Source organism: Aulonocara sp. 'chitande type north' Nkhata Bay, linkage group LG3, assembly GCF_057382095.1.
Source record: "Aulonocara sp. 'chitande type north' Nkhata Bay isolate Kocher_YH1m ecotype deep benthic linkage group LG3, A_spYH_male_GT1.1, whole genome shotgun sequence".
Lineage (NCBI taxonomy): Eukaryota > Metazoa > Chordata > Actinopteri > Cichliformes > Cichlidae > Aulonocara > Aulonocara sp. 'chitande type north' Nkhata Bay.
The window spans coordinates 66,239,559-66,704,559 of record NC_141346.1 but is presented as its reverse complement, the minus strand read 5'-3'; the positions used below and the strand labels follow the sequence as shown (position 1 = coordinate 66,704,559).

At 42.6% G+C, this 465,001-nt stretch overlaps 15 protein-coding genes, 2 long non-coding RNA genes, 1 other non-coding gene and 2 pseudogenes across 19 annotated transcripts; 14 read left to right on the top strand and 6 right to left on the bottom strand.

Moving 5' to 3' along the window:
* Nucleotides 1-13,006: 13,006 nt before the first annotated feature.
* Nucleotides 13,007-16,273, bottom strand: LOC147336682 (uncharacterized). The gene is made up of 8 exons (XM_086285592.1): nucleotides 16,007-16,273; nucleotides 15,794-15,911; nucleotides 15,628-15,719; nucleotides 14,394-14,508; nucleotides 13,930-14,031; nucleotides 13,564-13,731; nucleotides 13,283-13,438; nucleotides 13,007-13,062 (listed from the first exon to the last, which is right to left on the bottom strand). The coding sequence occupies exons 1-8, from the start codon at nucleotides 16,271-16,273 to the stop codon at nucleotides 13,007-13,009; spliced, it is 1,074 nt and encodes a 357-aa protein (XP_086141718.1).
* A 445-nt stretch (nucleotides 16,274-16,718) lies between these two features.
* On the top strand, nucleotides 16,719-18,185 carry LOC147336681 (uncharacterized). The gene is made up of 2 exons (XM_086286217.1): nucleotides 16,719-16,806; nucleotides 17,632-18,185. The coding sequence occupies exons 1-2, from the start codon at nucleotides 16,719-16,721 to the stop codon at nucleotides 18,183-18,185; spliced, it is 642 nt and encodes a 213-aa protein (XP_086142343.1).
* A 16,526-nt stretch (nucleotides 18,186-34,711) lies between these two features.
* On the top strand, nucleotides 34,712-37,278 carry LOC147336680 (uncharacterized). The gene is made up of 7 exons (XM_086285573.1): nucleotides 34,712-34,863; nucleotides 34,980-35,051; nucleotides 35,152-35,270; nucleotides 35,374-35,434; nucleotides 35,552-35,646; nucleotides 35,757-36,727; nucleotides 36,785-37,278. The coding sequence occupies exons 1-7, from the start codon at nucleotides 34,828-34,830 to the stop codon at nucleotides 37,276-37,278; spliced, it is 1,848 nt and encodes a 615-aa protein (XP_086141699.1). The 5' UTR covers nucleotides 34,712-34,827.
* Nucleotides 37,279-41,323: 4,045 nt separating this feature from the next.
* Nucleotides 41,324-123,627, top strand: LOC147336678 (protein NLRC3-like). The gene is made up of 8 exons (XM_086285550.1): nucleotides 41,324-41,481; nucleotides 114,611-114,742; nucleotides 114,855-115,004; nucleotides 115,111-115,224; nucleotides 117,980-118,056; nucleotides 118,173-120,000; nucleotides 121,511-121,687; nucleotides 123,432-123,627. The coding sequence occupies exons 2-8, from the start codon at nucleotides 114,654-114,656 to the stop codon at nucleotides 123,625-123,627; spliced, it is 2,631 nt and encodes an 876-aa protein (XP_086141676.1). The 5' UTR covers nucleotides 41,324-41,481; nucleotides 114,611-114,653.
* Nucleotides 77,900-317,033, bottom strand: LOC147336670 (uncharacterized). The gene is made up of 6 exons (XM_086285537.1): nucleotides 314,631-317,033; nucleotides 277,051-277,058; nucleotides 225,413-225,429; nucleotides 196,545-196,567; nucleotides 149,130-149,142; nucleotides 77,900-79,127 (listed from the first exon to the last, which is right to left on the bottom strand). Exons 1-6 carry the CDS (start codon nucleotides 316,949-316,951, stop codon nucleotides 77,976-77,978), a joined length of 3,534 nt encoding a protein of 1,177 aa, XP_086141663.1. The 5' UTR covers nucleotides 316,952-317,033; the 3' UTR covers nucleotides 77,900-77,975.
* On the bottom strand, nucleotides 104,433-105,339 carry LOC147336679 (OX-2 membrane glycoprotein-like). The gene is made up of 3 exons (XM_086265492.1): nucleotides 105,296-105,339; nucleotides 104,833-105,206; nucleotides 104,433-104,740 (listed from the first exon to the last, which is right to left on the bottom strand). Exons 1-3 carry the CDS (start codon nucleotides 105,337-105,339, stop codon nucleotides 104,433-104,435), a joined length of 726 nt encoding a protein of 241 aa, XP_086121618.1.
* Nucleotides 162,483-164,760, top strand: LOC147336677 (uncharacterized). Its single transcript, XM_086285607.1, has 2 exons — nucleotides 162,483-162,928; nucleotides 163,820-164,760. Exons 1-2 carry the CDS (start codon nucleotides 162,669-162,671, stop codon nucleotides 164,088-164,090), a joined length of 531 nt encoding a protein of 176 aa, XP_086141733.1. The 5' UTR covers nucleotides 162,483-162,668; the 3' UTR covers nucleotides 164,091-164,760.
* LOC147336676 (uncharacterized) lies at nucleotides 164,426-165,929 on the bottom strand. Its single transcript, XR_015128319.1, has 2 exons — nucleotides 165,528-165,929; nucleotides 164,426-164,694 (listed from the first exon to the last, which is right to left on the bottom strand). It is a non-coding gene; the product is annotated as an uncharacterized LOC147336676 (long non-coding RNA).
* On the top strand, nucleotides 168,696-187,790 carry LOC147336675 (protein NLRC3-like). The gene is made up of 6 exons (XM_086285551.1): nucleotides 168,696-169,209; nucleotides 173,096-173,172; nucleotides 173,289-175,080; nucleotides 176,591-176,767; nucleotides 181,958-182,134; nucleotides 187,595-187,790. The coding sequence occupies exons 1-6, from the start codon at nucleotides 169,100-169,102 to the stop codon at nucleotides 187,788-187,790; spliced, it is 2,529 nt and encodes an 842-aa protein (XP_086141677.1). The 5' UTR covers nucleotides 168,696-169,099.
* LOC147336674 (uncharacterized) lies at nucleotides 221,207-230,707 on the top strand. 2 transcript variants are annotated; one of them, XM_086285552.1, is made up of 4 exons: nucleotides 221,207-221,316; nucleotides 224,383-224,488; nucleotides 227,519-229,291; nucleotides 229,617-230,707. In XM_086285552.1, exons 2-4 carry the CDS (start codon nucleotides 224,471-224,473, stop codon nucleotides 230,307-230,309), a joined length of 2,484 nt encoding a protein of 827 aa, XP_086141678.1. In that variant the 5' UTR covers nucleotides 221,207-221,316; nucleotides 224,383-224,470; the 3' UTR covers nucleotides 230,310-230,707. The 2 variants fall into 2 exon arrangements, with proteins under 2 accessions (XP_086141678.1, XP_086141679.1); XM_086285553.1 differs by lacking the exon at nucleotides 221,207-221,316 and having other exon boundaries at nucleotides 224,233-224,488.
* LOC147336673 (protein NLRC3-like) lies at nucleotides 238,982-242,293 on the top strand. Its single transcript, XM_086285575.1, has 2 exons — nucleotides 238,982-240,609; nucleotides 242,116-242,293. The coding sequence occupies exons 1-2, from the start codon at nucleotides 238,982-238,984 to the stop codon at nucleotides 242,291-242,293; spliced, it is 1,806 nt and encodes a 601-aa protein (XP_086141701.1).
* On the bottom strand, nucleotides 248,370-249,009 carry LOC147336672 (uncharacterized). Its single transcript, XR_015128323.1, has 3 exons — nucleotides 248,852-249,009; nucleotides 248,625-248,774; nucleotides 248,370-248,543 (listed from the first exon to the last, which is right to left on the bottom strand). It is a non-coding gene; the product is annotated as an uncharacterized LOC147336672 (long non-coding RNA).
* Nucleotides 285,061-431,392, top strand: LOC147336664 (protein NLRC3-like). The gene is made up of 6 exons (XM_086285554.1): nucleotides 285,061-285,320; nucleotides 285,433-285,582; nucleotides 285,689-285,802; nucleotides 428,800-428,878; nucleotides 429,254-429,482; nucleotides 429,624-431,392. Exons 1-6 carry the CDS (start codon nucleotides 285,142-285,144, stop codon nucleotides 431,390-431,392), a joined length of 2,520 nt encoding a protein of 839 aa, XP_086141680.1. The 5' UTR covers nucleotides 285,061-285,141.
* LOC147336671 (NACHT, LRR and PYD domains-containing protein 12-like) lies at nucleotides 287,761-302,653 on the top strand. The gene is made up of 6 exons (XM_086265480.1): nucleotides 287,761-287,780; nucleotides 289,412-289,488; nucleotides 289,605-290,326; nucleotides 298,816-298,919; nucleotides 300,432-300,605; nucleotides 302,352-302,653. Exons 1-6 carry the CDS (start codon nucleotides 287,761-287,763, stop codon nucleotides 302,545-302,547), a joined length of 1,293 nt encoding a protein of 430 aa, XP_086121606.1. The 3' UTR covers nucleotides 302,548-302,653.
* On the top strand, nucleotides 358,619-366,882 carry LOC147336669 (focadhesin-like). Its single transcript, XM_086285608.1, has 5 exons — nucleotides 358,619-358,650; nucleotides 364,262-364,363; nucleotides 364,460-364,587; nucleotides 366,474-366,600; nucleotides 366,715-366,882. The coding sequence occupies exons 2-5, from the start codon at nucleotides 364,295-364,297 to the stop codon at nucleotides 366,880-366,882; spliced, it is 492 nt and encodes a 163-aa protein (XP_086141734.1). The 5' UTR covers nucleotides 358,619-358,650; nucleotides 364,262-364,294.
* On the top strand, nucleotides 372,418-375,722 carry LOC147336668 (protein AF-9-like). The gene is made up of 6 exons (XM_086285610.1): nucleotides 372,418-372,612; nucleotides 373,502-373,628; nucleotides 374,425-374,521; nucleotides 374,633-374,695; nucleotides 374,838-374,909; nucleotides 375,277-375,722. The coding sequence occupies exons 2-6, from the start codon at nucleotides 373,525-373,527 to the stop codon at nucleotides 375,397-375,399; spliced, it is 459 nt and encodes a 152-aa protein (XP_086141736.1). The 5' UTR covers nucleotides 372,418-372,612; nucleotides 373,502-373,524; the 3' UTR covers nucleotides 375,400-375,722.
* trnai-aau (transfer RNA isoleucine (anticodon AAU)) lies at nucleotides 396,266-396,339 on the bottom strand. The gene has a single exon. It is a non-coding gene; the product is annotated as a tRNA-Ile (tRNA).
* Nucleotides 424,097-425,270, top strand: LOC147336666 (uncharacterized; annotated as a pseudogene).
* Nucleotides 426,681-427,678, top strand: LOC147336665 (uncharacterized; annotated as a pseudogene).
* A 17,604-nt stretch (nucleotides 431,393-448,996) lies between the features above and the next one.
* LOC147336663 (NACHT, LRR and PYD domains-containing protein 1b allele 2-like) lies at nucleotides 448,997-456,428 on the top strand. The gene is made up of 9 exons (XM_086285590.1): nucleotides 448,997-449,069; nucleotides 449,248-449,316; nucleotides 449,421-449,500; nucleotides 450,268-450,323; nucleotides 450,456-450,670; nucleotides 454,459-454,712; nucleotides 455,150-455,269; nucleotides 455,367-455,508; nucleotides 455,652-456,428. Coding segments are annotated over exons 1-9 (1,257 nt in total). The 5' UTR covers nucleotides 448,997-449,068; the 3' UTR covers nucleotides 455,972-456,428.
* The last annotated feature ends 8,573 nt before the right edge of the window (nucleotides 456,429-465,001 follow it).

The window sequence follows — 465,001 nt, the reverse complement described above, 5'->3', positions numbered from 1 at the left end:
CAAGCTCCTTAGTCTACAATGACCTGGATGACTGAGAACCGTCACAGACAACTCAGTCCCATATTTTAGGTTATTCTGAATAAATCGTTCATGCCCTCTCTTTGGAAAGAAGCTGTTGTGGTTCCTGGTCCTAAATCTAGTCGTCCAAAAGTTCTAAACAACTTCAGGCCTGCTGCCCTCACCTCAGTCTTTGAAAAAATCATCAGGAATGTGATTATGGAAGACACTGAACTTCAGCTTGATTCAATGCAGATTGCACATGAGCCCAATAGAGGAGTGGAGGACGCGCTTTTGATTCTACTTCACCTGATTGTCAAACATGTAGAGAGTAAAGGACTTCAGTTCATCGATTGCTCTGCTGCTTTCAATAACACAGCCCCAGATTTGAATCAAAAGACTTTTAGAACAGTTTGAAATCCGGACAAACCTGAGAAAGTGCAGTCATAAAAATGTCTTGATGACAAATGCTATTATTTTTCTGTAAAGCAAATTTACCTAAAAGTAAAGTAACCTTGATATGTCAGGATGTAGATGCCCCACCCAAACACGTCACCCAGCCCTGAAACATCGGTACTGGTCAAAGCAGCATTGCTGTCCACACGTCCATCAGAGTGTTTCTTTGGACTTCATGGTTTTGCAGCTCCCAGTATTCTCTGAGACAACCTCTGAGGCCGTCACAGAGCAGCTGTATTTGTACTGACATTACATTACACACAGGTGCACTCTATTTAGTCATTAGCACTCATCAGGCAATGTCTATGGCCAACTGACTGCACTCAGACCAAAGGGGGCTGAATAATAATGCACATAACAATTCTCTTCACTCTGCTGACAAGAGATTCAACCCCCACTATGAGCACCTTCTAAAGAGCACCATTGAGAGTATCCTCACCAACTGCATCACTGTGTGGTATGACTCCTGCACTGGGTCCTGCAGGAAAAATATGACAACGGGTAGTGAGAGCAGTGGAGAGGATTGCAGGGTCCTCTCTTGCCTCCCTCCCCAGGAGATCTACTGCGCCTGCCTCATTCGAAAGGTCCTCTTCATTACAGGTGACTCCACTCATCTCTTCAACAGCGTCTTCAGTTTGCTGCCATCAGGAAGGATACTGAAGAGACCTTTTGACCTTTACATTTTCGTTAATATCTTTAAAACAGAAGCAGCACAAACGACAATTTTAGCAGCACAAACCAGCACAAGCGTAGCACAGTTGATTGACACCAGTTTTGTTTGATTTAATTAATGTGGGGGGGCTGGTTGACCTCTGGGGACCTCTAGAAATTTTCTTGAATATCTTTAAAATGATAGCAGCACAAACAAATATTTTTACAGCACAAACGTAGCATAAACGTTTGATACCACTTTTGTTGGATTTGAAGAAGGTGGGGGGTCGCGGGAAAAACCAGCAAAAGAACTCGAGCAGCTGGGCTATGTAAAAGGTGTAGGGGGGCGTGTTTGCGGTCACGTCCAGCGGGTGTGTGGGCTGTTTGAGTCATCTGTTACCAGGCAAACTCCAATGCAGCAGGCTGCTGAACACACACAGGCCTTTATTATATTCCTATATAATATGTGGTGAATTGTAAGCATGTATGCAATCCTGTCGGGGCTCCAGGTCACCTTAACTTCCTGTTGATCGGCCAGACGTCGCGCTGACCGAAGCTTCAGACCATTAATTAACTTGACCGAGCTTCAACTCTTTAATTAGCACAAAAATGCAATATGTGTATAACATGATTACAGTTGCACCTGCAATGAAAGATTGTTATGTAATTATGCTCACACCTGAAATACAGACTTTAATGTAACATCAACAGTTTCAATAAATGCTCTGACGAAATGATAATGATAAATGATAAGTGATGCAACAGTAATAATAATGGTTATGAATAGTAACAGTAAAATAATATTCTCATCTCGACAAGACCAATTTAGGCTAACGGCGCACTAATCCCATAACTGCATACCCATAATCCTCAACCGCCGTTGCTATGGAAATGAAGACAATCAGCAGCTTGACGCTACCCGTTATTCCTGTATTTGTTCTAAAATAATAACCAGCGATAAGTATCATCATAATACGAAAATAAACTGGCCCAGTGTTTAATGGTGTCATTACAAATTGGTCATTTTATTTTTTTTAAATTATCATTTATTTATTTTCTATTTTTTTTTTTTACAAATTGCAATATTTATCTGCAGCGCGCCTTTGTCAACAGATTTTAAGCAAGGCGATTGGATGGCTTTTACTGCAATGCATCTTGGGAGTCGTAGTAAATGTATGTTTCAACTCACGGTCCTGCTGCCAAGTGGTTTCTCGACACGAGGCAGATCCTAGCTAAGTAAGTTGTGATAAACTGTTGGTAATTTGCATGTTCACTGAAAATATTAATCAGCTGATATCAAACTTGAAATGTTTTCACAGAGCAGTCTGTGTACCAAGAGAACTACTTCTGCAAAAGTTTATTTAATGTTTCCTTTTGTAATGTATTCTCCTGTGTAAGTCACTTGCTTGGCCACCCAGCTACCGTTAGAACTGCTCTATTTTAGCAGTGCATCTTTTCTGTAATTAATTCAGTATTTTTAACCCTATTCTCGCAATTTACCCAATATTTACGACTATAATCTCCATCCATCCATCTTCATCCGCTTTATCCGAGGCCGGGTCGCGGGGGCAGCAGCCTAAGCAAAGAGGCCCAGACCTCCCTCTCCCCAGCCACCTCCTCCAGCTTATCCGGGGGAATACCAAGGCGTTCCCAGGCCAGCCGAGAGATATAATCTCTCCAGCGTGTCCTGGGTCTGCCCCGGGGCCTCCTCCCGGTGGGCCATGCCTGGAACACCTCACCCAGGAGGCGCCCAGGGGGCATCCTTGTCAGATGCCCGAACCACCTCAGCTGGCTCCTTTCGATGTGGAGCAGCAGCTGCTCTACTCTGAGCCCCTCCCGGATGGCTGAACTTCTCACCCTATCTCTAAGGGAGAGGCCAGCCACCCTTTGGAGGAAGCTCATTTCTGCCGCTTGTATCCGCGATCTCGTTCTTTCGGTCACTACCCACAGCTCGTGGCCATAGGTGAGGGTAGGGACGTAGATCGACCGGTAAATTGAGAGCTTCGCTTTAACACTCAGCTCCCTCTTCACCACGACGGACCGGTGCAGCGTCCGCATTACTGCAGCTGCAGCCCCAATCCGTCTGTCGATCTCCGGCTCCCTTGTAATCTCTTAATTGATTTTTTTTTCCTAAATATGGTGTAATACTGCCCATTATTATATTATTTATTTCTTTGGTCACAAATTATTTTTGTAATCATTTCACCAAAACAGACCTGAAATAATCCCTACATGTTCCATTTTCAATTGCAGAAATGACAAAGCCAAAAACCAAACCATGCCCTTCCTGTCAGGCTGCAAACACCTGCAACAGGAAGACATGCAGTGGATGCCTGGGCAGCCTGAACGTAAAGGAGGGATTGGAAAAAAAACAAGAACAGTTTAAAAACAGCAACTGGGCTGCCTCTGTTAAAAACAACAGAAATGCGAGCAGGGTGGTTAATTCAGCCCAGTTGTCAGTAAGTTTAAAAGTTCTGATCTAATAAGCGGTTGGTCTGCTAGACAATTCTTTATTAATCACAGTTGTCAATGTTTTCTTGTATATCATGAAGTAAGAAACTAACAAGACATGTATATACACATAAAATATTAATTTATAAAAGAGCATAAATATAAAAGTTATTCACATCAGAATAACATCATCACACTAAAGACATCAAACTAGAAAAAGCTTCAACTATTTTAATTTAAGCTACTTCTGATTTTTAATTTAATCGTCTATTAACTGAGAGACAAAACATTTCAAGATGGATTTGATCATACATTTACAGGTTTGGTCGCCATAAATACTTTTTAACTATCGACAACAATAAAACAACAAAGATGTGAAACTTAAAGGTTTGTTATACATCCGTTTGCTTACATGAAAGACTGGCTGCATGTTTTTCTTTGTTGTTCTTGCAGGTTTCAAAACTACACGCCCTGGGCTACCAGCCAATTCTGTTTCTTGGACAGTTTGACCGTAAGGGCCGTATAGTAGGGGACGTGATCTCTCACATCGAACCAGCGGAAGGTGCTGCACGTGACATCCTCATGAAGATGAGGAAGCTTTATGAACACCTTCTGAGAAGTAAGATATGCTTTGTCCGTTATCTGTAACCAGGTGTCCTTATCAGGTAGCCTATCCTAGCTGTCTTTGGGTGATACTCATGGTACACCCTAGATAAGTAGGCAGTTCACCACGAGGTACATAGAGACAAACAAGATGGTGAAGACGAGGATAGTTCAGAGTCACCAGCTATTCTATTCAACTCTACTCTATTCTGTTCTGTTCTGTTCTATTATTCAGCCAAGGTTCAGACCAGTAACCTTCTTGCTGTGAGGTGACAGCTGCCCTACATGTCCTGTGGCTAACATGAAAATAGTGTTATATCTGCCTTATTACCTCCCCATGTGGTGTTCACATCACCAAAGCTAGCCATCGTGAACCTCTGCTGTTACCTGACTTAACAATTTTGTATATATGTGTGTGTGTGTATATTATGGTCTTTCACACTCATGTTTATACAGATGTAATTGTACAAATCTTCTCGAACACCACACCTGATAATTCTCTTTGAGACTTTCTAGTATAACAAGTACATATGTAAACATGTTACCAACATGAACACAAAGATTCTTATACACTTATATACTTCTTAAGAGGTCACCTGATTACCTCCCTGAGGTCGTTAGCATCACCACTGTACAAAACTCTTAAGTCACAGTACTAGGTTGAAGTGTCAAATGTTGTGCACTACAAATTCAGGAAAGTAGTGTCATCAGAGGATAAAAGTCATTAGCTCTCTGGATTTATAGTCACACTCATTAATTTATTAATGTACAATGTAGAAAAGCACTACAGATGTCACATTACCCCCGAGGGCACTTGTACTGAATGATTTGGGTCAGTGAGGGTGTGAGATGACTTACTTGATGCCAATATTTACAAGTTGTAACTTTAGTAAAAACCTAACTGAAAACATGCAAATCACTACTTATTATGTGTTTATGTGTCCTGTACATTTTCAACCCCTTTTAATGAATATTTAGTATTTAAAATTTTGCAGAATTACAAGTTTCACCTCCTGCTAAAAGTTCTCCACCAGCAGCTGGACCATCCTCTGCTGACAGTGTGGATGCTGGACCAGTCCCAGACCCAGAGGCTCTAAACCAGCAATTTATTCTTCATTTAGAGCCTGAACCAACATCTTCCTCTGTCAGCCTCCTGCATCCTCCTCTTCATCTCTGCTTCCTCCTGCATCCTCCTCTTCATCTCTGCTTCCTCCTGCATCCTCCTCTTCATCTCTGCTTCCTCCTGCATCCTCCTCTTCATCTCTGCTTCCTCCTGCATCCTCCTCTTTATCTCTGCTTCCTCCTGCATCCTCCTCTTCATCTCTGCTTCCTCCTGCATCCTCCTCTTCATCTCTGCTTCCTCCTGCATCCTCCTCTTCATCTCTGCTTCCTCCTGCATCCTCCTCTTTATCTCTGCTTCCTCCTGCATCCTACTCTTCGTCTGTTCTTCCTCCTGCATCCTCCTCTTCATCTCTGCTTCCTCCTGCATCCTCCTCTTCATCTCTGCTTCCTCCTGCATCCTCCTCTTTATCTCTGCTTCCTCCTGCATCCTCCTCTTCATCTCTGCTTCCTCCTGCATCCTCCTCTTCATCTCTGCTTTCTCCTGCATCCTCCTCTTCATCTCTGCTTCCTCCTGCATCCTCCTCTTCATATCTGCTTGCAACTGCATCCTCCTCTTCATCTCTGCTTCCTCCTGCATCCTCCTCTTCATCTCTGCTTCCTCCTGCATCCTCCTCTTCGTCTCTGCTTCCTCCTGCATCCTCCTCTTCGTCTCTGCTTCCTCCTGCATCCTCTTTGTTTGTTCTTCCTCCTGCATCTTCCTCTTCATCTCTGCTTCCTCCTGCATCCTCTTTGTTTGTTCTTCCTCCTTCATCCTCCTCTTCATCTCTGCTTCCTCCTGCATCCTCCTCTTCATCTCTGCTTCCTCCTGCATCCTCCTCTCCATCTCCACATCCTGCATCTCCCTCAATTTCTACGGTGTACACCTCGGATGTCCCAAACAAAAAAAGGACAAGGAAAGGTTAGACGTTATGTTAGTGTAAATGTACGAAACACATGACAGGTTCGTTAAGTTTGATAAGATTTCTTTTTTCAGTTTGTTTCATTCTTTCATTTTCTCCAGTTTTACAGACCTCATGTAAATATTTCCTTTGTTATTTTTCAGAATGCTGAAAACACCGTACACAGAAGATTTTCAAATATGAAGAGATAGTAGTCAGGAGAGTTGTAAATGTAAGTAATTTAGCCTGCTGTTGTGCAGATTTGTTTGCGTCTTTGGACTTCCCGGATTTGAACTGTGCCTGACTGACTATCCATAAGCTTTTGTATTTGATGAATCTTCACTAATTCAGCCACTGAGTCAGGATTTCACTCCAAATAGGACATTAAATAGGAACATACCACCTGATACGACCTGGTCGTGCTGCCTTCCTGATGTTTACGTTCTTTAAAGTCCTCCTGACATCATGCTCAGAAGGAGTGATTGATGTGGAGGTGCTCCTTCCCATTCAGTAACATCTGCTTCAGTTAGTTTTGCTTGTGAGCCACAATGTAAGCAGTGTTGCTTTGCTGACATGCACTCGATGCTGGCAGCACAAGCATTGTAGTGGTTCTTATGTTTTTGTAAACTAATTGTATAATATATTGAGCCATTCAATAGTACACAAATGTTTGTAGGCTCCTTTTTGTATGCAACTTGCATGTCTTTCTTAACTAAATGTTTGTTTATATCATGTTTTTCAGGAAAAAGAAGAAGTTAAAGTCAAGTGGAAGCCTTGCTCAACATGGTATGTAGTAACAACATTGTTGGACGGAAACAGACATTCATACTGTTGATAAATAGTTATCACCTCAATTTGAACTCATGTATTTGGACTAAAGTAAATTGGGAGCTTTTAGCTGTCAAGCTGCTCTTCTGTGAGGAGCTTGATAGCTGTCCACCTCCAAAGTCCATTATGAGTTTTGGAGGTGGACATGGTCAACACTTTTAAGAGTTGGCATAAGACTTTACTTCTTTATAGAGCTTATAGTTAGGGCTGGTTCAGCTCAGCCCTTAGTTATGCTGTCATAGCACCAGACTGCTGGGGGTTAGTGCCCCCCCCCCTCTCTGTCTGTCTCTTTCAGGGTTATGCAGGCTCAGTATTGGTTGAAGATGCAGTCACGTTTCCTTTTACTAAAAACTCTCCCCCTCTCCCTCACCACCATCTGTAAACACACATGTCTCAGTAATGCAGTTCATGCATGTTACTAACTAAACTTCTTCCCTGGAGTTTCTGTGCTCTCCCATCCAGCAGGTTCTGAAGGATCGTGGCTGCTGCTGTGGTCCTGCTTGACGTCTGCTTCATATATTATTACTCTCTGACTTGATTTGATTCATTTATATTACAATGAAGGTGTATAAAGCATGACATGAATATAGAAGATATTTCATCCTAAAAAATTGTCATATGTCACAACCTAAATTATCCTATTTTGTGTGTGGTTGTCGTTGTTGTTTGTTGTGTTTTTCTCCTGACAGTGGCAAAATGTGGGATGACACATGGGAACCTGCGCAGTTTTACACACAGTAAACCAGGCACCACAGGTGGCAGAGATCGCACAGTTCACAGTTTGTAGTTCAGCATAAAAGTTCAAAATAAAATATTTACTGTACAATTCTAACCAGTGTCAGTCTCTGTTTCACTCTCTAACTGTGGCTTAAGTACATAAAACACTCATGAATCTGATCCATCAATAATATCTTCCCAGCACTCGATATCTCATAGTTTTACATATCAGCCAACATTATTGTCTACATGCTCATAAATATAGAAGTGACTTGGCTATTGTTGCAAGTTAAAGCAATACTGCACTGCACGTAAAGTAAGTAACATCTTGTATGAGGTGATTAGGGTCAGCAGTGCTGTGTATGGGAGCCTAAAGCAAAGCTAACTGCACCAGTACCAGCTTCACAACATGTTGTATATTATACGTTTCTACCTGTTTGTAATATGTCATCTGTCATGTTTAGATGCAGTGACAATTGCACATTTGGAGTCGTGGTCATATGTGGTTTTTATATACAGGGTATTATTTTTTTCTTTTAATTGTCATTTTTTCTATTATTCTTGTTTGTTTGCACATCATTATTGTGTGCATATTGCATATGTAACATTACTTTTATTGTTAATATTATTATTAGATACCAAAGATACAATTTGATTAAGGGTTTTCCTGTCAAAATGTCAATAAAAATGCAATTACACACGTAAACAATAGGATCAAAATACACTTTTAAAAAGTCTGTTGATCAAATACTGATTTTCAAAACATTCTAGAGGAAAATAGAGATAAAATAATCTGAATACTAACAGTGATCTTGGATGATGATGGAGGCTTGAATGGATTATTCTGTTTCAGTCAATAGGTTCATATCTATGACAATAGTTTGATAAGTTTAACAGGTTGGTTCAGGCCTGGCAATACAGCAAATATTCACAAACTTTTGTTTTTGAAGAATTTTGATCTTTTTTGGGATGAAGCTATCTGGCAACATGACACAGCCCTTTAACCTCATCTGTATGTCTATCATGTGGCTGTGGTACTGGGGTTTGGTTTGATGCATATGCAGGTTACAGCTGGGGAATGGCAGTATGTTGTGGATTGATTTGGCATGTTCAACCACTGTTACACCAAACTCTCTCACTTATAACATGATCAAGGCCTCTTACCCAGTGTCATGGATTCTCTGTAGTTTTGGGGACACAGGGCCAAAGTCTGAGGCAGTAAGTCAGATCGAAGAAGGCCATGATTCTAAAATGGGAGTTTACTCGTGTCATTGTGTATATCCAGGAATATGTGCCTGAGGATAGTTGTCATGAAATCAATATTAAATCAAAGTATTCCTTAATGACCACAGCTGGCATGAGTTCTCCAAAGCTGCCTGCTGTCTCAGGATCTGTCTCCAAAAAGAACCAGGGAGCGCTAACATGTTATGTTCTAAACTGATGAAGAAAATGCACATTAAACATAGTATAAACTTACTGAGTGAAGTAATGTGAAGAGGATGCCTTTAGCTCCTATTGGGTTGGTTCCTTGATCAGTGCAATACAGAATCATTCATCTGGTTTGATGTAATGTCCTTAAAAAACGTCAAAATGAGGCTCTGTAGTCTGTGTGGCCTCCACATGCCTGTATGACCTCACTACAACACCTGGGCATGCTCCTGATGAAGTGGCAGATGGTCTCCTGATGGATCTCCTCCCAGACTCCAGGACTAAAGCATCTGCCAACTCCTGGACAGTCTGTGGTGCAGTTGGTGGATGGAGCGAGACATGATGTCCCAGATGTCCTCAAATGGATTCAGGTCTGGGGAACGGGCGGGCCAGTCCACAGCATCAATGCCTTCGTCTTGCAGGAACTGCTGATACACTCCAGCCACATGAGGTCTAGCGTTGTCTTGCATTAGGAGGAACCCGGGGCCACCCGCACCAGCATATAGTCTCACAAGGGGTCTGAGGATCTAATTTCAGCATCTAATGGCAGTCAGGCTACCTCTGCCGAGCACATGGAGGGCTGTGCGGTCCCCCAAAGAAATGCCACCCACACCATTAGTGACCCACTGCCCAACCATCATGCTGGAGGATGTTTCAGGCAGCAGAAGGTTCTCCAATATGTCTCCAGACGCTGTCACAAGTACTTAGTGTGAACTTGCTTTCATCTGTGAAGAGCACAGGGCGCCAGTGGCAAAGTTGCCAATCTTGATGTTCTCTGGCAAATGCCAAACATCCTGCACGGTGTTGGGCTGTAAGCACAACCCCCACCTGTGGACGTCGAGCCCTCATACCACCCTCATAGAGTCAGTATCTGACCGTTTGAACAGACGTGCATATTTGTGGACTGCTGGAGGTCATTTTGCACAGCTCTGGCCTTTCTTTCCTACCCCACAGTACCTTTCCTTATCTTTTGTTTCCTACTCTTTTACTTAGTCTTTGATCACGGTTGTCTTTCTAGGTAATTAATGTCATTTGTTCTGGGGCGAGTCACTGGCTCGGGTGCATTCTGGGACTGTCAGTTCACCAGTGTGCTGGCATGCTTCTTAACAAACACACCACTACAGCAAACATCTCAGTTGTACTTGTTGATTTCTTCAACAAAACACTGAACAAAAAATGTCCTTGTGAGTGTGCTGCCTGGTGCTTTTACATTTTGTGATAATTTGAGCAGCCCAGAAAGCATCCCATGAATTAAATTATGTTATTGTATCTGAACATGTGCACTAGTCATTAAATTAGATGGGAAAGAATGATTCAGGGAGGCAGCTGACAGTGTAACAGCAGTCTGGCGAGGAAGGAGCGGCTAGCCGGTCCAGCGGGCATGTGGTGTGGAGGTTAGCCGGATAACACGGAACCAGTCGGTTAAATCCAATAACAGACCTTTATTCGCCGTCAGCAACATTACACTTTATAAGCCAGGTCTCCTCGGCTGTACTCGTCCGAACCTACATGCGCGGGGATTGGTACCACCAGCGCCAGCTTGTCACAACAGTAAGTAAGGTGCTTTCTTGGAGCATGGAACATGAGCAGCATGAAATGGCTGCCACTAACAACTCACACACCCACTAGGAGACCCCCACAGCTACTACAATAGTTGGGCAACCCCCCCCTAGTGGTGCTATAACCCAAAAGGTTTGTTACAACAGGTATCGACAGGCCAAGCGGAATGCGGCTCGGGCAGTGGCTGAAGCAAAAACACGGGTGTGGGAGGAGTTCGGAGAGGCCATGGAAAAAGACTTTCGGACTGCCTCGAAGAGATTCTGGCAAACCGTCAGGCGTCTCAGGAGGGGAAAGCGGTGCTCTACCTGCACTGTGTATAGTGCTGGTGGAGCGCTGTTGACGTCGACTGAGAAAATTGTCAGGCGGTGGAAGGAATACTTTGAGGACCTCCTTAATCCCACTGACACGTCTTCCGAGGAGGAAGCAGAGTCTGGGGATGAGGGGAATGACCCGCCAATATCCGGGAGCGAGGTCACTGAGGCAGTTAAACAACTCCTTGGTGGCAGAGCCCCTGGTGTTGACGAGGTCCGCCCCGAGTTCCTGAAGGCTCTGGACGTTGTAGGGCTGTCCTGGTTGACACGCCTTTGCAATGTTGCGTGGAGATCAGGGGCAGTACCTGTGGACTGGCAGACTGGGGTGGTGGTCCCCATCTTTAAGAAGGGGGACCGGAGGGTGTGTTCCAACTACAGGGGGATCACACTCCTCAGCCTCCCTGGGAAAGTCTATGCCAGGGTGCTGGAAAGGAGAGTTCGTCCGCTAGTCGAACCTCGGATACAGGAGGAACAATGCGGTTTTCGTCCTGGTCGCGGAACACTGGACCAGCTCTTTATCCTCTCGAGGGTACTTGAGGGCGCATGGGAGTTTGCCCAACCAGTCTACATGTGTTTTGTGGACTTGGAGAAGGCATTCGACCGTGTCCCTCGGGGTGTCCTGTGGGAGGTGCTGCGGGAGTATGGGGTGTCTGGCCCATTGCTACGGGCCATTCGATCCCTAAACAACCGTTGCAGGAGCTTGGTTCGCATTGCCGGCAATAAGTCGGACTCGTTCCCGGTGGGTGATGGGCTCCGCCAGGGCTGCCCTTTGTCTCCGGTTCTGTTCATAATTTTTATGGACAGGATTTCTAGGCGCAGCCAAGTGGCGGAGGGCTTTCGCTTTGGTGGCCTCAGAATCTCATCTCTGATTTTTGCGGATGATGTGGTTCTGTTGGCTTCATCAGGTGAGGGCCTCCAGCTCGCACTGGAACGGTTCGCAGCCGAGTGTGAAGCAGCGGGAATGAGGATCAGCACCTCCAAATCTGAGGCCATGGTTCTCAGCCGGAAAAGGGTGGAGTGCCCTCTCCGGGTCGGGGATGAGTTCCTGCCCCAAGTGGAGGAGTTCAAGTATCTCGGGGTCTTGTTCGCGAGTGATGGGAGAAGGGAGCTGGAGATTGACAGATGGATTGGGGCTGCAGCTGCTGTAATGCGGACGCTGCACCGGTCCGTCGTGGTGAAGAGGGAGCTGAGTGTAAAAGCGAAGCTCTCAATTTACCGGTCGATCTACATCCCTACCCTCACCTATGGCCACGAGCTGTGGGTAGTGACCGAAAGAACGAGATCGCGGATACAAGCGGCGGAAATGAGCTTCCTCCGAAGGGTGGCTGGTCTCTCCCTTAGAGATAGGGTGAGAAGTTCGGCCATCCGGGAGGGGCTCAGAGTAGAGCCGCTGCTGCTCCACATCGAAAGGAGTCAGCTGAGGTGGTTCGGGCATCTGACAAGGATGCCCCCTGGGCGCCTCCTGGGCGAGGTGTTCCAGGCATGTCCCACCGGGAGGAGGCCCCGGGGAAGACCCAGGACACGCTGGAGAGATTATATCTCTCGGCTGGCCTGGGAACGCCTTGGTATTCCCCCGGATAAGCTGGAGGAGGTGGCTGGGGAGAGGGAGGTCTGGGCCTCTTTGCTTAGGCTGCTGCCCCCGCGACCCGGCCTCGGATAAGCGGTTGAAAATGGATGGATGGATGGATGGATGATTCAGGGTAAACAACTGCACCAAGGGAATTACATTTTTCTTCTCAACATGTAAAATGTCTGTTGATAAGCAATTTCTGAAACAGACATTATAAAAATCACATTAAACAGATGTGATTAACTTTTTATTCTAGCAAACATAACATCAACGATGACACAATCAGTCTTCATCAGAAGTGCTCAAATCACTCTCATCGTCTGGAACGTCCTCCTCCTCCTCCGAGTCCATTTCCAGGAGTGGTTGGTGGCTGAGGATTCTCTTGTACACGTCCTTTACTTTGAGCATTTCAGCTTTCAGTTCACTTTGTTGTTTTAAACCAGGCTATGGAGTCCTTTCTGTGCATCCTCCGACATGCCAACAAGGGAGGCTCTAAAAACAACAAAACTGTTAAATATAAGTAAAACAAACAAACCTCACCTCATAAACACAAGGAGTTAGGATCATGTAATTAAACTTTTTTTTAAGGGAGAAGGCAGTGTTAGCTAGCAACCCAAATATAGGTAAAAGATCCAGTAAGACTTTAGCATCTGCTATTATTTTCAATCAATTCATCACCAAATGTATAAATAAATAAAAGATGTGCTTACAGTCTGAGGAGATTGTCCCCAACACCACAGATCGCATTCGCAACACTGTCCAGTGATGCTGCATCTCCCTGCAAAGGATCATCTCCTCCTCTCTCAGGCGCCTCACAGCCATCACCTTCTCAAAGACCTTTCTCTTTGTCCGGAGGTCAGCAGCAGCTACAGTTTAACAACATCAGATGGGAAAACATAGCAGCATATTATGATTCAAGAACAAAACATTCAACTACTGCTCAGATACTGGGAGTTTGTTTAAAAAGGATATTTAGAAATCAAGAGCTTACGTTCACTTGTGCTCTGCCAGGGCCAAACGTCGGTCTGCATGAGGGCATCACTGGATACGATTTGCTTTGTTGGTTCAGCGAGCTTGTTGTAGTCGTCAACAGCAGCCGCCAAGCGTTTCTTCTCATCTAAGATGACCTTGTGAATTCTGTGTCGCCTCTTGTTGCCATCTGTAAATAATCATAAAAAGGAACACCTTCACATAATGCATATATTTACATTTTAATCTACACTCATCAATTTGTTTGCTAGAACAAATCACATCCAGCTTAAACAAACCTGGATCTGATTTTATTCTGTTTACAAAGTAGCTGCACAAGCTGTACAAACTGAGCATCAAACGGTCCGTTTCAAAGAAACTGTGACACCATTTTGTCTGTAAAGACTTTGTGTTCGCACTCTGATGATGACGACAAGCTCCTCTACTCGTGCCTGCAACGCTCCAAGGCTGCCATCAGTTTGATCCGTTTCTAAGTGAGAGGAATATTAATCAGAACACAGGATGAGTAACAGTCACCAAACTACAGTGGACTCTGTAATCACTGACTTGATGATATTCATTATAAGACATCTGGAGCCTTCATGTGCTGCATTATCATGAGATAACAAGTATGTTGGTGTTCAGCTTTATAAAACCAACTAGTACGACATCACTTCAACCCAGGTCCAATCCAATTTGATCAAACGCAACAACTCTGCCATCAATTCTCCTTTTACAAGGCTTATTTTTCATTGTTTGTTGACACTGTCAGAAAGATCTTAACTCTAAGTTCTTTAATGAGGCCATGGTGGGTCCTGTTGTTATACACGAGTGCATTATATTGAGACTCACCTTCAGCCCATTGCTGCACATCGGCCACCCATTGCTGCAGTGTGTCGTCATCCACACCCAGCTCATTTCTGCTCGCATTCAGGCTCTCCACTTGTTCTCTAAGGATCCTTATGATCTAAGAATACATTAATAAATGTCATTCATATGGACATTTTTATAGTACTGGTGTTTTTGCCCCATTACCACCAGTGTTGGTCAAGTTACTTGAAAAAAGTAATCAGTAACTAATTACTGATTACTTCCCCAAAAAAGTAATCCCGTTACTTTACTGATTACTTATTTTCAAAAGTAATTAATTACTTAGTTACTTAGTTACATAGTTACTTTTTAAAAACACGATTTACAACCTGAATAGGTGATAAAGCGATAGATCTTTCAGTCCAATTCTACTTTTTCTGCATAATCCATCATACAAAATGTAATCAAATGGAAAAGTCCCTTTTTAAAACTTGTTTTATTAGTTTTAATCTTTTAACTTTATGCATCAAGCAAAAATTTAATTATATGCAACATTCACTGACTGGAAGAAATTTGTTTAATATTTAAACCTATTTTCTGCACATTCCAGCACATAAATTTTTTTTTTTTTTGTGTTTACACTCAGTCTTTCAAATAGATGCAAGTAAAACACAGCAGAAAATAAATAAAGTCAAAGACTCAGCGGTCCTTTTGCTCTATTTTCACCTTTAAAGCAGGAGCAGGGTAGGCGGAGGTTTACCCTGGTGCAGGTGTGCCGCAGCGGTCAGTGGAAGGATATGGCAGCTCTGTGAATTTCCCATTACGTCATAGCGCACTCAGTGCTTGCTCGGAAGTTTAGGGGTTTTTTTCGCTGTAAAAAGAAGTTTTCTTCCCACGCACAACGGACACTGTTTTTGTCACTTTTTATGGAATCAAACTCAAAGTAAGGTCAGTACTTCCACGCTTTAAACGCTGCACGCTCATACTCTCTCTGCACTCGATATGTGATCCATTGTTGATCTGCACACAGCTGTTGTCACAAACGTCGCCCTTGCTTACGTCACTGTCATGAGACATTCTCGCAAAAAAAAATCACGGTTTTAGTAACGCAGTAAAGCAGCGTTCCTACGGGAAAGTAACGGTAATCTAATTACCGTTTTTGCAATAGTAATCCCTTACTTTACTCGTTACTCGAAAAAAGTAATCGGATTACAGTAACGCGTTACTGCCCATCTCTGATTACCACACACATTAAAATGGGTGTTGAAAAAATGACCTTTAGATATCTCTGGCTCAAAGTGCGGCCCAGTTGTTCCACTTTCCTTTTGTTCCAGCCCAAAGCCAGGAGGCTCAGCATGTCTGCTCGCCCTGCATTTCAGTTAGTATACAAATAAGAATGAATGAGCAGGAGACTGAGTGGAATCTCACACACGGACACACACCTGCTTTAGACATGTACTTCGTTGTGATGGCCGCCCTAGACAGGAAACTGTTTACTTGTTCCACCTCTTCTCCAACTGTAGAACCGGCCCCATCCTGAAACGCACCTCCCCATTTGATCTATAGAAAGGAGGTCACAATACATGACTGCTGAATTCATTCAACCTTATAACAAAATGTCTTAAACTTATCCAAGACTACAAGCTGCAGTATACCTCGCACATCCAAGTGTGAGCTTTTGCATGCATGACGGAGAGAAAAGGACGCATTGACAAGAGGTTCCTCAGCTCAGAGCACTGCTGAGCCACGCTGGTTAAATATGGGAAATATTTACAGGCCACATCGGAGCAAAGGAACATAATATGTCCTGGGACGCTAGCTGCCAACTTCCTCTGGAGAAAAAGGGGGTGAGCAAAGATCTCCCCTCGAAACATGTTCAATGCAGCCAAGAGGACTAACAGTAAACAAACAGCTATTTCCATGCCCTCTTCATCCAACTTCCCAGTGGACTTTTTGCTCGACTCCTTTGCTGCAGTCCAAGATGAAGATCCACACAACCCTTTCCCCGGGACCTACACACTCAAAGACACGACGTGATTGCGCCCTATCAGGGACAAACTTTTTAAAACTAATGCAAAAGAATTAGCTGAATTAGCCTTAAGTCACGTTCACACAACACCTCATAAAAACCATGTTTTTATTTTTTAAATACACATGGTGACAAAATGAAGTATGCATTAAGATAAAGTCAAGTAAATAGTATTACAACAACACCAAGAGAAAAACAAAATAAATATCCACCCATCCAAATATGTATCCACACACACACGTATGAGTATATGGTTATGGCGTTAACGTCATTTTAACAAGATTAACGCTGACAGCACTGATATATATGTGTATCTTACATCATTTGTGTGTCTCTGGATGTATTTCACAAACTCAGCAACTTCCTCATCCTCTTCAATGAAGACACCTTCAAAGTTCCCCTGCTCTGAAGTGCTGAACGAACACGGTGACAGTTGTTTGAAAAGAAACATCAAAATACAATTTTTGTACAAATCCATATTTGATTTATGTCCACAATGCATAACGTACCTTGCATTTGATTAAAAGCGATAAAGCTTGCGGTTTCCATCAACTGACACGGCGAGCATGTCTGGAGTGCAGGCAGGGCAGCTAAAGCATGGCTCCTTGCACATCCTGTCCACCTCACACTTTACAGCACTCCACTCCAAGAAACCTTTACTGAAGGCATCAGCTGATATTCGGCCAGTCTTTTAAGTAGAGGACAAACAACAGAATATTCAAGGACAGTCATCATAAACATTGATTTGCACAATTTCCTTAAACTTGACAAATTTAGAAACTCACCCTTCCAAAACGGGCTGTTCGTTCATCCAGCACTTTGACAAACGCCTTAAGTGACATCCCTGGTGCAGCTTCTTAATGTCATAGAAAGACTGAAAGACATCCATTGAAAACAGGGTGCAGAAATTTAAGGTGCCAGGCCAATATCCACCACCCTGGAAGTCCTTAACTGAGGGGGACCACATTAGGTCACAGCTGGTGCAGCTCACCACTGGCAGTGCAAGGTTATAACGGCCTTTAGGAAGGATAAGGAGAAATCCAGTCATGGCTCAACAAAGACATTCATTTTTTTCATGTTGTGAAGATTTCATGTTGTTTTCAAAATCAAAAATCATCAAAAACCCTGAGGACTGAAAAAAAGAAAAGAGAAAACAAACAAACAAAAAAATGGTAGGTTGTCTCTGTGTGAGAGACGTTGGCATTATACTCGATATTTTTAAAAAATGCAATGTGTGGATTTCTTTTACAGACAACATCTGCCATATTGTGGACCGCTCAGAGTCTCCCCCTCCAGCACTGCTAATCCAGACCCCACCGACTCCGCCCCCCTCTCCAGGATGCTCACAGGACTCTGCAGGATCACACCCGTCTGAGGAAACGGAACTCAACATTAAACTCGCAACCTTCCACCTGCTGTCGATGGCACTGAATGAGTATGTGCAGGAGATATGTTATGGATGCCAATCCGGTCACCCCAGCCAGTTACAACACAGTTGCCTGTTTGAGCTGCCTGTGTTTTTCTTCGAGACCTACTATGATGAGGTGATGGAAAAGCTCCGGACGCCCCGATTCATCCCGGCCATCCGTCTGTTTGTTTGCTCATACAGCGTCAGTGAGGCTAAAGCACAAATCATCAGCACTGCAGAGCGTCTTCTGTGTGAACTGAGATCAGTGCCGCACATTGTTTGCACCACTGATGAGAATGTCGGATACCTGCTAAATACCAATCATCACACCCGCGGAGTTAAATCAGCGCTGCTCCACATGATTGGAAACTACTGGTCTGGGAGACACAAGATTTAATGTACATCTGTTATAAAAACCTTACTGTGCACTACACAGAAAATTAAATAAAAACGTATGCTAACACTTTTTTCTGGTCATTTGTGTTTGTGTTTGGTCAAAGTGATTATGGAAAACACGCTGAGAAAAATATATCACAACCCTGCACACCCAGGGGGTTTAGGAAGTGTAAAGAAGCTCCGTATCGCTGTCAGTGAGGCAACAGGCTTAAAGCCGTCATTACCTGACGTGGAGCGTTTTTAAAAGGAGATGACACATATACTCTTCATAAACCTGCAAGGATAGAGGATACAGAAATGCAAGGATACAGAAATAGAGTTTTGGTTAACGGGACTGACAAACAGTTTCAAGCTGATTTGGTTGACATGCGTGAATATTCTGCGGATAATGATAATGTTAGGTACTTATTGACATGCATAGATGTGTTTTCTAAGTATGCATGGGTTAGGTGCCTTGAAACCAAGACAGGACAGGCTGTTGCTGAGGCTTTTGGTGATATTCTGAGAGAGGGCCGTGTGCCTGAAAAACTCCAAACAGATTTAGGGAAGGAATTTTATAATAAACATTTAAAAAACTAACGGAGCAGCATAACATCACACATTTTTCAACCTTTAGTGAAATGAAATCATGTGTGGTAGAGCGTTTTAACCGCACCTTAAAGGGGAAAATGTGGAAATACTTAACATCAGTTAACTCGCCAAGATATGTTAATGTGATCCAAGATCTTGTACAGTCCTATAACCTGTCTTATCACAGCTCTATCAAAATGACCCCCACCGAGGTGTGCAAAGATAATGAGAAAGCAGTCTTTAATACCCTGTACAAAATGAAACCCCAAAAACCGGTGACTTTTAAATTTAATGTGGGCGATACAGAGAGAATATCTAAACTACGAGCAGTGTTGGGGAGTAACTGAATACATGTACCGCCGTTACGTATTTAAAATACAAAATATGAGTAACTGTATTCCGTTACAGTTACCGTTTAAAAAGGTGGTATTCAGAATACAGTTACTTTGTTGAAATAAATGGATTACACTGCGGTACTTTCCTGTTTCATATTGTCGCGGGTCAGGACTGTTTGGGTTTTGTTTGACAGCTACGTTCTGTTGTTCCAGGCGGCAGCGTTACGGTTGCCATGGTTACAGGGCGACGCTCTCTCTCTTTTTCTGCGACTGTGTGTTTCCTGGGTGAGAGAGCGCCTTTTCGTTGTTGTTGTTGTTGTGCTAAGCTAACAGGCAGAATGCTACAAGCATAGCTCTAAAGAATGTAGCATCATGGGCAGTATAGTCCGTGCTGCAGGGAGAATGGACTGCCATACACGTTATGGGTCTGTGAGTGCGAGGAGGGAGAAAAAGGGGAGTGGAAAGGTACGAGTTGTCATCGAGGAAAAACGGGAGCTGGAAGCATGTAAATATAATAATAACCACTTCAGCCAAGAAGAGTGCCTGACGAGCCCAGTTGTAAGTAAGCTATTAAGACTCGACTGTACACCGTGTTCGTGTTTTCTTCCGAAAACAACAAGTTCCGTTGGAGCAGCCTTTCAACGCCTCTCTCTGTCTCTCGCAAGAAAAGTTGACCCACACAACAAAGTAAAGCTATTTTTCGGCTACGAGCCGACAGGGACCCCGCCGTATTAGTCAGAGGTCCCTTTACTACAGTTCGGAGTCGCGGACCTTCAGTAATAGTAATAAATCACACAGCAATAGTACATTCACGTTGTTGTAAAAAGCACGATAATATATTAAGTAATCCAAAGTATTCAGAATACGTTACTGTCATTGAGTAACGTAACGGAATACGTTACAGAATACATTTTGGGGCATGTATTCTGTATTCTGTAATGGAATACATTTTAAAAGTAACCTTCCCAACACTGACTACGAGGCATATTCTGAAAGGGTTACCATCAGACCTACACAGACGAGTACTTTACCATAAAGGAGCGTTTAGGAAGAGACCCTCCCGTATACAAACTGGAGGATCTCACAGGAGCTGCAGTGAAAGGTGTATTTTATGAACCTGAGATACAGCAGGTGACTAGTGACAAAAACAAAAGGTTTAAAATAGAGAAAATACTTGGCAGAAAAAAAGAGGACCGAAAAAAGTTAGCGCTGGTCAAATGGCTCGGTTGGCCTTCTCATTTGAATTCATGGATCCCTGAAAAAGACATCGTTGAAGTGTGATTAACAGAGACGCTGCAGCTCTGCATACTTTCATTCTGCACTAGACAAAGACTGAGGAAGGAAGGAAGGAATGGATAAAACGAACAACAACAACGCAGGCTTTTATGTGAGCCTCTTCTCGAATGCTTCAGCACATGTTTATCCAGGCAATAAGAAATCTAATTTTAGAACAAAGCTAGCAAAATAAACCGTATGAGGTTGGTGTTATAGAATTTCAATACCCAAGACTATGGTTGTCTTTTCCACAATCAGATTTGCGAGTGGAAATTTATGATCCAGTCAAAGATGGAGCATTGTCCATAACCGTGATTGAGCTGTCTGTGGGGCATTATGCATCTGTGGCGCAGATAATAAAACATTAAAACATAACACCGACATTAAAACACAATACAGTGAAGTTAGTAACTATGTTAGTGTTATGGGCCCTAGGGGCACAGTTCTCACATTTAGAGGGAGACTGGCAGGAATCTTAGGATTCAAATCAGAAGACCCGTTTGTACTTCATTATAAAAACACATACGCACCACATCCTGCAGACGTATACGGCGGAAAATAGAACATTTTTATTTATGCAGATATCGTTGATTACCAGCTTGTGGGTGACGCCCATGCGCGGCTATTAAGAGCAATAAATATAACAGACGATGACCGTTGGGGAGCCATTCTTCAATTTGACACCCACACTACACACCGGTCTCGAAATCCTTAATCCATGACATAGAAATTGATTTGAAAGACGACCAAAATCAATACATACCCTTTTTATATGGGAAGGTGTTTGTCAAGCTCCACCTCCGACCCATAAGACACCATTTTTAAAAAATAAGGATGTCTGTCTACAACACAGATGAAGCAAAATATGTAAGATATTATTTAAATCAGGCTGGTGGCGAATTGAATGGTTATATTGGGACCAGCACGCAATGTGGCGCAGGTCTGGGAGGTTTGTTCCGCAGCCTGTTTAGAATTGCTGTACCGTTGTTTAAAAAAGGAGTCAGCATAGTCAAACCCCACCTAAAAACAGCAGCATCAGGCATAGTGTCTGATGTGATATCCAACATAACCAAGCCAACATCTACTAAACAGGATGGCAACGGCTTGTATGTGTATACACCCAAACCTTCTAAGATCCCTCCCACTGCACGCATGCGTGATACGCCGCCGCATAAAAAGCGTAAAACGACAAAACCTGCCAGGAAAGCCACCAAACGGAGACAACCACGCGGAGTGAAAAGACCCAGAACCAGTCGTTCAAAAACTACAGCATGTGACATCTTCTAAATGGCTCTGTTACACAACCAATCAGAGAATGTCTAAAAACAGAGCTCGATCTTTTTACTGTCCCATACACACAAACGTCCATAGAGAAAATGACCTTTATTGAAATTCCACCAGTTTCTGCAATCACAGACGGAGGTCCAATCGAGTTTTACATCTCATCGTCCGGAGAGGATTACCTGGATCTAAACGATTCCTATATCTACACACGAGTAAGAATCACAGATGCTGACGGCACAAACTTAGGCAGGGATGCAAACGTGGGACTTGTTAATTATCCAGGTTGCACCTTATTTAGTCAGGTAGATGTAAATTTGGGGGATCGCTTGATGAGCCAATCATCCAACACGTATCCATACAGAGGCATAATAGAATGTCTTATCAATTATAATAAGGAGACTTTAGACACACAGTTCAGCAGCGCTTTATTCTGTACAGACACAGCCTCGCACATGAATGATACATGTATAGAAGGGGAGAGCCAGGGTCTGGTGACCAGAGGTACTTATACAGCGAATAGCAGTATTGTTGAATTGATTGCTCCAGTACACGCAGACCTGTTTTTTCAAGAAAAATTATTACTTAATGGAATCGATCTGTCGCTGAAATTTGTGCGCTCTAAAGACGAATTTGCTCTCATTACTGGAGCTAACACCGCGTATAAAGTTAAAATGGTCTCTGCCAGCTTATTTGTGAAAAGAATCAGTGTCTCACCAAGTGTCAGGCTGGCACACGGCAAGGCGCTGCATCATGCAAATGCAAAATATGCTGTAGACAGAGTTTCTTTAAAGACCTTCTCCACACCTGCTGGGGCAAGAATATCAACTAATTTATTTATGGGCAGGTTGCCTAAATTTGTCATCATCGCCTTCGTGGATAACGAAGCTTATCCTGGTTCTTTTACACGTAATCCATTTAATTTTAAAACTGTGATATAGAATTCATGTGTTTATACGCTGATGGACAGTCGTATCCGGCCAAACAATTCCTGTTTCAATCTGGAAGCTGATGAAGGACATTCAGGGAACGTATCATTAGTTCAAACAGGGAGCGTGAGGCTGGAAACCCGTTTCAGAAATCCGCTACCCCGAACAATGAACCTGGTGTGTTACTCTGTATTTGATTCAGTCATCCAAATATCTAATATGGGACAAGTGCTGCTGGACGACTACTAAAGATTCAAAATGAATACAATAGAACTAACCAGCATTGTTAAAAGGATTAGTAACAGGGCTCATCTTCTAGGCGTCTTAGCATGTGACCAGCTGCCAACAAAGCCCATCAGATATCCATGCATGGGCATTGTGAATACAGATCCATCAGACTTACCTGGGAAGCACTGGTTGGCGTTCAATATCACAAAGACAAGCAAGGGCACTTTTTTGACAGCTTCGGTAACTCACCTGATAAGTTTTCACCCGAGATAAAAGTTTTTCTTTTAAAAACACCGCTCGGATATTGTATTCTGGGAGACAGGTTCAGAAGGACTTTTCGGTAACCTGCGGACAACACTGTGTGTTTTTTCTATATCATGTCCAAAAAGGAGCGTCTTATTCAAGACTAATTAATATGTACAGTGATAACCTTGTTTGTAACGATGCAATGGTTTGTCATTTTGTTAACAAAATAAGACCTGTTTCTGCATGTTTTGAAAATAACTTTGATTGTGTGCAGCGCGGATACTGATTCAAGTAACAAATAATAAAAGATAACAGAAGAGAATATCGTTTCATCTGATATTTATTTTCACCTAATGGTTAAAAACATTATTTAGTAAAAATACAATCTTTAAACATCAGCATAGAGTTCAAAAAGTAGTAAAAAGGGTAAAACTGTCACCTGTTTAACAAAACAATATAGACATAAATAAGAAAAAAAAACACATAAGTAGTAGTATATAAAAAGGGAAACAAATGCGAGGCTAAATGATCTTTTTTTCAAGAATAAGAAAAACAAACATAATTTTAAAATTCATTAAAAATCGATCCACCCGCTTCTACTCTGCCTTGATTTTTTATGTGTGGTAAATAAGCTTTGATCGCTCAGTGACCGCTTCTTGTGCAAACCATTTGTTTCAACACTCGGGTCGCCAGTGTTGCCTTTATATTGGCTAATAGTCCTCCTCACCTCAGCATTAGGAAAAGCAGACAGAGGAACATTTAAGCGGGCGAGTGTTTTTAAAAATGTCGACCACCCTGCAGGCCATGAAACATCTGTTGCTCTACGTGTTGCTGTTGCACTTTGGATCAAATCATAGAGATGCGAACCTCTGATTCTCTGGTTGTCAATAATAATCTCACCCCTATCATTCCAAGAAACTCCCGACGCACGAGTGAGCGCTGTTAAAATAAGCTCTGCATTCTTTCTGCTCCTTTTTGCCATATAGGACAAAATCTCATCCCAAACATGTCTTTTTGTCTGTCGCCACCAACATTGCTTTGGCGGTCAGATGCATCCTGACCGGTTTCAGAAGGCAAAGATAGTGTTAGCACATTTTTTTCACTCATGCCTTGTTTCACAAGTGAACGGTATCTCTGAACAATGGCAGAATACTTTTTAGCCTTCTCATACACATCCAAATCTGCAGCTGCAGCACTTCAACCATAGCTTTGTCTCGCTCGTTTTGCTCTACATGTCTGATGGAGCCTGTATGTTGTTGCTGCTGATGGTTTAACATGTCCAACTGATGCTGCGGGACCAAAAACATTTTCTGTGTGTGCTCCATTTTCACCTGTTTGCTATAAGACTGGTGATGAAGGGTATGGCAGCCCCTAATAATGGTAGCAAAAATCCTCCAGATTGGTTGATGGATCTTCTCTTTTTCAAAATTTTGACCTTTTTGTCTGCAACCAGCCTGATTCCTTTTTTTCTTTTTTAGTTGTCTGTACTGTTGATCAGTCAGCGGGATAACACCTTTCAAAACATTGAGCGATATCTCACACAGAGCATTAATAAAATCCATGCTCGCATTACAAATAATATTCCTCCGTACACTGGGTGGGGATTTATACAACAACTCCAACAGTGCAATGTTTCTCTGCATCCGTGAATACGACATCCTTTTTACCGCTTTAGCCGTTTTTTGGGGATATAAACAACTTGACGATCTGACAACAAATTGGTTCTGAGTCTTAAAGCTTCTAAGAAGTATTTTGTATTACCTGGAAACATCTGTCTACCTAAAACTGAAATTTGATATTTATCTCTGGGGTTGTTAAACAGAGTTAAATAATTAGTGTTCAACAAAATTGTTGCATAAACAAATTCTGAACTAAACACATGCAGCTCAACTTCCTATGATGAACGTATTGTGTGAACACATTTTGAACTTCTATGCTGTCAGACGCAGTATTCATCACATCGTCGATAATGAGCAAGTTGTTCTTATCCGGAGGTAAAAGGACATCGTCACTCAGAGACTCCGGTATACCATTCACAAAGGTGATTTTTCTTATCTGAAGAAGTTGATTGTATAAAGGTTGCCAGCAGGAGTAGATGTAAACAATATTGTCAATTTTGGGTGAAATAATAGTAGATGCTTTTTCAATGATGCTTTTGACAAAGAAAGTCTTTCCACAATTACTCGGCCCGCTAATAACTAAACTAAAGGGTGCTGGAGCCTCCCATCAAAGGCTTGATCCTGATCAGTATCCATAAGGGAGTGTTGTATAGTCAGGCAGCACCCTTCTCTTGTTATAGACCACCTGAACTTTTTTTACAACTGTTTCATTCCTGAGATGAAACCTCTTCTTATTGCGTTTGATGGTGTCAGACTCTGCAACTAAACGCGCATCCCTGTTGGCCACAAATGCCTTGACTAAGCCTTTCAACGATTCGTGGGTAACAACTTTAGAATTAACATCATTGAGTGTTACACCTTTACACTTAACCTGAGTCTTACCCTGTTTTGTGTAATAAGCATAGCATTTTGGACCTCCAGAGACAAACTCAGTAATGTGATCATCCTCTCCAGACCCGCCATCATTGAGCTCATCAGTCAGCTCACCGAGGTGTGGTCCTAAAGGGGGTACCCACTCCCCGGGATGAGAGGTGAAGATAACTGAATCTGTGTCGCAGTAAAGAATGCGTTCCTGCAGCTTGTCTAACAAGTCATACAGAGTGAGCCTCGCATAGGCCGTAGTCATAGCACCGACAAAGACATTCACATCCTTCACCCGCGACCCTCTACCATCAGCGTGACACCACTGAACCATTGCAACATCATCAGAGATGAAACAAAACTGGCGTCCGTCATAATGGTCACTGAACATCAGCTGTGTGAATCTGGCAGGGTCTGTAATCAGCAAGATGGCATATTTGTTCGCATGCAGAATCACCCCCAGAGAGAGTTCAGAAGCAGTTTATTACAACTTCTGATTGCTTTGTTTACACAAATCTTAGCAGGGTCAAGTCTGATGCCTTCTCTCTCATAATAGTCTTGAACAAAGTTCTGCTGCTCCTCAGCTGTTTTGACATTTTTCGGGTATCCAGATGCCTGCTGCTTGAATTTCAAAAATGTTTTGAGATACGGCTTAAACAGTGTGTCAGTCTTATTAGGGAGGTGCCAAACTTCAGTGATGCAGACAATCTGATACCCTTTTTCAATAGCCTTTTCAAGCTCAAAGGAAACCTGACAGCTGCCTCTCACTCTCAGCATGCACACAATCACTGTGCTGGCGCTGCTCTTCAGCACACGTTCTGCAGAGAGGAAACATCAGCTTATTGTGGCACTTGTAGGGCAGAACAGGATGAAATAGACCCCTTGGAGGAAGCACAGTGCACTTAACAAACCCGAAATAATTTTCAACTCTGTCAAAATTATTGGATATGATCTGAGGGTGACCTATTGGATAATGTTTCGTGCACTGAACAGTGGGGTAAAGACTTGTAAAATCATAGTATCTGATCTTTTCATCTCCACCATCATCAACCTTGTGGTACAGTTTCATCGCATTAGTCCTCCCCCCAAACAACGCGTCTCTAGGGTCCAGAGGCTCAGGCTTTTTGTATTTGTGCATAAAGTCCTTGACTGACTGATCAGTCGACTTTAATGATGACCAATCACACCCCCACATGACCACGGCATTAAGACCATAATGCATTCTTAGAGCATTCACCTTCTCACAACTTGCATGATACAACTCGCCATATGACAGCTTGGCGGCAGGGTTAACATCACTCTCCGGGTAGCAGCGGAGACAACCGTGATAGAAACACTCAAAGAATTCATATGCACTTCTGCTGGAAGCATCAAATCCATCCACAAAATAAGGTCCTACTTTTTGTTCGCCGCCTCTGAGAGCATGCTTGATAACAATGTTTTGTTTCGTGTTGAAGCCATTCAAGAGACACGTCTGAAAATGTCTTATTCTGATCAACATACGCACCGTGATGAGTCAATGCCAGGGTGTCTTTTGGAAGAAACAAGGTTTTGAAAATCCCCATGCAGTATGATGCCAGGGTGGCGTGTGAAAATGGATCAATCTGCGTGCACTCCATCAAGGTCTCGCGGTATATTTTACAAGCCATTCTCAACACTTCGACATCATTAATGCAGTACTTACGCATTTCAGCCTGTAAATCAAATGGTTTCTCGCAGGCAGGCTTGTACCACGCCATAAATTTCTCCTTTTCAAATTCAGACATTTTTTCATACCCGTAAAAAGATGGGGCAGGATAAGGACCTACATAGAATTCGTCAGCCCTTGTGTTAAATGTGTGTGGAAAGAAGCCTTTTTCAAGGTCCTCGAATCCCAAGGCAGAAGGTGTTTTGGCCAAACGCATGGGCAGAGAGCTAAATGAGTCCATCCATCTCTGATCATAGGATTTGTCATACATTAGAACGACACGACTCCCTCTCATTGTTACACCCGGAGCAATACCCTGTTTAACGAGGTATTCCAGGAGAATATAGCTGTCGAAACCCGAAGAATTATGGGCTATAAATGTATAGCCACGATATTTAGGCCTTCTGTAGTGCCCAACGAATGCAGACACACAATTCAATGTGTTGAAACAGAATTTTTTCCCATGCATATCCATTGTGCACACAAAAACGGCCTCATGCTTTCCGTCATGATACCGGGTCTCAAAATCCTATATTATGTATTTTTCATGAGGTTGTTTCATTTCAGCAGGCTGAAGAAAACACTTGTGATTCATGCCAGTGTCTACCAGGCGTTCTCCACAGAGTGTACATGCACTTGGGGCACATTTGTGTTCTGATTTGTCTGACTTCCTGTATACCGTACCACATGTTTCACAGTATTTCATACGATCACACGGTATTAGATTATGTACCGGTTCTACTAGTTTGTGCTGATGGTAGCAATGCTGCGACTTACAGACACGTTTACAGTCTGCACATTTCACAGTCTGTGACGGGTAGTTTTGACACAGTGTAAAGCATACATTGCATCTGAATCTACATGTGTGGCTCAGTGGAGTCTGATATGTACTATAACAATAATTACAAAAATAGCTAACTCCAAAAAACCCTGTTGTGCTTTCAATGACATAATAATGACCATCGTGTAAATACATATATATGGTTTGAGGCTGCGGTGTGTCGTGTGTTTTGAAACACTGTAGCTGTTTTCGTCCTGCAGTATGATGGAAAATAACGATTTTAACATTTAGCTGTTTTTCAAAACTGCTGACATTGGTGAAAGAAACCTGCTGCCTGGGGTCGAGCCCTGCATCAATGTGTAGCTGCTTTGCACAGAGTAGTTTCTCATCCTCAGACACCTCAGCATTGAGAGCATGCGCCAAGCACAGACAAAAACACAGGTTGTTATTACTATTTTGAGGATATACAGATGTCATTATACAGATTATACAGATGTCATGCATCTTCTAAGGCTTGGTCAATTGAATTAAATTAAATTTAATTACCTAAATTAGCTAAACTCTCTCGCACCCTGCAGGGAACCTGTTGCAGATCATCTAGACCGATCTCTCTAAAATCAAGACGCTGACGCAGTTCTCTGGAATTAAAATGAGGCATGTCCCTACTCCTAACCCCACCGCTACCATCACCACTGCTGCCGCCAATCTGCACAGTGTCACTTTCATTCGTATTATCTAATACATCAACAGCTGCATCAAAATCATTGCTAGGAGAAGGCGGATGCTCATGAGAGTCAAAATGGTCAGCAGAGGACACAACATCAAGACTACCAGTTGCATCAGAATGTGCAGTAGGTGACGATAGAAGGTCGTCAAATGTCAAAATTTCAATTTGGCCAACAGAGGACCGAGCAATAAGACTCTCACCTGCATCAGAATGCACAGTAGGTGACGACAGGAGGATGTCATTAACACTGTCAGTTGCTTGATACCAAAGTACAGATTGTGAAAGAAGCTCATCAATGTCAAAATGCCCTTCAGAAGGTGTGGCATCAATATCACCAATTTCATCAAACCATTCTGTAGAGGATGGTGTGTGATTGCATTCACCGCGGTCATCACCCACATTATCAGCATTGCCAACATGAGAATTAACAGCACCGTTACTTCGCATAAATTTTCAGTTAAAATTTTAAATAATTAAAACAAAAATACGCGGCACTAGATTGATTGACAATGGTCTACAGCAATCAGAACGCACAACACAATGTGCTGTTAAAGAAAAAAAATCAGTGAAACAGCGACTCCGCGAAAGGTGAACCGCGTTACAGTGAGGGACCACTGATAGGTTTGTAGCTTGTACCTATCCGCTGGAACGTTGAAGGCAATATAATTACACTGCAAAGCAAGACACAAGCAGGCTGGTTTACTCATGCATGAGGGAAATCTGGCTGGAGCCGAGTGTCGTTCCACCACTTGACCTCCGTCAGACTCTCAGCCAGGCTCCCCATAGCACTCCTTTTATTGTGGTTACATGAATATGCATAGGGTTATTAACATATAACATCTTACATAGGTATACATGTGAACAAAGAATACTGTGTGTGTGTGTGTGTGTGTGTGTGTGTGTGTGTGTGTGTGTGTGTGTGTGTGTGTGTGTGTGAGGTCCAGATGTGACCCTGTGAAGACTCCCCAAAGTTGGTGCCAGGAGTCTAGCGGTCCATCTGAACAAAAGGCTCTTATACTTAAACAGATATACGTGTGTTTGCTATACCACATATCAGCAAGAGAAGATACGACCTCTCCTAGGAGGTGTGTGATCTATGCCAGAACACTCTGTAGAGGGAGTGAACGCCCTCCCCCTTCATGCTACACAGAGCTGTTACAGACCTCCTAGGATGAGACATTCTTTCAATCTACAAATGATTATACACTTCTAAGCATATGTGGGTAAATGTTTCTAAGCATAAATGACAATCAACAATACAAATCTAACACCACTGTACAATAATTTCCAGTAGCACTGCTGGTATATGAAATGGTGAGTTTTGAGGTTGTCTTCAAACAAGTGCATTGTACTAGAAAAGGGTGTTTGAAGGATTAAAAATGTAAAAAGTAATGACTATTTTATATTCATGAAAAAACTTTATGCAGAAAAAGTAGCAAAGAAACAAAAACATAACACATGGACACTTTTGGCCACGAACAAGCTGAAGGGATGGTGATTTTTTTCAATGAACCCAGATTGTTAAAAAAAAAAACTTAGACTCAAATTTATTTATCAGCAGCATCAATAGTAACAAAAATACAATTTAGTTTTCGCTGTCAAAGTCGATTTAACTGAAGTGACGTGTTTCCGGTCACAATATGGCGCTCCCCTGTGGCTGCAGCCAGATGCTCATGTACCATCAATGTGGATTGTCAAACAGCTCTGCATAGCTGGGCCCTATTTCAGGAAGCCGGTTTAGAAAACTCAGAGTGAAAAACGATACTCAGGGTTGAGTAACCCCGAACTGTCCAACTCGGAATATTCGGTTTCAGAAAGGCTGATAACAATTAGTTCAGTCAACGCGAAGTTGCTTTAACCCCAAGTGAAGCGCGCGGACGAGGATACATAAAGCCCTGATAAGCGGAGCACAGATTAAGCGAGTCACCATGGAGACGGAGGGAAAGAAGGCGCGGTCAATGTATCTTACAGCGCTTGAGGCCGAAATTCTGATGGCAGCATATGCTGATAACATGCAAATTTTCCGGGAAAAAAGTAACACAGCCTCAGCTGCAAAAGAAAGAGAGCATGCATGGCAAAACATAGCCGACAGAGTCAATGCGTGAGTGTTAATATAAACATTGATCTAGGGATTTCCACCCATTTAACATGTTATTTTATCATATGTTATTTCATTTGTTATTTTATACATTTCATTTTGTGATGTGATTTGAGCGCAGGTGCAACCCAACAGGCCCCCAACGTTCCTGGCAGCAAGTAAAAATGAAATATAAAAATATAGTCCAAACAGGTGAGGTGTAATTGTATTATGACCCATAGTGCTTGGTCTGTTTGTCCTATGTAAATCAATTGCAGTTAGAGGCTACATTAATTTTCTTTCTGTAAGCACTTATTGAAATTATCTGAGCACATTACAAGTACATATTTGCTTACTCTGTATGCTCAAATGTGGCCCGTTATAGCCAACAGAAAAAAAGCGGAGGCCCGAAAAACAGGTGGGGGTCCTCCACCACCACCACTCACAGAGGCTGAGCAGTTGGCCCTCAGCCAAAACAGTGGGCGCCCTGTGGCTGAAGGCATCTCTGCGGGGACATCCTCTGAGTCAATAACCCCGCAAGACACAAGTGCCTACATAAGGGGTAAATTCAAAATAATACATGATGTGCATACACCCTTTCTTCACAGTCACCTTTGCAGTGCTGCTCATTCATTTGATAAACTCTTTACCATAATGGATTATTTTGTAGTGAAGTTATTTTCCTACTGAGTTTGCCTTCCCTCAGTCTTGGTTGTCTTTGAGAGCATAATGACAATGAAGTGTAAGCTGATTGGTAAATGTTTGTTAATTGCCATTTGGTCCCTTGTAAGTTATAAGTGACCTGTATAAACCTCATATTCTATCAGTTGATGGTGGTGGTGTACTGCATCTGGTGCAGCCTCCTGTTGAGCCAGACCAACATGCAGTTGTGAGTAATACTCCACAGATTATATGAGTTTACAGTAGAACAGCAATGTTGTTTATTTCTTTACTACAGGAAAATAATGAAGAAACATTGACAGCTGTTACAGAGGAGGAAGCAACAGAGACACTTTATGAGGTTTACATCTTTTAATACTTTGTGTACAGGAAATACAGGCGACCAATAAAGCCAGTTGAAAAAAAAACCTGTTTATTCTTCTTTCAACATGTTGAGGTGATGGGTCAAAAGAAATGATTGTGACATATGGTGTCTCTGACTGCGCTTCAATCTTGTATGTCCGTGGGAGGGTCAGGATGTTCATGGTTTGGATCACTGCTGATGTTTGGTTCAGAAGGACAGTGTTCTCCTCTAATTGTGGCAATGTTGTGAAGAATCACACATGCCGCAATAATGTCACATGCCCTTTCTGGGGTGACCCTGAGTCTTTGCAGGCACTGGAACCGGGCCTTAAGCATTCCGATAGTCATTTCAATTCTGGCTCTTGTCCTGCAATGAGCCAGATTATATCGCTGCTGTGGGCCCAGTTCAGGGTCAGGGTAAGGGGTAAGCAAATAGGGTAAACATGGATACCCCCTATCACCAAGCAAGTAGCCAGTGAACTCTCCTAAGACAGAAGGATACACTTCAGTTCAAATGTCCCTGAAGCAATTGGTCTTTATATATTTTAAAGTATTCTCAACTCACCATGTCCAAATTTTGTGCTCAGTGTACATTCACGGAATATTTGTGAGTCATGGACAGAGCCTGGCCACTTGGCTTCCACATTTGTGATAATGTTGGCAGCATCATATATGATCTTCACAGTGCAGAGAACACAAATTAGCATCCATTACTATAATGAAATAATTTGTTAGTTTGAAATGCTACAGGGAACTATGAATGTACGTGAATGTACACTGAGCACAAAATTTGGACATGGTGAGTTGAGAATACTTTAAAATATAGCGATATCTCTATAGCGATATCTCACACAGAGCATTAATAAAATCCATGCTCGCATTACAAATAATATTCCTCCGTACGCTGGGTGGGGATTTATACAACAACTCCAACAGTGCAATGTTTCTCTGCATCCGTGAATACGACATCCTTCTTACCGCTTTAGCCGTTTTTTGGGGATATAAACAACTTGACGATCTGACAACAAATTGGTTCTGAGTCTTAAATAGTCAGGCGTCTTAGATTTATAATCGATTAGAAGATACCCGTATGGGGTGGATGTGGCATCATTAAAAGCTTCTAAGAAGTATTTTGTATTACCTGGAAACATCTGTCTACCTAAAACTGAAATTTGATATTTATCTCTGGGGTTGTTAAACAGAGTTAAATAATTAGTGTTCAACAAAATTCTGAACTAAACACATGCAGCTCAAGTTCCTATGATGAACGTATTGTGTGAACACATTTTGAACTTCTATGCTGTCAGACGCAGTATTCATCACATCGTCGATAATGAGCAAGTTGTTCTTATCCGGAGGTAAAAGGACATCGTCACTCAGAGACTCCGGTATACCATTCACAAAGGTGATTTTTCTTATATATATATATATATATATATATATATATATGTATATATATATATATATTTTTTTTTAAATATATATATATATTTTTTTATCATATCCTGTTCCCTGTTAAATCCAGAATTGAATTCAAAGTCCTGCTCCTCACATACAAGGTCTTAAATAATCAGGCCCCATCTTATCTTAATGACCTTAATACCATATCACCCTAGTAGAGCACTTCCCTCTCACACTGCAGGCCAACTGGTTTCTCCCCTCTTCTATGGAACCAGCTTCCAGACTTGGATTTGAGCGACAGACACTATCTCTACTTTTAAGATAAGGGTTCAAACTTTAATTTTTGCTAAAGCATATAGTTAGAGCTGGATCAGGTGACCCTGAATCCTCCCTTAGTTATGCTGCAATGGGTGTAGGCTGCTGGGGATTCCCATGATGCATTGAGTATTTCTTCTTCAGTCACCTTTTGTTACACCCCGGCCTAGGCAACCGGGGTGCAACGTAGAAAAACAAAGATAAGGAAAATAAAACCACGAAGGCTCTCCACCAAAATCCCAAAACGACATTTAAAGCAAGATACGACATTTATTTACATCACCAAACACAAGGCGCCAAAACTATTTACAACGGGGGGGGAAGATCGCGACCATGACATACAGAAACACAGGGCTTAAATACATAGAAGGAGCAATTAGGGAATGGACCACAGGAGGGAAACACAGCTGGGGCAAATTAGACCTGACGAGACAAGGAAACGTAAACTGAACACTAAGATAACACAGACTTTCAAAGTAAAACAGGAAACACATAACAGTCACGCCAAAACAAAACGCCTAAAACAATACACTGCCAACGCCGAACCGTAACACCTTTCTCCCTCACTATGTGTTAATAGACCTCTCTGCATTGAATCACACTTGTTATTAATCTCTGTCTCTCTTCCACAGCATGCCTCTTGTCCCATCTTCGTTCTCTCACCCCAGCCACTCCTGGCAGATGGCCGCCCCTCACTGAGCCTGTTACTGCCGGCGCTTCCTCCCTGTTAAAAGGGAGTTTTTTTCCACTGTCGCCAAAGTGCTTGCTCATAGGGGGTCATATGATTGTTGGGTTTTTCTCCTTGTGTATATTATTTTAGAGTCTACCTTACAAAGTAAAGCACCTTGAGCCGACTGTTGTTGTGATTTGGTGCTGTATCAATAAAACTGAATTGAATTGAAATAACATAAAAGGACATAATGCTGCAGGTTGGCTTTCTTTCTTTTCTGATTCACCAGTTTGTATGCATCTTTTCACAGGAGTGACCTAAGGACAGCTGTAGCCTACCCTTATTTACTTATATAATGAACAACATATAGTGTAATGTAGTGTAAAATAGAGTGTTTTCTTTTAATTTAATGACATAAAGCAGGGATCAAATGTTTCCATGGTGACTGTTTTAGAATTGTGCATTTTTAAATCTGCATCAGACTTGAAAAAGAGCTCATCTGTGCAAGAAAAACCATCAAGTCAGGAGTATTTTCATATCTACATTTGATCTTACACAAGTTTTGAAGAGTTTTGGAAAGTTTCTCTTCCCCAACTGTGATAGAACAGCAGCGTTTTAATGGAAGCCAGTAAAGGGATCTACAAACCCATCAGGGTATGTGACACTTTTTGTTTTTACTGCATTTCTGAAGAATTTGATGTAGTTTTAAAAAGCTGACAAACTGAGAATCAATTTAAGTTACAATGAGTAATTTCTTATTTCTTTGACAGGTGCTGTTCAACACACCCATATATAACACAGCTGTGGAGATCTGCTGGTATCTACCAGGTTACAGGGCTCAGGTAAGACCCAGATCCATCCAAACCAAAACTGAGATAAAATGTCAGGTGATTTCTGAAGACCTGGGAGTGATGCTGATTAAATGTCTCCTTTTATTTTTAGATTGCAATGATGACGGAATTCCTCAGACTTCAGAAGGAAAACCAAATACCATCAAGCCTCACTGCAGAAGATATGGGAGATCTTTTGGTGGAGAGGAGCAAAGAGACAGTCAGAGAGCAGTGAGTTACTGTGACACCTACAGACCATCCACCTCACACCTGAAACGGTTTGTGCTGAAGTGTAAATGCTGAGAGAAAACCTCTCTTTTGTTTTCTTTTGAAGACTTTGGGAGTTTGAATTGGAGGGTTTGGAAGAAACAGAAGCCAAACCTCTTCTGAAACTGGTAAGACTAGAAAACTCACAAGAGTTTTAGTCATTTGGAGATCTTTTTTTTTTTTTTTTTACTACAATCACATAACCTCTCAACAAAACTGCAATGTAAACATGCTTTCTGTTTCAGGTGTGGGCAGTGAACACAATAAATAAAATGAGGGACATCGAGTTTCAAGCCCGGATGCTGCTGGAATTTCCAGAGGCCATACCTCCTAAATTTCAGTGAGTCACCTCTGACATAAAATCATTAACAGTCCAGCTACAGTATTTCAAAATTTCTGTTATTTTTTTAAATAGGTGTAAAAGATCATTCTTATAACTTTATTCTGCAGAACACCTAAGCTCCTCAGCAATGTCAGGAAGTACATTGACCTCCTTAAAGAGAGGCAGCAGGACGCACAAACCTCCAAACTGTTCACTGCAACAGACGTGGTGATAGAGGTGGTTCCCCGTGTCCTGCATGGCTTCTGGAAGCTTCCTTCTTACCCCCTACTGAACATGGCCTCCCAAAAATTGAGCATCCTCTCCACCAGTGTGACAAAGGCCACTTTGGATCGAGTGTCCAAATCTCTCCTAACAATGGAAAACCAGGCCATCTTCTCAAGGTCCATCAGAGATGACATGGTGCAAAGTATCCTGTCTGAAGTCAGAGAGAAATATTCAGAAAAGATTCTGCTGAGCCACATTGCAAACTTTGCACCAGGACTACTCAGGGCAATTTCTGATGTAGCAAAGATGAGCATATGCCAGATCTTCCAGCCCCCTTGTGAAAGTCCAGTAGTGTCTGATGTTCTTCCAACTAAAGAACCTCATCCTGAAGGTCTGCTGAAGTCAGATGTTCTTCCCACTTCCCAACCTCCAGTTGAAAGTTTACGAATTGCTGATATTTTTTCCACTCACGAACCTCCTTCTAAAAGTTCAACAAAGGCTGATGTTCTTCCAGCTAAAGAATCTGCTCATGAAAATCTGCTGATGTCAGATGTTGTTCCTACTAAAGAACCAAAAGGACCTGATCGTGAACGTGTTCTGAAGTCAGATATTCTCCCTACTAAAGAACCACAAGAACCTGCTTGTGAAAGTGTTCTGAAGTCAGATGTTCTTCCTACTTCCGAACCTCTTTTTGAAAGTTCAACAAAGACCAATGTTCTTCCAGCTAAAGAACCTGCTCATGAAAATCTGCTGATGTCAGATGTTCTTCCTACTAAAGAACCAAAAGGACCTGATCGTGAACGTGTTCTGAAGTCAGATATTCTCCCTACTAAAGAACCACAAGAACCTGCTTGTGAAAGTGTTCTGAAGTCAGGTGTTCTTCCTACTAAAGAACCACACGAACCTGCTCCTGAACGTGTTCTGAAGTCAGATGTTCTTCTTACTTCCGAACCTCCTTTTGAAAGTTCAACAAAGGCTGATGTTCTTCCGACTAAAGAGCCTGCTTGTAAAAATCTGCTGAAGCCAGATGTTGTTCCTCCTAAAGAACCTCAAGAACCTGCTTGGGAAAGTGTTCTGAAGTCAGATGTTCTTCCTACTTCCGAACCTCTTTTTGAAAGTTCAACAATGGCTGATATTCTTCCCACTGGAGAACCCGCTCGTGGAAGTCTGCCAAAGTCAGATGTTCATCCTACTAAAGAGCCTGCTTCTGAAAGTCTGGCAACGTCTGATGATCTTCCTAGTGAGGAACTCCCTTCTGTATGTCTATCCATGTCTGAGCCAGTTGTCTCTTTTACTAATAATTCAGAGAAGTCTGACAACATTAAAATCAAGGAGAAAAAGGAGAAAAAGAAGAAAAAAAAGGGCTTCTTCCAAAAATTCAGAGCCCTGTTCTGTTGTTGCTTCAGACCCCAAGAAACTGACTGATTTTGAGAATCCAATCTGTTTGTTCTAACTCTACAAAATCAAATAAAATGATTAATCAATATTTTTTACACGAGTCTGCATCTATGATTAAAGAATATTTTTCCTTCAGATGTTTATAAGGGTTCTCAAAATACCTCCACAAGTCCAACAATTGTTAACATATTAGTGTTGTTATCTTTAAGAGAATCTGAACTTATTCTTACTCTTAACATATCAACAGCAGCAACTGAAACCAGTGCTGATTTTCTAACACTGGAAAATAACTCAAAATGTTAGAAATATTCCAGTGTTAGAAAATCAGCACTGCTCAGTGTTAGCCATTGTTAATCTTCAAAACTGACTAGGTTACTTTTAAACATATAACACTGTCAAAAGTGTTAAATTAACACTCAACAGTGTTGTATTTAACACTCAGAGGTGTGGACCCATATAGACACTCTCTAGTGTTAATTTAACACTGGAGATTTTGCTGTGTGGTTATACAAGTATAACACACAGTGAAATGTAGCCTGACACGCTCCTCGACATGTGCAAAAATGGGGGGGGGGGTAGAGGAAGAACATTGTATATACATATAGTATATACATTGGGTGAATGTGCAGTAGTAGCAGCAAGCAGGTGAATTCTGTACATTAATATGAATAGACATCTGACTATTTTAGAGGATAGACAATATAAACATATTTAAAATTAAAGGAATTTGGAATGTACATTGTGCCTTCGTTTAGAGTGTCTGGAAGAGAGTCCTGTCTCAGTCAATTATAGATGATGTGAGAGGGCGGGTGCGTGTGTGTTTAGGGCCCGGATGGCTTGGGGATAGAAGCTCCTCTTGAGTCTCTCTGTCCTTGCCCGGATGATGCGGAACCTTCTACCAGATTGCAGGAGTTGGAACAGTTTGTTGCCAGGATGGGACGGGTCCTTCAGTATCTGCGCTTATTTTGGCCAAAACGCCAGAATCTCAGGTTAAACCTCCCAAACTTTCAACAACCACCAAACAGCTAAAACAGTAAATGAGAGCAGGAACACGGATTCTGCACAAAGACGTAAACACAAAGCGCGGAGCTGCCGACGCATCAGAATCAGTGAGATGTGACTTTCTCACCTGACTGCACAGACACGAGCTACAAGCCGACAGCTCGCTGATTCTGATGTTTCGGCGGCTCCGCGCTTTGTGTTTACGCCCTTTTTGCGCTGATTCTGAAGCTGCAGGTTTCATCTCTCTCCAAACAATATTGAGTAAACCAACAGCAAAAGAAGCTCCAAACTACGCTTCACATAAACATCGTCATGAATTCCCTCTGATTGTTTTGCTGCCACCAGGATAAAATCACACTTCATGCACAGCTCTCTCTCTCTCTCTCTCTCTCTCTCTCTCTCTCTCTCTCTCTGTACTTCAAGAACAGTTTCCTGTTTTCTGCATTATTCGCTTGCTTGTTACGCACAAGTCTACTGTTCTTACAGCCTGTCGGCAGCTTTTTTTTTTTTTACTTACTTCCGAAAACAAAGCCTCGTTTCTGCCGTTCAATACTGAACAAATTTAAACTTTTTAAAATGATGCAAAATTGCAAAATGCTCAGCTGTGTCTGTAATCAAACCTCTGTAACTTTGCTCTGCTTCACGTCAGCAGCATCAGGTAATGTTCATATGTTCATTAATGGTTTTCTTTCGTTTTTGATGTACTGCAGAATATTTGTATAAAATCCCAGGCCAGGAAAACCTTCATGTTTTTCTGTTTGATCCTCAGCTACTTTGACACAAAGGCATCTGCTGTGACGCTCACACCTTTGATAAAGTCTCGCAAGTGTCAGATTTCTTTTTATAGATATAAAAATATAGAAATGTACTGATGCATGACCTGAATTCTAATATTTCTGACTGTCTGAGGCAAAATTTCCCCGATTCAAATTGAATCAAATTGAATCAAATTGAATCGAATCGATTCTAGACATGAGTGACGATGCCAGCCCTAATATGCATGTTTTAATAAAAGAGATAATGTTGGTGTTTCAGTCATGTAGTAACTGTTAGCTTTAACTGTACAAGGCTTGTTAGACATAATGAAACACATCGTGCAGATTTCTGGATGTTAGACTATAATTTTTATTATGATTATTAATCTTGAGTCTAAAAAGTCAGTCAAGTATATCCAGGATATCTTTCTGTTAACTGGATTCACTGACCCTAACACTGGGACCAGGATAAGCGGTCGCATGGAGCTGGTTTTCAGCTGGTTACCAGCTGTAGCATGTAGCATGTCCACAAATGTTTGGCTGCATATTTTTATCATCTATATTTTCCAGTCTTCATGCAGCCGATATTTCATGTGAACTCCAATCTGCCAGCTGCCATCACGTTTTCAGGGTTAGTTCAGTGTTGGAAATGTAGGACAAACAGCAGCACATGTTCTCTAAATGTTTGCAGTCATTTTTAAATGACGCTGATACTACATGAGACATTTTCCACATTTATTGTCTTTGAACAGAGAATAATAAAGCCATCAAACATATACAGGCTTCTGCAAATACAAACTTCTGTGGTGCATTTGATGACCTGCAGAGGAGAACAAGTCGGGCTTTTCAGCCCTAACACAACCTCTTCGTTCTCAATACTACAAAACCTTAAAAGGCTGATATGCAAGTTTGCATGAATCACCAACACAGTTGTGTTTGTTTCTAGTGTAGTTATAAATAAGGTGATCAAATATCTGCTGACTGATTAGATCCAGTATCTATTACAGATGAACTGGATATCACAGCATGTTGTTGATCCGTCATATCAAACTAAACAGTGTTGCTGGTGTAAATATCCTCCAATAAAGTCAGATGGGCTGAGGGCTGCTGTTGCCAGGTAACGATGATGTCACACTGGATCTTCTGATCTTGAGCATCGTAGCGCTCGGAGTCTGATGTTGGCTCATGTGTTGCCATACACCAACATGACGTTCTACTAGTCAAGGCCTCACCTTCACCCACTGATGCTGATCACACAGACCCACTAATAGAACTGTTTTATCAGGTTTTTGCAGCATCACCATTAATGTCACATTTAATCAGACCACATTTACATTACAAGCCCACTACAACCATTATCAACATGTTAAATTACATTATACATCTGCACTGGTTTAAAGCACCACTATTTTAACCTTCATTTCTTCACCTTAACAGTTCATTCCTCAAATGAAGCAAAATATTTGACCCTCAAAACAATGTACCAACAAATAATTTAATATTTATTTTCCAACTTTTACACGTGAAATCAAACAAGTGTATTTAACAGTGAAACCAGAGTGGAAGCTGCTCATATAGAGTCCAACCCAGGATAAAAGTAAGTTGAGTAGAGCAGCACCATCAAAGTGTCGGCTCTCTGAACACGGTGCAAGATCGCCATCTGCAGGACAAAACTAGTTTTTCTCATCCTCCTCGTCAACGTCAAGATGATGTCATTGTACAACAAAACATGCAGATCAGGTGACATGACTGTCTGAGAGGTGGAGTTAAACTGTGGCAGGTAAGCATGTGGAGGAGGAGCAACAACTGCAGCATGACGCTGGAACATCATCATTGCATTATACAGTTTCCTCTCTAACTGGATGATGCTGTGAACAAGAACAGCTGTGGAACCATTGGCCATTTGCCATAGTGTAGCTGAGTCAAAACAGCCCAAGTGCTGAGAGGGAAAACATGATGATTTATGTAAAGTCATAACTGGCTGCAGCAGCTGAGCTTTGACCTGTGAGCTGCAGCTTAAGCTTCTTTTATGGTTCAGTGTTTAATGTTTAAACTGTTTATGGCTGCACACACGCCCACAGTCAGGTTGTATACATACTGAAATATTATATACAGTGTGGCAGCTGACCTTTGACCTGCGAGCTTCAGACTCATTGCTGGTGTGAGGTGTTTAATACTATTGAAGCTTGCAGACACACCCACATCCTCTAATTTGTTCTCAGGGTTGTTCAGTGTGTTGGAGTTGGAGCAGAAACCTGCTGCAGGTTAATTATTGATCAAACAATATCACACAAGGTGCAGCAGCTGACCTTTGACCTTTGAGCTTCAGACTCTTTGCTGGTGTGAAGTGTTTAATGTGACTTCAGCCTGCAGACACAGAGGACTGATGAAGCAGAAGATTGTCTCTGTTTCTACACAGACCTGGTCCAGACAGCAGAGCTGCAGAGGGAAGACGTTCATGGGAAGAAGCTGAGTAAGTGCAACGTCCTCTTTGAATCCTGGATCAGGAAGTGAAGCCGGTGAATATTTGGTGTTTAAATAAGGTTTCTGTCTTTGACTCAGTCTGCTGTCACTTTGTTTCAGAGAGAAAAAGAGATTTCAGATTAACTGCATTATATGCTGAGTAACTAAATGCTGCTAGTCTGTGGTGTCACTCCCAGCAGCATCACGCCATTTCTTTACTCTGACCTTTAACTTCAGTTAACTTAGCTAGCAGAGCAGCTAGCAGTTAGAGTATGAACTCTGTGTCAGCAGTCAGCTTGGTCCTGGTGGTCACCTGGTTTCATGTTTGCTGATGATCCAGATGTGTCCACATAATTATTTATTTCTGTAAATGTAAAGACTTTACAGATAAACAACAGCAGCCCTCTGGCTGGACTCTAACCTGTGAGTTTCCTGTGACTGAAACCACAAGCTGACATTTTCCTTCTGAAGCAGCTGAATGGATGTTTGAGTTTACCTGCATACATGGTGCAAATAAACCCGCTTTGGATGGTTTGGAGGCGGAGCCCAAAGCCGGACAGGATTCTAATGTGATTGGTCACTTTGATGAGGTGGCTGGAACTCAGGTGGTCGAGCAGGTCACCTGCTAACCAGAAGGTTGGTGGTTTAATGCCAGTCTGCATGATGTCCTTGGGTAAGATACTAACCCCATGTTGCTCTCCGATGCAGACGCAGGTTCTGCAGCCTCTGCACTGCTGTGCCATCAGTCTGTTGGACAGTATTTGATAGATTTCAGGGAAAAATGAAGGAACATGAACAACTGGTCAGAAACATTTATACTTTATACATCATGCTTTTCTTATGCAACATCCACACGTGAATCATGAAACTTTAACATTTAAAGGATCGTAGCTCTGTTGCTAAATTATCTGACTCTTGTTTTAATGGTAATAGTCAAAGTGTGATCGGTGAATTGTGAGCAGCAGAAAGGATGAAAGCACTAATGCTGGCACAAGGGGCCACAAGCCAGTGTACTCCAAGTGCCAGCGTGGGTAAATGGGGAGTGTTGCATTAGTAAGGGCCTTCTGAACTAAAGCTTTACCAAATAAAATGCGTGGATCATAATGAATAAGACTGTCATGCTATTGATGGCTGTTCACCTTATATTAATGTAATAACGTGGTTAGCCTACTCAATGTAAATTACACACAAACAACATTAAGCTACTCACCCAGAGAAGAACGGCTGCTGCTGCATCATCATCCTCATCATTTCTGCTACACTGGCAGGACTAGGGGCCAGGACTCTCCTCTTCGGGTTCTTGGGGGATGTTGCTAACTCCAGGTCTGATAACAGGCACCACACCAGCAGTAGATGTGCTCGGTGTAAGGTCTCGCAGCAAGCTATCAGATACGGTGCATTTCTCGGCTTTTACAAAATGCTATACGTCGCCGGGTGTTTCATGGTAAATGGACTGATTCTTATATAGCGCTTTTCTACTCTCCTGGAGTACTCAAAGCGTTCTATATAACATGTCACATTCACCCAATCACACCCATTCTCACAAGCACTTTATCTGTACTCAGTGTTTTCTAAGTGCATTCACACTCCGATGGATCCATCAGAGAGCAAGTTGGGGTTAGTATCTTGCCTAAGATACTTGACACACAGGTTGGAGGAGCCTGGGATCGAACCATCAACCTTCCAATCAGTAGGTGACCAGCTCTACCTCCTGCATCTGAACAAAGCAGAAGTACACACCAAACTCAATGGATAGTCAAATGTAGAATCACAGAACAGAACTGCAGGCTGAGTTTGGATGTTTGTCTTTCACACCTCTCTGTGGCTCACACACACTGTTTCATCTGCTTTGTGCACAAATTCATTACTTTCTTCCTTCAATGATCTACATACTACGTGCTGCCCAGTGAATACTTTGCAATGTATTCAGTGGGCAGATATTGATTATATTGGTAAACAGGCTGTAGCATAAACATCAGGTCTGTTCTGAAAACTGGCTTTATTTTTTCAAAGTAAGGGAATATCTGTGGTCTGATACCGCGGGCTCATGGGCTAAGGACTTGGATTGACAAGTCAAGCGCAGATGATTGTGTTGTTTCTTATAAAGGCTTGTGTGTGTGTGCCTTCCTGTGTGTGTCCTTGTGTCAGTGGAACTGAATCAGTGTGTTAGAGAAAGTGCTCCTCTGCTGTGCCGTCATCGTGTGGATGCTTCTTTTAAAGTTGGAACTCATGTTTTTATGATCTGCTTCATTTCATTGAACCTTTATTTCTAACCATGAAGTCCCTTTGAGGTTACAGCCTCCTGGTTAGGTTTAGGCTGTTATTGTGCTTCAGGCTGAAATATGAGGAGGAAGGAGTGGGGCTGGTTAGCCCTCATGACCCTCACCATAACACATACGTCACAGGACAGTGTTTACCACAGAAACTCCATGAAATGATCAATGAGAACTTTAGAAACCCGTCAGTGTGATGCTTCCAGTACAACGGCACCTCTGAGTGTGTGTGTTTGCCTCTCAGACTAACTCCACCCTGACATCAAGAAGATGGAGGAAGAGGATGGAGCAGGATCTGCAGCATCCAGCTGTGTGTCTGTGAGGAGTGACTGGTCCAAAGAAGAACCTCCATTCTTCAGTAATGAACCTGCAGCAACAATGTAAGAGAGCTGCTGACTCATTTATTCAGTGTAAATAATGATTTTTGATGCAATGGGAGAAGAAAAATGACAAAAACAGTTTTAAAAATAAGGATTAAAATATTACAAACTATATTTTTGAGTTTCCTGATGTAGCACAAAAATATATGAACATAACTGTATATAGGACAGATATTTCACGGTTCTTTTAGGCAGCACCAAAAAACAAAAAGACTATTTTTAAGCTGTCTGAGGTAGTGAGTGTTAAGGTTCAAAAATTTGGGAAGGAGAGTACAAACCACCATGGTCCAGAAGCTCTTGGTCAAACAGTTGATTTTTTAATGACTACACATGTGGGAAGTCACTCTGTACGCAGACAGCAAGTGATCTTCAACTTAATCAAAGCATAAACAGATATTTTATACCATCAGGGCTTAAATTTACTGACGCCCCTTTAACGTCACAGACAGGATATATACATACGTCAATATCAAAACAACACTGACTTTTACACAGTTCAAAAGAACATCATTTTCTATTTTCATGGCCGATTCCTCCGGTCAATCTTTCAGTTCCTCTTTCTCGCCGAGAAGACAAGGACGGTTCCTCTTTTACCGAGACACTTTTGCAGTTCCAGCCAGACATGACGAACCTCTCTAAATAAATCTAACTCATGTGTGTGTGTGTGTCACGACCTCACATGCTCTTTGTGTCACCTCTTCACCTACTAACTGTCTCTTGTCCTTAAACGCTCTTTCTCAATTCACCTGTTGCACTTCTGACCTTTCACCAGGCCAGAGGCTCACTGAGACTATATGTATGTCTTCTACTAAATAAATGTTTTAACCAAGAACCTCTACTTAACCTTAATATAAAATGACCTGATATAAATGTTTTGTAAGCATGTATTGCAATTCCTTCTATGTTCTAGTTTTCCCTCAACATGTATCACCTGAACAGTCGCGTCAGTGAAGCTTCAAACCTTTAAAGAACCTGAACATCAACTCAAATAAGCACAGATATGCAATGTGTACAAAATAGTTATAACTGCACCTGAAATACAAGGTCAACATAATAACTGTATGCATAACATCTTAAGGCCTTCTTAAAGCTATCTGTTACATTGTTAAAGCCTAGTCTTAGCCTGCTGCTCAAAATAACTTCCTGCTTTCACTTCTGCAATTTCTCTGCAAGCCTGTCAGCCTGTGACTTTTAGCCTTTTCTGAAAGACCCACTGTTTAAACCTCTAAATGCAATATAAACTCCAGATTATATTATTAATGCAATGGTACTGATGACAATTATTTAACAATAGCAGTAAAATAATTTCCCTGCTCCACATTCCCTCTCTCGACCTCTGGCACACCAGAGGTCGCAATACATTGTGTCCTCGCTCAGCAAATCAGACAACCTCATGTCATCCATCTCCTTATTAAATTATTTTATTTCTTTCTACAGTGATCACTAGTGTTGATCACTCAGTACGAGAGCACTCCTAAGTCACTCTTTTAAAACTACTTTAATCACTTTTCCTTTTTCCATAACTCCCTTTCCTCAGCTTCAAACTCAAATGTATTTTATTAAACATTCACACCATTGTATCATTCATACAAAATAGCAAGCTGTTCTTCATTGCATATGTTTGTGTTCTTAGCCAGGTTTAATCAGTGTCTATGCATTAATCATCATGAGCTTGTCTTGTCTTCATAAGGTTAATGCATTTTCTGCTTGTGTATGTGAATTTGCATATGTTGCTTCTGCAGTGTGTCAGACTCCTGCACAATTCTCCACTTAAGCCGTCAGTTTTCTTTCCCAAATTTACTAACCCAACTTTTAATTTCCCTCTTTAAATAACAGCATTCCTGCTCCTCAGCCAGAAGTTAGGGCTCCACTTGTCAGGTTTATGGAGACATGGCGCTGTGAACAATTCAACCAGAAACTTGCCTTGGCATGTCCAGTCAAGTTAACCTACAGGTTTCTTCCGACCGCTGCATGGGGAGAATTGATCCAGGTCTGTTTCGCCCCTAAAGAAACACAACTGAGACATTTTCATTATTATCATAAGTACTTAAACTACCTGTTTCCCTTTCTCTGGTCAGAAATCCCAACTTATGTCATGTATATACGTGTAAGCAGGTCTTCATTGCGTTTCCTATGTATTTTTGTTCAGTGAGTGTAAGCTGCTTTCTTCATTGCCTCTGTATGTTGTAATCAGGTTTAATTAATGCACTGATTTCTTAATTCAAAACTATCTCACTTATTCTTTCCAGAAATAATTTCACATGTAACACTTTGTCTATGTGTTTTCTATTCTTGTTTACCTCTTTGTTTGTGACGGTGGACATCTCTAAACCATCATGAGTTCAGGCTTCACTTTCAGTCCAATTACACCCTGTATTCTCGCAGTCGAACTCGTCCGGCTTTACCTCTCACTGGTCCCTGGTCCCTTTTCTCAGTGTCCTTTTGTTGTCTTCACTTCTCCAGCAAACACAGTCTGTTTCTTCTCTGTTTCTCTTCAGTATTTTCCTTTCGGATTAAATCCCAGCCTGGCAAAATATCACATTCAGTGCCTTTAAACAGTCATATTACACTGTTCTTACCAGCCTGTAATCCACCGTGCATGTTTCATCACGTGGTTTCTTCTTCTCTGTTGATCCTTTCAGTCGTCTCTTTCAAGATTACTCCAAGCATGGCAAATCTGACAATCAGCGTCCAGTGCTTTCCACAGCTCATTATCCCACTGTTCAACTGCCCAGCCTGTAATTTACAGTACATGTTTCCACCTCGTGGTTCCTTACATGCTGCTGCTGATATCGCCAGTCGACAGTGTCAAAGGTTCATTAGCACTGACTTTTGCCTGCTATTAATTCTTCTCAAATCCGCGATGTTCTGTTGGTCTTCATCAGGAGATTGACTGTCCTTTGAGCTTCTTCTCCGGATCGGGGCCAAGTGCGAGGTCAAGCTGTAAAATTTTAAGCCAAAATCTGGCCTGTTTTCTCCCAATTATGCTAGTCTCCTGGTTTTGGCGCCGTACTCAAAATTCCAGATTGAGAGAAGTCCACCTTCATTTATCTGTAATCTGTGTTGACACACTAAAACATACAATTAATATCCTTTTCATTTCTTTTCTCAAAACCTCCATACTTAATCTGCCTAGAGTTTAACTCTGTTTCTCTCTCTGGGTGCTCACTCGTCACAGTCACTTCCTTTTATGGGCATGTAACTTCCTGTCCCACACACACAGCTTCTCAGAGCAGCTCAAGCTGCTTTTTCTGTTTCTGCAGGCTAATCAAACTTATTTTGTATTTACAATCTACAAACCCTCTGTAATTCTGCTAACTTTTGATCTAAAATGTAGCATCATTCACACAATGATTTCATAATCCTCTCACACACACTGCCTTTTAAATAAACTAAAGTCTTTGCATTTGTCAGCATTCACATCACAATCTTCAACGTGCTCACTTTCACTCAGTACCAAACGCAGAGATGGACATCTCCTTTACCTAACATAAACTAAATTACCATATCAACATACAATTACTGAAATTCAAACTCAAATACACCGTCTGTTTTAATAAAGTCAAAGAGTAAACGGGTGTACCAAGTATATGTACTTATGTGTTTTTAAACTGAAAGAAAAGAAACTCAAACTCTTATAACATCACTCATGCATCTCTTAAATTAAAAACACTTTCAAACCTTAAAACATCCTACTTTACATCACCAAAGAAATACCTCTCACACCTTTATTCATCATTCAAAACCTTCTAGTCACCGCATTCACACACTTAAACTGTGACCAGAGTTGAGGAATATAACTCAAAACACACTTTCCTAAGAGTATTTTAGACATGCTTGTCATAATCAGAAAGAGCAAGTAAACAAAAACAAAGAAAAAACGATTGAAACCTCCATTAATTCTCACCGCACACACAAGAAATTGAAAAAATAAAACACACCAGCAACTATTGCTGGAGAGACCTGTAATGAACATAAATGGCATTTTAAACACACCTTCAACAATGTTTGCAGCAGTATTTGTAAAACCAACTGTGGTTTAAACAGTTCACTGCTTACTAATTTGCATCTTCACACTCACACACACAGAGATCTCTTATATTTACAAAGACGTCTTATATTTACAACTGCACAGATTTTAGGCCTTTTAACACCTACCGAATTTCGACAAATTTAACATAACGGTCCAACCGATAAACTCCCTGAGTTTTTTGCGATCAATTAACCAGTATCAGACTCTAACTGTTTCTGGCCTCATCTCTAAAATCCCTAACTCAATTTAAAAATTTATTTTTGGCATTTCACAGCCAAGGCTTACCCTGAAGTTTTAAGTTAAAGTTACACGCCCGAAGTCCAACTTCTCCTTCCAAAAAAGCGCAGATACCGTTCCAAACGGTAAGGAGACTCTAACTCCTAGCTTCATTCCAGGATGCCCTGTACCCCACAGTTAAGCCAAACTGAACTAACCCTGTTCGCCGACAGGTCAATGTCGCGCATCCACGACAAGGAGGGAGCGTAACCTCCGGGCTCTGCGCTTCCTAGCAGACTCTAACTGCCGTTCTAGAATAATTTATAATACTTTGAAACAACAATCAACACCCAACACAAGTGTATGACTGAGGCAGATCGACCCTGATGGACAATGGGGACTCTAACCCACAAAATGACCAACCAAGGTCTGACCTAATGACCAACCGGGACTTTAACCCACAAAATGACCAAATACCCTACCAAACTACTTGAGACTCTAACTCAATTTCTTTGGGACTTCAACCCAGTATTTAAACTTTTCCTGGCAGACTCTAACTGCTTTAGCAGACTTTACTGCTTTCATTTCTTCTTAGCAGAACTCTAACTGCTTCAACTCATGAGATTTTTCATCAAAATCAAAACAGACATTTACCGGCAACTTTTACTGAATAGACATTTAATTTTATCATCCAATTCAGCACACTTCGGATAAAATCAACAGGCCTGTGCCTACCTCTTTTTAAAGGCGCCTGTCCCCTCAGTTTAGTTGCCGGGTCACGCCTGCCTGTCTGACCACAACGGACCACCGAATTTCTCCATCTACACCACAAATTCTCCTCAACCACCAGACGAAGCCCCCAAAATGTTAAGGTTCAAAAATTTGGGAAGGAGAGTACAAACCACCATGGTCCAGAAGCTCTTGGTCAAACAGTTGATTTTTTAATGAATACACATGTGGGAAGTCACTCTGTACGCAGACAGCAAGTGATCTTCAACTTAATCAAAGCATAAACAGATATTTTATACCATCAGGGCTTAAATTTACTGACGCCCCTTTAACGTCACAGACAGGATATATACATACGTCAATATCAAAACAACACTGACTTTTACACAGTTCAAAAGAACATCATTTTCTATTTTCATGGCCGATTCCTCCGGTCAATCTTTCAGTTCCTCTTTCTCGCCGAGAAGACAAGGACGGTTCCTCTTTTACCGAGACACTTTTGCAGTTCCAGCCAGACATGACGAACCTCTCTAAATAAATCTAACTCATGTGTGTGTGTGTGTCACGACCTCACATGCTCTTTGTGTCACCTCTTCACCTACTAACTGTCTCTTGTCCTTAAACGCTCTTTCTCAATTCACCTGTTGCACTTCTGACCTTTCACCAGGCCAGAGGCTCACTGAGACTATATGTATGTCTTCTACTAAATAAATGTTTTAACCAAGAACCTCTACTTAACCTTAATATAAAATGACCTGATATAAATGTTTTGTAAGCATGTACGCAGTTTTAACCTTCTATAGCTCCAAGTCACTTACACAATAGATTGTCCGGACATCGCGCCGAACAAAGCTTCCAACCCCCAATTAATTGACCGAGCTCCAACTCTTTAATAAGCACAGATATGCATTGTGTATAAAATAGTTATAACTGCACCTGAAATACAAAGTTAACATAATAACTGTATGCATAACATCTTAAGGCCTTCTTAAAGCTATCTGTTACATTGTTAAAGCCTCGTCTTAGCCTGCTGCTCAAAATAACTTAGACTTTCACTTCTGCAAACTCTCTGCAAGCCTGTTTCCTGTCAGCCTGTGACTTTTAGCCTTTTCTGAAAGACCCACTGTTTAAACCTCTAAATGCAATATAAACTCCAGATTATATTATTAATGCAATGGTACTGATGACAATTATTTAACAATAGCAGTAAAATAATTTCCCTGCTCCAACATGTCACACTGGGTCAAAGGTCAGGGAGTAAAAGTGTGTTTTAAAGGAGGTTTAAAAGCAGCGAGTGAAGGAGCCTGTCGAGGTAAATCGTTCCATAACTGATCAAATTCAGTTGGTGGACCTCTGTGTGAAATCAAGCATCTGGTTCACAGAGAGGATAACCCTCACATGGGCTGTACAACATTATATAGGGAGACAAAAACAGAGATTATCGTAGCCATCGCTCTCTCGCATGGACGTGGCAGTCTTGCTGTCTGCTGCGAATCCTCCCCGTACCTCCGTGACCTCGTCTGGTATCTGCTCCCTCCTCTGTAAGAGACAGTAAAGGAAAACACGTCTCTGCCTAGTCTTGAAAATCTAATCTTATCATCCATTGTTCTTCTAGGGCCTCTTCTTCTTGTGGCCTCAGCTAACTGCTAATATTTAAATGACTAACATTAACATGTGTGCCAGCCAGGTTCACATTTATGATGAACTATGATTAATTAACTGATGTTGAAACTGGAGCTTTACTGACCTCTGAAATTCCTCCTAAAGTGTTATTCAGTGTTGTGACAGTCAGCTGCTTCAGCTGCTGCTGGGATGGGCTGTGGCAAAGAGAACAGAGAAAATCCAAATCAGAGTTTTTCTCTGAATTAAAGGGAAACAACAATATATTCTACATGGTGAAACTGATGGTTTCTGGTGTTTGGGTCTGTTTTTCTGTATTCATGCAGATAAAGTGTAAACTCAGATGAATTATACCATCAAATGTTAAAGGAAAATATCAGGATGAGTGTCTGTGAGCTGAGAAGGACGTGAAGCGAGCAGTTTATCCCAGAGCTGAAGCTGCTCTGTGTGCAGAGATGAGCTCAGATTCCTGCTGTGATTGATCAACAGTCACAGAAATGTAGACTTGTAGTTATTACTGCAGTATGGTCACAGCAGATACTGATGAACATGTATTATGAGGATGGATGATCAAGTTTCTCACTCTCTCCTTTAAATCTCAGTTTTTTCTTCTTCACAGTTTATCTGTTAATTTATTAATGAATAACACTGAAAGAGCTTATTAGGGCGGCATTAGGAAATAGCCCCCCTCCAAAGAATGAATAAATGAATGATGATAATAATAAAATGATTAAAAAGCAGAGCTCAGAGTGGTAGAATGGTCAAACATGGATCCACGGGTGGTTCAACTGCATTTGGTGACGTGACTAAAGCAAATCTTTCAAATAATCCCACCATCAACGGGATGTTGTCTCCTTTACTACGGTTACTTTACTTGGTCACCGTGTGAATTTCTTTGAAATGAACCAAATTCTTTTATTTGTTGGTTGTTGCATATTTAACCTCTACAGTCAGGAAAGGAGGAGATGAGGCCTCAACAATGTTGGGTTGTAGCTGTGGTTCAGGTTAGAGTGAGTGTCCATGGAATAAATGTAAGTCAGTGAACTGGAAACATGACTGTGTTCGAACTTTGTTTTCCTTTTTATAATGAGTCTAATCAAAGGTGGACAGAAGTATCTCCAGTGTGACTTTTCTGTGTCACCATCAGAGCTTCTGCACAGTGTGGAGAAAGATCCAGAAGCAGAGCTGGACTGCAGACAGCCAGTCAGAGCAGCTGTGTACAAAGTAAGACTGAACATCTGTCTGCTGATGGACTCATTTCTGAAAACTGGACTTCTTGTGTTGTTCAGACATTGAAGAGTTTTCTTTCTCTTTAGTCTCATTGTTTTTCTTTCTTTCAGCAGATGTTGGTCTGCAGGAGGTTTTAGATGAACATAAGATCAGTCTGAGGAGGAGATGTGAACGTGTGACTGAAGGAAGTGATGAAACAGGAAGTAGAACCCTCCTCAACACCATCTACACTGAGCTCTACATCACAGAGGGACAGAGTGAAGAGGTTCATACCCAACATGAGGTGAGGCAGCTGGAGACAGCTTCCAAGATGGACGCCCTCCATGACGCTCCAATCAGGTGCCAGGACATCTTTAAAGCCTTACCTGACCAACAGAGACCCATCAGAGTGGTTCTGACCAACGGCGTGGCTGGTGTTGGAAAAACCTTCTCAGTGCAGAAGTTCACTCTGGACTGGGCAGAGGGCTTGGAGAACCAACATGTCAGTGTGGTGGTTCTGCTTTCATTCAGGGAGCTGAACCTGATCAGAGATGAGCAGTACAGTCTTCTGGAGCTGCTCCATGTTTTCCATCCAACATTACAGAAGGTCACAGCAGAGAAGCTGGCTGTCTCTCAGCTTTTGTTCATCTTTGACGGCCTGGATGAAAGCAGACTTTCATTGGATTTCACCAACAGGAAGCTGCTGTCTGATGTCACACAGAAGTCATCAGTCAGCCAGCTACTGACAAACCTCATCCAGGGGAATCTGCTTCCCTCGGCTCTCGTCTGGATAACTTCCCGACCCGCAGCAGCCAATCAGATCCCTGCTACATGTGTTGACAGGCTAACAGAAGTACGCGGCTTCACTGACGCCCAGAAGGAGGAGTACTTCAGGAGGAGATTCAGTGATGAAGAGCTGTCCAGAAGAATCATCTCCCACATGAAGACATCCAGGAGCCTCCACATCATGTGTAGTATCCCAGTCTTCTGCTGGATCACTGCTACAGTTCTGGAGCACATGTTGACTACAGAGCAGAGAGGAGAGCTGCCCAAGACCCTGACTGACATGTACTCACACTTCCTGCTGGTTCAGACAAAGAGGAAGAAGAACAAGTACCATGAGGGACGTGAGACGAGTCCACAGGAGCTGACGGAGGCTGATAGGAAAGTTCTTCTGAAGCCTGGGAGGCTAGCGTTTGAACATCTGGAGAAAGGAGACATCATGTTCTACAAAGAAGACCTGGAGAAGTGTGGTCTGGATGTGACAGAGGCCTCGGTGTACTCAGGAGTTTGTACAGAGATCTTCAAAAGAGAGTGTGTGATCTTCCAGAAACCAGTCTACTGCTTTGTTCATCTGAGCATTCAGGAGTTTCTGGCTGCTGTCTACATGTTCCACTGTCACACCAACAGGAAGACAGAGGTGGTAGAAGATTTTCTAGGGAATGTCAGAGAAGAATACAAAATCAGATCTTTCTTTAAGAACATGTTCAAGTCTTATAGCTTCACATCACTGGATGTCTTTTTAACTAAAGTCATGTCTAAATCCCTCCAGAGTAAAAATGGCCACCTGGACCTGTTTGTTCGCTTCCTTCATGGCCTCTGTCTGGAGTCCAACCAGAGACTCTTAGTAGGTCTGCTGGGTCAGACAGAGATCAGTCCAGAAACCATCCAGAGAGTCATCAGAAGATCAACAGTGATGAAATCTCTCCTGACAGAAGCATCAACATCTTCCACTGTCTGATGGAGATGAACCACCTCTCATTATTTCAGGAGATCCAAGAGTTCCTGAAGTCAGAGAACAGATCAGAGAAGGAACTCTCTGAGATCCAGTGCTCAGCTCTGGCCTTCATGCTGCAGATGTCAGAGGAGATTCTGGATGAGTTGGACCTGCAGAAGTACAACACATCAGTGCGGGGACGACTGAGACTGATTCCAGCTGTGAGGAACTGCAGAAAGGCTCGGTGAGTCCAGATGTGATCACTAACATCATTGATCAGTGTAGGTTAGTAGTTTAATGTTGAAAATAAAATCAGATTGTAACCACAAAGTGTTTGAGTCCGTACGCTGCAACCTTCCACACCATTCCTTTATTGTACAGACTCAGCAGCAGCTCCATGGATCCCAAATCCAAGAGTGGAGAACAGATTTGAAGTGTGTCACATCCATGCAGTCACAGCTGTTTCCACCATGTTTCCACTGATATTAATCCTGTTCAATGACACGTTTCATATCAGTGAATATGTTCTTTAGGACGTCCACTGACATGTTTAAGTGTCCTGCTGGAAATCACTCAAATCATCCATGAAATCCATGAAAAATCCTTTTAGTGTTTCTAACTTCACCCTCTGTCCTCTCTCTCTCTCCATCCTCCTCACTGCTTCTTTCACTGATAATCACACAAACATCGTATTCAGCTACAAAATAACACAATAATATCATCTGATGATCATTATTATAAGAGCAGGATCCATATTTGATATCAGAGTAACACACTGCTTGGTTATGTGCAGTCATCATCAGTGACTGTGGGTCAAACAGAAGCTCTCTGATTGGTTGCTGACCTTGGTCACCTGTCCACTCTCACCTGTTTGTGTTTGCTCTCTCTTTGCTGTCTCCATCCTCTCTCTCCTTTCTCTCCCTCTCTGTCTTTGTACGTCACTCAGGTCCAATGGAAACAGTGACATTTACAAACCAATCAAAGACAAACTGATCCATGTCAGGTTATAACAATATTCAAAGTGAATACAGGCTGCTGCTGGACACAGACAGGTAACATCATTTTGACTTGCTGTCACCTGGATCTGGACGCATAAACACTGAAGCCCTGAACAGGAATACAAATCATTTTCTGCCAACTAGCGACACACCAGCAGATAATGGCTCAGAAAGCTAAAATGAGCCAATCATTTCTGTGTTTAGTTTCCCTGAAATCAGATCTGATATCAGCAGCTCTGAGTTCATTCATCATTATTGTCCAGTGATGAGATTTCTGCTCCGTTTAGTAACAGTCCGCAGGTTTTTCCTGCGTGTGGATGTGAACAGTCGTACCTGACAGCAGGTAGCAAACAGAGATCATCTTTCCAGCTGGAACTCTTCACTGAGCTGAACTCATTCAAAATGTTCTGGAGTCAAAACAGGAAACAGTCCAAATGTGTGTCTTCACTCTGACTCTGGATCAGATCTCAGTGACAGACTGTGGACATTATGGAAGCCTAAATGTGACACCATCTTCCTCCTTCATCTGCAGATTAAAGCCAAACAAAGATTCTCATTAAAGGTCTGCAGGTCTGAGAGAGACTCAATCGTTGTGTCATGTCAAACACAGTAAGAGGAGCTGAAGCACAGATGTGAAGAGCAGATTCATCACATTATGACCTCACTCTGTTTTGTCTTCATATACATTCAGTCTGTGTTTATAATGCAGATTTTCTGCTTTTATAATAACACATTTTGTATTTTCTATCATCACAGACTGACTCAGTGTGGACTCTCAGAGTCTCACTGTGAAGTTGTGGCCTCAGCTCTGAAGTCCAACCCCTCCCATCTGACAGAGCTGGACATGAGTAACAACTACAACCTGCAGGATTCAGGTGTGAAGCTTCTGTGTGCTGGACTGGAGAGTCCAAACTGTCGACTGGAGACTCTGAGGTGAGTTCACTGACTGCAGCTGTTGTTGTTTTTCTATATTTCAGGTCTTTGATTGATGTTTGAAACTTTCTTTAGATCCTCAATGTTCAGGATGTTTCTGAAGACAAATGTGAAGAAGTTTGAGTGCTTTCAGAAATGTTGTCTTTCCAAACGACTGAACAACAGTTTTTCCTTTTGGCTCCAAACAGAAGTGACAGACTTGAGCAGGGTTCATTTAAAGGCTGACAGAAGTGGAGTGGTGACGGGGAGATGTTTGACGGGACAGTGTTTCAGCCTCCACAGGTTCATGTTGTGCTCCATCAGTCAGTGAAGATGAAGTCAGTGCTGATGAGGCTGTAGAGTGTGTGAGGGATGTGAATGAGGATGATGAAGATCTGATGATAGCAGATAAAAACAGGCTGCAGAGACTTTGAGCCATACAGGGCACACAGTGTGTGTACAGAACAGCTGAAATCATTATGGAGGCCTCACTGGGATATGGAAGCATCACAGTACAGCTTCAGTGAAGCTTTAAAGTCTCTAATATGAGATGAGAAATGAAGCAGCCAGAGCTTTTTCATGAGTGGAAATCCACTGTGACTGTGAGCTGCTGCTACAGCCTCCAGATTAGCCAGCAGCTCATCCTGCTCAACATTTTCTCACCAACTTTAATGGAAGTGTGATGTTTTCAGCTGGAGTGATGGTCAGGGTGGCCGCCCTCTCCTCTTCTTCTCCTCTTCCTCTTTCATTTTTTTTTTTTTTTTTTTTTTAGTGACATCAGAAACAGCAGCATGCGACATCACGTGATGGCGGAGCTTCAGTTCATCCTTTGTCATCTTTTTTTTTTTTTTTTTTAATAGGACAGGGGGAGAGAAAGAAAGAAAACCAAAGGGGAGAAGAGACGGTGAGAAGGGGGGGAAGAGAGAGAAAAAAAAAAAACAAACAACAAAAAAAACTCCTGGGTCACCTGTATGGAGAAAAAAAATAAAAAAAAAACACACAGAGGAGACAGCAAACAACAAAGAGCAACGTAATAATAGAAAAAAAAAAAAAAAAGCACCATCACAATAAACTAGCTAGTCATAGATATCAATAGTTACTAAATAATAGACGATATGGTTCAGCACGCAAGATAGACAGCGCACAGTGTGCTTTGAGGCAGCAGCCGAGAAAGCTTTAGTCCGCGTCTGTGAATACCCATGTGTACACCTGTGTGCATACCTGTGTGGATCAGCATGCTTGCATTCCAAAGGTTTCTCCATGTAATGATCTGCTAGGGAGTGTGGGGAGCCACAGCCCTGTCCTTTATGGTATCAAGCGGGTATGGAGGAGATCAAAACTCCAGACATCCAGAGGCCTCCAGAACACAAGAGACCAAGGAAGACCCACAGAGGGGCAGCTGCAACACTGTCCCAGTAAGAGCTAAGGAGAGTCCCAGATGAGGGCTCATTCAGCAGCCGCGGAGCAGAAGCCAGGGGGAGTTGCAGTGATGCGCCCGTGGGCTCCGCCGGCAGCCAGCTGTGCCTGAGTGACCGAGCCCCAGGCCGAGAGGCCGGGGGCACCCCACCTCCGAAATGGCCCGAGCGAGCCCCAATAAGCGGCCGCCAAGGAGTGAGCCGGTGTGTACCCGGACGCCCACCCCCAGATACAAAGAACCACCAACGCACCGACAGCTGAGGGAGTCCGCCACCGGCAGGGGAAGTGGTGGTGGGTGGAGATAGGCCTCCAAACCTTGGAAGGCCCGAGATGTCCCCAGAGAGGTGGCGTCTGATACCCAACCTGACATATAAATACAAACATACAGGCACACACAGACACAAACATCCATTCCCACCCTCATGCTCTCATGTGCACTTCACACTCAACCGACGTGGAGACAAATATAAAGAGACACTGTATACGCGATCACACTCCCCAAGCGTACTCTACAAACCGGGTCTAGGTACCCCTGCCCCTGGAGGGGGGAACTGCACCCAGACCCAGGTGGTGTTACCCTTTTCCCTGCGGTGGGGAGAGGCAGACCGCCCCGACTCCGCAGCAGCAGGGAGGCCCCACACCCCAGACCGCAGCCGGACGGCCAACTCCTCCTAGCCCCCCCGCTCCAGCAGGCCGCAGAGAACGGGGGTGAGAGAAGACTCCAAACCTCCCTCCACCCGCTCATAGTAGTGTTGACGCATGTGTGTTCTAAGGTGCAATTAAAACCCAGGAGGGCATAGAGCTACCTGCCAGAGAGCAGCAGGTAAGCGCATAGTCCCTCCTGTTAGCCCTCAATGTCTACGTGTATTTAAAATTGAGAGGTGGGCAACGATGCCAGGGTAACTTGGACTCCGTGTATTGTGCCCACCCCCAAGATCCTATATATATATGTGTAATGAGGGTGTGAGTAATGTGAATGTCTAAGTTGTGGGATAAAATTGAGGCAGAGGCAGCCAGAAGGGGACAGAGGGGGGGGTGGCCTCCTCTGCATCCTGGTGACATACCCCTACTCCAAGGCCCTGCATGTGTGGGTGGTTGTGGTGGAGCGGGAGGAGGGAGGCAGCTGGAGATGGGGAGGGAAGGAAGGGAGGGGCAGTGACCCCTCCCTGGGGCCAGCTCCCCCGCTGACCCCAGTAGGCACTCCCACACTCCGCGACCCGCCAGGGAAAAGGGTGCCCAGGCCCATCCAGGCCGGGGCCCAGCGCAGCAGCGCCCCCCGGCCCCACAGAGCCCGGGACAGTCCACCCAACCCCACCACAGAGAAAACTGCACCCACCCCACCATCCACTCATCATCCAGACTACATGAGACAGTAGACGCCCAGGCTGAGATCCTCCTCCACCTCTTCTGTATCTCCCCCTCCTGCAGAGAGTTCCTGAGGGGAGGAAAGCTCCCGCAAGGTGTAACAATCTCCCCCACCGGTTGAAGAGCCCCACAGGCGACTCGACACACCGGCGGCACCCTGCGCCAGGGATGGGCTCCCATGCACCCACCCGCCCACAACCCCGGCAACACACAAACCAGGACCCAAGGCCCCGAGGCCCAGCCAGGGCCCCGGCCCAGAGATGGAGCGCCCCCAGACCCCCACGCCCATCCCGGACCCACCCAGGGGCAGATAGGCTACCAGGCCAGTAACCCACGTCCATCATCACAGACCCTCCCCTAGCCTCGCTGCACGCAGCCACGAGGAAATGGTCAGAAAAGAGCCCCCAACCGGACGTGACCGCTACCCCGGGTTGAGCCCCCCAAGGAAGATGCCTCCGGGGAACCCCCTGACGCCCTAAGTCTGTCCCTGCCCCCACACCAATCACAACATTGAAGGCGGGACCAAACTATGACCCCCCACCCCCACTAGGTGATGGAGCCGATCAAAGGAGCCCAGAGCAATTGATCTGATGTGGTGGCCGAGGCTGTATCAAAACTAATGTAATCTAATAGATAATTTCTATATTGGTTAGAATTAAGATTGTTTTTATTTTTCCAGTTCATGAGGACAGTTTTCTTGGCTATGCATAGGGCAGTGAAAACCATATGGGCTATATTCTTTTCTGAAGTGACATTATCTAAGCTGCCCAACAAACACACTAAGGGGGAAGTTGGAATGTTACATTTCAGACACTTTGATAAGTCTTCACATATCTCGTGCCAAAACTTCTGCACTGGTGGACAGAACCAAAGAGCGTGAATGTAATTGTCTGGTGTATTGTTTTGACAGTGTGAGCAGTTGTTGGAAGATGTAAAGCCCATCTTGAACATCCGATGACCTGTATAGTGCACTCTATGTAGTATTTTGTATTGTATTAATTGCAGACTGGGATTTTTAATCAAATTAAAAGTTTTTAAGCATACCTGAGACCAGAAGTTTTGGTCTAAACTGACTGATAAATCTGCTTCCCACTTTGCAATAGGAAGGGATATTGATTCATCTAATTTAGAAAGTGTTCTATATATTTTAGATAATAATTTGGGGGATTTAAGAGTAAGGAAATGTGCCACACTTGGTGGTGTTTGTAATTCAACTTGACTGAGGTTAAATTTCTTTTTTATAATGGATTTAATTTGTTGATATTCTAAAAAATTTTTCTTGTTGATCCCATATTGTGCAACTAGTCTGTCAAATGGGATCAATTCTGTTCCCTCCAATATATGTTCTAAGTATTTAATTCCTTTACAACTCCATTCTGGGAAGTTAATCATATTATTGTTTTGTAATATGTCAGGGTTATTCCAGATAGGAGTACGTTTGCATGGGATTAGTGAAGACTCCGATATTTTTAGAAACTCCCACCATGCTGTCAGAGAGGAGCTGATGTTGATACTTTTAAAGCATTCATGTCTTTTGATGTTTGAGCTAATAAATGGTAGGTCTGAAATCTCTAGATCCTTGCATAGTGCCTGTTCAACATCTAGCCAGGGCTCATCTAGGAAGGTATGTTTTGACCATTCTGAGATGAACTGAAGCCTGTTGGCTAAGAAGTATTGGTGAAAATTAGGCAGATCTAATCCTCCTCTATCCCTGGTTCTTTGTAGCGTTTTTAAGCTGATACGCGGGGGTTTATCTTTCCAAAGGAATTTGGAAATATATGAATCCAGAGATCTGAACCAATCTTGTGATGGTTTGTTAGGGATCATCAAAAATAAGTAATTAATTTTTGGCAAGATCATCATTTTTATAGTGGCGACCCTTCCCATGAGTGATATGGGTAAAGATTTCCATCTAGTCAGATTGCCTTCTACTTTCTTTAGAAGTGGGATGTGATTTAATTTAGTTAAGTCTGAAAGCTTAGGAGAAACATTAATACCTAAATATTTAATATTTCCTGATTGCAGTGGGGCAGAGGAAGAATTATGGAAGGAGCAGTTAATGGGGAGAACTGTAGATTTTGGCCAGTTAATTGAATAATCTGAAACTCTTGAAAACCAGTTTATTAGAGTAATTACCTCAGAGAGGTTGGTTTGTGTGTTTTGCAGAAAAAGCAACACATCATCCGCATAGAGACTGATTTTATGTTCTATGTTCTTACATTTTATGCCCTTAATTGTTGTAGCCTGTCTAAATGCTGCTGCTAGAGGTTCGATAAAAATTGCAAAAAGTGAAGGGGAGAGTGGGCATCCCTGCCTGGTGCCCCTCAGGAGACAGAAGCTGGAGGATGTCTGGTCATTTGTTCTGATACGAGCTGTTGGGGAATTGTATAATATTCTTATCCAGTTTATAAAAGAGTTTCCGAAACCAAATTTGTGTAAAGTTGCGAATAAAAATTTCCAGTTAACTCTGTCAAATGCTTTTTCTGCATCTAGAGATAATATTATGGTTTCAGTGTTTTTATTGTATGAGTAGTCTATTAAATTAAGTAATCTACGAGTGTTTGTTGAGGAGTGCCGACCTTTTATGAAACCAGTTTGGTCAGGGTGAATTAAGAGGGGGGTTATTTTCTCTAATCTCTTTGAGAGAGCTTTGCAGATTATTTTAAGGTCTACATTTAAAAGAGAAATTGGACGATAGCTTGAGGGAAATAAAGGGTCTTTGCCTGGTTTTAGCAGGAGACTAATGTTGGCAGAGTTCATATTTGGTGGTAGTCTGCCATTTTCCTCGATTTCCTGCAACATTCCGTGGAATACTGGTGCCAGAATTGTCCAAAATTCTTTGTAGAATTCTGCAGGGAAGCCGTCTGGACCTGGAGCCTTATTATTGGGCATACTTATCAGGGCTTCCTGGAATTCACTTGGTGTCAGTGGCGAATCCAGTTCCATTGCTTGACTGTCTAGTAATTTTGGGAGATTTACGTTGTCAAGAAACCGATCAATTTCATTTTTAGATGGGTTTATTTGTGGTAAGTATAAAGTTTCATAGAAATCCCTAAAAATGTTGTTTATTCTTCCAGGGTCATATATTGTGTTCCCCGATAAATCTTTAGCAGCACATATAGTTGTTTTTTCTTTATTTATTTTTAACTGGTTAGCTAGATATCGACCTGATTTGTTACTGTGTTCAAAATTCTGCAAGCGAAGTCTTTGTATAAGGAATTGTGTTTTTTTATTAATAGTTTCATTTAATTCTAGTTTTGTCTTGCATATTTTGTTCAATGTTTCCTGATCTTGGTTGCACGCGTAGGCTTCTTCTAGTGATTTGATGGTTTTTTCTAATTCCTGAATGTTTTTGTTTTCTTCTTTCTTTTTGTGTGATGAGAAAGAAATTATTTTACCTCTCATCACAGCTTTTCCTGCTTCCCATAGAACAGACGCAGATATTCCGGGAGTGTCATTAAAGTCTAAGTATGAAGTCCATTCCTTTTTAAAATATTTGATAAAGTCTTCATCTTTAAGCAGTGATGTATTAAATCTCCAGTTTTTACTTGGCGTAGTATTATTCTTGTGCATTAGTTTTAAAGATACAGGAGCATGATCACTGATAGCTATAGGATGAATCTCAGTGTCTGAAATGTCACTCAGCAGTGAGCTGCTGACCAAAAAATAATCCAGACGCGAGTAAGAGTGATGAACATGCGAGAAAAAAGTATATTCCTTATTGTTGGGGTGAAGGGAGCGCCATGCATCGCGAAGGCCAAAGTCGCTCATATACTGTTTGATTATATTTGTGGATTGCCAATTGCGCTGAGTTCCTGTTGTGTTGAGCCTATCCATTTCTTCATTTAGTCCAAGGTTGAGGTCACCGCCAAGAATGAGTGCGCAATCGAGGTGTTCAGAGAGTGCACTAAAAAATCCGTGGAAGAATGAGGGTTCATCAACATTTGGACCATATATACTTACAATACATAGTTTTTTGTTCAATATTGATAGTTTAATAACTGGATCTATAACTGTATCGAGTACTGTAAAATTAACATTTTTATCTATTAAAATTGCTACTCCCCGTTGTCTAGAATTATAACAGGCTGCAAACACGTTAGGAAACTCAGGTGTTTTAAGTTCGTTTAAACCTGTGACAGGTCTGTGAGTTTCTTGTAATAAAACAACATCTGCCTGTAGTTTTTTAAGCTGGTTAAATATCTTTAACCTCTTTCCTCTGGTGCCAGCTCCATTTACATTCCATGTGACAAACCTCAGCATGCCCATAATTGTGTGTGTATGTCTAATGATGTACGCTGGGTGTTTCGTTTAGACAGGTGGAGAGAGTGTAGAAACATCCCTTGTTTGCAAATAGAAAGAGAGGGAGAGGGGAAAAAAAGTGTGGTGAGAGGCTCCGTAAGTCTGACTATGTGTGAATATTCACTAATATGAACAAGCGTGGCCTGCTTATGTGTCCTGCAAGTCTGTGCGTGCTGTGAGGCTGTTGTGAATGTGCTGCCGTTGAGCGGATGTGTTTGCGTGATCGTGGTGTGAAAATATGGAGAAATAGAGGGTGTTTGTTTGTAGGTGAGTGGGGAAGTAGGTGATCACTGCAGTGAAAGACAAGAAAAAGAAAGAAACCACATGAACTGTGAGCAACAACAAAAAAAAAGAAACGAAACGGAAACATTCCAATTAAAGTAATGACGGAGGGTGACGGTGTTATATCTGCTATGACATCATATTGATATTACTAGGTTAAACCCATGTTAAAGGAGAAAGTGTGAATGAATAAGAAAAGAGTGTAGCGGTTTCTTATCTGGAGTGCAGTCAGTATAACCACGGTGTGGTGCCGGGGTCGCGGTACAGCTGTCCGTCCACGTAGAGCCGGTCCACAGCGATGACAGCACGGGAGCCTTTCTGGATAAAGCTACGTCGAACTGGGAACAGGACCTTGCGTCGTTCCAGGATCTCTTTGGGGAACTGGTCGTTCACACTGAAGTCCGTTCCTTTCAGCTCTCTGCCGCGACTCTTCACCTGTTCCTTTTGCTTGAATTGCCCGAATTTGGCCACGATAGGCCGTGGTCTCCCAGTCCGCGACCGAACGCCCCCCCAAGCGATGTACTCTATCGAAGTCGATGTTCTTTACGGCAGCTTCAGGTGGATTTTGATGAAGCTTTTCACCGTTGCCTCCGCGTCCTCTCCGGTAGATTCTGGAATACCAGAAAACACAAGATTATCTCTCATGCTACGGGCTTGTAGATCGATAACGGACTCTTTTATTTTTTTATTTTCAATGTTTAGCTGGGTCACGTTATCGGTGAGAGATTTGACCGACTCCCGTAGCGTGGCATTTTCAGCGGCAAGCGTTTCCACCTGCTGCTGGCTGAATTCTCAGAGATTTAAATTCCCGGTGTAAAATCTCCACCAGGGCCAGCCTCGCATCGAAACTGGACAATCGCTTGTCGATTGACTCCAGGATGTCTGCGATGTCTTTGCCGGCAGGCGATGTTGTACCGGGGGATTCTGCCGGGCGACATCTCTTCGATGACGGCGTCTCAATTTTGGTCGGGGAGGATGTACTCTGGGCCTTCCTCATTACTAAATCTTGAAAACAGCGGTCGATGTAATCTTGGAGAGCGTCTAAACTCTCCCCGTTGTCCTCCAGGGTGTTAGAGATGATAAAACAGATGTTGTTAGTTATATGACAATCGATTAGTATATTTGGTAATATTGAAGCTTGAAAAACCTTTGTTAAAGTCTAAGCTACCATTTGCTTTTGCTTTTGCTTTTTTTAAATTCCGCCAGCTCTCCGGCGTCTGACGTCACCTACAACATGGGTCGCTTACCTTACTCGTCACTTCCGTCACTTACCTCCTCCCCCATCTTCCTCTTTCATTTGTAAAGCCACTTCTGCTGCTTTCATTCATTTGGAAGTCCTGTAGCTGAGTTTGGGAGAGACTAACAGCCTCGGAAGCAGAGGGGAGAAAGGCTGTAACACCACCACTTTACTCTGTTCTACCTGTCACATCATTTTATCAGGAAACAAATATGCTCATGTTTTTACTATGTTTGTCTTGAAGATGTAAGAAGATCACATGGTGCTTTTTATTATTGTGTTGGTTTGTTTGCTGTCTCTTGGATGGAGCCCAGCTGTGCGTGGCCCCTGGGCCTGTGGTCAGAGTGTGTGCTGGATAATCCGGCCCAGGATGAGGCCAAACTGACATGGGATGAAATGTCTGTCACATAATTGAGCTTAGTGTAGTTTCATTTCTGCACAATTTAAAAACAACCAAAACTTTGTTCTGTCTTTTCTATGTTATACTGTAGACTTTCTTTGATACTGTGTCCAAAAGGAGCAGCTTTTACTTTGAAGGGGAGTCGTCTCTGTTTCCTCTTCAGGTTGGATGATGGAAGCAAATGAGGGTGTGATGTTCTTTCAGTGTTGCACTTTGTAGACGCTCCCTGAGCACTGGTCTCACAGCCGGTGAATGGCACATAGAGACCAGTGTTGTTAGTCCAGGTCAGAAGATGACTTGTTGGAATGAAAATGAGCTTGTAGTTTGTCTGCTTTAATAATGTGACTGGAAAAAGGTGTTGGACTTCAAATATGTCCATTTCTTTCACACTTCACCTTTAAAAGTGAAGCCTTGTGGCTCCTGGAAGGAAAAACACGACTTTTTCAAGTCTTTGTCCTGTTTTTATGATAAATGTACGACTTTAATGTGAAACATTCAGAGTTTTTTCTCTTGTTGTGTTTGTTTGAAGCTGCTTCCTGTTGGCTTCAGCTGTTTGGAGTTTCCACTTTCTAAACTTCTACATTCTGAACCTTCTTCAGCTCTGAACAGATGATGAAACACTGAATGATTTCAAGCTCACACTTTGTCTAATAAACTTACATCTTTCATTCTTTATACAGATTGTGGGACTGTGGTTTGTCAAAGATCAGCTGTGATTATCTGGCAGCAGCACTGAAGTCCAACCCCTCCCATCTGAAAGAGCTGGACCTGAGCTCCAACGACAAGCTGCAGGATTCAGGAGTGAAGCATCTGTGTGGTTTCCTGGAGAGTCCAGGATGTGGACTTGAAACTCTGAGGTCAGTCAGCATGTTTTAGTTGTGCTGAGATGAATATGATGTGAAAGTTGACACTAAACTGCAGACATCAGGCTGATATTATACTGATCCACACTGAGGATCTTCATGGTAAAGTCTGTTTTCTTCTTCTCTGGTTTAATCCATTGACTGCAGCAGAACAATGTTCACATTTCAAACCTTCAAAGAAGAAGAAAAATCCTCCACTGGATAATTCACTGTGAAACTCTCCAACTCTTCATTCCACCTTAAAGTCTGTCTGACACTGAAATCCAAAGCAAAATGTGCGTTTGCTTTACAGACAGCAGTCCAACACAAACATACACACATCATCCAAAACACAGTCCAACATCCAAATCTCCTCCACTGCCAGCATGAATGGTGGGAAAGAGAAGGAGGAACACTCTGACATTCAGGGTTAGAATGAGTTTCATGAAGCAGACTGTGAAGATCAAAGCTGCATTAGAAAGCTTACATGAATGAATTAGTGGACAGAAGTGGACAGAGATCATCTGAAGCACTTCAAAGGCTTTAAATCAGCACATTTCTCTTTATTCTTTATCAACTCTGTTAGTTTCTCTCAGTTTTCTGAGGAATGACGCTAACAGCAGGCTAATAAGATGTTGACCAATAGGTTTCTATTAAAGGTTGTAATTTGTATATGAAAAAGTGCTTTGGCTCAGCAGGGATCAGCTTACAGGTAGACTACAGCTGCTGGATGGGATTAGCATGTCATAGCTATCTACCAAACTGCTAACTGGGGGATTTCAGGCCATCTATGGATCATTTTTGCTAACTGTTTATTCAGCTTAGGCTCACAGGGCTGCAGCCTGTGCCCTAGCTGTCATAGGGAAGAGGCGTGGTCCACCTGCACAGGTGAGCAGTCCATCACAGGGCCAACAGAGAGCGACAGAGAAGCACTCTCTCACATCCACACCTACAGCCAATTTAGAAGCACCAATGAACCTAAGCAGCATTTCATTGGACTGTGGGAGAACATCCAACCTCCACAGAAAGGCCAACAAGCTTCAACCTACAACCTTCTTGCTTTAAGGCACTAGTGCTAACCACTTTTCCCCATTTCAGCCCAAATCCTGCATCTTCCTGTTTCTGACTCCAGGCCAGCTCCACTAACACTTTCTCATCAGCCACTGCCACCTAGTGGAGGAAGTCTTAGTTCCATTTGAAGCTTCAGATTACAGTTAGTTCCTTTACAAAGAGGTGGAGGTGGTGGGGCCACAGCACCATCATCACTGAGTGCCATAGGACACTTAACCTTTGTTTCCATATGCTGGGAACTTCCTGTTGTTCCAAGGAGGACTGGAAAATGTGTGAAAATCTCCCAGTCAGTTCCTCACAGCACACTTCAATCATTTCCCTCCCACAGCATCAGGACCAGGGCTTTTTCTCTCTTTGGTCCCACTAAGAGATTTCCACACAAACACCTCATCAGTGGGACTCTCAGAGCTACCAGCCCTTTGCTACAATCACAAAGCTCTTCATTGAAATCAATGATATCAAAGCTGGAATCAAATGAGTCCAAGTCTTCTGCTGATTCAGCATCACATTCATCTTTGCTCCTTGTTCTGCATCCCCACCATGGACTTCATTCCTTTCCAAGCCAGCCTTGAGTGTCCTTTATTCAGCTCATCCTCTGCTTTACTTTTACACCTGATTTTAGCTGCTTTATCTCTCTTTCAACAAGTTTCTGTGCCTCAATCTTATTCGTCTCTCCCTCATAACAAGACAGCTTCTTCTGCCTGAGAACATGTTGGAGTGATTTACTAATCCAGGGCTGCTTATTGGGGAAAATACTTCCTGTTTCCAAAGGAATCCCCATTTTTCCCAGAAAGAAATGTAAGTAGAAATTGATGATCTAAGTGAGAACATGAGCCTTTAAAAAGTCCCAGTGGGTGCAGTCAAAGCAGTCCCTCAGTCCCAGTATAGAGTCTTTGGTCCGGACTGGAACAACTGTGTGCCCAGTTTGAGCTCTCTTCAGTCCTGTAACCTGACAGACCCAGAGGGGCCATCACATCACATTTAGAAGCTCCCCTAATGGAGCCACAACACATGTCCAATACTTAGTCTGTGTTGTTGGACCAACTGGAAGAAATGATTCAAGGACTTAGTCACAGAACAGAGATTCAAATCTCCAAAATCCAACTGGCTGCATCAGGACATATAGTCTGAAACTCTGCACAGTTTCCTGTTTGAAGCTGCTTCCTGTTGGCTTCAGCTGTTTGGAGTTTCCATTTTCTAAACTTCTACATTCTGAACCTTCTTCAGCTCTGAACAGATGATGAAACACTGAATGATTTCAAGCTCACACTTTGTCTAATAAACTTACATCTTTCATTCTTTATACAGATTGAGGCTCTGTGGTTTGTCAGAGATCAGCTGTGATTATCTGGCAGCAGCGCTGAAGTCCAACCCCTCCCATCTGAGAGAGCTGGAGCTGTGGGGAAACTACCTGAAGTATCCAGATGTGAAGCAGCTGTCTGATCTTCAGCAGAGTCCAGACTACAGACTGGAGACTCTGGTGTAAGTAGAGTGATGGAGTGAGTGGGTGGTGCTGTCAGCAGTATTGTACTAAACACAGTCAGTATGAAACAAAGATCCAGTGTTTCCTGTAAAGCTGCAGCTTCTCAGTGAAGCTGTGAGAGGAGAATGGTGACAGGCTTCAGGATTGGACACAAACACTTCCTGTTTCTGACCTTTATGGTCACCATAGTAACAGCTGACACGCTATGATCAAACACTGTCAACAGCCAATCAGCTCTCTGAACAAAGCAGCACGCAGACCAATGACTGCATTCATTTCCAAGTTTAAAGCAGTGAAAAACACAGTCTGTAGGTGAGGAAGAATTTAGTGAGAGCAGATGTTTGGATGGAATTCCTCCAGTTAACAGCTGGAACCGTCCATCTGGATTGTTGGGCTTGTTGTTGGGGTTCCTACAGAGCTCAGAGTGGACACACCAAGGTTCTTCTAATGAATGAAAGTCCAAACTCAAACTAGGAGGGAAAAACATTTTCATCAACTTCAATAAAAATCCAAAGATTAGAAAAAGTGAAGCAACAATGAGTCCTAGTACAGTCCCAGCACTGAAGTCCCTGCTGCTCTTTATACTGGATGTGCTGCATCACTGACTGACAGCTGATGAAGAGTCTCTGGAAACACTCGTTTATCTCCTCTGCTCTTCCTTCTTCTCTCTGCAGGTGGGAACCATGGCAATAAACAGGACGGTGTGTGTGCTGAGAGAGGAGGAGCTGTGTCCTGATGATCCAGAGAGGTTGAAGCAGCAGCAGCTTGTGTGTAGAGACGCTCTGACTGGGCCATGTTACTGGGAGGTGGAGAGGAGAGCTTCATCCAGCAGTGACTGACAGAGGAATGAGAAGAAGTGCAGATGACTGTCAGTGCTGCAGAGTGAACTGCTCTGAGAACAGCTCCACTGTCAGACACAATGTAGAGTCCAGCATCATCCCTGTGTGTCCCTCTGGATCTGACAGAGGATCATCAGTGTATCTGGACTGCTCTGCTGCTGCTCTGTCCTTCTACAGTCTCTGCACAGTCTCTGTCTGACTCTGGCTTCAGACCCTCCTGGATCAAACTCACCTGGAAAGACTTTCAAACATCACTCAATAGATTTGAATACAGAATATATTTGATATATACTGTAGATGTACTGTAGAGTTGCAGTTTGTCACTTGTAAATACAGTCTGTGAGCAGCTGTGAGCTGAAAGATCTTTCTAGAAACACGAAATGTTTTCACTCTTCTGTTGCTTTTTCATATACAGTGGGGCAAAAAAGTATTTAGTCAGCCACCGATTGTGCAAGTTCCCCCACTTAAAATGATGACAGAGGTCAGTAATTTGCACCAGAGGTACACTTCAACTGTGAGAGACAGAATGTGAAAAAAATCCATGAATTCACATGGTAGGATTTGTAAAGAATTTATTCGTAAATTAGGGTGGAAAATAAGTATTTGGTCACCTCAAACATGGAAAATCTCTGGCTCTCACAGACCTGTAACGTCTTCTGTAAGACGCTTTTCTGTCCCCCACTCGTTACCTGTATGAATGGCACCTGTTTGAACTCATCATCTGTATAAAAGACACCTGTCCACAGTCTCAAACAGTCAGACTCCAAACTCCGCCATGGCCAAGACCAAAGAGCTTTCGAAGGACACCAGGAAAAGTATTGTAGACCTGAACCAGACTGGGAAGAGTGAATCTACAATAGGCAAGCAGCTTGGTGTGAAAAAATCAACTGTGGGAGCAATCATCAGTAAATGGAAGACATACAAGACCACTGATAATCTCCCACGATCTGGGGCTCCACGCAAGATCTCATCCCGTGGGGTCAAAATGATCATGAGAACGGTGAGCAAAGATCCCAGAACCACACGGGGGGACCTGGTGAATGACCTGCAGAGAGCTGGGACCAAAGTAACAAAGGTCACCATCAGTAACACACTACAACGGCAGGGAATCAAATCCCGCAGTGCCAGACGTTTTCCGCTGGCTGAAGCCAATGCATGTCCAGGCCCGTCTGAAGTTTGCCAGAGAGCACATGGATGATACAGCAGAGGATTGGGAGAATGTCATGTGGTCAGATGAAACCAAAGTAGAACTTTTTGGTATAAACTCAACTCGTCGTGTTTGGAGGACGAAGAATACTAAGTTGCATCCCAAGAACACCATACCTACTGTGAAGCATGGGGGTGGAAACATCATGCTATGGGGCTGTTTTTCTGCCAAGGGGACAGGACGACTGATCCGTGTTAAGGACAGAATGAATGGGGCCATGTATCGTGAGATTTTGAGCCAAAACCTCCTTCCATCAGTGAGAACTTTGAAGATGAAACGAGGCTGGGTCTTCCAACATGACAATGATCCAACCCCATAGAAAATCTGTGGCGGGAGTTGAAAGTCCGTGTTGCTCGGCGACAGCCCCAAAACATCACTGCTCTCGAGAAGATCTGCATGGAGGAATGGGCCAAAATACCAGCTACTGTGTGTGCAAACCTGGTAAAGACCTATAGTAAACGTTTGACCTCTGTTATTGCCAACAAAGGTTATGTTACAAAGTATTGAGTTGTATTTTTGTTATTGACCAAATACTTATTTTCCACCCTGATTTACGAATAAATTCTTTACAAATCCTACCATGTGGATTCATGGATTTTTTTTTTTCACATTCTGTCTCTCACAGTTGAAGTGTACCTCTGGTACAAATTACTGACCTCTGTCATCATTTTAGGTGGGGGAACTTGCACAATCGGTGGCTGACTAAATACTTTTTTGCCCCACTGTATTTCCACAACATTAATATTGATCCCACCTGTCTCACCTGTTTCATGCTTTTATACATAATAACAGGACACGTGTGATCTGAGCGCTGCTGTGGTTGCTGTGCTGCACGTCTTCATTTAGATAACAGAGACATCTAGTGGTTCAGAGGGAGAACTGCAGGAGGTGGAGCTGTGTTTTAGCATGGACAACTTTTTATATTTATGCGCAGATACAAATATGACAAGTATCAGTGTGAGATACAAAAGGTCACATCAGTCAGCAGAGGGAACAGTGATCACACAGCAATGTAAGAATAGAAACATAACAGTGAATCTGGACATGTATACAGATGGAAGCAAACAAACAGGATGTAACACTACATTAAAGCCACAAATGGGAAGAAAACAAAGCCAAAGGAAAATATATTTGATCTCAGGAATCCAAATCAGATGCTTTAGAGCAGGGGTCGGCAACCCTGGGCACCCGTGTCACAGCTGCCACGTGAAGGGTTAACTGATGGCACGACCACAGCTGGACTGGCCATCGGGCATACTGATGGTGATTTTTCGTTTTTATTTTTGTAACGGTATAAACAATGAAAGATGGCGGATTGGCTGGATGCTGGTCAATGTGTAAAAATAAGTCAGTTGTTTGGTGGTGGCTATGGCGGAGCTTCCACAGAGGCAGCAGGTGGATGAGGGAAAGGGGTGGCAGGAGGAGCAGAGACCCGAGGCGGCCGCCGGTCCGAGTGTCAGGTGAACTGAACTTCAGGTAAGAAGTTATGACCTGCAGTCTGTCTGGGTCAGATATAAACCAAGTTTAGGTGGAGTTTGTTTTCCTTGTGCTGACTTTTTACAGTCAGTTATAATAACTCCCACTCAGAGGAGACCAGAGATCACATTAACATGTGTGTCCCTGTATTAACAAACATGACATATTGGCCCAGTTTATTTTTCTTATCATTGTTGTGAGGAGACCATAAATAGCATTTGTATTTTCTGTTGTACAGTTCATTTGCTGTTATGGATAAAAAGTCTTTTTTTGTTTCAAAATAGCTGATAACTATTCGCTGATAGCTGCAAACATCTGCGCACAAATATAATCCTATAAAGTGGTTCTATATAGTGTGTAATTTATTGCTAATGCAATCATATGGCACATTGACTTCTGAGGAAATTTTAGATGCACTCATCATCAGAAAGGTTGCCGGCCTAAACCAGGGGGTTTAGAGCATCATAGAGTTTTTGTGGTTTGTTTTCTTTAAGTCATTTCACAGATTTTCTCTATAATTTCAGTTCCTTGAATAAAACAACAAACTTAGGGGATGATTTTGTAATCCAACTTTATGTAGGAAAGATTTGTCTAAACATAAAACAATGTCTTGTCTTATCTTGTTGGTTTACGGTAGGATAAACGTAGCTATATCTGTCTTAGTCTAAGTGCCTTTTGGTTTGATGAACTGCTGGACTTCGAGACCAGCAGGTTTAGGGAAATCTTTATGGGGTCACACTCTGACCCCCCCCCCACACACACACACACACACTCAGTATTCTTTGTTGTATACCTATGTAAGATGTTATATGTTAATGACCCTATGCATATTCATGGAACCACAATAAAAGGAGTGCTATTGGGAACCTGGCTGAGAGTCTGAGGGAGGTCAAGTGGTGGAACGACACTTGACTCCAGGCAGGTCTCCCTCATTCATGAGTAACACGAAGAACTTTGCCTACTTGGTGTTCAATGCTTTTGCTGTGTAATTATATTGTCTTCAACGTTCCAGCGAATAGGTTCAAGCTACAAACCTATCAAGCACCTTCTAAAGAGCACCATTTAGAGTATCCTCACCAACTGCATCACTGTGTGGTATGACTCCTGCACTGGGTCCTGCAGGAAAAATATGACAACGGGTAGTGAGAGCAGTGGAGAGGATTGCAGGGACCTCTCCTGCCTCCCTCCCCAGGAGATCTACTGCGCCTGCCTCATTTGAAAGGTCCTGAACCTAAAGGAGGGATTGAAAATAAAACAAGAAGAGTTTAAAAACAGCAACTGGGCTGCCTCTGTTAAAAACAACAGAAATGTGAGCAGGGTGGTTAATTCAGCCCAGTTGTCAGTAAGTTTAAAAGTTCTGACCTAATAAGTGGTTGGTCTGCTAGACAATTCTTTATTAATCACAGTTGTCAATGTTTTCTTGTATATCATGAAGTAAGAAACTAACAAGACATGTATATACACATAAAATATTAATTTATAAAAGAGCATAAATAAAAAAGTTATTCACATCAGAATAACATCATCACACTAAAGACATCAAACTAGAAAAAACTTCAACTATTTTAATTTAAGCTACTTCTGATTTTTAATTTAATCGTCTATTAACTGAGAGACAAAACATTTCAAGATGGATTTGATCATACATTTACAGGTTTGGTCGCCATAAATACTTTTTAACTATCGACAACAATAAAACAACAAAGATGTGAAACTTAAAGGTTTGTTATACATCCGTTTGCTTACATGAAAGACTGGCTGCATGTTTTTCTTTGTTGTTCTTGCAGGTTTCAAAACTACACGCCCTGGGCTACCAGCCAATTCTGTTTCTTGGACAGTTTGACCGTAAGGGCCGTATAGTAGGGGACGTGATCTCTCACATCGAACCAGCGGAAGGTGCTGCACGTGACATCCTCATGAAGATGAGGAAGCTTTATGAACACCTTCTGAGAAGTAAGATATGCTTTGTCCGTTATCTGTAACCAGGTGTCCTTATCAGGTAGCCTATCCTAGCTGTCTTTGGGTGATACTCATGGTACACCCTAGATAAGTAGGCAGTTCACCACGAGGTACATAGAGACAAACAAGATGGTGAAGACGAGGATAGTTCAGAGTCACCAGCTATTCTATTCGACTCTACTCTACTCTATTCCGTTCTATTCTATTCTATTATTCAGCCAAGGTTCAGACCAGTAACCTTCTTGCTGTGAGGTGACAGCTGCCCTACATGTCCTGTGGCTAACATGAAAATAGTGTTATATATGCCTTATTAACTCCCCATGTGGTGTTCACATCACCAAAGCTAGCCATCGTGAACCTCTGCTGTTACCTGACTTAACAATTTTGTATATATGTGTGTGTGTGTGTGTGTGTGTGTGTGTGTGTGTGTGTGTGTGTGTGTGTGTGTGTGTGTGTGTGTGTGTGTGTGTGTATATTATGGTCTTTCACACTCATGTTTATACAAATGTAATTGTACAAATCTTCTCGAACACCACACCTGATAATTCTCTTTGAGACTTTCTAGTATAACAAGTACATATGTAAACATGTTACCAATATGAACACAAAGATTCTTATACACTTATATACTTCTTAAGAGGTCACCTGATTACCTCCCTGAGGTCGTTAGCATCACCACTGTACAAAACTCTTAAGTCACAGTACTAGGTTGAAGTGTCAAATGTTGTGCACTACAAATTCAGGAAAGTAGTGTCATCAGAGGATAAAAGTCATTAGCTCTCTGGATTTATAGTCACACTCATTAATTTATTAATGTACAATGTAGAAAAGCACTACAGATGTCACACTACCCCCGAGGGCACTTGTACTGAATGATTTGGGTCAGTGAGGGTGTGAGATGACTTACTTGATGCCAATATTTACAAGTTGTAACTTTAGTAAAAACCTAACTGAAAACATGCAAATCACTACTTATTATGTGTTTATGTGTCCTGTACATTTTCAACCCCTTTTAATGAATATTTAGTATTTAAAATTTTGCAGAATTACAAGTTTCACCTCCTGCTAAAAGTTCTCCACCAGCAGCTGGACCATCCTCTGCTGACAGTGTGGATGCTGGACCAGTCCCAGACCCAGAGGCTCTAAACCAGCAATTTATTCTTCATTTAGAGCCTGAACCAACATCTTCCTCTGTCAGCCTCCTGCATCCTCCTCTTCATCTCTGCTTCCTCCTGCATCCTCCTCTTCATCTCTGCTTCCTCCTGCATCCTCCTCTTCATCTCTGCTTCCTCCTGCATCCTCCTCTTCATCTCTGCTTCCTCCTGCATCCTCCTCTCCATCTCTGCTTCCTCCTGCATCCTCCTCTTCATCTCTGCTTCCTCCTGCATCCTCCTCTTCATCTCTGCTTACACCTGCATCCTCCTCTTCATCTCTGCTTCCTCCTGCATCCTCCTCTTCATCTCTGCTTCCTCCTGCATCCTCTTTGTCTGTTCTTCCTCCTGCATCCTCCTCTTCATCTCTGCTTCCTCCTGCATCCTCTTTGTCTCTGCTTCCTCCTGCATCCTCCTCTTCATCTCTGCTTCCTCCTGCATCCTCCTCTTCATCTCTGCTTCCTCCTGCATCCTCCTCTCCGCCTCTGCTTCCACCTGCATCCTCATCTTCGTCTCTGCTTCCTCCTACATCCTCCTCTTCATCTCTGCTTGCTACTGCATCCTCCTCTTCGTCTCTGCTTCCTCCTGCATCCTCCTCTTCGTCTCTGCTTGCTACTGCATCCTCCTCTTCATCTCTGCTTCCTCCTACATCCTCCTCTTCATCTCTGCTTCCTCCTGCATCCTCCTCTTCATCTCTGCTTCCTCCTGCATCCTCCTCTTCATCTCTGCTTCCTCCTGCATCCTCCTCTTCATCTCTGCTTCCTCCTGCATCCTCCTCTCCGCCTCTGCTTACACCTGCATCCTCATCTTCGTCTCTGCTTCCTCCTACATCCTCCTCTTCATCTCTGCTTCCTCCTGCATCCTCCTCTCCGCCTCTGCTTACACCTGCATCCTCATCTTGGTCTCTGCTTCCTCCTACATCCTCCTCTTCATCTCTGCTTCCTCCTGCATCCTCCTCTCCGTCTCTGCTTACACCTGCATCCTCCTCTCCATCTCTGCTTCCTCCTGCATCCTCCTCTTCATCTCTGCTTCCTCCTGCATCCTCCTCTTCATCTCTGCTTCCTCCTGCATCCTCCTCTCCGCCTCTGCTTACACCTGCATCCTCATCTTCGTCTCTGCTTCCTCCTACATCCTCCTCTTCATCTCTGCTTGCTACTGCATCCTCCTCTTCGTCTCTGCTTCCTCCTGCATCCTCCTCTTCGTCTCTGCTCTCTACTGCATCCTCCTCTTCATCTCTGCTTCCTCCTACATCCTCCTCTTCATCTCTGCTTCCTCCTGCATCCTCCTCTTCGTATGTGCTTCCTCCTGCATCCTCCTCTTCATCTCTGCTTCCTCCTGCATCCTCCTCTTCGTCTCTGCTTCCTCCTGCATCCTCCTCTTCATCTCTACTTCCCCCTGCACCCTCTTCATCTGTTCTTCCTCCTGCATCTTCCTCTTCATATCTGCTTCCTCCTGCATCCTCCTCTTCATCTCTGCTTCCTCCTGCATCCTCCTCTTCGTCTCTGCTTCCTCCTGCATCCTCCTCTTCGTATGTGTTTCCTCCTGCATCCTCCTCTTCATCTCTGCTTCCTCCTGCATCCTCCTCTTCATCTCTGCTTCCTCCTGCATCCTCCTCTTCGTATGTGCTTCCTCCTGCATCCTCCTCTTCATCTCTGCTTCCCGATCTCGTCTGATCTCGGAAGCTAAGCAGGGTCGGGCCTGGTCAGTACTTGGATGGGAGACCGCCTGGGAATACCAGGTTCTGTAAGCTTTTGCACTTCCACACACAAACTGCAGAGGGCACTTCTGCTCCTGCTTGTGCTTAGAGGCATGAGAAGTTAACATTTATGGGTGATAAAATCCTTTTTCTATATTTTTAACATGAGAATATCAGTTTTCCATCTTGTGTTCCAGAGTAATCGGACAAAGGACAAACGTAGAACAAGGAAAAAAGAGGCCAAGTGTCTCACCTATAAAACAAAATTACTGTTTTCTGAATAGTCTCACACAGATAAACATTTGCAGGGAATACCTTTTCCTTCAAAACAAACGTCAAAGACTGTGTTTTTCTTTACTGATTGTATTTGAGTAGAAACTCAGATTAAAATGGCATCAGTGCTCATAAAATGATTTAACTGTAAAAGTAGGTATAGTGGATCACTTTGCATAGATCTAGATAAAAGTGCAGTAAGCAAAGACTACAGTGGTCATTGAGCAGCTGTTCCTATAATGTGAGTCTGGGATAAAGGCACAGATTATTTGTTTGCCTTTGTTTCCTGGTTCTTTCTTTCTTATCCAAATGGAAAAAGAGAGCATAAAAGTACTGTTTACAAGCAGCTTATCTATCTCATTGTGCCCACTATCATAAAATCTTGGTGGACTGAGCACTGAGCCATCTACCACTCGAAATTGAACCTGTGTGGGACAACAACAAAGTCCAGTATACTAAGTTTCAGTAATGTGCAGTTTTTTCTGTTGAAGATGTAAATCTAAATAGATGTCCTATTGTATGCATAATATACCACTGAACTTTATAAAACAACTTCTAAAAGCAAATTTCGATTTATTTTAGATTTTCTCAAATCCAAACAGTGCTAAAAGCATGCACACAGTCAAATATTTTTCATACGAGGTGCTGAAGGTTCTGCAATGTTCTGTCAGTGCGCCCCAGGGCAGCTGTGGCTACAATGTAGCTTGCCATTACCAGTGTGTGAATGTGTGTGTGGATGTGTGAATGACTGAATGTAGTGTAAAGCTCTTTGGGGTCCTTGGGGACTAAGTAAGGCGCTGTACAAATACAGGCCATTTACTGTGCGTGTGTTTATGCTCAAGTGTATGAATAAATTAGTCAGTTTTAAACAGTTGCAATTTAAACAGTAGAAGAGTGGCACTATATTTATATATTTATAAAGAATTTCAAACAACAATTAATTGATGCTCAAAGCAGGTTTCTTTAATTAATATCCAGATTTCCAATTAGTTCCCAATTCATTCAGCAGCAAATCACATCACCAGTCACTTCAAGGCTGTATGTATTATTGTAAGGTAGACCCTACAATAATACATACAGAGAACCCAACAATCATATGACCCCCTATGAGCAAGCACTTTGGCGACAGTGGGAAGGAAAAACTCCCTTTTTACAGGAAGAAACCTCCGGCAGAACCAGGCTCAGGTCGGGGCGGCCATCTGCTGCGACCGGTTGGGGTGAGAGAAGGAAGACGTTTGTTGTAGGTCTGATTGAAGGACTGATGTGATGGTAAGTTGTCTGCTGCTCCGCTTTGAATATTGAGAGATTAGTTGATGGATTTCAAGCCAAATTGTGTCCAAGTTTAAGACCACATTCATTGGTTGTTTTTGTTGATGTTATTGTTTTGGGCTTTTTTTCCACAAGAATTTCTAGCTCCCCTAGAATTCTGGCCACCCAAACGATGATTGCTGCTGAGAGAGCACAAGGTTTTGTCCCCCTGTACTATTCATGTCAGTGCAGGGGGTTCTCCTTGAGAGGCCAGGGTCGAAAAAGGGATGCTTCAGAACCTCCGAGGGTGTTATGCGCTGATTTGCAGCCAAGGCCAACATTTCTTTGATTAGCCTTACAAATAATGATTGGCCATTTTCCGGTCCTCGCCTAACCTTCAGCAGTTGTTCGAGGTCATCGAAACGCTTAAGTTTTATATATCGAGTTTCCTTGGATCGATAATCTGTCTCGTATTGAAATTGTTCTGGGGTCTTAAATGTCCAGCGCTGTTTGTTGTAGTTATCCTCGATGAAATAGCTGTCAGTGTACAAGCCAGACTCTAGAAGATGATCTGGTAGCTGACCCTGGGTTTCAATTATGAATTTCAAAACATCATAATCATCTTCCCCAGGATAGAGAGGCACCCCTGTAGCAAGCACCACAGCTACCAGCCCCAGAGACCACATGTCGATTGCTTTGTCGTATGGAATGCCAAGCATAACCTCAGGTGCACAATAACCAATTGTCCCCACACGGTCACCAGGAATCACTGCAGAAGCAGGACATGCGAGGCCAAAGTCTATAAGTTTGACTTTGACGGGAGACTCACTGCGGTTCACAACCATGATGTTTCCAGGTTTGAGGTCAGCATGCACTATTCCCACAGAACCCAGGTGGAATAGAGCATTTGCGAGCTGATGCAAAATTGGCCTGAGTTCTCTCATTGGGAGACCTCGGTTATTCCGGTCCCCAATGTAGTCCCACAGGCTTTGGTCGAGGAGTTCGAAATTCAAGCAAATGCGCTCTCCATCGAGGAAATAGCCGTTCCATTCGACAATGTTGCACCTGTCTGGATCCAAGCGTCGTAGCTGCTCCAGGATGAAAATTTCCAGTTTTGCCTGGAGCAGAATTTCAGGGTCGCTCTTGTTGACTTTAATAGCAACCGTTTTGTTGTTTTTTGTATCGCGACATTTCGTTACAACACCAAAGCTTCCTTCTCCAAGGAAAGCCTCTACCATGTGGTGATCTCCCAAAATGGTCCCTTTAGATATTCCAAGCTCATCTGAGCTGAAGGATGGGTTGGCTGACATGGTGTAATGTGTCTGTTTGCGCTGTGGATTGGTGAGAAACAAAACTGAACTTGTTTTGGTTTCTCTCGTAAATTGCTCTCAAAATTTCTCAAAAGGGTTTTAGTTGCTGCAGGTCAACGTCCGTTAAGCATAAAGTAACAGGTGAGCGCTCCTATTTATGGGTTTTGGGATCAAAGCAAAGTTATGACGTCAGAAAGGATCAAAGCAAAGTTACCGCGTCACAAGCGATCGAAGGATTCTAATATGTGCGCATGCGCACACGTGCTTGTTTGTGTAATATTGTTCACACTAAACTTGACCCTAATCAATTTAATATCAGTCAATCAAAGAAAATGTTAGTTTTGGAAAATTTTAAAATGACATAACTGACAGTTAAAACATTTTTTGTTCATGTATTTGTATTTGTATTGTCTTCGGGGTTGTTTTTGCATACCATGTCAAGCTTTTCTGTATATAGTCATGTCGTAGATTTCGGAGCAAACAAGAAATTGAATTGGATTTTAATATTGCAGTGCTTGGATTTCGGATTTGGTGCTTAAAACCAGGGGCGGAGCGTGGGGGTGGCTTACTGGGCTTAAGCCCCGGTTGTTTTGTCAGAAGCCCGGGGTCTTTTGGAGTGTAATTTTTTCATAGTTAGATGCCTGGCTGACAACTGTATAAAACAAAAAGTACACACAATATTCGAAGCACATAGTGCACACTATGGGAATTTACGACTGTGCGTGAATCCCCCCTGATATTGGTATGATCCGAGCTCAGGCACTAAGCAACTGAGCGAGGGGGCGGGGCAGCTGCTGCCTGTGAGTGCGCTGTTGGAGAAACGGAGCCAGCCATACTAAGGAGAGCTTAAGTTTGACCAGGTACCAAAGCAAATCATTCGTAGCGTACAAATAATGTAAATATGACGGTGCATCACGAAAGATTGATATCAAACTGATCACTTGACCAATATTACGTTACTTGCTCTTCAAGTGAATCAACAAATGGCGAAATGAAAAGCCAAACAAATGCTATTTTTTTTAGAGAGTCTTAGCTTACGTGTGTTTATTTCATATTTTCAGTTCTTACCCTCCCCGACTAAATCGGTTTCAGTTATGTAGCCTACTGAAATATAAGAATGGACATTAGAGGCTTCTTTCAAAGAAAAAACTCAGGTAAATGTTATTTTATATATTATGCTTTGTATGTTGTTCAGTATATTTCTATGCAAAACAAGAGGAATTTCAATACACAGCAGGATATTCACATTTGTAACCAGATATTTACATACACTTTAGGGAGAAAACATAAAGCATTTTTACTGTACAACATCAATTTAGAGTAAACTTTTGTTTTAGATAAATATTGAAATATCTTTTGAATTAGTTAAATGTCAGAATAAAGAGAGAGGGATCTGTCTATTTTTATCACTTTCATCAAATTTAGGAGTACATGTACACTAAGTTTATTGTTAATTAATAAGAAAACTCCAGACGATTCCATTCTGAGCTGAAGAAGCTTCTGATAGGTTAGTAGAGTCCATGTGAGTAAATTGGTAGCACAGCTGTGGATGCATATAAGGCAAAACACAGAGCCTGTTTCTGTGACATGGGAAAATCAAGAGATGTCAACCAAAACACCAGGAAAAGAACTATGGAGCTCCATAAGTGTGGCTCAGTTTGAATACAATTTGGTGCCATTTGCAATTAAGAAATACAGATAGTTTCTCTCTTTACTCTTAAAGTTAACAAATGTTTTTTATATTTATTAATCTAAAAAAAAAAATTTAGTCTGATTTGATGTTACAATTAAAAAAGTGTTTGTGTTTTGATCTGAAGAGTATGTAAATATCTGGTTTCAACTGTATATTTGATGATTGTCAGCACAAAGAGGGAGAGAGAGGAGCAGAGAGGAAGATGGAGAATGAGGACAGAACAGAGGTGGAACAAGAGCAGGTGAGACACACATGTTAGTCAAATGGTTGTTTACCAAAAGTATCATGGTATCATAGGTACTTATGTATCTCGTACCTAGTGTTTCTTTTTAGGTTTGCTATTTTTCAAATACTACATTTATTAAGTTTTGCAGGCTTGTTTGCACAACAAGGCTAAATAATTATATAAACGTTTCTCAATCTAAATATTGTACTTTGGTAGAATTAAAAAAAACAAGTGTAGTGCAGGTCTATGATGATTTTTAGTGCTACTATCATCTAGTTCTGATTGTGGTTCTGTCTTGGTTAAATCCCAAGTAGTCCTGATTTTGAACTGTTGTAGTCCTGTTTTAATTCAGGATCAGTTCTGGGTCTGGTTGAATTGGGGTTTAGTCCTCGTGTCTTGATACAGCCCCGACTTTGTTCTGCCTTGCTGCTTAATTAAAAAACTAGTTTAAGGTGTCCTGCACATGTGATATATATTTTTCCCTATATGAAGTCATTCTTTTTTGAACAAAACTCAAAACAGAGCCAATTAATCTTTCAGTCATTTCTACCCCCCCCCCCCCCCCCCCCCAAAGAAAAAATAAAAAAAATCCCACATTCATACTACCCTTTAGGGCTAAGCCCCGGGTGTTTCAAATGTCTGCCTCCGCCTCTGCTTAAAACTTCTTGAAACTGTAACCGTATTTCATTCACCACAAATAACTATCTGACTGAATAGTTTTCTTATCAGATAGAGAAATAAAACGAGTCGCAAAGTCTAAAAGCAACATTTCTCTGCCTGGGCTGTACCTCTGCACGTTAGTCTGTTTCAGTGTGTGACCCCTCACCCCCTCCCTGATCAGTCGGGGGTGAGTGCGCTAATGTGCCTGGAGGCCGTTTTAATGAGTGTTTGCTGGAAAACGAAAAATACAAGAAGGATTTGTACGTTTTCACAACGGGGGAGTTTGCGTAAGTACTAGTAAATAATTTTCTCGAGTGTGTACGTTACACATGTTATTTGTTTCAAATTGGTATTATTATTTTGCTAGCTAGCAAACTCGCGGGATAAAGGATTGAAGTGCACTCAGTGCGATACAATACGGTGGCGCTATTCTAACAGTTAGTTATTGCAGGGTAACTTGTAGAATATGCTGTGAATTGAACCAAGATTACACAGCAGTAGCAGTAATACGAGTTACTTCCCTCAAGTGAAAGCGTTAAACGTTAGCCCGATGCTTAACTAGCCAACGTCAGGCTTTCTGATTGAAGGCTAAAAGCGACGTTGTCACCAAGTAAACAGAATATTGATGATATTTTTGTGTATCGCTGCAGCCTTTTCAAGTATTAACCTGGTGTCTTTGGGAACAGCTTAGGGGGAAATGACGGTAATATGACTGAACCGTATGGGAACAAAGAATAGGCACTTTTTTGTGCTACCGAAGTTTCCTCGCTTTCATTCAAAATCTGTTTCTCATTAAACAATTGAAACATAATGGCTTCAAGCTGACATTGAGGCCTGTGGGGCACTATCAGCCACTGAGACAGTAGACGAGTGACTATTTCACACTTTAAGGCTGCCTGTTTATTTAAGGGAGATGAACAGTACATTATAACTGTACATAATAATATCAATGATGATAGATTAAATAAATGGGTTTTTGAAAGACGCTTGTGCATTTTTAAAGTCTAAAGTGTTGAATTGATCTGAGTATGTCATCTGTTCAAAGCCTCTCCCAGTCAGTGCTGTTCTCTATGCCTGTCTTACTCTACATGATGTTATTAGCACAAACACTTTAAAGGTGATAATTAGGTCTACAACAATAACACAGACTGCAATGTAGTTAAGCGTCTTACAGTTAGTTTTGAATGAATGAACTTAAAAAACAACACAAGCAAAGATCTGTCTCCTCCTGTTTTTTGTGTCACATAAGAAAGAAGCATCAATATCTGATGAGAAGACTTATTAATTTGGCCTTTCACGTGGTCTTACTCAGGTGATGCGAAGTGAAATATGCATCCTTTTTATGGTAATATGCTGGAAAATGTTGACATTAAACGTGCTCACAAAGTGCTTGAATTTGACCCTGAAAGGTGTATGAACCCAGAAAAAGTCACACTTGGAGTAAAAACCTCTCATAGCAAGTTAATCATATTCAATTGATTTGATGCTTTCAGCACAAAATTTAGCCACACAGTCAGGACAGCGTCTGATTTACCTTCATCGGTAAACGTGTTTATGCAGTACATAGTAACAGTGTGGCTGAGTCCTCTGGTTCAAATCAGTTCCAGTACATTTGGAGATGTAAGTCTTAACCTTTCACATGCATCGGGAAGGAAAAAACATTTAATCTTCACAGTACTGCCGAAGTGCAGCGATACATTGTGAAGTGCACATTTCCATTTCTCATATAGTACCGAGCAAAAGTCTTGAACCACCCCCTTATTTTTTCGTGTTTTGCCAGGTCAGTCTGTGTTAACGGTGTTATTAACTGCATTCTTCAACTAAAGAAGTGAGAACAAATGATGTGGGCTTTTGTTTTTTTGCAATAGGCTGCAAGTAAATGTGTACAGATACAATTTAAAATTGGTTCTTTGTTAAGTTTTCTGGTCCTTTCCGTGACTTAGGTGTCTGTTTATGTTTGAATGTTTCAGAGATTAGTGTGAAGGGTCTTAACAGACAAAAAGTGGTCAAATACAAGCCCTGGATTAAAAATCAGAAACACTTTAAAAAGCCTGGAGAGCTATTCCTTAATACCACTTTAAAGATTACAGGGAAGTCCGGATCCCTGGAAGCAAATGAGGGATGGCTCAAGACTTTTGCACAGTGCTGTACATGTCATGTTCCCTGTTTTATAGCTCAGCTCAAACTGACACGTTCTCACTAACTGCTTCTCATTTTCTCCACAGTAAACTTTGACCACTTCCAGATACTGCGGGCCATCGGGAAAGGAAGCTTTGGAAAGGTAATGCAGCCTCCATTTTTCACGCCACTTGTATATTGTTTGCCCTTAATTACCCACCACGGTCGTCATCTCTAAAGAATCAGTGCAAGCGAAGCGAAATGTGCTGGGATTACACTTTAGTTCTCGTGTGCTGCTGTTATATAATAACAGTTATAAATGCAGCTTATGTAATTATTTCTATAAAGTCAGTTAGAGGAGAGCCGATTTCTATTTCATCTCACTCAATCTAGGTGGGAATTTTGACCCCACGTCTCAATTTAATTACACAGCACATTGAACGTCTGGATGAGACTTCAGTAATGAATTCAGGACTGTGTGTGTGTGTGTGTGTGATACACAATTGGGGCTGCAGAGATTGGAATAGTTTACCTTCATTTTAAATATCACACATTGTCGGCTTTAAAATTCAAACTTAAAGAGTTTGTAAGTAAACTGGCTGAGATGAGACAGACGATGCGCCGGGTCCTCGTCTGAGTGCTTTCAGTTGTGCTGTCTCTCTTGCCCAGCCATGCACACACAGACACTGTGCTACACTTACACAGTGAGACAGATGCTCACAGAGACGTCCAGATACATTTTGTCCTCGCTGGAGGTCATCTTGTGTTTTTTGGCCCACTGTGGCCTCACACCGAGCTCCTGCTGTTTTTTGAACACTTTAACAGCACCAGTCTTTAGCTTCCTGTTGAACACACTTAAGTGGTCACTCACTTCCTGAGCCCTGGGCAATAAGAGACGTTTTGTGTTTTATAATTTATTGATATGTTTGATCCTTTCTGAGCTGCGTTAATGAAGCAGTCATTAGAGCACCATGTCCGCTAGAATAGTTCTGTAGTTTGATGCTTGAGTCGCTGCAGACTTGTTGAAACTCCCTCACCCGTCAAAGCAGCGTCTTTGTTATTCGAGTCCAGCAGATGGCAGTGTTTCACTGTCTGACGGCTGTCTGAAGCTTCAGCTGGATTATTCGTTTAAATGAGATCGTTTTTATAAAACTTACAACAACAGGCCTGAACCTGCTTAGCTCCAAAGAGCTGGCTAAACGATGGGGCATGTTCAGAATCTTCCTGAAGTTTAACAATTTCCCAAAAAGCTCCACAAAGTGAATTTTCATATAAGACAAGAAGGAAAGAACAGGGTGTGACATGGAAGGGGCACTCTGGCAAACAAATTACTGCTTTTATTAAGTTACAAAACTCGCAGTCTTGTTCACGAGTGATCAGAGAAGGGAACAGGAGATGGACAGATGGATCGGTGCTGCGGCTGCAGACTCTTCACCAGTCCCTCTTTACCAGTCGATTTACGTCCTTACCCTCTGTCACAACGGGACTGAACGGACTCACGCGTAGGCTCTGAGTAGGGAACAATAAAGGTTTTTTATTTACAGAAGCACCAGGTGATCTATTTACACAGTGGGGAAAAGACGGGTTCCGGGAATCCACACACGAACAGGAAGGGGGAAAGACACTTGCAGTCCACACACGCTCCAAAGTCCTCACTCCATCCACGCTCCACGCTCCTCTTCACACTCCACAAGAAACACAAAAGCTCGCTCCAATCCTCACACACTTGATCGCTCAGGTAACACAGGGGCAGGTCCAGGGAAATCTATTCACAGAGATGCAAAAGGTTACTGTAAGAAGATCGCTAGGGAAACACGAGAATGAACTGAGCTGGGGTTAACACTGACGAGAGTCGGCAACGGTCCAGCGACGAGAAATACAGGGCTGCCATCTTATAAGGGGACTGGAACACTGTTGGGTGATGAGCCACAGGTGTCACCAGGTGCGTGGGCCAAGGGCAGGAGCCCACAGATGAGCTCCGCCCAGGCAGTGAGAGAAGGAGGGAGGGAGAGAGCGGGGACAAAATCAAACAAAAAAACACATGTAGCCACACTGAGGCGACCGGGTAGACACAGGGACCCTGACACCCTCGCCTTTTTCAGAAATGTCATGTATGAAAATCTATAATAACTCCAGTTATACGGATATCAATATCCTCATAAGTGAGGATATTGATAAACTGATTTGAACTTTTACTGATTTCTGTTTAGATATAAATTGATTCAAAGTGGTCAGATATGCAGATTCTGACCTTTCCTCTGGCAAATATATAAACTCACTGAAAACAGTTTGACTTTTCAGAGAGTTTCCTATCTATCTGTATTTTTACTTTAATAGTTAAGCACGATTAACATTTAGGAAACAAAAATAAACAAGTTAATAAATGAAATGAAATAATACTGATTTATATATTCACTCTGTTTACTTTTTCCATATAGAAATACAATGAAGACTTCCATGTTCCTGCTGGTGGCGCTCTCTGGCACTGTGCTCTGCATGACTAACGGACGTGTTCAGAAAACCAGCATATCATCAACATGATCTCACAAGGGGGATGTGATGATCTGATAGCAAACAGAGATAATAATGGTAACTGTAAGCGCAAGAATACCTTTATCATTGGTGACTTTAATCAAGTTAGAACAATTTGTGATCCAAGCAATTGTATCAATGCAAATAGAAATCTTTATAAAAGCCCCACAGACGTGCACATTCTGTATTGTAAACTGCTGGGACAAACAACCGATACCCATTGTACATCCAGATACGGATGAAAAGGCGTATTGTAATTGCATGTGATAAAATCAATACTTTCCTTCAGACTGTGCACTTTGAATGTTGCTCTTGAGTTGAGAGATGCTGTGAGCTTGCTGCCATCTTTAAACATCACTTCATGATGCTGGTTTAGATGCTTTATAAGACTTTGTTACGTTTCTTAAACAGTGATGAAAATAATAAAGAGGAAATATGAGAGAAGTGATTTTCAGTGAATGTTGAAAAAAATACCACAATAACAAAAATGATGGCAACATTGCTACACTTTGCTTTCTTAGCTTGCATATTGTACATTTTCACAGTTGTTTCTGATTGGCTCCATCTTCTCTCGCTGTCACAGCTGTTGCTCAACTTTCAGCACTCATTCAATTAAAAAAACAACAAACAAAAAAACCAAGCTGCTGCTGGTAAGGTTGGCATTCTTGCAAGACTCAGTAACACAAAACAAATAAAAAAATGCACATCCCATGTTTATCCCATGTGATTCCAGGCTGAGTTTATGCACTTATGCTTATTTGTTTATAAAATATTATAAGCTGGTCTGAGGTCATTTGTTACTAAAGAAAAACAAACAAACACTGTGTCATTATTTAATCCACTAAAACTAAGACACAATGCAGAAGCAGTGTGTGAAAACTAAGTGCACCTTCACTGGTGTAGCATCTGCCTTAGAAACAATGAAGTCAAATGAAACTGTTTAATCATCTCTATGTGCTAAAGGCTCATTTTAATGCAGCATTAATCACGTTGCTTTAACAGTGCTGCATTTTAATAATGTTTATCACGTTCTTTGTAGATTTTAATTATCACCATCGTCGCTGTGATAACATGTCTGGTTGGAGCAGGCGGCACTCAGGGATCATGTTGTGTGGAAGAAGAGTCATGTGATTTTTTTTTTAAAGATTTTTTTCTATGAGTGCACAGAGTGTGAAACAGAAAGATAGGATCGACAGAGAAAGCTGATCATGTCTGTTGTGACACCTGCAATCTCTGACTAGAGTTTTAGGTTTTGTCAGGCAGCTAACACAAAGAAAGCCTGGCTTCATTGTACAAATACAACTTACATATACAACACATGACATATTACACAGAGTCATTATTTATTCAACAAAAACTAAGCCAGATGCAGTTTTTGGATTTTATTTCAAAATGTTCTTATTCTGATTGTTTACTTAATATATTTAGACACATTTGGTTTATTTCTATAAAAATGATATTTTACACAAAACTTCAAACAGCTGCCTGCAAACATGGCTCTTTATTGTAAAGCCAGGTATGAACAACAACCTGCAGCTGCATGCTGTTGTGCTCATTGGTGTCACATTAGGTTCTGAACCACAAACAGAGAAGTTTCTTAGAACTGCTGGGCTAGTGATGTAGGTGTTGATGCAAATGATGGCTTAGGGTGGTGCTACGACAGTGTATAAAAACTGAAGCTCCCAGAGCCAAGTGTTATTTGTTCTTCCGTAACTGAGGTGAACTATAACCTGCTCAGGTAGAATTTAATAACAGCGTGTCTGAACTGCTCATCTCCAGGCTTCACGTCTCATTCTGTAAGAACTTGTTGTTTGTTTATGAACTTTTTAGAAACAACAGACTTTTGTATACTTCCAAGAAAGAGGGAGAACTTACTCTTCTGCCACACTCACGTTCATCTTTATCTGTCATCAGTTCAGATAAAAGCATCACTGATTATTCTGAACACTGTTTTAAAGCTTCTGCGTCACTCTGATTTCTTCTTAAAGTTGGCAGACAGGATTGTGAAGAAGGACATAGTGGACCCCCCCTTTTAATGAGCATATTATCTGTGAACACTGAATACAAACAACCTAAATGCTCATTAAAGAAGCAGGTTGGCTCATAAAGTGCTCTGTACTTGTTTTATGCAAGTGCTCTTTCTGGAAACAACCACCATCTGTAATCAACACAGGACTTATTGAGCTGTCAGGTGTGCAGACAACATGGCACATTTTGGGAACACCTATAGTTGATGTCTTAATTATGAAAATAGCTACTATGTAGTTGATGCTTCCTGTTCTGCCAGAGCAGGTGCAGCCTTTGTGGAAGTGGGTTCCACTGGACCAGCGTCTGTGAACGATCCATTGTGGGTGATTTTTTTTTTTTTGACCTTACATCTGTGTGTAAGGACCAACCACAACCATCTAAAATCTTTGCATGTTATTTTATCTTCTGTGTAAGAATATACACAGCATACCCTGATGATCAGCTTCAAGGGTTCTCAGTGTAGGATGCATACAGTATGTCATGCTGAAATATAGAGCACTTACAATAGAACCCACTAGAAACCAATTATTTTAGCCTGGTTCCTTAAATCTATGGCATTTTTCCCATGCTGACTGATATGCTGCTCAGTGTCTTTTGTTGTCTGTCATGATCCTGGGCCATGTTGGCCCAGCATTCTTAGTTTTCATATGTTTTGTGTGTTGTTCTTTATTTATGCCATGGTTTCTGTTAAGATGTTCCTTATTTGATTACCTCCTGTGTGCCCCTCTGTTTATCTGTGAGCCCTCGTTTCCCCTCCTTGTGTTTTAGTCCATGTTTTCCCAGCCCGTTATGTCCGTGCTGTCTCTCCTCCTCTCTGAACCTCCGTGTACTTCCTGTTTTACTTTGACAGTCTCCCGTCAGTGTTGCGTTCACTCCTGCCGTGTCTTGTTATGATTATCAGTGTCACCTGTGTTCCCCGTGTGCTCCCACTTCCCTCGTTAACCCTCTGTGTATTTATGTCTGCGTCTCCCTCAGTTCTGTGTCGCGTTCTCCCTCATTCATGGCCGTGTGGTTCTCTGTGTATTACGTTATAGTTTCCTCGTTTAGGTTGTATGGTTTTTCTCTCCAGCAATAAAGCTGTGTTTTGAGTTCATTCCTGCCTCCGTGAGCTTGCGTTTGGGTCCTCATCCTGCCTGCACACAGTCTGCTTTTAAATCAGATGTCACTCTGAACATAAACACAAGCCACAGCAGCCCAGCTGTCTTAGCTGAGTACAAGGATACATTTACTCTCTTTGTGTAAAATATTGTGATGATTTTACATTATATTAGGCAGGCAGCTGCCCAAATTAAACCGTGACTATTAGCAGTTTGGTTATTTTGAACGCCTCGGCTGGAAAAAATTCAAAATGGTTTGTAAGGTTGGCCACAGCTTTGTATGTAAAGGGGAGTTAGAAGATTGCTTCATATTTTAAGATTGATTAAGATTAATTAATATTTTTAATTGTTTTATTTTACATCTCACCTTTTACACTGCATTGAGTTGCTGCCATGTGATTGGCTGAGTGTACATCGTTCTTTGTTTCAAAATGGACTTAATGCTTGGTTGAACAGTTGTGATGTTTATCTCCTTTAGATTTATTTTTTATTTTCATGATGAAAATGGTTTGTTGGTTCATACCTATGAAGTTACAGTGTTTCTGAAAAGCCTAAAAAGATGAATTGTTACCATAGTAAACTTCAAAACAGACTTTATTATATGATATAGTTATAAAATTGGATAAAAATTGACTTCAGCATAATATAAAATGATGTGTTGTCACTATGTATGCATTGGTCAACTTTCAGATCTATGAAGTTCAGCTCCCCCAGCTGTGTCTCCCTTCTGTGGCCCATTCCCTCATTACTACCCTGTGTATTTAAGCCCTGTGTTTTCCCATGCTTGGTGTCGCGTCGTACCCTCAGACCCTGCCTGTGTGTTCCTGCTTGGTTTCATGGTTTGGTTTCTGTTTTTGTTTCATGCCAGCAATAAAAGCTGTGGTTTTAGTTACATTTCGTCTCGGAGTCCTGCATTTGGATCCACATTTCCACCTGCCCGCACTCAGAGCCCTGACATCATTTTCCCGATACCTGATTTTTAGCACTATGTATGCATTGGTCAACTTTCAGATCTATGAAGTTCAGCTCAGTTATCTATGTTTTCATTTTTAGTTTCCATTTGCATTTAGATGCACGGCCGATTCTCTGATGTGTGATCTGTTTCTACCTGTGCTGATGCTAGCAGGACTAAAGCTGATCAAGCAGCAGTAAATATGTGAAGCAAGGCTGAAGGATACACTCATAAAATGAACAGAATCATAAGAATATAACAGCACGAGCACTGCAAATGCAACTAAAACATGTTGACATCAAATGGTATGTTATTTGAAATCTATATGAAATAATGAAACATCTATGTTTTCCAATTTTTTTTATTTATTAATTTTATTTTTTCCACAGTTGTGTAAATAAGTCTGTCTGTGGACTGCCAGCCAACACATCCACAACACCAACAACTCAGACAGCACAAAGCCTTTTAAGTTGGCGAGGCGTGATAGGAAATGCAGTGCAGGTACATCCATCTCACCTGCAGCAGCATCGCAAACCACGCCCCCCCTCCACACCACTCTTTCCTCATAGTTGCTCGCCATCGTTGCGCTCAGAGGGTAGAAGGTCCCGATCGAAGTGCACAGGTAACTTCCCTTCACATTTCACGACAATGATCCTGTTGGTGAGAAGCCTGCCTTCATACTGGCAGCTGGGTTTCCTGGCTCCCTGATGCTTTAGCTTACATTTAATTATGCGAAACGTTGCGGTACTATACGTCATGCCACTATTTTCATCGTACCTCCCATCACCTCTACAAATGGATTTGACCTTTGCTGGAATGCTGAGGATGAATGTGTTGGTTTCCTTACAACTGTTGTCAAGTTTGTAGATATTCCTATTTGATATTTCTGTGTTACACAGCTTTTCAGTCATCTTAGCATCTACATGCTGTCTTCTAAACTTTTCATAAGGTGTTTCTTCAGGTCGGTGCTCGCTTGGTTGAAAATTGTTCACTTTGGAAAATCCGGAAGCAAAGAGCAGCACGAGCATCATGCAGACAAACAGTGTCTTCATCGTCTCCTGGAGAAGAAAACACATGGACATTTTTCCACATTAAGAATTTGGCAGATACATCCTTTTGGATCCTGAAGCTCAGTAAGTCGTCTTTGTGAGCTGCAAACACACACGACAAGAGGACTGATAGACCTTTTTCTTTAAATGAAAGAAGTCGTTTTATTTATAGTTTTCTTTTTTATTTATTTCTAATCATATATATTACTTTGTTCTCTGTTTATTTTTTATTTTTCAACTGTTAGGACGATTTCTAAATATCCTGAACAAGCCTGATCTGGACAGCTCCTGGAAGCAGATTCAGGCGTGATGATGTCATTTTCAACTGGAAAAAGAAGCTTTGAAAAGCTGAAGTAGTTGTCTTTAAATGTTTAGATATTTAACCTTGTTGTATTACTTTATATTTTATATTCATCGTATTAAGACATCAAGATATTTGTTTTTGCCTTAAAATTTTGTGTTTTAATTTATACTTTTTGTTATTATTTTTTTTAATTTTGTCATTTTGCCTTTTTTACTTGATGTGATTTGGATAAATATATATTTATATCTACAGATATATTGAGAGAGTTTTCCTCTGGGTTTCACAAGCCCATTTTATAGATAAAAGTCCAGGTCATAATAGATCCAGTTCATTAAGAACAAAGTTTAAATCCTATTTAATATAAAAGCCTTTCTGCACTCAGTTATTCTTTCCTGTCATATGTTTCAGTGTGCTCTGTAGTAACAATGACACACTGCAAAATAAAAATAAAACAGAACTCAAGACACTATGGATTTTCCTCCAATTCGTATCTGTTTGTGTAATTTATAGGATTTTTTATTTCAAGCTTTTCCAAATTAAGACACTCACCTTTTTTTCCTTTACTAATGATGATGATTAACCTGCAGTGGTTCAGGTATAAGTTGGTTGTCTGGAACAGCAGGTGATGAAGATGTCGTGAAGGGTCTGTGGTTAATGTATATAGTGGGTTCATTACATAACTGGATAGGCAACATCTGACAGTCAGTTTAAATAAGATCTTGTTGTATTTGAACACAAATCAGCAAAAACAGGTCTCTCACCGTGCAAATATACAGCTTACGTAAGTTTAGTGTGCTCACCGAATGCAGTGTTTAGTGTAGCAGCAGAATTATGACAGTTTATGGAGATGCTCAACGTGAGCCTGCTGCCCAGCTTTAAAAGGAAAATCATTTTAAATGATACATAATAAGTTCTTACCAAAAGAGGAATGCAGACGGAGATGAGCAGAGCTCTTCTGCAGTTCAGATGCTGCTGTGAGTTCTAGTTCACTTCTGTCACAGAGGAACAAAGTGTGTTTGGATCTGGACACTTTGATTTTTATACTTCTGATCAGCACCACCTCAAATAATCCTTTGCATCCACACCTACATCACTGGCCCACCACTTCTAGGAAACTTTAACACTTCCCTGCTTGTGACTCAGAAAGATAATGCAAATATGATGACCACTGACCACAAGAACCTGCATGTAGATGCAGCCTGTTTTTCCACATCTGGCTTTAGAAAAAAAATTAATGCACAAACAAATAGATTTAAAATAAAAAGATGTGTTGGTATATTTTGACCTTTCAAATAAACTATTAACACTTCTTTTTTCCCCTTTTTAAGTATAATTTTTGGCAACTAAAGTGAGTGTATTGACCATTTGCAGTTAAAATGTTGAACAATCTTTTTATTTTTGTTTTACTACCAGTTGGTTGTAATAATTTCATATGAGGGTTTAAATGGATGTATAACAAAACAAAGGATAAAAGTATATATAAAAGTATATTTCAGGAAGCTGATCGAACAACAGTGCAATATGGCATGATGACAGTGTTTACAATTTTGGCAGGAGAACAAAAGATAAATATTATAAAATACAAGACTTGAAAATCTCAGAGGTCAGGGGTCGGGGGCCCAGGAAGTCTGACCCGCAGATTCCAGGTCTGACTTCGAGTACATAAAATATCATCTTTCTTGTGGGGAAGGAGCCTGAGTTAGAGCAGGAAGTTACACCATATTGATATTGTTGGGGTAGCCTCAATGCCAGTGTTGGACTCTCCAGTTTCCTTGAAGGAGGTTTGACTTTGTGCCATCGTTGGCTGGACTCTGTGCTCATTGATATCCCCGTATCAGTGAGTTAAGACACCATGCATTTATTTTCTGTGTGGCACACAACAAGAAAACAAGCCAAGAGAGAACACATCAGCCTCCAATGACAGTTTATTAAAAGGTTTATTGGAGGTTATTTGTTGTGTTATTGAACCTGTGTGCTAATGAAAGAGTGTCCTTAATAAACGTACTCCATAAGGAAGTGTGTTCACAAGTGCACAGAACACATTAGGGCACAGGTCAATGATCGATTTTACAGTTGTATTGTCAGATCGATGGACACTTTCGGATACTTGGATATTCAGGTGATTAGAGGAGCAGAGATGATCAGCTGATCAGGATTTGGTGGTGTGTTGGATCAGGTGGTGGAGAGATACAGGACAGGCCTGACATACACAAACGTATAGTGAAGGTGCAGAGGCTCAGATCTGTGACATCGTCCCAGCTCAGTGTCCATATTTAGATGTAACAGTGCTATAGACTTTACCTGACAACTTGTATGAGTAATGTTTTCATCTCAGGCATGTAAATTTCATTTGTGAATATATTTTTAATACTTGTACAACAGATTTTTTTGAGTGTTAAATAGAAATTATATGCTGAAACTGAAGTGATGGGTCGCACTCTTTAGTTCACCCCTGCTCTCGAAACAATGTAGGTGGTCCAGTTAACATATTTACATTTTTTCATTTGCTTTTGCTGTTTCACTTGCAAAATATTTCCAGTGTGACATTTGATCAGGTCTTGTAAACCTTGTCGTTAACCAAGCAGTCACTCCCAGGCTGCTGTGCTGATCACCGGATCTTAACTTCATTGTCACAGTGCATTCAGAACAAAACAGCCATGCAGAGATATGAGTCACAGTGACATTAAAACTGATGAAGACCGTCGTCGTTAGAACCAGCAAACTGAACGAACTAAAAAAGATCATCTAAATTCAACTGGTCTAAAATATCAGGATCTCAGTGTTAAGTCCATATTTTTGAAGTAGAAGCTTTTACTGGTTTTACTTAAGAAAAAGAAATAATAAGGAATTGTTTTGGAATTTGTCCAGGTTAACAGATGAAATCATGTTCAGTGCTTTGTCCTGTCAGTAAACACAGATTCTTTATTTGCACTGAATGGGACAGCATATAATTTCACTGCTTTTGGCGTAATGACAATAAAAGATAGTTTCAAAGTCTGACCTGCAAAGCCCGTCCACCCAGTGTCCTCCTCAGTCATGCTGGTTGCATGATTGCTGTAGAAGTGCTAAACTACTGTGACCTGATTAATTGAACTGAGCTCACACTGCAATAACTAATCAGTGAGGTGGTAGTTTAAGTACTTCATTACCAAAATGTATAAATGAAGTACATCAGAAGATGTTGGGGAAGAAGGACTTCACCGGGTGGGCCTGGACCCCCGAGGCCTGTCCCTGTGCCGACCTCGTCTGAGTCTAATAGTTTAATAGATTCAGTTTAATTTAATGTTAAGTTGAACTGGAGTTAACCAGAATCCTTTACTCTTCCAACTCCTCTACTTTGTCTAACAGTTAGCTTAGCTTAGCCTAGCCAAGTTTTCTTTGCAAAATTGCTAATTGCATGGTTTCAAATTGCAGTTTTGATTTTAAGTGGACTAATTGTTCAGACCTGCTCTGGGGCCTGTCTGAAGTATTAAATTGACATATATTTGTCTCAACACCTACGCAGGAGAACTTTTTTGTAAGTGTGAAATGGAAAATAGAAGAAGAAGTAGAGATGTGGGTGTTCCTATTTACATGTTTTTATTTTCTGTTTCTTTAGCCAAACATGTTATTTGATCAGAGCACCTGCCTGTACACCTGCTGTTAACCAAGCAGTTATTTTCAAGCTGCTACACTGATCACAAAGTCAGGACATATGAATGACAGGAAGTGTCCAGTGTCACGTAGCGATATTAATGACAACAATGATGGGTCAAAGCAACATATGAACATTTATTACGATATCCTGATAAATGTAATGCAGCGGGATAACTTCTACAGTTATTATGTTAGTGATGATGCCTCTTTGCTTTTCATTTATTCACAGCTTTGTGGCGTACGATGGAGTGTCAGGGCCACATTAAGATGATAACCTGCCACAGCTGCAGTACCCTCTACAACACGGCTTGTGTCGATGATTTAGTGAAGCAAACTGATCAGCTGTCTCATTGTGTCTTTTGTGTCTTTGGTTTTGTGTTTTCAATGAACTGAAAGCCCTCTTTAATGCACGAGGGTGTGACCATCCACATTCTCTCATCTGTCCAGTGTCAGCCATTCATTTTGTGCAAATGGTCAAGTCTTCCAAGTGTGCGTGCTTTTCCTTCTGACCAGATGCAGCTTTTTGCACCACAACTTGTCCTTATACTGATCCCCACACTGTGTATGTGCACTAAAACAGCAATCATTTCACTGCTCAGGTTACAAAATGTCATAAGATGCTGCATGGCCGTACAAGATAGACTTTGGTTAGCAACAACTCTCTGAGGCCTCAACTGTGAAGCAGAACGCTGTCTTATCCGGCTAACTTCAAGAGCCAAGTTATCCTTTGAACCTAATCTGCTCCAAAGCAATTTATGTTCCAAATGTGAGATCACCAGGTACAAAATCACCACCTACTAACCAGTAAGACCAAAAAAGAACAAAATAAATAAAATCCCCGATCCTGGAAGGTCCCTCAGACCGCTGTGTGCAGAGAGTAGGAGGGTGTAATATTTTTCAGCAGAGTCTGACGTCTTTGTCTTTCCATGATTAGCAACGATAATGAACATAGATTCTCTACAACTTTACTGTTTTGGAAGTATTAATTTATGATCCTAAAGCAGGACACCTGCACTGTAATTAATGACCTCACATCACATGTTTAAATTATGCTTTTACATTTAACCTTTTAATCAGACCAACAAAAAGCTCATACTCAATTTTAGCAGCAGTCATTGTGACACTGATGATAAAACTTGTGTAAAATTGCAAAACTGTAAAAAGAAATTTAAAAAAAAATTTATTTAAAAAAAAAAAGCATTTTTGTAGCTCAATGTTGAAATTACAGGTAACTTCACTGGTTGGCTGTTTCACCTGTAACACTTCAAAATAACATGCTAAGGTTTAATAGGTTATAAGGAATATACTCTGAGCCCTGAGCAGTGTTGTGCTAATAAGAGACGTTTTGTGTGTGCAGTGAACCAGTAAGTTTTGTATTTCATAATTTATTGAGTTTCTATTATCCTTTCTGACCTGCGTTAATGAAGCAGTCATTAAAGCACCATGTCCGCTATAATAGTTCTGTAGTTTGATGCTTGAGTCGTTGCAGACTTGTTGAAACTCCCTCACCCGTCAAAGCAGCGTCTTTGTTATTCGAGTCCAGCAGATGGCAGTGTTTCACTGTCTGACGGCTGTCTGAAGCTTCAGCTGGATTATCCGTTTGCTATGTTTGCCATGTTAAACTCCCTTTTAACAGGAATATCTAGACATGAGTGATTACTGCAGTGGGGCACTATCTGTGCTATCTATAAGAAATGTTAGCAACAATAAAACTCTGAGGATCAGGGCTCCATTTCACTCCAGTGTTCAGTGGCATTTTAAAAGAGTGAATACCGACGCTGAATGTCTTTGTAAAGCAAAAGCACTTTGTTAGCCTTTACAGAGCAAAGCTATGGATCAATGTGCAGTGAAGAAAAATCGAGGTGGCCAGTCTGTCCTTTCCTAACCAATCACAGAGCTGCTTACATTGTTGCGCTGGAGAATAACTAAATATAATATAAAGATGATAATTTGCGTTTTACTGATATTGCTGGGCTGCTGTCAATCATTTTGTCTTTATATTACAACAGAGCATTGACCTTTAACCTGTTTAATTCATACTGAGTATTTAAAAAAAATGTATTGTCATAATAAATTCTGCCTCACTGAAACACCATTTTGCATTAGCCTCGATCACCTGACTTGTCACTGATGATATCACTGCATGAGCAGGCGAGCGGTAGCGGCGGGGGGGTGTAGGTGAAGCTCGTGAAGAACAAAATTCTGTACAAACAGACGCAGTGAGTCCAATAACCAGGGGCAACTGGAAATAAGGTGTTGTAGGTTGGCTTCCACAGTGTAAAGAGACACTTCTCCCTCATGCTCTAACAGCTGGTAAATCAATTTAGAAGCAGAGTCGATAACGGCCTCCTGAAGCTCCCTAGGTGGGGTGACTGCCGCTGGATCCATATCTGGCTGGTCCGTACTGTCACGGCGGGTGAGGAGAGCCGTGTGAAAATAATAAATGAGGATCCAATCGCAGGCAGTAGTGGAGAAGTGAAGGTGGTTTATTGAACACAAAAATAAATATGGACAAACAGCAAATGGAGCACGAACTAAACTAGACTGGAAACAACTAAACTACAGAGCACAAACCTGGACAAGAACGAGCAGAGGAGATGGACAGCAGGGAGAACACACGGGTGAGACATGGTGGATACACAGACGCACCAGCAACTACAATGACAGAGGACACGACTTAAATACTCAGAGAAACACAGGGGAATTACACACAGGTGGTGGACACAGCTAGGAATAATCAACAAGACGAGACAGAGGTAAAACTGAACACACTCACATGAGATGCAGACCTTCACAATAAAACAGGAACAAGAAACCATCACAATAAGACGCAGACTCGACATAGAGAGAGAGACAGAAAATGACACATGGAACTAAACTAAAGCTGCAAAAACATGACAACTCAAAATACTGGGTCAAACTGACCCAGAACCGTGACAGATTTTCTATAATGTTTTGCTTGAGCATGTCCTGCTTTTCTGTAATGTTATTTCTACAGTTTTAGCAGTTCTTCTCGAGGGAAAGAGAAAGATGTAAAAATCTTATACGTTATACACTGTAAAAACTGTGACTAGAGGTTACTTAAAAAACCTATGGCAACAAAGTGACACTTAATTTACTTAAGTAGAATTTAATTTCAAGTGATTTATGTAAAATTTAGATAAAATGTTAATTAAATTTCAACAAAAAACAATAATAGATATTATTGACATTGTCTTTTTAATATGTGTTGAATTTAGGGACAAAATCTCAAATTGAAGGTTAAAATTGCCTAATTATAACAAAAAATTAGTTCATTTGAAATGAATCTCTGAGAAAAATTACTTTGAATTTACTAACGATCTGGCAAAGGTTTAGTAAAAATGACTAAAATATCCATTACAAAAAAATTAACAACTTTTTGTTTTTAATTAAAACTCTAATTGGATTCACTAATTTTCCAATTAAACTTTATAATTAATGACTGAATAGTAAGAGAAAATCAAATTAATTTAACTTCTTTTCTGAGTAAAATGAATCAATTTCGCAAAGACAACATTCAAACAGTAATTGTTTTTATTGTGGAATTTAAAACATATACAAAATTTATAATATAATATTTTTCTGATTAATTTAGATTGTATGCACTGAAATTCTTCACTAGTGCTTGCCCCAAAATAATAGGAAGAATAGGCCATAATTGAAAATACAGTTTCAGCCAACTTCTCGAGAATGTCAGTCTTTACTTTGGAGGTGGGCAGAAGATTTCCATTCTTTTTATACTCCTCGGTGGCTCTTTCCAGTTACATTTCAGTTTCATGTGCAGACTGTGGAATGGGGAACAGCTTTGGCCAGGGCTCACAACGTTCTGTGAACTTCTGCCTTTTGAGAATAATGGTGTCCTGAGAAGATGTGGTTGCAGCAGAGTCTGCATTGGATACAACTGGATTGGATGATGAGTCATAGTCAGTTGATCAGAGGGGCTGCCGAAAACTGGCAGGATGACCAGGGTGATACCAACAACCTTCACAGTGTCTTTGTCTTTTATCTGGTCACTTCTGCGAATAGTGAAGTAGTCCTGAAATTTTGGTTTAAAATACTGAAGACTTAAGTTGTTTGAAATCCCAAAGGTATCCTTCACAACACCTTGCAGCTCCTCCTACTGTTGGTGGGATCCCTGATGAAAGAACCAACTTCTCCGTTTGGTCATCAGTGATTACATGGAGCTCTATCTCGTTCAACCTAGAATAAAATGTAAATGGGCAGAGTTAAGTTAGATTAAGTAGGGTCAACTTTGTCATTTTCTGCTGCTTCAATTTCAAAACTAGTAGTTTAATTCAATACAATCATCCATCAAAACCTATTCAAAATGCATAGTCTACATACTGATCAGCTGAATTTAAGTTGAGGGATCTTCCAACAACTGAAAAGAACACAACATTAATAGCAATCGCACTCTCCAAAGTAAAAATTTTACACACACAAATTGTTAAAGACAAATTTGAATTAATACTAAAATTTTTAAAGGTGAGATTCACATATAAAACAATGAAACTCTTTATTAGATTAAAAAGGGAATAGACTCTATTTTCTGTACCGATTTGGTGACAGATCATGACATGAAATAACACTATTTGTGTATTTATATACTGTATATATCTTCCCATATTTGAAAAGATGTCCTTTTAATCTACACAAGGTCATCTCTGTATCCAAACACCATTGGGTGTTAAACATAGAAATTATGAAAGACTTATGTCAGATTAAACACGTATTACTATATTATTTCCTGAATGTAGCTTTGTCTTGAAGATCGTTACATCGTGACTGAGCATGGGTCTCACTGATACACCGACCAAGTTTAACTGGAAACTTGCATTATCCCTCTATGTGAACTGTGCCTGCACTAAATTCACAGGGCTCCGACAGCATGAAAATGAAAACCAGTTATTTTGCTGGACTGAGCCACTTTAGCTTAATTACCACAACTGAAAAACACTGCGTGGAGACAAAAGCTTTGAAAAACCGTGACTGACAAAATCCCGCACAAATGATTTTAACTACATCACTCACTGCTGAGTGCAAAACTTTTTCATAAAATTTTAAAAGTAAATGAGGGAGGTTACAGCCCATCGAAATACATAATTGATATATTTTTTTAATATGGTAAAACGTGGTTAGTCAAAGCTCTTAAGTAACACAGCTGCGAAGGCTTGGAAAGTGACCTTATGCTAGCAGTCCACTTCGTGCCATTTTGTGTAAAAATACAATACTGTCATTACAGTGGTCATTATTAGTCTAATTTTGACGTATCATACTGTTTAGAACTTTTACTCAAAACTGCTATACGTTATTGTTTAAAACGTGTCGTATATTCGTACAAATTCAGATAATCTTACCTCGGACAAAATGGAGATCATCCACTGCTGAAGCGTGTGTGTCCTGCACGTGGCACAACAGACTACAGGTGGAAGTGTAGAATGATTGAAATGAAAATGCTTTCATTAGTTAAATCTATTAGATTTCTTCATTTTTCACGCTACTCATACATTTTTGTTAAATCTGCTCAAAAAACGATTGCTTAATTTACCCCAAACAAAATTGTGTAAATTTAAATAACTGAACATCTCAAAAATGTTTAATTTTGCTTAGATTTAATTAAAACAACACATACATGTTTTTACTGATTAATAGTTACTATTACTTTCCTATTAGATACTAATTAACCCAAATCACAGTTTTTACAGTGTATATGTTAAATAACATGTGTAGTGCTCACATGTAATGCAGATGTTAGCTTTGATCTAACCAATAAATCCTGATTGGATGTTGTTAGCGTTAGCACTTGTGTTTACTTCCCTGCTGTACAACAGCATTACCAAAATACAACTGAAGAAACAAACTCAGTTATGAAAAGTTTGTGTTCAGTTTGCAGTCGCTGAAAATAATTACACCTTTGGGAATGACATGGAAATGCTCCCACACTAAAGATTGGGTTTTGTTTTGGGGATTTTCCATCTTAATTTATCTGTCTTATTTGGCTACATCTACGACACTGCTATGCTCTCTCTTGCCTATGTTTTCGTGGCTGCTGCTATCTGTATTTTAATATATATATTTATATGCAGTCTGTATACTTTAAGCTCGGGTAGTTTTTACACAGGATACGGGAGGATTATTGAGAAGAACCTAAGCAAACACGTGACAAGTTTTCAACAGGAATGAATGACAGCAAAAATGTTACCTCACAGACCGTTTTCATGCCATCAGTAATGAGCTGGTTTCAGCTGGACTGGACACACTCAAATGGCAAAGAAGGTTGTGTAGCCTTTGCAGAGAAGATGAAATGCATTCATGTAAATCAAAATGCATCTTTTAATTGAGGGAGAGGTTTGTCAGAGATATTATTCTCATAATGTACCTTTGTCCCAGCTGATTACCTTCATTAAACAGCAGGTTGCAAAAACCTCTTGTGTACCTCTTTTCAACCACTGGGAGGCGCTACAGCTTCATTCCTTTCACACTAAGGCAGCGGTAGGGAACTCCAGGCCTCGAGGGCCGGTGTCCCTGCAGGTTTTAGACGTTCCCTACCCCTGCACTAAGGCCTTTGAAATCTTCATTAACACTGAGCTTGAAATTTCTATCAGTCGAATGCAAAGGAGTCCTGTGGTTGTAGGACAGAGGTAGGGAACGTTAATCTGCCATCATTTAGATTATATGACAACAACCTTCAAATCTGAAGTCTCAGAAATCTGCTTCATGTACAAGTTCCTCCAATAATCAGGGCTAATATCACCAAATTGTACATAAACAGACTTTTACATGTTAAATATTTCTCAAATATGGGGAAAAAAACAATATAAAATACTATATTATTAACAAAATATCTTAAGATACAGCTACAAATTGCTTGAAACATTTGCAATGAAATATATAAAACAGCTTTATTGTCAGTGAGGACAAAGTTATAGTGATGCTGTGCTGGAGTGTTCAAAAGAAGACAGAGACATGAAGTATAAATATTGTATAATATTAAATATAAGAAAGAACAAAGTTATAAAAACATTAATAATTGAAATCTGCAACAATATTCACATAAAGTGTAAAATACAGAGTTAACTGTTTAATAGGTAAAGTTTAGGTCTTGCAGTCGAACAATGATCCCAAACACAGCAGCAAATCTACAGCAGAATAGCTGAAAAGCAAAGTCCAGTCAAAGTGCAGACCTCAACCTGGGACATTCAGAGAGCTGTGCTTAAATAAATGCCCACAAAGCTCAAAGAACTGAAGCAACGTTGTAATGAAGAGTGGGCCAACATTCCTCCACAACAATATGAGAGACTGATAAAGTCAAGCAGAAAACAATTAGCTCACATTTGTGCTGCTAAAAGTGTTTCTAGTTATTCACAGGACTGTAGTTTGAATTTAAAGAAATGTGAAAGTGCACTGAAATTAACATAAAGTTATTGCAATTTTTAAAAAAAATCAAGAAATCTAAGAGGAAGAAACAATGTAAACCACACAATTTCTTTCCTTATATTCTCCACACGGCAATGCACATAACAGACATAAAATATTTGCATTTATCAATAGAAAATATACAATTTTTCCATAGTCATAGCCAGGCCCGATTACTGCCAAACCTGTGCTGAATCAATCACTTAAACAGGACCTGTCTGACAAAGTAGAGTAGACCAAAAGATCCTCAAAAACTACACATCATGGCGCAATCCAAGGAAATTCAGAAGCAAATAAGAAACAAAGTAATTGAGATCTCTCAGTCTGGAGATGCAACGTCAAGATGAACAGAATCCAGTTTCTGGGATCCTGAAGGAGAATGTCTGGCCATCTGTTCACGACCACAAGCTGAAGTGCACTTGATCCAAAGCACACCAACAAGTCCACCTCTAAGCAGCTTAAGTAAAACAAAATAAAGACTTTGGAATGGCTTAGCCAAAGTTCATATGTGAATCTGATTGAGGTGCTGTGACCTTGGAAAGGTGGTTCATACTCAAAACCCCTCCAGTGTGGCTGAATTACAACAATTTTGCAAAGATGAGTGGGCAGAAATTCTTCCACCACCTCGTAAAGGACTCATTGCCAGTTATCCCAAATGCTCTATTGCAGATGTTTCTACTCAGGGTGGCCCAACCAGTTATTAGGTTTAGGGGGCAATCACTGTTTCCACACAGGGCCATAATAATGGCCGCCTTAATAATAAATGCCTTGGTTTAGGAACTACTTTTAATGTTTACTTGTGCTATTTTGCAAAAAATAAAATCTCTGCAAAAACATCAAAACTGCTGACCATCTGACCTCAATATGAAATTATTAATCTTTTGACAAAAAACATTTAGATTTGTAAAAATAAAGAAACCATAGAGGAACAAACAATGTTGTTTGCTACGTTCTAACATGGCAATCTAAATAACAGTAATGCAAACATATATATTTATCAATAAAAACAGATCGCCTTTTCACTGTTACAAAAGTCAAGTATATCAATGTTTGTTCAGCTTTCATAAATGTAAGTTTATAAGTACATAGTACATTTTTTGGTAAAGTCCAACTTCTTTTAATACATGCAACACATTTCAGAACATTTGGGACAGAGACAACAAAAGACTGGAAATACTTCGTAAAAATCTGGTGAAACACTTTAAAGCCAGTGGGATTAAATGGGAGACATAACATTTAATACTAGACAAAGACCGATTGAATCATGAAGCAAAGAATTAATAACTAAATCACAAGTAGAAAATGTTATGCAGATATTATTGGATAGATTTTGGTGTAGAAAAAAATGACAAGAAATGAAAAATGAAAGTTATCTGGTCTTTTTCTTTAAAGAGTAGCCTACTGCAGAGCAGCAACACTGACAAACACCATCATCACCAATACTGCAGCTAATACAATGATCCAGGAGGAAACTTGAAAAAGCAGGAAAAATGTGACACTGATCAAAATGAATACATCAATTATTGATCAAAGAGAAAATGCATACTACCACAATGCATTGTTATTGCATCTCAGTTTCTCACCATCACTGATAATCTGACGTCTTCTGGACCTCAGGAATCGTCTCCATCACCTCTCTGTGAGGAGCAGAGAGCACTCGTGCTGCACATCCCACCTGTGTGCTGTGTTTACGTGAACCTGAGAGCACAGCTGTAGTGGTGACAGTGAATGTAGCGTTGGTGTTGGACACACTGACAGTGTTGTACTGTGAGAAGCTGAGGTGTTGTTGTGAGAGTGTTACAGTGGGAGCAGGTCGACCAGTGGCTGAACAGGAAACAACCCACTCTTCAGCAGAGTTTGACTCTCTGACATCAACAACAGGTTCATGCAGCTCTGTGAAGGATCAGGAGATATTGCAAGGAATATGTTGTTGAAAGGAAATCAGTTTCTAGCACATTTAAACACATTAATGCAAAAGTTCTTACCATAGACTTGGAAGCAGGTTCTACCAGTGAAGGAGCCTTCAGGATAAGTGTTAAACAGACAGTGATAGCATCCTTCATCCTGCTCCGTCACATTCCTGATGACTATGGAGCAGTTCTGTAGTCCAGTGTATTTAAACTTGACTTTATCGTTAAAGCCATCATTCACTCTCTGACCATAGTACTTGCTGTAGGTGGCAACATTTGTCTCCACATCACGTGAGATTTTCTGCCATGTGACCTGAAGGACGTCTTTAGTGTCCAAGAGCTGACAGCTGAATTCAGCATCTTCTCCCACTGCTGCCAGCACAGTCTGTTGTGTTTGGACCACTGCTGTTAGAGCTGCATGGAGAATAACATGAGTTAGAGATGTGGAACTGAGAGGTATTGATGGGAAGGATTAAACAATAATTCGGGTCATGGAGAATCCTGTGTTTTAGGCTCAAACAAATTGACATATGGGTACCACTTAAATGTGATGTAGACTATAAATATAAACCTGACCCTCATTGTTTCATACTGTATGTTTCAGGTACATTTTCTTTCATCTATAAAAAAAAAGTAAGACAATTCAGTTAGCTACCAACTAAACAAAGAAAGTCAGATAGATGTACAGATCGTGTCTATATTGGTTCTGTTGGTCCATGACCAATTCTGGAGGTCTGTACTGCATTTGAACTTTTCCAACAATTTGGAGGTCCAACCATGATTTAAGCTGGACATCAATATGGCGTTCAACATTAGAACCTTGGACTTGATGTATATTTTTTGGACATCATGTAGATATCTATGACAAGTGCAGGGAATTTAAAGGTTTAATTGAGGTCATATTTTTTATTTACAAAATATCAATATTGGGGTTACAAAACAATCCCTTCAGTGGACCAAAAATGAATTATAAAACCCATCACTTCAACATAACCAATACCAGGACTGGTATTGACTGGTAACTCGTGCTACTGTAGAAATTCCCATTGATTTTCTACATTTTCCCAGAGGCCTCCCCTTCTGTGGATTACTAGTATGTTATTTATTAATTTGTGCCTCAATTATTTCAGATCAGTTATTTCACTGGGGAAGCCCTATATTGCCCACTTCCTAATTTCAGCACTGTTTGATCTTTCTCTTTAGCATGTATGTAACTTTGGTTTGTTGAGATTTTGGCATTACTTCTGTCATAAACATTCTCTCTCAGACATAACTGACTAAGATTTCTGTGGTTACCCAGAACATTTTAATAGACTTTTTGTAATCAATCAGGTCTTCAACCCCTTCTTTTTAAAATAGTGTATAAACCGTATGTATGTGTGAAAGACTGTTAATGTTTTGATAAATTGTTTATTTTAGAACAATTGGTGAGTGTGTTTAGCCACTTCACACTACTACACTTTGCTCTAAACTACATTCCTTCTCTGAACAGTATATATGTGAATGGACTGACGGATCTTTTAATTTCAAATGTTAAATAATTGTCAGTAAACTACTTATGACCTGAACTCCGTCTCTGTCTAATGGAAACAAGTGCCTTCTTGTTTTTAACTACATTGGGGTTGTGAAACGTCTTTTACATTGTAGGCCACATACAACCCAATTTTTGTTAATTTACCAACCATACATACATAACACACAAACATGTGGTTTATCTATTGCTTTCATCGTAATATGAATAGGCATGGGGCAACCTTTAACAAAACAGTCTAAAGCTGTTTTCACACAGCTCTCAAAACAGTCTCATTAATCTGAATGATGAACAACTCATGACACAGAAAGTTGATTTTGTTCTTTTTTATTAGGCTGATTGTTCAGTGGGAGAAACGTTTTGTCACTCATTCAAACAAAATCTAAACTCTTCAGTAATTGTATCTCTCCCTCTAATTCTGTCTAAAGACAATCTCTTTGTCACTTCAGAGAAAAGTTCTCACATTTTAGGATCAATTTTTAATTATTACAAGTGAAGGTTCTTGTTTTCTTTTTTTTTCTCTTGTCACAATAAATAACTTTAAAAAACAAAAACAACAATACGGAATAAAACTTACCTTTTTAAAAGGCCATAAAAAGAAAAAACAAACACAGAATCCCACAGTCTGACATGGTGCATGTCTCTGTGTCCCCACTGGCTATTGTACCACGTATTGAAACAACGTCGTACAATAGCCAAATTATTGAAAACTCAAATGTCCCCGAAGGAAGGAAGAATCTCCCTTCCTTGTGGGACATTCCAAGGCATGTTAGAATGATCAACTGTACCAAGTAAAGTACAAAAACTTCCCAGTGCAGAGTTTCATCAGTGTTTTAATCAGCAAACTCAATCATTTTTTTCTGCATTTTGAAAATTCAGTAAAGCTGTAGGTGTCAACATTTGTCTCCACATCTTGTAAGATTTTCTGTCATGTGACCTGAAGGATGTATTTAGTAGAGATGGCACGATACCACTTTTTTATGTCCGATACCGATACCGATATCATAAATTTGGATATCTGCCGATACCGATATGAATCCGATATAGTGTTTTTTAATCAACAAAACTGTTTTTTTAAATATCTTGCTGAATTTTGTATAAGTTCATACTCAAGCTTAAAACAACAACTACACTAAAGCTATTCTGTTATACCTGTATGCAAAAAAAAATATTTCATAGTTCAGCAATACTGATCAATCTAATAAACTTAAACCTACACCATCCTCCCTATTCTAGTATTTTAAAGAGTACTTAGTGTAAATATTAAGCAACCTAACTAATAGGGTTCCAATTCCCAGCAACAACAAAAATAAATAAATAAAAAATAGGGAACCACCCCTCACCCTCCACCTCATGATTCTTAATCGACGTATTCAACCTTAATTTGATGCAGTGTGAAAAAAAATGCACAGAAATCAATTATTTTTCAAGAAATATTAAATAGATTCAACATCTTTCTTCAACAAAATTGCAGACTGCACAGATGGTACCTTCCCAAAGGAAAAAGTACTATAGCTTACTAGGGTATATATATTAGACTTAATAGTCACTATATACAGTAATTGACTTCTATTCCTTTTACATCAAATTAAAACTTTGGGTGTCAGATAATTATTTATTAAAAGCTCGACATTTTAAATGAGAATAAGAAAGAAAAGTCTGTCTTTGTGCCCCCTTTTCCCTGTTCATGCCCTATCGGCCCCCCTGGCTAAACTTTGCTAGATCCGCCCCTGCACAGTTACCAGCGTCAGCTACGTAGAAAAAGATCCTGGTGTAGAAAGTAATATTAAATAAATTCTAACAACAGCTTATCAAGCTTAAACGTGCTGCTGTTGTTCAGCCGCTGGTTTCCTCTTTCTGGTGCAAAGTGGGCCAAAAACAAACAAGAGAGACGGACTCGCGACAGAAAAGCAGATCAGCTGATCATTAAGCAGTTTCATGATTGAAGTAGCAGCAAGAAGAGGCAGTCGCTTGTTAAGCTTAACGCAGGAATGCTTTACAAACATTCAGAGATGGACTTACACACTTGCTTTACTTCTCTCGGGATAACTTTGTCGGAAATGAAATGCCGGGTTGGTAGCGAAGCTCCAAATGCTATCCAGACCACCGACAGGTCCCGCATGCCACAGCCGCTCTATCACGTGATGCATACTGCTCCAACGTGCTAACGTTCTGAGGTGAGTTACGGCGTGTTGCAAGTTTTGCGAGGTGCTTTCGTGATATTTAATGGATCGGATTACATTTTTGATTTTTCTCCGATATCCGATCCAGTAATTTAGGTCAGTATCGGACCGATACCGATACGTAATATCGGATCAGTCCATCTCTAGTATTTAGTCTCCGAGAGCTGACAGCTGAATTCAGCATCTTCTCCCACTGCAGCCAGCACAGTCTGCTGTGCTTGTATCACTGTTGTTAGAGCTGCACAAACAAAATAAGAGGCTTTCATAGTCCGTGTTTTATGTTTCATTTAAAAAAAAACAACAACTACATAACAGAATTCACTGAGGTACATACTGAACTTACAGGACAGAAACAAAGTACCAATCCTATTGCAGTAGTATATCTCCAGTAACAATACCAGCATTGGTATCAATACTATTGATAACTGCATCAATCTGCCCACATCTAACTCGTGCTATTGTAGAAATTCCCTGTGAACTTATACATTTTCTCAGAAGCCTTCCCTCCGCGCATTACTGGTATGTTATTTATTATTTTGTGCTCCAAGTTCAGTTATTTCACTGGGGAAGCCCCGTAATGCCCACTTCTTCATTTCAGTACTGTTTGATCTTTCCCTTTAACATGTCTGTAACTTTGGCTTGTTGAGATTTTAGCATTACTTCTGTCACCAACATTTTAATGCTATCTTTACTCTGTTATAATCATCTCTCTATCTCAGGCATAACTGACTGAGATTTCTTTGGAAAAGTTCTCACATTTATGACCTTTTTAGGAGCTTCTTGTTTTGTTTTGTTTTCCTGTCACAATAAATAACTTAAAAAACCAAAAATGACAATATGGAATAAAACTTACCTTTTGAAGAGGCCATTAGAAAAACTAACAAATGTATAATCCCACAGTCTGACATGTTGCACCATTTGCCATGTCTGTCCCCTCACTGGCTATTATACAATGCATAGTGTTAGATTATAATATTATTTTATGCCATGTTAGACCCCTAATTAAAGATTGTGAATTATTAGGTAGTTTTAGTTGGCATTATTCTCCTGAATTAGAAGAAGCTGATAACTATTGCATTAGTTAAACTGATTTGCATTACATTAGACTGCTGATTTATTGTGGATGAATGATATTGTTTTATGATGTTATAAGAAATACTGTTTGCAGAAAGTCATCGCCTTATTTGTCTGATTAGAAGAGAACGGAACATGCTGGAGTTTTCTGCCCCATCACAGCAGGAGCAGATAAACAGGGAGCCAAGGTCGTAGCTTAGGCGCCGTGTGAGAGAAAGCAAGTGAATGTTTAGGCTTTTATGATTAGGTGGGGGCACCAGAGGCTATAAGAGTTTGATCAATGCTCCACCATTTTGAGATCTGAGGCTGTCTGCATACAGTGTCCATCTCCCACGTGTGTGATCATTAAAATCATCGTTTGACTCAACCCGGCCGGACCAGTGTTGTTATTGTGGTTTTTCTCTTGTCTCCATCCCCAATTTTGAACTCGTAACACTCTGTAACTGTTAGCTAGGCAATTTCACATTTGTGTCTTTTTGTGGAATCAGTGTGTTTGAACAACACAAATTCTGCCTTTTCTAATTTTGAAAGACTGAACATGATATAAACAAAATAAATCTGATCTGTTCCTCTATAAATCTGGACAAATCTCAGATTCTGAACTTCTCAGCGCTTACATTTTGTCCTCTCTACACTTCTGCTGACAACTGACATGTGATGTGTTTGTACAGCTTCCTCTGTCAGTTTTTAACAAACTAACAAATTATCCAACAGAAGAGTATACCTTTGAGACAATGGTGTAGGTCTACTTTGCAAACTGAGAGGATGGATGAGATGATGGTGCAGGTTTCCAGTCTTAATTCAGTCTTGTTGCCACATTGTGGTCACCTGTCACCTTACTTTTGCTGTGGGAATTATGAAATGATAGCTAGACTTTAGCTTGCCTGTAGTGGCATTAAATGATCCTTTAGAAAATAGTTATAAATGTATTAGTTCCCAACATTGTACATTGCTGAATCATTATTTTTACTGAAAGTCTGTTCAGTTTCCAAACTAAAAATAAAATTGAGTGTGACTCGCCGGCACATTACAGTGAGACTCTCCAGTTTGATCAGCAGAGAAAAAAGATATCTCAAAGAAAATATGACGGAATTTCAAAAACCTTAGTGGATCCCAAAGAGCTTACTAAAATTTAATGTTTGCTTTGATTCCTGCTTTGCTCACTCTTGGCGTTCTCTCCATGAGCTTCATGAGGTCGTCTCCTGAAATGGTTTCCAACAGTCTTGAAGGAGTTCCCAGAGATGCTGAGCACTTATTGGTCCTTTGCCTTCACGCTGCGCTCCATCTCATCCCAAACCATCTCCACTGGGTTTTGGTCAGGTGACTGTGGAGGCCAGACCATCTGGTCAGCACTCCATCACGCTCCTTCTTGGTCAAACAGCCCTCACACAGCCTGGAGGTGTGTTTGGTGTCATTGTCCTGCAGCAGGAGGAGCAACCACTGCACCAGCGTAGAGTTTGGTAATCAGTCCAGAGGTCCAGAAACTTCATCCTGATGCCTAATTGCAGTCAGGGTGATGCTGCCAGCCCATAGATGTCTTTGCCTCCCTCCACTGATATGCCTCTTGGGTCATTACTGGCCCACTATCAAACTGGCCACGCAGAACGATGTTACAACTTCTCTGGACCCTTTCATATCTGTCATATGTGTTCAGGGTGAAAAACACAGTCTGCCAGTGGTGGCCTGATAATTCTGGTATTCTATGGCAAATGTCAATCATGCATGGTTCCAGTCAGTGAGTACAGGGCCTGCTAGAGGACATCAGGCCCTCAGGCCACCCTTATAAAATCTGTTTCTGATTGTTTTGTCAGATACAAGTACAGGTTACTGGTCTCTTCTCATACCAGTAGTGACACTGGTATGAGGAGGAAAAATATCAGTGTCCTCCACCTGTAAAACCATCCCATAATGACTGTAAAGAGTCTGTAGGATCTGGTCATGAAACAATCACAAATTAATATTTTTTAGAATAATTTCCAGAGTCATAACACACAGCCAGCAAAACATGGGAAGTAAATTCCAGGAAAAAAATGAAACCTTGCATAAAATGCCAGTTAAAGTCCAAAACTCTGTGACTTGACCCCAGCCACAGTGTGGGCTGTGGACTATGTGGAGGTTGAAGTGTGGACCCAGAAGCAGACGCGTGCTGCAAACTAAAGGAAAACTAACCAAGACTAAAGTGGGGAAACTAAACACTGGGAACATGGAAACCTTGGACATAACTGTCATGGTGGGGTACACCAGTGTTATGATGAAGTGGACCCAAGTGCAGACAGGGAAGGAGGCAGAACTAAGTTTTGAAAAAAAAGGCAAGCTGTTTATTTAGGCTATAAACGTGAATACAAAATGAAAGCATCATGAGCAGTGGCAAAAACCAAACTGAAACCAAACTAGGAAAACTAACTGACTGTGACAAAACTGTGATAACTTTGAATCAACTGTGATAAGACCTGACGGGAGGCAACGCAGACGACCTGACACTGAATAAAGAAAGACAGAGGACTTAAATACAGACAGGAGGTGATCAGGGGAAGTGGAAACACACAGGGGAACAGCTGACTGAAATGAACATAATGATGCCATGGCTAAAGTGAAACTAAACAATGTAGGGACAATGAACAAAAGGAAAGTCACACAATATATACACAGAGGGATGATAAGGGAAGTGGAAACACATGAGGACACAGCAGGGACAAATTAGATGTGATGAGACAGGAGAAAGCAAAACTGAACACACTGAACACAGGACACGAGACTTTCCAAAGAAAACAGGATACAAACTAAGAGACACGGCTCGACACACAGGGACCGGGGGCGAAACAGACATGGGAACACTGAATGAATCACAAGGAGGGGAAACATCAACAAAACACAATGATGTGACTATGGCGACTATGGAGGAAGACCAAATACAGACGGGAAATTATTTTTGATAAAAGTAATATTAATTTGACTAATGGACAGGCAGTGATAAACAGCAAACAAACTGCTTAGCTTTACAGTCTTTGTTTTATCATCTGCAACTCCTGCAGTGTGAAACAGTCTTGGTATGTCAAACATAAAAACATTTTAGATACCGCTTCATCAGGTTACATATATATACCGTATTTCTTCATCAGAGAATCTATAATGTATTAAACTAAAAGTGTACACCTGGTTTAAAGAGTATTAACTAAATAAGAACGTGACAACTTTCAGTCATTAATGTAGCAGAGACAGAGTCTGACTAAAGGGACATCACAGTGAGACCTGTTTGATCTGCAGACACAGTCTCTCTCTACTAAGAGTGTGTTTGACTTTAACTTTCACACAAAATGATTCAGCTCCTCTAAACCCTCCAACAAACATTTACAAATGCTTAGAAACATTTTGTGTTTCTAATTAATAATGTTCCCCAGCCCCAGCATTCCCACAAATCTGTCTGTTTCCTTTTTTAAGTTTCACTGTCTGTTCTCTAAACTTCGCTGATGCAGCTGGTCGTCTTTGTGTGAATCTGCGTGTGAAGGTAATCAAATCAGTATGTATTTTTTTCTGATAATATCAGGTGTGTGCAGCTTCGCTCCAGCACAAACCATAGCATTGTTCATGATGACAGATATGAACGAGGTTGATTTGTAACACCGCAGTTATGTGAGCCGTCATTTGTAAGCCTCTTAAACTTTCTTGCACTTTTACACAAAGTTTTATGGTAGTGCTTCTTCTTCTTTGGGGATTTTTGTTCAACAGACTGAAAAAAGCTGTAATATATTTTTGAAATATATTTAAATTGGTATTTAAAGGACTATAGCATATTCTAATTAGATTTATGATACTGTGTTAAGACAGTAAAATTGTGCATGTGTGTGTTTGTGTGTCTGTCTGAATTTTGCTGGTACTGCACTGATTGATGATCGTTGATGATCCACCTGACTAGTATAAATTACAGTTTTATATAAAAGAACAAATTTGATATCTGTAAAAATATTTTTTAAATTCTTGCTTACTAGCTGACACTAAATTTTTAACCGATTTCTCTTCTGGGACACCCACACTGTGTGCAGTTTCATCTCAGCCCACTGTGTGATTGCACATTAAAGGACATTTCTCCCCAAATTCAATAAGCTCAGTGGATTATTATAACAGCGTATCAACAGTTCATTTAAGAAATCCTTCTTAGTTATTGTCATGAAAATCTCAGTGGATTCTTGATTTTGCTCGTCTACTCTACAGCCTGGATAGTTTCATTTCAAACTGCTGCCGTGTTTCTGCCAAATTAAAAAACAGTTCTACTCAAATTCAACAAGGTTCAGTTAATAAACAATGATTAACAAAAGATTTTGTTCATATTTCATTATATAATTCTGATCCATCAAAAATATTCCTTCTTAGAATAATCCTGTCTCTTATTGAAGATCGATTTATTTCTCTCATTTTGGTCATTCCTATTAACTCAGCCATTTCCTTAATCAATCCCACACCACCGCCCCCAAAACCATGGGAACACAGAGCAAGGAAAGCACAAAGTACACAAGAAGACGGGGACAATAAATACACACTGGATAATGAGACGAGAGGCAACGGGTGAGAGACATGATGCAGGAGAAAACTACAATAGTCACAGGAAGCAACAGTTAAAACAATTATAACAGGAAAACATAGAGAACAAGGCTTAAATTACATAGAGGAGAACAGACTGGATAGGGGAACATGAGATAGATAAATGCAGACGAGACTGAGACACTGATGGGAACAAATCATTAACCAAATGGGGGAAGTAAAACTCAAAGCTAAGTTCACAAGACATGAGACGATAAAAAAGAGGAAATGATACACAGAGACATACGCAGACATGTAGAAAACAGAAACAAACTTCCAGTCACAGTGAATCAGTGTGTGTCAGTGAATGCATCATGTGTGCTTCATGGCTCCATCTAGTGGACTGATAGTAGAAGTAGAGCAGCTGATGGCAGCTTCCTGTGCCTCACACTGCTGTCTGACTGCATTCAGCTGATATTTGGACAGCACACATGATGGAAAGGAGGATTTTGGTTTATGTGCACATGAATGATTTGTGTTTCCTCTGCAGGTGAAGGTAGAAAGTGTGTGTGAGCTGATGTGAATTGAGCAGCATGGATCAGTGTGAGGACAGAGAGGAGGGCGTCCCTCCCTCTAAAAGCACTCTGTGTGGGGAACATGAGAGCCAGACCAAAGCTCAGAGGTGAGATGACCATCTCTAACTGTCCATGACTCTTCTCCATGTCACAGCTCAGCACTCACATCACTGCTCCATCATTATTCACACTCATACCTCTGTGTGTGTTGTTTTAAAGCCCAGAGCTGTGGGGCGTACCAGGCTCAGCTGGACATAACCCTGAAACTAATCCAGAGCCTGGACCTGAACCCAGCTGTGTTTCCTTGAAGAGCAACGACTCGAAGGATATTATTGAAAACTTTAACAAAAGACTGTTATGTGACAAAGAGTAAGTACATTATTTTTATGAGATTGTTCATCATGTCTTTAATTTAATATTTCCAGTTTTTCCTTCCTGTCTCATGAAGCTGTGACATTTATTGTTTTTCTTTTAGGATCAATAAGAGGCCAGAATCTCCTGGACCTGAACCCAGCTGTGTTTCCTTAAAGAGCAACATGTCGAAGGGTGCTGTTATAAACTTTAAAGGATGTTCTTCTTCTGCTGAGAGGTAATGTGTGTCTAGATGTTGTTCCTGACTCTGTATTTTTGAATAAATCCTCTTGTTTAATATCAGCTCAGCTCTTTTTCACACACATTTCTATGTTGGTATGTGAAGCGGTGTGTGTTGGAGTGTTTCCACAAACACAGCAGTCAGAGTGGAAAGAGTGGATGTTGTAGGAGGTGTTTGTGTAGTGAAGAGGCTGAGTGTCTGTAGGACTCCAGCTGCTCCAGCAGGTGTCTCCTTTGTGCTTTGCTTCAAACACAGTGTAGGGAGGAGCTTCCACTCAGGTGTTTCAGGTGTTGCTGGATGGAGGAGGACAAATAGTTTTTCCCTTCAGTGACACTTCAGCAGCTCAATGTTCTGGGAGATGTTTGTCTTTATGAAGGTTTATGGATTCTTGTTCTTACTTTGGTTAAACTGAGCAATACATTTTCCACCTAACATTTAAAGTAAATTTCCAGGTGAATAAAAGATCTGCAGCTGCAGCCTCTGTGATGTTTCACAGTCTGAAAGTAACAAATTCAACCAGAGTTCAAACAAAGGCTTAATATACGTGTGTGTTTGATATAATGCCAACAAGTACAAATAGGTGTTCTTACAGGTCTTAATCACAGAGCTCTGATAAGTCTGGTGACTTTCACACTCAGCAATTTTGCTGCCTTTTATTTTATATTGGCCTTTTTAAAGCCCTTCAAAGTCTCCCACATTCATACAGAGCTTTTAACACCAAACTCCTTTACAGTCCTTCTCCTCTCACACACGATCACACGACTGATTTGTCTGTAGCAGCTGTGTTACTGCTAGTATTTTATTATGTGTGTAATCTCCTCATATTGTTCCTGTGGTTTAGTTTGACTTCCTTCTGCAAACTCAGCTGCTCTGTTGCTGATACACGTCTCCATGAATATGATTGATCAGATGCTGCCAACACCATGTGTTTCATGTGAGCGCTCAGCTGAAACCCTGGGTTGACTCATCGAGTTAATAACAAGCTTCACATGACTGTGAATGCTAAAGTGAATCCAGATAAAGGAAAGAGACCCTGCTAATGTTGGACTCACTTCTTAGTGTAGATCCCAGGAGGAAGTTCAACATAGCCATTCTTTGTGCTAGCTCGACCAAACCTGAGACCACAGTGCAGGATAATGATCATCATCTGTCTCTGTCAAGGACATTTAAAATCCACAAATAACAAACATCATTATATTTGATCATTAAAAATATGTTTTCACTTAAAAAAGCATGAGCACACTGGTGGATTACAGAAACATGAAAACACGTTAACAGTAAAGTTAATTTAGACGTAAACAAAGTGTCAAACATACTTAAGTAGAAGGACTGATGTTTGTGTTAACCCTCACATGGGCTGTACAACATTATATAGGGAGACAAAAACAGAGATTATCGTAGCCATCGCTCTCTCGCATGGACGTGGCAGTCTTGCTGTCTGCTGCGAATCCTCCCCGTACCTCCGTGACCTCGTCTGGTATCTGCTCCCTCCTCTGTAAGAGACAGTAAAGGAAAACACGTCTCTGCCTAGTCTTGAAAATCTAATCTTATCATCCATTGTTCTTCTAGGGCCTCTTCTTCTTGTGGCCTCAGCTAACTGCTAATATTTAAATGGCTAACATTAACATGTGTGCCAGCCAGGTTAACATTTATGATGAACTATGATTAATTAACTGATGTTGAAACTGGAGCTTTACTGACCTCTGAAATTCCTCCTAAAGTGTTATTCAGTGTTGTGACAGTCAGCTGCTTCAGCTGCTGCTGGGATGGGCTGTGGCAAAGAGAACAGAGAAAATCCAAATCAGAGTTTTTCTCTGAATTAAAAGGAAACAACAATATATTCTACATGGTGAAACTGATGGTTTCTGGTGTTTGGGTCTGTTTTTCTGTATTTATGCAGATAAAGTGTAAACTCAGATGAATTATACCATCAAATGTTAAAGGAAAATATCAGGATGAGTGTCTGTGAGCTGAGAAGGACGTGAAGCGAGCAGTTTATCCCAGAGCTGAAGCTGCTCTGTGTGCAGAGATGAGCTCAGATTCCTGCTGTGATTGATCAACAGTCACAGAAATGTAGACTTGTAGTTATTACTGCAGTATGGTCACAGCAGATACTGAGAAACATGTATTATGAGGATGGATGATCAAGTTTCTCACTCTCTCCTTTAAATCTCAGTTTTTTTTCTTCTTCACAGTTTATCTGTTAATTTATTAATGAATAACACTGAAAGAGTTTCTGTTATATTTCCCCTTGAACATCAGCTTATTAGGGCGGCATTAGGAAATAGCCCCCCTCCAAAGAATGAATAAATGAATGATGATAATAATAAAATGATTAAAAAGCAGAGCTCAGAGTGGTAGAATGGTCAAACATGGATCCACGGGTGGTTCAACTGCATTTGGTGACGTGACTAAAGCAAATCTTTCAAATAATCCCACCATCAACAGGATGTTGTCTCCTTTACTATGGTTACTTTACTTGGTCACCGTGTGAATTTCTTGGAAATGAACCAAATTCTTTTATTTGTTGGTTGGTGCATATTTAACCTCTACAGTCAGGAAAGGAGGAGATGAGGCCTCAACAATGTTGGGTTGTAGCTGTGGTTCAGGTTAGAGTGAGTGTCCATGGAATAAATGTAAGTCAGTGAACTGGAAACATGACTGTGTTCAAACTTTGTTTTCCTTTTTATAATGAGTCTAATCAAAGGTGGACAGAAGTATCTCCACTTTGACTTTTCTGTGTCACCATCAGAGCTTCTGCACAGTGTGGAGAAAGATCCAGAAGCAGAGCTGGACTGCAGACAGCCAGTCAGAGCAGCTGTGTACAAAGTAAGACTGAACATCTGTCTGCTGATGGACTCATTTCTGAAAACTGGACTTCTTGTGTTGTTCAGACATTGAAGAGTTTTCTTTCTCTTTAGTCTCATTGTTTTTCTTTCTTTCAGCAGATGTTGGTCTGCAGGAGGTTTTAGATGAACATAAGATCAGTCTGAGGAGGAGATGTGAACGTGTGACTGAAGGAAGTGATGAAACAGGAAGTAGAACCCTCCTCAACAGGATCTACACTGAGCTCTACATCACAGAGGGACAGAGTGAAGAGGTTCATACCCAACATGAGGTGAGGCAGCTGGAGACAGCTTCCAAGATGGACGCCCTCCATGACGCTCCAATCAGGTGCCAGGACATCTTTAAAGCCTTACCTGACCAACAGAGACCCATCAGAGTGGTTCTGACCAACGGCGTGGCTGGTGTTGGAAAAACCTTCTCAGTGCAGAAGTTCACTCTGGACTGGGCAGAGGGCTTGGAGAACCAACATGTCAGTGTGGTGGTTCTGCTTTCATTCAGGGAGCTGAACCTGATCAGAGATGAGCAGTACAGTCTTCTGGAGCTGCTCCATGTTTTCCATCCAACATTACAGAAGGTCACAGCAGAGAAGCTGGCTGTCTCTCAGCTTTTGATCATCTTTGACGGCCTGGATGAAAGCAGACTTTCATTGGATTTCACCAACCGGAAGCTGCTGTCTGATGTCACACAGAAGTCATCAGTCAGCCAGCTGCTGACAAACCTCATCCAGGGGAATCTGCTTCCCTCGGCTCTCGTCTGGATAACTTCCCGACCCGCAGCAGCCAATCAGATCCCTCCTACATGTGTTGACAGGCTAACAGAAGTACGAGGCTTCACTGACGCCCAGAAGGAGGAGTACTTCAGGAGGAGATTCAGTGATGAAGAGCTGTCCAGCAGAATCATCTCCCACATGAAGACATCCAGGAGCCTCCACATCATGTGTAGTATCCCAGTCTTCTGCTGGATCACTGCTACAGTTCTGGAGCACATGTTGACTACAGAGCAGAGAGGAGAGCTGCCCAAGACCCTGACTGACATGTACTCACACTTCCTGCTGGTTCAGACAAAGAGGAAGAAGAACAAGTACCATGAGGGACATGAGACGAGTCCACAGGAGCTGACGGAGGCTGACAGGGAAGTTCTTCTGAAGCTGGGGAGGCTGGCGTTTGAACATCTGGAGAAAGGAAACATCATGTTCTACCAAGAAGACCTGGAGCAGTGTGGTCTGGATGTGACAGAGGCCTCGGTGTACTCAGGAGTTTGTAGAGAGATCTTCAAAAGAGAGTGTGTGATCTTCCAGAAACCAGTCTACTGCTTTGTTCATCTGAGCATTCAGGAGTTTCTGGCTGCTGTCTACATGTTCCACTGTCACACCAACAGGAAGACAGAGGTGGTGAAGATGTTTCTAAAATCAGAATCTTTCACCAAGATGATTTTAAGTCTTTTTGATAACAAAGATCTCCAATCACTTGATGTATTTTTGAGGAGAGTCATGGAGAAATCCCTCCAGAGTAAAAATGGCCACCTAGACCTGTTTGTTCGCTTCCTTCATGGCCTCTGTCTGGAGTCCAACCAGAGACTCTTAGTAGGTCTGCTGGGTCAGACAGAGATCAGTCCAGAAACCATCCAGAGAGTCATCAACAACCTGAAGAAGATGAACAGATATAAAATCTCTCCTGACAGAAGCATCAACATCTTCCACTGTCTGATGGAGATGAACCACCTCTCATTATTTCAGGAGATCCAAGAGTTCCTGAAGTCAGAGAACAGATCAAAGAAGAAACTCTCTGAGATCCAGTGCTCAGCTCTGGCCTTCATGCTGCAGATGTCAGAGGAGGTTCTGGATGAGTTGGACCTGCAGAAGTACAACACATCAGAGCCGGGACGACAGAGACTGATTCCAGCTGTGAGGAACTGCAGAAAGGCTGGGTGAGTCCAGATGTGATCATTAACATCATTGATCAGTGTAGGTTAGTAGTTTAATGTTGAAAATAAAATCAGATTGTCACCACAAAGTGTTTGTGTCCGTACGCTGCAACCTTCCACACCATTCCTTTATTGTACAGACTCAGCAGCAGCTCCATGGATCCCAAATCCAAGAGTGGAGAACAGATTTGAAGTGTGTCACATCCATGCAGTCACAGCTGTTTCCACCATGTTTCCACTGATATTAATCCTGTTCAATGACACGTTTCATATCAGTGAATATGTTCTTTAGGACGTCCACTGACATGTTTAAGTGTCCTGCTGGAAATCACTCAAATCATCCATGAAATCCATGAAAAATCCTTTTAGTGTTTCTAACTTCACCCTCTGTCCTCTCTCTCTCTCCATCCTCCTCACTGCTTCTTTCACTGATAATCACACAAACATCGTATTCAGCTACAAAATAACACAATAATATCATCTGATGATCATTATTATAAGAGCAGGATCCATATTTGATATCAGAGTAACACACTGCTTGGTTATGTGCAGTCATCATCAGTGACTGTGGGTCAAACAGAAGCTCTCTGATTGGTTGCTGACCTTGGTCACCTGTCCACTCTCACCTGTTTGTGTTTGCTCTCTCTTTGCTGTCTCCATCCTCTCTCTCCTTTCTCTCCCTCTCTGTCTTTGTACGTCACTCAGGTCCAATGGAAACAGTGACATTTACAAACCAATCAAAGACAAACTGATCCATGTCAGGTTATAACAATATTCAAAGTGAATACAGGCTGCTGCTGGACACAGACAGGTAACATCATTTTGACTTGCTGTCACCTGGATCTGGACTCATAAACACTGAAGCCCTGAACAGGAATACAAATCATTTTCTGCCAACTAGCGACACAGCAGCAGATAATGGCTCAGAAAGCTCAAATGAGCCAATCATTTCTGTGTTTAGTTCCCCTGAAATCAGATCTGATATCAACAGCTCTGAGTTCATTCATCATTATTGTCCAGTGATGAGATTTCTGCTCCGTTTGGTAACAGTCAGCAGGTTTTTCCTGCGTGTGGACGTGAACAGTCGTACCTGACAGCAGGTAGCAAACAGAGATCATCTTTCCAGCTGGAACTCTTCACTGAGCTGAACTCATTCAAAATGTTCTGGAGTCAAAACAGGAAACAGTCCAAATGTGTGTCTTCACTCTGACTCTGGATCAGATCTCAGTGACAGACTGTGGACATTATGGAAGCCTAAATGTGACACCATCTTCCTCCTTCATCTGCAGATTAAAGCCAAACAAAGATTCTCATTAAAAGTCTGCAGGTCTGAGAGAGACTCAATCGTTGTGTCATGTCAAACACAGTAAGAGGAGCTGAAGCACAGATGTGAAGAGCAGATTCATCAGATTATGACCTCACTCTGTTTTGTCTTCATATACATTCAGTCTGTGTTTATAATGCAGATTTTCTGCTTCTATAATAACACATTTTATATTTTCTATCATCACAGACTGACTCAGTGTCGACTCTCAGAGTCTCACTGTGAAGTTGTGGCCTCAGCTCTGAAGTCCAACCCCTCCCATCTGACAGAGCTGGACATGAGTGGAAACTACAAGCTTCAGGATTCAGGTGTGAAGCTTCTGTGTGCTGGACTGGAGAGTCCAAACTGTCGACTGGAGACTCTGAGGTGAGTTCTCTGACTGCGACTGTTGTTGTTTTTCTATATTTCAGGTCTTTGATTGATGTTTGAAACTTTCTTTAGTTCCTACATGTTCAGGATGTGTCTGAAGACAAATGTGAAGAAGTTTGAGTGCTTTCAGAAATGTTGTCTTTCCAAACGACTGAACAACAGTTTTTCCTTTTGGCTCCAAACAGAAGTGACAGACTTGAGCAGGGTTCATTTAAAGGCTGACAGAAGTGGAGTGGTGACGGGGAGATGTTTGACAGGACAGTGTTTCAGCCTCCACAGGTTCATGTTGTGCTCCATCAGTCAGTGAAGATGAAGTCAGTGCTGATGAGGCTGTAGAGTGTGTGAGGGATGTGAATGAGGATGATGAAGATCTGATGATAGCAGATAAAAACAGGCTGCAGAGACTTTGAGCCATACAGGGCACACAGTGTGTGTACAGAACAGCTGAAATCATTATGGAGGCCTCACTGGGATATGGAAGCATCACTGTACAGCTTCAGTGAAGCTTTAAAGTCTCTGATATGAGATGAGAAATGAAGCAGCCAGAGCTTTTTCATGAGTGGAAATCCACTGTGACTGTGAGCTGCTGCTACAGCCCCCAGATTATCCAGCAGCTCATCCTGCTCAACATTTTCTCACCAACTTTAATGGAAGTGTGATGTTTTCAGCTGGAGTGATGGTCAGGGTGGCCTCCCTCTCCTCTTCTTCTCCTCTTCCTCTTTCATTTGTAAAGCCACTTCTGCTGCTTTCATTCATTTGGAAGTCCTGTAGCTGAGTTTGGGAGAGACTAACAGCCTTGGCAGCAGAGGGGAGAAAGGCTGTAACACCACCACTTTACTCTGTTCTACCTGTCACATCATTTTATCAGGAAACAAATATGCTCATGTTTTTACTATGTTTGTCTTGAAGATGTAAGAAGATCACATGGTGCTTTTTATTATTGTGTTGGTTTGTTTCCTGTCTCTTGGATGGAGCCCAGCTGTGCGTGGCCCCTGGGCCTGTGGTCAGAGTGTGTGCTGGATAATCCGGCCCAGGATGAGGCCAAACTGACATGGGATGAAATGTCTGTCACATAATTGAGCTTAGTGTAGTTTCATTTCTGCACAATTTAAAAACAACCAAAACTTTGTTCTGTCTTTTCTATGTTATACTGTAGACTTTCTTTGATACTGTGTCCAAAAGGAGCAGCTTTTACTTTGAAGGGGAGGCGTCTCTGTTTCCTCTTCAGGTTGGATGATGGAAGCAAATGAGTGTGTGATGTTCTTTCAGTGTTGCACTTTGTAGACGCTCCCTGAGCACTGGTCTCACAGCCAGCTGCACATAGAGACCAGTGTTGTTAGTCCAGGTCAGAAGATGACTTGTTGGAATGAAAATGAGCTTGTAGATTGTCTGCTTTAATAATTTGACTGGAAAAAGGTGTTGGACTTCAAATATGTCCATTTCTTTCACACTTCACCTTTAAAAGTGAAGCCTTGTGGTTCCTGGAAGGAAAAACACGACTTTTTCAAGTCTTTGTCCTGTTTTTATGATAAATGTACGACTTTAATGTGAAACATTCAGAGTTCTTTCTCTTGTTGTGTTTGTTTGAAGCTGCTTCCTGTTGGCTTCAGCTGTTTGGAGTTTCCATTTTCTAAACTTCTACATTCTGAACCTTCTTCAGCTCTGAACAGATGATGAATCACTGAATGATTTCAAGCTCACACTTTGTCTAATAAACTTACATCTTTCATTCTTTATACAGATTGGAGAGCTGTTGTTTGTCAAAGATCAGCTGTGATTATCTGGCAGCAGCGCTGAAGTCCAACCCCTCCCATCTGAGAGAGCTGGAGCTGAGTGACAACTACAAGCTGCAGGATTCAGGAGTGAAGCATCTGTGTGGTTTCCTAGAGAGTCCAGGATGTGGACTTGAAACTCTGAGGTCAGTCAGCATGTTTTAGTTGTGCTGAGATGAATATGATGTGAAAGTTGTGCTGACACTAAACTGCAGACATCAGGCTGATATTATACTGATCCATTAAGAAAGCCCAGCAGAGGATGTACTTCCTGAGGCAGCTGAAGAAATTCAACCTGCCAAAACGGACGATGATGCAATTCTACACTGCAATCATCGAGTCCATCCTCACCTCCTCCATCACCGTGTGGTACGCTGGAGCCACTATCAGGGACAAACAGAGACTGCAGCGTGTTGTGCGCTCTGCTGAGAAGGTGATTGGCTGCAGTCTCCCATCTCTGCAGGACCTGTACACCTCCAGGACACTGGGGCGTGCAGCTCGGATCTCAGCTGACCCTTCTCACCCTGGACACGGTCTGTTTGACCTGCTCCCCTCAGGCAGGAGGCTCCGGTCCATTCGCACCAGAACCTCTCGCCATAAGAACAGTTTCTTCCCCTCTGCTGTTGGGCACATGAACAATAACCGTATGACTGTTCCCACCACTAACACATGACCCTACGCTGTGTTCACTGCATCATTCCATGTTTGGCACTGATCACCACCTGCACTCATGTATATATCTACTTAGCACTTTTAATTCTTATTTTTATTCTTATTTTTATATTTTTATGACAGTATGTTTGCACTGAAGCACCGCAGCAATTTCCTAATGTTGTAAACCTGCTCAACATTTGGCAATAAACCCTTTCTGATTCTGATTCTGATTCTGATCCACACTGAGGATCTTCATGGTAAAGTCTGTTTTCTTCTTCTCTGGTTTAGTCCATTGACTGCAGCAGAACAATGTTCACATTTCAAACCTTCAAAGAAGAAGAAAAATCCTCCACTGGATAATTCACTGTGAAACTCTCCAACTCTTCATTCCACCTTAAAGTCTGTCTGACACTGAAATCCAAAGAAAAATGTGCGTTTGCTTTACAGACAGCAGTCCAACACAAACATACACACATCATCCAAAACACAGTCCAACATCCAAATCTCCTCCACTGCCAGCATGAATGATGGGAAAGAGAAGGAGGAACACTCTGACATTCAGGGTTAGAATGAGTTTCATGAAGCAGACTGTGAAGATCAAAGCTGGATTAGAAAGCTTACATGAATGAATGAGTGGACAGAAGTGGACAGAGATCATCTGAAGCACTTCAAAGGCTTTAAATCAGCACATTTCTCTTTATTCTTTATTGGTCTTGTTGGACCAACTGGAAGAAATGATTCAAGGACTTAGTCACAGAACAGAGATTCAAATCTCCAAAATCCAACTGGCTGCATCAGGACATATAGTCTGAAACTCTGCACAGTTTCCTGTTTGAAGCTGCTTCCTGTTGGCTTCAGCTGTTTGGAGTTTCCATTTTCTAAACTTCTACATTCTGAACCTTCTTCAGCTCTGAACAGATGATGAAACACTGAATGATTTCAAGCTCACACTTTGTCTAATAAACTTACATCTTTCATTCTTTATACAGATTGAGGGACTGTGGTTTGTCAGAGATCAGCTGTGATTATCTGGCAGCAGCACTGAAGTCCAGCCCCTCCCATCTGAGAGCTGGACCTGAGAGGAAACAACCTGAAGGATCCAGATGTGAAGCAGCTGTCTGATCTTCAGCAGAGTCCAGACTACAGACTGGAGACTCTGAGGTCAGTAGAGTGATGGAGTGAGTGGGTGGTGCTGTCAGCAGTATTGTACTAAACACAGTCAGTATGAAACAAAGATCCAGTGTTTCCTGTAAAGCTGCAGCTTCTCAGTGAAGCTGTGAGAGGAGAATGGTGACAGGCTTCAGGATTGGACACAAACACTTCCTGTTTCTGACCTTTATGGTAACCATAGTAACAGCTGACACGCTCTGATCAAACACTGTCAACAGCCAATCAGCTCTCTGAACAAAGCAGCACGCAGACCAATGACTGCATTCATTTCCAAGTTTAAAGCAGTGAAGAACACAGTCTGTAGGTGAGGAAGAATTTAGTGAGAGCAGATGTTTGGATGGGATTCCTCCAGTTAACAGCTGGAACCGTCCATCTGGATTGTTGGGCTTGTTGTTGGGGTTCCTACAGAGCTCAGAGTGGACACACCAAGGTTCTTCTAATGAATGAAAGTCCAAACTCAAACTAGGAGGGAAAAACATTTTCAGCAACTTCAATAAAAATCCAAAGATTAGAAAAAGTGAAGCAACAATGAGTCCTAGTACAGTCCCAGCACTGAAGTCCCTGCTGCTCTTTATACTGGATGTGCTGCATCACTGACTGACAGCTGATGAAGAGTCTCTGGAAACACTTGTTTATCTCCTCTGCTCTTCCTTCTTCTCTCTGCAGGCGGAGGTGGTGATGGTAAACAGGACGGTGTGTGTGCTGAGAGAGGAGGAGCTGTGTCCTGATGATCCAGAGAGGTTGAAGCAGCAGCAGCTTGTGTGTAGAGACGCTCTGACTGGGCCATGTTACTGGGAGGTGGAGAGGAGAGCTTCATCCAACAGTGACTGACAGAGGAATGAGAAGAAGTGCAGATGACTGTCAGTGCTGCAGAGTGAACTGCTCTGAGAACAGCTCCACTGTCAGACACAATGTAGAGTCCAGCATCATCCCTGTGTGTCCCTCTGGATCTGACAGAGGATCATCAGTGTATCTGGACTGCTCTGCTGCTGCTCTGTCCTTCTACAGTCTCTGCACAGTCTCTGTCTGACTCTGGCTTCAGACCCTCCTGGATCAAACTCACCTGGAAAGACTTTCAAACATCACTCAATAGATTTGAATACAGAATATATTTGATATATACTGTAGATGTACTGTAGAGTTGCAGTTTGTCACTTGTAAATACAGTCTGTGAGCAGCTGTGAGCTGAAAGATCTTTCTAGAAACAGGAAATGTTTTCACTCTTCTGTTGCTTTTTCATATATTTCCACAACATTAATATTGATCCCACCTGTCTCACCTGTTTCATGCTTTTATACATAATAACAGGACACGTGTGATCTGAGCGCTGCTGTGGTTGCTGTGCTGCACGTCTTCATTTAGATAACAGAGACATCTAGTGGTTCAGAGGGAGAACTGCAGGAGGTGGAGCTGTGTTTTAGCATGGAAAACTTTTTATATTTAGGCACAGATACAAATATGACAAGTATCAGTGTGAGATACAAAAGGTCACATCAGTCAGCAGAGGGAACAGTGATCACACAGCAATGTAAGAATAGAAACATAACAGTGAATCTGGACATGTATACAGATGGAAGCAAACAAACAGGATGTAACACTACATTAAAGCCACAAATGGGAAGAAAACAAAGGCAAAGGAAAATATATTTGATCTCAGGAATCCAAATCAGATGCTTTAGAGCAGGGGTCGGCAACCCTGGAGGAGCAGAGACCCGAGGCGGCCGCCGGTCCGAGTGTCAGGTGAACTGAACTTCAGGTAAGAAGTTATGACCTGCAGTCTATCTGGGTCAGATATGAACCAAGTTTAGGTGGAGTTTATTTTCCTTGTGCTGACTTTTTACAGTCAGTTACAATAACTCGTACTGCTACTAGCTAGCATTACGGAGTTTCTATACAGCTGGGTGGTGCTATGATGTTACTGATAGTGAACTTTATTTTAGTAGAGTTTCCAACCGTCCTGTAAAAAACAGAATCGTCTCGTATTCAGAGAAAATATTACGCGTTTCGTGTTCAGCTGAGAAGGAACACAGTTTGTCCCTGACTTCAGCTAGAATGGAAAAGACACAAAGCTGGATTTATTCTGTGTCTTTACACTGTCATTCTCTCCCCTCCCTCTCCTGTTGCTACTTCAATCATGAAACTGATCAATGATCAGCTGATTGGCTTTTCTCTCTTGTTTTTTTATCATCCACTTTGCGCCAGAAAGAGGAAACCAGCGGATGTCGCGCTAAACAACAGCAGCACGTTTAAGCTTGATCAGCTGTTGTTAGAATTTATTTAACATTAATTTCTAGTATCAGCTGATGTTTGCTGGAGCCACAGCTGTAAAGCTGCTGGTCATGATGTCGGTTTGGATATGTGGTGAGAGGGAAAAATGAAGATGAAACCAGGAGATGTCCTTACTGAATCATCAGAGCTGAGCAGGTGATGGAGAAACAGGTTTACCTTTTAGGTGACATGAATGAGTTGAAGGGAAGTTATGAACTGTTTCTGAGAGACAAATAACACCAGGATGCTTTTCTAAGTAGCTGACAGCTGGTAACTGTGCAGGGGCGGATCTAGGAAAGTTTTGCCGACCTAAACCAGGGGGTTTAGAGCATCATAGAGTTTTTGTGGTTTGTTTTCTTTAAGTCATTTCACAGATTTTCTCCATAATTTCAGTTCCTTGAATAAAACAACAAACTTAGGGGATGATTTTGTAATCCGACTTTATGTAGGAAAGACATAAACATAAAACAATCTTCCAACTCAGTCGTCATTCTTATCTTGTGAAATCAAACCAAATGTTCTGTTGTCTCTAAATCAGGGATTGATGAAATCTTTGGTTGCATCCATTTATGAACATGTTCTCATTCATATTAAATCGTAGTCTAAGTCCTTCTTTAGAGGGATAAATGTCATTCATTATCTTCAAATGTGTTTCTGTTGTTTTGGGGGGAAGTTTGAAGTCCATTGTTCAAAGTCTGTTAATGAAACTTTATGAAGTTTATGTAGGATGTTTTTCCTATTTTGTATTTGTTTGAATTATGATGTATTTCTGACTCTTGCTGCCATGATGCCAGGTCTCTCTTGAAAACAACATTTTTAATCTCAATTAAATTTTCACCTGGAGAAATAAAGATGATAATAATAATTTTGTCTTCAGGGAATCATTTCTCTGTAAAACAGCTTCTTCTGAAACTCTTGTTACATTTCTTGTTTATTGTTTGCTGGTTTGAGAAAAATGTCATCGTCTCTGTGTGAACTTAAACTCTACATGTGGTGTCAGCTATAAACGAGCTCTAGAGTCTAATAATGATGCTTTTATTATTGTCTGGTATCCAACCTAACCCTGGGCCTCTGGCTGAATGTGAAACACCAGCAGATGTTAAAAACTGTCTGGGTTACACATGCATCACGTTGTGTGCTTCCTAACATGGATATGATTGGAATCTGGGCCTGTTCAAGCGGTGCTGGTATCATTGTTGTTTCTGAGACTTTCCAAATCTTTACTGGATAAAAACGTAGCAACTGATGGATTTAACATTTAGCACTCAGACTGTCCCAGAAAAGGCGGAGGTCTGGAAGTTTATGTGAAGCTCTGTCTTGCTGCTCAAGTCTTGTTCTCTCCATCTGCACCTCAGCCATTTGAAATCTTGGCCTTAACTATTGATCTGTTTGGAAATCAGACTGTTGTTGGCTGCTATCAGCCTCCACCTGCTTCCCCCAGCACATCACTGTCTCTGGTTCAACTTTTATCTGAGCTGCATTTTAATGACGTCTTTCAGATGGATGATTTTCATTGGGACTGGCTTTCTTCTGTGTCTGATGAGTTTAAGGCACGCTGCTTGTTTTTAAAACTGACTCAAATTATTTAAAGCCTCACACGCCTTGATCCTAAACACCCAGATAAATCTGCTCTTATTGACCTTTTTTAACTAATATGCTGCGTAAGTTTTCCACGTCTGCAGTTTTTGCCAACGACCTGAGTGATCACTGCATAGTTGGTGCTGTGAGAAACACTAAAATCTCACGCTCCGAGCCCGCATCAGTTTGAACTGGGGTCGTATTAAACAGGCTGACAATGTCAGTTTGGGAACATTTACAGGAGAGTTGTGCCTACTTTGTGGACAGACACGCCCCTTTTTGCCAGGTCAGGGTGAAAGGTCGGGACAGGCCTGGTTTGGTTCAGTACCGGCCGATCTCCTACATGAGAGAAACCAGGCCTGGGCAGGAAGTCTGGCTCTGATGCTGATTGGCTAAGTTTTCATTAGCTGTGTAATCGGATTACTGCCTCCATCATCAAGATCCAATGTAACTATTTTTTACTTTAACGACTGACAGTCCAAACGACCGTAGGAGGTTTTGGCAAACTATAAAGTGTCTCTGCCAGCTGTGACTCCTCAGAGCTTCCTCCTCACTTAAATATCGACTCCACTCCTGTGTCAGACAAAACTGAAATGTTGCTTTAACAAACACTTTGTTGCTTCTTGTTCTTTGTTCAGCACAGTATCTGATGGTAAACCTCTTGCACACAACTCTGCTCGTAGTTCCTGGTTACTGATACCTTTTCCTTCACACCTGTCACAGTAGAAGAGGTTTGTAAGGCTTTGAATAGCCCCAACACCAGAAACTCGTCCTCACAATCGTTCTCCTTCCTTCTTGCATTTGGCTGCAAATATCATAGCTGAGCCAGTGTCTTATATTTTTAATCTTTCTCTACAACAGAAGGCTTTACCACAGATGTGGAAGTGTGCCTCTGTACTCCCCCACTGAAAGCTGGTGATTCTTCAACAGTTAGTAATTACAGGCCAATTTCCAAACTCTGTGTCTTATCTAAGGTTCTTCAAAGGCTGGTAAATAATCAACTTCAAAGTTATCTGGATGAAAATATGATTTTTATCTCCCTTCCAGTCTGGTTTTAGGAAACTGCACAGTACTGGAACTGCTTCGATAAAAGTTCTCAAAGACGTCTATGAAGCGCTGGATGCAAAGAACTACTGTGCAGCTCTTTTTATTGATCTATCAAAACCTTTGACACTGTTGACCACAACAAAAAAATCTTCTGGCACAACTTCACCTACTTCCAAGCTGCGTGGAGAGGATGAGGATCTAACACCACAGGAACTCCAGCAACACTCAGCAGCAGCTGCTCCCAGTCCCTTGGTTTATGAGCTGAGCTGCTGACCACAGCATTTTATGTCATAGATTACTGGAAATAGGCCTTTCAGAGCGAGCAGCTGGCTGCTTCTCTAATGTTCTTTTGGACATCAGCAGTGCGTTCAGCTCAATGGTCTCTCTTGCAGCTTTTTAAATGTCACTAAACGAGTGCACAGGGTTCTGTCCTGGGCTACTTATGTCAACGGTGTGGCACAAAATCTAGATGCATCTGTTCATTTTATACCATCAACATAGTTTTCAAACCATTACAGCAGCTGTTGATAGTATTCAGTCTCAGCTGGCTCAGACTGGCTTTAAATGTAGAAAAAAACCAAAGTCATGTTGTTCACAAACAGAAAGAGGGTCCGGCTTTATGTCCTTCTCCTGTATCTGCTCAAAGTATTTCTATTGAAACTGTGGCCTCGTACACAGACCTCGGTATTGTGGTTGATGACAGTCGTTCCTATAAGCCACACATTGAACATCTAATAAAGACACTGAGGCTGAAGTTGGGCTTCTCTTCCAGGAACAGATCATGTTTCACAGGAAAAAGCTTGTTGCTGCCACCTTTTTTTTACCTGCCCTGGATTACAGTGACATGATTTATATGAATGACTCTGCTCGCTCTCTTCATCTGTTGGATTTTGTCCATCATGGGGCATTAAGATTTATAACTGTCTGTAAACCTTTAACACACCACTGTACTCTGTGTTCTCTGGTTAACTGGTCCTCATTGGTCTTACACAGGATGGTCCATTAGTATCATTTTATCTATCAATCTGTTTCTGGGTTACTGCCTCCTATTTATCAGAGTACATGTTAGGCAAACAGTTTAGTCACAGCCTGCAGTCTCAGGACATCATTACATCCACTGTTCCATCAGTTCATGCAGAGCTTGGGAAGAAGGCGTTCTCCTTTTCTGCTCCGTCTTCATGGAAAACATAACCGAAGGATTTAAGGCTCTCCGTTGATTTCACTTGCAGACTTCAAAAGACGTACACATGTTTTTGTGAAACCATCTCTGGGAACTTGTTCTCGTTTTTAATGTGACTGAGTACATTACACAAAAGAGAGTTAATACCATACAGCTTATGACAAAATTTGATCCGAAGTGATTGATGGCCCTAATCACGACCTTTTGACCTCCCGCCCCTCCCCCCCGGAAGCGTGTAATGAGCGTGACGAATCGCATCCGGAGAAGGGGGGTGGGAAACCCCCCGCGTGTCGAATTGCATCCTGATAAGGGGGGGTGAACCCCGGAAGCGCGCCATCTGTTGCTAACCGTGTCGAATTGCATCCTGAGAAGGGAGGGGGAAACCTCCGGAAGCGCGTCATCTGTTGTTGGGAAAAAAAAGTTTTTAGAGGGAGGGGGAAACCTCCGGAAGCGCGTCATCTGTTGTTGGGAAAAAAAGTTTTTAGAGGGAGGGGGAAACCTCCGGAAGCGCGCCATCTGTTGGAGGGGAATAAAAAAGCAGAGAGGTGGAGTCCGTTACAATTTCTAAGGCACAGACACAAGATGGATTTCCTTCTGCAGCCCAGCAGCGTTCCTGTGTCCGATGAGATCTGCTCTCCCAAAGAAGAAGGCTTTGAATATGACATATTCAAATACAGCATATTTACTATGGAAGGCCTCGATCCGGACCTTATGACCCTACCGGAAATACTCCGGAAGTGTCTAGTCATTTTCAGACCTGATGCGTCATGTTCCCTAAGCACAGCGGTGATGCAGCAGATGATTCTGTGATGTATAGAGAGACAGAGCGGATGTAATTTTACTTTCTTAAGCTGCACCGGCGTTTGTAATGGAAATAAAGAGTGACTTCCTGTAGAGATTTCAATAGTATTTTATTTTCCTATAATACAGACGCTGTAAAAAAACCTTTAAGATACACCATAGCTTGTGATGAAAAGAAGAACTTTCTATCCGCTTGTAACCTACAGGCTGCCTATGTGTAAAAAACGAATAACTATCCCTTAGTGAATACTACTTTTCCTTTTGAGAGACTGAAAAACAAACCATAATTGCAGCGACAGGCGATCTTGTTTCACTCACTCACACACACACACACACACACACACACACACACACACACACACACACACACACACACACACACACACACACCCCGCGGGCCAAGGAGGAGTTTTTTTCTTCAATACTTTAACAATAAGTTTTCTCAATAGATAGAAAATGATGACGCTGAGGAGTCAACATCCGATATTATCATTGCTTGTAACCCGGTAAATAATTTCGTACATCTCCCCATAAATCAAGTCTTAGCGGGGAAAAAAGCTCATATTCGAATAAGTTTATTAAAGCACCCCCCTCTGTGGGAAAGAGTCAACCATGAGGCGAGTTTTGTCAACAGCAATTGTTCATTTGGTAAAACAAATATCCGTCTCAAAGTCGTATTTTACCGTTGCAGAATGCGGAAAACAGACGGCGTTCGCAAGAAGGCACACACACACACACACACACACACACACACACACACACACACACACACACACACACACACACACACACACACACCCCGCGGGCCAAGGAGGAGTTTTTTTCTTCAATACTTTAACAATAAGTTTTCTCAATAGATAGAAAATGATGACGCTGAGGAGTCAACATCCGATATTATCATTGCTTGTAACCCGGTAAATAATTTTGTACATCTCCCCATAAAACAAGTCTTAGTGGAAAAAAGCTCATATTCGAATAAGTTTATTAAAGCACCCCCCTCTGTGGGAAAGAGTCAACCATGAGGCGAGTTTTGTCAACAGCAAGAACAAGGTCAGACAGCAATTGTCCATTTGGTAAAACAAACACCCGTCTCAAAGTCATATTTTACCGTTGCAGAATGTGGAAAACAGACGGCGTTCGCAAGAAGGCAATCAAAAAAAAAAAAACAACCCTCTCTAACTATCGGTATTGTCAAGAGAAAGATGCGAAAAACAGATGCTTCGCTAGACTGGGATAAAATGAGAGAAGAAACGGGAGGGGAGTCGATATCTGCTCAGCCCCTACTGTGACAGTTCTACCAATCGCGAGGAAGAATCCGTGAATATTATGTCAGCATTCCGTTCAAACAACGCCGCCGATCAGAGCGCCAGGGCCATCTCGCCAGAACTGTTCGTACCTCACCCCGGTAAGTTTTTTTTTCTTTACGACTTTAAATTATATATCAACAGAGATGTCAATAATCTGATTACTTTCTTTTAGATTTCTACATCAATGATTTCACGCAAGTGGACTACGGTACGAATAAATAAGTATATACCATTTTTTAAATAAGTTTAGATAGACTTGATTTAACCAAGCTCTGATACTTACAGAAGCAATCGATAGTGCAGAGAGTAACAGCAAAAATCCGGCCGTTTTCCGCGGCGAATTAGACGCCATATCCCCCGCAGAACCTCCGCTGCCGCCGCGTCGAAGAGAAGACGGCGCTATTTTCGTCTCCGCATACCGGGAGAACCGCGGAGAAAAAAGTTTTAAAACCAAAGGTAAACAATATGATGCATTATCCGCCATTTTGTTGAATAACAGGATGTGACGGAGTAATCCGAGTGTGCTATACCGCCCCTCCCGACCCGGAGCAGATTTTTAAAAAGTTTTGCTTTATTTCTCGACAGGTAATCGAGAATATACAGACCCCGCCGCAGCGAAAAGAAGAAGAAGAAGAAGACGACGACGTTATTTTCGTCAACGCATACCCGGAGAACTGCAGGAAAATACCTTTTAAACCAAAAGGTAAACAATATGATGCAATATCCGTCATTTCGATAAATATCAGGATGTGACGGAGTAATCCGAGTGTGCTATACCGCCCCTCCCGACTTGGAGTGGTATAAAGCGTGCTAGAAAGTTTTTATTTATTAAATCTTTCTCTTTTTGTTTTATTTCTCGGCAGCCGAGATTGCGGATATACCTATACAAACCCCCGCTACAGACAATCGCGCGGAGGAGCGAGGTAAATAAAAAGTTTTTTCATTCTCGAAAAATAGGAAGGAGGAGATTGTTTTCTTAAATCTCTTCTGTTTTATTTCTCGGCAGCCGAGATTGCGGATATACCTAACCAATCCCCCGCTACAGACAATCGGGCGGAAGACAATCAGGAGGAGGAGCGAGGTAAATAAAAGGTTTTTTCATTCTCAAAAAATAGGAAGGAGGAGATTGTTTTCTTAAATCTCTTCTGTTTTATTTCTCCGACAGAGACCGATACAGAAAATCAGGCGGAAGAAAATCAGGCGGAGGAGGAGGAACCGTCCAGAGCTCCTCCTCTCAGGAGACTGAGAGCTCCTCTCAGGAGACTGAGAGGTAATTGACGGGGGGATGAATCGATCCTATTAAACTTCTCTGCTCTATAAAAATAAAAATAAAAAATGTAAGGTTTAAAAATACATTCTGTCCGTCTTTTCTTACAGCTTGACGGCTGCTTCATAAGAAGAGAATCCTTGAAAACCTCGCTTTCATGTACGCCATAACAGTTCGCACATATGCATCGATATACAGACACAAGGACCTGTAAAGTAAAAGCATGTAAAAGTCTGTGAATTAAGAAATAAAGAAAATCATGTCGGAAGAACACAGCATTCCTGAGGCTTTGTTGGAAGCCGTGGCAGAATTAAACAGAAACGATGAACATTTAGCCCCACCGATAGAAAACAATATAGCCCCACCACCAAACGATCCACTACAACCTTTAGAAAACGCATTGCAGGTCCTCCTTCAAAACATTGAAAACGAACGGTTTGCCGGTCTACTGAACTTTGACCCTCTGCAGCCGATAGAAAATGCTCTTCAGCTCTACGACCAGCAGCAGGGGGAGGAGCAGGTGCAGCAGGTGCAGGTGGAGCAGCATCATCATCAGCAGCCCAGGGAGGAGGAGGACCGGCCTGCGGAGCATCAACAAGGAGGAGGATCTCGGGTACAGAACGATGCGGTGACTCGCCGCGAACATTTTAATAATTTCGAAATAAGGCGAGTATTTAACATTCCCTCTCCGGATGAAGCGAGCGACCTCGCTCAATTTTACCTCGACGTCAGGGATAATTTTGTAGATCTAGCGGATAGGGTCAGACCGGAAGTTAGTCGTAACGACCGGGTTCAACTGGAGATCATCAGCGAGCACACGCGAAATCACTCTGTTTTTAACGTCGACGACGAAAGCGTTGAAAACATTGTACCGGTTTTTGAGGACCTGCTAGCCAGGCTGATACAATCAAACGGAGCGATCGTCGCAGGCTCTCCCCTAGAAATTGTCGTGCAAGTAATTAGAAATCCTAGAGGCGGTGGCAGTAATGACCCGCGTAAAAAGATTCACAAAATGTTAGATGATGAAATTCTAGTCAAAAAGCGTCGCTGTCTGTACGTGGTAAAAAACAAAAACGATAATCTGTGTTTTGCCATCAACCTGATTCACCTCACTCAACCTCATTTCACAGATAAACAGGCCCTGGAACGCGGCAGAGAGCTGCAGCGTTTAGCGGGGTTGAGCGATCGCACTCAGGTAACTCTCACCGACATAGGTAAATTCGAACAAATACTAAAACGTAAAATCGTCGTGTTTTACCGCCCGCCCGAGGACAGAACTCTTTCATTAATCGAAACAGACTACCCAAACACGCCTCACCCGCTGTACTTATTCTTATTCCACCATCACTATTACGGGATAAAAAATCTAAAAACATTTTTAGGAATCCAGTACATTTGCGAGGAGTGTCACCGCGGGTATTATAAAAGAGAGGAACACTTTTGTCAAAACCGCTGCAACCTCTGTTTTGACCCCGCATGCCCCTCTCACTTTCTGGACTCTGTAATCTGTACGGATTGTAACAGATCATGTCGCACACGCGCGTGTTATTTAAAGCACAAAAAACCTAGAATTCACTCCGGTTCAGGCCTCAGCGTTTGTCAACAATTGTCTAAATGTCCGGACTGCAAGCACCTCTCCCGTCGCGGAAAGCACAGGTGCACAGCCGCCAGATGTAAAATCTGTCGCGCGGAGCTTCCTCCCGACAACGATCAACACCTGTGTTACATCCAACCTTTGAAACATGAAAACTCTGATAACGCTTCCATAATCTTTTATGACTTTGAAACCAGGGAGGGGGCGCACGTCCCTTACCTAGTGTGCACAAAATCTCTAGAAGGAGAAGAGTGGCACGCATACGGTGTAGACTGTGTTGAAAAGTTTCTCCAAAGATACAGAAGGAAAAGATATAGAGAGACCACGTTCGTTGCGCACAACGCGAAAGGGTTTGACAGCTATTTAATTCTAAGTCACCTGGTGGGGGGTGGGATGACGCCCTCTCTCATCATGCAAGGCAGTAAAATTATATGTTTCACAGAATCCGATTTCCTTCTCAAATTCATAGACTCGCTTTCTTTTCTCACCATGCGTCTCAGCGCTATGCCCAAAGCTTTAGGCTTCGAGGACAAATCCAAGGGATTTTTTCCTCACAAATTCAGCTCGCGGGACCGTTTAAAATACTTGGGTCCGTATCCTCCTCCTTCAGATTACGGGGTGGAGCGCATGTCACTCCCCGAACGGGCTGAGTTTTTGCGTTGGCACTGCGAGGCCTCCCGGGGAGTGTTTAACTTTGAAAAAGAGTCCCTGTATTACTGCCGAAACGACGTTAATATCCTGAGGGAGGCGTGCGTAAAGTTCAGAGACGGGTTTATAGGCGAAACTAAAGTAGACCCTTTCAGCTGCGTCACTATAGCTTCAGCCTGCATGAAAGTGTTTCTCACCAATTTCCTACCCGAAAACAGTCTGGCCATTCCCTCGCCCGACAACTACGGGCGCAGGTTCAAAGCCTATTCGCACGCGTCCATTCAGTGGCTGGAGTGGGTAGCTCACTCTCAGAAAATTCCCGTTCAACACGCTCTCACAACCGGTGGGGAGAAAAAAATAGGCCCGTACTTTGTCGACGGATACGCGCTGATTAACGGGGAAAAGTGGGTGTGGGAATTTCTGGGATGCTTTTATCACGGCTGTCCAAAATGCTACAGGCCTGAGGAAATCTGCCCTTTGACCCGCGCTCCTTACGGGGACCTGCACGCCTCTACCGAGGCGAGGCTCCGGGAGCTGAGAAACGTTTACAGAGTCCGCACGGTCACTCTGTGGGAGCACGAATGGAACAAGATGAAAAAATCGAACGAGGAGGTTATAAATTTTATGCGGAGCTACGAAGTCCCGGAACCTCTGTCTCCTCGCTCGGGACTTTACGGAGGCCGCACTTCGGCCTTGAGGCTGCGTTACAGCACCTCGCCAGGAGAAAATGTGTATTACGTAGACGTCACATCCCTGTACCCTTACGTCAACGCCAAGCGCGCTTACCCTCTGCATCACCCCCAAATCATCAGAGAGAATTTTGCAGACCCTCGCAGTTATTTCGGGCTGATCAGAGCCACCGTTTACCCGCCGCGCGGGCTCTATTTCCCCGTTCTACCGTACAAAACCCCCGGAGGTAAATTAATATTCTCCCTCTGTCGCACCTGCGCCGAGACTAATCAACAAAGCGGTCCGTGCCTTCACGACGACGAGGGCAGAGCTCTCACCGGGGTCTGGGTCACCGTCGAGTTTAACAAAGCCTTAGAATTAGGTTACAGAGTGGCTAAAATCACAGAGGTCTGGCACTTTGATAGCCGCAGTAGCGATATTTTCGCCGGTTATATTAACACTTTTCTCAAAGGCAAACAGGAAGCCTCCGGTTATCCTCCGGAAGCTCGCGACGAGGATGAGAGGAACAAATACGTGGAAGAGTACCACAGGCATCAGGGCATACGTTTAGACCCGTCAAAAATAGAGGTGAATCCGGCCAAAAGACAAGTTTCGAAATTGTGTCTCAACAGTTTCTGGGGAAAGTTTGCTCAGAGAACCAACATGACTCAGACCACTCTGGTCAGAAAGCCGAGTCAGTTTTTTAACTACATCTTTTCAGGACAGTACGTCTTTAAACACGTCTCTTTTTTAAAGACCAAAAAACAGGAAGTGGCTTTAATTCAGTGGAGCTATAACGAGCGGTGCGTGATACCTCCCGGCGCGACCAATAACGTTTTCATCGCCGCTTTCACCACAGCCTACGCCCGTCTAAAACTCTACGAGTATTTAGAAAAATTGCAGCGCAGCGTTCTGTACACCGACACCGACTCTCTGATCTACGTAGTGAAAGAGGGGGAGGAACCTTTAGAGCTGGGCAACTATCTAGGGGATCTCACGGACGAATTAGACGGGGACACCATCCAGGAATTTGTCTCCGCGGGTCCAAAGAGTTACGCCTACCGGACCAGAAACAAAAAGAAACTGGTGGTAAAAATGAAAGGAATAACGCAGACGAGAGAATGTTGCGAACGTGTCAATTTCGACAGTATGAGCGGGTTGGTGGAAAGTTACCTTTCTGGTATGAAAGAGGCGGAGCTCGGGACCCCTCAGAACGGGATTCAGAGGGATAAGAGAGGCTTTGTGCTCAAAAACAGAACATTTCAGAAAAAGTTTCGCGTGGTTTACGACAAGAGACGTCTCTTTCCAGACGGCACGACTCTGCCTTTCGGGTACTAGTGTTTTTTTGTTTTAGTTTTCTTCTAAAAAAAAAAAAAAAAAAAAAAATGGAGGAAACTGATTTTGATCACAGACTGAAAGTGCCTTTTTCCTGTCTAGTTGTGGGTCCTAGCGGGTGTGGGAAAACTCATTTTGTAAAGTGTGTTTTGGAAAACTGTGAACGCGTCATGGATACTGTGCCCGCGAATATTGTGTGGATTTATACTTCTTTTCAACCCATGTACGAGGAGCTTTCAAAGACCAATAAAAACATTAAATTTGTCGAGGGGCTGCCTGATTCTTTTGAAGATTTCCGAGACGTTCTGGTGGTGCTGGATGACGTCATCTTTCAGGCCTCGGATCACCAGGAAGTGGTTAAAATTTTCACTCAATACCGCCACCATAAAAACGTCTCGGTCATGATGCTGACCCAGAATGTTTTCCATCAGGGTAAATACAGCCGCACCATCAGCTTAAACTCCAATTATATGGTGTTGTTTAAAAACCCCAGAGACAAGCTGCAGATTGAGAATTTGGCCCGTCAGATTTTCCCTTCGCAAAAAATGTCATGGTCTGTGGAATGCGTGATGCTCGGGTAGCCACACCCCCGGGCTGGGCCATCACTAGCACACCTGCTCTCCATCCCGGTGATTACACGGAGATCCACTTAATCCGGCGCTGACGGATGCTCCACGCCAGTCCGTAGTCATCCCCACAGTGGTAACCAGACTTCCACGAAAAGTGTGCATTCTCTTCTGCTTGGAACTTTGTTTAACCTGCCTACTTCTGTCCAGATTTCTACTCGGCGTCTGCTACCTGCCTGTCCTCCGGCTCAACTGGATCTCGCGGCGCTCACCTGGCCCACTCGCCATTCCACGGACTTCCTGCCCCCACGGACTGCCACACTTCCCTCCCGAGCTCCCACGGTTCCGTTCTATCGTAAGCCCCTACTCTAACTCAGTCCTGATATGTTCTCCCCGCTTCCTGGCTCCCTAGTAATCATCTCCCCTTTCTATTGCAGCCCCCCGCCGTCCCGATCCCGGCTTCCTCGTGTCATTGTTTCCCCGGATTTTTAGTTTCTGTTTTGCTCTCTACTTTCCCCGGGTCGCCTTTCGTTGTTTTAATAAAGTGTCTTTTTGTTAGCTCGGAGTCTGCGCCTGGATCCTTTCGTGCCCGCGCACCACGGCGCATGACAAAAAACATTTTTCTCCGACAGTTTCAAAGACGCCACCGAGGAGCCCCACGGGTATTTAATCCTCGATCTCACTCCCTCGTGCCCAGAACGCTACAGAGTGCGCGCCGGTCTGCTTCCGGGGCAGTACCCCGTCATTTACCTGCCTAAACCCAAGTAGCCATGTCTCAGCGTATAAAAAGAAACGCAGTCTTACTGCAAGCTCTGTACCACGCGTCGCCGCAGAAACGCAAAGACATTCTCGCTCACAGCTCCCCGGATTTCCTCCAGGCGCTGTGCAAGATAGCTTTAAATCTTTTAAAGGGAAACATACCTCTTTCCGCTCCTCAATACCAAAAACTGAAACGCCAGAAAAAGATCATCAGGCTGCTGGCCGACAAGAAAACGAGTTTAAACCGTAAACGTCAAGTTTTAAAGAAACAAACGGGCGGGTTTCTTTTCCCTCTGTTGTCCGCAGCCGTACCCATTCTGGGGAACCTGCTGGGAGGAATATTTCAAAAACGCTGAGATGTTTAAAAAAATGATTCTCGTTCCCTCTCACGAGTTGAAAAAACTGACCCGACCCACCGAGCCTACCGTCAGAGAAACTGCCAAAGACGATTTGGACGAAAAGATGAAAGCCATACTGGAGGATCCGCGACTAAATTCGTATGAAAAAATCAAAAGATACGAGTCTCTGCTGCGGAGATATCTCACACTCTCTAAACAGGGCCGGGACGAGGAGAGTAGGGTGACTTTCCACCTCCCGCCCGAGGAGGCGCAGCAGCAGCAGGTGCAGCAACAAGTGCAGCAGCAGGTGCAGCAACAAGTGCAGCAGCAGCAACAAGTGCAGCGGCCCAGAGAGGAGGATGATGAAATGATGGAAGAAGTATTAAAATCCTTACCCCCTCGAGATCGCAAAAACGCCTGCTACATTATGCAGAAATTAGCTGAGGGTGGAGGAGGATGGACAAAGAGGGGTGAATTTGTTTACAAGGGGGATGCGGTGCGGGGTTCGCACATGATCGATCTATTTAAAAACCTCTCCCTCTCTTTTAAAAGTAAAAACCAAACGCGACCGAAAGGATGGAACGCGTTTTTAACTACTTTGGTCGAAACAAACATTCCCTCATCCTCAATACATAACCGTAGAGCTCGCGACCAGTATGCGCGTCTTAAATCTGTGGAGGAGGAGGAGGAGGGAGGACAGACACCTGCGCGAAGGGGGAGGCCCAAACCCCGCAGAAAACGTCTCCCAAGGCGCGATGTAGAATGTGCTCCAGCTGAAGGTTATCCATGTATATATATATTTTTTTAGTAATAATCCACCAGCACCTGTCTTTTAGAGTCAATCTCCAAAATGGAGTCGTAGCAGGCGTACACTATGAGAGTGGTGGTCTGAGGCAGAGGAACTCTGAATCTCATCTCTAGCCTCAAATTCCCGTTGGAGACGGGAGACAGGGCGTCAGCATCCTCGCTGGGTTCCAGATTAAAGGCAAACAGGGCGTAACCCTCATTAAATTCCCGGCGGTCGATGCTCAGAGGTAAATCTTTGAGGTGTCTCCCCGTGGCGGAAAACATGTGATAAAACTCCCTGACCGAATTTCCGCGGTCAAACTGTGGCTGGAAAGCTTTGGCGGGCACCTGCCTGCCGTCCTGACACAACGCCAGATACTCCACATCGTTGTGTCTAAAGTTGAAAGGCGACAGATCCCTCCTCCCGGTGAAGGCTTCGTGATGAACCATGCCCAGGACCACGTATTTGGGCATGGCTCCCAGAAAGAGATTCTCTTGGTTGCAGATCCTGGAATTTTCAGGGATGGAGTAGGTTTTCACAGAAACGCGCGAAAGAGGATAGAGGGCGTTTCCTTTCATCAGGGACGCGGCGTGCCCCAGCCTGACGGCCGGCGAGACCGTGACCTTTTTAACAAACAGAGAGGCCGAAGTTATTTTCAGGGCAAACTGCGAATCCCGAGTTCCCATCAGACTGAAGGCATCGCTGTTGCGTATCAATTTAATTCTCAAATCCACAGAGTTCAGCAGGAGCCTCTCGCAGAAGAAAATATCAGTGTGGAGGGGACCCAGCAGGTCCACTTCTCGCGACTCGGCCGTGAAAACGGCTCTCTGTTTTATCCCTTTGTTCGGCCCGTTGCTTATAACTATAGAATCCATGTCTCCGGCCGTGTCTTTGTAAAACAGACCGGCGCTGAATTGACTCTTTAGAGTGTCTTCTGAAAAGTTGAGCAGCGTCTCGATCATGGCCCTGTAAGGATGGGTGGCGCTGGACTGCGAAATCAATCGATCCCCCAGAATAACGTCGCACTGACTGAAAATTGTGTTGAGAGGATAATTGATGAGGGCTACCCCTGCATCGGGTGGGATGTTGCTCCCGTCCTTTTCTGTAATTTTCACTCTCAGATGGAGCATGGTGTCGTTCAGATCGAGATACTTTTCCCCGTCTCCGGGGATGAAAAATTCAATGGGTGAGTTGTCGTTCAAAGCAGAGAGGGGCTGACATTCTTGATATTTTTTATCCTCTATGGATAGCTGGGTCATGGGAGCCGAAAATAGATCCAGTTCGGCAAGGGTGCATTCGGCAGATTTCTTGTGTAAGAGAGACATTTTTTATTTATTTATTTTCTTCTAAAATATGTCCGAGCTCCTCTGGGGCTTCCTTCTCTTCCCACTGCCGGCCTTGACTGATTTACTTTTTACTCCGACGCTTTTATTTTTAATCCGCTCGCCCGGAGGGCGTTTCCTCTTCCTGCGGGAGAGGACCATCATACCCCCCGCCCCCTCCTGGCGAGGCTCTGTCAGCTTACCCATCACTCTTTTCACAGTGTCTGTAGCGATATTGGTTGCGGCCGTTTTCAGGTGAGGTTTAGCTACGGCGAACCCGGATTTGAAGAGAGGAGACACGAAACGAAACAGTCTGGAGAAGATGGATCCTATCCCTCTGCCGTACATCACGGGCGCTCCGTAAAAACCCGGAAGGGAACCTCCCACCTGCCCCTCATAATACCTCACAAAACGGTGGGGGTCCTGTGGGAGACGCGCCGCCATTCTCAAGCCGGTTTAAAGTGCAGCTTGACTATCGTTTTCCCGTAAACAAAATCCACGAATCTGTCGCGGTCCGTTTTAATTTCTACGCGTATGGTTTTAATGTATTTTTTAGATACGCGCAAGTAATGGACCGTATTATGTCTGATGCTGATCACGTCTCCGTAATCGCCTTTCACGTTAAGGACGCTGAGCAACGGTGAGTAACTGTCACCGACCGGCTGGTACTGAACGATGTCGGTGTAGAGAAACAGGTTATATACGCCCGCGTTCATATCGCACGGATACGGAGTAGAGCGCTTCGACAGAGTCCACCACTCGTTCGTTTTCAATCCCAGCATGTAAGCCAGAGGAGGGAAGACCTTTATTTTATGGCTCCCGACTCCTTTGACATCCAGACGTTTGGTGATGTTGTTGAAAGAAGCCTTGAAGGAGGGGTCGTACTTTTGGATCGCCGGCACCAGGTGATCCAATAGATCTTTAACGCGTCCGTAATGACCTCCCCTGCCGAATTTTAAAATCACCAGGGGCTGATCTTCCTCCGTCGTCCGCATCAGCTCCAAGTAGGAGGCGTCCAGCGGTAGATTGTACCATGTGCGCGGATAAATGAATTCGCATAAGCCCACGCTCCATTCTCCGGTCAGCTCGAGGGGTTTGGCCAGATCCACCGTGTAGCAGCCGCTGGTGTTATCTTTAAATAAGCCCTTGCTGGCGTTGGAAGGCAGGGTCACGTAAAACCCTTCGGACTCCATGATGAATTTTAAAAAATGAGCCGAATGATGCGAGGGGTCTCTTTTTTTATACGCCTACCACTTCCGAGGCTTTCACCCAGCTGTTGAATTTATCCGGCCAGTTTTTCCACTTGACAAAAACCTGTTTTTCCCCTCTGACTGTGCGCCGCTTTAAAATCTTCTCCACATGAAACGCTTTGTCCTCGGTCAGTTTCACTTTCTGCAGCTCGGGCTCATAAAACGACCCTTCGATAGGCTCGCCGTCATAATCTTCTAGCTTATACACGGGTGGCGATCGGTGAAGGACCCGGATCACAGTAAAGATTTCGTCCGTGAAACTCTGTTCGTATTTTTTATCAAATACTCCTCTCAATTTGGATATTCTCACCAGATCCGCCCTCTTAAATTTCAACTTTATTTTAGGACGGGCGGGTGTCTTTCCATACAAGTTGTGAAACACCTGATCCGCGTTCTCGGGGCGCACCTCGGCAGGTGCCATTTTAATGCTGCTGTGATAACTGCGGTTATATCCTTCTAACAGGTCGGGCAACACCTCCAGATAGCGTCTGGTATTGTGCGCGGTGAAATATCTCCACATCCTCGTTTTCAGGGTGCGGTTAAATCTCTCCACCACCGAGGCCTTTAGGTCGCTGGCGGTAGCAAAATGGGAGATGCTGTGATTTTTCATCAGAGCTTGAAAACTCTTGTTGAAAAACTCTTTTCCCGCATCGGTCTGTAAATTTTCCGGTATTTCACTCTCTCTCAACACAGATTCGAAAGCTTCAGTCACTTCCGAACCCGTCTTCTTTTTCAGGGGGCGGGCGTAAACCTTTTTTGAAAATACGTCTATGACGGTTAATAAATAATTGAATCCGTCGTTGTATTCAGACAGGTGTCTCATGTCGCACAGGTCGGCCTGAAGCTGCTTCAGGGGTTTGGTCACAAACACTCTATTTCTCTTAAATCTTACTCGCGCCGGCTTGTGTAGAGTATAGGCGTCCTGCTCGGATAAAAAATTCTGCACCTTGCGGATATCAACTTTTTTACCAGTTTCATCTTCTAAAGCACGTCGGAGTCTATTTACTCCTCCGAAACTACCTGGGTGATGCGGGTCGTAATACACTTTTTTCATCTCACTTTTCTCGGTCATCTCGTCTTCTGATAAAAAGCCCGTCTGCGTTATAGCGTCGCAGGAGTCGGTTTTTATTATTTTATTCAAAAACCAGAGATGAATGTTTTTTATTTCGAAACCAGAGGGCTTAATGTGCAGAAAACAGGAATACATTATTCAAAAACCAGAGATGAATGCTTTTTAAATATTTTTTATTCAAAATCAGAGGGTTTAACATGCAAAAAACAGGAATACATTATTCAAAAACCAGAGATGAATGCTTTTTAAATATTTTTTATTCAAAACCAGAGGGTTTAACATGCAAAAAAACAGGAATACATTTTTATTCAAAAACCCTGAGATAAAACACACTTATAGAATCAAACAGGAATACAAGTAAGTTACCAAAAAACCCAAAAAAAACAGGAATACATTTTTATTCAAAACCCTGAGATAAAACACACTTATAGAATACAAAAACTCTTTTTTTTTATTCAAAACCAGAAGGTTTAACATGCAAAAAACCAGGAATACACTTTTATTCAAAACCCTGAGATAAAACACACTTATAGAATGCAAAAACTCTTTTTTTATTCAAAACCAGAAGGTTTAACATGCGAAAAAAACAGGAATACACTTTTATTCAAAACCCTGAGATAAAACACACTTATAGAGTCAAACGGTTACAAAAAAACTCTTTCTTTTTTTTTTTTCTTTTTTTAAAAACATGAGGTAAACATGTTAAAAGGTTACAAACAAACAGGATACTTTTTTTTAAAGCATACACGATTAAAAAATGAGGTAGGATTTTAAAAAACAGAATACATGATTAAAAAATGAGGTAGGATTTTAAAAAACAGAATACATGATTAAAATAAAGCAGGATTAAAAAACGAGGTAGTTTTTTTTTTTTAAAAAAGAAACAGAATACATGATTAAAATAAAGCAGGATTAAAAAACGAGGTAGTTTTTTGTTTTTTTTGTTTTTTTAAAAAGAAACAGAATACATGATTTAAAAAACAAGGTTAAATATAGGAAGCATGCAGGATAAGAATCAGCAACCTTTGTAAAACTCCGTAACCAAACGGAGTTCCCCGATTTTGACCACGTCTTGCCCCACCAAATTGACATAAGCGTCTGTGATGGCGTCAAAGACTTTCCTCACCGATTTCAGCTCATGAAGCAGAGTCTCCGCAACCATCCCAACTTTAACGTCCTCAGTCTTGATGTTGCGGGCAATCAGCAGACGTTGAATGGAAGGGACAAAGCGAGGAGTGAGCAGTTTCTTTCTGATGTTATAATAGTTGTCGGAATAAAAATCATCCTCCAGAATTTGCAGGCACTCGTGTTGTCTCTGGCTGGGATGATCTATCTTACAGCCATTACATTCGTCGGTGCGGTGCTTGTTTATCACCAAGTTGACCAGATGATACACAGCCGTTTTCACAGTGTCGATGAATAAAGAAGACGCCCAGCCGTCCATCTCGTCGGTATACTGCTGCTGCCGCTGCCGCCTCTGTCGCTTCAGAGGCCCGTAGTAGCCGGGAGTGTCGGGTACCAGTTCGCCCTCGTCAGAAAAACAATCAGTGGAGCTGGTCTCCTCATCGCGAAGCAGGGGTGCAGAGTCCATCTCTCTCTGAGCTAAAAAAAGGCTTTTTGATCGGACTTTTAAAACAGAAGGAAGGGGGGCGTGGTCCGGGAGGGGCGGGGATTTTCAGAAGCTGAGACATTTCCTTACTCCTACAGCATCCCTCCAGCAGCGGCAAGTTTGAAAAAGAATTGTAATATCCTTCCTCACTTGCAGCATTCTTACGACCCACTCTTTGGCTGGTATAACCATCATGCTGCGAAATAATCCGCAGTCGGGGTTGAATTTCTCCATGACAAAAATGTCAGGCGCATCAGACTCATCAGTCGACCGCAGGCTGGCTCTCATTCTCCATCTCCCCGTGGCTGTGGTTCCTGAAGACCAGACGGTTGACAAGATTGTTTTAGTCTTGATCAGTTGCTCATCATTGAAGCGTATGCCTCCGTTCCGTGGCGGAGGAGGGGGAATAGCTTCTATTTCTTCTTCCGTAGCTTTTTCTGGAGCCGGGGGAATGTTTTCTTTATTCTCAGGGGCTGCTTTCTCCTCTTTTATTTCTGGAGCTGGGGGAATGTTTTCTTTATTCTCAGGGGCTGCTTTCTCCTCTTTTATTTCTGGAGCTGGGGGAACATCGGCGTCTTCTGGAAGTTTTTCAGCCAGGGGCTCATCATCTTCTTCTTCTTCTTCTGTAACTGTGTAGAGAGGATGATCATCATCATCATCAGCTGATTCAACAGCTGATTCATCAGGGGAGGAAACATCCTCTACAGAGGGGGTCTTTTCTTTATCCTCATCATTCTCAACAGCAGGGTCAGTATCCTCTTTTTCATCAGAGGAGACAGAAGGAGGGGAAGGAGGATCTTTTTCATCATTCTCATCATCAGCAGCATCATGCTCTTCTTCATCATCGAAGCCGAAAGGAGAAGGAGGAGGGGGAGGAGAATCTACCTCTCTCCGGGGTCTTTTAGCGGCAACATCTTCCTCTTCAGGAATGGGAAAATCCTCGTTTGCCTCTCCGATAGCCATCGCAACCAGCAGCTTCAGCATGGCCCAGTCACTGGGAGTCAGCTTCACAATGCTGCTCGATTCCGTCAAGCTTTCTCCTTCGTTCAACTGATAAAGCCAGAGCTCCCCTGACTCATATTTGAATATGTAGCCCCACTTTCCACAACCCTCAGCAGACAGAGGCTATTCTCCCCGCAAGTTTCTCGGTGCTGGAATTTGGCTGCGGAACATGAAGACGCTCTTACTTCTTCCTTCTTTCCGCGGAGTGGCGGTTGCTTCGGATCTGGTACTGTAGACAGAGACGGGCGTATCGCTGATAATCGACGAGGCCCACTCGCTGCTGCTGCCACCCATGCTCGAGGGTTCTGCGGGAGAGCAGATTTCTTCGCCGTCCAAGTAAACAGGACCGCTGCTGGGCTGCAGAAGGAAATCCATCTTGTGTGTGTGACTTAGAAATTGTGACGGACTCCTCCTCTCTGCTTTTTATTCTCCTCCCTCGCTGCAGTCCCTCCCACTAAAAACTTTTTTTCCCAACAACAGATGGCGCTCTTCCGGAGGTTTCCCCCTCCCTTCTCAGGATGCAATTCGACACGCTTAGCAACAGATGGCGCGCTTCCGGAGGTTTCCCCCTCCCTTCTCAGGATGCAATTCGACACGCTTAGCAACAGATGGCGCGCTTCCGGGGTTCACCCCCCCTTCTCAGGATGCAATTCGACACGCGGGGGGTTTCCCACCCCCCTTCTCCGGATGCGATTCGTCACGCTCATTACACGCTTCCGGGGGGGAGGGGCGGGAGGTCAAAAGGTCGTGATTAGGGCCATCAATCACTTCGGATCAAATTTTGTCATAAGCTGTATGGTATTAACTCTCTCACAAACTTTTCTTTTATTGTTGTAATTTTAATATGTTTGTCTGGAACAGGTCTCTCTTGTAAATGAGACATTGAGTCTCAATGAGCCGACCTGTATAAATAAAGCTTCAATTACAAAGTCCTTTGTTTAAAAGTTCATTCAGCTGCCAGTGGGACGTGCTGTGGCTCTATCGGTTGCTGAGCCTTTATATTGTTTGTTAGAAACTACAAATATAATGGCTCACTGTATTTCAGAATCAGAGAAACTTTATTAATCCAGGAGGGAAACTGAGTTGTCATAGCAGCAAATATACAGGAAACAACAAGCACTCATATAAAGTGAGTGTAGAAACAGAGTTATGATAGATAAATATTCAGATAAATAGAGAAATACAGAAATATAGGTATGAATTGTTACGAAATCAGTTTTACCCCGGTTCTTTTATTCATCGAGGCATCCAGAGACGGCACCAGAACTCAGTAGTTATTTCACAAAACCTTTATTCATCTTCATTTAAGAATAAGAATCTTTACTCTTTAATGTCACAAATTCCTCTTTGTATGTAACATAACAACATACATGATACAGCTGCAGCAACTGAGGCGAGGAGAGAGGCAGCAACAAGAAAACTGGAAGAAGGAGACCAACAACACCACCTGTGGAAATCTTCCCCCAATCAATCATCATATCAGCATTTCATCAAAAGCACACATGCTCCGACCTGACAATGCAGAGGTGTGGCAAAATCATTGAAATCATTTAATAAACAAACGAGTGCATCAAAAATAAGAGTGGAGCTGCAATGAAAGAGAAGTGAACTTTCTTCAGTCAACACAAAGTTTTCCCTCACAGGTGACATTTAATTAAAGTGACTTTATTACCACACACACATTCAGAGGCAGTCTACAGGAGCAGAGCTGCAGCTATTCAGCAAATGTCTCCCTGCAATCCTCACTGCAACACCTACATGTGAAAATGAAACCACCTCTACTGTTCACACATGAAAAGTCGTGTGAAGAACCAGTTTTCCTCAGATCTCTGTTTTAGTAACTCTGAAGTCTTGTTAGAAGAAACTTTTATGCTTTAACTGCAGATGTCTATTATTAAAAGATACCTCCATTATAAAGTTTGCAAATGCATTAAAATGTTCATATATTTTTGTATCACATGCCATTATATCCTGTCATGTACACATGCACAGGAGCCTTACAATAACCTCTCTGCTGAGAAGGCACATAACTTCGAAACGCATATCAAAAGAGGAACAAACATGCAGCTGTTTGTTCCAAAATATAGGCCCCACACCCACACACACACACACACACACACACATACATATATACTCATGCTGATAACCAAGCTTGATAAACAGGAAATGCTATGCAACTGCCTCTTGGTATGTTGTAAATAAAGCTGACTACAGTGCCTCGGTGTGAGTATCACTCGATCACTCACCCGTGCACGTAGCTCTGTGAAATTCCTTTTGACTGTCTTGTATTCCTTCATCGTATTTTAAAATGTCACACACCATTGACAAGTCTGAACTTTTGATTTTTGCATCCTGTTTGTACTGATAACTGTCAGTGGATTATTTTGATCCCAAAGAAATCTTTAACACACATGTAGTGATGGGACGTGTGCACTGAAACAATGGTTAGGAAACAGAAATCGCCTGAGAATCTGCTCATGTTTAAGATTTCTTCTTTACAAACATTTTCTGTGGCTGCTCCCAGTATGACCAGTGATACAAAGCATGGGAAATGGGGATTAGTTCATTCAGACAAATACACTTTTTAGAATGTAAAAATAAAGAAATGAATCAATAAAATAAAAAGTCAAAGAAATAAAAATAAGGGTCTGAGGCGTCTGTCTCACTGTATCCATGGCAACAATTGACTTTCTGTTCCTTCATATCAGAACCACATCTTTGAAATCCAAACATTTAAGATTCAAATTCAACCACAGATGTGTTCAATTAAATATTAAATGAAGCAGTGCAATGTTTTTATCACTATCCAAGTTTGAACTCTAAGTAGAAGATTTAAAAAAGCAACACACACACACACACATACACACACACACACACACACACACACACACACACAGTATGCAGACATGATTTAGGTGATGATAATATAACGACTGCACAGACCCGTGGGATGATTCATCTCCTTTTTCTTACTCTATGCAATGATGAACTTCTTGCTTCAGGACCTTCTTGATGAATTTGTTTTCTAATCCACAGTTTTCTACCTGATCTGTGTGTTTGAAGTAAAATGTGTTGCTTCAAATGTAAAAGTTAAACAGACAGAAAGCATCAACGTGGACTTCAATCAGTGTTTTGTGTTCATACAGGTCAGCTGTTGCACACAGAGCTCCTGGATTTACACTGTGCCCTGGTTCCTGTGTTTCTGTATGTAGTTTAGTCTAAAGTGGATCCTCCTCATGCACAGACTGAATTATCTGTTCAACAATCAGCATTTCTGATTCATGGATTTCATTTGTTTTTGCTAGTTTTGACTGAGATTTCAACATATCTGTGGTGGCATCTGTTCAGTGTTATGGAAGTTTTACAGCACTAATCTCACTTCACTCTGTAACATGACAGTGAACAATATTACTATTAGAAAGATTATTAGAGAAGCCACAATCAGATGATCCCCTATGAGGTGTCCTTGGTTATAGTGTGAAGTCATCTGAGGGGAGAGAAGAAAGAAACATTTCAGTGTTAATGAAAAAGTCATCAGTCTTCTTATGGGAAGAGACCTCCACCAGACCAAGACAGGTAACCATCCAACACGTTCTCATCCCAAAACCTAACAGACCGATGCCATGTAACAAATCGATGCTATGTGACTATTAAATTCCCTTCTTTTGAATTCTTTTGGCGACAGAGAAAGACTTCCGACTCAGAGTGGTCAAGTTCAAAAAATGATCTTTATTGTACATTTCCGGAAACAGAGACCTGTAGCCACTAACACACGCTCAGGTCTGAAAGCATTAGAAGCCAGAGTGGGTATACATAGTTCTGCTATAGGTCGCACACAGACACACACAGTTTCCATCAAAACAACTCCTTCTGCTCTGACTAATGTGTGTGTGTGTGTTACTTCTGCTTTTTCTGTCTGGTTTCCTGTATTTTATTAATATGCCTCTGCAGCTCTGCACTAAACTTCCTGTTTCTTAACCTCCCCTTACTAAAGCCTCTGTTGCTAGGCGACCTGTCACAGACTTTATTACAAAGTACAAAAAACAATCCAATCAGAAAATAAGCACTAAGAATATATATTTATTTCGTAACAGTCTCCCCCTTTTGAACTCATTTCATGAGTTAACCTAATGAACTGACTCCCTCAATAACTACTGTGAACTAAAAACAGATATAATTAACTTTGTCCTGGTAAAAAGGTCCAACATTACTTTTGTCAGTCTATGGAAACGATCTCTACTCAGTGAAACGTTTCCTCTTTTAAACATTTCCTCCTGGTTTCTAAGCACACACTTACAGTTCACTTCATTTGTCCCTTCGCCCCCTTTAACGGGTGGAGCATATCCAGTCTGAACACTGTGTTTGGGCGATTGACATAAAAATCATACAAACTATTACTAAAGCTAATCCTCCCATTACCCTTCATTACTTTGTGCTCACATTATAGCCTCTGTCTAACAAGCTTTTAATGTTCTTTCCAATCTGAACAACACATTTTCTGAGAGGTTTCTCTGCTCTGTGCTTCTTTTGGGTGCCCCTCCTCTTGGGTCCTGGATTCTCACCAACCCCTTCGTGGTTTTGCTGTGGTTCTGGAATCTTCTCCTGTAAAGGACAGAAAAGGAAAACACCTCTCTCTACTACGCCTCAATAATCTAATATGTTCATCAATTCTTCTCTTGATTATTCAAAGTTGGTTCAAAACATCACATTCGGGACTCTCTAATCAAAAGGATTAGCCTAATTATTATTTCTGTGTGTAAGCGTGTTTGCATTCACCCCTAAGCACTCTGAGTCCTTTTCCTACCATATTTCAATCCAGACAGTCACGCTGAACGAAGCTTATGACCTTCACAAGACTGAGTGGCAACTCCTATCAGTGCAATTGCAATGTGTGTATGAAAAATGATTATAAGCGCTTATTCTAGTAAAAGAAATCATAAAGAAAACAAACATTTTCAATCAGTTAAGCTTAAGCATAAAAGCAATTACTTATGCCTAAATTTTACCGTAGCTAAATGATCAAACACACAAAAAGTCACACACTGATCATATAATCCATTGTTTCAAATTAGACCTAAAACTCCCCCTTTTGACACATCTTCATGTGTCAAACAAAAGCACAACTAGAAAATGAAAAGAAAAAGGTTCATCAGATCATTTCTCAGGAAACCTCAGCGATTCTCCTCTCGAGTATATTTGCTCCGGGCCTGCAAACCTGTGTTTAAATAATAAAATCAGTTTAATTATCATGTTCGATCTTTTCAGCTCCTGGCTCCATCCAGAGCCTGCATCCCCAGAACGACCTAGAAACAAAACCTGTATATTAGCATCAACTTCACATTTAAAACTCAGTCCCCCCCTGTCCTTCCCTCACTGTGATCCACTCTGTGCTATAAGAAGCTAAACTTAAAACACAACAGTTATCAGTCATGTGCTTCATATAAAATTTGCGTATGTTTTAGTTTCACGTTGATCCTCTGAGTGTCATGGTACTTCTTTTAATTTGACTTTATCAAATCGAACCAAAATAGGCTTGCTGTCTTTACTTTGCTCGTTTTCCTCCAGCACCACCTCGTATCACATGCCCTTTCCCTTGGACCAGTGTTTGTTATTCCATAACTGGATTTGGAATGTGACAAGTCCACCAATCCCCTATATAACTCCTACATTTGGCTTTGGTTCTATTTTCCTTCTATAAAATGTCATTGACTTCTACAGTGGCCTGCTTTGGTTAATGGTAACATCAGTAACATCAAACATTTTCTCCCCTTTAGCATTTGGCATTTTCCCAACAATATAATGTGACACCATCATCTAAACCCAGTCAATAAAACAACATTTTCTTAAAGCAAACATCAGCAACCCAAAATTAGCCGCCCAAGGGTGGAGTCTGCAGCTCCACACCCTCATGTGAACCTTTCGGTCTCCCTCTCTCTCTTGTGCTCCTGCTCCTGCCAAAAGCAAAGCAAAGCATCCACCCTTTTCTTACCGGCGTCGTGAATTGTTTGTCAGCATCTACTCATCCTAACGTTGGTCCAGTCTTTGTCTCAGTGTCAAGTCAGTCAACACTTTAGTCCACATGGTCAGTCCAGTCACAGTCCAGTCACACACATCATGCACACGCATTCACACTAGATCTTGCTGATAGTGGAGCCTCACGCGCAAAGCATCAGATTCTCCACCCTCATCAATATGAGCTCATTTATTTGTTGTTTCTTTTGTTTTTAGAAAAAGAGTTCTTTATGATCTTGGACTGGATTGACTCGCTGCAATCCTTTTAGACAGGAACTCGCAGGTTCCCACAGGTGACCTTTTCCTCAGCCCATTGTAATCTGGAAAAGCTCACCTTATATTTGCTCTCACAAATTGTTTAACAGCGCTGTTAATTCAACCTTGCAGGCCTGCTTAGAACAAAAAAGGAGAAAAAGAGAGCTGATTATTAGCTCATCAGAGCACAAAACATCATCACCAAAGGGGGCGACACCTGACAGTTTTCTCTAAGTGCACTGTTACAGAAATAATGAGCCGCTCCTCGACATGTCCATGTTTAGTAAAACTCCCTCTATTGAAATAAGAAAACAAGCCAAACCTAACTGACAGAATTAACCCATCACTAAAACAACAACCCCAAAAATCTTCATCACAGAAAAGTTTTGCTTACTAATCCAACAATATGTTGTGGGAATTAGAACTTTCCGGGCCATAAAGCTTTTGCCGACTCTTGGCTTAACTAATACTTACATAGTCTGAAATCAGACTTAAAATCACTCCCTCTGTTCATTTTGCCCACATCATATTTCAGTGGTTGGCCTCAGGTTCTTCAGCTTCCTGACAGTCTGAAGTCAGCTGACAGAGTTTCACCTGCTAAATACACAGAAAATCTTGTTAAAGCCGCACAGTTTGCCCAGCAGTAATATTCCCATTAAGCCCTTTCTAAACACTTTATAACAATGTGTCATCACTAAATTATAAACTTCTTCTCCAAATCTGCACGACAGACTTTATTTAATTGTCCTGCGGCTGCTATCATATATTTTACCAAACAGTTCTTCTCACACAGTCACAGATATATTTCTCTCAATGCAAACTTCACTCATGTCTCAGACAGGAAACTTGAGTTTTTCTTTTTTTTCTGTCCCCACTCATTCAACTGATTTGCATATTGAGTCACATCTCGAGAAGTTGCCCTGACAACAGAAATGCATATTCAAACATTGCTGCATAATTCAATTATTATTATTTTATTTTTATTTCTACAGTCGTCACTTCTTTTGCTCAATCAGCTGGAAACCACTTCTAACTCACTATTTTAAACCTGCTCTAAGCTTCTAATCACTGGTTGGTCCTCCCAGTCTCTTTTTCCTCTTCACAACAGTCACTCTATTGTCCTGCAGCTTCCTGAGTTATTCCTCAGCTTCAGCCTTTAAGTGTGTTAAATCTACACCATTTAGCATTTATGTCATGTATTCACATTCATGAGTGTAAGCGTGTCTTCATTGCGTGTATGTTGTGTATTCATATTAATATTGAGTGTAAGCTGGTCTTCGTTGCCTCGATGTGTTTTTATAATCAGATTTAATTCCTGCATCTTTGCGCTGAACTGTGGATTCAAACTGTCTCACTTCTGATTCTCTCCAAAAATAATTTCACATGTGACAATTTCTACATGTGTGTTTTCTATTTTTCTATTCATTTATGTATTATTAGTTTATTTATTTCTTTATCTCTCTCTTTTTTTTTCTTTACCTTTCTGTTGTGATGCTCTGGATGTTTCTAAACCCCACAAATTCAGCCTCAGTGTTCAACCCAATTTTCCTGTGCTGTCACTTTAACACGTCCAGCCTTCACCTCTCACCGGTCCTCGTCCCCTCTTCTCTCAACTTCCTGTGTGGCCTCCCAAATCAAACACAGGCCCAAATCAGCTGTTTCTTCTTCTCTGTTCCTCTTTTCAGTCTTTTCTTGGCGCTTAACTCCCAGCATGGCAAATATGAACTCAGACAGTCCCATCCAGTGGTTTCACACAGTCATGTCACTGGTACACTTTCCAGCTTGTAATTCAGAGCGCATGTTTCCATCAACATGCTGCTGGACCCTTCAGTGTCTTTTTGCCTGCTGTTAATTCTTCAAGTCCACGGTGTTGTTCTGCCTGTCTTCTCTCTTCATCAGGAGATTAACTGCCCTTTAAGCTTCTTCTGAGGATAAGGACAGGATGAGAGGTGAAGCTGTGAAATTTTAAACCAAAGCCTGTTTTCGTCCCAATTCTGTTAATCTATCATTTTTCTGCTGTATTCTTCCAGGAGGTTGAGCAAGTCCGTGGGCACCTGTATTAACACACTAAGACATTTATTTAATATCATTTTCATTACTATTACTTAGCACTTTCATTGTCTAATTCCTCTGTTTTCAATTTGAAACGTCTCTCACAAGCTCACAAGCTATATTCAGACTTCCTGCTTCACTTCCTGCCAGACACACACACACACACACACACACACAAACAAACACACACACTCTTCACTTTACTGGATTTTCATCCGTTTCTACAGCCTAATCGAGCTCTTATTTTATGTTCACACTCTATATACCCTCTGTAACTCTACTAATTTTAATATAAAAGAATGCACCCTCAGCACACACACACACACACACACACACACACACACACACACACACACGTACTAAGCTCTTTCCATTTGCAAACATTAACCAAACGACATCCATCAAAATCCTCAGCGTGGTTAGCAGAATTCTTGCACACTTGTACAATACACAATAATCAGACAACCCAAGTACACACAGACACAAACACCATGATCCCTACGGGGGTTTTCTGGCACCCAACGCCCGGGTCCAACCCTTATGCCCCTTCTACTGATACCAGACCTTTCTTACATAATTTCGACAAATTTAAAAGCCTCTAAGCCCAGGTCCAACCTTGCTGGTCAATCAACCCGCTTCGGGAACGCCGTCACCGATAATGGTCAAATTTCTAGGCCCTATATTAATTTAAAAGTGCTCCCCGCAGCTTGACCGGAAACTCCACTTAACCAGCGTCTCAGTATTTAACTGGTGCCTGAAGCTTTACTTAAAGCTTTACCTGTCACCCGCATTGAAATGCTCACGCCTGAGCCAAGCTCTTCACTCAAACAGCGCAGGAAAGAAGTGATCCTCGACCACTTGGTTATTAACGGGAGTTCGAATCCCCGTGGGAACCACCCGGGCTAACTGGACATCGCCAGGCCTGACTGCACGTCCACGATCAGGAGTCGTTGTCACACGCTGAACACTGCGCTCCTAGGAGTCCAACCCCAGTCCTAGATCAATTTAAATACATTTAGAAGCACCACTGTGGACTGTCACCGCCAGTTTATTTATCTGATGCTCGGGTCCAACCCTATAATCAATTTGGGAATTAAATCCCTTAACCGAATGTCCTAATCTAATCTCTTTTCTTGGCTGATGTAACACAATTGACACACATAACACATCAACTTTAAGCACACGTCACATCAACTTTAAAATTCACCCCAGCATTAACAACAATAAGCTTTCATCAAATATTCCCCAGACTTTACTTTTTATTTATCACAAATTACCCAAAATCACCATGGACATGTCACCCGAAATCTACTTAACAGATTTTATAATTGACTTTAATTTCACCACTACTGAGCCAATTTAATGGTGAACATCATCAGCTCGGCGAACAGATAATTTAGAATTCATCCAATGTGCACAATTGGCTTTTTTCTTTGAACAGGCTGTGCCTACCTTTAAATCTTTTTAGACCAGTCTCCTGTTCACCTCATATCAGATCGCACCATAAGACGAATTTGTCCTCTCAGCCACAAAAGAATCCAGGTCACGGCACCAATTATTAAATTCTGTTCTTTTGAATTCTTTTGGCGACAGAGAAAGACTTCTGACTCAGAGTGGTCAAAGCTCAAAAAATGATTTTATTTTTACATTTCCGGAAACGGAGAACTGCAGCCACGAGCACGTACCCCAGTACTAAAAGCATTGCCAGGCAAAATACGCATACATAGTTCTGCTATAGGTCACACACAGACACACACAGTTTCCATCAAAACAACTCCTGATCATATTTTTTTATGTACTTTAATAATGAAGGTTTGTAAAGCAAGGCCACTTTTGACTCACAAACTAAGTGCTCACCCAGACTGAAAAACAGGAAGTTAGTGTAGAGCTATACAAGCATATTAATAAATACAGGAAGCCAGACAGAAAAGAGGAACTTGTACCGTATAAGGAGTTGTTGAAACTGTGTGATGTGCAAAGTACCAAAATAACACCTATATGAGACACATTTTTAGATTCTAATGTTAGAGATCCTGCAACTGCCGTTGGGCTGTGCAGGGCTCTCTCTTCCAGAGGATGATTGAATAAAAAGAATTATAAATGTTTTGACCACTATGAGTCAGGTTTTCTCTGTTCTATCATGGGGATCAAAGAATCTGGTTTTAATATTTGGTGTTTCCCGCCCGGTTCCCTTTGCAACAGAGAGAACAAATGTGGCCGAAGGTTGGATCTGATATGAGGCGAACAGGAGACCGGTCTAAAAAGATTTAAAAGTAGGCACAAACCTGTTCAAAGAAAAAGCAAATTTGTGCATATTGGATGAATTCTAAATTATCTGTTCGCTGAGTTGACGATCTTAACTATTAAATTGGCTCAGTAGTGGTAGAACTAAATTCTTTAGAATAAAGTAAAGCTTTGAGGTAATGATAATGAAACTTTGAGAATGACAGTACTGAGTTAAAGGTAATATGGTATTTCATGGTAAAAGAGAAAAAGAAACAATGTGTGTTTAAGAGAATATAGGACAATAGGGAATTGGTCATTGGTTTGTCCCTATTGAGTATAAAGCCGGGCTTGGACATCAATAAAATTGCTTGTGTGGTTTTGTGTGGTGTTTTCAAAGAGATTAAATTGTTTAGAACGGGGCGGGGATCCCTAAGAAGTGCATTTGCTCAGAAGGTTACGCTTCAACTCTGTGCCTGGACGCGGGTCAGAGTCCTCCGGGGGAGGGTTAGTTCGGTTAGCCACCGCGAAAACTGGGGGCATTCGTTAATAGCTAGTGGTCACAGGACCATTTCTTGTCGTCCGGGATGATTTAATGCACTTGTTTGACTGAGAGAAACCGGGTTTCGGGCGTGGAACCTTGACTTATACCTATGGGTAAAGTCTGGGTTGGTTGACGCTTTTAAATTGACTTAGAGTTTTAGAAATCGGGCCACAGTCCGGGACTGATACTGGCAAATTGGTCATAAAGAAGGTCAGACCCTAGTGGTGGACGCTTCATAAAGTAGGTCAGACTCTGGTGAAAGACGCTGCCGTAGAGCGGGTCAGATTCCAAGTGGACGCTGCTAAAATTTGTCAAAATTGAGTAGGATTTTGTGTTGAGTATGTCAGGGATCCCTGTGTTTGTTGTTATGATTATAAGACATCTTTGTAATATAAAATAAACATTTTTACATTTAAAGACTTTGCAATTTAACAGTGATTTAAGGCTGGAAGGATGCTGAGAGTGTGTGTTGAAATGAAAGTGTGCATGTTGTGAAATCCTTTTAATCATTGGTGATTCTATAAATATATTGCTGTGAACATCGCTGAATTTGTGGGTTTTTAGACGCTGGCTTATTTATATTAGAACATAATAAATAAAGTTTGGGTTTCTTTTAGTGAATTTTGATGAATTGATTTATTTTTTGGTCTATAGTGGATGAATAGTGCATACTGCATATATTGTGTCGGGCCTAAACCCTGAGGCATTAAAGACAAATATCTCTATTTAAATAGCAAGTATAGGCAAGAATTTCAGTAATAAATGTTGGTGTGACTTATTTTTTGATTTTGGTGTGTAATGTGAGAATTGATTAGAGGTTTTAATTGTTTTTCTTTCAGTTTGAGGTCGTATACGCACTTAACAGGGTGCGGTCTACTTCCTCTTTCTGATTCTAAACAGCATGTTTGATGAAAATAGTTTATCACAAGTGTGTGATTCTAAGTGTGTGAACGTTGTGGGTACTGCATCTGAGTGATTCTGTGTGATTTGTACAAAATAACAAATAAGTAATAATAACACTACTGGGGTGAAGATCGTGGGTTCATAGCAGAGTGCGTGAAAAAAGGAAGTCTGAGAGAAGAGAGTGTGTCTGTGTCTGGCAGGAAGTGAACAAAGTTCACTGAAGTTCTAATCCCCATAACATATTGATAGATTAATAAACAAAACGTGTCTGGTATTAAGATTTTTGTGGTTGTTGTTTTAGTGATGGGTTGATTCTGTCGGTTAGGTTTGGGTTGTTTTCTTATTTTAATAGAGGGAGTTTTATTAAACATGGACATGGTTAGAACTGGGCCCTTTAACATGGTAACAGTGCACTTAGAGAAACCCTGTCAGGTGATGATGTTGTGTGCTCTGATGAGCTAATAATCAGCTCTCTTTTTCTCGGTTTTGTTCTAAGCAGGCCTGAAAGATTGAATTAACAGCGCTGTAAAAATTTTCGGGAGAACAAATATAAGGTGAGCTTTTCCAGATTACAACTGGCTGAGGAAAAGCCGACCTGTGGGGACCTGATCAGGTTGTAAGTCCCTGTCTAAAATGATTGCAGCGAGTCAATCCAGTCCAAGAGCATAAAGAACTCTTTTCCTAAAAAACAAAAAACAAAACAAAATAAAACAAATGAATGAGCTCACGTTGCTGAGGGTGGAGAATCTGATTATTTGCGCAGGAGTCTCCACTATCAGCAATATCTGGTGTGAATGTGTGTGACTGGACTGACAATGTGGACTAAAGGTTGGACTGACTGGGCACTGAGATAAAGACTGGACCAAGGGTAGGATGAATAAATGCTGACAAACAATTCACCACGCTGGCAAGAGAAAGGGGATGCTTTGCTTTGCTTTGCTTTGCTTTGCTTTTGCCATGAGCAGGAGGAGCGCAAGTCTTAATTCTGGGGCTGCTGATTTTGGGTTGCTGATGTTTGCTTTGAGAAAATTCTGTTTTATTGACTGGGTGTAGATTATGGTAGTACATTATATAGTGGGGAAATACCAAATGCTAAAGGGGAGAAAATGTTGGATGTTACTCATGTTACTATTAACAAAAGCAGGCCACTGTAGAAGTCAATTAAATTTGATAGAGGAAAATAATTACAACCAAAGTAATATTTATGAGTCAAATAGGGGATCGCTAGACTTTTCATATAAAAATGCAGTTATAGAATAACAAAGACTTGTCCAAGTGACCAAGGTTTTTTCCCTTTAAAACAGTAAATTATTAAAATAGCTGGTACTGGAGGGAGACAGGAGCAAAGTAACGACAGCATATATATTTTGGGTAAGTCTGATAAAGTAAAATAAAATGTACCATTACATTAAGAGGAGCAGGAAACAAATGGGAGACCAGTCCTGACGGTGGATTACACTAGGACTGAGGTCCTGATTGAGCGTGTCACCGGCTTCAGTGACAGTAACCTCTGGCTGGACTGGGTGGCTCAAAATGCTAAAGAACAACATGTATCTGATTGTGTTGCCTGTGCTTCAGCTAGACCACGTTTGTTCACGGAGCCCGCACCACTGTATCCAGAGGACAAGTGGGGCTATGACTGCATGTTGCAGATGACTAGAGAAGCGGTGAGCACTGGCAACTGCACTATCTTGTCCAGCTTATTTCCCCTAATTCACAAGCAAACACAAGTAAGACCATTCATGCCCAAACGAAACAACTACACATGCTTTAAATTCTCAACGGATACGGTAAAGTACAAGTTGGGAGAGATTGACCCAAGTTGGTGCTCTGTCACACTCACAGGGAGAACCACAAACAAAGTAAGCCAAACGAACACTTTAATTGGAACATGGGCAAGAAGTGGGCTCTATTATTATTGTGGACGTAACACCCTTTTGGTTCGTGCACATATGGGAAGTGAAGGGACGTGCGCAATGGTGCGACTCGGAGCTCCACTCATGCTAATTGGGAACAAAGTAAAAGCCATACCACAACGCGACACACGCACATTGGTGGCCAGATGTAAGAGACACATTTTGGCAAAGAGAGGGACACAGGGAATACATGCTTATGACCCTAGAATGAACTCGCCTACCTGGATTGACTCAATAGGAGTGCCCAGGGGAGTTCCAGATGAGTATAAACTAGTGGACCAACTAGCTTCAGGATTTGAACATATGTTCATATGGATAACTCCAAATAAGAATGTTGATCGCATAAACTATGTTCATTATAATGTGCTGAGCCTCTCTAACCTGACCAGAGATGCCATGGAGGGGTTCACAGAACAGTTGGGTTCGACCTCACTGATGGGAGTGCAAAATCGAATGGCCCTAGACATGTTGTTGGCGTGAAAGAAAGGGGGCGTGTGGTGCCATGTTTGGAGCAGTGTGTTGTACCTTTATCCCCAACAACACTGCTCCAGATGGCTCAGTAACCCGAGCTCTGGAGGGGCTGAAAACTCTGTCTAAAACCATGCATGAGCACTCGGGAATTGACAATCCGCTGGACAGCTGGATGACCTCAGTGTTTGGGAAATGGAGGGGTTTTTCATGTCTGCAATGTTTTCTACTGCCACTTTTTAGCGATACTGGTCACCTGCGGTTGTTGTCTCATTCCTTGTGCCACAGGACTGCTGGAAAATGTAATAACGAGGGCAGTGGACCCTGGAACGGTGGTTCTGGTGGCCATGATGCCATTGATGGACTTACGGTGTGTTCACACCGAACGCGATGGACGCGAATAAAATGCCCCAAACGCCCCTAATTTGACGCGTGTACATTCGCGTCTCAACGCGTGTCCAAGAAAAATCCATCGCGCGTCAAAATATGATATTTTGACGCGCGTGAACCGGAAATGTGGGAGGAATGTGGGAGGGAGTTGTGCCAGACCGGTATCTTTGCAAGATGGCAGCTATCGAGCTAGCGCTTGAAGAGAGAGTCTCCCTTCTCTATGTACTGTGGAGAGCAGAGCAGCAGCGTAAAAGACGTCCTCGCCGTACCTGGGTCCATCAGGTCCTCCAGAGGCATGAGCAGTTTGGTGAGTTTCACCACTTGCTCCAGGAGCTGCGCCTGGATGACGGCCGATTCCAGCGCTATCACCGTCGGCCAGTTTGAGGACCTGCTTTCCCTCGTCGGTCCCAGCATTGCCCGCCTAGACACCAACTACAGACGCTCAATCCCACCTGCAGAGCGCCTGTCCGTCTGCCTGAGGTTAGTAAAACTATTTAATACGGTAGTCCTTTATTGATATCTGTGCTAATATGCTAATCCATCCAGTTATACACTGCTAACACGGATGTGCTATGCTAACAGTGAATGCTGTCGGTGTTTACTGAAAGCAAACTGTGGTACAGAGACGACTCTTTATAATATTTCTAGTGATACTCAGAAGGTCTCATCAAGCCCCGATTTAATTCGATTTATGCTGTTATCAGTGTTTGCAATGATAGCATGGCTGTGGTGTCACATCAGTGTATGCGCTCGGTGTTTGCTGATATCAAACTGTAGCATTAGGACCACTGAGTTAACCTTTGTAGTGATACTCACTCCTTTTTATTTAGACCTGGTTTAATTCTGGGATAGTTGAATATTTGTATATAATCCCTGCAGCTGTCCGACTCTATAGCAGGGGTCACAGCCTTTATTAAAACAGAGTTAGATAAAACTGTGAACAGTTTGGTTCATCTCTAGTTACATGGTTCTATCTTGATAAGCTATGTCTTATCACAGATTAATTTTTCAAAAATATTAATGATTTAAGCAAGGAAAGGGCTACATGTCAACATACAACTCTTTATTTCTATTAATGTCTTACTTCATTCCTACCTGATTGACATGTTTAGGAATTGTGAGTGATTGGCTCACTGTAGTGGCAAAAGTTGCTACCAATCAAATTATGATATGTTAAAGTTAAAACAAAACACAACTGTTTTAGATATTATCTAATATACATTTTGTAATTATCCTTATAATTACAAAATGTTTTATGTAAGATTTAAGTTTTGTGATTTATATCTGACATCACAAAAGTATTTTGGAATTTGAATAATGTATTTTGTAACTGCAGTACACATAATACTGATTTTGAACAATTTTGTCCAGGTTCCTTGTCACCGGGGACTCCTTCAGGACCATCGCGTTCAGTTTCAGAGTCGGTGTGTCCACGGTGAGCCAGATCACCCCCAAGGCAGCGACGTCCATCTGGGACTGTCTAGTGGACGACTTCATGGCTGTGCCTTCACCTGGAGACTGGCGCTCCATCACAGAGGGATTCCAGGAGCGCTGGAACTTTCCTCTGTGCTGTGCAGCTCTGGATGGGAAGCACATCCAGACAAAGGCACCCCATATATCATATAGGAGACACACACATTGATATACACTAAATATTCATTTCATTTCTTTTTTGTGGTGCCCAAATTGATGCACCTGCTTGATTTTGTTTAAACAATTATTGCACACTTTCTGTAAATCCAGTAAACTTTTTTTCACTTCTCAAATATCACTGTGTGCGTCTCCTGTATGATATTTAACTGACATTTTTTATTGTAACAACCAACAATTTATACAGGAAAATAATGTCTATTAACAAGGTTGCCCAAACTTCTGCATCCCACTGTATCAGTATATTTTGTCATTAGTATAATATGAAATAAATTCTACATGTGTCAAGTCGTGTGCCAACATTTGCTGTGTAGTAGAACTGAGACATTAGTCATTATAAACATTTATTTGAAATAATATTAAAAGTCTCAAACAGAAAAACATTAAACATAAATATATAAAATATAAGAATTTACAGAGAGACAGGAATAAAAAGGACCAGCTGCTCTCCAGAGCAGGAACAAGGCTGAGGAGGAAATGCTCCATTGGAGACTGGTGTGGCCTCTTCAGGGACTCCAGGATGGCCAGCTCCACCGCCGATGGACCGTCCTGGGACCCGTCCCTCATCTGCCTCGGAGCCGTCCTCCTCTGTGGGCCTGTAAAACAGCACAAAACACAAAGAAATGAGAAGGCTGCTACTAGATTTTAATTTCAACATTGAAAAAAAAAACAAAACAACAGGATATAATCAGATTGGTTGTAGATATTTAGTAAAGGTGATCACAAGGGAATCCCACCGACTAAAAAGGTATCAGTGCTTGCTGTACATATCTGTGGGTGCAGCAGCAGGAGCTCAGGGACTGGGGATGCTCTGCTGCAGAATCAGTTGGTTCTATCAATACAGTATTAAATGTTAACAGGTTCGATATAATAATCGTAGAGTAGACAGTGGTCCCTCATTTATTGCAGGGGTTCTCAGAATAACTAGCCCCTGGTCACAGTTCTCACAATTGATTCTCAAAGTGCAAACCTTTGTAGATTGCAAAACGTAAAAGTATTATTATGCCGCGGTTTGTCTTCATCTGCCCGCCACTTTCGTGCGCCTTTTTCCCTCACGGTGCAGGTGTCTATTTCCGAATGAGGCTCATAGTTATGGGTGTTTTTGTGCTGTTTTTTCTATTGGACGCGATGGTTATCAAAACCAAACGTGATAAATTTGGCAAGCGCAGGAGATTTGTCAATCAGGCTGCAGAATGCAATGCTGTACTGTGCAATAAAAAATCAGCGAAAAAGCAAAGCAGTGACGGATGAACAGCGGGACCACTGTGTGCTGTTTATTAATAAACAATAAAATATATTCCTAAATGATAACATGCATAAAAGCAGAACGGTATTTGTACGTCAGTGGGAAAATAGCGGTGGCTTGCTAGCTTTTGTGCGGCTTCCCCGGGTCAGTGAAAACTTTCAAAAGAGAAATGAATGAACTTACCAGGTTGCCCGATCTCTTCACATATCTTCCTCCAAGCTCGGTCCTTTTTATTCCTGTCTCGGTACTGAAAGCAGCTGGTGTTGTACAGCTCCGAGTTGTTTGCTACCGCATTGATTAGCCTTCCCCTCCATTGAAGTATGAAAGGCTTTGGCTGGATCTGCCCCTTTGACCTAGGTAACAGCCACGTCACCAGGCTCCTGATTGGTTGTCGCGGCGCGATTTGACGCTGGAGTTCAGATTTTTCCAACTCGAGCGGTAGACGCGAAACGCGCGTATGCACAAAATGCAACACAAAAACTCACGCGCGTGGTTTTATTCGCGAGTCAAACGCGCCAGACGCGCTACACTGACGCGCGTTTCACGCGTTTTGGCGTTTTCGCGACGCAAATCTGCTTCCGAATTTTCGCGGGACCCGCAATCGCGCGTCATCGCACCTTTCCATTGACTTTACATGTAAACCTGACGCTCTATTCGCGTCCATCGCGTTCGGTGTGAACACACCGTTAGAAGCGGCCGAATGGGCCGAGGAGTGACACAACACGAAGTGTGGTGACCTTTCTTTTTGAAAGGTCAAGAGAGGGAATGTGGGAATAAAGAAAATACTTTACTGCTACAATATAGCCTTCATCATTAACACTGCATTAAAATGTTTATTAAAGCTACTGGCATTAGACTAAAACTTTTATTAAAGGTGCAGCTATAATCATTGCATACACACATTGCATATTGTGCTCATGAAAGAGTTGATGCTCAGTCTATTCAAGGTCTTAAGCTTCATTGGGCGCGATGTCCCGATGATCTACTGTGTAAGTGACTTGGAGCAGCAGAAGGTTAAACCGCATACATGCTTACAAACACAAAAGATTTAAACATAGGCCAGGCCGAGGGCCTGGAATTCATTTTGCTTCTAACTGCATTTGAGCTGCCTAGTAACAAGTGACAGAAGAAGAGTCAAGAAATTGTAAGTCCCCAGGAATCATCTGGAAGGTGAAACAAATTGCCATGTATGGAAGAATGTGACAGAAAGAGGAACGTCTCTGTCTGTTTTTATGCTGATAGGGTGATGGTGTATATCTGACCCTGGGTGTGTTTAATAAAATTAAAAGTGTTGCTCACACACATAAAGAACATTGAGATCAAGTAAATTAAGATTAATTAAAGATTAAGTAAAGTTAATATAAAGGATAGAAGGATTTTTAGAATAGGATCCTTTACAGGAGAAGATTTCAGGACCACAGCGACTACAGGGGTGGCAAGAATCCTGGAAGCCCCAGACCGAACGGAACCAACCAGAGAAAGGGGAACCAAAAGAAGCACAGAGCACAGAGAACCATAGTTCCAGAAAATGTGTTGTTTAGGAAATTTAAAGCTTGTTAGACACAGGTTAAATGTGAGCATAAAAGTAATGAAGAGTAATGAGAGGGACTTTAGGAATAGTTGTAGGATTTCTATGTTATGTAAATTGCCCAAACACAGTGTTCAGGACGGATATGCTCTACCTGTTAAAGCGGGTGAAGAAACCAGGACTAAGTTTTAAAGATGAAACTCTATAGAGGATGTTTTCCAAAGATTGACAAAATAATCTACGACCTTTTACCAGAAAAGCTAATTGTATCTGTTTGGAGTTTACAGTGAGCACTGAGGGAAGTCAGAAGTGGGTTTAAATTGGGATTCTGGGTAAAAAAGGGGATACAACAACATACAACCCGTTGAGGGGACAGATAGAGTTGGGCAATTGAAAGGTTTCATTTTGTTTAGCATAATCTCTTTTGTTATATTTTAGCCTTTTAACATGCAAGTAAACTTAATGGGATAAATCAGGAATTATGTCGTGTTTCTTAGGAAACACAAAAAGGGGGAGAACTGTCATGTAATCAATATATTCTTAGTGCTTATTTTCTGATTATATTGTTTTATGTACTTTAATAATGAAGGTTTATAAAGCAAGGCCACTTTTGACTCACAAACTAAGTGCTCAGCCAGACTGAAAAACAGGAAGTTAGTGTAGAAATATACAAGCATATTAATAAATACTGGAAGCCAGACAGAAAAGAGGAACTTGTACCATATAAGGAGTTGTTGAAACTGTGTGACGTGTAAAGTACCAAAATGACACCTATATGAGACACATTTTTAGATTCTAATGTTAGAGATCCTGCAACTGCAGAGACCTCTTCCCTCTGACCCCTCCCCAAACCCTCAAACCCTCCTACCCACCTCGACATACAAACTCTGTGTGGCTTCACGTGTTCTGTTGATGTTTACATGATCAAAATAACTTGAACACAAACACAAACAGACAAAGAGGAAGACCGTACCGGAAGGAAAAACACTACAAGTCCCAGCATCCTCTGTGTTTAGGGAGCAGCAGTGAAAGTGAAAGTATTGAGCCTCCGTTGAGAGGAGGAGGAAGGTGGAGCTGAGGCAGGTGAGTGTTAACATGAATATGTTTCTTCTTATGACATAAAATAATTCCACGCTGTTCGTGTCTGTGGGTGAAATGTGAGGCCGGTCGGCTCCTCTGAGCGCTGGTTTCCTGTAAGTAGAGAGGAAGTGAGTTTAGCTGAGCCTCCGTTTAGTGTGAGAGAGCAGGAGGAGAGTGAGAGCTGTGCTGAGGCAGGGTGAGTGTTAACACCGCTCTGACATTACTGTGTCTCTGTGGCGGGAACAACAGGCTCCGTCAGTGGAGGCAAAAATAATCAGACTTTGGTTTTTCAAAGGAAACAACTTTATGTCGGAAGTTCCCGCACGCTCATTGGATAACGATGTGTCAATCCCGAGTTATTAGCCAATGAGCGTGCAGATTCACAGAAAGACCCGCCTTTATCACGGGAAAACTACAATGGCGACAGAAACTCCGTGGGTGGAGTTCAGGGTGACGTTATGAAACTGTGACGTTTGAGCCACTTCCTGTTCTCAGTCCCAGCGTCCTGATCACCGAGGTTTCTGTTGCTCTGATATCTGATATTGATTATATTGGTAAACAGGCTGTAGCATAAACATCAGGTCTGTTCTGAAAACTGGCTTTATTTTTTCAAAGTAAGGGAATATCTGTGGTCTGATACCGTGGGCTCATGGGCTAAGGACTTGGATTGACAAGTCAAGCGCAGATGATTGTGTTGTTTCTTATAAAGGCTTGTGTGTGTGTGTGCCTTCCTGTGTGTGTCCTTGTGTCAGTGGAACTGAATCAGTGTGTTAGAGAAAGTGCTCCTCTGCTGTGCCGTCATCGTGTGGATGCTTCTTTTAAAGTTGGAACTCATGTTTTTATGATCTGCTTCATTTCATTGAACCTTTATTTCTAACCATGAAGTCCCTTTGAGGTTACAGCCTCCTGGTTAGGTTTAGGCTGTTATTGTGCTTCAGGCTGAAATATGAGGAGTAAGGAGTGGGGCTGGTTAGCCCTCATGACCCTCACCATAACACATACGTCACAGGACAGTGTTTACCACAGAAACTCCATGAAATGATCAATGAGAACTTTAGAAACCCGTCAGTGTGATGCTTCCAGTACAACAGCACCTCTGAGTGTGTGTGTTTGCCTCTCAGACTAACTCCACCCTGACATCAAGAAGATGGAGGAAGAGGATGGAGCAGGATCTGCAGCATCCAGCTGTGTGTCTGTGAGGAGTGACTGGTCCAAAGGAATACCTCTAAACTTCAGTAATGAACCTGCAGCAACAATGTAAGAGAGCTGCTGACTCATTTATTCAGTGTAAATAATGATTTTTGATGCAATGGGAGAAGAAAAATGACAAAAACAGTTTTAAAAATAAGGATTAAAATATTACAAACTATGTTTTTGAGTTTCCTGATGTAGCACAAAAATATATGAACATAACTGTATATAGGACAGATATTTACGGTTCTTTTAGGCAGCACCAAAAAACAACAAGACTATTTTTAAGCTGTCTGAGGTAGTGAGTCAACATGTCACACTGGGTCAAAGGTCAGGGAGTAAAAGTGTGTTTTAAAGGAGGTTTAAAAGGAGCGAGTGAAGGAGCCTGTCGAGGTAAATCGTTCCATAACTGATCAGTTGGTGGACCTCTGTGTGAAATCAAGCATCTGGTTCACAGAGAGGATAACCCTCACATGGGCTGTACAACATTATATAGGGAGACAAAAACAGAGATTATCGCTCTCTCGCCATCGCTCTTTCGCATGGACGTGGCAGTCTTGCTGTCTGCTGCGAATCCTCCCCGTACCTCCGTGACCTCGTCTGGTATCTGCTCCCTCCTCTGTAAGAGACAGTGAAGGAAAACATGTCTCTGCCTAGTCTTGAAAATCTAATCTTATCATCCATTGTTCTTCTAGGGCCTCTTCTTCTTGTGGCCTCAGCTAACTGCTAATATTTAAATGGCTAACATTAACATGTGTGCCAGCCAGGTTCACATTTATGATGAACTATGATTAATTAACTGATGTTGAAACTGGAGCTTTACTGACCTCTGAAATTCCTCCTAAAGTGTTGTTCAGTGTTGTGACAGTCAGCTGCTTCAGCTGCTGCTGGGATGGGCTGTGGCAAAGAGAACAGAGAAAATCCAAATCAGAGTTTTTCTCTGAATTAAAAGGAAACAACAATATATTCTACATGGTGAAACTGATGGTTTCTGGTGTTTGGGTCTGTTTTTCTGTATTCATGCAGATAAAGTGTAAACTCAGATGAATTATACCATCAAATGTTAAAGGAAAATATCAGGATGAGTGTCTGTGAGCTGAGAAGGACGTGAAGCGAGCAGTTTATCCCAGAGCTGAAGCTGCTCTGTGTGCAGAGATGAGCTCAGATTCCTGCTGTGATTGATCAACAGTCACAGAAATGTAGACTTGTAGTTATTACTGCAGTATGGTCGCAGCAGATACTGATAAACATGTATTATGAGGATGGATGATCAAGTTTCTCACTCTCTCCTTTAAATCTCAGTTTTTTTCTTCTTCACAGTTTATCTGTTAATTTATTAATGAATAACACTGAAAGAGTTTCTGTTATATTTCCCCTTGAACATCAGCTTATTGGGGCGGCATTAGGAAATAGCCCCCCTCCAAAGAATGAATAAATGAATGATGATAATAATAAAATGATTAAAAAGCAGAGCTCAGAGTGGTAGAATGGTCAAACATGGATCCACGGGTGGTTCAACTGCATTTGGTGACGTGACTAAAGCAAATCTTTCAAATAATCCCACCATCAACGGGATGTTGTCTCCTTTACTACGGTTACTTTACTTGGTCACCGTGTGAGTTTCTTTGAAATGAACCAAATTCTTTTATTTGTTGGTTGTTGCATATTTAACCTCTACAGTCAGGAAAGGAGGAGATGAGGCCTCAACAATGTTGGGTTGTAGCTGTGGTTCAGGTTAGAGTGAGTGTCCATGGAATAAGCGGAGACAGGGACTGCTACAGAGAGGCCAAGTACAGGTTCACTAAGGAAGTGGACATTGCCAAACATCAGCACTCTGAGAAGATGCAGCAGCAGATCTCAGAGAATGACTCGGCCTCTGTGTGGAAAGGTTTTAGGAATATTACAAACTACAAGCCTAAAACCCCCCACTCCACTGATGACTTGCTCTTGGCCAACACCCTCAACGACTTCTACTGTCGTTTTGACGAGCCATCAGGCAGCCTTCACACCTCCAACGGCCCCAACAATAGAGACACTTTGGACACCCATTCCCCCACCTCCCCCCCTCCATAGAGCCATCACCACCTTCAAACTGTTCACCTGCAACACCCGCCCCCTCACCCCACACAAAAGAGGATTTCACACCACCTCCTCCCACCACAACTCTTCATATTCATGAAGAAGGTGTGAGGAAGCAGTTTAAGAGTCTGAATGCTCAGAAAGCTCCCGGCCCAGACGGTGTGTCTCCTGCCACCCTCAGACACTGTGCAAACGAGCTGGCCCCAGTGTTTTCTGGCATCTTCAACTCCTCACTGCAGGCATGTCATGTGCCTGCCTGCTTTAAGTCCTCCACCATAATCCCTGTCCCCAAGAAACCTAGGATCACTGGACTAAATGACTACAGACCCGTGGCTCTGACATCTGTGGTCATGAAGTCATTTGAGCGCCTAGTTCTCTCCCATCTCAAGACCCTCACGGCCCCCCTCCTGGACCCCCTGCAGTTTGCATATAGAGCCAACAGGTCTGTAGACGATGCCATCAACATGGCCCTACACTTCATCCTGCAGCATCTGGACTCCCCAGGAACCTACGCCAGGATCCTGTTTGTGGACTTCAGCTCTGCCTTCAACACCATCCTTCCAGACCATCTCCGAGACAAGCTTTCCCAGATGAATGTGCCTGATCCCATCTGCCGGTGGATCACTGACATCCTGACGGACAGGAAGCAGCACGTGAGGCTGGGAAAGAATGTCTCGGACTCCCGGACCATCAGCACCGGCTCCCCTCAGGGCTGTGTTCTTTCTCCTCTGCTCTTCTCCCTGTACACCAACTGCTGCACCTCCACCCACCAGTCTGTCAAGCTAATCAAGTTCGCAGATGACACCACCGTCATTGGGCTCATCTCGGACGGGGACGAGTCTGCCTACAGGAGAGAGGTTGAACGTCTGGTGTCTTGGTGCAGCCACAACAACCTGGTGCTGAATGCCCAGAAGACAGTGGAGATTATTGTGGACTTCAGGAAGCACACAGCCCCACTCCCCCCCATCATCCTGACTGACACCCCCATCACCTCTGTGGACTCATTCCGCTTCCTGGGTACCACCATCACCCAGGACCTGAAGTGGGAGCCCACCATCACCTCCGTCATCAAGAAAGCCCAGCAGAGGATGTACTTCCTGAGGCAGCTGAAGAAATTCAACCTGCCAACACGGACGATGATGCAATTCTACACTGCAATCATCGAGTCCATCCTCACCTCCTCCATCACCGTGTGGTACGCTGGAGCCACTATCAGGGACAAACAGAGACTGCAGCGTGTTGTGCGCTCTGCTGAGAAGGTGATTGGCTGCAGACTCCCATCTCTGCAGGACCTGTACACCTCCAGGACACTGTGGCGTGCAGCCCGGATCTCAGCTGACCCTTCTCACCCTGGACACAGTCTGTTTGACCTGCTCCCCTCAGGCAGGAGGCTCCGGTCCATTCGCACCAGAACCTCTCGCCACAAGAACAGTTTCTTCCCCTCTGCTGTTGGACACATGAACAATAACCACATGATTGTCCCCGCCACTAACACATGACCCTACGCTGTGTAACTGCATCATTTCATGTTTGGCACTGATCACCACCTGCACTCATGTATATATCTTTCTACGTAGCACTCATAATTCTTATTCTCATGTATATATCTCATGTATATCTCATGCACATATCTTTCTTTCTACATAGCACTTTAATTCTTATTGTCTGCACTGAAGCACCGCAGCAATTTCCTAATGTTGTAAACCTCAACATCTGGCAATAAACCCATTCTGATTTCTGATTTCTGATTTCTAAATGTAAGTCAGTGAACTGGAAACATGACTGTGTTCAAACTTTGTTTTCCTTTTTATAATGAGTCTAATCAAAGGTGGACAGAAGTATCTCCACTGTGACTTTTCTGTGTCACCATCAGAGCTTCTGCACAGTGTGGAGAAAGATCCAGAAGCAGAGCTGGACTGCAGACAGCCAGTCAGAGCAGCTGTGTACAAAGTAAGACTGAACATCTGTCTGCTGATGGACTCATTTCTGAAAACTGGACTTCTTGTGTTGTTCAGACATTGAAGAGTTTTCTTTCTCTTTAGTCTCATTGTTTTTCTTTCTTTCAGCAGATGTTGGTCTGCAGGAGGTTTTAGATGAACATAAGATCAGTCTGAGGAGGAGATGTGAACGTGTGACTGAAGGAAGTGATGAAACAGGAAGTAGAACCCTCCTCAACACCATCTACACTGAGCTCTACATCACAGAGGGACAGAGTGAAGAGGTTCATACCCAACATGAGGTGAGGCAGCTGGAGACAGCTTCCAAGATGGACGCCCTCCATGATGCTCCAATCAGGTGCCAGGACATCTTTAAAGGCTTACCTGACCAACAGAGACCCATCAGAGTGGTTCTGACCAACGGCGTGGCTGGTGTTGGAAAAACCTTCTCAGTGCAGAAGTTCACTCTGGACTGGGCAGAGGGCTTGGAGAACCAACATGTCAGTGTGGTGGTTCTGCTTTCATTCAGGGAGCTGAACCTGATCAGAGGTGAGCAGTACAGTCTTCTGGAGCTGCTCCATGTTTTCCATCCAACATTACAGAAGGTCACAGCAGAGAAGCTGGCTGTCTCTCAGCTTTTGTTCATCTTTGACGGCCTGGATGAAAGCAGACTTTCATTGGATTTCACCAACAGGAAGCTGCTGTCTGATGTCACACAGAAGTCATCAGTCAGCCAGCTGCTGACAAACCTCATCCAGGGGAATCTGCTTCCCTCGGCTCTCGTCTGGATAACTTCCCGACCCGCAGCAGCCAATCAGATCCCTCCTACATGTGTTGACAGGCTGACAGAAGTACGAGGCTTCACTGACGCCCAGAAGGAGGAGTACTTCAGGAGGAGATTCAGTGATGAAGAGCTGTCCAGCAGAATCATCTCCCACATGAAGACATCCAGGAGCCTCCACATCATGTGTAGTATCCCAGTCTTCTGCTGGATCACTGCTACAGTTCTGGAGCACATGTTGACTACAGAGCAGAGAGGAGAGCTGCCCAAGACCCTGACTGACATGTACTCACACTTCCTGCTGGTTCAGACAAAGAGGAAGAAGAACAAGTACCATGAGGGACACGAGACGAGTCCACAGGAGCTGATGGAGGCTGACGGGGAAGTTCTTCTGAAGCTGGGGAGGCTGGCGTCTGAACATCTGGAGAAAGGAAACATCATGTTCTACCAAGAAGACCTGGAGCAGTGTGGTCTGGATGTGACAGAGGCCTCGGTGTACTCAGGAGTTTGTACAGAGATCTTCAAAAGAGAGTGTGTGATCTTCCAGAAACCAGTCTACTGCTTTGTTCATCTGAGCATTCAGGAGTTTCTGGCTGCTGTCTACATGTTCCACTGTCACACCAACAGGAAGACAAAGGTGCTGAAGAACTTTTTGGGACAAAAATACAACGAGTCCTCTCTGGATGATTTCCTTAAACGAGTCATGTATAAATCCCTCCAGAGTAAAAATGGCCACCTGGACCTGTTTGTTCGCTTCCTTCATGGCCTCTGTCTGGAGTCCAACCAGAGACTCTTAGTAGGTCTGCTGGGTCAGACAGAGATCAGTCCAGGAACCATCCAGAGAGTCATCAACAACCTGAAGGAGATGAACAGTTATAAAATCTCTCCTGAAAGAAACATCAACATCTTCCACTGTCTGATGGAGATGAACCATCTCTCATTATTTCAGGAGATCCAAGAGTTCCTGAAGTCAGAGAACAGATCAGAGAAGAAACTCTCTGAGATCCAGTGCTCAGCTCTGGCCTTCATGCTGCAGATGTCAGAGGAGGTTCTGGATGAGTTGGACCTGCTGAAGTACAAAACATCAGAGCGGGGACGACAGAGACTGATTCCAGCTGTGAGGAACTGCAGAAAGGCTGGGTGAGTCCAGATGTGATCATTAACATCATTGATCAATGTAGGTTAGTAGTTTAATGTTGAAAATAAAATCAGATTGTAACCACAAAGTGTTTGTGTCCGTACGCTGCAACCTTCCACACCATTCCTTTATTGTACAGACTCAGCAGCAGCTCCATGGATCCCAAATCCAAGAGTGGAGAACAGATTTGAAGTGTGTCACATCCATGCAGTCACAGCTGTTTCCACCATGTTTCCACTGATATTGATCCTGTTCAATGACACGTTTCATATCAGTGAATATGTTCTTTAGGACGTCCACTGACATGTTTAAGTGTCCTGCTGGAAATCACTCAAATCATCCATGAAATCCATGAAAAATCCTTTTAGTGTTTCTAACTTCACCCTCTGTCCTCTCTCTCTCTCCATCCTCCTCACTGCTTCTTTCACTGATAATCACACATACATCGTATTCAGCTACAAAATAACACAATAATATCATCTGATGATCATTATTATAAGAGCAGGATCCATATTTGATATCAGAGTAACACACTGCTTGGTTATGTGCAGTCATCATCAGTGACTGTGGGTCAAACAGAAGCTCTCTGATTGGTTGCTGACCTTGGTCACCTGTCCACTCTCACCTGTTTGTGTTTGCTCTCTCTTTGCTGTCTCCATCCTCTCTCTCCTTTCTCTCCCTCTCTGTCTTTGTACGTCACTCAGGTCCAATGGAAACAGTGACATTTACAAACCAATCAAAGACAAACTGATCCATGTCAGGTTATAACAATATTCAAAGTGAATACAGGCTGCTGCTGGACACAGACAGGTAACATCATTTTGACTTGCTGTCACCTGGATCTGGACTCATAAACACTGAAGCCCTGAACAGGAATACAAATCATTTTCTGCCAACTAGCGACACAGCAGCAGATAATGGCTCAGAAAGCTCAAATGAGCCAATCATTTCTGTGTTTAGTTCCCCTGAAATCAGATCTGATATCAACAGCTCTGAGTTCATTCATCATTATTGTCCAGTGATGAGATTTCTGCTCCGTTTGGTAACAGTCAGCAGGTTTTTCCTGCGTGTGGACGTGAACAGTCGTACCTGACAGCAGGTAGCAAACAGAGATCATCTTTCCAGCTGGAACTCTTCACTGAGCTGAACTCATTCAAAATGTTCTGGAGTCAAAACAGGAAACAGTCCAAATGTGTGTCTTCACTCTGACTCTGGATCAGATCTCAGTGACAGACTGTGGACATTATGGAAGCCTAAATGTGACACCATCTTCCTCCTTCATCTGCAGATTAACGCCAAACAAAGATTCTCATTAAAAGTCTGCAGGTCTGAGAGAGACTCAATCGTTGTGTCATGTCAAACACAGTAAGAGGAGCTGAAGCACAGATGTGAAGAGCAGATTCATCAGATTATGACCTCACTCTGTTTTGTCTTCATATACATTCAGTCTGTGTTTATAATGCAGATTTTCTGCTTTAATAATAACACGTTTTATATTTTCTATCATCACAGACTGACTGAGTGTCGACTCTCAGAGTCTCACTGTGAAGTTGTGGCCTCAGCTCTGAAGTCCAACCCCTCCCATCTGACAGAGCTGGACATGAGTAACAACAACAACCTCCAGGATTCAGGTGTGAAGCTTCTGTGTGCTGGACTGGAGAGTCCAAACTGTCGACTGGAGACTCTGAGGTGAGTTCACTGACTGTTGTTGTTTTTCTATATTTCAGGTCTTTGATTGATGTTTGAAACTTTCTTTAGTTCCTAAATGTTCAGGATGTGTCTGAAGACAAATGTGAAGAAGTTTGCGTGCTTTCAGAAATGTTGTCTTTCCAAACGACTGAACAACAGTTTTTCCTTTTGGCTCCAAACAGAAGTGACAGACTTGAGCAGGGTTCATTTAAAGGCTGACAGAAGTGGAGTGGTGACGGGGAGATGTTTGACAGGACAGTGTTTCAGCCTCCACAGGTTCATGTTGTGCTCCATCAGTCAGTGAAGATGAAGTCAGTGCTGATGAGGCTGTAGAGTGTGTGAGGGATGTGAATGAGGATGATGAAGATCTGATGATAGCAGATAAAAACAGGCTGCAGAGACTTTGAGCCATACAGGGCACACAGTGTGTGTACAGAACAGCTGAAATCATTATGGAGGCCTCACTGGGATATGGAAGCATCACAGTACAGCTTCAGTGAAGCATTAAAGTCTCTGATATGAGATGAGAAATGAAGCAGCCAGAGCTTTTTCATGAGTGGAAATCCACTGTGACTGTGAGCTGCTGCTACAGCCTCCAGATTATCCAGCAGCTCATCCTGCTCAACATTTCCTCACCAACTTTAATGGAAGTGTGATGTTTTCAGCTGGAGTGATGGTCAGGGTGGCCTCCCTCTCCTCTTCTTCTCCTCTTCCTCTTTCATTTGTAAAGCCACTTCTGCAGCTTTCATTCATTTGGAAGTCCTGTAGCTGAGTTTGGGAGAGACTAACAGCCTCGGCAGCAGAGGGGAGAAAGGCTGTAACACCACCACTTTACTCTGTTCTACCTGTCACATCATTTTATCAGGAAACAAATATGCTCATGTTTTTACTATGTTTGTCTTGAAGATGTAAGAAGATCACATGGTGCTTTTTATTATTGTGTTGGTTTGTTTCCTGTCTCTTGGATGGAGCCCAGCTGTGCGTGGCCCCTGGGCCTGTGGTCAGAGTGTGTGCTGGATAATCCAGCCCAGGATGAGGCCAAACTGACATGGGATGAAATGTCAGTCACATAATTGAGCTTAGTGTAGTTTCATTTCTGCAAAATTTAAAAACAACCAAAACTTTGTTCTGTCTTTTCTATGTTATACTGTAGACTTTCTCTGATACTGTGTCCAAAAGGAGCAGCTTTTACTTTGAAGGGGAGGCGTCTCTGTTTCCTCTTGTGATCAGGAGATATTTTATTTTGTATTCTCACAATCAGTTATCATTGATTAATCATTTACCATTGTTGAATCTGTTGACAGTATAATCTTTTAATTACATCTGTGTTAGTTTGAGCAAATATTAATGCACACTGACTGTTTATATAAAGTTGTTGCACGTTAAAGCAGAGCAGTCACACTATACAGACCCACTAGTCCTGTTGGGCCCTGGCAGGCCTGCGTGGAGTTCTGCACGTACGCTGGCCTCTACTTACATGCACGCACTTATGTAACACACGCACGTTCACCTACACACTTAGTAATAATAGGAGGGTCATCTGAGGACAGTTTTTCTGATAAATACACTTTCACAAAATGCACAATGTAATACACACTTGTTTTTCTCTTAAGAGTAGCAGTGATGTCTATATAAGGGAAAACTTTGGGATAGGCGGGGAATTGTTATCATTTGAGATCATTTCCAGTAAAGATCCAACTGTGATGTCATAAAGGCAATATAAGGAGACTGATGCTTCAGTTGACGAGAAGATTCGATTGCAAATTGTCTTTTCCCACACTAAGTGCACAAAGTGTGTAATAAACATCACTATTTTTGACACCTACTTCGACTTGGGCTTGCTTTCTTCTCTTCCCTAACTCGAACGAACCTTAACAATTCCTGGTGCCGAAACTCCGGGTGGGGAGGAGTTGCAACCTGCAGCTCGTCGTGGAAGGTGACAAAGGGGGCGAAGGCCAGCAGCCTATCTGAGTGACGCCAGGCGACATAAGAAAAGGTGAGTGCCACCTGTTGATTTTTATCCAAAGGCGCTATATTGGAAGTTAAAACTAAATTTAATTAAATAATATTCACTCAGTCTGGGCTTCTGGCGTTGGTCCATAGTGATTTTGACTAATTAGTTTTAAAATAGGGCATAGTAGTCTGACTAAATTCATTGTTGTTCATTTTGGGGGTGAATTTTGAGTTAAGAAGTTATGTGTTTAAGTTAATACGGTTTAAGGTGTGTGGAAACAAATAAATACGGTTTAAGAGGTTTAACTGTGGGTTGACTGGGAATGCCAGCCAGTCAATCGGTAGTGTAGGGATAATTTGGTTTTGATTGGGTAGCAAAAACGCGGTTTTGGGTCTCAGGTAATTAAACTGGAGGGCAGGGTACCCACAGTGAGGCTTTTAAAATAAGTAAATTTGATTAGGACTGGGGCGCGGCCCCTAAGAATGCAGGCTGTTCAGCGTTTTGGCAGACGCCACATGCAACGGACGCGTTGTTATGTTTAAGCTCGGTTTGGTCTACCGAGGGCACTTGGGACGCCCTTAATGGCCAGGCATTCTAGGAGTGAGTGTCTTATACTGCATTAATTGGCAGGTAGAGTCGCGGACCGGCTGCCTCCTATTTAAACGTCAGGAGCTTGTGAACTTTAAGTAAAGCCAAAAGCGTGATCTGGGATATTTCACGCCGCTGGTGGAGATCCGGGTGTCCGGGCGGGGAAGCAGTTTTAAAGTACTAGAACTTAGTAATGAGGCCGTTTTCAAGGCGGCGTACTTGAGACGGGTAATTGATCAGCAAGAGCGAGGCTCTGGGCTGAAAGATGCTTTTAAATTAGTCAAAAATTTAGCAACACCAGCAGAGAAATAGAGAAGTGAGATAAAGTTGTTCTGGCATATGGTGTTTTCTTAGGAATTCGAGCGCTATCGGGAGGGCGTTCCCGAGGTGTGTATTGACCAGCAAGGCGAGGCCTGGGCTATAGGTGCTTTTAAATTAGTCAAAAAAGTTAGGAGTAACCTCTTCTGGTATATGACGTCTATGGGGCCCGTGTATACTGTATATAAATTACTCGTGTGTCTGTGCATTTAAAAGTGTAAATTGTATAAACTGTCTTGTGTTGTTGAATTTTTTCTGTGTGGATTCAGAGTGTGAAAAAACGAAAACGCCTTTCTCTTCTCTCGCTCTCAGGGATCAGAGAGTGTGTGTGTATCTCTCCCAGAGGGGAGGGGTTGTGTGGTGCTGCGCAGTAGCGGGCACACGCGCGCGAGTACGAGCGGAGTGTGTGTGTGTACAGCTGCGGCCCTATTTCTCCCTTTCTGTCCTTCTGAGCTTCTTTTCGTTAGGTGAAGGCGGGTCTCAGAAGTATGGTTGAAAGATTTCAGTATATTAAATAAACTAAACCTTGTAGTCTTGTGTTGGTGATTTCCTAATGTGATTATGGTTTAATAGAATTCCATGAGTAATGATCCCTTGTGTAAAACTCCAGTAAGGTAGGAGTGCGGGGATAAATATCTTGACAAGATTTGAGAACTTTGGGTGATTGTTGGGAGATTTTTAGTTGGGTCGTATTTCTTTCTCTACCTGGAGAAGGCAGAGATCTGTGCTCTATTTGATGTTGTGTAAATAAAGCTTTTAAAAGTTGGTTGAGTCTCTCGTATAAGGAGGGAAAACGGTGCATGGTAGATTGTTTGGATTATTCTTGTATGTGAAGACTTTGTAGTTGTTAGGGAAGTGAATGTGACAGTGAATTTTCGCTGGCTTTGCGTGCTTAAAACTGTTATATTAGACGTTTGTCAAGCTTTGAGCTTGAAAGGAGGATTAGAGGGTGTGTGTGTGTGTCTGTGGGCGGTCTCTCTCTCTCAGGCTGGAGCCTAGCGGAAGTTCGGCTTGACCAGCTTGTGAGATTCTGACTGCCGAAAGGAAAATACAACGAGGCAACCCCTAGGGGAGGAGCCTAAGACCAGCCATTTTGGTAAGGTAAGTGAGGTCAAAAAGCAAAATGGCTGAAGAGGAAAAGGCGACCCCTGGAGGGGGAAAGAGATACAAGCCACTGAAGGAGCAAATACAGGAATTGAAGAAAGCCATTAAAATGACTGAAGGGACGTCTTCAAAAGAGATTGCTCGTCAGTGTCAGGATTTAGAAAAAGAAGTGAAGGAATTATGTGAAAATCAACAGAAGACATTGGAGGACAGAATCCCTCTGCACTCCCTCTTTCAACGACAAGGGGAGAAATGTGAAGAGAGAATCAAGGAGCTTGAAGAGGAATCTTTAGGACGTTTCCAGGGGAGAAAAATAAAGGCTGAAAAGAAACTTATGATGGAAAAACAAAGTAAGTATTGTAAGCTTATGATTATCTCCCAAGGTGTTTCCCACTGGATGCAAGAGGAAGTGAACGACATCCAGCCAGCCTTAAAAAAGGAAGCTGAGGCTGAGGGAAAGCTATATCCCAGCCTGAAGGACTTCCTGAGTGGCCCACCCCCACCTTATATTTGTCCAGTGGTGGCCCTGGAGGGTGGTACTATGTGGGGGCCGGAAGGAAAAACAGGAAAAGTGACAGGTGGAATTGTCAACTTACAGGAGAATCCTCCACCATCGACATCTGCTCCAGCCACAGTGGAGGCAGACACAGGAGTAGTGCAGCCACAATCAGGGGTACCTGCACAGAAAGCAATGCAGTCTCAATCAGCGGCAGGTTGGATGATGGAAGCAAATGAGTGTGTGATGTTCTTTCAGTGTTGCACTTTGTAGACGCTCCCTGAGCACTGGTCTCACAGCCAGCTGCACATAGAGACCAGTGTTGTTAGTCCAGGTCAGAAGATGACTTGTTGGAATGAAAATGAGCTTGTAGTTTGTCTGCTTTAATAATGTGACTGGAAAAAGGTGTTGGACTTCAAATATGTCCATTTCTTTCACACTTCACCTTTAAAAGTGAAGCCTTGTGGTTCCTGGAAGGAAAAACACGACTTTTTCAAGTCTTTGTCCTGTTTTTATGAGAAATGTACGACTTTAATGTGAAACATTCAGAGTTTTTTCTCTTGTTGTGTTTGTTTGAAGCTGCGTCCTGTTGGCTTCAGCTGTTTGGAGTTTCCATTTTCTAAACTTCTACATTCTGAACCTTCTTCAGCTCTGAACAGATGATGAAACACTGAATGATTTCAAGCTCACACTTTGTCTAATAAACTTACATCTTTCATTCTTTACACAGATTGATGGACTGTGGTTTGTCAAAGATCAGCTGTGATTATCTGGCAGCAGCACTGAAATCCAACCCCTCCCATCTGAGACAGCTGAACCTGAGCTGGAACAACAAGCTGCAGGATTCAGGAGTGAAGCATCTGTGTGGTTTCCTGGAGAGTCCAGGATGTGGACTTGAAACTCTGAGGTCAGTCAGCATGTTTTAGTTGTGCTGAGATGAATATGATGTGAAAGTTGTGCTGACACTAAACTGCAGACATCAGGCTGATATTATACTGATCCACACTGAGGATCTTCATGGTAAAGTCTGTTTTCTTCTTCTCTGGTTTAGTCCATTGACTGCAGCAGAACAATGTTCACATTTCAAGCAGTGAGACTCAACGTATGGCCCGCGGCCCACACGCGGCCTGCCCACCTTTCCTGATTCAGAGAGAGGGGACCCTGATTAACTGTGTAGTGTTCTTCCTCACAGTTCTAAGCATCAGACACAACAATGAATAATCCACAGCTGACTGTCTTTAGCAGGTCAAAGGTCACGGCACACAGCAGACAGTGGGAAATATTATAATTCTGATCATTTATCAGCACATATCCATATGTATAAAAACAAAGCTGACACTGTGAGACTTGATCAGAGGTGTGATCATCACAGCAGAGGCCTTTGTGTCAAAGTCACTGAGGATCAAACAGAAACACATGAAGCAGATTTTCCTGTTCTGGCTTTTTATAGCAGATAACCTTCAAAATATTCTGCAGTCCATCAAAAACTGAAGCAAACCATGAATCAACATGTGAACATGAGCTGATGCTGCTGAAGTGAAGCAAAGTTACAGAGGTTTGATTACAGACACAGCTGAGAGTTTGTAATCTGTCATCATTTTAAAAGGTTTAAATTTCTTCAGTATTGAACAGCAGAAATGAGGCTTTGTTTTCGGAGGCCGACAGCAGTGAACACAACAGCAGACTGGTGCGTAATAAGCAGTGAATAATGCAGGAAACAGATTTTTGAAGGTAAACTGTTCTTGAAGTACACTGAGAGAGAGAGAGCTGTGTAGGAAGTAAACGTCAAAGTCAGAGAGAATTCATGACGATGTTCATCAAACGTAAAGCGTAGTTTGGATCTTCTTCTGCTGCTGGTTCAGTCAGTTTTGGTTGGAGACAGATGAAACCTGCAGTTTCAGGATCTGTGAGCTTTCCACTTTCAGCCCAGACGGCGTGTCCGTGTACGTGCCGTCGAGTGAACGATCCACGCTCTGTGTTTCCATCTTTGTGTGTTTAGCTGCTCTCATTTACTGTTTTGTCTGTTTGGTTGTTGTTGAAATACTTTTGGGAGCTTTAACCTGAGATTCTGGCAAAATACATTTATATTAAAAATCGATTCAGGATTGAATGAATCAACATCGCTTTATTCAAATTAAAACCATTTAAATAGGAAAATCCATTTTTTTACACCCGCCTCTAATGCTGGGTAATGTCAGCTGGTCCATGTGCAGCTGGCTGTGAGGCTCAGGGAGCGTCTACAAAGTGCAACACTGAAAGAACATCATCCATAAATATAGACTGGACTCTCATACAGCGAGACTCAAATGCCTTTAAACATCAGCTTATCCTGCTGATCCAAGTCCAACACTGAGTTTGTAAAAACATGTTTGTCAATCATTTTGTTTGGTTTCTGAGGAAAATGATTCAATAACTTGCTGCTAAGTCAAAGGAGCTTGCAAAGAAAAGCGTCTGGACTTCTTTAAGTTACTTGAAGACGTTTCACCTCTCATCCGAGAAGCTTCTTCAGTTCTAAGGTCAAATGGTGGAGAGTCCCAGATATAAACCTAGTGGGAGTGATCCCCCACAGAGGGACAAAAGGACCCCCTGATGATCCTCTAATCGCCTGAGCCAAGGTGTGAAACTGGGTGTGGGCCCCAATCAGCCAGAGTTTCGGGTGGGTTCATTGTGAAACCTGGCCCCACCTTATCATGCAAATTCCTGAGATCAGATGTCCCAGGATGTGAGTGGGCGTTAAGGCGTCTGGGAAGGGATCTCAAAACTGGATTGTAGATGGCAGAGAGTTGGTGTCGTAAACCCCCGCCTCTGTTCAAAGATGGTCGCTCACAGTGGACATAGATGGCTTCTTTCATTCCTCTTTCAAACCATCTGTCCTCTCTGCTTCTCGGATGAGAGTTGAAACGTCTTCAAGTAACTTAAAGAAGTCCAGACGCTTTTCTTTGCAAGCTCCTTTGACTACGATGACCTGGATGACTGAGAACCTTCACAGACATATTGCCGTACATTTTGGGAGGAACACCCTTCAACTGGTGCGGGAGTATGAAAGGGAATCAAGGAAACTAGCGGATTATAGGAACCATCTCCGTTTCAACCTAAGATGTAGACAAAGCAGAGTTGTTCCTAAGAGCCTGCGCCTTGGATCCACTGTCAGGGGATACAGAGCAGACTTGATTCTACAGAGAGCACAAAATCACCTTTTAAGTGAAAGGATAAGACAGGTCCATTTCACCATAGATGCCCTCCAGATCAAGATCAGCCAGACCCTGCAGGAACTGGAAATCCTTCTACCCTCTCCAATCTTAGAAGAGGTTTACAAGTTTGTGGACAAGGCTCAGCGGGCCCAACACTCTAAAGGAAAAGAAAGACAACGCAGGAAATTTCACACCTTGCTTTCAAAAACACACACTCCTCATCCTGAACCTACACAACCCAGAGAAGAAAATACACCTGAAGTCAGTCAGGAGAAATGGGTTAAGAACTTTTCAGACAGGATTCTCACTGAACCTGAAAAGAGAGTATTAGCCAAAGGACTCAATTTTGCCATTTCTCCACAACAGTTGCCCATAGTGGACCTCATCACAGCCACAGAATCTGCCATACGGATTAATAAATTATCACAGACAGAAGCAGAGCAAATCAGGATGAAAGTCTCAGCCACACTCTCCAGTGCCAAAGTCCCTCCATCCAACCTCACAATACATGAAAAGAAGGCCGTCGCTTCCCTGAGCAAAGACCACAACATCACTGTTTTACCAGCTGATAAGGGAAGATGCACCGTGGTCCTAAACACTACAGATTACCATACAAAGATCACTACTCTCCTCAGTGACAACAATACCTACGAAACCTTAAAGCAAGACCCCACAAGCAGCTACAAAAAGAAAGTTATAGCTTGCCTTCAAGACTTTGAAAAGGACAAAATTATTGACCGCCTTACATATCACCGCCTTTACCCAGGGGGTGCCATACCCTGCATCTACGGACTTCCTAAAATCCCCAAGGAAGCTGTCCCACTCAGACCCATAGTCAGTAGTATAAACTCAGCCACTTATAACATTGCTAAACACCTTGCTACCATCCTTGCTCCTCTCGTGGGGAACACCCCACACCACATCAAGAACTCCACCGACTTCACCGACAAGGTCCAGAAACTTACACTGGATCCAGATGAAACCATGGTGTCCTTTGATGTAGTCTCTCTCTTCACTTGCATACCCACCACGGAGGCCGTGGAGACTGTCAGAAAATGACTACGAGAAGACAGCTCCTTGGAGGACAGGACCAACTTCACACCCGATCAGATTTGCACCCTGTTAGACCTCTGCCTCACCACTACATATTTCAAATACAACGAAGGCTTTTACAGACAAAAACATGGCTGTGCCATGGGCTCCCCCGTGTCACCTATTGTAGCCAACCTTTACATGGAGGAAGTGGAAAGAAAGGCTCTTGGGTCTTTCAAAGGAAGAGTACCCAGCCACTGGTATAGATATGTGGACGACACCTGGGTCAAAATCAAGACACAAGAAGTGGAATCCTTCACTGCGCACATTAACGCTGTGGATAAAAACATCAAGTTCACCAGGGAAGACACAAAGGACAACTGTTTGCCTTTCCTGGACTGCGCTGTGCACATTGAAGAGAACGGCAACCTCAACATCGAAGTTTACCGGAAGCCCACACATACGGACCAGTACCTCCTCTTTGACTCCCATCACCTTCTGGAACACAAACTTGGAGTAATTAGGACCCTACACCACCGGGCAGAACATGTTCCCTCTAAGCCTGAAGGAAAAAAGAAGGAACACACACATGTAAAGGAAGCACTCAAAACGTGCGGCTATCCTACATGGGCGTTCTTAAAGTCAGCAAAGAAGACCAGACACCAGCGAGGGAGGATAAGAAGGACAGACGCAACAATATTGTCATCCCCTATGTAGCCGGTGTATCAGAGAAACTCAGGAGAGTTTTCTCCAAGCACGACATCCCGGTGTACTTCAGACCAAGCAACACACTCAGACAGAAACTGGTTCACCCGAAAGACAAAACTCCTAAACACAAGCTTAACAATGTGGTGTATGCTGTACAGTGCATTGGAGAGACCAAACAGCCACTTCACAAGCGCATGGCACAACACAGAAGAGCCACCTCCACAGGACAAGACTCAGCAGTCCATCTGCATCTTAAGGATAAAGGACACTCTTTCGAGGAGGCCAATGTTCACATTTTGGACAGAGAGGACAGATGGTTTGAAAGAGGAGTGAAAGAAGCCATCTATGTCCACTGTGAGCGACCATCTTTGAACAGAGGCGGGGTTTACGACACCAACTCTCTGCCATCTACAATCCAGTTTTGAGATCCCTTCCCAGACGCCTTAACGCCCACTCACATCCTGGGCCATCTGATCTCAGGAATTCGCATGATAAGGTGGGGCCAGGTTTCACAATGAACCCACCCGAAACTCTGGCTGATTGGGGCCCACACCCAGTTTCACACCTTGGCTCAGGCGATTAGAGGATCATCAGGGGGTCCTTTTGTCCCTCTGTGGGGGATCACTCCCACTAGGTTTATATCTGGGACTCTCCACCATTTGACCTTAGAACTGAAGAAGCTTCTCGGATGAGAGGTGAAACGTCTTCAAGTAACTTAAAGAAGTCCAGACGCTTTTCTTTGCAAGCTCCTTTGACTACGATGACCTGGATGACTGAGAACCTTCACAGACAACTTGCTGCTAATACACAACATTTCATCATATTTCCTCATAACCCTGTTTTGTCTGACCATTTGATCCCATTTGAATTTGCAATAAAGGATCCACAGAGTTTGGTGACAATAATGACAGTAGATGTTTGTGTGAAAGTGCTGGAAGCAAATGAGTGTGTGATGTTCTTTCAGTGTTGCACTTTGTAGACGCTCCCTGAGCACTGGTCTCACAGCCAGCTGCACATAGAGACCAGTGTTGTTAGTCCAGGTCAGAAGATGACTTGTTGGAATGAAAATGAGCTTGTAGTTTGTCTGCTTTAATAATGTGACTGGAAAAAGGTGTTGGACTTCAAATATGTCCATTTCTTTCACACTTCACCTTTAAAAGTGAAGCCTTGTGGCTCCTGGAAGGAAAAACACGACTTTTTCAAGTCTTTGTCCTGTTTTTATGATAAATGTACGACTTTAATGTGAAACATTCAGAGTTTTTTCTCTTGTTGTGTTTGTTTGAAGCTGCTTCCTGTTGGCTTCAGCTGTTTGGAGTTTCCACTTTCTAAACTTCTACATTCTGAACCTTCTTCAGCTCTGAACAGATGATGAAACACTGAATGAGTTCAAGCTCACACTTTGTCTAATAAACTTACATCTTTCATTCTTTACACAGATTGGAGAACTGTGGTCTGTCAGAGATCCGCTGTGATTATCTGGTAGCAGCACTGAAGTCCAACCCCTCCCATCTGAGAGAGCTAGAGCTGAGCTGGAACACCAACCTGCAGAATTCAGGAGTGAAGCATCTGTGTGGTTTCCTGGAGAGTCCAGGATGTGGACTTGAAACTCTGAGGTCAGTCAGCATGTTTTAGTTGTGCTGACACTAAACTGCAGACATCAGGCTGATATTATACTGATCCACACTGAGGATCTTCATGGTAAAGTCTGTTTTCTTCTTCTCTGGTTTAGTCCATTGACTGCAGCAGAACAATGTTCACATTTCAAACCTTCAAAGAAGAAGAAAAATCCTCCACTGGATAATTCACTGTGAAACTCTCCAACTCTTCATTCCACCTTAAAGTCTGTCTGACACTGAAATCCAAAGCAAAATGTGCGTTTGCTTTACAGACAGCAGTCCAACACAAACATACACACATCATCCAAAACACAGTCCAACATCCAAATCTCCTCCACTGCCAGCATGAATGATGGGAAAGAGAAGGAGGAACACTCTGACATTCAGGGTTAGAATGAGTTTCATGAAGCAGACTGTGAAGATCAAAGCTGCATTAGAAAGCTTACATGAATGAATGAGTGGACAGAAGTGGACAGAGATCATCTGAAGCACTTCAAAGGCTTTAAATCAGCACATTTCTCTTTATTCTTTATCAACTCTGTTAGTTTCTCTCAGTTTTCTGTGGAATGAAGCTAACAGCAGGCTAATAAGATGCTGACCAATAGGTTTCTATTAAAGGTTGTAATTTGTATATGAAAAAGTGCTTTGGCTCAGCAGGGATCAGCTTACAGGTAGAATACAGCTGCTGGATGGGATTAGCATGTCATAGCTATCTACCAAACTGCTAACTGGGGGATTTCAGGCCATCTATGGATCATTTTTGCTAACTGTTTATTCAGCTTAGGCTCACAGGGCTGCAGCCTGTGCCCTAGCTGTCATAGGGCAAGAGGCGTGGTCCACCTGCACAGGTGAGCAGTCCATCACAGGGCCAGCAGAGAGAGACAGAGAAGCACTCTCTCACATCCACACCTACAGCCAATTTAGAAGCACCAGTGAACATAAGCAGCATTTCATTGGACTGTGGGAGAACATCCAACCTCCACAGAAAGGCCAACAAGCTTCAACCTACAACCTTCTTGCTTTAAGGCACTAGTGCGAACCACTTTCCCCATTTCAGCCCAAATCCTGCATCTTCCTGTTTCTGACTCCAGGCCAGCTCCACTAACACTTTCTCATCAGACACTGCCACCTAGTGGAGGAAGTCTTAGTTCCATTTGAAGCTTCAGATTACAGTTAGTTCCTTTACAAAGAGGTGGAGGTGGTGGGGCCACAGCACCATCATCACTGAGTGCCATAGGACACTTAACCCTTGTTTCCATATGCTGGGAACTTCCTGTTGTTCCAAGGAGGACTGGAAAATGTGTGAAAACCTCCCAGTCACTTCCTCACAGCACACTTCAATCATTTCCCTCCCACAGCATCAGGACCAGGGCTTTTTCTCTCTTTGGTCCCACTAAGAGATTTCCACACAAACACCTCATCAGTGGGACTCTCAGAGCTACCAGCCCTTTGCTACAATCACAAAGCTCTTCATTGAAATCAATGATATCAAAGCTGGAATCAAATGAGTCCAAGTCTTCTGCTGATTCAGCATCACATTCATCTTTGCTCCTTGTCCTGCATCCCCACCATGGACTTCATTCCTTTCCAAGCCAGCCTTGAGTGTCCTTTATTCAGCTCATCCTCTGCTTTACTTTTACACCTGATTTTAGCTGCTTTATCTCTCTTTCAACAAGTTTCTGTGCCTCAATCTTTTTCTTCTCTCCCTCATAACAAGACAGCTTCTTCTGCCTGAGAACATGTTGGAGTGATTTACTAATCCAGGACTACTTATTGGGGAAAATACTTCCTGTTTTCAAAGTAATCCCCATTTTTCCCAGAAAGAAATGTAAGTAGAAATCGATGATCTAAGTGAGAACATGAGCCTTTAAAACGTCACCGTGGGTGCAGTCAAAGCAGTCCCTCAGTCCCAGTATAGAGTCTTTGGTCCAGACTGGAACAACTGTGTGCCCAGTTTGAGCTCTCTTCAGTCCTGTGACCTGACAGACCCAGAGGGGCCATCACATCACATTTAGAAGCTCCCCTGATACAGCCACAACACATGTCCAACACTTAGTCTGTCTTGTTGGACCAACTGGAAGAAATGATTCAAGGACTTAGTCACAGAACAGAGATTCAAATCTCCAAAATCCAACTGGCTGCATCAGGACATATAGTCTGAAACTCTGCACAGTTTCCTGTTTGAAGCTGCTTCCTGTTGGCTTCAGCTGTTTGGAGTTTCCATTTTCTAAACTTCTACATTCTGAACCTTCTTCAGCTCTGAACAGATGATGAAACACTGAATGATTTCAAGCTCACACTTTGTCTAATAAACTTACATCTTTCATTCTTTATACAGATTGAGGCTCTGTGGTTTGTCAGAGATCAGCTGTGATTATCTGGCAGCAGCACTGAAGTCCAACCCCTCCCATCTGAGAGAGCTGGACCTGTACGGAAACAACCTGAAGGATCCAGATGTGAAGCAGCTGTCTGATCTTCAGCAGAGTCCAGACTACAGACTGGAGACTCTGGTGTAAGTAGAGTGATGGAGTGAGTGGGTGGTGCTGTCAGCAGTATTGTACTAAACACAGTCAGTATGAAACAAAGATCCAGTGTTTCCTGTAAAGCTGCAGCTTCTCAGTGAAGCTGTGAGAGGAGAATGGTGACAGGCTTCAGGATTGGACACAAACACTTCCTGTTTCTGACCTTTATGGTCACCATAGTAACGGCTGACACGCTCTGATCAAACACTGTCAACAGCCAATCAGCTCTCTGAACAAAGCAGCACGCAGACCAATGACTGCATTCATTTCCAAGTTTAAAGCAGTGAAGAACACAGTCTGTAGGTGAGGAAGAATTTAGTGAGAGCAGATGTTTGGATGGAATTCCTCCAGTTAACAGCTGGAACCGTCCATCTGGATTGTTGGGCTTGTTGTTGGGGTTCCTACAGAGCTCAGAGTGGACACACCAAGGTTCTTCTAATGAATGAAAGTCCAAACTCAAACTAGGAGGGAAAAACATTTTCATCAACTTCAATAAAAATCCAAAGATTAGAAAAAGTGAAGCAACAATGAGTCCTAGTACAGTCCCAGCACTGAAGTCCCTGCTGCTCTTTATACTGGATGTGCTGCATCACTGACTGACAGCTGATGAAGAGTCTCTGGAAACACTCGTTTATCTCCTCTGCTCTTCCTTCTTCTCTCTGCAGGTGGAGGCGAAGATGGTAAACAGGACGGTGTGTGTGCTGAGAGAGGAGGAGCTGTGTCCTGATGATCCAGAGAGGTTGAAGCAGCAGCAGCTTGTGTGTAGAGACGCTCTGACTGGGCCATGTTACTGGGAGGTGGAGAGTCAGCAGTGACTGACAGAGGAATGAGAAGAAGTGCAGATGACTGTCAGTGCTGCAGAGTGAACTGCTCTGAGAACAGCTCCACTGTCAGACACAATGTAGAGTCCAGCATCATCCCTGTGTGTGTCCCTCTGGATCTGACAGAGGATCATCAGTGTATCTGGACTGCTCTGCTGCTGCTCTGTCCTTCTACAGTCTCTGCACAGTCTCTGTCTGACTCTGGCTTCAGACCCTCCTGGATCAAACTCACCTGGAAAGACTTTCAAACATCACTCAATAGATTTGAATACAGAATATATTTGATATATACTGTAGATGTACTGTAGAGTTGCAGTTTGTCACTTGTAAATACAGTCTGTGAGCAGCTGTGAGCTGAAAGATCTTTCTAGAAACAGGAAATGTTTTCACTCTTCTGTTGCTTTTTCATATATTTCCACAACATTAATATTGATCCCACCTGTCTCACCTGTTTCATGCTTTTATACATAATAACAGGACACGTGTGATCTGAGCGCTGCTGTGGTTGCTGTGCTGCACGTCTTCATTTAGATAACAGAGACATCTAGTGGTTCAGAGGGAGAACTGCAGGAGGTGGAGCTGTGCTTTAGCATGGAAAACTTTTTATCTTTTAGACGCAGATACAAATATGACAAGTATCAGTGTAAGATACAAAAGGTCACATCAGTCAGCAGAGGGAACAGTGATCACACAGCAATGTAAGAATAGAAACATAACAGTGAATCTGGACATGTATACAGATGGAAGCAAACAAACAGGATGTAACACTACATTAAAGCCACAAATGGGAAGAAAACAAAGCCAAAGGAAAATATATTTGATCTCAGGAATCCAAATCAGATGCTTTAGAGCAGGGGTCGGTTACCCAGGAGGAGGAGAGACCCAAAGCGTCAGGTGTTTGGACCAATGTTTTCTTTTCTGATCAAACCAGAAAGCTTTAATGAGCAGCTGGATTTGTGTCGCATTAACTGGCTGGACACAGAGGACATCGAAATGCAGCTGATTGAACTGAAAAGCTCGACTCTGTGGGGTCAAAGTTTGCAGAACTACGAACGCAGTTGGAATCCACAGCTGTGCGTGTTCATGGAGCTGCATTTCCACCTGCTGGACATCACTACCTGACAGGTTTAACTGTCTTCAGAACATTGCAGAGGCCTTATTGACAGTATTCTGCTCTACATATCTGTGTGAGCAGATTTTCTCTCACATGAAGAGAGTCCTCAGGTCTGAATGCTGGACACTTGGAGACCTGTGTCTCTGAGTGGGAGACCAGAGATCACATTAACATGTGTGTCCCTGTATTAACAAACATGACATATTGGCCCAGTTTACTTTTCTTATCATTGTTGTGAGGAGACCATAAATAGCATTTGTATTTTCTGTTGTACAGTTCATTTGCTGTTATGGATAAAAAGTCTTTTTTTGTTTCAAAATAGCTGATAACTATTCGCTGATAGCTGCAAACATCTGCGCACAAATATAATCCTACGAAGTGGTTCTATAAAGTGTGTAATTTATTGCTAATGCAATCATATGGCACATTGACTTCTGAGGAAATGTTAGATGCACTCATCATCAGAAAGGTTGCCGACCTAAACCAGGGGGTTTAGAGTTTTAAGGGTTCAAATATTCAGGTGGGGAGTAAAAACAATCATGGTCCAGAAGAGCTTTGTCAAACAATTGATTTTAATGAACACACTCAGCGTGGGGAGATGTACAATCTGAAACACCAGCTGTAGATCTCCACCCAAAAAGACACTTCAGATTGCTTTTGATTCATCAGGGTTAACGCCCCCTCATGCGTCATCAGATACAATATATGCATGTGTCAAATCAAAAACACTCTCTTTTTAAGTTGACAAGTGGTTGATGCTTGCCAATAAGGTTTTTCTATTACAGGATTTCTGGGCTGATGTGTGAAGAAACGGTGTTTTAGGTTAGGAGTTGGTGATGCCATTACACTGTATTCTTGGGAGGGTGTTGGATAAGACACATCCTGTCTTGAAAACTGTGATGTTTTTTACAGGGAATCTTTTATAGCATCTCTGGTAGGTAGATGGCTGACCGCGGTCAATGTGCTGCTAATGTTTGCTTTGCTTTTGTTAAGAATGCGTGAGGAAGGTGCAGTAGAAAACAGACAAGTGACATGAAAATAAAGAATAATAATAAAACAGGTAATAATAACAAATAACAAATTTGGGGACAGTTTGACATAGAGCTCACTAACTGGCCATTAGGGGGCTCTTGGAGTAACATTGCCCAAAGGGTGAATGAAACAAATTGCGGCAATAATAGTGATTTAATGATTGGAGAAAACCTGAACATGATACTTGTCTGTTGTGCTGAATCTTTTATTAATCTTATGATTTGCAGGTGGTTGTAAATAAGCTGTTTACTTTAACAGGTTTGCTTTTTAGCTGAATTGCAAAATACAACTAGAACGATTAATCGAGACTAATTAAAACTAACCGGAAACTGAGGGGGTTCTATATAAGGAAGAATTAAAACAGGTATAGGCACTTAGTCTGTGAAGGTCAAAAGCTTCATCCGACAACGGATCGGATTGATATATCGGAGCTATTGACTTCACGTGCAGAGGGTTAAATGCATGCACGCTTACACACATAAGTATAGCATAGGATTGGAATAAACAAAGTCAACAACATTAGGTTAGGAGAGCCAGCGAGGGAGAGGTGTTGGCTTTCTGTTTCTTGCAGAGAAAGGAACAGACACCAGACGGGGACACGGAGATATGAGGACCCTTCACAGCAACTGGGGTCAAGTGTCATTTGGGCTCCTTGAGAGGATGGATCCCATAACCACAGCAATAACCAGGAAGGGGTTGGCGAAAACTAGGAACACCAGAGACCAACGAGGTTCGAGAGGCTCTTGGCAAAAAAGGGGACACGGCGGTGAAAACGGACAACATACACACAGATCTTTGTTTGATAGTGGGGCAGAATAATCCCCAGATCTGTGTAACGACTAAAGGGTGGTCTAACCCCGGAAGTCGAAGAAAGAAGCTGAGAATCACCCAACTGGAAGATACTGGTAGCTGTACCAATAGCATAAAGGTTAAAAGCCCGTTAGACAGAGGGGCTATTCTAAGTACATTTGAAGGGTATAAGTGGTAAAAAGGGGGTGGAAAACCGGAGCACCAAAATAAAGCTGTGGGAAAATTGGGGAGTGATGGGAGTGTCATCGGTAACTGCTGTAATGGGTGTAAATCTAACTTTGCTTGCATCTGCACGGCGTAGAGGCAGGGGTCATTCCCCCTAAGGTCCACCCGTTAAAGGGGGACGGAGGGTCTCGGGACCCAGGAGATGTGGACGTTGCAACGTTAGAGTGTATGATGTAAGGAATCTCTTTGGGAGAAGAGATTAAAGGGGGAAATGTGGAGATTATTTTGTTATCATATGTTCCCTTATATATGAGATCAAAGTAGTTGCATTATGATATTGTTGCAGATCAGGTTATACCCTTAAAAATCATTAGATCTGTTAGATTGACCTGTATTATGTTGAATGTCTTACATTGTTTCAAAGGAGTTGTTAGGATAATGTATGTTATTTTAATCTCACTGATATCATTTACATGCACTGTTATTAGTTCATTATTACTTCATTAGTCTGCATCAGTTTATCAGCAATATATCATTGTCGTATCTGTTGACAGAATAACCTTTTATTTAGATCTATGTTAATCTGAGTAAAATATTAATGTACACATATTTCCATCACTTTAAGTAGTACATGGTTGTTCTGGATTATTCTTTCTCTCTGCTTAAGCTGTTGCAACATCACCATCACCACTCGAGCTGGACTGTTACATTCAGTTTTGCACGTAGTCAGGCCTCACTAACGTGCACATATATACAGACTTATGTAACACACGCACGTTCCCTCACATACACACTTATTAACAAAGGGGAGGACATCTTCTCTAGTGGACTCACAGTTTCACAAAATGCACAACAGATCACACACTTGTTTTTCTCTTAAAGTTATCATCTGATGTCTATATAAGGGAAACTTTTGGGATTGTGGGGACTTGATATCATTTCCAGTAAGGTCTGTGTGACGTCATCATGAATATTATAAAAAGATATGGAGAGCCTCCGCTCGCCGAAGATCTGTTACTGTGCGCTTGTCTTCCCATGCCTCTGTTTTAGAGGTATGTAATAAAGATCACTATTTTTGACACCTATACCTGGATTCAGCCTGCTTTCTTCTCTGATCCATAACGAACGAATCACAACAATTGATAGTGCATTCAGATGTTTAAACATTTTGGTACCCAATTAGCCTTTATTACAGGCGCAGTTATAACCACTTTAAATTGTTGAGTTGAATCTATAATCTTAAATGCTTTTGAATGCTTGTTATAACCTTAAGTGTGTATGTGCTGATTCTGTTGATTTTGAGTACACTTTGTACAGAGTCAGGAGTGACAGGAAACTGCAGGCTTGCAGAGCGTTTGCAGAAATTAAACCGAAAGCAGAATCTAAGTGCAGGTTATTCTGAGGAGTTGGTTAGACGAGGCTATGTGAATAACTAGGGTATTCAAATTGTCTGTTATACTTTTATATTCTTTTATTAAGCTTTTAGTAGAGGTTCTTGATTGTAACATTTATTCAACATAGTACATATAGTTTCAGTTAGGTTGTTACACATAAGGATGAGCCTCTGTTCTGGTGAAAGGTCAGAAGTGCAACGGGTGAGATGAGAGAGCATTTAAGGACGAGACACACATACAGTTAGTGAGCGTTAGTAGGCGAGAGGTGACATAGAGGCCGAGTGAGGTCGTGACATATACACACACACACACATTCGGTAGACTCATTTATAGGTGAGAGATTAGTCATGTTGTCTCTGCAAGAAAGAGGAACAGTGTCTTGCAGGATGTGGGGCTCGTGTTCCAGACGAGACAGAGATAATGTTCTTTTAAACTGTGTTAAAAGTTATTGTGGTTTTGATTTGACGTATGTATATATTCTGTCTGTGACGTATGAAGGGGCGTCATTAATTCAAACCCTGATGCTATAAAAATCTGTTTATGCTTTGGTTAAGTCAAAGATCAATTCCTGTCTGCGTACAGAGTGGTCTTCCCAAGCGTGTATTCATTAAAATCAATTGTTTGACCAAGATCTTCTGGACCATGGTTGTTTGTACTCTCCTTCCTCAATATTAGAACCTTAACAGTGGCTCGACCTCACACGAACTTTGTCTTATGAGAAGTGTGAGATTATTCGGTTATCATATGTTACCTTATATATGTAATCAAAGTAGTTGAATTATGATACTGCTGTAGATCATATTATACCCCTTAATATAGAGTGTGTGATCAGTATGTAGTTTTAGTTTACATTATACTTCTGACTTAAAAGAGTGTGAAAATCATTAGATCTATTGGATTGACCTGTATTACTCGACACTGTTGAATGTATTACACTGTTTCTTGACATTTCATACTGCTGAATCATGAAGAGAATGTTGTGTGCAGAGGACCTTGTGCAGATAATAGAAGAAACAGACCACATTCCATACCCCCACCTTTACAGAGAGCAGAAAGACAGGGAGCCGAGGTCATAACTTAGGCGCCGTAACAGAGAAAGAATGTGAATGTTTAGGCTTTTACGACTAGGTGGGGGCCACTAAAGGCTATAAGAGCTTGAGTAACCCTCCACCAGTTTGAGACATGCTGTGAGCCTCTGCAGGCAGGTCTCCCCATCATGATGGTTCTTGTGCTCTTAAGTGTTGAATTATATGGAAATAAATGATTGTTGATTGTGCATTTATACACCGAGTAGTGTCCTTCCTTCAGCCCAAAGATTAAAAGAAGCACACAGACTGCCCTCCTGTTCTATGGCCTGATGTGTGCAAAGAGACTGATTCTCCTCCTATGGAAGGGAAAAGAAGTACAATCCTTGAAAGCCTGGATTTCAGTACTGACAGATACTCTTCATCTGGAAAGGATCCGCTACATTATAAATGACAAACTGGAGGACTTCGATCAGATTTGGAGGCCGCTCATTAGGCACCTGGAAATTATGAACAAATGAGAGCTATTATGTGGACTTCACCATTTCTTAAAATAAGCTGATAGCACTTTGGGATAAGGGAGGGGTGTAGGGAGGAGGGTTTTTCTTTTTTGTTTGTTTTTGTTTTGTTTTTTGTTGTTGTCGTTGTTCACTTTGTTTCTCCCCTTTTCTTGATGCCAAAACTGTAAAAAGGAAGCAATGTCAGTCTATGGGACAATTTGTGATTGTTATTTGTGCTTAACAATAAAAATATTTGAAGAGAGAGAGAGAATTGTTTACAGGAGGAAATTGCAGATCTTCTAATATGTGGAGCTAATAGCATCTTTGTAAAAGAAATATCAAAGAGTTAGGATACACTAAGTGATCATGAGGATCACATCATATTCTCTCTGCTTGAAAAGCTCTTATCGTAATTGCACAAATCACAACCTCCTCCTGCAGTGCAGCATTGTGATTGGTTGATGCTGTTTCCATCATTTATGTTTGTTTACCTTCAACAAATTTTCTCTACAGAGCATTTATTAATTAGAAGGATTATTAATAAACATCTTTCTCTCCTGCTTTTGGTGGAGTGAAACAATAACTCCTATCTCCAGAGGTCCACAGTTCCACTGGCACCTGGTCCTAACTTCACCCATGTCTGCACCCTCAGACATCCCACTGTGGAGGCATCCTCGCCTGGACCAGTGGCTGCCCTTGTGAGACAGACTTTATGGTCACAAACAGCCCTAATCTGAGAATGAAGGCTCCTTTACATAGAAAGCAGTATGTGGTGTGATGACCACTGCATTAGCTCAAAATATGTGATGCACTGGCTGCTGCACTCTACCTGTACTGAATCAGTTTTTGTACCCAGTCTCAGTCTTTACATTTAATATGCACCCACTCCATCACAGCATGAATGTCACAGTGTGTTGAACCTTGACTGTGGCACATGTCAATGCTCCCTGGACATCGTGCTTAATAAAGGAGATTAAATGTTATGTGATTATGAGTTTTGCTCTTTTGGAGTTTAAACATTTATGTGTCACAATGTTGGACTGTTCCTTTATCAGTGTGTAACAGTGTGTGTATGAGAGCCATGTAATGTCCATGTGTGCATGCTGACTGTGCTGCTCTGACCCCCCTCCTCCTTTCAGGGTGGAGCCTGCTGGAGTCCGGTGGTTGAGACCAGGTCTGAGGAAGTGTAAGTGTGTTTTTAATGGGATTCATGAAAACAAAGCAGCACACATTCAACCATCTTCATCATGTCAGGAGGCATCATCAAAGGGTCAATCAATGAACAGATGATGGATCAATAACTGCAGCTGGATTGTGTTTGTTCTCTCCATCAGATTCCTGTCAACTCACAATCGACACAAACACAGTGAACACAAAGCTCCAACTGTCTGACAACAACAGGAAGGTGACATATGTGGAGGAGGTTCAGTCATATCCTGATCATCCAGACAGATTTGATGTTTGTGAACAGCTGCTGTGTAGAGATGGTCTGACTGGTCGCTGTTACTGGGAGGTCGAGTGGACGAGAGAGGCTTGGATATCAGTGAGTTACAGAGGAATCAAAAGGAAAGGAAGGAGTGATGACTGTGTGTTTGGTGGAAATGATCAGTCCTGGAGTCTTTTCTGCTCTGATCATTATTCCTCTGTGTGGCACAATAACAGAGAAACACCCATCTCCACCTCCTCTTCCTCTGTCTCTAACAGAGTAGCAGTGTATGTGGACTGTCCTGCTGGCACTGTGTCCTTCTACAGAGTCTCCTCTGACTCTCTGATCCACCTCCACACCTTCCACACCACATTCACTGAACCTCTTTATCCTGGATTTACAGTCTCATGTGGTTCCTCAGTGTGTCTGTGTGTAGTTTAGTTTAAAGAGTATCATGTTAGTGTCCTTTAACAGATAGTTCAGTCTGTACACGTCTGTCTCTTTCACTCAGAAACACATTTTTAGATTCATGGATTCAATCACTTGATGTTTTAAACTGTTTTTCTGTCAAAGCTTCACAGACATCAGTATGCAGTGTTTCTCTGAAGCTCAGTTCAGCTGAGATGATGAAGTTCATTTCAATGTTGGAATACTGAACTTATTTGAAACATATTTGAACACAGATATTATTAAACTGACAGAAACACTGACATCAGTAAAGAGGAACAGACTAATGAGTGCTTACTGCCCTCCGATGGTCACAGATGTAAATGCAAGCATGGAGCTATATTTTAAAAAAGCAGATGTCTTCACATATAATTATCATCATGTAGCTCTGTAACTGTTAGCTAGGCAATTTCACATTTGTGTCTTTTTGTGGAATCAGTGTGTTTGAACAACACAAATTCTGCCTTTTCTAATTTTGAAAGACTGAACATGATATAAACAAAATAAATCTGATCTGTTCCTCTACAAATCTGGACAAATCTCAGATTCTGAAGTTCTCAGCGCTTACATTTTGTCCTCTCTACACTTCTGCTGACAACTGACATGTGATGTGTTTGTACACAAACCATCTGTCCTCTCTGTCCAAAATGTGAACATTGGCATCCTAGAAAGAGTGTCCTTTATCCTTAAGATGCAGATGGACTGCTGAGTCTTGTCCTGTGGAGGTGACTCTTCTATGTTGTGCCATGCGCTTGTGAAGTGGCTGTTTGGTCTCTCCAATGTAGAGATCTGGGCATTCCTCGCTGCACTGTACAGCATACACCACATTGTTAAGTCTGTGTTTTGGCGTTTTGTCTTTCGGGTGAACCAGTTTTTGTCTGAGTGTGTTGCTGGGTCTGAAATACACCGGGATGTCATGCTTGGACAAAACTCTCCTGAGTTTCTCTGATACACCGGCTACATAGGGGATGACAATGTTGTTGCGTCTGTCCTTCTTATCCTCCCTCGCTGATGTCTGATCTTCTTTTCTGTGCCTCTTTGCTGACAGAGGCTCCTTTGACTACGATGACCTGGATGACTGAGAACCTTCACAGACACTTGTGGTCAAATAATGTGTTGTGCAGCACGCAGGACAGACAGCGCACAATGTGCTTTGAAGTAGCAGCCAAGAAAGGTATAATTTAAGTCTACGAACAGTGAACACCCGTGTGCACACCTGTGTGGATCAGCGCGCTTGTATTCAAATGGTTTCCACATGTAATGGTCTGCAAGAGGATGTAGCGAGCCATAGCCCCGTCCCCCAGGGCATGAAACAGGCATGGAGGAGATCCAGGCCCTAGAGTGCGAGAGCCCAAGGAGGACCACCGGAGGGGCATCTGTGCCACCCTCATGGGAAGGGCTGAGGATCCCCAGACGAGGCGTCACCCAGTAGCCACCGAGCAGAAGCTAGAGGGGGCTGCACCGGCGTGCCCAACGGCTCCGCCGGCAGCCAGCTGAACCGAGCCGCAGGCCCAGAGGCCGGAGGCCCGAGGGCCCCCCGCACCCCGGAGGAGGCCTGACCGAGCAACAGGCGCCAGGCCCCGCCAGGTAGCCACCAGGAGTGAGCCGGTACATACCTGAGCGCCCAGCCCCGGACACCAAGAACCACCAATGCACCGACCCCTGAGGGCATCAGTCACCAGCAGGGAGTGTGGTGAGGGGAGATAGGCCTTGGAGGGCCTGGGAGTTCCCAGAGAGGTGGAGTCTAAGACCCGACCTGACATATAGACACAGACAAACAGGCACACACAGACACAAACATGCGTTCCCACCCTCATGCACACATATACAAACATTCAGCACTCACCCAACGTAAGGACTGACATAAATGGACATGTACACACAATCACACTCCCCAAACATACTCTATACCCCGGGTCCAGGTACCCTCGCCCCCAGAGGGGGAAACAGAACCCAGACCCAAGAGATGTTACCCTTCCCCCTGGGGTGGAGGCAAGCAGACCGTCCCAGGCTCCGCAGCAGCAGGGAGGCCAATCGGACAGCCAACATCTCCTCCCAGCCCCCCCGCCCCAATGGCTAGCAGAGAACGGGGGTGTGTGAAGACCCCATACCTCCCTCCTCCTGCTCATGTGTAGTGTTGCTGCGTGTTTGTCTAAAGTGTATTTAAAACAAAGGAGAGCATGGTGCTGCTGCCAGAGAGCAGCAGGTGTTAGCATGGCCCCTCCCGAGAACCCTCAATGTCTACATGGATTTAAAGTTGAGAGGTGGGCACCAGGGCCAGAGGTAGGTTTGAGTACACAGACCGTCCACTGGACGCCATTAACGTGCCCACCCTCAAGGCCCTATATATATGTGTGTGTTATGAGAGTGTAAGTAATGTGGATGTCTAAGTTGTGAGATAAAATTGAGGCACAGGTGGCCAGAAGGGGACAGAGAGGGGGGGGGGGGGGGGGATGTCTCACCTGCACCCCTGTGACACACCCGCACCCCAAGGCCCTACCTGTGTGGGTGAGTGTGGTGGAGCGGGAAGAGGGAGGTAGCCGGGGATGGGGAGGAAAAGGAGGGAGGGGAGGATGCCCCTCCCTAGGGCCAGCTCCCTCGCTGACCCCAGTAGGCACCCCCGTCCTCTGGTACCCACCAAGGCAAGGGAGCCCAGGTCCATCCAGACCGGGGCCTACGGTAGCACTGCCAAGCCCCACAGGACCCGGGGCAGCCCACCCTACCCCACCGCAGAGGAAACTGTACCCACCCCAAAATGAACATATTTCAAGTAAACAGCTGGACTGATCAGGTCCGAACACAGAGTGATAAACTTGTCAAACAGCTGTCATATCTTTATATATAAGCTCTTTATAAATGCTGCTCACTGCAGTCTGTTTACTAATAATGTCAAACTGTTAGAAAGACAGAAACATCAGAATGGTCTTTGTTCACAGAAACCTGTCTGGGATCCTTTGTTGTTCTTTTGATGCAGAGTTACATTATAAATATAAAGAGTTATTTCAGAGTCTCATCAGTTTTCCTGCATGTCTTTATTTAACACATCAGCAGGGCTGAAGCTCTCATGTTAAACACACACAGATCTATGGACACGTTCATGTGTTTCTAACAGAACCAGGCTGTTATCAGCCTGCACTAACATTATGTCACACACACTGAATGTAACAGTGACAGTTTACATCATCACACAATCAGCTGTGATTGTTTCACTGTCATCAAACTAGTCAACAGGAAGTAGAATCAATAGAAACCAATCATTTACTGACAGCATGTCTGATGGAAATAAGTGCAGATTATGTATGAAGTCTAACTGCACACAGTAACTGTGTTACAATAAGGACTTAACAGCGCCCTCTGCTGGAGTGTTTCACACTGCGAGCAGCTTTCCTCTGAATTCAGTGAGGTTATGACTGAAATTATTGGTGTAGTCGGTTTTATAAAGACCAGACCAGTAAAAACAAGAGTGTCTCTGCTGTCTGTGAGGAGATGGAGCCGAACATCAAGCTGTGCTGTTTCACAGTGAAGCCAGGCGGCTGTCACCAGGAAAAGTCTTGTCCTGAGTTTTTGAGCTCAGAGAGCAGATCAGATGTTTTTGGAGCAGGAGCACAAGTATGAAGTCGCAGAGTTAGTGATGAGAGCTTGCTGGCAAAAGTGGCCTACCTGAGTGACATATTTGGAAATGAAGTAAATCTACAGCTTCAAGGGAAAGATAAAAACCTCCCTCAGGTCACAAGATCAGCTCTGTCACTGAAAGCTTGCAGTGTGGGGCAGGAGACTCGATGAAGGAGACACAGATTCATTGGAGAACCTGCATGAATTTGTTGACACTACTGATGATGATGCCGCCTCAGTGACTCCATATATCAAGCAGCATATTTCATCACTGATGGGATACTTTTAAAAGGACTTCCATGAAAACAGTTCCCAGCATGACCAGCTCCAACTGGTTTCAGCTTTGCAGAGCAGAACCAGTTCATTGACGTCTGACTCCACACTGAGACTGCAGTTCACATCACAGACACTGAGTGGATTCTGGCTGAGTGTAGAGAAGCAGTATCCACTCTGAGGGCAGCAGGCTCTGGGCGTTCTTCTTCCTTTAGTCTCATCTTTGTGAGGCTTCTCTGCTGCTGCTGCAGACCAAGTCCAGGTCCCAGCTAAACACTGAGCAGCAGCTGAGAGCTGCAGGATCCTGCTTCAAAGCTGCTTTGAAAAGCTGTGCACTGCAAAACGTGCTCGTCGGAGCCATTAATGCTGACTTTGTTATTTTGATCAAAGAAAGAAATCAGCACAAACTGTTTGATTCGTTTTTGTTTTGTAGGTTAAAGTGTTTCATATATTGTGCTCCTGAGTTAATGTTGCTGATCAGTTTGAATTCATTTTGATTGTTTATGGAGTTTATTTCATTTTATTTTTCAGTATCAAACGGTTCAAATGTTTATAGTTTTAGTAAGGATGTAATTTATTTTTTATTGAAGGTAAATTGTTGCACTTTACTTTGTTTCCATCTAAAAGTGTTACATTGTTTCTCTTCCAAACTAAAAAGTGTTTCTGCTGCAGCTTCCTTTCACTCTTTATCATTTTCCAGTCAGTGAAAGTCTTTTTGTGTCCTCCTAAAATCCACCGTGCTCACAGTGAACACTCGTATGCTGTTGTGCTGTCACAGACTGTTATCAGCCGTGTAGCCGCTCATACCTCATTTATTCTTCTTGTTCTACCGTCAGACCCAGGCGCACAGTTTTGGTTGAAGTTCTTATGTTTGATTTCATAACAGCTCTTCAGACTTCCACTCTTTATAACTTTATAAGTATTTTTGACAAAGCCATCTTCTTTTACTCATCCACTCAGCAAGCGCAAGCGCCCAAGATAGTAACCTATCAACTCACATACCCACATAGCTTGTTCTTCTTTGTCGTTTTATTGGCAGTTGGTGGTGCATTACCGCCAACAGCTGGCTGGGAGAGTGGACCAGCATGATGCTAACCTGCATAGCTGCGTGTCGCGCCAGTTCAAAAGTCAGCCACGGCAGCCGGCAGGAAGAAACTATCCAACTACGCGGTAAATGAGAAACTGCTTTGTGATCCGGACAAAATCCTCTTGGGGTCTGGATTTGGACCGGAGTCCAGGAGTTGGGGACCCCTGTTATAGTACCATATCACCCTATTAGAGCACTTTGCTCTCACACTGCAGGCCTACTTGTTGTTCCTAGAGTATTTAACCCTTGGATGCACAACCTACCAATACCTACACTCTTCCACGAGTGGGGTCAAAAATGACCCCAAATAGAAACAATGCATTTTGCTATAAACTCTGTTGTTATTCTTCAAAATCTTTAAAACGAAGAGTTGTAATATTTTCATATTTGAGGTATTTCTCATAAAACATGATTGTGACATGAGGCCCTTTGCATTTTTAATTATTTTTTCATTAATTTTCAGTTTTTGTATCACTTTTGTATGCTTGCTCGGCCTATACTGCAGAAGCTGGGTCTTCCCTCTGAAAGGCACAAGTTGTTCATCCACTGTAACACAATCACTGTGGATGAATTTCTGCCTGCAGTTGACCAGGAACAGGTCCCATATGTAGCAGAAAGCTGCCATGTGGTTTGTTTTCAGTCGGTAGGCTCTGGTCCTCTTGTCCTCAAAGTGCAAGAAACGGCGAAATCTTTAAATCTTTGAATTGACATAGTGGTCTTGTACAATGGGTTATGCAGAGAATTCCCAAAAAACACACCGACTGGTACATCCCAGTTCTTCTCACTTCCTGCAAGAATGGTCAATCAAATGAAGGCCAGGAGCTTATGTTTGATTACATTTTTCCACTCTTTCCCCTGTCTGTGGCTACTCTTTGTGCCTCCATGTTTGTGTATGACAGCACCTCTTCTATTAAATTATCAGACATGAACATCTTCCATGCATTTACTGGGGAGAAAGTACTAAACCCAGGTGCAAGCCCTGGCCGACTAATTCAGAATATTGTGGCTAGAGCAGTAAGAGGGGCTTATTCTGTTAGACTAAATATTTATTTCCTCTTCAGAGGACTCCTCTGTATCTGACAGGCCTTGTTCAGTGGGGGGGGGGGGCAATAGTCTGGGTCCTCTATATCTTAGATGTGAGATTCTGAGTCAATGCCTCCAATGGGCTCTTCATCCCATCCGTCCTGGATCATTTGTAGGGCCACAGGGATCCTAGCTGGCCTCATAGCAGCCGTGTTACTTTAGATAACAAAAGCGGAGCACAGCAAACACCGGAGCCCAAGAAAACAGCCCAAACACAGGGCAGTTCAGGGGGCCGACTATGCGGACGGCAACGGCGGCGGCGAAGGAGACGATGGAGCAGTTCAGGGGGCCGGCCGCGCGGAAGGCAGCGGCAGTTCTTAAGTGTCAGGCGTACCGGCCGAGGCTCGGTGGGCACAGGACCAGGCGAGGCAGGACCAGACGGGGATGAAGGCTCGGAGGAGGCTGGACCAGACAAGGCTGACGAAGCAGAAGCTGGACCAGGCGACGCTGAAGCTGATGACACTGGAGCTGGACCAGGCGACGCTGAAGCTGATGACGCTGGTGGAGCAACGGGCCCCTCGGACCCTCCAGCGGAGACAGGAGGCTGAACGGGCCCCTCGGACCCTCCAGCGGAGACAGGAGGCTGAACGGGCCCCTCGGACCCTCCAGCGGAGACGAGGAGGTGCTGGCTGGGCTCACTGGAACCCCCAGCGGACGAGGTAGATGGCGGCACGGGAGCCGCGGAGTGCTGGATGAGCTCATCCGAGCGTCCAGCAGGAGCTGATGTAGAGCCAGAGAGAATTGGGACCCCGGGCTCAACGTTAAGCTGGCTAGAAAACTGCACTGCTACGGGGAACTGGGCCAAAGGTTCAGGTGCGAGCTGAGCTGCTGGACATACGGGGACCTGAGCTGCTGGACACACGGGGACCTGAGCTGCTAATGGTGGAGAAGTAAATGACTGCACAGGGGACTGAACTGATGTCTGTAGTAACGGTGGTGGTGAGAGTGGAGTAGGTGGTGGAGTTAATGACTTCACAGGGGAATGAACTAGAGGTAGTGACGGTTGTGGTGCTGGTGGTTGAGTGGATGACTGTGCTAAGGGAGGCTGCACTGGGGACACTGGAGACTGCACTGGGGAAAGCTGAGCTGCAGGGGACTGAACTGGAGACTGCAGTGACGGTTGTGGTGGAGGTGTAACGGGTGGAGGAGCAGCTGAATTGGCTGCGGGTTGGATGGCTAATGGCTCAGCTACAGAGTGTCTTAATGGCAGGGCTATAGGTTGAATGACTGACTGAGTAGCAGCCTGAATGGCTGAGTGTAGTGATGGTTGTGGCGGAAGAGAAACAGATGGTAGTGTGGAAGATGGAGCTAAGGGTGACTGAGCGGCAGACCGAACTGATGACTGAAGCGATGGTAGAGGTGAAAATGGAGCTTGTGGTGGAGTTAATGGCTGTGATAGCGGGGACACAGGAGACGCAGCTTGTAGCTGGGCAGCTAAGAGAGCTTCAGGAGGCTGGGCAGCTGATAAACTGTTCACATTACCATCCGTAGCACAAAACACAACCCCTGAACGAATAGTCCCACGGTTCGACACAGAAAAAGAGTCCTTACTCACCACAGCCGGCGATGTACAAGTCCGAACGTCCGGCTGTGGGGTGGCGCGCTGGCGCCGTGATCGTCGTTTCTTCCTCGCAGACGGCTCCGAAGGGCCGGGCAAAACCACATCCGGCCGGTGTGGCTGACGTGGCTGCTCCAGGGTAGCTGTTGTCTGTTGCTGCTGGGCCAAGTCTGATTTTTTCCGAGCTCGCGCCGCCTCAAATTGGCCAATAAGTCCACACATCCTCTGACCTGGCGGAGATGGGAATTTCCTCCGAGGATTGCTTCGATAGCATTTATTCCCACAATCTTTGCCCGTGTATTTGAAGTGTGGGTTATCCACTCGACTAGGCGTTGGACACGTATCAGATCGCTCTCCCCGGGTAAGTCTGCTGGGTCCATGTTGTGGTCACGTCGTACTGTCATGAAACGCTGTGTGGCAGGCAGGGATTGGACCCAAACGCAAACTCACGGGGACAGAACTTGAACTCAAAAGCACAGCTTTATTGCTGGAAAACAGAACACAAGCAATACAAAACTAAACTGGGAAATGCTAATTATAACACATTCCAGAAGACACGGGGAGAATCACACACAGCAAGAGGGACGACACGACACTGACTCAGAGAAACACAGGGTTTAAATACACTGGGGAGTAACGAGGGGGATGAGACACAGAAGGAGGGCACAGCTGGGAGAAATCAGGACTGACGAGACAAGCAAAGCAGGACACATTCACATAAGACACGGACCTTCAAAGTAAAACAGGAAGGATCACACAGAGACACGAACTTGACACAGTGGAGACAGCAACTAAGAAACACAGAGACATAAACCATAAGGCGGAGGACTCTAAGAACCGAGAGACACAGAGGGGAACTCAAACATGCAGACACAGACTACACAGAACAGAGGGGACACAGAGCAACATGAAGGGCAAGGGATCGAAACTAGAAACCATAGAATAACTCACACAAGTACAAAAATACAAACATCACAAATAACTAAAAACGCTGGGTCAGGAGACCCAGGACCGTGACAGGTGTTCCTCCACCGCAAAAGAAGTGTGTATTCTCTGAATTTCCGGGAATGCTCATATTTTGACAGCGAATGCACACCTGCGGACCACTTATGTGCAGCCCTGACTATAAATCATGTACGTTACTGTGCAAAAATTAATTCTTGATCCATCAGAAGTGTAAGTGGAACAGTCAGAGTTGCTAAGAATGAAAGTTTCATAGAAGATTCCATAGGAACTGCTTGGAGTCATTTTTAACCCCACTTGTGGAAGAGTGGGGTAGTGATACAAAAACTGCATTTTTTTAATTAATGAAAAAATAAATAAAAATGCAAATGGCCTCATGTTACAAACATATTTTATGAGGAATACCTGGAATATGAATATATTACAACTTTGCATTTTAAAGATTTTGGAGAAAAACAACCCCTGGGGTCATTTTTGACCCCACGTGCAGAGCCTTCAGTTTTCAGGCCCCTCTTCTGTGGAACCAGCTTCCAGTTTGGATTCGGGAGACAGACACTATCTCTACTTTCAAGATTAGGCTTCAAACTTTCCTTTTTGCTAAAGCATATAGTTAGGGCTGGACCAGGTGACCCTGAATCCTCCCTTAGTTACACTCAAAAAAATCTGTTGTTGTGGGCGTAGTTGTCTGCTGCTGAAAACTCCAGTGATTTTCCTGCAGTTTGACATCTAATGTGATCTTGTGAACTTCGTGAGTCCAGGTAACTAACCACTCTTACTAGATTGTATCCTGCCATCTCAACAAGAACAAGAATTAAGTGTCTGAATTTCATGCAGATGCTCCATGATTTAATTATGTTCACCACAGAAACATGAAATTATTTAGTTCAAATCACAAGTTTGAATCTTGTACATGTAACAACCACCCAATAGGTGTAGGCTGCTGGGGGACTCCCATGATGCACTGGGTGTTTCTTCTTCACTCACTGTGTGTTAATACACCTCTATGTGTTTAATCATTAGTTATTATTCATATCTGGCTCTTCCACAGCACGTCTTTGATGTCTTCTTTCTCTCAGACGAACTGGTCACATGGCTGCCCCTCCCTGAGCCTCGGCACATCCTGTGGCTGCAGAATAAGCAGCAGCTCTAATCAAACATGATCAATCCTCAAGTGTCAGTGAGAATAAAAGAAAAGGAAAAGGAAGTCATTTGTCATGAGAAGTGGGGCTCAGGAGGTGGAGCAGGTCACCTGACAATAGAAAGGTCGGTGGTTTGATCCCTGCTGCTCCAGTCTGCATGCCAAAGCATCTTTACTGGTCGTGTTACTATGGTAACCCAGAGGAGTTTACTATGATAAGTATTAATTAATTCATTAAATGAGACAATCAGTCAAAAGTCAATCATTCATTTTTAATCAGCAGTGTTTTTGGAATCATCAAATAAATTTAAAACAAAACCAAAAACGCTGAACAAGTTTGTAAAGTTTTTTCTAAGCCAGTCGTCACAAACGTCTGTAAGTTTGAAGGTTTTCAGCTGACAGACGTTCGGGTAGTTTCATCGCTCTGGTTTGGAGGATTCAATGTTCATTAATCGTCCCTTCAGACGACCAAAGGCTGCCACATGTACGGTAACAGCACAGACACGTGACAGACTAAACTTTTATGTGACAGCGTTTAATCTGTAAAAGACGACATGTTCACATATTTTGGAGGCGTGTTGGTCACCAAACTGAACGTGTTCACTCACTGGAGTCTGTGTGCTTGTTGTTATTCACCGTCTTCTCTCTGCCTGTGATGATGGTCCCATTTCCTTTAGACACAGTGAAAGATGGAATCTCCACAGTCACTTTACAGATGTATGTTCCTGAATCCTCTGATGTTTGAAATGTTCAAAGATGAGTCTTTGCCTCCTTTTTCAGAGACTTGGAGATTGATTTGCGTTGGTCTCTCTCTTAATTATTGTTTGATTTTTCAGCCAGGCCACTCTGAATCTTTCAGACGTTCTTATCCAGCAGCAGGTGATGCTTACGGTCTCTCCCTCCATGACAGAAACATCTGGACTCTGGGTCACAACAAACATGCCTGATGAAACAGCTGCAAGAGACACAAAACTGTGAGTCAGTACAAGAGACGAGTCTCCAAAAGTTGGTTCTGTTCATCTGGACGTAGCGTTTTGTGGGAGAAACGTTTCGTCATCATCAGGTGACGTCTTCAGTCTCAGCTGCAGGTTTCAGTCTTATAAACAGGACATTTGCATAATGACTGAAACCAGCCCACTGGGGCTGAGGTCAGTTCCTTAATCTTAATTATGCAAATTCTCATGACCATTGATCAACAACCACTGATTAATGTCCATGAGTCCCATTCACAGAGAGCTGGGGAATGGCTGCAATCACAGCATGTAAGATGGTGACAGATGTACCCTTAGGCCCCTCCTCCATTCAGAGATGGTCTTTCCCTTTTCACGTGAATGGCCTCCTTGACTCCGCCCTCAAACCAGCGTTCATCCCTGTCCAGGATGTTACATCCTCATCCTTGAAAGAGTGTCCACTGGCCTGTAGGTGTAAACAGACTGCAGAGTCCTGGCCTGACGAGGTGGCTTTTCTGTGTTGTGCCATCCTCTTAGCCAGAGGTTGTTTGGTTTCCCAGATGTATAAATCCTGGCAATCCTCCTGCACTTAACAGCGTACACTATGTTACTCTGTTTGTGTCGGGGGACCCGATCCTTGGGGTGGACCAGTTTTTGGTGCAGCGTGTTTAGGTGTTTAAAAGCCACAGAGACCCGGTGTTTAGAGAAAATGCGTCTCAACCAGGGGCGATTCTAGGATCAGAGCTTTGGGGGTGCTGAGCACCCAGAGAGCTGCCCAGCCAGGCAAGATAAACTTTACTCGTCACGATGAGATGTCTTCCCTGTCTCTGTCAGTCCCTGCATCCCTACATGCCTCCAGTTGTCCCAAGTTCTCTCTGACTGTCTCCTTGGTGCATTTAAACCCCTGTTCCTTCCTGTCCTCGTCGTCTGTTGTCTTTGTCTCCGTTATCCGTCATCCTAATTTTACCCTCTCTGTGCAAGTCTGCAAATTTCTGTATTAAATCATAAGATTCTTAAATTCATCAAGTCTCAAAACATGACATCACTGTTTTGTACATTTTAACACAATTTAATAAACATGCTTCAGCCAGTACCTTTTGATTAGCCTTGTCTTGGCTCTGCAGATTGTTTCTTTTATTTTAACGTCACCTCACCTTCAGGTTGGCAAATCTATCAGTGTTTGGTGATCAACTCTCTCAAGCAGTTTAACAGTTTCTGTTGTAACTGTCACTGCTCCCTGTCTGTTTCCTTACCTGATTCTTCCTGACCTTGTTCTTTCCCATCTTTCCTCTCTCCCTCTTTGAACTGATAATCACACGCAGATGTCACACAGTGGAAATTTGTGTTTTTATGTTTTATCAATCTGTGTATTGGTACATAGTGTGGATTTTATTTGCATGATTTTATTGTGATATTTATATTGCATGTTTGTTTATTGATATTTATACGGCATGGTTTTATCCTTATATTTATATTATGTGTGTTAATGTTGTACCATGTTCCTTTAATCCACTGTGGACTAAACAGACAATTGTAGGCACCTGTGAGGTGGGGGCGTTCCCCAAGGTGGCCTATCAGCCGCCAGGTTGACCTGTTAAAGGGGATAGTGAGCGCAGAGACAAAAAGAGGAGTGACGCACGAAAGGTGAGCAGGAGAAAAAGGAACGCGTGCAAGCCCGCACGTGTGTGGAAGGAACTGCTGCCTGACTGTGCCGCGAGTCGTTCGGCGATCCAGTCCCAACGCAGGAACAGCAACAGTGGGTGGCAATGGCTGCAATGCACAAAAGGGCAGGGATGCCCTTCCGCCTGCATCTGACGGTGAGACGAGGGAGTCCGTGTTCAGGTGTGGAGTGGGGCGGGACTGTGCGGCGACGCGCTGTCAGGAGGAGACAGATCTGCGATAGGAGCCTCCTCCCTGGTCTGCTGCTGACGAGTCTTACCATACTGGAAGAGAAGTTCCTCTCCTGTCTCTTTCATATAAGGACTATTGAAATCACTAATAAAAAAGTCCTCCCTCAGTGTACTTTCAACCAAAAGGCAAATAACCAAACACATGAACATCAAATAAAAGACATAAATACTGAAACACTGATCCAACATTATCCTTTATTGACGGATCATTTGTTCTTTCATTTTTACCTGAATGTTGCTGCTTTTTTTGAAAAAACGTCCCTATATCCTTTATGAACCTGACTGACACACACACACACACAACAGGAGTTATAAGGTTAATGGGAATCCAGTCAGTTAGCTGGTAAGTACCTTGGGTTTAATATCGGCACATATGACAAAATGAGCAGCTTCTCTCATTCCTTCCTTTTCTAACAGGACAGTGGTAACAACAGCAGGCTACGGACAAACATCGTCAGAAAACACGTTTTTAACCCAGCAGGTTACCTGGTGTAATGTTTTTCAGGTAAACAGAAACATGGTCTGACTCCTACCAACTATATAAAGAGTAATTGAAGGTTAAATGCAGCTAACATGTCCTGTTTTAAGCCAGGCACTTCCACCTCCGCTCTGCTGCGTCTCAGCCACCATCTCTCTGGCACAAAGGGCACCAGAGCCAGAGCAGGGAAGAGGCGAGCTGGAACAAACCATTCTGGGAGGGGGTTATCTATACTTCTGTTGTTAAAAGATTACATCTCAACCAAGTACTGTATACTTTCTATATTTTTTGTAGTGTATCACACAAACACCAAATATTGTCAAAAAAGTAATAAATCTTTGGGGGTGCTTTGATCCATTTTGGGAAGCACCGCCCAAAACGGGCTAAAAACGCCCCTGAATATAGTTCTTTACACATTTGCCTACCAAGTGGAAGCTCAGCAGCTGAATCTCAGGAGGAGACAAAACATCTCTTTTGGGTTGTGTCAGAAATGGCATCAGGCCTAAAAATGTGTCCAATCACACATGAACAGTCACCCACTGTGGTGCCCTGTGAGTAACAGCTGAACGCAGCCAGTAAGCAGTTAAAGCAGTTCTTTTGTTAAATCCCTCGAGCTCCCTTTCCTGCAACCCTAAGTTGGACATGTGGTTATGAAACTAGATGGGCAGTAAAATAAAATGTGACATCCACACATGAGGACAACAGAGCGCTAAAGTCCGTACAAACTTTTGTTTCTTCATTTGCTTGCAAACGAATGGAAATCCTCACTTAAAGCCAAGAAGCTTATTACCTGTGCAGGCTTTAGTGCCTCAGAGCAAACAAGAGAGCTTTGATCACAATGATTTTTGTTTTCACATTTCATTCACTAGCGATTTTTTTAATGTCACCTGATCTCAGTCAGCAGACTGAATATAACAGTAAAGCACTAGTGAGCTAATGAATTAGATATTGGTCACTCATATCAACTGAAAGAGTGTAAGACAAGTAAATGTGCTATAAAGGCCGGAGAAGAGTTAATAAAAAGGTCTTGAAATGAAAATATTTCATTATTTGCTGTTTCATAGATTTTTGGTTTTATTGCACTTTTGTCAGCCCTGCTGCTGTTTTTAAAAGTACTTTATTAATAAACTGGCATAAATGGTAACATTGAACACTTGCCAGTGTGAACAAAAGGTTCTTAACTTTAGCATCAAAGCTTCAGTTCACCTTTCTCATGGCAGTTACTTCAGTATGTGTATTAATGCAAGAACAACTCGATTCCACACAGCTGACGTACCGAGAGTGTCTGCTGTGTGGTTAACTTTATAACCTTTGGTACGCAGTGGTGTCGCTCCACCTGTTAGCTAGTTTAAGAAACTGGTTAAGGAGGGAGTATCTGTGAGGATGAGGAGGATTTAGTTCTTTAAAGACACATCAGATACTTGCAGGAAGCTTCTTTCAGCTTCTTTTCTCCACTGCGCAGGTTTAAAACCATGACAGCAGAAGTCATGATGAAGAGATTGATTAGTCAGTCACAGTGTAAAGAGTCCTCCTGCCTGCATCGCTCGCCAGTATAAACAGACCTTTGCTCCTGGAAAACAAATATATCAAAGTCATGTTGTCCAAGAAATGCATTTTATCTCACTAGTGAATCAAAGGAAGTCTGTATACTTTCTGAGAGTGAGAGGTGAACGTCAGACAGTTCTTAGAAAATGTAGTTTCTCTGGGGAGTCCCTAGGGACGTTTCCCTAGAGGGACTAACCTGGGGGATGCGGCCATGACCTGGTTAGGAGCTCTGGGGCTCTTGGATGGTGTTTTCCTTGTGGCTGCGTACAGCGGAGATGGGGGAGGGTCTGTGCTGGCGGACGTTGGTTACTGGCCTGGTAGCCTGGCTGCCCCTGGGAGGGTCCGGGACGGGCGTGGAGGCTTGGGGGTCTGGGGGTGCTCCGCCCCCCCGGTCTGGGGTGCTGGCCGGGCCTTAGGGGCTTGGGTCCTGGCTGTTGTGTCGCCGGAGCAGTGGGCGGGTGGGTGCAGGGGGGCTCAGCCCCAGTGCAGGGGACCTCTGGTGCATCGGCCCAACTAGGGGGCTCTCTAACTGGTGGGGAGGTTGTTATATCTTTGCAGGTGGTCTCCTCACTACAGGAGCTCACTCTGCAGGTGGGGGAGAGATATGGGAGAGGTGGAGAATGAACTCAACCTGGGTGTCTATTGTCTTGTGTAGTTTGGGAGATGATTGGATGACGGGGTGGGTGCAGTTTTCTCTGGGGTGGAGTCGGGTGGGCTGCCCCGGACTCTGTGGGGCTGGGCGGTGCTGCTGCTGCGGGCCCCGGTCCGGATGGGCCTGGGCCCCCTTGCCCTGGTGGGTTCCAGAGTGTGGAGGTGCCTACTGGGGTCAGGGGGGGAGCTGGCCCCAGGGAGGGGCCGCTTGCCCCTCCCTTTCTTCCCTCCCCATCCTTAGCTGCCTCCCTATTCCCGCTCTACCACACCCACCCACACACGCAGGGCTTGGGGTGCAGGTATGTCACCAGGGTGCAGGGGAGGCACTCCCCCTCTGTCCCCTTCTGGCCGCCTGTGCCTCAATTTTATTCTGCAACCTAGACATCCACATTACTCACACTCTCACATAACACATACATATAGGGGGTGGGCACGTTTTACAGCATCCAGAGGATGGTCGGTGTACTCCAACCCACCTCTGGCGCTGGTGCCCTACCCTCAATTTTAAATGCATTTAGACACTAAGGGTTTTCGGGAAGAGCCGTGCTGCTCTCTGAGAGGAAGCTAGTACCATGCTCTCCTGAGTTTTAAATGCACTTTAGAACAGCACACAGCAACACTACATATGAGCGGGCGTAGGGAGGTTTGGTGTCTTCACTCACCCCGGTTCTGTTAGCTGTCAGGGCTGGGGGGCTGGGAGGAGGTGCTGGTCGTCAGACTGGGGTCTGGGATGCAGGGCCTCCCTGCTACTGCAGATAAGGAGGTGGTCCGCTTGCCTCCACCCCAGAGAGAAGGGTTACATGTCCTGGGTCTAGGTGCGGCTTGCCCCTCTGAGGGCGGGGGTACCTGGACCTGGGATATAGAGTATGTTTGGGGAGTGCGACTGTCTGTGCAGTGTCTATTTGTGTCTGTCTACACGTTGGGTGAGTGCCGAGTATTTGGTTGTGCATATGGGGGTGGGAATGCACATTTGTGTCCGCGTGTGCCTGTTCGTCTGTGTCTATATGTCAGGTTGGGTCTTAGACTCCACCTCTCTGGGTACATCTCAGGCCCTCTAAAGTACGGAGGCCTATCTCCCCTCACCACACTCCCTGCCGGTGGCTGATGCCCTCAGACATTGGTGTGTTGGTGGTCCTTGTCGTCTGGGGCTGGGCGCTCATGTATGTACCGGCTCACTCCTGGTGGCCGATTGGCGGGGCCTGGCACCTGTGGCCCGGCTGGGCTCCTTCCGGGGGGTGGGATGCCCTCAGGCCTCTGGCCTCTGGGCCTGAAGCTCGGTCCTCTCTGGCACAGCTGGCTGCCGGCAGAGCCCGCGGGCACGCCACTGCAACCCCCTCTGGCCTCTGCTCCGTAGCTGCGGGGTGACCTCTCCTTTGGGGCTTTACTCAGCTCTTCCCAGGAGGGTGGCACGGTTCCCCCCCCTTTGGTGGTCCTCCTCGGGTCCTTGTACTCTGGGGTCTCTGGATATCTGGGGCCTGGATCTCCTCCATACCTGCTTCATGCCCTGGTGGACGGGGCTGTGGCTCCCCACACTCCCTAGCAGATCATTACATGGAGAAACCTTTGGAATACAAGCATGCTGATCCACACAGGTATGCACACAGGTGTACACATGGGTGTTCACAGACGCGGACTACACCTTTCTTGGCTGCTGCCTCAAAGCACATTGTGCGCTGTCTATCTTGCGTGCTGCACAATATCGTTTATTATTTAGTATCTACTGTTATCTACTGCTAGCTAGTTTATTGTGATGGTGCTGTTTTTTTATTATGTTGCTCTTTGTTGTTTGCTTTCTCTTCTGTTTTTTTTCTCCATACAGGTGACCCAGGTGTTTTGTTTGTGTTTTTTTTCTCTCTTCCCCCCCTTCTCACCGTCTCTTCTCCCCTTTGGTTTTCTTTCTCTCCCTCTCTTTCTTTCATTCTTTCCCCCTGTCCTATCCCCCAGTCATGTCTGTCCCGTTTGTAGCAACCGAAAATAAAATAAATTCATAATTATAATAAAGGTCAATCACATGGACCAATATGGCAAGGCCATGATGATCCACTTGGTAAAATAAATCCGCTTGGCATCTCTCTTGGCCTTAAGACAACAATTCTGATGGCTAAAGATCCAAACGGGACACAAAAAAAGAAGAAAAAAAAATATAGAAACTTATTGTCAGTCCTCGTGCATGCTGTGGAAATAAGTGTCTGTGTCATGAGGTGACATGTGAGCTTATCTTTGGTCAATAAAGCTGAACGACGAGTTTTCACTTTGCTTGTTACGCTTGTTTAGTGACGTCTGGGTTTCTGTGGAGCCCGAATTTTGATGAGTTCTGGTGAAATCATCTGAGATCATCTGAGCATCGGTGAAGAGTCAGCAGAGAAAGTGTGGGACAGAAGTTTGCTTTGGACACATGGACTGAAATAAAAAACTAACAAACAGGATTTACAATGGACAGTATGGAGAAGTGAAAGTACACAAAGGCTGTGCTGGAACACGTGTGTTACACTTTTTGACAGCTGAGAACAAAACACAATATTTTGCATCATCTCTGCAGTGTCTCTTCTTTCCTCTGCTGTTGTGGTTTTAGCTCCAAACTGTTTTAAATGGTTTGTCAGCAAGCTGACCTCTGACCTCTGCAGTACTAACTCCTGACCCGTACAAAGAGCGGGCGTTTCTGACCTTTGACCTGCAGCTGTATGTCTCTCAGTCTCAGTTCTTCTCTCCGTCACTGATGGAGCAGGTGTAGTTGCTGCTGACAGTCAGTCGTTTGTTTTCTCAGAGTGAGGCTGAAGTCTGAACTGTTCAGAGTATCAGGTCTCATCAACGTGCGCTGCTGTAACGCCGCTTTGTCCTCTGAGATCACCAGGTATGAAACCTGAGTGCTGACAGAGCAGCAGGACAGATGTTCCCCCTCATTCACCTCCACCACCACAGCCAAGGCATGCTGGGAAACTGAGGACACACAGACGGAGAACTGAAGTGTCTGCTGTGTGTTCATCTCAGAGTCCTCACAGGTGACACATTAGCTCCAGAACACCAAGCCAGGTGTTTGAAGCCTGACAGGGATTCTTCCCATCCAGAGGGAGGATTTAGCTGCACAACAATGAACATTAGTGTGTAGTTTAGAAACACAGACTGTGCCTGCACTGCATCTAGTGAAGAAAACTGTTACTGCGAGAGAACGAGGCTCCTTTAAAGCAGCTGATATTAAGGTTGAAAAATCAACAATAAGCTGATGTAATCAACGTTTCACAAAATGGTCAGCAGCTAAAATCTGGAGCCGTTCTTTGGTGGTAATTAACAGTTTGTTCTTGTTAGCTAATTATGTAATTAAAGGTAGCAGCAGAAGCCTTGTGTTGAAAGCCCATTCACTCACACATTCACACAGTATGTGTGTGTCTGTGTTACACTGTGGACATCCCTTCTGTTGGAGCGCCATCTTGTGGCAGGTTTAAGAAATGTTCTTCTTGTAAATCCAAACTGATGCACCTCCATAGCAGACTGTGGAGGCTTTCAGTGACATGAAGACTTGATTTATACTGTCATATTCTCCTGTTACACAAAGCACAGCACGCTGAACATGGATGAACTGAAACTCCCAGCATCTGACTGAGGAAAAGCACAAATCATTCTCACACTGACTCCTGCTTGATTTTAGATTTGCTTTAAAATCCTCACACTTTCATATGAAGCACTAAATGGGCTCCAGACTGTTTATCTCAGCTTCCTGTCAAACACACTGCTGCTCACACCGAGGCTCAGTTTACTCCTCCAGCCTGACTTAACCTGCTGTCTGTTAAAAACAGTCCCACACTCCTCTGTTTAATCCTTCTGATCAGACTCTTTGATTTTGTATTGTTTTTACCTGAAGTTGTGTTTTTGACATGGTTCTGTCTGTGAAATAAAGCTCACACACACACTGCTACAGTCCTTCATACACTTAGAAACGAAGCTGCTCCTTTCCTCAGTGCTGACACATAAAGAAGAGTTGGTTTTATATCCAACACGTCTCTGTTCCAGAAAACAGCTTCAGCAGCCTCTGAGTCAGAACTTGGAGTAGGTTATAAGCCACAGGCCTGTGTGCACAGCAATGAGGAAATATAATGCAGTAAGTGAAACATGGATGTGTGTAACAGATTATCCCAAAGGTTGATTCTGTTCATCTGGACGTTCTGAGTGAAACATTTCGTCTCTCGGTCAGGTGACTCCTTTAGTCTCAGCTGACTGCAGGTTTCCAAACCTTTGTCACTGGATCACTCACTTCATCTCCAACGTGTCCCTGACACAGACAGCTGGAGCCGTTACAGCAAAATCATTGATCATCGTTTTTAGAACATTAGCTGGTGTTGGTGGGCAGGCTAGCAGTGCTAATTGTTAGCACTAGTTCTGCTGCTCTCCCTTTGTCTCTGTTATTGTTGGTCTTTAGTGAACAATATAAAGTGTCTTCATGAGACTGTTGCCTAATGTTCAAATGTAGATAACACCACCTGCACCAACCTGTTACACAGCACAACCCTCTGGTGTAGCTTTGGCTGGAGCACATATTGGCAGCTCCAGTGACATCACCACTCCATGGTGACATCATCTCTACAGACTGTGGCTGTTACATATCCTCACCTGGTAATAATAAGACTGTCCTCAGCTGCACACAGCTCCAAGATGAACAAACTGAAGTAAATACAAATTAGAGTTACGATAGATTGAAATCTTGTAATCAGAGCTGATTCTTAGTGAAACTCTCACAACATCATATCATGATCCTGGGTTAGTGTCTCGGTCTCAAATCACAACATCAGCACAGGCTTGGCTTGGGTGAGGTATTGAGTGGTTCTTGTCCATGACAGCTGCAGGTACAGTGCCATCAGCCATGCTGCACCACATGTCTGCCCAGGAACATTAGTGTGGCTGAGTCTCATGTAAACATTGTGCTAAAGTGGTGGGAAAGTGGCTGCAATACTCTCAGTATGATATCCACAAACCTCTGAGTGTCACAGAGTGGGCCTGTGCTCAGCTCACTGTGCCCCATTGAATTCTACTTGCATAGTTTTACAAGTAAAATTAAATATACAAGTTGCTCAATGATAAGTTATTGTAGTAACAACTAAGTCCATGGTTATTATTTGTTAATAGTAGCTTAAAGCTTCTGCACCAATCATGGAGCACCAGGTTTAGAGCATGTGGATCTACAAAAGTAAGTCCCAGTAAGATGGGCTGAGCCTTACATACTAGAAGAAACATGTCATTCCCAGCAGATGAAGCGCCCTTTAAAGCAGGATCTCACTTTAAACCTAAAGAACTTGCTATGAGCATGCAGTGCATTCATGGTTATTATTCATACGATTGTGGGTAGCTAATAAAGTGCAACTATCACATTACATTTTATTATTAAATTGTTGTTAACAATCCCTTTACTTCTGCTTATCTAATTCATGGTTGCAGGATGGCTGACAGCTTCCATTAGGCAGGAGGTAATGTCCATTCTGGCCACAGTGCAACCCACAATGTGTAACTGACACTATTATATTGCATTATGTCACATTGTTACATCTTTTTAATAAATGATGACAGTCAGCTGAATTTGCTGCCCCCTTGGTGGAGGACATCAGGATCAGCAGCTGCTGCTCCATCACAAACACCACAGAAGAAGAACAACACTGGATCAGATTATCTGGATGTGTTTGACAGGGACAGTGTTCAAGTTCATGGACATCAGGACAAAAACAGACGATGGAAACCTGCCAGATTTGAGCTAAACTGCTCGTTTCCATGTGTAGTCCCTGGGAGGTCACATGACCAACAAAGACACACAAGCTGTGTCCCAAAACGTCGGCTGCATCCTCCAGAGGCCGCATTTGAAGGCCGATGACGTCACAGCCAGGCGACGAAGGCTGTCCTGATTCCTCGACTCCTTCAAATGCGTCCTTCATTCCCCCGAATTTGAAGGATGGGTCGAGTGTGTCCTTCGTGGCCCACCATATCCCAGAATTCATAGCGCGGCCCAGCCAAATTTCAGCTGCCAACAATGGCGGCCGCTACTAAATTTTAAAATTTAACGAGGGAGTACTACTTACTTACAATTCCTTACACTATATAATTTTCCCGTCGGTGTTGGGGAATTCTCAATGGTGCTTGGTGCCATACCCTCAGGGACTTTAATGTTATATAAAAACACTGACAGCTCAATATCTGCCTCAGTCACTCTCCCTGATCCAGCTGAGTCAGCAGTGGGAAAAATCTGCTTTTCACAGGAACTTGGTAACAGCAATAAGAGAATACGTAGTTTATTCCAAGAAGATATCATGTCTCTCCCATATATAGAATATCTTACTGGAACCGACATGTTCCAGATATCACCTGGAAGACAGTCTGGATGATCCCATAAATATCTAATTGTGAACAAGGTGAAGGAAATCTCATATCATCAGATCATCCAGAAACTGTGGCACATCTCTTTTGGTTCCTCTACACAGAGATTCTGGAAGAATTTAGCAGTTTTGTTATTGTCTATAGTTTAAGGGAGTTTTCTTTACGATGGGAAAATGTTTTATTCTTTTTCTTTAAGTTCCCCAGGAAGAATGATAAATGTTTTTTTATAAAAAAAATTGTTAATACTTTTAGCTATTTTATATCCATGAATGTAAGTTTATTAATAAAACACCATATTTCTGCCTTTTTATAAGGATATGAATTGTACATACAATCAATTTCAGACTCAACCAACAAAAAGCCTCTCAGAACAATATTTATATGTTGATTTTTTTCGCCTACTCATATCATAATTTTTTTAATCCTGGTTCTGTATGTTCATGTTCTGTTCTTTTGTAAACTTCATCTGTTTGTATGTTGTATACTCATTGAGTTTCAATAAAGTTCAATTTAAAAAAAGGTACGTTCTAAACGAAGCTTCAGACGTCACTGATCACGTGACTCTGGCCAAACGAATCAAGCCTCGACACGGTGCTTCTGAAGCAACGCGTTGATCTTTCTGACACACGCACCGGAGCGTCAGCTTCAAGCGGACCATCACTACGTCTCACATCTAAAGGTGTCAAGGTAACTTTGAACTGAGTTCAGTCAATCTGGAGTTTTTCCAAGTTTTCTGTTGCTCTCTGTGAGAGAAGAGCGTTAAAGGCGGGGCTCTCCAGAGTCCAGCAAAACAGGAAACCACAGCTGGGTGTGTGTAAGTGTGCAAACCAATAGAATGCGTCGTGGTGGGGGGGGGCATCACGGGCAAGAAAAAAATAAAATAATCGGTCGTACCCACGCTTCCCCGACGTCATGCCAGTGCATATTGGGAAATTCGTAGGCACCGATCGGTTTTCTATCAGCCATTTGCTGGGAGTAAGGGCGCCCTCCGTTTGCGAGGTGCGCCTGCTGCTGGCGGCACAGGGAGGAGGAGAGGGCGGGGCGGCGGGGAGTCTCTGGCTGGCTGGAGCGGCATCTAATAACCAACTCGCAAAACAAAATAAAAACAACAAACAGATATTATGATACAGACTTATAATCTGCACCGATGTTTTTTCTAAATTCTATAAAGTGAGCGCGAGAGCCCTCGGTGCGCCTGCGCGCTGCTGAAGTCAAAGTAAACTTTATTGTCATCTCCGCTACAGACAGTCCAGCATATAGAGAGACGAGACGACGAGGCTGCAGTTACAGCGGTGCAAGTAAACAAACAATAAATATAAGAAGAGTAAGAAAATAAATCTACACTTTAGGACTCGGGGTAAAGGATCAATAACAATTTAAATTTATAATTTACAGTTTGATGATTTAAAGTCTCACACAACCCGTCAAAACGGGCGGGGCCGGCTGCTTCCAAGTAGAGCGCATTTCATTTATAATGATGTAAATCCAAGCCCATCATGGATTCACGATCTGAATCCTGGGTTGTGTGAAATCCCAGAAATCAACCTTAGACAAAGTGAATCTGTGAACTAAGGTGTAGGTCTGTTAGGTTAATTGTGCTGATCCTCGGGTTGGGGGATTTGTGTTTGTACTGGAGCGCAAAATTCAAACCAATGGACAACAAAAGTTCAAAGCCATCAGGTGCTCAGGTTAGAAAAAAGAGAAAAGATGCAGGTAAGCAGACGTGTGATTGGATAATGGCAGCTCATCCTGAACCAATCAGACTAAACGCCAAACAATACATTTTGTTACAGATTTTAATATTAATTAGTCATTGTTACTTGTTGATTTGTCCTTTTCTCATTGTGTGACGAATTATGACGACTGTTTGGTAGCTGTTATTGTCTCTCTCTTCATGTGTGTTTCTCTGGTGAAACAATAGTTTTGTGTTAATGTTAGGGCTGCACGATTTTGCATAAAATGAGAATCACGATTTTTTGGCTTAGAATTGAGATCATGATTCTCTCATAAGAATAAATAAACATAAAAACAACAAACGTCTCACGTTTTGTTGTTGCAGCAAAATGTTGTCCTGCTTGAAATTCCGTCTCCACCGTTGCTCGACGCTGCGTGTACAGAGCAGGTAGTGCAACAATAGAAAAATAGTTGCGGGACGGCACTGTGTAGCGTTTGTCTAGGGTGTTGATCGTTTTCCTAAATCCCTCGTTTTGCACAGTGTTGATGGAGCCATATCTTTGGTCAGGTGATAAGTGATAGCCTCCGTAATGTCTTTGTGCCTGCGGGAGTTCGACGGGTATAGGGAAGCGCTGTATAAGGTTCCCGTTATTGATGTTTGGGTGGTTGACCGGGACGGATTTTCTCCTGTCACTTTCTCGTCATCCCTGACGTGCTCTCCGTTGTTGTTTCCCTGCTAATTTTAGCATCACACAGCACAGCTTCTGTATCATGTGGTATAAGGCTCCGCCCTTGTCATTTGTTGAGCAGGAAGAGTGAGCGCTTGTTTTTATGCAGAGTACGTCCCGGATCAAAATGTGAAGTTTTACAAATCACCACTCCTGTTATTCATGATGATTTCAATAACATCACATAATAACATGTAACATCCTGTAAGCACAGTCTGCCTGTGTCTTTTCTCTGCAAATGAACATTTTCAGCCAATATAGGTAATACATCAACATGGCTGCCGTGGCTAAGTTAGGAATATTTATAATGTCATTTCCAAAACTTGCATATGATCTGCAATTTGTAGCAGATCTACTGACTGTCACAGAGCAGCTGGAGCAGTCTCAAATGCAGGTCAGTCCACTGCTGCCACCTGTGGCCAAGTGCCATAGCTAATGCTGGATGAACTCGTGACACATCTGCACCTGTTTCTATGAACACATTGAGCAGAGTCTGAGTGGCTGCACTTACACTGGTGCATTCAAACATATTGAAAGATGCCAGCGATGTGGATTGTCAAGACTCAAACCAACCATTGAGCAAAGACAGCAGGGATCACTTGTTTCTGTTTGTTATACAGCCAGATTTACTCGTGACACACATGTGCAGCTGCTTTATCACCTATTCTGAATTTGTTTCAAGCACAATACATTTGTTACACATGTTGGGATATTGTATTTGTTTTAAATGTTATATCCCTATGTGGTATGTGACTTGTGTTGCCATGACGCCAGGTCTCTCTTGGAAATGAGATTTTTAATCTCAATGAGATTTTTTTTTTACCTGGATAAATAAAGGACTAATTCGTAACTTTCAGTGTTTTCCGGTCTTCCAAAAGAAGAAAAAGCTTCAACTACATGACATGCAGTTGTGTATTTGTTTTCACCTTATCATACACTTGAAGTTTTACAAATCACCACTTCTTTAGTGAATATCATTTCAGTCTCAGACAATCTCGTTTCTCTTACAGAGGTTGAATGCACCTTCTGCGGATGGCGGTACCACACAGTGTGCATGGACTTCCCCTGCACAGAAGGCAAATGCTGTGAATGCTAAATAAACAGAAACAAATGATCCCTGTTGTCTTTGCTTGATGATTGGTTTGAGTCTTGACAATCCACATTGCTGGCGTTGCATCTTTCAATGGCAGCAATGGCAGGTATCAGTGCTCAAACCTTTTGTGTTTGTTTCCAACAAGTTGCCCACCTCGGGAAACAAAAATGTGTTCTTTTACTTGTCAGATGAACATATGAGCCACTTTGACTCTTCAGTGCAGTGTGGAGCCTAACAAAGATCTGTTTTGTGTCCCAGCTGATCAGCAGGAGGAGGAGAGTCTGACGGAGCAGCAGAGGAACATTTTCAGCTACTTGGATTCAGCTCAGCCACTACAGAGGAAACAATGAGCTCAACACAGAAGGTGACAGACAGAGCAGGACCATATGACCAAAGATATTTATCACCATATACATTTGAACATTTGCCATAACGATGTAGCTGACGATAGAATTGACACCAGACAAAATACTTTACAGCTGCACAACTTTATTAAAAACCCATCAATGTATTTTCACTGAAACAAGCAGCTGTTGTTTATGTGCATTAAAGTTATATAAAAATGTAACAGTGCAAATGCAAATTCCTCACTGACAGTTTAACCAAAAGGCGTTTCCAGTGGAAACTGGCCGACACATCCTGAGCATAACCATGTATAATATCCACTAAACTTCAGAAGAGGTTATACAGTCGTGGCCAAAAGGTTTGAGAATTGCATAAATATTGGAACCTGGAGAAGTTGCTGCTTAAGTTTTTATAATAGCATTTTGCCTGCACTCCAGAATGTTATGAGGAGTGATCAGATGAACTGCATCGTCCTTCTTTGCCATGAAAACGAACTTAATCCCCAAAAAGCCTTACCACTGCATTTCATTGCTGTCATCAAAGGACCTGCTGAGACCATTTCAGTGATCGTCTTCTTAACTCAGGTGAGAATGTTGGCGAGCACGAGGCTGGAGATCATCATGGCTGTATCCCGATTCAGGTTCTGCAGCTTTAAAGTCCTCAAGGGCCGCGTACTCAAAGACCGCTAAGGCCGAAGTGCTGACTTCTGCTAAATGGGTCAAACTGGGCAGAAAGTCTACAAACACATAACATCCTTATAGAATATGATGTAACACTATAGATCAACTTAGCTCAGAATATATAAAGCATATAAACAGTTACAGCAATGTGATGCAACAAACACAGCAGCTACTGATCCAAAATACTCAAAGCTTCATAGAACTGAAACCAACATTTATTTTAGCTCCATTCTGCTGCTGATACAGACTTTAGGTTTCTGAACATTAAACTTGTTGCTGCCTTTCATAGTGTGTAACTTGAAGGCCCTGAGTAATTTCTCCCACACTGGAAACACTGGGATGATCACATTATTTGAACATTACCTAATAAGACTGATTCAGGACAGACAGTTATGTTAAACTTTCCTAGCAGTCCTTCACAAACAGGGAACAGTCTGTCTATTCTCTCCATCTGTCAGCTGCTGCTGGCTCTTCCTCCTCCTCTTCCTCACACACTGCTGAGTTTGTCCTGGTGGATCATCAGGGGTGCAAAGCCTCACAGATGATGTGCAGCAGTGGGTCCCTCAGTCTGTCCTCACTCTGGACACTTGCAGTCGTCACACATGGAAATCAAATGTGTGATAAGCTGCAGGATTCAAACACAAGTGTAACTTATAAACACATGTTCATACTTTTATTCCACAATCAGAGAGAAAGAAACAGAGAGAGAGTGCAGGACAGACAGACAGGTGACAGTCTCAGGTGTACACACTGCTACACAACAGCACCAGAGAAGCAGGATTTAGTGTTTGTGTTATTACGAGTGTGAACAAGAAGAGTTCCCAGATGGTGCAGTGGACACATGTGTGACTGCTGTGATTAAAGCATCTTTCTTTCAGCTTAACGAGTGAACCGTCAGCTCGTTCAAACACACGTTAAAGTCTGTTTGGCTCGACACCACCGAACAGAGGCAGCAATATAACACAGCTAACATTAACAGTGCAGTGAATCCTGCTTGTGCCGTGATGTTCAGGACTGCAAACCGAGCAGCATCACTGACTTTCAGCTTGTTGTGTTTGTGGATATATGACTGACTTTAATTATCCACAAAATCATCACATTCTCTGTCAGATTAAGGTCGACTATTGAACGGTGTATATTTTAAAGGCTTTAAAACCAAGTTAATGCTGAAAGTACAAACATCACTAATGTCACATAACTCTGCCGACAAGGCATAGCTATGGCTATGAAATGCTCTTTGTGTATCACTTCTTCATTATGAAAGATGTCATTAATGCACTAGTAATGTCTCATCTGGAGTATTGTTCAATCATTTGGTCAGCAGCTAATAAGACAGATCTTAACAGACTTCAGTTAGTCCAGAATAAGGCGTCCAGATTAGTGTGAAGATGTTCATACTATACTAATATTGATAAAATGCATAATAACCTTTCTTGGCTTCCTGTACAGGCTAAAATATTCTATGGCTTACTTGTAGTTCTAAAGAAAGCAATTCTGTTAAACACACCACATTTATTCTGCTCAGCTGCAGTATCCAGATGAAATACATCATCATATTACACAGTTTTCAACAAGCTGCAATTTAGTATATGCTCGAGTTAAAAGTAACATTTTGTAAAACTGTTACATTTAGAGCAACTTTTAAGTGGAATAAGTTGCCTTAAAAAATTAGAGAATTATTCAAAACTTCAATGAACACTTAAAAGCCGATTTACAGAGCTTTTAGTTGTTGTAAATATTGTAAGACATGATTTGTTTTTGAAATTTGTGTAATGTGCCTCAATGTTATTGATATTATTATTATTGATTGCTTATATTTTAACAATTGTGAAACCTCACTGTGGATGTAAGAGTGAAATTATGTGGATATCTTGAATCCACTTTATTGTGTAATATTTTATGTGAGTATTTGACGGAAGACGAGCAACATCTGTTGTGGAAGCTAACGGGGTTCCTTTAGAATAAACAAACACAGGATTTATTATCACTGAATAATTATGTATAAATCTATACAAATTATAGAAATATGTAATAGGAAACAACAAAATGATCTAAATTATAAAATAGTGTGTGTGTGCGTGTGTGTGTGTGTGTGTGTGTGTGTGTGTGTGTGTGTGTGTGTGTGTGTGTGTACACAATCAGGAGGGATGGGCATGATTTTAGTGTTTGAACAGTCATGAATTATCTTTAACAGCAGGTTGGATGTAATGTGTTAGAACTACCAGCAGGTGGGGATAAGAGACCTTTAAGGTGTTTGGTGCCACGCTCCACCTTCAGGTTTAAAACTAGTGTTAATGGAGTTTGAAGGTTGAGTTTGTTCCACGACTGCATTTCACTCACTGCCTCTGTTTGTATCTCTGTCACTGCAGGACCAACATAGAGCCAGAAGTCAGCGCTCTCAGGAGGCCGACAAACCTCACAGAAGAAAGGGAGAGAAAAAACACACCTGTGACGAGTGTGGGAAGGGTTTTACTGTGAGGGCTAAACTAAAACAGCATCAGGTCATCCACACTGGAGAGAGACCGTTCAGCTGTGACTTGTGTGGAAAGTCTTTTTCCTGGAAGGGTTACCTAAAAAGACACCAACTCATCCACAGTGGAGTTAAAGCGTACAGCTGTGATCAGTGTGGCAGAGCTTTTACTCAAAGTAGCAACTTACAGAAGCATCTAGTTACCCACTCTGGAATTAAGCCATACAGCTGTGATCAGTGTGCCAGAGCTTTTATTCGCATGAGCCACTTACAGAGTCATCTAGTTACCCACTCTGGAATTAAGCCATACAGCTGTGATCAGTGTGGCAGAGCTTTTACTCGCATGAGCCACTTACAGAGTCATCTAGTTACCCACTCTGGAATTAAGCCATACAGCTGTGATCAGTGTGGGAAGGGTTTTACTGTGAGGGCTAAACTAAAACGGCATCAGGTCATCCACACTGGAGAGAGACCGTTCAGCTGTGATTTGTGTGGAAAGTCTTTTTCCTTGAAGGATTCCCTAAAACAACACCAACTCATCCACAGTGGAGTTAAAGCGTACAGCTGTGATCAGTGTGGCAGAGCTTTTAGTCACAGTAGCCACTTACAGAGGCATCTAGTTACCCACTCTGGAATTAAGCCATACAGCTGTGACGAGTGTGGGAAGGGTTTTACTGTGAGGGCTAAACTAAAACAGCATCAAGTCATCCACTCTGGAGAGAGACTGTTCAGCTGTGACTTGTGTGGAAAGTCTTTTTCCTTCAAGGGTTCCCTAAAAACACACCAACTCATCCACAGTGGAGTTAAAGCGTACAGCTGTGATCAGTGTGGCAGAGCTTTTACTCAAAGTAGCAGCTTACAGAAGCATCTAGTTACCCACTCTGGAATTAAGCCATACAGCTGTGACGAGTGTGGGAAGGGTTTTACTGTGAGGGCTTCACTAAAACAGCATCAGGTCATCCACACTGGAGAGAGACCGTTCAGCTGTGACTTGTGTGGCAAGGGTTTTACTCTGAAAGCTTCACTAAAACAGCATCAGGTCATCCACACTGGAGAGAGACCGTTCAGCTGTGACTTGTGTGGGAAGGGTTTTACTCTGAAAGCTTCACTAAAACAGCATCAGGTCAGCCACACTGGAGAGAGACCGTTCAGCTGTGACTTGTGTGGAAAGTCTTTTTCCTTCAAGCCTTCCCTAAAACAACACCAACTCATCCACAGTGGAGTTAAAGCGTACAGCTGTGATCAGTGTGGCAGAGCTTTTACTCACAGTAGCAGCTTACAGAGGCATCTAGTTACCCACTCTGGAATTAAGCCATACAGCTGTGATCAGTGTGGCAGAGCTTTTACTCACAGTAACAGCTTACAGAGTCATCTAGTTACCCACTCTGGAATTAAGGCATACAGCTGTGACATCTGTGGAAAAACTTTCAGCCAGAGAGGGAGCCGAAATACACACCTACGCATTCACACCAGACATGATGTGTACTGCTGTGAACAGTGTGGCAAATACTTTACAACAGACGCACACTTACAACAACACATGTTTACCCACACTGAGGAGAGACCTTATCAATGTGACCTGTGTGAGAAGACTTTTAAATCTCCACGTTACCTGAGCCTACACCAAGAGATCCACACCAGAAAGAGACTCTACAAGTGCAGCTACTGTGAGGTATGTATTTATATTGTTATCTTGTCATTTTAGCCTGACTGTTTGGAACAACTCTGCTCATTAAACTGTGTTAGCATGTTAGCAATTCTACTGCATGGAAAAGCAGCTCTGAGTGATTGTTCAGATTTTCCTTTCAGTTATGATTTTAGTATTACTGTAGTATTATGGTGGTAGTATTGTAGTTATTGCAGCCCAGTAAACTGAGTGTGTTAACTGAAACAGTCAAATGTAGTTGGACGTCTGCAGAGATGCTCTTTATTTCAGGCGACGTTCAGGATACAAATGTTGAAGGACTGACTTACACTGTCTTTGTGTCTTTGTTTAGAAGCAGAGCGACACAGATGGATCCAGTTCTCAACCCTGTCATCACTGTGGTGGTGGGAAAGACTTTCATTGTGACCTCTGTGGAAAAACTTTCAGTTGGCAAAAGACCCTAAAAAGACATCAACGTAGACACACTGGAGACAAACGGAAATACTGCAAAGAATGTGGGAGAAGCTTCACCACACCAAGTGATTTAAAACAACATGAACTGATTCACAGTGGGGTTAAAAAGCACCTCTGTGATCAGTGTGGGTCATCCTTCACCACTGCAGGTCAGCTTAAATCACACAAACGAGTCCACACAGGAGAGAAACCACACAAGTGCAGACACTGTGAGAGAAGCTTCTCACAGTCAGGTCATCGTAACATTCATGAACGTTCACACATGGAAGGAAACTACAGCTGTGACCAGTGTGACAAGAGCTTCAGGAATCTCAGTTCATACTCTGCACACAAACGATCCCACGTTACTAATAAACTGTTTCACTGTTACCAATGTGCCCAAACATTCACCTCATTGTCTGCTCTGTGCAAACATCAGCGCGATCACTCAGGGCTGAAATCACTCCCATCACTGGATCACAGTGAATCTGAAGACACAGAAAGATCCTCTGGTTTCTGTGTCAGACTCAAAAAGCTTGAGATCAGGCTCCACAGAGTTCAGATAGAATCATTTAAACTTGTGTTGAACTGAACTGGTTGCTGGGCTGAAATTCTACATAATACAGATCTACATGGGATCTTCTTTTCTGTTTTTTACTGAGTCAGTTTTGTCCTTTTTTCTCTGTCCTGATTTTGCTCGTCTGTAAATGATTGAAACTCAGTCAAATAGTTCATTGTTCTCCAGCAAAACGTTTTGGAAACTCATGTTTAACCTTTAAAACTCTGACATGTTTTAGCACACAAGGCTTAATCGGGGAGTTCACTCATGATTGGACCATGAGAACAAAGGTTTTTAGTTCTTTCAAAGAGAGTCTTGGAGATGTTTGATGTTTCTGTTTTTCTGAAACCACCTGAAAGAAAAACTATTTTTCTTGCTTTATGTAGTGTGGAAGTTTTTAATGTTTCTTCATCTGTGATGTTCTTGAATGTGTTCACGTGAAGATGGTACAAATAAACTGTCCTTTCAGCTTTAGCTCCTAATTTATTCATTATTTATGGATGTAGCACAGCAGCCGTCTCTTGATTAACACATGGAGGGCTCGGGATCTGATGGTGTCGTCTCCCTAATTTGCCCACTCAGTAAATCTCACTCATGGCCAAGAAATTGAAATAAACCTTGTTTCCCTGCTGGATAGTGATCCACTGTAACTCTGCTACTCCTTCCTGTTTAGGATTTCTGTGGCTGAAGTAAAATTCCCTCCATCCATCACTTATCCCAGCTAACCCAAAGTGAAATAAAGTTTTGCTCGTCTTAAAAAAGCATTACAATAATGGGCATTACCAATGCAAACTGAATGATACAGAAGATGAAAGAAGATACTTTGATCAGTTAATAAAGCTCATGATCTTGATTCATTGTGGCTGCTACACAGATACTTCTGGGTCACTTTTCTCAGTTAGGAACCTTCCTCACCAAACTGACTGTTGGACCACACCCCTGGTTTTATGAGAAATTATTTCAGCCATGATTTCTCTTCCTGTATTTCAGAGTAAAGACTGAAGTGACAAATGGAAGCATGTTTAAAAAACACAATGTGAGAGAGACGTTGAGGTCCTTAGAAGTTACCCTGGGTTTTTCTGTCACCCTGCTAGATGTTACACACCTTGTTATTGGACTGATTTCTACTGCTGGGCCCTATTTCAAGAAGCCGGTTTAGAAAACCCAGAGTGAAAAACGATACTCAGGGAACTGTCCAACTCGGAATATTCGGTTTCAGAAAGGCTGATAACAATTAGTTCAATCAACGCGGAGTTGCTTTAACCCCAAGTTAAGCGCGCGCACGAGGATACATAAAGCCCTGATTAGTGGAGTAGTGGAGCACAGATTAAGCAAGTCACCATGGAGACGGAGGGAAAGAAGGCGCGGTCAATGTATTTTACAGCGCTTGAGGCTGAAATTCTGATGGCAGCATATGCCGATAACATGCGGAATTTTGCGGAAAAAAAGTAACACAGCCACAGCTGCAAAGTAAAAATGAAATATAAAAATATAGTCCAAACAGGTAAGGTGTAATTGTATTACGAGCCATAGTGCTTGGTCTGTTTGTCCGATGTAAATCAATTGCAGTTAGAGGCTACATTAATTTTCTTTCTGTGAGCACTTATTGCAATTATCTGAGCACATTACAAGTACATATTTGCTTAATCTGTATGCTCAAATGTACCCATTATAGCCACTAGAAAAAAAGCAGAGGCCCGAAAAACAGGTGGGGGTCCTCCACCACCACCACTCACAGAGGCTGAGTAGTTGGCTTCCACATTTGTGATAATGTTGGCATCACATATGATCTTCACAGTGCAGAGAACACAAATTAGCATCCATTACTATAATGAAATAATTTGTTAGTTTGAAATGCTACAGGGAACTATGTACCTGTACATTAATGCTGTGGAAAGACTTCCTGTTCACATAGTCTCCTTCATTTACTGAAGGAGCAATGATTGGAATGTGAGTGCCATCTATACAGCCAATCACGCCTGTGAACCCTGGAAATGAATGTAAAATTTAAGTAGTAGTTCAAGTATCACCACATCATGTATTAAGTTTTGTTCATCCTGATACCTGCAATTTTGTGGAATCTCTCTTTGATAAATCTTGTGGGTCTATGACCGGGGAACACCACAAACGAGTGCAGGAGACGTTTCAGTGCAACTGTAACATTCCTGACTGCCCGACAGACGGTAGCCTTGGAAACGTGCTCAGCGTCATCAATATTATACAGAAAGCTCCCGTTTGCAAAAAAATGCAATACAAATAATATGTACAGAACTGAGAGAATGTCCACAATGTGTCACATGAGCAATATTAGGCCTGAGGATGTTATTCAAATAAATTATAGATTGTGCTGAAAAACGGTAACGTTCACACAGAAAATCATCAGGAAATGGTAAAATGTCCAAACGCGCTCTAATCACTCTCTCCCGGCGGAGAGCTCTGCGGAGAATTTGGGCTTCAACATCTACTGGCTCTTCAAGGAAGGGGCACGCCATGTCTGACACTTCCTACAGTCAGGTTTCCGACAAAGAGGCGGAGAAAGTCAGGGTTAGTTGGAGTAAACCTGCTGGGGAGCAGGTTAGCTTCACGGAGTGTCATAGTAACTCAGTCAGAATTAATCTAAACTCGCTTTGTGAAACCGAAAACCCAGAGTTTTCGTTAACTCAGGGTATACTTACTCAGAGTTTGCACTAAACCGGCTTCTTGAAATAGGGCCCTGCAGTCTATCTGGGTCAGATATAAACCAAGTTTAGGTGGAGTTTATTTTCCTTGTGCTGACTTTTTACAGTCAGTTACAATAACTCGTACTGCTACTAGCTAGCATGACGGAGTTTCTATACAGCTGGGTGGTGCTGTGATGTTACTGATAGTGAACTTTATTTTAGTAGAGTTTCCAACCGTCCCGTAAAAAACTGAATTGTTCTGTATTCAGAGAAAATATTACGCATTTCGTGTTGAGCTGAGAAGGAACACAGTTTGTCCCGGTGTTCTGTCAAAACATCCTACCGTAGTGTAAATTTATGGTCTTGTCTATCAATCCGTGCTACCTTATCAGAATATGCTACCTTACGTGGTTAATGGCTCCGTTGTATAGGTAGCGTGTTCAGATGGCCCAATGACACTATTAAAACATGCTTCCTGCTTGGATTTATATAGGTAGCATGTTCAGATGGCCCAATCACTTCAAAACTTTGAGTTATTTCACTAGGACGTTAATAACATGCTTCCTGCTTGGATTTATTTAGGTAACATGTTCAGATGGCCAAATCACACTATTAAAACATGCTTCCTGCACACAATCATCTAATGTTGACAAAGAATACAAACACACATGGAGGGGAAAAGACAGCTGTTTTTATTTGAAGTTGTTCTGTGTTTTCCTTACATTTTTTGCATTTATATTCTTCGTTGCTCTCTTTATATTTTTCACATTCAAAATGTGCCCATCTTTGGCAAGATTCACACTGCACCTGGAAAGGAAAAATAAAACACTCATATTCTGTTTGGTGAATACTATTAGTCAACATTTTTATCATGATTGGCAAGTAATGATACTAAGACTTATGTGTTTCTTTTCTTTTGTTTTGCTTTACCATTTCAATCATGCTGCGGTCAGCATTAGCATCTAACATGGAGCAAACAATAAGATAAGATAAGATAACCTTTATTAGTCCCACACGTGGGAAATTTGTTTTGTCACAGCAGGAAGTGGACAGTGCAAAAGTTATGAAGCAAAAATTAGAATACGATAAGAATAAATACAGTACACAGCTGTACAGAATAGAATAAAAATAATATACTATATACAGTAGAATAAAATAGAATAAAAATATACAATAAGATAAAAATAGAATACAAATGCTATATACAACTGAGTAAAAATACAACGATGCCAGAAAAGATTATTGCACTTAGTGTTATTGCACATGTGTGGATTGTGTGTTTGTTCAGGTAAAGTCTTTGTTGTGGAGGCTGACAGCAGTGGGGAGGAAAGACCTGCGAAATCTCTCCGTCCCACACCGTGGGTGCCGCAGTCTCCCACTGAAGGAGCTGCTCAGTGCTGTCACAGTCTGCTGCATGGGGTGGGAGATGTTGTCCAACAGGGATGACAGCTTAGCCACCATTCTCCTGTCACTCACCACCTCCACTGGGTCCAGAGGGCATCCTAGAACAGAGCTGGCCCTTCGGATCACCCTGTTCAGTCTCTTCCTGTCCCCAGCAGAGATGCTGCCGCCCCAGCAGACCACACCATAAAAGATAGCAGAAGCCACCACAGAGTCATAGAAGGTCTTCAGGAGTGGGCCCTCCACTCCAAACGACCTGAGTCTCCGCAGCAAGTACAGCCTGCTCTGCCCTTTCCTGTAGAGGGCGTCTGAGTTATGATTCCAGTTAAGTCTATTGTTCAGATGAACACCAAGGTACCTGTAGCTGTCCACAGCCTCAATGTCCATACCCTGGATGTTCAGTGGTTGCAGTGGAGAATGCTTGTGCCTGCGGAAGTCTACCACCAGTTCCTTGGTTTTACTGGCGTTGATCTGGAGGTAGTTCAGCTGGCACCAGTCCACAAAGTCTTGGGTCAGACCTCTGTACTCCTTGTCTTCCCCATCAGTGATGAGGCCGACTATTGCAGAGTCATCAGAGAACTTCTGCAGGAAGCACTGGGTGGAGTTGTGGGAGAAGTCTGCAGTGTAGATGGTGAAGAGGAACGGAGCCAGAACCGTTCCCTGTGGGGCCACCGTACTGCAGACGACCCTGTCCGACACACAGCCCTGAGTCCTCACATACTGTGGTCGGTCGGTGAGGTAGTCCAAAATCCAGGTAGTGAGGTGATGGTCCACTCCAGAGTTCTCCAGCTTGTCCTTCAGAACCGAGGGAAGAATGGTGTTGAAGGCACTGGAGAAATCAAAGAACATGATTTTCACAGTGCTTCCAGCGGTCTCCAGGTGAGCGAGGGAACGATGTAGGAGGTGAATAACGGCATCATCCGCTCCAATGCCAGGCTGGTAGGCAAACTGAAGTGGGTCCAGTGATGAGCTTGTTAGGCGCCGAAGCTGAGCCAGGACCAACCGCTCCAGGGTCTTCATCAGGTGGGATGTCAGAGCCACCGGCCTATAGCTGTTGAGGTCCTTGGGGCGTGAAGTCTTTGGCACTGGAACAACACAGGAGGTTTTCCAGAGCTGTGGGACTCTTCCCAACCTCAGGCTCAGGTTGAAGAGGTGCTCCATCACCCCACACAGTTGGTCCGCGCAGGACCTGACGACCCTCGAGCTGATGCCATCTGGACCCGCTGCCTTCTTGCCATTAATCCTCCTCAGTTCCCTCCTAACCTGGGTGGTTGAGAGAGACAGGCTGGAGCCTTGTGTTGAGTGTGTATTGGATGCTGTTGTTGGGGGTGGGGGGGAGTGAGCAGGGTGAATAGAAGAGGTGTGAAGTGTCTGAGGTGTCAGAGGTGGAACAGCAGCAGTGGGGGTGGGTGAGTCTGCAGCCGATGTTGCAGACTGCCTCATGGCTGAATCAAATCTGTTGAAGAAATGATTCAGTTCATTTGCCCATCTCACATCCCTCCCAGGCAGAGAGTTCTGCTGTTTGTGGCCCGAGATGGTTCTGAGGCCTCTCCAGACTTCACCAACGTTGTTTTGCTGAAGCTGTTTCTCCATCTTCTGCCTGTAGCTGTCCTTCCCATTCCTTATCAGTCCCCTCAACTCTCTCTGCACCCTTTTCAACTCCTCTTTGTCTTTGGATTTGAAGGCCCTCCTCTTCTGCTTGAGGACAGCTTTAATTTCTGGGGTAATCCAAGGTTTGTTGTTGGAGAAACACCGTACAGTCCTGGTAGGTACGGTGTTATCCACACAGAAATTAATATAGTCAGTAATGCATGTAGTAAGGCCGTCGATGTCCTCTCCGTGGTCGTCACAGATCACCTCCCACACAGTCGACTCAAAACAGTCCTTAAGAGCCTCCTCGCTCTCCTCTGACCATCTCTGCACTGTGCGGGTGGCTGGTGGCTCCCTGCGCACTAAGGGCTCATACACAGGGACAAGGTGCAATGCAGTTATCCTCAGCGTTCCCTGAAACACATTCATAGTTAGGTTTTAATCAAACATTATTTATTGAATAATTAAAAAGTAATTGTACATGTTTCCCAAATATACTTCATGGAAAATTAGTCTCCTGAATTTTTTATATAGGGAGATAGGCCTCCATACCTTGGAGGGCCTGAGATGTCCCCAGAGAGGTGGCGTCTGATACCCAACCTGACATATAGACACAGACATACAGGCACACACAGACACAAACATCCATTCCCACCCTCATGCTCTCATATGCACTTCACACTCAACCGACGTGGAGACAGACATAAAGCTGAAATACTGATTCAACGTTCTCCAAAAGTTGATTCTGTTCATCTGTTCGTAGCGTTTTGTGGGAGAAACGTTGCGTCTCTCATCCAGGTGACTCCTTCAGTCTCACCTGACTGCAGGTTTCAATCTTATAAACAGGACATTTACATAATGACTGAAACCAGCCCACTGAAGGAACAATGGGCTGGGAGGTCAGTTCCTTAATCTTAATTATGCAAATTCTCATGACCATTGATCAACAACCACTGATCAATGGTCATGAGTACCATTCACAGCAAGCTGGGGAATGGCTGCAATCACAGCATTGTAAGATGGTGACAGATGTACCCTTAGGCCCCCTCCTCGTTTCAGAGATGGTCTTTCCCTTTTCACTAAATGGCCTACTTGACTCCACCCTCAAACCAGCGTTCCTCCAGGATGTTACATCCTCATCATTGAAAAAGTGTCCACTGGCCTGTAGGTGTAAATAGACTGCAGAGTCCTGGCCTGACGAGGTGGCTCTTCTGTGTTGTAGCCAGAGGTTGTTTGGTTTCCCCGATGTATAAATCCTGGCAATCCTCCTGCACTTAACAGCGTACACTATGTTACTCTGTTTGTGTCGGGGGACCCGATCCTTGGGGTAGACCAGTTTTTGGTGCAGCGTGTTTTTGGGTTTAAAAGCCACAGAGACCCGGTGTTTAGAAAAAATGCATCTCAACTGCTCCGATACTCCTGACACGTACGGGATCACTACAGGTTTTCTCTTAGGCAGCGGTTGTCCTTCTCACCTGGATCGGCTGGAGCTTTCTTTAGGCGCCTTTCCAGCTTTGACAAAAGTCCAGCTGGGACACACTTATGCTACGTCCAGATGAACAGAATCCACTTTTGGAGATTTACTTTCCTGGATGATTGAGAATGCATCAAGACGTTCCTCTTAAAGTGTTATTTAGTGTTGTGACAGTCAGCTGCTTCAGCTGCTGCTGGGATGGGCTGTGGCAAAGAGAACAGAGAAAATCCAAATCAGAGTTTTTCTCTGAATTAAAAGCAAGGAAACAACAATATATTCTACATGGTGAAACTGATGGTTTATGGTGTTTGGCTCTGTTTTTCTGTATTCATGCAGATAAAGTGTAAACTCAGATGAATTATACCATCAAATGTTAAAGGAAAATATCAGGATGAGTGTCTGTGAGCTGAGAAGGACGTGAAGCGAGCAGTTTATCCCAGAGTTGAAGCTGCTCTGTGTGCAGAGATGAGCTCAGATTCCTGCTGTGATTGATCAACAGTCACAGAAATGTAGACTTGTAGTTATTACTGCAGTATGGTCACAGCAGATACTGATAAACATGTATTATGAGGATGGATGATCATGTTTCTCACTCTCTCCTTTAAATCTCAGTTTTTTTCTTCTTCACAGTTTATCTGTTAATTTATTAATGAATAACACTGAAAGAGTTTCTGTTATATTTCCCCTTGAACATCAGCTTATTAGGGCGGCATTAGGAAATAGCCCCCCTCCAAAGAATGAATAAATGAATGATGATAATAATGAAATGATTCAAAAGCAGAGCTCAGAGTGGTAGAATGGTCAAACATGGATCCACGGGTGGTTCAACTGCATTTGGTGACGTGACTAAAGCAAATCTTTCAAATAATCCCACCATCAACGGGATGTTGTCTCCTTTACTACGGTTACTTTACTTGGTCACCGTGTGAGTTTCTTTGAAATGAACCAAATTCTTTTATTTGTTGATTGTTGCATATTTAACCTCTACAGTCAGGAAAGGAGGAGATGAGGCCTCAACAATGTTGGGTTGTAGCTGTGGTTCAGGTTAGAGTGAGTGTCCATGGAATAAATGTAAGTCAGTGAACTGGAAACATGACTGTGTTCAAACTTTGTTTTCCTTTTTATAATGAGTCTAATCAAAGGTGGACAGAAGTATCTCCACTTTGACTTTTCTGTGTCACCATCAGAGCTTCTGCACAGTGTGGAGAAAGATCCAGAAGCAGAGCTGGACTGCAGACAGTCAGTCAGAGCAGCTGTGTACAAAGTAAGACTGAACATCTGTCTGCTGATGGACTCATTTCTGAAAACTGGACTTCTTGTGTTGTTCAGACATTGAAGAGTTTTCTTTCTCTTTAGTCTCATTGTTTTTCTTTCTTTCAGCAGATGTTGGTCTGCAGGAGGTTTTAGATGAACATAAGATCAGCCTGAGGAGGAGATGTGAACGTGTGACTGAAGGAAGTGAGGAAACAGGAAGTAGAACCCTCCTCAACAGGATCTACACTGACCTCTACATCACAGAGGGACAGAGTGAAGAGGTTCATACCCAACATGAGGTGAGGCAGCTGGAGACAGCTTCCAAGATGGACGCCCTCCATGACACTCCAATCAGGTGCCAGGACATCTTGAAAGCCTTACCTGACCAACAGAGACCCATCAGAGTGGTTCTGACCAATGGCGTGGCTGGTGTTGGAAAAACCTTCTCAGTGCAGAAGTTCACTCTGGACTGGGCAGAGGGCTTGGAGAACCAACATGTCAGTGTGGTGGTTCTGCTTTCATTCAGGGAGCTGAACCTGATCAGAGATGAGCAGTACAGTCTTCTGGAGCTGCTCCATGTTTTCCATCCAACATTACAGAAGGTTACAGCAGAGAAGCTGGCTGTCTCTCAGCTTTTGTTCATCTTTGACGGCCTGGATGAAAGCAGACTTTCATTGGATTTCACCAACAGGAAGCTGCTGTCTGATGTCACACAGAAGTCATCAGTCAGCCAGCTGCTGACAAACCTCATCCAGGGAAATCTGCTTCTCTCGGCTCTTGTCTGGATAACTTCCCGACCCGCAGCAGCCAATCAGATCCCTCCTACATGTGTTGACAGGCTAACAGAAGTACGAGGCTTCACTGACGCCCAGAAGGAGGATTACTTCAGGAGGAGATTCAGTGATGAAGAGCTGTCCAGCAGAATCATCTCCCACATGAAGACATCCAGGAGCCTCCACATCATGTGTAGTATCCCAGTCTTCTGCTGGATCACTGCTACAGTTCTGGAGCACATGTTGACTACAGAGCAGAGAGGAGAGCTGCCCAAGACCCTGACTGACATGTACTCACACTTCCTGCTGCTTCAGACAAAGAGGAAGAAGAACAAGTACCATGAGGGACGTGAGACGAGTCCACAGGAGCTGACGGAGGCTGACAGGGAAGTTCTTCTGAAGCTGGGGAGGCTGGCATTTGAACATCTGGAGAAAGGAAACATCATGTACTACCAAGAAGACCTGGAGCAGTGTGGTCTGGATGTGACAGAGGCCTCGGTGTACTCAGGAGTTTGTACAGAGATCTTCAAAAGAGAGTGTGTGATCTTCCAGAAACCAGTCTACTGCTTTGTTCATCTGAGCATTCAGGAGTTTCTGGCTGCTGTCTACATGTTCCACTTTCACACCAGCAGGAAGACAGAGGTGCTGAAGATGTTTCTAAAATCAGAATCTTTAATCAAGATGATTTTCAGTCTTTTTGATAACAAAGATCTCCAATCACTTGATGTATTTCTGAGGAGAGTCATGGAGAAATCCCTCCAGAGTAAAAATGGCCACCTGGACCTGTTTGTTCGCTTCCTTCATGGCCTCTGTCTGGAGTCCAACCAGAGACTCTTAGTAGGTCTGCTGGGTCAGACAGAGATCAGTCCAGGAACCATCCAGAGAGTCATCAACAACCTGAAGGAGATGAACAGTGATAAAATCTCTCCTGACAGAAGCATCAACATCTTCCACTGTCTGATGGAGATGAACCACCTCTCATTATTTCAGGAGATCCAAGAGTTCCTGAAGTCAGAGAACAGATCAGAGAAGGAGCTCTCTGAGATCCAGTGCTCAGCTCTGGCCTTCATGCTGCAGATGTCAGAGGAGGTTCTGGATGAGTTGGACCTGCTGAAGTACAAAACATCAGAGCGGGGACGACAGAGACTGATTCCAGCTGTGAGGAACTGCAGAAAGGCTGGGTGAGTCCAGATGTGATCACTAACATCATTGATCAGTGTAGGTTAGTAGTTTAATGTTGAAAATAAAATCAGATTGTAACCACAAAGTGTTTGTGTCCGTACGCTGCAACCTTCCACACCATTCCTTTATTGTACAGACTCAGCAGCAGCTCCATGGATCCCAAATCCAAGAGTGGAGAACAGATTTGAAGTGTGTCACATCCATGCAGTCACAGCTGTTTCCACCATGTTTCCACTGATATTGATCCTGTTCAATGACACGTTTCATATCAGTGAATATGTTCTTTAGGACGTCCACTGACATGTTTAAGTGTCCTGCTGGAAATCACTCAAATCATCCATGAAATCCATGAAAAATCCTTTTAGTGTTTCTAACTTCTCCCTCTGTCCTCTCTCTCTCTCCATCCTCCTCACTGCTTCACTGATAATCACACATACATCGTATTCAGCTACAAAATAACACAATAATATCATCTGATCATCATTATTATAAGAGCAGGATCCATATTTGATATCAGAGTAACACACTGCTTGGTTATGTGCAGTCATCATCAGTGACTGTGGGTCAAACAGAAGCTCTCTGATTGGTTGCTGACCTTGGTCACCTGTCCACTCTCACCTGTTTGTGTTTGCTCTCTCTTTGCTGTCTCCATCCTCTCTCTCCTTTCTCTCCCTCTCTGTCTTTGTACGTCACTCAGGTCCAATGGAAACAGTGACATTTACAAACCAATCAAAGACAAACTGATCCATGTCAGGTTATAACAATATTCAAAGTGAATACAGTCTGCTGCTGGACACAGACAGGTAACATCATTTTGACCTGCTGTCACCTGGATCTGGACTCATAAACACTGAAGCCCTGAACAGGAATACAAATCATTTTCTGCCAACTAGCGACACAGCAGCAGATAATGGCTCAGAAAGCTCAAATGAGCCAATCATTTCTGTGTTTAGTTCCCCTGAAATCAGATCTGATATCAACAGCTCTGAGTTCATTCATCATTATTGTCCAGTGATGAGATTTCTGCTCCGTTTGGTAACAGTCAGCAGGTTTTTCCTGCGTGTGGACGTGAACAGTCGTACCTGACAGCAGGTAGCAAACAGAGATTATCTTTCCAGCTGGAACTCTTCACTGAGCTGAACTCATTCAAAATGTTCTGGAGTCAAAACAGGAAACAGTCCAAATGTGTGTCTTCACTCTGACTCTGGATCAGATCTCAGTGACAGACTGTGGACATTATGGAAGCCTAAATGTGACACCATCTTCCTCCTTCATCTGCAGATTAAAGCCAAACAAAGATTCTCATTAAAAGTCTGCAGGTCTGAGAGAGACTCAATCGTTGTGTCATGTCAAACACAGTAAGAGGAGCTGAAGCACAGATGTGAAGAGCAGATTCATCAGATTATGACCTCACTCTGTTTTGTCTTCATATATATTCAGTCTGTGTTTATAATGCAGATTTTCTGCTTTTATAATAACACATTTTATTTTTTCTATCATCACAGACTGACTCAGTGTGGACTCTCAGAGTCTCACTGTGAAGTTGTGGCCTCAGCTCTGAAGTCCAACCCCTCCCATCTGACAGAGCTGGACATTAGTAACAACAAGCTGCAGGATTCAGGTGTGAAGCTTCTGTGTGCTGGACTGGAGAGTCCAAACTGTCGACTGGAGACTCTGAGGTGACTTCACTGACTGCGGCTGTTGTTGTTTTTCTATATTTCAGGTCTTTGATTGATGTTTGAAACTTTCTTTAGTTCCTACATGTTCAGGATGTGTCTGAAGACAAATGTGAAGAAGTTTGAGTGCTTTCAGAAATGTTGTCTTTCCAAACGACTGAACAACAGTTTTTCCTTTTGGCTCCAAACAGAAGTGACAGACTTGAGCAGGGTTCATTTAAAGGCTGACAGAAGTGGAGTGGTGACGGGGAGATGTTTGACAGGACAGTGTTTCAGCCTCCACAGGTTCATGTTGTGCTCCATCAGTCAGTGAAGATGAAGTCAGTGCTGATGAGGCTGTAGAGTGTGTGAGGGATGTGAATGAGGATGATGAAGATCTGATGATAGCAGGTAAAAACAGGCTGCAGAGACTTTGAGCCATATAGGGCACACAGTGTGTGTACAGAACAGCTGAAATCATTATGGAGGCCTCACTGGGATATGGAAGCATCACAGTACAGCTTCAGTGAAGCTTTAAAGTCTCTGATATGAGATGAGAAATGAAGCAGCCAGAGCTTTTTCATGAGTGGAAATCCACTGTGACTGTGAGCTGCTGCTACAGCCTCCAGATTAGCCAGCAGCTCATCCTGCTCAACATTTCCTCACCAACTTTAATGGAAGTGTGATGTTTTCAGCTGGAGTGATGGTCAGGGTGGCCTCCCTCTCCTCTTCTTCTCCTCTTCCTCTTTCATTTGTAAAGCCACTTCTGCTGCTTTCATTCATTTGGAAGTCCTGTAGCTGAGTTTGGGAGAGACTAACAGCCTCGGCAGCAGAGGGGAGAAAGGCTGTAACACCACCACTTTACTCTGTTCTACCTGTCACATCATTTTATCAGGAAACAAATATGCTCATGTTTTTACTATGTTTGTCTTGAAGATGTAAGAAGATCACATGGTGCTTTTTATTATTGTGTTGGTTTGTTTCATGTCTCTTGGATGGAGCCCAGCTGTGCGTGGCCCCTGGGCCTGTGGTCAGAGTGTGTGCTGGATAATCCGGCCCAGGATGAGGCCAAACTGACATGGGATGAAATGTCTGTCACATAATTGAGCTTAGTGTAGTTTCATTTCTGCACAATTTAAAAACAACCAAAACTTTGTTCTGTCTTTTCTATGTTATACTGTAGACTTTCTTTGATACTGTGTCCAAAAGGAGCAGCTTTTACTTTGAAGGGGAGCCGTCTGTTTCCTCTTCAGGTTGGATGATGGAAGCAAATGAGTGTGTGATGTTCTTTCAGTGTTGCACTTTGTAGACGCTCCCTGAGCACTGGTCTCACAGCCAGCTGCACATAGAGACCAGTGTTGTTAGTCCAGGTCAGAAGATGACTTGTTGGAATGAAAATGAGCTTGTAGTTTGTCTGCTTTAACCCTTTAAAGCCGGTCGGAGCGGGCACGCTCTGTTTTGAGTAACTCTTTTTAAATCCCGGTAACACTGCAACCACGTAAGCTAGCGCAATAATTTTTTTGCATATGAAACCGGAGGAGTTGTACTTACATCTTATGCCATCAGCTTGTCCTCGGTCACAGTTTCCTTCCACATAAAGCTTTGCAAAAACTGCATAAAAATCACTTGCAGCAACAAAAACATAATATTCCAGAAACACGCTTTGCCGATCCGATCAGCTATTTGTAACATTTCCTACGTCCATCAGCGCGAACTATCATATGTCCTCCATGTCCTGCCCAAAAGCGGGAGTGATGTCATTTTGTGGAAATGTAGTTTTTTACCATCAGGGCCTTATGAGCTTATACTGGTGTTTTTAAAAGTTATCTTTGACTTCATGACTTTCTGTGTCGTTTCTGGGATGCTTAGGACTCATATTGCACTGCTGGAAATAGTTTATTTTAATGCAAATGCTGTTTTTTTTGCAAATTTACATTATAATATTTATTTTCATTTTTCCTGCAGTATATGAAAATTGGTGTATTTCAAAAATAAAACTATTAAGACACTTAAAATAAATTTCCTGTGGTGGGAAACAATTTTGTGCAACTTTTTTGTATTTACAGTTTTGAGGGATAAGCCTCTTAAATTTCTCTAACTAGAAATATATGTCAAAAAAAAAGTAAAACGATTTTAAATTATTTTGTAGTTTATTGCACTTTTTTGCAATGGATGTAATTACTAATATGTAATTGTATGTAATATGTAAATGTAATTGCACTTAATTCAGACATATTATTAAAATTTGGGATATAATGGTTGTATTGATGTATATCAACTTGAAATGCTCCCAAAAATGGCACCACAGCATGTAAACATATAATATAACCTCTAGCGGACTTGGTTCTATGGTAGGTCTTAAAGGGTTAATAATGTGACTGGAAAAAGGTGTTGGACTTCAAATATGTCCATTTCTTTCACACTTCACCATTAAAAGTGAAGCCTTGTGGTTCCTGGAAGTAAAAACATGACTTTTTCAAGTCTTTGTCCTGTTTTTATGATAAATGTACGACTTTAATGTGAAACATTCAGAGTTTTTTCTCTTGTTGTGTTTGTTTGAAGCTGCTTCCTGTTGGCTTCAGCTGTTTGGAGTTTCCATTTTCTAAACTTCTACATTCTGAACCTTCTTCAGCTCTGAACAGATGATGAAACACTGAATGATTTCAAGCTCATACTTTGTCTAATAAACTTACATCTTTCATTTTTTATACAGATTGAGTGTCTGTGGTTTGTCAGAGATCAGCTGTGATTATCTGGCAGCAGCACTGAAGTCCAACCCCTGCCATCTGAGACTGCTGGAGCTGAGCCCTAACTACAAGCTGCAGGATTCAGGAGTGAAGCATCTGTGTGGTTTCCTGGAGAGTCCAGGATGTGGACTTGAAACTCTGAGGTCAGTCAGCATGTTTTAGTTGTGCTGAGATGAATACATAGCTGGACTGGCCATCGGGCATACCGGGCATTTGCCCGGTGGGCCGATGGTGATTTTTTGTTTTTTTGGGCCGATGGGGTTTTTTTTTTTCATGTTTTTTCCGTAACGGTATAAACACTGCACATGTTTGTTTTTTTGTTTATTTATAAGGAACCCCATTAGCTTCCACAACAGTGGTTGCTAGTCTTCCTGGGGCCCAAACCATCAAATACCACCAAATAAAATGTTACACAATGAGTTGGATGCAAATTGTCCACATAATTTGGCTCTTAGATCCACAATAAGGTTTTACAATTCTGAAAATGTAAACATGTGAATATTAAAAATTATATAAAAAAGCAAAAAAACCAAAACACAACACTCAAACAAAATACACAATTTCCATTACAAGTGACATTACCCTCTACAGTTTTTACAAATACATTAAAAACGGCCTAAATAGGCTTTTAGGTGATTTTTAAAATTATGAATAGAAGCCAATTCTCTAATTGCATAAGGCAACTTATTCCACTGAAAAGATGCTTTAAATATAACAGAGTTTTTCAAAAAGTTACTTTTAACTCGAGGAGTTACTAAATTGTGGTTAGTTGAGAATCGTGTAGCATGATTATGTATTTCATCTGGATACTGCAACTGAGCATAAAAAAAGTGTGGTGTGTTTACCAGTATTGCTTTCTTTAAAAATACAAGTAAGCCATAGTATAATTTAGCTTGTACAGAAAGCCAAGAAAGTTTATCGTGTATTTTATCAATACTTGTATAGTATGAACACCTTAACACTAATCTGGCCGCCCTATTTTGGACTAACTGAAGTCTGTTCAGATCTGTCTTATTAGCTGCAGAACAAATGATTGAGCAGTACTCTAGATGAGATAATACTAGTGCATTAATGACATCTTTCATAATTGAAGAAGTGATGTAAAAAGAGCATTTCCTAGCTATAGCTATGCCCTGTCCCATTTTCTTAATAACAGAGTTGATGTGCTGAGACCATGAAAGGTGGTGGTTTATGGTAACACCAAGTAATTTAATCTGGGTGACCTGTTCTAATGCCGATCCAGCTATGGAAAGATTTAGTTGTGGGCTGTTGACTAAGCGTACTCTACTTCCTATTAACATGGATTTGGATTTAGTCACGTTTATAATCATGTTGTTTTTACTTATCCAATCAAACACGTTCAGCAAATCTAGTTGTAACACGCTTGTCAATTCAGAGTGGCTACTGGCTGAATAAAACATGGTGGAATCATCAGCATACATTACAAGATGAGATTTATCCAGGACATACGGCAAATCATTTGTAAAGACTGAGTAGAGAAGTGGACCGAAGCAGCTGCCTTGGGGTAGACCACAGTTCATTTCACAGCCCTCCGAGAAATAACCATTATAATAAACCTTTTGCCTTCTTCCAGACAGATAACTTTCCATCCAGCACAAAGCAGCTGGTGAAAATCCATAACATTTTAGTTTATCTATCAAAAGATCATGATTTATCAAATCAAATGCAGCACTAAAATCCAAAAATACCACCCCGGCCAAATTCCCATTATCCAGATATTTGTACCAGTTATCTGTCATGTGAATAAGAGCTGAACTGGTGGAATAACCAGGTTTGTAGGCATGTTGAAACTGAGTGAGTAACTGATTTTCTATTAGGTAACGTTGAATTTGTTCATAGACAATCCTCTCCATAATTTTACTTAGAACGGGGAGCAGACTAATAGATCTGCTATTGACACCATTAAAAACGTCATTCTTGTTTTTAGGGATGGGAATTATTTTCGATTCTTTCCACTGCAATGGAAATAAGCTGCATGCCAAAGATCTATTACATATGGGACATATAGGAAGGGACACAAACTTGGCTGCAAGTTTGAGCAGTTTACTGTCTATGTTATCAGAGCCGGAGGATGTATCGTCAGGAAGTGATATCAATAAGCGCTCTACCATCTGCACGTTCACTGCCTCAAACTTAAATTGGCATAGCTTATTATTCATGATAACATCCTGTATAAGACGACGTGATAAGGTGGGATTGCCTTTGCTCATATTAGATTTTAAATTTGTTATTTTATTGCTGTAATAATTCGCAAAATAATTGGCTATGTCCTTAGCTTTACTTATAAACCTACCACCCGTGTAGATGTGAGACATCACCATAGCAAGATCTCTACCCATTATATTATTTAAAACTTTCCACACCTTTTTGCTGTCCTTATTGGCCTCCTTGAGCTTAAGTTGATAATATTCTTTCTTCTTGCGCCTATTCAATTTAGTTACTTGATTTCTTAACTCGTGATATCTTGCCCACTCTTGTGGACTGATAGACTTATGTGCTTTTGCTTTTGCTATATTCCTTTCTGACATTGCAACCTTAAGTTCATTATCTCACCAAGGTGCGTAGTTCTTTTTAACAGTAAATCTTTTTAAGGGGGCATGTTTGTCAGCCAGGTAGCAAAAGTTTTCAATAAACATAGATAATGCCATATCAGGGTCACTCTCGAGGCAGATGTCAGTCCAGTGAATTTCTTTTACGTCATTAATATACTTATCTGCATTGAAATTTTTGTATGATCTATGAAAAATAATCTTTTGTGCAGTTTTCAGTGGTTTCATTTTCTTGGTCAAACCTACAAGATTATGGTCACTATAACCAACTGGAATAGAAACAATATTAGAGCAATGCTCAGGAACATTTGTATATATATATGATCAATGCATAATGATGACCTATGACCTCCAGCGTTGACCGTGACCCGGGTGGGAATGGTGATCATCTGAGACAGGCAACAAGCCGACGCTGATGAACTTATCTTTTTCCTTAAAGAACAAGAAGGAGCTGACCAATTGATATTAAAGTCTCCTAATAAGAACATGTCTTTGTTTTCCTCAGTTACTCTTTCCAGCATTTCACAGATTCGTTTTACATACAACATATTACTACTTGGGGGTCTATAGCAGCAACCTGCTAATACAGGCCTGCCATAGAGCGGGTGTAACTGAACCCACACAATTTCCAGGTCGTTAAACATTAAGTCTGTACGTAGTTTGCTTGCCATCCATCCATCCATCCATTTTCATCCGCTTTGTCCGAGGCCGGGTCGCAGGGGCAGCAGCTTAAGCAAAGAGGCCCAGACCTCCCTCTCCCCAGCTGTCAAGAACCGAAGTTCAACACACAAGCTGGACCCAGGAGCAGAACACACACACAGCGGTACGAGAGAAAAAATAAACTTTATTATAACTGAGAGTGTCCCGGGAGAGTAGAAGGGAGAAAACGCACGGAACCAGAGAAACCGAGGGACCGGGAGAAGAATCGCGCAGGAAACGCCGAGAGCGGGACCGTGGGAGGCTGAAACAGAAAAAGAAAAAAGGATTATTGGGGTGCGGGTAAACCGGCAGCATATGAGGGGAGGTAGTGTACGCGTCTTACGATGATAGCGGGGCCAAGGGAACCGGAGGGAGGGGTGAGGGTCCGTGGGGAGAAGCTCCAGAAAGGGCGAGGCGGCTGGGGTTGATCGTGATCCAAATTCTGGACAGGCAGGTGGACAGGCTGGTGACTCAAAACACGCCGAGCAGTGATCTGGGTATACAAGGCAGAGTTAGTACTAGTTCACACGGATAGGATTGCCTAAGGACTTTCCCGTAGGTGTGCGTTACCGCTGAAGGACGATTACGGACTGGCGTGGAGCAGCAGGCTGGGCAGGATTAAATGGTCCACCTGGTGATCGCCTGGGATGGGATGCAGGTGTGGAGTCAGCGGCCACGCCCACGGGAGTGGGCATCCCATCAGCACCTCAGACGCCAGGCCGCGGACCATGACAGTACCCCCCCCTCAAGAGTCGCCCCCAGGCGACAGGCCGGGACCCCGCCTGCGGAGAGAAGCATAGAAAGCAGAGATGAGGCGAGGGTCCAGAACGAAGGAGCGCGGGACCCAGAGGCGGTCCTCGGGGCCGTACCCCTCCCAATCCACGAGATACTGCCAGCCGCGCCCGCGCCGGCGCGCATCCAGGATACGCCGGACCGCATAGGCCGGATGGCCGCCGACGAGCCGGGCGGGAGGAGGGGGCGTGGAAGGAGGGCACAGGGGGCTGAGGCGGACTGGTTTAAGCTGAGACACATGGAACGTGGGGTGCACACGCCGGGAGGCTGGAAGCCGAAGCCTGACCGCCACCGGGTTGATGACTCGGCCCACCTCGTATGGCCCGATGAAACGGGGAGCCAGTTTGCGGGACGTGCCCCGGAGTGGGATGTTCCCAGCAGCCAACCAAACCTTCTGTCCCGGCTGGTAGTCAGGGGCTGGGGCGCGGCGACGATCGGCGTAGTGCGCATGTCGTTCCTTCGCACGCAGGAGGGCGCTGTGAACGCTGCGCCATACACGTTGGCAGCGCCGAAGGTGGTGTGGAGCCGACGGGACGGAGAGAGTCAAGTCCTCTTCAGGGAAGAGCGGAGGCTGATATCCGAGAGACGCCTCGAAAGGTGATAGACCGGTGGAGGACGAGGTTAGAGTGTTGTGGGCATACTCCACCCAGGGCAGGTAGGTAACCCAAGAGGAGGGGTTTTGACTGGCCACGCACCGTAGCATAGTCTCCAGTTCTTGATTGAGACGTTCAGTCTGTCCGTTGGATTGCGGGTGGAAGCCGGAGCTTAGGTTAACCTTGGCGCCGAGAGCGGAACAGAAGGTCTTCCACACCTGTGAGGTGAACTGGGGACCTCGATCGGAGACAATTTCCAAGGGGATTCCGTGGAGCCTGAACACATTAGCAACCAACGACTGGGCAGTCTCAGCGGCTGAGGGCAGCTTGGCTAGCGGGATGAAGTGAGCGGCCTTGGAAAACCGATCTACAACGGTGAGAATGACACGCTTTCCGGACGAGACAGGGAGACCGGTAACAAAGTCGAGGGAGATGTGAGACCAGGGCCGGTGGGGTGTAGTGAGCGGGTGGAGCTGGCCTGCGGGGCGCTGGGTGGATGACTTATTACGGGCGCAGACGGCACAGGCAGACACATAGTCCCTCACGTCCCTTATTAGCGTTTTCCACCAAAAATGTTTCTTGAGGAGGTGCGTCGTTCTGTTCACGCCTGGGTGGCACGTGAATCGTGCTGTGTGGATCCAGTGGATGACAGCTCCACGGGCGGCAGCAGGAACGAAGCGCCGTCCGGGTGGTCCGGTCCCTGGATCGGGGTCTCCTGGGAGAGCTCGGCGAATGGTCTCCTCTATTTCCCAGGTGAGGGCGCCCACCTAGGATGGGTAGGATGGTGGCGGGGGGAGTCGCTTCGCTGTCGGAGGAGTACTGACGGGAGAGCGCATCGGGCTTGGTGTTCCGCGATCCTGGACGATAGGAGAGCGTGAAGTTGAAGCGGGCGAAGAATAGGGACCAGCGAGCTTGGCGTGGATTCAACCTCTTGGCGGTTCTCAGGTACAGGAGGTTCTTATGGTCTGTCCAGATGAGGAAGGGCTGAGCGGCCCCCTCCAGCCAGTGGCGCCATTCCTCTAAAGCGAGTTTAACGGCTAGCAGTTCCCTGTCGCCGATGTCATAATTCTTCTCTGCGGGGGTGAGTCGGCGTGAGAAGAAGGCGCATGGCCGGAGCTTATTCAGAGGCCCAGACCGCTGGGAGAGAACTGCTCCCACTCCCGCATCAGACGCGTCAACTTCTACAACAAACTGCTTAGCAGCGTCTGGGTGGGTTAGGATGGGTGTGGAAGTGAATAACCGTTTTAACTTAGCGAAGGCTGCGTGGGCTTCAGGGGACCAGGTGAAGGGCACTTTGGGTGAGGTGAGCTGGGTGAGCGGCGCTGCCACCTGGCTGTAGTTCCGGATGAAGCGGCGGTAAAAGTTCGCAAACCCCAGGAAGCTCTGAAGCTTCTTCCGTGACTCCGGAACCAGCCATTCCAACACTGCCTTGACTTTCACCGGGTTGGTCTTCACCTGCCCACCTGCTAGAATGTAGCCCAAGAAGGAGACGGATGAAACGTGGAACTCACATTTTTCCGCCTTGACGTACAACCTGTTTTCGAGCAGCCGTTGTAGTACGCTTCTCACATGGATGTGATGTTCTTCGGGTGTTTTGGAAAAGATCAGAATGTCATCTAGGTATACGAAAACAAACACATTTAGGAAGTCCCGTAACACGTCGTTGACTAGAGCTTGAAAAACCGCCGGGGCGTTGGTTAGTCCAAACGGCATCACCAGATATTCGAAATGCCCCAGTGGGGTGTTGAAGGCAGTCTTCCACTCATCACCCTCACGTATTCGAACCAGGTGATAGGCGTTCCGCAGATCCAGCTTGGTGAAGACTGTGGCTTCCTGGAGTGAGTCAAAAATAGAATTAATTAGTGGGAGGGGATATTTATTCTTGATGGTGATGTCGTTAAGACCCCGGTAATCGATGCAGGGGCGAAGCGTCCCGTCCTTCTTTCCCACAAAGAAAAAACCCGCAGCGACAGGGGAGGACGACGGCCTGATTCGTCCTGCTGCTAGCGACTCTTGGATGTAATTCTCCATGGTTTCTCTTTCGGGGCGAGACAGGTTATACAGTCTGCTAGAGGGCAGCGAAGCTCCCGGGAGTAAATCAATGGCACAGTCATAAGGACGGTGAGGAGGTAGTGAGAGCGCCTCGTCCTTACTGAACACCTGCCGAAGATCGTGATATTCGGGGGGCACGGAAGAGAGGTCCGGTGCGGGTGGCGGGGTTGAATTTCGTTTCGTTGAGGCGGAGGGAACGGCCGACCCCAAACAGTTCGCCAGACAGAACACACTCCAGCTCGCGATCCTCTTTCCGGCCCAATCGATGCGAGGGTTATGTTTCTGTAGCCAGGGGTAACCTAAGATAAGCGGGGTGTCAGGAGCGGGAAAAGTGAAAAAGGAAAGCTGCTCCTGGTGATTCCCTGATGTGACTAACTGTACGGGTGCAGTTTGGTGGGTGATATAAGCAAACACTTGATTATTCAACGTGGAAGCAGGGATGGGCGGCTCGAGTGGCGTGAGGGACACAGCTAATTTCTTAGCCAGTCTCTCATCCATAAGATTCTGTTCCGCCCCGGAGTCTACCAGCGCGGAGCATGTAAAGGTCTGGTTATTAGTTACGAGGGTAACGGACAGTAATAATCGGGGTCTAGTAGTGCTTAACGTGCTGCCCACCCGTATCCCCGGACTTACCGGTGGGCCGGGTCGTTTGGGCGGACCGGGCAGACAGCGATGCGGTGACCGGGCCTCCCACAGTACAGGCATTCTCCAGCCCGAAATCGGCGTTCCCTCTCCTCCGGAGAAAGCCGAGAGCGTCCGATCTGCATGGGTTCGGGCGGGGGAGGCGACGGAGAGCGCGCACACGCAGCCGTGGGCGTGGGCGGAGAAACACTGATCCCGGGGCGCAATACGGAGCCCATAGGTTTAAGCCGCCGCTCAGCATCCCTCTCCCGCAGGAGAGGGATGCTCGACTAGGTACTCCGCGATACTGCGCCGCCCCTGACGGAGCCCCAGCAACTTCTGTGTGGCGTCATCTTCCGAGACCGGAGGGGAGAACGTAGCCCGGAACTCCTCCAGGAAATCATCGTAATCGCAATCACGAATGGAGTGAGATGTTAAATAGGCCTCAGCCCACGTTAAAGCACGTCCCCGTAATAAACCTACAAAATAGGAGATTTTAGCTGCATCCGTGGGGAAGGCGTGTGGCGTGCGGCTGAAGAACAGGGAGCATTGAAAAAGGAACCCCCCACACAGGTCTAACTCCCCGTGGAAGGGCTCCAAAGGCGGAGGCGAAACGCCGTGGGGCACGGGATCGGGCGGCTTGGTTCGCAGCTGTTCCCGAGTGTCACTGAGCTCTTGGTAGCGGTCCTGGAGCGATTGAAGCTGCTGGTCGTGGCGACCGAGAATAGCGCCCTGCTTATTAATGGCGGAACGGAGTGGATCTGCTGGGTCCATACTGGCCAGTCCGTACTGTCAAGAACCGAAGTTCAACACACAAGCTGGACCCAGGAGCAGAACACACACACAGCGGTACGAGAGAAAAAATAAACTTTATTATAACTGAGAGTGTCCCGGGAGAGTAGAAGGGAGAAAACGCACGGAACCAGAGAAACCGAGGGACCGGGAGAAGAATCGCGCAGGAAATGCAGAGAGCGGGACCGTGGGAGGCTGAAACAGAAAAAGAAAAAAGGATTATTGGGGTGCGGGTAAACCGGCAGCATACGAGGGGAGGTAGTGTACGCGTCTTACGATGATAGCGGGGCCAAGGGAACCGGAGGGAGGGGTGAGGGTCCGTGGGGAGAAGCTCCAGAAAGGGCGAGGCGGCTGGGGTTGATCGTGATCCAAATTCTGGACAGGCAGGTGGACAGGCTGGTGACTCAAAACACGCCGAGCAGTGATCTGGGTATACAAGGCAGAGTTAGTACTAGTTCACACGGATAGGATTGCCTAAGGACTTTCCCGTAGGTGTGCGTTACCGCTGAAGGACGATTACGGACTGGCGTGGAGCAGCAGGCTGGGCAGGATTAAATGGTCCACCTGGTGATCGCCTGGGATGGGATGCAGGTGTGGAGTCAGCGGCCACGCCCACGGGAGTGGGCATCCCATCAGCACCTCAGACGCCAGGCCGCGGACCATGACACCCAGCCACCTCCTCCAGCTTATCCGGGGGAATACCAAGGCGTTCCCAGGCAAGCCGAGAGATATAATCTCTCCAGCGTGTCCTGGGTCTGCCCCGGGGCCTCCTCCCGGTGGGACATGCCTGGAACACCTCACCCAGGAGGCGCCCAGGGGGCATCCTTGTCAGATGCCCGAACCACCTCAGCTGGCTCCTTTCGATGTGGAGCAGCAGCTGCTCTACTCTGAGCCCCTCCCGGATGGCCGAACTTCTCACCCTATCTCTAAGGGAGAGGCCAGCCACCCTTCGGAGGAAGCTCATTTCTGCCGCTTGTATCCGCGATCTCGTTCTTTCGGTCACTACCCACAGCTCGTGGCCATAGGTGAGGGTAGGGACGTAGATCGACCGGTAAATTGAGAGCTTCGCTTTTACACTCAGCTCCCTCTTCACCACGACGGACCGGTGCAGCGTCCGCATTACTGCAGCTGCAGCCCCAATCCGTCTGTCGATCTCCGGCTCCCTTCTCCCATCACTCGCGAACAAGACCCCGAGATACTTGAACTCCTCCACTTGGGGCAGGAACTCATCCCCGACCCGGAGTGGGCACTCCACCCTTTTCCGGCTGAGAACCATGGCCTCAGATTTGGAGGTGCTGATCCTCATTCCCGCTGCTTCACACTCGGCTGCGAACCGTTCCAGTGCGAGCTGGAGGCCCTCACCCAGCTCGCACTGGCAAGTTTGCTTGCCATATTATCATTAATGTATAGGGCTACGCCCCCTCCAAATCTGTTCCTGTCCTTCCTATACAACTTATAACCGTTTATTTCAAATTCATTATTCTCAAAGGCAGCATCTAAATGTGTCTCGGAAATAGCCAGCACACTTATCTAACTAAGGGAGTTTTTCCTTCCCACTGTCACCAAAGTGCTTGCTCATAGGGGGTCATATGATTGTTGGGTTTTTCTCTGTATCTATGAAGCGCCTTGAGGCGACTTTTGTTGTGATTTGGCGCTATATAAATAAAATTGAATTGAACTTATCGTATTTATTGACAACAGTGACTGAATTTCCTGAGTCTTATATTTAAGGCTACAAATATTAACATGAGCCACTGAAAAATCTTTAACGGAGAATCCGGGAATAAGTATAGGATCCGACATTTGCAGACCGATCGATCTCAACAGCAACACTGCACATGTGTCAAGGTCAAGGCCCGCGGGCCACATCCGGCCCGGCGTACATTTATATCCGGCCCGCGAGATCGTTTTATATAGATGTACTATTATTGTTATGCATGGCCCTGCGATATGAGGCGCTAATAATATACAAACTACAGATCCCATAATGCAGCGCTGCAGCCTCCTTGTTGAACGCTAAACTTCTGTTATTGCGAAGCTAACCGCTCACAATGGTGGAGAGAAAAGTTGATTCTGAAAGCAGAGCCTTTCAGCGCCAGTGGGTGACTGAATATATGTTTACATACATTGCTGGTAAACCCGTGTGTCTTAAAGAAGACACACGGGAAGAAGAAGAATCTGACATTTCAGCAGACTTTTTTCATCAGAGCAAAATCACAAATTGAAGTTGTTGTGAATGAAAATTTTATTGTAGCAGAGGAGCGAAATGAGCCCGGTACCACTCTGAAGAGCTGCATGATGAAGCTGTGCGACGTCTTGTGTCCAGACAAAATGCAGATTTTGGAAAATGTGAGCCTGAGCAGAAATACGATTGCTGATTGGGTTTGTGAGATGGCCACTGATTTAAGAACACAGTTGTGTGAAAGAAGCAAAAACTTTATTGCATACTCTCTTGCTGTGGATGAAAGTACAGACAAACGGAATTGCACAGGGGGCCAAACAGAAACACATGAAGCAGATTTTCCTGTTCTGGCTTTTTATACAGATAACCTTCTAAATATTCTGCAGTCCATCAAAACTGAAGCAAACCATGAATCAACATGTGAACATGAGCTGATGCTGCTGAAGTGAAGCAAAGTTCCAGAGGTTTGATTACAGACACAGCTGAGAGTTTGTAATCTTTCATCATTTTAAAAGGTTTAAATTTCTTCAGTATTGAACAGCAGAAATGAGGCTTTGTTTTCGGAGGCCGACAGCAGTGAACACAACAGCAGACTGGTGCGTAATAAGCAGTGAATAATGCAGGAAACAGATTTTTGAAGGTAAACTGTTCTTGAAGTACACTGTTGAGAGAGAGAGAGCTGTGCAGGAAGTAAACGTCAAAGTCAGAGAGAATTCATGACGATGTTCATCAAACATAAAGCGTAGTTTGGATCTTCTTCTGCTGCTGGTTCAGTCAGTTTTGGTTGGAGACAGATGAAACCTGCAGCTTCAGGATCTGTGAGCTGTCCACTTTCAGCCCCGACGGCGTGTCCATGTACGTGCTGTCGAGTGAACGATCCACGCTCTGTGTTTCCATCTTTGTGTGTTTAGCTGCTCTCATTTACTGTTTTATCTGTTTGCTTGTTGTTGAAATACTTTTGGGAGCTTTAACCTGAGATTCTGGCAAAATACATTTATATTAAAAATCGATTCAGGATTGAATGAATCAACATCGCTTTATTCAAATTAAAACCATTTAAATAGGAAAATCCATTTTTTTACACCCGCCTCTAATGCTGGGTAATGTCAGCTGGTCCATGTGCAGCTGGCTGTGAGGCTCAGGGAGCGTCTACAAAGTGCAACACTGAAAGAACATCATCCATAATCGCATCCAGTAGTGGCTAGTTAATGGGCGATTGTGGCTCAAGAGTTGGGAGTTCGCCTTGTAATTGGAAGGTTGCCGGTTCGAGCCCTGGCTTGGACAGTCTCGGTCGTTGTGTCCTTGGGCAAGACACTTCACCCATTGCCTACTGGTGGTGGTCAGAGGGCCCGGTGGCGCCAGTGTTCGGCAGCCTCGCCTCTGTCAGTGCGCCCCAGGGTGGCTGTGGCTACAATGTAGCTTGCCATCACCAGTGTGTGAATGTGGTGTGAATGGGTGGATGACTGGATATGTAAAGCGCTTTGGGGTCCTTAGGGACTAGTAAAGCGCTATATAAATACAGGCCATTTACCGGGCCATAAACATTGAGTAATAACTGCACTCTCATACAGCGAGACTCAAATGCCTTTAAACATCAGCTTATCCTGCTGATCCAAGTCCAACACTGAGTTTGTAAAAACATGTTTGTCAATCATTTTGTTTGGTTTCTGAGGAAAATGATTCAATAACTTTGTAGTGTTCTGTTGCAGAGTGTAGCAACTCCGATCAAACACCAAGCTAAACCTCTGTCAATGAATACACGAGTCCGAGTAGAGTTGACTTTTTACTCAGAATCTTCATTTGACAAGTGGTGAAAACTGTAGTTGAAAAGAAATACAGAATAGAAAAAATGATCGTTTACATAAATATTGCATCATGAAATAACTCAAAATGTGACCTTACACCTTCGTGTTAGCTTTAGCAACAGTAATGATCATCAAAACTGCCCTTTTTTAACATGTACAAATCAACCTCCATGAATCACAAATAAAATATAATTTTTAACAAATACCGCTATTTATGCCTTTTTAACACCTTCACCATGAAATATATACACTTACGACGTTGCCTGAACAATGTTCCCAAGTGGATGGCTGTGGATAAGCCTCAGAGCAAGACCGCATGTCCCTCTCCCTCTTAGAGCAACCAGGAAGAGGAATTAAACAGGAAATGAAGTAATACAGGTCACCCACCAGGAAGTGAGGTCACCAGCAAGCTAACCTTCAAATTTAAAGCTTCTTAACATTTTGAAGTCTTTTTACTGTTCTTTTTAACTTAAATACATACGAAAGAATTACTTTAAGCAAACATTAAAGATAAATGAAATAAATGCCTTTGAGGCATCACACTCCCCGCCTGGCCTGTGTGAGGCCACTATGAACTTGAATGAGTCCAAACAACAGTCCTTAAATCAGTCCTTAGGCAGAAGAAGAACTACTTCTGCAACTGGCCTAAGGAAGGTTCTTGTGTCACCGTGGTCGGTCGTTTTTACTTCAACCTTTCTCACATGTCCATCCTTCCCAGGAAAGGTTGCTGTGACTATGGCCATGGGCCAGTAGTTGCAGATGGTCTGCTTGTCCCTGAGGAGGACCAGATCCCCAACTTGAAGGTTTCTGCGTGTCACTGTCCATTTTTGTCTTTGTTGTAAGGATGGTAAGTATTCTTTGCTCCAACGGGCCCAAAACTGGTTTGCGAGCGCTTGAACTTGCCTCCATTGTTTTGTGAAGAGGTCCTTGTCTGTGAAATCTCCTGGAGGAGGTGGAACTCCTGATTTCTGTGTGAGGAGCATGGCTGGTGAAAGAATGAAAGGTTGGTTTGGGTCTGTAGACACAGGTAGGAGTGGACGTGCATTGATGATAGCTATAATTTCTGCCATTAGTGTTGACAGCACTTCATGGGTCAGGCGACTCTTTTGCTGCAAGAGCATTGAATCAAGGATTCTCCTGGCAACACCAATCATCCGTTCCCATGAGCCTCCCATGTGGGAAGCATGCGGAGGTCTGAAGTTCCAGCTACATCCTTGCTTGCTGAGGTACCCCTGTACAGTATTACCCATCTCCAACTCCTTGCTAGCTCCAATGAAGTTGGTCCCACAATCAGACTGAAGTTCCTTTGCAGGGCCTCTGAGAGCGAAGAACCGCCTGAGAGCATTTATACAGCTAGATGTGTCCATAGACTCAATCAGCTCAATGTGGACGGCCCTTGAACTCAAACAACTAAACATCATGGCCCACCGTTTGCTCTCTGCCTGTCCTCCTCTGGTGCGTCTGGTTACAACAGACCAAGGACCAAAGACGTCAAGCCCCACGTATGTGAAGGGAGGGCAAACCTTGAGACGTTCCGGCGGTAAGTCGGCCATACGTTGTTCTTCCGGTCTCCCACGCAGCTTCCGGCAGATTACGCATTTGTGTAGGACTGAATTGATTAGTCGCTTCCCACCCAAAATCCACAGTCCAGCTGCCCTTACTGCACCTTCTGTGAGATGTCGACCCTGATGTCTCACCTGCTCATGGTGATGTCGTACGAGCAGTAAGGAAACGTAGCTGTCCTTGGGTAGGATTACTGGGTTCTTTTCTTCACACGTTAGTTGAGAATGTTTCAGTCTGCCTCCAACGCAGATGAGACTACTCTCCAAAGTTGGACTGAGTTTATGCAACGGGCTGTTTGTGGGCACCACTTTGTTTTCTTGGAGGGCCGACAGTTCCTTGGCAAAGGCTGGCCTTTGTGCTACTTGCAGAATGACATGTTTCGCTTGAGCTATTTCATCCACAGTACGAGGTAAGCGGCATGTGTGCCACCCTGTACACCTGCTGTTTTGGTTTGAATGTTTGTGAGATCTTGCCACATGGATAAGGAAAGCCACAGCTCGCAGTAGAGAGGTAAAGGTGGAGAAACGGCGAAAGCGATCAGGGGTAAGTACAGGTTCCTTCAGATGAGTAGTGTAGGTGCGTACCTGTGGTCGAATCTCTGAGTCATTTCCCGGGTCGATGAGCTCAAACGTCTCACTGGTTCGTGTTGTTTCTGCAGATAACTGATGCAGGAATGAAGGTCCGGTGAACCAAGAACTCTGTGTCAGATGGGATGCAGGCAGAGATCTGGATGCATGGTCCGCAGGGTTTGCTTCCGTGCACACATAATGCCATTGTTCTGGTCTGGTAGATTGTCGGATACGTTGGACTCTGTTATGGACATATGTGTAGAAGCGTTTTGTCGTATTGCAAATGTACCCGAGTACCACCTTACTGTCCGTGTAGAACCTGACAGCATCCAATTTCAGATCCAGCTCCTCTCGGATGAGATCTGCCATTTCTACTGCAAGGACAGCAGCGCAGAGTTCGAGCCTCGGGATTGTTGGTTCAGACTGGGGTGCTAATTTGGCTTTGCCCATAACAAATCCTACTTCCACTTTTCCATCCTCCTGGATGGCTCTCAAGTAAGCGATAGCCCCAATGGCCATAGTTGAGGCATCTGAGAATACAAACAACTCTGTGCGCACAGCTTTGGTGAGCGAGGTTGATGTGTATGCACGTGGCACATGAAGCTCCTTTAGGACTTGGAGAGAATCTCTCCAGGTTTCCCATTTCTTCAGCTTGTCTTCTGGGAGAGGTGCATCCCAGTCAGTCAGTTCCGAACTAAGTTCCCTAAGAAGAGCTCGTCCCTGGATTGTGACGGGTGCCAGCATACCCATTGGATCAAAAACACTATTGACGGTGGAGAGGACTCCACGTCGAGTGAAAGGTTTGATAATAGTTGATGCAGAGAATGTAAATGTGTCTTTTCTGATCTCCCAAAGCAAACCCAGGCTGCGCTGCATGGGTGCTGTCTCCCCACTCAAATCCAGATCCTTGATGAGCGGGACACAATCTTCTGGCGGGAAAGCTCCAGTGACTGCTGGACTGTTCGACACAAACTTGTGCAAGCGGAGGTTTGATTCAGCAAGTGAAGCCTGAGTCTGTTGGAGAAGGTTGATTGCTTCTGCTTCAGATGGGAGAGACACCAAGCCATCATCCACGTAAAAGTGCCTTTCCACAAATTTCATTGTGTCGGCACTGTACTTCTGGGCACCTGCAGCAATGGCTCTTCGCAGACCATAGATAGCCACAGCCGGAGATGGTGAGTTGCCAAAGACATGAACCCTCATGCGATAGTCGATAACTGCCTTGGTGAGGTCGTTTTCCTCATACCACAAAAACCGGAGGAAGTTGCGGTGCCTTTCATGGACCAAAAAGCAGTGAAACATTTGTTGGATGTCGGCGAGGATAGCTACTCTCTCCCTTCGAAAGCGTAGAAGCACGCCCAAGAGAGAATTGTTGAGGTCGGGACCAGTCAGAAGCACGTCATTGAGGGAGACCCCGCAGTACCAAGCGCTGGAATCAAAAACCACCCTGATTTGGTTGGGCTTTTGTGGGTGGTATACCCCGAATGATGGAAGAAACCAGCACTCTTCATCTTCCCTCAAGGGTGGTGCCACCTCTGCGTGACCGTTGGCAATGATCTTCTCCATGAATGCCACATATTGCTTCTGCATCTCAGGTTTCTTCCTGAATTGGCGTTGCAAGGATTCAAACCTCTTAACCGCATGATCTTTATTATTTGGCAAACGTTGCCGTGGCTCCTTGAATGGCAATGGAGCAACCCAACTACCAGTGTCATCTCTGTGGACATTTGTATCCATGATCTCTAGGAAGAGGATGTCTTCTATTGATGGAGCAGGTTTGTTATCATGTTCAGATTGGTTAAACACTGTGTGTCCTAGCATCCTCTCTGGCATTTTGTTAGACTTGCTGAAGCTTGGCTGTGTTTCTTTGACATGCATGAAACTTGCACAGGGCTGAAATATGGAATGGCGACCGCTGTCTACCACATGGGTCTTGAATGTGTCCACCGTTGGCTTATGCACATTACCTAGGCACACCTCCCCTATCACCACCCAGCCTAGATCGAGACGTTGTGCAAAGGGAGCGTTGTGTGGCCCGTTAACTTGCTGCCTGACCTTGTGTGCTCTAAGCACGTCTCTCCCGAGCAGCAGGAGTATCTCTGCTTCTGGGTCTAGATCGGGGATGTGTTTGGCTATATGGTGGAGATGAGGATGATGCAAAACAGCACCTGGTGTTGGGATTTCCGCTCGATTGTTAGGGATTTCGGGGCACTCAAGGAGTGGTGGAAGAGGTATGAGCACGTTGCCGTTCAACGACTCTATCTGGAATCCCTCTGCCTTTCTGCCATACGTTTCGATGACACCGGAGCATGTTCTGAGATGGTATAAGAGTGGTTCGTTCTCCACACCAAACAGCTCAAAGAACTCTGGCCTGGCTAAAGAGCGATTGCTCTGGTCGTCCAGAATTACATAAGCTTTAATGGCTTTGTGTTTTGAATGTTTGGGGTAGACCTTTGCAAGGCAGATCTTAGAGCAAGAACGACCCCACTGGCCGGGGCCACAAACCTCTGTGCAGCTGGTTCTAACATCAGTTACGTTAGAGTCATCTTCTCCCTCCCCGCCATTCTCTTGTGGTGGTGGTGGAGCCTTGGTGAGTTGAGGTTGTGGGCCAGGGTGCATGGCTGCATCATGATAGATGCTTTCACACTCTAAGCATTTCACGGAAGATTTGCAGTCTTTGGCAACATGTGAAGTTGAAGAACAACACTTGAAGCATATTCCTTTCTGTTTTAGAAAGGCCTTCCTGTCATCGATGGACTTGTTTCTGAATGTCCTGCATTTTTTAAGTGGGTGAGGTTTATTGTGCAATGGGCAGTTCTTGTTAGCGTCGTTGTTGATTGTAGAGACATCTGTTTTGTGAACCGCGATAGACTTGTTGGTGTTAAAGCTCTTCATAGGTAATCTTTCTGGTTTTGTGGGGCTTGCGCCGTTGCTTTGACGAATAAAGCTGGGGTCATTTCGCTTCTTTGCCTCATGACAAACAAAGTTACAAAAGTAACTAAAGGGAGGGAAGCAGCCGTTATTCTCTTCTTTGTACCACGACCCAGATGACACCCACTTATCCTGGAGCCCATATGGGAGCTTGTCTACAATGGGTCCGATACCTCTGGAGGTGTCTAGATATGACAGCCCAGTGAGGTATCCATCCTCCTTTGCGCCTTGTATCTCCATAAGCAAATCCCCAAGTTCACGTAATCTGATGTGATCTTTGGCTGCAATTTTTGGAAAACTGTCAAGTCTCTGAAACAGTGACTGCTCGATCATCTCAGGGGCACCATAGCAGTCATTCAGCCTCTCCCATGCCTTGCGCAGAGCCAAACCAGCATTATTCACATGCACTGAGCGTATGCATCTTATTTGCTGTCCAGACTCTTTTCCTAACCATTTGGTCATGAGGTCTAATTCTTGTGTTTCTGTAAGTTGAACCTCAGCCACAGCGTTAGTGAATGAGGACCGCCATGCACGGAAATTCTCTGGCTTATCATCAAATTGGTACAGTCCTGACGTAACGAGATCACGTCGCGCCAAATATTGTGCCAGAGGGTCTGGAGGTTGTGGCACGCTCACTGGAAGCATATGCTGGGGTGTTTGTGATTGAGCACTTATATACATGCGAGGGTTTGTTCTTTCGACGTCGGTCTTCGATTCAGCTCTGGTCAGTTTAGACAGGTTTGTTGTGGGTGGATGCGTCCCATTATCCACGTCAGGCTTGGGCTTGCTATTGCTATGTTGGAATTCCGCTAAGCTTACAGGTGGATGCCATGTTCTGAAACTGTCTTGTGATTCTGTACGGTCTACAGATTTAACAGGTGGGACAGATACTGGTGCGAAGGTAGACTGATTCTGATCATTTTGAGAGCAAACATATTCACTAGTACGTTGCAATCTAAGCCTGTCTTCTGACTCAGATTTCATATTTTCTACATTTCCATGCATTTCTGCTACATCTTCTAACACCTGTGCTTCAGCGATGGCTGCGTCTGCTTCACGATTTAATGTTAGCACTTCCAGCTCTGTATCAATTCTAGCAGCTTCCAACTGATTTTGAGCTTCTCTAGTTTTCCTTTCTGCTTCTCTAGCAGCCTTTTCCAATTTTAATTTAGCCTCCTGGCTAGCATATGATGCTCGTACCTTAGCAGCTTCTGCTTTAGCTCTGGCGCGAGCCGCACTTACAGATGATGCTGATGTCACGTTGCTCCTGGTATTTGATACCGATGACTTGTTGCTTGCTGCCATCATGAACACGTAGGACCATCGAGTGCCGTCTTTTCACTGTAGTGTTCTGTTGCAGAGTGTAGCAACTCCGATCAAACACCAAGCTAAACCTCTGTCAATGAATACACGAGTCCGAGTAGAGTTGACTTTTTACTCAGAATCTTCATTTGACAAGCGGTGAAAACTGTAGTTGAAAAGAAATACAGAATAGAAAAAATGATCGTTTACATAAATATTGCATCATGAAATAACTCAAAATGTGACCTTACACCTTCGTGTTAGCTTTAGCAACAGTAATGATCATCAAAACTGCCCTTTTTTAACATGTACAAATCAACCTCCATGAATCACAAATAAAATATAATTTTTAACAAATACCGCTATTTATGCCTTTTTAACACCTTCACCATGAAATATATACACTTACGACGTTGCCTGAACAATGTTCCCAAGTGGATGGCTGTGGATAAGCCTCAGAGCAAGACCGCATGTCCCTCTACCTCTTAGAGCAACCAGGAAGAGGAATTAAACAGGAAATGAAGTAATACAGGTCACCCACCAGGAAGTGAGGTCACCAGCAAGCTAACCTTCAAATTTAAAGCTTCTTAACATTTTGAAGTCTTTTTACTGTTCTTTTTAACTTAAATACATACGAAAGAATTACTTTAAGCAAACATTAAAGATAAATGAAATAAATGCCTTTGAGGCATCACAAACTTGCTGCTAATACACAACATTTCATCATATTTCCTCATAAGCCTCTTTTGTCTGACCATTTGATCCCATTTGAATTTGCAATAAAGGATACACAGAGTTTGGTGACAATAATGACAGTAGATGTTTGTGTGAAAGTGCTGGAAGCAAATGAGTGTGTGATGTTCTTTCAGTGTTGCACTTTGTAGACGCTCCCTGAGCACTGGTCTCACAGCCAGCTGCACATAGAGACCAGTGTTGTTAGTCCAGGTCAGAAGATGACTTGTTGGAATGAAAATAAGCTTGTAGTTTGTCTGCTTTAATAATGTGACTGGAAAAAGGTGTTGGACTTCAAATATGTCCATTTCTTTCACACTTCACCTTTAAAAGTGAAGCCTTGTGGTTCCTGGAAGGAAAAACACGACTTTTTCAAGTCTTTGTCCTGTTTTTATGAGAAATGTACGACTTTAATGTGAAACATTCAGAGTTTTTTCTCTTGTTGTGTTTGTTTGAAGCTGCTTCCTGTTGGCTTCAGCTGTTTGGAGTTTCCATTTTCTAAACTTCTACATTCTGAACCTTCTTCAGCTCTGAACAGATGATGAAACACTGAATGATTTCAAGTAGGGCTGCACGATTAATTGTTAGAAAATCACGATCTCAATTCATACTTATGTGCGATCTCATTTCCAAATGTCAACAATTAAAAAAAAAAAAAAAGACGACGATTGTACCGCATTTTGATCCGGGACGTACTCTGCATGAAACCAAGCGCTCACTCTTCCTGCTCAAGAAATGACAAGGGCGGAGCCTTATACCACGTGATACAGAAGCTGTGCCGTGTGATGCTAATATTAGCAGGGAAAAAACAACGGAGAGCACGTCAGGGATGACGAGAAAGTGACAGGAGAAAATCCGTCCCAGTCAACCACCCAAACATCAATAACGGGAACCTTATACAGCGCTTCCCTATACCCGTCGAACTCCCGCAGGCACAAAGAAATTACGGAGGCTATCACTTATCACCTGACCAAAGATATGGCTCCCATCAACACTGTGCAAAACGAGGGATTTAGGAAAACGATCAACACCCTAGACAAACGCTACACAGTGCCGTCCCGCCCCGTATTTTTCTATTGTTGCACTACCTGCTCTATACACGCAGTGTCGAGCAACGGCGGAGGTGGAATTTCAAGCAGTACAACATTTTACGGCAATGACAAAACGTGAGACATTTGTTGTTTTTATGTTTATTTATGGTTTTTATGTTCAGTCTCAACTGTTATAGAAGTTCTTGTGCTGTTAATAAGCGCAATAAATATTTATATTGGAAAAGAAAATCGTGAGAGAATCATGATCTCAATTCTAAACAAAAAAATCGTGATTCTCATTTTATGCAAAATCGTGCAGCCCTAATTTCAAGCTCACACTTTGTCTAATAAACTTACATCTTTCATTCTTTATACAGATTGAGGGGCTTTGGTTTGTCAGACATCAGCTGTGATTATCTGGCAACAGCACTGAAGTCCAACCCCTCCCATCTGAGACAGCTAGACCTGAGTAATGGCCCCGCCTATTTGTTGACTAACAACAACAAGCTGCAGGATGCAGGAGTGAAGCATCTGTGTGGTTTCCTGGAGAGTCCAGGATGTAAACTTGAAACTCTGAAGTCAGTCAGCATGCTTTAGTTGTGCTGAGATGAATATGATGTGAAAGTTGTGCTGACACTAAACTGCAGACATCAGGCTGATATTATACTGATCCACACTGAGGATCTTCATGGTAAAGTCTGTTTTCTTCTTCTCTGGTTTAGTCCATTGACTGCAGCAGAACAATGTTCACATTTCAAACCTTCAAAGAAGAAGAAAAATCCTCCACTGGATAATTCACTGTGAAACTCTCAAACTCTTCATTCCACCTTAAAGTCTGTCTGACACTGAAATCCAAAGCAAAATGTGTGTTTGCTTTACAGACAGCAGTCCAACACAAACATACACACATCATCCAAAACACAGTCCAACATCCAAATCTCCTCCACTGCCAGCATGAATGATGGGAAAGAGAAGGAGGAACACTCTGACATTCAGGGTTAGAATGAGTTTCATGAAGCAGACTGTGAAGATCAAAGCTGCATTAGAAAGCTTACATGAATGAATGAGTGGACAGAAGTGGACAGAGATCATCTGAAGCAGTTCAAAGGCTTTAAATCAGCACATTTCTCTTTATTCTTTATCAACTCTGTTAGTTTCTCTCAGTTTTCTGTGGAATGAAGCTAACAGCAGGCTAATAAGATGCTGACCAATAGATTTCTATTAAAGGTTGTAATTTGTATATGAAAAAGTGCTTTTGCTCAGCAGGGATCAGCTTACAGGTAGAATACAGCTGCTGGATGGGATTAGCATGTCATAGCTATCTACCAAACTGCTAACTGGGGGATTTCAGGCCATCTATGGATCATTTTTGCTAACTATTTATTCAGCTTAGGCTCACAGGGCTGCAGCCTGTGCCCTAGCTGTCATAGGGCAAGAGGCGTGGTCCACCTGCACAGGTGAGCAGTCCATCACAGGGCCAACAGAGAGAGACAGAGAAGCACTCTCTCACATCCACACCTACAGCCAATTTAGAAGCACCAATAAACCTAAGCAGCATTTCATTGGACTGTGGGAGAACATCCAACCTCCACAGAAAGACCAACAAGCTTCAGCCTACAACCTTCTTGCTTTAAGGCACTAGTGCGAACCACTTTTCCCCATTTCAGCCCAAATCCTGCATCTTCCTGTTTCTGACTCCAGGCCAGCTCAACTAACACTTTCTCATCAGACACTGCCACCTAGTGGAGGAAGTCTTAGTTCCATTTGAAGCTTCAGATTACAGTTAGTTCCTTTAAAAAGAGGTGGAGATGGTGGGGCCACCTCTCATGTTTAGCTGTTTTCCACTTTTTCTTTGGTCATTTTAGCCTTTTTGGCCAGGGTGAAGGGAGTATCTGCCATCAAACAAGAAGACAGCCACATGTAACTACGACGGTGTTTGCTAGTTCACCTTACATGTATTAATGCAATAACGTGGTTAACCTACTCAACGTAAATTACACACGAACAACATAAAGCTACACACGCAGAGAAGAACGGCTGCTGCTGCCATCATCATCCGTCATCATTTCTGCTACACTGGCAGGGCTAGGGGTCAGGACTCTCCTCTTCGGTTTCTTTGGGTATGTTGCTAACTCCGGGTCTGATAACAGGCACCACACCCGCAGTAGATGTGCTCGGTGTGAGGTCTTGCAGCAAGCTATCAGATACTAGGGCTGCCACAATTAGTCGACTAGTCACGATTACGTCGGTCACGATTACGTCGACTATCAAATTCGTCAACGACTGATTTAATAGTCAACGCGTCGTTTGAAGCTTTGTAAAATCACAAAAGACGCAGGAATAAGTAGTATGATTTAAGAGTGTAATAACGGACTGAAACAGAAGATGGCGGCACTGCATGTACAAGGATGCCAGCTGCCGTTAAACCCCGAAGAAGAAGAAGTAGCTCTGTCCCAGAATTCATAGCGCAGCCCAGCTCAGTTTCCAACAATGGCGGCAGCTAGTTAGTTTTAATATTACTCTTATTATTCTTTCTGGGTCACAAAATAAACGTTCAACATATTTTCAGGCGAGAATGTAGCTGTGTAAACCTCAAATATCTGCTCCGTTTATCAAGACACCACATATTTTCAAAAGCGCTCCGACGTTTTCGGAGACGTCTGTTACCCACTACAGTGGGGCAAAAAAGTATTTAGTCAGCCACCGATTGTGCAAGTTCCCCCACTTAAAATGATGACAGAGGTCAGTAATTTGCACCAGAGGTACACTTCAACTGTGAGAGACAGAATGTGAAAAAAAATCCATGAATCCACATGGTAGGATTTGTAAAGAATTTATTCGTAAATTAGGGTGGAAAATAAGTATTTGGTCACCTCAAACAAGGAAAATCTCTGGCTCTCACAGACCTGTAACGTCTTCTGTAAGAAGCTTTTCTGTCCCCCACTCGTTACCTGTATGAATGGCACCTGTTTGAACTCATCATCTGTATAAAAGACACCTGTCCACAGCCTCAAACAGTCAGACTCCAAACTCCGCCATGGCCAAGACCAAAGAGCTTTCGAAGGACACCAGGAAAAGTATTGTAGACCTGCACCAGACTGGGAAGAGTGAATCTACAATAGGCAAGCAGCTTGGTGTGAAAAAATCAACTGTGGGAGCAATCATCAGAAAATGGAAGACATACAAGACCACTGATAATCTCCCTCGATCTGGGGCTCCACACAAGATCTCATCCCGTGGGGTCAAAATGATCATGAGAACGGTGAGCAAAGATCCCAGAACCACACGGGGGGACCTGGTGAATGACCTGCAGAGAGCTGGGACCAAAGTAACAAAGGTCACCATCAGTAACACACTACAACGGCAGGGAATCAAATCCCGCAGTGCCAGACGTGTTCCGCTGCTGAAGCCAGTGCATGTCCAGGCCCGTCTGAAGTTTGCCAGAGAGCACATGGATGATACAGCAGAGGATTGGGAGAATGTCATGTGGTCAGATGAAACCAAAGTAGAACTTTTTGGTATAAACTCAACTCGTCGTGTTTGGAGGACGAAGAATACTGAGTTGCATCCCAAGAACACCATACCTACTGTGAAGCATGGGGGTGGAAACATCATGCTATGGGGCTGTTTTTCTGCCAAGGGGACAGGACGACTGATCCGTGTTAAGGACAGAATGAATGGGGCCATGTATCGTGAGATTTTGAGCCAAAACCTCCTTCCATCAGTGAGAACTTTGAAGATGAAACGAGGCTGGGTCTTCCAACATGACAATGATCCAAAACACACCGCCCGGGCAACAAAGGAGTGGCTCCGTAAGAAGCATTTGAAAGTCCTGGAGTGGCCTAGCCAGTCTCCAGACCTCAACCCCATAGAAAATCTGTGGCAGGAGTTGAAAGTCCGTGTTGCTCAGCGACAGCCCCAAAACATCACTGCTCTCGAGAAGATCTGCATGGAGGAATGGGCCAAAATACCAGCTACTGTGTGTGCAAACCTGGTAAAGACCTATAGTAAACGTTTGACCTCTGTTATTGCCAACAAAGGTTATGTTACAAAGTATTGAGTTGTATTTTTGTTATTGACCAAATACTTATTTTCCACCCTGATTTACGAATAAATTCTTTACAAATCCTACCATGTGGATTTATGGATTTTTTTTTCACATTCTGTCTCTCACAGTTGAAGTGTACCTCTGGTGCAAATTACTGACCTCTGTCATCATTTTAGGTGGGGCAACTTGCACAATCGGTGGCTGACTAAATACTTTTTTGCCCCACTGTAGCTCGATAGGTCACTAGAGCCCGTGAGAGCACCGGACTCCCGGCAAATCGTTTTCAAACCCACCACCATCTTTCTCCACTCTGGTTAAACATGATATATAAGTCACTTAGATAACTTAAAAATGTTATTGTTTGGCTTTTTTTTAGTATTTTATTTGTTCCTGAGTAAATCGGTTTGGCTGAGATTAAAGTTATAGTTTTTACACAGCTGAATAAACGTCAAGCAGACAGCTGATTATCAGAAGTGTGAGATGCTCGAGAATATACTACGGTGTCCCGTTATAGTTTAGATAGCAAGGAGTTTATTAAACTTCACCGAAACAATCTGCAAATTACATTAAAATTTAATAAGCTATCATCTTGTCTTTATTTTTAATTAGCATATACCTGAAACACTTAAAGCTGTAAGCTAATGATAGTTATATAAGAGCAGATGCTGCTGGTGCAATAAGCTGTACGTTTTACGTCCAACGGATACATGATCTGATTAGTCGACTAATCGCAAAAATAATCGGTGACTAGTCGACTATCAAAATAATCGTTTGTGGCCGCCCTATCAAATACGGTGCATTTCTCGGCTTTAAAAAAACCCTATGCCTCGCCAGGTGTTTCATCAGATTCGAGGTGTTACCTCCCTGCACAGTATCACCTTAAAGCACTTGTTGCAGGCTGCTGAGTTTGCATCTTTTGCTGTGAAGTACAGCCAGACTTTGGACCGCTAAGCCTTGGGCATTTTTAATCTGTAGCTCTGCTCTAAAAGAACGTACATACCTGAGCCCACCTACTATCCTTGGAAAGGTAAAATGATTGGCTAGAATCCAAAGTGTATCTCAGGGGGGAAAAAAGCACCGAAATGTGCACTGCTTTTCGGTTTGGTTACTATGTCAGAACTGGTGCCATAATGGCACCGGATACCGGTACCCATACCTACTGAGTGCCATAGGACACTTATCCTTTGTTTCCATATGCTGGGAACTTCCAAGGAGGACTGGAAAATGTGTAGAAATTTCCCAGTCAGTTCCTCACAGCACACTTCAATCATTTCCCTCCCACAGCATCAGCTTTTTCTCTCTTTGATCAAACTAAGAGATTTCCACACAAACACCTCATCAGTGGGACTCTCAGAGCTACCAGCCCTTTGCTACAATCACAAAGCTCTTCATTGAAATCAATGATATCAAAGCTGGAATCAAATGAGTCCAAGTCTTCTGCTGATTCAGCATCACATTCATCTTTGCTCCTTGTTCTGCATCCCCACCATGGACTTCATTCCTTTCCAAGCCAGCCTTGAGTGTCCTTTATTCAGCTCATCCTCTGCTTTACTTTTACACCTGATTTTAGCTGCTTTATCTCTCTTTCAACAAGTTTCTGTGCCTCCATCTTTTTCTTCTCTCCCTCATAAGAAGACAGCTTCTTCTGCCTGAGAACATGTTGGAGTGATTTACTAATCCAGGGCTGCTTATTGGGGAAAATACTTCCTGTTTTCAAAGTAATCCGAATTTTTCCCAGAAAGAAATGTAAGTAGAAATCGATGATCTAAGTGAGAACATGAGCCTTTAAAAAGTCCCAGTGGGTACAGTCAAAGCCGTCCCTCATTCCCAGTATAGTCTTTGGTCCTGACTGGAACAACTGTGTGCCCAGTTTGAGCTCTCTTCAGTCCTGTGACCTGACAGACCCAGAGGGGCCATCACATCACATTTAGAAGCTCCCCTAATGGAGCCACAACATATGTCCAATACTTAGTCTGTCTTGTTGGACCAACTGGAAGAAATGATTCAAGGACTTAGTCACAGAACAGAGATTCAAATCTCCAAAATCCAACTGGCTGCATCAGGACATATAGTCTGAAACTCTGCACAGTTTCCTGTTTGAAGCTGCTTCCTGTTGGCTTCAGCTGTTTGGAGTTTCCATTTTCTAAACTTCTACATTCTGAACCTTCTTCAGCTCTGAACAGATGATGAAACACTGAATGATTTCAAGCTCACACTTTGTCTAATAAACTTACATCTTTCTTTCTTTATACAGATTGAGTGTCTGTGGTTTGTCAAAGATCAGCTGTGATTATCTGGCAGCAGCGCTGAAGTCCAACCCCTCCCATCTGAGAGAGCTGGACCTGATCCTGAACAACCTGAAGGATCCAGATGTGAAGCAGCTGTCTGATCTTCAGCAGAGTCCAAACTACAGACTGGAGACTCTGTGGTCAGTAGAGTGATGGAGTGAGTGGGTGGTCACCGTCTCTGGTTCAACTTTTATCTGAGCTGCATTTTAATGATGTCTTTCAGATGGATGATTTTCATTGGGACTGGCTTTCTTCTGTGTCTGATGATTTTAAGGCACGCTGCTTGTTTTAAAACTGACTCAAATTATTTAAAGCCTCACACGCCTTGATCCTAAACACCCAGATAAATCTGCTCTTATTGACCTTTTTTAACTAATATGCTGCGTAAGTTTTCCACATCTGCAGTTTTTGCCAACGACCTGAGTGATCACTGCGTAGTTGGTGCTGTGAGAAACACTAAAATCTCACGCTCCGAGCCCGCATCAGTTTGAACTGGGGTCGTATTAAACAGGCTGACAATGTCAGTTTGGGAACATTTACAGGAGAGTTGTGTCTACTTTGTGGACAGACACGCCCCTTTTTGCCAGGTCAGGGTGAAAGGTCGGGACAGGCCTGGTTTGGTTCAGTACCGGCCGATCTCCTACATGAGAGAAACCAGGCCTGGGCAGGAAGTCTGGCTCTGATGCTAATTGGCTACGTTTTCATTAGCTGTGTAATTGGATTACTGCCTCCATCATCTAGATCCAATATAACTATTTTTTTACTGTAACGACTGACAGTCCAAACGACCGTAGGAGGTTTTGGCAAACTATAAAGTGTCTCTGCCAGCTGTGACTCCTCAGAGCTTCCTCCTCACTTAAATATCGACTCCACTCCTGTGTCAGACAAAACTGAAATGTTGCTTTAACAAACACTTTGTTGCTTCTTGTTCTTTGTTCAGCACAGTATCTGATGGTAAACCTCTTGCACACAACTCTGCTCGTAGTTCCTGCTTACTGATACCTTTTCCTTCACACCTGTCACAGTAGAAGAGGTTTGTAAGGCTTTGAATAGCCCCAACACCAGAAACTCGTCCTCACAATCGTTCTCCTTCCTTCTTGCACTTGGCTGCAAATATCATAGCTGAGCCAGTGTCTTATATTTTTAATCTTTCTCTACAACAGAAGGCTTTACCACAGATGTGGAAGTGTGCCTCTGCACTCCCCCACTGAAAGCTGGTAATTCTTCAACAGTTAGTAATTACAGGCCAATTTCCAAACTCTGTGTCTTATCTACAGTGTTGGGAAGGTTACTTTTAAAATGTATTCCGTTACAGAATACAGAATACATGCCCCAAAATGTATTCTGTAACGTATTCCGTTACGTTACAGAATGAGAGTAACGTATTCTGAATACTTTGGATTACTTAATATATTATCATGCTTTTTACAACAACGTGAATGTACTATTGCTGTGTGATTTATTACTATTACTGAAGGTCCGCGACTCCGAACTGTAGTAAAGGGACCTCTGACTAATACAGCGGGATCCCTGTCGGCTCATAGCCGAAAAATAGCTTTACTTTGTTGTGTGGGTCAACTTTTCTTGAGAGACGGAGAGAGGCGTTGAAAGACTGCTCCAACGGAACTTATTGTTTCGGAGGAAAACACGAACACGGTGTACAGTCGAGTCTTAATAGCTTACCTACAACTGGGCTCGTCAGGGACTCTTCTTGGCTGCAGTGGTTATTATTATATTTACATGCTTCCAGCTCCCGTTTTTCCTCGACGATAACTCGTACCTTTCCACTCCCCTTTTTCTCCCTCCTCGCGCTCACAGACCCATAACGTGTATGGCAGTCCATTCTCCCTGCAACACGGACTACACTGCCCATGATGCTACATTCTTTAGTAGCATCGGTACCGCCGTTACGGTAACACGTAACGGCGGTACATGTATTCCGTTACTCCCCAACACTGCTTATCTAAGGTTCTTCAAAGGCTGGTAAATAATCAACTTCAAAGTTATCTGGATGAAAATAGGATTTTATCTCCCTTCCAGTCTGGTTTTAGGAAACTGCACAGTACTGGAACTGCTTTGATAAAAGTTCTCAAAGACATCTATGAAGCGCTGGATGCAAAGAACTACTGTGCAGCTCTTTTTATTGATCTATCAAAGTCTTTGACACTGTCGACCACAACAAAAACTCTTCTGGCACAACTTCACCTACTTCCAAGCTGCGTGGAGAGGATGAGGATCTAACAGCACAGGAACTCCAGCAACACTCAGCAGCAGCTGCTCCCAGTCCCTTGGTTTATGAGCTGAGCTGCTGACCACAGCATTTTATGTCAGAGATTACTGGAAATAGGCCTTTCAGACCGAGCAGCTGGCTGCTTCTCTAATGTTCTTTTGGACATCAGCAGTGCGTTCAGCTCAATGGTCTCTCTTGCAGCTTTTTAAATGTCACTAAACGAGTGCACAGGGTTCTGTCCTGGGCTACTTATGTCAACGGTGTGGCACAAAATCTAGATGCATCTGTTCATTTTATACCATCAACATAGTTTTCAAACCATTACAGCAGCTGTTGATAGTATTCAGTCTCAGCTGGCTCAGACTGGCTTTAAATGTAGAAAAAACCAAAGTCATGTTGTTCACAAACAGAAAGAGGGTCCGCCTTTATTTCCTTCTCCTGTATCTGCTCAAAGTATTTCTATTGAAACTGTGGCCTCGTACACAGACCTCGGTATTGTGGTTGATGACAGTCATTCCTATAAGCCACACATTGAACATCTAATAAAGACACTGAGGCTGAAGTTGGGCTTCTCTTCCAGGAACAGATCATGTTTCACAGGAAAAAGCTTGTTGCTGCCACCTTTTTTTTACCTGCCCTGGATTACAATGACATGATTTATATGAATGACTCTGCTCGCTCTCTTCATCTGTTGGATTTTGTCCATCATGGGGCATTAAGATTTATAACTGTCTGTAAACCTTTAACACACCACTGTACTCTGTGTTCTCTGGTTAACTGGTCCTCATTGGTCTTACACAGGATGGTCCATTAGTATCATTTTATCTATCAATCTGTTTCTGGGTTACTGCCTCCTATTTATCAGAGTACATGTTAGGCAAACAGTTTAGTCACAGCCTGCAGTCTCAGGACATCATTACATCCACTGTTCCATCAGTTCATGCAGAGCTTGGGAAGAAGGCGTTCTCCTTTTCTGCTCCGTCTTCATGACCCAAGTGGATGAATTGAAGAGTCTGAAGGCAGCAGAAGGAACGATCTCCTGTAACGTTCCCTCAGACAGCAGGGTTGAAGGAACCTGTTGCTGAAACTGCTGTGCAGATTGTCCAGTGTATCATGGAGGGGTGAGAGTCATTGTCCATGATTGACAGCAGTGTGTCACAGATCACCTCCTCCAGGTGGTCCATTTACCATCTGAGCCTTCGTAGAAAGTAAAGCTGGCTCAGACCCTTTTTGTAGGCAGCGTCCATGTTGGCAGACCACTCCAACTTGTGATCCAGATGAACTCCCAGATACTTAAAGGATGTGACTATTTCAACATCATTCCCACCAGTGCAGACAGAGGAGGGATCTGTTTCTGCCAAAGTCCACCACCAGCACCTTTGTTTTGGCCACATTCAGTTTCAGGTGATTCTCCTCACACCACCTCACGAACTGACCAATCAGCCCTCTGTATTCCTCTTCCCTTCCCATTCCTGGATTAAAGAATCCAGGATCTCAACCAGTTTGTTATGTTCTCTCTTATAACTTAACTGTTAAAGTAACAACACCTGTTTGGTTGTTAGTAACTTACTTTATTAACCTTGTTGTGGAAAGGCAGAGGCATATCAATGTGCACATATACCACATTTGGTGTTCTCTACTTTACACAGAAAGTAGTACCACAAAAATATAATCAGATTTTACATAACAGCTCCTCCCATCCAGCTTTGATGAACACAATAAGTATCAAACAACCGAGATATTTTCAAGTAAATGCCGTAACCCAATAATTGTACTTAAACTGAAATATGACACCTACTCAGTGATTTACAACATAGAGGTAGGTTGAACTGGAAACCTATAAGTTAAGTAAGTAAACTTACGTTTGAAAAAGTGGTTAATCAGTTAAGTCATGATCAGTGTTGGGGAGTAACGGAATACATGTACCGCCGTTACGTATTTAGAATACAAAATATGAGTAACTGTATTCCGTTACAGTTACCGTTTAAAAAGGTGGTATTCAGAATACAGTTACTTTGTTGAAATAAATGGATTACACTGCGGTACTTTCCTGTTTCATTTTGTCGCGGGTCAGGACTGTTTGGGTTTTGTTTGACAGCTACGTTCTGTTGTTCCAGGCGGCAGCGTTACGGTTGCCATGGTTACAGGGCGACGCTCTCTCTCTCTCTGCGACTGTGTGTTTCCTGGGTGAGAGAGCGCCTTTTCGTTGTTGTTGTGCTAAGCTAACAGGCAGAATGCTACAAGCACAGCTCTAAAGAATGTAGCATCATGGGCAGTGTAGTCCGTGCTGCAGGGAGAATGGACTGTTATGGGTCTGTGAGCAGGAGGGAGAAAAAGGGGAGTGGAAAGGTACGAGTACATGTAAATATAATAATAACCACTTCAGCCAAGAAGAGTGCCTGACGAGCCCAGTTGTAAGTAAGCTATTAAGACTCGACTGTACACCGTGTTCGTGTTTTCCTCCGAAACAATAAGTTCCGTTGGAGCAGCCTTTCAACGCTTCTCTCTGTCTCTCGCAAGAAAAGTTGACCCACACAACAAAGTAAAGCTATTTTTCGGCTACGAGCCGACAGGGACCCCGCCATATTAGTCAGAGGTCCCTTTACTACAGTTCGGAGTCGTGGACCTTCAGTAATAGTAATAAATCACACAGCAATAGTACATTCACGTTGTTGTAAAAAGCACGATAATATATTAAGTAATCCAAAGTATTCAGAATACGTTACTCTCATTGAGTAACGTAACGGAATACGTTACAGAATACATTTTGGGGCATGTATTCTGTATTCTGTAATGGAATACATTTTAAAAGTAACCTTCCCAACACTGGTCATGATGAGGTGAAAGGAGTGTGTTGGGTGTGTAATCAGGCAGCGGAGGCGACGTCTGGGTTCAACACTTTATTTTAGGCTTTACAGCGGAGCTCCATCTTGTTCTCGCTCTCTACTTTCTTCTTCTCCTCTTTCTCTTACCCAGCCTCATTAGCGACACCCCTGGTCTGACAGGGTAACAGCATGTACTAATTTTCTTCCCTTATTATAGAACCTTGTAAACACAACATCTCCCCCTTTTCTCAAATAATACTCTTTCCCTTGTAGCACAACATGAACCATTCGACAGCCTTTTACTTTTGAGGCAATTAGTAACTTCAGAACAGTATTATATATATATCCTGATAAAAGAACTGTAATGGCAAAGTAAACGTGCCCCGGATCAACCCTGAATCAACAGTAACAACCATGTGCCCTCTTCTCAGCTTATCAGAAGTCACAGCTGGAATTAAAGATAACTAATGAAACTCAAATGCACTTTCCCTTCACAGTCATTTCTCACATCTGCATATTTCTCCTTTCTTTTTACCTCTGAACTATTTCATAACAAAGTCTTTTGTCCATCTTGGTGGTTGTCTGTCCCTCTGCAGTGTGGGACGTGTAGCAGTCTGTGCTGAGCTGATGTTTTCTGTCTCTGTATCAGCTCTTTGTGTGTGTTTTGAGTTCTCTGGGACAAGTGAGAGACGTGCTGCATTCCATCTTCTCCCATCGCTGAGGATGAAAGAACTCTCACCCGTCTGCTGCTGTACCTCCAGCGGCTTGGTGTATTGTGGCTCTCCTTTTCCCACATGGAATGGCTTTTGTACTCTCACTGACGCACCCACAGTCACTTTAGTAGGTTTAGCACCTCTCTTTCTGTCTGTATAAAGTGCACTTCTTTTCTGTGTCAATGTCACTTTGGATCTGATGTGGTCATATTGTCCAGCATCCTTTGGTGGTGGCAGAATGTTGAGTTTAGTCCGCATGGCTCTTCCTCTGAGGAGCTGGAAAGGGGACTCACCGGTTGTAGCGTGGGGAGTCGCTCGATAACTTTGAAGCAGTTCTGTAACCACAGTTTTCCATGGTCGCTGAGTAGCTTGTGCTGTCTGCATGGAGTCCTTCAGTACTCTATTAAAGTGCTCCACACATCCATTTGCTTGAGGATGATAAACGCTTGTCCTGATGTGTTTTATGCCCCTTTCAGCGAGAAACTCAGCAAAGGCAGCTGAGGTGAACTGCGGACCATTATCAGTTGTAATTTCATAAGGGTTTCCTTCACGGGCGAAAATGGAAGTCAGAAATGCAATCACTGTCGCAGTTGAGGCGTTTGGTGTGAATGCGACTTCAGGCCACTTACTGAAATAGTCAACTAGTGTGATGGCAAACCTGCAGTCATAGGTTCCTTGTTCCAACGGACCAACAATGTCGACAGCAACATGTTGAAACGGACCCTCTGGGAATTTGATGGGTTGTAACGGTGCAGGTGAAACAGCTGCAGTCTTGTCACACAATTGGCAGGTTGTGCATGTGGACAATATTTCGTGGACCAGTTCATCCATGTTTGGCCACCAATATAGATCTCTCAGGCGTTGGTTGGTTCGGACCATGCCTTGATGTCCTTCATGGGCTAGGTGCACTACTTTTCCTCGCAGAGATTTGGGAACAATCAGCCGTGTTCCTCTAAATATCAGCGGTGACTCTGCTGCCAGTTCATGTCGGACCAGGAAGTAGGGTTTGACATCATCTGGTAAGGATTTGCTTAATTTCGGCCAGCCCGAAAGAACGATCTGTCTTAGTTTTGTTAATTCAGGACAGTCTTCACATTCTGCTCTGAAGTCAGCCAGTGGAAGCGCTGTTAGCTGAGGAGAAATTTCAGCAATCTCTGTGATTAAGTCCTGTTCAGAGTCTTCACTTGTGTTTGTGGTATGCAGGGGAACACGGGACATACAGTCAGCTATAACATTTTGGCTTCCTGGACGGTACTCTAAGTCATACTGGAAACACATCAGTCTGGCTGACCAACGTGCTATCCTCATGCCAGCTCTGTTCATCCCCTTAGTACTTAACAGGGTGGTGAGGGCCTGGTGATCAGTTCTCAGAGTAAATCTCCGTCCCCATATGTACGTCCTCCATCTTTCAACGGCCCATACGCAGGCGAGGGCTTCTTTTTCAATTGTTGAATATTTCCTCTCGGCAGGGGACAGGGTGCGGGAGCCAAAAGCAACAGCACGTTCCTCATTGTTTGAGTTGATCTGGGTCAGAACAGCTCCAAGACCATAATCTGACGCATCAGTGGTGATGAACGTTGGCAGATTTGGGTTGAAGATTGCCAGTGCTGGGCTTTTTAGTAGCATTTCCTTCAGTTTGTTGAAGCTTTCATTTGCTGTATCAGTCCATTGAAGTTCAGCTGTCTGACTTGTCCGAAGTAACTCACGGAGTGGTTCAACCACAGTTGCATAGTTTGCTAGGAATTTGCTGAACCACGAAGTCAAGCCTAAGAAGGAACGAAGAGCAGCCATGTCCTGTGGTGCAGGGGCTTTGGCAATGGCAGTCAGGTGGTCTGGGCTGGGGCTCAGGCCATCCTTGGAAATGACGTGTCCCAAGAACGGAATAGATGTCTGTCCAAATGAACTTTTGTTGAAGTTGATCTGCAGACCGACATCCTTCAGGCATTGGAGGACAGCCTGTAACCGTTCATCATGCTCTTCTCTGGAATGTCCATACACTATTATGTCATCCAAGTAGTTCTGTACTCCTGTCTGGTCTTTTAGGACTGTTTGCATCATCTTTTGGAAGGCAGAAGGGGCTGAAGCAAGTCCAAATGGAACTCGGGTAAACTGGAAGAGTCCCTCATGGGTTATGAATGCTGTGAGGCTTCGGCTATCAGGGTGAAGAGGCAGTTGGTGATAAGCTGAACTTAAATCAATCTGGCTAAAATGTGTAGCCCCAGCCAGCTGTGCGAACAAATCCTCCATGTGAGGAAGAGGGTAACAGTCCATGATCACACTCTTGTTAGGTTCACGCAGATCCACACAAAGTCTTAAGTCTCCCTTACTTTTTCTTCCAACCACCAGAGGACTCACCCATTCAGCTGCATCCACTGGTTCGATGATGCCTGCTTGGAGTAGACGTTTCAATTCAGCTGACACCTCCTCACGTATGCTGAGTGGTAGACGCCGCAGTTTTTGACAAACTGGCTGTACTGTCTTGTTCACTTGAACTTTGTGGATAAACCCTTTAACAGCTCCAAGATGATGGGAAGAAGAGGAATCAATGTTATTCACCATGCATGTTTGTTTACTGGCTGGTGCTCCTCTTGCAGGATCCTCTCCTTTGTTGATGACTTTTCCAGCAATGATATCAATGTTAAGTGCTTTAATTAAGTCCAACCCCAGCAACGGTGATCCATCTTTAACTATGAAGAATGATCCTGGCACTTTTCTGTCATTGCTTGCAACCCTCACTGAAGCCTGTAGGCAGCCAATGACAGGCAAGTCACCTTTTGCATAAGTGACAAGCTTAACTTTCGGTTCAGTCAAAGCGCAGGGTGCAAAATGTTCTTTGTAGATGGCTTCTGGGAGGATAGATACTGAAGCTCCTGTATCCACAATTAACTCCAGAACCTGAGAGTTTCCCTGTGGTGTTTCAATGTTCATTTTGCATGTAATCTTATCACATGCTGCAGTCATCAGTTTGTGATCATCGACACATAAAACTGTGAACTCAGGAACAACTACTTCCCTGACCACTGCTACAGCTGATTTACAAACTCTGGCGAAGTGCCCTTTTTTGTTGCATTTATCACATTTTACTGTTGCTGCTGGACAGTTTTTATCATTAGCCAGGTGTTTCTCGGATCCACATCTGAAACAATGACGCTGTTGCTCTTTATCACTTGCCTTTTTGTGCCATTCTTTAGATGTAGGTCCCCGAGCTTGAGCCGGTCGCGCTCCTCTTTTTCCCCGAAGACGTGCGTCCTTCACCCCCACAGCTTGTACTGCAGCAGTCTGGGCCGTGGGTGCAGCAGAGAGGAGTGTAGCATTCTTGACCACAGCCTCCACCTGACATGCAATAGTAACTGCCTTGTCCAATGTAAGGTCCTCCTCCAGCAGCAATTTTTCTTTAACAACACTGAGATTAGCATTAGCAACAAGTTGATCCCGAATCATTTCACCCTCCATTATTCCAAAACCACATGGCACAGCTAACGCTCTGAGGGCGGCAACATACTGAGTCACCGTTTCATCAGCCCGCTGAATTCGCTGTCTGAATGTGTGCCTGCATGCCACTACATTCACTTTAGGGACAAAGTGGTTTTCAAGCGCAGTCATGGCTTCAGCAAACGTCGTACCTTGATTTGGCAGTGTGTAGAACAGTCGTTGTCCCTCTGGTCCCAAGCAATGTAATAAGACGGCTCGTCGTCTCGCCTCCGGCCATGCATCTCCCGTAGCATTTATCACTAGCATGTAGTTCTCAAAGAATTTGCACCACGTCATAAACGGTATTGGCGGCTCACCCGCATGTTGCAAAAAGGGCGGTGGGCTCGGCACTGAAGCGCTCATCTTCGTCGCCAATTTGTTGGGTGTGTAATCAGGCAGCGGAGGCGACGTCTGGGTTCAACACTTTATTTTAGGCTTTACAGCGGAGCTCCATCTTGTTCTCGCTCTCTACTTTCTTCTTCTCCTCTTTCTCTTACCCAGCCTCATTAGCGACACCCCTGGTCTGACAGGGTAACAGCATGTACTAATTTTCTTCCCTTATTATAGAACCTTGTAAACACAACAGAGTGGTTTTTCATTTTTGAGAAATACTGATGTCATCAAGAGGATCTAGAAGAGAAGTAAGAGTAAAAGCCAGGAGATGGCAGTAGTGCAACATCTTTGGATGCAAGCTGCTGTTAAAAATGACAGAAGAAGAAGTTTGCTTGATCATTCCTCAGCTCATCTGTGTGAAGCTGAGTGTAAAGAGGCTCCTGCTGTTAGAGAAACACTCTGACTGTTTAACAGAGTCAGACATGTTCAGACTGAATTTCAGTCAGAAACTCAGCATCACACTGATGAAGCTGCAGATTAATTGTGGTTAATTTCTGATTAACTTCTTTGCTGCCAGCTGAAATTTAAATGTAATTTAAAAGATGGATTCAAGGGTATTGGGTTTTTTGAACCCAAAGATATCACATGAACGTATATGAATTGATGTTGATGTTGATTGTGATTGGTTTTATTTCTTCAGTGGTTGTAGTGTTTTAATATTTAGTCATTTTTCCATTATTGTAATTGTGTATAAAGTTTAATTTGAATGAAATTTACATTCAAATGCTTTCAGTGTTGCTGTGTTGAGTGTTTGTTAACATTTGTATGGAAGACACATAAAGACATGTGACTAAAGAAATCTGTGCTAGAGGGACTTTTTAAATAAATAGTAGAAAACAAAACAGATGTTGAATTCTTTAGATAATTTTCTAGAAATCTATTTCTTTCTAAACAGAATTCAGAATATTGATGTTTGAGATGGAAGGTGTTTCTACAGGATCCTGATGGACACTCAAAGCTTTTATAAAATGTTCTCATTAGTTGTTTACAGCAGAATATCAATGTATGTGAACCAAAACAAAAAATAAAGAAAGAAACAAAAGGAGGGTGTGGTGTTCAGGAAGTACAGACTGTAGCTCAGCAGGTAGAATTACTAACTGGAAGGTTGGAGGTTTGATCCCTGGCTGCTCCAGTCTGCACGCCACGGTATCCTTGGGCAAGATGTGGAACCCCGACTTCCTCTCCGATGCATCCATCATAGTGTCATTGTTAGAAAAAGAAGTGCTTGTGTGAATGAAGCACGCTGTATAAAATGCTGTGACTGCTCATACAGAAAAGCAGCTCATAAGAACTGGTTCATTTTCCAGATAATTCCACTATTAAGACAACAGACATTGGGAGGCTTTCTCTGAGAGTAACACTGAAAGTCTTGCTGCTCCTCCACAAAATGAACTTCAGATTAAAGACACAGCTCAGCTAAACACAACTCAAACTAATCTACACTATTTTTCTTTATTACGCAGCGTTTTTATAACTATTTCCAGATGTTTCTAAAGATGAAAGCAGAATTAAACTCCAGCCTGATGCGTTTCTGAGGTTCCTGACTCTGACCGTCCCTCAAACGCCTCTCTGGGCGTTTCCTTCCGTCGCTTTTACTTTCACTTTCGTGAATGTTGTGGCGCAGTTGATCGTCTCGAAGTTAAGGTAACGTTAGCAGTCTGTACTGTTTTCCTGGCTGACATCAGCTGTGTGCAGCTTAGTTTCAGCATAAATCTGCTTCGTTTTATGTGAGATCAGAGTCTGGGAACGAGACAGAAACAGTTGATGATCAGCAGCTGAACTCGATGTTACTGTGGATCCACTGACTGATGTCTGTAGGCAGCTTCTCCTGCCTCCATCAGTCTGTGGCTGTATGGGCTCAAATTGTGGTCATAAATATTTTGTACTTATAAATCAGGATTTGTAGGTGTAAAAAAGATTTGTGTGTGGACTTAGCCAAGCAATACGTGTGAAACTCTGCACTCAAGTTTCAAGTACGACCCTATTTTTCTGCCTTTCATCTGATTAGCCAATGTCATGTCAATCACAAATTTAACAATCCAATCAGAGAACAGGTGGGTTTGGCTATTTGAGTGGTGCTTTATGAAGCTTCAGATCCTTGAAGGGAATAAATGCCCCTTTTCATTCCTTCATCACTAGGAAGTGTTACGAGTTCAAAATTGGGGATCGAGACAAGAGGAAAAACGATGATTTTAATGATCACACGCGTGGGAGATGGACACTGTATGCAGACAGCATCAGATCTCAAAATGGTGGAGCATTGCTCAAACTCTTATAGCCTCTGGTGCCTCCACCTTATCATAAAAGCCTAAACATTCACATGCTTTCTCTCACACGGCGCCTAAGCTACGACCTTGGCTCCCCGTTTATCTGCTCCTGCTGAGATGGGGCAGAAAACTCCAGCATGTTCTGTTCTCTTCTAATCAGACAAATAAGGCGATGACTTTCTGCAAACAGTATTTCTTATAACTCAGCAGTATAATGCATCATAAAACAATATCTTTCATTCACAACAAGCCAGCAGTCTAATGTAATGCAAATCAGTTTAACAAATGCAATAGTTATCAGCTTCTTCTAATTCAGGAGAATAATGCAAACTAAAACTACATAATAATTCACAATCTTTAATTAGGGGTCTAACATGGCATAAAATAATATTATAATTTAACAGAAGGAAAACAGTCTGTGGTGGTCCGAGTTTTGTGATTTTTTGTGTCACAGGTTTACGTGCTTAGTTAGCAGTTAGCATTAGCAGCACATGCTGCGTCTGATGTGAAAGGACCTTTATGCTGCGAAATGTGACTCACAGCAATGGTCCCGGGTCAGCCCTGACTTTGTGTTAAACTAATCCTAAAGTAATAATGGTAATTCTAACCACTGACATACCACAACTTTATCCTTTCAACAGCTACTGAAAGTTAGGGATTGACATGGCATTGACCAATCAAATGAAAGGAAGAAAATAGGGTCAAAATTTGTACTTGTAACTTGAAACTTGAGTGCAGAGTTTCACACGTATTTTTTGGCTAAGTCCACACACAAACCTTATTTTACACACACACAAATTCTTTTTACACATACAAAACTGATTTACAAGTACAAAATATCTATGACCACAATTTGAGCCCATAGGTGGATGTTGATTAACTGCTGACAGTGAGACAGGGCTGTCCTAAGAGTTGCTTTTCGGAAGTCGCTGCCAACAGTTCATCTATAAAATGCATTTCTCTGCTCGTTCGCTATAGTCTGCTGTCGTATTTGTGTGCAGGTTATTTTCAGTTTAACTGGTGATGTTCATTCGTGTATTGTAGGTGAATGCGTTGATGATTGATCATAAATTAGTAAACTGGCCGTTTTTGTTCAATAATTCCTGTTTCATGTTCAAACCGTCAGACAGAAACTCTGCGTTTGTTTTTATGTTCTTCAGCCTGTTGTTCTTGAGGTAATCTGTGATGCGTTCAATGACCCTCCACATGCTCTGAGGCTCATTTGAAGAGAAACAGAACTTCATCTTTAGAGCATAAGTGGGTTTTTGCCCTCTTTATGCCCGCGGTCAGGCTCTGTTTATTGTAGTATAACACTCATAGGACACAGTGACCCGCTGCACACACACTGCACACACACTGCACACACACTGCACACACACTGCACACAATGACAGCTGCAGAGTTTGTGTCTGATGTATTAAGTATGAAACACTGTTGGGCTAAAATCTGGTCAGAATGAATCCAGGTGCAGGTGTGTCAGTTTAGGACCACTGGACTAACATCCAAGTGCTCACAATATAAAGTGTATTCTGTAGTAACATCCTGGTGTTGCAGCAACAGTCCCACATGGAAACGTCAACACTCAAACTCAAAGTCTCTTTTTGTCAACAATAAAATGACAGCAGACCAATTTGAACAAAGTTGGTAAAAAGCTTCAGAAATGAGTAAAATATTAAAAAGTGTCTTGATGCTCAATCATCCAGTAAATCCCCAAAGAGTTGATTCTGTTCATCTGGACGTTTTCAGCAGCATGGATCAGTGTGAGGACAGAGAGGAGGGAGTCCCTCCCTCTAAAAGCACTCTGTGTGGGGAACATGAGAGCCAGACCAAAGCTCAGAGGTGAGATGACCATCTCTAACTGTCCATGACTCTTCTCCATGTCACAGCTCAGCACTCACATCACTGCTCCATCATTATTCACACTCATATCTCTGTGTGTGTTGTTTTAAAGCCCAGAGCTGTGGGGCGTACCAGGCTCAGCTGGACATAACCCTGAAACTAATCCAGAGCCTGGACCTGAACCCAGCTGTGTTTCCTTAAAGAGCAACAGGTCAAAGGATATTGGTGTAAACTTTAACAAAAGTCTGTTATGTGACAAAGAGTAAGTACATTATTTTTATGAGTTTGTTCATCATGTCTTTAATTTAATATTTCCAGTTTTTCCTTCCTGTCTCATGAAGCTGTTACATTTATTGTTTTTCTTTTAGGATCAATAAGAGGCCAGAATCTCCTGGACCTGAACCCAGCTGTGTTTCCTTAAAGAGCAACGTGTCGAAGGATATTGATTTAAACTTTAAAGGATGTTCTTCTGCTGCTGAGAGGTAATGTGTGTCTAGATGTTGTTCCTGACTCTGTATTTCTAAATAAATCCTCATGTTTAATATCAGCTCAGCTCTTTTTCACACATTTCTATGTTGGTATGTGAAGCGGTGTGTGTTGGAGTGTTTCCACAAACACAGCAGTCAGAGTGGAAAGAGTGGATGTTGTAGGAGGTGTTTGTGTAGTGAAGAGGCTGAGTGTCTGTAGGACTCCAGCTGCTCCAGCAGGTGTCTCCTTTGTGCTTTGCTTCAAACACAGTGTAGGGAGGAGCTTCCACTCAGGTGTTTCAGGTGGTATAGCCTATGGTTTAGTTTGACTTCCTTCTGCAAACTCAGCTGCTCTGTTGCTGATACACGTCTCCATGAATATGATTGATCAGATGCTGCCAACACCATGTGTTTCATGTGAGCGCTCAGCTGAAACCCTGGGTTGACTTATCGAGTTAATAACAAGCTTCACGTGACTGTGAATGCTAAAGTGAATCCAGATAAAGGAACGAGACCCTGCTAATGTTGGACTCACTTCTTAGTGTAGATCCCAGGAGGAAGTTCAACATAGCCATTCTTTGTGCTAGCTCGACCAAACTTGAGACCACAGTGCAGGATAATGATCATCATCTGTCTCTGTCAAGGACATTTAAAATCCACAAATAACAAACATAATTATATTTGATCATTAAAAATCTCTTTTCAATTAAAAAAGCATGAGCACACTGGTGGATTACAGAAACATGAAAACTCGTTAACAGTAAAGTTAATTTAGGCGTAAACAAAGTGTCAAACATACTGAAGTAGAAGGACTGATGTTTGTGTTAAAATACCTTCTTAAAGCTGAAATACTGATTCAACGTTCTCCAAAAGTTGATTCAGTTCATCTGGACGTAGCGTTTTGTGGGAGAAACATTTCGTCTCTCATCCAGGTGACTTCTTCAGTCTCAGCTGACTGCAGGTTTCAATCGTATAAACAGTACATTTGCATAATGACTGAAACCAGCCCACTGAAGGAACAATGGTGTCACGATCAGGCGAATTACACACAGTAGTTCGGCGTGCCCGTGTGGCATGCTGGCTAGACTCCAACGCGGCGAAGGCTAGCGGTGGGTTGGAAGAGACACGCAGTTATTCTAGTAACGATCAGTGCACGAAGCGTGGCTTCGGAACTGTCGTCACAGACGGAGTGATAGGTTTGTAGCTTGAACCTATTCGCTGGAACGTTAAGACAATATAATTACACTGCTAAGCAAGACACAAATAGGCAAAGTTCTTCATGTTACTCGTGCACGGGAGAGACCGGACAGAGCGCCGTCCCTTCGCTTGACCCCAGTTGCTCTCGTCCGTTCTCCCATACACTGTCCTTTTATTGAGGTTACATGAATATGCATAGGTTCATTAACATACGACGTCTACATACAAACAAAGAGTACCTTGCCTGTGTGTGTGTGTGTGTGTGTGTGTGTGTGTGGACTGCTGATCAAAGGGTCAAACATCCTTGGTCAGGAAGAGGGTAGCCTCCCCCTCACCCTAGATGGTTCATCCTAGATAACACGGTGAGGAAGTCCTGCAGTTCATCTAAACAAAGAGCACTTAGACTAGAACAGACGCAACTACGTTAATCCTACCATAAAACAATAAGACACGGTATGACCTCTCATGCTCCCAAAGTGCTGTCTAATACACACAAAGTTTGCAGACTATCAAGGATCAAAACCTCTACCAATCTACAACTAATTACAAAACTCTAAGCATATATAAGTAAATATTTCTAAGCATAAATGACAATCAACAATACAAATCTAACACGGAGAGCGAGCGGAGCCAGGTGGGTGGCGTCTCTCCTTTAAACCCGGCCCCGTGATCAGCTGATCACCAGCTGACAAATGGGCTGGGAGGTCATCTTAATTATGCAAATTCTCATGACCATTGATCAATGTCCATGAGTCCCATTCACAGAGAGTTGGGGAATGGCTGCAATCACAGCGCTGTAAGATTGTGACAAATGTACCCTTAGGCCCCCTCCTCGATTCAGAGATGGTCTTTCCCTTTTCACGTAAATGGCCTCCTTGACTCCGCCCTCCAACCAGCGTTCCTCCCTACACATGATGAGGATGTAATTGAAAGAGTGTCCACTGGCCTGTAGGTGTAAATAGACTGCAGAGTCCTGGCCTGACGAAGTAGCTCTTCTGTGTTGTAGCCAGAGGTTGTTTGGTTTCCCCGATGTATAAATCCTGGCAATCCTCCTGCACTTAACAGCGTACACTATGTTACTCTGTTACTCTGATCCTTGGGGTGGACCAATTTTTGGCGCAGCGTGTTTTGGGGTTTAAAAGCCACAGAGACCCGGTGTTTAGAAAAAATGCATCTCAACTGCTCCGATACTCCTGACACATCACTACAGGTTTTCTCTTAGTCAGCGGTTGTCCTTCTCTCCTGGATCGGCTGGAGCTTTCTTTAGGAGCCGTTCCAGCTTTGACAAAAGTCCAGCTGGGACACACTTATGCTACGTCCAGATGAACAGAATCAACTTTTGGAGATTTACTTTCCTGGATGATTGAGAATGCATCAAGACGTTCCTCTTAAAGTGTTATTCAGTGTTGTGACAGTCAGCTGCTTCAGCTGCTGCTGGGATGGGCTGTGGCAAAGAGAACAGAGAAAATCCAAATCAGAGTTTTTCTCTGAATTAAAAGCAAGGAAACAACAATATATTCTACATAGTGAAACTGATGGTTTCTGGTGTTTTGGTCTGTTTTTCTGTATTCATGTAGATAAAGTGTAAACTCAGATGAATTATACCATCAAATGTTAAAGGAAAATATCAGGATGAGTGTCTGTGAGCTGAGAAGGACGTGAAGCGAGCAGTTTATCCCAGAGCTGAAGCTGCTCTGTGTGCAGAGATGAGCTCAGATTCCTGCTGTGATTGATCAACAGTCACAGAAATGTAGACTTGTAGTTATTACTGCAGTATGGTCACAGCAGATACTGATAAACATGTATTATGAGGATGGATGATCAAGTTTCTCACTCTCTCCTTTAAATCTCAGTTTTTTCTTCTTCACAGTTTATCTGTTAATTTATTAATGAATAACACTGAAAGAGTTTCTGTTATATTTCCCCTTGAACATCAGCTTATTAGGGCGGCATTAGGAAATAGCCCCCCTCCAAAGAATGAATAAATGAATGATGATAATAATAAAATGATTAAAAAGCAGAGCTCAGAGTGGTAGAATGGTCAAACATGGATCCACGGGTGGTTCAACTGCATTTGGTGACGTGACTAAAGCAAATCTTTCAAATAATCCCACCATCAACGGGATGTTGTCTCCTTTACTACGGTTACTTTACTTGGTCACCGTGTGAATTTCTTTGAAATGAACCAAATTCTTTTATTTGTTGGTTGTTGCATATTTAACCTCTACAGTCAGGAAAGGAGGAGATGAGGCCTCAACAATGTTGGGTTGTAGCTGTGGTTCAGGTTAGAGTGAGTGTCCATGGAATAAATGTAAGTCAGTGAACTGGAAACATGACTGTGTTCAAACTTTGTTTTCCTTTTTATAATGAGTCTAATCAAAGGTGGACAGAAGTATCTCCACTTTGACTTTTCTGTGTCACCATCAGAGCTTCTGCACAGTGTGGAGAAAGATCCAGAAGCAGAGTTGGACTGCAGACAGCCAGTCAGAGCAGCTGTGTACAAAGTAAGACTGAACATCTGTCTGCTGATGGACTCATTTCTGAAAACTGGACTTCTTGTGTTGTTCAGACATTGAAGACTTTTCTTTCTCTTTAGTCTCATTGTTTTTCTTTCTTTCAGCAGATGTTGGTCTGCAGGAGGTTTTAGATGAACATAAGATCAGTCTGAGGAGGAGATGTGAACGTGTAACTGAAGGAAGTGATGAAACAGGAAGTAGAACCCTCCTCAACGGGATCTACACGGAGCTCTACATCACAGAGGGACAGAGTGAAGAGGTTCATACCCAACATGAGGTGAGGCAGCTGGAGACAGCTTCCAAGATGGACGCCCTCCATGACGCTCCAATCAGGTGCCAGGACATCTTTAAAGCCTTACCTGACCAAAAGAGACCCATCAGAGTGGTTCTGACCAACGGCGTGGCTGGTGTTGGAAAAACCTTCTCAGTGCAGAAGTTCACTCTGGACTGGGCAGAGGGCTTGGAGAACCAACATGTCAGTGTGGTGGTTCTGCTTTCATTCAGGGAGCTGAACCTGATCAGAGATGAGCAGTACAGTCTTCTGGAGCTGCTCCATGTTTTCCATCCAACATTACAGAAGGTCACAGCAGAGAAGCTGGCTGTCTCTCAGCTTTTGTTCATCTTTGACGGCCTGGATGAAAGCAGACTTTCATTGGATTTCACCAACAGGAAGCTGCTGTCTGATGTCACACAGACGTCATCAGTCAGCCAGCTGCTGACAAACCTCATCCAGGGGAATCTGCTTCCCTCGGCTCTCGTCTGGATAACTTCCCGACCTGCAGCAGCCAATCAGATCCCTCCTACATGTGTTGACAGGCTAACAGAAGTACGAGGTTTCACTGACGCCCAGAAGGAGGAGTACTTCAGGAGGAGATTCAGTGATGAAGAGCTGTCCAGCAGAATCATCTCCCACATGAAGACATCCAGGAGCCTCCACATCATGTGTAGTATCCCAGTCTTCTGCTGGATCACTGCTACAGTTCTGGAGCACATGTTGACCACAGAGCAGAGAGGAGAGCTGCCCAAGACCCTGACTGACATGTACTCACACTTCCTGCTGGTTCAGACAAAGAGGAAGAAGAACAAGTACCATGAGGGACATGAGACGAGTCCACAGGAGCTGACGGAGGCTGATAGGAAAGTTCTTCTGAAGCTGGGGAGGCTGGCGTTTGAACATCTGGAGAAACGAAACATCATGTTCTACCAAGAAGACCTGGAGCAGTGTGTCTGGATGTGACAGAGGCCTCGGTGTACTCAGGAGTTTGTACAGAGATCTTCAAAAGAGAGTGTGTGATCTTCCAGAAACCAGTCTACAGCTTTGTTCATCTGAGCATTCAGGAGTTTCTGGCTGCTGTCTACATGTTCCACTGTCACACCAACAGGAAGACAGAGGTAGTGGAAGACTTCCTGGGAGATTTTTGTTATGATTCTGACTTTGATTTTGACTATCATGATTATACTAATTTGCTTCGGTTTCCCCACATTAAACCATCTCTGGATGAATCATCTCTGGATGATTTCCCGAGGAGAGTGTGGAGCAGGGAAATTATTTTACTGCTATTGTTAAATAATTGTCATCATTACCATTGCATTAATAATAAAATCTGGAGTTTATATTGCATTCAGGGGTTAAACAGTGTCTCTTTCAGAAAGACTGAGTTGCAGGCTGACAGGAAGTTGTATGCAGAAGTGAAAGCAGATAGTTATTTTGAGCCGCAGGCTAAGACGAGGCTTTAACAATGTAACAGATAGCTTTAAGAAGGCCTTAAGCAGCTATGACTATTTTATACACAATGCATATCTGTGCTTATTAAAGAGTTGGAGCTCGGTCAATTAATTGGGGGTCGGAAGCTTTGTTCGGCGCGATGTTCGGACAATCTATTGTGCAAGTGACTTGGAGCCATAGAAGGAATCGCAATACATGCTTACAAAACACTTATATATCAGATCATTTTATATTAAGGTTTTAGTAGAGGTTCTTGGTTAAAACATTTATTTAGTAGAAGACATACACATAGTCTCAGTGAGCCTCCGTTCTGGTGAAAGGTCAGAAGTGCAACAGGTGACACAGAGAGCATGTGAGGTCAACACACACACACACACATTAGTCTGGCTGTAACTGCAAAAGTGTCTCGGTAAAAGAGGAACCGTTCCTTGTTGTCTCGGCAAGAAAGAGGAACAAGACAAGAACTGAAAGGTAGACAGGAAGGGCTAGCCATGAAAATAGAAGATGATTTTCTGGGTGAAAAGTCATGATGATGTTGATCTGATCTATGTATAAAATGTACCGGTGACGCATGAAGGGGCGTCAGTAAACAAACCCTGATGCTATAAAATATCTGTTCATGCTTTGATTAAGTCGAGGACTACTGGCTGTCTGCGTACAGAGTGTCTTCCCACGCGTGTATTCATTAAAATCATTGTTTGACCAAAGATCCTCTGGACCATGGGTGGTGTGTACTCTCCTTCCTCAATTTTGAACCTTAACATTTGGGGGCTTCGTCCGGTGGTTGAGGAGGGAGGATTGGAGGTGTAGACGGTGATGTATGGTCCGTTGTGGTCAGACAGGCAGGCGTGACCCGGCAACCAAACTGAGGGGACAGGCGCCTTTAAAAAGAGGTAGGCACAGGCCTGTTGATTTTATCCGAAGTGTGCTGAATTGGATGATAAAATTAAATGTCTATTCAGTAAAAGTTGCCGGTAAATGTCTGCTTTGATTTTGATGAGAATCTCATGACAGTACTGAGGATTTAAAAGCAGTTGGACTGCTGGTAATGATTGAATGCAGTTGGACCGCTAAAAGGAAAAGCAGTTGGACTGCTCAATGTTTTTAGTATCTTAGGGAATTTGGTTATTTTTTGGTTATAAGGTTGGACCTGCTTCAGTCTTACACTTTGTTGGGTGTTTTACTGTTGTTTCAAAGTATTATAAATTACTCAAGAACGCCAGTTGGACTGGTAGGAAGCGCAGAGCCCGGAGGTTACGCTCCCTCCTTGTCGTGGACGCGCGACATTGACCTCTCGGCGAAGAGGGATAGTTCAGTGTGGCTTAACTGTGGGGTACAGGGCAGCCTGGAATTAAGCTAGGAGTTAGAGTCTCCTTACCGTTTGGAACGGTATCTGCGCTTTTTTGGGCAGCAAAGGTTGGACCTTGGGTGTTGGACACTTTTAAATTGAGTTAGGGATTTTAGAGATGAGGCCAGAAACTGTTGGACAGATACTGGTTAATTGATTACAAAAAAGTTGGACTTTATCGGTTAGACCGTTAACTGAAATTTGTCAAAATTGGTTAGGCGCTAAAGCTGACAGATCTGACAGTAGTTGTAAATATAAGACGTCTTTGTAATATAAAAAGATCTGTGTGAAAGGAGTCTGAGGCAATGCTGCTGCTATTTTTAGACGGTGTGTGAGTGAAAATGCAAATGAGTAAGCAGTGAACTGTTTAAACCACAGTTGGTTTTACAAATACTGCTGCAAACATTGTTGAGTGTGTGTTTCAAATGCCATTTATGTTTATTAGAGGACTATAAATAAAGTTTTGAGTTGCCGTAGGGGATGCATAGTAACTGACTGAGTTTGGATGTAGATATATAAATATATTGAGTGCACTGTATATACTTAAGACTAACACATGACTTTCAGTAGTAACTTTTCTCCAGTATTAGTTGCTGGTGTGTTTTATTTTTTCAATCTCTTGTGTGTGCGGTGAGAATTAATAGAGGTTTCAATTTTTGTTTGTTTGTTTTTTACTTGCTTTTTTGATTATGACAAGCATGTCTAAAATACTCTTAGGAAAGTGGGTTTTGAGTTATATTCCTCAACTCTAGTCACACTTTAAGTGTGAATGCGGTGACTAGAAGGTTTTGAATGATGAATAAAGGTGTGAGAGGTATTTCTTTGGTGATGTAAAGTAGGATGTTTTAAAGTTTGGAAGTGTTTTTAATTTGAGAGAGGCATGAGTGATGTTATAAGAGTTTGAGTTTCTTTTTCTTTCAGTTTAAAACACATAAGTACATACACTTGGTACACCTGTTTACTCTTTGACTTTATTAAAACAGACGGTGTATTTGAGTTTGAATTTCAGTAATTGTATGTTGATATGGTAATTTAGTTTTATGTTAGGTGAAGGAGATGTCCATCTCTGCGTCTTGCAGGATCGAAAGTGAAAGTTGAAGGTTGTGATGTGAATGCTGTGAGTACTCGATTTGAATGATTCTGTGTGAGGTGTACAAAATACTAAATAATAATAACACTATGAGAGTTGATAGTAGAGTGAGTGCAAGGTGATGTGTGAACAGAGGAAGTCTGAGAGAGAAGTGTGTGCGTAGGCAAAATGCAGAGTGTGTGCGTGAAATAAGGGAGTATTGTTTTTACATCAAGGTTTAGTAGAACTAAAGTAGAACGTCACAAACAAACAAAAGAAGGTAAAATGAAGAGAGAAAATAATGTGGTTCCCTGACCGGGAGAGAAAATAACTGACAATTACATTAATGAATAGAAAACACACATACACAAAGTGCCATATGTGAAATTATTCTAGGAAGGAGTCAGAAGTGAGATAGTTTAATATAAGATGCAATGAAGGAAGCAGCTTACACTCCTTTAATTCCCAGAGCCAGTGTGTTCCCTCCCCTGCCCACTTGGGCCCCGTATCAGGCGAGTATGGAAGGCTGGATAGCCCATGACGGGTAAGATCCCACCTCGAAACCCTGGGACAACCTAAGGCAGGCACAGTCACGATTATTCGCCTCACTCAGTCCCGGTGAGCTCCGACTCACTGGTGAGATGAAGTGAAGAGGATGGGACCTCAAGGGGTAAAGCCGCTGGGCTAAGGTGGAGGTGGAAAGTGGCAAGTGGAGCCCTACCTTCTGGCTGAGGACAAGGAATGCTGCTATTTAAGGTAGGAAATCAGAATTTGGGTTAGTAAATTTGGGAGGAGAAAATTGACTGTTTAAAGGCAAAATTATGAAGGAGTCTGACACACTGCAAAAGCAACATATGCAAATTCACACACACAAACAGAAAATGCATTAACCTTATAAAGACAAGACAAGCTCATGGAGTTTAATGCATAGACACTGATTAAACCTGGCTAAGAACACAAACATATGCAATGAAGAACAGCTTGCTATTTTGTATGAATGATACAATGGTGTGAATGTTTAATAAAATGCATTTGAGTTTGTAATTGAGGAACAGAATAAGCTATATGACAAAGGGAGTTATGAAAACAAAAAGGGATTAAAGTAGTTTTAAAAAAGAGTGTCTTAGGAGTGCTCTCGTACTGAGTGATCAAAACCAGTGATAACTGTAGAAAGAAATAACATAATTTAATAAGTTGGGAATGTTTAAACATATGTTTCTGTTGTTACAGCTTTTTGGGAGATGGCTCAGTATGCACATTAGCTGTAGTGGTGAGTGGTGACGTAAGAGTTTCCTGTGCGTGTGTGACTAAGGAAGTGACTTTCAGACGAGGAAGCATGGCAGACAAGAGGAGTATAGATTTGGGTAGGAAATAGTTTATAGTTTAGTGATTATACGTTGTCGCAAGGGGTTTTTTTGCTGAATTTAAGTATGTTAAAGGGGGTGATTTTTGTTTGCAAATTGTGTGGTTTTAATGAGACTTTCGGTGTATTGAGGAGGTGAAATTATGTGGTGGCAAGACTTGTGTGTTTAAGCTTGTTGAGGTTGTTGTGGTGAGGGGTTGATTTTGTCAGTTAGGTTTGGGGTGTTGTTTTTGTTTTAATAGAGGGAGTTTTAGGAAACATGGACATGTCTAAAAAATTGGGCCCATTATTTTGTAACAGTGCACTTAAAGAAAACCTGTCAGGTGATTTTGTTTTGTTTTTATGAGCTAACAATCAGCTCTATTTTTTCATTTCTGTTTTAAGGAGGCCTGAAACAGTGAATAACGGCGCTGAAAATTCTCGGGAAGAGCAAATATAAGGTGGGCTTTCCAGATTATAATTGGCTGAGGAGAAAGCTACCTGGGGACTGATCAAGGTCGTAAGTCCCTGTAAAAAGGATTTTATGCGAGTCAATCCAGTCCAAAAGCATAAAGAAATATTTTCCTATGGAAAATAAAAAATGACTGAGCTCATTTTGCTGAGGGTGGAGTATCTGATCGTGCGGGAAGCTCCACTATCAGCAAATACATGGTGTGACTGCATGTGAGTGAATGTGTGACTGCATGGGAGTGAATGTGTGAGTGAATGTGAGGGTGAATAAATGTGGACAAACAATTTGCTTTTACCAGAAAAATTTTTGTTTTGTTGACTGGGGTTAGATTATGGGATTATAGTATATTGTTGGGAGAATGCCAAATGCTAAAGGGGAAATATTTTTTGATGTAACTCAGTTACCATTAATTGTAGAAACACATGACTGATAACTGTTCTGTTTTAAGTTTATTTTATGACATACATTGGATCATGAGTGGGGAAAACTGAGCATTTTAAGTTTTGTATAGTATCTTGACACATGAAATGTATCAAGATAAAGGGGGGTTTAGGGTTTAATAATTTAATTGTTTAATAATTTAGGATCATTTTAGGACCTTTTGGGTTTTTGATCATTTGGATATGGTAAAACTGAAACTGTTATTTTTAAGTTAAGGTTAAAGGATTAAAAGTGAACTTGTCACGGTTTGCGAGGCAAGCCGTGTGGAGTTGTAGAAAAGGACCCAAAAGGCGGCAGCTCTGGTGCAGGTGAATATTTATTTACAACGGTGGGCACAAAACAGCACTGGTGGAAAAACAAGAAACCGGAAACCTAAACTGGGTAAGCTAATAACACAAACCAGAAACGAGACGCAGGGAGACCGAGGGGAAACAAGACAGACGAACCAGCAACTACCATAACAGAAGACACAACTTAAATACACCCAGAGAACACAGGGAGATTACACACAGGTGGGAAACCCAGGTGACACTGATAAACATAACGAGACAGGACAGGAGTGAACACAATATTACGCATACTGACGAGAGACTGTCAAAGTAAAACAGGAAGTACACAGAGGTTCAGACAGGAGGAGAGAGAGCACGGGGAGAACACAGACATAACAGGCTGGGGGAAAACATGGAATAAACACAAAGAGAGACGAGAGCTCATAAATACACAGAGGGGCACAAGGGGGTAAGAGTCACAAAGGGAAAAACATTTAGGGAACACCACAACAGGACACCTCAGAAAACCTGGCCTAAATAAGGAGCGAAAATACAAGGAACCAAGAATACTGGGCCAACATGGCCCAGGACCATGACAGAACTGAATCCTGTTTAGAAGATACAATGCTGGTTTTTCAAAGCTGTGAATAAATCTTAGAGGGAAAATTAGTGAGGGTTGAAGGAGTAGAACAGGTTTGATTTTTTGATCTTTAGAAGAAGTGGTTATAATGTAGGCTTACACATACAGATATTACATGGAAGGTATTTTTAGGATAAAGGGGGAGCTTCTACGTAGAAATGATTTTTATACATATTGCATTTTGTGCTTTTAAAGGAGTTGTGGCTCAAATTTGTCTCTGGAGGGTCACGAGCCTTTGGCTAGCGCTATGATTAGCCAATCTACTGTGAGGATAATATGAGTTCATGAAGGATTGCACACGCTTACAGACACAGAGTTAAGAAACACACATGACAGTATTGATTCCAGGCAAAAGGCCTTAAATTCATTTAGCTTTTAACTGAACTTAAAGAAGGACCAACGAGGAAGGAAAGCATATATTTTGGTTAAGTCTGATACATTAGAATTAGAAGGTATTGTTACATTAAAGGGATGAGTAACGTTGAAGAGTATACATAAATACAAGTCAATAAGTTAAGAAGATAATTAGGATCAGGCTTTTGATTAAAGAGTCCCAGATAGGATAGGTTAGGGAGATGCAGGAAAAGGTGTTTTGTTTCCTTTGCAGAAGATCTCGGCGACCACAGGAGGGGCGAGGATCCTGGAGATCTCGAGGCCTGCTGAACCACAATGTATTGCGACCTCTGGTGTTCCAGAGGTCGTGAGAGGGAGTGTGGAGCAGGGAAATTATTTTACTGCTATTGTTAAATAATTGTCATCATTACCATTGCATTAATAATAAAATCTGGAGTTTATATTGCATTCAGGGGTTAAACAGTGTCTCTTTCAGAAAGACTGAGTTGCAGGCTGACAGGAAGTTGTATGCAGAAGTGAAAGCAGATAGTTATTTTGAGCCGCAGGCTAAGACGAGGCTTTAACAATGTAACAGATAGCTTTAAGAAGGCCTTAAGCAGCTATGACTATTTTATACACAATGCATATCTGTGCTTATTAAAGAGTTGGAGCTCGGTCAATTAATTGGGGGTCGGAAGCTTTGTTCGGCGCGATGTTCGGACAATCTATTGTGCAAGTGACTTGGAGCCATAGAAGGAATCGCAATACATGCTTACAAAACACTTATATATCAGATCATTTTATATTAAGGTTTTAGTAGAGGTTCTTGGTTAAAACATTTATTTAGTAGAAGACATACACATAGTCTCAGTGAGCCTCCGTTCTGGTGAAAGGTCAGAAGTGCAACAGGTGACACAGAGAGCATGTGAGGTCAACACACACACACACACATTAGTCTGGCTGTAACTGCAAAAGTGTCTCGGTAAAAGAGGAACCGTTCCTTGTTGTCTCGGCAAGAAAGAGGAACAAGACAAGAACTGAAAGGTAGACAGGAAGGGCTAGCCATGAAAATAGAAGATGATTTTCTGGGTGAAAAGTCATGATGATGTTGATCTGATCTATGTATAAAATGTACCGGTGACGCATGAAGGGGCGTCAGTAAACAAACCCTGATGCTATAAAATATCTGTTCATGCTTTGATTAAGTCGAGGACTACTGGCTGTCTGCGTACAGAGTGTCTTCCCACGCGTGTATTCATTAAAATCATTGTTTGACCAAAGATCCTCTGGACCATGGGTGGTGTGTACTCTCCTTCCTCAATTTTGAACCTTAACAAGAGCCATGGAGAAATCCCTCCAGAGTAAAAATGGCCACCTGGACCTGTTTGTTCGCTTCCTTCATGGCCTCTGTCTGGAGTCCAACCAGAGACTCTTAGTAGGTCTGCTGGGTCAGACAGAGATCAGTCCAGGAACCATCCAGAGAGTCATCAACAACCTGAAGGAGATGAACAGTGATGAAATCTCTCCTGACAGAAGCATCAACATCTTCCACTGTCTGATGGAGATGAACGACCTCTCAGTACATCAGGAGATCCAAGAGTTCCTGAAGTCAGAGAACAGATCAGAGAAGGAACTCTCTGAGATCCAGTGCTCAGCTCTGGCCTTCATGCTGCAGATGTCAGAGGAGGTTCTGGATGAGTTGGACCTGCTGAAGTACAACACATCAGAGCGGGGACGACAGAGACTGATTCCAGCTGTGAGGAACTGCAGAAAGGCTGGGTGAGTCCAGATGTGATCATTAGCATCATTGATCAGTGTAGGTTAGTAGTTTAATGTTGAAAATAAAATCAGATTGTAACCACAAAGTGTTTGTGTCCGTACGCTGCAACCTTCCACACCATTCCTTTATTGTACAGACTCAGCAGCAGCTCCATGGATCCCAAATCCAAGAGTGGAGAACAGATTTGAAGTGTGTCACATCCATGCAGTCACAGCTGTTTCCACCATGTTTCCACTGATATTAATCCTGTTCAATGACACGTTTCATATCAGTGAATATGTTCTTTATGACGTCCACTGACATGTTTAAGTGTCCTGCTGGAAATCACTCAAATCATCCATGAAATCCATGAAAAATCCTTTTAGTGTTTCTAACTTCACCCTCTGTCCTCTCTCTCTCTCTCCATCCTCCTCACTGCTTCTTTCACTGATAATCACACAAACATCGTATTCAGCTACAAAATAACACAATAATATCACCTGATGATCATTATTATAAGAGCAGGATCCATATTTGATATCAGAGTAACACACTGCTTGGTTATGTGCAGTCATCATCAGTGACTGTGGGTCAAACAGAAGCTCTCTGATTGGTTGCTGACCTTGGTCACCTGTCCACTCTCACCTGTTTGTGTTTGCTCTCTCTTTGCTGTCTCCATCCTCTCTCTCCTTTCTCTCCCTCTCTGTCTTTGTACGTCACTCAGGTCCAATGGAAACAGTGACATTTACAAACCAATCAAAGGCAAACTGATCCATGTCAGGTTATAACAATATTCAAAGTGAATACAGGCTGCTGCTGGACACAGACAGGTAACATCATTTTGACTTGCTGTCACCTGGATCTGGACTCATAAACACTGAAGCCCTGAACAGGAATACAAATCATTTTCTGCCAACTAGCGACACACCAGCAGATAATGGCTCAGAAAGCTAAAATGAGCCAATCATTTCTGTGTTTAGCTCCCCTGAAATCAGATCTGATATCAGCAGCTCTGAGTTCATTCATCATTATTGTCCAGTGATGAGATTTCTGCTCCGTTTGGTAACAGTCAGCAGGTTTTTCCTGCGTGTGGACGTGAACAGTCGTACCTGACAGCAGGTAGCAAACAGAGATCATCTTTCCAGCTGGAACTCTTCACTGAGCTGAACTCATTCAAAATGTTCTGGAGTCAAAACAGGAAACAGTCCAAATGTGTGTCTTCACTCTGACTCTGGATCAGATCTCAGTGACAGACTGTGGACATTATGGAAGCCTAAATGTGACACCATCTTCCTCCTTCATCTGCAGATTAAAGCCAAACAAAGATTCTCATTAAAAGTCTGCAGGTCTGAGAGAGACTCAATCGTTGTGTCATGTCAAACACAGTAAGAGGAGCTGAAGCACAGATGTGAAGAGCAGATTCATCAGATTATGACCTCACTCTGTTTTGTCTTCATATACATTCAGTCTGTGTTTATAATGCAGATTTTCTGCTTTTATAATAACACATTTTATATTTTCTATCATCACAGACTGACTCAGTGTCGACTCTCAGAGTCTCACTGTGAAGTTGTGGCCTCAGCTCTGAAGTCCAACCCCTCCCATCTGAACGAGCTGGATATGAGTTGGAGCAAGCTGCAGGATTCAGGGATGAAGCTTCTGTGTGCTGGACTGGAGAGTCCAAACTGTCGACTGGAGACTCTGAGGTGAGTTCACTGACTGTGGCTGTTGTTGTTTTTCTATATTTCAGGTCTTTGATTGATGTTTGAAACTTTCTTTAGTTCCTACATGTTCAGGATGTGTCTGAAGACAAATGTGAAGAAGTTTGAGTGCTTTCAGAAATGTTGTCTTTCCAAACGACTGAACAGCAGTTTTTCCTTTTGGCTCCAAACAGAAGTGACAGACTTGAGCAGGGTTCATTTAAAGGCTGACAGAAGTGGAGTGGTGACGGGGAGATGTTTGACAGGACAGTGGTTCAGCCTCCACAGGTTCATGTTGTGCTCCATCAGTCAGTGAAGATGAAGTCAGTGCTGATGAGGCTGTAGAGTGTGTAAGGGATGTGAATGAGGATGATGAAGATCTGATGATAGCAGATAAAAACAGGCTGCAGAGACTTTGAGCCATACAGGGCACACAGTGTGTGTACAGAACAGCTGAAATCATTATGGAGGCCTCACTGGAATATGGAAGCATCACAGTACAGCTTCAGTGAAGCATTAAAGTCTCTGATATGAGATGAGAAATGAAGCAGCCAGAGCTTTTTCATGAGTGGAAATCCACTGTGACTGTGAGCTGCTGCTACAGCCTCCAGATTAGCCAGCAGCTCATCCTGCTCAACATTTTCTCACCAACTTTAATGGAAGTGTGATGTTTTCAGCTGGAGTGATGGTCAGGGTGGCCTCCCTCTCCTCTTCTTCTCCTCTTCCTCTTTCATTTGTAAATCCACTTCTGCTGCTTTCATTCATTTGGAAGTCCTGTAGCTGAGTTTGGGAGAGACTAACAGCCTCGGCAGCAGAGGGGAGAAAGGCTGTAACACCACCACTTTACTCTGTTCTACCTGTCACATCGTTTTATCAGGAAACAAATATGCTCATGTTTTTACTATGTTTGTCTTGAAGATGTAAGAAGATCACATGGTGCTTTTTATTATTGTGTTGGTTTGTTTGCTGTCTCTTGGATGGAGCCCAGCTGTGCGTGGCCCCTGGGCCTGTGGTCAGAGTGTGTGCTGGATAATCCGGCCCAGGATGAGGCCAAACTGACATGGGATGAAATGTCTGTCACATAATTGAGCTTAGTGTAGTTTCATTTGTGCACAATTTAAAAACAACCTAAACTTTGTTCTGTCTTTTCTATGTTATACTGTAGACTTTCTTTGATACTGAGTCCAAAAGGAGCAGCTTTTACTTTGAAGGAGATGGGGTCTCTGTTTCCTCTTCAGGTTGGATGATGGAAGCAAATGAGTGTGTGATGTTCTTTCAGTGTTGCACTTTGTAGACGGTCCCTGAGCACTGGTCTCACAGCCAGCTGCACATAGAGACCAGTGTTGTTAGTCCAGGTCAGAAGATGACTTGTTGGAATGAAAATGAGCTTGTAGTTTGTCTGCTTTAATAATGTGACTGGAAAAAGGTGTTGGACTTCAAATATGTCCATTTCTTTCACACTTCACCTTTAAAAGTGAAGCCTTGTGGTTCCTGGAAGGAAAAAACACGACTTTTTCAAGTCTTTGTCCTGTTTTTATGAGAAATGTATGACTTTAATGTGAAACATTCAGAGTTTTTTCTCTTGTTGTGTTTGTTTGAAGATGCTTCCTGTTGGCTTCAGCTGTTTGGAGTTTCCATTTTCTAAACTTCTACATTCTGAACCTTCTTCAGCTCTGAATAGATGATGAAACACTGAATGATTTCAAGCTCACACTTTGTATAATAAACTTTCATCTTTCATTCTTTATACAGATTGAGCGGCTGTGGTTTGTCAGAGATCAGCTGTGATTATCTGGCAGCAGCACTGAAGTCCAACCCCTCCCATCTGAGAGAGCTGGACCTGAGTAACAACAACAAGCTGCAGGATTCAGGAGTGAAGCATCTGTGTGGTTTCCTGGAGAGTCCAGGATGTGGACTTGAAACTCTGAGGTCAGTCAGCATGTTTTAGTTGTGCTGAGATGAATATGATGTGAAAGTTGTGCTGACACTAAACTGCAGACATCAGGCTGATATTATACTGATCCACACTGAGGATCTTCATGGTAAAGTCTGTTTTCTTCTTCTCTGGTTTAGTCCATTGACTGCAGCAGAACAATGTTCACATTTCAAACAGTGAGACTCAACGTATGGCCCGCGGCCCACACACGGCCTGCCCACCTTTCCTGATTCAGAGAGAGGGGACCCTGATTAACTGTGTAGTGTTCTTCCTCACAGTCCTAAGTATCAGACACAACAATGAATAATCCATAGCTGACTGTCTTTAGCAGGTCAAAGGTCACGGCACACAGCAGACAATGGGAAATATTGTAATTCTGATCATTTATCAGCACATATCCATATGTATAAAAACAAAGCTGACACTGTGAGACTTGATCAGAGGTGTGATCATCACAGCAGAGGCCTTTGTGTCAAAGCCACTGAGGATCAAACAGAAACACATGAATCAGATTTTCCTGTTCTGGCTTTTTATAGCAGATAACCTTCAAAATATTCTGCAGTCCATCAAAAACTGAAGCAAACCATGAATCAACATGTGTCTGAACATGAGCTGATGCTGCTGCAGGGAAGCAAAGTTACAGAGGTTTGATTACAGACACAGCTGAGAGTTTGTAATCTTTCATCATTTTAAAAGGTTTAAATTTCTTCAGTATTGAACAGCAGAAATGAGGCTTTGTTTTCGGAGGCCGACAGCAGTGAACACAACAGCAGACTGGTGCGTAATAAGCAGTGAATAATGCAGGAAACAGATTTTTGAAGGTAAACTGTTCTTGAAGTACACTGAGAGAGAGAGAGCTGTGCAGGATGTAAAGGTCAAAGTCAGAGAGAATTCATGACGATGTTCATCAAACGTAAAGCGTAGTTTGGATCTTCTTCTGCTGCTGGTTCACTCAGTTTTGGTTGGAGACAGATGAAACCTGCAGCTTCAGGATCTGTGAGCTGTCCACTTTCAGCCCCGACGGCGTGTCCGTGTACGTGCCGTCGAGTGAACGATCCACGCTCTGTGTTTCCATCTTTGTGTGTTTAGCTGCTCTCATTTACTGTTTTATCTGTTTGCTTGTTGTTGAAATACTTTTGGGAGCTTTAACCTGAGATTCTGGCAAAATACATTTATATTAAAAATCGATTCAGGATTGAATGAATCAACATCGCTTTATTCAAATTAAAACCATTTAAATAGGAAAATCCATTTTTTTTACACCCGCCTCTAATGCTGGGTAATGTCAGCTGATCCATGTGCAGCTGGCTGTGAGGCTGAGGGAGCGTCTACAAAGTGCAACACTGAAAGAACATCATCCATAAATATTGAGTAATAACTGGACTCTCATACAGCGAGACTCAAATGCCTTTAAACATCAGCTTATCCTGCTGATCCAAGTCCAACACTGAGTTTGTAAAAACATGTTTGTCAATCATTTTTTTTTGGTTTCTGAGGAAAATGATTCAATAACTTGCTGCTAACACACAACATTTGAACTCACAGACTCTGTCATTGGATATATTGGAAAGTGCATGGATGATACCATCACAAAAACCACTGTTCGCATATATCCAAATCAGAAACCCTGGGTAAATAAAGACGTCCGCTCCAAGCTAAAAGTGCGGACCTCTGCCTTTAACTCCGGGGATGCTGATGCATATAAAGCAGCCGGGTATGACCTCCGAAAGTCCATAAAAAAGGCCAGAAAGGACTACAAGGACAAAATGGAGTCCAGCTACCACAGCTTTGACACCAGGCGACTGTGGAATGGACTGTGCTGCATCACTGACTACAAGAAGGTCAACACAGTCAGTGTTCAGCCCACTGCATCTCTTGCAGACGAGCTTAACAACTTCTATGCTCGTTTAGACAACAGAGAGCAGATCCTCTACCCTCAGGAGGACAGTGAGGCTGCAACTCTAACTCTGAAAACAGAAGCTGTGAGATGGACCTTTAAAAAGGTAAATCCTCACAAAGCTCCAGGACCAGACGGCATCCCAGTCCGGCTACTCGGAGTGTGTGCAGACGAGCTGGCAGAGGTGTTCACCAACATCTTCAACCTCTCCCTGAGGCAGTCAGTGGTCCCCACGTCCCTCAAAGCATCCACCATCATTCCCGTTCCCAAAAAATCAGTGATCTCCTGTCTGAATGACTACCGTCCTGTTGCACTGACATCCGTCATCATGAAGTGCCTGGAGCGGCTGGTCAAAGGTCACATCTGCTCATCCCTCCCTGACACACTGGACCCTCTTCAGTTTGCCTATCGGACAAACAGAGCCACAGAGGATGCCATCGCCCTGGCAACGCACACCACCCTCACTCACCTGGAGAAAGGGAATACATATGCAAGGATGCTCTTCATCGACTACAGCTCAGCATTTAACACCATCATCCCCTCAAAACTTGCCACGAAGCTCGTCAACCTTGGGCTGGGAACACCGATGTGCAGATGGATTCTAAACTTCCTCACAAACAGGCCCCAGGTGGTGAGAGTTGGTAAGCACACCTCCTCACCACTCATCCTAAACACAGGTACGCCACAGGGTTGTGTGCTTAGCCCCCTCCTATATCCCCTGTTCACACACGACTGTGTTGCTAAACAAGAGTCCAACATCATCATCAAGTTTGCGGATGACACAACCATCATAGGCCTCATCACAGACAACGATGAGACGGCCTATAGAGATGAGGTGATGGCACTGTACGAGTGGTGCCTGGAAAATAACCTGACTCTCAACATCAGCAAAACTAGAGAGATGATAGTGGACTACCGGAAACGACCAGTCAGAGAGCACCAGCCCATCCACATCAACGGTGTCAAGGTCGAAAGGGTCAGCAGTTTCAAATTCCTTGGAGTCAACATCACTGAGGACTTCTCCTGGACCCTTCACACAGACACTGCTATCAGGAAAGCTCGCCAGCGGCTTTACTTCCTGAGGAGGCTGAGGAAGTTTAGCATGAATGCCAACATCACCTCAAATTTTTACAGGTGTGTAATTGAGAGCTTGCTGACGAGCTGCATCACAGTTTGGTACGGAAGCTGCTCTGCCAGCAGCCGTAAATCACTACAGAGGGTGGTGAAGGCAGCAGAGCACATCACTGGCACGAGGCTTCCTGCCATTCAGGACATTTATCTCCAGCGATGCCTCCGTAAAGCACACAGCATCATCAAGGACCACAGCCACCCAGCATATCAGCTGTTCTCCTTGTTACCATCTGGCAGATGTTACAGGAGCCTGTCTGCTCGGACTACAAGACTCAAAAACAGTTTTTACCACCAAGCCATTCGACACCTCAACCACAACACTTAAACACACACAACACAGCACTCAGAAGCTACCCTGCAGCTTCACAAGTACTCTGTTTAATCTGCACTGGTCACTCCACTTTATTGTTATTGATATTTATATTTAAAAGTGCAATACTGTGATTTTCTGCTGCTCATTCCTGTGCAATATCCCATCTGCCCTCCTGTCATATTTCTTTTCAAGATTTTGTTATTTAATCACTAGTGTACATATATTTATATTTATAGATACATATATATATTTAGTCATCTTTTCTCTTTTATCATGTCTCTCTAATATTTGCTCCTCACTATTTTTCTATTTTCTGTATTATTTTATTTTATTTTATTATATTTTCTCCTACTGTATCATGCTGCTGAGTGACTGCAGCTCGTCAAACACATTCCATTGCAATGTTGACCCTGTGCTAACTTGCATATGACAAATAAAACTGATAGAAACTGATAAAAAACATTTCATCATATTTCCTCATAACCCTCTTTTTTCTGACCATTTGATCCCATTTTAATTTGCAATAAAGGATCCACAGAGTTTGGTGACAATAATGACAGTAGATGTTTGTGTGAAAGTGCTGGAAGCAAATGAGTGTGTGATGTTCTTTCAGTGTTGCACTTTGTAGACGCTCCCTGAGCACTGGTCTCACAGCCAGCTGCACATGGGCTATATCCCAATTCAGGATCTGCAGCCTTAAAGTACGCAGCCTCACCGATCCTCAAGGGCCGCGTACTCAAAGACCGCTAAGGCCGGAAGTGCGAGGCTTGTGAAATGGGACGGTCTAGCCTCCGTTGCGCTGCCCAGGTTGCCTAGAAACCATGATACTAACAGCTGGAAACGTGTCATACAGCTTTGTTTGACAGAAATGAAGGAGAAAATCTTTTGTTCATTTTTTTGTTTGCTTCTACCTGAGGTTTGATCATTCTCTGTAAGATTAAGCTCAGCTATTGAACGGCGTATATTTTAAAGTAAAGGCTTTAAAACCAAGTTAGTACAAATGTCACATAACTTTGCCAACATGTGGCCAACAGTAATGTTTTAATGTTCTTCGTTATTAAACATTTACACATAAATAAGTGACATAATATTCAGTACTTACTTAAAGTTTACTCTTCGGGTGCCCCTCATCCGCCGTTATTATCCACACCCACCACCGCGCTATGAATTCTGGGATATGTTGGGCCACGAAGTCTACACTGACACAGCCTTGAAATTCAGGGAAATGAAGGACGCATTTCAGGGCCGCATTTCGAGCAGCCTTTGAATTGGGACAGCCTTCAGCACGCCGCTGTGACGTAATCGGCCTTGAAATGCGTACTTTAAGGCTGCAGACCCTGAATTGGGATACAGCCATAGAGACCAGTGTTGTTAGTCCAGGTCAGAAGATGACTTGATGGAATGAAAATGAGCTTGTAGTTTGTCTGCTTTAATAATGTGACTGGAAAAAGGTGTTGGACTTCAAATATGTCCATTTCTTTCACACTTCACCTTTAAAAGTGAAGCCTTGTGGTTCCTGGAAGGAAAAACACGACTTTTTCAAGTCTTTGTCCTGTTTTTATGATAAATGTACGACTTTAATGTGAAACATTCAGAGTTTTTTCTCTTGTTGTGTTTGTTTGAAGCTGCTTCCTGATGGCTTCAGCTGTTTGGAGTTTCCATTTTCTAAACTTCTACATTCTGAACCTTCTTCAGCTCTGAACAGATGATGAAACACTGAATGATTTCAAGCTCACACTTTGTCTAATAAACTTACATCTTTCATTCTTTATACAGATTGGTGAGCTGTGGTTTGTCAGAGATCAGCTGTGATTATCTGGCAGCAGCGCTGAAGTCCAACCCCTCCCATCTGAGAGAGCTGGAGCTGAGCTGCAACAACAAGCTGCAGGATTCAGGAGTGAAGCATCTGTGTGGTTTCCTGGAGAGTCCAGGATGTGGACTTGAAACTCTGAGGTCAGTCAGCATGTTTTAGTTGTGCTGATATGAATATGATGTGAAAGTTGTGCTGACACTAAACTGCAGACATCAGGCTGATATTATACTGATCCACACTGAGGATCTTCATGGTGAAGTCTGTTTTCTTCTCTGGTTTAGTCCATTGACAGCAGCAGAACAATGTTCACATTTCAAACCTTCAAAGAAGAAGAAAAATCCTCCACTGGATAATTCACTGTGAAACTCTCCAACCCTTCATTCCACCTTAAAGTCTTTCTGACACTGAAATCCAAAGCAAAATGTGTGTTTGCTTTACAGACAGCAGTCCAACACAAACATACACACATCATCCAAAACACAGTCCAACATCCAAATCTCCTCCACTGCCAGCATGAATGATGGGAAAGAGAAGGAGGAACACTCTGACATTCAGGGTTAGAATGAGTTTCATGAAGCAGACTGTGAAGATTAAAGCTGCATTAGAAAGCTTACATGAATGAATGAGTGGACAGAAGTGGACAGAGATCATCTGAAGCACTTCAAAGGCTTTAAATCAGCACATTTCTCTTTATTCTTTATCAACTCTGTTAGTTTCTCTCAGTTTTCTGTGGAATGAAGCTAACAGCAGGCTAATAAGATGCTGACCAATAGGTTTCTATTAAAGGTTGTAATTTGTATGTGAAAAAGTGCAAACAGAAGCCTTTAAAAAGTCCTAGTGGGTGCAGTCAAAGCAGTCCCTCAGTCCCAGTATAGAGTCTTTGGTCCAGACTGGAACAACTGTGTGCCCAGTTTGAGCTCTCTTCAGTCCTGTGACCTGACAGACCCAGAGGGGCCATCACATCACATTTAGAAGCTTCCCTAATGGAGCCACAACACATGTCCAATACTTAGTCTGTCTTGTTGGACCAGCTGGAAGAAATGATTCAAGGACTTAGTCACAGAACAGAGATTCAAATCTCCAAAATCCAACTGGCTGCATCAGGAAATATAGTCTGAAACTCTGCACAGTTTCCTGTTTGAAGCTGCTTCCTGTTGGCTTCAGCTGTTTGGAGTTTCCATTTTCTAAACTTCTACATTCTGAACCTTCTTCAGCTCTGAACAGATGATGAAACACTGAATGATTTCAAGCTCACACTTTGTCTAATAAACTTACATCTTTCATTCTTTATACAGATTGAGTGTCTGTGGCTTGTCAGAGATCAGCTGTGATTATCTAGCAGCAGCACTGAAGTCCAACCCCTCCCATCTGAGACAGCTGGACCTGAGAGGAAACAACCTGAAGGATCCAGATGTGAAGCAGCTGTCTGATCTTCAGCAGAGTCCAGACTACAGACTGGAGACTCTGGTGTAAGTAGAGTGATGGAGTGAGTGGGTGGTGCTGTCAGCAGTATTGTACTAAACACAGTCAGTATGAAACAAAGATCCAGTGTTTTCTGTAAAGCTGCAGCTTCTCAGTGAAGCTGTGAGAGGAGAATGGTGACAGGCTTCAGGATTGGACACAAACACTTCCTGTTTCTGACCTTTATGGTCACCATAGTAACAGCTGTCACGCTCTGATCAAACACTGTCAACAGCCAATCATCTCTCTGAACAAAGCAGCACGCAGACCAATGACTGCATTCATTTCCAAGTTTAAAGCAGTGAAGAACACAGTCTGTAGGTGAGGAAGAATTTAGTGAGAGCAGATGTTTGGATGGAATTCCTCCAGTTAACAGCTGGAACCGTCCATCTGGATTGTTGGGCTTGTTGTTGGGGTTCCTACAGAGCTCAGAGTGGACACACCAAGGTTCTTCTAATGAATGAAAGTCCAAACTCAAACTAGGAGGGAAAAACATTGTCAGCAACTTCAATGAAAATCCAAAGATTAGAAAAAGTGAAGCAACAATGAGTCCTAGTACAGTCCCAGCACTGAAGTCCCTGCTGCTCTTTATACTGGATGTGCTGCATCACTGACTGACAGCTGATGAAGAGTCTCTGGAAACACTCGTTTATCTCCTCTGCTCTTCCTTCTTCTCTCTGCAGGTGGAGCTGGTGGTAAACAGGACGGTGTGTGTGCTGAGAGAGGAGCAGCTGTGTCCTGATGATCCAGAGAGGTTGAAGCAGCAGCAGCTTGTGTGTAGAGACGCTCTGACTGGGCCATGTTACTGGGAGGTGGAGAGGAGAGCTTCATCCAGCAGTGACTGACAGAGGAATGAGAAGAAGTGCAGATGACTGTCAGTGCTGCAGAGTGAACTGCTCTGAGAACAGCTCCACTGTCAGACACAATGTAGAGTCCAGCATCATCCCTGTGTGTCCCTCTGGATCTGACAGAGGATTATCAGTGTATCTGGACTGCTCTGCTGCTGCTCTGTCCTTCTACAGTCTCTGCACAGTCTCTGTCTGACTCTGGCTTCAGACCCTCCTGGATCAAACTCACCTGGAAAGACTTTCAAACATCACTCAATAGATTTGAATACAGAATATATTTGATATATACTGTAGATGTACTGTAGAGTTGCAGTTTGTCACTTGTAAATACAGTCTGTGAGCAGCTGTGAGCTGAAAGATCTTTCTAGAAACACGAAATGTTTTCACTCTTTTGTTTCTTTTTCATATATTTCCACAACATTAATATTGATCCCACCTGTCTCACCTGTTTCATGCTTTTATACATAATAACAGGACACGTGTGATCTGAGCGCTGCTGTGGTTGCTGTGCTGCACGTCTTCATTTAGATAACAGAGACATCTAGTGGTTCAGAGGGAGAACTGTGGCCTTTTGTTGTGGGCAGTCTGAGGTACACCTGTGCACTACTCATGATGTCAGATCAGCATCCTGATGTGGCACACCTGTGAGGTGGGATGGATTATCTCAATATAGCAGATGTGCCCACTACCACACATTTGGACTGATTTGTGACCACTGTTTGGGAGGGATGGTTATATTGTGTATCTGGAATGAATTTTAGGTCTCTACGTCCATCCCATTGGGAATGGGAGCAGTAACAAAGGTGTTGCGTTTATATTTTTGTTGAGTGTATTATAGATTAAGTGCCTGAGTTGTTAGGTGTGGATGATTAGATTATAGTTTATTGCAATAACAAGTTGTGCCTTGTTCTCAGATAGACAGCAAGTAGAGAGTGATATATGAAATGATGGGATGGAAGGAAGAAGAGAAGCAAAGAGTGATTCACAGGCAGAGTCTAGTTTATTTCTCATAGTTTTTGTTGCCTTATGGTTCCAAGCGCTGTCACCAATCTTTGCATTTTGTTATTATCTCATGACACTTGTTTAATCAGCTACCATCTCTCCTATGGACTTTTTAATGTCTACAGTCTCAGATCAACACAGCCCTGCCCTTCCCATATTAGATTCTTGATGAATGTGTGTTGTTGTTATTCAACCTGGTTCAATGTGCCCCTTTTTAACTTTGAGCACCCGCCCCTTTAAAGCTCTCTGCACGGCCCTGGATGGGACACTGCCTGGGAATACCAGGTGCTGTAAGCTTTTGCACTTCCACACACAAACTGCAGAGGGCACTTCTGCTCCTGCTTGTGCTTAGAGGCATGAGAAGTTAACATTTATGGGTGATAAAATCCTTTTTCTATATTTTTAACATGAGAATATCAGTTTTCCATCTTGTGTTCCAGAGTAATCGGACAAAAGACAAACGTAGAACAAGGAAAAAAGAGGCCAAGTGTCTCACCTATAAAACAAAATGACTGTTTTCTGAATAGTCTCACACAGATAAACATTTGCAGGGAATACCTTTTCCTTCAAAACAAACGTCACAGACTGTGTTTTTCTTTACTGATTGTATTTGAGTAGAAACTCAGATTAAAATGGCATCAGTGCTCATAAAATGATTTAACTGTAAAAGTAGGTGTAGTGGATCACTTTGCATAGATCTAGATAAAAGTGCAGTAAGCAAAGACTACAGTGGTCATTGAGCAGCTGTTCCTATAATGTGAATCTGGGATAAAGGCACAGATTATTTGTTTGCCTTTGTTTCCTGGTTCTTTCTTTCTTATCCAAATGGAAAAAGAGAGCATAAAAGTACTGTTTACAAGCAGCTTATCTATCTCATTGTGCCCACTATCATAAAATCTTGGTTGACTGAGCACTGAGCCATCTACCACTCGAAATTGAACCTGTGTGGGACAACAACAAAGTCCAGTATACTAAGTTTCAGTAATGTGCAGTTTTTTCTGTGGAAGATGTAAATCTAAATAGATGTCCTATTGTATGCATGATATACCACTGAACTTTATAAAACAACTTCTAAAAGCAAATTTCGATTTATTTTAGATTTTCTCAAATCCAAACAGTGCTAAAAGCATGCACACAGTCAAATATTTTTCATACGAGGTGCTGAAGGTTCTGCAATGTTCTGTCAGTGCGCCCCAGGGCAGCTGTGGCTACAATGTAGCTGCCATTACCAGTGTGTGAATGTGTGTGTGAATGTGCGAATGACTGAATGTAGTGTAAAGCTCTTTGGGGTCCTTGGGGACTAAGTAAAGCGCTGTACAAATACAGGCCATTTACTGTGCGTGTGTTTATGCTCAAGTGTATGAATAAATTAGTCAGTTTTAAACAGTTGCAATTTAAACAGTAGAAGAGTGGCACTATATTTATATATTTATAAAGAATTTCAAACAACAATTAATTGATGCTCAAAGCAGGTTTATTTAATTAATATCCAGATTTCCAATTAGTTCCCAATTCATTCAGCAGCAAATCACATCACCAGTCACTTCAAGGCTGTATGTATTATTGTAAGGTAGACCCTACAATAATACATACAGAGAACCCAACAATCATATGACCCCCTATGAGCAAGCACTTTGGCGACAGTGGGAAGGAAAAACTCCCTTTTTACAGGAAGAAACCTCCGGCAGAACCAGGCTCAGGTCGGGGCGGCCATCTGCTGTGACCGGTTGGGGTGAGAGAAGGAAGACCCCCCCCCCCCCTCTGTCCCCTTCTGGCTGCCTCTGCCTCAATTGTATCCCACAACTTAGACATTCACATTATTCACACTCTCATTACACATACATATAGGATCTTGGGGGTGGGCACAATCACGGAGTCCAAATTACCATCAGGGTGTATACCTCACCCCTGACGTCGTTGCCCACCTCTCAATTTTAAATACACTTAGTCATTGAGGGCTAGCAGGAGGGACTATGCGCTTACCTGCTGCTCCTTGGCAGGTAGCTCCATGCCCTCCTGGGTTTTTTGCACCTTAGAACACATATGCATCAACACTACAATGAGCGGGTGGAGGGAGGTTTGGAGTCTTCTCCCACCCCCATTCTCTGCGGCCTGCTGGAGCGGGAGGGCTAGTAGGAGGAGTTGGCCGTCCGACTGCGGTCTGGGGTGTGGGGCCTCCCTGCTGCTGCGGAGTCGGGGTGGTCTGCCTCTCCCCACCGCAGGGAAAAGGGTAACACCACCTGGGTCTGGGTGCAATTCCCCCCTCCAGGGGCAAGGGTACCTAGACCCGGTTTGTAGAGTACGCTTGGGGAGTGTGATTGTGTGTACAGCGTCTCTTTATGTCTGTCTCCACGTTGGTTGAGTGTGGAGTAAGTGCATATGAGAGCATGAGGGTGGGAATGGATGTTTGTGTCTGTGTGTGCCTGTATGTCTGTGTCTATATGTCAGGTTGGGTATCAGACGCCACCTCTCTGGGGACACCTCAGGCCCTCCAAGGTTTGGAGGCCTATCTCCACCCACCACCACTTCCCCTGCCGGTGGCGGACTCCCTCAGGTGTCGGTGTGTTGGTGGTTCTTTGTGTCTGGGGGTGGGCGTCCGGGTACACACCGGCTCACTCCTTGGCGGCCGCTTGTCGGGGCCTGGGGCCTGGGGCTCGCTCGGGCCCCTTTGGAGGTGGGGTGCCCCCGGCCTCTCGGCCTGGGGCTCGGTCACTCAGGCACAGCTGGGGGCCGGCGGAGCTCACGGGCGCGTCACTGCAACTCCCCCTGATTTCTGCTCCGCGGCTGCTGGGCGAGCCCTCATCTGGGACTCTCCTCAGCTCTTACTGGAACAGTGGTGCGGCTGCCCCTCTGTTGGTCTTCCATGGTCTCTTGTGTTCTGGGGGCCTCTGGATGTCTGGAGTTTTGATCTCCTCCATACCCGCTTCACACCCTGGAGGACGGGGCTGTGGCCCCCCCACACTCCCTAGCAGATCATTACATGGAGAAACCTTTGGAATGCAAGCATGCTGATCCACACAGGTATGCACACATGGGTATTCACAGACGCGGACTAAAGCTTTCTTGGCTGCTGCCTCAAAGCACACTGTGCGCTGTCTATCTTGCGTGCTGCACAATATCGTTTATTATTTAGTAACTATTGATATCTATGACTAGCTAGTTTATTGTGATGGTGCTTTGTTTTCTCTATTATTATGTTGCTCTTTGTTGTTTGCGGTCTCCTCTGTTTGTTTTTTTTGTTTGTTTGTTTTTTTCTCCATACAGGTGACCCAGGAGTTTTTTTTTTTTTTTTTTTTTTTCTCTCTCTTCCCCCCCCTTCTCACCGTCTCTTCTCCCCTTTGGTTTTCTTTCTTTCTCTCCCCCTCTTTCTCTCATTCATTCCCCCTGTCCTATTTATTAAAAAAAAAAAAAAAAAGAGAGAAGGAAGACGTTTGTTGTAGGTCTGATTGAAGGACTGATGTGATGGTAAGTTGTCTGCTGCTCCGCTTTGAATATTGAGAGATTAGTTGATGGATTTCAAGCCAAATTGTGCCCAAGTTTAAGACCACATTCATTGGTTGTTTTTGTTGATGTTATTGTTTTGGGCTTTTTTTCCACAAGAATTTCTAGCTCCCCTAAAATTCTGGCCACCCAAACGATGATTGCTGCTGAGAGAGCACAAGGTTTTGTCCCCCTGTACTATTCATGTCCGTGCAGGGAGTTCTCCTTGAGAGGCCAGGGTCAAGAAAGGGATGCTTCAGAACCTCCGAGGGTGTTATGCGCTGATTTGCATCCAAGGCCAACATTTCTTTGATTAGCCTTACAAATAATGTTTGGCCATTTTCCGGTCCTCGCCTAACCTTCAGCAGTTGTTCGAGGTCATCGAGACGCTTAAGTTTTATATATCGAGTTTCCTTGGATCGATAATCTGTCTCGTATTGAAATTGTTCTTGGGTCTTAAATGTCCAGCGCTGTTCGTTGTAGTTATCCTCGATGAAATAGCTGTCAGTGTACAAGCCAGACTCTAGAAGATGATCTGGTAGCTGACCCTGGGTTTCAATTATGAATTTCAAAACATCATAATCGTCTTCCCCAGGATAGAGAGGCACCCCCGTAGCAAGCTCCACAGCTACCAGCCCCAGAGACCACATGTCGATTGCTTTGTTGTATGGAATGCCAAGCATAACCTCAGGTGCACAATAACCAATTGTCCCCACACGGTCACCAGGAATCACTGCAGAGGTGTTACATGCGAGGCCAAAGTCTATGAGTTTGACTTTGACGGGAGACTCACTGCGGTTCATAACCATGATGTTTCCAGGTTTGAGGTCAGCATGCACTATTCCCACAGAACCCAGGTGGAACAGAGCATTTGCGAGCTGATGCAAAATTGGCCTGAGTTCTCTCATTGGGAGACCTCGGTTATTCCGGTCCCCAATGTAGTCCCACAGGCTTTGGTCGAGGAGTTCGAAATTCAAGCAAATGCGCTCTCCATCGAGGAAATAGCCGTTCCATTCGACAATGTTGCACCTGTCTGGATCCAAGCGTCGTAGCTGCTCCAGGATGAAAATTTCCAGTTTTGCCTGGAGCAGAATTTCAGGGTCACTCTTGTTGACTTTAATAGCAACCGTTTTGTTGTTTTTTGTATCGCGACATCTGGTTACCAAACCAAAGCCTCCTTCTCCAAGGAAGGCCTCCACCACGTGTTGATCTCCTAAAATGGTCCCTTTCGTTATTTGAAGATCATCTTCAGAGGCAGATGGGTTGGCTGAGGTGTTGATGTCTCTTTTTTGAGGAAATTCAACTGAGTTTTGGAAACTGTAGCTGAATTTTTGCGATCCATGACTTTTCCAGCTTGAAGGCTGCTGAGAGAGCACAAGGAGTTCTCCCCCTGTACTATTCATGTCCGTGCAGGGGGTTCTCCTTGAGAGGCCAGGGTCGAAAAAGGGATGCTTCAGAACCTCCGAGGGTGTTATGCGCTGATTTGCATCCAAGGCCAACATTTCTTTGATTAGCCTTACAAATAATGTTTGGCCATTTTCCGGTCCTTGCCTAACTTTCAGCAGTTGTTCGAGGTCATCGAGACACTTAAGTTTTATCGATCGAGTTTCCTTGGATCGATAATCTGTCTCGTATTGAAATTGTTCTTGGGTCTTAAATGTCCAGCGCTGTTCGTTGTGGTTATCCTCGATGAAATAGCTGTCAGTGTACAAGCCAGACTCTAGGAGATGATCTGGTAGCTGACCCTGGGTTTCAATTATGAATTTCAAAACGTCATAATCGTCTTCCCCAGGATAGAGAGGCACCCCTGTAGCAAGCTCCACAGCTACCAGCCCCAGAGACCACATGTCAATTGCTTCATCATATGGAGTGCCAAGCATAATCTCAGGTGCACAATAACCAATTGTCCCCACACAGTCACCAGGAATCACTGCAGAGGTGTTACATGCGATGCCAAAGTCTATAAGTTTGACTCTGACTTGAGACTCACTGCGGTTCACAACCATGATGTTGACAGGTTTGAGGTCAGCATGCACTATTCCCACAGAACCCAGGTGGAACAGAGCATTTGCGAGCTGATGCAAAATTGGCCTGATTTCTCTCATTGGGAGACCTTGGTTATTCCGGTCCCCTATGTAGTCTGACAGGCTTTGGTCGAGGAGTTCGAAATTCAAGCAAATGCGCTCTCCATCGAGGAAATAGCCGTTCCATTCGACAATGTTGCACCTGTCTGGATCCAAGCGTCGTAGCTGCTCCAGGATGAAAATTTCCAGTTTTGCCTGGAGCAGAATTTCAGGGTCGCTCTTGTTGACTTTAATAGCAACAGTTTGGTTCTTTTTTGTATCGCGACATTTCGTTACAACACCAAAGCTTCCTTCTCCAAGGAAAGCCTCCACCATGTGGTGATCTCCCAAAATGGTTCCTTTAGATATTCCAAGCTCATCTGAGCCGAAGGATGGGTTGGCTGACATGGTGTAATGTGTCTGTTTGCGCTGTGAATTGGTGAGAAACAAAACTGAACTTGTTTTGGTTTCTCTCGTAAATTGCTCTCAAAACTTCTCGAAAGGGTTTTAGTTGCTGCAGGTCAACGTCCGTTAAGCATAAAGTAACAGGTGAGCGCTCCTATTTATGGGTTTTGGGATCAAAGCAAAGTTATGACGTCAGAAAGGATCAAAGCAAAGTTACCGCGTCACAAGCGATCGAAGCGATTCTAATATGTGCGCATGCGCACATATGAGAAGCGATCGAAGCGATTCTAATATGTGCGCATGCGCACACACGTGCTTGTTTGTGTAATATTGTTCACACTAAACTTGACCCTAATCAATTTAATATCAGTCAATCAAAGAAAATGTTAGTTTTGGAAAATTTTAAAATGACATAACTGACAGTTAAAACATTTTTTGTTCATGTATTTGTATTTGTATTGTCTTCGGGGTTGTTTTTGCATACCATGTCAAGCTTTTCTGTATATAGTCATGTCGTAGATTTCGGAGCAAACAAGAAATTGAATTGGATTTTAATATTGCAGTGCTTGGATTTCGGATTTGGTGCTTAAAACTTCTTGAAACTGTAACCGTATTTCATTCACCACAAATAACTATCTGATTGAATAGTTTTCTTATCAGATAGAGAAATAAAACGAGTCGCAAAGTCTAAAAGCAACATTTCTCTGCCTGGGCTGTACCTCTGCACGTTAGTCTGTTTCAGTGTGTGACCCCCCACCCCCTCCCTGATCAGTCGGGGGTGAGTGCGCTAATGTGCCTGGAGGCCGTTTTAATGAGTGTTTGCTGGAAAACGAAAAATACAAGAAGGATTTGTACGTTTTCACAACGGGGGAGTTTGCGTAAGTACTAGTAAATAATTTTCTCGAGTGTGTACGTTACACATGTTATTTGTTTAAAATTGGTATTATTATTTTGCTAGCTAGCAAACTCGCGGGATAAAGGATTGAAGTGCACTCAGTGCGATACAATACGGTGGCGCTATTCTAACAGTTAGTTATTGCAGGGTAACTTGTAGAATATGCTGTGAATTGAACCAAGATTACACAGCAGTAGCAGTAATACGAGTTACTTCCCTCAAGTGAAAGCGTTAAACGTTAGCCCGATGCTTAACTAGCCAACGTCAGGCTTTCGGATTGAAGGCTAAAAGCGACGTTGTCACCAAGTAAACAGAATATTGATGATATTTTTGTGTATCGCTGCAGCCTTTTCAAGTATTAACCTGGTGTCTTTGGGAACAGCTTAGGGGGAAATGACGGTAATATGACTGAACCGTATGGGAACAAAGAATAGGCACTTTTTTGTGCTACCGAAGTTTCCTCGCTTTCATTCAAAATCTGTTTATCATTAAACAATTGAAACATAATGGCTTCAAGCTGACATTGAGGCCTGTGGGGCACTATCAGCCACTGAGACAGTAGACAAGTGACTATTTCACACTTTAAGGCTGCCTGTTTATTTAAGGGAGATGAACAGTACATTATAACTGTACATAATAATATCAATGATGATAGATTAAATAAATGGGTTTTTGAAAGACGCTTGTGCATTTTTAAAGTCTAAAGTGTTGAATTGATCTGAGTATGTCATCTGTTCAAAGCCTCTCCCAGTCAGTGCTGTTCTCTATGCCTGTCTTACTCTACATGATGTTATTAGCACAAACACTTTAAAGGTGATAATTAGGTCTACAACAATAACACAGACTGCAATGTAGTTAAGCGTCTTACAGTTAGTTTTGAATGAATGAACTTAAAAAACAACACAAGCAAAGATCTGTCTCCTCCTGTTTTTTGTGTCACATAAGAAAGAAGCATCAATATCTGATGAGAAGACTTATTATTAATTTGGCCTTTCACGTGGTCTTATTCAGGTGATGCGAAGTGAAATATGCATCCTTTTTATGGTAATGTGCTGGAAAATGTTGAAAATGGACATTAAACGTGCTCACAAAGTGCTTGAATTTGACCCTGAAAGGTGTATGAAGCCAGAAAAAGTCACACTTGGAGTAAAAACCTCTCATAGCAAGTTAATCATATTCAATTGATTTGATGCTTTCAGCACAAAATTTAGCCACACAGTCAGGACAGCGTCTGATTTACCTTCATCGGTAAACGTGTTTATGCAGTACATAGTAACAGTGTGGCTGAGTCCTCTGGTTCAAATCAGTTCCAGTACATTTGGAGATGTAAGTCTTAACCTTTCACATGCATCGGGAAGGAAAAAACATTTAATCTGCACAGTACTGCCGAAGTGCAGCGATACATTGTGAAGTGCACATTTCCATTTCTCATACAGTACCGAGCAAAAGTCTTGAACCACCCCCTTATTTTTTCGTGTTTTGCCAGGTCAGTCTGTGTTAACGGTGTTATTAACTGCATTCTTCAACTAAAGAAGTGAGAACAAATGATGTGGGCTTTTGTTTTTTTGCAATAGGCTGCAAGTAAATGTGTACAGATACAATTTAAAATTGGTTCTTTGTTAAGTTTTCTGGTCCTTTCCATGACTTAGGTGTCTGTTTATGTTTGAATGTTTCAGAGATTAGTGTGAAGGGTCTTAACAGACAAAAAGTGGTCAAATACAAGCCCTGGATTAAAAATCAGAAACACTTTAAAAAGCCTGGAGAGCTATTCCTTAATACCACTTTAAAGATTACAGGGAAGTCCGGATCCCTGGAAGCAAATGAGGGATGGCTCAAGACTTTTGCACAGTGCTGTACATGTCATGTTCCCTGTTTTATAGCTCAGCTCAAACTGACACGTTCTCACTAACTGCTTCTCATTTTCTCCACAGTGAACTTTGACCACTTCCAGATACTGCGGGCCATCGGGAAAGGAAGCTTTGGAAAGGTAATGCAGCCTCCATTTTTCACGCAACTTGTATATTGTTTGCCCTTAATTACCCACCACGGTCGTCATCTCTAAAGAATCAGTGCAAGCGAAGCGAAATGTGCTGGGATTACACTTTAGTTCTCGTGTGCTGCTGTTATTTAATAACAGTTATAAATGCAGCTTATGTAATTATTTCTATAAAGTCAGTTAGAGGAGAGCCGATTTCTATTTCATCTCACTCAATCTAGGTGGGAATTTTGACCCCACGTCTCAATTTAATTACAGAGCACATTGAACGTCTGGATGAGACTTCAGTAATGAATTCAGGACTGTGTGTGTGTGTGTGTGAGATACACAATTGGGGCTGCAGAGATTGGAATAGTTTACCTTCATTTTAAATATCACTGCCCTGTGCACATTGTCGGCTTTAAAATTCAAACTTAAAGAGTTTGTAAGTAAACTGGCTGAGATGAGACAGACGATGCACCGGGTCCTCGTCTGAGTGCTGGCTTTCAGTTGTGCTGTCTCTGTTGCCTAGCCATGCACACACAGACACTGTGCTACACTTACACAGTGAGACAGATGCTCACAGAGACGTCCAGATACATTTTGTCCTCGCTGGAGGTCATCTTGTGTTTTTTGGCCCACTGTGGCCTCACACCGAGCTCCTGCTGTTTTTTGAACACTTTAACAGCACCAGTCTTTAGCTTCCTGTTGAACACACAGTGGGGGGGTGCAGGAGGTAATAAATCAAGTTTGATTATCCTAATTTATAGCTGTCTTTATGTTAAGGATTAAAATAAAATTCACAAGAGGAAGGTGTTGGTGTGTGTGGTTGGGAAGAGAAGGGCGAAGCTAGAATGAAGCACAAACAGAGGGAGGTGTTTGCCTCTCGCTGTAGCGCTGTGAAACACGATCTGTAGATTGCAGCTTGTGTAGGTGCTCCAAGAAAATGGGTTCATTGGCATGCAGCACTGTAGATGTGCACGTATGCACTCGCGAAAGAGAGAGGATGCTTGTGTTGCTGAGCTCGTTCTTGCACAGCGGGGAGATGTGAGGTAGGTTGGGGCTACCTCATAACTCCCCGCTGTGAGGCTGCCAGATGGGAAGAAGAGGAAACCGCCTCGTTGTCCTGAAACGCTCGTTTTCCTCTGCTCACTTTTCATCTTTACAATCTCAGCACTTGGGTGTGTATCTTCTTGCAGTGGGCCTCTCAGTTTCATTCTTATTCATAAGCTCCTCTTTGTGTTATTTAGTTTGTACCTGAAAAGTCTAATTTATGCCTGAGTACACAAGTACAAATAAAAGGAGTACCACGTACTTTAATGGGTCAGCTTGGGTCCAGACCTGAATTAGAGATAATGTTGGGCTGTTTTAGGTCTGAGCCACTAACCTGACGAAAACGCAACACAACTGCTGGTAAGTGCGTGTTGTTTAAAACAGATAGTTGGAGAGGCAGGTCAGTGCTTTTAAAGGTTTATCAGGTGTCAAATCATTTTATAGATGGGAAATGTAGGACTGTGCAAAAGTTTGAGCCACACCTTAATTCTAAGATATAACTTGCTGGGTAATGGGAAATGGGTGCAACAGTTTAAATTTGAAAAGTTTACATGAAAATACAATATAAAAGGCAAAAACAGAGTTGATATAATGAGGTAATGAGCTTGAGCATCTTTATCTTCAGCACGCCCTGAACTCTCTTAGGCACATTTCTTTGGAATTCCTTTAAGTAGTCTTCAGGAATAGTTCTCCGAGCTTCTTTAAGGACATTCAGAGCTCTTCTTTCGATATCAGCTGCCGTTTTGTTCCATTCTCTGCCGAGATGATCCCACACGGCTCAGGTCAGTCCATGAATGATGGTGTTTCGATGTGTTTAGTAAGCTGCTGCCGATCAGACGCTTTCCAGATGGTATTGCATGGTGCATCAAAGTCTGGTGGTACTTTTCATAATTCCATCAATTTTGACGAAATCCCCAACACCCTGGCTGAAATGCAGACCCAAACTATGGCAGAGCTGTACAGTAGTTTACAGGTGGTTGTAGACATATTACCACAATTTGAACCAGAACTGTCAAATTTTGGTTCATCACTCCATCAGACCTGCTGCTACTGATTTTCAGTCCAGTTCTTGTGTAATTTGTTATCCCTCAGCCTTTTCTCCCTGTTCCCTTCCTTAATAATGGCTTCTTGACAGCCACCCTTCACTGACACCATGAGATGAGGCTTTGGTGAACACTAGATGGATCAACTGAAGGACCAAGTGCATCTTTCAGGTCCTGTGTCAGGTGTTTGCTGAATTTTTTTTGACATGACTTTCAGGTACTGTTCCTCCACTGTAGATAGATTTTTCAGCTTGTCCCCTTTTTTTCTGTCTTCTACTTTCCCAATCCAAAGAAATTAAATAGTGTGTTTCTGTGACAGGTTGCTAGTAACAAAGTCCCTAAAGATAAAATTTAAAATTGGTTCTTTGCTAAGTTGTGTGTTTTGTATTGTATTTGACAACTCGGGTTTGTCCCCTTGAGTTAGGTTAAGTGGTTTAACCCCCCCAAAAAACAAAAATATCGCTCTGAAAGCGATCAGGTACAAGGACTGGACTGAAAATGGGTGAAAAAGCAGTTAATGTCCAAAGAAAAACTTTAAATGACCTTCAGAAAGTCTAAAGAAAGGAAGAAGAAGAACATCTGGCTCAGTGCAGGCAAAATATAAAGAACTGAGGAGAGGCTCAAGACTTATTCACAGATAATCAATCAAATTAATCAAGCGTCATCTGGAAGCATCCTCCTGGCTGTAAGAGCGTCTCGTTTTTGTCTCATTAACTGTCTGGTGGCGCTCACAGTAGTCTGCTGTGACGGGGACCTCGAGGACTAATGTTACAGGGAAATCATTAGGAAAGTGCTTTGGACTGAGCTTTACTGAAATCTCAGTTTTCCCCCTGTCGGAGAGCTCCACCACCTCCACCCCTCCTCCTCCTATTCCTTCTTTTTAAACGTCAGTGCAGGTACCGTCTCCCTCCCTCCCATCCCTGTATTTTTGTTACATAGAACTTAGTGGCTGTGCTCACTGTTCAATTCAAGTTGGTTTAAGAGAGATGGTAGTTTAAAAAACACAAAAACAAGCTGTTTTGGTAAAGCAATATATATGATTATTAAAGATAAAATATAGTGTTAATTTGTTTGAGTTCCTTCCCTCTCTCTTTACTTCTCACTCTGTTTTGAAGCATCTGCCTTCCAGCAGATGGGGGAGACTGTATTGGCAGCTGCTTTCCAGGAGGATGTAGCTCATCTGTATCACGAGGCCTGTTGGGCCATATACGTCCTAAGAGTAAGAGTAATTTCCTGCTCTCTCTTTTCCTCTCTAACTTTTCCCTGTGTGCATTAGGGCTGCCACAAACGATTATTTTGATAGTCGACTAGTCACCGATTATTTTTGCGATTAGTCGACTAATCAGATTAGGGCTGCACGATTAATCGTTAGAAAATCGCGATCTCGATTCATACTTATGTGCGATCTCATTTCCAAATGACGATTTAAAAAAAAGAAAAAAAAAAAAGACTACGACGATTGTACCGCATTTTGATCCGGGACGTACTCTGCATGAAACCAAGCGCTCACTCTTCCTGCTCAACAAATGACAAGGGCGGAGCCTTATACCACGTGATACAGAAGCTGTGCCGTGTGATGCTAAAATTAGCAGGGAAAAAACAACGGAGAGCACGTCAGGGATGACGAGAAAGTGACAGGAGAAAATCCGTCCCGGTCAACCACCCAAACATCAATAATGGGAACCTTATACAGCGCTTCCCTATACCCGTCGAACTCCCGCAGGCACAAAGAAATTACGGAGGCTATCACTTATCACCTGACCAAAGATATGGCTCCCATCAACACTGTGCAAAACGAGCAATTTAGGAGAATGATCAACACCCTAGACAAACGCTACACAGTGCCGTCCCGCAACTATTTTTCTATTGTTGCACTACCTGCTCTATACACGCAGCGTCGAGCAAAGGTGGAGACGGAATTTCAAGCAGTACAACATTTTGCGGCAACAACAAAACGTGAGACATTTGTTGTTTTTATGTTTATTTATTGTTTTTATGTTCAGTCTCAACTGTTACGAAGTTGATGTGCAGTTAATAAGTGCAATAAATATTTATACTGGAAAAGAAAATCGTTGCCCCTGGTGAGAGGCGGCGGGCTGGGGTGGGTATTCTAATATCCCCTCGGCTTGCTGCCGGTACGTTGGGGTTTTTCCCGGTGGACGAGAGGGTTTGTTCCCTGCGCCTGGGAACGCCTTGGTATTCCCCCGGATAAGCTGGAGGAGGTGGCTGGGGAGAGGGAGGTCTGGGCCTCTTTGCTTAGGCTGCTGCCCCCGCGACCCGGCCTCGGATAAAGCGGATGAAGATGGATGGAAGAAAATCGTGAGAGAATCGTGATCTCAATTCTAAGCCAAAAAATCGTGATTCTCATTTTATGCAAAATCGTGCTGCCCTAAATCAGATCATCATCCATTGTACGTAAAACGTACAGCTTATTGCACCAGCAGCATCTGCTCTTATATAACTATCATTAGCTTACAGCTATAGCACTGGAATTCCCAGCTTCTACCGTTCTACCTTTAAAAGCCGGAGAGCAGTCAAGTCAAGAAGGCTTCTACCTGAGACCCCCGCGGAGTCATCATTTTGCGTTTCTACCTTTAAAAGCCGGAGAGCAGTCAAATGCTGGAAGTGGAAGCTAAATTGGCTAGTCATTCATATGTATATTGGGTCGTTACCTAGGAATTCTGGAGGGAGGGGATTGGGGGAGAAATCAACACACATGAGTCTAGGTCCTTTGTTGCTGACATTTATTGATAAAAACAGTAGTTTCATTTCATGTTATTTCCTTTTTCATTTCAAGCAAGGAAGTGGATGTAGTTAGTAAGTAAGATATTTCAGACATTATTCTGACACAGAGGAGGAGATACTGGAATTATAATTAGTATCTATGCATGCATTTGTGATTTTGTTTGACCTTCCCATTGCTCACAATTTGAATTTGTTCACACTGCAGATGAGTGTCTCAGTCCCCAAACAAGCTCTCTTTTTCGGTGGAGAAGCAGTCTCCTCATCCGCAGTGAGTGTGGAGAAATCAACACACATGAGTCTAGGTCCTTTGTTGCTGACATTTATTGATAAAAACAGTAGTTTCATTTCATGTTATTTCCTTTTTCATTTCAAGCAAGGAAGTGGATGTAGTTAGTAAGTAAGATATTTCAGACATTATTCTGACACAGAGGAGGAGATACTGGAATTATAATTAGTATCTATGCATGCATTTGTGATTTTGTTTGACCTTCCCATTGCTTACAGTACAAAAAACCAACCATTTGTACACATATGTACTAATAATAATAAAAAGTGAGTGCAACACTGCAACCCATCACCCCGTCGTTCAGTGGTCGTTGATCAGTGGTCCATTGTGGCACCATTCAGAGCACTGGTACAATAGTACCAGCAAGATATGGGAAGACATTGCAAATGTACTTGGATTTTAGGTTGCAAGCCACCCAAAACTTGATCCCAAACTTGTCAGGTTTACTTGCAATATACTGCAGGAAACCCGTCACCCCGTCGTTCTGTGGTCCATTGTGGCACCACTGATCAACGACCACTGAACGACGGGGTGACGGGTTGCATTGTTATGTGGTCACACCCCCGTCGTTGATCAGTGGTCCATTGTGGCACCATTCAGAGCACTGGTACAATAGTACCAGCAAGATATGGGAAGACATTGCAAATGTACTTGGATTTTAGGTTGCAAGCCACCCAAAACTTGATCCCAAACTTGTCAGGTTTACTTGCAATATACTGCAGGAAACCCGTCACCCCGTCGTTCTGTGGTCCATTGTGGCACCACTGATCAACGACCACTGAACGACGGGGGTGTGACCCCGCTGATCAGTGTGACCTGACCCCACTGATCAATTGTGATCAAGGGTATATATATGATACAATCTCACTGCACTTAGCCTAACCCTTCATTGCCCTGAAGAATCCTGTGGTGTACGGACCTCCTCTCCAAGGAAAGAAAATGCAGAGAAGACTCACCACCCAGCAGGCGTTGGAAATGATCCTGGCGGAAGTCGACCCTTGTGACTCGGATGGAGAAGACCTAGAAGTTCAGCCGGATTCGGACTCAGAGCTGTCTGATCAGTCTTCCGGTTAGTTTCATTTCATGTTATTTCCTTTTTCATTTCAAGCAAGGAAGTGGATGTAGTTAGTAAGTAAGATATTTCAGACATTATTCTGACACAGAGGAGGAGATACTGGAATTATAATTAGTATCTATGCATGCATTTGTGATTTTGTTTGACCTTCCCATTGCTCACAATTTGAATTTGTTCACACTGCAGATGAGGAGACTGCTTCTCCACCGAAAAAGAGAGCTTGTTTGGGGACTGAGACAGCGAAAGATGGCACAGTGTGGCGTGAAGAACATGTGGGGACCCGTCTCCCTTTCACCCCTATAGAACCGTACGCTGCAGATGGAGAGCCAACGGCTAAGGCCAGGAGAAGTATCTTGAGTCGCCTTCAGAGCTTCCTGTGTTTCATCACTCTTGACATGCTTCGTAGCATTCAAGAATGGACTATTCAACATGCACAGCAAACGGAGCATGTTTGTTGGTTCATGGACCTCCCTGAACTAATGGCATTTATTGCTATTGTCATCTTGCGGGGGGTTTACAGGGTTCCATCTGTAAATGACTGCTGGTCAGCAAACCTGGGAAACCCACAGATAATTGGAACTATGGCACGAAACCGCTTCCAAGACATCATGCAACACCTACGCTTTGATGACAAGTCCACCCGCTGTGATCGAGCAAAGACTGATAAGTTCGCAGCAATTTCCAGTGTGTGGGGATCATTTGTCACCAACTGCATCACGTGCTACAACCCTGGTCTACATATCACCATCAATGAACAGCTTTTCCCATCAAAAACTCGGTGCAGTTTCCTGCAGTATATTGCCAGTAAACCGGACAAGTTTGGGATCAAGTTTTGGGTGGCTTGCGACCTAAAATCCAAGTACATTTGCAATGTCTTCCCATATCTTGGCAAGGACCCCAATCGTCCCACTGGGGAGAGACTTTCCGAAAATGTAGTTATGAGGCTGATGGAACCATTCCTGGACAAGGGCAGAAATGTTACCACTGACAATTTTTTCACATCGCTTTCACTTGCGCAAAAACTTCTTAGACGGAAAACCACCATCCTCGGCACAGTCAACAAGATTCGCAGGGAAATTCCTCAATCCACTAGACAGACAGATCGCAATGAATTCACCACTCAGGTATGTTGCAGGTCTTTTGTGGTTCTATGTTTATGTGTTTCATTGTGTGTAAAAGGGCTATGGAATTAACAATTTATCTTATTTCTTAGGTGTTTTCAACCTCTGCTGCCACGCTGACGGCGTATGCGGCCAAACGGAAGAAGACAGTATATATTCTTAGCAGCATGCACAGCGTGGTTCAGACCGAAAACACTACCAAAAGGAAGCCAAACACTGTCACCCTTTACAACAAGACAAAGTGTGGCGTGGATGTGATGGACCAGATGGTTCGGGAGTACACTGTCCGCAAAGGAACACGGCGCTGGCCAGTTGCCGTGTTTTATAACATGATTGACATGGCAGCACTGAATGCACATGTGCTGTATCAAGAATGCACCGGGACGAAGGAAAGACGGGTGGACTTCCTGGTAGCCCTTGCAACCGAATTGGCTCACTCTCATGTAGCTGCGAAGAAGGAAAGAAAAGAACAGTTGCTTCGGACACAACCCTCCACACCGAGCCCTGGAAAAAGGGCCACGTGTCAGGTCAAACACAGATGCAAAAAAAATCAGGCCACTGTGCGATGTGTTCACTGCTACAGGTACACATGTGGTAAATGCAGGCGACAGATACCGTGGCAGTGCCAGGATTGTGAGTGATTGCTGAAAATGTTGTAATGTACTCACTCAATTTTTGTTATTATTTGTAAACATGTGTACAAACGGTTGGTTTTTTTTCTATTTTCATCAATAAATGTCAGCAACAAAGGACCTACATGTGTGTTGAGTTCTCCCTAAGATGGCATACTGAAACACTCCAAGTGTTTGCAAGTAAACCTGACAAGTTTGGGATCAAGTTTTGGGTGGCTTGCAACCTAAAATCCAAGTACATTTGCAATGTCTTCCCATATCTTGCTGGTACTATTGTACCAGTGCTCTGAATGGTGCCACAATGGACCACTGATCAACGACCACTGAACGACGGGGTGACGGGTTGCAGTGTTGCACTCACTTTTTATTATTATTAGTACATATGTGTACAAATGGTTGGTTTTTTGTACTGTAAGCAATGGGAAGGTCAAACAAAATCACAAATGCATGCATAGATACTAATTATAATTCCAGTATCTCCTCCTCTGTGTCAGAATAATGTCTGAAATATCTTACTTACTAACTACATCCACTTCATTGCTTGAAATGAAAAAGGAAATAACATGAAATGAAACTACTGTTTTTATCAATAAATGTCAGCAACAAAGGACCTAGACTCATGTGTGTTGATTTCTCCACACTCACTGCGGATGAGGAGACTGCTTCTCCACCGAAAAAGAGAGCTTGTTTGGGGACTGAGACACTCATCTGCAGTGTGAACAAATTCAAATTGTGAGCAATGGGAAGGTCAAACAAAATCACAAATGCATGCATAGATACTAATTATAATTCCAGTATCTCCTCCTCTGTGTCAGAATAATGTCTGAAATATCTTACTTACTAACTACATCCACTTCCTTGCTTGAAATGAAAAAGGAAATAACATGAAATGAAACTACTGTTTTTATCAATAAATGTCAGCAACAAAGGACCTAGACTCATGTGTGTTGATTTCTCCCCCAATCCCCTCCCTCCAGAATTCCTAGGTAACGACCCAATATACATATGAATGACTAGCCAATTTAGCTTCCACTTCCAGCATTTGACTGCTCTCCGGCTTTTAAAGGTAGAAACGCAAAATGATGACTCCGCGGGGGTCTAAGGTACTACCCCGAAATGACTGCTCTCCGGGGGTGTAAGTGTTAAGTGTTTCAGGTATGTGCTAACTAAAAATAAAGACAAGATGATAGTTTATTAAATTTTAATGAAATTTGCAGATTGTTTCGGTGAAGTTTAATAACCTCAGCCGTCTGCTCCTTGCTATCTAAAATATAACAGGACACCGGAGTATATTCTCCAGCATCTCACACTTCTGATAATCAGTTGTCTGCTTGACGTTTACTCAGCTGTGTAAAAACTATAACTTTAATCTTAGCTAAACCGATTTGCTCAGGAACAAATAAAATACAAAAAAAGCCAAACAATAACATTTTTAAGTTATCTAAGTGACTTATATCATGTTTAACCTGAGTAGCGAAAGACGGCGGTGGGTTTGAAAACGATTTGCCGGGAGTCCGGTGTTCTCACCGGCTCTAATGAGCCTTGCTCCCGGCTAGCTATCGAGCTAGTGACTAACAGAAGTCTCTGAAAACGTCGGAGCGCTTTTGAAATATGCGGTGTCTTGATAAACTGAGCAGATATTTGAGGTTTACACAGCTACACTCTCGCCTGAAAACATGTTAAACGTTTATTTTGTGACCCAGAAAGAATAATAAGAGTAATGTTAAAACTAACTAGCTGCCGCCATTGTTGGAAACTGAGCTGGGCTGCGCTATGAATTCTGGGACACAGCTTCTTCTTCTTCGGGGTTTAACGGCAGCTGGCATCCTTGTACATGCAGTGCTGCCATCTTCTGTTTCAGTCCGTTATTACACTCTTAAATCCTACTACTTATTCCTGCGTCTTTTGTGATCTTACAAAGCTTCAAACGACGATTTTGATAGTCGACGTAATCGTGACTAGTCGACTAATCGTGGCAGCCCTAGTGTGCATCAGACTTTCGCCCCCCTCTTCTTTGTCACTCCAATGTTCTCAGCTCAGGCTGCATAGGAAGCTGGCATTTCTCTTGCCGGGCTTATTAAAGCCTGTGCTTTAGAGCTCTGGAGGGGGGCTAACACTCGAGGGGGACATGACAGTCATTGGCAGCGACAGCAGTTTAGTGACAGCTTCCTAATGTCAACAGTCACATGGACAGGTAAACATCTAAACGGATAGAAGAGAGGTGGATGGAGAGAGACAGGGAAGGTCATAAGTTGTGGATGAACTCAGCGTGCGGTTCCTGCGTCTTCTTTCCCTGCGCCGTGCAGCTGCTTCAGTGGGAATAAATCCTCATTAGGATGGAAATGGGAAGGCAGACTAACAGAGACGGCTGCTGGAAATGAGTGGGAGTAAAAACGAGATGGAGATGAGGGAGTAGATGATCAAACCTTCAACGTTTTCAACTTTTTTTTCTCTTTTTTTTAACATCCGTTGGGCTCCCAGACGGCCAATCAGTCCTTCTGTCTGTAAAGACTGACAGTAGCTGCTTTTTACTTCTCATCCCTCCCTTCTTTGCACCTTTCAAAACCAACTCTCGTCTTTACTGCAGGGCTCTAGACTAACTTTTTGCCATGGGCGTACCGGTACGCCTAACTTTAAAAAGTTAGGCGCACACAAATTTTATAATAATTGATATAATATAATGTGTTTTTCTGGATACACTGTGCTTTTTCAGCTTTCAAAGATTGATGACACCGTGTCAGAGCACTGGCTATGAATTTCAGAAGGATCAGGACTTAACTTAACAGAAAAGTTAGCAATAGTTGTTTTCCTATTACAGCTACATCCACTTCTGTCGTGCCTAGGCTGCTCACTAGGGCTGGGTATCATCACTGATTTCTATAATCCATTCGATTCCGGTTTTCAAAGTCCCGATTTGATTCAACTTAGCCTCAGACAGTCAGAAATATTATAACTCTGATCATTTATCAGTACTGACTTCATCAGAATTGTGAACATCACAGCAGATGCCTTTGTGTGAAAGTAACTAAGAATAAAACACAGAAAAACATGAAGGAGATTTTCCTGGTCTGGCTTTTTATAGCAGATAACCTTAAAAATATTCTACAATGTTCTGCATATGAAGTTTAAATTTCTTCAGTATTGAACAACAGAAAAAATAGGCTTTCTTGTCCGAGGTCATTTAAGTGAAAAAAAGAAAAAGACAGCAGCCCACAGCGCTGTAAACAACGGTAGACTGGTGGGTAATAAGCGAATGAATAATACAGAAAACAGAGATTGGAGACGGGAAACTGTTCTTGAAGTACAGAGAGAGATAGAGAGAGAGCTAGCTGTGCATGGAGTGTGATTTTAATAGTCGTGGAAGCAAAACAGCAAAATTAATGACGACATTGATCAAATGTGAAGCGCAGTTTGCTGCTTCTTTTGCTGCTGGCTCTGTGAATTTTGGTTGGAGAGACAAAACCTGCAGCTCAGAATCAGCGCAAGAAGACGTAAACACAGCGCGGACCGGACGCATCAGGATCGCTAAGCTCCGACAGCGTGTCCGTCTACGAGCCGTCGGGTGAGAAAGCCGAGAAAGACAAAGCTGATTCTGATGCGTCGGTCCGTTCTGTGTTTACGTCTTTGTGTGGAATCAGTGTACCTGCTCTCATTTACACGGATTCGCATTTGCGACCAAATTGGTTGCACTCTAGAGCCCTGTTACTTGATGAAAGTTGGTTTTGCAGAGTTAATCTTGCAGCTCAGCCACAGCATAGGCCTCAGCAACCAAAAGCATGCTAGCGGGCCGTTGTTATTATGTTATTACTGTGCTTTTCGGAAAATAAGGCACTCTAAAAATCAGTCCTTTGATTTTTCTGGAAATCGACAGTGCTCCTTATAATCAGGTTTGCCTTATGTCTCTACCAGCTTTGCACATCTACAGACTGAAATCTTTGCCCATTCTTCTTCACAAAACAGCTCCAGCTCAGTCAGATTAGATGGGCAGCGTTTGTGAACAGCAGTTTTCAGATCTTGCCACAGATTCTTGATTGGATTTAGATCTGGACTTTGACTGGGCCATTCTAACACATGGACATGTTTTGTTTTAAACCACTCCATTGTTGCCCTGGCTTTATGTTTAGGGTCGTTGTCCTGCTGGAAGGTGAACCTCCGCCCCAGTCTCAAGTCTTTTGCAGACTCCAAGAGGATTTCTTCCAAGATCGCCCTGTATTTGGCTCCATCCATCTTCCCATCAACTCTGACCAGCTTCCCTGTCCCTGCTGAAGAGAAGCCCCCCCAGAGCATGATGCTGCCACCACCATATTTGACAGTGGGGATGGTGTGTTCAGAGTCATGTGCAGTGTTAGTTTTCCACACAGAGCATTTTGCATGTTGGTCTCATCTGACCAGAGCACCTTCTTCCACATGTTTGCTGTGTCCTCCACATGGCTTGTGGCAAACTGCAAACGGGACTTCTTATGGTTTTCTGTTAACAATGGCTTTCTTCTTGCCACTCTTCCATAAAGGCCAACTTTGTGCAGTGCACGACTAATAGTTGTCCTATGGACAGATTCCCCCACCTGAGCTGTGTATCTCTGCAGCTCGTCCAGAGTCACCATGGGCCTCTTGGCTGCATTTCTGATCAGCGCTCTCCTTGTTCGGCCTGTGAGTTTAGGTGGACGGCCTTGTCTTGGTAGGTTTACAGTTGTGCCATACTCCTTCCATTTCTGAATGATCGCTTGAACAGTGCTCCGTGGGACGTTGTTTCTTTTTGTAGCCTAAGCCTGCTTTAAATTTCTCAGTAACTTTATCCCTGACCTGTCTGGTGTGTTCTTTAGACTTCATGGTGTTGTTGCTCCCAATATTCTCTTAGACAACCTCTGAGGCCGTCACAGAGCAGCTGTATTTGTACTGACATTAGATTACACACAGGTGCACTCTGTTTAATCATTAGCACTCATCAGGCAACGTCTATGGGCAACTGACTGCACTCAGACCAAAGGGGGCTGAACACACACCCCACTTTGCAGTTATTTATTTGTAAAAAATGTTTGGAATCATGTCTGATTTTGGTTCCACTTCTCACGTGTTCACCACTTTGTGTTGGTCTTTCACGTGGAATTCCAATAAAATTGATTCATGTTTGTGGCTGTAATGTGACAAAATGGGGAAAAGTTCAAGGGGGCCGAATACTTTTGCAAGCCACTGTATGAATCCTGGTTGTGTTTACTGACCTGGAAACGATTTTATGTGCACGGCGCTCGAAAATCTGTCAAATGTTTTAGTACGACTTTGCTAAGCTACGAAGCCGCACCGCTTGATGGGTTGTTGGAGCATTACAGCTATCGTAGGCAGGAGCCTCGCGGAGTGATACGTACTGTGCTTCAACATAATATTACTGTATTGTGTGTTTGTTTAACCTCTTTTTAAGTTTTGTGGATATTATACATGGTTGTGCTGAGGATATGTCGGCCAGTTTCCACTGGAAATGCCTTTTGGTTAAACTGTCAGGGAGGAATTTGCATTTGCACTGTTACATTTTTATACAAGTTTAATGCACATGAAAAGCAGCTGCTTATTTAAGTGAAAATACATTGATTGTTTTTTTTTTTTTGCACAAATGAAGTGGAGTTGTAAAGTATTCTGTCTCGTGTCAGTTATATCGTTATCGCACATTTTCAAATTTATATCGTGATGAATATTTTTGGCCATATCGCCCTGCTCTACTTCTACAACATGCCTTGTGTAGATGAGTTAGTGAGCCAAACTGATCAGCTGTCTTATTGTGTCTGTTGAGTGTTTGGTTTTGTGAACGGCCTCTTTAATGCACGAGGGTGTGACCATCCACATCCTTGTATCTGTCCACTGTCAGCCATTCATTTTGTGCAAATCTGGCCAAGTCTTCCAAGTGTGCGTGTTTTTTTTCCTTCTGACCAGATGCAGCTTTCTGCAACATCACTTTAATGTCCTTATACTGATCACCACACTGTGTATGTGCGCTAAAACAGCAATCATTTCACTGCTCCTTTGTAGTGACAGGTTACAAAACGTCATAAGATGCTGCATGGCTGTACAAGATAGACTTTGGTTAGCAACAACTCTCTGAGGCCTTTACTGTGAAACAGAACGCTGTCTTATCCAGCTAACTTCAAGGGTTAATGTGGGATTTTTTTGTAATTCAAGACATAATGCCAGGTCAACTCATGCTTTGAACCTAATCTGCTCCAGAGCAAATCATGTTCCAAATGAGAGATCAACAGGTAGAAAATCACAACCTACTAACCAGTAAGACCGAAAAAGAACAAAATAAATAAAATCCCCGATCCTGGAAGGTCCCTCAGACCGCTGTGTGCAGAGAGTAGGAGTGTAAAATGTTTCAGCAGAGTCTGACGTCTTTGTCTTTCCATGATGAGCAACAATAATGAACATAGATTCTCTACAACAACTTTATTGTTTTGGAAGTATTAATATATGATCCCAAAACTTCTACATCTAACCTTTTAATCAGACCAGCAAAAATCTAGTATTGAATCTTAGCACAGTCATAAAAAACTATTTGCTAAAAGCATTTTTGCAGCTGAATATTTTAAATGACAGTTAGGATTACTGGTTGGCTGTTTCACCTGTAAGACATTAAAATAACATGCTAAGGTTTAATAGTCTATAAGGAATACACTCTGAGGCCTGGGCAGTGTTGTGCTAATGAGAGAAGGTTTGTGTGTGCAGTGAAACAGTAATTTTTTTATTTCATAATTTATTGATATGTTTGATCCTTTCTGAGCTGCGTTAATGAAGCAGTCATTAGAGCACCATGTCCGCTAGAATAGTTCTGTAGTTTGATGCTTGAGTCGTTGCGGACTTGTTGAAACTCCCTCACCCGTCAAAGCAGCGTCTTTGTTATTCGAGTCCAGCAGATGGCAGTGTTTCACTGTCTGACGGCTGTCTGAAGCTTCAGCTGGATTATCCGTTTAAATGAGATCGTTTTATAAAATTTACAACAACAGGCCTGAACCTGCTTAGCTCCAAAGAGCTGGCTAAACGATGGGGCATGTTCAGAATCTTCCTGAAGTTTAACAATTTCCCAAAAAGCTACACAAAGTGAATTTTCATATAAGACAAGAAGGAAAGAACAGGGTGTGACGTGGAAGGGGCACTCTGGCAAACAAATTACTGCTTTTATTAAGTTACAAAACTCGCAGTCTTGTTCACGAGTGATCAGAGAAGGGAACAGGAGATGGACAGATGGATCGGTGCTGCGGCTGCAGACTCTTCACCAGTCGATTTACGTCCTTACCCTCTGTCACAACGGGACTGAACGGACTCACGCGTAGGCTCTGAGTAGGGAACAATAAAGGTTTTTTATTTACAGAAGCACCAGGTGATCTATTTACACAGTGGGGAAAAGACGGGTTCCGGGAATCCACACACGAACAGGAGGGGGGAAAGACACTTGCAGTCCACACACGCTCCAAAGTCCTCACTCCATCCACGCTCCACGCTCCTCTTCACACTCCACAAGAAACACAAAAGCTCGCTCCAATCCTCACACACTTGATCGCTCAGGTAACACAGGGGCAGGTCCAGGGAAATCTATTCACAGAGATGCAAAAGGTTACTGTAAGAAGATCGCTAGGGAAACACGAGAATGAACTGAGCTGGGGTTAACACTGACGAGAGTCGGCAACGGTCCAGCGACGAGAAATACAGGGCTGCCATCTTATAAGGGGACTGGAACACTGTTGGGTGATGAGCCACAGGTGTCACCAGGTGCGTGGGCCAAGGGCAGGAGCCCACAGATGAGCTCCGCCCAGGCAGTGAGAGAAGGAGGGAGGGAGAGAGCGGGGACAAAATCAAAACAAAAAAACACATGTAGCCACACTGAGGCGACCGGGTAGACACAGGGACCCTGACACCCTCGCCTTTTTCACAAATGTCATGTATGAAAATCTATAATAACTCCAGTTATACGGATATCAATATCCTCATAAGTGAGGATATTGATAAACTGATTTGAACTTTTACTGATTTCTGTTTAGATATAAATTGATTCAAAGTGGTCAGATATGCAGATTCTGACCTTTCCTCTGGCAAATATATAAACTCACTGAAAACAGTTTGACTTTTCAGAGAGTTTCCTATCTATCTGTATTTTTACTTTAATAGTTAAGCACGATTAACATTTATGAAACAAAAATAAACAAGTTAATAAATGAAATGAAATAATACTGATTTATATATTCACTCTGTTTACTTTTTCGATATAGAAATACAATGAAGACTTCCATGTTCCTGCTGGTGGCGCTCTCTGGCACTGTGCTCTGCATAACTAACGGACGTGTTCAGAAATTCGAAAACCAGCATATCATCAACATGATCCCACAAGGGGGATGTGATGATCTGATAGCAAACAGAGATAATAATGGTAACTGTAAGCGCAAGAATACCTTTATCATTGGTGACTTTAATCAAGTTAGAACAATTTGTGATCCGAGCAATTGTATCAATGCAAATAGAAATCTTTATAAAAGCCCCACAGACATGCACATTCTGTATTGTAAACTGCTGGGACAAACAACGATACCCATTGTACATCCAGATACAGATGAAAAGGCGTATTGTAATTGCATGTGATAAAATCAATACTTTCCTTCAGCCTGTGCACTTTGAATGTTGCTCTTGAGTTGAGAGATGCTGTGAGCTTGCTGCCATCTTTAAACATCACTTCATGATGCTGGTTTAGATGCTTTATAAGACTTTGTTACGTTTCTTAAACAGTGATGAAAATAATAAAGAGGAAATATGAGAGAAGTGATTTTCAGTGAATGTTGAAAAAAATCCCACAATAACAAAAACGATGGCAACATTGCTACACTTTGCTTTCTTAGCTTGCATATTGTACATTTTCACAGTTGTTTCTAATTGGCTCCATCTTCTCTCGCTGTCACAGCTGTTGCTCAACTTTCAGCACTCATTAAATTAAAAAAACAACAAACAAAAAAACCAAGCTGCTGCTGGTAAGGTTGGCATTCTTGCAAGACTCAGTAACACAAAACAAATAAAAAAATGCACATCCCATGTTTATCCCATGTTATTCCAGGCTGAGTTTATGCATTTATGCTTATTTGTTTATAAAATATTATAAGCTGGTCTGAGGTCATTTGTTACTAAAGAAAAACAAACAAACACTGTGTCATTATTTAATCCACTAAAACTAAGACACAATGCAGAAGCAGTGTGTGAAAACTAAGTGCACCTTCACTGGTGTAGCATCTGCCTTAGAAATAATGAACTCAAATGAAACTGTTTAATCATCTCTATGTGCTAAAGGCTCATTTTAATGCAGCATTAATCACGTTGCTTTAACAGTGCTGCATTTTAATAATGTTTATCACGTTCTTTGTAGATTTTAATTATCACCATCGTCGCTGTGAGAACATGTCTGGTTGGAGCAGGCGGCACTCAGGGATCATGTTGTGTGGAAGAAGAGTCATGTGATTGTTTTTTTTTAAAGATTTTTTCTATGAGTGCACAGAGTGTGAAACAGAAAGATAGGATCGACAGAGAAAGCTGATCATGTCTGTTGTGACACCTGCAATCTCTGACTAGAGTTTTAGGTTTTGTCAGGCAGCTAACACAAAGAAAGCCTGGCTTCATTGTACAAATACAACTTACATATACAACACATGACATATTACACAGAGTCATTATTTATTCAACAAAAACTAAGCCAGATGCAGTTTTTGGATTTTATTTCAAAATGTTCTTATTCTGATTGTTTACTTAATATATTTAGACACATTTGGTTTATTTCTATAAAAATGATATTTTACACAAAACTTCAAACAGCTGCCTGCAAACATGGCTCTTTATTGTAAAGCCAGGTATGAACAACAACCTGCAGCTGCATGCTGTTGTGGTCATTGGTGTCACATTATGTTCTGAACCACAAACAGAGAAGTTTCTTAGAACTGCTGGGCTAGTGATGTAGGTGTTGATGCAAATGATGGCTTAGGGTGGTGCTACGACAGTGTATAAAAACTGAAGCTCCCAGAGCCAAGTGTTATTTGTTCTTCCGTAACTGAGGTGAACTATAACCTGCTCAGGTAGAATTTAATAACAGCGTGTCTGAACTGCTCATCTCCAGGCTTCACGTCTCATTCTGTAAGAACTTGTTGTTTGTTTATGAACTTTTTAGAAACAACAGACTTTTGTATACTTCCAAGAAAGAGGGAGAACTTACTCTTCTGCCACACTCACGTTCATCTTTATCTGTCATCAGTTCAGATAAAAGCATCACTGATTATTCTGAACACTGTTTTAAAGCTTCTGCGTCACTCTGATTTCTTCTTAAAGTTGGCAGACAGGATTGTGAAGAAGGACATAGTGGATCCCCCCTTTTAATGAGCATATTATCTGTGAACACTGAATACAAACAACCTAAATGCTCATTAAAGAAGCAGGTTGGCTCATAAAGTGCTCTGTACTTGTTTTATGCAAGTGCTGTTTCTGGAAACAACCACCATCTGTAATCAACACAGGACTTATTGAACTGTCAGGTGTGCAGACAACATGGCACATTTTGGGAACACCTATAGTTGATGTCTTAATTATGAAAATAGCTACTATGTAGTTGATGCTTCCTGTTCTGCCAGAGCAGGTGCAGCCTTTGTGGAAGTGGGTTCCACTGGACCAGCGTCTGTGAACGATCCATTGTGGGTGATTTTTTTTTTTTGACCTTACATCTGTGTGTAAGGGCCAACCACAACCATCTAAAATCTTTACATGTTATTTTATCTTCTGTGTAAGAATATACACAGCATACCCTGATGATCAGCTTCAAGGGTTCTCAGTGTAGGATGCATACAGTATGTCATGCTGAAATATAGAGCACTTACAATAGAACCCACTAGAAACCAATTATTTTAGCCTGGTTCCTTAAATCTATGGCATTTTTCCCATGCTGACTGATATGCTGCTCAGTGTCTTTTGCTGTCTGTCATGATCCTGGGCCATGTTGGCCCAGCATTCTTAGTTTTCGTATGTTTTGTGTGTTGTTCTTTATTTATGCCATGGTTTCTGTTAAGATGTTCCTTATTTGATTACCTCCTGTGTGCCCCTCTGTTTATCTGTGAGCCCTCGTTTCCCCTCCTTGAGTTTTATTCCATGTTTTCCCAGCCCGTTATGTCCGTGCTCTCCCCGTGCTGTCTCTCCTCCTCTCTGAACCTCCGTGTACTTCCTGTTTTACTTTGACAGTCTCCCGTCAGTGTTGCGTTCACTCCTGCCGTGTCTTGTTATGATTATCAGTGTCACCTGTGTTCCCCGTGTGCTCCCACTTCCCTCGTTAACCCTCTGTGTATTTATGTCTGCGTCTCCCTCAGTTCTGTGTCGCGTTCTCCCTCATTCATGGCCGTGTGTTTCTCTGTGTATTACGTTATAGTTTCCTCGTTTAGGTTGTATGGTTTTTCTCTCCAGCAATAAAGCTGTGTTTTGAGTTCATTCCTGCCTCCGTGAGCTTGCGTTTGGGTCCTCATCCTGCCTGCACACAGCCGCAACCATGACAGTCTGCTTTTAAATCAGATGTCACTCTGAACATAAACACAAGCCACAGCAGCCCAGCTGTCTTAGCTGAGTACAAGGATACATTTACTCTCTTTGTGTAAAATATTGTGATGATTTTACATTATATTAGGCAGGCAGCTGCCCAAATTAAACCGTGACTATTAGCAGTTTGGTTATTTTGAACGCCTCGGCTGGAAAAAATTCAAAATGGTTTGTAAGGTTGGCCACAGCTTTGTATGTAAAGGGGAGTTAGAAGATTGCTTCATATTTTAAGATTGATTAAGATTAATTAATATTTTTAATTGTTTTATTTTACATCTCACCTTTTACACTGCATTGAGTTGCTGCCATGTGATTGGCTGAGTGTACATCGTTCTTTGTTTCAAAATGGACTTAATGCTTGGTTGAACAGTTGTGATGTTTATCTCCTTTAGATTTATTTTTTATTTTCATGATGAAAAATGGTTTGTTGGTTCATACCTATGAAGTTACAGTGTTTCTGAAAAGCCTAAAAAGATGAATTGTTACCATAGTAAACTTCAAAGCAGACTTTATTATTTGATATAGTTATAAAATTGGATAAAAACTGACTTCAGCATAATATAAAATAATGTGTTGTCACTATGTATGCATTGGTTAACTTTCAGATCTATAAAGTTCAGCTCCCCCAGCTGTGTCTCCCTTCTGTGGCCCATTCCCTCATTACTACCCTGTGTATTTAAGCCCTGTGTTTTCCCATGCTTGGTGTCGCGTCGTACCCTCAGACCCTGCCTGTGTGTTCCTGCTTGGTTTCATGGTTTGGTTTCTGTTTTTGTTTCATGCCAGCAATAAAAGCTGTGGTTTTAGTTACATTTCGTCTCGGAGTCCTGCATTTGGATCCACATTTCCACCTGCCCGCACTCAGAGCCCTGACATCAGCATAATATAAAATAATGTGTTTTCCCGATACCTGATTTTTAGCACTATGTATGCATTGGTCAACTTTCAGATCTATGAAGTTCAGCTCAGTTATCTATGTTTTCATTTTTAGTTTCCATTTGCATTTAGATGCACGGCCGATTCTCTGATGTGTGATCTGTTTCTACCTGTGCTGATGCTAGCAGGACTAAAGCTGATCAAGCAGCAGTAAATATGTGAAGCAAGGCTGAAGGATACACTCATAAAATGAACAGAATCATAAGAATATAACAGCACGAGCACTGCAAATGCAACTAAAACATGTTGACATCAAATGGTATGTTATTTGAAATCTATATGAAATAATGACACATCTATGTTTTCCATTTTTTTTTTTTTTTTTTTGTATTTATTTAGTTTTTCCACAGTTGTGTAAATCAGTCTGTCTGTGGACTGGTACAGCTGAAAAGCTGACGCAGCCAGTTCCTCTTCTTCTTCTTGGGTTTTTTGTCTGCCACAGTCTTAGCTTCAGTTTTGAGTTCAGCTGGATTGGTAGTTATCGTTTTCTCTCTGTCTTCTGTTTGTTGTAGAGAGTCATGCAGAGACATCTCAGTTGATGTCAGGGAGTCTTCTTCTTCTTCCTTGTCCTGTTCTTTGGTGTCTTTTTCCACCAGAAGCTCAGATTTTCCATTTGCTGTGTTGGAATTTTGTTCATTTTGCTCCTGTGTGATTTTAATGTAGGACGCTTTGACTTCTTTCAACTCTTGATAAAGAGTCTCTACTTTCATGTCATGAAGCTCCTTGTTGGAGCAGAGCTGGGATTTAAGCTCACTGATTTCCATGTTCAGTGTCTCCTGGTCCTGCCTATGTTTGTCTTCCTGTTCCTTGAGTTGGTGTTGAGCTTCTAGGAGCTGTTGTTGGAGTGTTCCTATTTGCTCTTGTTGAGTCTTGTATTGGAATTCAAATTGAGCCTCCTTCAGACCTACACAGTCCGTGTGCGAAGCCTCTGTGGACACGACTTAAATACACAGAGAAACACAGGGGAATTACACACAGGTGGTGGACACAGCTGGGAATAATCAACAAGACGAGACAGAGATAAAACTGAACACTCACATGAGACGCAGACCTTCACAATAAAACAGGAACAAGAAACCATCACACTAAGACGCAGACTCGACATAGAGAGAGAGACAGAAAATGACACATGGAACTAAACTAAACCTGCAAAAACATGACAACTCAAAATACTGGGTCAAACTGACCCAGAACCGTGACAGATTTTCTATAATGTTTTGCTTGAGCATGTCCTGCTTTTCTGTAATGTTATTTCTACAGTTTTAGCAGTTCTTCTCGAGGGAAAGAGAAAGATGTAAAAATCTTATACGTTATATATGTTAAATAACATGTGTAGTGCTCACATGTAATGCAGATGTTAGCTTTGATCTAACCAATGAATCCTGATTGGATGTTGTTAGCGTTAGCACTTGTGTTTGCTTCCCTGCTGTACAACAGCATTACCAAAATTCAACTGAAGAAACAAACTCAGTTATGAAAAGTTTGTGTTCAGTTTGCAGTCGCTGAAAATAATTACACCTTTGGGAATGACATGGAAATGCTCCCACACTAAAGATTGGGTTTTGTTTTGGGGATTTTCCATCTTAATTTATCTGTCTTATTTGGCTACATCTACGACACTGCTATGCTCTCTCTTGCCTATGTTTTCGTGGCTGCTGCTATCTGTATTTTAATATATATATATATATATGCAATGAAAATTCCCGTCTCGCCCCTCCCGGCAGTCTGTATACTTTAAGCTCGGGTAGTTTTTACACAGGATACGGGAGGATTATTGAGAAGAACCTAAGCAAACACGTGACAAGTTTTCAACAGGAATGAATGACAGTAAAAATGTTACCTCACAGATCGTTTTCATGCCATCAGTAATGAGCTGGTTTCAGCTGGACTGGACACACTCAAATGGCAAAGAAGGTTGTGTAGCCTTTGCAGAGAAGATGAAATGCATTCATGTAAATCAAAATGCATCTTTTAATTGAGGTAGAGGTTTGTCAGAGATATTATTCTCATAATGTACCTTTGTCCCAGCTGATTACCTTCATTAAACAGCAGGTTGCAAAAACCTCTTGTGTACCTCTTTTCAACCACTGGGAGGCGCTACAGCTTCATTCCTGTCACACTAAGGCAGCGGTAGGGAACTCCAGGCCTCGAGGGCCGGTGTCCCTGCAGGTTTTAGACGTTCCCTACCCCTGCACTAAGGCCTTTGAAATCTTCATTAACACTGAGTTTGAAATTTCTATCAGTCGAATGCAAAGGAGTCCTGTGGTTGTAGGACAGAGGTAGGGAACGTTAATCTGCCATCATTTAGATTATATGACAACAACCTTCAAATCTGAAGTCTCAGAAATCTGCTTCATGTACAAGTTCCTCCAATAATCAGGGCTAATATCACCAAATTGTACATAAACAGACTTTTACATGTTAAATATTTCTCAAATATGGGGAAAAAAACAATATAAAATACTATATTATTAACAAAATATCTTAAGATACAGCTACAAATTGCTTGAAACATTTGCAATGAAATATATAAAACAGCTTTATTGTCAGTGAGGACAAAGTTATAGTGATGCTGTGCTGGAGTGTTCAAAAGAAGACAGAGACATGAAGTATAAATATTGTATAATATTAAATATAAGAAAGAACAAAGTTATAAAAACATTAATAATTGAAATCTGCAACAATATTCACATAAAGTGTAAAATACAGAGTTAACTGTTTAATAGGTAAAGTTTAGGTCTTGCAGTCGAACAATGATCCCAAACACAGCAGCAAATCTACAGCAGAATAGCTGAAAAGCAAAGTCCAGACCTCAACCTGGGACATTCAGAGAGCTGTGCTTAAATAAATGCCCACAAAGCTCAAAGAACTGAAGCAACGTTGTAATGAAGAGTGGGCCAACATTCCTCCACAACAATATGAGAGACTGATAAAGTCAAGCAGAAAACAATTAGCTCACATTTGTGCTGCTAGAAGTGTTTCTAGTTATTCACAGGACTGTAGTTTGAATTTAAAGAAATGTGAAAGTGCACTGAAATTAACATAAAGTTATTGCAATTTTTAAAAAAATCAAGAAATCTAAGAGGAAGAAACAATGTAAACCACACAATTTTTTTCCTTATATTCTCCACACGGCAATGCACATAACAGACATAAAATATTTGCATTTATCAATAGAAAATATACAATTTTTCCATAGTCATAGCCAGGCCCGATTACTGCCAAACCTGTGCTGAATCAATCACTTAAACAGGACCTGTCTGACAAAGTAGAGTAGACCAAAAGATCCTCAAAAACTACACATCATGGCGCAATCCAAGGAAATTCAGAAGCAAATAAGAAACAAAGTAATTGAGATCTCTCAGTCTGGAGATGCAACGTCAAGATGAACAGAATCCAGTTTCTGGGATCCTGAAGGAGAATGTCTGGCATCTGTTCACGACCACAAGCTGAAGTGCACTTGATCCAAAGCACACCAACAAGTCCACCTATTGATCAAAGAGAAAATGCATACTACCACAATGCATTGTTATTGCATCTCAGTTTCTCACCATCACTGATAATCTGACGTCTGCTGGACCTCAGGAATCGTCTCCATCACCTCTCTGTGAGGAGCAGAGAGCACTCGTGCTGCACATCCCACCTGTGTGCTGTGTTTACGTGAACCTGAGAGCACAGCTGTAGTGGTGACAGTGACTGTAGCGTTGGTGTTGGACACATTGACAGTGTTGTACTGTGAGACACTGAGTGTTACAGTGGGAGCAGGTCGACCAGTGGCTGAACAGGAAACAACCCACTCTTCAGCAGAGTTTGACTCTCTGACATCAACAACAGGTTCATGCAGCTCTGTGAAGGATCAGGAGATATAAAATAAGGAGTATATTGTTAAAGATACATTGACTTCTAACACATGTAACGCATTAAGGTACACGATTTATAAACTCCAGTTTGTTAATTATTTGTTCATTATTCATAACTATATACTTAATTTTTTAAAAATTAAGTGCTTTTGGTCAAATGGAATTTCTTTTTGGGTAATTTTAGCCCCTTTTAGCCCTCTGCCAAAATGTTTTAACCTTTCTGTCTCTAACAGTAAAACATCGTTCCTTTATCTTCTGTGTCTGGTGTGTTGGTCAGGATTAGCTAGCTTGGCAAAAAGTTCACATTAAACAAAGTGTGTTACTGTGAGGTGTGTGTTCGTACTATGAGTCACAGCTCGAGTTTTCTTGCGGGTGAAGGTTTTTCACCTCGCTGTCATTCTTGCATAAAAGTGTTTGACCCCTTCAGAAAAAAAAAACGAAATTTGGGATTATTTTTTGTTTTGTTCATTGTGTGTATTTGTTTCTACTTTTTACTTTTTCTTTTACTGTGTACAGCACTTTGGTCAACCTGTGTTGTTTTTAGACATGGTTATTGATTGATTGATTGATATGTCTTTGATTAAAATACAGCCTACTCCACATCCTCCAAGTTACAGAGAAGAGGAACCATCTGGGGTGAACTTGTGCACTTGGTATTGGCTGTCATGGTCCCTGTGCCTCTCCGGCTCGCTCATGTTGGCCACAGGTTTGTTTTGTTTTCTCTCCTGCTTCCCTGGGTGGAGCTCATTGTGGGCTCTCACCCTTGGCCCACGTATCTGCGGTGATTTCTACACCTGTTGCTGATCAGGCGGCGTCCCCCTTGCCTATTTAACGCTGCGGCACGGAGTATTCGGCACTGGAATGTTGAACCTCCCATGTTCGTGCTCTCAGCTCTCCTAAGACAAACTCTCTCAGTGTTGTGTGGCGTATTGATCTAATTGGACTCTTTGTGTTTAGATCTCCCCGGAACTGGTGGCGGACCCTGACCTGTGATCCCTGTGTGTGTCAACATAAGTGGAAATTGGAGCGAGAGTGGCTGTGGAGAAGCGAGTGTGCGTAAGAAGAGGAGTGGCGGAGTTTGGGCCGAGTGGAGAGCGAGTGTGGATTCCTTCCCCTGGAGCCCTGAAGCCCTGCCCCATGCACTGTATATACACATCACTGTGGTTTCCCTTCTGTGTTAATAAATTGTCAACCCTTTGCTTGCCAGAACGCTGCCTGCGTCTGAATCCATCTGTTAGCCCTGACATTGGATACCTGGAAATCAGTGAAGGGACCATTAATGCTTCAACTTGTACACAGGTTTGAGAGCAACCACCCAAAAGCTTCTGCTAATAAACACTAGTCTGTGTTTGTGATGCAAATGTTTCTGGCTGTGTTCACAAACATTTAGTAAGGTGAGTGAGGAATATTAATACTTATTATTAGATCATTAGCAGACTGTAGAACTTGACTGCACGCCAAGGTGGCAGTTCAGCCATTTGATTCATGTTGCAGCAGCTCATGAGTGAATGAACATCGTGCAATAAAAGTACTTCTAGAAGTACATTTTTGCAAAAACGTACATTGTGGAGGAATGTAGGGAAGACACGAGGGAGCCCAATATTTTACTCAAACGTTAATTGCTGCATCACACAACTGAACATTCAAAGCGCCACAACCTAACCCTCTCACTTCCCGTTACACTGGGTACGAGTGGAGCTACCTGGTGGTATGTACTTACATTTATTTAAATTTACTTGAGTAGGGTAGAGTCATGCTAATGACCTAATAATTTTATTCAGGTGTGTTGCAGCAGAGATACATTTAAAAGCTTCAGGACGCTGGCTCTCAAGGCCTGGAGTTTGACACCCCTGCTTTACACAAAGATGGGTTAAATCACAGTGCAAAGAATGAATGAATAAATGAAATATAAAAAATAAATAATTATTAAATAGTCTTACACATCAATGTCATTGGTTGACTTTTGAAGTATTTGAATCCTTATTGGGTTCCCTGAGTGACAGAAGGATTAAAACACTTTAAAATCAGTACTGAAAATATGTGCAGACATTACTAGATAGATTTAGGGTTAGAATCAATAAATCACTATCATGTTAAACACTCTTAGAGTTCAAACCTTCGTAGAAACATAAGTCCAGTATCATGGAATGAAACCTAAAGGTGCATTTGAGGGTGCAAAACGTTTCGTCGGCATTGTTGTGTTTGTTTGGGAGAAAACTTACAAACATACAGTGCAGCACTTCAGAGTTACACTGCTAGCGATCGAAGATTTATGTAAATTCGACAAGCTAAACGCATTCTGTACTGTACAGCAGGAGTCCCCAACCTTTTTGCGCCACAGACCACTTTAATGTCAGACAATATTTTCAGGGAACGACCTTTAAGGTGTCGCGGATAAATACAACAAAAGAATAAAAAAAAGAAAATGTGGTATTTTGTAAATATAATAATAAACGTGACTTGAGCTGTGCGCCAACAACAATGACAGTGACATCCTCCTCTCTGCTTTTTAATGCTCTCTGGTCGCTATGGTAACGCGTAAATAGTTCTTTCAAAATAAGACACACAACTACAACCATACATTTCACACCGGAGGATCAACTCTCGCAGAACGGTACCAAAAGACTCACGGACCGGTCCGTGGGCCTATTAGGGACCGCTCCTGTACAGGAGACACTGGATTAGATTGATTGACAATGGTCTACACTCAGAACGCACAACACGATGTGCTGTAAAAAAAATTAAAAAATCAGCGAAACAGCAAGTGTCACTTTTGGCCACGAACAATTTAGGGCATGGTGAATTTTTTTGAACAAACCCAGAGTGTTAAAAAAAAATTAAAACCATTTTTATTTATCAGCAGCATCAATAGTAACAAAAACGCAATTTAGTTTTCGCTGTCAGAGTTGATTTAACTGAAGTTACGTGTTTCCGGTTACTGTGGAGCTCCACAGCAGCTGCAGCCAGAAGCTGTTTCTACAGGATCCTGATGGACACTCAAAGCTTTTAGAAAATGTCCTCATTAGTTGTTTGCAGCAGAATATCAACCAATGTGAACCAAAACAAAAAAAGTGCTCTGCACATGTGTGTGAGACTACAGATTCTAGAATCAGAACTGCTGATTTCATTACTCTGAACTTTTAAAGGCGGGTTTGTATCTGAGAGCAGGGACACTTGCTGTGTTCAGTGTGACTCGTCTCTGCAGAAGGTCAGGGCTCTGATAGTTGCAGTTAGCGGGTGACTTACTGGGCAGGTGGATCCTGAGTGTCTGTGGGAGTCAGGGTTCATTATGGTCCTGGTTGCTACTGGAAATAAAGAAACAAAAGGAGGGTGTGATGTTCAGGAAGTACAGACTGTAGCTCAGCAGGTAGAATTACTAACTGGAAGGTTGGAGGTTTGATCCCTGGCTGCTCCAGTCTGCACGCCACGGTATCCTTGGGCAAGATGTGGAACCCCGACTTCCTCTCCGATGCATCCATCATAGTGTCATTGTTAGAAAAAGAAGTGCTTGTGTGAATGAAGCACGCTGTATAAAATGCTTTGACTGCTCATACAGAAAAGCAGCTCATAAGAACCCAGAGGGGAATGGAGACTTGCAAGAGTTGTAGAGACTGTCAGTGGAAAAGATGGACTTGTGCGAAGGGTAAAGATCTCACTTGGAGAAAAGAGACTCAATAATAAAGGTCAACGCTCTACTAAACTATCAGTTGTTGAGCGTCCAGTACAAAAACTTGTATTGTTGTTAGAAAGTTCCTAAGGTAACTCCTACATGGGTTATTTTGTTTTCGGAAAATTATTCATTTTGGTTCTTATGTAAACCAATTATTCGTAATTTTGGTGGGAGTGTAAATAACCCTGAATGCCTTTCCTTGCACCTTATTTTGGCACTCATTCCTGTTTTCTACTACCAACTTCCTGTTCGTGTGTAGAAGCTTTTATTTTGATGGGACGATTTCCTGTAAAAACTGTTTTTGGCGTAGTTTTCAGCAGCAGTCCCGGGAGTTTTGAAATGTGATGGCTTAACGGAGCCTATGGAGATTTCTTTTGTCATTAGCAGCCCCCTTGATAGAGGCACAAGGTATGGTTATGATATAAATGAGGACACGTTTAGATGTTTCTGTGACAGTTGCTACATTTGTTAAATGTTACGTTGATACGAACTTCATGTTATAAGGTTTACGATTGTAAGAGTGTGGATTATTTTTGCTTACACGCTGTTTCTATGTATACATCCCCAGCTCTTACGGTGAGATTGATGGTTTACTGCCATTAAACCTTCAAAACGTCATCAGTAAAGTGTCATCCTTCATTCGGGGGGGTTCACTACAAATTGTATAACCATCCATCCATCCATCCATCTTCATCCGCTTTATCCGAGGCCGGGTCGTGGGGGCAGCAGCCTAAGCAAAGAGGCCCAGACCTCCCTCTCCCCAGCCACCTCCTCCAGCTTATCCGGGGAATGCCAAGGCGTTCCCAGGCCAGCCGAGAGATATAATCTCTCCAGCGTGTCCTGAGTCTGCCCCGGGGTCTCCTCCCGGTGGGACATGCCTGGAACACCTCACCCAGGAGGCGCCCAGGGGGCATCCTTGTCAGATGCCCGAACCACCTCAGCTGGCTCCTTTCGATGTGGAGCAGCAGCGGCTCTACTCTGAGCCCCTCCCGGATGGCCGAACTTCTCACCCTATCTCTAAGGGAGAGGCCAGCCACCCTTCGGAGTGTTGTATTGCTTATAATGTTTGCACTCCGTGCTTACTGTCCCTTGTGGTCCACCGTAGTGGCAAGGGGGAGTGTTTGTTGTCACGAAAGTGGGTGTGTTTTATGTTGAACTGGACGAGCGGCAATAAAGATAATGGTGGCTCACGAAGCAGATTATGAACACGTTATTCATAAGTTTGAGACAGAACATTACACGGAGGAAGCTCATTTCTGCCGCTTGTATCCGCGATCTCGTTCTTTTGGTCACTACCCACAGCTCGTGGCCATAGGTGAGGGTAGGGACGTAGATCGACCGGTAAATTGAGAGCTTCGCTTTTACACTCAGCTCCCTCTTCACCACGACGGACCGGTGCAGCGTCCGCATTACTGCAGCTGCAGCCCCAATCCGTCTGTCGGATAACTATAACTATAGATTCCTTTTTGTGTCTCCTGAAGCTGCCCTTGCATTTGACAAGTCTTGCTTGTACTGAAGCTCTAGTTTAGTTGAATTGCATGTTTTCACTGTGCAGTATTAGTAAGGAATGTAGGAGTGCCTTCACTGGAGTCTCTGTTCTCTGTTCTCTGTTCCCAGCACTGATACTGGATTGAGATTTACAGTCTATAAAGTCTTTAAAGGACTTCAGCGGCAAAGAGAATATTTTCACACACTTACTGGATGTTAAGTCTGTTTGCCATGACTTTAAACCAATTTGTTAAGAAAGTAAAATATCGTCTAGCTATTGTGATATTAATCAGAATCAGAATACTTTATTGATCCCGAGGGGAAATCATTTAATATTAATAATTAATCATTATATTAATACTCAATATTAATAGTAATTATTAATTAATAATATTTAATATTAATTATCACTACAGTGTCATTATTTATCTTTAAATTCATTTTAATGACTGCTAACTACGGTGCACTTTATCCAAAAATTATCCAGTATTTTATTTTGAGCATGAAATGCGGTCATTTCCGTTACGGTCTTCGTTACGTTCAACAAACCGGATCGCTTTAAGAGGCACAGCGCACGCGCGGCTTGGTTCACCCGCTTGAGGCCTCAGAAAGAGCACGAGATGCAAAGAACCAATAAGAGAACAACAGATCCACAGATCTCCAATCAACTATCGGCAACCTCCCGTAAGAACGCTACGTTCAGGTCCCAAAGGAAACCTGATGTTTCTGCCTTAAAACAATTAAATGTAACGTTCAAAGTCGCTCGAACTGGAGTTTACGTTTAAAATGATAATCTGATTGTTCCAGGCTAACGAAAAGAAGTAATTCAGTGAAAGTCCAGTTTCCCCTTTTCTGTGCATATATGTTACTAAAAAGGTTTTTTACTATACTGCATAATAACTCCCAAATTTGGACAAAATAATAAGAAAGTCTATGAAAAATCCTCTTATACAAACTAGCCTTCAGTGTACTCCAGAGAATTAGCTTAAAGTGTCATATAATAACAACAATAAATAACCATCATTATTGTATAGCACTATTTAAAACACATTTCTGAAACTCTTAACACATCACAGAGAGGTCTACATATCGCATCACACAGTATAGAAATATGTATATTCAACCATAAACTGTTACAGATCCTTCTTGCAAACATATTAACATTAAAGCAGTGGTGTGAATCATAGTCAATAGGAAATGGATAAATGGATGGAGATAGAAGGAAATGAAATTACATCTAATTATTACTGGTACATGGTACAGTATAGGACTGCTGCATATTCTTCCCACTGAATGTGTCCAGTTACCCTTAATTAACATACAATGAAAGCTGAGTTAGTCTGAGGATTGACCCTTGTGGGATCCCATAGGAGTGGAGTAAGCTGTTAAGTCTAATTGTTGAATGTTGCCATTGTGTTTCTTAAATTTGTACAGTCTTAGTTTAAGCAGTAGGATCAAAGCCATCCCTTTGATCCTGACCACCTCTCCAACCACTCTGTGCTGGGGGAGGTTTTATTGTAGATACATCCTATCTGAAAGATCTGTTTCTTTTGATGTAAACTTCCTGGGTTTACGACCCTTTGGTCAGCAGGAGGTCTGACACACACACACACACACACACACACACACACACACACACACACACACACACACACACACACTCTTACAGAAGTTCACACATATACATTTACATACAGTGGCTTGTCTTTGTAACCAAAGGGGGTTGCAAGGGGAGGTGTTTTGTAAACTATTGTTTGAAGTTTGTCAATAAAAGGCAGCGAGAGGAGGCCATCATTGGGGTTCTTTGTCGTGCTGGACACAGACGAGGCCTCCCTTGTGCAAGTAATGGATCGATCGACTGTCTTGTTTTCTTCATGATGAATAAGTCTCTAGAATTAGCGGGGTTTGTGGAAACACAGACCCAACATAAGCCCTGTAGTTATTTATATGAATTTTGAAGTGTTTGTGAGATAAGAATGATGAAAACTATGTGAGAGCATCGCTATAACTATAATCTCAGTTCACTATTCTGTTTGAATGGCATTAATCACCTTACCATTACTCAAGAATATTATTTTGGAGTTTCAGTAGGCACAGTGATTTACACACTGGTGCCTTCCTGCAAAAACCTGTTCCTGGTATTAACGCCTGTCAGCGGGGGGCTGTATTCCTGTTTTCTCCTACAATCCAAGGGCCCTAAATTTAATTGACCATAGTGTGAATATGAGTGTGTGGTTCTGTCTCTCAGTGATGGACTAGTGGCAGGTCAAGAGGTACCCATGACAGGTGGGATGGGTTCGTGACACCACAGGTTCCTAAGTTGGAGGAGAGGTTAAGAGGATGGATGGATGGATGGTGTTTTAGTGCTGTGACTCTGAGAGAAACTAGATTAGAACTGATGCAAGGTGCAGGGTTCCTTAACCAGTTGAAGAAGCAGGTTTTTGGAAAACTTCAGTAACGACTTGTATTTTAGAAATGTGGCTGTAATTATATAACAGTGGAAGACACAGGCTGCCTTCAAGTGTTCAGGTATCCAAAGCAAAAGCTGATAACATGAAGGAAAGGGGAGATGACCAGAAAGGTATCTTTGAGAGATTTACCAGGAATAATATCAGCAGAAGGCTATGCATATGAAAATTGGTATTCACGAAATCGAAACTGTACATTCAGGCAACAGTTATTAATTTAAATTAATGTTCAAAATATTTAAAATGAAAGATTTTACTACTTTGTGAAAAGTATTAGTTGATCTTGAATTTAAGGGCATCGACTCATCTTTATAAAGGTGGGACGGGGACCAGAAAAACCCAGAGAAGTAAGTGTTGGAGGGACAGGAATATTTTGCAACTAATTCGCTTATCTGGCCATAGGGAAGTCATTTAATTGGGTATAAAAGGAGCATACTGGAAGAACAGGGCTCTCATTGGTTTACCCATCTACAAACTGTGGCACAATATCAGAATAATGTTCTGCAGTGTAAAATCTTTACTGGGTAAATCTAGTAAAGATCTGAAAACCAACATGATCTTCTGTTACTCAGGTGGCATGCTGTCATGGAAATCACTGCATGGGTTTAGGAACACCTGCACGTTCTGCCTGTGAACACTGACATATCCAAATGGTCTGAGCTGAAGTTTGTTATCAGTGTTTAAAAAGGCTGCATCTCTGATGGTTGGCATTAGATCAGTGCCTATGGAATTGGCACCTTGCACATTTGGAAAGGAACCAAGACTGAATTATATACACAGGTTTTAGAGCAACATGCTCCCATGGAGATGATGTCTTTTACATGTTTATGGAGGATGTTGCTAAGCTGCACACTACAGCAGGGCTTTGTAGTGGAAGACCGCAAGTTCTGCACCAGATATTTGATGATATTTGTGACATCACGAGAGGAAAAGCCGCAGGACTGTTGAGCAGCTCTGTCCCTTATATCAGACAGAAATGGGACAACGATGCTCTCCGAAAAGTCCAGCACCTGGTCTCCTCAGTTCCCAGGTGTTTATGGATGGTTGTTGAAAGTAGAGGTGATGTTGGAAACATGGCCATGCTGCAAGCTTTTTGGGATGTTGCTGCCACCAAATTCACAATGAGCTCATTTGTTTTCTATGTTGCGTTATGAGTAAAGTATGGGTTCATGAGATTTGGAGGAGGTAAAGTTTGTTGAACAGCATGTATAACTTTAACTGAGCTTCCTTAGTCTTTCTTAGCCTGCTGCAGTTACAGTTACAGCCGCGTATCTGTTACAGTGAACCTGCCGTCAGCTGTATAACGTTAGCATTAGCCTGTGTTGATGCTAAGCTGCTATTAGCAGGTCCTGTTCAGCGCTAAGTTGTGTCCGGACGACTTTACAGTTTAGTTTTCTCCGATCACCAGATAACTGTGGATGGCCTCGTGTGTACGGAAGCTTCGTGGTGAAGCGCTTTGGCCTGTGGGAAATGTAGGAAACACCAGGACGAGCTGCGCACCGCAGGAAACAAACATGCTGCTCTGTCTTGGGTGGTTGGCTTTGCCATTTCCAGATTGAGCGTTGTTATATATCTGGGGGATTACTCCTGATTAATTATTTGAGCTGTCACGTACTATGTGGCTGTATCAGTGTGAGTGCAGCTCATCATGGTGTGTCGCACTAATTTAATAACAGTAGATGTTAGCCTGATGTCCTCTTAGAGACCAACAGAGCAACGCTGCTGATTTTATTTTTGTATTTTATAGTTTGAAAGTGACACTTGGGACACAATGAGTGTGCGTCCCAATGTATTGTGCTCCTTCAGACACAGATCCACACAGCATGTGTATATAAACCATGGAAGAAGCAGAGCTTTCATAGTGACACACTGCTTAGCTTCACAGTGTGTGTGACACAGGTGGGTCACTTGGATGGGCAGAGGTGAGGCCTGGTAAAAAGCTACAGCTGTAAACTGTGACAGTGCTCATATAGGGGGCTGTTGGGGTTGTCTCACTTTTGGATGCAGGCTCCAGGGGCCGTTAGGGGAATTGCAGTTTTTGGCACTTCTGCACAGGTTTCAGTTTTCAGCCCTGGAGGTGCCGCCTGATATGAGGTGACACTTTTGTCTTTGTCCTCTCACCGTCTGTGAGAGGTGGGTATCCACCATGTGAGTCCCTCCCTCTCCACCAGTCGGTCAGACGTCTGCCCGTCCTCCAGTCTGTTTCGGCTAAAAGGGAGATTTTCCTTCCTGCTGTGGCCGAGGGCTTGCTCATTGGGGTAGAGCGGTTAGTGGGATTTTCTCTGTACTTCGTGGTCTGTGCCTTCACGTGACTGTTGTTGTGATTTGTTGATCACAGAGACCTAAAAGACCTGGTGACCTCTAATTTCCTGCTTCTAAATCCAGACAGAGGCTGTTGTGCTCGGCCCTAAAACTCTTAGAAACAGCATCATCGTGGCCTCCAGTGAAGCTGTGAGGAGCCATCTTTGAGCAGAATATATCATTCAGTGTGCACAAACAACCACGTAGGTCTGTGAACTAAGCTGAGAGTGATTCTAGCTGCACGATTGTGAGTCAGTGTTATCAGACAGGTGCCATGAAAAGCCTCAAAGCCTCCAGTTAACCTGAAACGCTGCAGCACGAGTACCAACAGGAAGTAGAAAGAGAGCATATCTGTCACATATTAGCTCCTCTTCACTGACTCCCTGTTAAATCCAAGATTTAAAGTCCTCCTTCTAACAGACGAGGCCTCGAATAATCAGCCTCTGTCGTCTCTTAAAAAGCTTGTAGTACAAAGTTATACTGATAGAGCACTCCCTCCTCAGACTGCAGCCTTATTTGTTGTTGCTAGGTAGAATAGGAGGCAGTGCCTTCAGCTGTCTCTCAGTGGCCCATCTCCTGTGGACCAGCTCCCAGCTTGGATTCACGAGACTCCCCATTTAGTTTTCGTGTTTTTTCTCTAAAGCTTATTGTTAGAACTGGATCAGGTGTCTCTGAGCCGTATCCCAGTAACACTGCAGTAGGAGGGCTGCTGGGAGACTTCATCATCTATCACCATGTGTTCTCTTTGAAAGCTACATATTTCTTATATAAGATAACGTAATCAGGCACTGTTAGCATCTCTGTTTGAACACTTATTAATAGATATACACGACAGCACACTGCCACAGTACTAAAATAGTTTAGCAAAGTGCATTTGGAAACAACAATGTACACGTCATGTAAGTTCATATAAAGTTTCATCCAGACTGATCACATGTCTCTGAGGTGAGGAGGAGCAACATCACCTCATTACATCATTTTATTCCCTGTTCACAACCACAGTTTAAATCATGATTCAAGTACAGATTTGAAGCTTTAACAAAAGTATTGCTTTCATTTCTCATAAATATTTTAATGCTCTCACCACATTTATTGGACACATTCATTTTAAATATAAAGATTGTTTTTAATACCTTGATGAAAATCCTTTGCAGATGATGCCTCAGGTCTAAAACTGTATTCCCAGTATTCCCAGTGTGCCTCCTTAGTGTCATGGTAACACGTTGGCTCAGGAAGTGACAAAGTCACTTTTTAAAGGCAAATAAGAAGCTTTAAAAAATAAAAGCTGCCATATGAAACAAATGGAGCTTCCTGCTGTGGTGACCCCAGAGTGACTAAAGCATTTCTATAAACTAACACAAGAATAAACGAAAACATATCAAAATGAAAAGTAACTGCCATAAATCTCATGTACTTACACAGAAAAGTCAAAGCTCTGCCCATCAAAGCCCCGACTGTGATGACCTCAGGGCTCCACCACAGCAATCACAGGCTGCCACTGTGCCGCTGAGTGCTCTCCCAAAAAGCCGCGGCCCGTCAGGCCCGTCGGGCTCGTGCAGTCTGAGTGTTGCACAGCAAAGCCTCCGTGGTGTCATTTCTAAAGCATCGTGCTCATGCATTGTTCTGGCTTGTATTGCTAGTGCAGACCTAGCATTACAGCACAGCCTGTATTGTTTGCTGTATAGGCAACATCCTGTAGAAACCGCTGGCACTGTTTGGTTTCAGACTTTCAAACCATTCACAGCCATGAAACAGGACTGAGCTTATTTTCAGCATCACCTAAAATATAATGAAGGCTTTCTTTATGCTGTTGGAACGTCTTCTTTATGTTGGTGACACGTTTGAAAGTGTTCAGATTTAAAGTGCAGTGGTGTGTGTGTGTGTGTGTGTGTGTGTGTGTGTGTGTGTGGTGTGTGTGTGTGTGTGCACTGTCACGCTGCTCTGACTGGTCAGTGACTCTGTTCTACATATTGTAGTAAATAAGCTGTTGATAAGATGAACAGGTGCTGACTTACCTGTTCCTGTTTTTGGGAGCCAGTAAACAGGCTGCTGGTAGCAGGTGGACAGTACAGCCTGGCTTATCGTTATGGTAACAGCAGGTGGGTGGGACTGGGTGTGTTTGGGGAGGGGCTTGGGTTACTGTGTTAGTATATTAATAGTATTCAAAAACAATATGTGTTTACTGATGCTGCTCATCCCCTCATTGTTTAGTATATGTAATAAATAATTGTTATTATTATCAATATTATTATCAGGTTAAGTGAAATTCATTCAGTCCAACTCAAAGAGAATTTCTATTTGTGCAAAATATTCCGTTTGCATAACATCAAGAAGCATAAATTCTTATTAAAATATATAAGAAAACCAAAGTGTTGTTTAGTTCGTGGGTGGATGGCTGAAGGGTAATCTTGGTTTCCTTTGTTTGGGACAAACATTTGGGAATATTTGTTTGAGAGGAAGAACTTTACATTATATATATTATATATATTATATATTATATATATTATAACACACGATAACTTTAAATGAATGTCGTGTTTTTAATTCCGCTCCGGACTCGTGAATCTCAACCCAGCAGCAGCGGTAACGTTTGCACGTCCTCTCCCGTTAATGCGGCAGGTAAATAATCAACTAACAGTGCACATTATGTTAGCGCGATCTGCCTTATTACAAACCTGCCATCACTGTGCATTTAGTGACCATGATGAGACAGACAGAGTCTGGCTCAGATGCTGGCAGTTCTCGCTGCAGTCTGCCGGTAGCGTCTCCTTTCAGGCCAGGATAGACGAACGTCACCGAGCAGTGACTCAGTTTGTGGTCAAAGGCTTGCACCGATTTTCGGTAAGTGAATGTGTTTAATTGTAGGGACATTACTGGATATTCTTGTGTAATTGCTACAGAATAATTTATGTTACACTTTGTTATTGCTACAGGAGAATATTTATTTTATTATTTTACATTTACATATTTCTTTCCTGGGGACCCTGTGACACCCATTGAAGAGCCGTAGGCTGTGGATCTCTTAAGATCTCACTGTTGGGTTTGTAAGGCCATGTTACTCCTAAATTTCTACCTTGTTCAAAGAGAAGATATAAAACAAAGTTCTGAGCTAATCGACCTTAGTGTTCTCCTTTTTTAAACAGAATCGATAAAGAATCGAAAATGGAACCGGAATCGTGAAAATCTTATCAATACCCATCCCTATTTGTCGGTACTGCGCAAAGTGGCCAACAATCCAGCAGCAGCGACCGATTGGCTGTTGGCGGTCAGCTCCGCCCTGTCGTCCAGCCAGCGCCTGTCCTCCTCTCTTGTCCTGATTGTGACTTATCTCATCATCATGGGTCAGGAAAACATCTGCCAGCTGGCTTTGAAAGCAAGCCAGGCTGTCGCTGCTGCCGACCCCTGCCAGGTAGATAACCCACACAACTGTTCTCTTAAATCTGTGGACTGAATATAAAGTAATGCATGTTGTTCCCTCTGACATGTAGATTTGTTGTATGTAAGGGAGCTAGCTTGTGTTTGTCTTTTTAAGAGCAGGAAACACATGTTGATAACCTGGTGTTTTGGCACCAACACATGACTTTGAAATGGTTCAGATCAGCAGGAAGATAAAAGCTGTCACTGCTGTGTGATTGCTGCTGATCTGCTGCCGTATAAAGGGAGAGGTTAGGGAGTGCTCTAAGGGGACAGACCTCCCTCTGGACTTGTGTTGGAGTCACTAGCTGCAGATGAAGTGTGAGTTTACCCCTCATTACTCAAGCGTGCACCGGGCCCCAGAGGATTCACCTTCTGCTCTAATTGCTCCCAGAGTGCTGCACACACTGGTGTTTGGATGCACTGGTTGAAGGTTGTTGGCATATTTGAGTCCTCTGGAGATCTCTGCTCGCTCGTACTTGTCATGTTAAACGTGCAGCAGCAGGTCTTTGTTACAGGAAAAGCCAGAAGCTAACCACTATGAAACCTAAATGATGATTTACTGCAGTGATTTTGATTCAAAGTGATGTTTTTGGCTCGACAGCATTAAACGTGTCATCGCTCAGCTTTATTTTCTTTGCCCCTCCCTCTCGCTCTCGGGCCGTGCAGGTGAAGCGGTCGCTCTGCAACAGTTAAGGCTCGGAGTGCCATTAGGTGTGTGGTGGTAATTAAGCTGTGACACTGCACAGCAGCGTGGTGTGTCTAAGGACCGTGATGCTGTCTCACTGTTTCCTTATTTGTAACCTGTCTCATACTAAAGTGTCAGGACTTCATGTGTGATCTTTGAAGCTTTAACTGACTGCAGAGTACAAGATGGGCACCACACATTTAGTATCACAAGGGCAGACTCAACCCTGCTCTATCTGTTTATGCTGAACATCCTGTGAAGCTGTCAGTTTGTGTGCACGTACAGGTCAGTGATGCAGCCTCTGTACGGTCTGACAAAGTGCATTTAATGTTTGGTTGGTGTGTTTGCTGATGTGGGTGTTTCCCTCTGCAGGTCCCGCCCCTCGTGCTGCTTCTTTTGTTCAAACTGACCAAAGAAAAGAATCCTGGCTCACGCTGTTCTCACAAGCCTGCCAAACCTCGGCACTCATAAGGTACGACTAAGAAGAACCTGTACTGACTGTGAGCGTCTGGAGACGGGGCTGGAACATCAGCAGCACCTTTCTACTTCATCTGAGCGCTCACAGTGTGTTTTAGTCCATCATACACACATGTGAGCTTTTATCTGTGGGGTCATCCAGGTCATGTAGTCTGAGGAGCTTTTCTTCATCCAGGAGGATGTCTGTACTTTTGCACAAGGTGAAGTGTTTGCTATGTGCCAGGGAGCTGGGATATAACAACAACACCTCATCCATGCTTAGGCACTACAGAGCTTTGCATGAGAATAAGGGGAACACCGATTGTGGAGCAAGACCAGGTGAGCCATCAAATGTCATGATAATATAGCATGCAGTAATGTTACTAAATGATATAACAATATTATACAGCTGTAATAAGTTACGTGTGTGATATTTATATTTGTGCTTTGTCTTTATTGTCTTTCCTCAGGAGAACAATCTCAAATAGATGAAGACCAGGGGCCCGTTCTTCGTACCTCGCTAAGTAAGTTAGCTGGATTTGATTGTTGACGATTTCGCGTGATCTTGGATCGTTCGGTTCCCCGAAGCTCATCCGGGACTTGCTGTCATAGCAACAGAGCCGTAAGCGTAAACCTGCTCGGGAGCAGGTTTACTTTATGTAAACAGGATTAGATCGCGGCCACGCAGGTATGTCCGCTTCATTTATACGAAAGCAACAGCGATATTCCACCACTGTTTCACCATAAATAAATAACATCAATGTAACTAAAGATAATGCAGCACTTGATCCTTTTATTGATCTCACACAGATACATACAGGTCATTTCCTAAAAAAAGGGAAATGTACTATTAACATTCTATTACATGTATGTGATTATTACAGATGTAATTCATATTTCAGAGTAGTAATTGTAAATTACTTCGTGTAATCAAGATGAGAGACCACGGCTATAAAAGCGAAGGTGGATTTGGGAAGTCTGTCGCAGCCATGTCCTGTCCGTTTACGCGAGCCACCCATTGCGGAAGGTGCAAGATTGATAAGGAGAGTCCTCAGAATCCAGCGCATATTGCGGGACAGACAGGATCCTTTAGCTCAGCGCGACAGTGTGCTCATTGAGAGATATCGATATTCCCGTGAGGGTATTATTTACTTAACCAACTTGTTGACGAGGGGGTGCAGGACCACCACCTGTCTTTTTTGTGCTCTGCCCTTTTCTTGGTTGCTGTTATGAACAAACAAACAGATTATTTCAGGGTCTCTTTTCAAGAGACTAAAAGCAATATAAGTGATAAATATTACCATTCTGTAGAATATTCTTATATTTCACTTTTACTTGTGCCCATGTTCTAGTGGGTCCTGTTGTGGCTCTAATGTGAAAGGGGATATAATGTAACATAATATAATATAATGCCATATAATATTGGATAATATAGTGTAATATAATACATCTACCCTACTGCCTACTGGTGTTGGCCAGAGGGGCCGATGGCGCGATATGGCAGCCTGGCTTCTGTAAGTCTGCCCCAGGGCAGCTGTGGCTACAACTGTAGCTCGCCTCCACCAGTGTGTGAATGTGAGAGTGAATGAATAGTGGCATTGTAAAGCGCTTTGGGTGCCTTGAAAAGCGCTATATCAATCCACTCCATTATTATTGTTATTATTAAATTACTTACGAGTTTAATTTGTCAGCAACTTCCTGCCAGCCCTCGCTCCTTGCTTTTGCAGCCTTTGCAGTGTTCCCTTGCGTTCTGATTAAACTCTGAAACTCCTGAAATCCCTCACTCAAGAGTTCTTGCTCTGCTGCCAAAAAATACCGAGCGCGCTCCTTCGACATTTTCGCCGACCAATCAGAGGGTTGCCGATCAATGTTTCTACTATCGATGCGTAGCCCCTTTTACGACACCCAGTGATCTCACATTACTTCATCCAGCTGTACTAATCGTCAACAGCAGGTGTGTTCGGAGAACCGGATTAGCGAGCTCACGGTTAGCGCGATGATTTGGTCTTAGATATGTCATTTGATCTTGGATGTAGTAAGCGACGTACGAAGAACGGGCCCCTGGTTAGCATGGTGATTGAGGACTCCCAGCCATTTAGCATTGTGGAGGACAAAGGATTCAAAAGATTTGTTAAATCATTAAATCCTAGCTATGTTCTCCCCACTAAAAAGGCCATAAAAGCAGTGAAAATTTAGTTTTTACAGAATAAAATGTGGGCAGGACTGACGCCTCAGTGTGTAGCTGTCCATACCTCAACGTTACAAAAGCACAACTACTGTCCACACCCCAACCACACCTCACCTCACAGTAAATGATCATTTCCATTTTAAACATTTCCAAATTATCATTTTCCATACTGCCAGTATAAATATACAAAGTATACTGCCATCACTACAATATAGATGTTTTACACACTCCTTTTGTTGTTGACATTTACAGGCTGTGTGCAAAAGGCCACACTCTTCAAATTCATGCCAACTAATATTTTTACGTCCAGTAGATGTCCTACTAGAGCAAATGAAGCTTTAAGAAGCTTTGCGCTGGGATGAACCAATTGGATGAAAAGCTTCAGTGCTTCATGAAGCTTCATCTGCCCATCACTAGGTTTTATTGACCCAAAAATTGTCAATATTACAGTTCTGATCATTTAACAGTATATATCCATAATTTCGTATCTATTAAAAGAAAGCTGACACATGTGAGACTTAATTAGAGATGTAAACAGAGAGTTATGAAACCTGCAGCTGCAGAAGCCAGCGAAAAAAAAAGAGGCAAACACAGCGCGGACCCGACGACACACCAAAATCTGATTCTGACGCGTCGGGTCCGCGCTCTGCGTTTACGTTTGTATGCAGAATCCGTAAACCTGCTCCCAGTTACTGTTTTAGCTGTTTGGTGTTTGACGACATGTTGTGAGGTTTAACCTGAGATGCTGGCGTTTCAGGCATAATAACGTTAATTTACAAATCGACACGGGATTTTAATGAATCAATATCACTTTATTCAATTTAGTATGGATTGTAATCAGAAAAGCGATAATCAAAACCCACCCCTAATCAAGAACTTGCAAAGTAAAAACATGATCAATGTAAGGTAGCCCTTTTGTTATTTACATTTAAAAAGAGGATTAGTGTTACTGTGTGCTGGCTGAGTCGGTTTCTTTTCTTAGAAATAGTTTCTCCTGCCCTGGAGAAAATCCACTTGCATGGAATAGAAGAGGCTGTGGAGTGCAGGAACCACACTGCAAGCTGGTAGATATGCAGGTATTCCTGGGTCCTGCAGACTATCACCCAAAAACAATAAACAAAATGATTTTCTAAACTGTAGCAATGTAATGTACGTATAGTGTCAAATACATTTTTGTAGTCTTCATTAGCTTTAATTCACATGGAAGTGTTCCTAAAGTCATATGCTGTAATGATATTTACATTATGAAAACATGATTTTGGACATTTCAGGTTTTTCACTTCGGCAGATAAAATGAATTGAGCAAAATCAACTCAAAATATTCCCACACGCCATAACGTCCTCTCTTCCTCGCTGGCTCCATATCTGTCAGTGGAATGATCACCTCTTCGCTATCTGTCACCATCAACACACTCCACGAATCCAGTGGATGATTCACTTCCTTATATCCGTTTGAATCAGGTACCGAAGCAGTTACGTGCGTAATGAAGCTTCGGACGTCACTGGTCACGTGACTTTTGCCAAACGAAGCAAGCCTCGACACAGTGCTTCTGAACCAGTGTGTTGTTTTTTTCGACACACGCTCCGGAGCGTCAGCTTCAAGCGGGCCATCACTAGTGCACACCATATAAACATTGGAAGGTGTGATGGAAAAATAAATACATTTAATAAAGAAACAATATTGAACAATAAGTAGAATATTTTAAAGTAGTGACTGTAAATTAAACTAAAGTGAATCAACGGGTGGTGAGGTGTGGAGCTTACCATGTGTGGCATGCCATCACAACTGCACAAAGTTGGCCTTTATGGAAGAGTGGCAAGAAGAAAGCCATTGTTAACAGAAAACCATAAGAAGTCCCGTTTGCAGTTTGCCACAAGCCATGTGGGGGACACAGCAAACATGTGGAAGAAGGTGCTCTGGTCAGATGAGACCAAAATGCAAAATGCTCTGTGTGGAAAACTAACACTGCACATGACTCTGAACACACCATCCCCACTGTCAGATATGGTGGTGGCAGCATCATGCTCTGGGGGTGCTTCTCTTCAGCAGGGACAGGGAAGCTGGTCAGAGTTGATGGGAAGATGGATGGAGCCAAATACAGGGCAATCTTGGAAGAAAACCTCTTGGAGTCTGCAAAAGACTTGAGACTGGGGCGGAGGTTCACCTTCCAGCATGACAACAACCCTGAACATAAAGCCAGGGCAACAATGGAGTGGTTTAAAACAAAACATATCCATGTGTTAGAATGGCCCAGTCAAAGTCCAGATCTAAATCCAATCGAGAATCTGTGGCAAGATCTGAAAACTGCTGTTCACAAATGCTGTCCATCTAATCTGACTGAGCTGCAGCTGTTTCAAAGAAGAATGGGCAAAGATTTCAGTCTGTAGATGTGCAAAGCTGGTAGAGACAGACCCTAAAAGACTGGCAGCTGGAACTGCAGCAAAAGGTGGTTCTACAAAGTATTGACTCAGGGGGGTGAATAATTACACACACCCCACTTTGCAGTTATTGATTTGCAAAAAATGTTTGGAATCATGTATGATTTCCGTTCCACTTCTCACGTGTGCACCACTTTGTGTTGGTCTTTCACCTGGAAGTCCAATGAAACTGATTCATGTTTGTGGCTGTAATGTGACAAAATGTGGGAAAGTTCAAGGGGGCCGAATACTTTTGCAACCCACTGTATTTTACCTACACATGCATTCTTATATTTAGACAACACCTGAGGGATAAAACAAACTGTAAATGTCTCCAGCTGGTGTTAACAGCACCACTAACACATCTGTGCTGATGGGGTGTGTGTATCTGTGATCTACAGCTCATGTCTGTCACATCAAATGCAGCTGAGTTTATGTAGATCCATAAAGCACAGCTGATCGTCCTGCGCTGTCTGTGGTCCTGAAATGAACCTAATAAACAAAGATGTGTTTTTGAGGTTTATCAGTGTAAAAGCAGAGATCAGACTGATGTCCATCAAATCTCTGTGATGCCATCTCTGTGCACAAATGAATGGCACAATATCAAGAGCAACAAATCAAACACTGCATTAAACAAACTGTGCTAAATATTAGCACCATTAGCAGGGCACTGTGTGTGGCAAATGTTGGTAAATCAGTTTGTGCACATAACTGAAATGTTCCCCTCTCGATGTTTAGCACTTTGACAAAGGAACAAAGAGAAATTCCCACGTCTTCCACACAGTTTTCTCTGTGTGAACACAGACAGTGTTTCTTGTACCCAGTTTGTAGGAGCTGGGATTGGACTCCACCACAGCAGCCTCTGTGTGGGATAGATGCAGTGCTCTGTAGTATAAAGCACTCTGTCAGTGAGCTGGACTCTCCAAACCAGCAGTCATCGTCTAACATCTGCCTTCTTCAGCTGTAACCGTGTGTTTCTCTTGTAAACTTGGCTCTGATCGTATGTGCTGTAATATTCCAGCTTTGCTTCCCGATCGTGCTGCACAGTCTGCACATGCTGGCCGGCTCCCCCAAGCTGAGAGCAGTGGGACTGCGCCTCATGACCGCTCTGTGGAAAAAACAGGTTTGCAATAATAACGCATTACTATAAATGTCATATTCATGTGTTCAAAGCTTCTGTTTGTCTTTGATTGTGTGCTGCTTTGGTCATGTCTGTAAGGACCGGGTCTACCCAGAGCTGCAGCGTCTAATGAGCCAGCAGGACAGCAGGGTGGTGCTGGGGAGGGACGCCCAGTGGGAGCAGATCCTGGCCAGGGCCGCCTGTGTCAGGGACATCTGCAGAGAGAGGTGGGTCCTCCCATACTTACAGAAACAGTGGGCACTTCCTACATTCACTGGTTCATTCATTCAGTGGACTTTGCATGCACAGTGCAGACAGTGTGAGCTTCCAACACCAGGATTCTTCATCTTCCCTTCTAATGAGTAATAATCACTGACTGGACTCTTCATAGATGTTTCTGCTCAGCAAGCTGATGAAAGTTCAGAAACATAGAAATATTTGTTTTTTCAGTCACATCACATCAACTTTGCTTGTTAAGATAAATGAATGCACTTTGTAGCTTTGCAGTGAATGAAGCCTCAGCTCAACGCTCCACTGAGTCCCTGTTTCTCCAAAAATCAGCAGGAGTCCAGTTTTAAATATTTCCGTACAAATGTCCAGAGCAGCTACACGTGCCTGAATCCAGAAGGATCAAAGTCTTACAAAGTTCAGTTCAAACAGAGAGACTGAGAGGCAGCTAACTTCCTGTCTCTGCCAGACTATCAAAATAAAAGCATACATTTGAAGCAAAAGAAATCCAACTATGTCAGTCTGTAAGCACTGCTTCCCATATAATACAACTCTAAGCAAGTGAGCCATAACTTTATAGTTTTAACTTTAATCCAAACTATATTCATCATATAAACTCCACAAACTGCATCCAGGCCTTTATGGCCTTTATGTGTGTTGATGAAATAAAACGATGATTTTATTTGATTATTTCCTTTGTTCTAACCAGCTGGTGCACACTGTTCATCCTCCCGGGGCCTGTTACGCCTGCTAACATGTACATGCAGCTTTTTTAGCAGCATTAGTGAAAACCTGGGAAACCCTCTGGATATATGCTACAGTACAAATTTAGCAAATCATTGAGCTGTTTCGTTGTTTTCACAAATGCTTACGTTTTTCTTCCCCTGCCAGTGGCGGACTCCCTCAGGTATCGGTGCGTTGGTGGTTCTTTGTGTCTGGGGGTGGGCGTCCAGGTACACACTGGCTCACTCCTTGGCGGCCGCTTATCGGGGCCTGGAACCTGGGGCTCGCTCGGGCCACTTCGGAGGTGGGGTGCCCCCGGCCTCTCGGCCTGGGGCTCGGTCACTCAGGCACAGCTGGCTGCCGGCGGAGCTCACGGGCGCGTCACTGCAACTCCCCCTGGCTTCTGTGGCGCGGCTGCCCCTCTGTTGGTCTTCCATGGTCTCTTGTGTTCTGGGGGCCTCTGGATGTCTGGAGTTTTGATCTCCTCCATACCTGCTTCATACCCTGGAGGACGGGGCTGTGGCCCCCCCACACTCCCTAGCAGATCGTTACATGGAGAAACCTTTGGAATACAAGCACGCTGATCCACACAGGTATGCACACAGGTGTTCACTGCTCGTGGACTTAAATTACACCTTTCTTGGCTGCTACTTCGAAGCACATCTGTCCTGCGTGCTGCACAACAACATTGAATATTTAGTATTTACTGCTGTTTACACTAAGCTAGATTAATGCGATGGTGTTGTGTTTAGTATGTTGCTTTGTTTTTTTTGTTTTTTTTTGCTTGTTTTCTATTCTTCTCTCAACAGGTGATCCAGGAGATTTTTATTTTTTTTGTTTTGTATTGTTTAACATTGTAACATGTAACATTGTTTTTCCTTTCCTTCCTCTTTCTTTCTCCCTTTCCTATCCCTCACTCATGTCTGTCAAAAAAAAAAAAAAAACAACAACAAAAACAACAACAACAACAAATGCTTACGTTTGCTTTTATTGTAAAACATTTGCAGCCATAAGAGTTTGCAATGATAAGAAGCTGTGTTTGGCATTTACTTACTTACACGTGTCCTGGCACTTTTAATGCTTTTTTCTTAAATAAAAATGGTAACAAAATTAGAAGAAACACATTTCCCACTTTGTTCACGCTGATGTGTGTGTTAACCAGGCCTTACCAGCATGCAGGGGACATGGTGGCTGCCATTTCACTCACTTTAAAACAGTGCAACAGACCAGACCTGGCAACCCCGGCTGCTCTCGTCCTGCAGGGACTACAGGAGCTGTGTCGAGCAGAGGTACCTCGCCTGTCTCCATTTGTCTCTTTAAATTCAGGAATCATCATTTTTCTGGATCATAACTTTTGAATCTTTTCCAAAGTTCTGGTCTTAAAACAAATCTTTCTTTCTCAGGTGGTGGATATTATCTCAGCATGGAGAACTGTTTGGCCTGAGCTCAGCTGTCACTCACAGCCAGAGGTGGTTCAAGCCATCGCTGAGCTTTTGGCTCTGGTGCCTCAGCTCACAGTTAAATCAGAGCAGTACGAGGTGCGTCGTAACGTTCATGTTGCTCTGTGTTGAGGAGCTAACAGAGCGACACAGGAACTCCACCAGGTTGTTTTTCTCTGTGGTTCTGTCTGTAAACAGGACTCTCACCAGCTGTTTGTATATTCTAACCTCACTGTAGAGTCACATCTCTACATCACTGTGTTTGGTAGCTAAAGTTAGCACATCAATGTAAAGCTGGGTAGAAGCACAAAGTACAGACGTGTGAGGGTCCAGTCCTCAGAGTCCTGCTCTGGTCGGACTTCACAGTAACTAATAAATGGATCAGCGAGTGTGAGCATCTTTTTAAAAACAGAAGTTTTGCTAATTTGTTGCTCTGGAGGATTCAACACAGTGCAGCAGTGGCCGTCCCAGCAGATGAATCCTAGACCATGCAGTGCTGCTTGTTGGAAAGCTCTCCTCCTCTCTAACAATGATATGGCAGTACAGCTTAGGTTTGCAAAGTTGCATCTAAACAAACACAAGACCAAAGGCCAAAACCAAACATGGCGTATTAGCACAGGACATCTGATAGACTCCCCCCCATCATCCTGACTGACACCCCCATCACCTCTGTGGACTCATTCCGATTCCTGGGTACCACCATCACCCAGGACCTGAAGTGGGAGCCCACCATCACCTCCGTCATTATGAAAGCCCAGCAGAGGATGTACTTCCTGAGGCAGCTGAAGAAATTCAACCTGCCAACACGGACGATGATGCAGTTCTACACTGCAATCATCGAGTCCATCCTCACCTCCTCCATCACCGTGTGGTACGGTGGAGCCACTATCAGGGACAAACAGAGACTGCAGCGTGTTGTGCGCTCTGCTGAGAAGGTGATTGGCTGCAGACTCCCATCTCTGCAGGACCTGTACACCTCCAGGACACTGGGGCATGCAGCTCGGATCTCAGCTGACCCTTCTCACCCTGGACACAGTCTGTTTGACCTGCTCCCCTCAGGCAGGAGGCTCCGGTCCATTCGCACCAGAACCTCTCGCCATAAGAACAGTTTCTTCCCCTCTGCTGTCGGACACATGAATAATAACCGTATGACTGTTCCCACCACTAACACATGACCCTACGCTGTGTCACTGCATCATTCCATGTTTGCACTGATCACCACCTGCACTCATGTATATATCATGTATATATCTATCTACTTAGCACTTTTAATTCTTATTCTTATTTTTATTTTTATATCTATTTAAGCATTTATGACAGTATGATTGCACTAAGCACCGCAGCAATTTCCTAATGTTGTAAACCTGCTCAACATTTGGCAATAAAACCCTTTCTGATTCTGATTCTGATAGGGATGCTTTTGGGTTGCAGCCACAGGACCTGCGCAGCACCTTGCAGTCACTGAGTCAGACACAAATTTCTCTGCTGTGTGAACTTAAGCTTAGAGAAAATCGGTGAATGTGAAATAAAACCAACGGCTAAACCTCCTTAGGAAACTCAACTCCTTTGGAGTCAGCACACCCATCATGATGACTTTTTACTACGCCTTCCTGGAAAGCATCATGACCTTCTCCATCAGCTGCTGGTCCCACTCCCTCAGCCTTCATACAGGAACAGACTGCAGCATCAGTGTGCTCTAAAATCATTGGCCTGCCTGTCAGAACTCTGGCAGGTTTTCATCAACAGGCCCTTAGACAGGCAGCCAAAATCATCAACGACCTCTCTCACATTCTTCACCCTGCATTTCAATGGCTCCCCTCTGGGCGACGCCTCCGCTGCATTTCCTGCAGGACTGAGAGGAGGAGGAGCGCCACCTTTGTCCCCAAAGCAGCTCTGCTTTTTAACTCCAGCTGATAAGAACATTTCCCACACCAGAAACATAAACTACACTCTTATACTACCAACACTTTACTCACTTTTAGTCACTTACAGTTATTTATTCACCTTCAGTCACTTTAATTTTAAAACTGTGTAATTTTAAAACTGTATATTCTGTGTATTTATTATCTCACTTTTATTGTGCTTATCTTCAACGTCATGCTGCTCTGTTGTATGTTAATTGGCCCTTGGGGATAAATAAAGTCTCTCTGATTCTGGTCTTGTTTTTTTATATATTGGTAGTTTGATAGGTTTCGTATTTGTTTTCTTTTACATCATATTAAAATGTATAAATATATAGATTTAAATATATTTGTGTATTCATGTCTGGATTGTGTTTGGTTTTCTTTTATTTATTTCTGCTGTGGTTGTTGTGTATTACTATTTAAATTGTCTTTTTTCCATTATTGTAATTGTGTCTAAAGTTTGATTTGAATGAAAGTTACACTCAAATGCTTTCAGTGTTGCTGTGTTGAGTGTTTGCATGTTTAATGTTTGTATGGAAGACACAGAAAGACATTCGGCTAAAGAAATCTGTGCTAGAGGGACTTTAAAAAAATAAATAAACAGAATGTAAATAATGATGTTTAGTGTTTGAGATGGAAGCTGTTTCTACAGGATCCTGATGGACACTCAAAGGTTTATAAAATGTTCTCATTATTTGTTTGCAGCAGAATATCAACCGATGTGAACCAAAACAACAAAAGTGCACAAGTGTGTGAGACTACAAATTCTAGAATCAGAACTGCTGATTTCATTACTCTGAACTTTTAAAGGCAGGTTTTGTATCTGAGAGCAGAGACACTTGCTGTGTTCAGTGTGACTCGTCTCTGCAGAAGGTCAGGGCTCTGATAGTTGCAGTTAGCGGGTGACTTACTGGGCAGGTGGATCCTGAGTGTCTGTGGGAGTCAGGGTTCATTATGGTCCTGGTTGATTTAAACTGTACAGGCACATGTGTTCAGTGCCATTCAGCAAACCAGCAAACAGCCGCCTCGCACACATGCGTGTGCTCAGCAGCACCGTAGAAGAATTTAATTCACTTGTTAATGACTTTTCTTTTCAACAAATCAACAACAGCACAGGACAAAGGGGGGTGGGTGGTGGGGTGTTGAGATGTAATCAGATAAATCTGGAATATTAACTGTGATAACAACAATTATCCTAATAGATCTTCAGCTGCTTGTTGGGAGAATCTGGGAGAGGAAAACTAACGTGAGCACAAAGTGTCTGAATGTTTTCCCATCGTCACTTTCCACGATGCACAGAGGACAGGGCTGGGGTGATGTCAGGATGTGACGAGACTATAGTGAGTCCAACTGTTGTGTTACACAGGTGGAAGTATTCAGTCTGGCAGTGTGAAGCTTAAACAATGTTTTTAACATCACTTTAGGTCCAGCTGACATAAACTTATCACACTCACTGGTAGAAATCAAAGAAAGCAAAATGATGCGTCCAACAGTCTGTTGTCATGCAAGCGTAACACCAAGTACACAGTGGTAGCCTAACACTTATTGTGTGCCCTGTAGAGACTGTGGTATGGTTGTCATAAGGTTGCTACACTGTTTGGATTAAACGCTCCTTAGCAGCAGGATCGATATTGAACAGTGTTGTTTCACCGCCTCCAGCTGACACGCAGCACCCCTGCACACAGGCAGACACACAACCTCTTTCCTCACTACGACACATGTAGCTGACATTCACAACAATGCACAGCACTCAGCAAAACTCCAATGTAAAGAAAACTGAAGTGTTACACAGTTACCATAATCGTTAACCTGCTTGGTGGGAATTTAACATGCTCACGATTTGAGATAATTAGCTGTTATCATTAAAGTGGACATGAAACGCTACATGTATGAAGGCTAATTTACACCACTGAGCCCTGCTCTCAAAGGTAACGCTGTCTGTGCAGCTCGATTTAAGAAGTAAGTGCTTAAAGTTTAAGTTTATATAACACGTTTACCGACATCAGCATGTGATGTCACTGGGTTGGTTAGTTTATGTTAGCTTACTAGTAACAGTAACACTTTAAAATAGTCGGTGCTAGTGCCTATGGCTGATTACAAAACAGTAACAATACTGTGGCTCTATGTTAATTACACATGGAGGCGTTTGCCTGAAAAATGTTATGCTCATGTTAACCTCCTAGGACCGGGCGTCCACATATGTGGACATCACATTTTGGGTTATTTAGACCAAAATACTAAATTTTGCTCTACAAGGGCCTGATATCCACTTACGAGGACATTATACTGCTGCTGTTCTATAAAATTTTATCAGATGTGGCTGATATTTTTCTTAAAAACAAAAATAAGGTAAAAAACCAAATCTGGTAATTCTTTGTTTTTACATTCATCGGGCCCCAATGTGACCAAATATCAAAGAGAAAGTCTGGAACTGAAGTTAAGAAGTACCCACTGAAGGAAGGATGAATGGCTGGATCATGAAAACCTGACATATCTCTGCATGTTGTGTTTTTCCTCTCGGCTGTAAAAAGGCTGATTGTCATCACCCCGCTGGTCGGATGGTTGGGGTGGAGAGCCAGGTTTGTGCATGCAGTACCTCAAGAACGAGGCTACGTAGGATTTAAGCTAACGACGTCGACGAGTTTGAATCTCGGTGACCTCGACCTCGAGGTCTCTGGCAGTGGACCCGGTCATGTGAGAAATGTTGTGCCTGGCTCTTCCACTTTAGGGATTACAGCTCCTAACGCGTTCATTCCTACTGGGACCACTTCGTTCTTGACCTTCTACGTTGGCTCCAGTTTTCCTCCAGTTTTTCTCATGCTCCCCTTCCTGACATGCTCTCTGCTGGGACTGCCACATCTATCACAACTGCAGCCTTCTGCTCCTTGTCCAGCACCACTGTGTGTGGTTGATTAGCCAGCAGCTGCTGCCAGGTGTTCTTGGAGGGCTGTTTGCCTCTTTAGCCAGTAGGTGTCCAGTACTATCCAGCTCTTCATTGTGGAGTCATTGTTGGATGTCTGTGTTTGTTATGTTGGCTTTTTCTGGGAGGTTCTTTGGTCTGCTGTTGAGTCCTCCAGCCACCTGATGTTGGTGTTGTGTGATGCTACTTTCTCACAGTACTGCTCAGTCTCAGGACCTGGTCATGGCGCCATCTCTGTCTTCCCTGGCTAACAGTAGTCTTGCATTCTTCCAGCCTGTGCGCCATCGCCCCACATAACCTGCACTGTGGCTCCTCCGTCATTGACTTGTAGACTAAGCGGAGCAATATTAAGATGTGGAAAGGCTCCAAAGTTAAAGCCAATTAATCGTCTGCTTTGACAGGTCCCACTATGTCCAGATTCCTTGTAAACCCAGTTCCGTGCTTTCCTCCTCTAGCTGCCGGACCTCGGCTCGGACCATGCCTCTCCTCAGCCAGGGCTCAGCTATTGCCCATTGTTGGAAGTGGGTGGACCCGAGTCCCTAACGCCCCATGCAGGACTTGCCAATGAGTCTTGGTACTATACCATGCTGGTATAGCCAGACCTTGAATTCGCCTGGTATGCCTGAACCTGCATCTTATGTAGCCACTCTACATCGTGCTCCTGCAGTGGACGAACTCTCATTTCCAGCCCGCTGGCACAGACTTTCCCAGGAAGGCTGAGGAGAGTGATCCCTCCTACATATTCTAATATGAACCATAAGCTTTATTATTGTAAAGTGGAAGCATTAACTAGCTGTGTATATCATATTGTCTGCAATCATACACAAATTCTTACGTGATACAAAACTGTCGTACTGAGATATCATTGCTATAGCAACACCAGGTGGTTATGATCCCTAGTGCATGCAATTAAGAGACAAGCCTGGGCATGTCTGGGAGTGAGAGCCACATGTGTCAGTCTGCAGTGGAGCAACTTCAGGAACCTCCAACAATCACAGTGCTCTGCAACATATGCAAGAACCTGTTTCAGCCCTTCAGGTGAAAAAACTGTGCGCTACAGTCAGGCTGTGTGTGGGGAGATATTAGCTGCTGGTGTCATGTGACCCAAATGTAAACAAATGACTCCACCAAGTGTGGCTGAAGGACGTCATGTGACAGGAAGAGCAAACAGTGGATGAAAGTTACTGATACAGTACATGGTGCAAGACCAAAGCAGCAGGTTAAAAAGCTCAACTCATGACCCAACATCCCAGGTAGAAGAGTCTTCAGCTTTATTGTGAAAATATTGTGCAGGTTCCTAAAGAGTCACAAGGTTAAGTTACTTTAGTTACTGTTTAACAAAAGTTTCCAGGCCAAACTACGACTAACACCAACCCAGTTTCTGTACTACATTTGACTTATTCTGTGTTGCAGTGCCGTGCCACTTTCACGCTGCTGCAAACGGCACTGTGTCATCAGTGACAGTAGCTCATTGGAAGCAATCATGGGATGCCCTTCATTTAATCAAACTTAGAAATGCTGCAGAAAATATCTTTTTGTGTAAATGATCAGAAACATTATTACCACAAATCTTCTTAAAGTATCACTTTGAGCCTGTAAACAAACGGGCACAGCCCTGGTTTATAAACTTTTACTTTGAGTCGGTTCAGAAAGTTGAAGACGTCGTAAGAGAGGCTGCTAAATCATTTTGAGATTGAAGAACATGAAAGAATCATGTTGTTTTCCTGAGCAATGAGAACAATTGAAAACCAGAGCTGTAAGTCAGCTATGTAGAGTTCGAGATGTGTGCATGTTCCCTTTGAAAGTCAGATCACCAGTCCACATTTGCTGAGCTTTACAGTACCAACGTCACAATCTGCAGCTTTCTGCTTGTATTCCTGAGGTTTAAACTGCAATGACTGAGGCTTTATTGAACTGTTCCACTCAGTGCTTGGCCCGCTGCAGTCAGTGATGCAGGATCTGCACTCGGACGACGACGACGATTCAGAGGACGACAACGACGACGTGGATTCAGACACGGATCGAGCAGCACACCTCACACACCACCAGCACAGGTTAGTAACCCGAGGGCAGCTTTTCGAATGGCTGAACCGCACACTAGTTTAGTTTCATAGAGCTGTGTGCAGACATTGGTAATGAATTCCTTTTAACCAGGATATTGCTATTATGAGGGCTACTTTGTATCTCACATGTTTGTGCAGTAGAGCCAGCCTTTAACAACAAACCTGTAAAATGATGAAGAGCCGCTATTTAAATCTTGGTTAAAATTGCTTGGGACAGTTTCTAAAGGTTCTTTCAACGTGCCTTTTACTAACTTTTCAAGTATTTCATGTAAGCTCTTTCCAACTCTCTCCACCATCCTGTTGGTGGAGGCGTGCCGTCAACCTTGGCCAAAAAGCATAACTTAACCAGATCGTCTCCGTCTCCAACAGTTGACCGGTTTTCTATCATCTATGCCAGGGGTGGGCAATTCCAGGCCTCGATGGCCGGTGTCCTGCAGGTTTTAGATGTGTCCTTGATCCAACACAGCTGATTCAAATGGATAAATGACCTCCTCATGATGTCCTGAAGTTCTCCAGAGGCTGGTAATGAACTAATCATGTGATTCAGGTGTGTTGACCCAGGGTGAGATCTAAAACCTGCAGGACACCGGCCCTCGAGGCCTGGAGTTGGACACCCCTGATCTAGCAGGCCCCTCCCTGACACTGATTCTGCGAGAGTCATCTTCATGTTAAAGACCGTCCTTCGTCCCCACTCTCTCAGATGGGGGATTTTTCATTGTTAGCGGTTTTTAGCTAACAGCTGAGACAACAGTTTTAATGTCTTTATTCTTTGTGACTTCATACTTAGGATTAGTTTAAGTGATGGCAGCAGAAGTGACAGCTCCTCCCATTCCCCGCTGTCGTGCAGTGAGGCCCCACCCTTATTAAAGTCTACTAATAACCAGGTAATCATATCAGTAATATACTGGCTTATGTCTTAGAGCAGCATGATTGAAAGCCACAGTATCCAGGTGTGTGCGTGACCCTGGGTGACTCTTTGCTCTTCTGTCTGTCAGATAGTGGAAGTAAAAAGTCCCACCAAGCAGAGCAAGCAAGACAAAAGCATGGAGTGTGATAAGGTGAGAACGAGTGTCTTTGGTTTTTAGATGTGGAGTAGACTAGTAAATATTCTGAAATATAGAAAGTGTTGTTATGTCTTGGGGTTTGTTACCATCAGCCACTGCTACATCATGACAGCCGTGTTTGCTGTGTGCTTTTCAGGTTTACCTGGATGAGCTGGTGGAGCTGCATAAAAGACTAATGACACTAAGAGAAGGTCACATACTGCAACAGGTGAGCTGATGTCAGCAGTGTCCGATACGTCCATCAGACACAAACCCACTTCTACAAAGCTTGGGATCCGTGTCAGATGTAAAAACTGAATTCAGTGATTTTCAGATCTCAGATTTTATTCACACGATTTAAATCGACCAGTTGAGGAAACACGTTAGCGCAGGTCGAAGCTCTCTTCTGATTGGCCAGCTGAGAGCGTGCTGTGCCTGCAGCAGATGACTGCATAAAGAAATCTGCTTGTTTAAAATAAATATTAGACCTTAGACGAAATAATAATGATGAAGTAGTAATGTATAACAATAGTTAATAGTTGCAGACTTTACTTTGACCCAGCCTGTGCCCACCACTCTCACTGTCTGTCTTGCAGATTGTAAACCTGATTGAAGAGACCGGACACTTCCACATTACAAACACTACGTTTGACTTTGACCTTTGCTCTTTGGACAGAAGTACAGTAAGGAAGCTGCAGAGCTATCTCGGGACGTCCTGAGGCACACAGCAGTTGGGTGCTGGATCCGAGCCTCTGACTCGTCCTGTATCAGTTCCAGCTGTAGTTGGCGTGTCTAAACCTCACAGTGGGTCCAGCCTGCTGCTTCGACTCCCCCGAACAAAGAGTTCACCCTGCTGCAGAAATCGGGGGTAGATGTACGAGATCAGGATGTCAGCAGGCAACAATCTGAAAGCTTGATATGAAGGGTTGGTGGGTGGGAGTGATTCTGCTGCCATGTATGTTGTTGTTTATCGTGACAAGTGCATGATCAACTTTGCCTTACAACATTGTACGTCTTATTTATTAAATTTAATTTGCAGGTGTGTGTGCGTGTGTGTTGGGTGGAAAAAAGTGAAACAGGACTTTGAAGAGCTCTATAAGGCACAAGTCTGACCAGTAACACTACTCTGCTTCGGTCTCCGATCAGATATCCGATTCATTCATTTCCCTGGGATCAAACAGCGTCCGCACAGATGCATCTCTGTTGTTCTGTTTTGTTGTGTGCGACCTCACAGTTTGCAAAGACGTGTGAAATATGAAGAAGAATCCAGCAGGAGGTCTGGATACAAAGTGACACATCATGGCGAGCGTGCTGAGTTGAGAGCGCCGTCGTCTGAAAACTAAAAGTTGAGAAGTTTCTCCAGTTTGTTCTGGAGTTAAAGCTTTAAAAAAACTTTATTTGTAAGTGTGTCTTTATTAAAGCCACCTTTATGCAAACTCTGAACTTTGAATCCACTGGAGCTTTACAAAAATCTTTGGCCTTGTCTCCTGCTGAAAGTGTCCTTCCTACATAGGAGTGTAGGGAGCACATTAACATAAAGGTCCTTCTGAGAATAAAGTGGAAATGTGCAGATTAGTTATTGCAACTAAACCTGATCCTGAAGCATTTCACCAGCTCACAGTGCAGCCGTGGCACTTAAAACGACTGTAATCGCCACATTTCAGTGTTTTTCTCTAAAAAGATTTTTGACTTTATTCTCAAAATGATCGACATTGTTTTTTAATCTTACTGTGGTCCTGTTACTCGGCTCTACAAAGTGAACTCATTTTACCAGCTTTAAATACCAGATGAACTCATGTCGGCTGCTTTAAAAACCTGTTTAATGTTGTTTAAACAGCAGGGCATGAATGGCTGCTCGCCTGTGCTGAGCACTCATCTTTGGTACAGGAGAGCTGCCTCTCAGGAGGTCCTGCCCACTAAGCTTTTGCTTCTGATCGCCTGCCTAAGCACAGATCATGGGTTCAGTTGGTTTAGGATGTTTGTAGACAAAGATCCACTAACACGTGGAGTCATACAACCGACCCAAAACCTGCAGGAGGAACCGTTAACAGGTACTCTGAGGTGTGGATGTGTTTCACCTGTTAAATCAAAGCTCAGCGTGAGACGAGGCCTTTCTTGGAGTCGCCACAGGGACACGTGACAGTCTGATGAGGATGATTTCGTATTTTGAGGATTGAATGAACTATAAATGTTCTGTATGATGTGCAGATCGCACACATGTGGATGAGCTGGTTTTTGTATGTGCGTCTGAAGTAGCTGTGTACACTGTGCACAAATTGTGGTGTCAGGCCCAAAATGTTTGCTGTGTGCATCTTACAGCAGCCTCTGATCATTAGTTCAAAATATCAGCTTTTAGCTCCACCTAGTGGTAGCATGTTAAAACTGCTGCACAGCTCCCTGAAGTGGGAAATCCACAGTTAAATGATTCATCTCATCTTTATTCACTGCTTATATTAAGTTAATGTGAATGATGCATACAAAGCCCTGCCTTTGGTTCAAGCAGACTTACTCCACGATTCTGTGACCATCGTTACCCCCAAAGTCGATGTCTTTGCCTAAAAATATGTAAAATGTTGTTTCCTGGTTAAAGCAGTCACAGGACAGCCCTCCGTAAAGGAAGCTAAAATAGACTGATTGCCCCCTATTGGCTGTTAGTACAGGCCGACAGCTTCACCCTTCTGTACTACACCTTAAAATAATATAAACTCATTAATAGCACTAATAAAAATGTGATTATCTGACCAGTTTTTGATGTGATGCTTTAAAAGCAGTGCGTTTCGTTATGGCTGACAGCTGCAGAGGCCCCTGTTTAGATTACAGTAGCTGTTCTGCATCCTTAAAACTAACCTGCCTGTTCCAACAACAAACTTAAGTAGTGCAGCTGCTAAACTGTAGTGATGCACTCAGAGCCTGGAGACCCAGGCTGGTAAAATCAGTTCCCTCGTTTCCTACAAGCTAAACAAGCAAAAGTAGTTTTGGGTTTTTTGGACTGCCTTCATGTTCCTGCAGCTGGAGGATTGGTACCTTCTGTATTTACTTCCATAACTGAATCTGAGGCCATGGTCCTCAGCAGGAAAAGGGTGGAGTGCCCACCCACAGTGGGCTGATCTCTTAGATGGACATTAACACCCTCACCCCTCGTCAGGTTTTCCAACTGCTTTGTGGATAAGACGTCTTGGACGATCATCTTGGGTGTTGCAGGAAACAGCGGGATGTTTCATCCCGGGGATGGAGGTGCCATGTTTCTGCTGATGTTCTAAATGAGCTCATCTGCACAGCATAGTGGAAGCATGTGCTAGGATCATTGTAGTCTCCCCTTCATGCTACCATTGCTACTGCTATTGTAATCATTTATTTAAACAGCATTATCTCTGGTGGACACGATAAAGGCTTCATTACGAGCCACGAGGGTTTTGTGTTGCTTTTTTAAACTAAAAGGGAAAGTCCCCACTGAGACTCCTTTAAGCCATTCTCGCTTGAGAAAATGTAGCTGAGGGAGAGGAGCTGGGTACAAAGGAAGAATGGAACCGAGGGGTGGGAGAACGCTTCAGCGGTCCGGCAAACACTTCCTCCAATAAAACTGGGAGACCTTCAAAATAACCTCCCGCAGAAGAGACACAGAGACATCGACTGTCACACTGGCATAAGGCCAAGGAAGTGAAAAGCTGCCCACCCACCAAACCCCACCCTCACCTCCACACAAACCTCTGCACATGATGACACATCTGCCCTTCCTCACTCGTATCACTGCCTGCAGCTGTGAAGGCAGGCTTCTTGGGGAAAACACACTTCCTTCACTTCTACACATAAGCAAGTGCAACTGACTGATTTCATCGTAAATTGTAAACAAAATAAATATTAATTCATTTAAAAAAGTGTTCTTTGAGTTTCCTTGGCATATTGTTTACAAACAAGCATGTTAGCACAGCGGATTTATCACTGAACACAGTAGCAGCTCGATCTGCATGTTTACAAACCCTTTGTAAGTAACCAAGTTCAAGCAGCCACATATAGACTCATCAGACTTTGGCTCAGTGACGTGAATCCGTTGAGATGAAGCCTTGCAGATAAAGAAGATATCCGACATCAATAACACAGTTCCTTGAGGACTGCAGTGCTAATAGGACCGATGCAATGAATGCTACTATCATCAATTTGGTTAAATGGTTAATTACTCTAAGCTGGATAACTAAGCTAATAAAATATTAACCGATGCATCTCAAAGTTGGGACAGGGCCATCTCTACTGCTGACCATGAAACAGAGCTTTTGACCCACTGTTAGTTTAGTTTTCAAATCAAATCAAATCACTTTTATTGTCACATCACATGTGCAGGCACACTGGCACAGCACATGCGAGTGAAATTCTTGTGTGCGAGCCCCACAAGCAACAGAGATGTGCAAACACAACAACACAAACAAGCAAAATACAAGAATGGCCAACCTGAAACTAATAAATATATGTACAATATATAATAGTGTATGCATTTCTGGATGTGTATACTAAATGTTTTCCTACGTGTGTGTGTGTGTGTGTGTGTGTGTGTGTGTGTGTATACACATTTTTACAAATTAAATAGTAAAAAAAATAATAAAATAAAATATATAAAAATATACAGAGTTGAATATGTGCAAAACAGTGGCATTACTGTACAGTGTGTAGTGCATAATGTTGAAGTTCCAGTAGTGAAGCTGAGGTGTCTATGAAGTGTTCAGCAGTCTGATGGCCTGATGGAAAAAGCTGTCTCTCAGTCTGCTGGTACGGGACCGGATGCTGCAGAACCTCCTTCCTGATGGAAGCAGTCTGAACAGTTTATGGCTGGGGTGACTGGAGTCCTTGATGATCCTCCCCGCTTTCCTCAGGCACCGCTTCCTGTAGATTTCTTGGAGGGAGGGAAGCTCACCTCCAATTATCCGTTCAGAGCACCGCACTACTCGCTGGAGAGCTTTGCAGTTGTAGGCGGTGCTGTTGCCGTACCAGGTGGTGATGCATCCAGTGAGGATGCTCTCAATGGCACAGTGATAGAAGGTCCTGAGGATGCGGGGGCTCATGCCAAATCTTTTCAGTCTCCTGAGAAAGAAGAGGCGCTGCTGCGCCTTCTTCACTGTTTTGTTTATGTGTACTGACCACGTAAGATCCTCAGCCAGGTGTACGCCAAGGAACCGGAAGCTGCTCACTCTCTCCACAGCAGCGCCGTTGATGGTGATGGGGGTGTGTACTTCTCTGCACCTCCGGAAGTCCACTATCAACTCCTTTGTCTTTGCGACGTTGAGGGTGAGATGGTTGTCTTGACACCAGTGGGTCAGGGCGCTGACCTCCTCCCTGTAAGCCGTCTCATCACCGTTGGTGATAAGACCCACCACTGTAGTGTCATCCGCAAACTTCACAATGATGTTGGAGTTGTTAGTGGCTGTGCAGTCGTAGGTGTAGAGTGAGTACAGGAGAGGGCTCAGTACACACCCCTGTGGAGCACCAGTGTTCAGTGTGATGGGGGATGAGGTGATGCTGCCCAGTCTGACCACTTGGCATCTGTCAGACAGGAAGCTAAGGATCCAGCTGCAGAGGGAGCTGCTCAGTCCTAGATCCTGCAGTTTCCTGTCCAGCTTCGAGGGAACGATGGTATTGAATGCTGAGCTGTAATCTACAAACAGCATTCTCACATACGTGTCTCTCTTCTCCAGAAGAGAGACACATGATGACCACGTTTTGGTCATCATGTGACCTGCAGTCAGCTGAGGCTGAAGCAGTGATGTGGTCACTCAGTGAAAATGCAACATCCAGATGAACAGAATACACATGCAGGGATCTCAGCTGAAACGTTTGTTCTACTGTCCATAAAATATGGAAATATGAAGTTTTACATTTTAGAGCGTTCCAGCTTTTCTTGGAATTGAGATCGTGTCACGTTATGGCATTTATTCACCTCAAACATACAATATGCACATTGACCCACACAGAAATAACTGCAAAGTGAAGATAATCAAAATTAATGAAATCACAAAAAAAAATCAGGTTCCAGCTCACGAATAGTTTTTCCTCCTCAACTCATTCCCGTTTCTCCCAGCGGGGAAGCTGACAACAAAGTGAAGACCACCAGAGTGTACGTGGCCTCTGTTTGCAGAGGGATCCTCGACCTCCCAGCCATTGTCATCAAATTTGCAAAGAGCTGCCATAATTCAAACACGTGCATGGATGCTATGCTTTTGGCTCGCTCGTGTCCGTCATTTCCCCTGTGGCCAATCATGTTGGCCTTCCTGTTGCTCTCCTGTGGAATTCTGGGTGGGGGGCATTTCTGTCTTCCTCCCTCCCCCACCCTTTTGCTCACAAAATCCATAAGAATTAGCTGTTCAAAAAATTCAATCAAGTTATGTAAAGGACAAAAGCAAGCAGACTTCAAAGGGGCGGGATGAGGAGACATGCTGCATACAAAGGCTCCAGACACTTCTTTCAGCACTCAGACCCCCTGCACCAGCAAAACGGACCCAGCCTCTTGGAACAAAGCCCAGTCCTGAACCTGGTCTTTGATTTCAGCGGTCTTGGCACTGCTCCTTCTTTGCTTTGTTCGTCTTGATGGAGCTACGCTGTGTAGCAAACCGTGACCCCTGCAGCCCACCCTGTTTGCATGAGGCAGCACACACAGTCATACATGCAGACAAAGCCAAACTGCCATAAAACAGGAAATAAGAAGAAAGCTGATAAGGGAAAAAAACCAGTGTGCTGACAATACAGTCTCATCTCTCACAGATTACAGGCACCGTGAGTGTTGCTGCTGTCTGTTCTGATAAATTAGTCATGTGTGATGGTGCGTCTGAACAAGGAAGCGGGAAGGGAAAGAAAAACCAAACTTAGAGTCCCCGCTCTCCTGGAAACCGCCTCATTGTCTGTGTTGTCCAACGCCGCATTTGTTTTTTAGCGTGCCAGTTTCTACTCCATTCTCAAGCTTTTATAAAAATCTAACATCGGATATGTTTATTTAATTTACTGGGGTTGTATTTGAAGAATTACTTGCAGTAAGTAACTGTGCACTTCTGGAAACGAGAGGCAAAAGACACAAGCAGTCAGCTGATCCAAAAACAGCTACAGTAAGTACAGCAGGTCAAAGGTAACGCAGGCTCTGCTTTGTTTTAGCTACTTTTACAGTTCAGCAAACTCAGACTAAACCAGGTAAATCTCAAACTGACTGTTTTATTAAGGTAGAAGTCCACAAGATGTGAAAAACAGCACAGTTTTTACAACACAGCTACCACCATGCTAATGTCTGCAGCCTGTTAGCAGCCCAAATGAAGCAGCAGCATTACTTAACAATACTGTGGTAATGAGCATCGACTATAAAGTTTGGGCTGACCTGACTGCGTTTGTGTGTTTGTAGGGACAGAGATGAACAGGGAGACAGAATCAGATGAATTTTTCTGAGTGCATCCTCCACAGAGCATACACAAGAAGAAAACCATAATCATTTGTCCTCACTGTAAACAGAAGCTAAACTAAAACCACTGCAAAAGAAAACATCACAGTGAAACAGTCCAAGGACTGCCCACGGGGGATCTTATCACAGCCACAGAACACAGCTTTAAATTGTGTAATTTAAGTGATCTCGATAGCTCTGTTTTGGAAGTTCAGTTAATGCTAGAAATGTGTTTTGGACTTTGTACATGCTCTTTGGAGTTTGTACGTAACCACTTTTTTTACATTAGAAATTCCTTTTGTGCATGATTTTAATAATAAATTAATTAAAGCAACAAAACAACCTGAAGAGCCAGTTGGGAGCCGAAAGAGCCGGCTCTTTTTAGTGAGCCGAGCAGAAAGAGCCGGTTCTCTAAAGAAGAGCAGAGTCCTGGCCCCTAGCCCTGCCAGTGTAGCAGAAATGATGAGGATGATGATGCAGCAGCAGGTGTTCTTCTCTGCATGAGTAGCTTAATGTTGTTCGTGTGTAATGTACGTTGAGTAGGCTAACCACGTTATTACATTAATGCACATAAGGTGAACTAGCAAACACCATTGTACCATGCGGCTGTCTTCTTGTTTGATGGCAGATACTCCCTTCACCCTGGCCAAAAAGGCTAAAATGACCAAAGAAAAAGTGGAAAACAGCTAAACATGAGAGGTTTTTGGACAAAGTTTGTGTTTTTCCATTGTTTAAGCACTGCTTCCAGCCAAGAGTGATACCATATATGCCCCTATAGCTGCAGAAAAGGCTAACATTGTTATCTTTTTACAAAAAAACAGCTGAACATGAGAGGTTTTTGGACCAATTTTGTGTTCTCCATTCTTTAAGCACCAGTTTGAGCACCGTTTAAGCACCGGCACCGTTTCAAAAGTACTGGTTTGGTACTGGTATTGGATAAAACCTAAACGATACCCATCCCTACATGCTACCAATCCCAAAGTGGCAAAAAGAAAGGGAGAAAACAGGAGCTTTCTGAACAGGTGGGAGAATATGATGAAAAAAATTAATTTAATTAAATTTAAAATTTAATTCAGAATGCTGCAAATGCAATTTTTATTTAAGAAATGACTTCAACTGATCTGTTATTTAATTGGAAATTTGATTTTGCATGTGTGCAATATTAAGTTTATATTAGTTTTATATATTGTTTAGTATTAAGCTTTGCTTGTTCCATATTTCGTTTTTCAGCAAAACTTGTTTGAGTCCATAAGAAAAGATTCCTTGTTATATTTGGAGGAAGATTTTTTTTCAATGATTATTTGATCCAGTTATGAACTGGTGCAGAACTGAAGAAGCTTCTCGGATGAGAGGTGAAACGTCTTCAAGTAACTTAAAGAAGTCCAGACGCTTTTCTTTGCAAGCTCCTTTGATCCAGTTATGAACTTTGGCCCACTGTGTATTTGAGTTTGACACCCCTGCCCCCTGCTTTAACGCGTAAAATGAAGTGGCAAACCGTCCTGGCTTTATAATTATGATCTGTCTTTCAACAAATATTTAATTTATTACTTAGTCTCGCTGATACTCGTGTAATTTTAGGAGGCGATTTTAATTGTGTACTTGATAAACTCTTGGTTAGATCCACTCAAACCTCCCAGTTGTTTAACGCTTCGACTGTTCTGAATAATAATATGTTGAGTTCTACTAACCTGTTGATGTTTGGAGACTGTGTAACCCCACTGGTAGAGATTACTCTTGTTTTTCACAAGTGCACAAATCGTACTCCAGAATAGATTATTTTTTTGCTTGATTCTAAATTGATGTCTAAAGTTGTATGCTCAACTTATCATAATATCTTGATCTTGGATCTTTAGTCCTGGACTTCTGTGGTACGAAACAACTGGCGTTTTCACCCGTCACTCCTGTCTGAGACATCCTTTTGCCGATTTATGACAACTAAAATATCAGAATTCTTGGAAACTAATGATAAACAAGACGTTTCTGATTCGATTCTATGGGAAACATGCGAGGAGAAATTATTTCTTTTGAATCCTCGTTAAAAAAAGGACGCCAGAAACGCCTGTTTGAAATAGAAGCTGAATTAACACAGTTAGAACAGGACCACAAGGCCTCCTCTTGTCCCTCTTTGTTTCAAGACATCATTAAAAGGAAGTTTGAGTAAACCACAATTTTATCTTGTCAAGTAACAGATCAGCTATTTAGGATCAGACAGAAGCATTTTGTGTTTGGAGATAAGCCCCATAAGCTTCTTTCTCGGCAGCTGAGAGGCCTACAGGCTAGTAGGGCTATACACAAAATAAAATCAAGATCAGGCGAAATTTTAATTAGCCCTAAAGCTATTAATGAGCGATTTAGAGAATATTATGAAGAGCTCTATATGTCGAAATCTTGGGGCAATATTTCTCATTGGTTTGGGAAGCAGGATCTCCCGACAATGAATGACGCTGCAGGAGAGGCTTTAAACTCAGATATTACTGTTGAAGAAGTTTCGAAAGCTATTAAGTCATTCCCCAGTGGAAAGTCCCCAGGCCCAGATGGGTTTGGCATTGAATTGTATAAAAAATACTCTGAAAAGGTGGCCCTGCTTTTATTGAGAATGTTTAAGCATTCTTTCCATACTCAAGCATTCCGCCGTGCGCTAATATTTCTTTGTTATTGAAAGAAGGAAAGGATGAAACAGAATGTTCCTCTTATCGACATATTGCTTTGTTGAATTTGGATATGAAAATTTCCACTAAAATTTTGGCAAACAGATTAAATAGACATGTTGGATCAATTATCCATCCGGATCAAACTGGGTTTGTCCCCCAGAGGTTTTCCTTCTTTAATGTTTGAAGATTGATGAATGTTATGTACAGTGTTGGGTAAGTTACTTTAAATTAGTAACTTAGTTACATTACTAGTTACTTATATCAAAAGTAACTCAGTTACTTCAAGTTACTCATTACTTTCAGAGTAACTAGTTACTAGGGAAAGTAACTTTGGTTTTACTCAGACTTCTCTTGTTAATGTGTTGCTTCTGTAACTGGATACCCAGCATTGCCAGTCTTCTAGCTTGCTTACTTGCCACACGTGCACTGTGCCACCTACCAATAGAAAGGAAAAGATAATGTGCACATTTCCAGGAGAGAAATCCCACGCTTGGACCGTTGTTGGCCGCTGCATGATTCATGATTCTCACTCGCTTTTGCAACTTTGTACTTTTGTGTTACTCGCAGCAACAACTCCACCTCATTGTTAGTCCATTTAAAAAAACTCTGCGCTTTTCAAAGAGACGTTTCTAAGAGCCGGGAAGTAAATAAGCGGCAGACAGAAATGAGGCAGGTCGAATCGTCTTGCGTTTCACGCATGCGCAGTACTGGGACGTAAGAGTTTCAACCCTTTCAATGTGGATGCACAACTCTGTGAAAACAGCTGAAAACACTAGTGTGGACGCGGAGTGTTTTCAGACAAAGACGCCGTTTTCAAATCTATCCGGGCTGGTGTGGACGTGGCCTCAGTCTGGAAAAGACGTGTTTCTCAATCCCACAAGCACCACTGTGAGCCTGTCTGCTGCCAGCTGCCGACTGGGGGACTTGTGTCTGTCAGACGCGTGTGATTTTAGCAAAGATTATTTAGTTTTGCAACATAAGAGAAAGAGGAATTTGGTGACCTTGGTCCATGAGAAGTCCATAACAAATAAGTTGGATATGGATGACTCTGTAAGAGTGTTTTTGGAAAGGTAAACAGGAGACTGTTGTTGTAGAGTGGACCGAGGAGAAAGGAGAGTGGAGCTGTTTAGTTGCAAACAGACTTCAGTTCCTTGCGAAACAAATAAGCTTAAAGCATGACAAAATCTGTTTTGTTCAAGAGCTGGTGATTTTTTTTTTCATTACTATGCCAACCCGTTTTAGTTTTGTAAATATTGGTTATATTGAGAAGTCTTATTTTAATCTTTATTTTACAAATTTATTTGAGAATTAGGCCATTCAATAAAGATGGATTTGATGTTGTTGGTTGTAAAGATCTGGATGGATAGTTTAATTTATTCTTTATTTTCTTTTTTAATTCTATTTTTGAGTTTTATTTTTTAAGACTTGGTGAACTGTATTTTTTAAATAACATCGCCTACCCTTTTTAGTTTTGTTAATATTAGCAATAGTAAGATGTATTATTGCTGGGCTTGGATATATTTAATATAAGGCATCTAATTAGTGCTTTTAGTTGTTAGTTGTTGTTTAGTTGTTGTTAGAATCTGATGATGTCATGGTCCTGGGTCGGTGACCCAGCGCTTTAAGTTTATTATTATCATTTTCCAGTTTATTATCATGATGATTATTGTTGTTTGAGTTCTACGTGTTATATTCGGTCTGCATCTGTATCTCTGTCTGTCTATGGTGTCACCCTGTCTGTGTGTGAATCTGTCTGTTTAGTTCAACGTCTTGTCTCCCTGTGTCTGAGTTTCCTGTTTTATTGTGAAGGTCTGTGTCATATGTCAATGTGTTCAGTTTTACCTTTCTCCTGTCTCGTTAGCCTAGTTCCTCCCAGCTGTGTTCCCCACCTGTGTTCTCTGAGTGTATTTAAGTTGTGTCTTCTGTCATGGTAGTTGCTGGTTCGTCTGCGTCATTTCCCTTACGCCATTCTGTGTTTATGCCTCCGGCTTCCTGGTCAGTCTCCCTGCAAGGTACCCTCGCTCGTGTTCTGGTGTTGTGTTTAGTTTTCCCAGTTCAGAGTTTTTACCGTTCTGTTTCTCGCCACCCCTTTTTGTTGTACTTCTCCGGTTGTAAATAAAGCTCACCCTCCACTTAAGCAGTCTGCATCTTGGGTCCGTTATTTATCCACACGGCCTGCCCCGGCAAACCGTGACAGATGAGGAATATTTTGGTTGTTTTGTTTTTCTGTTTCCCCCCTGACGGATTACCACCTTAATGTGGTCAGGGGGTTTGCGTGCCTCGGTGACCCTAAGAGTTAGACCAGCCTTCAGGTGGGACACCCAAGTTGGTCTAGCCTTAGGGTAGAGGCCTGACAAAGTGCAATTCAGTTACATGACAAAAACAGTTATTAAGAACACCCCACCCAACCCCACCCCTTTCCTGCCTCCACTTCCACCATTTGCCCCCTTTACATTTCGGTCTGCCCCCTTATATATGCTTGTCTAGAACCGGTCCAGGTCGACTATGACAAGTTGCTCCGTTTGGTTTCACTTTTTTCATAACTCCTCCTATGAGGTGTTCAAGCGCCCCCAAATTTAATCAGAGCACCTCTAAAAATACTACTACTACTATATTAATACTAGTAATAATACCACATGTTAGTATTATTTTCTGGAATTATCATTAAACATTATATTTTCTTAACTTGCCTAATGATGACATACAGGACAGATGAGAACAAGTTTCATATGCAGTGTTTATGGTATCATGATGTTACAGTGCGCTCACACAGAGGCTGGTTTGTCATTAATCGCCTAATTAAGACTTTCTTTGCTGTGGCAGAAAGACGATGAAGAGATCATGTCATGGCACAAATCAGTGATGCAGATTTAAAACACACTTTAACTGAAATACAGCAAAAGTTCAAACTGTCCTGATAATACGGGGACGTTGCTGTGAAAAAAAGTTTTTATCTGTTCTCTAAATAGCATCAAAAACATTAGAGATTATTAGCTAACTCTAACCTTCTGATCCACTAGTCTGCTTGTATTCAGGGGCTGAGAAGCTGATGAAATTTATTATTTTAGTTCGTTAAAGATTTCTGTTCCTACTCTGATGGAATTGGGCTTCAGTGTTTGTTTACAGTGCAGCTCCACATCCAGGCGACAGCAGGTGAAAATGATGTTACCTGTCAGTGTCCAGCTGCAGCCTGTGTTCAATATTGTTATAAACTGATGTGGATCAGTTCGTGTCTTTTTTTGTTTTTGTCTTTGTAAATTCTGTTTCACTGCAACATTGAACAAAGCCTGAGAGAGCAGGATGAAGACAGCCTTCAAGCATCAAACTTTAAGCATGAGGACATTTCAAATGCAACGTTTCTATCAGCTCAACAAACATCAGCAAACACACAAACTCTTCATGTGCAGTTTGTGTCACAGTGAGTTGTAGCTAAAGGTCCAGCTGCTGTATTTCACAGGGAGGGGGTAAAGCTCACATGTAACATTTAAAGCTTAGTTTTTAAATCAAATATTGGGTCTGTACATGTGACATTATGTTTTTTCATATTCTGAAATGTGCTGCTAAACAAACTGATGAAGACTAACTGTGTTATTTAAAGGTTGCATGCTACTGCAGGATAAACAGGTTAGTTTGCTGCACTGTGATGGATTTAAAGTACAGAACAGTGTGTGACTGTGGCGCTTAGATTCACTGAATTCCACCTTCAGAGCAGCTGAATAGTGTCTAATCTAAAGACAGCATAAACAATTTACTGTCAGTGTAGAGAATGGAAATCAGCCTGTTCAACTCATAAAAACATCAGCTGACATCTGGTTGAATTCACTTGTGTAAATCCACAAAGAGCAGCAGGTCAGCTGATCACAGCCTGTACATTCAGAAAATCCACTGGAGCTCTGAATAGAAATGATTGTAATTTGTGATCTTTTCCAGGCACTGAGCCATTACAGCTGATTTTAGGGTTCCTCCACCTGCTGAATCCACTTTAACTCCTGACTCCTCATTTTCCTGTTTAGGGACAAAGTCGCCCTCTACAACGTAGGCAACAGAAAATAGAGCCATGTTTTATTTTCCTTCTTTTTCTCTGCTCACGAGGCAGAACTCAGCTACTTTTTACTGTCTTACACTGAGTACATTTCAGAGCCTGTACTTTTTCACTTTTACTTAAGTAAATACATTGAATCAGTTTTACTGGAGCATTTTTAACACAGGTTTCTGTACTTCTACTTAAGTACAACGTGTGTGTACTTTTGCCACATTAAAGTCTCCCTCTTCTGTGGTGCCGCCTTAAGTCTTCTTTATCATGATCTTTTTCACCTCTGAGGGGAAATTTTGATGCTCGTCCTCTTTGTCAGAAAGATGCAGTCCTCAGCTGACTGAATAAGCTCACTAGAGCTTTCAGCAGCTAGCAGTGGAGCTAAAGCCTGAACAGGTAATAGAGCTAGAAACTGACCTATGGTATGGGTAGGTGCAAGGTGCAGAGCGGAGCTCAGTAACAGTCACTGGGTAAACTAGGTTAATGGTGTCAAACACAGTTTCAGGAGACAGACGTATGGCAGGCTGGTTTTAGCAACTCTGCTGTTCTTAAGCTGTCCATGTTCGAAATAGCGAATCTTTGAAACAGTCTTTGTATACACAGATTCAGGCTTAGCAAACTCAGTAACTCTCAGCTCAGAAGGAGGTTACAGAAGCAGGTGTATTTTCACAGGCCATCACAGAATAAACTGCACAGTCCAAGGGTGTAACAATACCACAACAGTGTTAACAGTGACTGACACAAAAGCATGGTGAGCTGGTTTACATATAAATGGCTGTGAAACACAAAATCCAACCTAATTCATTATTTCTGAGGCACTAATTCCAGCATTTCAGCCAGTTTAACTATGGCAGGTGGCACTCTGCTACCATTTACGTTTACCAGCTGAGGCGCAGAAAATATCACAAACCGGGAAACTGGCGGATCAACACAGGAAGTCTCAGATGCAGGAGCAGGATTACTGATGTCCAGACTCCTCAGCACGCACTGTTTTATTCACAACTGTTGATGGTGTGGCTGGGCTCAGGCTGTGAAACCTCAGAATCAGCAGGCTGAGGAGGAAAACAGTCCAGTGGGGATACAATGCCAGTGATAGTGTGGAGGTGAGTCTGGGGTGGAGTAACAGTCCTTTGTTCAGCAAACTCAACAGCTGGAAAATCCATATTGGCTAACTCAGAGAAAACACTGCGAGCATTAGCAGAGTCTGACGGCTCAGGAACACAAAGATCACGAGCGAGGACAACCGGTGAATAACGTGACACCGAGGAGTCCCTCTGAACAATGTCTGTAGAGTTCAAACACACAGTCATCTGATGTAGCAGATACAGAGTCCACGGAAGACGAAGCAGTGTTACTCACAGTGGCAGATCTGTCATGAAGTCCAGGATCAGAATGCTGAGCGTGCGAAACACAGTCACTCTCTCCCACGGCTGCAGTCTGCTCAGCTGTACTGGAGCGACGGCGGCGTGAACACCAATCTGACAGCGGCGTGACGTTTTGACAAACATCGGTTCAGGAAGCGCTCCTCTCCTGTTCAGGTGGAGTCGTTTAGCGGGTTTGTAGAAACTGCAGTTTGCGGTTCTTTGAATTTAAGTTGGTGTTCTGCTAAATGCAGTTTGTCACTCTGAAGATATTGTAGCTGCTGCTGAGGGATACCCTGCTGCTTTGTTCTCAGTTTGCTTTCCTGTTTGTGCTGCTCGTTTGTTCTCGGTTGTGTTGCTGTAGTTCTTTTTGCTGCTGTGTGCATTGACTTGGATCATCCATCAGTAAAAATCTAACTCAAATGCAATACAACAAATTCATCATTCATATAAAAAAATCCACATGGACACAGACTTTCTAATCGGACATCACAAAGTTATTCTGAAGCTGTAAATCTGTAAAATTAAAAACTCCCCAGAACTACTATGAGAAAACCCTGAAAAGGTTCAATGATAGAAGAAAAATGCTTTACATATAAAACCAACAGAGGTTCCTAATAAATAGACTAATAAACAGAGAATAGCTGAACAGTTTCTGTGACACAGACCTAAAAATGCATAAATGCTCCATGATTTTCGTTTCTATCCATCATCTTGAACACTGGCTATAAATGTGTTCACGTCATTATTGTGTGATTTGGTTTCTTCACGTGTCTCCTTCAGTGCAAATAAAGGATTGTTAGAGTGTGTGCTGTGTGTTTTTCTGAAGCATGACAATCCTTTCCAACAAGTATTTCCAGCTGTTTGTCTCCCCTCTGCACTTTAATCTTTCTTCTTGTCATGTCTGTGTTTGTCCACCAGATGTCTCCCTCAGCTCATTTACTCCAAATCAGAAGCATCAGCTTTGTGGAGCGTGGAGATGCTCTGCCTGCCAGACACAGCTTAGGGCAAAGTAACATGTCTCTCCTCCACGTCTGTCATCTGAAAAATGACATTAAATGTCATCACTCTAGATACAATAAGAACAATTAAAAAAAACTCAAAGATTCAATCTTTTGTTACATTTTAAAAGTTCAAACCTTTAAAGACATTAAGTTTAAGATCATATATGATCAAGAAAATCATGCTTTTGTTCATTCCGAGTATGTATTCTGTTGTGATTTTGCCATTTGTTAGGTTTCTGTTCTTTGCCTGCCTGCTCCCACTTCTCTGTGTTCCCTCTGTCTGTCCATGGAGTTATTGTGTCTGCTCATGAGTCTGCCTGTCAAGTTCAGTGTCCTGTCTGGTTCTCTGTGTCTGTTAGTTTCCTGTTTAATTCTGAAAGTTCATGTCTCATGTCAGTGTGTTCAGTTTTACCTCTCCCCTGTCTCGTTAGCCTAATTGTGAGTGTCTGGTTTAAGTTTTGTTCTTTAGTTTTCCATGTTTAGGTTGTTTACTCCCCGCTCTGCTCTTCCTGTTTTTGTCACCTTATCACCGCTGTAAATAAACACTCACTCGCACCCCAGCCAGTGCCTGCCTTTTGGATCCTTTTCTCAATACACCACACGACTGCCCCCAGCCGTGACAAATCTTCACATTTCAGAAACTGGAACCAGCTTTAAATGTGATTAAAATAATGACAAAACAATCAATTCTCTGGTCATTGACTAACTGATGAATAACTGCATTTGACAACCCGCTACAGCAACAACCAGGGGCGGAGCGTGGGGGTGGCTTACTGGGCTTAAGCCCGGGTTGTTTTGTCAGAAGCCCGGGGTCTTTTGGAGTGTAATTTTTTCATAGTTAGATGCCTGGCTGACAACTGTATAAAACAAAAAGTACACACAATATTCGAAGCACATAGTGCACACCGTGGGAATTTACGACTGTGCGTGAATCCCCCCTCATATTGGTATGATCCGAGCTCAGGCACTAAGCGACTGAGCGAGGGGGCGGGGCAGCTGCTGCCAGCAGTGAGTGCGCTGTTGGAGAAACGGAGCCAGCCATACTAAGGAGAGCTTAAGTTTGACCAGGTACCAAAGAAAATCATTCGTACTGTACAAATAATGTAAATATGACGGTGCATCACGAAAGATTGATATCAAACTGATCACTTGACCAATATTACGTTACTTGCTCTTCGAGTGAATCAACAAATGGCGAAATGAAAAGCCGAACAAATGCTATTTTTTTGAGAGTCTTAGCTTACGTGTGTTTATTTCATATTTTCAGTTCTTACCCTCCCCGACTAAATCGGTTTCAGTTATGCACTGAAATATAAGAATGGACATTAGAGGCTTCTTTCAAAGAAAAAACTCAGGTAAATGTTATTTTATATATTATGCTTTGTATGTTGTTCAGTATATTTCTATGCAAAACAAGAGGGATTTCAGTACACAGCAGGATATTCACATTTGTAACCAGATATTTACACTTTAGGGAGAAAACATAAAACATTTTTACTGTACAACATCAATTTAGAGTAAACTTTTCTTTTAGATAAATATTGAAATATCTTTTGAATTAGTTAAATGTCAGAATAAAGAGAGACAGAGCTGTATTTTTTATCACTTTCATCAAATTTAGGAGTACATGTACACTAAGTTTATTGTTAACTAATAAGAAACTCCAGACGATTCCATTCTGAGCTGAAGAAGCTTCTGATAGGTTAGTAGAGTCCATGTGAGTAAATTTTCTGTGACATGGGAAAATCAAAAGATGTCAACCAAAACACCAGGAAAAGAACTGTGGAGCTCCATAAGTGTGGCTCAGTTTGAATACAATTTGGTGCCATTTGCAATTAAGAAATACAGATAGTTTCTCTCTTTACTCTTAAAGTTAACAAATATGTTTTTTAGATTTATCAGTCTAAAAAATAAACATTTAGTCTGATTTGATGTTACAATTAAAAAAGTGTTTGTGTTTTGATCCGAAGAGTACATAAATATGTGGTTTCAACTGTATATTTGATGATTGTCAGCACAAAGAGAGAGAGAGGAACAGAGAGGGAGAGAGAGGAGAATGAGGACAGAACAGAGGTGGAACAAGAGCAGGTGAGACACACATGTTAGTCAAATGGTTGTTTACCAAAAGTATCACCGTCCTCATGTATCTCGTACCTAGTGTTTCTTTTTAGGTTTGTTATTTTTCAAATTCTATATTTATTAAGTTCTGCAGGCTTGTTTGCACAACAAGGCTAAATAATTATATAAACTTTTCTCAATCTAAATATTGTACTTTGGTAGAATTAAACAATAAATGTACTGCAGGTCTATGATGACTTTTAGTGCTACTATCATCTAGTTCTGATTCTGGTTCTGTCTTGGTTAAGTCCTCAGTAGTCCTGATTTTGAACTGTTGTAGTCCTGTTTTAATTCCGGATCAGTTCTGGGTCTGGTTGAATTGGGGTTTAGTCCTCATGTCTTGATGCAGCCCCGATTTTGTTCTGCCTTGCTGCCTAATTAAAAAACTAGTTTAAGGTGTCCTGCACATGTGATATATATTTTTCCCTATATGAAGTCATTGTTTTTTGAACAAAACTCAAAACAGAGCCAATTAATCTTTCAGTAATTTCTACCCCCCCCCAAAAAAAAAAAAAATCCCACATGCATACTACCCTTTTGGTCTAAGCCCCGGGTGTTTCAAATGTCTGGCTCCGCCTCTGGCAACAACAGAATAAAAGCACTAACCAGACCGATGAAAGGTTTCAAACATACTGAATATGAAGAGTAGTATAATTTAAACTCAAGTGACTCAAGCAGCTTCAAGCCTCAAGCAGGCTCAAGGTGCTTCAAGCAGCTTTAAACCTCCGGCAGATCTCACCCTGCAGCAGTTCTCAGCTGCTAGCAGCACTCTGCTTCAAGCAGTCACCTGCAACTTCCAGTAGCTGTCAAATAACAGCAGGTCTCAGCTTCCAGCAAACATCCAGCAGCACTTAGCAACGCATGCCTGCTCCTCAAGAACTCACAACCAACCACGAGGGGACTCGAATCTGCAATGTTCTGATCCGAAGTCAGACGCCTTGTCCGTTAGGCCACGTGGTCTGGCAGAAGCTCCCACTTTTCACGAACGTTCGTTGGAGTCTGCTTGAGCCAACTGCTGGTGTTGGGTTGGTCACGTGGCTGGTGGATATTGCTTGATTGTTGCTTGAAATAATTGATTGTTGCTTGAAATAAGTGCATGCCACAGCATTTCTCCCATGTATCACGCTCTTAAAAACGTAGTCCTACCTGCCACATGCACAGTGGATCCACCCACTAAGCCAGAGTATCAACTGCCAATGGACGTCATAAAGCTTACGTGGCCCGATCTGTCACCTGGAAGTTGGCAGAAGTTTTTTTCTTGGATCCCACCAAACAAAACCACAGTCTACCATGAGACAGCACCTTCCATACTGGAATGGCCAGTATGGGGATTGAACCCATGACTTTGGCATTATTAGCACCAAGCTCTGACCAGCTGAGCTAACCGGCCCACAACTTGTGCCTAAACTGACCCCTTTTTTTGTCTAATATACCAAAAAATAGGGTGGAAGAACTGTTAAGAACACAAGAGAAATGTGTGTTTACAAGAAATTACTTCAACATAGTGGGAAAAAAAACTCTTCTGTTGACTTACAAAAAATGCTTTAAGAAGAAATTTGCCACAAAACAATACATGGTGTGCGTCTTCTACTGTTAGGGTCGATAGGTGAGGATATAAAGCAGCAGTTTTTGATGCAGTATGCTGTGTCAGACTTTGGAAATGAGTGATTTATCCAGAAAGTAGCTGGAAAAGTGATTTGGAGATTGTAGCTAAGCATGTAATGTATTCATTAGCGTGTCATGTGTCAGTGAATTTTGTGGTTTGCTGTCATTTGTAGTTGCGTACATCACTCACCTGGAAGTTGGCAGAGGTTTTTTTTTGGATCCCACCAAATAAAATCCACAGTGTATCACCAGACAGCACCTTGGATGGCTGCTGGAATGGCCAGTATGGGGATTGAACCCATGACTTTGGCGTTATTAGCACCACGCTCTGACCAGCTGAGCTATCCGGCCCACAACTTGTACCTAAACCGACCCCTTTTTTTGTCTAATATACCAAAAAAGAGGGTGGAAGAACTGTTAAGAACACAAGAGAAATGTGTGTTTACAAGAAATTACTTCAACATAGTGGGAAAAAAACTCTTCTGTTGACTTACAAAAAATGCTTTAAGAAGAAATTTGCCACAAAACAATACATGGTGTGCGTCTTCTACTGTTAGGGTCGATAGGTGATGTTATGGTTCAAAAATATTGGGGATGGAGACAAGAGAAAAACCACAATAACAACACTGGTCCGGTCGGGTTGAGTCAAACGATGATTTTAATGATCACACACGTGGGAGATGGAAACTGCAGACAGCATCAGATCTCAAAATGGTGGAGCATTGCTCAAACTCTTATAGCCTCTGGTGTCTCCACCTTATCATAAAAGCCTAAACATTCACATGCTTTCTCTCACACAGCGCCTAAGCTACGACCTTGGCTCCCCGTTTATCTGCTCCTGCTGAGATGGGGCAGAAAACTCCAGTATGTTCTGTTCTCTTCTAATCAGACAAATAAGGCAATGACTTTCTGCAAACAGTATTTCTTATAACTCAGCAGTATAATGCATCATAAAACAATATCATTCATTCACAATAAATCAGCAGTCTACTTTAATGCAAATCAGTTTAACTAATGCAATAGTTGTCGGCTTCTTCTAATTCAGGAGAATAATGCAAAGTAAAACTACATAATAATTCACAATCTTTAATTAGGGGTCTAACATGGCATAAAATAATATTATAATCTAACAGTGAGGATATAAAGCAGCAGTTTTTGATGCAGTATGCTGTGTCAGACTTTGGAAATGAGTGATTTATCCAGAAAGTAGCTGGAAAAGTGATTTGGAGATTGTAGCTAAGCATGTAATGTATTCATTAGCGTGTCATGTGTCAGTGAATTTTGTGGTTTGCTGTCATTTGTAGTTGCGTACATCACTCACCTGGAAGTTGGCAGAGGATTTTTCTTGGATCCCACCAAATAAAATCCACAATCTATCACCAGACAGCACCTTAGATGGCTGCTGGAATGGCCAGTATGGGGATTGAACCCATGACCTTGGCGTTATTAGCACCACGCTCTGACCAGCTGAGCTAACCGGCCTACAACTTGTGTGGAAACTGATCCTTTTGTTGACTAATATACCAAAAAAGAGGGTGGAAGAACTGTTAAGAACACAAGAGAAATGTGTGTTTACAAGAAATTACTTCAACATAGTGGAAAAAAAACTTGAACCCATGACTTTGGCATTATTAGCATCACGCTCTGACCAGCTCAGCTAACCGTTGATGGAGGAATTAACAGTGAAGTGAGGAAGTAATTATTGAAGTTAACTCAGAAAGATCAATTAGAGAAAAAGAGTCTAACTTAACATCAATGGTACTAAGAGTAACTGTAGATAATATTGCATCTGTGGGATGATTATTGGTAATTTTTTCTCTAATGATAAAAATTTTATTTGTGAAGAAGTTCATGAAGTCATTACTAGTTAACGTTAAAGGGATGGTTGGCTCAAAAGAGCTCTGACTTTTTGTCAGCCTGGCTACAGTGCTGAAGAGAAACCTGGGGTTGTTCTTATTTTCTTCAATCAGTGATGAATAGTAAGATGTTCTGGCTTTGCGGAGGGCTTTCTTATAAAGCAGCAAACTATTTCTCCAGGCTAAATGATGATCCTCTAAATTTTCCTCTCCAGCTTACGAGTCATCTGCTTTAGGGTACGTGTTTCAGAATTATACCACGGAGTCAGGTACTTCTGATTTGAGGCCTTAGTTTTCACAGGAGCTACAGTATCCAGAGTCGTACGTAGTGAGGAGGTAAAATTATTAACAAGATAATCGACCTCTGTTGGGGTAGCGTTCAGATAGCTGCTCTGCTCTATGTTGGTACAGGGCATTGAAGATGATAACAGTGGGTGCATTATATTCTTAAACTTAGTTACAGCACTTTCAGAAAGACATCTACTGTGATGACATCTACTCCCCACTGCTGTGTAATCAATCATTGCAAATGTAAATGTAAATTTTCAGCTCAGGAGGGTAACTCCTAAATTCCAGCTGCATTGTGCTCCTCAAAGAAGCAGAAATCCTTGTTGCACAAACAACAAATACAAAGTTCTGGTTGTGTAGGGGGGGGGGGGGGGGCTTCCAGATGTTGAGCAGCTGCACTGTTTCCCTGTCTTTTGTTCCTTCTTCCCACTAAAGAAATATTCTTTAATAATATATTAATGTTCAAAGGCAAAGAGGAAACACACACTGCATACTAAAGTGTGTGTGGAACATGAGGACACATCACCATGGCAGAGCACCCGGTATGGATTGCAAACCATGATAAAAAACACTGACATGGAGTGCACATTATCTGCAGGTTTCCACAGGGGGAAATTAGACTTATGTGGCTGCAGCTCACAAGTTCTTGTTTTTATAGTTCTGTGTAACAAAAATAAAAGTAATGTTAACATTGCTGTTCACAAAATTTATAGCTGTAATAAAATTCTACTTTATTTCTTCACCTGCAGGAAGTGTAGTCAGCTGATTTTAATGCCATTTTTAACATATGATGATTGATATTTTGGTTTAAAATGATCAAATGTGTCCTGAAGCTGGGAGGTTAAATAAATCCAGTCTGGTGTGTGTAAAATAATCAGCTGTAGTTTGTTTCATAGGTTCATTTTCTGCAGAGACAATGTAGACTGACAGTCTCACAACTCTGTCTCAAGCCAGGCTGTGAAGTAATCATGACCTTTAATCTATAGATTCATAATCCACGACACAAAGTTTGTATTCATGGAATTGAAATTGAGGTTTTATACTTTTAAGTCATTAAAAAAGCACACACTTGGATAATGGAGGGGTATCAGCAGAATAAACCAAATTGTTTTCTCACACAGGGCACTCACATATTTTTTTTTTCTACTTGTTAACTACATTATTAATTTTACTAGCAGGGAATACATCCTCGATTAGATTAGAAAACATCTATGGAATGATACTGGAATAAGCAAACATTTAGGCCTGAGACGACATGTAAATGAGAGCAAACAGCAAGATCATTTAATGGGGTTGAGATGTAGAAAGAATGGGTTGGTTTGAAATACAACGGTTAACCTTTTTTTTCTTGACTGCCATGGTCATGCCTTTGTGCTCACATGCTCTCTTTCGTGCCCTTTTAACACTTTGAAGCATTTATTTATTATTTATTATTTAATTTTATTTTTATATTATGTTTTTATATTATATATATTTATATTATTTTATTTTTTTCTGGAGTCAATGTGACATCTATAGAATAATTATGAATTTATTCTAAACAAATTAAAACCTACTGACTGCAGTAACAAGAATATTTAAAACTATTTTTAAATGAAATAATTTGTGTATTATTCTCAGTTTCCTGTTTTCTTCTTTCTGGATAGAATCTCACACCAACACATTCAAAGAGAGATATAAAAAATAAATGTAAACTTTTTTATCACTCTGTGCTGTTTTTTGTTTGTTTGTTTTTTATGTGACTTATTTGTGCCTTTATGGTATTTTATATTCCCAATGCACCCTTAATCAAATGGGTGGAGAAAAAAAATACAAACAAGAAAAACAAGCAAAGCTGATGAACATTTGGAGCCAGACAACACAAGTTGAGACAAGAACACAGTGACAAACCTTGGGTGTATAGTAGAGATTCTTCAGCTTCTGCTCTGTTTGAACAACCTGTAAGTCTCTCTTCTTTTTACCATAAACTTATATATTTATTATATTATAGATCACTTTTTTGTGATTTGACATGTGAAATTCTAGTGTGGCTGGAATCAAATAGTTTGATGAACAGATGACATTTGATATCTGGAGTTCAGATAAATATTAAATATGTAAGTATCTGATTCAAAACACTGCTTCACAAACTAATGGATTTTCTACAACAGGAAGTAAATATTTGTTATCCTGATGGGATTAGACTGACAAAATTTATCATGTTAACATATCATAAATCAGTCTGTCAATCACTCAGAAAATTGAAAGATAAATACACAGTCGTCTTAACATCATATTTACACACATTTATGAATTACCAAAAAATGAACTGCTGCCTAAAAACAAACATAATTTTATTCAAAGTGGCGATGTTACAGAAGGTATTCAGTCGCTGGATTTCAGTACAAAATGGGCAAATTTCAGTGGGCAAATTTAGCACAATTTAGAAAAAACACATACATTTAGATATTGTACAAACACAACCCCCTTTTTTCTTAGTTTTAAAAAAACAAAGTATATTGACTCTTTTTCATAAGAAAGTGTATGACAACAGCAGGTAAACAAGAATTACTGAAACAGAAAAATGTATCTGTCATGATCCACTGTTTGCTCTGTTAATCATAACCAACAGAATAGATAAATTGAGCTTGTATTAATTTTTACTTTTATGTGGTCTGTTTTGGTGTTTGGCTTTAGAGACAGTTACAAACACTGGATTTACAATGAACTCTCTTAATGGAAGACTTGGGTAATGATGGTCTCCCTCCTTGAGAGTCTTCCTCACTTGGCTGATGTTGTGATGAAGGCTTTTTTTTACCGTGATAGGATCTGGATCATCCACACGTGTCTTCTGTGGAAGTCCAGGCCTTTCTCTGGTCTTTTCTTCTGTGAATGGACTAAACTGTCGATGTGTCCTCTGCCGATTGACTATTTCTTTCAGAGCTGCTCCACAGGAGGTCAGGGTGTCACATAAACAGCTTTAACTGCACAACGACACATTTAAATCATTTCCACACTTCTTAGTGTGGTTAATTAAAAAAAAATAATGATAAAAAATCCCTAAAACCAATCTAACTCCATTAAAGGTTTAAGGGACTTATTAAAGACAACTCTTTTTTTTACTTTAGTCTTTTAATCAATAATAATAATCAATAAAACCTGTAAAAAAAATATCCACTCTTAAATCTGCACTTTAGAATGTTCCACTAGAGTCCTAAAGTTTTTACTCCTCGTAGCTGTGGGTATATGAGAACCAAAATGTGAACTCACAGGCAGAAAGGATTAAAAAGCTAACCCAAAAATCCAGAGAAGTCAAAAGCCAAAATCCAAATTTCAGGAAAACACACAAGAGAACAACTTCTCAACAGAAAATAAATGCCAGCTTCAATGGCATTTATTGCCAATTTCAAGAAACACAGAAATTTTGGTTGAGTAAAAAATATATTGAATGAATCCTTGAATACAACAGTTCACATGGGGTGCATCTTGGTTTTCAATTACTCTGAAACGGAAACATTTCCAGTATCATGTCATGGTTCCATCTTCTTGTATTGTGATAGTTGAAGCTGTTAATGAGGAGCTCCTGACGAAGCACCTCAGTTCCACACACTAACAGAAAATAATAAAGAAACTCTTCCACAAAGTGAAAAACACTCTAGGCAGTATGTTTCTTAGGACTGCACAAAAGCCCTGCCTAACTCAACTATAACAACAAATATAAAAGTAAACTTTAAAAAAGGAATAACAACATATAAAAGAAGGTAAAGTACCTTTTGTTGGGTTGACACTGGCAACATAACTAGGTTCTTCACGTGGACATTGATGCTGATCTGCAGACACTGGGGGGGAAAAGAGACTGAAGAATATTTACTTACTGAAATTCTTTGGTGAAAACAAGTTGTGAGATAAAATCAATGGTTGTGAGAACACTGACCACATGGCAACTAGTACTTCGACTGGATGATGGTCTTTGAGGAATAAAATCTCCCTGTCTGTCACGTTTTTTCCAGAGCACTGGTCTTGGCTGAGGTTCACTCTGTGCATCATTCTACGCAATTAACGAGGAAAAAAATGCAACACCTAAAATACAGTCTATGATTAAAGCGTGGTGGGGGCGGCATCACAGGCATGGGCAGAAAAAAACCAAAAGAAAACGTTCATGCTGAGCCACAGCTGTAAAAGCTGCTGGTCATAATATCAGTTTGGATATGTGGTGAGAGGGAAACATGAAGATGAAACCAGGAGATGTCCTTACTGAATCATCAGAGCTGAACAGGTGATGGAGAAACAGGTTTACCTTTCAGGTGACATGAATGAGTTGAAGGGAAGTTATGAACTGTTTCTGAGAGACAAATAACACCAGGATCCTTTTTTGTGTAGCTGACAGCTGGTAACTGTGCAGGGGTGAGTTTAGCAAAGTGTTGCCAGGGGGGCAGGTAGGGCATTAACAGGGAGAGGGGGGCACAAAGAAACACTTTTCTTTCTTATTATCTGAATCTTACAACCAAAGTTTTTATCTGATGTAAAATGTATAGAAATCATACATATACCAACAAGACTGTACATCAGTGTCACAACAGCGTTTGTTTTCATTCAAAGGCTTTATGGCTTTAATACCTGGTGGGCCGGTCTCTAGTCAAAATGCCCGGGCTGAGTTTTTGTCCCAGTCCAGCCCTGGCCAATGGGGAAACAAACGCCGACACTGCGGTGCAGTCTCGGATGACAGTACACCTAAAGCTGGGCAGACACTGTGCGATTTTCAAACTGCACGATTGACTCGCAGGGGTTATAAGTTCGTAGGTCACGATGCAGGTCTCACACTATACCGCCCGATGCTCTGATGCGACCTGAGTGCTCACACTGTGCCTCCATAACATGAAGATTATAACAGAAAATCTGTCGCTCTCTCTGTCTTTCACTCACACAGACACACCACCATCAACTTTGTTAAATTGCTAATGAAAAACATTGATCAGGCAGCTGTGATTGAGCAGCAGTGTAAATCCAACTATTTTCACGTTTGTTGTGGTCGTGATAATTTTGTGATGCCACATCGAAAAGGCTCGGATGAGCTTTCCGAAGTTCCACAAGTTGTGCCTCCATCGCTTGTGTCCAGATCACAGGCTGCACAGCCGTGCTGCTCCGTCTTTTCACCGATGTTTACATGTTTCCGCGTGAGCAGTGTGAGCGGCTGCGGTGACACCCTGACGAGCGAGCAATGTTTGTTCGCTCAGAGAAAGAAAAAAAGGCTGCAAAAGTACAGGGAGGAATGGGAAAAGGGAAACACCTGGCTGGGAAAGGTCACCATAACACCTATAAAGCGCACTGCACTGTGTGCCGGCGCACTTTTTCCATAGGCATGCTTCTAATGGTGGGCACATGAAGAACGTGAGGGGCGTGAAAGCTCGGGGAACCCTTAACCAATTTCTTGTCCACCAGGCCACGGCAGAAGCAGATATGGTATGTAAACACTGGTTTGTTTTTTAAACCCTCTGGTTAAGGTTAATATGGGCATGTGCAGTGAATATCAGCGCTATGTGGCCAGAAGTGTGATAATATAATTTATTTTGTGTAATAAACAACTGCAAGGATAGATGATTACAACAAATAGATCACTAATACATAAAAGTAATACATAGATGAATAATGATGATGAGTTAAGATGCGTAATCATGGGAACAAGTGGGTTTACAAACAGGAGCAGCTGATTAGCTTTAGAAAAGGTGAAATAATACCTCAACTGAAGCCAATTGTACTAAATGCACTAAATGTGCACAGTTACAAGAATATTTTTGTTCTATTGTTTTCTATTAATTTATATAATTTTAAGTTAAGCAGGACAGAGTTCTTTTAAAGAAAGATTTACTTATATTCTCAAAAGTTAAGCATGACAGGCTTCTGTTTAAGAAAGAGACCTGTTTTACTGTGTTAATGTTGTCATTTTGAGCTAAAAATAAATGGCCAAATGATCATTTGTTTCCCATATGGTCATATCACAAAGAATACGCATCTGCTTAAATCAAATTCAAGTCAAATGGTTAAAAAAATAATTTCACACACAAAAAAAAGAGCTAAAAAATTCACCACACTGGGAAGGGTGAAGACAACTGGGTTGCCCGGCCCTGGCCACGAGGTGTCCCTTATTTATTTCTCAGGGAGTTGCCAACCCTATGTCTTCATGATCGAAATAACTTGAACACAAACACAAACAAACAAAGAGGAAGACCGAACCGGAAGGAAAAAACTACAAGTCCCAGCATCCGCTGTGTTTAGGGAGGAGTAGTGAAAGTGAAAGTATTGAGCCTCCGTTGAGGAGGAAGGTGGAGCTGAGGCAGGTGAGCAAAGGCGTAGATTTTGCATGGACGGGAGGGACGTGTCCCCACCAATAATTTGATCTCTTCGGGAAAAGAAAAACAAACCCGATAGAAAGAAAGAAAAAAACAATCTGTCAATGTCTCATTCACCCAGCGGTGCAGAAAGAGTTAAATTACGTTCTCTACTGGAGTCCTACGTCATGTGACAAATATGGCCAATGTGATTGGCTGTGCCTTTCAGGGAGCTCTGTTTAGTAGTGATGTGCGATACCACTGATTTCCTTTCCGATCCGATACCAAGTAATCTCGAGTAATCGGTGATACTGATCCGATACGGATACTCTGTACAAAAACGTAATGTTTCATTGCATTACATAATACAATATATAATTGTATTGTGTAATTGTAATAATAACATAACCATATTGCTTCATAATGATTAGAGGACATCAGACAACTTATTTTTATTGCTTAATAATGCAGAATAATCATATAGAAATAAAAAAAACTGACGTTGTGCTATTTGAGCATGTTGCCTGCCTGCAGCACTAAAGGACTCTGCGAGAGACGTCTGTCTCGCTCTAGCAGCACCTGTCCCTGTCCTCCTCTTCAGTTCACCTCAACATAAGCTCATCATATTCTGTGATGTGATTTACTCCGAGGTGTTTGACGACGTCAGTGCTGTTGCCACAACACCTCACTGTTTTGCCACATATATCACAAACCGCGCCTGGGCTGTTTGTGGAGGTAAAACGCGTCCACACAGGACTCTGTTTGCGCTCAGCCATTGTTGTGAGTGTGCACGCCATGGGCTGCGACACATTTATACAGCCGTATTTCGCATATGACTATGAAAGGCGTAAGAGGAAGTAGTTCCTTCCAAATTAGACGATCCGAATGATATAGTTTCTTTCCACTGCGTTCATTTTAATGGAAAAACTACAAATTTACCCCAGAGTACTAAAATATCGATATTATAATATGAGAATCGATTCTAGAACATAAATTGCTGGTATCGGAAGAATCGATATTTCAGTATCGATCCGCACACCACTACTGTTTAGTTTTAGCAGCGGCAAGCCTGCGCTGCTAGGGCCTGCAAGGAGCAGAGGTGGGTGGCAGCAAAAAGGAAGAACCTGGATATAAGAAAGTGTTTTTCAAAGAAACCTGTAAGTTACTTAAAGTCAAGCTCACTCATAAAATGTGTCCGTCACAATAACATTACAGGCTATGCTAGGCTTTGGCCCACATCAGTCTAAAATTGTATGTAACCATGAATAATGTGTTTTGGAAACTAACTGCACAACAGGCAGCACTATTAGTTCTCTCAGTCTCTGAGCAGCATTTCTAATTTTGATTGAAACTGTCAGAGAAAACGGCAGCGTCGAGCAAGCCAGGATATTACTTTACAGAGGCTGTTAAAATTATATGTCTAATGTTAAAATGTTGGTGACACAATAATTTCATCCTAATGGCACTGACATATTCATAGGGTTCATTTTTGAGACAAAATATAACGAGGTAGTCATGATTTTGCAAATAAATAAAAATAAAACCTTGTAGTGCAGTTTGCACAAATTGTTTTAAAAATGCACTCAGCCTACAAACATTACTGACGAGTCAAGATCTGCACAAAGTGACAGAAACACCGAAGCAGCTCCACATTTTATTCTTATTGTCACGTATGTTCTATTTGTCAGGTGACAGAAGAACCAACACAAAGCTCAGAGAGTAATGGTGACACAAGATCACAGGTGAAAATAAAAAACTTAAAATAACCCGGTTGCACAAATATGCACACCCTTAAACTAATACTTTGTTGCAGCACCTTTGCCTTTTATCACTCTAATCAGTCTTTTTGGGTAGGAACCTATTAGCATGGCACATCTTGATGTGGAAATATTTGCTCACTCTTTTTTGCAAAATTCACATATAAAACTATGAATTGTAATTTTAAATGGTTTAAAAGCAGGTAGAATAGCATATGTACACAGCAAATCCAGCATGTCCAAATTAACACTGTCGGATTTGATTTCAACACTATTAAAGTGTCTATATGGATCCACACCAGAGAGTGTTAATTTAACTCTTTTTGGAGAGTTGGTACGTTAACTCTGATTTAGTGTTAAACACCAAATCTGTCTGGAGTTGATAATTTAACACTTGGTGTTAAGAGTTTATATATTAACTCTCAAAGAGTATTTTAGTTTAACTACGTAAGAGTTATCTTCTACAAGTCATGCATCAACAAGAAAATAAGCTACTTGACTATGAAGGAAGATCCCGACGAAAAAATTTAAGGATCTATAACGTCAAAGTGAATGCACTTTTTGAGGAGGTAGGATTAATTGACATATGGCGAGACCTTTTTCCTAATAGAAGGGACGATACTTACTACTCTGCCCCACACTCTCTTTATACAAGGATAGATTATTTTATAACATTTGGTAAAGATAAGGATAAAATATATACTTGTGGAATTGGAACGATAGATATAAGTGACCATGCACCAATATATTTATCCATTGATTTTAACTTACGGTTAAAAAATAATACATGGAAATTGAACTCAAGTCTATTGAATGATTCACCTTTCAAGGCACAAATTAAATCAGAAATTAGTGTCTTTTTAGAGTTCAATGATACCGGAGAAGTACCACCTCCCATACTATGGGATACTCTGAAGGCGGTACTAAGAGGGAAAATTATAGCAATAGCTTCATTTAGGAAAAAAGATAAGAATAGAAAATTAGAAGAGTTGAGTAAGAAACTAAAGGAATTAGAAAGAAGACATAAAAGGGACTCAACACAGGATATATTAAGGGATATCAAAAACATTAGGAACGAAATTAACAATCTAGCCACACAAGAAATCAAGAAAGATTTAATGTTCTTGAAACAGAGACAATATGAAAGTGGCATTAAATCTACCAAAATATTGGCGTGGAAATTGAAAAAAAAGATAGCGGAAAATACAATTTATAAAATTAGGGACCCAAGTACAAAAGTGATAAAAAATAAATTAAATGAAATACAGGAAGCCTTTGAAAGATTTTATAAAACCCTATACTCTGAAGCCCCCGGGCGGGACTGAAGCTCAGATGGATAGCTTTCTGAACTCTCTAGAGTCTAGAGTCTAGACTTACCCACTCTAGATGAAGAACAAAATCAAGCAATGACAATGAATATAACTGAAGAAGAATTAAAAGCTGCAATTAATAGGCTTAAATTAAGTAAATCACCAGGACCAGATGGTTACACGGCAGAGTGGTATAAAGAATTTAAAAAGGAACTGATACCTGTTTTACTGCCTACATTGAATTGGGTTTTGAAAAAGGCACAAATGCCCCCCAGTTGGAAGGAGGCAATTATTTCAGTTATACCAAAAGAAGGCAAAGATAAAATGGAATGTGGATCTTTCAGGCCAATCTCTATCCTTAACGTGTGTCCTAACCAACACAAAGCTCAGAGAGTAATGGTGACACAAGATCACAGGTGAAAATAAAAAACTTAAAATAACCCGGTTGCACAAATATGCACACCCTTAAACTAATACTTTGTTGCAGCACCTTTGCCTTTTATCACTCTAATCAGTCTTTTTGGGTAGGAACCTATTAGCATGGCACATCTTGATGTGGAAATATTTGCTCACTCTTCTTTGCAAAATTCACATATAAAACTATGAATTGTAATTTTAAATGGTTTAAAAGCAGGTAGAATAGCATATGTAGGCAGGTATACTTCTCCTTTTTTATCAAGAAGCAAAGACAAAAAGGGGAACAAAAGAAACAGAGCAGGGTTCAGTGGTTGAATCATCCGTCCCCACCAATGCCAAAACCAAATCTACGCCTTTGCAGGTGAGTGTTAACATGAATATGTTTCTTCTTATGACATAAAATAATTCCACGCTGTTCGTGTCTGTGGGTGAAATGTGAGGCCGGTCGGCTCCTCTGAGCGCTGGTTTCCTGTAAGTAGAGAGGAAGTGAGTTTAGCTGAGCCTCCGTTTAGTGTGAGAGAGCAGGAGGAGAGTGAGAGCTGTGCTGAGGCAGGGTGAGTGTTAACACCGCTCTGACATTACTGTGTCTCTGTGGCGGGAACAACAGGCTCCGTCAGTGGAGGCAAAAATAATCAGACTTTGGTTTTTCAAAGGAAACAACTTTATGTCGGAAGTTCCCGCACGCTCATTGGATAACGATGTGTCAATCTCGAGCTATTAGCCAATGAGCGTGCGGATTCACAGAATGCCCCGCCTTTATCACGGGACTTTAAAAGCTACAATGGCGACAGAAACTCCGTGAGTGGAGTTCAGGGTGACGTTATGAAACTGTGACGTTTGAGCCACTTCCTGTTGTCAGTCCCAGCGTCCTGATCACCGAGGTTTCTGTTGCTCTGATATCTGATATTGATTATATTGGTAAACAGGCTGTAGCATAAACATCAAACACAGTGTGGAGCAGGGAAATTATTTTACTGCTATTGTTAAAGAATAATCATCATCACCATTGCATTAATAATATAATCTGTAGTTTATATTGCATTCAGAGGTTGAACAGTGTGTCTTTCAGAAAAGGCTAAAAGTCACAGGCTGACAGGAAACAGGCTTGCAGAGAGTTTGCAGAAGTGAAACCAGTCTTAGGTTATTTTGAGCAGCAGGCCAGACGAGGCCATTTGAATTACTAGGTTATTCAAATTGATCATTGCTTTAACAATGTAACAGATAGCTTTAAGATGGCCTTAAGATGTTTATGCATTCAAGTTATTATATTAATTTTGTATTTCAGATGCAGTTATAACTATTTTATACATAATGCATATCTGTGCTTATTTGAGTTGATGTTCAGGTTCATTAATGGTCTAAAGCTTCACTAGTGAGAGTGTCTAGATGATCCATGCTGAGGGAAAACTAGAACATAGAAGGAATTGCAATACATGCTTACAAAACACTTATATCAGTTTATTTTAATATCTTTTATATGTTCATATTCTTGTATTAAGCTTTTAGTAGGGGTTCTTGATTAAAACATTTATTTAGTAGATGACATATCCATAGTTTTAGTTCAGTTATTACATATCTGAGAGTGGCTTCTGTCTCTCTGTCTAGAGGTCAGGAGCTAGTCGCGAGGTGAAATAGGGTGCAATTGTGGTTAGCACACAGACACACACACACTCAGTTAGAGAGAATCATTTATAGGTAAAAGTTTAATCATGTTTTGCTTGGGGTTGCAAAAAGAGCAGTTTGTCGCAGAACTGCTGCTGAGGTGCCAAGATGACAAGCGAGCATCCGGCAGTGACAGGAAGCACCTGTTATGAAGATAGAAGACAATTGTTCTTTTAAATTGTGTCAAAAGTCGTTGTGGTTTTGATATTGACGTATGTGTATATATCCTGTCTGTGACGCATGAAGGGGCATCAGTAAATCAAGCCCTGACGGTATAAAATCTGTGTATGCTTTGAGGAAGTCGAAGATCAATTGCTGTCTGTAGCGATCTTCCCACACGTGTGTATTCATTAAAAATCATTGTTTGACCAAGAGCTTCTGGACCAAGGGTGGTTTGTACTCTCCTTCCTCAATTTTGAACCTTAACATTTGGGGGCTTCGTCCGGTGGTTGAGGAGGGAGGATTGGAGGTGTAGATGGTGAAATTTGGTGGTCCGTTGTGGTCAGACAGGCAGGCGTGACCTGGCAACCAAACTGAGGGGACAGGCGCCTTTAAAAAGAGGTAGGCACAGGCCTGTTGATTTTATCCGAAGTGTGCTGAATTGGATGATAAAATTAAATGTCTATTCAGTAAAAGTTGCCGGTAAATGTCTGTTTTGATTTTGATGAAAAATCTCATGAGTTGAAGCAGTTAGAGTTCTGCTAAGAAGAAATGAAAGCAGTTTGAGTCTGCTAGGAAAAGTTTAAATACTGGGTTGAAGTCCCAAAGAAATTGAGTTAGAGTCTCAAGTAGTTTGGTAGGGAATTTGGTCATTTTGTGGGTTTAAGTCCCGGTTGGTCATTAGGTCAGACCTTTGTTGGTCATTTTGTGGGTTAGAGTCCCCATTGTCCATCAGGGTCGATCTGCCTCAGTCATACACTTGTTTTGGGTGTTGATTGTTGTTTCAAAGTATTATAAATTATTTTAGGACGGCAGTTAGAGTCTGCTAGGAAGCGCAGTGCTCAGAGGTAACGCTTGCCAATGCCAAGGACGCTTAGGCATTGTCCTCGAAGAGGGATAGTCAGTTGGTCACTGTGGAGTTTGGGGCACTCCAGAATCACTAGGAGTTAGAGTCTCCTTACCGTTTGGAACGGTAGTCTGCGCTTTTTTGGTCAGGAGAAGTTGGACTTCGGGCGTGAAACCTTAACTTAAAACTTCGGGGTAAGCCTTGGCTGGGAAACGCCAAAAAATAGAGCTTCAGGCAAAGTTTGGGTTGGTTGACGCTTTTAAATTGAGTTGTTAGGGACTTTAGAGATGAGGCCAGAAACTGTTGGACAGATACTGGTTAATTGATTACAAAAAAGTTGGACTTTTTCGGTGGGACCGTTAACTTAAATTTGTCGAAATTGTGTAGGCGCTAAAGCTGACAGATCTGGCAGTAGTTGTAAATATAAGACGTCTTTGTAATATAAAGTGAGAGGAGGCTGTGTGTCGAGTCAGTAATGCACTGACTGTCTGCTGCTATTTTTAGACGGTGTGTGTGAGTGTGAAAATGCAAATGAGTAAGTAGTGAACTGTTTAAACCACAGTTGGTTTTACAAATACTGCTGCAAACATTGTTGAGTGTGTGTTTAAGATGCCATTTATGTTTATTAGAGGACTATAAATAAAGTTTTGAGTTGCCGTAGTGGATGTATAGTAATTGACTGAGTTTGGATGTAGATATATAAATATATTGAGTGCACTGTATATACTTAAGACTAACACATTACTTTCAGTAGTAACTTTTCTCCAGCATTAGTTGCTGGTGTGTTTTATTTTTTCAATTTTTTGTGTGTGCGGTGAGAATTAATGGAGGTTTCAATTTTTCGTTTGTTTGTTTTTGACTTGCTCTTTCTGATTATGATAAGCATGTCTAAAATACTCTTACGAAAGTGTGTTTTGAGTTATATTCCTCAACTCTGGTCACAGTTTAAGTGTGAATGCGGTGACTAGAAGGTTTTGAATGAGGAATAAAGGTGTGAGAGGTATTTCTTTGGTGATGTCAAGTAGGATGTTTTAAAGTTTGAAAGTGTTTTTAATTTGAGAGAGGCATGAGTGATGTTATAAGAGTTTGAGTTTCTTTTTCTTTCAGTTCAAGAACACATAAGTACATACACTTGGTACACCCGTTTACTCTTTGACTTTATTAAAACAGACGGTGTATTTGAGTTTGAATTTCAGTAATTGTATGTTGATATGGTAATTTAGTTTATGTTAGGTGAAGGAGATGTCCATCTCTGCGTCTTGCAGGATTTAAAGTGAGCACGTTGAAGGTTGTGATGTGAATGCTGTGAGTACTCGATTTGAATGATTCTGTGTGATTTGAACAAAATAATAAATAACTAATAATAATAACTCATAGGCGAGTGTGTGAACAGAGGAAGTCTGCAGAGTGTGTGTGCGTAAAAAGAGGGTGTATTGTTTTTACATCAAGGTTTAGTAGAACTAAAGTAGAACGTTACAAACAGATTAAAAAAAAGTAAAATAAAGAGAGAAAATAACTGACAATCACATTAATGAATAGAAAACATACATACACAAAGTGCCATATGTGAAATTATTCGAGGAAAGAATCAGAAGCGAGATAGTTTAATATAAGATGCAATGAAGGAAGCAGCTTACACTCCTTTAATTTCCAGAGCCAGTGTGTTCCCTATGCTCATAGCACCCCTGCCCACTTGGCCCCCGTATCAGGCGAGTATGGAAGGCTGGATAGCCCATGACGGGTAAGATCCCACCTCGAAACCCTGGGACAACCTAAGGCAGGCACAGTCACGATTACTCGGCCTCCTGTGACCTCAGACTCACTGGTGAGATGAAGTGAAGAAGACGGGACCTCACGGGTAAAGCCGCTGGGCTGAGGCAGAGGGGGAGAGTGGCAAGTGGAGCCCTGACTTCTGGCTGAGGAGCAGGAATGCTGTTAATAAGGTGGGAACTTAAAATTTGGGTTAGCAAATTTGGGAAAGAGAACTGACGGCTTAAGTGGAGAATTGTGCAGGAGTCGGACACACTGCAAAAGCAACATATGCAAATTCACATACACAAACAGAAAATGCATTAACCTTAAAAAGACAAGACAAGCTCATGGAGATTAATGCATAGACACTGATTAAACCTGGCTTAGAACACAAGATATGCAATGAACATCAGCTTGCTACTTATATGAGTGGTAGAATGGTGTGACTGGTTAATAGAATACATTTGAGTTTGTAGTTGAGGAATAACTCAAAGAAGCTATATGACAAAGGGAGTTATGAAAATAAAAGTGATTAAAGTAGTTTTAAAAAGAGTGACTTAGGAGTGCTCTCTCGTACTGAGTGATCAAAACCAGTGATCACTGTAGAAAGAAATAAAGTGATTTAATAAGGTGGTAATGTTTAAACATATGTTTCTGTTGTTACAGCAACTCATTGAGAGATGACTCAGTATGCAAATTAGCTGGAGTGAGTGGTGACGGAGGAACTTCCTGTGTGTGTGTGTGTGTGTGTGACTGAGGAAGTGACTTTCAGAAGAGGAAGCATAGCAGAGAAGAGAAGTGCAGATTTGGGTAGGAAATTTATAGTTTAGTGATATGTTGTTGTAAGGGGGGTTATGTTTTATGCTGAATTGAAGTATGTTAAAGTGCATAAAGGGGGTGATTTTTGTGGGCAAATTGTGTGGTTTTAATGAGACTTTCGGTGTATTGAGGAGGTGAAATTATGTGGTGGCAAAACTTGTGTGTTTAAGGTTGTTGAGGTTGTTGGGGTGATGGGTTGATTCTGTCAGTTAGGTTAGGGTTGTTGTTGTTTTTGTTTTTAATAGAGGGAGTTTTAGGAAACATGGACATGTCTAAGAATTGGCCCATTATTTTTAACAGTGCACTTAAAGAAAACCTGCCAGGTGATTTTGTTTTGTGTTTTGTGAGCTAATGATCAGCTCTATTTTTTCTCATTTCTGTTCTAAGCAGGCCTGCAACAGCGCTGACAAATTCTCGGGGAGAGCAAATGTAAGGGGGGCTTTCCAGATTACAACTGGCTAAGGAGAAAGCTACCTGTGATCAGGTCTAAGTCCCTGTAAAAAGGATTGTGGCGATTCAATCCAGTCCAAAAGCATAAAGAAATATTTTCCTATGGAAAATAAAAAATGAGCTCATTTTGCCGAGGGTGGAGAATCTGATCTGAAGCTCCACTATTAGCAAATATATGGTGTGACTGAATGTGAATGTGTGTGACTGGATGAAGGTGGGGGAATGAATAAATGTGGACAAACAATTGGCTTCTACCAGAGAAAATTTCTGTTTTGTTGACTGGGGTTAGATTATGGGATTATAGTATATTGTTGGGAGAATGCCAAATGTTAAAGGGGAAACATTTTCGGTTATGACTCAGTTACCATTAATTGGAGGAACACATGACTGATAATTGTTCTGTTTTAAGTTTATTTTTATGACATAGATTGGAAAATGAGTGGGGAAAACTGAGCATTTTAAGTTTTGTATGGTATTGTGGATGTATAGTATTTTTGACACATGAAATGTGTCAAAAATAAAAGGGGGAATTTAGGGTTTAATAATTTAGGATTATTTCAGGACTTTTTGGGGTTTTTTGGTCATTTGGGTATGGTAAAACTGAAACTGTTATTTTTATGTTAAGGTTAAAGGATTAAAGAACTGAATCCTGTTTAGAAGATACAATGCCAGTGTTTCAAAGCTGTGAATAAATTTTAGGGGGAAAATTAGTGAGGGTTGAAGGAGGAGAACAGGTTTGATTTCTTTTGATTTCTAGAAGAAGTGGTTATAATGTAGGCTTACACATACAGATATTACATAGATTTATTTTTAGGATAAATGGGAGAGCTTATAAATAGAAATAATTACACGCTTACAGACACAGAGTCCAGAAACACACATGACAGTATTGATTCCAGGCAAAAGGCCTCAAATTCATTTAGCTTTTAACTGAACTTAAAGAAGGACCAAAGAGGAAGGAAAGCATATATTTTGGTTAAGTCTGATAAACTAAAATTAGAAGGTATTGTTACATTAAAAGGAGCAAAATGAAACAAAAAGGCTATACCAAAAACAGGTTATAACATAGGAAATGTGAGGTTAAAATGAAGTTAGTGTTAACACACAGGAGTTGTTTCTAGGCAGCATTTAACTATGATGAAATGTATACAGGAGTAATTGCTTATATGCTTAAACTTAATTGATTAAAGTGGTTGTTTTCTTTTGGAGCTTTTAGTAGAATAGGCGCTTATAATGATTTTCTTGTTAAAAAGGTGACTTAAGATTAGAGTGGGGGCACTTGCAGCAGCGACAGTTTGTGTGTCAGAGCGTTCTCACTCCCGAGGCGTAACATGTCGACGTTTTGTCACGTCCCGCGGCGTTCCTGGGGAACGCGAAAGGAGACCTTCGGCGTTCTTATGGTACGCGGCGGGTTATGGCTGGAATCCAGTGAATGACACTCCCGCGGTAATAGACGTTCCAGCCCTGTATTCCAGCCCTAAACCTAACCTTATCCCTAGCCCTGACCATAACCTTATTCCTGACCTTAACCAGGTCTTTAATGATGTTAAATAGCGTGTTTCTAAGCGATTTGAAGAAAAAGAGCGAACATGTGTAGATTCAGTCCAGACGGTTCTCATATGTCCTCTTTTTTCCGCGGTCGTCATTTAGGAACGTGGTGGGTAGCCGAAAACGTAATATGGTGACGATTTGTCACCTAGCGTAAAATGTTACGCTTTGGGAGTGAGAACGGGTTGTGTGTGTACAGGATGTTGATGATCAGATAAGGGAAAATAGAGCAAGCAACCGGACGTGAAAGCAGTGCTTAAAGAGTTTCAAAGTGATGAGTAACGTTGAAGAATATATATAAATACAAGTCAATAAGAACATAATTAGGATCAGGCTTTTGATTACAGATAGGATAAGTTAGGGAGGTGCAGGAAAAGGTGTTTTGTTTCCTTTGCAGAAGATCTCGACGACCACAGGGAGGTCCGAGACCACAAGAGAGGGACCGAGAAAACCAAAGCTTACACATGGAGTGTTCTCGAAGGGGAGCTGGTGTTTATTACTGGACCAATTAGATGACATGAGGTTGTCTGATTTGCTGAGCAAGGACACAGTGTATTGCGACCTCTGGTGTTCCAGAGGTCGAGAGAGGGAGTGTGGAGCAGGGAAATTACTTTACTGCTATTGTTAAAGAATAATCATCATCACCATTGCATTAATAATATAATCTGTAGTTTATATTGCATTCAGAGGTTGAACAGTGTGTCTTTCAGAAAAGGCTAAAAGTCACAGGCTGACAGGAAACAGGCTTGCAGAGAGTTTGCAGAAGTGAAACCAGTCTTAGGTTATTTTGAGCAGCAGGCCAGACGAGGCCATTTGAATTACTAGGTTATTCAAATTGATCATTGCTTTAACAATGTAACAGATAGCTTTAAGATGGCCTTAAGATGTTTATGCATTCAAGTTATTATATTAATTTTGTATTTCAGATGCAGTTATAACTATTTTATACATAATGCATATCTGTGCTTATTTGAGTTGATGTTCAGGTTCATTAATGGTCTAAAGCTTCACTAGTGAGAGTGTCTAGATGATCCATGCTGAGGGAAAACTAGAACATAGAAGGAATTGCAATACATGCTTACAAAACACTTATATCAGTTTATTTTAATATCTTTTATATGTTCATATTCTTGTATTAAGCTTTTAGTAGGGGTTCTTGATTAAAACATTTATTTAGTAGATGACATATCCATAGTTTTAGTTCAGTTATTACATATCTGAGAGTGGCTTCTGTCTCTCTGTCTAGAGGTCAGGAGCTAGTCGCGAGGTGAAATAGGGTGCAATTGTGGTTAGCACACAGACACACACACACTCAGTTAGAGAGAATCATTTATAGGTAAAAGTTTAATCATGTTTTGCTTGGGGTTGCAAAAAGAGCAGTTTGTCGCAGAACTGCTGCTGAGGTGCCAAGATGACAAGCGAGCATCCGGCAGTGACAGGAAGCACCTGTTATGAAGATAGCAGACAATTGTTCTTTTAAATTGTGTCAAAAGTCGTTGTGGTTTTGATATTGACGTATGTGTATATATCCTGTCTTTGACGCATGAAGGGGCGTCAGTAAATCAAGCCCTGACGGTATAAAATCTGTGTATGCTTTGAGGAAGTCGAAGATCAATTGCTGTCTGTAGCGATCTTCCCACACGTGTGTATTCATTAAAAATCATTGTTTGACCAAGAGCTTCTGGACCAAGGGTGGTTTGTACTCTCCTTCTTCAATTTTGAACCTTAACAACAGCTGAAGCAGTTTTTGGATGGTTGGCTTCAAATGATCCGTCGGTTTGAAAAGTAAAAACAATTTAAAATAGGTGAAGCTGATGCAGGGTGAGTGTTAACACCAGGACTTTAGAGGGAAGAAGAGTCACAGCATGTTGTTGACGCGTTGTTGTTCAATCGGGGGAGGCTCTCCATTGAGGAGAAAAGCTTGAATTTGTTTGTATACGGATTATCCATTGTTTATTATTGCTCACCACAAACAACTATCTGATTGAATAGTTTTCTTATCAGATAGAGAAATAAAATGCGTCGCAAAATGTAAAAGCAAAATTTCCCCACCTGGGCTGCCTTGCGCCTGATTGTTCTGTAAATAGTTTGAAATGGTTACATAAAAAGCGTCTGAGCCTTGGCTGCAATTTTAGGTAAATATAACTTTGTTGTCTGCAAAACGTTTGTGTATTTTAAAAAACGTACAATTTCTGTTTGCATTTCAAGTTATGAAAATGATTTGTTAAACATGCTTGTGGTTTTTACAGTCAAAAATATCACTTTCTACTCGTATTTTAAATTTTGTCTGAATTTAGATAAATTGTGCTGATACAGTTTGTCAAAATGAGAAAATAACAGATTGGCAAGATAAACAGTTTTTAAATGTGAAATACAGAGGCCACATCAAAAGTAGTCAAAAACGGCCAATTACACCCTGGACACCAGCTTTCTGGAGTATTTGAAATAACGGTAATATGAGTGATCCATATGGTCACAAAGAATAGCCACTTGTTTCTGTGCTATCAAAGTTCCCCGGCTTTCATTCAAAATGTGTTTATGGTCAGCACCTGCACATTAAACTACTTAAACATTATAAATGTCTTCAAGCTCACACTGAGGCCTGTGGGGCACAATCAGCCACTGAGACAGTTCACACATTTATATGTGTTTGTATATGAATATTTCATACTTTAAGGCTGCCTGTTTATTTAAGGGAGATGAACAAAATACATTGGAATTGTACAAAATAATATCACAGATGACAAATTCAATAGATTTTAAGTAGATGCTTGTGCATTCTTAAAGTCTTATATGTTGAACTGAACTATGTGATCTGTTCAAAGCCTCCCAGTCAGTGCTGTTCTCCATGCCTGTCTCACTGTACATGTTATTAGCACAAACACTTTAAAGGTGATCCTTTAGGACTTCAGCAATAATCCAGACAGCAATGTAGTTAGCAATAAAACAGTTTTACTGGGAATTACAGTGGGGCAAAAAAGTATTTAGTCAGCCACCGATTGTGCAAGTTCCCCCACTTAAAATGATGACAGAGGTCAGTAATTTGCACCAGAGGTACACTTCAACTGTGAGAGACAGAATGTGAAAAAAAAATCCATGAATTCACATGGTAGGATTTGTAAAGAATTTATTCGTAAATCAGGGTGGAAAATAAGTATTTGGTCACCTCAAACATGGAAAATCTCTGGCTCTCACAGACCTGTAATGTCTTCTGTAAGACGCGTTTCTGTCCCCCACTCGTTACCTGTATGAATGGCACCTGTTTGAACTCATCATCTGTATAAAAGACACCTGTCCGCAGCCTCAAACAGTCAGACTCCAAACTCCGCCATGGCCAAGACCAAAGAGCTTTCGAAGGACACCAGGAAAAGTATTGTAGACCTGCACCAGACTGGGAAGAGTGAATCTACAATAGGCAAGCAGCTTGGTGTGAAAAAATCAACTGTGGGAGCAATCATCAGAAAATGGAAGACATACAAGACCACTGATGATCTCCCACGATCTGGGGCTCCACGCAAGATCTCATCCCGTGGGGTCAAAATGATCATGAGAACGGTGAGCAAAGATCCCAGAACCACACGGGGGGACCTGGTGAATGACCTGCAGAGAGCTGGGACCAAAGTAACAAAGGTCACCATCAGTAACACACTACAACGGCAGGGAATCAAATCCCGCAGTGCCAGACGTGTTCCGCTGCTGAAGCCAGTGCATGTCCAGGCCCGTCTGAAGTTTGCCAGAGAGCACATGGATGATACAGCAGAGGATTGGGAGAATGTCATGTGGTCAGATGAAACCAAAGTAGAACTTTTTGGTATAAACTCAACTCGTCGTGTTTGGAGGACGAAGAATACTGAGTTGCATCCCAAGAACACCATACCTACTGTGAAGCATGGGGGTGGAAACATCATGCTATGGGGCTGTTTTTCTGCCAAGGGGACAGGACGACTGATCTGTGTTAAGGACAGAATGAATGGGGCCATGTATCGTGAGATTTTGAGCCAAAACCTCCTTCCATCAGTGAGAACTTTGAAGATGAAACGAGGCTGGGTCTTCCAACATGACAATGATCCAAAACACACCGCCCGGGCAACAAAGGAGTGGCTCCGTAAGAAGCATTTGAAAGTCCTGGAGTGGCCTAGCCAGTCTCCAGACCTCAACCCCATAGAAAATCTGTGGCGGGAGTTGAAAGTCCGTGTTGCTCGGCGACAGCCCCAAAACATCACTGCTCTCGAGAAGATCTGCATGGAGGAATGGGCCAAAATACCAGCTACTGTGTGTGCAAACCTGGTAAAGACCTATAGTAAACGTTTGACCTCTGTTATTGCCAACAAAGGTTATGTTACAAAGTATTGAGTTGTATTTTTGTTATTGACCAAATACTTATTTTCCACCCTGATTTACGAATAAATTCTTTACAAATCCTACCATGTGAATTCATGGATTTTTTTTTCACATTCTGTCTCTCACAGTTGAAGTGTACCTCTGGTGCAAATTACTGACCTCTGTCATCATTTTAGGTGGGGGAACTTGCACAATCGGTGGCTGACTAAATACTTTTTTGCCCCACTGTAACTTAAAAAACAAACAAATATCTGTCTCCTAATTCTTGTCACACAGGAAAGAAGCATCAATATCTGATGAGCAGACTTATTTCTTTCTTTTTTTGTTTTTTTGTTCACATTTTCACATCTTAATTTTTAAGTGAAATGGGCATTTAGAGTTTATACACTATGTATATAAGGTAGTACAGTACAGTGGAACCCCGACTTACAAAATGAATTCATTCCCGAGGGTCTTTCGTAATTGAGTTGCGTGTTTTAAGTGAGGCGATGCTGAACGATAGGCTATAGGCTAATTGCTAACTAGAACAACAATTCGTCGTTCAAGTGGAACGGCGAAGCGCAAGTGTGGAAACCAAGGGGTTGTCACATGATTCGGAAGGCATTGTGGGCGTTGTAGGCTCAGCCAATCGGAGCCAGCGGATTTTGATACTCGGGCATTTTGCCATAACACGGGCAGAAATATTATTCGTAATATAATATTCGTAAAATATTCGTAAGTCGGGGTTCCACTGTATTTTTGTGTGGTGCGTTTTTCTATTTCTTAGCAAAAGTTGAACAAAGGTATTTAAGTTCACGTAGGATGATTTGTTTTCATTTTCACATGGTCTTACTGAGGTAATGCGAATTGAAACATGCATTCTTTTTTTTTTTGGCAGGGGGGCTGATGTGCTGGAAAAGCTTGAAAAGGGACCTTGAAAGTGCTTAAAAAGTGCTTGAATTTGACCCTGAAAAAGGCGTAGGAACCCTGCTCACGGCAAAGCGTGGGACAGACCCGCTCGCCTCGCAAGCAATCGAGCTGTTATTACCACTGACAAAGCGCATGTCCCGGTACACAGCTGCCATAACCCCCGCTGTACACTGACTTCATTTACTGAGGTTTTATTTCCTGATGTTCGCATGTGTCATACGTGTTCCAGTCGCCAATTCTGAATTATAACTAACATTAAAAACATGTTTAAGGAGGAGAGAGAGCAAAAAAATTCGATTAACAGCTGATGTTTGGGTTTTTGTTCAATAATCAGCGTGACCTGATAAACGCATAAAAGAAATAACGTTGGTGTTTCCGTCATGTAGTAACTGTTAGGTTTAACTGTACAAAGGTGGTTCGACACTATGAAACACACACAGACTTCATGATGTTCGCCTCATTTTTTTATTGTGAATATTAATCATGAGGGTAAACGGCCCTGTTCACCACGGAGCGAGGTCAGCATGTCCACGATATCTTCAGCTCTCTGAGTTAACCCATCAAACTAATCTAACGCTCATCTACGAATAACTCACGGCTCATATCAATATGATTTTACAGAAAATCATCCTTATTGCTGCCAACTATTCCAGAGACATGAAAATCTACAGCATAAAGAACACAAAAATATATAGCAGTCTAACGCAACACTTTAACAGAGATGAATGCATCAGTCTGTCACAGATCAAAGTGGAATGAATGTGATTGGTTGAACTGGTGTTCGTGATCTGTGTTTTCTGCATTTTCATCAGCGTAAGAGACTCAGCAGCAGATTATGACAGTTATACATTTGATGAATCACCAAATTAATAAACGCAAGAAACGATCAAACCTGTTCCGACAGTTTGAGTTTGTGTTCCCTCAGCTGCAGACTCGCTGCTTTTTAAATGTTTGAGAGTGAAGATGAGATAGTGACTAAGCAGCAAAGAGAACAGAGAAAATCCAAATTAGAGTTTTTCTCTGAATTAAAAGCAAGGAAACAACAATATATTCTACATGGTGAAACTGATGGTTTCTGGTGTTTGGGTCTGTTTTTCTGTATTCATGCAGATAAAGTGCAAACTCAGATGAATTATACCATCAAATGTTAAAGGAAAATATCAGGATGAGTGTCTGTGAGCTGAGAAGGACGTGAAGCGAGCAGTTTATCCCAGAGCTGAAGCTGCTCTGTGTGCAGAGATGAGCTCAGATTCCTGCTGTGATTGATCAACAGTCACAGAAATGTAGACTTGTAGTTATTACTGCAGTATGGTCACAGCAGATACTGATAAACATGTATTATGAGGATGGATGATCAAGTTTCTCACTCTCGCCTTTAAATCTCAGTTTTTTCTTCTTCACAGTTTATCTGTTAATTTATTAATGAATAACACTGAAAGAGTTTCTGTTATATTTCCCCTTGAACATCAGCTTATTAGGGCGGCATCAGGAAATAGCCCCCCTCCAAAGAATGAATAAATGAATGATGATAATAATAAAATGATTAAAAAGCAGAGCTCAGAGTGGTAGAATGGTCAAACATGGATCCACGGGTGGTTCAACTGCATTTGGTGACGTGACTAAAGCAAATCTTTCAAATAATCCCACCATCAACGGGATGTTGTCTCCTTTACTACGGTTACTTTACTTGGTCACCGTGTGAATTTCTTTGAAATGAACCAAATTCTTTTATTTGTTGGTTGTTGCATCTACAGACTGTGAGCTCCGTCTTCTTTGTCTTTGGAGCCGAACTCTGACAAAGTTAGGAACAAAACTTTCTCCAGCGTGTGAACTTTCCTCCTAGACTCAGTCTGAGCAGTCAGACCACATATTTCTAAAGCAGCACATGAAGGTGTGGCTCACACACACACAGGTGAAGGAAACAGCTGCAGTATTAAAAACTGCTTCACTGTCTACAAATAAATGAACTGAATGTTTCTTTCAGGCTGTAAAAACCTTATTTATCCTCCATTACAGTCCTGCATTCAGAGCATTACTTCTGTTATATTAGTACATGTATTTTATTCTGATGAACACATGAAACTCTGAGCTGGATTGAATCCATTGAATCAGAGTCCAGGACTCAGACTAAACACACTGAATGTGTCCTGAGCTCGGCCGCTGTTCCACAGTAACTGCTGTCAGAGTCACTGTTACTGAGTTAGCTTAGCTAGCAGAGCAGCTAGCAGTTAGAGTATGAACTCTGTAAGCAGTCAGCTCGGTCCTGGACATGGTTACTGACATAAAGCTGCTCTCTGCAGCCATGTTTGACCTGCTGCTTTGTAGGACTACAGTAATGGAGGATTTGGAGGCTGAACTGGGTTCTGTGACACTTTTTGTAGTGAACTGATGAAAGCTGCGTCTCAGATGGATGTTAGTCCAACACATCAGACACGACCTCTGCAGCTCTCAGTTGATGTGCACATGAATGATTTGTGTTTCCTCTGCAGGTGAAGGTAGAAAGTGTGTGTGAGCTGATGTGGATTGAGCAGCATGGATCAGTGTGAGGACAGAGAGGAGGGAGTCCCTCCCTCTAAAAGCACTCTGTGTGGGGAACATGAGAGCCAGACCACAGCTCAGAGGTGAGATGACCATCTCTAACTGTCCATGACTCTTCTCCATGTCACAGCTCAGCACTCACATCACTGCTCCATCATTATTCACAGGAACCAGCCTGGACCTCCACCCAGCTCTGTGTCGTCTAAGAGCAAACGGGTGAAGCATTTCTTTCGTAATTTAGGGCAAAAGAAGTCATCTGACGAAAAGTAAGTTCATGTCAGTATTAAAATGTTTGAAATTTTAATCAGCTTTTTACTATTTAACGATTTAAATAATAAACTATTTACATAGTTTATTTATAGTTTTTATCTAATGTATTGGACACATTGGATGTGACACATGTTTCATGTTCACTTATTTTTAGCGTCAATCAGAAACCATCCAGCTCTGTGTCCTTAAAGAGTGACCGGTCCAATCCTCGAGGCATTAATTTTAAATCCCAGCCAGTGTCTGCTGCAGAGAGGTGAGCTGTTAGTAACAAGAACTCTCTGATTTAAATGATTTTGATGTTTCCTGGTTTCTAAAATGCATCTCTGTAGCAGAGCAGTGTCTCCAAAGACACACAGGCTCAGCTGTAACTGTCAGTTTATCTGGTTTAAGACACATTTGGACTCAATTGGCTGTTTTTAACTATGTATTTTAATCAGAGGTGTAAATTTAGACCTCACACATCTGGATCCTAAACTATGATAGAAACAGCTGCTAGCAGTGGGTAGTTTGACTTTGATACGCTGCTCTAGAAAGCAAACAAAGGTTTGTGCAGCTCCTCTTCAGAAAAGTGTTCAGAGAGCAGCTGCTGTATTAGACAAAGGCTCGTCGTGTGAGCCCAGATGTGTGTAACAGCTGGATGAAGGAGAACCATCACAGTCACGTCTCCATCCCGCCTTTATTAATGAACTTCCTGTTGCTTGCAGATGACAGGAACACAAAGTGTTTGTGCCACGTGATGCTGCAGGATTTGTTAACGTGTCCATGATGGTAACATCTCCTCGTCTAACTGCAAACACATGAGCGCTCCTAACGGCAGCTATCACAGCCACACAGGCAGACTGTGTCTCACTGTTGCATTCAGGGACATTTGTTTTCCTGTAAAAAGCTGAACTGAGTTTGTAAGATCATCACACTGCCCCTCTGACTGTCTCCCCAACTACTCTTTCAAGGATTGTCAGGTTGGAGATCGGCCTATAATTAGCTAAGACAGCTGGGTCTAGGGATGCTTTTTAAGTAAAGGTTTAACTACAGCCAGCTAGGGATGGGTACCGTTTAGATTTGAAAACCTGCTAAATCAGAATCAGTTGCTGATGATGGCTTGTTTCTTTGACATTAATCACGTATAATCTTAACTCAAAGTGAACATAGACTTGATTGAAGTAACTCAGATCAGCCAATTCAAAATGCTAATTCAATCATCTCTGAGTTTATAACTAGACTCAGTTTGTTGGCCCTGCACCTTAAAACTATTCCCTGTTTGTCCCTCATGTTTTTTGGATATTGTTTTCACATCTTATGTCACGGCTAGCGGGGCGAGCCATGTTGAATTTAATAAAGGACCCAAGATGCCGACACTGCTGTGAAGTGAGTGAGCTTTATTGAAACGGTGAAGTGCAGTGAAGATGGCCTGTGCAGAAGCTAAGATAACCTCTACTGAAAAACTAAAAAACTAACCTGAAACCTTAAACGGAGACACGGGGAGATAACACAGACGAACCAGCAACAAGCAGGAGAAAACAAAGGGCTCATATACACAAAAGAGCCATCAGGGAATGAGAAAAGGGAGACACAGCAGGATTCATTGGACATAACCAGACAAGGGGAAGCAAAAGTAGACACACTAACATAGGACATGGCACTGTCAAAATAAAACAGGAAGTGAACACAGAGACACAATACTAACACAGTACAGAGGGAACACAGAAACCAAAACTTCAGAACTAGAAAATCTTAATCAGAATGAAATTGTAACAAAAGTCAATAACAATCAAAACAAAACTACTGAGTCCACAGACTCGGGACATACATCGGCTCAAACTGTGGTCATAAATATTTTGTACTTGTAAACAGTACAATCGTACTGTTTACTGTAATCGGATTACTTTTTTCAAGTAACGAGTAATGTAAGGGATTACTATTGCAAAAACGGTAATTAGATTACCGTTACTTTCCCGTAGGAACACTGCGTTACGGCGTTATTAAAACCGTGAAATTTTTGCGAGAATGTCTCATGACAATGACGCAAGCGAGTGCGACGGCTGTGGTAGCTCGTGTGTCAACAATAGAAAACATGGAGCGAGGGATAGAGTACGATCGTGCAGCATTTAATACTTGGAAATACCGACATTACTTTGAATTTGACTCTTTAAAAAGCGACAAAAACATAAGCGTACGTTGTACACTCTGCATCGGAAGAAAACTTCTTTCTACGTCGAAAAATTCCACTTCCAACCTGAGCAAGCACCTAGCACGCTGCCACAAGAATGTTAAATTGACAGAAAACCCCCAGGATCCCCTCACTGACGTGACCGCTGTGGCTACCACATCTACTTCCACCGGGCAAACCTCAGCTGGACCCACTCCTGCTAAACAGGTTAAACTAGACGTAAGAGCAACAGGACTTAGTGCCACTGAACTGAAGAAGCTTGTCGTTGCCTATATCGTCGAGGACATGTTGCCGATTTCCACTGTAGACTCTGAATCATTCCGACGCATCGTAGAAAAAATACCAACTAACAGTGGTGTCAAGCTGCCCCAGAGAAAGTCATTTGTAGGATACCTTGAGAGAGAATATGACAAAATGAACTCTAACTTGAAGGCTACACTCGAAGAGGCAGAGTTTGTTTCCACCACTGCTGACATCTAGACGGTAAATAATAAAAGTTTATGGGTGTAACAGTTCACTGGATTAATTCCACATTACAACACAACAAGGCCGCTCTAGCATGCAAGAGAATTAGAGGCAGCCATACCTATGATGTAATTGGAGCAGAGATTGAAGAAATCCATATGGACTACAAGGCAAAGTTATTGCCACTGTAATGGATAATGCATCCAATTTTGCCAAAGCATTCAGAGTATGTCAGCCCTGTCATTTGGAGTCTGAATCTGAAAATGAAGAAGGTGATGACGAGGAACCGACCTTTACTGAGGTCATAGAAGCTCTTTCAGCTGCATCTGGTGATGCACAGTTTAGCCTCCCTCCACACTACAGATGTGCATCGCACACAATTAACTTGATTTCAACAAGCGATGTTGACAAACATCTAAATTCCTGTGCAGACACCAAGGCTGTATATAGGAGTAGCATTGCAAAATGTTCTGCTCTTTGGACTAAAGCAAATTATCTGAACTTTTATTCTAATAAATTTAATCAGCTTGAACATTTTGTAGCACAAAAGTAGAAAATAGCTCCGTTTGCTGTTGCCTGCATTGTAGATGGGCGGCTTTGCCTCAACACCTAAACAGGAAAATGAGTTTAGTCAAGTATTAAAGTGGGATTGAAGAGGTCTGGAAAATAGAGATCAGGTGTTGTGGTGCAGCATGGTCACAAGAATCATTTAGAAATGGGTCAAAATATTTTCTCTTCTAGATTTTTTGCACAGTCTGATGTGCTGCTGCTCTGAGGTTTACTGCTCTCTGTGTGCTTAGAAAACTGTGAGGTACAAGTAGATTTGACACAAGTTATAATGGCTGATTTCCATATAACGGTGGAATACAGGGACTTAATCGTTAAGTAAGAAGGAAAGTTTGAAGCCTAATCTTAAAAGTAGAGACAGTGTCTGTCTCCAGAATCCAAACTGGAAGCTGGTTCCACAGAAGAGGGGCCTGAAAACTGAAGGCTCTCCCTCCCATTCTACTTTTAAATACTCTAGGAACAAGAAGTAGGCCTGCAGTGTGAGAGCAAAGTGCTCTAATAGGGTGATATGATACTACAAGGTCATTAAGATAAGATGGGGCCTGATTATTTAAGACCTTGTATGTGAGGAGCAGGATTTTGAATTCTGGACTTAACAGGAAGCCAAAACAGGAGAAATATGCTCTCTCTTTCTAGTCCCTGTCAGGACTCTTGCTGCAGCATTTTGGATCAGCTGAAGGCTTTTCAGCGAGTTTTTAGAACTTCCCGATAATAATGAATTACAGTCGTCCAGCCTGGAAGTAATAAATGCATGAACTAGTTTTTCAGCGTCACTCTGAGACAGGATATTTCTAACTTTAGAGATGTTGCACAAATGGAAGAACACAGTCTTACATATTTGTTTAATATGTGCATTGAAGGACATGTCCTGGTCAAAAATGACTCCAAGGTTCCTCACAGTGTTACTGGAGGCCAAGGTAATGCCATCCAGAGTAAGAATCTGCTTAGATACCATATTTCTAAGGTTTTCAGGGCTGAGTACTTGGAAATACCGACATTACTTTGAATTTGACTCTTTAAAAAGCGACAAAAACACAAGCGTACGTTGTACACTCTGCATCGGAAGAAAACTTCTTTCTACGTCGAAAAATTCCACTTCCAACCTGAGCAAGCACCTAGCACGCTGCCACAAGAATGTTAAATTGACAGAAAACCCCCAGGATCCCCTCACTGACGTGGCCGCTGTGGTCGATCAACATTAGCCTCTGAACAGGTGGAGGAAGTCAGTCGGAGGAAACTAATGGTACCGACATCCACAAGGTGGAATTCCCTGTATGAGGCCATTTCTAGAATCATCACAATTCCCTTGAATTAACTTAATCCCCTGTGTGTAAAACTGGGAATCAAGTGCCTTAATGAAAGGGAGTACCAGTTCTTGAAAGAGTACTGTACTGTGATGAAGCCCCTGACAGTGGCCCTGGACATCTTACAAGGGGATGAGTGCACCTACGGGGCTTTACTGCCAACACTCACAAGCCTGATGTCAAAGACCCTTTCCCTGAAAGATGACCTCTCTAGAATGACAGCCAGCCTTCCAGATGTCATTGTAAAGGTAAGATTATTATTAATTGCTTTGGGTGGATTTGTTAAATTTATTATACCATTCACAGTGGGTGGATGTTATACTTTGTTTTAAGCAGTGGGTACAATTAGTAAAATGATAGAATAAAAGACCAAGTATTCACCCCTTGTTAAATATCAGGGACATTGATCATCATTAATCATGAATATTAATCATAATATCAACAAAAGCCTCAGCCAAAATTAAATCTCATACAGTACATACATACAATACATACATGATAATAGAAAATATAGATGGTTTAGAGCTGTAAAGCCCACAAAATATTGACAATAGGTAATTATACAGTAAAATAATTTTATTCTTAGTTGCATCATATTGTATGTTACAGGCCCTCAAGACTCGTTTTGATGCTGTTCTGGACAGCCAAGAAGGACTTCTCGCAGCGGCCACTTGTCCCAAGTTTAAACTTCGTTGGCTGAGAGATGAGCGTAGGAGAGAGTATGTGAAGGAGCTCCTGCAACTGAGAACACTAATGTGTCCCAAATCCCAGCCAGCCCAGCCAAAATGGACTTTTTTGAATTTCAGAATCAGCCCACAGAAAGCTTCTCAGCAGAAAAAGAAGTGCGGTAACTGACTTTTTAAAGTCAGGCTATGAGCTTGAGATTCTGAATCAGTTTCCAAATCTCAAAAAGATGTACATGAAATACAACAGTCCAACTCCATCCAGTGCACCAGTGGAACGGCTGTTCAATTTAGGTGGATTGGTGCTTTCCCCCCAAAAAAACAGAATGTCTGATAGAAGGTTTGAGAAACTTCTGCTGATGCGATATAACCACTGTTTCAGTCCAAAAGAAAACAATAAAACATAGGTCTTTTTCAGGGTTGCCACAAACTGAGACTGGATTAACAGCCTGAATGTAGCATGCAATAGCATTTTCTGTTTTTGTAATCTCAACATTATGCCTCTCTGCACTTTACCAACTGTTAAAAGATGTTTTTGTTAATTTTATTTATTTTATTTATTTATTTTTTGCTTTATTTATATGAAAAGATGTGTGTATACACAAAAATAATTTATGTTATATGCTGGAGTATGCAGAAATACAGTTTAAGCCTTTATTTTCTTAAAATATGGTGTAATGTGCAGAAATATGTTCAAATGTTAAACAAATTTATTAAAGTCAAAGACTGTTGAATTTAATTTAACTTTTTGTTTGATGAACTGTTTATAAAGTTAAGATTAAAAGTAATAAACAAATTTTTTAAAAAGACACTTTTCCATTTGATTCACTTTTATATGATGGATTATGCAGAAAAAATAGAATTGGCCCAAAAGGTCTATTGATTTATCACGCATTCAGGTAGTGAACATGTTTTTTAAAAGTAACTAAATAACTAAGTAATTAATTGCTTTTGAAAATAAGTAATCAGTAAAGTAACGGGATTACTTTTTTGAGAAGTAATCAGTAATCAGTAACTAATTACTCTTTTCAAGTAACTTGACCAACACTGCTTGTAAATCAGACTGTGTAGTTGTGAACTGAGTTTTGTAACATTGTAAAACAAAATATCTGAAAAGTTTATGTTTTTGCGTTCATTGGTTTGTGTGTAAAAATGTAAAAAATATAATAAATGTAAGAAACATTAGAACTACTTTTGCTGACACAAAGTTTGGCGAGCACTGCAAGTTGGCACTTTAAACCAGTCACTGATATAAAGAGAGCACCTTGTTCCAGGGCATCTGAGCATGGAGGGAAAGCTTTATGCAGGAGATGGTAAGAGCTGTTGGGACTAAAGAAACTGAGCAGAAAACTACAGACATCTGGAACTGAGTTGTTAATTCTCAGTGGGATCAGCAGGACTAGCAAAGCTTCACCATGACAGTCATCTGATTGACTGAACCCATCCAAACATCACTTCATGGACCTTTAGCTTGTGTCTGTGTGTGGACAGACATAACATGAGCTAATTATACATTACTCCTCCACAGAGTGGACCAGGAGAGAGCAGAGGTTTCCACTGGTCAGTCTGCACAGCAACATCAAACACACCTGGACTCTGTGGTTATGGTTTGTAGTACTACGTTTACATTTGTTCTTTTCAGTCACCTCTATGCTGCACTTTGTGGACCAGAGGATTGTCAGTGTGTCCAACATAAATCAGAGTTTGGGCTCCATGATTTCAGTCAGATTGGGGTGACTGTAGCTCAGGAGGGGAGCAGGTCAGCTACTAGTCAGAAGGTTTGTGAATCAAACCCTGGCTGGCAAATGTACTGAGTAACGTACTAAACCCAAGCTGCCCTCTGATGCATCCATCAGAGTGTGAAAGAAAGTATTTAAGCATAGAACAATGTGCTTGGTTGAATGAGGCATGTTGTATAAAAGAGAGCTATATAAGAACCAGTCCATTTACCAATGGGTAATTCATATAGTCTTCTTTTCTAGCGGCTGGAGGACAACATCACCATGTTTGTGAAGAACGAGCTGAAGAAGATCCAGAAGCTTCTGAGTCCAGATCACCCAGAAACTTTAAAGAGCCAGATGGAGGATGAGGAGATGTTTGAAGGTGAGGATGAAGATGAAAGAAAGAGCTGCAGAGAAGCATTTCTGAAGATCACACTCCACTTCTTGAGGAGACTTAAGCAGCATGAGATGGCTGACCATCTGCAGAGCAGTAAGAGAATTTCTCTAAAGACTGAATATTGATCTTTCCTAATAGCTCAAGAAATGGACCAATAGACATTCATCCTTTCAGGGTACTGAAAGGCTAGGATATTTATTGTATAATACTTGTTTCTGAATTTCTTACCTTCAGAAATATTTGCTCCACTCTGTAAACGTGAACTTAAAGCCCAACTGAAGAAGAAGTTCCAGTGTGTGTTTGAGGGCATCGCTAAAGCAGGAAGCCCAACCCTCCTGAATCAGATCTACACAGAGCTCTACATCACAGAGGGAGGAACTGCAGAGGTCAATGAGGAACATGAGGTCAGACAGATTGAAACAGCATCCAGGAAACCAGACAGACCAGAAACAACAATCAGACAAGAAGACATCTTTAAAGCCTCACCTGGAAGAGGTGAACCAATCAGAACAGTGCTGACAAAGGGAGTGGCTGGCATTGGGAAAACAGTCTTAACACAGAAATACAGCCTGGACTGGGCTGAAGACAAAGCCAACCAGGACATCCAGTTCATATTTCCATTCACTTTCAGAGAGCTGAATGTGCTGAAAGAGGAAAAGTTCAGCTTGGTGGAACTTGTTCATCACTTCTTTAATCAAACTAACGAATCAGGAATCTGCAGGCTTGAAGACTTCCAGGTTGTGTTCATACTTGATGGTCTGGATGAGTGTCGACTTCCTCTGGACTTCCACAAAACTACAATCTTAACTGACCCTAGAAAGTCCACCTCAGTGGATGAGCTGCTGACAAACCTCATCAGGGGGAAACTGCTTCCCTCTGCTCGCCTTTGGATAACAACACGACCTGCAGCAGCCAATCAGATCCCTCCTCAGTGTGTCGACATGGTGACAGAGGTCAGAGGGTTCACTGACCCACAGAAGGAGGAGTACTTCAGGAAGAGATTCAGAGATGAGGAGCAGGCCAGCAGGATCATCTCCCACATCAAGAAAGCTCGAAGCCTCCACATCATGTGTCACATCCCAGTCTTCTGCTGGATCACTGCTACAGTTCTGGAGGATGTGCTGGAAACCAGAGAGGGAAGAGAGCTGCCCAACACCCTGACTGAGATGTACATCCACTTCCTGGTGGTTCAGGCCAAAGTCAAGAGGATCAAATATGATGGAGGAGCTGAGACAGATCCACACTGGAGTCCAGAGAGCAGGAAGATGATGGAGTCTCTGGGAAAACTGGCTTTTGATCAGCTGCAGAAAGGAAACCTGATCTTCTATGAACCAGACCTGACAGAGTGTGGCATCGATATCAGAGCAGCCTCAGTGTACTCAGGAGTGTTCACACAGATCTTTAAAGAGGAGAAACAACTGTACCAGAACAAGGTGTTCTGCTTTGTTCATCTCAGTGTTCAGGAGTTTCTGGCTGCTCTTCATGTCCACCTGACCTTCATCAACTCTGGACTCAATCTGCTGGAAGAGCAAGAAACAACTTGGAAGGTGTTTCAAACAAGAAAATCTTCAGAGAAATACTTCTACCAGTGTGCTGTGGACAAGGCCTTACAGAGCCCCAATGGACACCTGGACTTGTTCCTTCAAAGTCGTTTGCGAGGCCTGATGACACAAACAGGAAGTAGCTCACAGACCAATCAAGAAGCAGTTCAGTACATCAAGAAGAAGCTCAGTGAGAATCTGTCTGCAGAGAAAAGCATCAATCTGTTTCACTGTCTGAATGAACTGAATGATCGTTCTCTGCTGGAGGAGATCCAACAGTCCCTGAGTTCAGGACGTCTCTCCACAGATAAACTGTCTCCTGCTCAGTGGTCAGCTCTGGTCTTCATCTTACTGTCATCAGAAAAAGATCTGGATGTGTTTGACCTGAAGAAATACTCTGCTTCAGAGGAGGCTCTTCTGAGGATGCTGCCAGTGGTCAAAGCCGCTAAAAAAGTTCTGTAAGTTATAAAGTTTTTATTTAATATTTATATATTTATATAATTTTATATATTTATATATAATATTTATTTAATATTGATGTCTTAAATTTATTTTTGATTAAACTAGCAATAATTTTATGGTAGTATTAAATAAATACATCATTAATGAATTATTTATTTTAGTAATTAATTAAAAAATATATTGATAATTAATTATCAGTTAATTTCATTTAAAATAATTCATTATTTATTTATGTACAATTCAAATTAGTTAATTACATATTTAATCAATTATTGGTTTGTTTTCTATTTTAATTGTTTTACTGACACATTTAATGAATTATTTAATGATGTATTTATTTAATTCACGTTGCTACTCCTGGCCCTGCATCACTGTTCATAAATACATTTTATTTGTCAGCTTCACCCATCAAAGTCAGGGGGCGGGGTTAATGCTGATCAAGTCAAAACCATTGCTTTGGTCTGGTGGGCGTTCTTTTAGTGGGCTTTTCTCAATACTAAGTAGGCCTACACACCAGGGTTTGGACATGTGTGGACCCAAACTATACTTAAACTTTACCCTTTTTTGTGTGTCACCAAATACACTTTTAATATTTTCTAGACAAGAATGTAGTGGCGTAATCTTTAACCTCTTTTGGCTCCAAACAGAAGTGACAGACTTGAGCAGGGTTCATTTAAAGGCTGACAGAAGTGGAGTGGTGACGGGGAGATGTTTGACAGGACAGTGTTTCAGCCTCCACAGGTTCATGTTGTGCTCCATCAGTCAGTGAAGATGAAGTCAGTGCTGATGAGGCTGTAGAGTGTGTGAGGGATGTGAATGAGGATGATGAAGATCTGATGATAGCAGATAAAAACAGGCTGCAGAGACTTTGAGCCATACAGGGCACACAGTGTGTGTACAGAACAGCTGAAATCATTATGGAGGCCTCACTGGAATATGGAAGCATCACAGTACAGCTTCAGTGAAGCATTAAAGTCTCTGATATGAGATGAGAAATGAAGCAGCCAGAGCTTTTTCATGAGTGGAAATCCACTGTGACTGTGAGCTGCTGCTACAGCCTCCAGATTAGCCAGCAGCTCATCCTGCTCAACATTTCCTCACCAACTTTAATGGAAGTGTGATGTTTTCAGCTGGAGTGATGGTCAGGGTGGCCTCCCTCTCCTCTTCTTCTCCTCTTCCTCTTTCATTTGTAAAGCCACTTCTGCTGCTTTCATTCATTTGGAAGTCCTGTAGCTGAGTTTGGGAGAGACTAACAGCCTCGGCAGCAGAGGGGAGAAAGGCTGTAACACCACCACTTTACTACCTACCTGTCACATCATTTTATCAGGAAACAAATATGCTCATGTTTTTACTATGTTTGTCTTGAAGATGTAAGAAGATCACATGGTGCTTTTTATTATTGTGTTGGTTTGTTTCCTGTCTCTTGGATGGAGCCCAGCTGTGTGTGGCCCCTGGGCCCAGGATGAGGCCAAACTGACATGGGATGAAATGTCTGTCACATAATTGAGCTTAGTGTAGTTTCATTTCTGCACAATTTAAAAACAACCAAAACTTTGTTCTGTCTTTTCTATGTTATACTGTAGACTTTCTTTGATACTGTGTCCAAAAGGAGCAGCTTTTACTTTGAAGGGGAGGCGTCTCTGTTTCCTCTTCAGGTTGGATGATGGAAGCAAATGAGTGTGTGATGTTCTTTCAGTGTTGCACTTTGTAGACGCTCCCTGAGCACTGGTCTCACAGCCAGCTGCACATAGAGACCAGTGTTGTTAGTCCAGGTCAGAAGATGACTTGTTGGAATGAAAATGAGCTTGTAGTTTGTCTGCTTTAATAATGTGACTGGAAAAAGGTGTTGGACTTCAAATATGTCCATTTCTTTCACACTTCACCTTTAAAAGTGAAGCCTTGTGGTTCCTGGAAGGAAAAACACGACTTTTTCAAGTCTTTGTCCTGTTTTTATGATAAATGTACGACTTTAATATGAAACATTCAGAGTTTTTTCTCTTGTTGTGTTTGTTTGAAGCTGCTTCCTGTTGGCTTCAGCTGTTTGGAGTTTCCATTTTCTAAACTTCTACATTCTGAACCTTCTTCAGCTCTGAACAGATGATGAAACACTGAATGATTTCAAGCTCACACTTTGTCTAATAAACTTACATCTTTCATTCTTTATACAGATTGAGGGGCTGTGGTTTGTCAGAGATCAGCTGTGATTATCTGGCAGCAGCACTGAAGTCCAACCCCTCCCATCTGAGACAGCTGGACCTGACTTGGAACAACAAGCTGCAGGATTCAGGAGTGAAGCATCTGTGTGGTTTCCTGGAGAGTCCAGGATGTGGACTTGAAACTCTGAGGTCAGTCAGCATGTTTTAGTTGTGCTGAGATGAATATGATGTGAAAGTTGTGCTGACACTAAACTGCAGACATCAGGCTGATATTATACTGATCCACACTGAGGATCTTCATGGTAAAGTCTGTTTTCTTCTTCTCTGGTTTAGTCCATTGACTGCAGCAGAACAATGTTCACATTTCAAACAGTGAGACTCAACGTATGGCCCGCGGCCCACACGCGGCCTGCCCACCTTTCCTGATTCAGAGAGAGGGGACCCTGATTAACTGTGTAGTGTTCTTCCTCACAGTTCTAAGTATCAGACACAACAATGAATAATCCACAGCCGACTGTCTTTAGCAGGTCAAAGGTCACGGCACACAGCAGACAGTGGGAAATATAACTCTGATCATTTATCAGCACATATCCATATGTATAAAAACAAAGCTGACACTGTGAGACTTGATCAGAGGTGTGATCATCACAGCAGAGGCCTTTGTGTCAAAGTCACTGAGGATCAAACAGAAACACATGAAGCAGATTTTCCTGTTCTGGCTTTTTATAGCAGATAACCTTCAAAATATTCTGCAGTCCATCAAAAACTGAAGCAAACCATGAATCAACATGTGAACATGAGCTGATGCTGCTGAAGGGAAGCAAAGTTACAGAGGTTTGATTACAGACACAGCTGAGAGTTTGTAATCTGTCATCATTTTAAAAGGTTTACATTTCTTCAGTATTGAACAGCAGAAATGAGGCTTTGTTTTCGGAGGCCGACAGCAGTGAACACAACAGCAGACTGGTGCGTAATAAGCAGTGAATAACGCAGGAAACAGATTTTTGTTAGGTGTAGCTGTGTGCAGACAGGAATAGGACCCAAGGTGCAGACTCCGGAGACAGAACTTAAACAAAAACAGCTTTAATGCTGAACGCAAACATGACATAACTGGAAAATGTCAAAAATAAACTAACACCGGTGGACAGGCAAAACACACAGCAAAATAAACGGTAGATCGCGACACGGACACAGAGAAACACAGGGCTTAAATACACAGAGGGAGAAATCAGGAAATGAGTAACAGGAGGGAAACACAGCTGGGGCAAATCAGAACTGACGAGACCAAAGAAGCGTAATCTGAACACACTGAGAAAAGACAGAGACCTTCAAAGTAAAGCAGGAAACGCATAACACAGACTGAACAAAGACACAGGCTCATAAGCAGGCACTACAAAGGAAACAGAGATGTGGGAACAGGGCAGACACAAACACTGACTGAACACGGGGATATAGGAACTAAGGATACACATAGACGCGAACTAGACAAGGGGATGCAGGTGATAGGGGAGACAGAGCAACTAAAGAAGACAGAGACCTAAGCCATAAGACAGAACTCAAAGAAACCAAAAACTAGACAGTATAAATAATATCATAAACTCAAAAACCCTGGGTCGACGACCCAGGCATCCTAACAATTTTTGAAGGTAAACTGTTCTTGAAGTTGTTGAAATCTCCCAATTCTTTGAATCTTTGGGCTGAAGGAAGGACAATACTCGGTATGGTGTTCCTGGTTCTCGCCAACCCCTTCATGGTTATTGCTGTGTTTGTGGGATCCATCTTCTCAAGGAGCCCAAACGCCATGACACTTGACCCCAGTTGCTGTCGCAGCACTCCCTACATCTGTCTCTGCTGTGAAGGGTCCTCATATCTCCGTGTCCCCGTCTGGTGTCTGCTCCTTTCTCTGCAAGAGACCGAAAATCAAAACACCTCTCTCCCTAGCCTTGATAATCTAATATTGTTATCCATTGTTCTTCTAATGATTCAAATTTGGTTCAGAATATTATGTTCAGGACTTATTCTAATCATAATCTATGTGTGTGTAAAAGTAATCAAAAATTAATGAATCATCTCTAAGTCTAACACATTATAAGCCTAAGTTTTACCATAGCTAAATTATTAAACACAAAAATAAACTCATAGAAATTTTCATATCACCATTGTTAGATGTTCAAACTCAACTTCCACTTCCAGAAAAGGTCAGTGACATCATATCTCAAAAAGCATCAGAAATTCTCCTCTTCAGTCTCTCTTATCGTCCTGCTCCTGCAAAAATAAAACAAAACAAAGCGAAGCATCCACCCTTCTCTTGCCGGCTGGGTGAATTATTTGTTGGCATTTACTAATCCTAAAGTTGGTACAGTCATTGTCTCAGTCTCAAGTCAGTCAAAACTTTTAGTCCGTCCATCACAGTCCAGTCACATGCATTCATTCACACACATTCATACCAGATGTTGCTGATAATGGAGTCTCACGCGCAACCTATTCGAGCATCCATCACCAGCAAGATGACGTCATCATTTTAAAAGGAAAACAATTCCTTGTTGTTTTTTTGGACCGGATTGACTCGGTGCAATCCTTTTAGACTCAGAACTTCTCAGTGTTCCCTATACAGTGGGGCAAAAAAGTATTTAGTCAGCCACCGATTGTGCAAGTTCCCCCACCTAAAATGATGACAGAGGTCAGTAATTTGCACCAGAGGTACACTTCAACTGTGAGAGACAGAATGTGAAAAAAAAAATCCATGAATCCACATGGTAGGATTTGTAAAGAATTTATTCGTAAATCAGGGTGGAAAATAAGTATTTGGTCAATAACAAAAATACAACTCAATACTTTGTAACATAACCTTTGTTGGCAATAACAGAGGTCAAACGTTTACTATAGGTCTTTACCAGGTTTGCACACACAGTAGCTGTTATTTTGGCCCATTCCTCCATGCAGATCTTCTCGAGAGCAGTGATGTTTTGGGGCTGTCGCCCAGCAACACGGACTTTCAACTCCCGCCACAGATTTTCTATGGGGTTGAGGTCTGGAGACTGGCTAGGCCACTCCAGGACTTTCAAATGCTTCTTACGGAGCCACTCCTTTGTTGCCCGGGCGGTGTGTTTTGGATCATTGTCATGTTGGCAGACTCAGCCTCGTTTCATCTTCAAAGTTCTCACTGATGGAAGGAGGTTTTGGCTCAAAATCTCACGATACATGGCCCCATTCATTCTGTCCTTAACACGGATCAGTCGTCCTGTCCCCTTGGCAGAAAAACAGCCCCATAGCATGATGTTTCCACCCCCATGCTTCACAGTAGGTATGGTGTTCTTGGGATGCAACTCAGTATTCTCCTTCCTCCAAACACGACGAGTTGAGTTTATACCAAAAAGTTCTACTTTGGTTTCATCTGACCACATGACATTCTCCCAATCCTCTGCTGTATCATCCATGTGCTCTCTGGCAAACTTCAGATGGGCCTGGACATGCACTGGCTTCAGCAGCGGAACACGTCTGGCACTGCGGGATTTGATTCCCTGCCGTCGTAGTGTGTTACTGATGGTGACCTTTGTTACTTTGGTCCCAGCTCTCTGCAGGTCATTCACCAGGTCCCCCCGTGTGGTTCTGGGATCTTTGCTCACCTTTCTCATGATCATTGTGACCCCACGGGATGAGATCTTGCATGGAGCCCCAGATCGAGGGAGATTATCAGTGGTCTTGTATGTCTTCCATTTTCTGATGATTGCTCCCACAGTTGATTTTTTCACACCAAGCTGCTTGCCTATTGTAGATTCACTCTTCCCAGTCTGGTGCAGGTCTACAATACTTTTCCTGGTGTCCTTCGAAAGCTCTTTGGTCTTGGCCATGGCGGAGTTTGGAGTCTGACTGTTTGAGGCTGTGGACAGGTGTCTTTTATACAGATGATGAGTTCAAACAGGTGCCATTCATACAGGTAACGAGTGGGGGACAGAAAAGCTTCTTACAGAAGACGTTACAGGTCTGTGAGAGCCAGAGATTTCCCTTGTTTGAGGAGACCAAATACTTATTTTCCACCCTAATTTACGAATAAATTCTTTACAAATCCTATCATGTGAATTCATGGATTTTTTTTTTCACATTCTGTCTCTCACAGTTGACGTGTACCTCTGGTGCAAATTACTGACCTCTGTCATCATTTTAAGTGGGGGAACTTGCACAATCGGTGGCTGACTAAATACTTTTTTGCCCCACTGTAAGTGATTTTTCTCCCAAGCCAATTACAATCATGGAGAAGCACACTTTGCAACTGTTTACAGTAATAAATTTTTTATAGCGCTTTAAATTTCAATCTTTCAGGCCTGGTTTAAAGAGCTGATTGTTAAATCATGAACTCACAAAATATCACCATGTCACCACCTCACCACCGGTGGATCACACCTCTCAGATGTTTTTTCCTCAGTGCACTGTAACAAAAACGAAAACAGACGTAACTAACAAAACACTAATAACAATAACACAAACTAGGGCCCGTTGCAGACATGTCCAAGCATAAAACTATCCCTCTCTCGCTTACGAGAAAGAACACAAGCCAAAGCTCACTGATAAAATCAAGCTAGTGCTCAGCAAAACCAAAAAAATAAACCAGAAACTCACAGGAACGTTTTGCTTCCTGCCGAGACAATATTGTGTGGGAATGAGAACCTCAGGTGCCGTAACACCTTTTGTTCCTCCTTGTATTAAAACTCAATCACAGAAAATGCCGTACTCCAACCTAAACTTACACTATTAATTCATCATCTTCACTCTGTGCCACTGTTCCTCATCAGGGCTGTGTGAAGCACAGCAAAGAATTCAGTCAAAGCCTTGAGCCATAAACAGACATCACGCACAGACATTGTTTTCATAACCAAACCGTTTTAGACCTTATTAACTCTACATAAATGCCCTCTGGGTGACATATAACACATTCTAAGTTATCAATGGTAATCAATGGCTCCTCATAAAAATTATGTACTGGGATGTTTGTGTGCAGCATTTTGCATAACAGCATAAGCAAAGCATTCTTCATTGCATGAGCGTGTGTGTGTGTGTGGATCACTCCTCATTGCACAAGCGTGTGCATGTGTATGTGTGTGCATCATTTCTCAGTGAATCAGCATTCCAATGTGTGTATGTGTGTGTGTGTGTGTGTGTGTGTGTGTGTCATTTCTCACTGAATCAGCATTCTAATGTATGTATGTGTGTGTGTGTGTGTGTGTGTGTGTGTGTGTCATTTCTCACTCAATCAATGAGTGCACATGTGTTCATGTGTGTATTTCACTTTATTCTGAATCTGTGTGTTTGTAGATGTATGTGTGTGTGTTCATCACTTCCCTGTTCTGGTGTTCTGGGTAAACCACAGCCTGAAGCATGCCCTGGGGTCCTGCCCTCCTCCTTTTCAGTCTGTTTGCGACCATTGCTGTTGCTGCTGCTCAAAGTTCCGTCCGTCCTGGTTCTGACCCCCATTGGGGCAGTCCTTTCTCCAGTGTCCATGCTCGCCGCAGGTGAAAACCTGCATCTTCTTCTGTGTGTTTTGTCCATTCTGAGGTGCCTTTTGACCTCAGTTACTCCTCCTGTCCCGGTCACGCCCTTTTCGCCGCCCGATCCTCCGTGTTGGTCCATCACTGTCCTGCACAGTGTTAATGCAAAGTTATCAAGGTCAGCATTGTTTTGCTCGGCCTTACTTTTCATCTGGGCTTGGCGGGCGCCTCGTCACAGCTCTGTCAGCTGACGTAGTCTGAGAATTTTCCCCCGTGTAGTGAAACGGGCCTTAGATTTAGTGCTCTCCGTCTCTGCTGCATGAGATCACATTCCTGCAGCACTGTTGACTTTTCAGGTCGTTGTTGTGGGTCCAGCTGTTGCAGCATTTGGTCAGTGTGACGTATGGGGGAGAGCAGGAGTCCAGTCAGCCTCGGCTTTCAGGGCGGCAAAGCAGCCTGTAATTAAGCATAAAGAGAAAAAACAAAAACAAAACAAAAACAAACACAAACACAAACAAAAACAAACAAACAGGAAAATGATGTTGTGTTGGCTGTGTTATTTAGACGGGGAAACAACGGGGCCAGGCCCTGTGTCAGCCTTCTCTCCCCCTTTTTTTTTTTTTTGTTTTTTCTCACCATATAATCCACTCATGACCCACCAAGCTGACAGGACAACACAGGTACATATTAAAATTCTTAAGATCATGTTTAAAAGCCCAAAAATTGAATTTTCTTTCATTCAGTAATCACTTTTATTAATCAATCAACAGAAAACATGTCACAATTTGAATCTTTTTACCACTAAATTTGTTGTGTCTTCCCTGGTTGGTTAGACCAGTGTTTCTTTTTTTTTAGTTAAATTGTTGTCCTGCAACCCAGAGGGTTTCTTTGTCAGTAATGTATAAACTTTATTATTTAAGTATGTTAATTTTTTCTTTAACCTTGCTGGAAAATCTTCACATGTTCATGAGTGTAAGCTGTTTCTTCATTGCATGTGTGTGCATTTGTAGGCAAGCAGGTTAATTTTAACTTTTTCTCAAACTAGGCGTTACCTTAAAAGGAGCCTTTCTCTCACATTTCTCTGCTTGTGTGTGTTTTTGTTTCACCTTTTGTTGTGATGCTCCGGACGCCTTTCCCAACCTCCACAAGTTCGTTGGCCCCAATTTTATGAGTTAAAAACTTCTCTTAATTCCTCCTCGCTGCTGTCTGTTTCACAGCTGCTGATTCATGCTGGGTGTGGTTCCCATTACCTATAATTTTACTTCGGCCACTGTGCTTGTGGGGGCAGTTGGTCCAGGTCCGCAGCTTCCTGTATTGACACACTAAGAGATTTATTTAATTTCATTTTCATCACTGTTAAACAGATAAGCAGGCAACACGCCTACCTTGACAGCGTAAACTGCACGCCAGTCTCCCAACACATTCCTCTCTCTACTCCTCCATAATTCTCCACTACACACCTCTCACTATCTCTCCTTTTTATTTTTATTACACCACAGAGTAATACACCCAATTTAGCCCGTCTATCTCTATGTGGCTCCAAATTCCCTCATTATTTAATTTCACACTCGTCAGGGGACAGGCACACAACAATTTCAACCACTGAAACGAGGAATTCAACCTTTTTATATTTCACCTATGATAGAACTCAACCTTAGATGTAAAAGCATTCTCTTGTTCTATTCCAGAATAAATGTGAACCCGTGGTTACACGGCCGTTCCAGTGTTATTCTGGGGCTATGCAGGAGTCCTCAGTTCCCAAGTTGCCAACTTAGCATCCAGACGCCGCTGGTCCTGGCCGCGCGTCCACGACCAGGAGGGTCGCCACACCTTGAACAAAATTTCCACAGGTACACTAGGCATCAACCTTTGATCCTAAAATGTGTCTTTGCTCTAATGTCCTCCTATTCAAACACATCAATCGTCACTGTCACTGTATTCACACTTCACACTCACAAAAAACACTCAGAGCGCACCTCACCCACAGCCAGAGCGCGCCTTACACACACAGCGCGTTTCACCATCAGTGAGACACACAGAGAGCGCTCCTCATCAGCAGAAATTTGCACAGAAACCTCTGAGCTCAACTGTTAAAACTCTTCTGGAGCACAACAACCAAAGATCAAAATACCCTTTTCTCTGCGCTTATGGCCGCCACAACGGGGCAAAGTCGCATCATAAAAGTGATGCCTGCGTCCCCAGAAGTTCTACCAGACACCATAAACCAGGTTTTTCTCTATGTACTTCTTGGCAAGTAAAATGTTACTTTGTTTATGACTGCAGCCCTCGTTGCACCACTGCACCACAAACCACCGTCTAACCTCTATTCAATGTACTGAAACCAGCACCAACCACTGCTGCACTTCCCGGCCGCACCACCGGAACACGCCCGTATCATAAACCAAAACCTACGGATGTGTTGCGCTCTCGCGTTGCCAGCGTCCAACTGCACCGTAAGCCAGCATCTGCTTTTCCTTAAATCAACTTCTATTTCATGGCCGCATCAACAAAAGACTCAACCGACATCATAACCAACTTCAAAACCTCGACTTCAAATGTACTGAACTTATGGCTGCGTCTCCAGAAGAAATTCTAATGTATTATTGCTACAGAAGCCAGTTTTAGACGAAATTAAATGTGGAAGGCAAAGTGGGCTGCAACTAGACCAACGTAGTGTGTTATTAGTATCTCGGTAGAAGCAGTTTACTGCAACTAGTCCAACGTAGTATGTTATTAGTATCTCGGTAGAAGCAGTTTACATAACACACTGGAATTCAGCCTCAACTTATGTTGTTAGTATCTTGCGCCAAAAACCAGACACCGACAAATTTACTGTGAAAATACATGTGACTCAGTGAACAGATTAATTTGGAAAGCCCAATATGCACCTTTTGGTATAATACAACAGGCTGTGCTTACCTTTTTATTTTTGGACATGTCCTCTGTTCACCTCGCCTCACGATCTCACCAAAGGCCAAATCTGCACCTCCTCAGCACACCAAAGATCCGGGTCACACGGCACCAAGTTGTTGAAATCTCCCAATTCTTTGAATCTTTGGGCTGAAGGAAGGACAGTACTCGGTGTATAAATGCTCAATCAACAATCATTTATTTCCATATAATTCAACACTTATGAGCATTAGAACCATCATGATGGGGAGAGCTGCCTGCAGAGGGTCACAGCAAGTCTCAAAATGGTGACGGGTTACACAGCTCTTTATACTCTTCTAGTGGCCCCCACCTGGTCGTAAAAGCCCAAATATTCACATTCTTTCTCTCACGGCGCCTAAGTTATGACCTCGGCTCCCTGTCTTTCTGTGTGAAGTAGGAAGGGGGGTAAGGAATGTGGTTTTATCTCCTCTCCCCAGACACCAAGTCTTCTGCTTACAACCTTCTTCATATGATTCAGCAGTAAAACATGTCAAGAAACAATGTAATACATTCAACAGTGTTGAGTAATATAGGTCAAACAAATAGATCGAATGATTTTCCCACTCTTTTAGGTCAGAAGTATAATGCAAACTAAAACTACATACTAATCACACACTCTATATTAAAAGGTATAATATGATCTACAGCAATATCATAATTCAACTATTTTGATTACATCTATAAGGTAACATATAATAACAGAATAATATCACAAAGTACACTGAGAGAGAGAGAGCTGTGCAGGAAGTAAACGTCAAAGTCAGAGAGAATTCATGACGATGTTCATCAAACGTAAAGCGTAGTTTGGATCTTCTTCTGCTGCTGGTTCAGTCAGTTTTGGTTGGAGACAGATTGTTATGGCCCGTCTAGGCGCGGCCAGACCACAACATAAAGGGTGATCCATCCGCGTCCAACCCCAAGTAGCACGTCACACACTTAATACTTTTTAATAGTGATTTATTTACAATGAGTGCAGTTAAACAAAGGAAGGGAGCATATCATAACTTCAGGGTGAACCCAAGGCCAAAAACACAGACATAAGGTAGCCTATCTCAGGAATAAATACAACTTACCTACGCAAAAAGAACTAACTCAAACGACAATCACTTTCCTCCCTGCCTAACAAAAACAGGAGAAAACTGATCAAACAAAAAGGTGGTCCACTCCTACATGCTCTTACATTAACCAACATAGTGACACAGTTAACGGTCTGCCGGTTGGGTTGGGCCAAGGTTGAATGACATGGCAGTCCCTGGCGGTATCTTCTTATCTGCTGCCAGCCATCCACCCTGGATGCACCAATCATGGAGGAGCACCTGCACACTCAAATTTACATATAATTACGACAACAGTCGTAACACTGATGAAACCTGAAGCTTCAGGATTTGTGAGCTGTCCACTTTCAGCCCCGACGGCGTGTCCGTGTACGTGTCGTAGAGTGAACGATCCACGCTCTGTGTTTCCATCATTGTGTGTTTAGCTGCTCTCATTTACTGTTTTATCTGTTTGTTTGTTGTTGAAATACTTTTGGGAGCTTTAACCTGAGATTCTGGCAAAATACATTTATATTAAAAATCGATTCAGGATTGAATGAATCAACATCGCTTTATTCAAATTAAAACCATTTAAATAGGAAAATCCATTTTTTTACACCCGCCTCTAATGCTGGGTAATGTCAGCTGGTCCATGTGCAGCTGGCTGTGAGGCTCAGGGAGCGTCTACAAAGTGCAACACTGAAAGAACATCATCCATAAATATTGAGTAATAACTGGACTCTCATACAGCGAGACTCAAATGCCTTTAAACATCAGCTTATCCTGCTGATCCAAGTCCAACACTGAGTTTGTAAAAACATGTTAGTCAATCATTTTGTTTGGTTTCTGAGGAAAATGATTCAATAACTTGCTGCTAATACACAATATTTCATCATATTTCCTCATAACCCTCTTTTGTCTGACCATTTGATCCCATTTGAATTTGCAATAAAGGATCCACAGAGTTTGGTGACAATAATGACAGTAGATGTTTGTGTGAAAGTGCTGAAAGCAAATGAGTGTGTGATGTTCTTTCAGTGTTGCACTTTGTAGACGCTCCCTGAGCACTGGTCTCACAGCCAGCTGCACATAGAGACCAGTGTTGTTAGTCCAGGTCAGAAGATGACTTGTTGGAATGAAAATGAGCTTGTAGTTTGTCTGCTTTAATAATGTGACTGGAAAAAGGTGTTGGACTTCAAATATGTCCATTTCTTTCACACTTCACCTTTAAAAGTGAAGCCTTGTGGTTCCTGGAAGGAAAAACACGACTTTTTCAAGTCTTTGTCCTGTTTTTATGAGAAATGTACGACTTTAATGTGAAACATTCAGAGTTTTATATCTTGTTGTGTTTGTTTGAAGCTGCTTCCTGTTGGCTTCAGCTGTTTGGAGTTTCCATTTTCTAAACTTCTACATTCTGAACCTTCTTCAGCTCTGAACAGATGATGAAACACTGAATGATTTCAAGCTCACACTTTGTCTAATAAACTTACATCTTTCATTCTTTATACAGATTGGAGAGCTGTGGTTTGTCAGAGATCAGCTGTGATTATCTGGCAGCAGCGCTGAAGTCCAACCCCTCCCATCTGAGAGAGCTGGACCTGAGCTACAACAACAAGCTGCAGGATTCAGGAGTGAAGCATCTGTGTGGTTTCCTGGAGAGTCCAGGATGTGGACTTGAAACTCTGAGGTCAGTCAGCATGTTTTAGTTGTGCTGAGATGAATATGATGTGAAAGTTGTGCTGACACTAAACTGCAGACATCAGGCTGATATTATACTGATCCACACTGAGGATCTTCATGGTAAAGTCTGTTTTCTTCTTCTCTGGTTTAGTCCATTGACTGCAGCAGAACAATGTTCACATTTCAAACAGTGAGACTCAACGTATGGCCCGCGGCCCACACGCGGCCTGCCCACCTTTCCTGATTCAGAGAGAGGGGACCCTGATTAACTGTGTAGTGTTCTTCCTCACAGTTCTAAGTATCAGACACAACAATGAATAATCCACAGCTGACTGTCTTTAGCAGGTCAAAGGTCACAGCACACAGCAGACAGTGGGAAATATTATAATTCTGATCATTTATCAGCACATATCCATATGTATAAAAACAAAGCTGACACTGTGAGACTTGATCAGAGGTGTGATCATCACAGCAGAGGCCTTTGTGTCAAAGTCACTGAGAATCAAACAGAAACACATGAAGCAGATTTTCCTGTTCTGGCTTTTTATAGCAGATAACCTTCAAAATATTCTGCAGTCCATCAAAAACTGAAGCAAACCATGAATCAACATGTGAACATGAGCTGATGCTGCTGAAGTGAAGCAAAGTTACAGAGGTTTGATTACAGACACAGCTGAGAGTTTGTAATCTGTCATCATTTTAAAAGGTTTAAATTTCTTCAGTATTGAACAGCAGAAATGAGGCTTTGTTTTCGGAGGCCGACAGCAGTGAACACAACAGCAGACTGGTGCGTAATAAGCAGTGAATAATGCAGGAAACAGATTTTTGAAGGTAAACTGTTCTTGAAGTACACTGTGAGAGAGAGAGAGCTGTGCAGGAAGTAAACGTCAAAATCAGAGAGAATTCATGACGATGTTCATCAAACGTAAAGCGTAGTTTGGATCTTCTTCTGCTGCTGGTTCACTCAGTTTTGGTTGGAGACAGATGAAACCTGCAGCTTCAGGATCTGTGAGCTGTCTACTTTCAGCCCGACGACGTGTCCGTGTACGTGCCGTCGAGTGAACGATCCACGCTCTGTGTTTCCATCTTTGTGTGTTTAGCTGCTCTCATTTACTGTTTTATCTGTTTGCTTGTTGTTGAAATACTTTTGGGAGCTTTAACCTGAGATTCTGGCAAAATACATTTATATTAAAAATCGATTCAGGATTGAATGAATCAACATCGCTTTATTCGAATTAAAACCATTTAAATAGGAAAATCCATTTTTTTAGCCGCACGTTTTGAGTGTTTCCTTTACATGTGTGTGTTCCTTCTTTTTTCCTTCAGGAACACACACATGTAAAGGAAGCACTCAAAACGTGCGGCTATCCTAAATGGGCGTTTTTAAAGTCAGCAAAGAGGCACAGAAAAGAAGACCAGACACCAGCGAGGGAGGATAAGAAGGACAGACGCAACAACATTGTCATCCCCTATGTAGCCGGTGTATCAGAAAAACTCAGGAGAGTTTTCTCCAAGCATGACATCCCAGTGTATTTCAGACCCAGCAACACACTCAGACAGAAACTGGTTCACCCGAAAGACAAAACACAAACTTAACAACGTGGTGTATGCTGTACAGTGCAGCGTGGAATGCTCAGACCTCTACATTGGAGAGACCAAACAGCCACTTCACAAGCTCATGGCACAACACAGAAGAGCCACCTCCACAGGACAAGACTCAGCTGTCCATCTGCATCTTAAGGATAAAGGACACTCTTTCGAGGATGCCAATGTTCACATTTTGGACAGAGAGGACAGATGGTTTGAAAGAGGAGTGAAAGAAGCCATCTATGTCCACTGTGAGCGACCATCTTTGAACAGAGGCGGGGGTTTACGACCCCAACTCTCTGCCATCTATAATCCAGTTTTGAGATCCCTTCCCAGACGCCTTAACGCCCACTCACATCCTGGGCCATCTGACCTCAGGAATTCGCATGACAAGGTGGGGCCAGGTTTCACAATGAACACACCCGAAACTCTTGCTGATTGGGTCCCACACCCAGTTTCACACCTTGGCTCAGGTGATTAGAGGATCATCAGGGGGTCCTTTTGTCCCTCTGTGGGGGTCACTCCCACTAGGTTTATATCTGGGACTCTCCACCATTTGACCTTAGAACTGAAGAAGCTTCTCGGATGAGAGGTGAAACGTCTTCAAGTAACTTAAAGAAGTCCAGACGCTTTTCTTTGCAAGCTCCTTTGACTACGATGACCTGGATGACTGAGAACCTTCACAGACATTGAGTAATAACTGGACTCTCATACAGCGAGACTCAAATGCCTTTAACCCTTTACAGCCGATCGGAGCGGGAACGCTCTGTTTTGCGTAACTATTTTTAAATCCCAGTAGCACTGCAACCACATAAGCTAGCGCAAAAATTTTTTTTGCATATGAAACTGGAGGAGTTGTACTTACATCTCATGCCATCAGCTTGTCCTCGGTCACGGTTTCCTTCCACATAAAGCTTTGCAAAAACTGCATAAAAAGCGCTTGCAGGAACAAAAACATAATATTCCAGAAACACGCTTTACCGATTCGATCAGCTGTTCATAACACTTCCTACGTTGGAACAGACGTCAGCGCGAACATTTGCATTTCCGCCATTACCTGCCCGAAACCGGAAGTGACGTCATTTTCGCGGAAATGTAGTCTTTTTTACTATCAGGTCATCAGGGCCTATACTGGTCTTTTTAAAAGTTATCTTTGACTTTATGACTTTCTGTGTCGTTTCTGGGATGCTTAGGACTCATATTGCACTGCTGGAAATAGTTTATTTTGATGCATATGCTGCTTTTTTGCAAATTTGCATTCTAATATTTATTTTCGTTTTTCCTGCAGTGTATAAAAATTGGTGTATTTCAAAAATAAAACTATGAAGACACTCAAAATAAATTTCCTGTGGTGGGAAACTATTTTGTGCAACTTTTTTGTATTTACAGTTTTGAGGGATAAGCCTCTTAAATTTCTCTAACTACAAATATATGTTAAAAAAGCAAAAACAATTTTCAATTTTTTTGTAGTTTAGTGCACTTTTTTGCAATTTATGTAATTACTATGCACTTAATGAATACATATTATTAAAATCTGGGCTATAATGGTTTTATTGATGTATAGCAACTTGAAATGCTCCAGAAAATGGCTCCACAGCATGTAAAAATATAAAAAAGCTCTGGCAGACTTGGTTCTATGGTAGGCCTTAAAGGGTTAAACATCAGCTTATCCTGCTGATCCAAGTCCAACACTGAGTTTGTAAAAACATGTTTGTCAATCATTTTGTTTGGTTTCTGAGGAAAATGATTCAATAACTTGCTGCTAATACACAACATTTCATCACATTTCCTCATAACCCTCTTTTGTCTGACCATTTGATCCCATTTGAATTTGCAATAAAGGATCCACAGAGTTTGGTGACAATAATAACAGTAGATGTTTGTGTGAAAGTGCTGGAAGCAAATGAGAGTGTGATGTTCTTTCAGTGTTGCACTTTGTAGACGCTCCCTGAGCACTGGTCTCACAGCCAGCTGCACATAGAGACCAGTGTTGTTAGTCCAGGTCAGAAGATGACTTGTTGGAATGAAAATGAGCTTGTAGTTTGTCTGCTTTAATAATGTGACTGGAAAAAGGTGTTGGACTTCAAATATGTCCATTTCTTTCACACTTCACCTTTAAAAGTGAAGCCTTGTGGTTCCTGGAAGGAAAAACACGACTTTTTCAAGTCTTTGTCCTGTTTTTATGATAAATGTACGACTTTAATATGAAACATTCAGAGTTTTTTCTCTTGTTGTGTTTGTTTGAAGCTGCTTCCTGTTGGCTTCAGCTGTTTGGAGTTTCCATTTTCTAAACTTCTACATTCTGAACCTTCTTCAGCTCTGAACAGATGATGAAACACTGAATGGTTTCAAGCTCACACTTTGTCTAATAAACTTACATCTTTCATTCTTTATACAGATTGAGGAGCTGTGGTTTGTCAGAGATCAGCTGTGATTATCTGGCAGCAGCACTGAAGTCCAACCCCTCCCATCTGAGAGAGCTGGACCTGAGCTACAACAACAAGCTGCAGGATTCAGGAATGAAGCATCTGTGTGGTTTCCTGGAGAGTCCAGGATGTGGACTTGAAACTCTGAGGTCAGTCAGCATGTTTTAGTTGTGCTGAGATGAATATGATGTGAAAGTTGTGCTGACACTAAACTGCAGACATCAGGCTGATATTATACTGATCCACACTGAGGATCTTCATGGTAAAGTCTGTTTTCTTCTTCTCTGGCTAGGCTTAGTACACCATTAATCAGTTGTGTTTTACCATTGCTCTCTGCAGGGTTGATGTCAAGACTTTTAAATCTTCCATAGACAAAACCAGTGAGTACTGAGACTCTGTGTCACATTCATCACTATTTCATCAACAGCATATCACATGAAAGCTCGTTTGTGCTTATTTAATTCTGCAAAAATCTATAAATTATGGGGGTTTTTAAGGATGTGTTTTTAGGTACTGGTTTTGGTCAAAATATTTTAATACTTTTTAAAATCTTTTTAGTGAGTGAGAAGGCTGCAGCTGAAGAAGATGGTGGGTCCTTAAGGAAGAAAGAGAAATCCCTCACAAACAGTTTGTATTTGATCAGAAAACCACTAAAATACTAATATGATTGTAAACAGCACCAGTTAGAGTTCCAGGAAATCCTTAATTATTCGATGTTTGTCTCTCATCAGGTTACTCTGAGGTCAGACTGAATCCAGACTCATTAGACACAGAGCTATATTTGTCTAAAGATGACATAAAGCACATTAAGGTGAGAGAAAAGCATGTGGATCTGATTGTCTTGTGATACAAAAAAGAGGCCTTCAGCACAGAAATTTGTCAGGCGTGTTAAAGCACAGGGCAGACAACCAGTCAGGTTTAAGATTCTGTGTCATTGTCAGTATGTTACTCGCAGTTTTGAAAGTGTGTACAGATAACACCTGATGTGTACTCTGTGTGCCTAGGGGCACACGCCACTAGCTGTGTGGTCCATCTATGTTTCTACCCTCACATATGGCCACGAGCTGTGGGTAATGACTGAAAGAACGAGGTTGCGAATACAAGCGGCAGAAATGAGCTTCCTCCGAAGGGTGGCTGGCCTCTCCCTTAGAGATAGGGTGAGAGGTTTAGCCATCTGGGAGGGGCTCAGAGTAGAGCCGCTGCTCCTCCACATCGAAAGGAGCCAGCTGAGGTGGTTTGGGCATCTGACAAGGATGCCCCCTGGGCGCATCATGGGTGAGGTGTTTGGGCATGTCCCACCGGGAGGAGGCCCCGGGGCAGACCCAGGACACGCTAGAGAGATTATATCTCTTGGCTGGCCTGGGAACGCCTTGGTGTTCCCCCGGATAAGCTGGAGGAGGTGGCTGGGGAGAGGGAGGTCTGGGCCTCTTTGCTTAGGCTGCTGCCCCTGCGGCCCCGGATAAAGCGGAAGAAAATGGATGGATGATGGATGGATGGGTGTACTCTGTATAGTTTGTTCTCCGTTTACTTGTTTATTGCGGCTTTAAACAGCTGATGTATTTCCTCTCTGAATTCCAGGCTCCATCAAGCTTCACCCCTCAAGTACAAACTGAATCCACACACATCTCCTACAGGTGCTTCTAAATTCACATTAGGTTGATAACATGTATTTAATGATGTGACAAGATGCGTGATACAGCTGGAGGTGATCAGACCTCAGCTCATACAGGCTGGTTGGAGTGCTTCAGCCCTTCTGTGTCCTACAGGTTCAGGTGTGCTGGTCCAGGTGTGTTCCAGTGTACTCTGACCAGACTAGTGTTTGTTATGGCTCAGGAGGCAGAGCTGTTGTACAGGACTGTCCAATGGGATGAGAGCCTCCTTCAATCAGCTGGAAAAACAGCTGCAGGGCCGCTGTTTAACATCACATGCTCTGTGGATGCAGTCTGGGAGCTCCACCTGCCACACTGTGAAACAAAGGAGGGTGAGCACTGTGCTGTGAAACATCTGTGTTACTGTGTGGTGCTCAGCTAATATGAACTGTTCTTTATCATACAAATAACCACAATGCAGTTTATTTATAATTCAATTCAATTCAATTTTATTTATATAGCGCCAAATCACAACATAAGTCGCCTCAAGGCGCTTCATAGATACAGAGAAAAACCCAACAATCATATGACCCCTATGAGCAAGCACTTTGGCGACAGTGGGAAGGAAAAACTCCCTTTTAACAGGAAGAAACCTCCGGCAGAACCAGGCTCAGGGAGGGGCGGGGCCATCTGCTGCGACCGGTCAACCCGTTCTCACTCCCAAAGCGTAACATTTTACGCTAGGTGACAAATCGTCACCATATTACGTTTTCGGCTACCCACCACGTTCCTAAATGACGACCTCGGAAAAAAGAGGACATATGAGAACCGTCTGGACTGAATCTACACATGTTCGCTCTTTTTCTTCAAATCGCTTAGAAACACGCTATTTAACATCATTAAAGACCTGGTTAAGGTCAGGAATAAGGTTATGGTTAGGGCTAGGGATAAGGTTAGGTTTAGGGCTGGAATACAGGGCTGGAACGTCTATTACCGCGGGAGTGTCATTAACTGGATTTCAGCCATAACCCGCCGCGTACCATAAGAACGCCGAAGGTCTCCTTTCGCGTTCCCCAGGAACGCCGCGGGACGTGACAAAACGTCGACATGTTACGCCTCGGGAGTGAGAACGCTCTGGACCGGTTGGGGTGAGAGAAGGAAGACAGGATAAAGACATGCTGTGGAAGAGAGACAGAGATTAATAACAGATATGATTCAATGCAGAGAGGTCTATTAATACATAGTGAGTGAGAAAGGTGACTGGAAAGGAAAAACTCAATGCATCATGGGAATCCCCCGGCAGCCTACATCTATTGCAGCATAACTAAGGGAGGATTCAGGGTCACCTGGTCCAGCCCTAACTATATGCTTTAGCAAAAAGGAAAGTTTTAAGCCTAATCTTAAAAGTAGAGATAGTGTCTGTCTCCCGAATCCAAACTGGAAGCTGGTTCCACAGAAGAGGGGCCTGAAAACTGAAGGCTCTCCCTCCCATTCTACTTTTAAATACTCTAGGAACAACAAGTAGGCCAGCAGAGCGAGAGCGAAGTGCTCTAATAGGGTGATATGATACTACAAGGTCATTAAGATAAGATGGGGCCTGATTATTTAAGACCTTGTACGTGAGGAGCAGGATTTTGAATTCAATTCTGGATTTAACAGGAAGCCAATGAAGGGAAGCCAAAACAGGGGAAATATGCTCTCTCTTTCTAGTCCCTGTCAGGACTCTTGCTGCAGCATTTTGGATTAGTTGAAGGCTTTTCTGCGAGTTTTTTGGACATCCTGATAATAATGAATTACAGTAGTCCAGCCTGGAAGTAATAAATGAATGAACTAGTTTTTCAGCGTCACTCTGAGATAGGATATTTCTAATTTTAGAGATGTTGCGCAAATGGAAGAAAGCAGTCTTACATATTTGTTTAATATGTGCATTGAAGGACATGTCCTGGTCAAAAATGACTCCAAGGTTCCTCACAGCGTTACTGGAGGCCAAGGTAATGCCATCCAGAGTAAGAATCTGGTTAGATACCATATTTCTAGGCTTTTCAGGGCCGAGTACAATAACCTCAGTTTTATCTGAATTAAGAAGCAGAAAGTTAGCGGCCATCCAGGTCTTTATGTCTTTAAGACATTCCTGCAGTTTAACTAATTGGTGTGTGTTATCTGGCTTCATGGACAGATAGAGCTGGGTGTCATCAGCATAGCAGTGAAAATGTATGCTATGTCTTCTAATGATGCTGCCTAAGGGAAGCATGTATAATGTAAACAGAATTGGTCCTAGCACTGAACCCTGTGGAACTCCATAATTAACCTCAGTGTGTGAAGAGGACTCTCCATTTACATGCACAAACTGGAGTCTATTAGATAGATATGATACAAACCACTGCAGCGCAGTACCTGTAATACCTACAGCATGTTCTAATCGCTCTAATAGGATATTATGGTCAACAGTATCGAACGCTGCACTGAGGTCTAGCAGGACAAGCACAGAGATGAGTCCACTGTCAGAGGCCATAAGAAGATCATTTGTAACCTTCACTAAAGCTGTTTCTGTGCTGTGATGAGCTCTGAAACCTGACTGAAACTCTTCAAATAAACCATTCCTCTGCAGATGATCTGTTAGCTGTTTGACAACTACTCTTAAAAATGATTTTTGATATGAAAGGAAGGTTGGAGATTGGCCTATAATTAGCTAAGACTGCTGGGTCTAGAGATGGCTTTTTGAGTAAAGGTTTAACTACAGCCAGCTTGAAGGCCTGTGGTACATAGCCGATCATTAGAGATAGGTTGATCATATTTAAGATCGAAGAATTAATTAATGGCAGGACTTCTTTGAGCAGTTTTGTAGGAATGGGGTCTAAAAGACACGTTGATGGTTTGGAGGAAGTAATTATTGAAGTTAACTCAGAAAGATCAATTGGAGAAAAAGAATCTAACTTAACATCAATGGTACTAAGAGTAGCTGTAGATAATATTACATCTGTGGGATGATTATTGGTAATTTTTTCTCTAATGATAAAAATTTTATTTGTGAAGAAGTTCATGAAGTCATTATTAGTTAACGTTAAAGGGATGGTTGGCTCAAAAGAGCTCTGACTTTTTGTCAGCCTGGCTACAGTGCTGAAGAGAAACCTGGGGTTGTTCTTATTTTCTTCAATCAGTGATGAATAGTAAGATGTTCTGGCTTTGCGGAGGGCTTTCTTATAAAGCAGCAAACTATTTCTCCAGGCTAAATGATGATCCTCTAAATTTGTGACACGCCATTTCCTCCCCAGATTACGAGTCATCTGCTTTAGGCTACGTGTTTGAGAATTATACCACGGAGTCAGGTACTTCTGATTAGAGACCTTCGTTTTCACAGGAGCTACAGTATCCAGAGTCGTACATAGTGAGGAGGTGAAATTATTAACAAGATAATCGACCTCTGTTGGGGTAGCGTTCAGATAGCTGCTCTGCTCTGTGTTGGTACAGGGCATTGGAGATGATAACAGTGGGTGGATTATATTCTTAAACTTAGTTACAGCACTTTCAGAAAGAAATCTACTTTGACAAAGTCTACTCTCCACCGCTGTGTAATCAATTATTGTAAATGTTATCAGGAAATGATCAGACAGGAGAGGGTTTTCAGGAAACACTGTTAAATGTTCAGTTTCTATGCATATGTTAAAACAAGATCTAGAGTGTGATTAAAGTGGTGGGTGGGTTCTTTAACATTTTGAGAGAAACCAATTGAGTCTAATAACAGATTAAATGCCATGTTGAGGCTGTCATTTTTAGCATCTATATGGATGTTAAAATCACCCACAATAATTATTTTATCTGAGCTCAGAACTAAATTAGATATAAAGTCTGAGAAATCAGACAGAAACTCTGTGTAAGGCCCAGGTGGACGATAGATGATAACAAGTAAGACTGGTTTCTGAGTTTCACAGCTGGGGTGGACAATGTTAAGCATCAGGCTTTCAAATGAATTACAAACCAAGAACATATATAACTGCACAAACGTGTAACATAACTGATGCCTAGTTCTGAGCTTTATGTAATGAATAATGCAAAAGTTTTGGGCTGTTCACATTTATAACAAAAAAGGATGGAGGGGAACTTGTTTGCAGGAGATGTAATCCTCAGATAAGGTGAGAAGTAAATCTGAACTCTCAGAATGAAAAGCTCTTTCCTTTCACAGCGCTGTGTGTTGATGGCCTGCTGTCTGTTGCCCACATCTCTGATGATGGGATGAGCATCTTGGAGCCGCTGGAGATCACTGCCACCCATGTGGTTGTGAAGGTTCCTCACCTCTCTGGGTGGGGCGTCATCTGGGATGATTTTAAGCGGCTCCTGAACATAACAGTAAATGGCCAAGTTCTGCTGTTCTTCCGACCTTCAGAGCCTGCAAGAATCAATGTGTTTCTACTCCAGGAAAATATCCCATTGTCAGAGGTAAATAGTTTCATCATCTTCACTCTGTGGTCCTCTCAGAATCCAAATGATTCTCAGCAGCTTTCTGATAATAAACTAAAGTTATGTACAGGTTTACTGGTCACTCCACTCTGATTACCTGAGACAAAGAGTCAGGCTCCATTTAACTTTTCTTACCCACATTGTTGACCAATCACTGCTCTTCTTTATTCACTCCCAGTAGTGACCCTAAGCTGTGAACATTTGATGTTTGTGACCCATAATGTCAGATCTGACACTTCACTGATAAAAATAAAATCATGGAGCTTTTTTTCTCTGCAAAGCTATTCTATCTCAAGAATGATTGTTTTTGATTCATACTGACACATGATATTCTACACCTGATATGTTTAAATGAGCTCTACAGGTGAATAGACTTATTAACATTACCAGCATAATAAACTGTCCTGTCACTGCAGGTGTCTGCCCAACAACACGATGATGCTGAATACCTCCAGACCCCTGCTGACTGTCTTTTCAGCTTCGGTCAAAGGTACAGTGTCCACTGTGAGCCTGAGAGCAGGATAATACAGCCGAAGGTGAGTCAGCAGTTAGAAACTATATGCTGCTGAAATGAAATGAAAGTCCTGGATAACCCACTCGTCATGAAAATGGCACCTTTCTGTTGTTGTTTAGCAAACACAGTTTCGCTCAAAGTCTGGCCCAAATTATCATCCAACATTTCAAGTTTTCCTGAATACAAATTCAGGGTTTGTGAGTCTGATAGTCAAAGACCAAGAGGGGAATGAAATCTGGAAATCATCTGTTTGCCTGCCAGGTAAGATTCCTGCCAAATACCAGCAGAAATTACCCTACAAACTTTTTATTTTATATTTTATAAAACTTCAACTGAAATCATACTTCTCTTTTCATCCTCAGTTCAGAGTGCTATTAAATGTCTATCTTTCTTTGTTCCTTCAGCACCAAGAACAGAAACCTTAATGAGAAATGTCCCAGATGAGTCCGGAGTCCCGGCAGACGAGAGGCTGCTCACAGTTCGCTCACAGTTTATTGACAGAGTGTCTGAACCTGTTTTAAACAAACTTCTGGATAAACTCCTGGAGCAGCATATTATCAATGAGCAGGAGATGGAATCAGTCAGATCACAGCAGAGCAAAGCAGATAAAGCACGAGAGGTTATTGACACAGTGCGACGAAAAGGAAGTATAGCCACCTCACTCCTGATCGCTGCTCTCCGTGAGGAGGATCCATGCCTTTTCATAGAGCTGAACTTAAGATAAGACAGATTTCTAATAAATCTCAAAGACCACTGACAGTGTCATTATTGTGATCTTCATGTGTGTGTTGGAAACTGGACTTTAGTTCTTATTAAAACCTGGACTCTGACTAGAAGCTGAGCAGGACATTGGATGGACTGAAGCAGAGTCTGGGACCTCGGTAAGTCTCTGGGCTGCTCATTATTAGTGCACAAACCAGGAAATATGTGAAGCTCAAACCTGTAGATGCTGAACCACATCTACAGGTTGAAGAGCAACACCTCAAGTTATCTGTGACCGGCGTCTGTTTCCAACAATATAACTGAAGCTGTTTTTACCTTTAATGCTGGAATAACATGTTGAATCACATGATCAGTGTTTACAATCTGATTACTGAGGTTCTCGTCTGTGCTAGCTTCTGCTCTGAGCAGCATTTTGTGTTTCTGCCTGTATAAATAAAGTTTTGCTGTTTGCTTTCTTATGCTGGAGTTTGAATTCGTGTTTTTAAACAGTTTGAGCTTCCTGTTCGTGTAACCCGTTCATGTGTTACACCCGTCATTGCGTTGTGTTCTGGCGTGAAAGTAAGAGGCAGGAGACAGCACTTGGGTCTTTGGCTCTTTACTGCACATGTGCAACACAGAAATAAGTGTCTGATCTGTGTGTGTCACGCGACTGCCAGTACACCTCTCCTCCGGCCATGCTGAAAGGAGCTGTGCCTGCAGCTTCATTAACACCACAATAATATAATAAATCTAATACAACAAATTGTTTTAAAACATTAACTTAAGCTCTCAAAAACAAAAAGCATAAAATAAATAACATGTCACTGAAAAATCATTAAAAACAACTTATAAGAATAAACAAAATAATTCAAAAACAAATAAACAGTCAGATAAATACAATTCAATAACCAGGACCCAATATTCTGGTGCTTATAGTTCAAACATTATACTTCAGTACAATTATATTAATAACCGCCATCCAACAGGCAATACAACACTGTACTTATAAAAACAATAAATGAAAGAGTGCATCTCCAAAACATAAGAACATCTCCATACCTGCAACACAGAAATAAGTGTCTGTTCTGTGTGTGTCACGCGCCTGCCAGTACACCTCTCCTGATGAAGGAAAAAAGAGTGCACGCTGTTAAAAAAACTGCAGTGAATACGCTCACAAGCCTCTAGCGTTCAGGCTAACTTAGCATGCTAGCATTTCAGCTGCGTTCTCAGCTAAAACTCATTAAAAACGTATATTAGCAAACTCTGTCCTCCACAAAACTTATCCCGAACGAGTCTCTTAACGACAAACAAAAATGCGGCGGTTCGGCTGTATTCACATTGCAGCTTGGGGTCTGAACAAACTGAGCAATGTGGCAGTGACTTACCTCCGGCCATGCTGAAAGGAGCTGTGACCGGGGCACACATGCACGCGCCTACGTCACCACGCAGCGCGCACACACACGAACGCACACAGACTCAGATCACACAGGTAGGAGAGTGAGATGCAAAATGACATATTTAATTTAAAAAAAGGGTGTTTTGGGTGAAATTCAAAAGTATTTAACATAAATGTTACATTCGTCTGATTGACTTGATTTGCGTCTTATATAGGGATGGGTATTGATAAGATTTTAACGATTCCGATTCCATTTTCGATTCTGTTTAACGATTCGATTCTTTATCGATTCTCTTATCGATTCTCTTATCGATTCTCTTATCGATTCTTTTTTTTTTTTTTTTTTAAAAAGGAGAACACTAAGGTTGATTAGCTTAGAACTTTGTTTTATATCTTCTCTTTGAACAAGGTAGAAATTTAGGAGTAACATGGCCTTACAAACCCAACAGTGAGATCTTAAGAGATCCAGCCTACGGCTCTTCAATGGGGTGTCACAGGGTCCCCAGGAAAAAAAATTGTAAATGTAAAATAATAAAATAAATATTCTTCTGTAGCAATAACAAAGTATAACATAAATTGTTCTGTAGCAATTACACAAGAATATCCAGTAATGTCCCTGCCTACAATTAAACACATTCACTTACCAAAAATCGGGGGCATCTGCTGTGGCAAATGGGTGCAAGCCTTTGACCACAAACTTAGACACTGCTCGGTGACATTCGTCTATCCTGGCCTGAAAGGAGACGCTACCAGTAGACTGCAGCGAGAACTGCCAGCGAGCGCCAGCCAGTCTGTCTCTCTCATCATGGTCACCTACATGTACAGTAATGGCAGGTCTTGTAATAAGGCAGATTGCGGTAACATAATATGCACTGTTGGTTGATTATTTACCTGCCGCATTAACGGGAGAGGACGTGCAAACGTTAGCGCTGCTGCTGGGTTGAGAGTCACGAGTCCGGAGCGGAATTAAAAACACGTGTCATCGCGTGTTTTGTGAGCAAATGCTTTTGCATATTCGTAGTGTTTCCTCCCTTAAATGAAATATCGACTTTGCAAGTTCCCCTGTTGTCATCGGTTCTCATAAAGTATAATCAAACTTTTGAGCGTTTGAGCCGCTTAGGCGCCGTGTTTCCTGCCAGGTAAATGACGCTCCGCAACGTGGTGACGTCATTCGGGGCGACTGGAATCGATAAGGGAATCGTTTGCAAAAATGGCAAACGATTCCAAGGAATTGAAACAGTGGGAACCGGTTCTCAACAAGAACCGGTTTTCGATACCCATCCCTAGTCTTATATCTGAATCATGTCGTCATGAGACTGTCAATGTATCTTAAACATACTGCTTCACAAACACTGTGTGACAGTGATGTACACTGTCTCGTTTGTATATATGTATGATTTCTATACAGTTTACACCAGATGACCACTTAAGGACATCTCCTGGTTTCATCTTCATGTTTCCCTCTCACCACATATCCAACCCGATATCATGACCAGCAGCTTTTACAGCTGTGGCTCCAACAAACATCAGCTGATACTAGAAATTAATATTAAATAAATTCTAACAACAGCTGATCAAGCTTAAACGCTGCTGTTGTTCATCGTGACATCTGCTTGTTTTCTCTTTTTGGCTCAAAGTGGGTGATAAACAAACAAGACCGACAGGACTTGCGAAAGAAAAGCCGATCAGCTGATCATTGATCAGTTTCATGATTGAAGTGGCAACAGGAGAGGAAGGGGGAGAGGAGGAGAGAAGAGGCAGCTGTGCAGCAAAGACAGAATGACTCCAGCTTTGTGTCAAATGCCCAGTATGTCTGATGGCCAGTCCAGCTGTGAGGTCAGCTGGTGGGTAACAGGCATCTTTGAAAATGTTAGAGCACTTTTGCAAATATGTGATGTCCTAACAGCAACAATCTATCCTGAAAATATCTTTTTTTTTTGTGACCCAGAAAGAAATATGTATATTTCAAACTCTGCGTTCCTCCACCACTGCCTCAATTTGAGTTGTGGATGAAATGCATTCTGGGATATTTGCCTGGGCTTAGCTACAGTAGCTAGCAAGCTGATTGGAGACCAAAACAGCCAATCAGAATTTTTGCATCCAAGTCTGTGATTGGTTGGTTTTGTGGCACGCTTATAACGGTGTACAGAAGCTGTCTCCGTTATCATGGCTACTCGGCAACGGAACTCAAAAGTCTGGGAGCATTTTGACAAAACAAAAGAAAAGAAGGTCCAATGAAAAATCTGCAAAATGGAACGTGCCTTCCATGACAGTATGACGGCGATGCATGAGCATCTGAAAAGGAAGCACGTCGTGTAGAACAAGCACTTTGCAATAATCTAGAGATCTCAGTCCTACCATTTATCAGCTCAAACATCCAACGACATGAATGCTTTAAAAGCATCGACATCAGCTCTTCTCTGACAGCATGGTGGGAGTTTCTAAAATTGACGGCGTCTTCATTAATCCCATGCAAACGTACACCTATCTGGAACAACCCTGACATATTACAAAACAATAATATGATAAACTTTTCAGATTGGAGTGGTAAAGGAATCAAATATTTAGAACATATACTAGAAGGAACAGAATTTATTTCATTTGACGGACTAGTTACACAATATGGGATCAACAAGAAAAGATTTTTAGAATATCAACAAATTAAATCCATAGTAAAAAAGAAATTTAAACCGGGTCAAGTTGAACTACAAACACCACCAAGTGTGGTTCAATTTCTTACTCTTAAAACCCCCAAATTACTATCCAAAATATACAGAATGCTTTCTAAAACAGATGAATCAACATCACTTCCTATTGCAAAATGGGAAGCGGATTTATCAGTTAACTTAGACCAAAACTTCTGGTCTCAGACTTGCTTAAAAACCTTTCATCTAATCAGAAATCCCAGTCTTCAAATAATTCAATACAAAATATTACATAGAGTGCACTATACAGGTCATCGGATGTTCAAGATGGGCTTTACGTCTACCAACAACTGCTCACACTGCCAAACCAATTCACCGGACAATTATATCCACGCTCTTTGGTTCTGTCCACCAGTTCAGAAGTTTTGGCGCGAGATATGTGAAGACTTATCAAAGTGTCTGAAATGTAACATTCCAACCTCCCCCTTAGTGTTTTTGTTGGGCAGCTTAGATAAAGTCACTTCAGATAAAAATATAGCCCATATGGTTCTCCCTGCCCTATGCATAGCCAAGAAAACTGTCCTCATGAACTGGAAAAATAAAAAATAATCTTAATTCTAACGAATATAGAAATTATCTATTAGATTACATTAGTCTTGATACAGCCTCTGCCACCACACCAGATCAATTGCTCTGGGCTCCTTTGATCAGCTCCATCACCTAGTGGGGGTGGGGGGTCATAGTTTGGTCCCGCCTTCACTGTGATTGGTGTGGGGGTAGGGACAGGGATAGGGCGTCGGGGGGTTCACCAGGGGCATCTTCCTTGGGGGGCTCAATCTGGGGTAGCAGTCATGTCCGGTTAGGGGCTCTGTTGGCTCTCGGGTGACTGTTTCCTCGTGGCTGCGTGCAGCGGGGCTAGGGGAGGGTCTGTGCTGACGGACGTGGGTTACTGACCTGGTAGCCTGGCTGCCCCTGGGTGGGTCCGGGATGGGCGTGAGGTTCTGGGGGCGCTCCGTCTCTGGGCTGGGGCCCTGGCCGGGCCTCGGGAGCTTGGGTCCTGGTTGGTGTGTTGCCGGGGTTGTGGGTGGGTGGGTGCATGGGGGCCCAGCCCTGGCGCAGGGTGCCGCCGGTGCGTCGAGCCACCTGGGGGGCTCTTCAACTGGTGGGGGAGATTGTCACATCTCACAGGAGCTTTCCGCTCTTCAGGAACTCCCTCTGCAGGAGGGGGAGATACAGGAGAGGTGGAGGAAGATCTCAGCCTGGGCGTCTATTGTCTTATGTAGTCTGGAAGATGAGTGGATGGTGGGGTGGGTGCAGTTTTCTCTGTGGTGGGGTTGGGTGGACTGTCCTGGGCTCTGTGGGGCGCTGCTGCACTGGGACCCGGTCTGGATAGGCCTGGTCCCCCTTTCCCTGGCGGGTCGCGGAGTATGGGGGTGCCTACTGGGGTCAGTGGGGGAGCTGGCCCCAGGGAGGGGTCACTTGCCCCTCCCTTCCTTCCCTCCCCATCTCCAGCTGCCTCCCTCTTCCCGCTCCACCACAACCACCCACCCATGCAGGGCCTTGGAGTAGGGGTATGTCACCAGGGTGCAGAGGAGGCTACCCCCCCCCCCCCCTCTGTCCCCTTCTGGCTGCCTCTGCCTCAATTTTATCCCACAACTTAGACATTCACATTACTCACACTCTCATTACACATACATATAGGATCTTGGGGGTGGGCACGACACACGGAATCCAAATTACCATCAGGGTGTACACCTCACCCCTGGCGTCGTTGCCCACCTCTCAATTTTAAATCAGAATCAGAATACTTTATTGATCCCTGGGGGAAATTATTTTTTGTTACAGTGCTCCATTTTAAACCAACATTAAGACAAGACAGACAATACACTAACTAAGAATAGTACAATATATACATATATATATATATACATACATACATACATACATAAGTCACTCATAAATAAATAGTTGGAAAAGAAACATGTGTAGCTGTAGCAGCAAACGGTGTGTTAAGTGGATGCGTTGTACAGGGAGATGGCCACAGGCAGGAATGATTTCCTGTGTCGTTCAGTGGTGCTTTTCGGTAATCTCAGTCTCTCACTGAACGTGCTCCTGTGACTGACCAGCATGTCATGGAGTGGGTGGGAGTAGACATAGAGGGCTAGCAGGAGGGACTATGCGCTTACCTGCTGCTCTCTGGCAGGTAGCTCCATGCCCTCCTGGGTTTTAAATGCACCTTAGAACACACATGCATCAACACTACAATGAGCGGGTGGAGGGAGGTTTGGAGTCTTCTCTCACCCCCGTTCTCTGCGGCCCGCTGGAGCAAGGGGGGGCTAGGAGGAGGAGTTGGCCGTCCGACTGCGGTCTGGGGTGTGGGGCCTCCCTGCTGCTGCGGAGTCGGGGTGGTTTGCCTCTCCCCACCGCAGGGAAAAGGGTACCTAGACCCGGTTTGTAGAGTACGCTTGGGGAGTGTGATCGTGTGTACAGCATCTCTTTATGTCTGTCTCCACGTTGGTTGAGTGTGGAGCAAGTGCATATGAGAGCATAAGGGTGGGAATGGATGTTTGTATCTGTGTGTGCCTGTATGTCTGTGTCTATATGTCAGGTTGGGTATCTCTGGGGACATCTCTGGGGCTCGCTCGGGCCACTTCGGAGGTGGGGTGCCCCCGGCCTCTCGGCCTGGGGCTCGGTCACTCAGGCACAGCTGGCTGCTGGCGGAGCTCACGGGCGCGTCACTGCAACTCCCCCTCGCTTCTGCTCCGCGGCTGCTGAGTGAGCCCTCATCTGGGACTCTCCTCAGCTCTTTCTGGGACAGTGGCGCGGCTGCCCCTCTGTTGGTCTTCCTTGGTCTCTTGTGTTCTGGGGGCCTCTGGATGTCTGGAGTTTTGATCTCCTCCATACCTGCTTCATGCCCTGGGGGACGGGACTGTGGCCCCCCCACACCCTGTAGCAGATCATTATATGAAGGAACCTTTTAAAAAAACAAGCGCGTCCATGCTCACAGGTGTACACACTACTTATTATTACTTATATTGATAGCTGTAAACGTTACGTTACAGGACTGCTAAAAAAATATGTTCGTCTTTAATGGACAAGTTTGTCACCAAGCCAACAACATGTAAACCTCGGCAAGCAGATGTCCTGACTGAATCAATCTTGAACATGTTGGTGACGGACATGAGACTCCTGTCTATGGTTGATGATCAAGGTTTCAAAGAGATGATCAAGCAGTTCAACCCAGATTACCATGGTAACTACCTACCAGGCCGATCCCACTTCACCAAATTGATGGAAAAGAAATATGATGCTACCTTTAAGAAGGTTGGTCTCTCTTTCTCTCCACTCTCTCACACCACAAACACAAAATAGCCATTTGTATTAGAATTTAATACATTTCATGATGAAATAATATTAAGAGCTGGCTGACTGAGCAACCAATAAATTCATCTTGGTTAAAGGCAAGGCATGGCAAGGCAAGTTTATTTGTATAGCACAATTCAACAACAAGGTGATTCAAAGTGCTTTACAGAGACATTAGAAACAAAAACAAATAAAAAGCATGATTTAAAATATATTAAAACAAGCAAATAAACTAACTAACTAATTAACAAACAAACAAACAAACAAACAAACAAAACAGTATATAAAATCAAAACAGATAAAATCAGAACAGTAGATAAAATCAGTAGTTAAATGTAAGTTTTGAAATTTAAGCTTAAAAGTGTGGATTTGGTGCTTTATTCAAATGCAGCTGAGAACAGGTGAGTCTTCAACCTGGATTTAAATAAACTGAGTGTTTCAGCTGATCTGAGGCTTTCTGGGAGTTTGTTCCAGATATAAGGAGCATAAAAGCTGAATGCAGCTTCTCCGTGTCTGGTTCTGACTCTGGGAACTGATAAAAGACCGGATCCAGATGACCTGAGGGATCTGGAAGGTTCATACTGGGTCAGGAGGTCATTGATGTATTTTGGTCCTAAACCATTCAGAGCTTTATAGACCAGCATCAGAACTTTAAAGTCTATCCTCTGACGGACAGGCAGCCAGTGTAAAGACCTCAGAGCTGGACTGATGTGGTCCACTTTTTTGGTCTTAGTGAGGACTCGAGCAGCAGAGTTCTGAATGAGCTGTAGTTGTCTGACTGATTTTTTCGGTAGACCTGTAAAGATGCTGTTACAGTAATCAAGCCTACTAAAGATGAATGCATGGACTAGTTTTTCCAGGTCCTGTTGAGACATCAGATCTTTTATCCTTGAAAGCATGTACAGTACAGGAAAGTTGTTGTTGTTGTTTTTTTTTTTTTAATGATATGTTGAATGTTTATTGTTTAACATGCGTAACTGTATTTGATGTAACTGAATTATTCAATTGGTAAATTTAAATCTTGATGCATAAACTGACAAGCATTATTAATAATGAAAAAATATACTGTAATATATTTCCCTAATGCTTACTATTGTTCCAAATCATCTCATATCTTTAGGTAAAGCAGACCCTTGGTGGTGTCAAAGGTTTTTTCACCCTGACTGCTGATATCTGGACCAGCCATGCAGAGGCCTACCTTGGTGTGTCTTGCCATTTCCTGAGTGAAGATTGGAAGATGAAGAGCTTCATCCTTTACACCATGCCTCTTGAGGAGAGGCATACTGGTGCCAATATAGTGACATGGATGGAAGAGGTGCTAACAAAGTTTGACATCTTGCCTGCCAAAATAAAAGCAGTAGTACATGACAGTGGTTCCAATATGGTGGCAGCAATGCGACTGCTTGAAGAAAAACATGGATGGGCCTCTATCCGCTGTGCTGGACACACACTCCAGCTCATAGTCAATACTGCTCTCAAAGAAACCACCATCAGAGCACTAGGTGCAGCTAGTGGAGCACTTTAAGGGAAGCGAGCTGGCTAGTACAAGGCTAAAAATGAAACAGGAGCAAATGAATATGAAGAAAAATACACTGATCCAAGATGTCAGTTAGGGCTGCCGAAAACGATTATTTTGATAGTTGACTAG

Excerpts from the sequence above, each read along its gene's own strand:
- LOC147336663 (XM_086285590.1), top strand. Across the intron at positions 449,317-449,420 it reads AGAGAAATCCCTCACAAACA|GTTACTCTGAGGTCAGACTG; the intron begins GTTTGTATTTGA and ends GTCTCTCATCAG. Across the intron at positions 454,713-455,149 it reads AAAATATCCCATTGTCAGAG|GTGTCTGCCCAACAACACGA; the intron begins GTAAATAGTTTC and ends CTGTCACTGCAG.
- LOC147336677 (XM_086285607.1), top strand. The coding sequence starts at position 162,669 with ATGTACTGTGGAGAGCAGAGCAGCAGCGTAAAAGACGTCCTCGCCGTA. Across the intron at positions 162,929-163,819 it reads CGCCTGTCCGTCTGCCTGAG|GTTCCTTGTCACCGGGGACT; the intron begins GTTAGTAAAACT and ends AATTTTGTCCAG.
- LOC147336682 (XM_086285592.1), bottom strand. The coding sequence starts at position 16,273 with ATGGAAATAGCTGTTTGTTTACTGTTAGTCCTCTTGGCTGCATTGAAC. Across the intron at positions 13,732-13,929 it reads AAGTCTTTACAGACAAAATG|ATGGCAACAAGAGGCGACAC; the intron begins GTGTCACAGTTT and ends GATTATTTACAG. Across the intron at positions 13,439-13,563 it reads CTGGCAGAGCACAAGTGAAC|CTGCTGCTGACCTCCGGACA; the intron begins GTAAGCTCTTGA and ends GTTAAACTGTAG.
- LOC147336675 (XM_086285551.1), top strand. The coding sequence starts at position 169,100 with ATGGAGGAAGAGGATGGAGCAGGATCTGCAGCATCCAGCTGTGTGTCT. Across the intron at positions 169,210-173,095 it reads AATGAACCTGCAGCAACAAT|AGCTTCTGCACAGTGTGGAG; the intron begins GTAAGAGAGCTG and ends TGTCACCATCAG. Across the intron at positions 176,768-181,957 it reads TGTCGACTGGAGACTCTGAG|ATTGATGGACTGTGGTTTGT; the intron begins GTGAGTTCACTG and ends TTCTTTACACAG.
- LOC147336674 (XM_086285552.1), top strand. Across the intron at positions 229,292-229,616 it reads ACAAGTGCAGCTACTGTGAG|AAGCAGAGCGACACAGATGG; the intron begins GTATGTATTTAT and ends GTCTTTGTTTAG.
- LOC147336670 (XM_086285537.1), bottom strand. The coding sequence starts at position 316,951 with ATGTCAGCCAACCCATCCTTCGGCTCAGATGAGCTTGGAATATCTAAA.
- LOC147336681 (XM_086286217.1), top strand. The coding sequence starts at position 16,719 with ATGTATTTCACAAACTCAGCAACTTCCTCATCCTCTTCAATGAAGACA. Across the intron at positions 16,807-17,631 it reads TGAAGTGCTGAACGAACACG|ACAACATCTGCCATATTGTG; the intron begins GTGACAGTTGTT and ends TTTCTTTTACAG.
- LOC147336678 (XM_086285550.1), top strand. The coding sequence starts at position 114,654 with ATGGATCAGTGTGAGGACAGAGAGGAGGGCGTCCCTCCCTCTAAAAGC. Across the intron at positions 115,225-117,979 it reads TGTTCTTCTTCTGCTGAGAG|AGCTTCTGCACAGTGTGGAG; the intron begins GTAATGTGTGTC and ends TGTCACCATCAG. Across the intron at positions 121,688-123,431 it reads TGTCGACTGGAGACTCTGAG|ATTGGAGAGCTGTTGTTTGT; the intron begins GTGAGTTCTCTG and ends TTCTTTATACAG.
- LOC147336680 (XM_086285573.1), top strand. The coding sequence starts at position 34,828 with ATGGAAGCCAGTAAAGGGATCTACAAACCCATCAGG. Across the intron at positions 34,864-34,979 it reads GGATCTACAAACCCATCAGG|GTGCTGTTCAACACACCCAT; the intron begins GTATGTGACACT and ends TTTCTTTGACAG. Across the intron at positions 35,271-35,373 it reads AAAGAGACAGTCAGAGAGCA|ACTTTGGGAGTTTGAATTGG; the intron begins GTGAGTTACTGT and ends TTTCTTTTGAAG.
- LOC147336668 (XM_086285610.1), top strand. The coding sequence starts at position 373,525 with ATGCAGGATCTGCACTCGGACGACGACGACGATTCAGAGGACGACAAC. Across the intron at positions 373,629-374,424 it reads CTCACACACCACCAGCACAG|GATTAGTTTAAGTGATGGCA; the intron begins GTTAGTAACCCG and ends CTTCATACTTAG. Across the intron at positions 374,910-375,276 it reads AAGGTCACATACTGCAACAG|ATTGTAAACCTGATTGAAGA; the intron begins GTGAGCTGATGT and ends TCTGTCTTGCAG.
- LOC147336669 (XM_086285608.1), top strand. The coding sequence starts at position 364,295 with ATGCTGGCCGGCTCCCCCAAGCTGAGAGCAGTGGGACTGCGCCTCATG. Across the intron at positions 364,364-364,459 it reads CCGCTCTGTGGAAAAAACAG|GACCGGGTCTACCCAGAGCT; the intron begins GTTTGCAATAAT and ends CATGTCTGTAAG. Across the intron at positions 366,601-366,714 it reads AGGAGCTGTGTCGAGCAGAG|GTGGTGGATATTATCTCAGC; the intron begins GTACCTCGCCTG and ends TTTCTTTCTCAG.
- LOC147336671 (XM_086265480.1), top strand. The coding sequence starts at position 287,761 with ATGGCTGCAATCACAGCGCT. Across the intron at positions 287,781-289,411 it reads ATGGCTGCAATCACAGCGCT|AGCTTCTGCACAGTGTGGAG; the intron begins GTAAGATTGTGA and ends TGTCACCATCAG. Across the intron at positions 290,327-298,815 it reads GTGTTGACAGGCTAACAGAA|ATGTCAGAGGAGGTTCTGGA; the intron begins GTACGAGGTTTC and ends TTCATGCTGCAG.
- LOC147336673 (XM_086285575.1), top strand. The coding sequence starts at position 238,982 with ATGGACGCCCTCCATGACACTCCAATCAGGTGCCAGGACATCTTGAAA. Across the intron at positions 240,610-242,115 it reads AGGAACTGCAGAAAGGCTGG|ACTGACTCAGTGTGGACTCT; the intron begins GTGAGTCCAGAT and ends CTATCATCACAG.
- LOC147336664 (XM_086285554.1), top strand. The coding sequence starts at position 285,142 with ATGAGTAAAATATTAAAAAGTGTCTTGATGCTCAATCATCCAGTAAAT. Across the intron at positions 285,803-428,799 it reads TGTTCTTCTGCTGCTGAGAG|AGTGGACCAGGAGAGAGCAG; the intron begins GTAATGTGTGTC and ends ACTCCTCCACAG. Across the intron at positions 428,879-429,253 it reads ACCTGGACTCTGTGGTTATG|CGGCTGGAGGACAACATCAC; the intron begins GTTTGTAGTACT and ends CTTCTTTTCTAG.
- LOC147336679 (XM_086265492.1), bottom strand. The coding sequence starts at position 105,339 with ATGAGGGTCAGGTTTATATTTATAGTCTACATCACATTTAAGTG. Across the intron at positions 105,207-105,295 it reads GTCTACATCACATTTAAGTG|TTCCACATCTCTAACTCATG; the intron begins GTACCCATATGT and ends AATACCTCTCAG. Across the intron at positions 104,741-104,832 it reads AACCTGCTTCCAAGTCTATG|AGCTGCATGAACCTGTTGTT; the intron begins GTAAGAACTTTT and ends GATCCTTCACAG.